This window comes from Trichosurus vulpecula, chromosome 1 (assembly GCF_011100635.1).
Source record: "Trichosurus vulpecula isolate mTriVul1 chromosome 1, mTriVul1.pri, whole genome shotgun sequence".
Lineage (NCBI taxonomy): Eukaryota > Metazoa > Chordata > Mammalia > Diprotodontia > Phalangeridae > Trichosurus > Trichosurus vulpecula.
Window position 1 is genome coordinate 286,517,424 of NC_050573.1, and position 576,716 is coordinate 287,094,139.

The 576,716-nt window shown below is 37.9% G+C and overlaps 2 protein-coding genes across 8 annotated transcripts; both read right to left on the reverse strand.

Moving 5' to 3' along the window:
• Positions 1 to 43,273: 43,273 nt before the first annotated feature.
• Positions 43,274 to 57,940, reverse strand: PRDM14 (PR/SET domain 14). Its single transcript, XM_036749927.1, has 7 exons — positions 57,175 to 57,940; positions 55,044 to 55,097; positions 54,744 to 54,901; positions 51,907 to 52,177; positions 49,667 to 49,869; positions 47,061 to 47,162; positions 43,274 to 43,504 (listed from the first exon to the last, which is right to left on the reverse strand). Exons 1-7 carry the CDS (start codon positions 57,938 to 57,940, stop codon positions 43,274 to 43,276), a joined length of 1,785 nt encoding a protein of 594 aa, XP_036605822.1.
• A 31,093-nt stretch (positions 57,941 to 89,033) lies between these two features.
• NCOA2 (nuclear receptor coactivator 2) lies at positions 89,034 to 417,758 on the reverse strand. 7 transcript variants are annotated; one of them, XM_036740614.1, is made up of 25 exons: positions 417,505 to 417,687; positions 385,479 to 385,558; positions 300,138 to 300,248; positions 289,060 to 289,116; positions 219,946 to 220,050; positions 218,099 to 218,271; positions 165,389 to 165,492; positions 160,743 to 160,920; positions 157,354 to 157,542; positions 155,798 to 155,899; positions 155,572 to 155,715; positions 151,135 to 151,282; positions 148,034 to 149,303; positions 137,376 to 137,586; positions 134,981 to 135,187; positions 132,100 to 132,315; positions 130,810 to 130,939; positions 121,152 to 121,317; positions 110,821 to 111,099; positions 109,983 to 110,060; positions 108,937 to 109,171; positions 106,560 to 106,737; positions 105,616 to 105,814; positions 102,921 to 103,010; positions 89,034 to 92,944 (listed from the first exon to the last, which is right to left on the reverse strand). In XM_036740614.1, exons 5-25 carry the CDS (start codon positions 220,029 to 220,031, stop codon positions 92,933 to 92,935), a joined length of 4,395 nt encoding a protein of 1,464 aa, XP_036596509.1. In that variant the 5' UTR covers positions 220,032 to 220,050; positions 289,060 to 289,116; positions 300,138 to 300,248; positions 385,479 to 385,558; positions 417,505 to 417,687; the 3' UTR covers positions 89,034 to 92,932. The 7 variants fall into 7 exon arrangements, with proteins under 7 accessions (XP_036596509.1, XP_036596537.1, XP_036596524.1 ...); XM_036740642.1 differs by having other exon boundaries at positions 132,193 to 132,315; positions 417,505 to 417,640; XM_036740629.1 differs by having other exon boundaries at positions 300,122 to 300,248; positions 417,505 to 417,640.
• Positions 417,759 to 576,716: the final 158,958 nt, after the last annotated feature.

The window sequence follows — 576,716 nt, forward strand, 5'->3', positions numbered from 1 at the left end:
AGGCTTCCTAACCAGTCTGAGTTTTCAAAAGGAATGACAACTCAAGGTCACATACTCTTTCAAATACGTCATCCTCAATATAATGTCAAGAAAGAAAAAAATGGCTATATGTAAACAGGACACAGACATTCTTGATCGTGTCAATCATACATGTTGCTACTTCTACCAATCTGAAATTTAATGGGGATGCTTATCATTCTTAGGCATTTAGAGGCATTTAAAAAAATCAACAAATCAATTTCTAGTAAGAAGCCTCTTGTACTAAGGCAGAGCAGGTGTTTGAGTCTCTACTTGCTGTTTACGGACATTGGAAGAAGTGCTAGTCAGAGATTTATAGTAGTTTATCGATGGGAAATTGTCAAGGACACATATTTTCTTAAAATCTATGCCTCGAGCAAAAAAGCTTGATTTATTCAGTCATCTTTTCTAAAACTGGAATATTCACCTCACTTGTAGAAATGCTACTAAACAAAACATTTTCAGTCCAACAAAGCTTTCTAAGGAATTAAAGTAATTGCTTAGCAAAGAACAAGAAAGAATTATTGTAACTTAGAATTATTTTTTGGTTTTTTTTTTTCGACAAGAGAATGAAGAGGGAGGGAAAACTTACATACTTTTGAAGCTTTGGGGAAGATGTAGAAATACTGTGCCTTGAGTCAAATTATAAGTTATAGGAATCATAAATTTTAGGACTACAGCATAGATATATATCCCCATTTCCCACCCCCACCCCCCACTCCCTGCCTCGCCATGCTGTAGAACAACAGGAGAAGCAAATTAGGTCATCAGGTTCTCAGTGCCAGAGCTACATTACCAGAAACTAATCAATCCTAAGCTCTTTTAACAATGCAATAAAAACAAATAGCCCTCTAACTGATTTTTCACTGTTTATAGAGGTAGCATTCACACTACCATAATTAAGGGTCTTTCTCAGCATTTCCATCAGAGGTCTATATTTTACAGAGGCTAAAAGACTATAAAAGTGAACATTGCTAGGAGACCTTGACAGACTGATTTTTTACTTCAGTAAACTCAAACCAGTTTATGCACCAATAATGCACAAGCCACTCCAGTATCTTTGCCAAGAAAACCCTAAATAGGGTCACCAAGAGTTGGACGTGACTGATAACTACTCGACAACAGTAACAACAAGGCACAGATTTGAAGAGCTTATGTACAATGGCATGCAATTAATTGAAATCATGTAAAATAATTAAGTGCGTAGACTTATATAATAAACCCTACAATCTTTTACTTCTTAAAATAATTAATACATGAGAAGTGGAGCCAAGATAGCATAAGGGCAAGGATTCTCCTGAGTTCTTCCCCAAACCTCTAAAAATACCTTTAAATAATGACTCTAAACAAATTCTAGAAAAGCAGAACCCACAAAAAGATGAAGTGAAACAATTTTCCAATCCAAGACATATTAGAAGTTTGGCAGGAAAGGTCTGTTGCACCCAGATGAGAGAGGAGCACCATCCTGTGCAGCAGACCTGGCCCTAGCAAACCAAGAGCAGGCCTTGGGAGCCACTGACTTAGCAGCAAGAGCAGCTACTTCCAGAGCTCTCAGCCTATAGAAGATAAGCGGGTCGAACGACTGGTCAGAAAGATTACAGGGGTCTCTTTGCTAGCACTGAGGCAGGACTCTGTTGCTTTGCCCATACTCAGATCCAAGTCACAGTCCTGCGTGGCAGTCCCAGGGTAGGGACGAGCACTAACACAGCAGAGCTTGTAGTCACAGTTCCAGGGAAGAAAAGAGTGCTTGAGTTCACTCACAGACCAGAGCATAGACCAGGAGAGGAGTAAACGCTTCTCCTTAAATTATACTACCTTGGAAGAACTGAAAACTTACAGGTCCCTAGAAGTATCTCTGAAAACAGCTGCACAAAATCCCTGAAGCTTAGGACAGTATGCCCTCCACCCTGGAAGCAGAGCCTACTTTAACAAAGAGTTAAAAGTCAAGTAATAGGCTGGGAGTATGATCAAGTAGCAGAAAAATATTCTGACCACAGAAAGTTACTATGGTGACAAGGAAGATAAAAACACACACTCAGAAGAAGATAACAAAGTCAAAGTACCTACATCCAAAGCCTGCAAGAAAAATATGAATTGGTCTCAGGCCATGGAAGAGCTCAAAATGGATTTTGAAAATCAAGTAAGAGAGGTAGAGGAAAAACTGGGAAGAGAAACAAGAGTAATACAAGAAAATCATGAAAAAAGTCAACAGCTTGGTAAAGGAGACACAAAAAATGAAGAAAACAACACCTTAAAAAAAAGATTAGGCCAAATGGCAAAAGAGGTCCAAAAAAGCCAGTGAGGAGAAGAATGGCCTTAAAAAGCAGCATTGACCACATGGGAAAACAAGCACAAAAATTCACTGAAGAAAAAAACTCCTTAAAAAGTAGAATTGGCCAAGTGGAAAAGGAGGCGGAAAAGCTCACTGAAGAAAACAATTCCTTAAAAATTAGAATGGAACAATGGAAGCTAATAACTTTAGGAGAAATCAAGAAACAATAAAACAAAACTGAAAGGATGAAAAAATAAAACACTATGTGAAATATCTCACTGGGAAAACAATGGACCTGGAAAATAGGTCCAGGAGAAATAATTTTAAAATTATTGGACTACCTGAAAGCCATGATAAAAAAAAAAGAGCGTAGACATCATCTCTCAAGAAATTATAAAGGAAAACCACCCTGATTTTCTACCACCAGGGGGTAAAATAAAAATTGAAAGAATCCACCAATTATATCCTGAAAGAGATTCCAAAAAGGAAACTCCCAGAAATATTATAGCCAAATTCCAGACCTCCTAGATCAAGGAGAAAATACTGCAAGCAGCCAGAAAGAAACAATTTAAGTTTCATGGAGCCACAGTCAGGATAACACAAGATTTAGCAGCTTCCACATTAAAAGACTGGAGGGCTTGGAATATGTATTCCAGAGGGCAAAGGAGCTAGGATTACAACCAAAAATCACCTACCCAGTAATTGAGTATAAGCCTCCAGGGGACAAAATGGATATTCAATGAAATAGAAGACTTTAATCATTCTTGATGAAAAGACCAGAGCCAATAGAAAATTTGATTTTCAAATACAAGATTCTAAGGAAGCATAAAAAGTTAAATAGGAAAGGGAAATCATAAGGTACTTAATAAGGTTAAACTGCTTACATTTCTACATAGGAAGATGATATTTGCAACTCATAAGAGCTTTCTCATTATTGGGGCAGATAGGAGTATATATAGACAGGGGTCACAGATGTGAGTTGATTATGAAGGGATGCTATCAAAAAAAAGTGAAATTAAGGGGTGAGAAAGGAACATACTGGAATAAAGGGAAAGGGAGGGAGAGAATGGGCATAAAGAGGTAAGAAAAACCTTTACAGTGGAGGGGAAGAAGGGGTAGGTAAGAGGGAGTGAGTGAATCTTATTCTTATCAGAATTGGCTCAAAGTGGAAATAACATACATACTCAATTGGGTATAGAAATCTATCTTACCCTACAAGAAAGTAGGAGGGAAAAGGGTAAGAAAAGGGGGAGCGAGCATGATAGAAGGGAGGGGAGACTGGGGGAAGGGGTAGTCAGAAGCAAAACACTTTTGAGGAGGGATAGAGTGAAAGGAGAGAGAGAATAGAATAAATCGGGGGGGACAGGATGGAGGGAAATACAGTTAGAAATAGTAACTATGAAAAAAATTTTGAAGCAAGTTTCTCTGATAAAGGTCTCATTTTTCAAATATTTAATGAACTCAGTCAAATTTATAAAAGAACCATTCCCCAATTGCTAAATGATCAAAAGATATGAACAAATTTCAGATAAAGTAACCAAAGCTATCTACAGCCATATGAAAAAATTGTTTAACTCACTATTGATTGGAGAAATGCAAATTAAAACAATTCTGAAACACTACCTCATACCTATTAGACTGGTTAATAGGACAAGGAAAAAAATGACAAATGGTGGAGGGGAGGTGGGAAAAATGGGGCTTTAATGCACTGTTGGTGGAGTTGTGAACTGATTCAACCATTCTGTAGAGCAATTTGGAACTTTGCCCAAAGGGCTATAAAACCATGCATACCCTTTGACCTAGCAATACCACTATTAGGTCTGTATCCCAAAAGAGATAAAAAACCTTTAAAGGAAAAGGACCTATATGTACAAAAACATTTATAGCAGCTCTTTTCTCATGGCAAAGAACTAGAAATTAAGGGGATACCCATTAACTGGAGAACGGCTGACCAAGTCGTGGAATGTGATTGTGGTAGAATATTATTGTGCTATGGGAAATGAGGAGCAGGATGCTCTCAGAAAAGCCTGAAGAGACTTGCATGGGCTGATGGAAAGTGAAATGCACTGTGTAGAAAATAACAGCAATATTATAAGACAATCAGCTGTTACTGACTTAGCTATTCTCCACAATACAATGATCCAAGACAACTCTGAAGGACTTATGATAAAAAATGCTATCCATCCTCAGAGAAAGAACTAATGGTGTCTGAATACAGATTGAAGCATACTTATTTTACTTTATTTTTCTTGAGGGTTTTTTTTTGTCCATGTTTTCTTTCACTACAATGACTATTATGAAAATGTTTTGTATGAGTACATATGTACAACCTATAATGAACTGTTTGCCTTCTTAACATGGGTGGGGGTAGACAGGGAGGAAGGGAGAGAATTTGGAACTAAAAAGTTTTAAAAATGAATGTTAAAAACTGTTTTTACATGTAACTGAGGAAAATACTAAATAAAAATTTTAAAAATACACAATATGTCTCCTTTTTGCTTCAAACACTTGTTTTACACAATTGAAGAGTTCACAAATTTTGACATATTCTTTAATTCTTCATCATTAAACTACATTTTTATCACTCTGGATACTAAGTGTACCTTTGATAGATAAATGGTCCATTTTTCCAATCTAGCATTGATTATAGTCCATAGACTTTCAAATGAGTTCGAACCAGGTTCCCCGGTCACTGAAGTATGGTTTATCTCCATCTCTTAGATACACTTCCTCACCAGCTCTGTAATCATGACATGGTACAGTATGGTGTGGCATTCATGTTGTACTCTTTCTCCATTCGGAAATTTCAGTAAATCCAAAACAATTCTCCTTCATAGTACATCACTACATTTGTTAAGAGTTTATAATTCCTTCAAGGAAGACAAGACTACCAGATTCACTAGAAGTAAAAAATCCCCAACAACTTTTTAAATTGGACAAACTTCTGCTTTTCACTGCTAGCTTCCCTTTATGTGTTTGACTTCCCCCTTTAGAATGTAAGCTTCTTGAGGGCAGGGTCTGTGTTGTTTACTTCTTTTTTTTTGACCCAGTAACCCTTAGCACAATACTTGGCACATAGTAAGTTCTTAATAAATGTTTTTTCATTAATTCATCTTTTATAGTCTGATGAAAATGCCCAGATCTTACAGGCTCACTTAACTCCAACAATTGTCTTGTATAGCCTCCAATGAAAAAGTGGGTTTCATCAATAAAAAATAACATCTTCCAATCTTCAGTACTATAATCTTTGTATTGTCTTGTCCATGGTTTTTTTTTTTTTCATAGAAACGGTTAGCAGCTGTTGGGTTTTTTTTTTTCCATAGTCTTCTTCCTAACTTTAATAGCCTACATTGCACTTTAACAATCTCTTCTGCCACCAGATCCCTTTGAAAGTCATTTGCTTGTTTTTTGAAGTTTAATTAGATTATTTTTAACAATAGTTTTCAGGTCTTGATATTTTTTTCTTTTCTACCACACTTCACTTTGCTCTTCAGAGCAAATGGTAATTTTGTTATAGGCTTGAATGATTCCTGAAAAAAACTTGACTTTCCCTCACCAACAACCACTGCAATATCTCTAACATCTCTAAATATCTCTAAACTGTGTTTGATGTGTGTCTTTAAAAGCTATAACTTTTGCATGTTTCCTTGGAATAACAAATGCTTGTTAACTAATATCCATTCTTTAAAACCACAGAATGAAAAACAGGGTAAAACAGAGCAATGCAGAGTCTGTGAAATTATCATGAAACAACTGACAAGAGAACCAGTGGTGAGAGAACCAGTTCGATTTGGTTTCATCTGGTCTAGGTCAAAGATTTTGAGTCAGCTTAGTGACAACAGAAGCATACACATGACCACTGTTACCACAAAATAAAACTATATCAAAATTATTGCTTATCCCAAATAATTTGCATAACACTATATGACCACTCCTTCTTTCCTCCTTGAATTGTCTTTTATAAATAAACATATGTTTATTTCAGGTACCCTCTCAGTAGCCTATGAGATCCTGGGGAGGAGGAACTGCTTTGTTCTTTGGTCTTTATAGTCCTAACTCCTATTCTACTTTTGACAAAACAGGGACAAGGTTTGAAATCTCATCTTATACCACGTCTTTTCTACTGAGTCATAGAATTGTAGCCCTAAGAGGAACCAACCTCCTCAATTTACCCAAAGAGGTAAATTTTGACTTGTCCAACACAATTACAAATGCCAAATCTCAAAAGTAGTAGTAAATGACAGGCAAGGTTTGAACCTGTGTCTTTTGACTGCAAAGCTGATGCTCTTACCATTGTAATAAGAGCTGACATTTTATGTAGCAATCCAAACACATTTTCTCATTTGATCTTCTCACCAACCCTGAGACGTATGTATTAGTATTCGTAGCTCCATTTTACAGACAAGAAAATTGAGATGCAGAGCAGGTGAATGACTTGCCCAAAATCACATAACTAATAAGAGTGAGAAGCTAGATTTGAAACCAGGTTTCTTCAACTCTAAGTCCATCATTCTTTCTGCTCCATCTGACTCTGTGACCTAGGATCACAGATTTAGAGCTGGAAGATACCTTTAAATGTCATCAAATCTAGTGGTTCTCCAAGGGTACCAGTGGATTCCTGGGGGTCCCTTTTAGTGGGTCTGAGAGGTCAAAACTATTTTCATAATAATACTATGACTTCATTTGACTATTAAGATATTTTTTTTTCCTTTTCCAACTATGAATCTGTGTGAGGTCAGATTTTCTTCATTTACCTCAACCAAAATAAAGTATTACAAAAGATTAAATGCAGAAGCATTCAATCAAACCATTAAAGAGAGTTGCAAACATATGTAAAATGATGCCATTCTTCTCACTAGGTTTTTTTGATTATAGAAAACAGTTATTTTTAATAAAAATGTTATTTATGGTAATACGCAATGGGTTCATAATTGTTTTTAAATGAATTTTTTTCAAATTTATCCATTTTAATTTTTAATGTGGTGAATATCAATAGATATAACCCACATAAACAAAAGCTCTTTGGGAAGGGTCCTCAATAATTTTTAAGAGTGTAAAGGAGTCCTGAGACCAAAATGTTAGAGAAGCACTGATCTAGTCTAACCCTCTAATTTGGCAGAGAAGGAAACAAAGTGTGGGCTAGGGAGGGTGAGTGAAATGCTTGCCCAAGGTCAACACAGGTAGAAATGACAAGACTCAGGTCCTCTGACCACAAATTCAGTCCACTTTTCTTTCATGCCATATTCCCTCTTAGAACTTCCTTCTCCTAAAAGAGTCTGTGGTTCTGTCAACGCCAAATAACCCATCAGGGAAGAATTACTCCCAAATTCCACAGGATCCCTTAAGGAGGTGGCAAACAAAATCTTTTCTAATTCCAAAAGTATTGCCTATTGCCACCTTTTGCTTTCCCACTTTGTTCCTGTCCAAACATCTGGGCACTCCTACCTATCAGAGCTACTAGATTTTTTTCAATCTTCATCCCTCTTGAATTCTCTACAACATTTGACACAGTGGGTCACTTCCTCCTGGATACTCCTCTCTAGGATTTCTTGAGACTTCTGGTTCTCCTCCCACCTAGCTATCCCTTCTCATTCTCCTTTGCTGCATCTTCATTCATGTCATGCCCACTACATGGGTATTTTCCAAGACTCTGTCATGGGCTTTCTTCCCTCTAAACTCTCATTTGGTGATTTCATCAGCTCCTAGGAGGTTCAATTGTTTTCTCTATGTAGATGATTCACAGGTCTCTATATACAGCTCTAGTGTTTCTCCTGAACTCCAGCACTGCATCATCAACTTCCATTTTGGATAACTCATTGAATGTCCTGTAGGCATCTTAAAAATCAACATACTCAAAACACAAGTTCGAATAGGTTTCCCTCAAATCTACCCCTCTTCCAAACTTCCTAATCCCTCTGCAAGGGTACCACCAACCTTCCAGATACTCAGCTTTGACAGAGAAACAAGGTGTCATTATAGCTTCTTCACTTTCACATATCTAAACTTTATTGTTTCTACCCTCACAACACCTCTTCTATGTCTCCTTACCACTCCATGGGCTGCCTAACTTAAGGTCTTATCATCTCCTGGACAATTGTATTAGCTTTCTAATTAATCCCCCTCTTATCACTCCAATCAATCAGCTGCCAAAATTTTTCTAAATCACACATCTGACAAAAGTGAACACCCCCCTGCTCCCTTCATTTAATGAGCACCAGTGGCTGGATCCCTGTTACTTCTAGGATCAAAATATAAAGTCCTCTGGATAGCATTTAAAACCCTTCCCAAGGGGCAGCTCGGTGGTCCAATAGATAGAGTGCCAGATCTGCAGTTAGGAAGATCTGAGTTCAAATCTAACCTTAGGTGCTTACTAGCTGTGTGACCCTGGGCAAGTCACTTAAACCTGACTGCCTCCCAAAACAATGACTCTCCCAACCTGACCTCTTTATACCTTTGCAGTTGTCTACTTGACTCCTTTCTACAGACACTAAAATCCAACTTTTTTTTTTAGTAAATAGTATTTTATTTTTCCAATTACATGTAAAGATAGTTTTCAATATTAATTTTTATAAGATTTTGAGCTCCAAATTTTTCTCCCTCCCATCTTCCCTTCCCAAGAAGGCAAGCAATCTGATATAGGTTATACATGTGCAATCATGTTAGAACATATTTCCAAATTAGTCATATTATGAAAGAAGAAACAGAATAAAAGGGAAAAGCAACCAAAAAAGTGAATGTAGTCTACTTTGATCTGCATTCAGCATATTTCTTTCTCTGAATGTGGATAGCATTTCCCATCATAAGTATTGGAATTGTAAGAGCCAACTCTTTGGACCTACTTACTCTTTCTTAACCAGAACACCATTATCTCCCCAACTCCATGTCTACACTGGTTGTCCACCCTGCCTGGAATATTCTGCCTCCTCACCTCTGCCTCTTAATTTCCTGGTTTCCTTCAAGACTGAGCTCAGATTTTGCTGCTAGTGACTTTTCCCTGTTAGATTACCTTTTATCCACTCTGTATGGATCATATCTGTCCCTGGTTATTTACATGTTTTCTCCCTCTTCAAATGTATACTCTCTGATGACAGGGACTGTTTTCACCTTTCTTTGCCTCCCCTTCTAGACACGGAAAAGGCAATTGTTTTAAATCTGAGCTCCACCAGCTTCATACTCCAGTTCCTTGGCTAGTAGATCCTCAGAGCACTAAGTTAAGGCTCTCCCTTCCCATCTGTAGTGTGCTATGTGTTGTCCCAGGTCGGTGACTTTGGCCAGGCCAAAGAGACTCCGGAGTGGGGGAGGGGTGTACCTTATAATATAATCAGTTACTTCCTTCTGGGCTAAGCTCAGAAGGAATTTCATTCTACAAACACTAAACTTCTGCTAGGTGCATTGTACATTGCCAACGGCTGGAGAAACCATGGGTCACAGTGCCTTCTCTGAAGGCCTTTACCACTAGTTAAGGAGGGAGATGGCCAGTACACAAATAACTTAATCCCAGCTATAACATGGATAGGTTTCCCCCAGGACTAAAGAACACTTGGTATTTTGGTCTTGAGCCCAGATATTTACAAAATAATGGGAGTTGTTCAGATGGAAAGAGAGTAGAGAAGGTCTGAGACCCAGCCTTCCAGAGGAGGTATAGACTGTTGTTAAACAAGTTTATCTTTAACAGTCGAAGGAGAAGAAGCTGTTTACTACTGGTTACACAAAGACACCTCATCTTCCTGAAGGGCCCCAGGGTAGAAACCTGGGGTGGAGGAGACCAACAGGGAGAATATCGTGCTTGGTATTTCAGCAGACTAAACTATTCACAGCAGGGACTAGGGACTGGGTGGCCAGACCTCTTTTTGGCCTCTTTGTATTTGGAAGGGGTTAGGAGGTAGGAGGCAAGGTGGAGGGGGTAGGGAAGAGGAAGTAGGAAAGACTGCTGGATACTAACTGAACTCTGGGAGGGATTATCATCAACCTTGTCAAAGTCATTGTCCTGAACAGATGCCTGCCTCTGTGGCCACAATCAATCAATCGATTAACATTTATTAAGTGCCTACTATGTGCCCAATACTGCGCTAAGCTCTGGGGATACAAAAAAAAAACCACTCTCAGTCCTCAAGGAACTTACAATTTAATGGGGGAAACAACATGTAAGCAAATATATACAAAGCAAACTATATATTCTGTATATAGCCACTAGAATTAATAGGCATTGGGGAAAACTTTCTATAGAAGGTGCGATTTTAATTGGGACTTAAAGGAAGCCAGGGAGCTGCCTCTGTGTGTATAATGATCCTGAGGAGTGGGGCTTTAGGGAAGATTCTAAGACCTATCTCAGCTACTGGAAGATGGGGTGGAAAGGAGGGAGGAACAGACAGCTTGCTTGCTGCAGGTGAGACAGGCAGGGCCTCTTCCACTCATCTATGTTATTACTAGCCTCTCTGCTCCCTGGCTCTGTCTCCTTGCTTCCCATGTTGACCAACTCTTGGTTGACAGCTACTGATAAACCCAAGCTCTCAGGCCTTCCACTCCTCCCCATCAGGCTTCCTGATAGGTTATCCATTGCTTGCTCAAGCATTCTGCATTTGTTGACTGACCGTGTGTTTTTGGTTTCCCTCAAGTATTCCCCACTCTTTTTTCACTACCTACCCCTCCCCCAATCTTGAGTAGCCTGCTTTAGCCTACTATCCTATAAATGATCATTATGCCCCCCAAAACAAAATAATAATTCCATAGTCCAGAAAACCAAGTGATGATGTAAGGGAGAGAAGACAGGGTGTCCAAGGAGAAGGAAGAGAGACCCTGATCAACCCCCTCTTTGATAACTAAGCAGCCTCCTACCAAATGCCTGCTCTGCTGTTGAAGTAGTTGTTTTACAGTCTCAGGGCATCTGATTTCACTCAGTTCATTGACCAGCAGATTCATTTCCTATGCTAATCCTGGTGCAGTGAGTTAGCAGCTTCTCATAAGTTACCCATAACTACCATCTACTTATCCATGAGCTTTACCCACATCTCACTAGGAGAGACAGAGACTGTAACTGTGGTTTCCTAGTCATAGGAACCCCCAGGTGAGAACTATAGGTCGTCCATTACCTTCTAGTTAAATTTGTCTGAAGTCAGACCACTATAGAGCCAGTACTCTCTCCTACTTACCAATAAAACTTGCACAATCTAACCCCAGAGGATCGTAATGAGAAAACTGCTCATTATACCTTAAAGCCAAATTGTATAAACATGAATTATAATCATCATTGTCATTATCATCATTCTAGGCTGTCTAAAATTGGTGGAGATGGTGGAGATAGTTTATGGGGAAATCTCATTCCCACCTTTTCATTTTCAACTGGACTGGACTAACCTTTTTCTTTGGATCTGTCAGGGGTGAGGAGTGAGGTGGTGGGGTAGAGGACATCAGAGAGATGATCTGGTAGGACTCCAGAACCCAGACCAGGAACTAGCCAGTAGATTCCCCAGGGAATTGCCTCTATGTGTCAATGGTCCTGGAGGGTGGGAATTTAGGTCTGAACCTAAGACCCATCTCAGCTACTAGAAAATTAGTGAATGGTGGAAAGAAAGGGGGGACGGACAGATGGACAGAATTCCCGAGGGGAACACCTGCTGAGGGTTTGGGAAGGGACAAAACCGAAGGCTGCTAGGGATGTTAGCACTGCATGGGACCTGAGAGTGTGTCCAGTGCACCAAGAAGAAACAAGTTTTCTCACGTTCACCTTCTTTCCTTCCTTTAAGGCAGAATGATTTGAACTCAGGGAAGAGAATGACTCATACCTCCTTTCTTTCTTTCCTCTTTTAGGGTGAGTGGGGGTGTTTCAGCAGATCTGGGCGACTGGGATGAAGCAGCTGAAGGTGTCCGACTTTTAGGAAAGTGTTAAATTCGTGATCGATCTGAAATTACAAGGCCAATTAAATGCCCGCGGATTTAGAGCTGATTGGGCTTGAATGGCTTTCAACTGGCCCCTCAGCCCTCCTGGATAGTCTCTATCACACAGTGACCTTTGACTTTCCCCTCCTCCAGAAATCTCCACAATGGTCCCGGGGAGGTGGTAATCGATGGGCGATTATGCCGTGAGGCTGAGCCTCGGCCCAGGGCTGGGCTGCTGGAGGCCGGATGGGGCGAGCTGAGCTGCCGCTTCTTGTGGGCAGGGGACTTCGAGGTTCTCCCCACGTCGAGGACTGGACAGCACCGATTCAGAGCGAGAAGTCCGGCTAGAGTGCGCCTGCGCTTGCAGCAAGCTAGGGTGTCCTGGTGAATATCTGCGCAGGCCGGCAGGGGCAGAGTATGTAACATCAGGCAGCCTCCTCCTCCGGCCTCAGGGACTGCAGACGGTCCAAGAGGGTGCAGTAATCTGCCAGCTGCCCCGTTGCTGGAGCATCTGCTATCCACTTCTGAATGGGACCTTCGAGAGTTTACTCATTGTTTCATTGGGGACTACTTTGCTCTGGGCCAATTTGAGTATTATTTTGACCCTCCTGAAAGAGGAAGGGGGTGGTGGGGAGTGGGGATGAAATGAGATGAAATCTTAGTCCACCTTAATTTGCTGTGGTAGTGATTAAAAATGATAGGTTTTATACTTTGAATAGGAAAGACTGGGATTCCAGAGATTGTGACATTCCCCTGCATAAACCAAGCATTAAAAGCATGTATAGGAGTATGGACTGAACCTTAGAAGCATCCCTTCCAGTCTGTGGAATGAGGTATCCTCTGATTCTAAAGATGAGGAAGCTGAGGCCTAGATATCTGGTTACCTGACCAAGGTCACAAAGCTCAGGAATGCATTGTGGGTTGGGGGAGGGGAGGGAACAGAAGGGAAGAATAATGATTTCATGGCCCAAAGAATGTTCTGGTGTGAAAATTCCTTCTATTGGTACAGATCTACAATTCATCAGTAACTAAGGGTCTTGGAGATTTGATAACATTTGATTACTGAGAGGTTAGGTGACTTGCCCAGCATCACATTGCCAGAATGTGTCAGAGGAAAGGCTTAAATGAACCCAGGTCATCTTGACTTGAAGAACATGCTATATTTCCCCTTGGAAATATTTCCTATGGAAATGTTTGGCAATGCTAATATTCAGAATCTTTGACCATTCTCTTTTTGGTAAAAATGAAGATAATAACACCTAACTCATGAAGACCAAATGAAATATTATAACTCTACAAACCTTGAAAAGAACCATTTAAACCTGAACTAACACTTTTTAAAATGAACTGGATAAAAGAGATTTCCTTTCCTCTGTGTTTTAACAGAATATTCTCTCAAACATCTTCAAGCTTGAGAGTTCTCAGATCTGAGTGCTAGCCTTGGTTTTAGCTCTGTGTTGTCTCTGATAACATCAGCCAACCTTGAAACCACATTAAAGGCAGGAAAACTCTACAAATATTAAGCTGTTTGGAGCCCTCAAAGTTACTACAGTAAAAAGCCCCCAAAAACCCTCACACTTGAAGCTTTTTGAACTTTATGTGAGAAGTACTACATGACTTAACCTTTTAAAAACCAAGGGCAGCCAAGAGAAACATTTAAATGTAAAAAACCAGCAGGTATTCCTGCAAGTCAGGAAGGCCTACTTTAAGTCCTGCTTCTGATACATACTGGTTTGGTGACCCTTGGTGAATTAATTAACCTCTGAGTACCTGGTGCTATTAAGACTATAGTTTGTTAAAAAACAAACAAACCAAACCGATATGTTGATGTGCATCAGTAACACATGACATGCATTGGTGCATCTGGGAATTTCCAATACCAATGAAATCACAGATCCTGTACAAAAAGTTTTTAAAATGTTGTTATCGCCATGAATCCTGAAGAGCAATACAAGTGCTTTTACTTGTCTTAGTACTATTACTGAATTATAGAATCTCAAAGTTGGGAGGGATCTGAGGGGTCATTTAGTCTCAAGCATACCTAGAGAAATATCTTCTCTATAACACACCCAAGGGGTTATGAGGATATCCCACTAAAATGGAAGACTATACATAAAGTTCTTCACAAATGTTAAAGCACCATATAAATGCTAAGTTATTCTTATTATTGCACCCAGAAATAGTTCATTATGCTGTTATGTTGGTTGATCCTACAAATCAGGCATCGTACATAATTTTACTGTTTAGACCTTTTCATAAGTTCATGGCAACGTCAGGGCTAGGAAATGAAAATGGGAGAACATGGTTTTTATGGTCCTATAGTTTTATGAAATTACGAATTCCTTAATTTGACAAAGCAGGAAGGAGGAAGGCTGAAGGAAATGCATTTGGTGAAATATAAGGAAAGGGAAACTGATAGAAAGGATTTAGTATGAATAATTAGAGACCATCTCTTAGGATCAACAGACCAAACAAGTGAGCAGGGAAATTAAAATTACAGGTAACTGATTTATTTTCTGTTGAGATTCAACATATTTTATATCTGAAATGGGAATTGGGCAAGTTTAGAATAGAGGTTCACTTGTTCATACAAACTAGTCTATTCAACAAAGAAAATACTAATGAACTATTATTTAATAATAGTAACTATTGTAGTCATTTAATAATAGTAACTATTGCTATTTAGTAATAGTAGTCCTTTAATAATTGTAACCATTGCTATTTAGTAATAGTAGTCATTTAATAATAGTAACCATTGCTATTTAGTAATAGTAGTAATTTAATAATAGTAACTATTGTAGTCATTTAATAATAGTAACTATTGCTATTTAGTAATAGTAGTCATTTAATAATAGTAACTATTGTAGTCATTTAATAATAGTAACCATTGCTATTTAGTAATAGTAGTAATTTAATAATAGTAACTATTGTAGTCATTTAATAATAGTAACTATTGCTATTTAGTAATAGTAGTCCTTTAATAATTGTAACCATTGCTATTTAGTAATAGTAGTCATTTAATAATAGTAACCATTGCTATTTAGTAATAGTAGTAATTTAATAATAGTAACTATTGTAGTCATTTAATAATAGTAACTGTTGCTATTTAGTAATAGTAGTCATTTAGTAATAGTAACTGTTGCTATTTAGTAATAGTAGTCCTTTAATAATTGTAACCATTGCTATTTAGTAATAGTAGTCATTTAATAATAGTAACCATTGCTATTTAGTAATAGTAGTAATTTAATAATAGTAACTATTGTAGTCATTTAATAATAGTAACCATTGCTATTTAGTAATAGTAGTAATTTAATAATAGTAACTATTGTAGTCATTTAATAATAGTAACTATTGCTATTTAGTAATAGTAGTCCTTTAATAATTGTAACCATTGCTATTTAGTAATAGTAGTCATTTAATAATAGTAACCATTGCTATTTAGTAATAGTAGTAATTTAATAATAGTAACTATTGTAGTCATTTAATAATAGTAACTGTTGCTATTTAGTAATAGTAGTCATTTAGTAATAGTAACTGTTGCTATTTAGTAATAGTAGTCCTTTAATAATTGTAACCATTGCTATTTAGTAATAGTAGTCATTTAATAATAGTAACCATTGCTATTTAGTAATAGTAGTAATTTAATAATAGTAACTATTGTAGTCATTTAATAATAGTAACTGTTGCTATTTAGTAATAGTAGTCATTTAATAATAGTAACTGTTGCTATTTAGTAATAGTAGTCATTTAATAATAGTAACTGTTGCTATTTAGTAATAGTAGTCATTTAATAATAGTAACTATTACTATTTAGTAATGTTAGTAATTTAATAATAGTATTATTACTATTTAGTAATTATATTATATTACTATTTAGTGAAACAAAATGTTTTTCTCAGCAACATGGCAGAAGCAGGTGTCAGCCTGGAACAGTGGATAGAGAATTGTCTTTGGAGCGCTGACTCTTTGTCTGTGGCCCTTTGCAAGTCACTTAACCCTTCAGTGGCTCTAGGCAACTCTTTAAACTCTAGGTTGCAGAATAATTGCAGATTTCCACTGGTCCAAGGAGTTTTCTCACCAGGAGTTACCTACACGTATGAAATCACAGGTCTAGACCCTGACTACAGTCAAATGCTTGTCAAAGCGTGCTAAAATAGCTTTTTGTGAAATGATGGCATTGTCTCAGTGGGGCTGCCGGATTTTGCCCTTATGCCTTCTTGGGAAGGCATTAGAACCATCTTACTTTAAGCTGCAAACAATATGGTCCCCTTTCTTTGCACACTGAGAGAGACTTTGGAATATCTTACCCAATAGTGTTTTCAGTGTCAGACTATATTTTGTATCAGCTATACACTGTGAGATATTCCATATATTAATAAGAGAATAGTCATTTACAGGTGATTTTTCCTTTGTGCTTACATTTTAAAAAATTTTCTACTTCTCTTTTACATCAGCCATGTTGACTTTTTAAATGTGTCTTTTTTGTAGTCAGGAAGAATATACCTCTGGCCAGTTTGTGCGTAGGGAACATGCCTGGGTAGAAAAGTTGGGAAATGTTATCCTAGTGGGTCCAAATATAAAATTATATAAACTATCAAAAACATCATTTCTTGGGTGGTTAAAATTTCTAGATAAGACCTAGGGAATAGTTTCAGAAACCTCATAGTAAGTGCTCACTCTATTTCAGAAGTTCTTCACCTGGGGTCTGGGAGCTTAAAAAAATTATTTTAAAATGTATACATTTTATATATAATATATGTATTATGTGTGTGTATAGGTGCGTGTGTATAGGTGTATGTGTATATACACACACATATATAGAAATAAAGTACATATCTGACCATGCTACTCACTGCTCAATAAACTCAAGTGGCTCCCTATTGAAAAAAAATATTTATTTTGATAACTGTATTTCAATGTAATTAGTTTCCTTTGTGATCCCATGTACTTTATGTTATGTATTTTAAAATATGAGAAAGGGTTCATATGTTTCACTCAATTGTCAGAGGGGTCCATGATGAAAAAAGGTTCAGAAGTCTTGCCCTATTTACTTCATCCCATAGCTTAATTCTGTGTACACTTCTTCTGTTTTCCATTTCTCTCTCTTTTATCTATCTATTTATTTATTTTTGTTACAGGATTTTCTCCGAGTAGTGCTCTCATTTAGAAGACACTCACTTGTCAATGAGAAGTTCTCTCAGAGATTCATTTATTTGCAGGGGCCCTTTAAGGTCTTTCTCTAAGCTCTGGGGGTGGGGAACCTCAGGCCTCAAGGCCACATGTGACCCTCTAGGTCCTCAAGTGTGGCCTTTTGACTGAATCCAAACTTCAAAGAACAAATCCCCTTAATAAAAGGATGTGATTGTCCAGGATTCTTATTCTGTAGGGGTAAAATGGACTTTTAAGTTACTGCCTTCTTTGGTTTTATATTTTGTTTTCTCCTTTTGTAAAAATAAGCATTTTTTCTCTGCATTTTCCCTTCTCCTCTCTCCCCATCCCCATTTTCCTTTCCTTTAGTTCTTTCCTGTACATTTGGATACCACTTTCATTTTTTTTAAAGTGCCTAGCACTCTATGCTGCATTTAAAACTTAGTAGGCACTTAATAAATGTTCACTAATATTCTTTCAAGTAGAAGCACCTTTGGCTTAAAGCCTGGTTCATAGTTGATTGTTCAATAGGTATTGGTTTGTTAACCTATATTAAAATAGAATCTCTTTCTTTTTATCCCTTTGACTCTGTCCTCTTTCATATGTTTTCCCCACTTCTGTCTCACATTTCCCATTTCACTTTCCATTTATGCTAAATCAAGTGGACATGTAGTCACATCATCTTTTTTTTTTTACTTTCTCCAAGATCCTGTGACAGCAGATAGCAAGCAACCCCTCCAGTTTTTGATAAGCTGATGCAGGAGGACTGAGGCTGAAATATTCTGTCACCTAGGGGCCAACCTGCTAGTAATGAATGAACTTCCAGCAAATCTAGATAAACTGATCCTTGCCTGGGTCTGTGACGGAAGCCTTTGTACTTGATAGCTAACCCTTGCCAGGGATTACACTCTGGTGCCATAGCCTTTGGGAATCCAAGGTCACCTCCATGCTGTGAAGAAGCATCAGAACAGGCCTTTAGGGGAGGATTATTTTCATATACTCATAGATAGGGAACTAGAAGAGACCTGAGACCCATCTATCTAGTGAAACCTCATCATTTTACAGGTAAGGAAATGAGGTCCAGGGAAACTAAGGAAACACCAGCAGTAGCATTTAAACCCAGGTTCTCTGACTCCAGAGTTAGAGAACCCTTTCCTTCAAAGAATTTTCTAGAAAGACTAAACTACTAAAACCTAATTTGGGGTTTGTTTTTTAAATCAAGAATGACAAATGTGGGATTTTTTTTAAAAAAAATAAGAATGAGTTGATAAGTCGTTATGAGTTGGCATGCTGGCATACTATGCCTCTCTCTATATATATGTAGATATATATATATATATATGTGTGTGTGTGTGTGTATATATGTGTGTGTATACACACATATATGTGTATGTGTGTGTGTATATATGTGTGTGTATACACACATATATGTGTATGTGTGTGTATGTGTATGTATATATGTGTGTGTATACACACATATATGTGTATGTGTATGTGTACACACACACACACATACATGTAGATGGCATGAGGAATGATTTGGATCCTATAGGGTGCCTCTCAGCAATAGGCCACAAGCCCTTTCCTTCTTTCCCCAGCCCTGCAATTCAAAAGAGAAGGATGAGATAAGCCTAAAAAAAAGTGGTGATATGGAACATGATCCTGCCTCAAGGAATTCCTCACACCATCCTGTTCTATACATTATTATATAAAGCCATTTTCTTGTTGGATTAACATCCCAGGTGTAACTTATATTCAATAAAATTCACTTACACTAGGGAGTACACAGGAGGATTCAAACAAAAATCTGTCCTCACCAACTTCCCGCAGTTTTCTTGTATCCCTGCTTTGTTAGTGGGCCTTCTAGAAGCAGGATCTAGTCAGGATTTACCAGAAAGCTGCCACCAGAAGGAGAACAGCTGGGCCATGGAATGTAATTGATGGCTTGCATGGGCTATAGCCTCCTTGGAGTGTTTTCTCCATGGGCTCCTGCCAGAGGATGGGGGGGTGGGGAGGAAAGCTCCTGTGATCAATCACTGCCAGGAAAAAATCTTCCGACATCGGGTTAGACAATCAAGTGTTCTGAGAAAGGTTTAACTAATCCAATAGGCACTTGTAAAGCACAGGAGAAACCTGGCGAGAGCTAGAGAGTGGAAGAAGGCCTTTCAAAGATAACAGGGACAAGAATCAAGCGAGTTAGAGCAGCTGTGTTTGTAGAGACCAGAAGAGTTGCTATTCAGTGCTACAAACAGATCAAAAATAGGGAACAAAAAACTTGAAGCTTAATTGTTTCAGTCCTAACTCTTTGTGACTCTGAGATACTGGAGTGGTTTGCCGTTTCCTTCTTTAACTCATTTTACGAATGAGGAAGCTGAGGCAAACAGGGTTAAATGACTTGCCCATGGTCACACAGTAAGTATCTTGAGGCCAAATTTTAACTCAGGTCCTTCTGACTCTAGGCCCAGTGCCCTATCCACTGCACCACCTAGCTGTCCTAAAAGAACTTTATTCCTATTAAATAAGAAACATAAGGAATGCCCATGGGGCACCCAGAGTGCCTCCCAGGATTTGGCAATTGGGGCCTGGGGAGTAACACAACACATTCACCGAGGCCACTGAGCTAGCCATAAAAGCACAGATCTGAAGCCACAGATGGGTCAAGGGTAGGCAGCATGGCATAGGAAAGTACTCTGAGTCAAGAAACATCTTGTGTGGTAGAAAGAACCCTGGACATGGGATCAGAGGATCATGGAGAGAAGCTTTAAATTATCTTTCTTAAGATCACAGGTTTAGGTTTAGGGCTGGAAGGGAACTTAGAGGCCATCTAGTCTAACTCCTTTATTTTACAGTTGAAGAAACTGAGTCCCAGAGAGGCTAAGTCATTTGCATAGGATCATATAGTAGTAAATAGTGAAGGCTCTGCTATTCTCCGTGCAAGTTTGAGTCTGAACTATTATCTTTTACTAGCCTTCATTTTATTTATTTTTTCAATCATTCATTAATTCATTTTTCTAGCTCTGCCACAAACTAGCTTACCTATAGGACTTTAGGCAAGGCCAGTCTTCTCATTTTACAGATGAGGAAACTGAGGCCGACAAAGTGACTTGTTTAGGATCACACAGGCAGAATTTTAACCTAGGTCCTCTGACTCCAAATTCAGTGCTCATGCCACTGTTCCTTTCCATGTAGATCTGGGTCTAAACTCTGTCGTGTTATGCTGGGCCAAGAGCTAGCCTATAGGACTTTTAGGTGAATCTATCAAATGAGAGTTAACTGAAATCACCCCAAGGTGAAAATCTGTATGTATAGATTTTTATGACTGCAAACATCCTCCTCACCAGAAAGAAGAAACTCTAAAGAAAGAAAGAGAGAAAGAAAGAAAGAAAGAAAGAAAGAGAGAAAGAAAGAAAGAAAGAAAGGAAGGAAGGAAGGAAGGAAGGAAGGAAGGAAGAAAGAAAGAAAGGAAGAAAGAAAGAAAAAGAAACAAAGAAAGAAAGAAAAAGAACAAACACCAGGAAGTTTTTGGAGCTGTCAGAAATGAAAATCCTCAATGCAAGCACAGTAAGTACTTCAGTGGCACAAACTTCTAAAAATTCCAGTATTCCTCTCTTCCCCTACAGCCAGCTAAGAACCGGCTTCCCTAGCCCACCAGCCTTACTTCCATGTTCATTAATTGAAAAGGTATTAAGTTTAATGAGAAAATTCTTTAGAACAATAACGTACATTAGTACTTTATCTTAGTTGGGTACTGCATCTCAACCAGCTATTAATGTCCCTTTGGAAATTAACTGAATGGTACAGACTGTAAGTGCTACCAGACTTCAGAGAAGGTAAGATCACTGAGGAACCAGCCAATAGACAGTGCCTGCCTGCAGGGGGGGAATCCTTCAGGAATGACTCTTCCTCTACGTGGTGTGATTCTGTCTTCACTGCTGCTCTAGGAAGAGGCTGTGGACACAGTTTGTGTGTTGGTCAGCCCAGTCCTGATGGGCTCTAATGGACTAGGTCAGAGCAGCAGCGTGGTGCTCTAACCCAGCCCCTCTCAGTGAGCAAAGAAAGCAGTCTCATGTCTAATGACCTCACAAAGCTGAACTCAGAATCCTGGAATAGATGCCTGAATCTTTAGGCCCTAGTATCTTAGTTCCCTCAATTTCCCACTATAAATGTTGGTTTTTCTACACACACACACACACACACACACACACACACACACACACACACTTTTCTAGGAAAGGTTGTTCTGGGTCACTATGCTTATGGCAGACATCGCAGGGATCTCTTTCATAGCTACTTATGGCCCAGGCCCAAAGCTGTGTCAATAGCATCAATATTGTATAGGTTTCCCTGCCCAGGATTGGCATAAAGAGATGTGTTCATTTTCAATTCTCTCTCTCTCTGTACCAGTAATTTCTAGATTTTTTCTTTTTACATGCTTTATTGATGCTTGCTTCTTTTTTTATATCACCATCAATTCCTTTTAACATTTCTTTTATATCACTTAGTAATAATAGCTAACATTTATATGACATTTAACACATTAGGTTTGCAAAGCACTTTACATGTGTTAACTCGTTTGATCTCACTTCTCATTAACCCCTCTCTCTACCCATTAGCCCTTTACCCTGAAACAATATTTGTTCAGTCAAGCAAAACAAATCCTGACCAGGCTGTATGGGAAGATGTATGCTTCATTCCACACCTGTAGTTTACCACCCTACTGCAGAGATGGGGAAGGCATGCTCTGAGCTTCAAGTGATGAAAGGAATTCACTATGATGCACATACAGCTAATGTTGGAGCGGAGATTCATGGGATTCAGGAAAATGATGGTTTGCTGAATGAAGTCCAGGGAAGGGGCCAACAGTCTGAAAGTACTACCACATTCAGATTGGTACCAAACTCTCTCTTCACATGCTTGCTCATCAGTAGCTATTGGAGGAGTTGATGTAGTTTGCAAAGCCTGTGGACTTTCATTTTCAGTTTTTAAATCCAGATCTACCCTGACTCCAGCCCAGAATCCTTCCTCCAATACTAGCCTGACTCCCAGAAGCAGATGAGGGCAAACTACAAGTTCAGGGTTTCTGGAACCCTATCCTTCAGGGCACAAAACACCAAGGTCTGAATTCTAATTCTACTCCCGAATCTAGGATGACTAACGAAAAAGCATGTTACCCTCTTTTCTCTGCTCTTGGTGAAAATACAAATAGAACACTTATTTTATAACAATGGGCAGCTAAGACCTCGTCACTCTTTGGCTAAAATGACAGCGAAGGGTGAAGTTCTTCGGGGTGATAAAAAAATTTCATTGAAAAAAATACATGACCTTGGGCAAGTCATTTAATCCCAATTGCCCTGCCTTCCCCCCCCCCCCAAAAAAAAATACATGGAACTTGCGTCTGAGAAGAAAATTAATTGAAGTTTCCTTGTTTGCGGGAACGACTCCAGGGGTTCTGGTAAGAGGTAGGTAGAGAACCTTCCTCCACTGATGTAGCTGTTTATTCTTAGACAGTTGTCCATCACTGTTGAGATGTTAAGTGCCTTGCTCACAATCACGGAAGGCTAAGATGTATCAGAGGAAGGGCTTGACCTCAAATTTGCTTGACTACAAAACCAGCTAGTCTTTCCACTCCACCTCACTGTCTTTCATACTAATCCTGATATGTTGGCTTTACACGTGAATTTTCCTTCACATCGCACACAGCTCTATATGTCAGTAAAACGCAGATCAGATCAGATTTCAACATCTATGCTTTTCAGCAACCGATCTTACCAATCATTAGATGATTAAACAATCTGCCCAGGGGATATTTGCTATTGGCAACATTAGCCATAAATAAATAAGTTAATATGTACAATAATAGCCAAATGAATAGAGCTTTCCTTGCTATTTTATGGCCTGAAAAGAATGCAGCTTTTCATTAAAGGAATCATTTGAAAATGTGGAAACTGATACAACACCAGCTCAGCGCTCTTTGCCTATATATAATAGCCTTTGCATTAGGCTGTGGGGGTGGGAGACTCTGATGTCCATTTACTTTGGCAAAGATTGTTATTGAATGAAACCTTTAATGGGGCGTTTATGATCCTACTCAGCTAAGAGCTCAGAGCCTGTCTTAGAATAGTCTTTCTTTCCACCTTGACAGCTATTAGAGAATCAATACAGGTAATATGTCAGCCAGTGGTCAGCACTCCTGTAGACAGATAGGTAGGGCTGAAATGGAAACTGACAGGTAGCCACTTAGAGAGAGTCTGTGGGGCAAACACTTTGAAAAGTGAAACTTCTCTGGGGAGAGAGGGGAGTGTTGTCATCTTAGGCCCACTTATTAAAGAGATCAGATAGGAAGAGATAAAGCACTGAGACCCAATGCCTAGAAACCACAACCAAGAGTATTATAGAGCGTGTCCTCAAACCAGATAGGGGAATGTTTTAAACCTAGGTGATTGCTATTGTCTGGTTCACCACGAGTATAATGTCAAGGGCTCACAGAATAAGAGTGGGAAGAGAGACCTTAGAGGTCACCCAGTTCAACCTCCTCATTTGTAAAATGAGGAAACTCAGGCCCAAAGAGGTTAAATGATTCGCCAGATCATAGATGTATCAGAGGGGTGATTTGAACCAGAATCCCTTTATTCCCAAGCTAGAGCTTTCCCCCCTGCACCATGTTACTGTACTAGATGGTCACTGAGATCTCTTTAAACTCTGATGAGGCTATTCTTCACTTCAGAAATTAAAACATCAGGTGGCCAGAGAAATGATGAGTGAGTTGTATTTCTTTCTAAACACAACTGTTCTCATCCTTATGGTGTTTAATTTGCTGTGATTACATATGAAGCAAATAATTTTTCCAAGGCTGAAGGAAATACAACCATGACCACAAACTGCTCTCACTTTACAGCTGAAATCTGTTATTAAGCCCAGCTAGGTAGATTGATTGATGATTGACAGCCAGGCAGCTAGATCAGGTTTCTCAGAGATAGTTTTCTACATTCTGCATCTAAGTTATGTCTGTGATCAATATGATGGATTCTTTTTCTTCCTAAATTTTAAGTGTCTCTATATTCATCCTATATTCCTGTAACATTAAAAAATATATATAATCCCTTTCCTTATTCATTTTTTTCCTTGTCAAAGAGAAATAAAATTAGTTCAAATCAGAGCAGGAGATACCCAAACACCAGGGGTCAGCTTCTCCTGGTAATGGCAGGGTGGGAGTGGAAAGGGAAATGATCCTATACACTGGGCACAGTCCTTACTTAGTTTTGTCTCTAAAAACACCAAAGAACAAAACAAAAAACAAGTCTGAAAATATCTAGAGCCTTTCAAGCCTTTAGATTATAAATCAGATTTTTATTTGAGGAAAAAAAAATAAATCTTTCAGGAACTGAAGATAATCTACCTAGACTAGGGACTTTTAACCACCTTTTGTATCACAGACCTCTTTGGCAGTCTGGTGAAGTCTGTGGATTCCTCATTAGAATGTTTTTAAAGGCATACAATAAGCAGGATTACAGAGCAAATCAATTATTGAAATACAAATATTATTATATTTTTAAAACAAATTCATGAAAATTAAAAAAAAAAACCAAAACCATGGACCACAAGTTAAGAATCTCTAACTTAGAAAAGGTTCACCCTACAATAGAATTCTAAGAAAGGAAAAAATAATAATATGTGTCTTGGAGGGAAGAGATTTTCTGTCTAGCTATGAAGAAGAAAACTAAGACTGGTCAATGGAAGCTACTAGGAGGTAGATTTCAATCCCAAAATAAGGAAGAACTTCTTAATAAGTATAGCTCTCTGAAATGGAAGTGGGTTGCATGGTTTTGTAGTGAGTATTCCCAAGCAATCAAAAAACACAAGTGTATAATACCTACTCTGAGCCACCATGCTGACCATGTGGGGCTATGTCTGAATCTGCACTCCTGAACCATCATGTCTCTGTCAGGATGTGGGTAGTATTTTTCATCAAGAGTCCTCTGGAATCTTAGTTGGTCATTGACTGATCAGAATTCTCAAAATCTTTCAAAGCTGTTTGTCTATACACTATGGTTATTGAATAAATTCTTCTCCTGGGGAAGGCAGAATCAAGATGGCAGAGTTACAGGTGCCAATTTGGCTGAACTCTCCCAATATTCCCCTTCAAACAATTTGAAATAATTCTTCAGGTCAAATTTTTCTAGCCCAAGACAACCTAGGAGGTCAGCAGGAGAGGTCTGTGACATTGGGGTGAGGGTGGCCCAGAGTGTACTTGGCAGCAGCACAAGTGGCTATCTCTGGAGGCAGCAGCAACAGCAGCATTTTCAGGAGCTCTCAGCCCACAGACAGTAAGGGGGTCAGAAAACTGGTCAGAAAGAGATTACAGGGGACCCCTTGCTGGCACTGGGTGTACCTGGCACTGATTGGCAACTCTATTGCCCATAAGCAGTTCTGGGTCACAGTTCCAGGGCAGAAAGGAGCACTAGTGGTTATGGCTGCAGGAGAACAAGGAGCCTAGCCATGTTCCAGGGTGAAGAGGAGTACTAACAACTGCAGAAGCAGGGTAATAGGGGCCCTTCCTATGAAAAGAGCAGAGCATAGGCCAAGAGAACAGTGACCACATCTCTCCACAGATCATACCACCCTGGAAGCACCAAAAATTTGCAGACCCCTGAAACTAGTTCTGAAAACAGCAGCACAAAAAAGCCTAAAATGTGAAACGGTGCCTCCCCACCCACAAGTGGGCAGAGCACAACTTTAACATAAAGTCCAAAGTCAAGAAATAGGCTGGAAAAGGAGCAAAAAGCAAACAAATAAAAAAGAACTTAACCATAAAAAGACACTATGATGTCAGGGAAAATCGAGACATAAATTCAGGAGACATAAATTCAGAAGACAAGAGTGTGAAAACAGCTATAACCAAAACCTCAAAGAAAAGCAATTGGACCCAAGCCCAACAAGAATTCCTGGAAGAGTTAAAGAAAGAGATGAGTGGTAGAGAGAAATATGGAAAAAGAAATGTGTGATACAGGAACATTTTGAAAGGATAATTAATAGCTTGGGGAAAGAAGCACAAAAAAAGAATATTGAAGAAAATAATACTTTAAACAGAATTGGCCTAATGGTAAAAGAAGCACAAAAATTCACTGAGGTAACAGCAACCACACTGGCATACCCAGGATGGCTGCTAGCACAGGTTCTTAGATCTGCTTTACTAGGAAAGACAGCTGTTTAAGGGGTCAACAATCTTACTTTAATCAAACATATATATTGTTCACTTAGTTCAGGGGAAAAGTAGCAACCTGAATTTCAGAGAAAATACAAACAGAGAAAATACAAGCAGAGAAATAAAGACCAACAGACAAGGCTCTACTGCCTGAATCAAAGCAATATTGCTATACACTTTGCATACATCACTAGATCAAGAGAGCCTTAACCTCTGAGCAGTCAGAGAGCTCTGAACATATGGCCATTGAGAGTCTTGACCAGGGAATCACAAGGTCCTTCTTACAAATAAGCCCCCAAAGCAAAACCTCATCTCAGAATATATATATATATATATATATATATATATATATATATATATACATATATATATACCTCTGTATTGGTAAGAAAAATGGGCTCCTTAGCACTTAGTTCAACAAATGCTCTTGAAGAGTTTGGCTTTTGTATGCTTTGATTAATTCAGTGTATTTCATTGAGTCCTACTAAGTGCTAAGCCCCAGGGCCCAAACCCCTATTAGGTGTAAAACCTTAGTGGGTGTGAATTTGCAACTAAGGTGGGGCCCAAGGTAGGGCTAACTCCAGGGAGGGCCTAGTTTACATGTCTGGGAGAGCTTTAAGTCCACCTCTTTGTGACGATTCTAGGTCACGTGGGTGAGTTGAATGTGTGACTCACCCCTAATGCCAAAAAAGATAAAAACCAGGGGTTGGCTGTCTGTTCCTTGGAGCTCTCTTACTCACAGCAGTGGTGACGCACGTGACTCTGGGTCAGCCCTTGTTCTGAGCTCCCAGGCTGAACCCAGATGTTGGTAACTATGAATCTGTATTTGGTCTGTCTGTTGATGTTTGTAATTTTTTTGTATTTTTTTTCTGAAGTTCATGGTGCTGGTTTTTTCCCCTGAACTAAGTGAATGCTGTCTGTATGCTGGATTAAAGTAAACTTGCCAACCCCTTCACCTTGCTTTCCTTAGTTAAGCAGATCAAAAGAACCTGTGCTGTTGGCAGCTTTCCAGGTGCTGGCTGTGGGTGGATCTTACACCCCTACAGAAGCTTCTAGCCAGATTGTTGAAACAACCTCTCAGAGCCAGAGGCCATCATAGCCCTCCTGACCCAGTGCCTAGTTAGAAATTAGCAAAAGGTGTGAGCCCTCCTACAAGCTAGCCTCACCTAAGCAAGCTTCCCTTAATTGGCTCCACTTGAGGCCTGTTGATGGGTGGGGAAGATATTCCCATCCCATTAACATTACAAGTGAAGAAAAGAGCTCCTTAAAAAGCAGAATAGGCCAAATAGAAAAGTAGGCACAAAAACTCACTGAAAAAGATAATTTCTTAAAAATTAGAGTTGGGCAAGTAAATGCTAATGACACCATGAGAGGTCAAGAAAGAATAAAATAAAGTAAAAAAAAAATGAAGAAAATGTGAAATATCTCATCAGAAAAACAACTGACCTGAAAAATGGATTGAGGACAGATATTGTGCTACCTGAAAGCCATGATCTTAGAAAGAGTCTAGACATCATATTTCAAGAAATTATCAAAGAAAACTGCCCCAATAGCTTAGATCCAGAGATTAAAATAAAAATTGAAAGAATTCACTGATCACTTCCTGAAAGAGATCCCCAAATGAAACTCTCAGGAATATTGTAGGCAGATTCTAGAGCTCTCAAGCCAAGGAGAAAATATTGCAAGCAGTCAGAAATAATTCAAATATTATGGAGCTACAGTCAGATCACACAAAATATAGCAGCTTCCACATTAAAGGAATGGATAGATTGAAATATGACATTCCAGAAGGCAAAGGAACTAGGATTACAACCCAAGAATAACCTACCTAACAAAACTAAGTATAATCCTTCAGGAGAAAAATGGATATTCAATGAAATGGAGGACTTTCAAGCATTCCTAAATAGAATATTTCAAAGTTGTTTATCTTTACACTATTGTGTAAAGCTGAATTGAAAATTTGACATTCAAACACAAGACTCAAGCATGAAAGAGTAATCATAAGGGATCAGTATAGTTAAACTGTTTATGTTCCTGTATGGGAAGATGATACATGTAACTCCTAAGAACTTTATTATTCTTAGGGCATTTAGAAGGAGCTCACATATTCAAAGGGCATGGATGTGAGTCCAATATGTTGGACATCTCCAAAACAAAAATGAAGGTACAAGAAAGAGGGATGCACTGGGAGAAGAGAGAAGGGAGAGGAAGAATGGCCGGAAATTGTCTCACATAAAAAAGATAGTGCAAAAAAGAGCTTTTATAGTAGAGGAGAAAATCAAGGTGGGTAAGGAAGGGTGGGCAATGCTTGAACCTCACTCTCATTAGACTTAGGTCAAAGAGGGAAGAAGATATGTATGCAATCAGTTGGGTATAGAAATCTATCTTACCCAGTAGCAAAACAGGAGGGGAAGGGGATACAAGCTATGGGGGAGGGAAGGTTGATAAAAGTGAGGGTCCATTAAAGGAGGCAATGGACAGAAGCAAAACAGACTTGAGGAGGGACAGAATAAAAAGAGAAGGATTAAACAGAAGAAAATAGGATGGAGGGAAATACACAGTAATTGTAACTATGAACACAAATGAGATTAACTCACTCATAAAACAGAAGTGTAGAGCAGAATGGATTAAAAACCAGAATCCAACAATATCTTGTGGATAAGACACATGCTTGAAACAGAAACATACACACGGAGTTAAAATAAAGAGCTGGAGCAGAATCTAATATATTTTAGCCGAAGGAAAAAAAGGCAAAGGTGGCAATCATGATCTCAGACAAAGCAAAAGCAAAACTGGACCTAATTAAAAGACATAATCAAGGAAACTACATTTTGCTAAAAGGTACCATAGAAATAAAGTAATATAATGAAATTTTATAGTAAGTTTTTCTGATAAAGGTTCCATTTCTCAAATAGATAGAGAACTGAGTCAAATTTGTAAAAATTAAAGCCATTCCTTAATATATAGACAGACAAATTGTCAAAGGATACGAACAGTTTTGGGGTTATTGTTTTTGTTTTTTTATGTTTGGTTTTGCTATTCCAAATATTTTAATAAGAGTTCTCTGGAAGGGATTTAAAACACCAATTTGTGAGGATAAACTCTGTGGGAGAGAGAGAATACAGAATGCAAGTAGCCATGGAGCTAAGGAATTTTCTTGATTTGGGGCAGGATCTGAGAGTCCACTGTTTTCTGATCAGCTTTGCACTGCTCTGTAATCTTGTATTTCTCTTTTGTCAAAAATCTCTCCTTCATGGTGCCTAGATTTATAGAGCCTCTTCTTCTTGAAGTAGCATAAGTAAGATGATTTGGATTTTTATACCTGAAAGGTTAACCCTGGTAGAGGTAGCAATGACAGATTTCTGATGGGTCCTTCTCAGAGGAATATGGTTGATGGTCAGAGGTCCAGTCACCAGTAGCAAGCCACTAGGCAGCTGCTTCAGGAAAACCACTTGCTTGCCCCTGTGGTGGCCAATGAGCATGATCAGAATGGTTCCTGGCTTGATGTTAGCTCCAAGTCTTCTCACATGCTGTCTGAAGGGCTTTTTGCCATGACTTAGCAGCTTTCTAGGCACATCCTCAGTAGGGTAATACTGAGGCATTTTTCTTTTCTTTTTTTCTCATATTTAATTTATTTAATATATTTAGTTTTCAGCATTGATTTTCCCAAGAGTTTGAATTACAAATTTTCTCCCCATTTCTACCCTCCTGCCCACTCCAAGATGGCGTATATTCTGGTTGCCCCAGTCCCCAGTTTGCCCTCCCATCTGTCACTCCACTCCCCTCTCATCCCCCTTTCCCTTCTTTTGTAGGTCAAGATAAATTTCTACGCCCCATTGCCTGTGTATCTTATTTCCTAGTTGCATGCAAAAACTTTTTTTGTTGTTGTTGTTTTTGAATGTCTGTTTTTAAAACTTTGAGTTCCAAATTCTCTCCCCTCTTCCCTCCCCAACCACCCTCCCTAAGAAGGCAAGCAATTCAACATAGGCCACATGGGTATCATTATGTAAAACCCTTCCACAATACTCATGTTGTGAAAGATTAACTATGTTTTGCTCCTTCCTAATCTACCCCCCTTTAATGAATTTTCTCCCTTGACCCTGTCCCTTTGCAAAAGTGTTTGTTTTTGATTACCTCCTCCCCCTGTCTGCCCTCCCTTCTATCTTCCCCCCTTTCTTATCTTCTTCCTCCTTCTTTCCTGTGGGGCAAAATACCCAAATGTGTATGGTATTCCCTCCTCTGGTCAAATACAATGAGAGCAAGATTTACTCATTCCTGCTCACCTGCCCCCTCTTCCCTTCCTAGAGAACCACTTTTTCTTGCCACTTTTATGTGAGATAATTTACCCCATTCGATCTCTCCCTTTCTCCCTCTCTCAATATATTCCTCTCTTATCCCTTAATTTGATTTTATTTTTTTAGATATCATCCCTTCATATTCAACTCACCCTGTGCCCTCTGTCTATATATATATATACACATATATACATACATATATATACATACATATATATGTATATACACATATACACACATAGATATGCACCTATACATATACATACATAGACACACACATATGTATATATATGCATACACATACATATATGCATACACATACATATATGCATATTCCTTTCAGCTACTATGATACTGAGGTCTCATGAATCATACACATCATCTTTCCATGTAGGAATGTAAACGAAACAGTTCAACTTTAGTAAGTCCCTTATGATTTCTCTTTCTTGTTTACCTTTTCATGCTTCTCTTGATTCTTGTGTTTGAAAGTCAAATTTTCTATTCAGCTCTGGTCTTTTCACTGAGAAAGCTTGAACTGGGGCAGGATCTGAGCTTTATTTTATTGAAAATCCATATTTTGCCTTGGAGCATTATACTCATTTTTGCTGGGTAGGTGATTCTTGGTTTTAATCCTAGCTCCATTGACCTCCGGAATATCACATTCCAAGCCCTTCAATCTCTTAATGTGGAAGCTGCTAGATCCTGTGTTATCCTGATTGTTTTTTCACAATACTCAAATTGTTTCTTTCTGGCTGGTTGCAGTATTTTTTCCTTGACCTGGGAGCTCTGGAATTTGGTGACAATGTTCCTAGGAGTTTTCTTTTTGGGATCTTTTTGAGGAGACAATCTGTGGATTCTTTCAATTTCTATGTTACCCTCTGGCTCTAGAATATCAGGGCAGTTCTCCTTGATAATTTCTTGAAAGATGATATCTAGGCTATTTTTTTGATCATGGCTTTCAGGTAGTCCAATAATTTTTAAATTATCTCTCTTGGATCTATTTTCCAGGTCAGTGGTTTTTCCAATGAGATATTTGACATTGTCTTCCATTTTTTCATTCCTTTGGTTCTGTTTTATAATATCTTGATTTCTCATCAAGTCACTAGCTCCACTTGCGCCGGTCTCATTTTCAAGGTAGTATTTTCTTCAGTGGTCTTTTGGACCTCCTTTTCCATTTGGGTAATTCTGCCTTTCAAGACATTCTTCTCCTCATTGGCTTTTTGGAGCTCTTTTGCCATTTGAGTTAGTCTATTTTTTAAGGTGTTGTTTTCTTCAATATTTTTTTCAGTATTTTTTTGGGGTCTCCTTTAGCAAGTCATTGACTTGTTTTTCATGGTTTTCTTGCATCATTTTCATTTCTCTTCCCAATTTTTCCTCTACTTCTCCAACTTGCTTTTCCAACTCCTTTTTGAGCTCTTCCATGGCCTGAGACCAGTTCGTGTTTTTATCGGAGGCTTTTGATGTAGGCTCTTTGACTTTGTTGACTTTTTCTGGCTATATGTTTTGGTCTTCTTCGTCACCAAAGAAAGATTACAAAGTCTGAGACTGAATCTGAGTGCGTTTTCGCTGCCTGGCCATGTTCCCAGCCAACTTACTTGACCCTTGAGTTTTTTGTTGGGGTATGACTGCTTGTAGAGCAAAGAGTACTTTGTTCCAAACTTGAGGGGATGTGCCGTTGATTTCAGAGTTGTTTCTATACAGCCAGCTCTGCCACACCAGCTCTCCTCCTTCCTCAAGAACTACCAACCTGGACCTGATCGCAAATCTTAAGCAGACCTGCACTCCTGCTCTGATCCACCACTTAATTCCTCCCACCAGGTGGGCCTGGGGCCTGAAGCAACTGCAGCTGTAGTTCTGTAGCTGCACCTCCCCTGCTGCCCCTGGGGCGGTGGCCAAACCGAAAACTCTCCCCCCCTTGCCCCCCCAGCTTTTCCTACTAACCTTCTCTGTTGTCTTTGGTGTTTGTGGGTTGAGAAGTCTGGTAACTGCCAGCTCACTGATTCAGGGCGCTAGGGCCTGTTCCGCCTGGCTCCTGGTCTGGTTGGTCCTGCTGCCGCCCACACTGAGCTCTGCTCCCCTCTGCTCTGTGCACGATAGACCCCATCCAGCAACCATCCAGGCTGTGCTGGGCTGAATCCCTGCTTCCCTCTGCTATTTTGTGGTTTCTGCAGTTCTAGAATTGGTTCAGAGTCATTTTTTATAGGTTTTTGGAGGGACCTGGAGGGGAGCTCACTCAAGTCCCTGCTTTCCAGCCACCATCTTGGCTCCACCCCCTACTGAGACATTTTTCGAATCTTTACCACATGGGTTCCTCCATTCTTATCACCACCAACTGGCTTTGAGATAGTAGCAGGCACCTTCTCTTTCTTTTTCCTTTCAATCTGGGTTTTTGGTGCAGCATATTTCCGCTTCTACATGGCTCTCCAGGAATACATTGCAGACCTGGAATATCTACTTATCCCTCCGGCCAGTTCTGGGTTCCTACTGCAGTGCTTTGGAGGCTTCTTCACCACCTTTTCAGCCACATCTTCCTTTTCGTTCTCTTTTTTTTCCTTTTTGACCTTCTTTTCCTTTGCGGGCTTCTTGTCTGCCATCTTGGGAGAAGGGAAAGCATATCAATAGTTTTTGAAAGAAGAAATCAAAGTTATCTATAGTCATAATCTCCAATCACTATTGATTAGAGAAATGTAAATTTAAAAAACTCTGCATTACCACCTATTACAAGTGACAAATGCTGGAAGAGATGAGGGAAACTAGCTACACTAATAAACTGGGGTGCCTAGCTGGCTCAGTGGATAACATGCTGGGCCTAGAATCAGGAACTGATCTTGAGTTCAAATCTATCCTTAGATACTTACCGCTGTGTGATCCTGGGCAAGTCACTTAACCCTTTTTGCCTGTTTTCTCATCTGCAAAGTACACTGGAGAAGGAAATAGCAAACCATGCCAGTATCCTTACCGAGAAAACTCCAGATGGAGTCAGGAAGAGTCTGACACAACTGAAAAATGACTGGGCAACAAAAATAAACTGTTGGTGGAGTTGTGAACTGCTCCAACAATTCTGGAGAACAATTTGGAACTATAATCAAAGGGCTGTAAAACTATGCATGCCTTTTGACCCAACAACACTACTACTACTACTAGGTGTGTACCCCAAAGAGAACAAAGATAAAGGAAAAGAACCTATATACAAGCTCTTTTTGTGGTGACAAAGAATTGGAAATTGAGGGGATATTGAACAATTGGGAAATAGCTGAATAAATTGTGGAATATGATTGTGATGGAATACTGTTGTGGTATAATAAATGATGAGAGGGTGGTTTGAAGAAAAAAAAATACGGCAAGACCTATGTGAACTAATGCAAAGTGAAATAAGAAGAACTGGGATACCCTTATACACAGTAAGAGGAAGTAGATAAAGTTCTGGGCCTGGAGTCAACTATAAAAGGCTTGGATACTTTGATCAATATGATGACCTAAGACAGTTCCAAAGGACTCATCATGAGAAGATGCTGTCTACCTTCAGAGAGAGAGAACTGATGAACTCTGAGTCCAAATTAAAATATAATTTTCACACTTATATTTTTGCTTTTTAAAATATGGTTATTATGGAAATGTTTTGCCTGCTTTCACATGTGTAATTGATATTATTTTGCTTGCTTTCTCAATGGCTGGGAGAGAATTTGGAACTCAATCTAAAAAGAAAATATGTTAATAAATAATTTTCTAAAAATAACAATAACTTGTTCTCCTGGTCCTGCTCACTTCACTTTGCATCAATTCATACACATCTTCTCAAGTTTCTCTGAAACCGTCCCCTTTGTCATCATAATAGTATTCCATTAGATTTATATAACCATACTTTGTAAGCCATGCCCCATTGATGGGCACACCTTCAGCTTCCAATTTTTGACACCACAAAAAGAGCTGCAATAAATTTTTGTATATAAGAGTCCTTTTCTTCAACTTTTAATCTCTTTCGGAATATAAATCTAATAGCAGAATCACTGGGTAAAAGGGTATGCACAGTTTAATAACTCCTTTCCAGAATAACTAGACTTGTTCACAATGCCATCAACAGTACATTAATGTATCTGTTTTCCCATAGCCCCACCAGTATTTGCCATTTTTCCTTTTTTTTCCAGCTTTGACAAACTGATAGATGGTATATCATGAAGGCAGAATTCATGACTTCAAAGAAAATCATATATATGCCTGAATGGTTCAGAACTGAAGGATATAAGGAATTCTCTAAGTAGGAGGCAGAGGAATTAAAGCATTTATTCAAGCGCCAAAGTAGCAGACCCACGGACCAGTGTCCCCAATTCAATATCCTGGCCAAAAGCTTCCAGACCCAATAAGTCCACCTCACAAGAGAAACCAGGAGGTTACAGAAAAATATTGTAACATTAAGCCAAATCATATTCGTGCTTCCCCCCTCAGGTAAGAAGATTACCCATTATCCTCAAGCCCTTGCTCAGCACTCTCTGGTCTGCACACCATCAGCAGCACCTGCTGCTTCAGCTCCGTCTGCTTTGGCTTCAGCTGCCACTGTCACTGCCACTGCTGCCATCGCTGCTGCTTCTCCTGCCTTCACCACCTCTAGATCTCCAAGCTGTGTTCTCTCTTTTTACACAGTTTCAGATGTCATCAAACATCATTTGAGCGACCAGAACTTAAGCTCCTATGATTGGCTCTGGTCTTAGCACCTCCCCTTAGGACCCTGGGGTCTTCACGCACCTAATAGGGGTTTGGGGTAAACTTAGGAGCACAGATCTAATCAGACCTCCCTTAGTTGGCCCCACCTGGGGCCCCACCTTAAGCCTATTCAAATGGGTGGGAAAGATCTTCTCATTTACTGATTACCTTTAACATTGGGCCCCAAGATCTGCCCATTACATAGGCAACTTGTGTCTCAATAGGTACAAACTCTTTTTCTCCCCCTTTTTTTTGTACAATAGAATCCCCCCTGAAATGAACACATCACTTTTGCAAAATACTTAGCATAATATCTCATCATCAGAGTGGCCACATGGCTTACTTGTCGGCCCCTAGATCTTTGTATCCCTCACATAGGTCAATGGGAGATGGGTGTCAATAATACCGTAACAATAAAACAATACAAGGATAATACAAAATAAGTACACGGAACAATATCATCATTCCCCCCCTCGAACGAATGGGGCTCAACATCTTGGGGTAAGGGGCGAAGATCTCATTCTCCAAGGCTTCTTCTTGCTTTCACAAATTAGTGAATGAATGAATGACGAAAGCATTTTTTAAGCATTTACTAAGATAAAGCACTGGGCTAAGCCGTGGGGATACACATTGAAAAGTAAGATAGTCTTTGCTGTCAAGGTGCTCCCATTCTAACTAGGGAGAGACAATACATATGGAAGGTTTCTTCTGTGAGTCAGATGGAAAGGCCTCATGGTCCTTAGGGTGCAGTGGCAAAGCAGATGGTAAGGTCTCTTTTTGAATGTTCTTTCCGCTGATAAAATCCTATCAATTTCTGATATTGAACCATTTTATAGTGCCAAAGACTGGTGGTAAGAACTAAATACTTACTGGAGGTATATTTTGTGGAACACCAGTGCATCACACTGCCCCTAAACTTAGCTCTTTTCCCTGAGGCAGGTTTTTGTAAAGCCTTCACTCCCTGGTCTTGAGGATGGGAGGAAAGAGTGGGGGAGGTGAGGTGATGGAGAAAGGCATTCTCTCCACCAGTCTGTCCTCCTAGGAAGCAGACCTTAGGCTAAAGAGACTCCATGGAAATGCAGATAGGGACTTAGAGCCTCAGGGATCCTCTTCTAGCTGAATGAACAGTAAGAAACCAGGGATTCCGGGCCCTTTTGTTTCCTTCATGTGCTAGCTTTGTCCCTCAAAGTCTCCAGCTGGGCAGGACAACAGCTGAAAACAGAAGGACTAGAGATCTCAAGGAAAGGGGGAAGGTAGGATGCCTAGGATGGGGAGTCTCAGCTCCTAGGTAGGCCTTGGAAATAAGAGGCCCAGGCAGGCTTATTGTAAGTAATTGGAATTCTAACCCTAACTTCTCCGGACCCCACCCCCCAAGCAATACAACCAGTCTAGAACCCCACAGCTGGGCCACGGCAACAGATGGTCCCAGAAAAGACTTTTGTTGCAGCCCATTCATTGTTTCTATCATTCCAGTTATTCTCAGTTTGGACTTTATGGGTTTCTCCCCCCCCTTCCCCCGAGCTCTTCCTACAATGCTTTGGTCCTGCCTTGCCACCACCCCCTTTCTGTCCAGTTTCAGCCAGCTCTAAGGCCAGAGCCCCAAGGGACAGTTAACCTAGCCTAAGGGCCCTGGGCACTTATTTTCTAAAAGAAGCCAGATGTTTTTTGTCATTTAAAAGAAGTCTGAGTTCCTAAGAGATGGAGAATGGACTGCAATAGTTTCCAAATCCTTCAGATTTTTGTCCTCAGGATTCAGATTGGGTTTTTTTTTTTTTTTTTTTTTTTTTTATCTTGCTTTTACAAAAATCTTGATTTTGACTGAATGGAACAGCTAGCCTAGCGGCAAAAAAGCTACATATGAATTATAGGGTTTTCCAAAAAACAAAAAAAAGGGGGGCAGGGAATAAACTCACATTTGATTTAAAGACCTGGTCCCACCTACTAGGAAGAATTAGTCCTTTTCCAAATAGGCCACAGGCCACTCCAAAGGGAGTTCAAGTGATTTAGGTAGTTCTGTACAAGTGTGTCAGGGTGGAACTTTCATCTTTATTTTCCCAATAGGCAACTGTTCATAATAAAAGGTGGTGATAGAAACCAAACCCAGGAATAATTACCCTTTACTGTGTCTGCTGACAGGCATTATTTTTGTGAAAAATATCCTTAGTGTTAAAGACATTTAAGTTTTGCCATTTCGAAGTTAATGCTCAATAGTCATATTTTGTCAAATGTGAACAAGAATCCCATCTAAATGAAGTACTTGAAATATGCTTTGTGATAGTTAAGAAAATGTTTGGTTCTTGGATCACATGCAAAAAAATGAATGAACACTGTAATTGAATCAGTTACTCATAAGACTGCTACTGTATCTTAAGTAAGTTCCCTGCCTCAAAATAGTATAATTCATTTGTCTTCCATTCCATTGTTTTACAGAATTATGAAGTTGTATTTTCTGAAATGTTTTAGCCATAAGTACTAGAAATGTTAGTACAAATAAAATGAGTCTGAGTATTTTAATCACTTCAAAATTTTTTATGAAATATGGTTTATTGAAACATTCAAACAACACTGTCTAAAAGATGTTCCTGTCTTCTGGTATTCTTTTGACTAAAGTGCCAGGCCATTGCTTCGATCAGAGTTCCTAAATTTTTAAAAGTTCTTTATCTTTACAATATTGCTATTACTGTACAAATTGTTCTTCTGGTTCTGGCTTACTTCACTTTGCATCGGTTCATACAAGTCTTCCCACGTTCCCCTGAAACCATCCCCTTCATCATTTCTTCTACCACAATACTATTGCATTATTTTCACATACCATAATTTGTTCAGTCATTCCCCAATTGATGGGCAATTTCCTCAAGTTCTAATGCTTTGTCAGCATGAAAAGAGCTGCTATACTTTTGTACATATGGGTCATCTTCCTCTTTCTTTGATCTCTTTGGGGGATAGAGCAAGTAGCAATATGGCTAGTATCTTTGGGATATCAGTATAGGACTGGAGTTGTCAGCTTCCCTACTCACTTGATGACTTGCCTGCCTCTTTTGATCTGAGAAGACAGTGGCCTCACAACCAGGAAAACCTGGATTCAAGTCCCTCCTATAACACATACAGGCCATGGGACCCTGAGCAAGTCTTTTATTTATAAGCTACAGAGCTGTTGACCTACAAGAGTATGTTTTCTCTTCCCCAATGAAATCACAGGTTCACTCTCCACCTATTTCCTTTCTCTTTCTACACATATCTATATCTATAGCGAACATTTATAACATCATTTCTTACACTCCAGTAACCTGTTGGAGCAGCCTGCTTACCATAGCCTATCATGCATTTTCCCATTCTTTTGGATTCTATTTTTTCTGAGGTCCAGGTGTTCCAAAATTTAAAACCACACTGTAATCTACCAGGAGAATCCTGACTTTAGGAATGGCCTTTTGCATCAAAGAAGTTTGAAATCATTGAACAATGTCATGCATCCCAAATTCATCCTTCTACTTGCTCAGTTCTGGATCTACCACATTATCTATCTGTAGATAGATAAGCATATCCATGCTTAGAGAGTAAAGAACCCCAATCTATTTAGGAGTAAAGACATCTGTCTTCAAATTCAAAATCTGCTAACAATACCTGACTTCATCTTTGCCAAACCCGTTCATTTAACTTCTTAATTTCCCACTCTGCTTTACTGCAACAATGACTGAAAAATTGAACATAAAAGTGTTTTGGAATACTAAGGAAGGTCACATGCTATATTTATAGAATATAGTACCTGAAGTACTGAAATATAATGTATACATAAATATACATGTGTATATTTTTTGGTCCTGACATATGATTTCATCAGGATTTTGTGATATAGAAAACATCCTGTCCAGTGACGTAGCTTCTATAATTTATAGGCTTACAGAATTGCCTGGAGCATCAGGAAGTTACCTGACTTGCCCAAGGCTTGAGCCCAAGTCTTCCAGATTTCAAAGTCACCTATTAGGAACTGCTCACATATATTAGAATAGTCACCAAACATGCTATTTGGAACACCACATAAAATTCAGCATACATGTTGGATTAATAGCATTTGTGGTTTTTTTTTAAGTCCAGACAACTCTGCTGTCCTCTGGACTCAAGGCTGGTCCTCTGCATAAATTATTCAGCCAGTGAAGAGAGCTAGAGAGAGGCATCATTGCCTGATTACTCTGATATCTGGCCTACGCTAGTTCTGAAAGCAGTTTTTAAAACCAGAAATCCCTAATAAAAATGTGCTGTGTATAGTTTTCAAATATGAATGTACGCAATGCCGGTAATAAATCCTGTTGAAACAGTAAAATACCATAAACAACATCCCTTAATGAATGTAGCTGGGCAACTAGGTGGTGCAGTGGATAGAGTGCCAGGCCTGTAGTGAGGAAGGCTCAACTTCCCAAATTAAAATCCAGCCTCAGACACTTACTAGCTGTTTGCCTGTTTACCTTAATTTCCTCATCTGTAAAATGAATTGGAGAAGAAAATGGCAAACCATTCCCTTATCACTGCCAAGAAAACCCCAAATGGGGTCACAAAAGGGTAGAATATGATTAAAAATGACTGAATATCAAAAGTGAACATAAACCAAACAAAAGCAGTCCTAAAACCACAGGGCACATCCTCCTTAGGATAAATTATAGTGGCTGACTGAGGGAGGAGGAAAGGAATTGAGGGGGAAGAAAAAAAAGCATTATCCGAGGTAAAACCTGTAATGCATTTCCACCTGCATTACAAATATTTCTCAGAAGATTTGGTTGCAATAAGGGATTTTCCTCTGGAATTAGCATGCATACAATACAGCAGGAATTATCCCCTAGCACTGGGAGACAAATGAGAAAGGTGGAAAGGAACGTTCTCAGAGGTGTCGTCAATAGCAAAATCTGTGGGAGGAATGACCAGGTTATTATACCTGAGGACAAAGAGAATTCAGAATTATTTAGTTGCTTTTCCATTGCTCCTCCTCTCAGCCTCTTTAATTTCCATGGCAAATTTTCTGGTTGGAAAATGGTTCAAGAGTGGAATAAGGGCAGTCATCTGTGGGGGAACGTGGATGAAAATCACACAGAAGGCAACTAATTATACAGAAGGGAACTAATCCCAGAGACAAAGTAGTGACAAAAGAGGATGGGCGAATAACAATCAATACAAAAACAAATGAAGGAAAACACAAACCTAAGAGTCATAACTTTAAATGTGAATGGATAAAACAAAAGGTAAAATGGATTAAAAAAAAAAGCAAAGTCAACAACAATCTGCTGCTGTAATCAAGGAACAAATACATCTCAAAAGCAGACATGTGGAATGATGGGAAGTGCTGGCGAAATGTACTATACGCAGAAGGCCTGGATGGATCGTGAGCTGCACAAATCAAAGTAACACACATGTAAATGAAATCACAAAATCCGTTTTCCCAGAAGTGTAAGTTACAGATTTTCTAGAGTCCCTTCTAATGTAGGTAGGAACTTAATGGGCCTTAATGTTTGCACTTGGTACATAGTGCCCTCCTTACTGCATTGAAAGGACATGAGGTACCAGCTGGAAAATGTAATTGAAGTGTATTCATATGTGATATCTATTGTCAGCAACCTACTATCCATGTTTCTCTGAGAATTAAAGATATTTTTTGTTGTAGAATTTCCAAGTTGGGAGGTACCTCAAGGGATATCTTGTCCAATACAAGAATCTTTACATGTCACATCCTTGAAAATAGTCATACACCAACGACAAGGAACTCACTACTTGCTGGAACAGCCCATTCCACTTTTTAGAAAGTTCTCATTATTAGGAAGATTTTCTTCATACTGATTTGAAATCTCTTTCCTTACAACTTTTGTGTATTGCTCTCTTGGGGCTCAAACCAAATACCTTTCTTCATATATTTGAATAAAGCAATATTACCACCTCCAGAGTGATTTATTCTTTCGGTTAAGTATCACCAAGTTTTTTCAACCAATCTTTTTATGGTATGATTTCAAATCATGCCCCCATCGCCAATCCCCATAATACCCTCTTCTTTATCTGAATGTTCTATTTCCCAGTGGATGGCTCTGAGTTTAAATTCCACAGATGTAATCTGACTAAGTTAGGGAATAGTAGGAGCAATTTTGTGTTCCTGACTTCTCCAGAGCTCTGAAAATGTTTGAGTAGAGGATTGATGGTATCTGATGAGTTATCAGGCAAGGTCTATCCTAACTCATTATGGAGAGACTCAAGAGTCAGAATGCTGGCCTCCAAATAACGAATTCTTTTGAGCCACAGAAACACTAGAAAACTATTTACTGAGTTCAGGAAAAGGATTAGCACCTATGTTGGTGGAGGGAAGAACCATTCCAGTTATGGATTTTCAAAAGCAAAATAAGTTGACATTCATTTTGGTCTTGTGAAAAGCTTTATAATCCTTAACGTCCTGAAAAATGGATTATTAAATATGTACTTGTGCAATTCGGCCATGTTTTAACCCAGTGCATGTCTTTATAGACATAGCCCTATTACATTTCCTCTTCTTAAGATTTGGAATCCCAAACCCAAAATAATGACCATCTCCATCTCTCGCAACTTTGTGTCAGCTACAAATTTTCAATATATGTCATCTATAACCTTCACCCAAGTCACAGATAAAAATATAGAAGACGAGACTTAAAACATCCCTCTGTGTTTTAAGACACTGTGCAGTTGTCTACCATGCTTTACTTTTGGAGAGATGCAGACCTGTGAAGTTACTGGTGTGGGGAATGACCAGTAAAAAGAATCCCTCTACCAAGGCAGATCTGCCAGTTTTTCTTGAGTTAAACATGGTAAAGAGTTTGCTTTGGGCCCCCAGCCCTGCAAGGCTAAGTGACTTGTCCAGGGCCAGCACTACTCCAAGCCGTCTTTCCATTCTTTTAGTTTCAAAGTGCTTTCTTCCAGCTATAAACTCATTTCCCCCATAATTCTGTACACTAGTATGAACCAGAAGCTATGCAATACAGGAGACGCTCATGTATATATTCATCAAGAATGAATTCATTTTAAAAGCAGAGCTGAGCAAGAAACTTGAGCATAATCTTTTAGCCCTTCTTTGTTCTGTTAACACTTTTTTTCCCCTCAAATGGTCGATGGACTAATATTAGCTAGACAGATTAACTTTGCTCCCAAAGTCATTTGATTTGGCTCTCTTAATCCAAATAAGTTAGACATAATCTTCTCATACTTGTGAAAAACACCTAAGCACAACCACCTATGGCTACTAACCAAATCTAAATGAGGAAGGGGCCTTAAGCTTGCTTTAAGAATGACAGAAATCAATTACAAAACTAGTTGTACTAGTTGTTAATTCCCTGTTTTAGATCTATCCTAAGTGGATTTGCAAATTCTGAAGTTTAAACTTCCTTCGAGGATGAACAGGAAAATATAGCAGCTGAAGCAGCTTCAGTCCTGGGTTCACAGACAAATATTTTAGAAAAGGCCTCCTTACTTTGCTAATGACAACATAGACAACATCTTCAAAAGATGCTTCAACACCTATAGTGCCTTTGGTAATTACAATATAAATAGCTCCCAGTGCCTCTGCTAAGCAAATAACGCATGTAGGTCCATGCTGAAAAACAAGCAGCTCCCTAGTCCAGCTCACCACCCACTGGTACCACCCAGATTGCTGCAGTTCTAGACCTGCATTACCCCGTACACAATCATGGAAGAAAATGTGGGAACAGATATAGAAGAGAAACTCAGTTCATGGACTAGAAGAGATTGATGCCTTTCTCCAGGGGGCTAGAGGACACCGTGAAACTTCATATGGCAGTGGAATTTCTCCTGCTCCACGAAGGTTTTTCCACAGATTCCACAGGAGCAGCCCCCTCCTTCCTTGTTGTGAGAGCGGCGGACGTGGCTGTCGTGGGCAGCATGGGAGGCAAAAGCTTTGCCACAGTATTTGCACTTGAAGGGTTTCTCCCCAGAATGCTGCCGGATATGAGTTCGGAGAATGCTGGAGGCAGTGAAAGCCTAAGTGCCAGGGAAGAGGGAAAATTGGACAAATTAAATTCCTGATGAGAAAAGCAGAAGTCACACTGTGGCTGTGGTCTTGTTCACCAGGAAGACCTGAACATTCCCTAGTTGTGTGGCCACAAATACAAGAACAGCTCCCTCACAGGGCTGGATAGATCAAGTGAGACAGTAGATACCAAACATTAACACATAGCAAACCTTAAAGCACAACATAAAAGTGAGGCATTATTATTTTTGGATAGCTGAAATGCATCCTATGAACTTAATCATTCCACTACCACCATTACCTTAATTAATGAATACTGGCACAGTGGTTAGAATCACTGGGCCTGAAACCTCAGGAAGATCTGAGTTTAAATGTCACCTCAGACAAATACTTATTATCTATATGACCCTGAGTAATTTTTCAAAATGAATTAATTTATTTTTTTGTTTACAAGACTCAGTTCCACAAGTTTTTGAGTTCCAAATTTTCTCCCCCTCCCCCCCAAGACTGCATGTGATCTGATATAGGTTCTACATATACCTTCACATTAAACTTATTTTCGGTAAGTCATTTTAACCTAATTGTCTGCCTCAGTTCTCTCAACTATAAGATGGGGACAATAACAGCACTTACCTCCCAGGGTTGTTGTAAAGATATCCTTAGCACAGTGTCTGGCACATAGTAGGTGCTTAAATCTTTGTTTCCTTTTCCTTCTCTTTTGTTAATAATAGCTTACATTTAGATAGCATTCCTAAGTTTTGTAAAGTGCTTTATACACATGGTCCCAAACAACAGCACTGTGAGATGGGGGCTATTATTATCCCCCCTTTTACAGATGAAGAAAGTGGAGTTGAGAAAAAGTAATTTGCCCATGGTTACACGGCTAGCAAACAGCTGGGGCAGGATTTAAACCCAGGTCTCCCTGACCCCAAAGCCCAACACTACCCACTCTGCCATATTGCCTCCCTCATAATAATATAGCTAACATTTCTATAATGCTTCAAGGCTTGCAAAGAACTACAATATTGTTGTTTTATCTCTAAGGATAAATAAAATAAAACCCAAGTCATAGGCTATGTTGAGACAAAAATACTGTTTTTCCATGTAATGGGGGTAGAATATTTTTTTTAAAAGACTTTATATCAATATTGATATCATGCAAAGTGAAGTGAATGAACAGAATCAGGAGAACATTGTACTGTAATTATGGTCAAATGTGAAAGACTTTGCTGCTCTGAACAATGCAATGAGATCCAAAACAATTCCAAAGGACTAGTGATGAAAAAAGCTATCCATACCCAGAGAGAACTGACAGACTCCAACGGAGGCATGTTTTTTTTTCTTTTAGAGGATAACATGGCTAATATGGAAATGTGTTTTATGTTTTGTATGATTTCAAATGTATAATGGGTACCATATTGCTTAGCTTTTCAATGGGTTGGGGGAAGGGAGAGAACCTGGAATTTAGAATTAAAAATGAATGGCTAAAAGTACATACTAATAAGTGAATGAACAAACATTTTTAAAAGGACTAAAGCTGAGAAGGAATTGACCAGCATTGATAAAGGAAGTCCCTTATATCTGAAGTCATAGGCCTCGTTCCTATCCCTATTTGCCATAAAAGCAGCATGGCACAGCAGAAAAAATGATGGTTCTGGCTTCAGAGGACTTGGGCTCATGTCCCAGCTCTGACTCAAGTTACTAGTTGTGTGACTACAGACCAATCACTTCACTGGTCTAGCTTAGCTTTGAAGGAGATTGATGACACCTTTTTTGACTGACATTTATAGAGCATTTGCGTCTCTAGACTGCCAGATAGAATTACCCCCATTTAAAGAGGTTCAATAAGCTAAACTTACTTGCCTATGGTCCCCCAGCTATGGGCACCAAAGGCTAGACCTGAATCCATACCTTTCTAACACCACTACGCCTTTTACTCTTATAGGTCCTGGTGAACTCTACTACTCTTGTAAGACCGCATCCTAAATGCCCTAGGTGAACACTTAACTTCTAAAAACGAATTTAAATGCAGCAACTTGTCACGTCAGAGTTTCTGCTAATCCAATATTGATTCTGTCACTTTCTAAATATGTGAATGAACAAAATTTTAAAAGAGTAGAATGGGGAAGAGAATTAATTACTTTACTAATGTAACTTTCCAATTGGTCTTTAGGGGACTCCCTCAGCCTCTTATTTGGATGTTTGCATAATAGATATCTCTCTGAGCTGGGAAACTTAGGTGGTGCAGCAGACAGAGTACCAGGACCAGGACCAAGAGTCATGAAGACTTGGGTTCAAATCTGGCCTTCGTTACTTACTAGCTGTGTGGGCAAGTCACTTAACCCTGCTTGCCTCAGTTTCCTCATCTGTAAAATGAGCAGAAAAAGGAAATGGAAAACCACTCTAGTTAAACTTTTCCAAGAAAACCCCAAATGGGGTCACAAAGAATTGGACACAACTAACTGTTCCAACCATTCTGGAGAGCAATTTGGAACTATGCCCAAAGAGCTATAAAAAATGTGCATACCCTTTGACCCAGCAATACCACTCCTAGGGCTGTATCCCAAAGAGACAATACAAATGGTAAAAGGACCCATATGTACAAATATATTTATAGCAGCTCTTTTTGTGATAACAAAGAATCGGAAATCAAGGAGATGCACATCAATTGGGGAATGGCTAAACAAGTTGTGGTATATGAACGTAATGGAATACTATTGTGCTATAAGAAATGGGGAGCAGACAGACTTCATAATAAACTGGAAAGACTTATATGAACTGATGCTGAGTGACGGCAGCAGGAGAACATTGTACACAATTACAGAAACATTGTATCTGGGATGACTACCTTTGCTAGACTTGGCTCTTCTCAGCAATACAAGGTTCAAAGACAGCTCCAAAAGACTCATGAGAGAAAAAGCTATCCACATCCAGAGAAAGAATTACGGAATCTGAAGGCAGATCGAAGCAAACTATGTGCTCTTTTATTTTATTTATTTATTTATTTGTTTTTGTTTCTTCTTCCTCATGATTCATTCCATTGATTATAATTCTTCTTTACAACTTGACTATTGTGAAAATATGTTTAACGTAAATGTATATGTAGAACCTATATCAGATTACATGCTGTCTTGGTTGGGGAGGGAGGAGGAGAATGAAGGGGAGAAAGTCTGGAACTCAAAAATTTGTGGAACTGATTGTTGTAAACTAAAAATAAATAAATTTAAAAAGAAAAAAAAGACAAAGCTGAAATGAATGAGCATCTCTAGGAGAGATAGTGTGGTATAGTGAATAGGGCATTGCACTCAAGAGTCCAGAAAACTTGTATTTAAATCTCTCTCCCTCCCCTTAAACCCTTACTGCTGTGTGACTTTGACTAAGTCACTTAACCTCTCTGTCTCAATTTACTCATCTGTGAAATGAGGTTTTTAGGAGATGGTCACTAAGGTCTCTTCCAGATCTAAAGCTACAAACCTATGAACTGTAAGCACCACAGAGACAGATTCATCATCAATCTAATTTTAGCTACAGAGCAGTTGTGCTCTCTTGGAGGCAGCTTCCATTTACCTTGTTACAGTAGACACACTTGTACGGCCTCTCTCCAGAGTGGACCCTCATGTGCTTGTTGAGGCTAGAGGACTGCGAGAAGCTCTTTCCACACATGGAACACTGGGAACAGAAGGGTCACAATTAGTCAAGGATATACATAGCCCATTAACACATCGCCAGACCCAAAGCAGTACATTTCAAAATAAGGTCCATGTCTAAGGAGAACTGTTAAAAAAGAGATGAAGTAAGGCCTGAGAATTATGAGCTTCATTTCAGTGCTGATCTCCAGAATATTTGTAGGCCAACTCATAGCTACAAACCTTTCACATTCTTAACCTTTTCCAGACCACCCCCCCCCCCCGCCATGTTAGGATCAATAGAAAAGTTGGATTTATGGCCACGGCATAAATTCATTGTAGTTTAAGAATGACCTTCTAATTGAGAGCAGATTAATGAGTTCTGAATTGCACCTGCTGTCATTACTTGTGATTCACAAGGTTTTTCAAGGGAAAATAATAAATGCTATATTAGGCTGACTTATTACTTGGATCTGTAATCCCATTATTGGTATTGGTACTTGCTCCACACATCACAAGCTTTCTTTGCCTGCCTATCTAGTACCTTCAATCGATCAATTAGCACACATTTATGAAGCACCTTCTGTGTGACGGGCATGGACGATACAAAGAAAAAATTAAACAATCACTGCCTTTAGATTCTACTGAAAGTGGAGTAATTATCATTAGTTCATTTGACTCTTATCCAAGAGTCACCCATCTTAAATACATTTTAACACAAAACTATACACGTTAGCTAAATTACTTGCTGTCTGAGCTCTTCCTTTTCTTCCTTTCCCTCCTTTCTTTTCTTCCCTTCCTTTCCCTCCTTACCCTCCCCATTCCTCTCCTTCTCCTCCCTCCAGCCCCAGGCTATGTGTGGCAGTCAGTATATATTTTAACAGAAAAGAGCACTGGAAACCTGAGTTCTAACCTTAGCACTGCCTCTAACCTGCTATGCAACCTTGGGCACTTGTATTTCAGCTACCCTGCTAGAAGCTACCTAAGGATACCGTGATTTCTGCCCTCATGGAGCACACACCATAATGGGGGTCGGTGGATTGCAGGCATGTATACAAATAATTGTAATATAAGATGGAATGTAAGCAGTGTAAAAGAGGGGACCCAAGTGTTAGGAGAAATTAAAGGAGAGCTCACTTTCAGCAGGGGGGTAAGAAAGATTTCATGAAGGAGATAGTAAGTTAGATTAAACTCTTCGAACCTCAGTTTCCCTATTTGTTTAAAATTAGGGGATCCAAATAGGGATCTTCTAAAATCTCCTAAATTCTACAGTTTTAAAATGATTTGAGATTAAGATCTGATCTTCTCATCTCAGCAGTTTAATGCTTTCTCTAGGTTTGAGGACTTTCAAGGATTAATCTCACCAGAGTTTTAACACCTAATATTGTTCATCTTTCATTTTCAAAGAGGACCAATGATATAATAGGTGATGTCATGACTTGCACGTGAATTGGATTTAAGTGAGGCAGTGTTGCACAAAATCATCAGCCTCATTCTCTTTCAGACTCTAGTGGCAAGACAAAAGTCAAGAAAACCATTGAAGGCCTAGGATACAGTGGATGACTTTGTCTTCTTCTATAGCTGACCAAGCTCTAAGCACTCCACAGCAACTGCCTTCTTGGCTATTGGAACAAATGCTTCTTATCCACCCATTCCACCAGGGGAAGTCTTCACATTGCTTGAGGTAGGCATCCCCCTTACTCATCAATGAGTTTGAAGCTCATGGGTTACCATCAATCTGGTTTAGGTCAGCTGCTAAAGTTGAGTGACAGGTAGATACCAAAGGTGGATAAGCAGCCTTGAAAAGGGCTCAGGAAACCCTCACACCAGAGATGCCAGCCCTCCCTAAACACCCCAAACACCCTAATGAAGGCTTATTGAAAGAGAGAGGTCCTAGAGGAGACAGAGGAGGGTTCTCACCTCTTTGGGGGCGGGACATTTTTTGCCTTTCTGTGTATCCCTAGCACTTAGGGTGGAGTCTGACCCTTGGTCAGAGCTTAACAAATGTTTGTGGATTGCCTGATTCCTTTCTCCTTCCAATGTTCTTCCTCCAGCAACTTCAGAAGCTGCTCCCCCTGCTCCCTCTGCCCTGAATTACACCCTCCTTTCCTGGCCAAGAAGAGCATCAAATTAGGAAAGGAGGGGAGGAGTGGGGCTCCGGTTTGCAGTTTAGCCAGTAATTTGCCTTGTAAATCCCTGACCAAATCATTTATTATTTTCCACATCTGTCAAAATGAGGGTCTTCATCTTTAAAGTTCTTCCCATGATTTCAAATTCCTCCCCTCCCACTTGGTTCTCATGCCAGAGCAGTCAACTGAGTCTGGAGGGAGGACAGAGGAGAGCTGCGGTTTAAGGAGCACAGAACGATGGTAGGGAGCAAGGAAAGGATGAATAAAGGAGTGTAAAGAAAGAATGGAATACCAAAGGAAGAAAAGTGGCTGGAGGAGGAGGGGACTATTAGTGGAGAAGAGGGACACAGTTCATTGGACCATCATCAGGTTAGAGGACTTAAACCACCCCCTGCCAAGAGTAGGCCACCTCTCTTACCTTGTGAGGTCGGTGCTTTTCATGGACGTGTAGGATGTGGATCCGGAGCCTGTCCCGCTTCTCAAAGGACCGACTGCACAGGTTACAGGGGAATTTACGGTCCCCTTGGTCCACACATCGAGTATACTTGAGGTGCTTGTCTCTGTAATATTTGTAGGCAAACACTTTGCCACACCTTTCACATTTGTGACTTTCTCCAGACTCTGTCCAAAAACAAAAAACAAACAAAAAAACCCCACCAAGATCAGAGGCTGTCACTCCACAGGCTGACAACTCAACTACATGGAATGAAGCAGGTCACAACCATAAACCTCGGTTTTTATAGAGAAGGAATTATGAGGCCAAGCAATCCAAGGTCTCAGAGCAAATGGTAGCAGTCAAAAGATCAGGAATGAGGACACCTAACAGGGGATCATCCTAAAAATGGTAGTCAGTTACACCTTTCTCTCTCCCCTAAAGGATAATGGGATTTTAGTCTTTAACAAATCAGTCCTTGACCAGCCTCAGACACTTGACACACTTACTAGCTGTGTAACCTTGGGCAAGTCACTTAATCCCAATTGCCCTGCCTTCCCCCCTCCAAAAAAAGAAAAGAAAAGAAATCAGTCCCTGGGATGACAGAAAGTAAGAGAATATGTTCCATGTTCTTGAAAGTTACCTAACTGTATTATGTATTTAAAAGGAAGAGTAAGCTGTAAATAATAAATTTGCAGTTTCATGGTGAATCTTTTTTTCTATTCTACTATGTTATGGAAATGCTCATTTTATTTCTTAAGATCAGAATAAAATAAATAACTAAATGAAGAAAGTAAGAGAAAGGGGATGGGGTTGGGGGTGGGGAAGAAAACCCCATGAATGAATCTAGGATATTCAGGAATCCCAATTGAAAGCCTTCTCCAGGGATGCAGGGAAGGTCATTATGAATTGACAACAGAGCTCTGGCATTTTTAACAGGTGGCTAAGGAAATAAAGGAGCTACTTGATAAATGACAAGAGAAGAGAATCACAAAATTTATGCTTAGCTTTTTTTTTCCATCAGAGTGGAGAGTCTAGCACTTTCAATGAGGTGGCACTCTTCCCTGGGTCCCTGCTGGGAGCATTTTGCTCCAAGCTGGAATTTGCTCCAAAGAAGAAAAAGCCTTCCTGCTCCCTGGGGCAATGGGAAGGGCGACCTGGCAGGGAGGGGTCAGCAATCTTTTCAGACCAAACTGCCAAACTACAATAAAATTTAAGGTCGATGAAGAATGGGAAAAAGAACACTTATTGGTGGGAGTGAAAATGGACGAAGAAAAAAATACCAATGACATAATATTCAGTAATAGTACAAATGAAACTTGGAGCTCATTGAAAAATTGCCATACAAGCTAATTTGGAAATAGTTTTGCATGATTTCACAGGTATAATTGATATCCTATTGCTTGCCTTCTCAGTGGGCAAGGGAGATAGTTGGGAGGGAAGGAAAGAATTTGGAACTCAAAATTTAAAAAGATGCTCAAAATAAATAATAAGATAAGTGCTTAAATTTTTTTTTAATTTCTAATGTTAAAAAGATGCCATATAAATTCTTGTTGCTTCTCTTGGTAGAATGTAAGCTCCTTGATGGTAAGGATTGTTTCATACTTTGCATTTATAAGCACAGTGCCTGACATATAGTATATGCTTCATAAATGTTGGCTGGTTGATTGATTAAAAATTAATGGACGCACTAGTGAATCTCTTTGCTCAATTCTCTTGAATTTTACATTACAGCTTCTTAGCCTACCCTGCCAGCTCTTTTCCTTCCCTCTCTAGGTGCCAACCCCTCCCAAGTGTCCTATTTGCAATGACTCCAGTCATTCAACTCAGGCCTATTTCAATTACATTAAGTGCACCTCACCTTCATTCCCCTAAACAAAACCAGACACCCTGGTCTAAGGCTTCACTATCTTTACCCTCAGCATGCCTAGCCAGCTGGAGAGGAAAGCCTTAGATGGAGGAGGAAAGACATTAACTAGGCAATACACCTTCCTCACCACAGGATGTCTATGCTTATGTAAATGAAGGTTAGAAAAACTCTTCCATACCCCTCACTTTCTGCCATCCAGTGGCACCAGACTGCCAAAGGGGTTCATGACACAAAAGGTTAAGAACTCATAGGCTAGACTGAGGTCCATTGTATTTCCACATCTTGTGCTCCTACTGCTTTTTAAGGAAAATGCAACCTGCAGGAGGCTGAATAGGGGTGGGGGTAGGGAACTTACCTTCTGGAGGCTCAAGCTGCTGCTTCCCTTTGTCCACAACTTTCAAATTCACAGGGATACCCAGGAACTGTTGGTAGCAGTCTCCATACCACACCAGCAGCTCCTGGTTGGGGAGGATTTCTTTGCAGCTCTCGTAAAATATTTGGCCTTGACACTGGACTGCTGATAGGTTCTGTTCTTCTGGAAAACGGGCGCAGTTGACTAAAGACATCCAATTCCCACTGGCTCCTTTTCCATCTATGAAGTGACTCAAATGGCCATCTTCAAAGATCTAAACCAGATAAGTGGGGCAGTGGAGAGCAAGGAAGAAGAAATGAATGAGAACTCTGTAGGGAAAAGGAATTTCTTCCATCTGTTTTTATGTATTGTTCCCAAGTGAGGGGTTTGGATTAAATGACCTGTAAGATTTTCCAGTTTAGAACTAAGATCCTACTATTCTTCTCTTTCCCAGCCCCATTAGTACAGTGACGTTCAAATACAGTTTTTTCCATTCAAAGGAAACCTAGTGTATATGCATAAGACACTGTGACAGGTGAGATAGACTCAGTCGATGAGCATTTATTAAGACTTTTCTATGTCCTAGATGCTCTACTAAGTGCTGGGGACACACAGAAAGGAAAAGCTGTCCGTGTCTTCCAGGAGCTTAATATACTAAGAACCTAGGCGTAGTGATGACCCAAAATATGCACCAGAACCTGCAGTTATTTCTAGAAATGCAATTCTTCTACTCATGGAAGTACTTCAAGGGTCTTAATTTTACTGATGAAGAAACTAAGCCTCAGAAAGTTAGTAAGTGGCAAAGACTAGATGCAACCTCAGGTCCAGAATCCCCCAAATTCAATATTCCTTCTATTGTGCCATTGTGCTTCCCCCATGTTAAACATATATATGCATAAAGGATCTGAGTAGATATCATTTTATCTCTTAATAAAAGCTCCTTTAATTAAAAAAATGCACTTCCTCCTGCTGTTACTTTGGGAAAATCAGTTACTCTGAATGTCTGGGGCTTGGTTTCTTTATCTGTAAAATGAAAGGTTTTAGCTCAGTGGCTTCTGAAGTCTGTTCCAGCTCTAAAATTTCTGATCCATTAAATTGTGAGTTCATCGAGGGAAAACATTTTTTGCATCCCTAGTACTTAGCAAAGTGCCTGCTGCACAGGGGACACTTAAATGCTGACTTATGCTTTTGAGCTCGATAGACCCCTTCAGAGTTTGCCCTCTGAACTTCACTTACATGGCTTTTGAAAACCCAGGGTCACCTGTCACTACAGCAGGACTTCAGTAGAAGATTGATAAGTTAAGGAGTTGGGGTTTTCTTAAAAGTTGACTGGCATTACTGTCAGTAAGGAAATTCCCTCTACCAAGGCAGGTCAGCACCTGCTCTGTAACATCTTGTAGTCTTAAGTAGTTGTAAGGTTAAGTGACTTGCCCAGGATGACAAAATAAGTATATGTCAAGACTTGAACCCAGGTCTTGTGACTGCGGCTCTCGTTCACTAAGTTGGGCTGTCTCTCTGGGTGTAGATACCTTGTGTTAAAAGGGGTATAAAGTGTTAAAGAGGTGGTGCAAGCCTGTAATCACTGCTACTGGGGGAAGCTGAGGCAGTAGATACCTCGAGCTCCAGGGTTACGAACTGCAAGAAGCCTAAAGCCAATTGGGTATCTGCACTGACTTCTACACCAGTAAGGTAAGCACCTTAGGGTCAGTCAGTGGGCCAACAGGATGCCCAAGGAAGGGCAAATGGAGTCAGGTCTAAAACAGAGTTAGTAGGAATCAAGCCTATGAATAACCACTGAACTTCCAGCCTGGGCAAGACAGGGAAATACAGGCCTGGAAAAAAGGGGGTTGGGGGGAAAAGAGGAGGGTATAAAGAGATGATTAACATATGTGTCTACTCAGATCTTTAATGCACAGATAATAATGTATTTATCTAATATATAAATACTATGCCTTTATACATAATGTATTCCTTAATCAGTTTTCAAGATAGTTCATAAAATGGGGATATACGAATATAAATTCCCATATATAGTAAATCAAGTGATATGTAATACATTATAACATAACATACAACTACACATGTATACTATATACTTCCAGGTATTGTAGTCTTTCTGGGTACTATAGCCCTTCCCCACCAAAATCTGTCACCCATTAGTCAACATTTTGGTGATGAGACTGAGTCAATCACTTAAATTCTCCAAACCTACTTCTGTCTATAAATAGTAACTATACAGCTAGGTGGCACAGTGTTAGACCTTGAGTCAGAAAGATCTGAGTTCTAATCCTGCCTCAGGACATTTAGTGGCTGTGTGACCTCTGGGCAAGTCACTTAACCTCTCTCTGCCTGAGTTTTATCATCTGAAAAATGTGACTAATAGCAACCTACGTCCAGGTTTGTTTGTGAGAATAAACGGAGAGATACTGTTTGTAAAGTGCTTTATAAATCTTAAAGCATGGTTTAAATACTACTTATTACCATTATCAACTCTTGTACTAAGGGATCTATACATTACTGACTTTTTCCTCCTTTGCATACTTTTAAAACTACATAAACGAGTTTCATTATTATCTGCTAATTTACTCTTAGCTGAGTGTTTTTCATATGCACTCATGGGAATGGGTATAGGTCAATTCCCAGAACAGTTTCATAAAAGGCACAGTCCAGACAACAGATTACTAGGTATGTGCATATGTAAATCTCCCCAGAAGGTTCTCCTTCTGGGTCTCTAGAGGATCCCCTCCCTTAATTTTCCCCTTACTGCCCCCTTCTCTTCCCTCCCTCAAACAACCTCCCCCTTCCCCACAGTGGCCAGTCAAAGGAAATGATTGATTTACCTCCCACATCAGGGAATTGTCACCATAGGTCTTGATCTCACTTGCGTTGACCACTTTACCTAGAAAGGGCCCGAATCTAACCCCCTTGGGAACAAGGTTGCTGCAGAATACACCAAATTGAGGGACATCACCACACATGGTCTTCAGTACACACAGACCTGAAGGAGAAACCCAAGGTGGAAGGAAAAGTTGATAGGAAGAAAATGCAACTTTGATGACCCAAGGGAATGGGGAGGAGGAAGGGTCGGAAGTGCCCCTGGCTTCAGGGAAAGTTTGTCATAGCCCCAGAGTTCTACTTACCTTCAGGTAACTTCAAGGAGTCTTTATCGAGAGATTGAATCACTGATTCTGACCCTGCAAAACATGCATGCTTTCATAAAAGATCTGAGGAAAGTTAGGTTAAGAGGAAGGAGACAAGGCTCTGAGGCCAACACTATAGGTCAGGGCTTCTTATTTTCTTATAGCCCCCTCTGGCAGTCTGGGGAAGCCTCAGAACAATGTTTTTAAATGCATAACATGCATTGGATTACAAAGTAGGCCAATTATCTTTCACCCAAACATTCCTCCAAGACACAGAAATGCTTCTATTTTCCCCTTTGGGTCTTGGAAGGGCTAAGCAGGGAAGTTTTCTATATGTGGCTGCTACCAAGTGCCCATGGGAGTACTACACCTTAAAGTGCTTCAGAAGATCCAGGGATCTCAACCTGGGGACAGTGCACTAATAGCAGAAGAATCCATTCCCACAGAATAATTTTCTATACCAATAAATCCACTTAGCTTGTACAATCTCCACCCCCTCACCCATATACACTCATATATACATCACCAAAACCTTCACAGTCTCCTAAGCCTACACTTACATTGGAGGTCCTAGGTGGGGTCAAATTAGCCCCTATATAAGAAATGTTTAATATGTGGTCTAACTATGTACCTATGCCTTCTCTTTTTACATTTTTAATTTTTAAATTGTTATTTAATGTAAAGAGTAAGAATGGAAAAAAACAAAAAAAGAATGCTGCATAATTATGATTCAGTTAGCCAGCAGGGAAGATTTAAGAAAATTCAATGTGTATGGACTGCAGCCCTACTATGTGCCTAGCATTTGTGCTAACTAAGCTCTGGGGATAACAAAGAAAGTCAAAAGACTCCCTGATCTCAAGGAACTCTTATTCTAATGTCGGAGAAAAGATGCAAATAACTGTGAACACACTATATATAGGATAAATTGGAAATTATCTTTTTTTTTTTTTTTAAAGCACTAGAATTAAGAGGCATCGGCCTTCCTGTAGAAAGCAGGATTTTAGTTACGCTTTGAAGAAAGCCAGGGAAGCCAAGAAGCAGAGATCAGGGAGACCATTTTAGGCAGGAGGGTCAGTTATTCAACTAACATTTTAATAAGCACTTACTCTTCGGTGAGCAGCTTTGTGCACAAAGAAAGGCAAAACTTCAGTCCCTAGCCTCAAGGAGTTCATTATAATTGGGGAAACAACCCGCTAATACTACGACCGTACTAAATAAAAGCTGTTTAAATTGAACGTAACCTCTGAGGGAACGCACTAGGTGTCGGGGTGTGTGAGTAAGCAGGGAAAGAGGGGGAACACCAAGGGAAAAAAAAACTTTCTGCAGAAAGTGGCATTTGAACTAGGAAGGCAGGAGAAAGAGCATTCTTAGGCTTGAAGGGATAGCCGATAAAAAGGCATGAAATTGGGATATAGGAGTTCACTGTTCAAAGAACTGCTAAAGGCGACCAGTGTCACTGAATGACAGAGTCAGAATTATGTGGAGAAAAGTGTAACATGCCTGGAAAAGTAGGAAAGGGCAAAGTTGTTTAAATGCCAAACAGAGGAGTTTGAATTTGATCCTAGAGGTAATATAGGGCAACTCGAGTTTTATTTAGGGGGGCAGGATGGGTAAAGCCAAGACCTGTCTGTGCTTAGGAAAAAATGCACCTCCTTTCTTTGAGTAGAAAGGCGGGGAATGCATCAAGGTCGAAACATGGCTCCGTATTACCTTCGGGATCAAATATAAAATTTTATCTGTCATTCAGAGACATTTTTAAATTGATGCCTTCTCCACATAACATTTTTCCAATCTTCTTAGACCCTTCACGACCCCCCCCTTTAGCTCCCCCCCCAAGTATTCTGAGATCCAGTGACACTGGCATCCTTGCAATTCTTTCAAGACACTCATTTCCCGACTTTTCATTGACTGCCTGACCAACGCCTAGATTGCCTAGATAGATCATTGCAAAGATTACCTCCTCGCCTCCCCCTTCCACTTCCCTCTGTGTCTCTTAAGTTCAGAGATAAAATTTCTCCAGATGCCCCTAGATGCCTCCATCCCTCCTCCTCCTGTGGCTCCAGCTTCCACCGATCCTTCCCGGTCAGTTCAGCCCAACCCTCAAAATTCGCTCAGTCCTCTCCGGCCTTACCTGAGCCGTCCTCCGGTACCCGGAGTCCGGAGATAGCGCAGCGCAATCTAGTGGGCTGCTGCTGGGATCGGATAGCCCCATACAGGACTAGGCGCAACTCCTCCTCGGTAAAGTGGTACTGCCGCGGGCCCTCCGGCACTGCGCTCTGGGAGGTAGGGCCCGCATCTAGCTGGCGCCTCTTCCGGGGGGAGTAAGGAAAGAAGCGGTTGGGCGCGGGGCCGGTAAGCCACTGCGGAGAGATCTTGGGTGATGAGAGCTTGGTCGGCCAGGTGACAGAGGTCTCCGCCAGCGGAAGGATGAGGCTGAGGCTGTGGCTGCCGTTCTGACAATCTTTGTTACTGCCGCTGCCACCGCCAACGCCGCTGCTGTCCACAGGAAGCAGCCCCTCTTTGGGGAAAGGTGGATGGCCTTCCTCTGGGGACACACTGCCAAAGAAGGGCAAGGATCCTGGAGGCAAGTTATAGAAAGGCTCTCTCGGCAGGGTCGCACCGTGGTTCAGGAAAGTGGGCATGCCGTTGTAGCCGAAGTGGGACAGCGCCGTGGAGTTTATCACTGGTCTTCCCAAAGTCTTGAGTTGATGGAAAAACTCCGGGGAAGTGCTGATGGGAGAGCTGCCCGGAGGCGAACTGGCCAGACTGTCCCCATACAGGCTGTGGGGCAGGAGAGGAGTGTAGTAGCCGGCCACGTGGGCAGGGTTGCTCCGGAGGCTCTCCTCTGCGTACAGCTTTTCTTGGGGCCCCAGCTCACCAGCCAAAGATACGGCCATACCCAGGGCAAAGGTGCGAAGTTGGGGGGTGGAGAGAGGTGAGTCTGCAGTCCTTGGGGACAGGAGATTTCTAGGAAATCTGCGAGAGAGTAGAGACCAAAGCCAGTCAAGGGGTGGTGCTGTAAGGAGCATCCCCTTTCCCAATCTAGGGAAGTAAATCTCTAGAAGGTAGTGTAGGACAAGAGACACACCTAGGTTCTTTATATCTCTTTTCCCACCTGAGCTGGCCGGGAGAACTTTGGATCTAGTTTACAACTTGTTTAAAAAAACCAAAGCAGCCAAATTCAGGGTCCTTCCTGATTGGGGCTTTCTTTTGGACCTCCCACCCCAAACACAGACCCCACAACAGGTCAATATCAGATTCCCTCCCCCTTCTCCGCGCCTCTCTCCCACCACGCACTCCGAAACGCGTACAAAGGTCAGTCCTGGGGCAGAACCTGAGAGCTGGGGGAGGGGAGGCTTTGAACTCCCAAGCTTAGGGGATAGGGCTAACGGGACCTGGGGCATCGGAGGCCCTGAGGTTAGCATCAGACTCTAGCCGGAAGACTCCACAACAAAGGAAATGGCTAAGGGTCAGGGGCGAAAAGAAATGGAAGGTCATGAGGCGGGTCGGCGATAACTGAGGGGAAAATATCCAGACTCTGCAAAGTGAGTGCCCCGCTTGATCCTAGCAGGTCTGGGGGTAATTCCTAAGTCTCAGTTCCACTGACACCTGTTAAAGTGCCCACAGCGGGATTCCAGGCCCCACTAACTCCCGGGAGAAAACCGGAGCCAGGTAAAGTGAAGGAGAAATTGAGTTAACAGGGTTTAAAAAAAAAAAGACTTGGGAGTTCTAACTCCATTGTTTCCCTTGCACCTCTGGAGACTGTTCGAAGAGCTCTGATCCTTCGTAGCATCAAGTGAGACAACGTGTAAAGCCCTTAGCACAATGCCTGGCACATAATGGTTAGTAATATGCTTATTCCTTCGCCATCCTTTATCTTCAGGCACAGCCCCATTCCAGAAGTGCCCAGGGAACTCCCTCAGATTGGGACAAGGTGTGTGTAGGGTCGCAACAGTATGGGGACCCATGCTAGGCAATGGCAGTGCAAAGGGGTGAGGAAGCGGGAGGGGAAGGATGGGACCATTCTGAATGAGGCTGAGCCAGCAGGGCCACAGGAGCTGAGGAAGCGGCTATTCCCTTTTCCACCGCACTAATTTCCTTACTTCTTCCTTTCCCTCAATTCGGCACAATCCCCAGACAACTTGTTCTAAAAGGATGCTTTTTTAATGAACACCAAACAAAGTTAAGGAAGGCTGAGGCATGTAAACGCTTTCAATGCAGTGGATCTGATCTAATGGGCAGGATCAATGGACCTAATAAAGGAAACCAAGCAGGGTCGTGACTCTGGAGTTAAAGAACATGAGGTCAGGCCAAGAGGGCATCTGTTTCCTCCTCCTGATCTGTTTCCAACTTCTTCACCAAAGGATCAGAGATTAGTCCTTTTCCCCACTACTACCACACACACACACAACCCCTGAACCTAAAATATGCTCCGTCTTACTTAAGGATTAGACTTCCAGCAAAAAACTCCCAGTAAGGGAGTTGAGGAAGTGTTGAAAACCTTACACAAAACCAGCAAATACTGCAACCGGACATTTATTGCAAACACCTGACACATGCAAGGCACTAGCATTTAATAAATTGTGCGGTGTACACACACATAACACATACGATTACACAAGCCACTTTTCCCCCCCTAAATGAAGATTCCTCTTCTCTCACTTCCACCTCTCTCCCTCCTTGGGAAAGCAAGAAAAATAAAAAACGCTGATACCAAATATATTTAGTCAAGAAAAACAAATTCCCGAATAGGTCATGTCCTCCCCCACTCCCCCCAAACTTGTTTCAATCACCTCTCTGTAGGAAGGTAGGTTTTCTTCCTGAGTTGCATGGACCATAATTCCCCCAGGCTCAACCTAGCCTTCACACAGGAGTACACACATAAGCCACACATCCACAGAATAGTATCTTTAGTACAGAACAATACTGCCTCATCCTTCCTGGGTCCCAGCCCTTTGGTGGGAAGGGCTCACTCTGGTCCAAGGCCTGTCGTGGGCTCCAGCTATGCCCTGGGCTAAAGCTCTTCTGCTACTCACTAAAAAAAAAACTTGCAGGTTTCAGTGTGAAGCATCAATTCTCGATGTTCTCTAGGGCCAGAGAGCCTCTGTGGAGGATTACATCCGTCTGGAGAAACCGTTTTCGAAGCTACTTTTGCTATTGCCAGACACCCGTTGTTTGCTTGACTTTGGCCCGTCCGGTTTGGAGGACAAACCAAAGCAGATGGTGTGAAAAAGACAGGCAGAGTTGGGAGTGGGGTGATGAAAGGGGGAGAGGGAAAGGAATGAAGGGGTGGGGGTGGGGAATTGGACTGTTATCCATGCAAGTCCAGAGGCCTATCTCTCCCCACCCCCAGCAGTAGCTATTGGCCAGAGTTCTACTCATCCTCTGAGCCACTGGGGAACAGCTCACTTAACATATTATTGCTATATTGCTGCCAAGTACCTGCAGACCGAAGGGGAGGAGGATCTGGCCTGAGAGCCTGTTTTACCAGACCGCACACTGGTGTATGCACTTTCTATTTGTCTCATAAGATACCTCTATGTAGACTGATAATAAATAGATGAAAGTGGACATTTAGTTACAACAAGGAAAGACAAGAGGAAGTTTACAGAACACACCATACTCTAAGAATACCTTCAATAGAAATCAGGCTAACCAAATCGGAGATTTTGGGAAAATACTATCGATTCTCTCTCTCTCTCTCTCTCTCTCTCTCTCTCTCTCTCTCTCTCTCTCTCTCTCTCTCTCTCTCTCTCTCTCTCTCCTCTCCTCTCCTCTCCTCTCCTCCTCCTCCTTTATCCTTTTCTGGCCTCTTTATCTCCCCTTACTAAAAATTTATAGAAAAAAAATTGCGCCTTCTTGAGCTCACCAACCCCACAAGCTTGTTAACCAAATCATGCAGCCCAAGCTGGTCAGAACCAGCGATCCCTCAGTCGTTAGGAGAAATGGGGACAGGTATTTTTTTTTCACTAAAGAGGTGTTTTTTAAAGAGTGAGGCGCTTTTTTTTCTATCTCGACTGTCTGCTTCCCCACAATCCAGGTAGTTTTCGTTTAGGACCTGCTAGTCCCTTTTCTTTTCCTCCAGTTGGAACAAACCGGCAGAGAAGCCCACCTTCAGGGTCGTTTGCCCAAGGAAAAAGCTCAAACACAAAACGAAACAAAACAAAACCCACAGCATCCAACGAAACTGGACGTCTCCAGCAATCTGTGATGTCTAATTCACCAGGAGAGTCCCTTTCTGAAGCCTAGGATCAGTTCTATCCTCTAAAAAGCCAAGTGTGGATTCCCCAACCGCCAGTTGGGAGCCAGAGGTAGATGTGACCATCCTGAATGGAAAGGCAGGAGGCAGGGGTCGGATTGTTGGAGGCGGGAGGTCCGGCGAAGTAGGGAAGAACAAGAGGAAAGGTGGGGGAAAAGGGGAAGGAGGCAAGGAAGGGAAGGGGAGAAAAGAGCTAAGAATGAAGAGAACGGAGAAAGGAAGGGATAAGAGAAAAGAGGAGAAGGAGAAAGGAAGGAATAAGAGGAAGGAAAAAGAGGTGATAAGGTAAAGGAAGAGAAGTAAGGAAAAGAAAAGGAAGTGAAAAAAGAAAAGTGAGCAAGGGGGGAGGGGCAGAGTATAAAGCATCCAAAGTCTGGCTTATTTTCATTTATTTTCATTCTATAACCGATTAGCGGTGATCGATGGGCGATTCACGGTGCTTTAATTCAGAAAAGGCAGAGGGAATAGTAATGGGGACTGTGGTCACGGAAGAACACGAAAGAAACGAATAAGAATAGTTCGCATTTATGTAGCAATTAACCTATTTAAGCCTCCAAACCCGGGAGGAGAGGATACTATTATCCCTTTTTCACTAACTAGAAGACTAAGCCTCTGAGCAGTTAAGTGACTTACCCAGAGTCGCCCGGCTAGTGTCTGAGGAGGGATTTGAATCTAGTTCTTCCTAACTTCCAGTCCGGTGCTAAGGATAAAAGCCTTTGCCGCTGTCCAGCTCTAGGTTCCTTGAACCAACCTACCACCGGGTTGTATATTTCCTATAGAGTGCCCAGGGCAGCCCTTCTGCGGCCTTTTGGGGCACCACTCATTACCCCGGCCTAGCATAGCTGTGGCCAGGAGGCTGGATACTCATCTGGGAGGGATGCCCTGTCTCCAGCAGGCTACCCATGGGGCTTCTCGGCTGTCCAGAACATCCCCAGCCTGGGGTTTATCGTATATGGAATCTAATCTTAGAATCGTAGTTAGAAGGGACCTTGCAATGCCATCTAGTCCAACCCATACCCAAAGAAGGAAAACCCTCCGGAGCAAAAGTTCTTAACCTTTTCGGTGTCATCGACCCTTTGGGCAGTCTGGGGAAGTCTGGGCAGTCTGGACCTACTCCAGTATAAGAAAACTTTGTGCTATTTGAGTGCCCCCCCCAAATACATAGAATTGCAAAGGAAACCAACCAATTATAACAAAATATAGTTATCAAAATATCCCGAAGTTAAGAATGCCTGCAAGTCTATGCTTTCTCTGACAAACGGGTGGTTGTTCCTAGTGAAGGAGAGCGCATTACTTCCCGAGGCTGCTCATTCCATTTTTGTACAACTTTAATGAAAAAGTCTTTTCTTCTAATGAATTGAAATCACTTTCCTTGCAACTCTCACCCACTGCTCCTCTAGGGACCAACCAAACAAGTTTCATGGTCCCGTAATTGTCCTTCAAATGTTTCAGAAGAACAATTATGTCTTTCCCCAAAATTGTTTCTTCTCAAGGTTAAATTCTCTGGCTCTTTAACTGCTCCATTTAAGCTATAGTTTCAAATACTGTCCTCATCTTGCTCTTCCTTTTCTCAATTTGCTCTGCCTTATCAATGTCCTTTTGAAACTGTGGCAGACTCTCTATATTTTTTTCTTTCTTATGGTTTTTCCCTTTTGTTCTGATTCTTTCACAATATAACTAATGTGGAAATGTGTTTAACGTGATTGTACATGTATAACCTATATCAGATTGCTTGCTATCCTGGGGAGGGGTGAGGGAAGGGAAGGAAGAAGAAAAATTTGGAACTCAGAATTTTATAAAAGTGAATGCTAAAAACTATCTTTACATGTAATTGGGAAAAATAAAATAATACTATTGAAATAAAGATAAAAGTAAAACTACTGGAAGATTTTGTTATAAAGTGTGACATGCAGAACTGAACACAAAATTCCAGATGTGGTCTGACTCAGGCAGAGGGTTTCCTCAGAGACAGAGGATGTGACAATCAAGAGCTGTATTATCATTCAGCACCCACTTAAATACCTCGAAGGACTCTGGGTTAGGGAATAATTCAACTATGGACCGTCCTGGCTCCTAGGGCTAGGTAAAGGAGGTGGAGAAGAGAGCTCCATCCTGGGGCTCAGAGATCCTATCTCTTTGATACATATCAAATCCTCAGCAGGATTTTCAGAGACTCTCACAACACTAGGTCTCTGAACAAGGTAATGCATGCTCCTGTCTTAGAGTGTTTTTTTTTTTAACCACTTTTAGTTGTATCTGCAAAGCTGAGGAAAGGAAACTGGTCTGACTATCCTTTTACATACAACTCAAAGGAGAAGGAAGAGGTGCTAGCTTCCTCACAAACCAGAGCTCCTGAGTTTATTGCAGAGGGTCAGTCTGGATCTCAAAGGAACTGGGGCAGCTCCCTCTCCAGAAGGGTCTCTTGCTACCCTCCGTTCCTCAGTTCTGCTTTCCTGGTCCCAGCTTGCTCAATATGATAGAGAAACTAGCAACCCCTGACCCTCTTCCTTGCCGCCCCCCCCAAAAAACCCCACACAATGCAACAACCACCACCCTTCAGTTCCAAGCATGGTTTTGTCAACATTGACATTAGACAAAATGATAGATCCCAAGGATCTCTGGAGGGACCTTTGTTCCAGGTTTCAAAGTTGAAAATTATACCCACCCCTAAGATCAGGTGAGGGAAAGCTGGGAGCCCTTTCTACTCATGTCTCATAGCACTTTCCCCAGATGACCCTCCCCCATTCTTGCTGCCTCCTGACAGAAGGATGCATAGGGGAAGGGAAGGGGACAATTAACTTGCCTCTGCTGGGGGTTTGGGGAGGGGGAGGGTGGGAATGGCTCCCTGGCCATCTCAGGGACAGTGTTTCTTTTAAATAGCACTTGCAAACCAACCTGAGGCTTCTCTCCCTTCTAATTGCAGACTGTTAGGCTAAGCTCAAAGGAGCTGCAGAAACAAAAAAGATGGGAGGTTAAGGTGAAAACTGTTGTCTAGCCACAGAAACAAAAATGCTACAAATAAAGCTGGCAATCATCTCTCCTCCCCCCAGTCCCTCCTAAAATTCCAAAGGGACCAGATCTGGGTTCTTCTGGGATCTTGCCTATTTCGAGACTTGTTTCTGCAACTAGGAGACGAATTTTCTTATAGGTTGAATAGGATTTTTTCAAAAAATTAGATTTTTGAGTTGGTTGGCAAAAATGAGATTTTTACTGATATTAAAATATAATTTTTAAAATATAATAAAATATGTTTTTTTAATGTATTGTGCTTTCAGTCACACTTGGCTTACCTATTTGTAACTATAACTGGTCAAAATAAATGAAATTGTAATATAATAGAATTTTTTCCTCCAATTTTCATTTCAAAATCCCAGATGACTTACAAAACCCATGGCTAGAAGCCTCCATTACAGGACAAGGAGAATTTCTGAAATGCATTTGTTTCTAGTTTAATTGTGTTTACAACATATGCAATTTTATGAAATTACTATGTACAAGAGAATGCATCTAAAAACCTATTTAAACTATATGAAATAAAGTAGTATTTTTCAAGCTATTTTCGGGTTGACATGTCAGGGTCTCCTCTGATCTCCTGTATACTTTTAGGTCGAGGTTTCTCCTCAAGAGGTCTTGAACAGTATGGGATGGTTAGGGTGTTAGACTAGAAGAAAGAAGAAGTGGTGTAAGACACTAGTAGTGTGAATCGGAGAAAGTCACTTGATCTCTCTGTATTCCTATCTTCTTGTCAGTAAAATGGGTTGAGAGAGATGAGCATTAGACTTATTGGTCTCTAAGCTTTAAATTTGTGGTTTGGCTTCTGAAATTAGATTTTTTTTTAATTTGTTTTTTTCTGGAAGAATCTCTTATGTTCCCCAAGTGCCTTCTCAGAAAGAACCTGTTTCTGTTGGGGACACTGGATAGGTATAAAGTAACCTTGATATGGTGCTTTCAGATCTGAGTCAACTTCTAACAGGTCTCTCCGGGAGGTGGCCCAGCCCTGCCCTTTTGGGGATTTAAGGCAGAAGCTTGAGGGCAGGGTCCCTCTGGCCTCTGATGGGCTTCTGGCACTGACCTCTCAAGGTCCCTACCTAGTTTTCTGCTTGGTAACAACCAGTTTCTTAGTTAACCCCTTCTCTGGCTTGGGGTTTCATCCCAAAGCCCCTTTCCAACCAATGGCCCTGAAGCAGCTGCTTGAATACAATTACCTAGAAGCACTTGGATTTAATTTCTACTGGACAATTTCTCAGGAGTAGTATGTCTTCCCCTTTCAGGAAACAGGAGTATGTTTTTCACCAAAGAGAGAGAGAGAGAAAGAGAGAGAGAGAGGAAAAAGGCACTCCATGACTAATAATATTTCCTTGGTATGTATGGTCAAGTGGCATCTGAGAAAGAATTGTTTCTTTGGAAAAAGACAGATTTAAAAAAGAAGATAAAAGCAGAAGACAGTCTTTTCTATATATTCATCCTAATTGGTCTTCCTGTCTCAAGTCTCTCCCCACTCTTCTCCATCCCCTACTCAGCCACCAAAGGGATTTTCTGCAGAGCAGGTGTGACCATGTCACTTCCGTGTCTCAATAAACTCCACTGGATGCCTATTGCCTCTAAAGTCAAATACTAACTCTTTTAAAGTTCTTCCTACTTGGCCTCTTCCTACATTCCCAGTTCTTTTACTCTAGGTAGTATGGTACATAGAGTACTGGACATGAATCTAAGACCTGAGTTCAAATCCTGCCTTAGACACTTAATTAGCTATGTGACTCTGGACAGATCACTTACCTCTATCTGTTTCCTCAGCTGTAAAATGGGGATGATAATAGCACCCACTTCACAAGATTGTCAAGAGGAATAAATGAGACAACATAGGTGAAGTACAATGCAAAGCTTAAGGTGATATATACAGGCTTGTCATTAATATTAATATTATCATTGTCATTCTCCTCCATAAACTCTGTGATCCAGCCTATTTGCTGTTTCTTTAACACAGAATTTCATGTCTCATCTTCTTGCTTTTGTACTGACTGTCGCTCCATGCCTAGAATGCATCCTCTGCACCCTTTGCCCCTTAGAATCCTTCTGAGGCTCAGCTCAAAAGCTACATTATGCTGGAGGCTCGGTCTCTTAGGTTACCTTCTTTGTACTCTGGAAATATCTTGTACTTTCTTGCTTATCTACTGGTTTATCTCTGGGTACATTACAAACTATAAGCTCCTTGAAGACCAGAAGAGTTCATTGTCTTTTCTTTGGAAACCCCTGAGCTTAACAACTTATCTGGCAAATGGCAAATACCTAGTAAATGCTTGTTGATTGATTATATGACAATTGACATTTTGCAGAAGGTAGAAAAGGCTACACACACACACACACACACACACACACACACACACATATATATATTTTATTATTTTTTTTTTTTTACAGATAGCCCGTGCCAGAGGTAGGATTGGAACCCAGGGCTAGCTATCTCCAAGGTCAGTTTGCTAATGAAGCCAGTCATAAAATTAAGAAACTAGAGAGACCTCCGAGATAAGTAGGAGGCACTTCCCTCTACCAGACAAAGGTTTTAAATTCATTCACCTCTATTGGGGCCCAACCCATCTCAGAAAAGACTTTCATTTTTTCTGTGTAAATATTTCCGCCTTCCAAGTCACACAGGAAGAGTTTGTAAACCAAAGTGAGTAAATCGGGTTGGTTGGAGATTTGTAGGAGTGATTTGCTGCTTTAGTCTCGGAAGATCCTCCAGGACCTCAGAAGTCCTTTGCGATTGATTGCCTCAAGCCCTAAGTGTGGCCAGGAGCTTCGAACTCACAATAACACAAACAACTTTATCTTATCAGCTTCAAGCAGATCTTCCGAAACCAGCGACAAAGGAGATAATGGACCACTTCTATGTTCCACTCGTCACTGGAGGAAATTTTCGGTTCAATGAATATTTATTGAGATTTTAAGACTAGATCTCTTCAGAAGTTTAGAGTCTGGTAGGAGAATATTCACAAATACAACACAAAGTTATGCAAATACATGAAGATGTACAAACAAAACAGAGCACCCAAATTTTTATCTACATCTCCTTTTATACCATATTTATATTTTTATTTCTCTTTATCTTACAGATATAGTATATATAATTCCATTGGTCATAATTCTTCTCCACGACTTGACTAGTGTATGTATAAATTAATTCAATGCGAAGTTATACGTGGTAGTTATATGAGATTCCATGCCGTCTTGGAGAGGGAGGGGGGAGGGAGGGGAGAAAATCTGGAACTCAAAATTATGTAGAACTGTGTGTGGTAAACTAAAAATTAAAATTCGAAAAAAAGATATAGTATATATAATATACTCACCTGTACTTATGTAATGTAAATATATTAAATATAACAGCTTTTATTCCCTCTAGATATATCTAGTCCTCTGCATACAGTATCATTATTTTTAATTTATTTTATTTAATTTATTTATTTATTTGTTTTTTGCACACAGTATTATTAGGTGGTTATTAGGCAGTCAACAAACACTTCTTAAGTGATTATCTACATGTCAGGCACTGTGCTAAGCCCTGGGATACAAGCAAAGGCAAAAATAGTCCCTGCTGTGAAGGAGCCCACCTTGTAATAGGGTTGACAAGGTTTAAATAACTAGATGAGAATATAGGGAACAGTTGGAAGATAATTTCAGAGGGGAAGGCATTCGCATCTGGGACCAGGAAAAGCCTCTTGTAGAAGGCAGGATTTAGCTGAAATTTGGGGGGAAAAAAAAACAAGGAAACTGAGGAAGCTATGAGGAAGCCAAGCATGCCAGGCACAAGGTACAGGAAACAAGTGTGTGACAAACGGGAAGTAAGCCAATATCTGTCACTGCAGGGTGAAGTGTAAGAAGGTTGGAAAGGTAGGAAGGAGCCAACTTAGGAAGAGCTTGAAATGGCGTACAGAAGATTACATTTGATCCTCAAGGTAATAGGGAGCCATTTGAGTTCCTTGAGCTAGGGAGGGTTATGTGGTCAGGTTTTAGAAAATGCAGTTTGGCAGCTGAGTGTGGGATGGCTGTATTATTAAATGCTTATTGATTTGTTGATTGATTCTTGGAGGAGAAGGTGGCATTTAGCTGAGCTTTTATGGATTTCCAAGGATGGGAGAGAAAGAAGGGCATTGCAGGTATAGCTGTTTGCTTCTGCAGCTGCTGCTGTTTGTCCTTCCTTCTCGAAAAGGGCCACAGCATCAGGAAGGTGATGGCATGACATGCAAGTGAATTGGATTTAATTGAGGGAGGGCTGTGCAAAGTCACCAGCCTCAGTTTCTCCTCTAGAGCCATCTAGGTCCAGTGGGGAGACACAACTGGAGATGGACCAGGATGCAGTGAGGGACCATGGCCTTTTCAAGCTTCGGTCTTTAAAAGGTGTCAGTTTGACTGAGGCAAAGCCTATTCAAGTGATTAAGGCTTAATCAGGTATAGAGACAGCCTAGGGCCTAGGCCAGGGGTGGGAAACCTGGGACCTCAAGGCTACATGTGGCCCTCTAGGTCCTCAAGTTCAGCCCTTTGAATAAACCCAAACTTCACAGAACAAATCTTGTTTGGATTCAGTCAAAGGGCCATCCCATGTGACTTCAAGTTCCCAGGTTTCCCAACCCTGGCCCTAAACCCTAGGCAAAGGGATAGATAGGAAAAGGGGGGGGTAGGGGGGGTTGGGGGGGGTGTTTTCCTAGTTAAGCTTTCCCTCTTTTTTTTAATCTCCTTTGGTATATGCCTAGTAGTGGTGTTTCTGGGTCAAAAGGCATGTACAGTTACTGACTCTTTTAGTATAATTAAATACATGATTCTGTTATCTGTTCCCTCTTTGCCTTCTACTCTCTGACTTTATCCTTTCCAGAGTAAAAGTAAATTTTAAGGGTTTATTTACAATGGGAAATAAAAATTCAGAAATAATACATTGGGGGCAGGTGTTATTTTCACCCTAAATCAACAGTCTTTCTTTACTTTCTTTCTTTCTTTCTTTCTTTCTTTCTTTCTTTCTTTCTTTCTTTCTTTCTTTCTTTCTTTCTTTCTTTCTTTCTTCCTTCCTTCCTTCCTTCCTTCCTTTTTCTTCCTCCCTTCCTTCCTTTCCTTCTTTCTTTCTTTCTTTCTTTCTTTCTTTCTTTCTTTCTTTCTTTCTTTCTTTATTTCTTCCTTTCTTTCTCCCTCCCTTCCTCCCTCTCTCCTTCCCTCCCTCTCTCTCTCTTTCTTTCTCTCTCTTTCTTTCTTCCTTCCTTCCTCCTCTCCCTCTCTCCCTCCCTTCCTCCTTCCTTCCCCTTCCTTCCTAACTTCCTTCCTTCCTAACTTCCTTCCTTCCTTCCTTTCTTTCTTTCTTCCTTTCTTTCTTTCTTTCTTTCTTCTTTCCTTCCTCCCTTCCTCCCTTCTTCCCTCCCTCCCTTCCTCTCTCTCTCTCCTCTCCTCTCTCTCTCTCTCTCTCTCTCTCTCTCTCTCTTTTCTTCCTTCCTTCCTCCTCTCCCTCTCTCCCTCCCTTCCTCCTTCCTTCCCCTTCCTTCCTAACTTCCTTCCTTCCTAACTTCCTTCCTTCCTTCCTTTCTTTCTTCCTTCCTTCCTCCCTTCCTCCCTCCCTTCATCCCTCCCTTCCTCTCTCCCTTCTTCCCTCCATTCCTCTCTCTCTCTTTCTCTCTCTCTTTCCTTCTTTCTTTCTTTCTTCCTTCCTTCCTTCCTCCTCTCCCTCTCTCCCTCCCTTCCTCCTTCCTTCCCCTTCCTTCCTTCATTCCTTCCTTCCTTTCTTTCTTCCTCCCTCCCTCCCTTCCTCCCTCTCTCCCTCCCTCCCTCCTTCTCTCTCTCTTTCTTTCTTCCTTCCTTCCTCCTCCCTCCCTCTCTCTCTCCCTCCCTCCTCCCTCCCTCTTTCCTTCCCCTTCCTTCCTTCCTTTCTTTCTTTCTTCCTTCCTTCCTCCCTCCCTCCCTTTGTCCCTCCCTCCCTCTCTCCCTCCCTCCCTTCTTCTCTCTCTTTCTTTCTTTCTTTCTTTCTTCCATCCTTCCTTCCTTCTTCCTTCCACCTCCCTCCCTCCTTCCTTCCTTCCTAACTTCCTTCCTTCCTTTCTTTCTTTCCTTTTCCTTTCTTTCTTTCTTTCTTTCTTCCTTCCTCCCTCCCTTCTTCCCTCCCTCTCTCCCTTCTTCCCTCCCTCTCTCTCTCTCTCTCTCTCTCTCTCTCTCTCTCTCTCTCTCTCTCTCTCTCTCTCTCCCCCTCTCTCTCTCTCTTTCTTTCATCTGTCTCCACCATTCATGCTGCTTCCCACCTTTATAACCCTTGGGTTATTTTTCACTTTTCCCATCCAATGACCAAGTCTTATTGATTCTGCCTCTGTAAAATCTCAAGCATCTACCTCCATTTCTCTATTCCCAAAGTCTCAGTTCTTGGACTGGGGCTTTGTTCCCAGGTCAGGGTCCAACCACTCCTTCAGTCTTGGACATGGTAGCTAGACCAACATCCCATCTGCTGCTTCAGTTCTAGAGTGGGATACTTCTATACCAGTCCCAGTAAGATAACAGTTTAAGGGCTCCTGGTAAGCAGGTGGGGTGGCCACCATGGTGACTGGCAGCTGGACACAAGTGAGATCATACATCCTTGGACAACACATAAGAGAAGCTATTGCCTCTTCTACCAGCAGTGGCAACAGAGTTGGTGTATAAAGCCAGAGAAATGACAAAGCAGGTGGTATCCTGGGGTAATAGCCCCAACAAGCAGTAAGATGGGAGACAGAGCAGAAGCCACCAAGAGCCATGTGCCGTGCCAGAGATACAGAACAGATGTTGAGTGTGGCTCAGATCAAGGGCAGTGATTTATGCTTCTCCAGCATTTCTCCCTCTGCCTCTCCTCCTTAGGAGAGGTTGTATGTCTATTCTTTCAATGTCCTTTTATTGAGAGTTGGCTTCATTGAGTTGTTTTTGTTTTCTGTTTTTCTTCTGCTTTAAAAGCTGTTGTTTTTTACCCCCTAAAATAAACATGGTTACTACCCATTACATGGGCAGCTAGGTGGCTCAGTGGATGATAGAGGGCCAGGTCCTGAGTAAGGAAGACCTGAGTTCAAATTCAGCCTCAGCCATTTACTAGACATGTGACCCTGGGCAAGTCACTTAACCCTGTTTACCTCAGTTTCCTCATCTATAAAATGAGCTGGAGAAGGAAATGGCAAACCACTCCAGTATCTTTGCTAAGAAAATCCCAAATGAGTTTGCAAAGAGTAGGACATGACTGAAATGACTAAACAACAAATATTACATCTCTAATCTTTGTTTCATTACTGAAGTGTAACTGAAAACAGGCAATCAGGAAATTCCTGGGAGAGACAGAGACGGAAAGAAGAGAGAGAAAGAGATATTTTGCTACAATGATATGAAAATTCTGGCTTGGGACATAAGCTGAATAAAAGAGAATTACCTATTCACATTTCATAATTTATTGGAGGGGGGTAAGGAATATGGACCTAGATCTTTCTGGGCTTTGAGTTTTATTAGTATGAGAGGTAAGGCTTCGATCATTTTCTTTCCATTGTCTTCCCCTCCCCTCGGTTTCAAAGAAAAACCATCCCATTTCTGGGGAGGAGTTGAGATCAGTGGAAAAGCGACTGAATGGCTAGAGATGAGTGACTCACCCAAGATGGAGATCAGAAGGAAGGAATGAATAGCCCTCTCTCCTCACTAACACTACCCTACCACCCTGACATCAATGCTACATTAATATAAGTTGTTTGTTTTTTCTTAACCTTACTCCTATGTGTTATGGTTGTTGTTCAGTCATTTCCAGTTGTGTCCATCTCTTCATGACTTCCTTTGGGGTTTTCTTGGTAAGGATACTGGAGTGGCTTGCCATTTTCTTCTCCAGCTCACTTTAGACATGAGGAATCTAAGGCAAACAGGCTTAAGTGACTTGCCTAAGGTCACACAGTTAGTAAGTATCTGAGGCCTGATCTGAACTCAGGAAAATGACTCCAGGCCCTGCACTCTACCCAATGAGCCACCTAGTGCCCGTTCAGCTATTAGCCAACTGATAGATATCCACCTTTTTCTAGTTCCTTACTATTTTAAAACATTTTGCTATCATTATTTTGCACATATGGGATCTTTCTCTTCGTCTTTGAGCTTCTTGGGTCAAAATGCTGGTATTGGGCTTTCTGGGTAAAAGAGTTTGAACCATTTAGTGACTTTTCTAGGATAATTACGAATTGTTTTCTCGAAGAATTAGACCAAACAACAGGTCCAGTGGTGTCATTAGTGTGTTTGCTTTTCCATAGCCCTTCCCATATTCTTTGTTTTTAAATCTTGAATTTAAACACCAAAAAGCATTTCAATATACAAAGCAGATCGTAAAAACAGAATTCCATATGAAGCTGGTTTTTTAAATTGTATACCTTCTACATATCAGTTTCAAAACTATCCTTCATGTCTGTGCTTTTGAATTTGTTTTTGTCCTTTTCTGTACATTTAAAAAATGTTACAATGGTCCATCTTTTTTGAGGGGAGGGGCTAAACTCTCTTGCTAAACTCTCTTCCCCCTCTGCCATTAACTGAGGGAAAGAAGGGGAAAAAGACATTTGTAAAAATTAACATAGTGAAGCAAAACAAAGCTGCACAGCGACCGTGTCCAAAAAATTATGTCTCTGTATCTTTTATCTATCTTTTCTCTGTCAGGATATGGGTAACATGTTTTATCATATGTCCTCTGAAAACATGGATGGCTATTTCTTTGATCAGAATTCTTAAGTGTTTCCAAGTTGTTTTTCTTTACAATGTTGCTGTCCTTTTAGAAATTGTTCTGGTTCTGCGCACTTCATTCCGCATCAGTTCATACTCTCCAGGATTCTCTGAGATCATCTCTTTCATCATTTCTTATGATACAATTATCTTTCATCAAGTTCATATATCACAATTTGTTCGGGGAATCCCCAAATGTCTAAGAGGTAATCATAGGCTATTCAGGGACGACTAGCACCTCTTGTACGAGGGCTTACCTAGCTCTTTTCAGGGCTGCCCATCCACCACTCACCCAACCCTCGCCACCAGTGGCTCCAAGAAGCTGTAGCAGGCACAGCATCCATTTGTACAGTCTTGGTGGAAAACCCATTTTTCCTTTGGTCTTTAAAGATTTTACAGAGTTACAGCTGCATTAATTTTTTATATTAGTTGGTATTTTCTTTGATTTTCTCATCTTTCTAGCTTTAGTTTCTCAATTAGAGCTTTGTGCCAGTGCTGGGTTTTGTCACTTGCTATTTTTAAAGGGGGTAGTTGGCCCTATTTGGGCCCCTGTGCTCATGCCTTGACTTTTACCTCCTGGTTCAGCTCCCCTGGATCTTTGAAATTTAGAGCCCCTTATGTTTAAGGCCTTCTCTGCCATTGCAGAACAGAGATGCTCTGGGCCTGGGCTCTGTAGACCTGGCACTGTGGCACTGAGTTATTCTTGGTTTGTTGTTGTTCCAGTGGATTCCAAGCTCCCACCATGGGGCTCTTGCTGACCTGGAACACAGGGCCTTGCTGATTGATTACATATGTGACTGGCTTTCTCTGGTTGAGCTGGGATTCTACCCTGCACTGGCAGCTTGGCTGACTTTGTGCAGTTCTGGGGTGAAAGAAATAATTTTTTATGGAATCTCATCAGATCACTTGATCATTATATGGTCTGCTAAGAGCTTCAGGGTTTTACTGGCATAGGTGGGAGGGTGTCCCACTTCCTGTTCAGGCAGCCATCTTGGCAGGTAGGCCATTAGACTGGATAGAGCGCCAGGCCTAGATCAGGAAGATCTGAATTCAAATCCAGACTCAGACACTTAGTAGCTGTGTGACCCTGGGCAAGTCACTTAACCTCTCTTTGCCTCAGTCTCCTCTTCTATAAAATGGGGATAATAATAGCACCTGCCTCCTGGGGTTGCTGTAAGAATCCAATGAGATAAAATGCTTAGCACAGTGTCCAGCACATATTAGACTCTATATAAATGTCAGCTGCCATGATGATGACGTTTAAGATGAAAGCCTAGGGGCAGCTAGGTGGCGCAGTGAGTAGAGCACTGGCCCTGGAGTCAGGAGGACCTGAGTTCAGATCCAGCCTCAGACACTTGACACACTAGCTGTGTGACCTTGGACAAGTCACTTAACCCCAATTGCCCTGCCTTGCCCCCTGACAAAAAAAAAATGGAAGCCTAATTGTCAAAGTTTCAAGATATTAAGAAGTGTATGAAACAGGCCAAAAGAAAAAATCATAGAACATAGATTAACAAAATAGAGAAAGAGTAAATAAGTGAATATGAATTTTTAAAAATTTAGAAAACCAATAAATAAATGGAATAGAAGTACAAAAGAGAAAAATTTTTAAATCAAGAGAAATAGGCAAATTAGAAAATACTATAGAGTTGATTTAAAAAAAGAAACAAAAAACCCCCAGAAAACTAAAAGCTTGGCAAGCATTGCCAAGACAAAAGCTAAGAAAATTGATAAACGGTGGCTGACCAACTTAAAATGAGAAGCTATAAAAATAAAAAAAAAAGCCAGCATACCATTTCTCAATCAGACTCTGTTCATTGTAAATGCCTTGAACCCCAAAGGCAGAGCAAAATATAGATTCCTCCAATTAATTGATGCTTTTTATTCATTGGAGATGGGAAATACACAAATGAGAATAGTAAAACTGATACCCAATAAATCCAGGTCTATACTTTTCTTTAAGATAGAAAAAGCTTTGTTCCCTCTTTTAATAGCAATGCTTAAGACCAAGTCACATTTTCTTCAGGATGTGATTTCATCAATGTTTGATTCCCAACATACATTTTGTGTGTGTGTGTGTGTGTGTGTGTGTTTCAGTAGTGTCCAATTCTCTGTGACCCCATTTGTGGCTTCCTTGGCAAAGATATAGGAGCAAGTTGCCACTTCCTTCTCCAGCTCATTTAACTGCTGAGTAACTAAGGCAAACAGCGTCAATTGACTCACCCAGGGTCACATAGCTAGTAACTATCTGTGGCCAGATTTGAAATCAGGGAAGATGAGACTTCCTCACTCCAGGCCCAGCATTCTATTCACTGCACCACCTAGCTGCCCCAACATAAATCATAGTCCTTCCTTATTTCAATAGATGTTCTTTCAGGAAGTGCTGTGGTTGAAAAACCATATCATCTGGTCGCCAATCTTCTGGTAAGAAGCATCTGCAAATTGAGTTAGGCCAGGTGGTCCTCACACAATATATAAGCTCATTGTCCGGCATCTCCGTACACCAATACACCAAATTTTCATAGCGCTTGAAAAGGCCTTGGGGGGTCACCCGGCTTACACCACATCTGTGGTGCTATGTTCAGTTCTACGTGCCACTTTTAGGAAGGAGCACATTCACAGAAGGAAGAGTCCAATGATAGAACTGATGGGAGATTTGAAATCTTGCCATTTATTTAATCTGGATAAAAGATAATTTGGGGAAGAACATGATTGCTCTTTCCAAATATTTAAAGGGTTATTTACCAAAAGGGGGATTTGACTTGTTCTGTTTTGTCCCTAGAGGACAAATGGTTAGAAGCTGGAAAGGGGAAGATCTTTATTTAAAATAAGGAAAATATCCTAACAATTAGAGCTATCCAAAAGTGGAATGAGCTGCCTCAGGAAATAGTGAGATCCTTGTCACTGGATCTGATCACAGGTAGTCCTAGAGCTGAAAGAGACCTCAGAGATTATCCTGTTCTATCTCTTCACTTTACAGATGGGAGAATAGAGGAGGGAGAAGTTGAATCGCTTGCTCATGGTCATATAGGTAGTAAGCATCAAAAGTAAAATTTGAACTCAGGACCTCTAACTCTAGAGCTCTTTCCATAATAACATACTGTCTGTTTTCAGGGAAGTTATTGAGGGGTTTCTTAGCTGGGGTATAGGTTGGACTTGTCAGCCTTTGAGATTTCATGAACAGATATTAAATTGCTTTATTGGAAAGTGCTGGTTTTGTCTTGTACTAGCTGTGTGACCTTGGCAAGTCAAATTAGCCCCTATGGGTCTCAGTTTCTTCAACTATATAAGGTACTGTTCTTTTTGTATATGGACATTTTATTTGCTGAAAGTGGTTGAAAAAAGAACATTCATGTGAGGAAAAAGCAGCTCTAGGAGAGTTCTGAGAAGCTGAGAGAAAATAGTGCCTCAGATAATTGTACTTAGAGTATTTGAAAGCAGCTCAGCGGCAAGATCAAAGACCAAAGTAAATGTGGATGCAGTGCATTGTGGTCCATCAGCTCATTTACATACAACTGTTACCAGAGTTTTGAGAGCTATAGCTGAGAAACTGTAAATCAAAGTACAATTTGTGGACTATGAGGAAATGTGTGTATCGTCTGTTCTATACCTGAGACAACGGTGGATTTAGGTTTTTCAACCTGCCTTAGAGATAAGTCACTACTCATAATGAGATCCTTTTTGTGGTGGTGTCAGAAAATGAGAGCAGAAACCAGAAGAGGCTAGCTAGGTACAGGGGACATAAAATATGATGACAGAAGCTGTTGATGGAAGACGGGATATCAGAAACCACAAGACAGAAAAGAGGAGAGCCATAGCTACTGCCCTTAGGACACGGAGAATGAGTGGTTGTCCATCCTCAGCCCCCCTTCTGGAAAAGGCCTCCTCCTAATCTGCCAGCCCAAGCATAAGTTGGGGTGAGTGAGCCCGCCCAGAGAAAAAGAAGGCTGTTTCCATTTCCAAATCTACCCTCCTTTGGTCACCTAGAAATACAGAGCCGTGAAAGACAGAGAAGTCCTCTTCTTGGCTGAGAGAAGGAAAGAGAAGTTTCCTCTAGATGTAAAAACATATTGTCCCTATAAATACCGAGTAGTTTAATGATGAAAAGGATAGAAAAAGCATTTTTGTGTAAAGGAAAAGATTTATACAAACTGTCAAATAATTTAAGATACATGAAACATTTTGATACCTAATAGGAGTAGAAAAAGAATTTGGTTTAAATAAAAACTACTAATGTATATATGTCAGAAACATGGCTTTTAGATGGGATTTGAACAGTTTTAGAGAGAAAATAAATTTTGACGTCAATCTAGAGTCAAATTTTCTTGTGGACAACGTAGAATTAAGCCACAGAATTAGAGTTAAAGAGAGAGAAACATTTCCATGTACAAAGCAGAACAGAAAAAGAGCAATAAGTGAGACTGAAAATCTCTATTAGGTGCAGTTAATATAATATGATATGTGATATGATATGGTATAACATAATATAATAGAATACAATACAATATAATTAATATGGTATGGTATAGTACAGTATAATGTAATATGAAACACAACACAACAATATAACACAACAGTAACACAATGTAATACAACATAACACAACAAAAATACAATACAAGGTAATACACTACGTAATATAATATAATAATACAATACAACATAACATAATATATATACATAACATCTAATGTGCCACCTTCAAAGCTTTCCTGATTGCAGAAGTTAACCTATTCAAATCTGGAACTCTCCCACCCCCACCCCCTTCCACCCCTCAATGGTGCTTGTCTCAGTTACCCAGGTCATCTAGCCCCTTGCTGTCCACAACTTCCATTTACTTCTCCCACTTCTCACCAACCACTGTCATGCTATCCTGTGGCCAATTCTGGAACCGTAACCAGATCAATTCTGTCTTGCTCCTGGTAAGAGTATGTCAGTTTAGTCCTCAGTGGCTCCGTTTACAACTTACAACTTTCCAAATCAAAAGATTCCTCCCTTGTCTGCACTTCCTTGAATGTGTTGTCTTCCCCTATACAACCTAAGCTCCTTGAGGGCAAGGAGGGCCTGATTTTGTATTTGTATCCTCGGTGCTTGAAACCATAATTGGCACATAGTAAGTGCTTAATAAGTATTTTTTTGAAATCGTTCACATACTGGTTCACTCATTGATTCATTGTCATTCACTTGCTAAGGCAGGGGTCTTTCTGTTCTTGAAGGCTGCCACTCCAGTTTAATGGAATAAGGGGTGGGGGGGAGGCTTCAGTACTTCTAGACTGGTTAGATTTAGCATAGGCTACAAGGCTGGCTCCTTGTGGCTAGAGACAGTGGGCTAATTATGCCCCCTTCTGGGTTTGCTTGATTTAGCTGCCTACAAGTGTGAAAAATGAGAAGGGAGGGAGATCGGGATGGGACTGGAAGCCATTGTTATGGACCGTAATTCGGAGTCTCCCTTGGGGAGAGTAAAGAAGGGGAAAGGAGGGAGAGCTGAAACTGCTTTCCCAGCCTAGCATTAAAATTGCCCCTGGAGTGCTTAAGATTAGAAACTGATCCCATCATCCTTTGCTCCTGAGAATTTGTCCTTCTCATTCAGTGAAGGGTGACTAAGGGCAAGAAGGCATTATTCAGTCCTAGGAATGTCTCTGGGGAAAAGGCAAGTAAGCCTCCAGGAGAGGGAAAACAAACCCCAGCTATGGCTAGAGGGCTGGCTTTTCCTTCAGGAGGACCTGGATCCCAGACTTGCCTGGGACACAGCCTAGTTGTGTGGTCCTAAAATCTCTTAGTGCCCCAGGCAAATCTGTGAGCCTAGTAAGTTACAGACCGGTTGTTGATCTGAGTCAATGGGAGGAGTTTCTGATCAAACTGATACTTGTCACTAGCCACTAGCTCTGGACATCTCGGGACAAAATTGAAATAGTCCTTGCCTTCAAGGAACTTAGGCTCTAAAGGGGGAGACAATCTATTTGAGAAATGAGGTTTTTATCAGAGAAATTTGCTGTAAATTTTTTTGATATTGCTTCATCGTCTATGGTACCTTTTAGCAAAATGTAGTTTCCCTGATTATCTCTTTTAATTAGGTCTATTTTTGCTTTTGCTTTGTCTGAGATCATGATTGCTGCCCCTGCCCTTTTTCACATCAGCTGAAGCTTCTTAGATTCTGCTCCAGCCCTTTATTTTAACTCTGTGTCTTTCTGTTTCAAGTGTGCTTCTTGTACACAACATAGTGTTGGCTTCTGGTTTCCAGTCCATTCTGCTATCTACTTCCATTTTCCAAATGAGCTCATCCCTTTCACATTCATTGTTATGATTACTGTGTATTTCCCTCCGTTGTAGTGTATTTTCTTCTGTTTTTTTGTTCTCTCTCAGCTTTTATCTTGTCCCTCTTCAAAAGTCTGTTTTGCTTCTGGCCCCTTCCCCCCGTATCTCTTATCCCCTTCCCCTCCTATTTCCCTACTGGGTAAGATAGATTTCTATATCCAGCTAAGTATATTCTTCCTTCTTTGAACCAATTCAGATGAGAGTTAGGTTCAAGCATATCATCTCCCCTCCCCCAAAGTTCTTCCTTGCACGCCTCTTTTGTGCAAGATGCATTTCCCCATTCTACCTCCATAAGGGGGAGACAACATATAAACAAATAATGTGTATAAAAAGAATAGAAGGTGATGTTTTGGGGGAATGAGGAGGGCCCCTGAGCTGAGCTTTGAATGAATCTAGGAACTATAAAAAGTAGACAACATGAAGAGGGAGTGAGGTTCAGGCTTAGGGAGCAGCCAGTGCAAAGGCATGAACGGAAAAGGGAGAGGGACTTCTGTGCGTGAAAACACCAACAATGCATGATGGCTGGATTGGAGTAATAGATGACTGGAAAAGTAGGTTAAAATTCAGGCTGTTAAGGGCTTGAAATGCCAAGCAGAGGAAGTTGTATTTGGCTTTAGAGGTGATACAGAGTCACTGGAGTTTATTGACAGGGGAGGAATATCACTTTGGCAGCTGAGCAGATGATAGATTGGACTCCACTGGGAATTCACACACACACACACACACACACACACACACACACACACACACACACAATCACAGGCCTACACCAAAGCACAGCATGGGAAGAGTATTGGAAATATCAAAAAGCTGCTGATGGATGACTAATCTCTTGCTGCATGTGCTGCCAAAATGAAGAAAATCAACAGTAGCAAAGCTGTAACACCAATTAGACTCTCTTAATTCTAACACCCCTTAAAACCCATTTGGTGTTTATTGCACTGATATATATTTGGTGCCGTTTGGATTGATTCAATTTCTGTGTCTAGGAGAAAAAAGCTGGCACTTCCATCGTGGGAGAGATTGCCACCCCAGGAAAATTCCAGTGAGTATTCCTAGTAGACTGGGCTAATGGACCCTAGTGAGTGTGAAAATGACCCTCCCCTGTATGGCAAGGTCTGGTGACTTAACTCTAACTTAACCTGGGCTTTGGGGCCCCCCAGTGGGAAAAACCATAAGCACTTGCCTCCAAAGCTTATTGAGATTGAGTAAGACTGTCTACTGAGCAAATTCTGTCCAAATGTTAAGTAAGTGGTAAGAAAATTTTCAAACTTTGCAGTTTTGAATATCAGAAGAATACTCTAGGAATGGATTATCTCCATATCTTTATTTCCTTATTTGTCTAATCCGTTTCTGGGAGAAGAGAAACTGCTCATGAACCAGAAGGCAGTCCGAGCAGAAAGTACACTGGATTTGGAGACAGAGGACCAGGGTTTTAATTTCAACACTTTACCTGTGTGACCTTTTAAAATTTATTTTTTTTAATTTATGGAATAAAGATTTTTACACAGTACAATAAAAAAGATCATTGTACATGAAACTGCAAATCTACCAAGCACAACTTGTGATTTCTTGCAAATGCACATAAAAATTATCATGTAAATTAAATTTGCCTTTGTTTCTTCCCTTCTGCTGCCCTAGAGATGGCTGCCATTAGACACAAATAATATTTATGTAAAATTATTCTATACATACTTCTATTTGTCAGTTCTTTCTCTGGATGCAGATAATATCTTTCTTCATATGTCCTTTAAAGTTAACTTGGGTACTTAGGTAAGTCCCTCTTAGTCTAAATTTCCCCATCTGTCAAAATGATGGGTTGAATTAATGATTCTTAAGGTCTCCAGCTCCAAGTCCCACTATTCAGATTAATTCCCATTGTTTGGGGATAGATTAAAAAAAAAAAACAACAGAGAAGAGCTTAAGAACTCATCAGTAGTTTTGCCTTGGTAAATGGACGCAAATCTGTATCTGCCAGGGTGCATCTAAAAGTCCTAAACTTTTCCTGCCCAGAACAGACTGCAAATGAAATACCTCAATAAGAACATTAGAATGGTAGCTGTAATGCTGCAGTTGTTTAGGGAGGGGAGGAGTGGATGCTGTCAACCTGTATTTATTTAAGCAATTTCTACATTGAGACTGATTTACCCATTTTTAAAGTCCCCTCCACACATGAGGACCTGTTATTGGGCATGGAAGGAAGATGTGAAGTAGTAGATCTTACTTTATTGGAGGAAGAAAAAAGACATAGGATTAATTCCGTTTATTCTAGTTTGCAGGTCCCCACATTTTTCATTCTCTGGTAAATCCTTTTTCACTCTTGCTGCAAAGAAGCCTAGCATAGTATCTAAGAGCACTAAGCTAGTTGTTAGTGACAGTAAGGACTGTTTCTATCCTTAACTCGCTGAGTGACCCGAATATATGGCTTGACCTTTTTGGGTGATGTTCAGTTGTATCACCTGTGAAATTTGAACAAAAATATAATCTCTGCCTGTCTCAGAGACAAAGCATGAGATTACATTGAGCAGTCTGAGAAACAGGCAATTAACTAGGAAATACAGCTTTGCTATCTCAATCAACCAACCTTTATTAAGTTCCCTACTATGTGCTAAACATTGTAATAAGTGCTAAGAATTAAAAAAAAATAGCTAAACAAACCAGTCCCTACTATCACTCATAGAGTTTATATTCTATTAGAGAGATAATCAAACCTTTATTGAAAATGTGAGATATGTTATGCACTGAGTATGGGCTGTCAGAAACAACTTTTATTTCTTTTATGTTGGTGGATGAAGGGAGATCAGTGGTAAATGTACCTTTGACTGAAATAAACATTGAATGAACACATATGTTTTTCTATCAGTGCAGGGAGGCCCCAGGTGTGAACATGTGAAATATTATGCTAGTGTGTGAGGGTGGCAGTGACTTGACAATTCATTTGCCTGGGTCATAAGTTTGCTTCGGTGTTCTGAGAAAGGGTTTGGGGAGTTAAGCTCTCCTCAGTATTTTCAGACAACAATTGCTCATTTCAGACAAACTCAGTTTCAAAGATTTAACACTGAAGAATTTTGAGGTTAATACCTAGAAAATATGAACACCAGAACTGCTTCGTAATTATGGGACTAATGTATTTTTAGCTGATTATGGCTTAGTGAGAGGTGAGAATTTGGTTACTTAGCCATGAGATCAAGTGAGGACTGTTTCGGAGAGGAAGGACCCAGCTGATTACGGCAGAGCGGCAGGAGAGATTTTAGAGCTGTGTTGAGGAGAGACCAGACTCTCTCACTGCACTGTCATTTGTTACCAGGCAGATTTATTGGCCAAAGAAAGGCTGAAGTTCTTTCTGTAGTCACCTGCTGCTGAGGAGTGGAGAGGATATACTTTGCTCTGTACTGCCCTCTGCTGTTTCTGAGAAGAGAAGACAAGCTATTTCTAGGCATTGTCACCTGGTGCAGAGAGGTGGAAGAGAAGAATCTTGTGGAAGGAGCAGATTTGGAAGGGCTTTTGCCATATTATTATACATTTCACTGCCATTCCCTAAAAGAGCATATTATCTAGCTTGAAAGCATCAACTAAGCTGGAGGCTGGGAGTGATGGATACTACAGTTGCCATCAAAGAGCAAACTCAACTAAGCAGAGGAACAGTGGGGGATAAAGGTCTTTCAATTTGTGAAAAATATTACATTTTGTTTTCATTAACAGATAACTGAAATTGAGTATTTCTTTCAATTACAAAAATGTCAATCCCTGGATTAGAAGTGGAACAGCAGAGAAGCAGTCCCAGAGATTGACTCATTCAGTTGAAATGCCATGCCCAGCTGAAGGTGCTAGTCCAGCACCTAATGTGGATCAGCTCCCCAATGGGATCACTTGTTATTTAGTCGCGTTGAGGAACTTTATTTGGATGGTTTCTGAGACAGAAAGAGGTCATTAAAGGAGCAAAGGAGACACTGTTCAATTAAAACTATTGTTTGTTTTTTATCCTGGAAAAGGGAAGTCATTGTGTGTTTGTTTTAAAAAACAAAGAGGCAATATGATGGTCACTGTGAGGTTGTGAATTATTAAATAGGTGTATTTGTTGGTTGCCGCAATGGGGCTGTTTTGTGTCCTAGTAGACTATAATCTCTTTGAAGACAGGCACTATGACTTCTCTTTCACTCTTGGATCCTCAGTGTCTGATAAATAGTGCCCTGGACATGCTTTAACAAGTAAGGCTATGTAGTTTAGCCAGAAGAGGCTCAAGCACAGGCACTGTTACTCCTTAGAACTATGGAGTACAATCTGAGTATGAGTGGGCAATGCGATCCAGGGCTAGTTGATTAAACTCCCAATGTCCTCAGGCAATGCTCTCTAAACTCATCTCACATTCCCAAAAAGTGGTCAAATTTACCTCCAGTTCCCATCTCCAGAACATTTCTCACAACTGTCCCTTTCTCACTGTAGGTGAGAGAGCCACCACCCTTTGATCAGGCATTCATGACTTCTCACCTGTACTATTGTAATCAACAGAACTTGGCACATAGTAGGTGCTTAATTGCAACCAACAGAACTTGGCACATAGTAGTTGTTTAATAAATGCTTCTTCTCCCTACCTCTAGTCTCCTTTCCAACCCATTCTCCAGATAGCTGTTGAAGGGATTTTTCTTAAGTGAAGATCTGACCTTGTCACTACCCTACTCAATGAACTCTAATGACTTCCTATAGCCGCAAGGACAAAGTAAGGTATTTTAAAGCCTTCCACAACCAGGCCTTTTTCTCAGTCTTCATCCTTCATGACCTCCTGGAAGCCTTTGACACCGGTGATCTCCCTCTTTTTCTTGATACTCTCTTCTAAGTTCTTATGACACAGCTCTCTCCTGGCTCTCCTTCTGCTGGTTTCATCTCACTGCTCCTTTTCAGTCTCTTTGGCTGGATTCTTCCAGGTGATGAACATTAATCCTAGGGGTCCCCAAAGGCCCCGTCCTGGGCCTTCTTCTCTTCTTCCTTTATACTATTTTGCTTGGTAATCTCATCAGCTTCCATAGATTCAATTACCATCTTCATGTAAATAATTCTCAGATCTATTTATCTAGTCCTAACCTCAGTCTTGACCCTCACTTTGTTTTTGATTCCACCTTTGCAACGTTTCTCATATCCTTTGCAGCCCCTTCTTTCCTCTGACACTACCAACCACCCTGATGCGTCCTCTCATGGGCAACTGGCGATAGTCTTTTGGTTGGTCTCCCCACCTCTCTCTATTCTCCACTCAGCTATTAAAGTCATATTCCTCAAGCACAGGGTTGACGGAGTCACCCTGTTGCAACAATTCGGCTAGCAGCTGTTGTAGGGGTGAAAAACTAACATAAGCCCAACAACAAGAATGCTGCCAGCACAGGTTCTTTCGATCTGCTTTACTAAGGAAAACAACGTTAAGGGATTGACAAGCTTATTTCAATCCAACATACAAATATCATTCACTTAGTTCAGGGGAAAAAGCCAGCACCCTGAACTTCAGAGAAAATACAAACAAATTACAAACATACATTATAAACAGACCAAATACAATTCATAGTTACCAAGAAACCAACAAGATCTGGATTGAGGAGCTGGGGGGCTCTTACAAGGGCTGCCCAGAGTCCCACCCCAACACTCCTCCAGGAGTGAGAGCCTGAGGGAGAATGTCAACCTCTGGGTTTATATATTTTGTTCAGGGTCAAAGGTGAGTCACACATGTGACTTACGTTACCTAAAAGCGTTACAAAAATGAGACTTAAACCCATGTGGTCTAAAAGCCTTTGATGTCACAAACATGTCACTCAAACCCATGTAAACTGGGCTTTCCCTTAAGGCAAGGAGGTCATCAAGGACTCCTAATTTAATCAAGGAAACAAAGGCCAAACTCTTTAAGGGCACTTTATTGAATAAGGGCTAAAAGCCTTCCTTAATTATCAATACACACCCTCTCAACACCCATTCAATAAATTCCATTGGCTTCCTCTTATTTCCAGAAGCAAATTAAAATCCTGTTTGGCTTTCAAAGCCCTTCATAATCTGGTTCCTTCCTATCTTTCCAGGCATCTTACACTTCCTATAATCCAGTGACACCTCCTTCTTAGGTCTGGACTATTCTTCCCCTCATCTCCATCTCTTGGCTTCCAACAAGCCTCAACTAAAAATTCCACTTCTGTAAGAAGCCTCTCCCAGCCCTCTTAATGCTAGTGATTATCTCCGATTTATCTTAAGTCTACCAGTATTGTTTTCATTTTCATTAGTGTTTAATGTGTGAATTATTCTGCTTATATTACTCTATTTGAATATAATTCTGAATTATTTTTTTTTAAAAAAGGACATTTAATGAACTCAGGTATTTGTGACAAAAAGACCAGAACTCAATGGAAAATTTGATATACAAGATCTAGAAGAAATATAAGTAAATCATTAAAGACCAGTTATAAGAGACTCAATAGGGTCAAACTATTTACTTATTATATGTGAAAATGTTATCAGTAGTCTTGGGACTCATCATTACTTGAGTAGTTTGAAAGAGAAGTTGGGACTGAGCTGAGTATGAGGGGGTGATTCTTTTCAAGTTTGTCTGAATTCTTATTTGTATGATTTATCACCCTTTGGCCAACATCTCTGAAAATTTAGCCAGGCTAGTTCTTGGACAACAGATTCTAGGCCTAAGTCCTCAGACAGCTGACATTGGACTCCTACTCAGCTTTCCCCAAGCTTGTTAGGACTTCCTAAAGCTGGGACTTTGCTGGCACAACCTTTGAGAAACAAAAGGTCTCTTCCCATGCCATGATGACAGAATGGAGGGCCCTAGCCAGCAAGGAGGCCTTGCCCAGAGCAGGCACTTAAAGAGTTAACTGTTGAATTGAAACGAGTGAAGTCAACAAGCTTTTCTGTGAGAAGTTAGTGGAGGATTTGGTAATCAACCAATGAATGAAGGCTTAATTGAATTACTTGTTCCATCTCACCTTTGTGTGGAGTTAAGAGTTTGCCAAGGTATAATTTGAAGGGCAAGATTCAGTCCAAGTCCTGTGTGCTTCACCTCTGCCACTACCTTAGAAGGTAAGATAGTGCACTGTACTAACAACTTAACAGCCACTATCTTTGATTGTGGAAGTTCTGTATTCTTGGTAAGCTAACCCTTCCCTGTCCTTTCCTAAATGTCCCATTAAATCTGACTGAAATATCAAATTGACTCATTTTCTAAACATAAGTATTTCTAATAAAGACAAAAATTTTGCTGAATATTCTGTACTTTAGAGAGGTCTGGTCTTAGTGTTGTCATCATAACTTCCCAAATCTCTTTGTATAGGGAAGGAGGCTTAAGGCAGGTAGGTGGATAGCAGGCAGTGGATAGCACCTGGGCTGGGAATCAGACTCCTCTTCCTGAGTTAAAATCTGGTATCAGACACTTACTAGCTGTGTGACCCTGGGCAAGTCACTTAACCCTATTTGCCTCAGTTTCCTCATCTGTAAAATCAGCTGGAGAAGAAAACAGCAAAACACTCCAGTGTTTTTGCCAAGAAAACCCCAAATGGGGTTATGAAGAGTTGGACTAAACAATCATCTAAAAAAAATTGTGTTTATTAGTCCTTCTTTAGAGCAGTGTAGTAGTACAGGTGAGTAGAGTTGGCACCAGCTGGAAATGGGTTAGACTGCTGACACTAGCTGTGTGACCCTGGGCAAGTCATTTGCCCTTTAAGTCTTAGTTTCTTCATCAGTAAGAGATAATAGCACCTATCTCGAAGGGTGGTTGTGGGGATCAAGTGAGAGAATTGTATGTAAAGTGCTATAAGGATGCTAGCTATTATTAGTCTTGTAGCAAAACTTCAGGCTTATGCCAAACATAAGTGATCTTAGTGCAAAATAAATTTACAAAATTGGGAAGACCATTTTAGAAAGATTAAAGGTATAACGACAATTTTTCACACTTCATTTTAATATGCAGCTCAAACGTAGGATTGGTAAAACTTGTATACAACTCTTCTATTCATTTATACAAGTTCACAAAACACTTCTAGCAAATACTCAGGCAAGTGTGTCTTAAAGAATTTTCCCAATTCTTCAATGTTAGGAAGGGTTTATTTCACAGACTGGGAAAAAGTGCTGAGAATTTCCTGAAGGCTCTCTTGCCTATTTCATATTTGAGAGAATACAGTTGTGTCTTTGTTACACAGGAGAAAATTAAATCTAAATTAGAATTTAAAGATTCTGCTTGTTGTTTCTTCTTTGAAGAGGGGGGGAACCATGGGTATGAATTGTTGCATATACTGCTAGACACAGTTGATGTGTTTGGTCAGTTTTGCCATAAAGACATTTTTCTTTTCTTTTAAAATCTTGATTTTTGGGGCGGCTAGGTGGTGCAGTGAGTAGAGCACCGGCCCTGGAGTCAGGAGGACCTGTGTTCAAATGCGGCCTCAGACACCTGACATATTTACTAGTCGTGTGACCTTGGGCAAGTCACTTAACCCCAATTGCCCTGCCTTCCCCCCCTCCAAAAGAGCAACCCCGCAAAATAAAATCTTGATTCGGAAATAAAGGTAATATAAAAACAGAAAACATATTAAGATTTTTTAAAAAGGTAGTAGTGCTTGAATTTTATTATTGGCTCATTATTTTAAAAAATATTAAATATCCCACTTATCTTAAGAAGATAACCTCAGCTCACCATACAATCCAATCTCAAATTAGAAATGAGATGGCAGTGAAATGACTAAGGTGGAGACCAGGATTTTTCATGCTTTCTTACTTGGTTCTCAGGACAATTATGAGACACCCTCATAATGTGGTTAGCAGAGCAGAACTGAAAGTTGGTATTATAATAAATTATATGACATGACTGTTCAAGATAGAGGGGAAATTAAGAGATGATGGTCACAGGGCTAGTTTGTGATGAAGTAATTGGGACAAGAAACTGGGCAAGACTTTTAATCCCACATTCTTTCATCTAATTATTTCTATATGCATATGCATCTTACCTGACCCTTCTTTCTTAAAGGCCAACAAAATGGTTTTTTGGTTGCTATTTAACAAGGATCACTTTCAAATACAGAACTTGGGGTACAAAGGAACTGGATTTTCCTATCAATGTTGACAACTAATTCTTTGGGATCCATCAATGGATTATTTAAAATGCCACATCTGACTACAAATTCTTCCTATTGGTATTCTTGCAATACCTAAAGATTCTAAGTAATTCTCTGTGGTGGACAGCAGTGTACTGTAGTAGAAAGGAAAGAAAGAAAGAAGTTGGTGCCCTTGGTTCTAGTTCCAGGCTGTGCCACTGTTAGCATTTAACTCTTCTGGGCCTCAATTTTGTGGCAAGTGCCTTACAGACTGGTTATATCATACAGATGAACTAATGGATGGGAAAGTGCTTTGAAAAGTAAAAGGCACTAGACTACTGGAAGACAACAGTAACTTAGATTGACAGGTTTGCAAACTGCTTAACATACATTACCACATTTCATCCTCATAATATCCCTATGAGATAAAGTACTATGGTATTATCATCTCCACTGTACAGAAGGAGAAACTAGAGCTCAGAAAGGTTTAGTGATGTGCCCATATTCACAAAGCCAACAGGCAGAAGAGCCAGGATTGGAAACTAGTTTTCTTCTGACTCCATGCCCATAGCTTTTTCCATTATAACATGCTGAATAGTATACTGAAATAAATGAATATAAACACATTGCAATCTCTAAAGCCATGTAAAACCCGAAGGCATTAAAATTTATTAAATGATGCAATAACAACAGTCTTTATTTACAATAGCATTATTTAACATCAAATAAGCAAATAGCATCAGCAAAGCAATATTAACTTGCATAAATGTATTTAAAATGTCTCTGAATATATCTACCTTTGCATAAACTGCTCACACTAGAAATACAAACATCGATGCAGGTGAACAAGGTGATGTTCAGAGTCAACTCCGTTTTGAAAGTAAATCACAACCCAAACATTGTAAGCTTTCTCCTGAAGAACCATAGTTAATATATTGCTTAATTTTACCCTTGTATAATCTTTTCATATACACACATTTCAGATGCAACTTCATGAGGAACTGTACAAATAAAACCCACAAATGACAAAGAAAAAAAAGGACAGTTAAATGTTTGAAGAAATGTGTCATCATCACTGTTTCACAACATAAAGGAAAGTGATGATGCACTTATTCCAAAATTGTACACAATTCACTATACAAATATAATACATCAGACACCTATGTAGGAATATACAAGACTTAAAAACAGATCTAAGGCATTATGCTAGATTTTAGCATTTTGAGGTTCTTGCACATAGCTTTTACCTGTAGTATGAAACTTAAAAGGTTTTGTTTTAGTCTATAAAGAAACACCAGGGAGAAAATTCTAATTCAAAGCAAAGCCACTACAGTAATTTTCTTCTGTGCACAGAATGCTTTTGCTCTTAGGCAGCACACTACCATACAAATACTAGAAAACTTTAAATTCACACCAACAATTAATTAATGGCTTAAGTTGCATTTCAAAACTGATTGTGTATCTTTGGGTTCTGCAAGTGGAACTAACTGTGCCACCCATTTCATGTGTTAAGCCCAGACGAACTCCATTTTTAAACACAGATTAAAAATTGCATTATATAAACTGCAAAAACATTGCTTTCATTTAATACAGGCCAAAAAAGATAGCAGAAGACGGGGTGGGGGCAATATTTTCAACTTTAAGTGCAAACAAATTAATTCATTGTAATAAAACAGCTCACTTCACTTTTTAAACTCACCACGTTACATGAACACTTAAATGGGTCAAACAACCAAGTTTATGTATGTATACTTTTCACATTATGTGTCCTTCACATTTAGTAATATAGTAGAACACTGATTATTTGTTCTATTAAACAAAAACCAAGTACTCTGTCAAACAAATTTACTGTGTATAGAATGGGAAATACTGATGATGAAGGGAATTGATTTGGCTTTGATTTTCCTGTTTGAGTATGATCAATATGATCAGATGATTCCTTCACTCAATTTTTTCCTCCTTAATTCCATGTAAAGCAAAGCTCCATTACTTGATCTGAGCCATAAGATTACATACAATCTCATTACCTTCCAAAGAGCAATGGTTAGGAAACAGTCTAATTTACAAACAAAACCGGCCTGCAGGTTTATCAGGATTGGAACCAATATAACAATGAGATCAGCAATCCATTAATTAGCAAAAAGAGAGCCTCTCATGGACGGCATCAACTGAAAAAGGAACTGTATGTCCCACCCCCACCCCCCCCAAAGAAAAAAGATCAAAACCCCATCTCCTCTTGGGTCATGTGAAACAAAAATTCTTTTTGTTCTATAAATAAAGTTTTAAACTGGTCACATTAATGAAGATGTACTACAAATCTCAGTATATCAATGAGGTCATGGAGTTCAGGGCCAACTGCTGCTTACTCTCCTACCTCAGCCAGACAATCCAATGGCTTGACTAAGCTCAGCCTTTCAAGTGGGACATATGAAGTAGTGACCTCTCCAAGGTACTGATCCCTAGCCACCTCCCTGTATCATTAACATCTCCCTCAATCAGAAACAAATGTATTGAAATGCAGAATTCCAGAATTATTTCCTCAGTGTGGACCAACACTTTGGGACTATCTTTATCATCTCTTTGGGCTTATATCTCGCTATATACTTTCCCTATTTTCACATTATATAGAGAGATATAAATATAATAGGGGTAATTTTCACCCGGCCAGATAAACAATCAAATTGCAAGGAAAAACTCCTTTGTTCCTAAAAGGCCTGGCTAATCAGATATAAAATGCACTGCATTTTAGACATCAAAAAAAGACATTATTCTGAAGGTGAAATAAGAAAGTATTTGTGTCAGGGATTGGGGAAGAAATAGCTCCCCAAAAGCCTCCAGTTTCTTGGTATTCAGTCCTCAGAAACCGAAGCCAGTTAGTAAAAGGTTACTCATGCACCACAGTGGGCAAGAAAAACCACCATAAAAGTGGTTGGCTTTAGTAACATAGTTTCTCTAAGATTTATTAAGAAAGAATTATAAACATATAAAAATCAAGAATTGGTTCCTACAGTGGCTGCATATCATATAGATTAGATAAATGATTTATGAGCAGAATCACAAGGTTTAGAAAATAAAAAGTCTTAAGCCTACAAATTAGGTCTATTCAAGGCATTGGGATCCTTTACAAAACACCTTTAGGAGACACATTGCTATGAAGATCTCTAATTTAATACTGAAGTACCTCATTTTGAATCAATTCCACAACATGTATACCTCACAAAAAAAATCATACAATTAAAACGCTTAAGTTCTCAACTTAAATTATTGCTTGTTTACATATAAACTGGATTTCATGTACCTTACAAAACTTCAGCTTAATCATCGAGGCTAAGAAACAAAATAAAAACACATGATGATGACGGCTAAATTTGTAGTGATCTCTGCCATAAATTCTAAACACACTGTTTTTTACCTTCCCTGTCTCCCCCGCCACTCCCCACCTCTCACCCTACACCTCCCCCAATACTGTAGGCCAGGGGAGTTTGAGAACAGGAATGAATATACTTCATAGAGGTGCCTGTCCTGGTTTTCCGAAATTCAGGATTCAGCAACGGGCAGGCATGTGATAGGCTGCTGGCACCTACTCAAACACCTAATGACATGTAAGGGCTGACCTGGTTTCTTCCCTACAGTGGGGTTGGGGGTAGGGCCTTCTGGGGTAAAGATCTCAAAGCCAGAGTAATGCATATTAATTAATTCAAGTGGATTTAAAAGATCTCGAAATCAAGTCTACAGTTAACTTAATTGGGTGGGGTCAGGTGGGGAGTAGAAGAGGAAAACAAAGACATTTCTTCTGGCTTCATGATTTCTGTGAGATGGCTGGTTTTCTATTATAGAAAAAAAAGGAAAGTACTTCTAAATATGAAGAGCCTGGCCATAGGCCCTTTGCTGCCTGTTGGGTGAATGGAAACCCATTCCAGAAGGAGCCTCAGCGCTTTCAAAAAGGTCCAGCTATCTTCTAAGACCTTTTGTAAATTGATCAACTTAACAGGCATCTCTGTGCATACAGTGCCATCCCCAGTGTCTGCCCTGCTTCTTTCCCAAATTGCAGACTTTAGCTTAAAACGCGGTTTTCCAAATGAAACCACAATTCTTTGCACCAGACTGATTAGCCAGGGAAAATCAAGTGAGAAACCAGTGTCTAGAACCAAACAGGAACAGAACAAGAGCATGGTTGTTTTCCTTAAATACATACATTTAAATACATTCAATCTGACATGGTTATGAAAATTGCCTGTCAACATTTACTTCGCAGGAGAGATCTAAGTTGCACTAAGGTGAATGCAGTGAACAGACTGAGCAATGTCTGTACGCGAGCTTCAGACTGTCAAAGAAGAGGCTGCTCCTCCTGCAACAGCCGTTTTGACTCCGATTTGGGAATCAGCTGAGTCCTGTCTGTAGTTATGATGAAGCTGATCTTGCTCCAGCAAAACTGGCTTGCAGGTCAGCTGGGTCAAAACAAAGGCAGCCAGCTCTTCCAACTGGTAAGAGCCCAGGTTGCTGAAGAAAGAAAGAGCCACAAGCAGCCTTTAGGGTCAGCAATATTTCTGTAAGAAGAGAAAGAAAGACTCATGAGATAACATTGACTGTTTTGTATCCGATGGCATCAAGCTCAGGAGAAAAGACATTCAAACATGAGGCTACTTCCCCAAATCCAAATTATCACCACGGCAGAAAATTAGGATCAGCTGTAAAATGGAAGACTAAGTTTTTCCTGCTTTATTCCCCCATAAACATAGAAGCAATATATAAATAGGAGACAGTTCAAGGGTTATTGCAAAAGATAAAGAACAGAAAAATGGCTGATAGGGTTGGTTTAAGTCTACCAACCTAGAGGCCTGTTTCTGGTGGTTGTTAGGAAAAATCCTATCTTGAAACTGTTTCCCCAGTAATTATTTTTAGACTCAGCAGTTTTGAGCCAACATGGTACAGTCAGGAAGAACTCAGACGCAGAGAGAAACACAATCTGTCTCTGTCTGAGCGTGCCACGTAAGATTATTGAGGCAGTTTCCTCATCTAAAAAATGAGATCATTCCTGTAGTAAACTATCTTGGACCAGACGAGGCAACGTGTAGAAGACGTTTTGTAAACACTTAAGCCCTATGCACACGCAGCTACACTTGCTCTCTGCTAGGCAAGGTGCCAAGGGCTTTCACAAACACAACCTTATCTGATCCTCACAGAAACTCAGAGAGGGAGGTGCTGTGATCTTTCCTATTTCCCAGCTGAGGGAACCAGGGTGAATGGAGATGAAATGACTTGCCCAGGGTCACACGGGTCCTAAGTGACTGAACTTAGGTCTTCCTGATTTCAGGCCCGGTGCTCTACCTACTGCATCGCCACAGGACTTTAGAAAGAGGGAACTGTCATAAGCCCACAAATATGTATTAGATATATAAACACATGCTATGAACTAGGCACTGGAGATCAGGAGGAAAAAAAACTCAGTCCCTGCCAGGAGCTTCCATCTTAATGGGGGATGCACCATGTAAACAGGTAGGCATATATACAAGATGATGCCAGAGTAGACTGAAGATAATCTTAGACAGGAAGGTGCAAACAGTTGGGGTGGGGGTGGGGGACTCAGAATGAGTCTCGAAGGAAGCCAGGGAAACTAAGAGGCCTACATGAGAAGGGAGACCATCTCAGATTTGGGGAGAGGAGATGGGAGTACTGGGTGTGAGAAATATGAGGAGGCCAGTGCAGCTGGGTCACATACAAAGCGAGGGAAAGGCAAGGGAAGAAGACAATTCAGAGGCACAAATCCTCTGTCAGAAAGGGATCAGCTTATGAAAGACTTCACTGAGTGGGAGAGAATGCCGTGGTCAGACCTATACTTAAGAAAACTCCCTTAGGAATTGAGTAAAGGATGGACTGTCCTATTAGGGGAGGGGAATAGGGAGAGCATGCAGAAGGCTACTGCAACAATCTAGGTAAGAAGCTGTGTGAGTGGAGAGAGGGAGATGAGAGATGCTGAGAAGGTAGAAATGATGAGATGCGGCAGCTTGTGGGGTGAAACTGGGTATTTGAGGATGACACTGAGGCTGCAAGCCTCAGTAAATGACAGGATGGTCGTATCCTCAACAGTGATAGAAAAGTTCATAAGAGGGAAGAATACTAAGTTCTGCTATGGACATGTTGAGTTTGAGATGCCTATAGGGTATCTAGTTCAAGTTACCAAAGAGGTAAGTGGTCATATAGGACTACTGTACAGGAGAAAAATTAGGGCTGGATATAAGCCTCTGAACTAGTATCCATAGAGATGATAATAGAACCCATGGGAGCTGATAAGAGCATTAAGTGAGACAACATAGGGAGAAGAGAAGAGGGTCCAAAAAAGAGCCGTGGAGGACATGCACAGCTAATGGTTGTGAAAAGGGATGAAGACAGAGCAAAGGAGATAGAAGAAATGGTCAGATAGGGAGGGGGAGAACCAGGAAGGAGTAATGTTATAAAAACTAAGAGAGAGTGAACAACAGTGTCAAAGGCTACAGAGAAGTCAAGAAGGAAGACGATTGAGAAAGGCCATTAGATTTGGAAACTATGATACAATAAATAACTTTGCAGAAGGCAGTTTCAGTTGAATGATGAGGCTGGAAACCAGCCTGAAGAAGGTTCAGAAGCAAGTGAGAAGAAAGAGAGTGGAAGCACTGATTATAGATGGTTTTCTAAAGACATGTTAGGATAAAATGAGGTGTTTTTTTTAAAGGATGTGAGAGTCATGCAGGTACTACAGAAGCTGGTAGATAAGACTGAGGATAAGCGAGTGGGAGAATGATATTTCAATTTAATTTGATAAACATTTGTTAAATGCCTACTCTGTGCCAGGCATCATATCCCTGAGGATACAAATAAAAAAAAAACCAGTTCCTTCCCTAAGGAGTTTACAATAGAATGGGGGAAGAAAGTGGGAGCAATCTTCTGGAGAAGATGGGAAGGGATCAAGGCTGATATAGAGAGGTTGGCTTTGGCAAGGGGATGTTGATCTGACGTCAGAGTTAAGGAGGAGAGAGTAGAGGATGATGAGAGGAGAAGGGGAACTCTTGGTGAATGGCCACAATTTTTGCAGAGAAATAGAAGTGAGTGAGAAGTAGGGGCAGCTAGGTGGCACAGTAGATAGAATGTTGGGCCTAGAGTCAAAAAGATTCATCTTGAATTAAAATCCAACCTCAGACACTTAATAGCTCTGTGACCCTGAGCAAGTCACTTAACCCTGTCTGCCTCAGTTTCCTCATCTGTAAAGTGATCTGGAGAAGGAAAAAGCAAACCAGTCCAGTGTCTTTGCCAAGAAAACCCCAAATGGAGTGATGAAGAGTCAGACATGACTGAAAACAACTGAATAACAACAAGAAATTGGTTTCTCGGCTGAGAGGTTAGGGTCATGAGGTACTGTGGGAAGTTTGAGAAAAGAGGGTTTGAAAAAGCTGCTATGGAGAAATGAGATGGCTAAATTAGGGAGGAGCAGAATGACTGCTTTGCAGTGAAGGCCCGTTATGTAACAAATTTGTGGACGTAGTCACAAATTACAATGGTGAAAATAGGTTCTAGAGTAATCCCAACTATACTGCAACTTTCTTGTAAGCACTCAGAGAGACATCCATCTGAAATCTCTCACCAGATGAAGTCACAGACCCATCAAAGTATGAAATGGCATTTTACAAACTTACTTTTCTGTGAAGTTGGAAATTTGCTACTTTAACGGTCTAAGAATCTATTAGTTTGGGTTAACTATAACATTTAACTGTAATATAACACTTACTGCCAACAATATAATACTATTATTTTACAAGTGTATTTCTCTGATTGAAATGTGAAGAAAAAAGCCTCTATTCTGTATTCTCCATTTTGAAAAAATAATTCCACTGTAAAATATTTATATTTCATCAACTTTATGGCTAATAGCTATATGGAGGCAGCACAGGAGAATGGACATAGAGATGGTTTTGGAGTGGGTTCAGTGTCACCTCGATCACATAAGGTTGTGTTTAAATCACTAAACCTCTCATTGTCCCCATCAACCATATATTACTGAAGACCTGATTGATAAAGGGAGTTTCCTCACCAGGGGTGCCATACAACATCAAAATCAGAGGTCTGGACCTGACCCATTCCCCAACACGCTACTGTGGGTACAAAACTTACTGCTGTATTCCCTAAACATGGAGAGAAAGTAATCAAGCCACTGCCATGGCTAAGCAAACCACAATTAACACACCATTTTATCATAAACCAACAACACTGATAATAATGCACATTTGAATCCTTGGATATTGATTCCATAATCCTAGAGTGATTGATACAAATGTAGCTTCTTTATGCAATGTAAGTGAAAATGAGTAACTGTGTGTACAATTCATTTTGGTAAACAGAATTTATATTTTAAACATAAAAAAGAAGTTGTGTCATTTAAAGCAATGTATTGAAATAATTTTTAAATCACAGAATCCTTTTGCAAAAGTAAATAGTAACTTTCTTATTGCTGTAAATCTACACATACATGTATTGATGTGGTCTGATCTTACCAACGATCACATTGTTCAGCGATTAACAGACATGTTTCAATAATATCTAGAATAATTTAACAGTACAAGAATGCCAACATTCATACCAGCAACATATCATGCTTCAAAGAAGAAGATGAAGGTTACTGGATAAAATTCTTGCTGCCAACACTGTAATGTAAGGACATCAGCAGAAGGATAAGTACAAAATCGCTTAGGAGGCTTTGTTTGTATGTTATGGGGGTGAGGGGGGGGATGTCAATGTGAGACTGTCAGAGCCACAACAATCAACATAAAATCAAGTGCAGATGATGAAAGGAACAGTTAAGAAGGAGATGAGAAAGAAAAGCAGAAGAGATTGATATAGACCAGACCTAGGTAAAACTAGGTGTTAGCACTTAGCAGAGTCTAACTAAATTAGTTCTAACAGGAGTTCATATGCAAAAGTGAGGTGCTTTAAATTAGAATACATTCACTAAGATCATAGGTTTAGAGCTGAAAGGAATTCCAGAGGCTAGTTCTTTCATTTACAGATGAGGAAATAGCGGCTCTGAAAGGCAGGTGTCACAGGCAGGGTTTGAACTCATGTCTATTTGACACTAGATGCAGCACTTTAACCACAGCATACTAACTCTCACTATTCAATAGAAGTTGCTGCTTGTTATCTGAACATAAGAACTTAAATTTTTTTTTAAAAAGTACACAAAAAGGTATTTATGTGGGCCCTAGGCTGACTGAAATAAACCTGAGAGGAAAGACTGAACAGATACTAGAAAAATGTAAGCATTACAGGGTGCTTCAGTGTTTAAGGCCTGTGTTTAATTTACAGCATATGATGGCAAATCTGAAATAATATTGGTTTTTCATGTGGTTTTGACCATCCAAATACTGTTTAGTTTAGGTTCAGCCAGCCCTCTGCATTCATGCATAAGCTCATTTATGAACTCTTCATATTCAATCATCAGTTAGTAAACATTAATTAAGTGGCAACTATGTGCCAAGCATTGTGCTAAATCCTGGGGATACAAAAAGAAGCAAGAGACAGTCCCTGCCCTCAAAGAGCTCACAATTGCATGAGAAAGATATGAAAACAAATATATATATATGTATATATATACATACACACACACACATATATGTAAAGCTATATATAGGAAAAATACAAAATAATTAAGAGAGGGAAGGTACTACTAGAATTAAAAAGGCTTGGAAAAGTTTCCTGTAAAAGATGAAATTTTAGTTAGCACTTAAAATAAAGCCAGGAAAGTCAGTAAGTGAAGCTACAGAAGGAGAGCATTCCAGGCATGGCAGACAACCAGAGAACCTAGAACCAAAAGATAGAGTGTCTTGTATGTGAAAAAGTCAGACCAGTTTCACTGGATCAAAGAGTCTGTGGTGGAGAGAAAGGTGTAAGAAGACCAGAAAGATAGGACAGGGCTAAGTTACAAAGGGCTTTCAGTGTCAAATAGAGCATTTTGTATTTGATTCTGCAGGCGATGGGGAACCACTGGAGTTTCTTGAGCAAGGGAATGATGGCAGGACCTATGCTTTAGGAAAGTCACTTTAGTGGCTAAATGGAAGCTGGACTGCAGTAGGGAGAGACTAGAGGCAGGCAGACCCACCAGCAGGCTATTGCAATAATCCAGGCATGAGATGAGGGCCTGGGGCTAGAGTGGTGGCAGGGTCAGAGGAGAGAGGGGGGCATATTGGAAAGATGTTACAAAACTGAAAATGACAGGCCTTGGCAACAGAGTGGATGTATGGAGGGGTGGGGAGAGGAGCCAGTGGTGAGAGAGGAATTCAGATGATTCCTACTAAGGGACTAGGAGGATGGTGGTATCTTCTAGATCTCTCTACATTTTTTAAAAAAAGATCTAAATGTTTATTAGACTGGATAGTTAAAATCGACATATACAAGGCAAGATAGGAGGGGAGGGAGGATTTAGATGGAGAAATAGCAAGTTCCATTTTGGACATACTGAGTTTAAGATGTCTACTGGACATCCAGTTTGAGATGTCTGAAAGGTAGATAGAAATGTGAGATTGGAGGTCAACAGAAAACTTAGGGCAGGAGAGGGGGATCTGAGAATCATCAGCATAGAGAGAATCATTAAATCCACAGGAGCTGATGAGATCAGCTGAAGTAGTGTAGAGGGAGAAAAAGACCAAGGATGGAACCCTGAGAGACATGTATAGTTAAAGGTCAGGATGTGGAGGAGGATCCAGTAAAGAAGAAAGAGAAGCAGCACTCAGATAGGTAGGAACAAAACCAAGAGAGAATGGCATCCTGAAAACCCGGGGAATATAAGGAAGGGGAGAGAGAGGAACCAGTGGGAAAGGCCTCCTGGAAGGAAGTCAAGAAAACTAAAGGGTAGAGGCGAGGAGGGAGAGTATTGCAGGCCTGGAGATAGAGCTTGCGTGTGGGAGGAACATCAAGAGGCTGGTGTTGTTGAATAATAGTGTGTGTGGAGGGGAGGGAGTAAAATATGATAAGACTGGAAAGGTAGGAAGAGGTCAGGTTATATAGAGCTTTAAAATGCCCAACAGAGGAATTTACTTGCTTCTGGAAGTAATGGAGAGCTTAGGGGCTCATGAAATGTGAGTGTTGGCAAGGAACGGTATGTCTGTGTGTGTGTGACACCGTTGGCAGTCTACTGAAACCCCTTCCATAACAATGATTTTGAATGCATAAAATACATAGAATTTTTACAGAGGAAATCAGTTATACTGAAATAAAGTTATGAAAAGATTTTCTTTCCTCAGATTAAAGAATCTCTGAAATAAGGTAGGCCCAGGTCTTCTAGGGGGCTTTCATTTTGGGAATGAAATTCTATTTCATTCCTCCATTGCTCTGTTTCTGACTCTCTGGCCTTCACCAGCATGCACTTACCTTCTCCCCTCCCCAGTACCTTTGGCATTTCACTTCTTGGTTATGCATTTTCCTCCCTAATTAGAATGCAAGGTTCTTGAAAGGGAGGGGCTGTCCTTCTTCTTTGCTTATATTTGTATCCCAGTGATTAGTACAGTGTCTGGGGAGAAGAGTGTCCAGAAGAGAGAGATAAAGTGTCAGAGGCTGAAGAGTGGTCAAGAAGAATGAGGAATAAGAAAAGGACATTATATTCAACAACTAAGGGTTCACTGGTAACTTTGTAGAGAGCAGTTTTGGAGGGATGATGAGGCTGTAAGCCAGATTGTAGAAGGTTTAGAAGTGAGAGGAGAGGAAGTAGAGGCATCAATTGGAGATGTCTTTCTTGAAGAGGTTAGTCAAGAAGAGGAAGAGATACAGGACAACAGCTAGCAGGAATGGTGGGATCAAATGAGGATTTATTTTTTGGTAAATGATGAGGGAAGACAGGTGCATTTGCAGGGAAGGAACACAGTAGTTAGGGAGAGACTGAAGACTGGAGAGAGTAGGAATGATAAAGAGGGCAATCTGTTGGAGCAAGTGAGATGGGATTGGAATAAGGACACATGTAGAAGGGCTTCCTTGAGCAGAAGGGCCATCTCTTCATGAGAGATTATAGCCTCACACCAACCTGAAGAGAAGGTGGTTGTGACTGTTCTCCTTTCCCATATAAGCAAACTGAAGCTCAGAGAGGTTGTTTGCCCATGGTCACACAGCTTTTAAGTGTCAGAGGCAAGGTAAGAATAAGAAGAGCCCATGTTTTCCTGACTCCAAATATGACTTTCTATCCTCTTCACTATGCTATCTCCCAAAAACCGAAATTATGCACCAGAATGGTTATACGTACATATTTAATCACACACTTGTGTGACTTTGTTAACGTGGGTACTCTCTTCACCAAGAGAATAATGAAATCCTTTATAACTTAAAGAGGGTTTGCAAGAGTTGCTACAGCTGAAAGATTCATGACCCTAAGTCATTTCCTCACTAAAGTTGGCTAGAGGGACCCCCTGTTGTAGGGCCTGGCACGAAGAACCCAGGGTCATCTCCATGTCATGATAGTCAGACACCAGAAAAGAGTAGGGCAAATGTCTATCCATATGTAATTACATAATGATACACATATTTATGTGGATGCAGATCTGTAGATAGTGAAAGGTATAATGGCTGGTCATGGAGTGAGGAACACACAGGTCCACACCTGCCTCTGACACATAATAGCTGTGTGACCATGGATGAGGAGATACCTCACAGTATCTCAGCCAACTCTCTAGGAATCTAAAGTTGCAGAGAAATTGCTGATCTTCGTCAGTGGAGGAGGTTCCTAATATCGGTGAAATCACAAGACAGGACCAAAAGTTATATGGACCTGTATAATACATACAATGCACACAGAATATTTGTGAAGCATAAACACAAAACACATTTAGAACATTTTCTAGGAATAGTCATTTTTCTTTCTTTCTGATTTAAGTAAACAGAAACTCAACCTAGAAAAGTCATAGGATGTGCTATTAAAGCTTGGTACAGATCTCTTTATCATTAGGTTTCCGAACTAGAATGCCACCCCCTCCTCTGCCCAAAAACCAAAACAAAACAATTTCTGAATTTTAAAGACAATTCTTATTAAAAAAATTTTGGGGAAGGGTAGAGCTCCTTACTTTTATTTATTTTTTTGTTTCAATTTTATTCTATCAGCATTTCTGAATTCTCTCCCTCCTACCTGCCCCCACTCACTGAGAAGACAGGGAAAACTACACTTGTCCCAAATATGATTAGTCAGACAAAACAGATTTCCACACTAGGCATATACAAAGAAAAAAAGAAAAGAAAAAGATACTTCAATCTGCACTCTGAGATTATCAACTTTCTATCTGGAGGTGGAGGTGGATAGTATATTTCATTGAGAGTCCTTTGAATTGTGGCTGGTCATTGTGTTGGAGCAGAGTTCCTAAGTCTTTTAAAAGTTGTTTGTAATACCATACACATTTTTCTCTTGGTTTTGCTCATTTTACTCTGTATCAGTTCATACAAAACTTCCCAGCATTCTCTGAAACCATCCCCTTCATCATTTCTTATAGTATAGTACTATTCTATCACCTTCAAATACCATAACTTGATCAGCCATGTTAAATAATGGGCAACCCTTCCCTCCCCTCCTTCCCACAGTTTCCAATTCTTTGCCACCACGAAAAGAACTATAAATATTTTTGTAGACATAGGTCCTTTTCCTCTTTTTTGATCTCTCTGAGGTATAGATCTAGTAGTGGTATAGCTGGGTCAAAAGATATGGTATGCATACTTTAATAGCTTTTTGGGAACTGTTCCAAATTGTTTTCCAGAAGTGATACACTAATTCACAGCTCCACTAACGGTACATTCATGTACCTATTTTCCCATGTGCTTTTAAGTATTTGTCATTTCCCTTTTTTTGTCAACTGACAACATGATGGGTATGAAGTGGTATCTCAGAATTATTTTAATTTGTATTTCTTTAATTATTCTGTGATTTAGAGCATTTTTTTCATATGGCTAATGAAAGTTACAATTTCTTCTGCAAACTGCCTATTCATTTTTTTTTGACCATTTATCAGTTGCACAACAGCTCTGATTCTCCTTAGGTTTAAAAAGCCACAATTCTTGCTTAGTTGGCTACTGCCAAGCAATCTAAAGAAGCTTCCCCTATTTAATAATCTGCTACCTAGAATATGAATTGGTTTGTTTCAAGTATTAATTATTCTGTTGTTACTGGAAAAAATTAAAAGTAATATATCATAAGTACCTACTTTATGATTCAGTAAAAGCAGACAAATATATTTTCTAAACATAACTGGCCCTTTGCTATGCCAGATAAAATTAAATGAAACTAATAACAGATACCATATATGTCATTCTGAGTTAAAACTAGGTTAAGCTCTATGTCATGATCACTTAAAAAAAGTTAAACATATTACATATTCAAACCATGGTATGTCACATAAAATCCCAAGTTATGACAAAAAAAATGAAAAGCATGTAGACTTTAGATTGGGGGATGACAATACATCAATTTATATCTTTTGAGTATTTATAGTTCACTTTACTAACACATTCATTTGTTTCTTCATTGTTTCTTACCCGTGATGCATCTCCCTCCTGCTTAATCATATCCATCCCAGGCAGCTGGTTTGGAAAAAGATTGCCTCCTCTCATAGCAGGGTCATTAACCTAATAGCAACAAGACAGTAAAGTAGCTGACTTTAGATGGGTGTGTGTGTCAGGATTTCATAGAACTCTCTATTCTAGAATGTGAATATTAAAGTGAACATATATAAAAGTCTTCTAAGAGTCCTTTATAACACACACACACACACACACACATGCACGCACGCACACACACACACACACGCACATGCACACACTTCCAAAGAACTTTACTTTTAAAAATTCTAATGATAAAATATCTATCAGACAACAAATTGATGCCTTGTGCTTCTATGGTGAAGCACAGTTTACAAAACTAATTTTGCAGTAATCTTATTTGATCCTCACAATGGTCCTGTGAGGTAGGTGGGGCAAGTATTGTTATTTCCATTTTACAGAGCTTCAGAGATTAGAAATGACTTGCCTATGGACAAGGCAGCTAGTTAGTGGAAGAGCTGGGGATGAAATCTAGGTAGAAGAGGATCATCTTCATGTTGCATTAAGTTTACTTTGCAGCTGCCTCTAACTAGATTGATGATTCATATCTGAGACCCTCCAGTTACCTCTTAGGCCTTGTTATCTACAACACTTATGTAAGTTATTCATAAGCAAGTGCAAGTAAGTGTGAACATCACAAAACACAACCAAATTTTTCCTAAGTCTATTCTGACAAGAATTATTTGCTCATTAGTACATGTAAAAACCGTCAAAATGCTAAAACTCACAGTTTGGTAACTTTTAGGGCGTTCACACTAACTTTTGATTGTGTGTGGCATTTAAACTAGAGGGGATTTGAAACCAATTTGTTAATTTGTTTGATAATCTTTTAAATTCCTTTTTGAACTACTTGTATGATGGTCTACTTGACAGGGTGTTTCCCTAGAGGCCTGCTTCTTAGAAATTCACATTTCTTCAAGTTCTATCAGTTTAAATCGCTTGTCTAAGTAAGTTTTTATTCAATAAACATTTATTAAGTACCTGTACATAGCACTATGTTAGCCAAACATATTCCTTGTTCTCAAGGAGCTTTTAGCAGAGCATGATGGGCTAGGGGGCACACGCACTGCAACATTGCTCAGGACTTCATGACTCAATTTCTCCACGTACAAAATGAGAATCAGAGTCCTTGTCATTTGAACAGTGTGAGAGTAGGTGACATAAAGCATTTCACTTTTTTTAGAAAGATATTTCCCTAGAAGCAGAGCATTAGCTCCCTCTTTGCCTGTTGAATTCCAACGCAAACCCTTAAAACCATTTTCCTCAAGTTAAGTTTTCCTTGCTCCTCTTCCACATCATACTTCACACAGCACAAGTGTGCAGCTTTCTAATGCATTTATCATATAGTACTAAACAGGAAATTATAATAGACTCAACAATTCAGCAAGTTCCATGAAGGCAGGGATTGTCTCATTTAACTTTTATATCTCTACCAGGGTTTAGCACAGTGCCTCTGCACATAATAAGCACCCAGTAACTGTTGAATGAAGTACAAATTTTTTTTAAAAATTACATTGGTTATAAAATTGTGAGTGGTCTGCAACAGACTTCTAATCTCAACCACTTCCCTTGCCTTCCAGAATGCCTCCATGGCAATATGTCAATATTTTTGTGTTTAGGTAAGGCAAAGTAAACTAAATGTTAAACTAAGGACAACATAATTATAAACAGACATTTGCTGAAATGAAAAATCATATTAGTTACTCCAAAGTCCAATGTTTTTGTATTATCTGTACCACTATTTCTATCAGTGAACTAATAAAGAGTGAAGTGAGCAGAACTAGGAAAACAATTTATATGACATCAACATCATAGAGACAAAACACTTTGAAAGACTTTAGAACTATAGATTAATGCAATGATGAACCACAAGTCCAGAGAAGGCTGTAGATCAATCATGTCACCTACCTCCTGTCAGAGAAGTAATGGACTTAAAATGAAGAATGACACACACAGCTAAGGACATGGCCAAAATGGGCATTTGTTACGAGAGTTTTGTTTTTCTTTTTGAAAAACTGAATGGCATCTGAGGATGCAGGGAAGGATAATAAATGTTTGCAAAAACATCGGGGCAGCTAGGTGGCGCAGTGAGTAGAGCACCGGTCCTGGAGTCAGGAGGACCTGAGTTCAAATCCAGCCTCAGACACTTGACACACGGACTAGCTATGTGACCTTGGGCAAGTCACTTAACCCCAAATTGCCCTGCCTTCCCCCTTCAAAAAAAAACATTTGCAAACATTAAATATGACTAAATTAATTTTAAAAATGCAAAGTAAATCACAAAGATACAAAAAAAATGGAACAACTGTCATAGTTTGGAAAACTCACGTTCTTAACTGAAAGCATTCTTTTAGGGGATTTCCTAAAATAATTATAAAAGTAACAAGAAAATGAAGAATGATTTTATTTTTTTTAAGAATGATTTTTAAAAGATTCTTCAGCAGACACAGAAGATTTGTGTATGTTCATTTAATTAACAATAAGCATTTCTGTTAGCCTCACTGAAAATTAAAACACATACTCTTCAAATAAACTTTTGAGTTAACAGCAGACACTGTCTGTAAGATGTACTTCTTCTAGTATTAGTGTGAGACTCTGCCACCACTGCTGCTATTTCTCCTTCAGTACTCACCTGCTCAGGACCCATGGAGGACAACCCTGACGTAGGCACAGAGGTCACTGAGGTCATGCTGATCTGTCCTGTCATCTGATTCATGTTGTTCATACCACTTGTATTGGTCGCCATGGAGACACTGATGTTCATATTGTTATTGTACATGCTGGTGTTTGCTTGTTGCCCAAAGTGTGGCGGGGACTGTTGTGAAAACATGCTGAAAACATGAGAAAGACTGAGATTATATATACATACAAACACACACACAAATGAAAGCTTTGACAAATTTGTGTACAAGACTTTTAAAAACACTTTTCTTAGGCATTTATCAGTTTTTCAGAAAAAGGGGCTCACTGAGTTATTTCAGTGAAGGGGGGTTGGGGGAGGAGGGTAACAGGCAATAGAAATTGGACCAAGGAACATATAAGGTGCTGTGAGGGTGCTTTACGAAGATCAAGTCATAACTGTTCTTCACAGACCTTCCTTGAGACTTAGGGGTGGTCACAGGATGGCATTTACTCTGAATATATAGGTTTTAACTATTTTTGTATCTGCACTGGAGTGCTTTTTAAAAAACATATAAAAGGACTGACAATGTCTAGGTCATCTTTTTCTAGAGGTGCCTCAATTACAAACAGATGGAAAATAAATGTCATTTTACAGTTTCTGGCATTCTCAAGTTCACTTCTTGCAAAATAGTACTGAATGAATAAATTAAAGGTGAAGAAAGCTACAATATACTGATCTTATTTTAGCTAAGTTCAGGTTTGTGTAAAGTTCTCTCTGCTCTAGAGAAAGCAGCATGGAGTGAAGTGAACAGGAAGTTATGGTGCACAAACTTACTAAAGCATAACTAAAAATAACAATAAACAAGACTAGCTGCCTTGTTACCAACTATCTTCGACATACTATTTATATTATATGATAGACACAGAGACAGAACATCAATTACATCCTTTTACCTGTTTCCGCCCATGTTTCCCTGTGCCCACCCATTCATCTCTGAAGAGGACTGATAGGCAGGGTTGGCTTGAGACTGCTGGATCATGGGACTCTGGGTATGTGCCATTCGAGGGGACATCAAGGGACTCTGGGGAGTTGTTGCCCCAGTGAAGCCTGGATCAGGCTGCTGACTTATTCCTAGAAATGAAAAGAAAGCAAGTAGATAGTTAGTAATGCCATGTTGGGGGAAAAAAAGAACATTTCCAATTACATGCTTACACATAATTACTTTCAACTGTCCAATAATACTGTGTCTAATCCTTAATAAAAGATTGAAGAATGACATAAAAAACTAAGAAAAAACTCAACTCTTTGTCATTTTTTGTTTTGTATAAGTTAATGCAGCAGTACTAAGTTATTACATTAACTACCAAAGCCAGACTTACACAAATGAAAACAAAATACTTCCTTGCCGTTTTTCATGTCTAACCTTGTCTTAAGACTGTAGTTAACTTCAGTGGATACTAGAGCCTAAATGGTTTGTTTAATTAATTAATTAAAAAATTAATTATTACCCAATCTCAGGCCCCACACTGTCTATTCATTTGCAATTGTGAAGAAAAAAAATTACCCCTAAAAGTTAGCCCCAAAAACATGCACATACATTAAAGAATGAGCTGTATATGTACATTTCTCTTTTTCATTAACTGTGAAGCACAATGTAAATTTAAATTACTATTACCACCCAATTACAAGAAAGATTTGTGATTTCATCAGCTTGGGAAACTGCAGATGCAGAACGTTCTTCCACCAATACAGATCTCAACCTGCTGATGGTTCTGGGGAGGTTCCTAGAGCATAGAGGTTAAGTGACTAACCCAAGGTCACATAATTACTGAATGTCAAAGGCAACATTTGAGGGTAGAAGTCTGTGCACCATCTCATACTACCTCTATCTACTACTATTCTTCACTAAATTTTCAATACATAGCTACAACTAACCTGAAAAGTCTTTTTGTTTTTAAACTGAGTTACCCTATGCCCAGCAATGGGGTCTTCTAGTCACACATTTGAAAAACCACCACTGAATTAAATGAGTTCCTATATATGTGGTTGAAAAGACACATTTATCATTAAAGCATACTAATAATTTCAGTGTGTGTAGTTTTATATATATATGTATACATACACATATATATACATACACATACATATGTTTACACAGTGTATATAGTTATTGAAAAACAACTATTCATGACTAACTTCTTTTATCTTTATTATAATGGTCTATTCTGACACTTGAGTAAAGCCTGAGGAAAAAAAAACACCCAAATTTTGAAAAATGTGTTCTTGTTCTTCTGAGTCTATTTAAATGATAGCAGAGCTAAAACTCTGATTAGACTCTGCAAAATCATCATACTAGAAAGGAATTGGGTTCTCAGAACATGGTGCCAAGGACAGTATATAAGAAGGGAAATAGGAAAAGTTTTAATATGAAGCTAATCAAATTCATGCCCAGCACATTAGTACAACATGCATTTACAATTAGTAACTAAATCAGTTATAAAATGAGATCACAATTATGCAGTAAAAATTAAATCTTAAAAAATGTCTTTTTGTCCCTATAATGGAGTAGCAATCTAAACTTTGTAAACACAAAGAAAGGTTACAGATAGTTCTGGCAAAGTCTAGGAAAAAGATCATTAAAAAAATAAAGTCAATATAATCAGCTAATTCTGTGAATAATTAAACTGTTAACATTGATACATGCATGCGAAGTATTAATAGTCATAACATTACATATCTGATAATTAATCTCTTGAGAATGATGTTCAAAAACAAATCAATATTAAGGCCTTCTGTAGTGTTTATATATGTAGCATCCAATAACTCTTATTTACAAAAGATTTGAGCATACCCTTGATATCTTATTTGTGAGAAATTAGTTTCTTTCTTTCTCTATTACATATAGTTATAGAAATATATTGATTTGTTTGAGTCAGACCCAGAGACTTTAAAAATATATAGATATTTGTGTAAAGACACAGTCAGACATATAAAAATCATAACTACTACACACACACACACACACACACACATACACTCATACATGCACACGCAGTGTACACACACACACACTTACTTCGGTCATTCTTAAAGTAAGACCTGCACTCAGAGAAAAGGTGGTACCTGAGCTGGGAAACTGGAAGGTATTGTGCTGCATTTGGGGACTCATGACAGGCCCAAACTGTCCTCCCATGTTTCCCATCATTCCCTGGTTAGCCAGATTCATCTGGGAGCCATGCAAGGAGCTGTGAGAGAGGAGCTGTGACCCAGGACTGGGGGACACTGGGGAGAAAGGACTGGTGAAAGGTGGTGGGGATGTAAGTCCAGTACCGTAGTTTGGAGGAAATGGAAACTGCTGGGCATTTGCCTGGGGAATCCTGGGGTTGCTCATAGTTGCTGGTATGCCACCAGAGGCTACCATACTTGGTGTCATATTCAACCCTTGTCCTCGCATCATCAGAGTTCGTTGCTGAACTTGCTGCTGCTGATGCATTTGTCTCTGCCGTAGGTGTTGGTTCAGGATCTCTCTCTGTCTTTGGGCCAGCATCTGTGCATTGATAGGTCCCTAAAACAAGGAGAGGTGGTAAAGACTGGGGACAGGCACAAAAATGTAAAAATTCATATACACCGAATACTAGATGTGACACTAGACATGAAGCAGGTCCTCTAAACTGTCTCAAGTCAAATCACAGAAATGGTAAAAAAGCCAGCATTCTGATCCAAGTTCCACACAAAGAATGATTACAATGAAGTCTTGTATAATATGCCCTGCTATGGAACAGAACGGTTATCAGAAGAACCACATGAACCTCAAAACATAACATGGTCTCATGGATAAAAAGGATTTCTCCGATGAACCCTGATGATGGCAGGTTAGTGCCTCACTATAAATATTCTGAGGTTTCAAAAAAGTGAACCATCAGGCCTTTCATAATACTGTGTTCTCCCAGACAGGTCCCTAAAAGCCGAGGTGAGACAGAAGGAGGAGGCAGTGAGAAGAGAGGAGATGATAGGAGGGACAAACATAAGGAAAGCAATTAGAATGGAATAGAAAGGGAATAAAACAAATGGTGACAGCCAGAGGAGGGAGGAGGCATAAGGAATAGGTGTAGGCAGCTAAATGGGTCCTAACTACGGCATTAGGGATTTTGTTTATATTGGAGAATATAAATTCTGTAGCAATTAGGAGAATGGGAAAGCAAGTGATGGGAGGATAACCAGATGACATTATACATCCAGTGTGGTCAATTTTCATATCCCATGACTTAACAGATTATTATGCCCAGGATATCAAAGAGGAAGAATTGATCAACATAGTTAGGGACAAAATAGGTAAGTATTAAAACAGAAGAATTTTGTAGCTTCCGCTCCCTCACCTGTGTTGGTACTCCAGGCCTCAGGGTCAGGTTCATATTGGAGACATTGCTGATTTGATTCATAAGTGGCTGGCGATTCTAAATGCACACATATACCAAACATAAAAAGTTGGAAAGAATACATTTTATTTCAGCCCTGTTAAAAAATTTACAAGCTGCAGGCAGGGTGCAAGCTTTAAGATAGGGTCTAAAATTAAAATCATATTATTGGCAGCTGAACTCTTTCTCTTAGGATTCTTAATCCTTGAGTTTCCACACTGCTTACAATTCAGAAAGTATTTTGGAATATTTGATGATTAAAATATTCAATAATTCAAAGTATTCAAGTGGGAGGGGAAGAAGATGATTAGAAAATGTGGCCAAGGGTAGAAGATAAGGTCTAACAAATACATTGAAAATGAGACTTGGATTTTACTCTGCTACAGAAAAAGTTCAGTGCTACTATTTTGACAGTAAGCAGTAAGTCATATATAGTAAAATGACACATTCTCCTGTACTAAATATCATGTGAAGTTATGTATACATTTGCTTTATCATGTGGTACATCCTATTACCTATCAGCAAGCAATGGCCATATGAATCCTGAAGTGGGACTTCTTTTTTTTAAGAGGAACACCTTCTCCTGAGCCTCAAACTATGCCATGAACTGGGACTAAGCCAGAAAGGAAAAGATGGAAGAGAGAGAAGAGAAAAAAGCAAAGAGGGTAGAAGATGGGGAACTGTTAGGGCCCACTGGAGTAGTTTTCGCTTTTTCAGAAGTGGATTGATAATGAAGCCCTTCAATACCAGCCACCTCAAGTCCAGATGTATCACATATACGCAAAATAAAATAACATACCTGCTGTGCTTGAAGCCTATGTTGGAGTTGAAGTCTCAGCTGATTGGGCTGGTTTTGTACTATGCCAGTTGGCCTAAGGCCTGGTCTAGGTTGCATACGTAGTGTGGCATAACTTGGCCGCTGTCCAAGTGTATGAAAGTTGGGATCCTGCATGGGTGTATAGCTACCCGGCGCCATTTGAGCCTGAGATGCATATTGTTGAGGAAAAACTGGGGGTTTTTGCTCTATGATGAGGCTGGATTCTTGACTTGAGAATGGCTCTGGATCAACAGCTTGGCTCTATGAAGAAATTCAAATAATAACAATTTTTAAAAGCATCTGAAAACAATAGCCAAATAACTTAAGCACATTTCCTCTTGATACTAATGACTGAGATATTTATACAATCTTCAAAATCCCATTTGTACATGGAGATGACCTGTGTTCCTGAAGGCAATGCCAAGCAGAAAGCAAGCTCTGGCAGGTCTTACCAACTTGAGAGAATTTGAACAGAAGGCCTTGAAGAAAGGCTGTTCACAAGGCTGGTAATTAATTTTTTTTAGCCACAGCAATTTATGCAGTTAGGTAGTAAATAGTGGATCCTTGCAGTGCTGAAGCATATTCATATGATATTAGCTCTAGGCTGGTGTTTCAAGTTAAATCTAATCTTTCTCCAAGAACTTAATTTGTTTTGCTGAAAAAATCTTTCCTTCCCAATTTCATGAATTAAGGATATATTTAGATTAACATTACTTCTTTTAAGAGGCACTTATTCCTTGGGAGATTAGCCCAAGTTTAATAGGAAGACTAGAACAAAATTTAGTTGTATGAGGTGAGGAATTCTGGAGAGCTAGAGCAGAATAATCAGTTTCTACAGGGCATGGGAATTAAGTTCAAGAGATGCATTTGGCATACTTTGCAATCTCTCCCAGGGCTCTAGTCATAGCTGCTGGGGAGCCAATGAAAATTATCTCTGTCCAACCTGACTACTCGTCTGTCCTTGCCATAGAGAAAGAAGAGAGGTGGTATCTATCCTCCTGCTACTTTCTATTATGGGAACATAATGTGTAACCCCGATGCTCAGAGTCTAGAATTTTTTGAACCAAAAACTAGGACATACTTTCTTTACTTGATGTGGTTAACTTTATTTGAAATGACACAAACCAACCTTTACTTATCTTCTTTGGCTTCATTCTAGTCAGTATATGATTTATACCTCAAGTCAAAACTTCTATAGGCAGATAATATTTGTTAATGGAAACCAGTTTTCTTTCGGGCTGTGTGAAATTACTGGCCTAACATTTCTTAACATTTTAATGATAATTACAACAACTGTTATATAATAAAGCATCATCTAGCTTATTTTGTGATAGCTCATACTGTAGCCTCATCATGGCATGGAGATGACTTTTGATTCTTAAGGGTTTTTCTAGAGGGGAAACAAACTCTGGCAGGTTCTACCATTTTAGAAAAGCTTTGGTTTTGAGAGACTGAATCTGCTGTCTGAGACCAACCTGGCTAATAAAACAGAGGATTCTCACTGGCCATAAGGTAAAGAATTCTTTGCAATGACAATTCAAGAAACAAAGAAAATACAAAATGGAGCTCAGCACTGTGTTTTTCTTTTGCTTCTGCATAAGGATTGTGGAGGTATAGAAAGGGAGACAGGGAATGCAAAGAAGCACATAGTTTTTAAGTTATCTGTAAATATTAACTTAACTAAAGGTGTGCTAATTTTGAGACTTCTATTCAATCACCAACAAACCGACCAACATCCAAGGACCAAATCATAGCACTATTGATATTCTCATGATAAGTGAAACTAGGAGACAAAAATAAAGCTTTTTTTTTTTTTAAAACTCAAATGTTTTGATTTAGATTTACACTTCATTTGTCAGATGCCATGCAGGATAATGAAAAAGCAGTAAATGGCATGGCCTAGTGAAGAAGGTATGGCCTTGGAATCAGGAAAACATGACTCCAATTCCTGCCTAATAAACAAAAACAATTTGCCAATTTGTACCAGTTAGTTTCTACATTAGAAATCCCTAACACTGATTATGATCATAGATTCAGGCCAGAACCAAGAAAATGGGAGGAAAGTATCCCTAACTATATCCTCACGTAATTCAGCGAATTCTCCCTAAGTTGTTTGGAGCATATACATTTGATAGTGATATTGGTTTGTTGTCTATGGCTCCTTTCAGCATAATACAGTTTCCTTGTTTACCTCTTTTTATGTAGTGAATTTTTGTTTTTGCTTTGCACGACAGAATGATTTTAATTCCTGCTTATTTGGATGCATGGTAAATTCTGTACTAGTCCTTCATTTTTATTTTCTTTAAGACTGCTTTTTAGGTATAATTCTTGTAAACAACAAATTATGGGGCCTTGTTTTCTTATTCAATCTGTTGATTGTTTTATTCTACGGGACCATTCCCATTTAAAGGGATTAGAGTTAAGTTTACACTTTCCTTCACTTGTCTCTAATATTGTTTTATTTCTTCAAATTCGGATTTTTTCCCTTCTTCCTCCACAAACACAGTAATATGTCTCCAGTTATTTTGCTTAATCTACTTTAAAGCAACCCTATTCACATGGGCTCACTTGCTTTCACCCTCAAAGAATACCTATCCCCCCAATTTGTCAATCCTTTCCCCAGTTTTGAAGTCTTGTTTAACTTATTAATCTTTTTTATTCCTTCCTTTTTCTAGTTATCTAATTATTCTCTTTTTTCTTATTCAATTTAAGTAGTCAAGTCATTTTCTCCTACTCTTAAACTTGATTTTGTTTGTTATGTTTTTCTGGGATGGAGCTAAAGCAGTCTTGGGGGGTGGATTAAATCCCTAAAGACATAATTAATAAAAAATAGAAAAGGAGAACTAGTATTAGAAAGACCCAAATCTAAGCACATCTCGAAAGGACTAAACTGTGTTAACTAACATGACGGTTCATTTTTTAAAAACTCTATAAGGCAAAGAAAAGAAAGACAGGATGAAAATTTTTATTCCCAAGCAACATTATAATATTTTTGTATCAACTGATCCAAGTCCTGTTAGTGTTCATAAACTGAATATGTATTTTAAGAAATCCAAAAGCTAAAAAACAAACTCAATATAAACACATGAGGAAATGTTAAGAAAGAAATAGGTAAGCTGGAAACCAAAACATCTAAATAAAATTAAAAGCAGGTTTGTGTAAAAGACCAATAAAATAGATAAATCTTTAGCTTACTTAAGAAAAAGGCAGAAAATAAATACATAGCAAAGTAAGATGAAATCATAACATAACCAGAATTAAAGAAATACATATCAGAACCTACTAAGCTGTTACATGCTACCAAAACTGAGAACACAAAAGAAAGTACAGATGTCCAGATAGAGATCTTGAATAGTTAAATAACAGAAAAAGACATGGAACTAGTCTATAAAAGAATTAAAGGGTGACGGGGGTGAGAAAAGGAAGAGAAGAAATACTCCTAATTCTGATGGATTCACTTTTAAAGAACAATTAGTACCAATACTACACAAATTATTTCCCCAAAATGATAAAGAAAGCACTCTAGCAAAGTCCTTTTATAAGACAAATATCGTGCTAATATGTAAACCGAAGAAACATAAAGCACAAGAAAACTATAGGCCAATATTAATTGAATTATTTAATTGAATTGAACTAATTAATTGAATATTTACTTTAAACATCCATATGTTTATCTCGAAAGATTCAGAAAAAGCTTTTGACTTCCCTACAAGATACAGGTATAAAGGGTTCTTTTTTTAGTATCATAAAAAAGTGTCTAAAACTAAAGTCAAGCATCATTTGCGATGGAATTAGAAGTATTCCCAATAAGTAAGTTAAGTAAGCTGTTCTCCCCTGCTATTATTTGATATAGTTCAAGAAATGCTAGCAACAAAAATAGGATAGGAGAAAGCAATTAAAGTTGTAAAGACAGGCATTCAGTTAGTCAATAAACATTTGTTAAGTGCCCGCTGCGTGCCAGACACTGGGCAAAGCGGTAATATGTCTCCAGTTATTTTGCTTAATCTAAGGGCAGCCCTTGTCCTCAAGGAGCTCCCAGTCTAATGGGGAAGCAAACAAACAAGTAAAAGTATGATAAAACAAGCCGTACACAACATAACCAGGAAATAATTATAAGAGGGAAAGTATTACTAGAATTAAGAGGGGTTGAGAAAGGCCTCCTGCAGAAGATGGGATTTTGGTTGGATCTCAAAAGGAAGCCAAGGAAGGTAGTAGGCATACACGAAGCAGGAGAGAATTCCAGGCATGAGGGACAGTCAGAGAAAATGCCTAGAAGATAGAGTGCCTTGTCTGTAGAACAGAAAGAGGCCAGTGTCACTGGATCACTGAGTATGTGGAAAGTGCTAAATTGTAAGATGACTAGCAAGGTAGAAAGGTTATGAAGGGTTTTGAATGTCAAACAGGAGCCACTAGAGTTTTCTTGAGTGGAAAGGTGGGATGACATGGTAGGACCTGTACTTTTGGAAAAAGCACTTTGGTGGTTGAACGCAGGATGAACTGGGTGGGGAGAGACTTGAGGTAAACAGACCTACCAGTAGGCTATTGTAGTAATCCAAGTATATGAGATGGTAAGGGCCTGCACTAGAGTGGTGGCAGGGTCACAAAAGAGAAGGGGATGTATTGGAGAAATGTTTCTTTCTTTTTCTTTAAGTGACGTGTCCAAGGTCACACAGCTAGCAAGTGTGTCAAGTGTCTACGGCTGGATTTGAAATCAGGTCCTCCTGAATCCAGGGCCGGTGCTCTATTCGCTGCGCCACCTAGCACCCCCCGAGAAATGTTTCAAATGTGAAATTGACAGGCCTTGGTAACAGACTGGATATGAGGGGTGGGAGATAGTGATGAGTTGGGGATGACACTAGGTTGTGAGCCTGAGGGACTGGGAGGATGGCATTGTCCTCTAACATAGTACGGAAGGTAGGAGGTGGGGAGGGTTTAAAGAGAAAGATAATGAGTTCCATTTTAAACAAGATATTGAGTTTAAGATGTCTACTGGACATCTAGCGTGAGGTGTGTGAAAAGCAGTCGGAGGTCAGCAAGGAGTTTAGCTGCAAAGGGCAGAGGACAGTTAACAGGGATGAAAGAATCAAGAGATGTTTTTTTGAGGCTGGGAGAAGGCAGCCTTACTGTTTATAGGCAGCAGGGAATGTGCCAGCAGAAAAGGAGAGACTGAAAATAAGTGAAAGAGTGCGAATGACAGAGGAGGCAATGGATTAGATGGACAGGATGGAATGGGGACATAAAACTATTCATATTTGCTTGTGACTCAATGGTTTACTCAGAAAAGACTATACCTTCAGCAAAGTTGTAATCTACAAAAAAAACCCTCTCAAAAATAAACATCTTTATATAATAATAAGAAAAATCCAAGAGGTCATAATAGAAACTGAAATCCCGTTCCTAAAAAATGCTCAAGATATTTAGGTATTGATCTACCAAAGGAAAAAACTATTAATACTTGCATAGATTCAATTATACAGTGCTCCTCAAAGACTTAATACTTGAATATTATGTGCTTCTGGCACTGCTTAGATTTAGACCAACATCTTATGTTATATTCAACAATAAATTAAAAATAGATTTGTGACCTTAATATTAATGATCATATGTAAGAAAATTAGAAGAGAGGCAGATCATATGCCTTTCACGTCTATAAGTTGGTGTATTTTTAACCAAATAACAGATTGAGGTAATTACAAAAGACAATAAGATCCATGAGTACTCAAAAAAAAAAACCTGACAACAACAGGAAAAGTTAAATGGATCAAACATTTCTATGACAATGTATAGCTGGGACCAAAACCTAATACAGTGATGTGTGAATTACTTGGGACGGGTAATAATTTTAATATGGCTTCATTGTGTAATATGCATTTATGCTTCTGATGACACTGGCTGATTCATAATGCCTGTCCTTGATCAGCCAGACTGAGCTAGTTTCTCCATTAACAACTGTCAGTTGAAAGCTGGATTTAATAGCATACATACATGTTTCATTACTCATTTGTTTTTAATTCTGAGGATTTTCAGAATAGATATTGCCAAAAAAAAGCAGCTTCTAAAAGGCATACTTCAAATAGCAATTTCAGTTCTGTGGAAATCAATACTTTTAGGATAATTAAAGGCCCAAATGAAACAGGATCAGTCATACAAGTAAGTAAAGGGCAAAGGAAAGTGTGATTGAAAACAAAAAAGGCAAGTACTGACAAATTATTGCTGTAAAACAAAACAAAACAAAAACACCCAAGACTTAAGACTAATATCTATCAGGAAGGTGGTATGTTTCAACCATAGTTGGTTACTGTATTGCTCAGAATTCTAGGATCTTTCAAAGCTTTTTTGTCTTTATAATGTTATTTTATAAATTAATCTCTTATTTCCGCTCAAATGACTCTGCATCTGCTCATATCATTCTTCTGAGGAGACTCTAAAACCACTCCCTTCATCATTTCTTACAACACAAAAGTATTGCATTACATTCATATACCATAATTTGTTTTGCCATTCACCCAACTAATGGGCACTATCTTTATTTAGTTTCTCTGTCACCACAAAAATAAATGCAATATTTTTGTTTATGTAGACCTTTTTCTTCTTTCTTGATTTCTTTGGGGTATAAACCTAGTAGTAGTACTGTCTCATTCAGATGAGCAATATGAATATTTTTGGCCTAAGGCAGGGGTGGGGAACCTGTGGCCTTCTAGGTCCTCAAGTGCAGACCTTTGACTGAGTCCAAACTTCATAGAACAAATCCCCTTAACAAAAGGATTTGTTCTGTAAAACTTGACTCAGTCAAAAGGCTGCCCCTAGGGACCTAGAAAGCCACAAGCCGCAGGTTCCCCACCCCTGAAAGGTATCCCTCTACCCCCAGTCAAAAGACAGTTTTAATTCGTTCAGAAGCAGCACTCGAGCTTTTGGGCTCAACTGGAATCATGGCCCTATTTCAAGGATTTAGAGTAGGCCTGCAAAACCTGCTGCTGTTTTGGATGGCTTTTGAGGATGTTTTCTTCTACATTTTTCATGGGCCACCTCAAATCCTTTGGCATGCCACAAATGGCCCGTGGGCTGCAGGTTCTGCAGGCCTGATTTAGAATGAGAAGGGATCTTGTAGATCAGCTAGTCCAAATCCTTCATTCTGTAGGCCCAGGGAAGGGAAGTGACTTGACTGAAGCCAAGGATTCAAACCCAAACTGTTTTCACTTGACCACATGTCTCTTTTACCTTTCAAGATTCCCAGAAGAACACTCTAGAAGTAAGGTGATTTTTCTGGTTTTGGAATCATCAAAGCCAATTTGCTACTACAGCTTTTGGTTTCCTAGGCCCACCTCCACTGCTACACAGACCTCACAAGGAGCCTTATGTATTTGTGAAAGCTGTGGATATGGTGAACTTTTCCATAGGAGCCTTTTTGTCAAATTATTGGCCTGACTATATCTAGGAAACCATCTTAGAATATTAACAATAACAGGCATTTAACAGACTAGGCATTTTCATTAAGTAAATTTTATGGCATATAATTTCTCCCAATGAGGAAGTCTCATTTTCTAAAGTTATTATTAGTCATGTCTCTGTAATTTAATTCAAAATATACTTTAGATATATATTTTATAATGTAAAAGGAATACACACTGGGTTTGATGAACTCAAGTGAGAAATAATACAAATAAGTGAGAAAAAGGGGACTAAAATAGCACCTGATGAAGTGACATCAGTTCTGATGAGGTAAAGCATTATGTCATTTAGTAGTACAGAGGATCAAATATTCTAAAGTAAAAACAATGAATATCAAGACAGCAATTCCATATGCTGAATCATTTAAAATTCTAACTAAAAGCAAAGGAAACTAGTCATATAGGAAACATTTAGCTTTTATTTTTCCTTCTTGATTTATTTTAGGTTATACTTTTAAATCTATAGTAATTTTTTTCTATCCTGATGTTCTCAATATGAATTAACATCTGAACTCCCACTTATTTCTGCTGAGCACTGGGAGTTATGATAAAACTTTTTTAAAAAAAGTTTCACAAGACACCAACGATAGGAAGAGGAAATCTGACTTTTTAACTAACTCTAAGAAAAGGATTACACACAAGGAGCTTTTTTAGTGATGGTTAACATCTCTGGAAATAAAAATGATTCATGCAGACAGGCTGAAGGGGAGAAGGTGATGGTGACAGAAAAGTATGTTTTTTCCCAGCTTTTTCTACAGTAAACCAAAGGTTTGTTTGTTTTTTTTTTAATACATCTTATTTACACAAAAACTGACTAGGACTTTCAAGAGGCAGAGCTAACAACACTTTCCATACTTCCCAACTCACTCCTGGACAAAGTAATAATAATACTGACATTTTTTATAATGCTTGTGAGAAGTGTTTTACTAACACCATTTCATTTAATGAGCTTCATAACAAATCTGTGAGGGAGGTACTACAGAGCTCTTGTTATCTTGGTTTTACAGGGGTCAGAGAGGTTAAGTGACTTGCCCTAGTTTACGTACAAGCGGGATCTAAACTTAGGTTCTTTTCCACTCCAAATCCAGCAACTATTCCACGATGTCAAACTGCTTCACCAAACGCACCATAATAATAAAAGTGTTTTCTGCATTTTTTTCCCCTGGGGAGTGGGGAAAAAAGTCAGTTCTATATCCAATATATATCACTAACTTAAGTAATGGAGGAATTGAGAGCCTTTTAAATCCACACCTGTGGAGACTTGAGCATACACTAGCTACATTCAGGTATTTCCAGAGGAGAACTGGATTGTAGCACAAGCTAGAGTTTTTGAGACCCGTACTGCCTTCACGGTTAATAGTCCTCAGAAAGGCCACACTCTTGAAGCCCAGAGAGAGATAACCCTTCCCTCACGCTCTTTATTAATCATTTTAATGCTACTCTGATAAACGAGACACTCCCAGAAAGGAATGTTGTACTTAGGTTTACTCTAGAGTCATCCCCTAATCCTTCCCTGTATCCTTATACGCCTTCCTTAGGGATTTATAGAGTTCCACAGACTTATGGTACAATCCCAAGTGGCTTGAATATCCCTGAAGGAAAATTTTAAAAGAATACAACTAAACAAACATTAATGTCAGACACTCTTTAGTTTTGTGGCACCTTTACTCCAAAATGTCTTGAACATCTTTGTGCTCTTTATCTTCCAAAAGATCAGTCAATTTATTGAGAAACTGCTATGTGCAGAGAACACTCTACTAGTTAATAATTAAATGTGAACTACTGAGTGTTAAGTGTTAAGACAGTATAGTTTATAGAAAGTTTGCTTTCCTTTAACAAACATAGTTTTTCTCCCACTAACCCATAAAAATGATAAGGCCAAAAGGATGGGCAGGGAACACAAAAAGTGCTATCACTTTCTGAGGTCAATAACCATCACAATCTGTTCTTGATCCTCTATGCTTCCCCACCTCCAAGGACTGTTCCAGTGTTCCTGCTGACCTGATGGAAACAGTCAATGAGAGACAGACTCTCTAATGCATTGTTGGTGGAGCTGTGAACTGGCCTAACATTTACGAAAAACAATTTGTAGCTATGCTAGAAAAATGAGTAAACTGTTTATACCCTTTGATCAAGCACATACACCAAGGAGGTCAAAGGAAAGGTGACATATCACTTACTTACAGCAGCCATTTTTTTTAATAGTAAAAAACTGGGAGGAAAAGTGGGTGCCCAGTAGTTGACCAAACAAAGTCTTGGAATTTTTCTGTGCTATAATAAATGACGAAAATGAGTAAGTCAAAGTAACTTGGGAAAATCTATATTAAGCATGAAAAAGTGTAATAAAGGGAAAGATATGCAAGATTACCACAATTACGTAAAGGAGACAGCAGAACTCAGATTAATGTAATGTTTTTGTTTCCAAAGGACTAAAAATAAAACATAGCACCCTTCTCTTTGTGGAAAGGTGTTCAACTACAAGTACAGAACAAGGCATATGCTGACAGACTTTAATAGGTCAGTTTGTACTGCTTAACAATACTTCTTTGTGACAAAGGGGCAGGTACCAGGAAAGGACAGTAATGGCAAAAGAAATGCATCAATAACATACTTTAAAAAGATTTTTTTAATAAAATACTTTTTGAGAAAGAATGAAGGGGTAGATTTTTTTTTGAAGTTCTTGCCTACAATAAATATCTTCCCTTGTCTTCAATAATGCCAACAGATGGGCAGACAAGGATGAATTTCAAGAGACCTTTTCCAATTCAAACTGATATGAAAAGGTGAACTGAAAAGTACTTGGATCAAAATAAAATTAATACTTTAGATTCTATCTTAAGATACCTTCTTAAGCAATTAAAGTACCTGGCTAACTAGTTCAGGTATTCCCAAGGCTCGGTCAATTTCTTCAAGGCCATCAAAATTCCGTAATACCAAATATAGTTGATCCAGGAGAGTTCCCTCATCACTTGGTGATTCTGAAGCAGGATGCGGACACAGCAAGTCATCTGGAGAAGTACCAAACGGTTGCCTGCAAAAGGTCAAATATAACCTTGGTCAAGAACAGTTTGAAGGACATCATCTACTGCACCGTGGGTAATGAACATCAGAAGCAAAAGTGTAAGTGAACTAAGCCAGCCAATGTTCTAAGTAAACTGTTTCACCAGTGGATGTAGGTTAGAAAGAGAACTTGTGTTTGTAAGCTTTTTACTTAGGTATTTTAATAATATACTTGTTATTACTGAAATAAAATGAAACAACTTTTCTGAACTGTGAGAGAAGAAAATAACTGATCTAAAAGGCTTATTTGATCTTTAACGATATGATTCAGATTGGAGCAATGATGATACTAATCTTATTTGGTTTCAAGAACTAAAAGGTGAGAATCTCATTGTACCACCACAGCTAAAACCCTATAGAAAATAAAATTCTCTGGAAAAGGGTTTTAAGCCTTTTAAGAAAACTTTTAAATCAACTCAATGCCAATGACTTGAGTAATGATACCTGAGTTTTCATAAACAATTTGCCATACCGTTGCATCAAAAGAATGCTTTATCTATAACAAGCCCTATCATTCATAACAAGTTCTAGGTAACAAATAAAAAACTCAAGGATGTAAGAATGAATTATTAAAGATATGAAGCTAAGAATCTAATTCAGGCATTGAGAAACATATGTATGATGAACATGAAATATTAAAATGTAAACCTAAATACATCAAATTCTATTTTCAGTAGAATGCAGGGTTCTTGAAAGCAAGGATTCTTTAGTTTTTGCATTCCTAGAACCTGGTATAGTGCCTGACGCTTAATAAATATTTGATGAATTGAATTTTAGATCACTTGAGTATCAATAGCAAAGCATGGCAATATAAGATAAGGAAGTCACACATAATAAATACTGAAATGACCAACAAGAAAACAATCCAAAACAGAGACTGTATTTTTACTTAATGCATCTCGTAAGTCTGTCTCTCTCAAGTTTCAACCTTATACTTCTAACTGCCAGTTGGACATCTGTTTTCTTGTTCTGTTGTCACTTCAGGTGAAATATATCTGAACTTAATCTAAAACTAATTATTCTCTCTTGAACCCAAATCAGCTTCTACTACAAACTTTCATATTTCTCCCAGTCACAAAACCTCAGAATCAGGGTTAGTCATCCTTGAGATAATCTGTTGAAGGAATAATTTAACCCTCCATCTCAACCAAACTGATTTATTCACACTTTGTGTACTATGTCTACATTTCTACTTCTGTGCCTTTATCCTTTGTGTTTATCCTTTATCCTATGTGTCCAAACCCCAGGACTTCTTTCAGTGCACTTCACTCATATGCCCTCAGTGGCCACTTCTTTTCCTGAAACCTACAGCACTAAATAGGCATGCCATTCATTTGGCATTTATAGTCCCTCAACACGTGCCAGGCACCGCACTAACTGCTGGGTAACACACACACACACACAGGAAAACAGTGTCCTTGCTCTCCAGGAGCTCACATTCAAATGGGGGAGAGCACATTTAACTAGCTAGATAAAAAGGAGATAAAGATAACCTCAGAGAGAAGGCACTAAAACTGGGTGGATGGAGAGACACAGAGCTAGGGAAAAGCTTTCTATAGAAGGTGGGATTGAAGTAAGGCAGGGAAGTTGAGATGGAAGTGGGGAGGAGCAGCATATTCCAGGCATGAGGGCTAGACAGTGCAAAAGCACGAAGCCAGGAGAAGGGGTGTCTAGTGTAAGGTGCATCAAGTAAGCCAGAGCAGCAGGATTCTGGAGAGTGTGGAGGGAAGTGAAATGTAAGAAGATTGGGAGAATAGCAATTAATCACGTTTGTGAAGAGGTTTAAATGACAGCCAAAGATTCTATAGCTGATTCCCTCTAGTTAATAAGGAGCCATTCGAGGTCACTGATTGACCTGGTCAAAACCAGGAAGTCTGGCAGCAGAGAAGAATACAGACTTGAGTGTGGAGGGACTTGACACAAAGAGACTAATTAGAAATCTACTGAAATAGTTTAGGAGAGAGCAGATAAAAGCCTATACTAGGGTGGAGGTTGTATCAATCAATAAAAAAAAAAAACACTTATTAAGCACCTACTTTGTGCCAGGTACTGTGCTAAGCTCTGGGAATATAAAAAAAAGGCAAAAGACAATCACTGCCTGAAGGAGCTTACTATCTAAGGGGGAGACAACATGTAAACAAATATGTACAAATCAAGCTATGTATAAGATAAACAAGAAATAATTGAGAGAGAAGGCACAAGAATTAAGAGGGTTAGGAAAGGATTCCTGTGGAAAGTGAGATTTTAGTTAGGACTTAATGGAAGCCAGGAGGCAGAGATGAAGAGAGAGAATACTGTAGATATGGGGGACAGCCAGAGGAAATGTCCAGGGTGGAGAGATGGAATGTCGTGTTTGTTAGAACAGCCGGAAGGCTAGTGTTACTGGATCAGAGAATATGTGTCAGGGAGTAAGATGGAAGAAGGAAGATGCTATCTGCACCCGGAGAAAGAACTATTAAGTATATGTATAGAACAGGTTTACACACACACACACACACACACACACATATTTATGTGCAATGGTGGCCATCTCTAAGGTTGGGGAGAGAAGAAAAAAGGAAAAAAAAAGAAAGTTACACGATAACTTTATATTTTATACACACACACACACACACACACACACACACATATATAAAATATATATATAACAATATATTTAAAAGGTATAGCAAGGTGTACATAATAGATTTGGAGTTTCATGTACAATCATTTTTTTCTGTTCTACTGTTATAGAAATGTTTATTTTATTTCTTAAGTTCAGACTAAAATAAATAAAATTTAAAAAGAAAAAGAAAACTAAAAAGGGGGGCTATAGGGTATGAAGGGCTTTCAATGTCAAACAGAACATTTTGTATTTGATCTTGGAGGCAACAGAAAGCCACAGGAGTTTATGGGGGCGGGGGGTACAGCAGGAAGGTTAATTAGAACTTTATTTTAGGAAAATTACTTTAGTGGCTGAATGGAAAGTAGATTGGAACAGGGAGAGACTTGAGGCAGGCCAACACACCAACAGGCTATTGCAACAATCCAGATGTGAGTTGATAAGGGCTTGTACCAAAGTGGTGGCAATGTCAGGATAGAAGGGGATGTACTGGAGAGATGTTGCAAAGTTGAAATTGACAGACCTTGGAAACAGCTTGGGTATTGAAGGGGGTACTTGTGAGGGGAAAGGAAGATGTAGAAGTTGCCTTCTGCTGGCAGAGACAAAAGTCCTTGCTTTCAGGCAGATGGAAGATGCCTTGCCACCTTCTCTCAGGGACATACGAAAGGCACCACGCACATAATTTGAGATTTGGCTCCCCTTCTCACTTCAGGAGGAGGCTGGAGGTAGCAGTTGAAGTGGTAGACTCTCTGCATTAGGGGAAGTCCTTTGGGGCAGGCAGAAGAATCGTGGCCTGGCCCTTGATGGCCTTCCCTCAGGGGACACCCCGTACCTAGCAGGAAAAGGAGCAAGTAATGCAGTCTGAGGAGCTCCTGTGTTTGTAGTAGGAAAAAAGAGATGTACACAGGAGATGCTGCAAAGACAAACACAAGATCTGATAAAAGATCGGAGATGTAGATAAAACAAGGGTTAATGTGTGAATGAGGAACTGAGGTAGTGACCTTCCTGGTAATATGCAAATCAGAAGGAGGGAAGGTTTGGAAGGAAAAAACTGGAAGTTTGAGAACGCTGGGGGACAATCAGTTCAAGATGACAGGGAGCTGGTGCTGGCTGGATATAATAGATCTGGAAATCATCTGCAAAAAGTTAATAATTGAACTCCAGGACACTTATGAGATCACCAGGTGAGAGAACAAGAAGACAAAGAGCCCCTACTAGGGTATGACTTGGCCTGAAGATGCAGCAAAGATTGAAGGATGAGTGGTCAGATATTTAGGAGAAGCAGGAGAGATCAGGAAGAGAGGGTGTGCAAGAGTCTGAAGCTGCGGACAGCTTAATAAAACTCAGGACTGAGAAAAGGTGATTATATCCAGCAATTAAGCAATATTACCTTTATTTTTTTTTCAACAGCTCCATGGACTTCCTACTGCTTTGAGCAGAAAGTGTTTACATAACCTGACTACTGTGTAGCACCAGAAGTTACTTTGTTTTTGGTAATACAGACAATATTGATATTTCCAATGAAAATTTTCATACCTGACTTTGTTAACTGAATGGTACAATAAAACTTTGTACAATTTTATCAGAATGTTCACATTATTAGTCACTATGTACATGGTTGTTTTTCTTTCTCTTTCCTTATAGTCACCTTCATACCAGGCTCTGAGTCTATCTCACATAACTTCAGGTTTCTGCTTCTAAATGACTCTAGTAAAGCAATGGCTCCAGCCAATCACCACTTTCCCATCTGTTTGAAAATAGGAAGGCTGCCTGTTTTCTTCCTAACAGGCAGCCAAGATCACATGAGCTGACTGGATCAATCCAAAGGCAGTAGATAAACAAATTAGAATCAGAAAAAGGAATATATATATATAAAAAAGAAATAAATCCTGTAAGCAGAGACTTAGAATCAGCAGTATTTTACAAAGAAAATTCCAACTGCACCCTAACAGTCTGGTGTGCGTAGAAGCATATCAGTCACTGCTCAGCCCAGCACCAGCACAGGTTAGAAGAAACACTGCAACTAAGAGATCATAAATAACTCTGGAGAAAACAGTTGCATTTGAATGATTAGGTTAGAGCCAGATTGCAGAATCTCTGGATTTTTCTAAATACAGACAAAAATGATAAAAGGGGGAAATAAACTGTTGTTTCAAAGTTTGGAAATCATTTTTGAACTTAAACTTAGAGTAAATATCTGAAGTTATAATTTAAAGAGCAGAGTAGAGATAGAATGCTGGACCTGGAATCAGGAGGACTTAAGTTCAGATCTGGCCTGGACAAGTCACTTAATCTCTTTGTGCCTCAGTTTCCTCATCTGTAAAACTGAGATACTAATGGCATCTACTTCTATTATTGTTGCATGGATCAAATGAAGTAATGTTTTTGAAGTGTTATGTAAACCTTAAACCATTATATGAATTCTGGTTACTGCTACTATATGAGTAATAAGTAATTTTAACACAAATTTAAGAATGCTGGTCAGAGGCATAATCAATTAAAGAACACAAGTCATGATAAAGGCAAAACCCTAATTTAAAAGAACAATCAGAAACCTGAACCAACCTGAATGTAAATATCTATTCCGAGTTTTATTTACAAAGAAAAATAAAATTAAGGATGTATATAGAAATGGAAGAGAGGTCAAATTTTAGGCCACTACTTTAGATACCAAACTCATATATCTTCATTTTCTTAACTATTCTATAGTAAACACTAACAAAGCATTTGTGACACCATTAAGGTTTTCAAAGAACTGGTCAGTGTGATTAAGAAAGAAACCGATCTTTACTTTTACATAGATTTCAAACAAATCAAATGCAAATAACCCTGATTTCCCTTAAACCTAATGTAAAAAGGTCCTTGATGAGCTGTGGTATATGAATGTAATGGAATACTACTGTTCCATAAGAAATAATGAGCAGGTGGATTAAAAAAAAACTGGAAAGACTTACATGAACTGATGCTGAGTGGAGTGAACAGAACCAGGAGAACACTGTACACGGTGACAGCAACACTGTGCCATGACCTACTTTGTTAGACTTAGCCTTTCTGAGCAATGCAATGATCTAACACAATTCCAAAAGACTCATAATGGAAAATGCTACCCACATTCACAGAAATACTACGGGGTCTAAATGCAGATCAAAGCATACTATTTTCTCTTTTTGTTGTTTTTTTCTTTCTTGTGGTTTTTCCCTTTGTTCTGATTCTTCTTTCACAATATGATTAATGTGGAAATATGTTTAACATGATCATACATGTATAGCTTATTTTAGATTGCATACCACCTTGGGGAAGGGAAAGTGAAGGGGGGGAGAAATTTAGAATTCAAAATCTTATAAAAGTAAATGTTGAATTACAAAAAAAGTGAATGTTGAAAACTAAATATAAATATATGTATTTTTTTAAAAAAGTCCTTGATTAAAAAACAAAAACAAAAAGAATGCTAATGGCTGATTTATACATTTGTGTTTGTAAAATACTTTCAAAAACAAACAAAAACCACTGTGAAATGGGGGCTTCAATCCAATGTGCTTTCCAACACAGACTGGCTTCTGAGATCCTCTCTAGCTCTAGTTCTGTCGTATCATGCCGTCTATGGATTTCCCACAAAACACACATTTAGGTAAAATGTTAGAAGAAATAAGCACAAGAAAAGCAGCTACTATGCTACATGGGGAGAAAATTCTTCGATTATGTCTTTGAAGGCATTTTGGGTTTAGTTTGTATCAAAAGAATGGAAGGTTAGCTAGCACCAGAAACTGAAATTTTAGTTACTAGCTGTATGACAAATAAGCAAGTCATGTGACATGTCCAGGTCAGTTCTCCTTGTATGTAAGATAAGGGGGTTGAAATCAATGATTTCTAAGGTACTCTTTAATTCCGACTGGCTAATTTTGTGACCATTCTGAACTTAAGTTATGATGCCGAGATGGGCTATACAACTTTGAAAAGATACATGGAAGAAAAACTGCTTGAGAAGAATAGCAAGCTATTTAATGAAGGAACTATTTCCTGATAGTTTGGCAGGATCCTTTTAGAATGATTGCAAGCCTGAAGAAAATTAAGGGTCGGGGAGAAAAACATTAGGGCTTCACTGATGTCACAGATGGCTGCCATAAATGGGACCTTTATTACCCATCATCTTTGAACTATGATATAAATACCATTTGATCTACTTCTATGCCAACAAAGAACAGAAAATTTTGAACTTCTTCCACTGTGTGCATTCCTACAATATTGTTTCTAGTTCCCCACAAGGAATTTTTTTGTAACACTTGAAATGAGTAAGAATGGGAAAAGCTGAAACATAGGTAAAATGTGAAGATAAGAAGGGAGGCTTCATAGTTAAAACTCCTAATTCCAGGTTCAAGAGAACTCTAATTTGTGAAGGCCAAAATACAAACCTTAATTTTAAGGGCTCTTTTTCTCTAATATTTCCTTTCTTCTTGCGAAAACTACCACATATTTGATTTAACTATCATGCTGCATTTGCATTTTGCATGTCCACATGGCAGTGAGTGTTTAAAAGAATCAAAGTGGAATTATTTTGCAAATGGGTAATACATTCAATGATATCACTGAATTACAATTAATGACTGAAAATGATCTAGAAAGATCATCTAGTCTAGCCTTGCCAATGCGAAACCCCACTATAGTGGTTTATGAATTGGATAGCATTCTATCATTTAGCAGCTATTCTAGTGTTAAAACACACATTAGAAGAACACACGTTAAAACACACATATTTCTTTATGGGTATTACTGGTACTATACAAGCACACATTCACTATGTTTTTCTCCATAGTAAGAGAGGAAGAAAGAAATGCAGTATGCACCCCTTCTTATAACTGTCACATACTGGAAGATAATTAAGTTGTCACACACGGAGTATGGTGCACTTAAATGTCGGCTGAATAGTACTGATCCCACATAAAACTAAATCCAATTTCTTTTAACTTTTTTCTCTGTCATAGCCTTTACTAATTTGTGTTACTTGTCTTTGAATGTTCTGCAATTTCTTCATAGTCCCATCAGGAAGTAGAGATCTGAATAATGTATTACATTCAGAACCTGATCAATATGAAGTATAGCAGAAAAATTGTTTACCCACTAAAGTATCATGATACTCATAATACTCTTTTAAAAATTTTTTGCTAATATTTATTTTAAAAATTTGCCCAGCTATATGTAAAAACAGGTAACATTCATTTTTAAAACTTTGTGTTCCAAATTCTCTCCCTCCCTCCCCACCCCTCTACCATTGAGAATGCAAGCAGTTTGATAAAGGTTATACATGTGTAGTCATGCAAAACATATGTAGAACAGTCATGATGTGAAAGAAAACAGGACAAAAAAAATCTAGAAAAATAAAGGAAAAAAGTACACATCAATCTGTATTCAGACATCATCAGTTCTTTCTCTGGGTATGGATAGCATTTTCCACTAGAAATCCTTCAGAGTTGTCTTGGATCGTTGTATCACTGAGAATAGCTAAGTCGTTCACAGCTGATCATCTTACAATATTGCTGTTACTTTGTACACGGTACATTTCACTTTCCCTCAGCATGTCCTTTTCCTTTTTTTTAAATTCCTTTTGGGATACAGACCTAGTAGTGGTGTTGCTAAGTAAAAGGATATGCATGGTTTTATAGCCCTTTGAGCATAGTTCTAAATTGCTCTACAGAATGGTTCAATCAGTTCATAACTCCACCAACAGAGCATTAATGTCTCATTTTTCCCACATTACCTCCAACATCTGTCATTTACTTTTTCCGTCCTATTAGACAATCTAACACGTACGAGGTAGTACCTCAGAATTGTTTTAATTTGCATTTCTCCAATCAATAGTGAGAGTATTTTTTTCATATGGCTATAGATAGCTTTGATTACTTCACCTGAAAACTGATCATAATTCTGATCATTTATCAATTGGGGAATGGCTTTTATTTTTATAAATTTGACTCAGTTCTCCATATGTTTGAGAAATGAGGCTTTTATCAGAGAAACTTGCTTCAAAATTTTTTTCACAGTAACTATTGCTAACTGTATTTCCTTCTATCCTATTCCCCTCTCCCTCATTTATTCTATTCTCTTTCTCCTTATAATACTCTCTTGATTTTTAAAAATAAGGGGTTATATAAAGCTAATAAATAAAACCTTCCAATTAATGGTACAACATCAAAGACTCTTACTTAACTTAGGCTTCACTATTCTGAGGAACTTTTCTGTTGTACTTATATCTAAGCAGTACTCATTTCAAAGCTTATTAATATTAATCTATAAAATTAATTTTTTGGTCCTTAAGAGTACAAACTCATACTTGTTCTTGATAACATTCATTCAGACAGACCTTCACAAATTATTTCATTCATTTTTTTTGATATAATTTTAAATCACAGAAATCAAGACACTTAAGAATTGGATGGACTTCTGGTTGAATCCTATTTATACTTTCATGGTGCTCTCAAATTCTCCCACAAATCTTTTCTGGTTACTCCAGACAGAAATGATTTTTCTCTCCTATGAATGGCTGTAACAATTTGTTTGCACCAATCTTACTGCACTTACTATACTATCATTTATCTGCCTCATCTCCAATTAGTCTGAAAGTTCTCTGCAGGAAATGGTGTCTAATTTAACTTTGTATTCCCAGTCTTGCATCAAACATGTAGAGAACAAATATTTGTGGAATGAATCAAAGAAAATTGGCTGGTTACTTTCACTTATGCATCTTCAAGTCTATTTTTTTCCCACCAAGAAACTGCACCCCAAATAAAAAAAGATGTGTTATAAATATAATGCACTCATAAAATGAAGGTGTTATTATCTTAAATTTTCTGTTCCACTAAGACTTACCTGTTCTGACTGGCAAAAGATGCTTGCTCTATAGGCAAGATGCTCTCAGGCCATGGAGCAGTCTGGTTTGGGGGAGCCTGTTGTTGGCTATACTGGGGTCCTCCCATATTCATCTCTAATTCGGATGGCCCTAAACAGAAAAAAAGAAGGGTCATCATATGCAAGTAAACTTCTCGGCCAAGAAAAAATGGAAAAGATTGGGTGTGTGAGGGGAAAAAGAGAAATTCTTTGGAGGGAAACAAGATAAGGCGGCATTTCCTCTGGTAAAAAAAAATATATGTATATGTATCTCTGTGTGTATGTATACACACACACACACACACACACACATATATGATTATTCAAATCATAGATTGTTGAGATTCTCTGCTTTTCTTCCTCCTTCCTCTCCCTGTCCACTTACTAATCATTTTATTTTCCATTACAACCTATTATTAGGAGATGGAGATAAGCATGGCTAGGTCAAAGACTCAAATCATTCATTTTATAACTTTTTAGAAGTCCTCATTTAAGGTTTAAAACTACCGAGAGGCTGCTGTTGTAATGGAAAGATCAACGGGGTTCTGAGACAGAGAACAACCTGGGTTCCAATTCCATCTGTGCTATTTACTACATGTGTGGCAACTTCAGTTCAAGTCACTCAAATTTTCATGGCCCTAGCTTCCTAGGATTGAACTAAATAATTTCCAAAGTCCCTTCTAATTCTAGAGCAAATGAAAATGATCTCTGCAGAACTTTGGGTTCTCTTGTCAAATGATCCTCAAGTCAGTCTCTCTATCTCTTATTGTTAGGCTCTTACAAATCTTGAAATATCTAATAGCACAGTATGTGAAAAATACATGAACATAAGTGGATTTGTACCATGCTATGGTGGGTGAGATACTGAATAATGTAATATATAAGCACACAATTAAAAAAGCTTGAAGTCTTAAGTCTAACTAGCACACATTACCCTATTATTAATTTATTTAACACCTGGCCAAATTTAACTATAGCGCTCATATTTTCTCTTTGGTGCCTTTAGAGTACTATCATCAAAGAGTATTAATTTATTTACATAATCATCATTTGATATATTTGTCTAAGGTAAATTATCCTACAAATAATTTAGACTTAGCTAACACAGGTAAAAGAAAACCTTCTACTCATTTCTGTTAATTGCTATTCACACTAACTTATCATGGGGGAGAGTACCTAATTGTAGCTATGGGCAAGTTTTGAATGTACTAAGAGAAATGTCACTCCCTTCAAGAAGTCACAGAAGACTGAGAGTGTCAGAAGCTAGCTTACCCATATTCATGACCTGAGACTGAAGCATCTGTCTTTGGCCAGGCTGGCTGCTAGGTCTCATAGGAATGCTGGCAGTTGGGTTACGAATCATACCTCCTTGGATTGGCCTATTCATGGCACTGGTTGTGGCAGGACAGGTGACCCTCACTGTGGAGCCCGGGGATCCCCATTCTCCTGATGGGATTGCAGGTCGGGAAGCATTTCCACCAATCATTCCTGTGGTAATGCCAAAGAAAGTAGAAAAATATATACCTTGCTAACATCTTACTTTTCACAAGAAAACTACTAGCTTATAGAATTAGACTGATCTTTTTGCATGAGCGACTTGTATCCTTCATTGTTCAGTTATGACTTGTGATCACTGCAAATTGTGCGTGACATAGAGCTGCTGGCGGCTGTCATTTGGAGAAGCTATGAAAACTGTTCCCATGTGTACCCTACAACAGGTGCTGAGGGTGCATGGATAACCCTGACTTCCTTCCTCAGGAAGTGAATCATATTTACTGGCATACATGTCAATGCTTCACTCTCCAAAAAGGGTTAGGATAAGACTAAGAACTAGGTGTTAACTAATAATGGATATTTTTTTTATAAAGCGAAAACTCAAAGAATACTCTATAAAACATAGGTTAAACATTGAAATACTAGCTTCTTTTTCAAAATATAGAACCTATTCAACTTCCCACTCTACCTAGGCAGCCTGTATAAACTACAGGAAAATTACTCACAGGAACTTTCCGATATTTACTACAGTTCATTACAGTTAAAGCCAGGGGAAGAGTCCTGCTATTGTTACAATTCTGAGCTACCTATTCACACCCGATTGAACATCTCTAGATGTAATATGGCATCATACTATATTTAGAGAAATGATCCCTTTGTATCTAAGACATTAGAAATTATTTTTACTACACATCAAAGAATACAAGATTTGCCAAATGGTAACAAGTTCCTGATCCAAGTGGTCTGGCATTCTGGTTTCTGGCACTGGCCAAATATCAGATATTTTAAAAGAAGGAGGAAATAGCCCAAAATAAATTTGTTTTGTTGTACACATACATGCAGGTCATGACAATCCACTGGAAAGTGTGATAAATTTTAAGAAGGAAAAAGAACAAACCAAAAACACTGGCTGTTTTTTAAACATGTAAAATGGAGATATTAATTTGTATTTATCTATTTCAGTGCTATTTTATGGCATATTTATTAGATTAAAAATGTAATTGGGACTATGTACTAATAAATATGTTTTTAGAGATGGTCAGTTAAAAAGCTCCTCATAATATCAGGGCATTACACTAATTGGAACATAGCTGTAAACTGTTTTTCAACTATATGAAGCTATTAGCATTCTCCAATTTTTCCATCATGGTTCATAAAGATTAACCACATTTAAACTCAGATTACCAATTAGGATACTAGATGCATCTGGATTCACAGTTTTTTGTTATTTGCAAAGGAGATAATCCTAAGTATCACTTATAAATCTTGGTGCTTTACTATTTTTCTTTAGAGAAATGGCACAAGGGAATGATTAATTTAGTATCATCTTTGCTCCTGGAATACATGTGCAATCAGAATGCTACTATTGCTAATAATGCTATATAGTTTTCCCACATTATGAAAAAATAACCTATTTAGGTACATCTCAATTGTCCTTTAATGAGAATACTTATTTTTCTTTTAAAGTAAATGTTTAATCAAATTCATATTAAATGAATAGTAATAAGAAGTTCTAGGGTTTTCATTCAACCATATTTATAGTATTGCTTGTGTGATTCATAAAATTTTAGAGCTTAGATACCATCCAATTCAATCATTTTGAAGATGAAGAAACCAAAGCATTGTGAAGGGAGGTAGCTCGTCTGTTATCACATTAATAGTGAAAGGGGAAGGGAAAGGTTAGAGCCCAGTTCTCTTGAATCTTGCTTTTCTTAGTCAGCCTTTTAAAAACTTTTGCTTAAGACTTTCCTCCTCTGCAAGGATATCGTGGACACAGGTAAGATAATTACTGTTTGAGTTCCCTTTTCCTATATGAGAATCTCAAATATCTTGTCTACAGAAACCAAGGATTTGTCCGTCACTCTTCATTTTTTAAACAACAGAGGAAAGCCACTCATCATTGCTGATCATTCCTCACCAAAATAAAAAGTTTAGGAGCAATGGTGCATTGTTACAAATAAATAAATGTTGGAAATAGGATAGCAACAGCTAAAAGAACAGTACTTGTTGTTTTTAGTCCTAGATACATCAAGGAGGTTAGGGTAATGGTACAGATATTTCATGTTCTATTATATGCAAGTCCAGACTGGATGACTGAAATATATTTGATAATGAAGAAAATTAAGTCAGCAATAAAAGTTATACTTTTATACACTTTAAAAATATTATGGTTGACTTTGATTTAACATTTTCAGTGTCCTGCCAGTGTGAAGTTAGTTTAGTTCTTAAGTTCTATTTTATAACTCCCTACACATAAGTTACTACCAGTTACTGGGAACTTTTAGGGATGTCAGACATTCACTGGGAACAAACCATCGCCTGTTAGTTTCACATAGGTTCGAAAATAACTATCTAGAATTTTAACTATAATGGAAAGGAACCAATTATGTTCAGGTCATGGGATTAAAAATCATAGTACTGATTAGAAATTTCATTAAAATGTCAAATACAGCAAAAACGATCAGTTAATGATAGTTTACTTTTTGCCTTTCAACCACCATTCTTAGGAATTCTAGAGATTTTTCTGACTTAAAAAATCTTACATCTACCATGAAGAAAAATTCATTTAAATTTTAAAAACGCATTTAATGTAGAACATAATGCCATAGCCAATAAGTTAAGTAATTCGGTGAAAATAATAGTTCATTTAAGCCCTTACCTGTACTACTGTTCCCTAGATTTCCTTGATTTCCTACCATCCCTTGATTACCCATCATTCCCGGCTGAGGTATCACTGAATATGGACTACTGTTTCTTATTGGTGGGAAAGGTCCAGCACTTGTTGGACTTTGCAATGTGATGTCAAGTGGTATATTCTGGTTTGGCAATAACCTGCCCAGTTGTCCTGGTCGTGGGTTATTAAAAGCTAAGGAGAAAACAAATGAGATTAAAGTTAAAATAAGATAATGAAAAATGATAGCTATAGGAATGGATTAGACAAAGCCTACTGAAACATAACAGGTAACAGATCAAAAACACAGTGCCAAAATGTAGAGCTTACCTATAATAATCTTACTTCCCTAATTTCCAGAAAGTGGTGAAAGTATGTATATTTGATGACGAAGAAGCTTTACTTACCATTATTTTCTCTAAACATTAAATCTCTATGATGAAATAATAATGTTTAGTGCCTTTCTCATTATTAGTATAATGATTACATAGTAGAGTTCCAAAATTACTTTATTACTTGTATCTTATCACACACACACACACACACACACACACACACACACACACCCCTGTAACATAAGTCTAAATCTTACATGCCTACAGATTTGGCGTATAAAAGGTTTTTTAACCTGGCACCTAAAGGAATTACTTTAAATGATGAGTGGTTATCACTGGTTTGAAAACATATAAAGGATTTAGACTTCTATTGGCTTACTAAAGGAAATACTGAGATGAAATGCCATTTAATTCACTGAATTCAGTCACAGTATTAATAAATTTCAAGGTTTAATCTGAGAGTATTTGTCTAGTTACCTACCAAGCATTTGTTAGTTGTACTATATTCGGTATAGCACTGCATTTTCTCACAGAGCTTGGTAGTGATCTGCCAAGATTTACTGGCTCAGTATAGACAGCAATGACTGATAAGTCAGGGTAGCACGTAAATGTGAGAGTTTGGCTATCAGAATTCATAAAATTAACTGAACTACTTCATAATATGTAGGAATATCACGCTAAAAGAGGCATAAATTATTAACAACCATAAGTACAATAGAATTTTTACAATAATCAGCACTGAGAAAAGAAATTATTAATGTTTAAGGATGGTTTCACTATTTGTGAAATAATGAGAATGATTCACTTCTTTTGTTCATTAGTTAATTACTGCTCTAATATATGTACAGTACTTTTTATGTGTACAGAAGAGACCCAGGGTTCTCAGAATTATGTTCCCTTGAAAGGCTTTATTTCCCTTTTTATTAAATAATTACAAACTCCTTGAAAAAACAATCCTTAATTTCACTTTTTTTGGCACTCCTCTAGATTTTTTCACCCTGAAATTCTTATGACATTCCAGCAAAAAAGAAAAAAAAAAAGATGCCATGGTTCCCCAGCTCTCCAGAAGGTGACAGGAACCATAAATTTTTCTTTTCAGAAATCATCAGGTCTCACTTGAGTGATGGTCTTAATAAGTGAAACTTTCAAATAACTTACCTGGTAATTGTAATCCAGTATCCTGCTCCCCCACCCATGAAGTATAACTACATGGTGCCTTGTCAATATGTAGTTGTAGGGATAAAGGTGTCAAGTTTATACGATACAAGAATACAATGTAACACTGATGTTATCTATGACCCATCTATGAATCCTGACCCTCGATGTCATTCTTATAATAGTCATATAAAACTAAGCTCTTTAGCACCTCAAGGTAACTAAGAAAGTTTTATAAAGGAACAGAATATTTCAGATCTTAGATTAAGTAGATGAGAAAAAAATTCATATGGGTACTTACTTTACCAAGTAAGTTTAGATTTATATAAAGGTTATATAATATATAAAACCAATCTTAGAATGGGTTTCTAATCCTAAGCTAATTATTTTAGTTTAGGAAAACATTATAAACGAAACATTTTAGACAAGAATTTTATTTTTAATGAAGATACTTCACTTGCTCAGTTCAAGATGACAAACTCCTCCATCTTCAATTCTGATGGTTTTAGTCACTATCAATCAGTTCTAACATTAAAAATAAATGTTAACTTTTAAAGATTTTGTCAATGGAGCATAAAGTGAACTAGAGATATGATAATTATCTCACAAGTGATTTAATTTAGACAGTCTGACTAAAAAATTCAGCAGCTTATTTATGTTGAGGAATTAAATTCTTCCTTCCTTCATCCCTGAAGAGCTGAAAAGCATACTACTAACTAGAACTAATTTCAAATTGCTGTTTATAATGATTAAGCACAGTAGATGGTGCTGTCTGATCACAGGAAATCTGAGACAATTAAGTCTTCATAATCCCAAGAGCACTCTTGCCTAACTATTTCTGATAATGATGGTCTGTAAATTTCTCAGCTTGAACAGAGATGGACCAAACTCACTGCTTTGTGAAATCCGCAATGCTGGTTTCTGGGCTCCAACAGGTGCAACAGGGCTGTTTTCAGCTGTGAGTTGCATGAGGTCATTGATGATGGCTTGCTTGTCTACTGATCCAGCCGGGGCACCTGGCCGTGTGTCTGGGAAAAGCTGTGGTAATTGACTGTTCTGCAAATCATCCAAAATCTCTTCCAAGTTGTCCAGCTCACTGCCAGGCTGTAACAATCAGCAGAATTTATCCAATATCATTCTAAAAAAACCCACAACAGTACTATAAAATATACTCCCACCCACAAGGAATACAAGGATTCAGATTTATACATATATGTATTGAGAGTACACTCCAAAACAACATTTGTGCCTAAAGATCAAATGCTCCCTCTTCTGAACACTTTCTCTTTCATAGGTTTTTGGTACACTATTCTCTCTTGGTTCTGCTCTTATCTGTTTGACCATTCCTTCTCTAGACTCCTTTGACCTCCTAACTGTGGGTGTAACCTAAGAGTCTTTCCTTTATAGGGCTCAGGACTTCAATGCCACTTCCATATCATACAATCTCACTTTTCTCTCATTTTCCACTGCCCCTCCTCTATATGCTGTCTTCCCCCATTAAAAGCCTTCCGTCAAGGACTATCTTGCTTGAATTTCTATCCCTAATGCTTAGCCCAGTGTCTGGAATATACTAAGCACTTAAATGCTCTATTTATCTACTTTCTTTATGTTCTTTCACTTGATGAACATATCAAAGCCAAGAGTTTTACTTATCTGCTGATAACCTTCTGATATACATTTGTGTCTCCAGGTTTTTTCCTTAGAGCCAGTTCCTCATTACCTACTTACTGCCTGTTGGTCAAATCAAACTGGATGTTCCTCTATATAGAGAACCTCTAGGTGAAGGAACTCTTTTTTTTTGGCAGGGCAATTGGGGTTAAGTGACTTGCCCAAGGTCACACAGCTAGTAAGTGTGTCAAGTATCTGAGGCTGGATTTGAACTCAGGTCCTCCTGACTCCAGGACCAGGGCTCTACTCACTGCACCACCTAGCTGCCCCATAAAACTGGATGTTCACAGAAATATCTGAAATCCAACACATCCAATTTATCCTTTGAACACTCCCATTTCTGTCGTAAGTTCTGGACAAAGCAGCAATCATGCAGGTTTATGGTCTGGGCCTCAGTTTCTCATTCTGTCACCACACCTGTCCAATCAGCTTCCAAATCTTGCCATTTTTACCTCCACATCTTTAATATCCACGAAGGAGTAAGCTGACAATATAAATAATGCACTGAATCTCCTAGTTAGACTGTCTTGTCATTCTCACATAACCACCACTTTAATTCAGGCTCTCATACTCTCCCCAGACTATTGTAATAGCCTCCTAACTTATCTGACTTCCTCAAGTTTCTCTTTACTCTGTCCTACACACTTAACCCAGGTGATTTTCCTCAAGCACAAATCTACCACGTCTCTCCTCCTCCTCCTCAGTAAATTCCAGTGGCTCTCTGTCAATTCCAGGATAAAACATATGCTCCTTTCTTTGTTTGGCTTTTAAAGCCCCTCACAACTAGGCCCCCAAATATCTTTCCCACCTCACTGTTCATTACTATACTTCTCTACAATCTCTACAATCTAGAATACCTGCCTTTTTGCTGGACAAACATGGGCTTCCATCACAAGTCTTCCCAGCTCTTTGCACCACTGTCTTCCACACTTAGACTTCATTACCTTTAAAACTCAGCTCAAGCACTACCCACAACCTGTTCCCAACTGCCAGTAACCCATCCTATATAAAGTTCTATGTACTTTTATTTAATCAACAGAAGTTAAATGAAAATATATCTTGTACATTTTTGAAGCAATCTAAATGAAAATTACTTATGTGAAATAAGAGAAAATGCATAATAAATTTGCTTAAACAAAGAAGCCTACAGAACATGTCAAATCTGGTGAAAAACATATTTCAGAATTTGAGGGATGAACATATAAAAATTGTTTTCAGTAATTAAACCTTAATCAATAAGAAAGCATAATGCTTTCAGTAAAATCTGTAGATTTTGTTAATTTCAAGTGCTTTTATTTATTTTGGGTGGGGAGAGATTTTAATATTGAAGTTATACTTTAGAGAAGTAATTCTATTTAATAGCAATGGGGAAATCAGAAGTTTACAGTTGAAGAAGCTAGATTTTATTTCTTTAAAATTTTTTTTTCATTGTCTGACTCTGTACCTCTTGCACAAAATAGCTCCTAGCCTAGAATATTTTCTTTTCTTACTCTTGCCTCTGGGGATCCACTGATTTCTTTGAGGTCTAGCTCAAGAACCAACACAAGGCCTGTTAATAGTGCTCCTCCTCTCCCAAATCACTCTGTATTTAACTTTATGCCTTCCCAATAAAACGTAAGCTCCTTGAACTGAAGTTCCTCATTAACTCTAGCTAATCCTTTGACATGACTAGGGAAATTACAATCTTTATTGATTTAATTTCTCTAATTTAAAATGTAGTGATTTTAAAACTATTTTCTAAGGTTGAAATGTTACAGAAAATACTAATTCAGTATTTTGATTAAATTTTTTTCTAATTTTTTTACCAAAGAAAACATTTTTCAATTGCAAAGTTTTTTTTTAAAATATTTTACACCAGAAGAAAGAAACTATTTTGTCATCAGAGTAATTCCACTGATTTCAAGGTTACTAGCTATACATTTCTTTTTCAGCTTGAGTGACCCTTTCTACTTGTGCTTTCAGTTTCAAATGACAAAAGGGAGTTGAGGGTTCTTGTACAAAGAACAATAAGGAGAGACAGGGACAGATCTGTGATTTAAGATCACTTGGACAACTGAGTGGAGGACAGAATGGAGTGAAGAGAGACACTGCCAACAGTGCAGGTATGAGGCAATGAGGGTCTGCACCAGGGTGGTGGCAGTGGGGATGAGAGTCTATAAGAGATGTCAAAGTATAAAGGACGGGACTTGGCAATAGATCTGCATCCAACAGACTGGATGAAGAGTGTGAGGAGGATTCAAGAATGACACCCAAGTTGTGAGTCTGAGCGACTGGGAGGATAGTGAAAGCCCAGACATTAACAGGAAAGTTAGGAAGAGGGGAAGGTTGGAGGGAGGGATAACAGTTCAATTCAAGATGTCCATTAGGCAGTTTAAAATGACAGACTGGAGATAGGAATAACTTGGATGAAGATCCAGCAAAAGAGACTGAGAGGTAGGAGGATTATCAAGAGAGAGTTGTGTCACAAAAGCCTAGAGAGAAGCCAGTATCAAAGAGAAGAGGTGATCAACAGTGTCAGAAGCTGAAAGAGGTCAAGAAGGATGAAAGCACTGATAATGAGAGAGAGAGGGCGGGGGGAGAGGGAGGGAGGGAGAGGGAGAGAGAGAGGGAAGGAGGGAGGGGGAGAGAGAGAGGGAGGGGGAGAGAGAGGGGGGGGGAGAGGGAGAGAGAACGCAGATTCAGTTGAATAATAACAGGGAGTTAAGAAGAGAATGAGAAAAAAGGGAAGCAGAGGTAACGACTGTAGAGAGCCTTCTCAAGAAAAGCCACAAAAAGGAAGACAGATATGGGATGATGGCTAAGTAGTGATGGATGGATTTAGAGTATTTTTTTTTTAAGGACAGGTGTGTTTGTAAGTAGTAGGGAAGCGACCAGGAGACAGGAGAGACTGAAGATTAGTAACAAAGCAGAGTCGACAGAGTTCACTTGTGCCTGTAGAGGGTCCTTGCCAAGAAGAAAGGTCATCTTTTCATGTGAGACAGGGATGATGGGGGGGATAGTGGAAGAAGGCATCTGAGTGATACAAAATGATGAGGGGAGAAAAGGGAGCTCTTGAGAAAATGATTTCAGTTTCTTCAGTGAAACATGAGGCAATGTTCTTGGCTGGGGGAAGAGGGGGTAATGGGAGCCTTAAAGATGGATGAAATGAGTCAATTAGGGACTTGTGAAAAGATTGCCTTGCTTCATTAAAGGCCCAATTGAGATTAAGTAACATAAATTCATAGTAGACCCAGTCAGCACATTTTTGTGATTATTTTTCAACAGCTTTGTCCAGCAGTACATGAAAAGGAAAGAAGGCAGCAGATGGGACAAGTGGAGGTAGAGTAATCTGAGGTTGAGGTTTGTTGGGGCAAGATTGGTGATAGGATAAGGGATCAAGGAGATATGAGGAGAGGAGAGGATAGTACAGAGTTAAATTGGGTCATCAAGGGGTTAAGATGGGGAAGGGAGGAGAGTACAACCAATGTAGGGGTAATGGCCTTGGAAAGAATCAAAAGGTAAAAAGACTGGAGGTGCTGATGAAGACAAAGAACTTGGGCAGGGGTGGTAAAGCAAAGTAAAAGGTACAATTATAGTGATTATCTAACTTCTTGTGGAACTGAATCTATCAATGCTTCTAAATAGGACTTATATTGAATACATTCTGGATAAACTCTAAGACCTATATAAGCTACATTATGTTTAAGGAATCCATTTACTTCCATTAATTGGTCATTTAGATTTTCTCAATAAATTTCTATTGTATCCCTATTGTAGGCTATAAAATTAGTAATAAAGATTATACAGAAGTTCCTTTATAAGAAATTTCTAGAGATGTACAAAGTTCTAATATAATTTTTCAAATTATATACATAATATGTTAATAAATGCTCTTGCTCAAGCTTACACTGAAGAGATAGATGTAATAATTTGCCCCCTGAGAAAATTTTGCACTATCAAAGGGCAGAGATGTTCCTAAATGATCACTTTCATGTCAATAACAAAAAAAAAAATAACAAAGCATATCATAAGCACCCAATGAACATTTTCTTCTTCCTTCCTTCCTTTTTTTTTAAACATTTCTTCCCCCATCCTCAAGGACAGTTTTAATGTATAAAGTAATTGAATCCTCGAGTTACTCTTTTCCTCATCACTATACACAAAAAGGATTAGACCAAAACCACTCTGGACAAATATCTACTCCCACTTTAAAAACTAATGATGGAATTCAACACCCTTCCTCTATAATCTACTCCTAAATTTAACAAGCCTAAATGATGGATCAACAGTTTGCATACTTTAACAAATTTAGATGATTTTAACATAAGTTTCATAGTTTTTTCTTCTACTGCCTTCTAAATGATTTTAATAAATAAAATTAACCATTTGTTTTGGATAATTATAGAAATATTTATACTCCAAAAGCACACAGTTATAATCAAGTAAAATTTTAAAAAGTTTATTTTGTACATTTGCTATTTTAAGACTGAGTCAACTAAGCCAGTTCAACTTTAAGTCAACTCTACATATTTCTAGAAATAATGGAATCATATTTTATGTTATGAAAGAAAACTCATGTGGCATGCTAGCTACTACACCGCAAAAGGTAAATAAGTACATAAATAGCTTCTTTCAGGATTACAATTTACAGACAGAAATTATGCTCAGTAAGTTCATAACCTGAAAAGTAAAAAATGAAATTTCCTATTATAGGTAATATATAGCTGTGGGTTTTTTTCTTCCTCCTGGTGAGGTTTTGTTTAAACATTTTAAATTAGCAGCTAATTCATGTCAAAATAGCTTCATCTGTGAAAAGTGCAGTTATTTTTTCCTGGGTCATGCTTACTTTCAAACTATTTTAACATTCAAATGACTTCCTTCTATATTTGATAGTGATGGAGGAGATGAGGTTAATTATATTAAAGATTTGTGAAGTCACCATCATAAAATGGCAGAAATACTTTTAAAATGTTTAATCTGCACCCAAAGATTTTAGTTTGTCTTCACCCATTTTTTGCTAGATCATGATTTTTGTATGACACCACAGATGGATTAGTTTTCCTTGAAAATGTTTTGCAAAGTTGCTTAAAACATTTGCTTAGGCATCTATCTGAATGCTCAAATTATCTACATCATTTTGAGAAGTTAGATGATCATGCTATTTCAGGAAGAAAATGAATAAAGACTATTACTTGTAAAATAGAAGTTCTACAAAATTAAAATTGGACTTAATTCTTTTTAATTTTCCACTTTTTGTGTTTCTGAGGATTTGTCATGAGTCAAATCAGCTTGTTCTTTGAAGTAAATTGACTTTGAAAGTAAAGAGAATTCTCTCAATTATGATAGCACATATATACCAATGAGATGATTTGCAAAACAGCCTTTCAAAGCATTTTGAACAACAAAGATACTCAGTCTTACTCAAATCAATACTTTCCAAATGATATACCTAAAATTTCTTTCCTATTTTCTTGTTGAAAAATTTAGGATAGTAACATTTTAAATGTGGCCAACTTATGTGAAGAAATTCATTCTTGTTCTTTTTCCAATTCCTCCTCTATTAAAATTTCCAACACATGAACTTAATGGAATTCAGTCATATTTCATTGTGAAAATAGATGAATAAATAGGATGTTAAATAGACAAACATACTGGAAATAGTTTTTGCTATTTAACAAATGTTTCCTGTGAGTTTCAAAACCCTGTTTAGGTACTCTACCTAGTACAAGAATGCTATTTTTAGTATGATGGCACACAGAAGAAACACTTCTTCTTCAGGAAAAGTTAAGTGTTGGGATGTGTTTTTCTGTGTGTGCTCACTCACATGTGTACGCACAGCCACATACTCAAAAACTTAATGGCTTCTCTTTCTCCATCATTTTTTACTTACAGTCTCACTAGGGATTTGCTCTATATTAGTGAAAATGGGACAGCATATATGAGAGGTGAACATGGGAAGCAGAACGTTGAGAAAAGGACCTACGGTCTCAATCAGAGAGAACTTTTATCCTAACTTCCTCTGAACAAGGCCTCCACAACAGTACTGAGGCCACTGCCACCCCAATGCTGCCTATACTTTGATCATCATCCTTAACTTCTTCATCCAAGTCCTTGATAGAAGTAAGGATGAAGACAGAAAGAGAAGGTGGGGGCTCAGAGGCAAACAGCTGATTCACCAAGCTGGCTTTGCCTAACCGGCTTTCCCCTTCTCTTCTATAACTATCATAGATGAGAGGAGAAAGTGAGGCTTGTGACATTGCACAGCCCTCTCTCCCTCCCTCAAATCAGTCAGCTGGAGGTCGTGTCATCATTTCCCCGATGTCAGGGTCCTCTCTGAAAACAAAGGACAAACACAACAGCCTCTTCATTCACATTGTCTTCCTCCTTCAGAATGTAAAATCCTTGTAGGCAGGGGCCATTTCTCTCCTTATATCTGCACCTACCCCAGTGCTTAGCATACTGCCCAGTACATGTGAAGTGCTTAATAAATATGTTATCATTCATTCAGCCATTCAACTAAATTCTAACTTTTACCTAAGTTTAGTCACTTCTGATGGGTAAATTTTCTTCCAGATTACTACTTTTAATGTTAAGATGACTATGTTCAACCCAACTCCACATATCAGGTATGTGGTGATAATGATAACTTATTTCACTTAATGATTGTGACAAATGGAATCTTTATATAGCAGTCTTCTTGAGAAACACTTAGAAATATAATTATATATAATTAGAAATACAAAGCAATTGGAATCTACATGCATCTTTAAGACATTTAAAAATTTTCCTCCCCCCCCAACTGAGAAAACTTTAGTTCCTTGTCTGAAACTTAGAGTAATTATACATTTAAATATTTAAACACAATACCATCACACTTCTCTTATCCTGAAAACCCGCTGGACCACTGGGCTCAATGTAAAAATAAATTTTATTTGTGGAAGGAGGCACCACATTGCTATAGGTCTCAGGAGTCACGATAGTCTTGTTCTCCTATACATTCTAGTGAAAGTGAACCTCAATGGATTGAAAAGTCATTTTTATCAATATGATTTTGCACTTCAGTTCATCTGTTATTCTGTTAATTCTCACTATTAACTTTCTACCGAGAGTGTGGTTCTCAGTCACTGCTTCCAGTCTAGCTATATTTAAGGCATTCAGAATACTAGCTGTATAGTAAATTGTATTAATATCTAAGTTCAAAGAGTAATCGCTGAAGAAATTAGTATAATTTGGCTCAGTTTATCTCCTGAAGGTATGCAGGATTGCAAAACTATAGTTACCCCTTAGGAAAGGCAGCAGCTGTCAAGACTTAACAGAGTGAAAGAAATAAAAAACCCTAAGAAAATGCTTTGCTGTGAGTGCTTACAACTGTGGGATGGTGCAAAACTCTAATAGCATGTTTGGCCTCTGCTTCCATGATTATTACTTTCAATCTGAGGACTGCCTATAGCTTAGATTCTGCTGACAAAGCAGAGTTATGAAACCCTGGGGTAGTGATTTAAGGTTATAGTCAGGCTATGATGTTTATATTCTCTTCTCTATATCCCATCTAGTATGGAAAGACTGAAATACCCTCATGCAAAGTAAATTCTAAAAACAAATTATTGAAAATATTTATGTAGTAGGAAGGTTATGTTATAAAATAGCTATACACCACTATACAATTTCCTAACCAATCAGGACTTAAAGAGGATTTGAAGTAAGGGGCAATTTATAGGGATTAATGACCAGCAGGGAGAGTTGATGGTGCAGGGTGAAGTCTTGGATCATTAACCCCAGCCAGTCATTAATTCCCCAGGAAATGCCCTGTACCAAGGTCGGTATTGTAGTGCTAACCTATTTTTTTAAATAAAGAAAAACATTAAATGGTTTACTTTTTCCTGTGGTGTCATTATCCTCTCAGAGCACTGCAGGAAGATGATTTTGATTGGCATCACTTTGGCTACTTTTTTAGAGATTACAGCTTTCAACACCATAAAATAGGAAATCAAATTCTCTCCTTTAGTTTTGCACTCAAATGTATCATACCAATAATTTATAGGTAGCCTTAGTATATAATTCTCTAATTAAACAACTCACTCTGTTTTTAAAAGTTTATCATGAATGATGTAAGAAATAAGCTTCAGCAATGCAACACTTTAACTTGTTCCCAATTGACCATCTACCTCACTTAGCACAACTGCTGTTCCAAATCTTCTCTTTGCTCCTCACACCTCCAAAGCCACATCCTCTTCCCCTAGCCTTTCAGCTGAAGTTTTCCTTGTATTTTACTGAGGACACTGGGGCCATTTGCCCTGAATTCATTCTTCCCCTCCTTCTCATCATACAACCTTTTTATACTTCAACCTCCTACTCTCTTCTCCTTTATTCCAGCCTCTGAAGAGAAGAGGTAGCTTTCTCACAAAGGCTGACACCTTTAACATGTACCCTGGATCCTGTCCCCTTCTGATTCTCTACTATACGGTCGCCAATATCATTCCTTCTCTGTGGGCTTCAACCTCTCCCTATGTACCAGTTCCTTCCCTGTTGCCTATAAACAGAATTGTCTCCCTCAACCTTAAAAGACACTAAATACACCTTTCTTGCCAAGTATCTCATACTTCTCTTCTCTCACCCCAATTCCTTGAAAAAGCTGTCTCAGCAATCCACGTCTTTACTTTCACTCTTACTCTCTTTTACACCCCCTGCAGTCTGGCTTCCAAAATTATCACTCAACTGACCTTATTCTCTCTTAGTCACCAATGATCTCATAATTGTCAAATCTATAGGACTTTTCTTGATACTCATCCTACTTTGACTCTGCATCATTTAACACTACTGACTCTTCCCTCTTCTCTGAGTTTTCATGACACTTCTTTCCCTTGGTTCTCCCCCTATCTTTATGAATATTTCTTCTCAGACTCTTGCTGGATCATCATTTATATCATGCCTCTTAACTGCTGGTCTCCCTTAAGGTTCTTTCCAGGATCCTCTTCTCTTTTTTAAAATACACTTTTATAGTTGGTGATCTCTTTAAGTCCCACACATTCACCCCTATAGAATTGATTCTACATATTCAGATGACAAGTCTACAGATCCATTTCTAATCTTTCTCTGGAGCTCTTATCCTGCATCACCAAAAATGCCCACTGGGCTATTTCCAATGGGATGTCTCAAAGGTATGACGAACTCCATACGTCCCCAACCCAGTTCACTATCGATCGTCACTTTCCCTCACTCATTCCTCTTCTACGCTTGCCTCTTACCACTGAAGGTACCACTACCCTCCCAGCTGCAATCTCTGTGTTGTCCTCATTGCTTCATTCTTAGTCATTCAACCCATCCAGTCAGTTTGCCAAAACTTGCTATTCCTGTCTACAATGTTTTGATTTTACAAAGTTCTCTTTCTCTCTAATTACATTGCTACCATTCTAGTTCATACTCTAATCACTGACCACACATGGATTGTAACAGCCTCTTAATTGATCTCCTTGCCTCTATTTATCCTTCACACATCTGCCAAAATGATTTTCACAAAAGGAAGGCATGGCCTTGTTGCACTCCACTCCCTCTATTCCCAAATCAACTCTAGTGGCACTCTATTATCTCTAGGGTTTTGGCATTTAAAGCTCTTTGTAACTTAGCCTCCTCCTTTCTTTCCAGCGTTCTAACAACAGTTGGGTACCCTAAGGGTACTCAATAATCTTGCCATTTTGGCTTTATTGTTCTTTCTCATACACAACACTCCATGAGTGTACTATACCTTTGTACTAGTTGTTTCTCAAGCCATCAGATGGGTGAAAAGGCTAACTTTGATAATTACCCACCCAAATGCCATTTGCATCATCACTGTAGAAAGAACATCTTAAAGCTGAATCGTAACATTTAGGACAAATATTAAAAACTCTTCTTTGAAAAGACTTACCTGTTCATTAGGTTCAAAAGTCATCTCTTCCTTCTCTGTTTTCATAGCTATCAATTTTGTGCTACTGGCAGGATCTGTTTTACTGTCCAGTCGCTCGAATTTTGGGGTTATTTCTGGTAAACCAATATCTTTAGTATCATCTTTGTCTAGCAAATAGCGAAGTAGTGCATTCTCTTTCTTCTTGGGGCTCACTGGTTCCTGTTTGATAGTCACTTCTGAACCAGGACCTGTGCTGTTGGACTCCTGGTTCAGCTCTTTACCTGTGGCTTCTGCTGTAAGCTTTGCTAAGTCCACAGGAGAACTGCTGTCCTGCAAAAGTCTGTGCAAAATTTTATGCTTCTCCTTGAGTGAGGTTCCATGTGTTGATACAGAACCAGCCAAGCCACCTGTGGAGTCCTTATTAGCTTCTCCTATGGAGCCTGACAGAGGCGAAGGCTCCATTTGATCAGACTTGGTGGTCAAGAGCTGCAAGAGCTTTGTTTGTCCTTTGCTGTCATGGAGTCTGTTCTGTCCATCAGACCTTTCACCACTGACAACCTGGGGTATGTTGGTATCACTATTTTCTTTCTGTTCTCCAGAATGGCAGCTGCTCTCTGCTTGTCCAGTTGTACCTTCAGATGGCTCCCCATAAAGTCCAAAACAATCTTTAGAGTCCAGGCTTCCCATCTTACTTAGTGAGGGAGGATTCATATTCACAGGGGAATTTTGCAAATTACCCATTTTTAGGTCAGGTGAAGCCAACGATGACCCTAAAGTGACTCCATGCCCCTCACTGAGGGCTTGTAGTGCATTTAGGGAACTGTTGGTATAACTATGGCTATTTCCTGTGCTGCTGCAGACGGCCACAGGTGAATGTAAGCTTCCTGCTGGGGAAAATTGACTGGGTGGGATTCGAGGACTTCCTGCCACTCCAGGGCTCATACGATGCCTTGGTGAAAGCATAGAGTTTGGCTGTCCTGGATTCATGCCAGGGCTGCTTTGTGAGGGACTATTCATTTTGAGTGCATAGTTACTACCCTGAGGAGTCGATGCCTGCATGCTTGACACATGGTTCATTCCCCCTGAACCACCAAACCTGCCCACCGGCATGCCCATTTGTTCCTTTGGGCCATTTATGGCAAAATTTATATTGCTACTGATGGTCATGTCCTGACCTGGGTTCCCACTGCACATGGCCTGATGGGCAGGGCTGCTAGAGCTAATTGGGTTCAATGGCTTCCCCATAGCTTGTCCAGTCAGATCCTGATTCATTACGCACACGTTCTGTTCTCTGTATAATGAACAAAGACACAACATATTAGTTAAAAGGAAAAAATTATCTAGCAGATTATTAATAATAATATTTTAAAATGATGTGTTTTTTTCCTTTAAAAGAACAGGCTAACATTTAAAAGACAAGATAATGCTTTTGATGAAAGTCACCTACAATTATCAACATGAGTGAACATGTAGAATTTGGGACCAATAGTTATGTTTTTCAGTAGAACTAATTAATATGTCTGCGGTTTAAGACCTTGACTGGAATAGGGAGAGAACGAAACAACCATCTGTTTTAAATTGCAGACATTATATAAAATAGTCAAAAATTTACACACTCACATTATACATTTCTCCCATTAAACAGGATGCTATCATTGATAATTTAAAAATGACCAAAACAAGTATACATTTTACAGTACAACTATACCCATCTATTTGTTGGAAATTCTAATTCCTCAGAAGAGATATCCATTAGCTTAGAGATTTCTCTGGTGTTTGACCATTAGGTTCATGGTGAAAAGCAAATTTCAAAAACAACAAAAAAAATCTTGGCCCTGAGCTGGTAGAAAACCAAATCCTTCCAAGTGCTAGAGCCAAGAAAGCTACTGAAACACATTCAGAACGAGACTATCTAGTCAATAACCTAATTCTGAACATTTTTTCCCTGTACAAGTCAAAGCTTGAGCGCGACAGACAACATGGAAAGTGCGCTTCACAAAGAACAGTTCATTTTGCATTTTCCCCACTGCCTTAGACTGCCTTCAATCCTCCCCCACCCGCCTCACAAGCAGGTTTTCTAAGCTAGATGGTTTCTCAAGCTCCAGAGCTTTTATTTAAAGCTTTGGCAGCTCCTCTTGAGTTACCAAATGTGTTCACCAAGCCAAATAAAACACATCTCACAAATTGTCAAACAGGAGCTTTCGTTTAGGTGGGTGCAATTTGGCACATCTGTAATCACTTTTAGATATTTTCAGTTTTACATTGGATTTATAGTTAGCAGGCAAAGGGAATTTCCTGATACTAGTTTTTCCTAAATAAAAAACAAATAATTGAGAAAAGTGTTAGAGCAGGACCCTTTAATTGTAGCTACATTATATACCTTCTCATAGCTTCCCCAAAAACTCTCTAACACACACAAAGAAATCTAAATAAGCTGGAATTTGAGTAATGTTTTTGTTTCTAAAAGAGTCTGTAATATTAAGGTCCATTCTTCTGACTTTCAGTTTAGACTACGAAGTGTTTATAATCCCTCAGGTGAAGGGCCAATGCCATGAAATTCCTTTAGAAGGTCCTTTCTATGAATATTAATTGGGAATTTGTTGGTGCAAACATATAGAAAGTAGTACCAACACTATCTGCTTCAATATACTGCTTTGCCTGTTATCCAACTCTGAATTGGAGAAATTTCTTTCTCTAATTTAACGGGTACTCATGTGAGAGCAAAGTCAATTTCTGTAGGTCAAGTTCCTTTAGGCGGATTAAAAGAATACTTTAGGACTTCAAAAGAGCCCCAATTTCAACGTATGAGTACTCCTTTGCTGAAGTGGATGAAAAATACTCAACATCTTAGTAAAAAATAAAATTAAGAAGACGAATATAAAATAAATCTTGAAATTTAATCGAAGACTTTAAGGTAAAAAGAAATCCATGACATTTGGCAAGCACAGAAAGATATTCCTGATATAAATTAAATATCTTAACAATTGAATTTTACTTTGTTATACTATGGTGCTGATCAGCAGATGTGTCTATTAAACTAGACAAGCACTAAGATGACTTTCTTCTTTGCAATACCTCTCATTAACTTGGGAATGAAGGGCAATTCTTAGAACAAAGATTACCTGTGAAGCATATGCAAGGATATTACAAGCTGAGGTTCATTAGTAGTCTGGGAACGAATGAGCTTGCTCTTCGTTTGGGCAGCAACGAGAGTGCCATCAGACAAGGAAAAACGGTAGATCTGACTGAATGCCAGTCCTTGTCTCAGCACTGTAAGCGGGCAAGCAAACAAGAAGTAGATTTAGAAACCGAAAAGAGAACAGTACACATGTGACATTAACACACTCATCGTGAGTAGGGAATCTTTCAGGCTTTGTATTTTCTAGGTTGCCAGCACCTAGCATAGTGCCTGGTACATAGGTCATTAATAACTACTTAATGATCAATATGAAGACTTTAAAATTTGAGTTTCAAACAATGCTATAAAAGTGCTATGTAAATATTTATATTGTATATAAAATGCTACAAAAAGTGATTCTTAAAATAAAATTTTTGAAAAGGAAATTTACTTTGTATCTAGTGTGCTAACAAATGACAGTATCTTACATTTTAAGTAGAACAAGGAGAATGAAATCATTTTTGCTGCTTTATGTGGCAAAATAAGTCTATGTTGTAAAGGAGCTTATAATCACTTAATTTTTTCAACAAAATCTTATTCATTATTGTTATTTTTTAAAAATCTAGGTCTCCCTATCTCACCCAGGATAGAAGTGCAGGGGCTACTCACAGGCCCAATCCATCTACCGATCAGCAAAGAAACTTTGGCCTATTTCATTTCCTACGTGGGACAGTTTGCCTCTCCTCACCAATTGTTCTCACCAATCCTCCCCCTCTCAATCCCTGAAGGGCATCACTACATCAAATACACCCAAAAGGCCCAGACCACAGAAGCTCAGAAGCCAAAAGATCCCCTGGGTTCAGCTTCCAAAGTACCTGGTAATAGGGGCACGTGCCCCTGGGTTTGACTAAAAATATCCTTAGGCCTAAACATAAATATTTTTCCCTTTAACTTTCCCTTTTGAAAAATGTAAAGTTTCATGACTTTGATCATGACTAGGTCAGAAAGTATTTTCTAGTCCCTTATTTTTGTTCTTTTGGCCTTTTCCCCTCCAAGACAAATAGTAATCTATCCATCTTTAAAATGACTGGAATTAGGCAAGGTTGGTATTCTTTAAGGGTAGGGATTTAAAATACAAAACACTTTTATCTTTATTATTCTCTAGCTTTTAGAATAGCTCCTGGCATATGTCTAGTCATTTTAAATCGCATCGGACTCTTTGTGACTTCTTTTGGGGTTTTCTTGGCTAGATAACTGGAGTGCTTTGCCATTTCCTTCTCCAATTCCTGGGATATAGTAGGCACTTATTAGGTGCTTGTTGATTAACTAATTAACAGCAAGTTCTTTTAATTCATAACAACCCCTATTTTTGCCCATGCAAGGAGCATTATTTTGTAGTTAGAAGCTGAAGAAATAAAAAATTAAATATTTATAAGAACCTCTTCAGAAGAAAAGAATAAATTTAAACAGAAAGCTATTAAAAATAGGGAAAAACTACTATGGTATGTAAATATTTATTTTTACCTTTAAACTCTTAATGTGGTGCTTTTACCATCATAAAAAATAATTTTTTTTTAAAAAAGCTCTATGCTAATAAACTCTTTCAAAATAATTTTGGGATTGACTTTTACAAGTTTTCGCTTTTTTAACCATGATGGCTAAAGAAAAAAGTATATTTCAATCCAGACTACCACCTATCTTTTACCATCTAGTCTTTTGTTATTTTTCAGAGACTGGTCTTATTTTTTCACCCATATTTATCATCTAAGTTAAGATTATATGGATCAAATGTTGAGCACAGACAGAAATCCAAGCATGTTTACAAAACAACAAAATACCAGCTAGTAAGTATCAGAGGCAGGATTCAAATTCAAGTAAGTCTTCCTAATTCCAAGTCACAAGCGACAAAGTGGGGAGTAAAAGCTGTATTTGTAAAGTACTTGGGACCTATTTTAAAGTACTTAGGACCTATACATAAAGTTCAATTACTCTACCAATACAACTTTGATTTCCCATTTTGTCACTTGTGACTTGGAATTAGAAGACCTGAGTTTGAATCCTACCTCAGGCAATACAAAATTCTACTCTAGGCAATTGTCTTAACTAAATTTTTCCAACAGTTTAAACTCAATATGGTATTTAGGGACTACACATCCCATCCTAAGTTGTTGTGTGAAGTTATTTACGTAATGTTCTAAAAACTGCTCCCATATCTTATGAAAGAGATTTTGTTTTAAGAGAGTATAACTGAGTTATTTTGTTTTATGAATATATCCTACTTGTAATTGGTAGGGATAGGAACAGACACTACTAAGCTAGTCATTTCAAGTCCCTATATGATAGTTATAGTCTCAAAAAGTTGATCTAAGTATAATTTTTGTAACCAAAATAGTATTTTCTCATTAAGCTCTATAATTCCAGATATTCTTATCCTTATTTCTAACTACCTTTTATTAGACTTCATAGTGTCTCCAAAATTCAGTTTCTTCACATTCTCTCTTCCAAACATTTCTGCTAAACGGATACTTTTGAAACATATATTTAAGTATAGAATAGGAGTTCCACATTTAAAGGAGTCACTCTGTTAAATCATTTTTGAAAAGAAAACAATCTAATCTTTATTTCTTCATGTGGAGTTTCACTAAAGAGAAAAACTGTCTGGTCAAATCAGTGGTATCTTTGAAATGAAAGTAGCCACAGAGTCAAATAGAGGAAGAACATGAAACTGGTGTTACATTAATCCTTGTCCATTCACAATGAAAGGAATATGACTGCCCAGGGGCTAAGGTGATTTTCTAAACTGTAAAAAGGATTTATGAAATGCTGAATACTAGTATTCCCATTTTATTTTAGTTCTCTGAAAACTGAAATGTGTTCGAATTTTGCCTAATTGTTCACATGAACAGAAAAGCTCCAACTGTCAACCTTTCCTATATTTCTTGAAAATATTACAAATGTAGAAAGGAAAAAAAAGAAAGGAAAAGGAGGTGGGGAGAATCTATATGGCATTTATATCTTGACAACTCATCTAAAAAAGTAGAATATATAAGCATACAGGCAATTATCAAGGCAGGTTAAATTCCCAACAATTACTACAACTTCAATTTCAGTAAGATATCAAGGCTGAAGAAAGAGTCTGTATACTTCAATTGGGAAGTACAATGACAAAGTTCTAGGGACTCAGCCAATGCCAGGCTTCTTTGTGACAAATCGTACCTACTCAGTCTACCCATTCACCAAATTTCTAAGAAAGGGAAAAACAGGTGGATATAAAATTTTCCCTTAAATTCTAATAAAGAAAAAGTTCATTATCCCCTCACAGAAATGTGAGTTACATTTAGCCTATACATTGAACATATACTCGATAAAAAAGGTTTTAATCTTAAAACCTCCATTTTTTACTTTTATTAAGACATCCATCATCGAGTAAATTTATTTTTAAAAGGAAATAAACTAAATTAGGGTTTGTAAAACTATTAGGATAGTCTTATGGAGAGGTAGACAGCCATCTTCTTAAATATGTTATAAATTATAAGTATTTTGATGGTATTTATGGTTATCCCTATGTCCAGAAGAATGTTGGTGATAGGGAACTGAGCCTGGAGTCAGGAAGACTAAGTTCAAATCCAGCCTCAGATACTTCCCAGCTCTGTGACCCTGGGCAAGTCATGTAACTTGTTTGCCTCAGTTTCCTTAACTGTAAAATGAGGATAATAACAGCACTTACCCCACAGGGTTGCTGTGAGGATCAAATAAAATATCATGTGTAAAGCACTTAGCACAGTGTCTGGCACATAGTTGATGCTCAAGAAATGTTTATTCCTATCTCTCCACCCTCTCCTATATTTTGATCTCATAAAGTTACATATATAACGTGAAACTGATTATGTTGTGGAAATCTCAGAAAGATAAATGGAACTGACTAAAAGCATTTCTATATTCTTGTTACTAAAGAAACTGCACTAAAACAAGTTTTGAGTTTAAGTCTGGGGATCACAGCTATTGACCTCCTTTTGGCATTTTACCCAATTTTACAGACATTTAACTTTATATTTCTGGATTTTCTCATGGTGCACTCAAAAAACAGACTTTACTTTTGTAATATGCTTGCTCGGACTCCTTTCCTCTGACCCAACAATGAATTACCATTTCCTCCCCTTCAACTTTCCTGTAGAACACTCTTCTAATTCTTCTCCCTTGCTTCCCAGACTCTGCTCTACTGGTAATCACCCATAACCTGATAACTTATTTCCTGCCTAGAGGTTTTGTTTTGAGGACCTCACCCAAATAGAAATCATGGAGAACAATCAGAAGTAGCCCTGAATTCCATTTTAGGAATTGTTGTTTGTGAAGGAATTCTCTCTCCTTGATGATCTCCTTAAATAGTACATAAAGCAGAGTCAAATTCAAGAAGAAAATGATATGATTTAAAGAGGCTTACCTTCATGATGATGCCTCTTGGCATATGATACAGATTCTCCTTCATGCTGGGCATGAAACTTCTGAATACATCTTCTTACCAAATCCTCCCAGCCTGGTTTCATGGCTGCACGCATGGTGCTAGTATCCAGTGAAGTGATCTTGCCTACACACAAACACACTAAGTGTCATCAATGCAAACCCCCAGGAAAACAATTGTTCTAAAACCATGCATGATAGTTACATACCTTGGAGATCCTGGCGAGTAGTAAAGCTTTCCGATGAGGGAAGAACTGGCCTTTCCTTCATAGGAACTCTTCTTGCCACACAAATCAAGCAGGAGTGCAAATCTTGGATCAAACAAATATATGCTTCTTATATCAGTATTTTTTTGATGAGACAAATAAAGATAGATATACTAATGAAAACACAACTATCTAAATTAGTGAAAGAAAAAGTGGTTAAAAGCTTATCATTTTCATCTACTAATTTTTTTTTCTCTCCAAAAGCAGATAGCACATAGGGCCTGACTGAGAGGATTGGGAGGCAGAAAAGGGGACAGTCCAAGGTGGGAAATGCAATGTGTTATTGTTGAACTCTTCTATCAATGCAGGGATGGCCACAAGGATTAATAATTTCTTTTTAAGGAAGAAGCAAGGAGTTTTTTCTTATTTTATCTGGTTAATCAAAGTACGCGATGTCATTTGTCTCAAAGAGGACAGAAAATTAAATTTTATACTGATTTTTTTTAATGAATCATGAAAAATTTCAAGTGATCTAAATATGGCTATTTTAGAAACAAATAATTTACTACAGACTAAGAACACTCTTCTATGTAATGTAGATTCACAATGCCTATGTGATGAAAGTTGTAGTGGTACCTACAGCTTCCTTTCTTATCCCTCTGTAACATTTGGTTATGTTAGTTACACTGCAGTATGTATTTTAAATTAGGGAAATGAAAATAACATATTTCCTTTTATCTTCCTGTTAAGTGACTAGAACACAACTGATCAGAAATTAGTCTAATTATGCAACATTTACAATGCTGTAATATATCTTCTTCGATCAGGGGTTCTTAACCTGGGGTGTGTGAACTTATTTGTTCTTTAATATTCTGACAGTTGTATTTAAATATAATCTTTTTCTATTATAATCCTATCTATTTTATTTTAAGCATTTAAATAAATTATTCTGAGAAGGGGTCCATGGTTTCACCAGACTGCCAAAGGGGTCTACAACACAAAAAAGTTAAGAAAGCCTATGTGAAACGGTTGAGTAATTGTTAATTTGGGAATTTCAACAAGGAAATGTTTATGTTTAAAAACCTCAATAAAAAATTGGTTGTTTTGTTGCCTTTCTATAACTAAAATAAGGTAAAAGTGGTGATTATTTACAACAACATTACATAAAAAGAAATCATCTGTCAGACTACATAATTCAATTTTTAAAGTAGCATAAATGTTTTAAGAAGGCAAATTTACATTTTCTATTTCTTCCCAACGGATATCTTTTCATTTTCACACATAATATACGTATAATTAAGTTTCACCTATAAAGATATTAGTAACAAACAAATTTTTCAACTTGGGGAAAAGTGATTAAAAAAATCTTAAAGGCTTTCTATAGTAAAATTCCATTTTAATGCTCTAACACAAGGGAGACTAGAAGAAAAGGCAAATGAGAAAATCCTATTGAGTTTTTCTTAGCATATATATTATCTGTAGATTATTGGGATGTAAAAACAATATAACATACATAACACACATACACAATATAGACTTCCTATAACATTCTGCCCTACCTTCCCCTTCTTCCTTGATGGACTTTGGTTGAGAAACAGCAAAGCACTGCATAGTTTCATATTTCTGATGTGCTTCTTGGCTATCATGACTTTCTTCTTCAGAATCAGTAAGAGGTTTTACTAGCATCCGACAGTTAAAGGTATGGCTGTTCCGTCTAGGAGCTTCATTAGACCAAGGTCCCCCATTAACTATCAAGACCAAAAAACAAAGCCAAACAAAACACCAATGTTTTAAAAGATGTTAACACTAGATTCACAGATATTCAGTTATTTAATTAGTAAAACAAATGTTAAATGTGAATTCATTAAAGACAGTCCTTTCAAAGTATCTATACTAACACCTTTCCTCCTTCTCTCTATTCTCAGTAAGACTAGCATTTTAAAGTATTTGGGGAAGTGGTGGAAAGCCATATAATTTTTCTCAGGTTCTTCTCTAATTCTCCATTCCAACTTTCATATCATTACAGGCTTCCATCACTTCTTGCCTAGAGTCCTATAACAGTTTCCTGACATGTATCTCTGGCTCTTGGTTCTCCTTCACTGCTCCAATCTATCTTAAGAGAATGGCCAGACAAATTTTCCTTAAACAATATCTGTGTCATTCTTCCACTCAAGAACTTCTACTGCCTCATAACACCTATTCATGAAATATGGACTTGGTACAATAGGAGCCATTGTTGTTTGTGAAACAGAGGAAAATGGAGTCCTTGTTTCTCAAAACTGTCTAGTGAAAGGCACCACTAAAAGCCCAGTCTCCCATTATCTCCTTCCATGTGCATTGAACATTTATTCCTTTACTTCTATTTGTTCCCATCTAAAATACTTTCTTTTGCTTATCACTAGGTCATAATCACCTCTCTCTTCTCTGAACTTACATAAAACTGTATATGTAATCTACACCAAATGATGGGACATTTGCTGTCCTATATTTCTCTAGGTACTCTTGTTCCTACTCCTCAAGAGTGTTCCCTCTTCCCCAAACCCAGCCAAATGTAACCTTCTTGACGAATCTTTGGTCCCAGCACCGTCTGGGCGTAGAGTAGGTACGTAACAATTTATGTGATCAACAGACTGAACAAATATTATACCTCATAGTTCTCACTATTATAATTTCAAAACCCAACCTGATATGTTAGGATTTGTCCAAAATTACACAATTAATTAATGGCTGAGCTAGACCTTAGAACCCAGGCTTCTTTATGGCTAGTCTTGTGAATTTCCTACTACTTTTTATTCTGAGAAAGAGGAAGATCAGCAAGACAATGAGATTACATCATCAAACTAGAAAATACTTTCTGATCATCTGCTACAAAACACTTAAATAAGCAGTGTTGAGGTGAGCCAAATACTTGAACCACTGCTGCTATTCCAAAGAGAAATAGAAAAGGAACCAAAGCCCTAGGAAGAACACGAATAAATACTAAGTTAAGCTAGGGGAAATTATTTTTAATTTGCATAAAGAACCATTTTTACTGTTCTCTATGTAGATATTTCTTGAGTTCTTGTCACCATAAGCACTGCAGAGCTTGTATTATGTATCAGGGTTATAAAGAGGGATCAGAAGGGAGAGAGAGAAGAGCTCTGGCCAACCTATTGTATCACTGAAGACTTAAAAAGATACAGGAAAAAGCAAGATTTGTTACTGGGGAGGGTTTTTATTTTTTTAGAGGGGAGTGGGCAAGTAGAGATAATGATGCTAAAAAATAAGGGCAGTGTTGATACGATTATGTTACATTAAAAAATAAGCTAAGTCATAGAAGTTTATAGTTTTATATACAATCCTCTTCTGTGTTATTTTCATTTTTTAAAAAAGGGGCAAGGAGAATACCTTGAAAGAAACATACAAGGGTGAATTAATATATTTAAGTCCTGAGATAAATTCAAGAAATAATTGTAGATACCTGAAACTATTGTTTATTAGAAATCAGCATATAGGAACAGCAATTAGATATCTCTATTGGATTATTAAAGAGAGATGGAACTTCACTGATATACATGTGTTTATTATAATATTTATTCCAGTCACAATGAACAAAGGATTATGATACAAAGGAAATGCTAACAAATTGAGGAATTGAAAAGGAATTTCTTTGTGCATGCTATAGCAACCAAAAAGACCAAATGATACAAACAGCTTTAAAAAAAAAAACCCCAAACAGCAGCATTTGATAAGATAACTCAGGAGTTTGACCTTATTCTGTCCTAAAATAGGCACTACTTTTGAAGCTGTGAATAAATTCTTAGCATCACTAGTCTAGGTGAAAAGGAGAAAAAACAACTTCTACAAGTTGGACCAGTAATGCTGTTATTTTGCAGCCATGTTATGTAGCACCCACTTTTAAATATAACCTTTTATAATCCTGTATTGCAGTTTAGAAAGAATAGTAGAATGAACCACAAAAGATAGAGAGTAGAAGTGATATTTGGGGTGCTCAAAAAAGTTTGAGATTATAGGGTTTGTAGTAAATAAATATGCCTTCCCTCTTAAGACCCTATTAAAAAAAGACAAATATATAGTTATATGCATGGTTCAAATAAGTGTAGGATTTCAGATTTAACTCTGAGCCCCAATTTCTTATGACTTTTAAAATGGGCAAAAGGCAGGTAGAAAATGCCCCGTTAGCTACTAGCCCTGGAGGATAAGCAATTTGATGATAAACTTAACCCCCCCTTCCCCCCAAAGAACCCAAAAACAACCAAACAAAAAAACAACCAACCCATTAGTTCCCTGATGATATACATGAACATTATCCCCCCACACACACACACAGGCGGGGAAGTCAGGACAACTGGGGTTAAGTGACTTGCCCAAGGTCACACAGCTAGTAAGTGTGTCAAGTGTCTGAGGTGGGATTTGAACTCAGGTCCTCCTGACTCTAGGGCCAGTGCTCTACTTACTGTGCCACCTAGCTGCCCCCTACATGAACACCATTGTGAGCATGTTAAAATGTTCTGATGAATTCTCAATGAAGTTGTTGTTCAGTTGTATGACAAAGTCTATGGGTTTTCTTGGCAAAGATATTATTAGAGTGGTTTGCCATTTCCTTCTCCAGTGTGTGCCCATTTTACAGATGATAAACTGAGGCAAATAGAGGCTAAGTGGCTTGCCCAGCATCACACAGCTATTAAGTATCTATGGCTGCTTTTGAACTCAGGTCTTTCTGAGTCTAGGCCCCGTGCTCTATCCACTGCACTACCTAGCTGCCCTGAATGAAATGCAAGTTCTAAATTACAATATATGGAACATGACTGGAGATTTTTTAAGAGCTAAGGTATATACTTTAAAAGCAATCATTTCTATGATTATTCTTTTACAAACTACCACTGTAAATATTTTTATTAAACTCCAATCAACAATGAAAACAGCGGGAAAAAAGATAAGACTTTACCTAAAGACTTTGGTAGCAGGTTTTTTACAAATTCTGCGTGGTCCCCTACATGCAGGATGCTGTATACACTTGTGTTCATCAGCTCTTCTTGGTTATACCTTAGGTATTGTGTCACATTTTCAGAAACAAATACAACATTACCTTCCAGGTTCACTACAAAGAAGAAGCCATCAAGGGCCTACAAGAGAAAGGACTAATCATTAATAAAAATATGCATGGTAAACTCACGTGCACTTGTTAAGAAATGTACAACTATTTCCTCTTCAAGTGAAATACTCAATTCACACTTTCATAGAAGTACATTTCCTTTAACTATTCTCCTGAACCCCTAATTTTAATTGTCATATGGAACCAATTAACACATTTTTACTAGTTGAAACATACAGATTCCATTTCCAAAAAACTAGACTAAAATGGGAGAAGAATTAACTGAGGCTCTCCTTATTCTGGGCTACATGATTAACATTAATTTTTCTAATCTTCCACAACATGAGGCTTGTCGGCTTCGTATTCATATATATTTATTTGTTTTTTGAGATGAGACTCATGTATTTCTAAGAGCAACAAACACTCATTCATTTCCAAACAAATAAAATACAAGGTTATAGTCTTAATATGTTCCATAGTTCGAAATATATTCATGATGAATTATAGTAACAAGTGGTTGGAAAATTTACTATATAAGATTTTTTCTTTTTTGCTGGGTATTGGTACTTTGAGTTATAGAAAACTACTCAACATGAAGAACTGTTGACACAGTTGTCAGCAACATTGTCTAAACATGATACGAATCCTAGTGTGCCTAATAATTATGTTCCTTTAGGTTTGGGAACTTAGGAGCTTTGTGCCGATATTCCTTATTATTTAGAGCGGACCTATAGGGAAATAGCACATGGAAGATAGGAATGGCAATTCAGCTTGCTACATTTCAGAGTAGCCAACACGGAAGCAAGAGACTTAATGAATGGAATGTCTTTATGTGTCATATGGAGGATAAGGAGGTTACGGAGAGGAAAACTGGCTAGTTTGGTCATATATGAAGGGTCCTTTTCATACTTTTTGCTACAGACATCTATGCAAAAGGTTTTCACAATTAAAATTCTGTAGTTTACTTGAAACAGTTTTATTTCCTGAAACAGCATGTGTTTTTAAAAGCTCACTAAGATACTCTCCTAAGGAAAAAAAAACAGCTGACATTCAGTTTTGTTGCTTAGCAACAACAATGCTAATGATGCAAGCATGATTGTGCATCTATGCCTGGGAACAGCTCACCAAGAACAAGGCTTTTCTCTGTCCAATTTATGGCATGTAAACAGGGGAAAAGATTTAAATTTAAACCATAAGTCACAGGAGTCAAGCATTAGATTTTAAACTTACTCTGCATGGAACCCCTGACACAATAGGTGCATGGTGATCGCAAAAAATAAGTAAATAAAATAAAAAATAAAAAAGATAAAAATAGAAAGTCCTGGCTTGACTTTATATGATAATGGAAATTACAATCTTGAAATCTGCTTTATGTAATTAATGAGCTAAACTCTAATAAGACTTGACTTACAGACTTATGGTCAGTCCACCAATCAAGAAACAGCCATTATTAAGCACTTACTACGGGTAAGATGCTGGTAATAAAGATACAAAACAATGAAAACGACCACTTCTGCCAAGGGACTTAAAATTTTGCTGGAAGAGACATGTATGTATAAAAGCACATATGAACTAATACAGAAAAAAATAAAAGGTAATCTTATACATGGTAATGAGGGAGTGCACTGGAAACTGGGGGAATAGGAAAGTCTTCATATAATAGGTGGTACTTGACCTTCACCTTGAAGGAAAAGATGAATTCTATGAGGAAGAGGTGAGGAAAGACCTCTCACTCTACTCACGTGGGATGGCCAGTATGCAAGGGCACACAAGAAGGATTACTGTGGATGATGAAAAGAAAAGGCCAATTTAGCTAGATCACAGAGTCTAAGGAAAGGAGTAGGCTATCATGAGGCTGGAAGGACAGGTTGGGAATACATTGTGAGGGGCTTTAAAACATAAAAGAGACTAGTTTAAATTTGATTTTAGAGGCAATAGGGAGTCACTGGAGTATATTAAGAAAGGGAGTGAAATGGTCAGACTTATACTTAATACTCTAGCAGCTTTGTGGAGGATGGACTGGAGTGGGGAGGGACATGAATGAGGTTGGTAGACCAATATGGAGGTTGCTGCCCATAGTGTAGGTAAGAAGTGATGAGGGCTTGAAATAAGTTGATAGATATGAAAGGAGAGAGAAGAGAGATGAGCTCGATGCAATGCAAGGTAATGGATGTTGAAATGGCAACATCCGACCACTGATGTCAATAGGCAGTTGGCAATGTGAGATTGATGCTCAGGGGAAAGATTTCTTCTTTTCTTAGGCCCAAAATGTCTTTTATTTGTTTAAAGGATGTGGCAATATATCAGACTGCTTGCAGTCTTGACGAGGGGGAGAGGAGGGTGGGAGAAAAATTTGAAACTCAAAATCTTATAAAAATGAATGCTGAAAACTATCTTTACATATAATTGGAAAAAATAAAATACTATTTACAAAAAAAAGAATGTGGTAAATAGTAAACCACCCTCTCAAAAAATTAAAGGTGTAGGGAAAGCTCTAAATTATGAGTCAAGACCTGATAATTTAATATAATTTAAAAAAATACTTTATACAACACAAAAACATCTCTAAAGTTAGTTAACTCATCTTTGCAGTTTTTTTTTTACATCCACCAACTACATGGTAATTATCAGCCACTAGGCAGATACAAAAAGTGGCAATGAAAAGATAAATGAAGAAGGTTAGGATGACTGGTCAGTGAAAGGGGGTTCAAGTATTTATTTTTGCCCCCTTCCTAGAAATCACTCTAAGATACTGCTTCTGAAAAATATGCTTCAGAAGAAAAAATTGAATAAAATAAAATAAATTGAATAAAATAAAAACTTTTTCTCATGGATTTTAGACCAAGTTGTGTTTAACTAAGATCTTGGGAAAAAAAGTTGTTTAACCACTGTGGCCCTTAGTTTCTTGATCTGTCAAATGAGGGGACTGGATATGATATTCAAATTCTCTGACTTTGTTTCCAAACAATACAACAATCTAATCTATTTAATTGCTAAAAGTGATAATCATTCTATAAATAGACTGGGAAAACGAGTATGCAGTGGAAAATTTTATCAAATCATTATCAAATGAATTAACCATGTATGTTTTCTTGAACGCCGGCAAAATTTATCTATCCAAATCGCTATTTCCAAAATGATTCAGTCTGGCCTTCTATTTTGGACACACTCATATTTTTTTCATCATCTCACTGATGGACTTATTTCAAGAATATTTTAATTTTGGAAAAGGTAACCCAAAGATACTAGAAGGCTAATATTATATTAGTTAATGACAGGGAAGATAATGTTTTAGGATTTATAGGAAGGAATTTTAATTAAACAGTCCTAATGTTAATAAAGATCAGGCAGTTGAGATAAAATACTGCTTTGATAATTCTTATCCAAGAAGGTTTTTTACATCCAGTATTTAATTTTTTATCTTTTTATGATATCTTCCCAAGTTAAAATTTTTGGAGTATACATGAACATAATGGTTTGCTTTAATTTTGCCTTAATACTTTTTTTCAACTAAGCATATCCGTATGAGTGGATATAATCAAATATATAACATATATAAAATGTAAGACAGAGAAAATTTTAATCAAAATACCCTCTACTGCTACAGTTAATGTAAAATCATATTGAACAAGGAATTCCAAAACAAATGTTAATTTGGTGCTTCTATGAAAACCAAACAATCCATAGCCTACAATACAGCACAAGTCCAAAACAAATAAACCTAAAAAGAAAACCAAAGAACACCACCAAACCACACACCATAATTTAGTGCTTTTATTGTTGTAGTGTCTATGCCTGCTGGTTTTAGTTTTTGTTTTTTGGAGGGTCGTGGGGTATGGGGGCAGGGACTTTGGACTAGGAAGCCGAAACTATGAGCGCATGAGTGTGTAGAGTTCCCAATGTGGAAAATCCTTCCACAAACACAGATGAGCATTCATATCTCATTTGTAACTCATGGTCTCATTAAGCAGTTAGTATATGTGAGAGGCAAGACTTGAACTTGGTCTTTCTAACTTCCAGGATAGCTCTCTATTCACTATGTTCAGCTGTTCCTGAAGTACAAACAGGGTACTGAGATTCGGGGGTCCACGAGGTCATAACTATTTTCATAATACTCTTAAGATGTTTTAATTTCTAATATGGTAAATATTGATAACTATAACCCACATTAGCATAAGTTCTCTGAGGAGTCCTCAGTCATTTGTAGGAGGACCGAGGGGTTCTAAAACCAAAAAATCTGAGAACTGTGGAACTACTTCATACTGCTTTTCAATTTACTTAAAAACAAAGAACTCCATGCCCCACCCTTTTTTAAATAGATTTGTCTACTACTAGAAATAGGCCAGTAGATCCAAAGGTTTCAAAAGTACAGTTTTTACTAAATGACAAAAGAAAGTTACATGTGTATATTTTACTTCAGTTCTTTTCATTTGGAAATTAAATTTAGCAACATAATCTTCAAGGTATTAAAAAATAGAAACAAAATTTGTGTATTTTACCTCAAGCATCATTGGTCCAAGTGCATCCTTGTCAATAACACTTTGACCTGTAGATGAGACATCAGACTTCTGTACTTCATCTACATTGGCAGCTGCTGCTTTCTCTGCAACAAACATAAGAGCGAATTAAATGACAATACTCTTTCAAGGATAAAATGACACACGAATATTTTACTGCAATGATTTTTCAAATCTCTTGTGGATCTGGACAGTTATTTTAAAAAAGCACATCATCACCATCACTGAACTGTGACAAGTGTGCTAGAAGTGGAGCTAGTGCATTAACTTTTCATCTTTGGACTATGGTACTTAAAGCCCATTTTAGGCCACAGATAAAATGAGTTTACAGGTTTCAACGTAGTTAATTCCTCAAATCTTTTTAGATCGCAAAACACTATATTTTCTGCCACAATTAGTCTTTACTCAAGAGGCACCTAAATTGGAGATGTGCTGTTTAGAAGTGAACAGTACTTGCCTGGGTGCATATGGTCACATTTAAAACGCAAGCAAGTGCTACACCTTGGTTTCTATTGTAATTTAGGAATGATAAGTGACCTGTACATAATTTACATACTAACTGTCACTTGTAAATGCCATGTTCCTTTCCTATTTCTTGTCACATTTAGAACAACCTGAAAGAGATCTGATCCCCTATGACATATTCAAGTCCCTACTGATTCCAAGCAGAGTGAAGAGGGGTCTGACTTCTGTCATTTCCAAGCACTTGAAGAATTCTGTGTCACTACCTCATGGAAAGGTGCATCTTTTTTAGGTCCCTAAATCGGAGTTATGGAAAAAAAAGTAGTCTTTTCCCTTCTTGATCTGAAAATTTTATTTTATTTAAGAAACAATAGTCAATCATACAATCATTGTGGTTATTCAACAAGTACTTATTAGACAACAATTATGTTTGAGGCCCTAAGGTAGAAACTGTGGGTGAAAAGACAAAGATGAAACTGTCTTTACCCTCAAGTATATCACATTTACACATGTAAATAGAAAAGTAAGTACAAAATTGGGGGGAAGAAGGGGAAAGAGAATAGTAACAACAAGGAGAAAGAATCGTAAAAGACCTTGTCTAGAAGAGGTACTCTGAACCAAGCCTTGAAGGAAGCTTGGTATTCCAAGAGAGACACAAAGAGGGAAGAGCAGGTAGGTTATTTTGGCAAGAATATAGATTCATATTGTGAAGGGCTACCTGAAGAGTTTATAATTGATCCCTGAGGCAAAGGGGGCCACCGAAGGTTCTTAAGTAATAGGCTGACATAATCTGAACTTTGCTTTAAGAAAATCAACTTAGTGGTTGTGTAGAAGATAGATTATATTGTGGACTGAAAGCGAAGAGATTCATTGGGAAGCTTCTGAAATAGTTGAGAATTCACAAGGATATGGACTAGGTAACTGGGTAAGTAAAGGGGGCAGATGTGAGAAAACTGGAAAAAACACAACAAGGGACTGAATATGGAAGAGGTGGCTGATGGAGGTGAGGGGGGTAATGGTCTAGAATGATTTTGAAGTTGAGAACCTAGGTAACTAGAAGGTTCAGGGAGAGATTGTTGACTGTAACAAGCAGAGGTCCTACACCCTTAAAAGGGCAATCCCTGGTGCCAAATGGCAGCTTTGTCCCATACTATCTTGTTCCAGGATATAGGGCTGATGTCTCCAGATAGGGAGGCCCTGGGTGGTGTACCAAAAAAAGGAGCAGGTTCAGAAGAAAATAGAGACATTCTACGTCAGGAAGTGAGGAGCAAGTGCATTCCTGACCTGAGGAACAGCCAGGACGGCACAAAAATGGGAAATGGAGTGTTGTGTGAAGATTAACATTTAGGTAGGTAGTATAACTGGACCATAGAGTCTGTGAAGAGGAGTACAGGGTAAGAAGACTGGAAAGGATAGAAGAGTCCAAGTTATGAATGACTTTAAATGCCAAAAAGAGAGGGTTTTTTTTTTGTATTTGATTCTGGAGGTCACAGGGAGCCACTAGAATTTACTTAGAATGCTGCTTTTGAGAAACAGAGAGAAGACCAACAGATTGGTTGCATTTTAGAATCAGGGTTGGGAGTGAGGAGGAGGAAGTAATGTATAGTAAAGGTTGGGGCCATGTTGTGAAAGACTTTAGAAGCTAAGCAGAGAAGTTTTTATTTCATTCTAGAGGCAATAAGAAGGTACTAGATTTTAATAAATTATGGGAGTGATCTTGTCAGGCCCATGCTTAAGGACAATCACTTTGGCAGCAGTGTAGAGGGTGGATTAGAGTAAGGAAAGACTCAAGGCACAGATACTAGTTAGAAAGTTAATGCAATATTCTAGGTCAGAAGTGAAAATGGCCCAAACTATAGTGGTAGCTATGTTAGCTGACAGAGGGGATTCGATGTGAGATATGCTGTAAAAGTAGAAACAGTCAGTATTTGACAAGTGACTGGACATATGACTCAAGGGAGCGTGAGAAGATATGATAACGAACCTAAGAATATACCTGTATTTTAAGTATATATATATATATTATTGCCTGTGCTATATGTTGCTATTCCAAAGGAACGTTAAAACTAGTCTATTGTAGATGAGGAAAGATGGTGGAATAGAAGGAAGCTGTACAGTGAGATTGTTACCAAAATTCTTCCAAAAAAGAATCTAAAAAATATACTAGACTGAATCCTGATGGAAAAATCCAAGACAAAATCACAGTAAGTCATTTTCCAGCCCCGGTTGGTATAGAGAGACAGAAATGTCTGTAGATACTGGGACAAAGAGGCCTGGTTCAGGGACAGATTGTTGACTGGAACAAGTAGAGGTCAGACACCCTTCCCAGGGCATGCCCAGATGCCAACTGGCAGCTTTGTTCCATACTGTCCAGTTCCAGGCTACAGATCCAGGGCAGACTGAAGACGAGACCTCCCTCCCAGAGCTAGTATTCCCAGACAGGGAGGCCCTGAGTGGTATTCCAAAAAAGGAACACATTCAGAAGAAAATAGCAGCAGCAGTGTGGCCCTGAAGCCTGTAGAGAAATAACCAGATCAGGTAGTACAGACCAAAGAGGCACCTTCATTTCTGTCACTCTGTAGCTGACTGAGAGGCTGAATTCAGCAGCAGTTTATTTTTGCCCAAACCCAGGCCAAAGATTTGTAGAGCTTAGACCAAGGGGAAGTAAATCGAAGTTTGCCCTGAGTCAAACAACTTTGGGAACACCAAAAGTTTGCTGGTGGGGACTAGTCCAAGTTATCTCTGAGATCATGGAACAAAATAACACTCAGTATTACAAGAAAGCAGCAACAGGACCAGTTCACACTTTCCCTCCAGAAGTACACAAAGAAGCTGCCCTTAAAATCAAGTCCAAAGCCAGTAAATAGGCTGGAAAAATGGGCAAACAAACAAGGAAGTCCCACTATAAAAAGCTACTAGGGTGACAGGTAAACACTCAAAACACAAACCTAGAAGAGAATTAGCAAATCATCTATATGCAAAGCCTCATAGAAAAACACAACTTGGGCACAAATTCAACTAGAATTTCTGGAAGAAATGAAGCAAGAGTTTAAAATGTTTTTTGGCAATTGAATGAGAGCACTAGAAGAAAAAATTGGAAAAGAAATGAGAGCAATGGAAGAATTGGAAATAGTTTGGCACAAGCAGTATAGCATCTTGCTCAAGCAACAAACTCTCTGAAAAGTAAATGGATCAAAGAGAAGTCAGTGACTCCATGAGACAACAAGAAATAACAAAACAATCAAAAGGCTGAAAAGAAAAAAAAAGAAAAGAAAATGTGAGGTATCACACAGCAAAAGCAACTAACTGGAAAACATATCAAGGAGAAAAAAATTAGGAATTATGTGAATACTTAAACACTATGACCAAAATAGGAACCCACACATCATATTTTGAAAAATCTTAGAAGAAAATTTCCCAGAGTTCTTGGAAGCAGGGGTCAAAGTAGAAATAAAAAGAATCCACTGGTCATCTTCTGAAAGAAATCCCTAAGAGAAAATTTCCAGCAATGTTATAACCAAAATCCAGAGCTTCCAGGTCAAAGAGAAGATAATTGAGCAGTCAGAAAGAAAGCATTCAAGTACCAAGAGCCACAGCTAGGATCACATGTTAAGATTTAGCAGCCACTGCTATGTAAACAAACAAAAATGGACAACGATAAATGGCTAAATAAGGATAAATTGCTTACAATCTAACGCAGGAAGATAATGCATATGTCCACAACGAAACCTATCATTCTGTTATATTTTGATGATCATAGGAGAAGAATGGAAGAGTGTAAGAAGAATACACTAGCAGGGAAAAGCAACATCAGTCTACTAAATAAAGGTGGAGAAGGGAGGATTAATACTTGAATGTCACTTTCATCTGAATGGTTCAAAGAAGGCAAGAATATGCATATATTCATCTTTGTATTAAAAATACATCTCATGCAACAGGAAAATGGGAGAAGGGGGAATTAACAGGGGTGTAGTTTTAAGGGATAAGTTATCCTTAAGAAAAACAAACCCTAAAGATATGTGAATATTAATTGCTTTTTTGGGGTGGCAAAGCATAGGAATGTGAGGGGGTGCCCATGAACTGGGTAATGGCCGAACAAATTATGGTATATAAATGTGATGGAGTATTATTGTGTTATAAGGGATTACACAGGAGATGGCTTCAGACATACCTCGGGAGATTTACATAAACTGACACAGAGTGAAGTGAACAGCAGGAGAACAATTTATACAATGACAATATGCAAAAGGCAAACAACTTTCACAATTCCAGAGGACTAATAATGAGACTTCAAAAAGAGGTGTAAAGGATTCAGAACATAGTATGAGATACACACACACACACTTTTTTTTTTTTGCAACATTAGCATTGCCTTTTATTCCTCATCTGTAGCCATCTAGAAAGACTGCAAAGTGAATTTGTAAAAGTCAGAGAGCTCCACGAACTGGAGAATTTCCATGTGGAAAAGGGCATGAAAAAAAAATCCCTTTGAGGGACTGGGTCACATCTTGTTGGCACTCCCTGGACAAGTTCATTGGTACTATGAGGGTGGGGCAGAGTGGGTGAGAAGTAAGAAGTTAGGCTCTGAAACGGTTCCCCCTTTGGTGGCTCTTGAAGTGGGAGGCCCCTCTTGGAAGGCTGGAAGCTTACTAGACTCCCACTCAGGGAGTCTCTTCCAGGGTATTCCCAAAGCATGCCCAGTATGAAAAAAAAAATTCTCCTCATTTAGATCTAAGGAACAACTTGCTCACCCTAGCAAAAATCTTCCTGCTGTTCTTGCTCTCCAAAGGAAAAGGGTGTTGTGAGACCTTTTCATGCTTCTCTTGATTCTGTGTTTGAAAGTCAAATTTTTTATTCAGCTCTGGTCTTTTCAATGAGAAAGCTTGAAAGTCCTCTATTTTACTGAAAATCCATATTTTGCCTTGGCGCATGATACTCAGTTTTGCTGGGTAGGTGATTTTTGGTTTTAATCCTAACTCCTTTCACCTCCGGAATATCATATTCCAAGTCCTTTGATCCCTTAATGTAGAAGCTGCTAGATCTTGTGTTATTCTGATTGTGTTTCAACAATACTCAAATTGTTTCTTTCTGGCTGCTTGCAGTATTTTCTCCTTGACCTGGGAATTCTGGAATTTGGCGACAACATTCCTAGGAGTTTTCTTCTTGGGATCTTTCTGAGGAGGCGATCTGTGGACTCTTTCAGTTTCTATTTTACCCTCTGGCTCTAGAATTTCACCGCAATTTTCTTTGATAATTTCTTGAAAGATGATGTCTAGGCTCTTATTTTGATCATGGCTTCCAGGTAGTCCAATAATTTTTAAATCATCTCTCCTGGATCCATTCTCCAGGTCAGTGGTTTTTCCAATGAGATATTTCACATTGTCTTCCATTTTTTCATTCCTTTGGTTCTGTTTTATAATATCTTGATTTCTCATCAAGTCACTAGCTTCCACTTGCTCCAATCTAATTTTTAAGGTAGCATTTTCTTCAGTGGTCTTTTGGACCTCCTCTTCCATTTGGCTAATTCTGCCTTTCAAGGCATTCTTCTCATTGGCTTTTTGGAGCTCTTTTGCCATTTGGGCTAGTCTATTCTTTAAGATGTTATTTTCTTCAGTGTTTTTTGAGTGTCCTTTAGCAAGTCATTGACCTGTTTTTCATGTTTTTCTCACATCACTCATTTCTCTTCCCAATTTTTCTTCTACTTTTCTTACTTGCTTTTCCAAATCCTTTTTGAGCTCTTCCACAATTCATATTTTTCTTGGAGGCTTTTGATGTAGGCTCTTTGACTTTGTTGACTTCTTCTGGCTATATGTTTTGATCTTCTTTGTCACCAAAAAAAAGATTCCAAAGTCTGAGTCTGAATCTGAGTCTATTTTCACTGCCTGGCCATGTTCCCAGCCAACTACTTGACCCTTGAGCTTTTTGTTGGGGTACAACTGCTTGTAGAGAAGAGAATACTTTGTCCCAAGCTTTTGGGGGATGTGCTGGTATTTTCAGAGCTACTTCTACACAGCAAGCTCTGCCACACCAGTGCCCCTCCTCCCCCAAGAACCACCAACCAGGACTGCGACCCAGATCCAAGCAGGCTCTGCACTCCTGTTCTGATCTGGCCACTTAATTCCTCCCACCAGGTGGGCCTGGAGCCAGAAGCAACCATAGCTGGATCTCTGGAAGCAGCCCCTGAGCTGCACCACATCTGCGCCCCTGGGGCTAGGGTCGACCATGAACTCCTTTCACTCTGTCCCAGCAGCTTTTCCCACTAATCCGCTCTGTTGTCTTTGGCATTTGTGGATTGAGAAGTCTGGTAACTGCCACAGCTCACTGATTCAGGGCCCTATGGCCTATTACGTCTGGCTCCCGGTCTGGTTGGTCCAGGCGTGGCCCATGCTGGGCTGTGCTCCACTCCACTCCCAGCTCTGTGTGACAGACTCTTCCCAGCGACCATCCAGGCTGTGCTGGGCTGGAGCCCTGCTTCCCTCTGCAATTTAATGGGTTCTGCAGCTCTAGAATTTGTTCAGAGCCATTTTTTACAGGTATTTAGAGGGACCTGGGGGAGAGCTTAAGCAAGTCCCTGCTTTCCAGCTGCCATCTTGGCTCCACCCTACACATATGTTTTTAACAGTGGTTTTCTTTTCCTTTTATTCTCAATCAAAGGGGAAGGAGATTTAGATGGGCGAGAGAGAAGGCTGATTCTCTCTCTTTGCTGCTTGATTCAGGTATGTATTTTTATACACACACACACACACTCAAATATAGAAACACACACTTACCTGAATCAACCCGCATTAATTACTTTAGTAAAAACAAATTCAAACAATTGAAAATGCTGCAAAGTACCAATTTATGTTTAAGATATATAGATATACACACACATACATACAAATGTATATACAAAAATACACATATATACATATATATGTATGTGTGCATATATATATGTATATATACATATAAAAACATGAAAAAAATTTTCCAAGTCTTTAAAAATGTTCCAAATACTGAAGTAAACATACTTCCCAAAATTCATGCTCATAAGAAATGCTTGGTAAATACCCCTTTCAAATGTGGTGAAACTAGCTCCAAAGAGATAAAATTTTTATAGAAAGCAAATATTTGGCACCTTCTTTCAAGATGTCTAGTCTTCCTGCCACAATTCTACAGGGCCTATCAGGATTTTAATGAATACTTAAAAATCTTAGAGAATTTAGGAAGGAGTTATAAATAATCTGCCCTATGGGCTGGCAGACACTTTGATATTATTCTACAATTTATAATCATTCTATCTGTAATATCATCCTTTAGTATTACATTTCTTTTTTTCATCTGAATTTTTCTTAGGCATTGGCCAGATTTTTATGACCTCCTAACACGCCAAAAACTAAGCCCATGAGGTAATATTCTATAAATTCATAATTATGATAATATTAAAAGATCTCCATACAAAGACCTCTAAATTTTCACAAACATAATACTAGAAATACAGGGTAATGTCCCACCCACTTGTGTTCATCAGGTTTTATATAATAAATTATAGTTGTAATACAACTTAATTCCCCTTTCTCCCCAGGGGAGAAACTGGTAGATCACGTGAATTAATGGGGTCCAGTGAAATTTATTAAGTTTGTAAGGTCTAAAGTGAATAGCCTTTATAAGCAGCCTTGACTGAAAGGTTAGGGAAATATATGGAAGGAAGTCCAGGGTCCTCAAGACTGGATCAGGATCTACAACACTTCAACTGAATAGGTACTGAGAGAGGCACTGTAGGCCTGACTGAAAAGCAACCAGAATACACAGTCGTGTACTATAGAAAATGTTGTTATTCTATGGTGGTTGTTTTTTTTTTTTTAAATCAGAACAATGGAACTTCAAAGTGTCTAAGGAATTGTTTGTTATAACCCCTTCACCGTATGGATTAAGAAAGTAAGACCCAGGGAAGATGAGTGATTTTCCAAAGGCACAGAAACACACAGCTCTTCCTTGGCAATTTTTGTGGGGAAGGGACAACAAACAGCAGTTTTGGTCACAATGGAAACTCATTTAGTTACTATTTAGAAAGTGGGAAATAAGCTTCCACAATTAAGATATTATATGTTGATATGTAAGTATATTCTTGTTGTGTTACCTAACATTGATATTGACCATTTTGGAACTGTTCCATCATATTCTTACATATGAAAAAAATATGTACCTTTTGTAAACTTCATTTTGAAAATGATCTAATCATTTTAATTCTCCCTCATTTCTAATATTCAATTAGTTAACAAATTTTACTATTTCTACCATTGTAATATCTTTCACAGTCATCCTTGCTTCTTTTATTCACATTGCCATCACCCCAGGTTTATACCCTCTTTCCTGAAATACCATAATAATCTTACAATAGATTTCTCTTCCCCACCTACAAATCACCATCAGACTAATCTCCCTAAGGCACAAGTCTGATCAAATCATTACCTGGATTAAAAGTCAGCTGCCAATTGACTCATGAATTCTCAATTCCTTGGTCTGCATTCACAACCTGCCATAACTTTTAGATACCAAAACTACAGGCTCCAAACTAAACTCAGTCTACTCTTCTTTAATATTTATATCCAATACTTGAACCAAATAGGTCTATCTGTGGTCCCCTAAATACATTATGCATTTCATTCATGCTTACTGCCAAAAATACCATTCTCATATTTTCCATTAATTGAAATGCGACTTAGATGGTCAAGGCAAGTGCCTTATCTTAGCTGTGCATCATGAGTTTCCTCAACTAATGGCAATTCTAATAGCATATCTCAGTGTCACTGTGAGGACCAGATGAGACAATGCAAAGTGATTTGTATATTACAATGGTGCTTCCAAAAAGTCAGCTATTCTTCTCATGAATGGCCCCTTTCTACTATTCCATGCCCCAGTCAAAAAAGATGACTCATCATCCAACACATACTTTCTATGACAGTAGTTAACACTAATAGTTCAAACATTCTTTATGCCTCGTATGTCCTGCCTCTCATTTTTCTGCCTGTTGAATTCCTTTAGAAAGAAACAGAAACCATGCTGTCTAAGAAAGTAGGGATATTTAGTCGAAATATTAGAAAACTTTGAATAGTTAGAGTGGATCCATGATCAGGTAAAGGTCCAAGTCTGGATTCTGCAACTGTGTAATGATTTTGCCTACTCAGATTTCATATGGCATGTGGTATGCACATCTCTTATGAAGCTAAAACATTATTTTGTATTTTACTTATACATGTCTATCTCCTATGTAGGCTTGCAATCTCCATCTTGCCTAAAATTTTTTTTGCCTTCATTATCAAGCATAGTGTTCTACAAAGAATAAGAATGCCAACTACTGCCTATCCTGAACATTTACTGAATTTGGACCACACAACTCAATCCCTTCATTTTTTGATGAAAAAACTACAAGGTTGACTTTCTTAAGGGGACATAGTAGAACTGGTAGAAGAAACTGGGTTAATATTAAAAAAGTAATAATCAAATGAAGGAAATAAATAACTGAGTATAAGTATCTCTAATAAACACTAAATCTTAACTAATGGAAAGATGGATGTGATTACACTGAGTAAAAATCTGAGCCTAAGGACCAAGAATTGAAATGAGATAACACTTTGGAACTTTTAAGACACATGTTATGGGTGGGACCTGAAAAAGTGATAAAAATAATAGCCACTGAGGGGGCGGAGCCAGGATGGCAGCTGGAAAGGAGGTCCCTCCAAACACCTATAAAAATGGCTCTGAACAAATTCTAGAGCTGTAGAACCCACGAAATTGCAGAGGGAAGCAGGGCTCCAGCCCGGGACAGCCTAGATGGTCGCTGGCAAGAGTCTATCACACAGAGCTGGGAGTGGAGCGGACCACAGCCCAGCATGGGCTGTGCCTGGACCAACGAAACCAAGAGCTGGGCGAAACAGATGTGGCACCCTGAATCAGTAAGCTGTGGCAGTTACCAGACTTCTCAATCCACAAATGCCAAAGACAACAGAAAGGTTAGTGGGAAAAGCTGCTGGGACAGAGTGAAAGGAATTCATGGTCGGCCACCACCCGGGGCAGGGGGGAGCCCCAGAGGTGGAGCAGCTCTGAGGCTGCTTCCAGAGCTACAGATGCAGTTGCTTCTGGCCCCAGGCCCACCTGGTGGGAGGAATTAAGCGGTGGATTAGAGGGGGAGTGCAAAGCCTGCTTTGCCCTGCCTGGATCTGGGCCACAATCCTGGTTAGCGGTTCTTGGGGGAGAGGGAGTGCTGGTGTGGCAGAGCTTGTGGTGTAGAAGTAGCTCTGAAAACAGCAGCGCAGCCCCTAAAGCTTGGGACAAAGTATTCTCTACTCTACAAGCAGTTGTACCCCAACAAAAAGCTCAAGGGTCAAGGCTGGGAACATGGCCAGGCAGTGAAAACAGACTCAGATTCAGACTCAGACTTTGGAATCTTTTTTTTTTTGATGATGAAGACCAAAACATATAGCCAGAAGAAGTCAACAAAGTTAAAGAGCCTACATCAAAAGCCTCCAAGAAAAATATGAATTGGGCTCAGGCCATGGAAGAGCTCAAAAAGGATTTGGAAAAGCAAGTGAGAGAAGTAGAAGACAAATTGGGAAGAGAAATGAGAGTGATGCAAGAAAACCATGAAAAACAAGTCAATGACTTGCTAAAGGAGACCCAAAAAACACTGAAGAAAATAACATCTTAAAGAACACACTAACTCAAATGAGAAAAGAGCTCCAAAAAGCCAATGAGAAGAAGAATGCCTTGAAAGGCAGAATTAGCCAAATGGAAAAGGAGGTCCAAAAGACCACTGAAGAAAATACTACCTTAAAAATTAGATTGGAGCAAGTGGAAGCTAGTGACTTGATGAGAAATCAAGATATTATGAAACAGAACCAAAGGAATGAAAAAATGGAAGACAATGTGAAATATCTCATTGGAAAAATTACTGACCTGGAAAATAGATTCAGGAGAGATAATTTAAAAATTACTGGACTACCTGAAAGCCATGGTCAAAAAAAGAGCCTAGACATCACCTCTCAAGAAATTATCAAGGAAAACTGCCGCGATATTCTAGAGCCAGAGGGTAAAATAGAAACTGAAAGACTCCATTGATCAGCTCTTGAAAAAGATCCCAAAAAGAAAACTCCGAGGAATATTGTTGCCAAATTCCAGAATTCCCAGGTCAAGGAGAAAATACTGCAAGCAGCCAGAAAGAAACAATTTGAGTATTGTGGAAACACAATCAGGACAACACAAGATTTAGCAGCTTCCACATTAAGGGATCCAGAGGTCAATGGAGCTAGGATTAAAACCAAGAATCACCTACCCAGCAAAACTGAGTATCATGTTCCAAGGCAAAACATGGATTTTTAATAAAGTAGAGGACTTTCCAGCTTTCTCAGTGAAAATATCAGAGCTGAGTAGAAAAGTTGACTTTCAAACACAAGAATCAAGAGAAGCATGAAAAGGTAAAGAAGAAAGAGAAATCATAAGGGACTTACTAAAGTTGAACTGTCTTGTTTACATTCCTACATGGAAAGATGATGTGTATAATTCATGAGACCTCAGTATTAGGGTAGCTGAAGGGAATGAATACACACACACACACACACACACACACGTATAGACAGAGGGCACAGGGTGAACTGAATATGAAGGGATGATATCTAAAAAAATAAAATCAAATTAAGGGATGAGAGAGGTGTATATTGAGAGAGGGAGGAGAGGAGAGATAGAATGGGGTAAATTATCTCACATAATGTGTGTGTGTGTGTGTGTGTATATATATGTGTATATATATATATATACATATATATATATATATATATATATATATATATATAGAGAGAGAGAGAGAGAGAGAGAGAGAGAGAGAGAGAGAGAGAGAGAGAAAGAGAGAGAGAGAGAGGGCACAAGGTGAGTTGAAGATGAAGGGAAGATATCTAAAAGAAATAAAATCAAATTAAGGGATGAGAGAGGAATATATCGAGAGAGGGAGATAGGGAGAGATAGAATGGGGTAAGTAATTTTGCATAAAAGTGGCAAGAAAAAGCAGTTCTGTAGGAGGGGAAGAGAAGGCAGGTGAGGAGGAATGAGTGAATCTTGCTCCCATTAAATTTAACCTGAGGAGGGAATACCATATATACTCATTTGGGTGTCTTACCCCACAGGAAAAAAGGAGGAAGAAGATAAAAAAAGGGGGGATGACAGAAGGGAGGGCAGATGGGGGTAAAGGTAATCAAAAACAAACACTTTCAAAAGGGGACAGGGCCAAGGGAGAAAATTCAATAAAGGGGGATAGGTTAGGAAGGAGCAAAATATAGTTAGTCTTTTACAACATGAGTATTGTGGAAGGGTTATACATAATGATACGCATGTGGCCTATATTGAATTGCTTGACTTCTTAGGGAGGGTGGGTGGGAAGGGAAGAGGGGAGAGAATTTGGAACTCAAAGTTTTAAAAACAGATGTTCAAAAACAAAAAAAAAGTTTTTGCATGCAACTAGAAAATAAGATACACAGGCAATGGGGCGTAGAAATTGATCTTGCCCTACAAGAAATGAAGGGAAAAGGGGATGGGAGGGGAGTGGGGTGACAGAAGGGAGGGCTGACTGGGGAACAGGGCAACCAGAATATACGCAATCTTGGAGTTAGGGGGAGGGTAGAAATGGGGAGAAAATTTGTAACTCAAACTCTTGTGGAAATCAATGCTGAAAACTAAAAATATTAAATAAATAATAAAATTTTTTTTTTAGGTTTTTTTTTTTGAATTTCTTTATTTATTTTTAGTTTACCACACATGGTTCTACATGGTTTTGAGTTCCAGTTTTTCTCCCCTCCCTCCCCCCTCCCTCCCCAAGACGGCATGGAATCTCATATAACTGTCATGTATAACTTCGCATTGAATTAATTTATGCACTAGTCAAGTCGTGGAGAAGAATTTTGACCAATGGAATGAATCATGAGAAAGAAGAGACAGAACCAAAAAAAAAACCCAAAAACAAAAACAAGAAAAGAAGCAAAAAAGGCGAGCATGTAGTGCGCCTCGATCTGTATTCAAACTTCGCAGTTCTTTCTCTGGATGAAGATAGCATTCTCCATCGTGAGTCCCCTGGAGTTGTCCTTGCCCCTTAGGTTGCTGAGAAAAGCGCAGTATGTCAGGGTTGGTCCTCATGGAATCCATATATCTGTGGCTGTGCACAACGTTCTCCTGGCTCTGCTCCGCTCACTTAGCATTATGTCGTGTAGGTTTTTCCAGGTTGTTATGAAGTCTGCATCATCCCCATTTCTTATGGCACAATAGTATTCCATCACCTTCATATACCACAGCTTGTTCAGCCATTCCCCAATTGATGGGCATCCCTTTGATTTCCAATTCTTAGCTACCACAAAAAGAGCTGCTATAAATATTTTTGTACATATTGGTCCTTTTCCCGCTTGTGTGATTTCTTTGGGATACAACCCTAGAAGTGGTATTGCTGGGTCAAAGGGTATGAACATTTCTATAGCCCTTTGGGCATAGTTCCACACTGCTCTCCAAAATGGCTGGATCAGCTCACAACTCCACCAGCAATGCAACAATGTTCCAATTTCCCCACATCCTTTCCAGCATTTATCATTTTCTTGTTTTGTTATTTTAGCCAATCTGACAGGAGAGATGTGGTATCTAAGAGTTGTTTTGATTTGCATTTCTCTAATCAGTAGTGATCCAGAGCATTTTTTCATATGCCTGTAGATAGCTTTAATTTCTTCCTCTGAAAACTGCCTGTTCATATCCTTTGACCATTTCTCAATTGGGGAATGGCTTGTATTCCTATATATTTGGCTCAGCTCCCTGTATATTTTAGAGATGAGGCCTTTATCAGAGATACTAGTTGCAAAGATTTTCTCCCAATTTTCTGCTTCCCTCCTAATTCTTGTTGCATTGGCTTTTTTTGTACAAAAACATTTCAATCTGACATAATCAAAATTATCCATTTTGCATTTTGTAATGCTCTCTATCTCTTGTTGGGTCATGAATTCTATACTTTTCCACAAATCTGATAAGTAAACTATTCCTTGCTTTCCCAAATTACTTAGAATATCCAACTTTTACACCTAAATCATGAACCCATTTTGACTTTATTTTGGTATATGGTGTAAGATATTGGTCTATGCCCAGTTTTTGCCCTACCATTTTCCAATTTTCCCAACAGTTTTTGTGAAATAGTGAATTATTAGCCCAGAAGCTGGACAGCCCAGAAGCTGTCACCCCACTCTGGCTCACCCCAGAGTGGGGTGACAGAAGGGAGGGCTGACTGGGGAACAGGGCAACCAGAATATACGCAATCTTGGAGTCAGGGGGAGGGTAGAAATGGGGAGAAAATTTGTAACTCAAACTCTTGTGGAAATCAATGCTGAAAACTAAAAATATTAAAATATTTTAAAAAATAAATGAAAACAATAGCCATTACAAAAATGATTTGCAACAATAAAAAGACTTGCCTTGCTACAATTTCTTATTATGAAATACTAAAGAGGAACAGAGTGGCCTAAAAAAAAAATCCCAAACCAATGTCTCCAGACAAACAAGCCAACATATTTGCATATTATTAAAACAAGGAATTTTTACAATAGCAAATGAAAGTTTGATCAAGTCTTCTATCAACAATTATTTACTGAGGCCCTGGCCCTGGCTTACTGTTTTCTATGTGTAAGATACTACCTCTTCTAGTGTAAGAAGTTTTGTTGCTGAAGGGAACAGAAAAATACTTTTGCATAAAGTAAAGCAAGTTAATAGAGCTGGGAAGAATGTAAGGTAATGAATGCCCCTTTCACTGGTGACTATCTAATGGCTCAAAGGTTGCGTGTGGGGGGGGAACCTTGTTTAGTAAAAATTGTTTAAAAACCTTCTGCAAACAAACACAGATTCCCATAAGATGTGAGTAGTATGATTGCCAGAAGGGATAGAAAATGGACTTCTGGATAAATAAGGCTTAAATCATCTAATGAAGGATGAAAGATGATATACTTCTGCATGTAAAAAAATGATGGCTGAAAGGGGCAAAAATAATTTTTTTTTCAGCAGTAAAAATTATAAAAAATTCAACTGTGAAGAAAGAGTTTTCAGATACATAGAATATTAACAGTTTCAGTTTAAGGCCTCAGAAGGGGATTAATAGTTGTACAGCATTGTGGTTGCTGGGCTCATTTGCACTTAACTTTTTAAAAGCTTAAGAGGTTAAAACTCAAAAAATGGCAAAGCAGGTAACTAAAGCAAGTAACTGCTCAGATATCATGATCAAATAAGGATTGGCCAGGAGGTTTTTGTTTGTTTAATCGAGTGAAGCGCTGAATACCAGGAATCTCTGATCTGAACCACTGAAAGTCGTGAAGAAGCTGGATGGAGTGAGAATAGAGGGGAAGAAGGGAAGAAGCAGGGGTAATGGAGCTGAGGGAAGATATCAGACAGTGCGCCCACACAGCTTGTGGAAAAGCCCACACATTCTCCAGATTGAGGTACAGGGCCTTTCAGCAGTCTGTTGTTCTTTGCTGCTCTCTTAGGCACGAAAGGGAAAAGCAGCAGGGCAGACAGGTGACTGAATGACACCGAATCCCTTTGCACTTGGTCTATACGTAAAGCCAATAAGAATACTAACTACCTTAGGCCCCTGGTGACTTAGAAGTACAGGTTGATGTTTCCTAAGTTTGAGAATAGAAGAGAAGATGATAGGAGAACAGTGAAAAGTACTAGACAATAGTGGTTCTGTGCAGTGTGGCTACAACAATGGACCAATGACATCAAGATGTACAGGTCAGAGTTGCGAATTACCCTTACTTAGATACTGCCCATTAGATTTGTGTGCGCCCACTCTTGCCCACAGAAACTGAGTGCATTTGTGGGAGAACATGACCTTGGTTTATGTGTGGATTGTGATGTCTTGATTAATCCTACATTTGTTTTCAGCACCTAGGATGCTATGATTATTGCTTTTGTCTTGAAATGTTTTATGTTTAAAGTATAATGATGTCATCATTCTGAGGAGGAACTTGAGATCTGTCCTGGGGAGTGAGGAGAAGTGTACTCCTTAACAACAGTTATCCCTGCACCACGAGAGAAGAATATAGTAGTGTGGTAATGGTCCTTTTCTGGGAACCCAGACCTACTGTTGTGAAGGCAAAGGAGCCTGGTCTGAGAAAGGGAGTAGGTGGCTCACGCTAGGCTTCCCAAGCAAACATTACATGGGGAAGATATAAAAGTAGTACAGGGCACTTGATACCAAACTAAGACATTTGAAACAATTTAAAAAATAATATGGAGCTAAACTACATAATCACTAAAACAGGTGATCAGAGGCCCATCAGTATGGACCAAAAGTGGGTTTCAAATAAGTGAAATTTAAACTCAATCTTGAAGAATGGGAGAGAAAGTCTGGAGTATAAGCTAAAAAACCCAATTTATTCAGCCTTTATTATGCACAGCCTATGCTAAATGCTGGAATATAAACACAAACATGCCAGACAGACAGACCCTCAAGGAGCTTACATTAGAGAAAGAAAACATATAAATACAAGATAATGGGGGAAGGGCAGGAGGAGAACAAGTTTGGGAAATATAGAAAGGATTCCTGTAGTTTGAAGGAAAGTAGAAATTGTGAGTCAGAGGTGAGGAAGGAGTGAGTACCTTGCAGGTGGACAATATAATGCATAGGTGGGGGATGGAGGGTTGCATATAGGTAACAGCAAGAAAACCAGGAGAACTAGACTGGAGAATGGGTAAATGGGAATAATGCATAATATGGCTGTAAAGGTAGACATAACCAGGTTGCAAAAGACTTTAAATACCAAATAGAGATTGTACTTGGCACTAGAAGCAACAGGGAGCTACTTGAGTTTACTGAGCAGGGAGGCACTCTTTGGTAAAATCCCTTTTCTTCTGCATAATGGATCAAAGAGGAAGAGACTTGAGGTAAGGGAGGCCAACTAGGGAAGAGGAAAGGGAGGCCTGACCTAGAGTGACAGCTGTACAAGTGGAGAAGAGACAGCAAGAGATGTCACAGAGATAAAACAAGTTCTGACTGGAAATGTGGAGTATGGGTGACCGGGGTATTAAAGATGGCAGAAGTAGTAGATCTGAATGACTGGTGCTTTTAACAGAAATAAAGTGATTCAAAAGAGGGGAGGGTTTTGAGGGAAGTTAAGATAATAAATTCTGTTTTGTATGTACTGAGTTTGAGGTGCCTATGGGACATCCAGTTCAAAATGCCCAGTAAGTGAGAAAATTGTGGGAACTGAGTGAATAAGATTGACTCCCGTCTTGTGACTCAATTCTAGATCTAGCGCGGTTCCCTTTCTGTTCAATTATGGGTCTAGTCCAATTTCAACTCTGTGAGAAAACTTGAAATTGTGGGAACTGTGAGAAAACCTTATTGTATTGTTTGGACCTCTTCCTGCATGGCTGGGAAACTGGACTATCTCTACCTGCTCCTTAGAGACCCTTAATCAAGAACCTAGGTTATGCTGACTAGAAATGCAATCAGACCCACAGATTGATGCAGGGAGTTTTCTTGCAATTGTCCATCTCAAGCCATTCATTTGTTTTATGTGAAAACTGGTCCCATACCAATCAATCAGTTGTTTCCATGTTCCTTTGGTTGTTCACACACACTTGGGGGGAAGAGGACACCTCCTTTTCTGACTTCAGGGAACTTCACCTGTTCACTCTCCCCCTCCCAACTTGGAAAGTCTCTAATCCTTCCTCCAATTAGAAATCAGATAACCTAATGTACCTTGGTTAATTGTTTCCTTTTAATTAACTGGCCTAATTTGATTAATTGTTTTTAATGTATAAAAATCTGTCCCCCTGTATTGGGGTCTGGGCCTAAACTGAGAAGGTCTGGTCCTGGTTTGTTAAGCAACTGGCATGCATTGCTTAATAAACAGATATGCTCAGAAGATTGAATCTTTGTTTCCTCAGTCTTTTCATCTTTTACCTGCCACACAGGCAAAATGATGCAAGACAGACACTCAGGAGGGATTAAAGCTGAAAAGAGAAATCTGGGAAGAATCTGAATAGAGGTGCTACCTAAACCAACCAGAGCTGAAATGGTCATTAAACACACAGAGAAAGGAAAGCACTTGGTGGGGCTGGGAGTGGGATTATAGGGTCTGCTTCCACAAAGAGGGAGTTGGAGAGGAGTAGGAAGTAAGATAGGCTATGCAGGATACTGCCTTTTTTTTTGGCTAGCATATCAAAGCGTATTTCCTTTAATAAAGAGAAATTTGCAGTAAGTAACATTATTTCCAAAAAAGAAAGGGGAAAATCACTTGAAAACTTTATATGTAAGAGTATGTGTGAGAAAAGCTGGTAGATGAACTGAACTAAATGATTTGAAAAAAAATGTCAAGAGATGTCTCAAGGGAGATAACTATTTCCTACGTTACATTTGTTGTACTAGAAATAAGGACTTTTAAAAACGCTAAAATATTAAATGGATAACCTAATGGAAAATGTATCCTAGATTCATACACTTTTGAAGCTATAATGAATAATATGGATAATTTAGTTTAATCTCGTTACTTTACATACATATAAACAGTTCCAGAGTCCCAGAGAGGTAATATGACTTTGAGAGGCCACACAGCTAACTGGTGGCAGAAGTGGAATAAGACACTAGATGTACTTATTTTACTATATCAAGTATAAACTGATTTGTAATACTGATACAGTAAATAAATGGCAGATATGGAACAGAACATCCAAGAATTCCAAGTTCTTCATAACTGTTCTCACTATAATTTGCTGTATTACACATAACAACATTTACATTTGATTTGTAATCTATGTAATTTTATATTGACTGAAGTTTGTTGCTTTTATTGTATCTGTGTTTAATAAAATGAAAAAATGATACTGCAAAGAAAAATATTGCTTCACCGATGTAACTGTATGTAAATTAAGCTGACACTGAATTTGTTATTTGGATATTTTGCATAAGGTAATTACTACTTCTTCAATGCTGAGTTTAGCCTTGAAATTTAAAAAGAAAAAAGGACCCCTTTGAGAGTTACTATTATATTAACTAAATGTACATCCATACAATTATGTCATGCAGCATTTTAATGATGCATGTGCTATATTCATTTATCAGATGTAGTCTTAAATCCTGAGATAAGCTTACTCTTCCCCAGGAACAATAACACTATGACCAAAACAGTATTTAATAATTTTAAAGCAGCATTTATTCCCATGATCATAAATTATATTTACTTTTCTATATTTTACATTCATGAACATTTTCTTGTTGTTTTTGCAAGAATATCTTTGAGTAAATACAGAGTCATGAGACTCAATCAAACTGCTATGAAACCACATTACTGTATTGTAGATGGATATTTGAACTCTGAGAAAGAGAAGATAAAATTGAATTTGTAGAGCAAAGAAAAGAATTTCCTTCTCTGTGCTTTCTTCGTCATCCTAATTCTTTCCTACATTTCTAATTCCCTATTATTATTAAAAAAAAACCTACTGTAGTGATTCTTTTTTTAAAAAGTGAACATTTTTGCAGATAAAGACCAAGATTGGAAGGCCTAGAAAGTGCCTCTATTGTCTCCTCCAGACTGCCCCTCCTTAACGAAACAATCCCTCCTTGACCTCTGTTCTCTGCCTACAATCCAGAAATCTAATACAAATTAATTAGATTTCCAGTTTCAAAGTAAAGAACAAAACCCAATTTCTTCAGGGAACATGTTGAGGTGAGTCACACCCCAAATGGGAAAAAACATTAATATTATATTCCATATGTTTATTCTTTTACACAAGTAATTATTATGCATCTTTCCCCCTTTGCCCCGCTCAGGAGAGGTGAATAAAAAGCATTAGCAATCTAGCAGTACAAATGAATTAAAAATCCCAAGAAAAACAGACAATGGCATTGTTAAAGCATCTGGGTTAAATTGCTCTACATCACTGGCATGTCTGCGTATAAATTTGAAAGTAAAATTTCAGTTTCTTTTTTGATGTGAATAGCAGATCAGAATCTGGGTGTCTAGCAAAAAAAAAATTAACTAAAGAAATGGGATCTTTAAAAAAACCATAAGAAATCATGTTCATAGGGATAGAGAGAAACCCATTATTTTCCTTTTACATATTAAGTTGGCAGACAGCAATTTTTACAACTGTTATTGAATCACCTAACACCTGAAAGCCTTGTTTACTTGTTTATTAAGTAACTATGAAATGAGAACATAAACCCAGGGATTTTTCTTACAAAAATGTATCAGAATGGAGGCACATCAGTCAAAGCTCAGGGGACATCCTTTTTAATTGTTCTAAGTGTAGCAGCAGCAGTATCATGAACCGGCACTGATTACTTGGAAGATTTAAAAAATTCTATGCAACACAAACCTCTTTGCCTCTTAAATTAAGAGTGAAAGAAACCATTATAGTCCAAGTACATATTTTTTAACAGTCCTGTGAATCACATGTACCAACTATGAAAAACTTATTGAAATAAGGTTACATTTCAAAAAATCAGAATGCAAGTGTACATGTTCCAGATTACACATCTACTAAAAAAATGTGCCAGTGACGAGAATAGAATAACTTGATACTTATATACTTACCAATTTAAAAATAAGTAAATTAAACTTCTATCCATAACACGTTATATCAGAGAGAAGTAAAGCAAGGTCACGACAGCATAATTTATCAGTTATTCTCATGTTTGGTCAAGCATGAGGGTAGCTCTTTTTTCTTCTAGCTGTATTATTCAAAGCACTAGAATATTTGACTAAAATGGAACATGATACTTTTGTGCTAGCTTTATAATCAACTCCTATTGTTTCAAAATTAATAAAGTCACTCATTCTGAAAACTATAAATTTTTCAGGAGACAAAACACAATTCTAATTACCTCCACAACAAATTTTAACATTCAGATGAGAATATAAACACAATTTTTAAAATCTTTTATGTATTGAGGAAATTGATGAGTCTAGGTGTCATGATTACCAAATACAAATACATACAGAGCAAGGAAGTCACTGAAATAATAAAAGGCAATTTGTGGACAGATATTTTGAATCAAGTATTAAAGGGAAAGTGCAATAGCCTCTCAGTGGTTTTAGGAGGTAAAATAGGAAAAAATTATGCATCTACACCCAACTAAAATTAGAAGAGCTACCATATGGCTCTACAAAGCCCGCAGCACATTCTTATTCATTAGGAAGCATTCTACTAACATAAAAACACAAGGCCCATCCTGGACTCTCCAAATGTGTTTATCTTTTCAACATTAATGCACTATATATCATCAAGCTGCTGAAATCTCCTGCCGTGCATATTTAAAAAGCACAGCTGCATTTTTTCTTTAGTAGTGGAAGACATTTAAGAGTAAATCCTTGCCTTACTTTCTTCTAACTATACAGCCTCCTCTTAGCAAATCAGGGTTTCTCTTCAGCCGTGAAGAAACAAACAGAAAAACTAACCAATCCCATACCTACATTAGCACCAGAATCTCTTAACTCCTTACCCAGCGAAATCGCCACTATTCTCTGCAACAGACTTAGTTTCATTTTAACCACTCACTGGTAATGTATAAATACCAATACCAGCACCAAGAACTAAGAAAGAAGCCTGAAATTCACAGGTTTTACTTTTATGATGAATATACATAATGCTTTAATATAAGAGGCAAAGTGTGATTCAAGTTATTTTTGCTAATTTCTTTAGCTCAAAGAGCAAGAATCATGATCATTTTCAAACCCTATTTATTCAGCCATAAATTTCACTTATAAATAATACAAAATATGTGAGGGTGGGTATTGAACGTTTTAAAGACCTATTCCAGCATTTATCAAACATAACAGACAACTGATTTCCTCAACATAGACTCTTGAGAATTTAGGAGAGGGTGGTCAACAGTGTCAAATGTGATAGAGATGTCAAGAACGATGAGGACTGAGAAAAGACTGTCAGACTGTATAATTAAAAGTAAGTGACAACTTAGGAGAGAATACTTTCAGTGGATTGCTAATGACATCAGAAGCCAGGTTGCAAAGCTTTGAGGAGTGAGAGGGGAGAAAGTGGGGGCAGTGAGTGGAGTAGTAACATCATTAATGCTCTCATTGCAAGACTCAGGGTAGAAGAGACACTGAAGTGATGTGTGATCAGAAAAAGAACAGGGCAATGATTAAGACAGTTTTAAGTGCTGAACTGGTTTCCAAAAAAATATTAAACGCAAAATAACAATGACTAGCATTTACTTAGCAAATTAAGGCTTGCAAAGTGTTTTTCACACTCTCTAACTTGATTTTCAGAATAACTCTATGAGACAGGTGCTGTTGTTACCTCCATCATACAGATGAGGGATCTGAGTCAAAGATGAGGTGGCTTGCCCAGAGTCGCACACACATTAAAGGCCTAAATTAGGATTTGAACTCTGGTTCCTGACTTCAAGTCTAACACTCTATCTCCTACACCTCTAAATAGGAAAAGGGCCTCCTTACATGCATTGACTAGAGAGACCCAGAAGGATTTATGGAGAGAAATGGATGAGAGTTACATTGGATGCACCAAAAAGGCAATGACTTAGAACTACAAGGGACGTTATCTAGTCCAACACTCTCATTTTACTGATGATGAAACTGAAGCCCAGACAGATTAAGTAACTTGCCCAGAGTCACAGAGGGAGTAACCAGTAGAGCTGGAACGTGAACACAGGTTTTCCACATCCAGTGCTCTTTCCATTATACCATACTGCCTCTTATGGATGACATATTTGAGGCATGGATTGGAAAAAGATAAATTTAGAGTTCCCCTCCAACTGCAGTAAAACACTTATCATAGAGAAGGAAATAAACATATCTGCTGAATAAAACCTTGGGATTCTGTGATTTTTTACTCTCAAATCAATCCTCTCCTTGCTAATCCCACTGCAATACCTGACAATGTTGCTCTTCTTCTCATTCTACTTGTCTTATCACTTCTCAGTTTCCTTTGCTGATGTACCGTCCATGACACCCACTAACAACAGGTAGATTGCAAAATACTGTCCTGGACACACATTTTTTTCTTTCCACAGTCACTCCTGGTGAATTTTTCAACTCTAAGGAGTTTAAGTACTATTTTTTAAATGCAGATTTTCCCTAGGTCTACGTATCCATATACATCTAACAATATGTCTATAGTGTCTGTACTGAGCTCAGTCCCACATTACCAATTACCTATTGCATATTTCAAACAGGAACTACCAGAAGCACCTCAAACTCAACATGTCCAAACCAGAACTCTCCCCCTTCTCAGTTACCAGCCCATTCCTCTTCCAAGCTTCTCTATTATTATCAAGGGCTCCACCATCCTTCGAGGCACACAGTTTCGCAACCTTAGTGTCATCCCTGACTTTTCACTCTCAAATTCTACAGGTTCGATCAGTTGCCAAACATTGTCATTTCCAAACATTGTCAAGATCTCTCACATACGTCCTTTTTTCCTCATATGATTAAAAGAGTACCTCATTTTTGTTTTGGCTGCCTTCTGCTATATTCTAGAGTACTAATAGTCTCTGGTATGGAGTAAGAACTCTAGATTTCTGTTTAATATCACTTGTTCCTAAGTTTTCATCATTATAGAAAATTATTTCTTTTGGTTTCTGTTTAGAACTGGTGATACACAGCCACCACCCTAGTTTAGGTTCTCATCACCTCTCACCCTGACAACCAAAAGAGCCTCCTTTTCAGACTCTGCCCCAGCCCTCTCCCTGCTCTAATCCATTCCACACACAGTTGCCAAAGTAATTTTTGGAAGTACAAGTCTGAACATGTCACCCTCATCTTATTCAATACTTCAACAGCAGTTCCTGTAAGATATTTCAGTGGTTCCCTATTGCCCTTAGAATCAACTATAAACTTCACTGTTTGACATTTGAAGTTCACAATTTGATCCCTTTCCATCTTTCCAGTCTTCTGTTTTACTCTTCTCCATATATTCTGTATGCCACCCAGGCTGGCCTAGCCTGTCTTGCCCACACACTGCTTTATCACCAGACTCTGAGATTTTGCACTAGCTGTTCCTCATATCCAGAATTCACTATTTCCTCATCTCTGCCTTTTGGTACCCTTAGTTTCTTTCAAGGTTTAGTATGATAGTGTAACTCAGAGAAACCCTGTGAGGTAGATGTGCCACATTCTTCATGAAACATTTCTTGGCTTCCCTACCTAATTACTGGGATATCCTCTCCCCAAACTACTTTGCATTCATTTTGTATTTATTCTGCACCTTCTTGTTTGAGTAAAACTGTTTTTTAAAAAAGGCTGACATGCCCCACTCAGTCACTGAAAAAGTTGGGAAAGGCCGTTACTCCACAGACTTAAAACTTAATTGAAGGCTAGTGCTATGCTCATGCAACACACCATTTGCTTGCTTCCCAAAGGAATTGATTTGCTTTTCCTCATTTGTGTCGTATCAGCGAATCACTGGACAATGTGTTTCCCAGATGGTACAAGAGTAACACCAGTCACTGGCTCTTTATAACCAAGGAAAATATTTGGCTGCCTACAGTAGTTCTATAGCACAGGTTGGTACATGACCTCAATCTTTTTCAAGCTTATCATAATGACACTGCACTATGCTGAATCAGCAAAGACATCCATAATCTCCTGTATCTATGGGGATACCTCACACGGTTGGCACTAGATTTAGAGATAATACAAGTTAAGCATGTTGAGCTTTACAGAGAAAAAAATGCTAAGTAATAATGATATCTTGCATTTATAATAATAAACAAACTCAAATATTAAGTCTTAATATCACCAGTTCTAAACAAAAACCAAAAGAAATAATTTTCTGTAATGATGAAAACTTAGGAACAATTAATATTAAACAAAAATCTAGAGCTCTAACTCCATACCAGAGACTATTAGCACTCTAGAATATAGGAGAAGGCAGCCAAAACAAAAATGGGTACTCTTTTAATCATATGAGAAAAAAAGTTCCCCCCCCTTGTTTGGAACTGTAATTTCTTTGGTGTTATAGGGAATTTCAAGTGAAGAAACTTTCTACCAATGATTTTCAACTTAACAGTTTGATATAGTACCACTGAGATTAAGTGACTAGGACTTGAACACAATCCTTCCTGACTCAAATGTATGGCTTTCTAACCATTCGCCCTACTGTCTTTCAGGGAAAAAAAAATTAAAAGAATGTTGTAGGCAAGGGAGAAGAGTATATTGTATAAAACTGTTTTGAGACACTGATACCTATGATTTAAATTTAGCAACATTTCTACCGTTTTCTATGCCAAATAAATAACCAACATTTAAAATCAAGGCCTGTATTAACAGTACAATGAGATTTTTTTCCCTCTCTTGGTTTATCAATCTTGAAATTGGAAATTCAGCAAAGACTGGAATTGGATAAAATAAAATTTTCCTTGCTGGTGAATTATAATTACCCTTACCCATTCTATTACCACAAGAATGATGTAATTGATTTCTGTTAATTGCCAAATTTTCTAGATATTAGTCCACTAGACTATAAATACTGAGGCCATATCTGCAGAGACAAACCAAAGCAGAGCAGCACAGGACATTAAAGCCCACTTCAATTTTGTGTTTCTGTAATCATTTTTACAGAGGATATCACTTGGGTTTAAATGGCAGCACTGGATTCTTTGGCACTATCATTTATATTGCTGAGAGTCACTAACCCAGAATTTTAAATGTGCACTCATTCAGCAACTATAACCTAATAGCATATAGCACTAAGAACCAAAAGCAGGGTAGTTTCCCAAATGAATTTGCATAGGGACAAATAGCCCTACTGACTTAAAATACCCAGAAAAGCAAGACAAAAGCCTTCTCGGACTATAGAGTACTAAAATTCAAAGTACCAGAGAGGGACAAGCGGCTTGGTAATAGAAGGAAATATGGGGGAAAACTATCTTTTTAAGAAAAATACTGCATTAAGATTCAATATGACAGGTCTTCGAAATGCTGGGAAACAATAAAAGAAAAAAAGAATATAGTTCTGAAATTTAAATTTACAAGCATAAGGAGGTTTTTATTTATTTAAATAGAAGCTTTTGTTTTGAGAACTCAGTGCAAGAAATAGCATTAGACTGGATGTTGAATGGTGAAAGACTTCTATTCAAAGAATTTGACTGCTTTCAACAGACAATGAATGTGGCAAGATCTGATTATTTAACTCAAAATAAATTTCAATCAACATACCAGAAACAATGGATATACCTCATGATGCTAAAGGGGCCTAATTAGTTCTCTGAAATATAACAGGTGAGAATTTTGAAAAATAAAAATGCAAAGTTTAATGATTTTTTATATTATACTCTAAAGATAAATTGAAATGCCAAGATAATTAGGCACATATCTCTTAAATTTAAATTGAGAACATAGTCTCCATGAAAAACAACTGCTAATATTCCAATTTTTCAAATTTAAGCTGATTCTAGAATTTTAAAAAATTAAGACAAAATGGAACATTTTCTAGCTACAAACATGCAAGTTAGAGGAGGAATTTTAGGATATACACTTTCCAAACAGAAGCATGTAATTTTTATGAAGAGAAATTCATTCAACACATTGGCAAATAACAATGCAAAAATGGGTCTTTTATTTCACTGCCCCAAAAGTAATGGGCTATGGGAAAGGGGGAAGAGAGGCATCAAACAACACGTACACTAAAAGAACCAGAAATTACCAACCAGTCCAGGGACTCTGAGAGACCCAAATGTTCCAAGATGCCAGAAAGGGCCCTAAAGATCCATCCCTCTGAACCTCAAAGATGGGAGGAAGTCAGAGCAAGCACCCAGGAGAATAAGTAGAACGTATCACTCCATCTGAAAGTTCTGCAGAAAGTAGAACCTAGCCATGACACAAAGCTCCCAATTCAGGAATCAATGCTTCAGAGGTGAGTAAATCAAAGAAAATACAAACCAGAATAAAAAAAATATTGCAAATCTAGATCCACAATAACTTTAAACAGAGACTCAAAGGGAAAAAAAAGGATTTTCCACCAAGACTATTTGAATACCTAGAATAAATGAAGAAAGATTTTTTTAAAAATGGAGTAAAAGCTCTGGAGAAAAGAATTAGGAGGAGAATTAAATACCTTAAAAGAAAAAGTAATAAACTTTAAAGAAGAAATAGACCCTCTGAAAACTATGTTAGACCAAAAAGAAATCAATGACTCCATGAGACAGCAAGAAATATCAAGAAAAAACAAAATGAAACAAAAGCCAAAAGACTTCAAAGAACTGACCTGGAAAACGGTCAAGGAGAGATTTAAGACTCCCTGAGAACCATGATTTTTTTTTTTAAATCCTGGATCCTATTTCAGGAAATCATATATAAAAACAGTAAAGTTTTATTGCAAACACAGGGAAAAGTGAAAATAGAAAGAATCTACCCATCAACTTCTGAAAGAAACCCAAACAAAAGCGCCAAGAATATCATAACCAAAATCCAGAGTTCTTACATCAAAGAAAAAATACCACAAGTTTAAATGAAGATGCACAACCAAGGAAACAGTCAGGATCAAACAAAACCTAGCCACTTCTCTGTCATACAAAATTTTGAAATACAACATTCCAAAAGGCAAAAGATACAGAATTACAATATAGAAGAACCCTCAAAAGCTAAGCATAATTCTATCAGGGAGGAAAATGGACATTTAATAGAATGGAGTAACTTAAAACATTTCTACCCAAAATGCCAGAGATGAGTAGGGACTTAGAAATGCAAACTCAGAACTCCTGAGAAACTTAGAAAAGTACATTTACAAGAGCTTTATGTTGACACAATACTGGTACTTTAATGGGAAGAAAGAAGTGCCATTAGAACCCTTATGTCTTCAAAGGTCACTGAGGGCATAAAATAAGAAAAAAAAATTGGTTCCTGGGTATGGATTGGTTCTATTCTGAGAGTTTGAAGAGGGGAAAGAGAAAAGAGGTTATAAGGAGGAGAAATATATTACAGTTATCTCTTCCACACTGTGACTTTCCCCATTCCATTTTTGATATATATCACAGGTCAGTATAAGAAATTAAATGGGGATTTGGGGGGAGTTTTGTGGAAGCTGCAGATGATACAGAAAGAGATTAGAAGTTCAGAAATGCACAAAATGTAAGTTTAGTGCTTTATAATAACATATTTCATTTATCTTTTAATACCATATTAATTCAGACTTCTCTGGTATGAAGGGAGGGGCAAAAAATTTTACCTGGATTTTCCAGATTGTAGAGGCTCCACACCCCTAACCCTTGCAATTTCTTTTTCTTGTTCTTTTTCTTGATTACCTTTTCATGCTTCTCTTGATTCTTGTGTTTGAAAGTCAAATTTTCTATTCAGCTCTGGTCTTTTCACTGAGAAAACTTGAAAGTCCTCTATTTTATTGAAAGTCCATATTTTGCCTTGGAGCATCATACTCAGTTTTGCTGGGTAGGTGATTCTTGGTTTTAATCCTAGCTCCACTGACCTCCGGAATATCGTATTCCAAGCCCTTCGATCTCTTAATGTAGAAGCTGCCAGATCTTGGATTATTCTGATTGTATTTCCACAATACTCAAATTGTTTCTTTCTGGCTGCTTGCAGTGTTTTCTCCTTGATCTGGGAGCTCTGGAACTTGGCAACAATATTCCTAGGAGATTTCTTTGTGGGATCTATTTGAGGAGGCGATCGATGGATTCTTTCAATTTCTATTTTGCCCTGTGGCTTTAGAATATCAGGGCAGTTCTCCTTGATAATTTCTTGAAAGATGGTATCTAGGCTCTTTTTTCAACCATGGCTTTCAGGTAGTCCAATAATTTTTAAATTATCTCTCCTGCATCTATTTTCCAGGTCAGTGGTTTTTCCAAGGAGATATTTCACATTGTCTTCCATTTTTTCATTTCTTTGGTTCTGTTTTATAATATCCTGATTTCTCATAAAGTCACTAGCTTCCACTTGCTCCAATCTAATTTTTAAAGTAGTATTTTCTTCAGTGGTCTTTTGGACCTCCTTTTCCATTTGACTAATTCTGCCTTTCAAGGCATTCTTCTCCTCATTGGCTTTTTGGAGCTCTTTTGCCATTTGAGTTAGTCTATTTTTTAAGGTGTTGTTTTCTTCAGTGTATTTTTCAGTATTTTTTTGAGTCTCCTTTAGCAAGTCATTGACTTGTTTTTCATGGTTTTCTCGCATCCTCCTCATTTCTCTTCCCAATTTTTCCTCTACTTCTCTAACTTGCTTTTCCAAATCCTTTTTGATCTCTTCCATGGCCTGAGACCAGTTCATGTTTTTCTTGGAGGCTTTTGATGTAGGCTCTTTGACTTTGTTAATTTCTTCTGTCTGTATGTTTTGGTCTTCTTTGTCACCAAAGAAAGAATCCAAAGTCTGAGACTGAATCTGGGCGCGTTTTCGCTGCCTGGCCATATTCCCAGCCAACTAACTTGACCCTTGAGTTTTTCAGTGGGGTATGACTGCTTGTAGAGTTTAGAGTTCAATGTTCCACGCTTGGGGGGATGCGCCAGCTCTGCCACACCAGCACTCCTCCTTCCCCAAGAACCCCCAGCCCGGACTGGACTTAGATCTTCAGCAGGTTCTGCACTCCTGCTCTGATCCGCCACTTAATTCCTCCCACCAGGTGGGCCTGGGGCCGGAAGCAACTGCAGCTGTACTTCTGTTGCTGCGGCACCTCCGCTGCCCCCAGGGCAGTAGCCGAACCGAGAACTCCTTCTACTTCCGCAGCTTTTCCCACTAACCTTCTCTGTTGTCTTTGGTGTTTGTGAGTTGAGAAGTCTGGTAACTGCCGCAGCTCACTGATTCAGGGCGCTAGGGCCCGCTCCGCCCGGCTCCTGGTCTGGTTGGTCCACGCCGCTCACGCTGGGCTCTGCTCCGCTCTGCTCCCAGCTCCGTGCAGGATAGACCTCACCCAGAGACCATCCAGGCTGTCCCGGGCTGGAGCCCTGCTTCCCTCTGCTGTTTTGTGGGTTCTGCAGTTCTAGAATTGGTTCAGAGCCATTTTTTATAGGTTTTTGGAGGGACTCGGCAGGGAGCTCACACTAGTCCCTGCTTTCCGGCTGCCATCTTGGCTCCGCCCCCAGAATTTCTAGCTCATTACTTTTTTCAGGAGGTAAGTAGCATATTTCCTCATTAAGGAATAATGGAATTATGGTTGGTCATTATATTTATAAGAATTCAGCGTAACAGTATTCAATCACATTTATAAACCCTAATGTGTTTGTTCTTTCCCCAGTTTATGAGTAAGCCCTCAGATCCCATTCTTTGCCTCTTCAAAAAAGTTATAAATATTTTTCTGTGTCCTTTGTTTTGCTTGAGACTAATCCCTCTCTTAATGTATTCTCTCTCTCATTCCTCCTCCCTCCCCCTCCTTCTCTTCTTTTCCCTATTTCCCCATTGAGTAGAATGGATTTCTATACCCAATTCTGTGTGTGTGTGTGTGTGTGTGTGTGTGTGTGTGTGTATGTTTGTGTGTGTGTGTGCGTACGCACACGTACATATACTTTCTTTTTTTGACCAGTTCAGATAAGATGTCAAGTGACAAGCGATTTTTTTAAAAAGCTTTAAATCAACTTTCTTAGTGTGACAAAGCTAGGACGATTACAAAATGTGTTGTTTCTCTCTTAATTGCCAATTCAAACATATGCTTAAAAAAAGTCACACCTTTCTTATTCTACATTTCATTTTTTCTTATCTTTAAACTTTCTCTGGAGTTATGGAGAATACTAGTGATTATTTTAGTCCAAAATCAACCAAAAAAGAAAAATTCAATAAATTAAACAAAAATGTATTAGACATCATTACTTGAATAAAGTTTTCTTAAACATCAAGTATCTACACTAGGGATTCAAAGAGAAAAAGGAAATAATGGCTGCTTTTAGGGACTTTCTATTCTAGTGGAGATAAATTAAATAATATAGAAATAAGGAAGCAAGCAAGCAAACAAAACCACAAGCACCATTTATAAGAAGGGTAAAAGAGCATGCTCCAGGTAACCACGTTCTACAAAGGCCTGACTTAACAATGTTGCTGGGGTATCACACCAATGCTCCCTATCCACTGCCATTCTTTAGACTTCTTTTTCCTCCTCTCTCAAATTCTCCATGACTGAAGCAGAAAAACACATGTTCAAGACTCCACCAAAAAGACAAAGTGCTGGTCTAGGAGTTAGGAGATTTAGGTAGGCATCCTTGTTCTAAGACTCATTAGCTGTGTGATGCTGTACAAATCATTTAACCTCTTTGAGCCCTAGTTTATTAATTTGTAAAACAGAGCTAATCATACCTGCCTATCTACCTCACAGAATACTTTGTATGACTCCCACCATCCACTGCCTTCACTCCTACACTTGTGCTCCTGAATGTGCAGAAAATCACATAACCATTCTGATTGTGGCCACTACAAATTTATGTTGCACAACCTCCTCACTACTGCTAGACAATCCTCTATATCTCCCTTATCAACTCACTATCCCACTCTCCACAGCAGCTCTTCCAAATCTTCTCATCCCTCCCCAAACCTCCTCCTTTGTCCCACCTTTCAGCTGAGAACCTTGTTTCATTTTACCGAAAAAAAAGAGGTTATTCGCTGAGCTCCCACTTCTGCCCTCTTCTTCATCTTCTATCCCTCTGATGCCTTCTATCACTATCTCCTCCTTCACCTATCTCACATGAAGAGGTGGCCTTACTCCTTAACAGAACTAAAACTTCCAGCAGAACAAGCAATCCCATTCTATTCTGTCTCCTCCAACAGACTGTCCTTTCTCTATAAATTATCTTCAATCTCTTCCTGTCCATTGGCTCCGTCCCCATTGCCTACAAACATGCCCATGTCTTGCCCATCCTGAAAAAAGCTTAGCTGGATACTTCAATCCTTGACAGTATCTTATCTTTTTTGCCCTTTTCTAAACTCCGTAAGAAGGCCATTTACAACAGGTGTCTCCACCTTCTGTCCTCTCACTCTCTTCTTAACTTAACCCTCACAATCTGGCTTCTGACCTCATTGTCCATCATCCCACTAACACTGCTCTCTTCTGTTACCAATTATTTTTTAATAGACAAATCCAATGGCCTTTTGTCAAGGCTTATCTTTCTTGACCAGCCTCTGACACTGACATTACCATCTTCTCCTTGATAATTTCTTCTCTCCTCCTACCTTATCAGACTGCTCCTTCTCAGTCTCCTAGGTGGGATTCTCATCCAGGTCATGCCCTCTTACCAGATATGTCCTACAGGTTTCCGTCCTGGGTCTTCTTCTCTTCTCCCTTTCTACTAATCATAGCATCAGCTCACCAGGATTTTAACTACCATCTCTAATGCCGATGATTCTCAAATCTACCCCTCCGGTCCTAATCTCTCTGCTGATTTACAATCTCACAACTCCAATTGTCTTTCAGATAACCCTCATCATCTTCCCCATTATTGTCCAGACAACTACCTCTCAGGCCTTCAGCCTCACCACCTACAGGTCTTCCTTGATTCCTCACTAGCTCTCATCCCTTATATTAAATCTGTTGCCAAGGCCTGGGAGACCTTTGCAACATCTCTCAAATATGCACCCTTCTCTCTGGTACTACCACCACTATGGTGGTGTTTTGGTTATCATAATAGCCGACAAGTGGGTCTGCCTGCCTCAAGTCTCTCCAAACTTCAATCCATTCTCCATCCAGTCACTGAAGTGATTTTCCTAAAACATAGATCTAATCATGACACTCTCCTACTCAATAAACCCCAGCAGCTGCCTACTGCCTCCAGGTTTTTGGTGTTCAAAGCCTCTCATGGCCTATCTCTTCTGCCCCCCACCTCCTTTCCAAGTCTTCTTAAATCTTAGTCCCTGCCACATACTCTTTGGATCAGTGAGACTGGCCTCCTGGCTGTTCCTCAGACAAGACCCTCCATCTCTCAGATTCAGGCACTTTCTCTGATTGCCCCCCTCCTGTCTCCTTCCAACTCCTTGGCTCCTTCAAGTCCCCACTAAAATCCCATCTTCTACAGGAAGTCTTTCCCAACGTCTTTTAATTCTAGTGCCTTCCTTCTTGTAATTATTTCCTCTTATCTTGTATATGGCTTGCTTGTTGTCTCCTCCACTACACAGTCAGCTACTTTGAAAGCAGGGATTGTCTTTTACCTTTTCTGTATTCCCAAGGCATACCACAATGCTAGGAACACAGGAAATATTTAAAATTTTCATGTACTGACCCACAGGAAAATGTTATGTAACCTTAGAGCACTATATTAATATAAGATCATTATTCTTATCATGGTGAGGTTTATGGTACACTATGGTTTAAATAAACTTTTCTGGGACCTATGAACATGTTATATATCTCTGTTTTCATAGAAAGATTAATGAGTTTTAAACTGAAGAAAATTATATATATATATATATACACACACACATACATAAACAGTTGTTAAGTTGGAGACTGCTTATATTTCTTCTTAACAAAATATGGAAATAAAAAAACTAGAACAAAGTCCAAAAATAAGGGGGAATACCATAATTATCATCAATCAGGAGAAATTAAAAAAAAATTCAGCGTTTTTACCTCTTGACAACTTTAGTGCCTCAACAATATAGCACACAAGAGAGTTTTGTATTGATTTCCTAACTTGGGGTCAGGATTAAATTTGTACCCACAAAGAATCTTTTCAGATTTAAAGGAGATGAATTCAAACTCTTGCAACTGATGCCAATCAATACATCAAGACAATTAGTGCATGTATCTGCCCAAGTTATCTATGCCTTTTTAACACCAGCAGAATGGAAGGGAAGGCACTTAAAACCTAAAAAGTTAGAGCATACAACATCTCCACGGTAGAATGGACATTCTTTGAAATGTCCAATAGCTGAAAGTGGGAGTAAAAATTCAGGATGTTAGCAATCAATTTCTTTAGCGTATGGGAAGTTTGCTATGCCATTGCAGTACTATACCCAGCACAGATATTCTTCATTTCATTTTTTCTTTAACAATATGGGTTGTTTTGCTTTCAACAGAGGAGAAGTCAATATGGGGGAGGGATTCTTAAGTTATCATAGATCATAAGATGAAGACAATAGAACTAAGACCAAATCATGTCAATACAAGTGAAAGCTCCACCCACCCAAGAATTAAGTTACATTTTCTTAGACCAAAACATAATCACGAATCTCTCTCCATTTAAAATGATAGAGTGAAAAAGAAATAACATTTCAAAGAGGAAAAGACAGTTAAATATTTAAATTTGCCAAGATGCCTCAAAGATATTTGAAATCCAATATGATTATTTCCCTAGTGGAATCTACCATTTTGCAATTTGCCTTTTCATTCAATCCCTTAAGAAAAAAATTTAATACAAGAAGCCAAATGATTATGTATACGGTTTAAATATTCAATGCTCTTACTTCTGTATATTCTATCAGATTCCATTTCTTCCATGCTGCCTATGAATGCAATGGATGAAATGGTGGTCATACTTACAGACAAATGATTACCGTCTTGCCTGTAATATACTTCCTGAATTGGGAGATAAAACCTATGTAGGTGAGTAACCTTTAAATAAAAGAGATACCTAGATAAAATGGAGAGGCAGTAAGAACATGTATGACTACAGAAGAAATGATCAAGTGTTTGTTCACACTAGATAAGAGTATAGAATACAGGCTCTTTAAGAGCCTGGATATTCAATTTTGTTGCTAATTACTAAGAAATTACACACACACACACACACACACACACACACACACACGCCATCAACTTTTTATTTTGGGGGTATCTATTTTTTTTACTGACAAGAAAAGCTGACCTCTTTGAAAATGAAGAGTACCACTTAAACAGGGACTAAATCAGAAAGTTCAAATATGCCATAAATCTTAGGAGGCATTCAGTTATGCTAGTTCCTTTAACAAGGTGAAGAGGAAGAGCTTAAGGGCATATTCATGCTCACTTTACACTACTAAGATTTTTCATTAATAGTCAAAACATAGATGGAATAATAGAAGTTATTATCATCTTAGGTTAAGATTTTACTTGGGATTTTATTCCTTATTTTACTTGATAGTCTTGATATAATTACATTTTTAATAAAAATTAAGTTTACAGACAACATTTCAAAATTCTAAGGGAAATCAGAGTAATTTAATGTAACTCCTTTGTTTAAAAAAAACCCACATATTTATTGACTGATTTATGAGGCAGCTAAGTGGCTCAGGGGATAGAGCAGTGGGCCTGGAGTCAGAAAGTTCAGATCCAGCCTCAGATACTAGCTGTGTGACTGTGGGCATGTCACCTCTATTTGCCTTAATCCACTGAAGAAGGAAATGGCCAACCCTTCCACTGTCTTTGCCAAGAAAACTACATGGACAAGTCACAAAGTATTTGATAGCTTCTTGATATCTTCTTATCAAATGAGATCATGTAAGCAAAGTGTTTTACAAACTCTAAGTGTGAGTGATCATTATTAAAGTTATTATTCGCCTTATACAGTCAAAAAGAAATGGTCATGATTTGAAAAGTGAGTTCCTTAAAGACAATGACTCCTAGTCACCTATGTAATAACATTCAAACTCTTTTTGGAATTCAATTCCAAACTGTCTTTTCAGCTTTATTTCTGATAAATGTTCAAAGTGAATTATTTATCATTCCCAAGTTTACCACCTCTGTACGTATGACCAAACTATTTCAACATTCCATGTTGGCCTCTCATCCCAGATCAAATAACACCTATTTTATGACACCATCCCTGGCTCCACCAAGAGGATGCCATTCTCAATCATTATGGTATTTGGTAATAACTCTCTTGTGACACATCTTTCTTTTTATTATGTTTACTTGTGCTAACACCTCATGAGTGTAAAGTACTACAGAGTAAGGACTGACTCCTGACACCATATAGCACAGTGTCTTGCATAAAGTAAGAAGTTTTTTTTTTTTTTTAAACTAAACTGAGTAAGTATTTCACATTGATTATGGTGGTGATAGCAGACAGAGAAAAAAGGCCAATGTATTTCCATTCCAGAGGATATCCAGTTACTTTTCCCCGTATTCTATACCAGATATGAGAACTGTATTCTTTCCATCTTACTACAAAGAAACTACATAAATGTTGAGTTCATACACTATATATGGTAATAGTAAGCAGAGTTTGTGTGATAATGCACCTTTTTTCTTGGTAGGCTTTTTCTACTTAGTACCTTAAGAAGTATTTAAAATCTCTAAACATCCTTCTATCCTCTCTCATTATTAGGGAATAACAAGAATAAGGCACATCTGAATTTTATTGTGTACTTTGAAAGATGTTTCCCAGCAATTTTTGATACCACAGAAGCTCTGTATTTAGTACATAGCTGTCAAGGATACAAAGGATCAGGGTTTTGGAGGTAATATTTTGGTTGTTGATAGCTACTTTGACTACCACTGCCTGTTTAACAAAGTGGAGAGAGTTTGCTATCTGTAACAGGGAAGGGAGCATTCAAACATTAAAAAATCATGGAATTGAAGTAAAAAAGAATATTGTCAAGTAGGGGACCCTTCCTCCTTTTCAATATCTATCATCCCTATACCACTAAGAAATTTAATATAAGCACAGGCAAGCAATATACATTCTCATATTAGTCATTTCCAAAAATGCATTTCTTATTCTGCATATTAGACCATCAAGTCTGTCATGAGGTGGGCAATATTACCAGTACTGTGAAACGACAGTTGACAATTTAGTTTATCAGAGTTTTTAAGTCTTTCAAAATTGTTCAGTTTTATAATACTGATGTCACAGTATAAATTGTTCTTCTTGTTCTGCTCACTTCACTCTGCATCATTTCATCTAAGTCTATCCTTGTCTCTTTGAAACCATCTTTTTCCTATAGTATTCCATGATATCCATACAACACAATTTTTTCAGCCATCCCAATTTCAAGTTTTTTGTTAACACAAAAGAGCTGTTATAAATATTTTTGTACATACAGTACCTTTTCTTTTATTTGATTTCTTAGAGCTATAGGGATAAGCCTAGCAAGGTATATAACTGAGTCAAAGTTCATGTAATGTTTAGTAGCTTTTTGTACATAATTTCAAATTCTTTCCAGGATGGTTGGATTCATTCACAGCTCCATTAAGAGTCTACTAGTTTTCCTCCAACCCTACCAACATTTGCTATGTCTTTTGTTGGTCATCTTTTCTACTATGTGGACTGGGACATGAAACTTTCAGAACTGCTTTGATTATTAGTAATTTGGAACATTTTTATCATATCTATACCAAAAAAGATATGGATGCTTCGTAAGTGAAAAAAAATTGAACAAATTAATAGAATATAACCAAGAACAAAATTGTTGAATGCTACTGTGAGAAGGGAAATCAGAGATCCAACTAGTCCCACCTTCTCATTTTTCTAGAAGAAAAACCTTGGGTGACAGAGATTTGGTGACTCACCAAGGTGACACATAGTACAGTAGGTGTTAATGGTATGATTTTATTCCTGATCTTCTGACTCAATGGCAAGGATTCTCAACCATTTTTACATGTCATGAAACGACTCCTCAATCCCCACCTCCCACTGTCTTTGGTAGCTTGATGGAGCCTATGGACCTATTCCCAGAAAAAATGATTTCACATATGTAAAATAAAATGCACAAGTATAGGATGATTGAGAGAATCAGCATTCTCCCCTTCTGATAAAAGGCTGCCAATTTCATTTCTCCAACTAAACTAACATAATCATTCAGCTTGGTGAAATGAATACAGAGCAGACTTGGCAGTTAGACCTGCATCCAAATCTTCCCTTTAACACTAGCCAGTATGTCACCTTGGGAGAGTCATCAGCTCCTCAGTATCCCTGGCAACTTTCTAAGACTAAGAGCTGCAGAAGGCAGTGATCTCCAGTAGAGAGAGTTTTTCATCAGGAACTTGTTACACAGATATTACAGTTCCAATTAAAAAACAAAAACAAAAAAACCCTGTCACTGATTTAGAATAAGTTCTTATAAAGCCAAAAATTCTATTCCAAATGTGTTCTTTGATTTTTCCACCCAACTCAACGTATAATAAACACTACAGAATTGCCCATTATATTTATGTTAGGATGATGGCAATGTGTTCTTAATGAGCAAAATAAAAGGTCGGCACTACAATGAACAATTTAAACAGACATAAAGTCTTTTGATTTTGACAGACTCTTTCATTAAGAACTTTAATGCCTAGAAATATCTTAAACCCACCCCAGGGACTTCCTGTTTATACTTGGGTTAATATATAAAAGAGTTTCAGCGCTCTTCCTCCAATGATTTTCAATGCCTAACTCTGGCATGTAAGAGTGAAATTTACCATGGGGATGTATTCTAAGTTTTCCCATGGATACTTTTGAAGATGTGTATTTTTGTTCAAGAGACTATCCATGAATCCACCATCAACTTCTCTATCATTTTGGTGTCTCATGGTCTTGTGCAGCACTACTAATACACAGGCCAAGGCAGGAAAATAAGCACAATATCTGTCATCCTGCCTTCTGATGATTGGCTGGTTTCCAATCAATTATTAACAAAAAAAAATGTTTATTACACATCTACCCTGTACCAGAAACTGAGCCAAGAACTTGGAAGAGAGGAAAAAAATGAAACTGTGCTCTTAAGCTTATATTCTATCAGGGGTGAAACATGTTCACATCTAAGGATGTTCAGAAGAATTATATGCAGGATAAACACATGGTAGCTAAATAAAAGGTGGTCGGAAAGGAAGGGCACTAGTACTTGGAGGCAAGCAGTAAAGGTTTAATGACTGAGCAGAAAGGTATTACATAGGGTGGAAGGAAGCAAAGAGTACCAGTGGCAGCTGAGATTTCATCCATTCACCACCCTCACCCCCACCCTCAATTCAACAAATATTTATTAAGAAACTACAATCTGCGAGGCTGTAGTTGTAGGAGATAGCAATACAAAAAAACAAAGTGTAGTACAAAGTAATACTTTAGCCGAGTCTTAAAGGAAGTAGAAGATTCTGAAAAGCAAAAGTGAGAGAGAAGAAGAGAACCAGACACGGAGACTGGCCAATCCAAAGCCACTGGGGTGAAAAATGGGAATGCCACATGCAAGGAAAAGCAATAAAGTCAGTCTTGCTAGAACAGGGTGCAGGACAAGATAGAATATATAACGTGACTGAAAAAGTTAATTGGGGCCAAGATTTTAAAGCCACTGAAACTGAAAGGAGATTTTATATTTGATCTTAGAGGCTCCTAGAGTTGACTGAGTAGGAAAGTGACACGGTTAGATCCACACTTAAGGAAGATGTCTTTGGCAGCTGTGTGGAAGGCAGACTGGAGTGAGGAAGAATCGAGATGGAGATCAATGAGGGCCTGAGCTACGATGGTGGATGTGTGAATAACGAGAAGGGGTTAGATGTGAGAGACGGTGTAGAGTAAGAAATGGCAGGATCTGGCAACTGACTGACTATGGCACCAAAGAGAATAAGGAGGTAACACCTTAGTTTGGACCTAGAGACTGAAAAGAACATGGTACTCTTAACAGAAACAGGCAAGTTCTATGGGGGTTTATAGGAAGATAATGAGGTCTGTTTTAAACAACGTGAGTTTAAGAAATCTCTCAATCATTCAATTTTAAATGTTTAACAGGTAGTTGGTGAACTTTACAATGCCTACCTCCATAACATTTCTTGCACTCACAAAACCACCAACCTAGTGCAAGGCACATATCATCTCTAGTATGAGCGATTGCAATGGTCTCTTCCCCACTCCCAAGTCTTTATTTGTTTATTCGTTCATTCATTTATTTAAAATGCAAGAAGCACCAAAAAAAAAAATGAGAGAGAGAGAGAGAGAGAGAGAGAGAGAGAGAGAGAGAGAGAGAGAGGGAACGTTTCCATACAAGGAAACAGAAAAAGATTGCATAGAAAACTAAGAATCGCCTATTTATACCTTATTTTCTTAAGGTAAATAATAAATGTATATTATAAAGTATATGATAAATTCGACATGTTAAAGCTGTCCTGCTTCTCTGTGTCTCCCCCTGAAATGCCTTATGTTTTCTTCTGGGCATTTTTATAGAATTCTCTTTTTAAATTTGTAATTATCATTTACTTTTTCCTACTCACATTCCTTCTATCCACTCTCCTTCACTAGAAATCAAGAGCAGAGGGAAGATGGGAATAAATATTTATATAGCATCTACTATGTGCCAGATATTATGCCAAGCTCTTCATAGTTCTTATCTCATTTGATCCTCGTGAGACAAGTGCTTATATTATCTCCTTTTTTATAGAGGTTATGTGACTTCCCCAAGGCCACAAAGCTAGCTAATAAGGTGTCTGAGGCCAAATTTTTTAACTCAGGTCTCCAAGCCCAGCCTAGTTCTCTATCTACTGTGCCACCTAGCTACCTTAAGGCATCTGAGTGATGTGAGATAACAATAAGAAAAGAGGGAGCTCTCACCAAATCACTTCATTTTTTTAAACAGTAAACTATGAGGCAAGGTTCCCAGCTGAGAGGGTGGGGAGAGGCTGTGCAGGCTAACAGAAGGATAAAAAAGTTTGGAATAGCATAGATGTTGAGTGGAGATAGTAAGCCAATCAACACAATTTCATGATTTTCTCTACCTCTATTCAGCATCAGGAAAATAAGAGCTGAGGCTGCAGATAGTAGGCATAATCCAAGGTTGGGGCTTGCAAGGCATAAAACAACAGGATAAGGTGGCAAGGGACCAGGGCGTAGAGGATGATGCAGAGTTGGACTGACTCATCAAGGAGGGGAAGAGACAGGGAAGGGAAGACAAGTTGGGGTGATGCCCTAGGAAAGAGGAGAGGTGGTAGTGTTCAAAGAACAGGTTTAAGGGTCATAAAGCAGGAGGAAAGAAAGGATAAAAGAGCGATCAAGAATATGGAAGTGAACACTTATTGGCAATGGCGAGGTTAAGGACATGACATTCTCTACGTGTAGATGAGGTGGACTGGAGGACACATGAAATTACAAAATTGAGGAACTGAGACATTAGGTGGTTAACAATGACCAGCTCTATGTATGTTGATGTCCCCTAGACTGAGGGAAGGTGTAGGGGTAGACAGAAATACTAGGAGAGAGGCTCTGAACTCATGCAGGACAAAAGGAGTGTTTTGGGGATTGATAGATAACATCCACTGGAATCTTGGGAGAATGATCAGTTACACTGAATGATGGTGATAGATCAGAAGAAAGGAGTATTCCAACGTTGTCACTACCAACCTCACAGAACAAATCCTTTTATTAAGGATTTGGATCAAGTTGGGATTCAGTCAAAGAGCTGCACCTGAAGACCTAGATGTGGCCACATGTGGCGTCAAGGCCGAGGTTCCCCACCCCTGGTTTAGGGAGATATGAGGGAAAGTCCAAGTAGAACTGGAAAGGGCAGCCAGAGATGCAGCGTCATTAGGAGGGAGCCATGTAAGGAAAAGACTGAAGATGAAAACAAGTAAGTTACCTGCTAAGCAAGCATTCCAGAGAGCACAAAGAAAGGATAGTTAGAGGGGAACAGGAGTAAAGGAATGAGGAGTGAGAGATGAGAACACAGGGATATATGACAGCCAGAGGGATTATGATGGGGTAAGAGTATGCAAAACACTGAAGAATGAAGCCAGGCATATTAGTAGAGGCTAGAGAGAAGTCTATTGAGTGAGGGAGCTGATAAGATTAAGGGCATGTGGTGATGCTGTGTCCTGTGAATGTTAGGAAGACTATCTTACAACAGGCAGGACCTGGAAGTTTGGGGTGGGTCTGATCCAGGAATGGCCTCTGGGGAAAGGGGCCCTGGAGACAAAGTCAAAAGCTAGAGGCCTAGACCTGGGGCTGAGACAGAACATCCTGAAAAGTGTCAGGGGCATGTGCCAAGACCAATAGTGGTTAGGCTGACAAAAAAGTCTCAGGAAGGAAGAAAGGACAGAAGGGGCAGAACCTCCCAGAAACTTCTTGACTAATTCCTAGTCCAGAGGTCATTCAACTGGAACCCCACTATCTCTTTTACAAAGATATGGCACCTTCAAGTGACATACATAAGCTATTACTATTAGCACTTCTATTTTTATGTTTGAAATATCCTTGCCTCCCATCTCCCAACTCCCGACATCCTCTTTTATCCATCACTTGTTGTTGTTCAGTTGTGTCCATTCAGTCTTTATGACCCTGTGGACCCTACTGTCCATGAAGTTTTCTTGGCAAATATACCACAATGGTTTGCCATTTCCTTCTCTAGTGGATCATAGCAAACAGAAGTTAAGCAACTTGCCCAGGGTCCCACAGCTGGTAAATGTCTGAGGCTAGATTTAAACTCAAGTCTCCCTGATTCCAGTCCCAGAGATCTATCCAATGAGCCATTTAGCTGCTTCTTCTATCCATCATATCTCAACATAAACAATACCTCCACAAATCCTTCCCTGATTTCTGACAGCTGAAAATCATCTTTATTTCTTCACATTCCTAATCTGTTTCTTGACTCTAATCCCCAACTTCCCACCAAACATCTTTGCCACCACTTCTCTCCCCCTGATGCCCTGTTGGCATCTCAAAAGTCTATGTGACTTTTGTCATGTCTAGTGACAAACAAATATCCGAGTTTCAAGTTTTCAACAGTAAAACAAGCTTCAGGTTCTATATGTATCATAGACCCATTTGTGCCAGATTTTTTTGTTCCAATGTGGATTGGAGATAAAATAAAACTTGAAAGATTACTGGTGTGAAGCAAATTCATCTAGAAGCAAGATTCTTATAATTTCTGTTTATGCCACTGTAGACAAGAAAGGGGCAGAAGGCAGCAGGGGAGATGGTACTACTGTGAATAGCTCAGGCACAAAAGCTCATTTTTGCCTGTGACTGAAAAGAGAAAGGGATCTGTCACCTTGCCCCACACTCCTTTCCCCCAAGCTTGGATGATGCCCCTTCACAACCAAATTACAGTGAAAAACAAGAATGTTACAACTCCAGGCATGAAAAGCTGTAATATGGGAAAAGTCTGAAAATATAAAAATAAACATTCCTATTGAAATATTAGGAGAAGACTTCATCAGGAGATTGGATAACACTATGCACAGCTGTCAGATTTGGGTATCTTGGTAAACTAGATTATGAAGACATACTGATATAATACATAGATATAACATATTTTGTAGGTGATCTATGTCTTTTCTTCTCTTATTTCTCTGCCTTTTAGCCTTTTACACTAGCACCTTCAAAGGAAGATAGGCAGAGAAAAGCAGACATGAGATGAAAATCATAAATCTAAGGGCACCTAAGGGGTGCCAGGCCTGGAGTCAAGAAGACTCATCTTCCTGAATTCAAACCCAGCCTCATACACTTATTCTCTATGTGACCCTGACCAAATCACTGAACCCTGTTTACCTCAGTTCCTCATCTTTAAAATGATCTAGAGAAGGAAATGGAAAACCACTCCAGTATCTTTGCCAAGAAAATCTCAAAATGGGTCACAAAGAGTTGAACACAACTGAAAAATGACACAACAGACCACCTGAGCCTTCCCCCACAATGACTCTGCAAAGCTCTAGAAAATGTACTAGACTAAGTTGTGATTAGGAAATCCAAGAGGAAAAAAAATCAGAATGAGCTATTTTTACCCCATCCAGGTCAGCATAGCTAGACAAAGATCTATGGGGTTTAGATGTAAAGGGGATGGGGGTGGGTGTGAGGGGCAGTCTAGTCAGGAATTGAAGTGTAGAGCATTGCAATACAGGGACTGCATGAGGGCTGGGCTGTGGCCGTGCCACAAGGTAAAATGATGCCCCAGGTGAAGCATGGAAGGGCCTGATCTTCTGGAGGGAGCAGAAACCAGGCCAACCAGAAAATCTGTTGCTGACTACCAAATACGAGGTAAGAGATTCTGTGAGGAATGAGGAGGAGACTTCTGCCTAGAGCTGGCCATCCAAGGGGAAGGAGCAGTTGCAGTTCCTATTACCCTGTTAATTGAGTGAGGAGGAAGTACAGAAACAAGCAGCAGCAGTTGTATAATTCCAAACTGGATCTAAAAGCTACATACAAAACTGTAAGGGAAAGCACAGGTTACAGGCACAAGCTCAAATAAAATACCTAGAAGAGGTCAAACAAAAGCTTAGCTCTTTTAAAAAGAGCTAAAACTTATTTTGTAATTGAAATAAGAACACTAGAAGGAAGCAAATGGAAGAGAAGTGCAAGCACTGGGGGGAAATCTGGAAAAGACTGTTCTGGAAGAAAGAATTGGAAAGTCATTTATCTAAGAGGTAAAAAACCTTACTGAAACAAGAGACTGAAAATTAGGATGGAATCTAATGACTCCATGTGTTGGCAATCAAAACGGGCTCTTAGCACTCAGTTCAACCAAGTGCCCTTGAAGAGTTTAGCCTTTGTTTCCTTGATTAGATTGGGAGTCCTTGGTGACCTCCTTGCCTCAGGGGAGGGCCTAGTTTACATGGGTTTGAGTGACATGTTTGGGACATCAGAGGCTTTTAGACCACATGGGTTTAAGTCGCCTCTTTGTGACGATTTTAGGTCACGTGGGTGAGTCGCATGTATGACTCACCCTTGACCCTGAAAAAGATATAAAACCAGGGGTTGGCTTTCTTTTTTTTTTTTTTTTTTTTGAGCTCTTACGCACAGCCGTGGTGGCGCGAGTGACTCTGGGCTAGCCCTTGTTATGAACTCCCGGGCTGAATTCAGATGTTGGTAACTATGAATTGTATTTGGTCTGTCTGTCGATGTTTGTAATTTGTTTGTATTTTGCTCCTTAGTTCAGGGTGCTGGCTTTTTCCCCTGAACTAAGTGAACGGTATTTTTTTTACCGGATTAAAGTAGGCTTGTTAACCCCTTAACGTTGCTTTCCTTGGTAAAGCAGATCAAAAGAACCTGGGCTTTGGCAGCATTCTTGTCGTTTGGCTTGTGTTGGTCTTTTGCCCCCACAATGGCTCCTAGCCGGATTGTTAAAACACTCCATAAAATGATAAGAAATGATTCTTAAAAGACTGAAAAAAACAGAAGCAAGTATAATGTATATCCTATCAAAAACAATTGATCTGGAAAAAAAAAAAACGCAAGGAGATAGAATTGTATAACCATTGGACAACCAGATAGGCAAGAAGAAAAAGCTGCTGCTCCCCACTAATATAGAGAATAAACTATTCAATCTCTCTCAAAAATTTTTTTTCAAGAAAAACAACCACAACTAAAGAATAGAAAAGAAATCCAGCAAATTATAATGATCAGGCTTGCCCCTAAAGAAAAGCTAGAAGACATCACTCCCTACTTATTTTTCAGAATTAAGGACTGTGGTACGTTGGCTAGCTGTGCTCTTTTTTTTTTCTATTTTAAAGGATGGCAGGGGGAGAAGGGGTAAAGCAGAAAATGTTGATAATTAAAAACAAAAGATATCAATAAAATTTATTTTTTAAAAATAAAACAAAAGGAATTTCTGGACACATATGAACTTAAATCCTCAGATATGGGAGCATGGCAAAAAATACAAACTAACATTTCAAAGGTATTCTGGACTTAGATATCATATAGTCACACAGGGGAGGAAAAAGAAGACAGGAATATAATAAAGGGAATAAATGGCCAAGATGGGATCATAAAGTTGTGAAAGCTCATAGCTTGTACAATAGCCATACTTCTAAGTAAGAGAAGGGTTACAAAAGGTGTGAAGGGGTACCCACACCAAGAAAATCATAGAATCTTTAAACATAGCTTAAGTGCTATCTGCCACAAAAAAGCCTTTTCTGACCTCTGCTGTTAGTGCTATCTCATCAAATTTTTTCAAAGTTATGTGTTTGTGTACATGATGTTCTTTCCCCATTAGGATGTGAATTCTATAAAGAGAGAGGACAGGTTCATTTTGTCCTTTGTAACGCCAGCATCTATCATACTCCCTGGCACATGGTAGGTGCTTAATAAATACTTATTCAATCAATAAGTATTAAGTGCTTACTGTGTACCAGGCACTGAACTAGGTACTGGAGATACAACTACAAAGAATGAAACAATCTTTATTCCCAAGGAGTTGGGAACTTATCTCTCACTGGAGACACAAGTTCAGAGAAAAATATATAAAGCATACATAAAATTAAATAATAAATATAAAGTAGATTGGAAGGTTAAGTAGGTACTAGCAATAGGAGAACAGAAATAAGGAAATGAATCATGTAAAAGATGGTGCATGACTTGCATCTTACAGGAAGTGAAGGACTCTTATGAGACACAGGAAATGCATGGCTGGGATGAAGGGGGTGGAACTGGGAAGGAGGTAAGAGGTCAGGAGTGGGCGTTCAGTACAAAGGCACAGAGATGGGACATGGAGTATATCATGTGAAGAACAGAGAAAAGACCAGTTGGGATTGATTACAGTATCTGTAACAATAATGCTGCTTGTAGCTACTGTGGCTGTTTAACACCAACAGCATGAGCACACAAGAGGGCTGCTAGCACAGATTCTTTGATCTGCTTTTCTAAGGAAATCAATTTTAAGGGGTTAACAATCTTAGTTTAATTAAACATACATATATCATTCACTTAGTTCAGGGAAAAAGTCAGCACCCTGAACTTTCAGAGGAAACACAAACAGAAATTACAAACAAGAATTATAAACAGAGCAAAATAACACAAACCAACAGAAAGGCTTCTATCTGTCTGACCAAATCACAATACAGTTGCCAGAGAGAGAAGCACCAACATCGGGTTTACAAAGCTGGGGGGGGGGGGGCGGCTTTTAATGGCTACCCAAAGTCTCATCTGGCCAAACTATGTGACCACTCCCCCAATGAATGAAACCCCCAAAACAAAACTCCAACCTCAGAGAATATATATACTTCTCAGGGCCCTGGGGCTTAGCAACTACTTAGCAAAAGGGTATGGGGTCTGGGGCTTTCTTGTTTCTTAAGCAGGCCATCAAAGACTCTTGATTCAATCAAAGACTCCTGATTGGAACAAAGGCAAGATTCATCAAAGGCACTTGATTACCTCAGTGCTGAGAAGCACTCCTAAAGAAAAAAAACAAAGGCAAAAAGTCCCACCCTGCTTGCCATCACAGTATCAGAGTGAGAATAACGTCCAATGAGGCTGGAAAACTAGACTGAATCTTGATTATCAAGAACTTTACAAGCTAAACAGAGAAATATATATTTTATCCTAAAGGCAAGAGGAAGCCACCAGAGTTAGTTGAATAGTAGAGACATGGTCAGAACTACTCTTATAGAAAATTATTTTGGCAGCAATATTTAGGATGGAGTGCAGTGGTGAGAAATTTGAGGCAAGTGGACTAAATAGGAAGCTGTTGCAAGAGATGATGAGAGACTTTATTAAAGATGGGTCTTTTATGGGCTTCTTGGGGACAATAAATTCTCCACATAGATGCCAAATTGATAATACTAGAGTATAGGTCTGATCATCATATGCTCTGGCTCAAAAACCTCCAATGCCTCTTTTATTGACTCGACAATAAAATATAAATTACATATTCTGTAGCCCTTTAAAATCTGGCTCCAGGTTACTAGTCCAGGCTTAACATACATTATTGCTTTTTTACATACTTTGCAATACAGAAAAAATGGACTCCCTGAAATTCTTTGATTATATAATAGTTCATCTTCCATCTCTGCCTTTGAATAAGGATTGCTACATCTGAAATTCCCTTTGGAGCTGAGACTACTACATTTTTGTCTGTCTACCAATTGGTACACAATAGGTAAATGATAAATACTTGAATCTATGTGATATTGGGCAAGTCATAAAACTTCTTGAAGCATCAGTTTTTTATTTTAATCAGCAAAATGAGGCCTGAACTAGGTGACTTTAATTGTAAACATATAATCTTATGATCCTAAAAATGAAGTACTTATTTTATTAACAATGATTGTTTATCCAATAAAGATGAGTTTTTCTAGAGTACTACATTTTCTGAAGTGTTTTACTTAAGACAGTTATACTATTTAAAATGACCATTCAACTTTAAATTTTAGGTCCTTCTAAAAGATTTTATTTATAATTACCTCTATAAAAACAGAAAAAAATATTAGTTTGGGATTTTAGATGTAATAATCCTTATAGGAAAACTGGTGACCTCTAGTTTATCATTTATGAATATTTTTTCCACATAAGTTAAAAAAGCAATTATTCCCTAATAGTTATGGCATGGAAAAATTTTAAACTACCATTCCAGCTACCTGACTTTTAGCACAATTGTGTAAAAATAGTTAAGTACAAAACTATATGTCTAAAAATTAGTATTTAAAAATTCGATATTAATAATATATAAGTACTGAGCTTCAAGATAATGGAAACTATTCTCCATTAACAGCCAGCTTGACATTTTGCTACTTCATGGAACGAATCCATTCCACATTCCATGAGAATGCCAAAATAGTAGTGGGAAGCCTGTAGAGAAGAGGGCTGAAACTATTATTGCCTGGAGGAAACCAGAGTAAGGGGTTTGCTGTCAGAATGACCTGTTAAGGAAAAACAATCCTTTAATATAATTATATTTCAAAGAGCACCAAACACTTTAAAAAAAAGTGAAGTAAAAAGTTTTGCAAAGTACTCTTAAAAAATTCATTTGACTCTTCTTGGGTTCTACCCAGTTAGAGGTTAACTATTTCGATTCTAGTGATTCCTACCAAATTACCTATTGCTACTTTACATAAAAACAAGACAAAGAAAACACCAGCATGATTATAGCAAACATAATGAAAGTTGTCCCCACAAACATAAATTTCCATGGAGGAAATTTTATTTCAGCCCTGGTACTTCACGTTCATGACTTGTGTTACTGATAAAGAATCAGTTCACACACACACACACACACACACACACACACACACACACACACACACTCTCTCAAGCAAATAATAGGTATTTATTAACTGTGCAATGCATTGGGTTTACAGAGATTAAAATGGAACTCATATACATGGCCTAAGCATTAGCATAGTCAATTACCATTTGTGACATTCACAAATGGTACCTGTTGAAATGATTTTGATTTTTTGGAAACCATCTCATAGTATGAAAAATAATAACAAAATAAATATTTATCTAATAATGGTTTTGATCCAACTTTTTAAAAGGACAAAGAGATCCCACATCATATGAATCAAATCAGAATTCTGGCACACTACCACAGATCAAAATTTACTAAAAATCAAAAACATAAAAAGAAAATAATCCATTTAGGTCATGTAAAGAAACCAGGGACTCTACTTCTCTAGCCTGCCACAAAAGAGAATAACTCTCTAAAACATACTTACTATTAGCTTTATGGCTACTTGCTAGGCAAACCACATTTTTCTCTGTAGCATTTCAAGTGTTTAACTAATTCTCTTTAAGCTAATGCTTACATTTTGCTCTTCAAATAAACAATAGAAACAGTGGTGGTAAATGAAGTAGTAAAGAGTTTTTAATAATTTTGAAAATCAACAAAAGGTATTCCAACTTCTGTGAAACAAAAGCAGCATTACTTAATGATAAGGCAGTGATACAGGAGTGATAGAAATCTATCACTTTCTTTACCTTTTCCTAAAAGAATTTTAATTCCTTCCCATTTGAATTTTAATTTTTATTAGAAGTTATTATAAACTTTTCCTTCTGCCCCTCACCATATGGTATTAAAATTTCATGGAGATTCTGCATTTGAGATTCTAACTAATGACAATTTGCTGAATATAGTCTCTGAACAGTTTTCTATCTGAAATCACTTTTCCCCCTATCCAGTTATCCCTTCTACATCATGGGATTAGGGGCATGGCACCCCCACGATCTGGAAAGCCCCTTCATATCAGAGAAAATTTGAATCATTATGGTATTAAAAGATAAATGTTGATATTATACAATACTATGTGATACTTTATGCATTTCCTAGTTTCTAAACTGATTTGTGGCCCTCCTTTATGTAATTTTTTTAGCTGTCAATTTTATAGTGGGGTATACTAGAAAAAGGGATGGTCCGGGTGTCAGAGGAACTGAGTTTTGAGTTCCAGTTCTTACTATGTGACCCCCGGAAAATTCCTAACACAGTTATTCCTAAGCTTCCTCATATGTAAAAAATGAGGATAATAATGACACTACCTACTCCAGTGTTACTACATGGAAAATAAGAAAATTTTAAGGTGCTATGAATATGTGAATTATTTTTGTATAAGGAGGTAAAATCAAATGGGCATTCCTGTTGAGGTGCTGCTCACTATACTAATGTTGTCACTAGTACTCAGGAATGATTAAAATTTGACCTTTATTTGTTCAAGATAATTTCCTTCTTGGAAGATACCAAAATGCTCTTTTCACTTGCCAACTGTGTTGAGACTCCACTGGCTGAAGACCTTCAGGTCCGCTTAATGGGCTACCTTTCTAACTGTTCAAGAAGCATTCTATAAAACAACGGATAAAGGTCTAAGATGGTTTGAAAATGAATTTAATTTGTGTCTTTTAACTTTTTCAGGTTTATTTCTATGTTCAAGTACAATTTACTTTTAAAATCAGTAGGTATATTATTAGAACAATAAGAAGTGACAGGTTATTTATTATTACAGCTTCTTGGGTGGTTGCAGCGTGCAACTTTTTTTGCCTGAAAACACAGTGAAGTTATGGCAAAATCCCAGCACGACAGATCTTAACATGTCTTTTGTTTTGAAGCAGAATCAACAGTGTTCTGCAAAACTTTCTTGTAGGTACAAAGCAATGGAAAATACTTACGGCTGTTTTAAAATGTAAGATTCCCTATTTGGTATGTAGAAAATAATCTCTTTCAGACTTTAAGAAATCTAAGCAAACTTAATGGTTTCTTCACTTGAATGAATCATAGTTATTATAACCAAAACATAGTTTCCTAGTCCTTTTCATCTTCAAAGCATTATAAACTTAAACTGATTAAATCTCACATCAGCCTTGTGAGCCAAGCCCCGCTCTCTAACAATTCCATGAAGAGAAACTGAGGAAGAACACTTAAGCTTTTGCAAAGACATTCAGGGAATGTATAAGTTTAGAGTCTGACACAGACATTTTAAAATCTGTGGGGAGAGAGGGAGCCCATAGGAAGAAGCAAAAGCAGCACTTCATTTAAGTTTAAAACTACTACATACTTTTGATAAGGAAACCAGAAAACAAAAAGTTATTAATTTGAGGGCAGGCTGATACTAGAATCTGCATCTTTGGTACATAATTAAGTGACATATTCACATATTCCCAGTGATAAAGCAAAGAGTCAGGGTGCTGATATCTAGTTCAAGCTCTGCCCCTATATATGGCTTTTGGGTACATCACTTAACTGCTTGTGGACCCCAGCTTCAGAAAACGAGGGGACTGGGGACTACATATCCTCCTGGTTTCATGCTAGCTTTAGATTTCTATTTTCCTACACTTGGTCACTTGCTTTAAGCAGAATCCAGAAGAAAAGCACACGCCTACAAGTGGGAAATGCTGTGATGATGATGTTGGCAGGGAGATAGAAATTTGGGGGTTGACGGGTCAAGTAAGGGTTTCAGACTAATATAACTAACACGCAAAAGGGAATATTATCTTTCTAAAGGATTGACTCCTGGAATATTATATGAAAGGTTTTAGATGAAAGAGCATGGAATCTAAGAGGATGCCTTCAAAAACAGATTACAAGTAGATAATAATCTTTTTAGCCCTGAAGTAAAACAGTACACACATACTTCATGAGCATGTATTAGCCCCAAGCACTGAGACACTGTTCATGCCTGCCCAAGTCATTTTGGCACTACAAAGTCAAAAGTATTTTAAAAAAATACTACTACTTTTTTTTCCATAGGCAAAAATATCAAAGGAAAAGAGACAGAAAAACTGGTCTCAGAACAAAAAAAAAAAAGACAGGAAGAAAGCTGTCATATACTGCGTCTAAACTTCACTAAAGAATTCTGGCTACAGATGAGGGTCTTTCAAATCTACTGTCATCCACGATATGAAGTTCTAACCTAAGTGACATAGACAGTTGAGGCTCAAAGACTTAAATCAAATGTGCTGAATAGCTGAAACAGGAGCTACTGTATGTTCTACTATTCTAGTTTCCATCAAACTGGCTTCTCCCCAACAAATTATGGAAGCCACCTGCATCTGAACCTATGATAATGGATGAATTCTGTATAGTGTATCCATAAACTCCTGCAAATGATACTTACATTTTATCCTATGCCATGTCAACATTATTTCATCAATAATTTAAACATAAAAAATGGACAGAAGGGAATCCAAAGTGTTATCCAGACTCAGACCAAGCAGAAATAAAACTCTCCAAAATAATCAACTAAGACTCTTACCTTGTTCTTTAATCTGACGAATTTGCTTCACAGTTTCTTTTAAGATTGCACATTTGTCAGGTTTAAAGTTAAAATTGTCAATATCATTGAAGTTTGCAAAAATCAGCTCGGCAAGCTCTTCGATGTACTTATTTTCCTGCTCACGGTTGCGTTTTTCTGTGCTCCTTTTAGGGCTAAAATGGAAATGAACAATGACTTCCAATATACCACAATGGACACTTTTTATACAACAGAAGTTAAAGATACTATAGTGCTTGGGCATTCAACACACACACACACACACACACACACACACACACACACACAATTAAAATCTGAACTTCTATAGAAAAATTTATCGGGGGGGTGGTAGGAGAAAAGGGGGAAATTGCTAAGCTAATATAATAGAAGGAAAATATCTTAATGTCAAAAGAATGAAAATTTTTACACACTGCCTTGGAGTGCTAAATAATCAGACTTTTGGGACAAGAGGATGAAAACCACAGGACAGTGAGCATAGCTAAAAATAAAGATGAAAGTGAACCTAAATGGCTATTAATTGTCCAAGCCAAATGACAAGTAAAATGTAAACAAACAAAACCTGTTCAATCTTTTAGGTTTTTAGGACTTAATATAAAATAGTTGAAATGCCTCATGTCTATTGAGAAAACTCAAAATTTTCTCTTGGTAACTGCTTTATTAAATAATACTATTTCTTTCTAGAGCACAATGGAGTTATCAATCCCTATATGGCAAGGAAATCAAAACACTTAAAATGTTTATTCTTTTTGAGATTATAATAAAAATGTCTTTATGTATATATGGACCTTCTAAATCTGATCATCTAAAACACTGAAATAATCAAGCGTCTACCACTATGTCAAGTTTATTTTTATGGTGTCATATTAAAGCTGGTAAAAACCTGAGATATTGAGACCAAACATCTAATTTTTCAGGTGACAAAAAAATGAGACCTCCAAAATTAACACACCCAAACTATGTTTGAGAAAGGTAAGACCAAAGCTGGGAATTTCAGACTTCTAGTTTTCTTTGCACTATCACATGCGGCTTTTCTTTCCAGGCCTTCTCAGTATTGGGCAAGGTTAAACAATTAGGAAAATTCTGGACAAGTACAGAGTAAGAAGGCATCAGATTAGAATTGAAGGCTGGGGCTAAAAGGGAATAAATGAATTAATCAAACCTTACCTAAAGGTATGGCACATTTTCCATGAAGCAAAGACTTGGGCTAGTAGAAGTTTATCACATTCTCTGTTCTCAACCTCTTTCTGTAAATACCTCAGTAATTTTCACTTTGTTTCCTCTGTCCTTTAACTTCCCATAATTTGGGACTAATTTTATAATATTAGTAATACTCATTGAAAAGTTCCTTGTTTTTTATTTTTTCTTTTTATTCTACTCCAAGTAAATGAACCATATGCTTTCTAACTTTTTTCTCTCAAAACTGAATTGTGCGCATGTATATTCCAATCGCAACATTAAAGTTAATGGTATTCTTCCTTTTATTGTGTGATATAAACTTCTGGACATTTTGTTACTCCAAATGGACTACCAGTTCTGATAGTTTTAGGGGTTACCGGACAGGAAAATTCAGAAGAAATAAACTCAGCTCTCCTAATTTTACAAACCCCCTCCTCCCCCAAATTCTGCAACTTTTTGCTATCCAGAATAAAAAATTTATGCATATTTTGCTTAAAGAATAAACAAAATTAAATATTTTATTTATATCTGAAGTGAAATTTTCACTGTAGTCCTAGAATCACATTTTAAGGGTGGGAGGGACTTGCAAAATCATCAAGGTTAAGTGACTTCCCAATAATATACTTTTTTTTTCTTGGAATGAATCAAACCTGGGTCCAAGCTGATCAGGACATTCCTTGCGCTTTCTTGTCTCTGCCCTAGATGGGTCAGAGGTATTTTCTCCCATCCCACTCATCTTGAACACATATCAGCAACTATAATGAAAGAAGAACAGCAGGTAATGATAATGTATCAGAACAATATTATGTTCTTGATTTGTATATCAGAGATCAATTATAAATCACTAAGTTGACTAATAAGCTCATGCACCTCCAACTGACATTTTGGGCTTCTATCAAAAGAATAAAGTAATGGGTAGTGAAACTGTAAAGAAATAAACAAAAAAAATTGCTTTTGTTGGTGCAAAACCTCTCAAAGCAAGCTACATTCCAGCAACACATGGAACTACATCCTCCTGGTTAACAGTGTCACCACAATTGTCCTAGTTTCAGGAGTAATTTTGACACTGTGGAAACTCATAGGATGTTGTAAACAGGCTCCTCCCAGTCTCTGTTCTGGTTCAGCCAATATGAAGGCTGACCTCTGCAGGAGTTCCCCATGACAGAGGAGTATATTTAGGAGTGCTGAACAACTAAGTTTAATTGTTCCAAAAGCTTTTAGTCAGACAGATATTGAACCCTTTTCCTTTGTTGCCTCCCCTAAAAAAATCTGTAAAAGAAGTTTTCTCCTACCTTAGTAGTTAGGATTTGTCTCTGGCCTCTCCTAACCCTCACTCTGTAGTACTCTCTCTGGCAGCTTGCCACATTCCCTCCATCTCCTGCATTCAAAGGCAGTTTCCAATGTCACACACTGCCACATACCATGAATCCAACTTTCTGTGCTCATTTTATTTCTTCTCTGAGTTGGCTTTAGGACTTTTCACCAAGGCTCAATCAATCTAACAACCCCAAACTTGAGAGATGGGTTTCTTTCTTTTTCCTTGGGAAAGTGAACTGTGTCCTGATATGAGGTAATTTCAAATCAGAAAAGCGAGAAGATACAAGACAACAGGTAGAACCAGTGTGATGACAATCATTTTAATTATTAGTACCTAAACATCTGGGCTGCTACATGGTACAGTGGATAGAGTATCAGGCTGGGAGTCAGGAAGACTCATCTTCCCAAGTTCAAATTTGGCCTCTGACACTTACTAGCTGTATAACCCAAGGCAAGTCACTTAATCCATTCTGCCTCAGTTTCCTCATCTACAAAACCGAGCGGGAGAAGGAAATGGCACATCACTCCAATATCTGCCAAGAAAACACTAAACGGGGTCACAAAGTGTTGGATACAATTGAAAAACAACTGAACAACAAAAGTCTAAAGATCTACTCAACACCCACTTTCAAAAAACAGAAGAGAAAAAGAGAATACCATTTCAGACTAATAGAAACTTAAAATTTAAAAAAAAAAACCAGCACAGTACATAAGAGTAGAAACCATGAGGCTTGGGTATTAATTCTGGCTCTGACACTGACTACCTGAATGATATGAGCTGAGTCATTTAAACTTCAATAAGTCATATTATCCATATCTATGAAATGTTGATAATTTATCCTGACAATCTCACAGACTGTTGAAACAAATTAGAAAATAAAATGTGAAAGTGCTTTGAAAACTGTAAAACACTATACAAATATTAGCTTATTTTGTCACAACAATTTATCTAAAGCCAAATCTAATTACATTTTTTTAACAAAACATGAGAATGATAGTAACCAGCCTAAATATAGTTATATACTTGATACAAAGTATCCATAAGTTGCATTGTTCCTCCCCAAAACAATCCCCCATACACATACAATAAATTGGCAAGGGTACAAAAAGTGCATGCCAAAAAGTATCGGGGTATAACATATATCTCATCAACTCAGTAATTATCGAATGAAATACCTAAGAACACTAACATTTACACTGCCATTATTGATTATGGAAATGCTTTTGTATCAATTCTATACTTATAATTCAGCAAGATACTACAAATATATAAAACAGATAAAAGCACAGTGAGGACATTAGACAATTTGATGTCCATAAGTAAAACCATGATAAAATTAAAACACTGCACAAACACAACAAGATTAGGAAAAAGTTACGAAAAATTAAGCATTTTCCAAGGAGACAGCTTAAGCTCACTAAAGTTCTATATAAAACAAAATCCATTATCAATGATCACTCTTGCAAAGAATTTAATATGACTTTCAAGTCAAAGTGGAAGGTATAACCAAATGTCATATTAATCACTAGATATACACAGATGATCAGGTTATATGGTTCCAATGAAAAGTACATTAAATAGCTACTTCATCTCTTGGAAAATTTCTTCAACAATATCAAAATGTTATTTGAACTTGAATTGTAAATTCTCAATGTGTGCCAAGGAAGAATAGGGACTAAATGTTTTCAACTTGAATCTGTGTATTAGATTTAATCAGTAGGTGAAGGCAGAACTTACAAATCGCAAATACCTTGGTAACATAACATTAACAAAGTAAAATCTGAAGGCAAATATTTTAAGAGACTCACTGGTTTTCTGAAATCACAACAGGAAAATAGACATCTTAGTGCAAACAATAACCACACAATAAGTCTTTTAAATGTAAAATTTTAAAATGTTTTAAAATTTTATTTTATTTTTTCAATGAACATAAATATGTTTTCTCTCCCTCACAACCCAACCAAGGTAAAAAAGAAAAATAAAACTCTTGTAGCAAGATTTTCTTTGCTAAAGGAGAGAAAGAAGATTAATAACATATTCTTGGAATACAAGATAAATGATTTAAAAATTTATAGAAATACTTTTATAAGAAACTTCAGTGCACAAAGCAATTATAAAAACTGACAACAGGTATGCGCCACTGATTTGTCTAATGTACCAAAAAATGGTTTATTTCTCTTGAGAGCCAATTAAGTGACTAAAATCCAAGAGTAGAAGGAACTCCATAGGTGACATCCATATGAACTCAACCAATAATATGACATCAAATGGGCAATGAAGTCAGTCTCTCTCTCTCTCTCTCTCTCTCTCTCTCTCTCTCTCTCTCTCTCTCTCTCTCACACACACACACACACACACACACACACATACACACATACAGACATACATTAATAGAAGAGATGGGGTTTATGGTAATTATCCATGATCAGGTCACTAACACTATAAATTACAGAAAAGTTATCTTTACAGAGATTGCACATAAGTGATACAGATTGTATAATGAATAATAAAAACTACATAATACATCATTGTAGCCTGCAAAAATTTGGCACCTACAAAGTACCTAGAAAGATGGCAGGTGTGAAGTTCAGTGGATGGAGTACAGAGTCTGGAGTCAAGGAAAACTAAGTTCAAATCTTGCCTCAGACACTTAGTTGTGTGACCTGGTGACCTCTTTCTTTCTTGGTTTCCTTATCTTTAAAATGGGGATAATAACAGCACCTAACTATATAACTTACCAGGTTGTTGTGAGGATAAAATGAGATATTTGTAAACCACTTTGCAAAACTTAAAATGCTATATAAAATGCTGGCTACTAACTAAAAATAAGTAATATATAAGCTCTTTTTTCATAAACTTTGTTATAAATGTTTATAAATTTTATACCTTTTAATAAATTAACAGATGACATAACTCCATAATACAAATACAAGCCTCAAAATATCCTTAAGAAGCCATCAGTTGTCATTTGCCTTAATGAACAAAAAGGCATACTGCTTCATTTGGCATGGTTCTAAATGTACAAATACTTCTGTTGCCTCAGCTGCCACCAAAATCCAGATTTTTTAAAAAGGGCCATGTACAAGTAAATCAATAAACGTTATCATTTAAGGAGAGTGGAAACAATTGTATGTTCAGTTCAAGAGGCCAAACGGAATGACACAGTCGTGATAGGGTAGTGATGTGTTGGAAGTATGGGGTAACACTGTCACCAAGTCCAAGTTCTTATCTGACAGCAATAGAGGAAGGCTTGTTAGAGACCAGAAATCAATCAAGCAAAGACACATGTTTAAAGGGGTGTATAATATGTCAGATGCTATTTAAAAAGGTGGAGATACAAAGAAAAAACAAAAATACACCTAGCCCTCAAGGAATTTACATTTTCACAGGTGCTGGGACATGGACATTAATTTGTATGTTTACAAGACACACAGAGGGAGGACACTAGCAGTTCAGGGTACCAGGAAAAGTTTCCTGTAGAAGGCATTTGATCTGAGTTTTGAAGACAACCATGGATTCCAGGTGCCAGAGGAGAAGAGAAAGAATATTCCAGACATGGGGTAGTAAGTACAAAGGATGGAACATGTTAGCAATTGGGTCAGTATAACTAGATTTTAGAAAGCATAACAGGAATAATACATGGAAAAAATTGGAAAGCAAGGAAAAGCCTAATGGATTTTAAATGCCAAAAAAGAGGAATTTTATATTAGATTCTAGAAGCAACAGGAAGTTAGTAGAGCTTACTGGCTGTGAAGAGGATGACTTGCACTGTAGGAAAATCATTATAGCAGCTGTGGGAGGATCAATTAAGAAGCTACTACAATAGTCTGGGAAAGATGTAGGACCTGAATTAGGGTGATGGCTGTGTGTGTTGAGAAGAAATATATGCTAGAGATGTTGTGAAGGTTGAAGTGTTAAGATCTGGGCAACTGATGAGAAAGACGGTGTGACTGAGAGTTATGACAACAAGGCTGGGAATCAGGGTGACTGGAGGTGGGGTGGGGGAGGAGGGAACGGACGACGGGACACATCCTTGACAGTAGCTGGAAAGTTTGTGTGCTGGACATGCTAACTTTAAAATGGCTCCAGGATATCTAGTTTAAAAGGTAGTTAATGATGCACAATGTGGAGGAGAAAGACCATGGTGTAAAAATCTGGATATCACCTTCAGAGGGATGATAACTCACCATTCATGGAACATAAAGAGATAACCAATATATGAAAAGACAAGGACAGCAGAAAACAAATAGATCTGGTTTCCTTAGGCTTTTGGAAATGAAGGTGCTGAAAATTTAGTAGAGATGAGACACAAGCGACATAGGTAGAGCTGTCAAAGTGTTTAAGTTAATGATATCAGTAAGAGCTAATGCTGATACAGCTTTTGTGTAAATGTTACTTGAGGACTGCATTGGATTTGCTAATCTGTTACTATGTCATCATAGTCTAGTGCAGAGATGGGGACCCTGTGGCCTTCTAGGTCCTCAAGTGCAGCCCTTTGACTGAATCCAAACTTCATAGGCCACAGATTCCCCACCTCTGAATATAACACATATGGGAGTCAGAAAAGCTGGCTTCAAATCCTCACTCTGCCTTTCATTACATGTATAACCATGAATAAGCCCATTAATTTTTCTATGACTAAGTTTCCTTGTCTATAAAAGGGTATAATAATACCTATTCTGAATGCTTCACAGGGATAAATGAGTTAAAGGGTAAAGTTCTTTGTTAATCTAAGAATTGTCAGCTGTTATTTATTAACCAAAACACTGAGTTAAGAAGTGGAAAAGATAATTGCCAAATGGTATGATCAGGCAGAATGAAGGGTAGTGGTTAGGAGGGGCAGTATTGGTGTCCAAAAGAATTAGGAGGGGTATATGTGTGGTGGTCATTTCCAATCCTGCTTCTGGCTTCTTATGAACTCTAGAACCAAATATAAACTCCTTGTGGTTAAGAAGTTACTACAATCTATGAACTCTAGGATAAAATATAAAGTCCTTCACAATTTGGTTCTAAGTTATCTTTCTGGACTTACATGTGACTTCCTTTTATCCACTCCAGGCTCCAGACAAAACTGTCCTCTGGCTACTCCTCACACAAGACACTCCATTTCCCCTCTCAGTCCCTCTGTGTAGGTTATCCCCCATCCCTGGAAATGTATTACCTCTCATTACCTCTGTTTCTTAGATCTCTCCACCCCTTCCCAATCTTAGCTCTAGGACAGGGGTGGGGAACCTTTGGCCTGGACACCATAGGTTCTCCACCCCACTCTAGGGCCACCTCCTATACAAAGTCCTTCCCAATCCAATAGCTGCTATTGCCTTTCATGCCAAGTGCCTTTTATTTTTTTTTTGTATTATGTTTCTTTACATTATACATTTTATACATTCTTATATGCATAACTCATTGTTTCTCTCAGTAAAGTGAAATGAAGTCAGGTTTTTTCATTTGTGATCCCCTACCCCCACCCCACTCCCATACATGGCCTGGCACACATGAGTTACTTAGCAGAAATAGATGACTGACTTATACAAAGTCTTGAATATGGGGGAGGGTGAGGGGGCATTCGAGAAAAAGGAAAAGGCATGAAAAAAATCAGACAGTTTGGAGTAAGCCATTTCCCCAAAAGTCATGTTGTATATACTATGGCAGCCCAATTTCGGAGACCAATCTAAGACTTAAGAAAAATGGGAAATGACTGCTTTACTTCAATTCAACAAATTTACTATAAGTCTACTATGTAGCTATGGCACTATCCTGATCCAAGCTGCTCAGTTCCAGGATCCAGCATGGAGTCAGTGCCTTTAGAATATGTTATAATGCCCTCTTTCACACTTCAGTGGATCCAAATTTAAGATAAGGAACCATCCCTACAGAAAACTTCTCAAGTACTATCTTATCAAAATGATGGAGTCAGACACTTTTTCCATAATCTAAGAAAAGAGATTGGGTTTCTGTCATTGTTACCTTTTAAAAATGTACCATCATGATAATTACATCTTTCTGTGACTGGTATCACTGACATATTTCCTCAAAAGGAATAAATGGGGATAAATGGCATAAGAAAGGAGGCAGCATCTTTAGATCTAAGTATAGCAATCTAACTGAACAGATTGTTTGTATTTAATTTACACCTACTCAAGACTGATAAATGCCAAGCTATTTTTTTCATCATAATATAATGGTACCTAAAACACACATTTCCTGGAAATCTACAACTCCAGGTCCACAAGCATATTTTATTGCTATTTTTTCTTTCTGTTTATTACACACATCCCCACAATCATTTCATGTTGACAGAACTTTTATAAATGCCTTTTCTTCTAGTATACTTTAAATAATCAGAGACATAATACATACATTTTTAAGGGAAGCAGTGGTATGAAGTTATTTGCAAAATTGATGTTTTCAGTTAAGTGGCATTTAAAGCTGACTGTCAGGCAACTGTATAGTAGTGTGTCCCAAACACACTGAGATGCTTCCCAAACAGTTAAGAGATGCACTAAGTCTTCAAACACATGACTAAAAGAGCTAACCTTGCTCCTAGCCCTCAATACTCAACCCTAAGCAGCGGCAGTTACTATATATAGATCACTCTTAGTTAAGCAGGCCATTAACAGCCAAGTAAAGATGGGGGATGGGAGATGGGGTGGGGGGTGGGGGAGAAAGAGGCTGTTATGTTAATGCTAGAGGAATAAGTACTAGTTCATTCTCATTCTTACTTTCTCCCACCTCGACCCGGGAAAGGGGTAAAGATTGTGTATTCAGACGTCTGACTTTTATGCAAAGTTTTCCCTGAAAGACTTCACTAAGGCCCTTAAAAGAACTGTAGTACTATTAGATCAGTGATTTTCAAACTTTTCTGATCAAACAGCTCAACAGCAAAAAACTGAGCCTATCTCAATATTTTAATATATCAAGTAGTACTACTAATTCATTTATCATCTAATCAGCTAGTACTAACATACCCTGATCATTAGAAAGCATGTATCAAAAAAGTATTTTTTAAAAAGATTAAGAAATAAACAGTATTCCAAAAATAATTTTACTTCATTTATTAATGGCATGAAAACTTTTGCTCAATAAATTATCAATAACAATATTTTAGGGAGAATAAGGTAACTAAATGCTCCATTGCTTTTTAAAAAATCTCAATTTAACACTTATTAAAAAACCCAAAGCTATGGTTCTGTAGGTCTGCTTCATTTGTTTTGATATTTGATTTTAATGACCACAATAGGTGGTCATTATATAGAGATAAATGAACAGAAACAGAATAAATGAATCACTGGCTGTACATGCTAAAATGACACCCATTTTTTCAATATTGTCCACCAATTGCATAGGTTTAAGCTGAAATTCAGCCGGTACATTTTAATCTACTTGGGAACTAAATGGAAGGCTTTTAACTAATTTGAAGGCATTTTAAGCAAATGGGTTAAGAAACCACCGAAACATTAATAAGATTTTTAAATATTAGAAAATTCTCTAAGCGTGAAGATGAGTTAACAGGTGACATCCATTGCTTTTTTAAAAATCAACAAAGGCTTAGTTTTTTAAGGTTTTGATAATTTTGAGGGCTTCATACTATTATTAGCTATTATTTCAAGGCACAATATATACTTAAGACGGAGTTCATCATTAATAACAATAACTATCCATTATAATAATCCAATACATTCTCAGTTCCTTGAGGACATGTCTTTGCCTTTTTGTATCACCAGTGCTGAGTACATGCATGGCACAAAATGGGTGCTTAATAAATGTTTGTTAATTGATTGGCTGACTGGCTATAAAGGCTTATTTAAAACACTCTTTCATTTTTTTTTGGTATATTTCTTGTCATGTTTTCATCTCCTAATAGGGCTACTGACGAGTTCCTACTAGAACTAAGAAGTTTATGATGGTCATAATCTTTGCTTGTGCTTGCAAGAAAATATTAGTATTTTATTCAATCAATGGTTTCTTTGCAAGATACTTTTTCATCTTTTGAGGGTTAGTTATTTTCAGAATATATAAATCTACTTAACTGGGCACATGTCAGAATATACGGAATCAAGGTATTATGGTCAGTGCCTACAAGGTGTACAACTCATCCATTCATCAGGATACATTGTATATGGTCCATGACATATAACCATCTGACATGGGTAAAGTGAGGGGCACCAGTATTGATTTGTTTATTAAATATTTGTAAAACTTAATTTCCTACCTATTTTCTAGGGGGAAAAAGTTCAAATGCTTTTTTCAATTGAACATATTTTACACTCAACTTCAGAGCCCCCTGAACGGGATCACTTTGGCTTTGGCTATGCAAATGACTGATGTATGAATAAGTAATCAGCAGAAGGCTTAGGTGGAAGAAAATGTGTGTATGTGGGGAGTAGGGGGGGGGATAATTTTTTTTTTCTAATTTTCTTTCTAAATGAGAATAAGTAGGGAGAAACAGACAAGTCAAAATGTAGCTGCTTAAGTATCTTTTTTATCACACAATATATATAACAATCAATATCATACATCATACATAAAAATCAGCTTAGGGGATTTAATGCAGTACAAAATTATTTTAAATTTTATAATTATAAAAAGAGACATAAACACATTAGCAATAAGGTATAAATTTAGATTTTACAAAGTTAAAACCCACAAAATGTGTACTGCTTTGTAGCAATCCCATATGAATTTTTTTAAAAAAATGTATAGTCTATTTTCACCATTAACATTGGAGTTTCAAAATTCTTTGAGACTTTCAAACCTCAGTTCTCTAACTGCTCAATGTAAACCACAAGAAAGAGAAAATTATTGGAGTAAAAGGTGGGGCAGTATTTGCTAGTAATTATAATCACTGAGAGCAATCTGGTTTCTACCAGATGTTGGGAAGTTATGAAAGGATAAGGCTGGAAAAGAAGTTTCAATTGATATGTTCTCATTCATTACCAATAATAAAGCAATAGTTTCAGCTTTTACATCCTCTAGTCTGCTTTCAAACATTACAAGTGAAAAATGAACAGGAGGTTTAAAATGCTGTATAAGACTGTATACATGATATTTTTAAAAAGTCAGACATCCATTTTGGGGGGCAAATTCTGACAAGACTGAAAGCCACCAACCTTCTTGAGAAAACAGTAAAATAAAATTTAAATTTCCAACATGATTCAAAGATGGTTTGGTCTCATTTGGAGGATCCTTGGTCAGGGCAGGCAGCCTTCCTGGGAGTTGGACCTGTATAACATGAATTTATGCAAAGAGAGAACTATCTCTATTTATAATGACTTTAAAATTTCAAGCATTTTACTATTATAATATCTTCTTGTTCCAAACATGTCATCTTTATTCTGGGTCATATTTTGATAGTTCCCTTTAAAGGACTAATTTTTTACTCTGGCAACGATAACCTTGAAAATTTTATATTTAAATATTAGAAGTATATCCTTCCCTACCTAAAATAGGAGATAGGGGAAAGTCAAGTTTGGGAAGGCAGCAGAACATAAGTAATAGAAACAAAGTAAAACAAAGGGAGAAAATGCATCTATTAATAACATTAAACTATTAAAAAAAAGATGACAGGGATGATGGTCAAACACCTAAGAATATTTATATGAACTGATGCAGAATTAAATGAGCAAAACTAGGGGAATAAATTAGTCAGTAAGTTAATAAGCATTTACTAAGTATGTACTATTTTGCAAGACACTGTGCTAGCACTGGTGTTACAAAGAGAGGCAAAAGACATCCTTTGCCTTCGAGGAGCTCACAATCTAATTTATAATACCAACAATATTGTAAAGTAAGAAATAACTTTTAAAGACTTAAGAATTCTGATCAAAGCAGTAACTGACCACAAATTCAAAAGGATTAGACGTAAATGAAACACAATAGACCCACCTGGCTGCATAGTGATAAACTTCAAGTACAAAATGAGCCAAAAAATTAAGTCATGGCCAATTTAGGGAGGTCTTTGGCTTATCAATCATATTTTGATGCAAGTGTTTTATTTTTCTTGGAACTGGAGGGAGGGGAGAAAGGCAAAGTATGGCTGGGATTAACAAAAGCAAATTTTTTTTAAGTGAAGTCCATAAAGAAATACATAGAAGAGAACAGAACAAAGATAAGTAGAAAACAGATTAGGTGGGGGAATTAGTTTTATTTATTTTTATTCTAATTTAAAAACCAAAAGGTCATTTCCATATGAATGGAAAAACAAAAAGAGAGGATTGTAAATTGAACAGCAGATTGATCTCTATAATGTATAGATTTCTTTTCTTTTTGAATATGTAATAAATTCAACATTTAACTTTCAAAGCTGTCCTGCATGTCAGGATTCTTTTTGGTTTTCTGTCTGGCAAATTTAAAAAACGCTTCAATAGTACTCCTTTCTGGCTACCCAATGAGTCACAGCTCATCATTTCACTGATCAGAATTCTTAAGTCATTCAAAACTGTTTTTCTTTATAATGTTCTTATTTTATAAAATGACCTATAAGGACAGCTTTGAAAATTAAAGACTGAATTTCTTAGATAAGAAGAGCAAGCTGTTCATAACAGAGTTAGATTTTCATGTTCAATATTCTTTTCTATTTTATCTTGTATATGGAAATGCCAATCTTATTTTGTGTGGGGTTCAGAATTTTTTAAAAGATGAGGGAAAAAATAACATCACCGAAGCAGACTCAGAATTGGAAAGGACCAGAGGATATCTAGTCCAATGCCTCTGTTTTACCAATGAGCGAACCAAGACCCATAAATTAATGACTTGCCCAAGGTGGCATGATTAAATAACTTTCTCACGTTGATGACAAAAATTCTCTTCACCTGATCAGTAAGAATGTTCAATTTAACTTGTTGATCTTTATTTTGTATTCAGGTAGACAACCTGGCTCAAAAAGGAAGGAAATGAGAACAAATGCCATGCAGTCTGATCAATCTATATTATTTTAAAAAATGAAAAAGGAATACAAAAGTTATATTCATATCAACAAATGCTTTAACCATTCAGGAATCAAATCACATAATTCCTTATGGTACAAATCTTGATAGATTACATAACAGCAGTTTTTTTAAATAGTGATTTCTTTTGGATATTTAAAGACCTTCGTGGATAACACTGTAAATATATTTTCAAGGATAAATACTGAAGTTTTACCCAAGCTTTCTTTCCCTTGTCCTCAAGATGACTTTCTTACAAAATAAATATATTATGGTAATGAGCTACATATTTTTGTAAACAGATTAACATTAATATTTAAGAAAATAAGGTTTTACACAATAAAGTGCCACTGGGAAATGAAAAATAAAAGTAACACAATGTACATATGTATATGAAACAAAGACATGAAAGCAATGTAGCACTTCTAGACGTTTGTCTCTCTGTCGTAAGACAACAAACAAATTTTCCTGCCAAAAAATATATCTGACAGTGCTATACCGCATTATAGAAATAAATTTACTTTAGGCAATAAAATGTTCTATCAAAAATTTTATTATTTTTGCCAGAATTACAAGGAAACTTTAATCAGATACTTGTCCTTATATAACACTGCATTGTCTCTCACTTTTTCTAGAGAAACATTTTAAGATTCCTTTCTTGTGACAAAGGGTGTGTGGATATTTAGACTTATAAGTGCCCACATTATGCCAAAAATTCATCACAATCAGGTAGTGAAATTTTGAAAAAGGGATTTACCTTATATAAAACCACACAGAGACAGACATATTCCCTAAATCTACACCTGACCCTTTTGATTAGAAAAACACTTTAATACTGGGCTACAAAATTCAATTTAACTAAAGCTCTGATCCCACTTATTTGTTTAAAAAACAAGAATAAACTAACAAAAACTTAACCTTCAAATAAAGCAAATGTAAAGTCTAAAGGTGACTACAGGATTGTAATGCCCTACAATTACAATCACTTTTTTTTTCTGGTTCAATTCTTTAAGCTGGTTCCAGCACTTACCTCATGTGCTCAGACTATAAGCAAATGTTTAACCTCAAAGTTCCTTTCCCCTCAATATGCTGTTCCCTTAGATTTGCTTTTGTGTAATGATCTAAAAGTGGAGTATTAGGCAGTAACTAGAAGTCATACTCCATTTTCTGACTGAAAGCCAATAATACTCATGAATTTTTTAGGTGAAAGACACTTCAAGATGCCATTGGGAAGCCTGTAATAAACACATTAGGCTGCAAATGGGCAGGCACAGCTCTTTAACACATGCTGCAGCAATCAAATCAATAGCTAAAATCCATGTTCAATGGTTACACAGCTATTTCACTCTACCACATTCATCATCTACCTGTATTTTATGTGGCAAAAAGCCCCTTTTCAAACATTACTTTGACCAAACTTAAATGCTTAGTATATAAAGAAGCACGGAGTAATCTTAACTATAATTATAAACTGGGAAAAACCTCTAATCTGACATCAATGCCATAAGATGGCTGCTACTTTCTGTATCACCATAGTCTAAGTCACTTAATATAGCCAGTCACTGAATTGCTTACATATCAGACTATGTCAGCTTGTTATAAGCCCAAGAATAGCAAGACTTCAGATGAGAAAACATCTTGGGAAAAAGGTGCACTCCTTGTATAATGTAAGTGATTACCCACCCCCACCCCCACCCCTCACCTTCAGTGTACTTATTCGGTGTTGAACATTTTGCAAAGCAGATTTAACTGAAAGCTCAGCATTCCTGAAAAAATGTTATCAAAATGAGAATTGCATTATGCTTATGATTCAGTATCAAAACTTTTCAAATAAAAATTTTATGCTCTCTCCCTCATTCGAGGAACTAATTAGTATTTCAATTATTAGAATAAAAAATTGCAGTCTAATTTACAAGGAAAACCTTGCTGAAATCCTGCAGGCAAACATTTTCCCCTATGAACAAATCATTCTTACACTCACAATCTGTAGCAATTGTAAATCTATTTGAAAAATAAACATATAAATAATATATTCTATAGTGTAGCATATTCATTTTTTCCCCCAAACCACAGTGTAGTGGCATTAGAGTCCATCTACTCATTAGAAAGGAAACAGTCACATTCTTAATGTATACCTCTTGCTGTATGCCACAGAGATTAGCACATTTTTAATCATTCTAATGATTTGCCTAATATTGAACGATCATTACAATTAAAATTAGCCTAAGAAATACAATTCTATAGTTATAAGAAATTTCTTTGTTTAGGCAAAACACATGACTGTGAATCAGAATCATTTCTCAACTAGAGGGGAGAATGTTTACTGAAAAGAAATCTAATATTGTTGAAATCATAAGACCAGATATTAAATATTTCTAGGATATCCAGGATAGGTGTAGCTTGTTTGGATTAAATGCTATCTATTAAAAACTTGATTTATATGAAACATAAAAATAATTAATTACTATACAATTCTTCACTTTACAAAAAGAATTCGGTTAGGTTCATTTAAAAACAACAATAACAAACAGGTCCCTGTGCCTATTTTAATACAATTTGATTAACAAAAATTCAATAAATAGACATATTTAGGAACATGATCATGGTAATCATGAAATTATAACCAGTACTACAATGTGATACAGTGATTATAAACAGCAATGGATTCAGAATTTTTAAAATGTGTACAAATCCAGTACCTCTCTCACTACCTATGTAACCCTGAAGAAATCAGTTAACCTCCTTTGGTGGTTTTATTATTCTATAAAATGAGGAAGTTGCACTAGATATCTATGGTGCCTTATGATGTGAAAATGTATCCACTTAACTTTTCTCAGATTGGCATTGGTGACCAAATTAGAAATAAAAATTACCTAAATAGGAAATATGACTAAATTTGTGCAAAATGCTAGATTATTTGCATGCAGTTAAACTATGCTATTGTATTTTCTGTTGCCCATATTTATATTATGTTTGACCACTTTTTCTAATTACATTTTAGGAAAGAATGAGTTAATCAGACCTGCTTCACTGAAAACCAGGGTTGGCAAACTACTGACCTCTGCTGCATTTAAAAATGTAAATTCCATTCTTAGCTCATAGGCCTTCTTGGGCCTATGGTTTGCCAATCCCTGAGCTAAAACATGAAAAGATTAGGAAAATCTTTATTAAATGGCATTTCAAACCATTCTGGGTTCTCTTCCACTCCTCTCCAACTTTCTCATGTTTTTTTCTATCATTCATATACCTCTATAGGTTCAAAAGAAAATATCTATGTCACAAAAACTTTCTGATAACATTGAAAAGATGTTTTAGAACTGTTTACCTAACAGATAATTCAGCTTTTAAAGTTTTTTTCAAGATCAAAAGTTTATTTCAAAGGTCTGTCTCTACAGGCAGAACAGAGGACAAACCCTTTATAAAATTACTGCTCACAAAATGACTTTTTAAAGGATAAACTGAATTTGGTTTTTACTACCAATATAACAAATCAGTGCCAAGAAGTAACCTCAGAAGGAAAATGTTCCCACCTTTTTAAGGTAATTATATGACACTTTAGAGACTCTCAAGGAGTTAAGTAAATTATATTCCTTTTGTAAACAAGTCAAAGGGACAAGTTATTGCTTAGAAGCTAACTATGAGTCTAGATGTGTCAGAGATGATGCATCCACATTAAACCAGTTTGCAAACTTGCATACTAACACATGCTCATATACACAGAGACATATAATTACTTCTTTTAGTGCTTTCTTTTAAGTCAGTATTTCAAAACAAAGCATAGTACTTACATTCCTTACGGCAAAAATACATTTGTGCTTTGAACAATTAAGTTTTACATGAGTTTAAGTCCTTAATTAACATCAATTTCTTGTTGATATAAAGAAAAGACAACCCAAAATAGGTACTTATAGATTGTGTCTTTAACCACCTACTATCTATTAAGTTCTTAACAAGTTACCAAGTCCAAATTCTAGCTTGGTACTCAAAGCTGTCCATCATTTAGTCCAACCTTATCTATTCAAGCTTATTCACTTCTCATCTTCTGTTCCAAATAGGCTGGTTTGTTTATATCCTAGGGCAGGGCTATCCAACCTTAGGTTTTTATTGAAACAACAGACAATATATTTTGATTTGCCATTTTAGTGAGAGCTCTTTGGTAGCTTGGCTTCTGCTTCGTTTACTAAAGCATTTATGTAAATTTCTATGCTTGTAGGCAGACCTCATAAATGTGGGGGCCGCATTTTGGACAGCCCTTTCCTAGGACAATTGAGTTCTTACTGAAAATACTTGTCCATTCTAGAAAATAGCTATGTTTCCATCTATCCAAATCTTACATTTCTTAAAACACCAAAAGAATCACTAACTTCATGAAGACTCCTCATGCAAATGATATTCCATATTTTTCCTTATTCTAAATTCCTTCAGTCCCAACTATACAATCTATATCAAATAATCTTGTGCTTCCCTCATGTACTGACCGATAGATGACTCTACAGAGCAGGTGGGAGAGGAATAATCTGTATTCTAAAAATGTTTCCTGTATATCATGATTATTTGGATTCTAAATGGTCCAATATTTTTCCTACTCCACAGTTATAGAAAGAGGCAAATAACGAAACAAGTAGAAAAATAATCTTGATTAAAATACAGCCATGAGACATATAGAAACTTCACAAATATATCCATGAGTCCTTATAGATTCAATACAATCATTTGTTGCTTTTCTATCTACATCTCAGTACTATGATGTTGATCCCAAGAACTAGAAGATCATGACTTAAGATAAAAAAGATTAAGTTATGCTTAGGATACTCTAAATATGAATGCAAGGAAACATGCTAATGCATTTTAGAAAGATGTTAAAATAGTAATTGAAGAAAGAAAAAAAAAACCCAGTAAGCCAGTATGCTGTAAGGAAAGAACACTGGATTTAGAAATTAGAAAACTTGGGTTCAAGTACCAGACCTGCCACTTACTAGGAATTCCTTAGGTAAGTATGTTTCCCTACTTCCACATTTACAAGGTTCTACAAAAAATTCATAGGATATCCTAGATAGGGCCTTATTGAGTCCAACATTCCTGTTTTATAGATGAGGAAACTGAGACCCAGTTACCTAGACAATTCAACTAGTTAGAATACTGAATTTCTCTTAAACACTCCCAGATAAAGGTACGCTAAGAAATTTAGATTCTATTCATAAGTCAGAAAAAAAGGCAATGTTAGATAGTCAAGAACACTGAATTTGGAATCAAAGGATTCAAATACAGTACTCATACCCTACAGCGAAATGGCTAAAGCAATCCTTCAAAAAAACTAATGAATTACTAAATGAACAAAAAAGCACTTAAGTCAATTTAAGTCAGCAAGCATTTTTAAAGTGCATACTATATCAGGAAATGCTATATGCTGGGGATACAAGGCAAAAACAGTTCTAGCATTGAAGGAGCTCACAATCTAATGGGGGAGACAACAAGCAAACAGCATTTTGTACAAACAAAAGATATACAATATAAACTGGAGATAATCACAAAGGGAAACTTCTAGGATTAGCATTATTAAGGACTTCCTAAACAGTAGAGATATAAACAGAAGATAAAAAAACGGTCTGAAGAAAACTAACATCCTAAGAGGGGAGACAACCTGTGGGGTTTCAGCTCCAAAGCAGATAGAAAGGCCCCATGGCCTTTAGGACACAGCAAAGAACATTGCAATGCTTCTTCTTTAACGAATAAAACCATATCAATTTCTAATGTTGAAATATTTGATGGTGCCAGAGACTTCTGCAGCCAGAACTATCTTTTCCCTAATGCCATTAAGAGTAGCTGAGCTACTGAGGAAACCAGGGCTATAGCACTCAACAGAACAGCTGCAAGACCCTATCTCTACCAGGAGCCCAAACCTTTACACTGACCTCCAGTCTCACATCTCCAACTTTCTATTTGACATCTTAAATTTAAGTCTTGTAGACATCTTAAACTCAACATGTCCAAAACTGAACTCACTATTTTTCCCTCCAAATACTCCCTGCTTCCAAACTGCCCTATTACCTCTAAGGACACCATCATCCCCCCACTTCCCCAGGCTCAAAAACTGAGTGTCGCTCATGAGTTCTTGCTATCTCTCATTCCCCATATCCAACCTATTGCCAAGGTCTCTTGATTTAACCTTTGTTAACATCTCTTAAATGCCCCCTGCTCTCTTCTGATACTCCCAGCACCCAGGTACAAGCCCTCATCTCCTTAAGCCTGGTCTATTCCAATAGTCTGTGGTCCACTTGCCACTAGTCTCTACCCACTCCAGTCCATCCTCCAGAGAGCTGTTACTCCCTACCCCTACTAAATGAACTCCAGTGGTTCCTTATCCCTTCTAGAATCAAATATAAAATCCTTTGTTTGGAGTTCAAAGCCTTCTGTAACCTACTTTCTAATATCCCTATACCACATAACCTCTTATGCACTTGGTGATTCAGTGACGTTGGCGTTCTGGTTGTTCCTTGAACAAGACACTCCATCTTCCAACTCTGGCTGTTACTTGTGCCTGCAATGTTCTCTTTCCTCACCTCTGCCTCCGTGGTTTCCCAGGCTTCCTTCAAGTACCAGCTTGTATCTCACTTTCTACAGGAAGCTTTTCCCAAATTTTTCTTAATCCTAGTGTTTTCTCTCTTTTAATTATTTCCTATTTATCCTTTATGGAAGTATATGGGTTGTTAAGGGAAAAACCTCTGGTGTGAGGGCTTGCTGAGCCCTTTTCAGGGCTGCTTATCCATTTTTGGTGTCTACCTCTCACCCAACACTCACTAGCAGGTACAGCAGCCACACCCCCGTAAAACTGTCTTGGCAGACAGGCTAAACCAGATTGAAGGTAACTGAGGGGGGTGTCTGCCCAAAGCATGTGAAGATGTTCCCTGGCGGAATGGGCAGATGAGAACAAGTTGTTCCAATGGCCATGAGGGTGACTAAAGTAGACACTATAGAACATGGAGCGCTTGGTCAGACACTGAAGACCACTCTATCTGCTACACCCCAGCATTCTCTGAAGTGCTCTACATTAAAAGACATAACTAACCTGACTACAATTCATATGATAAAGACTTGAGGATTTGGAGGAATCTAAGCCCAAACTGTCACAATGCAAAATAGTACACAAAAAGTGACAAGGATCTCAGGCTTAATTATTGAGGTACAGTACCCATAATAAGAGAGTTCATAGTCCCATCATATTGTCAAACCATACACCCAAGGTATTGTATAGATCTGCAAGCCTACATTTTATTAAGGGCATGTAGAAGCTTCGACATATTCAAGAAGACAAATAGCATAATGATGGGTCTGGAAAATGTGTTATCTGAAGATCAGAAGGATGATAGGATAACAGACTTAGGACTAGAATGAACTTTAACTTCCAGAAGAAATAGATATACTTAGCCTACAAAGATGACTTTGGAAATGATAGGGGAGGAGAGAATGACAACTGTCTTCAAGTATTTTAAGGATTTTTGATGAAAAAGATCTGAATACCATATACTCAGTCCAAACACCTAAAGTACAAAAGTAGAATGAGTTTCTTTGGGCCTTAATGAGTTTCTATTCCATTCAGGTGTCCAATCTGCCCATTCACTAGACTGGGGTTGGACTAGAAGATTATGTCTAAGATTCTTTCAAGTATCTTCAATTCTACAGTTCTATAGGACTCTTACATCCAGTTCAGAGCACAACATATTTGGCGAACAATGGCAAGCTGGAGCCCTTCAAACCATGCCACAGGAAAATTAGTTTGGAAGAGATATTTGAAATGCAATCATAATGCTAAAAGAAATGCTGGGATAAAGGTAGAAGTTACATATCCATACAGAGAAAAGAAGACTAACAATGCATCAAATGGGTTAAAGCCCAATTTTTGCAGCAATCATAAAAGTAAGTGGGAAAAGCCACCAAAAGTGTAAACAACTCCTAACTAATCTGCCACAAACATGAAACTGAAGTAATCTGGACATCATCTGGCACTAACTTGCCACAAGAAATCTGAACAGACTAGTCAAATTTTTTTGCTTACATTAATGAAAATTTAATTCTGGGAAAAGTAGAAGAAATATGGAAGAAACATGGAGTAGATGGAAAGGAATTCTGGATCAGATCCTGACCAAAAAAAGAAGTGGCTGCCAAAGCAAAAATGACAAAAAATCTGAAAAACATGACCACTCCATCATAGAATTTGTAATAAAGAAGTAAAGAAAACCTGGGTAAAAGATGGCTAATACCACTGCTTGGTGGCACAATGGATAGAGTGCCAGGCCTGGAGTGACTTAACCCTGTTTGCCTCAGTTTCCTCAGCTGTAAAATGAGCTGGAGAAGGGAATGCCAAATTACTCCCATTTCTTTGTCAAGAAAACCCCAAATGGGGTCATGAAGAGTAGGACACGACTGACACAACTGAACAACAAATATCTTGACTCTATGACAGGTTTGTAATCTCTTTCCCCAACGCATCAATTATTTCCTGCTTTTTGATAATCTATTATGGTCTAAACCACATTCTGGAAAGTAATGTGCTAATTACTTATGAATTTAGCTGTGCTAATTACTTATGAATTTGAAAAAGTTATTAAACAGAGGAGGGACAAGAATCACAGAATTTCAGTATTAGGAGAGACTTCAAAGAACATGTTATTCTGGAATAGTAAAGCCAACAAGTGTTCATTTAATTTTTGCTTGAGGATCTCTAATGAAGAAGCCATTGTTTCCTAGAACATTCAATTCCACTGTTGGACAACTGTTATTAGGAAGTTTTTCTTAGCAATGAGCCTAAGTACATTTCTTCAGTTTACAAACTATTGTTCTAGCCCCTGGGACCATTTACAACAAGTTTAATCTCTCCTGCATGGGACAACTCCCCCCTCTTCCTTCAATATCAGTCAAACATATATTAGGGGCCTACTATGTGCCAAGGCACTGTACTGAGCACTTGGGAATATGAAAAGAGGCAAGAGACAGTCCCTACTTAGAACCTAATGGTGGAGACAAGTAAACAATTGGGAAGAGAGAGGTCATGAAGGGCTTTGAACTCCAAACTCTTCCATTATTTATATTTTGTATTTGATCATGGAGGCAATAGGGAGCCACTAGAGTTTATTGAGTGGGGGTGGAGAGGTTACATGGTTAAATCTGTGTGTGTGCGCATGCACGCACGTGTGCATATCTAACATCCTATTCTGAGGTCTTTTCTCCTCTAAGCCAAATATCTCTAGTTCCCTAGATCAATGCTTCAGTGGTATTCACCACTCAGATATCCTTGCTCTGGATTCACTCAAGACCGTCAATCTTTCCAAAAGGAGGTGCTTGAGGTTGAACACAATCCATCTTACCTTTCCTGTTCTCTAGATTGTTGTAGCTGTTTAGTCATTTCAGTTGTCTCTGACTCTTCATGTCCCCTTTTGGGGTTTTCTTGGTGAAGATACTGGAATAGTTTGCTATTTCCTTCTCCAATTCATTTTATAGATGAGGAAAATAGGGTTAAGTGATTTACCCAGGGTGACACTGCTAGTAAGTGTCTGAGGCCACGTTTTGAACTCAGGTGTTTCTGACTCCAGGGCTGGCATTTTTTGGTTTCTGTGTCACAGCACTGAGTCATATTGACTTTGTAACACACTAAAATTTCCTGATTTTTTTTCACATAGAGTATTATATAGCCATACTTGTCAATTCAACCAATGCTTTACATAATTCATTTTTTTAAACCCAAGTTCAAAGCTTTACATTTCATCGCTATTAAATTTTATTTTTTGAGTTTGGTTCATTTGCTCTCACCCAGCAAAAGCCAAATTTATGAACTATCCCTTCCAGAGCTGTGTCATCTGTTTCTATAATAAGCATAAATGTTGAATATCATCTCTGAGAATAATCCACTAAAGATTGTCATTTGTTTGGAAAATGAATGGAACATTCATCGCTAATATGGATATTACATAAAGTCCTAGGTTAGAAGTACTATGCATTCTTTTTGAGTACCCATAATTACTATTGCCATAGGGCTTAATTTAGATTTACATTGTTGGCATAACTGAAAGCTATACCAAAAAAATATAATCAATAGCAGCCTGGGGAGGTTTTTAATTTAGTTTTTTTTAAAGACATAGAAGCAGAGTCTAAAGTATGAAGTTATGTAAAATATTTTCCTCTCCCACATCACATCAGCACAGAAACACTCTACTAGATCCCAATCTAGTTTCTGTTCTCCATTTATCCCTTCCTATTTTTCCCTCCCCTGTCCTTTTAAAAACTCAGATAGAAAGCTATGCTCTAGACTACGATCTCTAGTTCATAAGCTTGAATTTCTTGTCAACAAAAAATTGAAAATTGTTTTAGTACTGCTCAATGAAGTTATTTTAAATTGAACAGAAATGAATGAAAGGGTACTGGAATACACAAACACATTTCCTCGTTCCATTGGTAAATAACAGACTACTTTCGTAGTGCAGATATGTCCTATGCTCCTTAACTATTTAGCAGCTACTTACTTTTCCACTACTTATTCACTTTAGTAATTGCTCATGTTTTAGTCATGATTAGACAGCAACTTGAACTCCCATCTGTATCCTAGCAAGTCCACTATTACAGATTTACCAAAACTTACTTAAAAATGCAACAGGCACATGAACACATAAACACTCCCTGAAAACCTCCAAATAAATACTGTATGAAAAAAAATGACCTCTAAATCCAGAAAAATACAGAATTTTTATATGTAACAAAATTAGAAATAGCAATTAATAAACAAAATAGAATGACATGCTGATGACAGTTCTGAATGGGATTATCTGATTAAGCTTCTATATAATAGTTATATGACTGGATTAAAAACTAGAAATTTACAGGATAACAAATTAAACATGTACTTTAATTGTGAAGCCTCAAGAATATCTGACTTTCTGACCAAGTTGATGGACAACACAATTTTACACCAAAAGATTGTCTGCTGCTCAGTACATTTCAGTTTCTGAGATGAATGACTGGCTCAGTGTAAAACAGACTTGAAGAAAGAATTAAAAGTTTCTCAGAAAATTAAAATTATACCAAATCAGCTAATTCAGATAGAAAGTAAACGCATTTTTCTTCATAATACAGTATTTAAAAGGTTGGGATGATTACATCGTAAGCAATGTTTGAGTGATGAATGCATGTATGGCAACTGTTAGAAATGAACACACACAATACTAACCCAAACCAACAGGTTAAAGGCTGCAGAGCAATTATGATAGATGTGAGCAAAGATTTTTTTTTAAACCTACTGAAACATCTGAGAAAGATAACAAAAAAAGCCACTCCTGAAAATAGGGGAGTTGGCTAAATTTTCAATTTGTTACACAGACTTCAGAACTCTGAATTCTCCATTTCCTTGGTCTATCCCCAAACTAAAGTAGGTTGTAGAGCCAAACCACAGCCAAAAAGCCTAGGAAAACTTTCACTTTCCCAAATAAAACTTTATATATACATTTTACTCAGTCTTTTTAAATAACTAAAACATTAACCTTGCTTTCAAGCTTTTTTCTTACATTTTCTCTTTCTTAAAAATGAAAACCTGTTTTAGGGGCAAATCCTTAAAGCAGCCTGACAAGATCAGACCTGATGATAATATTCCTGGTTAATGACTGTGGTTAGAATTCTGGAGTGCAGCAGGATCTGGAAGCTTGTTTAGACACTATACTGACCATAAAACTTTGCCTTTAAACTATGATTCTAAAATCTGCATCTTGCTTCCAACCCTAAATACAATACAAAAGTTTTTGTAAAAAGAATTGGAGGTATAATTGTAGTAATTCCGAAGTGATACAATATAGGCAACATTTTACAAAGGTATTTTCATTTTTAAGGCATAATGTGATGAGGACAAAAAAAAGTCACTAAACATTACTGGAATCAACAACTCAATTAAACTCTCATTCTGGCCTATATCTGTGTATTTGTATGCTTCACTTTTCTTGTCCAAAAATTAGTGTTGGACTAGATATTTTATAAGGTCCCTACCAACTCAAAATCAAGTCATCTTATTGTTCAGCAACAGTGCTTTGTGAATAAAGTATTTTGGTTGAAATTAATGGATAATACGCACATTTACAGAGGCACACCAGTGACAATTATGCTCAGATATGCTCATCTAAGATAACACACACAGAAAATCAAGGGAAAAATGTTACCTGAAATGCAGCCCTCTGTTCAGAATTCTTTTCATTCATTATTATTCCCATAGGACTACACATGTAGGACAATTGTATTTATTGAGGCCATGTTCCACATGCTAGTTACAAATATCTTCCTAGATCAAATACCCTAAGGTCTTCCAAAATTCCTTAGAACATTTGTAGGTTACTTGATATAGTAACAAAACTTAAAAATAAAACAAAAGCACATACACAAAGACCAAACAAGGAGGCTGGAGGCCTAGAGTAAAAATGCAGAAAAAATTAATATCAATGTTTAAAGAATAACTGTAATTATAATATTTCACATCAAAATTGAAGGATGAATGATACCCACGAAGTCACAAACCTTCATATGATCATTTAGAAATATCCATTTCAAAAATGAATATATAAATGATATTAAAAAGAGGAAGGCAAAGAATTTCTTGTACTTTAATTAAAAATTCTAGGTGTTGGAGCTGCTTTTATCACCTCTTATTAGAACAACATAAACTAATTTTCTGCAAGCTGTTTGCACATTGTACTTAAAGTCTAAAAGGTTTCATATCTCCGACAATGTTTATTGAAAAGGAAAACATATTCAACTTTAGCACAATTTTCATGAACATTGTATAATTGTAAATATATGTACAGATACCACAATAAACTTCTGAGGAAAAGGGGTTTAAACTAAATGCTTGAGAATTTAAATGAGAAAAATATTATGGGCAGGCACTCCTGAAAGGTACCTGTTTTGAAAAATAGTTAACCCTTTTCAAATAAGCTTATAAATCTGAGATTTTTTTTTTCAGTACGGCATCCTCCTCCAAGGTTAAAAGAAAGGTACATACACACTGCTAACAGAATTAACAGCATTAGCATGAAAAACAGCAGACAAGCACAGTAGATAAAATGAATGTCATTCAAATCTTTTATATATAGAACTACAAGGATGTAAGGAAAATTAAAAATCAGAGAAACTTCTGGGATTACATTTAATACAAAACCTATTCATTTTAGATTTTCATTATCTGAGGCCTTGCTCTCCTACCAAAAGCTTCATTTATCATTAATCCAAAATTTAAAGAATTTCAAGGTTTCAACACATTATTAATTTATTGAAATACAATACTGAAATAATTTATTGAATACAATATTGAAAAATAAGTACAAAAAGAAAAAAAGTGAAGCTTACATGTGCAGCTCTTCCTTCACGATTCTGAGTTACAGAATATTATTTCTGAATGTTAGAAAAATGCTTACTACCAAAAGCATGTGAGATTTGGGCACCTAAGGCAACTGTAAGTACATTTGTAATCACTAAATAAAGATAACAAATGAAACTGATCTCAGAGAAATTGGTTTGGACCAAATCCCATCTATTTGTTACTTGAGAGTATTACTATGCCTGAATGTCATGTACAATCAGTCCTCCTTTCACTAAGACATATTGTATACACACACACGCTTATATGTACACACACACGCTTATATGTGCACATACAGAATTCTAAGAGCAATCTCAAATATTAATTCAGAACACTTCTAAAACACACACCTTGTAATCTTCCAGTCTTTGCAGTTCAAATCAGATTTCTGCAGGTTTTCTTTATCTTCAGACAGTAATGTAAATAAAAATACATCATTCTTTAAATAATCAAAAATACAAACTAGCAATAAGTTTACCGCTCTTGGGATAAATACCCTCTATTAAAGCAAACCATCACTACATCTTGATGTAAACCTAAGCACATGCTGAGTACACAGCCGCTTATCTCCTCTATCATCTGTAACTAACCAGAGCTGACAAAACTAGCCACACAAATCCTTTTCTAGCTGCTGATCACACAGATCTCCTTTGACAATCCAGCATGGTGGAGCACTCGAAAATTCCTCCTGCTTCTGTTCTATTGCTTGCTCTAAAAAGCAGTTTCCTTTTCATTGAGATAATAGCCTTTTCTGCAGTCACATGACTCAGAAGCTACATTAGCAGAGCTTTATGATAATAGACTGAGTAAGCCTCCATCCCCTCCTGCTATTAAGGATTTACACACACACACACACACACACACACACACACACACACACACGCTCTCTAAAATAATTTTCTTTTTTTTTTTGAATTAGCAAAATAAACCATGCAACAGTATAACCTAAAATGAAAATGTAAACAATTCTTGGCACTGCTGCTAAAAATAACTACTCAAAACAAACATTCTGATGCACTGTCTTCCTTTTACCAGGGAACAGTACATTGGCTATAAACATTTTCTTATGAAATGTAATATTAAGTGTGATTGTAGGAAACATGTTCTTTATCCTGTTCTCTTGAGATTTTTTTTGTCTCTGATCATAGCAATTTTGATGTGCCAAACGTTTTGAACACACTGTGGACTCTTACAGATGGCTGATTAACCCACTCAATTAGTGTAATATTCATAGGCCAGGAATCAAGAAGTAGTAATAGTAGCTAGAATTTATATGGTTTCTACTATGTACCAGGCACTGCTAAGCACTTTACAAATATTATCTCATTGAATCATCCTTAACAACCCTGTGAAGTAGGCACTAATATCATCTTCATTTTGAAATTGGTAAAACTGAGGCAAATAGAGGTTAAGGTACTTGCCCAGGATCACACAGCTAGTAAATGTCTGACACTGGATTTGAACTCAGGTCTTCCTGACTCCAAGCCCAGCATTCTATTCACTGCACCACCAGCTGCCTCCACTAAGGTCTGGGAAGACTGGTAGAGTACTGTGGATAATCCAAAGAAAATAATAATAGCTTTAACGTCTGTAAAATATTTTGCATGTTATCTCATGCAATTTTTAAAAAAAGTAAAGCTGTATTAACTTTCTATTCTCAAAGTTAAGTTCTATTTGACTATAATATCATATACTTGGGTTAATTTCCTATTGGTGTTTTGTGTAATGCTGAAATTTGCTTTCATTCCCCAATTCAACACAGAAAGTAGGCACTTCGGGGAGATAAGCTGAGACCTTGACGAAAAAGCTTATCTAGGGTAGAGACATGCAAATCAAAACCACAAACATAAAGTCAGTGTACAGGATAGTACTGACAAAAAAGATTAAGTGATCTACTGGTATGAATTCAACAGAATCAATTATTTGCCCTTATTTTTGGTGATTTTAATTTTTTTCCCTTGTTTCCAGAATACCCCCTTCAAAATTACTAGTTTATTTATGAGGTTCCAAAAAAATTATTTCAATTTCGAAAAAGCAGTATAAAAGCTTACCATGACAGAAAAATCAATTTATAGGGACTGCATTATTTGAACAATAAAGAAATTTAAAGCCAATGTCATTACTGTAAGTAACCAACAATTAGACTGTGAATTAGACTGTGAGCTCCTTAAAAGTAATGACTGGTATTGCGGTGTGTTTTTTTCTGTTTTGCCATTCTATCCTCAACACTTGGCACACGTTTGCCAAAGAAAAGGTGCTTAATAAATGCTCAATGATTAACTTTATCATGCGCAAGAACCAGAAAAGCCAATAAAAAGAATAAATGTAAATGCACAATGTGCTTAGTGAGACCATTCTAATATTTCAGATGTAAATCAAGACATATTTAAAATCAATGCTTAAATTTCTTTTCCTTAATCTAGTTCTACCAATACTCAACATAATTCACAATATGAGGCAAAGGTTGATAACTGACATAAAGATTTCTGGTTAAAATGGCTTGCTGAATACAGGATCCACGACAACTCTGAAGGACCTATAATGAAAAATGCTATCCATCCCCAGAGAAAAAACTGATGGTGTCTAAATACAGACTGAAGCATACTTTTTAAACTTCATTTTTCTCAAGGGTTTTTTTTTGGTCAATGTTTTCTTTCACAACATGACTAATATGGAAATGTTTTGCATGACTACACATGTATAACCTATATTGAATTGCTTGCCTTCTCAATGAAGGGTGAGGGGTGGGAGGGAGCTAGGGAGAGAATTTGGAACACAAAGCTTTAAAGAGGAATGTTAAAAATTTGTTTTTAGATGGAACTGAGGAAAAACAAAATAATAAATTAAAAAATAAAATGAAATGAAATGGCTTGCTGAATGGGTGGCAAAACATACATCTATTCCAGAAAAACTTCAAAATTCGTATCAGACTGAATCAGTGATCAAGGAAACACAACTATGGCAACTGACTTCTTCTATCCCAGAACTGGGGGATGGGAGGAGGAGAAGTTCAATCAGTAGGAAAAAATATAGAAAGTCACTGCCAGGGCAGGATTGCTCCTTAACAAAAATAGAGAGAACCAAGAAATTTCGCTTGCAAAACTTTTCAGAGGTAAAAGAGCAAAAGGCACCCTAGAAAAAGTCTCACATGGGCAGAAAGCCCCAGTGTGGGAACTTTGGAAGCCCTGAAGAACAGTATCAGGTAATGAAGTGACTAGCATAGATATAAGAGAACACTCTTAAGATGTAGTGCCATGAGCCTCAATGATCTAGAGGTGCTGAAGCCCAGGAGATAGAGGTCAGAGCAAGGAACACAGGGTAAGTATACAGAAACTGGCCCTTACAAAAAGCACCAATTCACATTGTTGAAATGAGTAATCAAAGAAAACAGCAACTAGCATCAAAAATTGTTGTCAACCTAGAAATAACACAAAAGGAATGGGTAACTCAAGGTAAAAAAATTATTTTCTACAAGAACGAGTGAAAATTCCCAGGAATGTGATTAGATAAAATCCAGAATGAATGAATGAATGAATGAATGATGCAAACAGCTATAAAGAAATAATTTAAGTACTGAGGATTCATGATAAGATCACAAGAGATTTGACAACAGTCACAATAAAGAAAAATAAAAGTAAAAAGGGGAATCAGTATTATAAAAGGCAAAATATATAGGTTTCAAAAAAAATATAATCAATTGGGCAAAACAAAACGTAATTCAATCATTGAAAAAAATGGACCTTTAGTGAAAAAGAGATTCAAAACATTTCTGATGAAAAGATCAGAACTCTTTAGACACTCTGAAATACAAATATAGGAGACATGAGAAACAGGAGATAGAATGCCACACTTGGAGTCAGGAAGACCTGAGTTAAAATTACCTCAAACACTTACTAGTTGTGTGACCCTGGGCAAGTCATCTGACTTCCTCCGAAAAAACAGGGATAATGGTAGCATCTACCTCCCAGGGTTGTTGTGAATATCAAATGAGATGATAACTGTAAAGTGCTTAGCGAAGTGCATCCCCCTCCTCCTTCTAATAAGTACTAGACAACCTCTTGAGTGCTAGGGATAACAAAGATTATGGAAGTAATTCGGCCAGGATTAGGCACAACATGTACAACAATAGTACATAGTACAAGGGAGCAAGGGATTCAAGGAGTCAGTTACTCAGGCAATGAGCAATTTATTAAGTGCTTCCTTTATGCAAGTCCCTATGGTAACAGCTGAGGATACAAGGAAAAGCCAACGACAGTCCCTTTTCTAAGAGAACTTGTGCTCTAAATGGGAGAAGAAGCCACATAAAAGTAAGTGCAAAGAAGTTAGATAAAGATAAATTAGAATAATCAACAGAGGAAGGTCCCAGCCTGGCTGGTCTCACAGTCACAAGCCTTTCTCTTCTCCAATCCATCTTCCATGCTCTACTGTAAGTGCAGGGCTACCCACATCAGTCCTTTCTTACCCACATAAACTCTAGTGGCTCCTTATCACCTCTAGCATCAAAAATAAACTCATCTGTTTTGTATTCAAAGCCCTTCATAACTCCAACCCCAATCTTTCCACAGACTCAACAAAACAGTGACATCTCTGCTGTTCCTCTCACATGCCTAAATTGTTTGTTCTCCCTATTGGTTTTCACGGCTTCCTTCAAGCCCCAGATAAAAGCCCACCTTCTAGAGGAAATCTTTCCTGGTATCCCTTGATTATAGGGTCCTCCCTCTCTTGATTATTTCTAATTTATCCTGTATATAGTGTCTTTGTACACAGTTGCTTGCATGTTGTCTCCATTAGATTGTGAGCTCCTTGAGAGCATAGTACCTGGCAACAGTATAAGCTATAGAAATACATAATTATATACCATATAATTATTATCATAGCAATAATATTTGTCATATAATTACATTACTAAATTGTTAGTATGGTGTGATATAAATTATTAATATAATATAGAAATGTAATAATATAAATTTTTGCTGACTGGAGGAAGTCAGGGAAGTGAGGGAGGTCCAGGCATGGTAAACAGTCAGTACAAATGACCAGACTCCAGAGATGTTATCTTCTGTGATGAGAGAGAGAGAGAGAGCAGTATAAAAAGATCATAGAGTAGGGCAGAGTGGGGAATAGGAGAATGGAAGGAAAAGCAGGAGGGGACAAAGTAATGAATGAAGAGCTTTAAAAGTCAAACAAGATTTTATATATGATCCTGGGGTTAAGTAGGGAGGAAATGGAGTGGGGACGTGCATTAGGAAGACCAAGTTGATGGCTTAGTGGAGGTTGGACTGTAATGGGGAAAGGATGGAAGGAAGAAAGGGGATTAGGTGGCTAAAGATAATGAAATCAGTTTTGGACTTGTTAAGCTTAAGATATCTATGGGACATCTAGTTTGATATGTTTGAGAAGTTTGAGAAGCAGTTGGAGATGCAAGACTAGAAAAAAAGGAGAGGACAGGACAGGATAAACAGATTTCAGAATCTTCAGCATAGAGATATGATGACTGACACCATGGGAGCTGGTGAGATCAATGACTGAAACAGCCTTGATAGAGAAAAGCAGAAGGCCCAGGACAGAGCCTTAGGGGACAACCATAGTTAATGGTCACATTAATGAAGTGGGTAAAGATCCACCAAAGGAGACTGAGGAGTGGTAGGAGAGGCAGCAGGAGAATCAGAAGAAAGGCACATCAGGAGAAGAGGATAGTGACAGTGTCAAAGGCTGCAGACTGATCAGCAAAGATGAGGATTGAATAAAGGCAACTGGATTTGGTGATTAAGAGATCAGTGGTAACTTTAGAAAGAGCAGCTGGAATATAATACAAACTACTGGTTACAGGCCAGAGAAATAAGAAGATTGTGAGGGGAAATGAAGTGGAGGCACTGATTGAATATAACCTTCTTAAGGAGTTCAGTCATGAAAAGGAGAAAAAAAAACCAGGACAATAGCTAGTGAAAGACAGATCAAGTGAGGGTTTGCTGAGGAAAGGAGAAGACATGGCCATGTTTATAGGTAGTAGGTAAGCAGTCTGGGAGAGATGGAAGATAAGAGAATCTGAATGAAAAAGGGAGCAATCTGTTCTAAAAGACAATGAAATACTGACATATTAATCAATTTAATGGAACGCATAGAAAAGTACACCCACAAAATCAACTTGAAGGGACTAGGTGAAGATAAATTGTTCAAATACTAATATAGGGAGAGAAGAAACAAGAATCTTCTAAGAATCCTAATAAAGGACCTGTTCTGATGGCCTTAAGAGGAGAAAATAGATAGGGCCCTATAATGGGGAAGAAAGGAAGAAGAAGGGTAATTAGCTAACCACACCAACTAATAAAGGTACATGAGATAAAATGTGTAAAAGCATGGAGGAAGGAAGGAGTATTCTAAGACACTCACCTTTATCTGTCTAGAGAAAGGAAGGTTGAAAACACTCAGACAGACACATTCACATATATACATATTGACACAAAGTACATAATATAGAAATACATTAAATCCAAGAATAAATACATGGATATAGGGGAATGGAAGGGGGTGGTTAAGAAAAAAGGGCAGGATAGTGAAAGAATAACAATGATAAAAACAAACTTCAATATGATGGGTGGGGAGTAGATAGGAAGGATTAAAAAATAACAACAATACCCTTCCATGGGAGTGGGGCAAGGAGAAAAGAAAATAACTAAGTAGACACAAGATATAAGTGTTAGGCAAACTCCCATTTCAAAACCTTCTTCCTGGCAAAGGGAGAAGTGATGGACAGAAATAAGTGGTGGGAGGAGGGGAGAATGAATGAGAGGACAAGTTAGAGATCAATGGACAATCTCAACAATTAACAGAAATGAAAAGAAGCCACCTGAAAAAAATAAGAGGTTAGCAGAATGGATTGGAAAATGCAATGCCACAACATGTTATTTTTAAAAGAATACTTGAAACATAAAAGATTCACTTAGGAGTTAAAATGAGAAGAAGCAAAATTTTTAATTGCTTGACCTAAATTTTAAAAATTCCTAGAAAAACCATCATAATTTCAACAAAGATAAACAGAAGAAAAATGCACAAGCAGGGAAACTACATTATGCTTAAAATTAATAGATCATTAAATAATATCAACTGTTTAAATGCAGCAAAAACAGCATAGCATCAAAATAATGAAAAGATCATTAAGTTTCAGGGAGAAGAAACAGTAAAACTTTAATAGCAAAAGACTTCAAAGTACCCTTTTCAGATGTAGATAAGTCTTAAAGAAAAGGGGACCTGAATAAAACGTCAGAAAAATTAATGATGATAGACCTCTGACAATTACTGAATGGGAACAGAAAGGAGTTTGCATATTTCTTAATCATTCATGGAACCATTACAAAAAATGACAGATGTATTTTGAGATATAAAAACTTCAAAAACAAACATAAGAAAGAAAAATCTTCAATATATCTTTTACTGAACACAATGTAATAAAACCCTTTGAAGAATAAAAAACTAATGGGAGAACAAAAACAGTGCTAAATAACTGATGTTTCAAAAATCATATGAAAAATAGAAAACTTCACCAAATTAAATTAGGATAATGAGATAATGTACCAAAATTTTTAAGATCCTGATAAAGAAGACTTTAGGGAAAATTTTATACGTTTAAACTCTTCTTTAGTAATGAAATGGAGAAAGAACAAATCAATCAACTGGACACACAATTAAAAAACACCAAGTTGCAACTAAACAACAACGCAACAATTCTTAAGATCAAAGAAACTAACAAATTGAAAATACTCCAAAACACTGAGTTAGTCTATTTATAGAAATAGAGACAGAAGAAAACAGAAGAAAACACTATTTAAATAACACAATATGATAAAAAGAAATCAAACAAATAACTGAATCCCCAAATAAAACAACTCCAAGATAAAATGGATTTACAAGTATATTCTCTCAAACATTTGAAGAACAATTAACCTGAATACTACATAAACTATTTTCTGAAAATAAGAGGAAGTATCTTTCTTTGATACAAATACAGTCTTCATACCTAAACCAGGAAGAGACAAACCTCAGATTAACATTCCTATTAAACACTGAAACGAAAATATAATGAACATTAAAAAACCCACTTTATTATATCAAGAAGTACTGAAAAAGCTTTTTGACAAAATCCAACAGCTATTTTTGCTTTCAAAAAAAAAAAAACAGAACAAAACACTAGAAAACATAGGAATGGACTTTTCCTTAACATGTATCTGAAACAAAAAAGCAAAAATAATATATACCTGAGAAAGGTTGGAAGGCTTTCTAGTGAGATCACAAATAGTGCAAGGATCCCCATTATCACCAAGAATAATTTAGTACCAAATAATTTAGTACTAAAAATGCTAAGCGATAACAAAAAACAAGATAAATCAAGAGAATAAACAAATACAAAAAGGAAACAAAATAATGGGTTTTTTTAGATGACATGATGGTATATGGATAGACACTAGAGGCAAGTAAAAAAGTAACTGAAACAATTAAAAACTTTGGCAACACTACAGAATATAAACTATATGCACATAAAATCAGTATTTATGGATATTGCCAACACAACACAGCAGACAGAAAGTGAAATTTCATTCAAAATGCAGACTACATAAAACACTTCAGAGTCTACTAATCAAGAGATTCACAAAAACTATATGAATGGAACTACAAAATAATCTTTATAAAAACCAGATAAATACAAATAATTGGATATTCGTTGTTCATGAGTGGCTTGCACCAACATAACTATAACATGATTAAAAACATTCTCAAAACTAATTTATTTATGCAATGCTGTAACAATCCAAATATAAAAGCCTTATTTTACAGAGCTAGGAAAAAAAATCATAAAATTCAGCTGGAAGAATGAAAAAGTCATGAAATCCAAGGAAAATAATGAAAAAGGGGGGCAAGGAAGGGAAGGAAATCTAGTAATGGCAGATTTTAATGTCTATACTACAAAGCCATAATCATCTAAAGAATTTGGTATTCATTGAAAAAGAGAAGGCACTCTGTGGAACACAGTAGGTACACAACCTACAAAAGCAAAAAAACATACTATCAAAGTATTTGACAATGTCAATGATCCTACTTTCTGGGGTAAGAGACTCTGTATTGAAAAACTGCTAAGAAAATTGGATAGAAGCTTGGCAAAAATTAGGAACTAATCTACACTTCACACCATATACCAACATGAGTTCCCAAAAGATACATGGCTTAGCCATAAAGAATCATAAAGCAAATTATTGGAGCAAGGAAGAAATTGCCTTTAAGATCTACTTATAGAACAACTTTTGAATAAACAATGGTTAGAGAAGATCACAGATGATTAAATGGGCAATTTTAATTGCATAATATAAAAGTATTTTGTACAAATAAAACCAATGCAGCTAAAATTACAAAGGAAAAATATTTAAAAGTATGTTTTATGAATATTTAGAGAAAGAAGCAGCGATTATTAGGAGCCAACAAGGCATCAAAAAGAATGGGGGTGCCACATTATTATAGGCATAATGGCACTGACAACCTATGTCACGTGACCTCAGGGGGTGGAGCCAAGATGGCAGAGCAAAAGCAGGGACTTGCTTGAGTTCTACCAAATCCCTACAAACACCTGTAAAAAATGACTCTGAACAAATTCTAGAGCTATAGAACCCAAGAAAAGACAGAGTGAAACAAGTCTCCAGCCCAAGACCACCTGAAGGGTCACTGGAAAGGGTCTATTGCACCAGGCTGGGAGTGGAGCCCAGCCCAACACGGGCCGTGCCAGCACAGACCAGGCCGAAGCAGACCGGGCGGAGCAGGCCTCAGGGCACTGAATCACTGAGCTGTGGCAGTTTCTGGACTTCTTAACCCACAAACGCAAAAGACAACTTAGCAGGTTGGGGGAAAACTCTGTTGGATCTGGGTGAGAGAAGGGGGTGGTCTGGCCCCAGCCCCCTACCCCACCCCCTTGCCCCACCAGTGGCAAAAGTGGCCACAGCTACAGATGGCTGCTTCTGGAGCTCCTGGCCCACAGACAGTGGGGGGAATCAAACAGCTAGTCAGAGCAGGCATGCAGGGATCTCTTTGCTAGCACTGTGGCAGGATTCTCTTGCTTTACCTGGCTTGGATCTGGGTGGCAGTGGAGCACTGGTGAGGCAGAGCTTGTGGTGGCCAGGGAGAGGGAGTCCTCCTAGCAGTTCCAAGGCAGAAAACAGTTCTTGAGGTCACTCACGGATCAGAGAACAGGCCAACAGAGGAGTAAACACCTGTCCTTGAATCATACCACCTCAGAACAACTGAAAATTTATGGGTGCCTAGAAGTAGCTCAGGAAAACAGCTGTGCACAACCCCAGAAGCTTGGGACAAAGCACTCTACACTCTGAAAGCAGAGTCATACCTTGACAAAGAGCTCCAAAGTCAAGTAATTGGCTGAGAAAATGAGCAGAGTAAAAATACTCAGACTATAGAATCTTACTTTGGCGAAAAAGACCAAAACATACAGCCAGAAGAAAACAACAAAGTCAAAGACCCTACATCAAAAGCCTCCAAGAAAAATATGAATTGGCCTCAAGCCATAGAAGAGCACAAGAAGGATTTTGAAAATCAAGTAAGAGAAGTAGAGGAAAAAAATGGGAAAAGAAATGTGAGTGATGCTAGAAAATCATGAAAAATGAGTCAACAGCTTGCTAAAGGAGACCCAAAAAATACTGAAGAAGATAACCCCTTAAAAATAGACTAACCCAAATGGCAAAAGAGCTCCAAAAAACCAATGAGAAGAATGCATTAAAAAACAGAATTGGCCAAATGGAAAAGGAAGTCCAAAAGATCACTGAAGAAAATAATTCCTTAAAAATCAGAATGGAGCAAACAGAAGCTAATGACTTTATGAGAAATCAAGAAATTATAAAACAGAACCAAAAGAATGAAAAAATAGAAGACAATGTGAAATATCTCACTGGAAAAACCACTGACCTGGAAAATAGGTCCAGGAGAGATAATTTAAAAATTATTGGACTACAGGGAAGCCATGATCAAAAAAAAGAGCCTAGACAGACATCATCTTTCAAGAAATTATCAAGGAAAACTGCCCTGATAGTCTAGAACCAGAGGGTAAAATAGAAATTAAAAGAATCCACCAATTGTCTCTCAAAAAAGATCCCAAAAGGAAAACTACTAGGAATATTATAGCCAAATTCCAGACTTCCCAAGTCAAGAAGAAAATATTGCATGCAGCTAAAAAGAAACAATTTGAGTATTGTGGAAACATAATCAGGATAACACAAGATCTAGCATCTTCTACATTAAGGGATGACGGGCTTCGAATATGATATTCCAAAGGTCAATGGAGCTAGGATCAAAACCAAGAATCACCTACCGGTCAAAACTGAGTATAATAATTCAGGAGAAAAAACAGACTTTCAATGAAATAGAAAACTTTCAAGCATTCTTGATGAAAATACCAGAACTGAATAGAACATTTGTCTTTCAAATACAAGAATCAAGAGAAGTATGAAAAGGTAAACAGAAAAGAGAAATTGTAAGAGACTTATTAAAATTGAACTGTTTATATCCCTCCATGGAATGATATTTGTAACTCATTTCATATATACATACACACACACACACACACACACACACACATACAGAAGGGACAGGATGAGTTGAATATGAAAGGATGATATCTAAAAAATAAAATTAAGGTGTGAGAGAGGAATATATTGGGAGAAGGAGAAAGGCAGAGAAAGAATGGGGTAAATTTTCTCATATAAAAGAGGCAAGAAAAAGCTGATATAATGGAAGGAAAGAGGAAGGAGGTGAAAAGGAATGAGAGAACCTTACTCTCATCTGATTTGGCTTAAGGAGGGAATAACATACATACTCAATTGGGTATCTCACCCTACAGGAAAGTAGTAGGGAAGGGGATGAGGGGAAAGTGGATCATAGAAGGGAGGGCAGATTGGGGAAGGGAGTAGTCAGAAGGAAACATTCTGGAAAAAGGACAGGGTCAAAGGAGAAAATTGAATAAATGGGGGACAGGATAAGATGGAGGGAAATGTAGTTAGTCTTCCACAACATGACTATTATGAAAGTGTCTTGCATAACGATACATGTATAACCTATGACCTATCTTGAATTGCTTGCCTTCTCAAGGAGGGTGGGTGGCGAGAGAAGAAGGGAGAGCATTTGGAACTTAAAGTTCTAAAAAAAAATGTTAAAAATTGTTTTTACATGCAACTAGGAAAAAGGATATACAGGGAATGGGGTGGAGAAATCTATATTTCCCTACAAGAAAGTAAGGGGGAAGAAGGTTGGTGGGGGGAGGGGGGTGAAGAGAGTGAGGTAAGAGGAGGGAAGGCAGACCGGGGAAAGGGGCAATTGGATTATAAGCCATCTTGGAGTGGGAGGGAGGGGAGAGATGGGGAGAAAATTTGTAACTCAAAATACTGTGGAAATGAATGTTGAAAACTATTAATAAGTAAATTTTTTAAAATGTCTAAAATAAACCTAAGTGACCTCAGGCAAATCATCTAACTTGACAGGCCCTGATCTGTACAAAATAGCTATTGAGATCACCTCAACCTCTAAATCCAGGGTGTGTGTGGGAGAGTGGTCCAAGAACTTGTGTGTGTGTATGTGTGTGCATGTGCGTAAGAATATTTCAATCTAATTTGGTTTCTTTTGTAATCCAATTTAATTTATTTCATGTATCTGAAAACATAACTCTGAGAAGGGTTCCATAGGCTTCACCAGAATGCCAAAAGGGGTCTACGACCAAGGTAAGATGGAGTTAAGAATTTCTGTTCTACATATGTAAACATGCAATCCAGATTTTAGAAAGGAACTTGCTGTATAAAGCTCACAATAGCTTTTTAGATAAAATGTAGATAAAGTTGTGACTTGTTGAATGAGCTACATATAAACAGTATTTTTTGATTACTGGAATTTAATAAAAACCAACCTAGAGGGAGATCTTAATGGCACAACTCTGTGTCCTTGACCACCCTTGTATTGTTTTTGAAGACATTAAGGATATACTGGAAAAATTTGTGGGTGACAAATCAGGAATAATAGGTTAGAATAATTGGTGAATTCGAAAAAGGTGAACTTTTTTGTTTTTTACATGTACATATCATAGCTTTTTAATTAAAAAAATTTTAATAGTATTTTGTTTTTTCCCCAAATATATATAAAGACCACTTTTAGTATTCATTTTTACAAGATTTTGAGTTTCAAATTTTTCTCTCTCCCTCCCTCCTCTCCCCTCTTCCTAAAATGGTAAGCAATTTGATATAGGTTATATAGTTATATTTCCATTTTAGTCACAGTTGTAAAAGAAGAAACAGACCAAAGGTGAAAAAAATTACCAAAAAAAGTATGCTTCCATCTGCATTCAGAGTCCTAGTATCCAGTCCATCTGGATGTGGACAGCATTTTCCATCATGAGTCCCTTGTAAAAGAATTGGATCACTGTATTGCTGAGAAGAACTAAGTCATTCATAGCTGATCATGTTAATTCATAGTTGAACAATGTTGCTGTTACTGTGTACAATGTTTTCCTGGTTCTGCTCTTTTACTTTGCTTCTTACAAGTTTTTCCAGGTTTTTTTCTGAAACCTACCTACTCATCATTTCGTACTACACAAGGGTGAACTTTTAATTCAGGTGAGAATATTGGTTTTTGGAGTAAAAAATATCTGGGCTCTACCACTTACTGTTACTTAGACCAACTCACTTCCCCTTTAGGATTCAATTCTTTGAGAGGTTAATATGAGAAGGAGAAGGGGTAGACACAGTTAGATGACGTACAACTCTGACAGACTATGAGCTCTATGAAGTAGTACATATGGGGTTAAGAAATCTACTGCAGAAACAAAGGGTGTGGAAGAAGCAGCTTAGCAACAATAAATGTTATGGTTAACAGCATCACATGGGTGACAAAAAAGCAATAGTGATCTTAATCTGTATTAAGAGAAAGAGATGGTCCATAAAAGTTTCAATTTATTGATTTACTGATCTGAGGATGTCCACAAAACTATCTTCAGTTCTCTGTGCCTCGTTCCTGGAAAGAGATTAACAATCTCAAGCAAGATCAAAGAAAGATAACCAGGATTAATTAAGGGTGATTACAAACCACATTTTGTGCGAGATATTGAAAGAATGTTATTTAGTCTGAACACTTAGGGAGGAAAGTGAATAGAAGTCTCAGAAAACAGAAATCAGAGTAATGAACTAGTTCCACATAGAGGGCCAAGCATAAAAACTTGACTTTTACGAACTTTCTGAAAATAGAATGGGATGCCTTCTTCCTTCTTACCCATTAACCTTATAGTTAATCAACTGAACTCTACACTGTTCTCTCCCTACTGTCTACAAACATGCCCCATCTTCAAAAAACCCTCAGTTTATATTTCCTCCCTTTCATAGCTAACTAAACTCCTTGAGAAAGCTATGTATAATTTGTACTTCCACTTCCTTTCTTCTCATTCTATTCTTAATTCCCTGAAGTCTGGCTTACGTGCAATTTGTTATATTCCAACTGCAGTCTCCAAAGTTATCAATGGCTTTTAAAAGTGCCAAATCTAATGACTTTTTCTCAATACTCACCCTCTTCTCTTTGATATGCTCTTCTCTCTAGCATTTCCTGACTTGGCTTTCCTTTAGTTTTCCTGATAATTGTCAGACCACTACTTCTCACTCATTTGCCAAAGGTCACAGAGCTAAAGGCCAGATTTGAATTCAGGTCTTCCGAACTCCAGGCCCAGCAAATACATAATCCACTGGGTCACCTCAGATACCTACATAGTAACTTATGCCTTCTAACTCCAAGTGTAGAACTGTTTAAATATAATTCAAAACTTTTATTTTTAATCTTCAATTACTCTCATTGCACTGTAAAAGCTATTTCATGTTATATTCCCTCCATATTTGCAATAATCCAATTACCTAGCTGTTTCCCAGCAAATTCAATAATATAGAAAATAGCCAAGAAACAGAAAATAAACATTTAAATCATTGAAAGACCCAATGTGGCTTCTATACATTATTCAACTAATCATATATATTTTTTCAGGCCCTCACATATCCTATGAAATCTTAATTTACACACATTTCCTACAAGCTCTTTTTTCTAGACAAAGTGGCAGATTATAAAGGGGCTTAAGACATCAGAAATAATATTCAGACACCAATACCATCAAGAAGGGTCAGTTGGTAAATTAAGGAAAAAAATATTAAGTTAAAAAAATACATTGTGAGATTAAAAAAATTAGTTACCTGTCCCCATTTTTGATTGGGGCAAAACAGTTCTAGATACCCAATGTCATCAAGAAAAGGCTAAATTACATTTAGCATATCCTGCTTGCAAAGAAACTAAGTATATGAAACACATTTTAGAAATATTTCTAGTAAAAGAAATATTTATTCAACAAAAACTGCCTGAAAAATAAAATATACCAGTGGGGAGAAAAATATATTCAGACCAGCACCTTGTACAATATACAATAACAGAATAAGAATGCAAAGTCAGTTATTTCCCACTTGGCTGCACTACTTTAGGACTTCTCAGATTGATTTGTCCATCATGTCAGAAGAAGCTCTTTATTGGCAATAGCTGAATCAACCTGTATGATCTCACCAGCCTAGGTATCTCTTCCCCATCACTCTAAACTTCCATTTAGGGAGGGACCTCAGCTTAGACATCTCCACATTTTTCACCTCTCTGAACTACCTAGGGACTGCTCTGACAGACTTCTCCACCAAGGCCCTGGAAGGGCATGGAGATAATCTCAGTATCTTGTAAGAGCTCACAAACCTTGGGACACTGATGGTATCTCATTGATACCCTCAGCCTCTTTGATGAGAGGATAGAGTCTTGAGCTATAAACCTCCATTTAAGAAAAGAGCTCAGCAATTATAGCAACTTATCATGAGGATAATACACTACAACCAGGTGGGATTTATACCAGGAATGAAGGGCTGGTTCAATATTAGGGAAACTGTCAGCATAATTGACCATATCAATAACAAGATTAATAGAAATCATATGATTATCACAATGGATGCAGAAAAAGCTTCTAACAAAACATAACACCTATTCCTATTAAAAAACACTAGAGAGCATAGGAATAAAATGGAGTTTTCCTTAAAATGATAAGTAGCATCTATCTAAAACCATCAGCAAGCATTGTATGTAATGGGGATAAGCTAGAAGCATTTCCAATAATATCAGAGGTGAAACAAGGATGTTCATTATCACCACTGCTATTCAATATTGTACTGGAAATGACAGCTTTAGGAATAAGAGATAAAAAAGAAATTGAAGGAATTAGAATAAGCAATGAAGAAACAAACCTATCACTCTTTGAAGATAACATAGAAAATCCTAGAGAATCAACTAAAAAACTACTTGAAATAATTAACAACTTTAGCAAAGCTGCAGGACATAAAATAAATCCACAAATCATCAACATTTCTATACGTTACTAACAAAAACCAACAGCAAGAGATAAAAAAGAGAAATTCCATTGGAAGTAACTGTAGACAATATAAAATGTTTGGTAATCTACCTGTCAAGACAAACCCAGGAACTACATGAACACAATTACAAAACACTTTTCACACAAATAAAGTCATATCTAAATAACTGGAAAAACATCAGCTGCTCATGGGTAGGCCCAATTAAAATAATGAAAAGGACAAGACTACCTAAATTAATTTACTTTTAGTGCCATACCAATCAAAATACCAAAAAAATTATTTTATAGAGTGAGAAAAAATGATAAAATTCATCTGGAAGAACAAAAGGTCCAGAGTATCAAAGGAATTATTGAAAAGAAATTTAAGGGAAGGTAGCTTAGCTGTACCAGATCTAATATTGTATTATAAAGCAGAAATCATCAAAACTACTTGGTGCTGGCTAAGAAACAGAGTGGTGTATCAGTGAAATAGGTTAGGTAGGTACACAAGACATAGTAGTCAATGACTACAGTAATCTACTTTTCGATAAACCCAAAACCTCCAGCTTCTGGGATAAGAACTCATTATTTGACAAAAACTGCTGGGAAAACTAGAAAACAGTATGGCAGAAACTAAGCATGTCTCAAATCAACATCTTATACCATATACCAAGATAAAGTCAAAATCACTAGCAGGATAGCCACTTGGTGATTAGTTTTTTTTGACCATGTCAATTGATTAAACTAAAAAAAAAAAACCCACAGTTTTTAGATCATGGATAAAGTTTGATTTGACTGTTGTAAATATGAGACTCTTATCTAATGATAAACAAGTTGCATTACTCAAAGAGCTGAATCAACTCTTTAGTTGAAAGTAGAAGGAAGGTTAGTTAGAACTAAATGGTAGAAAGGGTCACAAGTACTACTTGGAAAACAAAGAAAGGTGCGAATAACTATTCTTTATCATACTTCAAAAGACAATAAGAAACATTCTACAGGATACTTGGTCATCTTGTATGACTGATAAATTTTTAAAATTTAATTTTTCTCAGTTACATGTAAAAATTTTCTAAACATTTGTTTTTAAAAATTGTGATTTCCACTTTCTAGCCCTGCTTGTCTCCCCACCCCTTTGAGAAAGCAAGCAATTTGATAAAGATTATTCATTCAGATATATACTTTCATGTGAAGTCATGTAAAACATATTTATCTATTAGCAATGTTGTAAAAGAAAACAGAGCAAAAAAAGGTAAAAAAAAATGCTTTGATGTGAATTCAGACTCACACCAGTTCCTTCTCTGAAGGTGCATAGCATTTTTTATCATAAGTCCTTCAGAATTGTCTTGAATCACTGTATTGCTCGGAACAGTAAAGTCACTCACAGTTGATCATTATACAACACTGCTGTTATAGTGGGCAATGTTCTTCTAGTTCTGCTGTCTTCATTTTTGCATCAGTTCATATACATCTTCCCAGGTTTTTCTGAAAGCATCCCAAACATCATTTCTCATAGCGCAATAGTTGTTGTTTTTCAGTTATTTTCCTGTTATGTCTGACTCTTAGTGATCCTATTTGGGGCTTTCTTGGCAAAGATACTAGAGTGATTTGCCATTTCCTTCTCCAAGTTCATTTTATACATGAGGAAACTGAGGCAAATAGGGTGAAGTGATTTACCCAGGGTCACACATCTAGTGTGTGTCTGAGGCCAGATTTGAACTCACAAAGATAAGTCTTCCTGACCCCAGGCCTGGCACTCTACCCACTGCACACCTAGCTGTCCTATAGCACAATAGTATTTCATCACAACCATACACCACAACTTGTTTAGCCATTCCCCAATTGATAAGCATCCCCTCAATTTCCAATTCTTTGCTACCACAAAAGAGCTGATATATGTGTGTATGTATGTATATGTATATACATATATACATACACAAAGACACACATACATATACATATATGTGAACACACATATGTGTATATATAGGTTCTTTTTTTTTTTACGTTTTCTTTGAGATACAGACCTAGTAGTGGTATTGCTGGTTCAAAAAAGGTACACATGGTTTTACAGCCCTTTGGGCATAGTTCAAATTTGCTCTCCAAAATAGTTGGATCACTTCACTACTCCACAACCACACGTTAGTGTCCCAATTTTCCCACATTCCCTCCAACAGTTGTCACTTTCCTTTTTTGTCATGTTGGCCAATCAGATAAGTATGAGGTGGTACCTCAGAGTTGTGTTAATTTGCATTTCTCTAATCAATAGTGATTTAGAGCATTTTTTTCCATATTACTATAGATACTTTGATTTCTTCTTGTGAAAATTACCTATCCATATTCTGTGACCATTTATCTACTGGGGAATGATTCATAATATTATTGGCTCAGTTTGCTGTGTATTTGAAAAATGAAGCCTTCATCAGAGAAATTTGCTATAAAATGCCTCCCTGCCCCCATTTCCTGCTTTTCTTCCAGTCTTGGCTACATTGCCTTTGTGTGCAAAAACTTTTTTAATTTATTGCAATTTGATAAATATTTTCTTAAAAATCATTTCACCTAATAAATAATCATCAATCAATGATTCTGAAATGGTGGAAAAATTCTAAAAGACATACAATAAAGCTCTTCAAATTAAATCAATATACATTTGAATACACAGTGATTTCAATGCAACAGTGTAGCCAGTGATGGGAAGAACTACGTAATAAAGCATGGTTCAAGAAAAAGGACCAAGAGTACATAGAAGCCTCAAACATTTATGTTATAATTTTTTTCAAGAAAAGACATAGAAGGTATTGGTCATGGTGAGCAACAAATAAATTGAATTTTTAAAGACTATATTTTAAGATAGGAAAAGATATTTTATTGAAGCAAATTATACCTGAATCCACTGTCTATACATCCATAGTCTAGACTACCAATTTGTCCAGCAAGGATAAGAATGAGAAAACACTAAGAAAAACAATACTAAGAAAAAGATATGGCATACAACTTAAATAACTGAATCCTGAGCTATTTAACAAATAAACAGGTATGAAAAATGGAAAACAATAACATCCAAAATTGTACCGTTACAATTGCATACAGAGGATTAGATGCTATAAATCTATTCTCTCTCCTCCCAAAAAACAAACAAAACCCCAAGAACCCAGAAAATGGAGCCCCGTTGAAAGGAGTAATTTCTCTTTGAAATATAAACTCATTTGTAAAAAAAAGATGATAGCACTTTCATGTCAGAAAGCATTGAGAGTATAAGGTAAAATAAAGTTTAAATAAAACTTGGCAAGAGATACAACTAATCAAAGCAATCTCAAAGGTATCTAAAAGTAAAAAAGAAAAGAGAATAGAAGAAAAATGGAAAAGATCTATAAAGATCATTAAACAAAGTGCCTCCACCATCAAAGGCAGTGGAATCATTGGACTCTGGCATCACAGTCCTTGATATCTATATATGGGAGGTAAATAAATGACATTATAAGAACAAAGATGGGAGAGGCAGCTATATCAGAGGAAATGTACAGGGATTCATAATGAAGACACACTTGTTAGAGTGCTAAGAGTTGGATATGTTAAAAAAGGAATACCAAAATGGTGTAGGGGTGGGGGGGGGGAGAACCTCAGGCCCAATTATTATCCTCCCTCCCCCGCCAAAAGGTGACCAATAAGTCAAAACATATTGTTTAAGCACCTACTATATGCTAGTCACTGTGCAAGGTGCTGGGGATACCGAAAAAGGCCATAATCTCAATGACCACACAGTCTAACAGGGGAGGAACAACATACAAACAACTTATTATAAATAAGCTTAAATATCTATAATTGTATGCAAATAAGTCTACAGATAGGAAATATGAAAGGTAATCTCAGAGAGAAAGCACTAATATTAAGAAGGATTGGGAAAGGCCTCTGAAGAAGGCGGGATTACATAAACAATGAATAATGTATGTATCCACTTTTCCACAATCATGAAATCTTTATTTGAGTAATCTATATATGAATCAAGGATATCCTCATTGAAGTGTATTAGTAAGGAACAAGAAGCCTCTGAAAAGCAGTATTTAAAAATGCATCTCATCTTCACCATTTCAAAAATGACTAAAAGAAAATATGATATCCTATTTTGTCTACTGTTCATTAATTATAAAAAAAGGATTTGAGTCAGAAAAGCAAAACTTCATCATAAAGGCAATTTTTCCAATACGGTATCTCATTCCCACAACAAAACTGATGAAAATTCCTCGAAAGACATAATAAAAGAAATTACCATCTAACTTTAAACATCAAATAAGGCATAAAAAAGGGAAGTATATGCTCATCAAAGGTATTCAGTACTGTAATGTAGGAGATCAAACAAAGCAGATAGTGCTGGACTTGGAATCATGAAGACCTGAGTCTAAGTCTTGCAAGTGCCTCTTAGTCATGTGACCCAGAGGAAGTCACGTAATCCCTCAGCCTTATAGTTTACTCATCTATAAAATGAGGATAATAAATAATAGCACTTACTACATCATGGTGAGAATCAAATGAGATAATATGTGAAAGTGCACTAGAATCCCTCTATGTTATTATTTTTATTGTTAATATTAACACAATATTATCATTATCATCAATCCTCTGTAGATGGTGAAATCTTCCAAATGTTCTGAGCCATCACTCAGATTATAAAACGCATTTGGACAACCAATAAAGCTCACCTATCACTGTTTTTATCTCGGACTGTCACCATAAATGGATACCAAGCTGGGACAAGAGTTGAACAAGGGTTAGATAACATGCTAGACTGAAACAGAAAACCTTCTTTATTGAACCCCCAAAGTCCCATGAAAACAAAAGTCCATCTTTTTTTTTAATAGAAACATTCTAATCGCATTGCTGTATTTCAAGAAGAACTAAAGGATATTAAAGGACAGATGTATGGTGGGGAAATAAGAAAAGACAAGTTGTTTACATGGAGGCTGATGATAGGTGAATAGTTGGAAAGTGTAGTCTCTACAAAACATTCTTATTTCTGTTGAGGGTACCAGTCTTTAACTTTCCCATCTTCAAGAACGCAGAGGAAAAAGAAAATCCTTAAAATAAATACACAGTCTAGTAAAACAAATCCCATTTACGTTTTCAGTACCTTATTTTGCATCTTGAACTCACCACTTCTCTGTCAAGAAGCAGTAGCAGCCTTTATCATATTTCAGGAACTGATCTTGGAGTCATGGTTGGTCACGGAATTGATAAAATTTCAAAGTTGCTCAGTTTTACAATGTTGTAGTCTATATAAATTTGTTTCCGGTTTTGCATCCTTTACTTTGCATCAATCCTTTTTTTTTGTGAATGTCTCACTTTTATTCCTTCTCTTTACCTTTCTCACATAAACTCAAAACCATGTTTTCTGCCATTTACCAAGACAAATTAGATAAGTGAAAAAGTCAGTTCAGGAGTAAACGTGGAGCTACCAAAGGAGACAGGATTCTTGGAAGTCACGTTAGTGGGGAGAAGCCCGGTGATTTGGGTAATGGGCTTAATGCCTCTACAGAACTAATCTCCAAGACATCAATGAGAGTTCACTAATGATTCTGAGCATGAGTCATATGGTCCCTGGTGCCATTGGATACTGGAATAAGAGAAAAGCCATTTGGAAAGATGAAATCTTTCCAGAAGCTTCTTTTCTACCCTGTCTCACCTGGGGCTATCTGGAGATTTTTTTTGCTCTTTTGCTTGAAAGTGTGCTTGCAACAATACTGATAAAGTAGAAATAAAGGAAAAAAGGGAGATAGAATGTCGAGCAACCAAATAATTCCATAGTGTGACTATCCGACCACATTTTTCTTTTCTTGGCATCTGTTCTCATTATCAAAATTGTGGGTGGGACTTTTACAGAGTTTTTCTTTTTTTTTTTTAATTTATTTAATATATTTAGTTTTCAGCATTGATTTTCACAAGAGTTTGAATTACGTATTTTCTCCCCATTTCTCCCCTCCTACCCACTCCAAGATGGCATATATTCTGGTTGCCCCATTCCCCAGTCAGCCCCCCCATCTGTCACCCCACTCCCCTCTCATCCCCCTTTGCCTTCTTCTCTTGTAGGGCAAAATAAATTTCTACACCCCATTGCCTGTGTATCTTATTTTCTAGTTGCATGTAAAAACTTTTTTTGTTGTTGCTTTTGAATGTTTGTTTTTAAAACTTTGAGTTTCAAATTCTCTCCCCTCTTCCCTCCCCACCCACCGTCCCTAAGAAGGCAAGCAATTCAACATAGGCCACATGCATGTCGTTATGTAAAGCCCTTCCACAATACTCATGTTGTGAAAGATTAACTATGTTTTGCTCCTTCTTAACCTATCCCCCTTCACTGAATTTTCTCCCTTGACCCTGTCCCTTTTCAAAAGTGTGTGTTTTTGATTACCTCCTCCTCCTATCTTCCCTCCCTTCTATCGTCCCCCCTTTTTTATCTTCTTCCTCCTCCTTTCCTGTGGGGTAAGATAACCAATTGAGTGTGTATGGTATTCCCTCCTCAGGTCAAATCTGATGAGAGCAAGATTTATTCATTCCTCCTCACTTGTCCCCTCTTCCCTTCCTACAGAACTGCTTTTTCTTGCCACTTTTATGCGAGATAGTTTACCCCATTCTATCTCTCCCTTTCTCCCTCTCTCAATATACTCCTCTCTTATCCCTTAATTTGATTTTATTTTTTTAGATATTATCCCTTCATATTCAACTCACCCTGTGCCCTCCGTCTATATATGTATAATATGCATATACACGCACATATACATATATACACATACATATATACATACATAGACACACATATGCATATATATATGCATACACACACACATATATATGCACATATTCCTTTCAGCTACTATGATACTGAGGTCTCGTAAATCATACATATCATCTTTCCATGTAGGAATGTAAACAAAACAGTTCAACTTTAGTAAGTCCCTTATGATTTCTCTTTCTTGTTTACCTTTTCATGCTTCTCTTGATTCTTGTGTTTGAAAGTCAAATTTTCTATTCAGCTCTGGTCTTTTCACTGAGAAAGCTTGAAAGTCCTCTATTTTATTGAAAATCCATATTTTGCCTTGGTGCATGATACTCAGTTTTGCTGGGTAGGTGATTCTTGGTTTTAATCCTAGCTCCATTGACCTCCGGAATATCGTATTCCAATCCCTTCAGTCCCTTAATGTGGAAGCTGCTAGATCCTGTTTTAACCTGATTGTTTTTTCACAATACTCAAATTGTTTCTTTCTGGCTGCTTGCAGTATTTTCTCCTTAACCTGGGAGCTCTGGAATTTGGTGACAAGGTTTCTAGGAGTTTTCTTTTTGAGATCTTTTTGAGGAGGCAATCGATGGATTCTTTCAATTTCTATTTTACCCTCTGGATCTAGAATATCAGGGCAGTTCTCCTTGATAATTTCTTGATAGATGATATCTAGGCTCTTTTTTTGATCATGGCTTTCAGGTAGTCCAATAATTTTTAAATTATCTCTTCTGGATCTATTTTCTAGGTCAGTGGTTTTTCCAATGAGATATTTCACACTGTCTCCCACTTTTTCATTCCTTTGGTTCTGTTTTATAATATCTTGATTTCTCATCAAGTCACTAGCTTCCACTTGCTCCAATCTAATTTTTAAGGTAGTATTTTCTTCAGTGGTCTTTTAGACCTCCTTTTCCATTTGGCTAATTCTGCCTTTCAAGGCATTCTTCTCCTCATTGGCTTTTTGGAGCTCTTTTGCCATTTGAGTTAGTCTATTTTTTAAGGTGTTGTTTTCTTCAGTGTATTTTTCAGTATTTTTTGGGGTCTCCTTTAGCAAGTCATTGACTTGTTTTTCATGGTTTTCTCACGTCCTTCTCATTTCTCTTCCCAATTTTTCCTCTACTTCTCTAACTTGCTTTTCCAACTCCTTTTTGAGCTCTTCCATGGCCTGAGACCAGTTCATGTTTTTCTTGGAGGCTTTTGATGTAGGCTCTTTGACTTTGTTGACTTCTTCTGGCTGTATGTTTTGGTCTTCTTTGTCACCAAAGAAAGATTCCAAAGTCTGAGACTGAATCTGAGTGCATTTTCGCTGCCTGGCCATGTTCCCAGCCAACTTACTTGATCCTTGAGTTTTTCAGTGGCGTATGACTGCTTGTAGAGCAAAGAGTACTTTGCTCCAAGCTTGAGGGGATGCACCGTTGATTTCAGAGGTATTTCTATACAGCCAGCTCTGCCACACCAGCACTCCTCCTTCCCCAAGAACTGCCAACCTGAACCTGACGCAAATCTTAAGTAGGCTGTGCCTTTCTGCTCTGATCTGCCACTTAATTCCTCCCACCAGGTGGGCCTGGGGCAGAAGTAACTGCAGCTGTAGTTCTGTAGCTGCACCACCCCCACTGTCCCCGGGGCGGTGGCCGAACCTCGAACTCCTTCCCTCTGTCACCACAGCTTTTCCCACTAACCTTCTCTGTTGTCTTTGGTGTTTGTGGGTTGAAAAGTCTGGTAACTGCCACAGCTCACTGATTCAGGGCACTAGGGCCTGTTCCACCCGGCTCCTGGTCTGGTTGGTCCTGCTGCTGCCCATGCTGAGCTCTGCTCCCCTCCGCTCTATGCGTGACAGACCTCATCCAGCAACAATCCAGGCTGTCCTGGGCTGGATCCCTGCTTCCCTCTGCTATTTTCTGGGTTCTGCAGTTCTAGAATTTGTTTAGAGCCATTTTTATAGGTTTTTGGAGGGACCTGGCAGGGAGCTCACGCAAGTCCCTGCCTTCCAGCCGCCATCTTCTCTGCATCAGTTCTTATAGGTGTCCCTAGATTTCTCTAAAAGCATCCTTTTCATCATAGTGATATAGTCATATAAAGTTACATTCATGTGGCATGTTTCAAGTTTTTTATCACTAAAAAAGAGCTGCTATAAATATATTTATACTTAGGGGTCTCTTCCTCTTTTTTTGATCTCTTTTGGGTAAAGGTCTTATAGTGGTATCACTATATTACCATGCAGTTTGATGACTTGGGGCATAGTTACAAATTGCTTTTGAGAATGCCTACACCAATTCACAAATCCATATTAATAAGCATCAGTATGCTTGTTTTTCAGTCTTTCCGACACCTGTCATTTTCTTTTACTATTATTTTTTCCTATAAGATAGATGTTGAGGTGGAGCCTCAGCTTAAGCACAGGTTTTATTTACATCATCACTTCCCTAATCAATTCTACTGCCTCTGGAATAAAACGCAAACTCCCACATTTGGCATTTGAAACCTTCCACGACGTGGCCTCAATCTACTTTTCCAATTTTGTCCCAGGTGCTAGCTAGACTGGCATAGCTTTTCCTCACACACAGTACCTTATTTCTCATTTACCATCTCCTTTGCATAGGTAATCTCATGCTTATAATTTACTTTCTCCTTCCCTTCTGCTCAAATAATCCCTCAAGAATCAGGTCAAGGGGGCAGCTAGGTGGCACAGTGAATAGAGCATTGGCCCTGGAGTCAGGAGGACCTGAGTTCAAATCCAATCTCAGACACTTGACACACTTACTAGCTGGGTGAACTTGGGCAAGTCACTTAACCCCAATTGCCCTGCCTTCCCCCCTCAAAAAAAAAAAGATTCAGGTCAAACACTACCTTCTATGAAGCCTCTCCTGATTCCCACAACCAAGCGATACATTTCTCTCTCTTTAAATTACCTTATATTTATTTTCTATATGCTTGAATACATACATGGTATCCTTCATGCCCCTAAATGGAAACTCCTGTAGCACCTAACACAACTTCTGACATATAGAAGCTATTTAATAAGCGCTAACTGAGCAATTGATTAGATCCATTTGAGCCTCTTCAATTTTCCTTATACAACGTTTAACCTTTTGTTTCAAGTACTCTTATTTAGGTAAAGACATGGCTAAAATGTACTGCTTCATCTTTGAAGCTTATTTGCAAAATTAAGGCAAAAGCACATATTAAACACAATCTTCCACCCCTTCAAAATATCACTAATGATATCAGACTTATTTTGTCTGCATGATTCTTCACTATAATTCTCTATCACTCTATTGCTAATTTCATCATGAACTTCTCATTTTTGCCTGTCATAAGGCTAACTGCGCACAAAAAAGGACTTTAAAAAAATGAATCATAGACTTAACATATAAGTCTCTCAACACACTAGGCTATAAATCAGGATCTCCTAATCTCCACCTCCAACACCTGGCACAAGAGTCAGATTACAAATCAGCAAATGGAAGGGAGAGAGGTGAGAAGGATACACAGAGAAAAGGAAAGAATACAGATTAAATCGCAAATAGCAACTAGGAAAGTGTTTTTCTTTATTAGATGGAAAAAGAATAGGAATACCACTAAATCAAGAAACAACAAATTCTGACTGGCCAGTTAAAAATACCTTCGATAATTATAAGATATCATTCCTAAATTATACTGTCACAGAAGTTTATTATATAAAGGAAGGAGATGGCAGCTAGCTGGTGCAGTGTGAGTAGAGCACTAGCCCTGGAGTCAGGAGGACCTGGGTTCAAATCCGGCCTTGGACACTTGATACATGTATTAGCTGTGTGACCTTGGGCAAGTCACTTAACCCCAACTGCCCTGCCAAAAAGAAAAAACCAAAGAAATAAAGGAAAGAGAATTCTTACTCTGAACATAAGACTATTATATTATTTTGGAATATCAAGCAATGACTACACTAAAAGGAAAAAAATTTGCAACTAAAAGATGGTACATGCAGCATGTACCTATTGCTACATTGTTAAAATCAAACCTAAGGTAGGTACATTGTTAAAATCAAGCCTAAGGTATTACTTTCTGTTTTCTGCTTATTTGTGTTAAAAACGTCATAAAGTAACTTATAAACCACTCCAATAATTTCCTTGTACTCATACTCAGATTCTGTCAATGAGTATTATTCTTACTCCATTTGTTAAAGTAGGCCATCAACACTTTAATGTAGTAAGAATTATAAAGTATGGCTATAAGAAGTAAATGAGAATTAGCAATCCAACAAAGTAAAAGGAGTTTTTTTTTATTTTCCTACTTTCTTTCTTAAACTAGTCACAAAATCACATATAATGGGAACAAAAAATATCTAAAATTATTACACAGTTAGCCAAAGACAAGTCTGACCAGCACCTCTAAAGTCTTATATTGTGTGTGTATATCAAATTACATTTTGAAAAATGACTTTACCAATGAAGACCTAATATGAAAAACTGTAAAAGCTTTGGAGAAGTGAAAACTCACTATATGTTAGATCTTGCCATCTGTATATTATATGCTTTATATGGCTTCTTGCATGTAATGTGGTCAAAAGTTTACAGTACTTTCCATTATTCACTACCAATCACTAATCAGGGAAGCTGTGTCATTTCAGAACCATACTTTTTGGGCAATACCAAGGTAGATTATAATAGCACATGTGACCATTTGAAAAAAATGCATTCTTTCACCACTGGTTGATAGATTTCTTGTGAGTTAATATTAGATATTATTTAAATGTTTTGGCAAATGAGTCAAATTTTGAATTTCTCATCCTCTGAAATCAACTTCCCTAAAGCTACTCTAAGGTTTCTTTACTATTTGAAGGCTTTCTTGTTTCCTTCAGCTGCTGGTATGTCCCCTTTTATCACAAATTACTTTGTATTTCTATTTTATTTTTGCATTTATTTTATATAAAGTGTGTGTTTATGTGTGTGTATAAAAACAAGTACACATGTTGTTCTCCTAATAGAATATAAACTCTTTGACAGCAGGGACTGTTTAATTTTTTGTATACATACTAAACCTATTATTTTGTCTCACACATAGTAGGTGCTTAATCAATTTCTGTCGACATATAAATTTTAAAAGGATATTTTATAATAATGATAAAAATCAGTTCCAGCAATGAGCCTCTGAATGAAAAAAGATTTTAAATTTTATTTAGACAAACAACAGATCTTTACCATGTTATCATCTGAACTCTTGACTTTTAAAGATTTTATGGCTTCTTGCCAAACTCTGTTTTCAGCTATTCACGGCCAATTCCAAAAGAATAGAATCATCGCTACAATTGAGAAGAATAACATGAAGGCAGAATGTGAGCTTTGGAAATATATTTCTGTACTTTACTTTTACTTCATTTTCAGGGGTGGCAACTTCTCCTTTCCTGATCTCCACTCACCCTCCCCAAGAAAGGAAAAACAAAGTCAACAAAACTTGTTACAAACACTTACAGGCAAACAAATTTCCACACTGACCATGTTTTAAAAAGTCTCAATCTGTATTCTGAGTCTATCACCTCTCAATCAGGAGGTAGGCAGCATATCTCATCTTGATTCAGCTGGAACTGTGGTTGGTCACTACGTTGATAAGAGTTCCTAAGTTTTTCAGAGCTGACTTTACAACACTCTTGTTATAGCATCAATTATTCTCTTAGTTCTGCTCATTTCACTCGCCATTAGCTCATATAAGTCTTCCCAGGTTTGTCTGAAATATGTGGTTTAATTATTACCAATGAACTAAAAGCAACTACTTTTAAGGTTAGGGATAGAGCAAGATAATACACAGAAAAGGAAATCAGGAGAACAATAAGTCCTACTTTAGTCTTTGTACAAAAAGATAAAAATGTTCCTAATTAATATCTTTCTAAAAACCTTTATGAGAATTGATGATCTATATCTAGGGTATTCTCAATGAAAATGAGAAGGAAACAGACAACCTTTCAAAAAGAATTTTCTACTTCAAACTATTGTTTACTACACTCCCCCTCCCCCAAGCATTATTCTAAAAAACAAAATAATAACCTTAAGATGTTATCCCCAATACATGGATTATTATGTGGGAGGGGGGGAGGGAGGGGGAGAGAGAGAGAGAGCGAGAGAATGAGAGAGAGAGAAGGAGAGAGAGAGAGAGAGAGAGAGAGAGAGAGAGAGAGAGAGAGAGAGAGAGAGAATGAGAGAGAGAGAAGGTTAGTCAACAAATTCTGATTGTTAGGATCCTCCAGATGCTCCTATTTATCTATAATATTATGGTAACTTCATCAAGCCCTGACCCATGATGACAGGGGCACTTCCGTAAGATCCATGCTTAATCAAAATACATCAGCCTAACAATCCATATGTGAAGATTTAATTGATGAAAAATACATATTGTTCAGACTGTCATATCTATAGGCACTGAATAGATTTTACTATGGGTCAAGCACTGAACTATGGAAAAGCAAAAGTGAAATGGCCCCTACACTCAAGAAGCTTATAATCTACTAGGGAGACTCATTATACACATAAACATATTTTAAAAACCTATTATCAGAGAAAGAAATCACTCTTTTTCTAGGATACAAATATGCTAGAAAGGTTTAAACTATCACCAGGCTAGGTTTATACCAGGAATGCAGGGTTGGTTCAACATAAGGAAGACAACAAATGTAATAAAGTATACTAATAATATGAATGATAAAAATAATATGATTATTTTTAATAGACATCAAAGAGGCTGAAGAAGAACAGAAACAGTTGTATACTGTTGTTGCGACCGTGATTTAGCTCAACCATTCAGTAAAGCAAACTGGAGTTGTACCCGCCAAATGATGAAATGGAACATACATTTTGACTCAATAATATCACTCCTAGGTCTGCCTCCCAAAAACTCAAATGCAAAAAGAAAAGATCTATGTTTCAAAATATTTATGGGAAGTCTTTTCATGGTTGACAAAAATTGGAAACTAAGGAGTTACACTCCAATTGGGGAGTTTCGAAAGAAATTGTGGTATATGGATATAATGCAATATTATTATGCCATCAGAGATGAGATGATATCTTTATGTTCAAAACTATATGTTCAAGAGAAAACTGGACTAATGCAGAACAAAGTGAGAAGAACTAGGAGAAAAGGTCATATAAATGAAATTAGATTATAGAGAAAAGACAAATTTGAAAGACTTTGAAACTGTGACCAACGTAATAATTTTGGGCATGGACAATCTGAGAATCTGTTTTGCCATACTCCGCCTGTGTATGTAAGAAAAAAGGAAAATGCTTATCCATCCCCTAACAGAGAAAACAGGAGTCGACTTTAATATGTAGAATGAAACCTATATTTCTGGATATGACCAGTGAGGAAATTTGTTTTGTTTGGCTGTGCAAATTTGTTATGAGGACTTATTCTTTCTCCCCTCTCCAAACTGTAGCTTGGAGGGCAGGGATGGGTCAGGAGTTCACAGGAAAAGAAATGCTTGCTAATTTTAAAACTTTTTTTTTAAGAAAGCACCATTTTTTTTATGAGACGAGGGTGGCTAAAACATTAATACCCTTTGACCTACAAGATCTGACTGCTAGGCATCAATGACAAAAGAAAAGTCCCATTTGCACTAAATCATTTATAGCCATCATTTTTTTGAAATAGCGAAGAAGTGCCAACAAAGTGGATGTCCATCCACTTTGCTGTTCAGTTATTTCGGTCATGTCTCTGACTCTTTGTGACTACTTCTGGGGTTTTCTTGGCAAAGATACTGGAGTGGTTTGCCATTTCCTTCTCCAGCTTATTTTACAGATAAGGAAACTGAAGCAGAGTTAGACGACTTGTCCAGGATTGAACAATTAGTAAATGTCTCGGTTTTGAAGTCAGGTCTTCTTGACCCCAGGCCTGGTGCTCTAAACTGCACAATCTATCCTCCCATCCACTGGGGGCAACTAAATAAGTTGTAGTAGAAAATGTGGTACACAGTAATATGAGTATTATTATACTGAAAGAAACAATGGAGTATAATAAATATGTAGAATATCAGAAGTATCATGATTGGCCCAAAATGATTGTGTGGAACCAAGAAAATAAAGGCAATGACAGCAACAACATAACAGGAACAAAACCATCAAAGCTATATGCCATAACATTATAGCCTCAAAGTTGGGTCCCTAAATAAGTCTTAGAAAAGTCAATTCTACCTCTTCTTTGTGAAAGTAAAGGACTATGGCTGTGGCATACTGAATAAATTGTTTAAAATTTCCAAAGAATTATTGGTTTGATGAACTCCGCCCCCCCTTAATTTTTTTTTTTATTATAAGGAATTGTTCATTGGAAGATGGATGAGAGAAGAATTCATTGGAAAATTGGTAAATTGATGCAAAAACAAAAATCAATGAAATTTATTTTTAAAAAGATTAAAATGGATTAAAGGTAGTTTATTTTAGAAAGGAAGCTATTTTGAAGGCACTTAGAATCATTATGTCTACTTACATTTGTTTAAAATCCTAATGCTAATTAAAATTATTCTAATTAATATATTTAAAACACTAAAATTATTTTTTAAAATTAACAAAAAGAAAACAAAAGGTTTTCCTAATGATATGAAACTATCAGAGATAAAATAATATTCCTAAACCAGAAGAGAAGCAGGATCCTATGTTGGAAAAAAGGAAAAACCATAGACTTTGATCTTGTAACTGACTGCCACTACGTGTCAGAATGGCTTATCTTGTTGAATTAGAAATTATAACAGAAACAAAATATAATTAATTATATAATTAAATTCATGCATATGCAGTCCATATAAATGTATACACACACACACACACACACACACACACGCACGCACACGCACACACACACGTGCATTTATCACAATGCAGCTCACTATTTTAAAAAATTGGACATGGCTATATTACATGATCCCCCTAGCTCTGACACTGTAAAATCTCTGATTTTTAACTGAAATGATTTACATTTACACTAGGAAGTATATTGGTTATATTAACTATTAGTTAGTGTTTGAAACATTTTAAATTACTCGAAACAATGCAATTCATATAAATGCTTCCTACATCATGTACATCCCTTCAAAGAGTCATTTAACATTCTTACTACCATTACTAACCTATAGGAAACTAATAATGATCCCATGTTAAAATAAAATAAATTTTTACCTTTAAAAACTGACCCATTACAAGCTAGATTCTCTGTAAAATGTGGACAGGAGATCTATGAGAATATGTTGAAGGTGGAGAGCTATTTTGAAGAAATGACCCCTCTCCCAATTAAGCAAAACGAGGACACAGCCTGTAACTCTCAGCCCAGATTGCTGCAGCTTCGTGATCCAAAGGCGTAGTCCAAGACAAAAAAAAATATACTCACATGCTCCTATTACTATACAAACGATGCTCCTCATCCCGCTTTTCCCTTACTATTCCCCAAGACAAGTCATTCCTCCAAAAGGAAAAAAAAAAGTAAAAGAAATGGAAGATGAAGACAGCAGAGAGAAAGCTACAGTGACAACTGTCTTACCACCTACTTTCAGAGATGCTATCTGTACTGCTCACAACTCTGACCATGGTTAATGTACACAGTTCTCGGTGATGATGTGACCACAGATTCCTACAATATACTTCAAAGCCCAAAGTGCTTTATTGACAAGAGTTTTGTAAAAAGCTATTTTAAATCATAGCAATGTAAAAAAGCTGCACGTGCCTTTGTAAGCAACCATTGTACTTAAAAATCTATGAAATACCAAAACAGAAATAAAAAGAAAAAACCCCAAATGAATGATAAGCAGAAGTTTAGGAATTAAGCAGATACTTTCTTCAACGTTTCCCTGAATTATATGAAGTTCATTTAATAAAATCCTTGTCTGCAATCATAATAATTTTCCCACCTGACTAGGGCAGGAGGAACAAAATGAGTTTTCCATTGTTAGATCATTTAATTAAAAGCATATGGGCTACAATAAACAAACTTTCATTTAATGTAAAATGAACATCAACCACGAAATCTTGAAGTTTTAAAAATAAAAAAGGTTTAATCTTGGCTTCTAAACAAAGTGAAACTGGACCTATAATCAAAATATAATTCATATTCTGGCAGAGAAACATAGTTAATTTAGAGTTACTTCTTTTAGACACATGTAAGAATTACTGTTGTGCTGTATTTATAAACAACCTACTCATATCATCACCATCCTAGGAAACGAAGTATGAGTAAAACTGCAAAATCTCATGGAGTGCAGTTCCTCCTTGCTGTCAGGCAAATGCCCCATGTCACCACAAAAATGTTACTACATTATTTAAATAATATTCTTGCTATTATGGATATTTTTCCTATAAAATAAGAGAGGTAACACTCTAACTTCTCCCATTAAAAGTGATGGTCTTAAATCCCAGTGGGACTCAACTCCAAAGACTGTGCCAAGATTAGCAGTTGGGGCAGTCTTCTGAAAGAATTGTTCTGTGACCACCAATTACCAGGACCTCTATCATAGGAACCATCTATTTACTACATGCCACATCAGTTGTCCCAAATGAGGACAAAATTATCTCCCCTCACCAATTATTGCTAAAAAGAAAAAAGTGCATGATTTTAAAATGCAAAATGCTACCTTATTAATTTAGGCTTTTCTCAACATCTTTATGCTCAAGGAGTAGAACAGGAATGAATAATGGTGAAGAAATCAGGAGAAGGAATCATTGTTTCAGAAAGATAATAAGAAACTTAATAAAAAAAATTTGAAGCAGTAGGAATATTAACCACTACAATAGTTTGGGGATGGGGTTAAGGTTGACATGCACCAGTGTTTACAGTTAAAATAAAGGCACTAAAATCCAGATTCCACTGAGTTCATAAAACAGTATCTTCTGTTGGATATTAATAACAGACTTGTTACACTGAACCAATTTGTCCAACAGATGTTGAGTTAACCCCAAGGGAATATTGCATTTCGATTCTACTCTAATAACATAAAAGCATGAATAATTATTATATAGGAAACAGTTCTGAAAATACATTAGCCTAAAATTACCTTCTATTCCATTCTCCACCTCATAGTTAGGTAACAAAAACCAATTTCTGAACTATAATAAAACTGCCATCAAAATGAAGGATTAAGTACCTGGTTTAAATAGTTTTTCCATGACCCAGAATTCAACAAAACAAATTTTTATTTGTTTTCTATAGCCTCTTGATACTAACCTAAACTCCCAATTCAATAATTTCATAATTGGTGACTTTTTTTTAGAAAACAGTTTTGAACAGTTTTTTTTTTTTTTACAAATATGTGAAAGACTAAAAGTCTCAAAAGCCAAATCCACTGTTTTTGTTTTCCCATTTAACAGTTCTAGTAAAGTTATAAATGTTTGGGTTTATCAAACACTGAATTTAAACTCAGTTTTTCTTGATGCTTCTTTATCTCTTTTAAAGTCTTCATGAGCAGTGACTATTTTACTTTGGTCTTTGTATGCCCAGTGTCAAGCATAGTACATGGTACTATGTGTACTAACAGAGGCCTAATAAATGCTTATTTATTAACCAGCTGGTATACTTTTCTATTTCTAACCAGTACCAAATAGTTGTGCATGATTGCTGCTTTAGAGTATTATGTGAAGTTTTAGAAGTATTCTCTTCAAAGTCTCAAACGGCACTAGTGGCAGATTAGAGACCAGAACCCAGGTGTCCTCGTTTCCAGTGCAATATTCTGTCCAAAAGCTGAACTTCTCCAAAGAAATTAATCTGGCCTATCACATTCCTGATATTCTAGTATCTTACCTTTCTTGAATACGCAAAGTAAATTGTAACATGATTTTGCAATGTGGACCTTTGCATCAGTTCAATTACATCATAATTCCCAGTGCTTTATGGCAAACACCCAGAACGACATTTGTTTAACTTCTGCTAGTGAAATTCAAGTAATTGCCTCCCAACACCAGAGACTTGTGATTTTAAAGAAGAAGTACTCAAATTAAATAATTTTGCTTTTCTAGAAAGCAGCAACAACATTTAGCTCTATAGGCTACAGTGCCACAAAAGCAGGCTTTCATAGCTCCAAGTACTTAATGTCCCCATATATTTAACTACAAGTGGAATGTGAACATTCATACCGTATGTTTAAATTCAGATTTAGCAATTGTTAAATACTACATACTACTCACTTTTTCTACAAAAGGAAATAAAAAGTCAATTCAATAAAGAGCTAATATAAAAATCTCCCTGCCTATTATACCCCATGATCCATTCATGAAATATAAGCCAATACTTAGACTCATAATATGAAAAACAAGATAAAACAAACAACAGCTTAACTGGACCCAAGCCATGAAGTTCTCAGTACCTCCCTGTTTTCCCTGTAGTGACACTGAGTTTTTAGCTAACAATGGACATCATACTAGGAGAAATCTCTCTCCTGGAATTAAACAATTAAAGCAATATTATTGATCTTACCTCATCCTGCCGTGTCTAGGTATTTATTAAAAAGTGGAAAATGGCTATCACATGCCAGTCACTATAGGTTGGGCAAGTGAAGTAGTACTGGTATCAATGTGAAATTTCTTACTGTTTCATTTATAAGTGTACCCTGTCAAGGCTAACAGGATCGAAATTAAGTATGTGCATATTCACATGCACGCACACACACACACACACACACACACACACACACACAAAGATTGAAAAATAAGTGTATACTTCCAATACAAACTCCTCTAGTCAAAGATTTGTTAAAGTGAACAGCTAATAGGTAAACAAATATCTGATAAACCAAGCTTATAAAAAAATCCAGAATATCTGCCAATCATAATATGTAAAGTTGTTTCACTTTTACATGAATTTCTACATATTATAGGAGTTATCAGGTAATATCTGTTAGTTATACTCTCATGTACAAATGAAGAATTCACATTTGAATAGAATTCAAGTACCAACAACAAAAAAGAACAAAAGCACAAACTCTTCACAGTGTGTATGCCACCTTTGTCACCATATACATTACCAACCATTTCTGGTGATGAAAACATAACAGGTCACAATTAATAGAAGATTATTCAATTTGATAAGCGCATCTAAAGTGTTTTGAATGTCCCCATTGTAGAAATGTGTACCATGGAAATAGAGATCAATGTGACACAGACCTGGACACTCCAGAGTTTTCAGTCTAGTAATGGGAAAAAGACTTGTGCAAAAATGCTTAAGATATCTTTTTCAGGAGATGTTTTCTGGTTCCACAAATGCCTACAGTCTTGCTCTCTAAGCTTAATTTCCAACTACTTTATATCAAATGAGAAAGCATCTATAAAGCGTTTTGAAAACCTGAAAATGCAGTATGAAAGATAGCTATAATTACAATGTAATATTTACAAACTGATTTATTTGCATTCTATCTCTCTCATTAGAATGTGAGCTCTCCTAGAAGACAGGGACGGTATTTGCCTTTCTTCCTATCTCCCAGAACTACAACTGTGTCTGCTACATAGCAAACATTACTATCTGAATAATACAAGCAAGATGGTAATAAATCCAATAGGGAAGTTCAGAACATTTGAATAAAAAAATTTTTAAAAAAACCTATGAGGGCCTGTTTGGAGGAGAAGGTTCATGAAAGACATGGCATCAAAGCTTATACTTGAAAAATGGGAAGACTTTTAACAGGCAAAGACCAAGGGGAAGGAGGTAGTGAGAGATAAAATCTACTTGTGGCACAGGAGACAGTATGACCACTAAGTACTACTCTAATGCCTCATGACAGTGTCGACGTTAAGAACAACACTGGGTTCCTGAAGGTCATGCCAGCACAGTACAGACTCTGGCAGGAAAGCTACAAGTCTTCATAAGCAGGAAAAGTTTTGAGCTTAGTGATGAACTGCATGTCAGAGATCCAAGGACCAAGTCTACCTAAGGTTCAAATTGGTAAGTGAATCATTAATTGACTGACAACTTCAGAGTACCACCTACTGAGTTGCCACGAGAAATATCCATTTCTACAAGAATTATAGAACTGTAAAATATTCAAGTATATATCATATCTCACTAATAGAAGGGAAGCTCCTTGAGAGCAGGGGTATTTTTACTTTTTTGTTCACAGTACTATTTTTCTGTGGCCATGCTTTTGAGTTTTGGCTTTGTTGGTCTTGACTTGTGATTTAATTGGTGTGAAGAATTTCCAGGGTGGAAAAATTTTCTACCAGTAGGGATCAGCAATTTATATTTATAACTTTTTACTCTCCTGCATTGGGATCATAGAGTGCCAGAATGAAAAGGGTATGCATAGATTATAGCCTTTGTTTAATGACCTACAAGGAAGAGACTTACTGCTTCCTTAAGTAGCCTGTTCTGCTTTTGTACAGTTCTTCTTTGTAAAATCCACCTATTTTTCCTAGTACTACTGTTTGGGGCAAAGCAGAGCAAATCTAATTCCTCTTCTAAGAATCTTCACATTTTACAGACAAGAAAACTAAAACCCAAAGAGATTACACTAGCAAACTCATTCACTTTATTATTCAATATGCCACACCATCTATCTATTACTTACACTTGGAAGTCAATCTCATTTCAAAAGAACATGAAGTCATCATTTTTCCTCACTTTAAAAAGTCTCAATTCCCAAAGGTGAAGAGATGCGTACTAACTAGGAAAAATATTTCCAAACAGTATCTGTCCAAACTACCTTATAAACAAAAATTTAAGTTTTTATATATTTAAGTAAAGAACCTAATACACACACACACACACACACACACACACACACACACACACGACACACGCACTCACACTCAAAAACAAAGGTAATGAGAAGACACACTAGATGATACCCAATAGCCCATCCTCTGGGACCAGGAAAGTTCACTTTCTGTTACTGAATGACAAGTTACAGAACACCAGTGACCTGGCTTGGGCATTGTCACAATCACTTTCCTTGAGATCCAGCCTAATTTCCCAACTTAGGAGCTTTCCTGGAGCACTAAACAGTTAAGGGGCTAGCCCTTGCTCAAACAGCTAGTACGTATCAGGCAAGGCATGAACCCTGGTCTTCTTGACTCAGTGCTAAGACTTTTTTTCGTTCTGTTATGCTATCTCTGTTTGATACATAACATAGCTAATAAATATTTGTCAATTTTTTATGTTACTCAAATGTTTGCTGAATATGAGTAAAGGGCAGGGAAAGAACAGAGGATGGAAAAGTAGTCTTGTCTAGCTGGAATGCAGAATAGATGAAGAGTAATAATGCTAGATGACCTGGAAAGGTGAATTTGAAGCACAATGTTAAAGGACCAGGAATACCACGTTCAAGAATTGTTACATTATTTCAGTGTAGGATGAGGAGTTTCTGAAGAGTTTTGAGCAGAAGAATGCAAAAGGGACTAGGCTTAAGGAAGACTAGACTGGAGATTATTAAAAAAAAAAAATTCAGACCAGAGATAATGAATATCAAAAGCAGAGTGGCTGCATTGAGATTGGAAGGGAGGGAACAAATGCAAATCTATTAAGATAAAATTAGCAAGACATGGCAAATAACTGAATATGAGGAATAACTGGGTGCTATCAATGAAACAGAGCTTCAAGATGGAGAACATTTTCAACAGAAGAGGACAAGCTCAGTTTTGGATGTGTTAGTATCTTAACATCAGTGTGTCCGTAAACATTTTGGGCCAATTCAAAGTGGCCAAAACTGAAATCTGAGAGTGGGAAGCGAAAAGAAAGTTCCTTTCTTGTCTTGCTTTGAAAAAGTACGTGAAATAACTAAAAATCAACTTTTTTTGAGGGGGGAAAGGCAAGGCAATTGGGGTTAAGTGACTTGCCCAAGGTAGCTAGTAAATGTGTCAAGTGTCTGCGGTCACATTTGAACTCAGGTCCTTCTGACTCCAGGGCTGGTGCTCCACTCACTGGGCCACCTAGTTGCCCCAAGAATCAACTTTTAAACTATTTTAAATACAAAGACTAAAACAACTCAAGAATATGTTGTTAAATCAAGATTTTAAATCACAGTTGAGCTTTTGACTATCCATCCAAATAATCCATGGTGGTTTGCTTTTAAAATGCTTCTCAATTTAAGAGTGGAAAAGAAATGTTGACACTGCAACGGATTAAAAAGTATAGTAAGATCTGCTAAACAAATCTAGTCTGCTTATCTAAGTAGTAAAGTTATGAGGGTCTGCCAAACCCAGTTATATGTCACCACTCAAGCCTTCTACTTGGCTTTTTTATTACTCTATTCATGTGTATCATCCAGAGTTCTAGAGTACTATGTTTGGCTATTTTCTCATGAATTAATGAAAACTGAAATGAAATAAGAAAATGGCTCAGAATTCCCACTCTAGTTTATTTAAAAAACTAGGGAAACCTCTTTCCCCATAAGCTCCTATCTTTTTCAATATAAAAATCCCTAATCTCCTATGATTAAATAAAAAGTAAAGATAATGGATATACAATTTGTTAACAATAAATGACAACAAAAATATAAATAAACTTTTAACTGTGTTGCACTTAGAAACCACAGAACTACCATTTTACCCATCACAACAAAAATATCATATATACATATATTCCCTTTTAAAAGATATGGGATAATTTCAATTAGCTCTCCAAATGTTGAAATCAGAATAATAGGGTACAATCAACAATGTGGACTTAATTTTTTTTTTAAGTAAAATATGCCACACAGCTTTGGAAAAAAATATAAACCAGAAAAAAGGCTACAGTCCAATTTCCTCCACTCTTTAATATACTAAAACTTCAAACAACAGGAAAAAATTTTTGCCCTAAAGAAATATAAAGTAGACCTTACTCTTAGCAGCAAAGATTCTAAATAAAATTCTATGATAAAGGATCTTATACAACTTGTCTTTTGTAAGAAAATAATTCATTCAGGAAGTCACAGATAACAACTATTAGGTAAAACTGCTAATATTGAAAAGGATGGAGAAAAATTAATTGTAGCATACTATCTTTACATTGAAAAACAAAAAAGTCCCTTTAAATATAAAGAAAAAAATTCAGAAAAGTCCAGATTCTATGACATAAGTTAATTCTGAGGGCTTATATTTCTTTCTTGTAACATTAAAAAAGATGTCATACTTCATGTAAAACATAGGATCATCAACTGAGAAGTGGAGTGCTCTTCAGAGGCCTTCTATTTCAACTCTTCCCCTCCCAACTCCTGAATTCACTGAAGCTTGGTAAGCTAAGGTTCAAGGAAGTTAAATGGCTTCCTCCAGATCATAGAGATCATTTATCCATGACACAAATTTGTATTAAAAACTTGTAGGTCAGTCAAGCTATAATCCCAGGTATCAAAAGATTGATGGAAACCCTGACATTAGAACTCTAGGATACAACTAACAAAACTAAATACAATTCAATCCAAGAAAGGAATTATTAAGAATCTGCAATGGGCAAGACTGTGCTAAGGATTTTTTTTAAAAAAGCAACCTGAAAAAGTCTCTGTCCTCAAAGAGCTTATGATCCATTAAGCAAAGGATTCTTAAGCTTAAGGAATAGCCATTGAAACCAAGACCTAGCCTCTCTTCAGACCATGATTCATAAAGGCACAAAGTAAAAGTGCACAACTTAACTATTTTTTACCCACAACCCCCTTTGGTAAAAAGCCCCAATTTACAGTACTTATCTTAAGGCAAGAAAACTACTTTCCACCAGTATAAAAATGGATATCAAATAAGGTGGAAAATATTGTTCATTCAATGACAGGCAGCAGAAACATCTTCCACTAGGGTTCAAGAAGACACAAAGCAGCCTACTGCTGTAAAAATCTATTGTGAAAAAAATGCATGTTTAGTCTGTCTTATTTTTACCACATATTTTGATCCAGTCAACAGGAAAAAACTGTTACACTTTTCACATTTTTCTTCAAAAGATAACATGTTCCCTTTGGGATTATAACAAGAAATGATATTTATAATGGTTAATCCCCTAATTTCTACTAGTTTTAAAGATAAATATTAAATATACATATGATACATTTATTCTGTATCTTGAACTTGACTTCAATTCCTGGTTAATGTGTTATATTAAATATAAATTATGCTAATTTATGTATTTTTAACATATTAAAATATATGTTAAAGACATGGTCAGCGAAAAATTGAGAAAAGGAAGAGTGATTATAAAGAGCCAGCAATGACTTCCTCAGGAATAGCAGCCCAATTTTATTTCCTCCATTGAAAGGAAGAATGCTATCAATATAAGTTAATGCAAATTTTAGCAAGATTATCTAGTAATAATCTTGTAGAAAAGAGAGAAACTTTGACTAGGTGGTAGTACAATTAGGCAGATTTGGAACTGATTCAATGGCCAGACTCAAGAGTAACCACTAACAACTTAATGACAACTTGGAAGGAAGTGACCACTGAGGGTACCTGGGATCTGTATTTGGCTTTATGCTACTTAACACTTTTATTAATGACTTGCATAAAGGCACATTTATAAAATTTTCTAGTATAGTAAGCTGGAAAGGCTAACGAATTTTGAGTCAGTATTGAAAAAGATCTTAATGGACTAGCCTACTGGGCTAAATTGAATAGAATGGAATTTAATAAATATAAATATTAAATTCTTACTCTTAGGTTAAAAATCTTCCTAAGTACACAATGGAGGATATGGATAGATATTAGTTCATGTAAAAAAATCAATATAACAATCAAGAAGGAAAACTTATGTAATCTTAGGCTACAATAAGAGAGAATAGTTTCCAGGAATAAGTAATGACAGTCTTCTTGTATTTTCTCTACATCTGGAATATTGTGCTCAATTCTAGGTAACATCTTAAGAAGTATATTAATAAAAAGAAAATTACATTGGTGCTGGGCCAGTTGAAGGAAACTGGGGAGATTTAGCCTAAAAGGGAAATTTGTTATAGCACAGATTAGATTGGATAGCCTGAGATATCCTTCCCAATTCTTGAGTGTCAATAATCTTAAAAATAGATGTACGAGCTCCTTTTTAATATATCTATGTTCCTTCTAGTTCAGAGTTTACTATTGAATGTGATCCATATGCTCAATTTCTAATATCCAAGCTAATGGAAAAAACTGAAAATAGCAAATAATCCAGATGTCGTGAACATTTGGCTTTGGAGTGCACTCCATTATGTTTTTCTCTAGTTGATTTACCTTTTTAATAATATTTTTTCTTAGGCAACTATTAAATTAGTTTTATTCCCTAAAAACAAATGGATTGATGATGCTGGTGGCAGCTCAGAAAGTGTTTCCTACTCTAAATGGCTACTAAATACAACAATGCTTAATATACAAATATACTACAAATGTAGTTAGTATGGAATTATTTTCAGAATATACAAATATGTCAAAAAATTTTCCATTCCAATTTAAATAAAGACTCTCTTCTCAAAATTAAGAAGCAGAACAAAAACCAACAAGGATAAAGAAATTGTGAGGCATCCTTTCCTACAACACTATTCCACTCAGGAATGACAAAAAAAGGTATACAAAGACTATAAAGGCAGTCCACCTTCTCCCCCAACTCCCTTGGAAAAAGGAAAAGGGGGAAAAAAAGGTCTCTCCAGCAAGATTCCTTCTATCTCTTCTCTGCATAGGCAATCTACTTATTTTCTAAGAAGAGAAATTCTCCCTCTCCAAAGACAGGGTCTTTCATGTCTTCTCTAGAACACATGGTCAAAAGTATAACAACTATCTTTATTACAGTTTCCAGAAAATCTTAGGGTACAAACATAATAAAAATAAGTTAAAGATGTAGTTTCTAAAGATATATTATTAAAGACCTAAATCTCGGTTTTCTTTAATGCCATTTCTCCCCACTTAAGCTCCTTGATCCAAAGACAAACTAATTGTTAGAATAACAGAAAGGGATCTTACAACTAGTGAAACCCTCCTCATTTTGACAGATGAGGAAACTGAAGGTTAAAGAAATTAATGTGCACAAAGTCACAATGCCCATTAGCAGCAGAATTAGAGCTCACTACCAGGCTTCCTCACTACAAATGGTTTTTGTTCCTAAAGGAGTATGCTCCTTTGCTGCCTGGACCTCAAGTCTACTTTCCTTGGCTTAATATCAAAACTATTCTATTAGCCAATAAACCCAGTTTCAGTTTATATTCTGAGAGTCTACCCAGAGTACCAACAAAAACTAAGTATTATTTGAGGTTCATTTCTTTTCTTCCTTCTTTCCTTCCCTCCATCATTTCTTTCCCTTGTAGCTTTAGGATCTTGCTCAGTCTGTTTTTCTTTTTAATTTTCCTCCTCAAAGATTTGTCTTCTCTTCCTCCTATGCCATAAGCCCCCCCACAAAAAAATCCCCTAAAGCTTCTTCCAATACAATTATCTCACTGGGTCATAAAGTTCTAGCTGGAAAGAACTTTAAAACGCCATGCAGTTCAACTCCATCATTTCATAGAAGAGGAAACTGAGATGTACAAAGGATAAAACTTAATGAGGATCATAAAGTTAGGAAATAACAAAGTCTGGACTTAAATACAAGTATTCTGATTCAAGATCTAGTGAAATAAGCTATCTTTTTCCTCCCTTGTTTAGATACTTAAATTTTTTTTTTACGATTCTTCTCAATCTAGTGGTTTCTACAAAGGGAAAATCTACCTGCAAATATTTCTCAAAACAAATAGCAAAGTAGCAAATCATATACTAATCAGTGGCATACCATATGCCCAAATATAAGTCCAACATACAATATGTAGTCTGCTCTAAAATTACATTAAATGCTATTTAGTATTTAAATCTACTCTTTCAGCTTACTCTCCACAAGCCTTAAAAATAAACAGTAAAAATTGCATAGCAATCTTCTACCCTAAAATTGAGCAGTTGTAAAAATATGGGAAAGGTAAGATTAACACTCAACCTTTAAGAATAGCAGTCAGTATTTTCAAGTTTTGTTTTATTCAAAAGTAGCATTTTATGAAAAAAGCATTAAATATTTGACTTTATTCAAAATTGAATATTGCAACATATACAGCATTTCCTTTATCTTACCTGATTCAGTACACAGCGTGAAAGATCCGTAAATTTGCAGCAAGGTACAAGAGAACGCTGTAAAACAAAGAAGAAAGTTCCTAAAAATCTTCAAAATCAGATTAAATTCCTCTAAAGATGTGACTTTTTACTATACATATACAAATCATCACACTTAACCCTCTTCTTCATAGTTTTGATATTAAATCAAGGAAAACAAAGACTCTTTGAACCATCTCTATTTACATGAGAATACAAGAAAAATAACAAAACTTGATGAATAATTTTTCTGAATAAAAATTTTAAATACAATGTTGATATTTGTGTCTGTTTAGGATGGAAAGAAATTAATTTTAACCAAAATGACCATATTTAATTTGCTCATTTAGAGCAAAATGTTACCTTAAATATCAAAATGATGTTAACATATTAAAAGCAAAGAGATTGAGAAGATTGTTGAGAAATACTAACATTTTAGCAATTTATGTAACATAATATTTATGAATGGTAACCTGATTTAAAACAGTAAAATAAGGCTTAAATGTGATTTTTCCGGTACAAAAAAACATACACAAGAATGATTATACATTCATACATCTAAAATACATCAAAAAAGCAAAATATCCTCCTTTATGCCCATAAATAAAAATAAGACCTGATATTGACATGGTTTGCAAAAGACATGATATGCATTATTTCTTCTGTACTTCATAACAACCCCGAGAAGTAGATAATGGGAGATGGGGTTTTTCAACGAGTCTACCTCATCAATGGCCTTGTAGTGTACTGGTACTTTGTTCTTATAATGTTTACAAACCTTAAAACCTTAGTCATAATTCCAAAGATATTCAAGGATAAAGTTTTTTGTCAGTTATAAGATTTGTTTGTATCCTTAGGCAACATGGCTTTTCCTTATGTAGGAGAATCCGGTCCAACAATATTGAGGATTCCTAATACTGAATACTCCTAATATTACCTATACTCCACAGATATATATTGGGTTCCTTTGAAAATTCTATTAATTCCTCCAGATCATCATCATGGTATTGTTTACTTCCTATAAATCCTAAGTAACATCAAAAAGTTATTTCACATTTAGTATCTCAGGATCTTATGTCCATCTACTCAGACAATGGAAAAATCTGATTTGTTAAGTACTAAGGGGAAAAAGTAGAAAAAGTTTTATTAATTTTTTAAACAAGAATTATTAGTACTGAAATCAAAATTTATAATGGAATACCAATCAGGGTATTACTGAGTTGATTCATGGGGAAAAAAAGGAACCTATGCAAATATGAAGCTAACACAATAACTTTATAAGAATGAAATCTAATCGAGTGCCACTGAAGTGTCCACTAATCTTTTATGAAATAGGATTCACTTACTTTCACCATTAACAGGGAGCAAATTATGCATTATTACAGCTTAGAAAAAGCATACATTTGCAAAAAAAAATTTCTGGCTAAGAACTACAACAATGTGCAGTAATCAAGTTGTAATACTGTAAGCAGAAACAAGAGAGTTAGTAAGAATGATAGGAACATGATACTTCATCTGTTTTATATTAAATGGAATTTTGTTAATAAATATTTATGAATATATTCCAGAAGTCTCTATACACTTATGCTAATACACGGCTTATACAAAACATGTAGACAAAATGGAGGGGGTGGGGGAGAAAATAACAAAATTGAACTGACTTCCATCCACTATAAATATATCCATTGAAACTGTTCTCTCCAGTTAGCAACGATCCCCTTAAATGGTCACTTCTAATTGTCTTTTCTCATTAACCTATCTGCTGGCACTGTTGACAACCCTCTGGGTCTTTAAGCCTCTCTCCATTTCTGGGCTTTCATGAGACCTCCTACTTCTCCTCCTGAACTTTGTCAGACTATTCCTTCTTCACCTCATTTGTTGGTTCTTGATTCATACCTGTATCACAGTCCCTAACTGTGGGTATAATTTTCTTCTGTTGGCCTTAGGTAATTGTGCCATACAAATAGAAGGCTTATGGAAAAAATAAAGACTCCTACTGAAAAGCGACAACTATCACAGTAGGTAGACAGGCTATGCTGAGGTGGTATGGTAAAGTTTTAGGGCATGAAATCAAGGTCTGGACCAGGTCATACCCTTAAGCCATTCACTTACTTAAAGAGAGATATCATATCTTCCCCACCCCCCCCAACCCCCCAGTTCTCTTTTCTCCAAGCTAAACACTCCCAGTTCCTTTTAACTAATCCTTATATGACATAGATTCAAGGACTTTTCCGTTCTGATGATCTTTCCTCTGGACACTCTTCAGTACATCAGAATCTTTTTAAAATTACGTACCCCCAATTGAACATAATACTCTTGACAAAAAGTCTGAAATCTTAGACCTTAGCCTTATGTGGAGGAAAAAGCAAAAGGACGCTGTTGTGGCCCTTAGTCGTTGCTTACTATTTGTTGATTGCTTATTTTATTTTTATGATAAAATGCGGATTGAGAGAAACAATTTTTATAATCCACAGATTTCCTGCTATTATTACTTCAGTTCCTAGGTATGCATTTTAGCTTAAAAGGTTTTTGAAAAGAAAGTATTGGCCCAACAATGCTATTTTGAGACTTTTGGAAGTCTAACATTCTTGTGAAAACATTGTTTCATTCAACAGTTATTACTAATCTAACAGGACTGGTTCTGAGATAAACCACTACTTAGCTTGTTTAACGTATAAGATGAAGATCTTTATTAAAAACCAGGAAAATAGACTTTTGCTGTCTGACATAATTGTAGATTCTGTCTGAATAATAAAGATCTCCCTTGGTACAAAGCTACACAACTTAACAATGCTCACCCTCTCTTGATCTAGTTCAAATCAAAATCTGAACTATAAAAAGGCAGATACTTCTAGACAGTTGCTACAACAAATAGACGGGTTTCCTTAGGTATGACTTCTACAGAACTTAGTAACACTAAATGAAATTTAGTTTCCATATACATTTTAGGCTAGAAGGAGAGGGTTGTACATGAAATTGTGTGATTTTTTTTTCCTTTGAGGAACTCTTTCATCTTTCATCTTTCCTCTAACCCACTACTGAAAAGAAAAGTAAGATCCTTTTAACAAATATGCCTAATGAAGCAAAACAAGTTTTTACATTGCTCAAGAACAAAAACATATGTCTCATTCTGCATCTTAAAATCCATCACCTATTGAAAATGGGCTATCATGCTTCATCGTTGGTACTTTGAAAATAAGGTTGGTATTTACTTTGACCAGTGTTCTTAAGTCTTTCAAAATTGTGTTTCTTTACGTTGTTGTTATTCTAGGGATCGTAAAATAATACGAAAATTCATTTTACACCTAGAGTATCAAGGGAAATAATGAAAAAGGTAGAAATGAAGAAAGAATAGTATGTTATAGACAGCAGCTATGAAAACCATAAACTGAGATGTTTGTAAAGCCCTAGCACATAGTAGGTGCTTTATAAAAATGCTTATTCCTTTCCTTTCATTCTCCCACCCCATTTGGTATTGGTTAATAAAGAAAAGCTCAATGGCAACAGACTTAGTAATCAAGGCACAATTAGATGTAACAGACTCAACTCAACATTCAATAAAAACTGCTAGGAAAATTGGAAAGCAAGGTTTGGCTCACACCAACATCTTATGCCAAATTCCACGATCAATTCAAAATGGAAACATGGCCTGAACATTAAACATCACTTGATATAAAAATCAGAAGAGACACAGATCGTATCAGATGTTTTTAATGTATTGATCACATTTAAAAATTTTTTCTCTTCCTCATCTTTTTTTCCCTTAAAAAATAATCTTTGTCATATGAGAATTCACTCTGAAAGGTTCATGGGGGAGACATAAAGGGGCAAGTTTAAGTGATAAAAACAAGACATATCAATAAAATATTTTTAAAAATATTACCTAATTTATTTGTTTGTTAAAAACAGCTAAATAGCCCAATGAATAAACCACTGCACTTGGGAGTTCCAGTCTTTACATATTAGCCATGTGACCCTGGGTAAGTCACTTAACTTGCCTTAGTTACCTCAACTGTAAAATGGAGGGGGTGTATTTAGCACCTACCTCAAAAGGTTGGTGTGAGAATCTAAGGAGATGAACACATGCAAAGTACAAACCTTAAACCATTATAGAGATGCCAGCTACTGTTTCTGAGTATCTCTTTCCTCCTTTCCTTACCCTGTAATACATCCCTTGGTAAAAAATGTCAAAAAAACGAAGTGGGGTGGGGGAGCAGTTATGCAAAAGTAGCTACATATCACCTGACTTTAAAAAGTTTACACTTTTCGTGATATGAATGATATTGTTTTAAAAGGTTTTCCCGACGTATCTATCAAAGCCAGATACTCCAAATTGGAACTAATTATCTATGAGGAGATGGCAGATGTAGGTCCTTTATGAACAGATGATGAAAAGATACATGAATACTCCACAGAGAGGTGACTGCTTTGTAAATTGAGGGATGTTATTGGAATATATATGAAGAACTATGTACAGGATGATAAGAATTAATACTACCTGTTGCATGGAAGAGAGGGAAAATCTTAGGCAAATCATATGATAGCTGAACCCTGAACCCAGAAACAGCTATGAAGCACATTCTCACCTCCATGACTTTACATGATTCACTGCATTTAAATAAAGAATGACAGCACTAACATATTTCTAAACCGTTCTGCAGACACCTAAGAATCTTTTGGTTCATGTTAAAAAATAACCTTTTATTCTAGGTCAATGGTAAAATGTTCCTCAGGGGAATCAAAAATTAAAGCAGTAAAGAAACTAAACTGTATTTAAAAGTGGTAAAAAACTTAAACCTGATAAAATAAAATTTGCCAAATTAATGTATAATGTCCATTTTTTTTCTCCACCATCCTTCTGAAAGACTGAGTCTCTCTATTTCCCTGGAAGTCTAAGGGCTACTTACTGCTATGTAGAAGATAACTGACATCTATGCTATATTCAAGTTTTATATATTTTGGTATATTTTAAAGGTAATTCTAAAAACCCATCTACAAATGTTTCAAGATAGAAAAAGCCCCTTGCCTGTACACAAATACATCAATTAGATATTAAAAGTAAGGAAAATTCAACCACAAAAATGTTCAAAATTTTATAATAAAATGTTACACTTCACTGCTACATTATTTATAATAAGGTTTGAAATACAGAAAGGAAACACAATTGTCCCCTAGGACTGGAATTTGTTTTGCTTGATTATGCCTATTTTTTTTTCTAGTTTCTTTGCTTATCTCTAGAAAAAGGGTCTGTAGAAGCAGAAAGGGAAGGGGAGTAGGGGTGGGGCAAAAAGGCAAGGAAAGAGGGAGAGAAGAGCGAGCCGGGAATTTTTCTTTTTTAAACTGCAGATAACAAAAGAAAATCCAGGAAAAAAGCACAAAATGGGAAGCCTAGAAAACTGCAAGGTGAATGTATAATACATTTAAAAGCTGTATATAATACATAATAGAAATAGTTACACAGAAAATATTTTTTCTTTTCTACGAATATAAAAATCCTCATTTTCTTACTTGTTAAGTTCTAAATTAAAACCGTTTTAATAAACTACATAAGAGGAGGAGCCTAGTCTACTTACTGTAGGGAGTCCAATCTCTCACCCATGCTTTTGAACTGGCTTTCACACTTGGAATTCACCCCTTTATCATCTCCACCTCTTAAAAATGTGAGCTCTTTTCAAGGCTTTGCTCTCGGACAAATAAGTATATACTCCCTAGTTTGGCAGTGCTTCTTAAACTAGTGTGTATAATTATCTCTTTACCTGTTTTTATTCCACATCCTAAGTAGAATAAAAAAAATCCTTCGGGAATTCAATTGACTTAGCAGGGGGTTCATTGCTGTCAAATGAACAAGCAATACTTTTTTTTTTTCCAGTAAGTTATGCAAAGACAATTATCTGGTTGGTTCCAAAAGAATGTAAGCTCTTTGAGGGTAGGGATTATCACCCTAACATCATGCCTTATACTCATTCCTAATAAATTTTTACTGAACTTACTGAATTGAATTTCAGAGACTTTTTGCATCACTATAACATTCTTTTAACTAACTGAATTCCTAAATGGTTGTTGCTCCTCAAAATTGAATCCAAATGCAATTATAAATCATAATGGGGGAAGGGATGTGTAAGTGCATTCAAAACACAATCATCTTAAAAACAGGTTAACAGTCACTAAGTTACGTATTTTTATATTTCAGATTTTAACTTTAGGTACGTTTCATTACCTGGATACAGACTAAGTTTTAGTACAATCTGAATTATCCAAGCTATGGTCAAATGTGATAACATTGGAGTCTGAAATCTGACTGCTTCTTCTTTCAAAAGCAACAGAATGGTCTGAAGTTTAAATCAGGATTCCTGATAAGATGTATTGAATTCTCATATGAAGAATGGCTTATATTTAAGATGATTCTATCTACATGTAGTGACAAGTGCCTCAACTATACTGAAGGAGAAAGCAGTTATTATTCATTCCAAGTAGGAAAACTGAAGACTCCTATAATTTAAAGGTAAAAGAACTAGACATCATATATTCTATAATCATAAACAACACCATTAATTTAAAAAGAATACATATATATTTAGCAATATGGTTCAAAGTCACAAAGTGCTTTTGGGTGGGGTCAGGACAGACTCAGGTTCAATTCACACCTTAGGCATTTAACTATAAGACTATGTTCAAAAACTATCTGAAATTGCAAACTCCTCTTCTACATAATGAGAGGAAAACTGCTGACATAACCAAACCAATAGTATTATAAAATTGAAAAAATCCTAGGTGTCAACTACTATTATTATGAGCTATTAAAATATTTGTGTGAAACCATCAACGAGTTATAGATAAGACTTATAGATTACACAGAGGTACCGCTAAATACCTTCAAAGCTAGAGAGAAAAAGACAGAAACATCCATGAAATGGTCCTGAAAACTAGGCAAAGGCATCTGAACTATTTTTAGCATTTAAAAAAATTAGATACTTCTAAACTTTAAACTGAAGTTTCCATGAGACCCAGACACCTACCTAGCAGCTTCTCTCATATCCAAGCCAACCTATTTCATAAGGTTCATATGTTCTGTCATATACTTAACTTGATAAAATCAAGAAAACTCAACAAGTATTTATTAAACAGCAACCATGTTACGATGAACCAGGTACTGCTAAATACTGGGGATACAAAAAGAAAAGCAAAAAAAGAGTCCCTGCTCTCAGTTAAATCACATTCTTATAATAGGGGAGCCAATATGCCATCAACTATGTACACATAAGATAGAAGCAAGATTAGTACCAGAGGAAAGACACTAAGGTTAAGGAGGACTAACAAAAGCTTCTTGCAGAAAGTAGGACAGTATTTGGGCTTGAAGGAAACCAGGAGGCAAAGGTGCGGAAGGGAAGCATCCTAAGTATGGGGACAGGAAGTGAAAATACAGAGTAATCAAAAAGGAAAAGATCCTTTACGTACAATAGTATTTGTCACAGCTCTTTTTGTGGTGGCAAAAAACTGCAAACTAAAAGAATGTCCATCAATTGAGGAATGTTTGAATGAGTTTTGGTACATGAATGTGATACGAGTACTACTGTACAGTAAGAAACATATGATTACAAAAGACATGGAAAGACTTATAAGAACTGATTCAAAATCAGAAGAATTTACACTATAGCAAATATTACTAAAAGAGAACAATTTTGAGGACCTAAAATGAAGAATGAAGTGAACAGAATCAGAATAATGCAAGGTAGCAGCAACAACATTGCTTTGAAAGATCTATGAACAGTTTTATAGATGAATTCTTCACCAAACAAGGTACAGGGGAAACTACAAAAGATAAAACAGATAACTTTCCTTACATGAAAACTGCAAAGCTTCTACAAAGAATCTACTCAATCCTATAAATACTAAAAGCCATTCCCCAATAGATGGTCTGAGGAATATAAACAGTTTTCAAAAGAAGAATTGCAAAGTATTGACAATTAACATGAATATTAAGGGAATTAGAAAACAAAGCAATTCTGAAGTTTCACCTTACACACTGCAAATTTTTAAGGATAACAAAAAAATGCCACAATCAAAGCTGGAGAGGTTGTGGCAACAGTCACATTGATGGACCGTTAGTGGAGCTGTGAACTGGTGCAAGAATTTTGGAAAGCAATTTGGAATTATGCAAATAAGATGACTAAACTGCCAATACCCTTTAACCCAGAGATTCCATTGTGAGATTTATACCCAAGTAAACCAGTAATAAGAAAGTAACCATATACACCAAAATATTTATAAACAGCATTTTTTCATAGCAAGAAATTGGAAACAAAATAGATGTCCATCAATTGGGGAATGGCTTATCAAATTGTGGCAGATGAATCTAAGGACTGAGACATGATAAGATCTAAATAAACTAATGCAGGGTAAAGTGAGAGCCAAGAAAACAATATACACAACGATAACAATGTAAATAGAAAAGCATAACAAATTAACTGAAAATTGCAAAATTATAAAGTCCAAGCATAACTCGAAAAAAGAAATATGAAAGGACATTCCCAACCTACCCCTTCACGGAGGTAGGAGGTCCACAGTTGTTGCCCATTTCACATGTTTTCTGATGTTTTCAATGTACTGATCTACGCTGTTTTTCCTTTTCTTTTACCTTTTTATAAGAATACAATAACCATTCATCATTCCACAGGACCAATGAAAAAACATTCTATCCGATACAGAAAGGTGATAAAACTAAAGGGACAGTATGAGATATATATTTTTATACAGACATTAAGGAAATTTGGTTTGCATGATTATGCATATTTCTGAGAGTACCCTATAAATAAATTATGTAATGTAAAAATAATAACAAGACCACATCAATAAAACTGACGGAAGAAAAAGAAAGAGAATATACAGTTGTAAGACGTACTATCTGGTGCAGAAACAGATTGCAGAACATGTGGAGCGGATTAAGGAGTAATAATAATAAGACCAGAACAGAAGGAAGGACACAGAGTATGGAGGGCTTAAAAAGCCAAATATAAGATTTTCTATTTCCTCTGGAAGGTAATATGGTGCCACTGAGTGTTACTGACATGGTCAAATTTGTGCTTTTAGAAGAACAATCTGACAAATCAATGCAGGATAAACTAGAATAGGGACAGACTTGAAATTCAGGAATAAACCAGAAGGCTATTTCAAAAGTCTAGGCTGGAGGCTGATGAAGGCCTTAATGGGGGTGGGGGAAATACTGAAAGATGTTGTCAAGGTAGAACTGACAAGACTTTGTGACAAAATGGAGAGGAGAGGTATGTCACTGACTCAGTGAACATTTCTATGTTCCAGGTACCATGTTAAGTGTTGGGGATAGAAAAACAGGCAAAAGATGGTCCCTGAGCTCACAGGGCTTAATGGATACAACAAGGAAACAATATGTACAAACAAGTTATATACAGGATAAGTAGGAAGTAATTAAAAGAGAAAAGGCAGAAGAATTAAAGAGAAACTGTGAAAGAATCCCTGCATAAGATCAAATTTTAGTTGAGCCTTAATTAAAGGAAGTCAAGGAAGACAGTAGTTAGAGATGAGAAGGGAGAGAGCATTCCAGGCATTGGGGATAGCCTGAGAAAGGCCCAGGGCTTAACGGTTGAGTGTCTTGATTGTGGTACAGCAAGAAGGCCAGTGTCACTGAATGGAAAAAAAAATGTGTGGAGAGTAATGAAGTATAAGAAGACTGAAAAGAGTAAGGAACCAAGGATAACATGTGGATTGCAATTTTGGGGGACTGGGAAGACCTTTTACCTCAACAGTAACAGGGAAGTTAAAAGTGGAGTTTCAAGGGAAAGAGAATGAGTTCAGTTTTGGACATTTGGGGTTTAAGATGACTATGGAACATTCAGTTCAAAATATCTAAGAGAAAGTTGGAAGTGAGAGATTAAAGGTCAGTTAAAAGGTAAGGGCTGAGTAAGTATATTTGAGAATCAGCACAGAGATGATAATTGAATCCACAGAGCCAATGAAATCACCAACCACTTCTCACATTTAAAGTAGTAAAAAGAATTAATTCAATTTTCCTAAGCGTTTGATTTACTACCAGATTAACATATTTGGGAATGCATATATTATCAGAATTTGCTCATCTTCAAAAATTCTTTAGCTAAAATTTTCAACATTATACTAAAAACACAACTTTCTTACTCTGGTACTTGAGGCTTTCTACAATCTATTTCCAACATAACCATTATTACTTTGCATTATTCCCCTTCACATAAATCTGTATTATGGCTAAAATGAATGACTAGCTGATTCCTAAACTGAAGCTAAGCATTCACATAAGCAAGCAATGCTATTCCTAGTTTGCGGTATTCTAGAAACTCCTTTCTTAACTTCAACTATCCCTAAACCCCTAATCCTAATCATCATCATCCAAAATGAAGCTCAGGCACTTCAAACAATTCCCAGATCTCCTGAACTGAGTTTTCTCTCCTTCCTCAACTCATATTTGAAAATTTGTGTATCTACCCTGCACACAGTAAAATTTAAGCTTCCCAAACGAACCTTCCATGTGGTGGGATAACTTTCAATCACACAACAAGAATTTACTAAGCATTTCCTGTACCCTACATCAATGCCTCCCCATTCTAACAATTCTGAACCCACCTTACAATCACTCAAACCTCATTCTTAGTCCCTCACTAACCACTCTGTTACACATTCTCCTCAATCAAATCCCTGCAATGTTTCACTAGAAAACTATCCAGGACCACCCCTTACACGGTGCTATCTGGAATGCCTGCTCCATAGCTAACAAATGAGCTTTCGTCGTAAGTCTTTTCCTCTGATTCTTCCATCTTCTTGCACACACTGAGAAATGGCTCTTACTGGCTGCACTTTCACTCATTCATCCCGACTCACTGGTTGTGGCGGGAGAATTGGAATACTGTTTCCTTCTCCGTTGCTACTTCCTGGATCTCCCTTTACCACCATCATCATTCAGTAAAGACTGAGAGGAAATAGTGTAGGAAGAATATCAGAAGACAATAGTAGATTAGTAACCATGATTAGCAGTTCATACATTCCATGTTTATTACCCAATCAAGATTCCAGGGCACTCTGAATCCTTCCTCAGTGACTTCAATGCCTGGCTCACAGTCTCTCTCTTCTCCAATTCTTGCCCTCCCACATAGAGGGAATTTTGATACCTACAAAATCAGAGATAGAAATACTTTTTCAAATACCCTAATTTTCCAATTCTTCAACTTACTCATTTCCCATGACCCACTCCTCTCCCTCGGCTACACGCAGGGATGGTCATACCTTTGGATCTTGCCCTCACCACCAATGTGCCACTTAAATACTCATGAACTCTTATCAAAATCTGTTGTCTCAATAAGAAGTGTACTCATCTGACTGTACCAGAACCAAAGGGGGAAATGTGTGCCTAGTCCCCTTCCTTGCAATGCCAAACCCTGTCCTTCATCCTCATGTGACTTCTCCTACCTCTACTCCTTAGTTCTTTCCTAAACCCTGCACAGACTATAATCTCTTTAGAATCCCCTGAACCCTGATCCTATTGCCTGATCTTACCCTGCCAAGCCTCAAGCCTGGAATATTCCTACCACCTGCTGCATTTGCTCTTATTCACCCCTACAACTACTAAACGAATTTGAAGATGATCCTAAAATTATACTAGGTGGATTCACTAGAAGTTTCAGTTACATAATCACAACTGGGCCTTCACTATCTTAACCATCACAATGGACTTTCCAAACCTTTTTTTAAAGCTTTTTTCTTTTGAGAGGGGAAGGCAGGGCAATTGGGGTTAAATGACTTGCCCAAGGTCACACAGCTAGTAAGTGTGTCAAGTGTCTGAGATTGGATTTGAACTCAGGTCCTCCTGATTCCAGGGCCAGTGCTCTACTTACTGCACTACCTAGTCACCCCTTTCCAAACCTTTTCATTTGACTTCAAGTCTCCCACTTTATGATCTAGTCATATTGGCCTCCTTGCTCTTCCTAACACTATACACTTCATCCCCTCATTCTGAAATTTTTTTTCTTTTTAATTTTAATTTTTTTTTATTTTTAGTTTACAACACATGGTTCTACATAATTTTGAGTTCCAGATTTTCTCCCCTCCCTCCCCAAGACAGCATGGAATCTCATATAACTACCACGTATAACTTCACATGAAATTAATTTATATACTAGTCAAGTTGTGGAGAAGAATTATGACCAATGGAATGAATCACGAGAAAGAAGAAACAGAACCAAAAAAAAAACCCAAAAACAAAAACAAAAGAGAAGAAAAAAGGCGAGCATAAAGTGTGCCTCAATCTGCATTCAAACTTCATAGTTCTTTCTCTGGATGTAGATAGCATTCTCCATTGTGAGTCCTTTGGAGTTGTCCTTGCACTTTGTGTTGCGGAGAAGAGCGAAGTCTGTCAGGGTTGGTCCTCATGGAATCCATATATATATATATATGTGGTTGTGTACAATGTTCTCCTGGCTCTGCTCCGCTCACTCAGCATTATGTCGTGTAGGTTTTTCCAGGTTGTTATGAAGTCCGTATCATCCCCATTTCTTATGGCACAATAGTATTCCATTACCTTCATATACCACAGCTTGTTCAGCCATTCCCCAATTGATGGGCATCCCTTTGATTTCCAATTCTTGGCTACCACAAAGAGAGCTGCTATAAATATTTTTGTACATATGGGTCCCTTTCCCGCTTGTGTGATTTCTTTGGGATACAACCCTAGAAGGGGTATTGCTGGGTCAAAGAGTATGAAGGTACGCCCTTTGGGCGTAGTTCCAAATTACTCTCCAAAATGGCTGGATCAGCTCACAACTCCACCAGCAATGCAACAATGTTCCAATTTCCCCACATCCTCTCCAGCATTTATCATCCTCCTGTTTTGTTATTTCAGCCAATCTGACAGGAGAGATGTGGGATCTAAGAGTTGTTTTGATTTGCATTTCTCTAATCAGTAGTGATCCAGAGCATTTTTTCATATGCCTGTAGATAGCTTTAATTTCTTCCTCTGAAAACTGCCTGTTCATATCCTTTGACCATTTCTCAATTGGGGAATGGCTTGTATTCCTATATATTTGGCTCAGTTCCTTGTATATTTTAGAAATGAGGCCTTTATCAGAGACACTAGTTGTAAAGATTTTCTCCCAATTTTCTTCTTCCCTCCTAATTTTTGTTGCATTGGCTTTTTCTGCACAAAAACATTTCAATTTAACATAATCAAAATTATCCATTTTGCATTTTGTAATGCTCTCTATCTCTTTTTGGGTCATGAATTCTTTTCTTTTCCATAAATCTGATAAGTAAACTATTCCTTGCTCTCCCAAATTACTTATAGTATCAGCCTTTACTCCTAAATCATGAACCCATTTTGACTTTATTTTGGTATATGGTGTAAGATATTGGTCTATGCCCAGTTTCTGCCCTACCATTTTCCAATTTTCCCAACAGTTTTTGTGAAATAGTGAATTCTTAGCCCAGAAGCTGGCCTCTTTGGGTTTATCAAAGAGTAGATTGCTATAGTTGCTGACTTCTCCATCTTGTATTCCTATCCTATTCCACTGATCCACACCTCTGTTTCTTAGCCAGTACCAGGTAGTTTTGATGGCTACCTTCTCTAGCATTTCTTTTCATTAATTACCCTAGATATCCTAGACCTCTTGTTTTTCCATATGAATTTTGTTATTATTTTGTCCAGCTCAGTAAAATAATTTTTTGGTAGTTCGATTGGTATGGCACTGGATAGATTAATTTAGGTAAAATTGTCATTTTTATTATATTAGCTCGGCCTAACCATGAGCAACTGATATTTTTCCATTTATTTAGATCTGACTTTATTCATGTGAAAAGTGTTTCACAGTTATGTTTATATAGGCCCTGGGTTTGTCTTGGCAAATAGACTCCCAAATATTTTATAGTGTCTACAGTAACTTTGAATGGAATTTCTCTTTCTATCTCTTGCTGTTGGGTTTTATCGGTAATGTATAGGAATGCTGAGGATTTATGTGGGTTTATTTTATATCCTGCAACTTTGCTAAAGTTGTTTATTATTTCAAGTAGTTTTTTACTTGATTCTCTAGGATTCTCTAAATAAATCATCATATCATCTGCAAAAAGTGATAATTTAGTTTCTTCTTTTCCTATTCTAATTCCTTCAATTTCTTTTTCTTCTCTTATTGCTACAGCTAATGTTTCTAGTACCAAATTGAATAGAAGGGGTGACTTCATTCAAGAGAATGACAATAATGAAACAACATACCAAAACTTACGGGATGCAGCAAAAACAGTTCTTAGGGGAAGTTTTATATCCCTAAATGCTTACATGAATAAATTAGGGAAAAAGGAGATCAATGATCTGGGCATACAACTGAAAAAGCTAGAAAAAGAGCAAATCAAAAATCCCCAATTAAATACCAAATTAAAAATACTGAGAATCAAAGGAGAGATTAATAAAATTGAAACCAAGAAAACTATTGAATTAATAAATAAAACAAAGAGCTGGTTTTTTGAAAAAACCAATAAAATTGATAAACCTTTGGTCAACTTGATTAATAAAAAGAAAGAAGAAAATCAAATTACCAGTATCAAAAATGAAAAGGGTGAAAAGGTTCACCTCTAATGAAGAGGAAACCAAAACAATAATTAGGAATTATTTTGCCCAATTGTATGCCCATAAATTTGACAACCTTAGAGATATGGATGAATATCTATAAAAACATAAACTGCCCAGGTTAACAGAAAAGGAAGTAAAATTTCTAAATAACCCCATCTCAGAAAAAGAAATTGAGCAGGCCATCAATGAAGTCCCTAGGAAAAAATCTCCAGGGCCAGATGGTTTCACATGTGAATTCTATCAAACATTTAAAGAACAACTAATTCCAATACTTTGCAGACTATTTGGGAAAATAGGTAAAGAAAGAGTCCTACCAAATTCTTTTTATGACACAAATATGGTACTAATACCCAAACCAGGTAGAGTCAAAACAGAGAAAGAAAATTATAGACCAATTTCCCTAATGAATATTGATGCAAAAATTTTAAATAAAATATTAGCAAAAAGATTGCAGCAACTTATCACGAGAATAATATACTATGACCAGGTAGGATTTATTCCAAGAATGCAAGGATGGTTCAATATTAGGAAAACTATTAGCATAATTGACCATATCAACAACAAAACTAGCAGAAACCATATGATCATCTCAATAGACGCAGAAAAAGCCTTTGACAAAATACAACACCCATTCCTATCAAAAACACTAGAAAGCATAGGAATAAAAGGAACCTTCCTTAAAATTATAAATAGCATCTACCTAAAACCATCAACAAGCATTATTTGTAATGGGGATAAGCTAGATGCATTCCCAATAAGATCAGGGGTAAAACAAGGATGTCCATTATCACCCCTACTATTCAATTTGATACATTCTGAAATTTTTTAATGGCTGATCTCCATGCCCAGAACTCTCTCCCTCCCCATTTCTACCTCCCAGTTTCCCTGATTAGTCTCAACTAAAGTCTTCCCTTTTGCAAGAAGCCTTTCCTAATCCCTCTCAATGCTAATACTCTCCTTTTGTTGATTATATCCCATTCATCCTGTATAATTCTTGTTTGTATATGGTTGTTTGCATGGTGTTTCTCTCACTAGACTGTAATCTCCTTGAGCAAAGGGGCTGTCTTTTGCCTTTATTAATATCCGCAGCCCTTAGCTCAGTTCCTAGAACATAGCAAATGCTTAATAAATGTTTACTGACTAACTTAGTATGTGCCAGGTACTATCCTAGGCAGAGGGGATGTAAAGAGAGACAAGAAGCTCTTTAAGAAGCTCACATTCTAATGGAGGCAACAACTAGCAACTGGACATATAGAAAATGTTATTTATCTTGGAGGAATATTAGATTTGAGCTGAGTCACGAAAAAAAATGGGGAAGCTAGGATGCAAGAAGGGAAAGCATTCCAGGCATATAAGATAGGTGGTTAAAAAGCAAAGAATTAAGAAATGGAGTGTTGTATAAAGGCAAGATCAAGTGGGCCAATGTAGTTGGATCACAGAATGCATGACCACGATAGGCAGGGGCTAAACTGTGATAGGCTTTAAATACCAAGGAGAAGACTCAATTTGATCCTGAAGGTAGCTGTTATTGTTTGTCCTTCATCCTCAAAGAAGACCATGAGATCGGGAAGATACCATGACCTGCAAGTGAATTGGATTTAAGTGAGGCAGGGCTAGGCAAAGTCACCAGCCTCACTCTCTCATCTGCAGCCCTCTGGGTCTAGTGGCAAGACATAGATCAGGACAACTGGAGATGCAGTAGGAGTCTTTGACCTTTTTAAGCTAAGGTCTTTCCCAGGTCTCGGTGTGACTGAGGCAATGCCCATTTAGTGATTAAGGCTAGGTAAGAAATGAGGCAAAGAATGGTCTCTCTTGCCTAATTGAAAAAAAAAATCAGTGTGGGAGGGGAAGATCCTCTGGGATTCTGGCCAAAACAAAAACAATTACTATTTACTCTCATTCTGAGCCATCTGAGACCAAATAAAGATCAAGTGAGGCTTGGGAAGGGACCTACTGTTGGCCAATCAATGAAAGCCAGAGTGATTTGGGTTTAAGGTGTGGTCCTTAATAAGAAATCTAGCCCATAAACTCCAAGATAACTTGTGAGGTTTCAGCGATCAAAATTTATATTCCTTTAGGCAGAGAACCCACAGGTAAGGTACGATTCCCTATGTGGACACAGGGAGGGATGGTGAAAAGGGAGAGGGGAGGGGAGCAGAATGAGGAAGACAAGAAGGAAAGATAGATTCTGGAGGTGGTAGGTAGTAGGGAGCCACCTGAGCTACTGATCTGAATGGAGGCTGAAGCAGAGAGGGAGAGAAGACTCGAAGAAGGGAGATAAGGTGGACAGGCTACTTCTCCAGGTGAAAAGTGACCAGGGTCTGTGATGGGAGAAGAGTGGCAGCTGTACAAAGGGATAGACCAGAATATATAGTGAATGTACTGTGAAAGCAAAAAGGACAAGATATTTTTTTTTCATAGCCTGGATATATAGATTGAGTAAGAATGAGATATAGAAGATGACACAATGAGGCTGTAAGCCTGGGTGACTGGTAGGATGGAGGTGCCAAGGGCTAGAAAACGAAAGCTGAAAAGGGCATTTTGGAGAGAAAGAGAACTAATTCTATTTTGAATATCTGGTGTTTTAGATGCCTATGCCACAAGCAATTCAAGATGTTCAAAATACAATTATTGATACGGGACTATAGCTCAGAAGAGAAATTGGGGATAGGTATACAAATCTGGGAATCTGCATAAGCACAATAATCGAGTGAGAAAGTGTAGAAGGAAAAGAGAAGGGTACCCAGGACAGTCTTGGGGACACCCACAGGTAATAGGAGCCAGCAAAGGAGACTAAAAAGGAGTGGTCAGACAGGTAGGAGGAGAACTAGCAGAGAACAGTGTCATGAAAACCTAGAGAGGAGAGATTCATCATGAAGGAAGAGATGATGATCAACAGAGCCAAAGGTTACAAGCAGAAAAGTTAAGAAGGCTAACTATGTAGCAAATCTCAAAAACTTCCATCAGCTTCAGAGACCTTCCATGTTGAAATAAAGTAACTTTTTTGGCACCATTTATTAAGTTTTCATGGTATAGAAGCCAATGTAATAGCTAACATTTATATGGTGCTTTAAAGTTTGCAAAACACATATAAATATAAATAAAATGTATATATTATATGTGTATGTATAAATAGATAATCTAATTTGCACTAAGGCTTTATTACCTTTTTACCTTTATGAACTTCCAGCAACGCCAATGTCATCTACATGGTAAGCTTCTTGACACTTGAGAATCCAGGCAGCTTTGTCTAGACCAGGGGTTAAAACTGTACAAACTACCATTTCTCATCCTTGGACCCTCCTGCCCTGATCACTTAGCTATAACCACAGAAAATTCCTAATAACTAGCCTAAGATATTAGATCTTTACAATGAAATTCCTATAGTTCAAATGAATGTTTTTCTGAAATATGCAAAAGCAATTGGGCCTTTGATAAGATACTGATAGAAGTCAATAGCATATTTCCATCCATATAGATATACATACCTCAATTTTAAACTAAACATGAGTAGACATAGCAAAAGTCACCATTACAAGTATAAAAGCCATGAAGACAACACAAAACAAGATGGGGAAAAAACTAGTACTGATTTTTAAAATTATATAAAAGGCATACTACGTCTAAAAAGACTTTGGGAAAAATCTCTTGTCTGAAACTGTATTTTTTAAATGAAATACAGTAGAAGAAAGGGAAAAGTCCTAATTTAAAGCTATGTTGTTGACTTTTCAAACTTTTTATGTTATTCAATTATGATGAACTACTAAATACTAGTCATAATAAGATAAACTGAATATTCCAACACTAGGACTATTAGGTCCATTATATAGTCACTTCTAGCCAAAAATGATCATATTATCTCTCCCTTTTGAGATAATTCTCAATTCCGTAACACCATAGGGAGAATAAGTATACAAGTAGTATGCAACAATGCTATAAGCAGAATGCAACTGTGCTAGCCATGTATCTGCTTATGTCTTAAAAAGACAATTTTTTTTTTTACCTCATTCAACATCCTAAGTAATGAGGTTTATAGAATATGGAAAAGATATTAGGCAATCAGGAGAAACCTGGGTTCAAATACTATTCATGACAAGTAACTAGTTATTACAACCACAGAAAACCTTTCTAGGTCTTAAGATTCCTCATCATTTTAAAGGAGATAATATCTGTACTACCTACCTCACATGCTTATTTTGATTATCAAATGAGATAATATGTGTAAAGTACCTCAAAAACAAGACTTTAACTTTAAAGTGCTACACAAATTCAACTCTTAATAACATCTTAGAAACAATAGCAATAAGATGAAAATTTTAAATTAGCAATCTCATTGTAAGATTAGATCCAAATTAGTGCAGCACTGGAGTCAATACTACTACTAAATAAGTAGAATAGGAAGGAGAAATCAATACTTCTGAAAAGATCCTTTTCCTCTGTTCCCTACTTCTTTAAGTCTTGCTTGCCAAATCTCACATTTACCTTCTCTTATCCCACTGATTTCTTACAAATATATATATAACTCTGCTATAATGGGCTAAAATACTTCCTTTCAAAGTCTTTACTCTCATAGATACATTTCTTTAAATGAATCATAATTTTGCCTTAAATGCCTTCATCCACATTTTTAGTAAATTTCAGATAAACAAAAAGAAAAAGCACACAAGCCCCAAAACAGTGTTACTGATGTACAGTTTTTCTTCCACACCAGCATATACACAAATATATATGCCTCACAAGAATGACTGGGAAACAAAGAAATCTCTATCTACTAATTTAATTTAAAAAAAAAGAACCTTAGCTGAGTTTGACAGATGTTAAATTGCTTTAAACACTCAAACCTGCTAACATCCCTAAGTTTCAAGTCCAGCAACTTTTCAACTCAATCTATATAAACATTAACTATTTCATTAACAATAAGAATGCCCAGCAAAGCTGCTTCATTTAAGTCAAGGTAGTTCAGTTAAATGATGTAGAATGTGTTACCAGAAGAGAAAGTATACAATTTGACAATGTAACAAAGCCAGTACTAAGCCAAAACACCTACATTAAAACAAACTAAAGCTTAGACAAAAGTAAATAAATTTATCGAGATGATTTTTTTCTAAAAATCTTATTATAGTAGTCCCTTACAGAATATCAGAAAACATTTCAGTGTCAAAAGATCAAATAAACAGAAATTAGAATCGTGTTAAGACACACAAAAGGCAGCATTACCTATCAAGTTCTTCCGACAATCTCTGTTCTTCTGTAGGTAGCATTTTAATGAACCAACCATATAAGCATCCAGGAGGCTCAACCCACATTTCCTGATTTCTATGACAAAGATTGTCATTAACCTACCAAGATCATCAGGAATGCAGTACTAGTGTGGCCACACTTAAATAAACCTTTCATCTACTTTAAGCAAAACAAAAACACTGTAAAACTGGTATGGCAAGTTACACAACTTAACGCTATTATCCATTAGTTTCAAATGAGCCTACCTGACTAATCGGCGTACCTTGGGGGGGGGGGGGGGGGGGAGGATCTAATAAAGTACATGGAACTTAATTCAAACTTGGAAAAAATAACTTCTAATCAATTTAAGAATTATTCAGAAGCATGGCTTACCATCAAGTTCTACATGCTTTATAATCTTTTAAAAATTCTAAATTAATTTCTGTAGACTGTATATGAACTGAAATTCAATGCAAAAATGTGATAATCTTTCAAAAGTCATAAAATTCTTTAATGTGAAAACTAGTATAAATCAAAGTCATGAGCTTAATGTTCCTGGTGTCTAGGAATGTTTAGTGGGTTTTTTTAAATTCTCTCCTGTAGATTTCAATTGTGAACTTTATTTCACAAATATTCAAAACTGTTCAAAATAACACCTTTTATATGAAATGTTTTAACCTCTCAAATTAGATATCATCAATGAATGACAGTACTTAATTCTAAATCAAACACTAGAACGTTTGCTACATGAAGAAGATTGATAATGCCTATGATTAAAGATTAAGCAACAAAGATGAACAAATAAACAATAAGAGAAAAACTTTAGTTAAGAGAGGCTGACTGCATACATATAGGTCTTACTACTTAGCTATCTACAACAGAAATACATGATACATATCACCTTTTACTTAATGAAGTAATTATACTATCTATTAACATGAGACTCAGATTAAATACAAGGTCAAGGATATAAGAAAAGTAAGATTTAATTAAATTGACAAAAGACCTCTAAGCAGACAAAATAGATAATGCAAAGTCATTAAATTAAATAAAGCTTATTGGCTCTATGTTCAGGACAGCCCCTCAGGCCTTTCCACTCAAGGACTATTTACTTTTACTATAAACTCAAGTCTAATAAGTCACAGTAAGAGGCAAGCACCCTCACTACAAAAAAAATTGACAGTCAAAGAAACAAGAAATCTACTAGAAAGCCTATCAAAAGCACAGAAGATTTAATGTACTATATAGGTAAAAAGTGACTTGATGGGCTATTATAGAATAGTACAATAAAGAAACAGAGCCAAATAAGATGTGAAGCTAAATAAATGAGCTTTTAGCATAGGATCAGAAGTTAATACTGGAGGAGTTGTGGAAAGATGGACACACTAATGTGTTGTTGGTGAAACTGTTAATTAGTACTCCCACCTGGAAAGCAATTTGGAATTATTCAAATGAAGTGACTAAAATGGCCATATCATTCCATGGCTAGGAATATACTCCAAGGTAGTTATTGATAAAAATGAAGTCCTCACCATGCAACAAAATGTTTAATGTAGCACTTTTTATAGTAACAAAGAACAAGAAACAGAGGTAGAAGACTATTGATGGAGAATGGCTAAACAAACTGTTATATATGAATATAATAGAATGAATAAGCAATAAGAAACTACAAATATGATGGATATAATGAAGTATATAAAGATTTCCATGAACTGCTGCCAAGTGAAGTAGACAAAGAAAACAATATACTTCAACAATGTAAATGTAAAGAACCACCACCAAGTAAAGTAGAAAATGAATGTCGAAAAATTACAAAGAACAACCTTGGCCCCAAAGAAGAGATTTGAGAAGAAACAGCTGTCTCCCCACTCCTTTACAGAGGAGCCCCAATCACCCTCCCACCTCCACAGGTGTGGAACATTATATATTGCCAAATTCCTCCCTCCATATTGATTAGTTTTGTTCCTCCCCCCCATTGTTTCTTTCTTTTTCTTAGATTGAAAACTTTTTTTTTGTTAAGTGGAAGGACTCTTGGGGCAGGGAGGAAAGGGAAGGCATACAGAGGGAAGTTTAGGTAATGGAAAACCCAAAAGATGTGAAAAATGATTTATTTTTAATAGATTATATTTCTTCTCAATTTACTTTAAACTTATTTTTGTGAAAATTTTTTCCCAAGCTGGGAGAAGAGAAAAGGTCCATACAGGGAAGGTGGATTTATTTTTTTTCTCCTGGAATTCTTAGAGTCCTTTGCAAAGATTAAAACTAAATAACTGTTTATCGAATTAAATTCAATCATCTCTAAGATCTTTTCTATACTTCATCATCTTATACCAAGTGATAATTCCAAATCATCATCAGTAATTTAAATTATGATCCATATAATATACAACGGCAGAAGTGTATAATATTTTTTTAGAAAATTTCCCATTTAAAAAATGTACAAACTAAAAACTCTATCACCTAAAAGTGATAAACTGAAGGTACCTGGAAAATTTACTTAGGGAGAAAGCACTATTTTTCCAACTTTAGCTAAACTCTATAATAAAAAGTGAACAGGTCCTTTTCTCACACACAGTTTTCTCAAACTATGGACAATGTGGCAAAGAAGAATGCTACTCAAATTGTGCTACAAATTGATTAGTTAACTAACAGAAACATATTAGCTATGACCATCAAAAATTCAACTAATTGCCTTAATTTCTCAATTTGTAAAATGAGGATAATGTTTGCCCAGGCTATCACAAAGGGTTGTTCCAACAAAAAAATGCTTTGCAAATCTTAAATGCTACATAGAAGAGAGTTGTCATTTAAAAATTCAATTACCTAATTCTTTGGCCAATAAAGTAGTCTTACTAGTTGAAATATCAAAGCAACGTAGCTTTTAAATGCTAAAAGTAAAAGAACCTTGTTTCCATTTTGTAGCTTAAATAATAAACATGCTATTTTTCAAAATAATTTACTAAATATTCTTTCCCAGAATAGTCCAAAATATAATCAGTAAGAAACTTAAAACTTAGTCTAATATGCTAATAGAATTGTAAATCAAAAGGAAACACCAATGAGATATATATTCCTGTATATGTATTTATACAGACAATATACTAGCTACATAAAGTTATTTCAAGCTATGAATTTTTATTTATCCAGAACTGCAGTCTGAAAATTATGCAAAGCATATTTTTTAAAAAAAATCTACAGGGTCTTTTCATTTTATAAATAATCCACAACTGTGCTTTAACTCAGCTACCAGAATGTCAATGTTCTATCACATTTTGATTTGCAGCACTCAACTGAAATATATTTCCTCACTTCATTTCTATGGTTTTGTTCTTCCTACAGTGTGTATGTTTTCAGAACCCTACATTAAAATGGAAAACTTAAGCCAAGATAATTTCAAACAAAGATTACCCTTATATTCTTATTAAGCAATGATTATGGTAAGTTTTATAATATCCATTGTAAAATCCTGAATCTGAAAAAGCAGCCATCAAGTCTAAGATGAACAAAGCCATTAAGATGTTAAAAACCTGGCGAAGGCAGGAGAGGGTGTGAATTCCAATCTTCATACAGACTGACTGCAACTATATTTTATAACAATAGACGTGACTTGAATAGAGGTGCAGAAAATTTTAGCACACAGAGGCCCACTAAGGTCAATAGGATTATTCCTACATCTGTACTGAATATATTTCATCAGCGGGACTTGTTTTTAAAAAAATATGAAAAATAGCTACTGTTTGAGTGGAAACCATTTTAATGATATTGTAATTCAAATATTTAACTGAAAACACAAGTACATAGTAAACACTTAAATGGAATTAATAGAAGTTGAGGGAAAAAGCCAACTCAATTGTTTGTCACTAGAACAGTACAAAATAAATACTCCAGATTTTTTTATTCTTGCAGGAATGAAGAAAACTGGCTTAAGTAATTTTTTTTTTCCATTCAAGAAACAAAACTCATGTTTAGGCAGAACATTAACGCCAAGTTCAGGGTACTGTGAATTAAAATGAAACTCTCAAACTTTCATTTCTATGAAAAATTCAAACTATTCTTAATAATTAAAGAAAACCACCTACATATGAATATATGTATTCTAAAAGATTATAATACTTTTATTTTTCAGGACTGGTTCCAAGTGTTTCTTTATCCTAGCTCTTTATGTTCCTGGATAGAAAGTTAAATTAAATATCAAAGCAAATTTTGCTTAAAATTTAAACCCACAAGTAATTTTTTAAAATGCCATACATTTTAGAGACTTCATGTGACTTAAGTCACAGCCAAAGTAGATTTAATTACTAGTTTCAGTGATACCAAGTAATATTTAACAATCCTTTGATAGCTAAAATCTATATAGTTTCATATTTTGATTACTCATGACCTGTTTCATTTTTAAAGTTCAAACCTCACAAGTCCATTGTCAACAGAAGTACATACTTTTCAAAAGCTGAGATACAACTGTTTGATAGATAATCAAAACAGAGGAAAAAATTCAATAATCTTTTCCTTATGACTTTCTTACATATCTAAATCTCATATAGCTTAGCATAAAAACCAAAGTTAACATATTTTCAAGTGTGCATTTATCAGTAAAGATAATCCGTGATCATATATGTTAATAGAAGGGATAACATAATTTGAAATTCAGGAAAACAATTCACATTAGCCCTTAATGGACTTTTTTTCAATCACCTTACTTTTTTCCCACTTTATATAAATAAGGTCTAATTCTCTAATATATAGAGGAGAGAGTAAATTCCTTTGAGAGTTTACTAAGAAGAATTAGAATATCTTCCTGCCCAATCCCTAGCACCAGAACTGAGTTTTATTTATTAATTCAATAAATATTTACTGAATGCCTATTATATGCAAATGGACAATAAAAAGATGTATAAGAAATCCATGAGTTGGCTGAGTGGTGTATTTGCACCTGGATACTTTGGACATATTACTTCTAGTCCCATGTTATCGCCTTCTGAGACTTTGTTCACAGGCTTTTATTTGTTGGTTTGTTTCAATTAAGACATTCAGGACCAATAAGTTGTGAAGGAGTAACTGACTGCAATATCCACCAAAGCCATCAAAGATATCCCACCACCAAGCAGAGCCTGCCAAACTGATGGCAAATAATAGAAGCATCTGTAGATGGAGAAAAGCAGTCTCCTCCCCTCGCCCCCAAAGAAGTGAATGACCCCTTGTAACAGAAATGTCAGCAATCCACACAGAAAGACATTAATTCATAGAGTCCAACAGAAATCTATACATCTGCTAGGAACCTTATGAAAAATAAAGAAACAAAAGGACTTCTGAGACCAGGAGTCAGGAAGTAATAATAATAGATAATATTTACATAGCACCTACTATGTGCCAGGCACTTTACAAACATTATTTCGTTTGATCCTCAAAACAACACTGGGAGGTAGATGTCTTTATTCCCATTTTACAGTTGAGGAAACTGAGGGTCACATGATTAATAAATGTCTGAGACCACATTTGGACTCGGGTCTTAACTCCAGGCCCGGCATTCTATACACTGCACCACCAGCTGGGCTCTAAGTACCTCTTAGACACATATATTCACCACATAGCTGCATCATTACCACTGTATATTAAATTTGAGCCCACACCCCAGAGACCTTGTATATACAAGGGGAAAAGGTGTCACAGGATGAAGGGAATGTTATTTATACCTACTGTTTTGGCTATACCTAAACACTCATTACTAAAAGCTAATAGAAACTATTGGTTGACTGATAAAGAGAATACCAAATAAGGATTCAGAAATAAAAGTACTAGATACCTCAACCCAGTATTTTTAAAATTCTTCAGTGAGGAGTAGCCAGGAACTAGTGGGACTGGACGTTGGGAGCATGAACCCAGAATGAGTATTACAAACATGTGGCTATTCTTTCATTTTTAGTTAGGCATACAAATTGTTTGAGTGTGCCCAATGTTCACAAGTCACACTGCAATCAGAAACTTTGTTTAACCTCTCAAATTCCTCCTTTCACTGCATTGCCCCCAATTTCTTTTTAAGTTCCAAAAACGTGGCAAATAAATTTCATTTACTGAAATTACATTGCTTATGAAATCTGAAAAATCTTACAGCCCTCAACAACAATTGCTAACAATTCGTCCTTGACCTCTATGTACCATTAACACACAAATAACTCCTTGGTTTTCTCTATCTCTCCCAATTTTCATAATCATTTCTCCTCTTCTTCTCCTTCCTCCTCCTCTTCCCTCCACATCTTTCTCCTTCCTCTTCTTGCTGGATATTTCTAGTGAAAATTTCTTAATTCTCAAATTAAAAAATTAACCAAGGGGGTACCCTACATCCAATCCCTCTGACAGCCTACTTGGCCTACTAAGAAGCTGTTTTACCAGTACTTTTCTAGTGCTTAGCACAGTACCTGGCAAATAGTAGCACTTAATAAATGTTTAATGATTATCAGACATATTTCCCTGTTAAAAACTTTTTTAAAAAGAGCAGCTCCCTAGGTTTCATTAACTAGCCACATTAAGAAATACAAAAATAGATCTCCTTCCAACCAATTCTTATTCTCCCACGAACAGACACACCCTGGATCCAGATGAGCAGATGTCACTGAAGCTACACTGACTTGTATGAAATGATGGTTTTCCAATGCAGCTAACAGAGAGATTCTCAGTTCTCAGAATCCTATAAACACCTCTACTAAGGAACAAACTGCATTTATTTAAAAAAAAAATAATCTTCTTGCCAAAGCAAAGGCAAGAGACGAGACTAGATTAGCAAGCTTGTCACTCGACTTTATTGGATCATGCTGTCACAAAGAAACAAAGTGGCATTTGACTCGTCACCTCATTCTGGCTTCAAACTACATCTACCCCTTTCAGCTCCTTCCCTTCTCCCTATCAAGGGCTCAGAGTCTAGATAGACTCCCTAGTTTACATGGGACTCTGTGGTGTCTCTTGCATGAACACTGATCAGCTTTTCTCTAGTTTCTCTGGTCTTGGTTTGACAGAAGTCTGTGTGTGGCAACTTACAGGAGAACATTCTAACAACTGTCCGTGCTAGGCATACTCCACGAAGGACTGTTCTCCTTCATCGTGGGGAATGATTTCCTCCTGTTAAATACCCTCATAGTGTATGTGTGAAGGACTGTAGGACAGCTGTATTTTGTCTTATTTCTGCCTCCTACATGGAGCCACTATCCTTCTGCTATCAGCTATAAATACTTTCTCCCTCAATGAGCTTGTGCATTGGCAGATTATCACCTCTCTTATCAATAACTGCCAGACTTTTATGTTCTAAATTCCAAGCTGTACCTCCAAACCTTTTTGGTATATTTACAACTGACTACAAAGTTGTGACATCTCAAATTGAATTTATCATCTTTCCTAAAGCCTAATTTCCTGATTTCTATTAATGGCATCACCAATCATTCTTTCCAAGTCACCAAGACTAGAAATTGAGAAGTAATCTAAAACTGTTTTCTTTCACCTAACCTATATATCTGGTAATGTACCAATTTATGTACACATTGTCTCCCCCACTGCAATGTAATAAGCTCAAGGGAAGGGATTATTTTTGCTTTTTCTTGTATCTCCAGAACTTATCACAGGGCCCAGCATACACTAATTGTTTAATAAATGTTTGCTAATTGATTCCTTCATATTTTAAATCTAATCTAGTTTTAGGTTATTAAATCCGCTTAAGAGAAGAACACCTTAAAAAGTGGAATTGGTAAAATGCAAAAGGAAGTAAAAAAGCTCACTGAAGAATATAATTCCTTAAAAATTAGAACTGGGCGAGTAGAAGCTAATGACTCCAAGAGACATGAAGAAACAATCAAAATCAAAAGAATAGAAAGAACAGAAGAAAATGTGAAATATCTCATTGGAAAAACAACTAACCTGGAAAAGAGAGGAGAGACAATTTAAGAATTATCAAAACCATGATTTTTGAAAATATCCTAGATATCATACTTCAAGAAATCATCAAGGAAAACTGCCCTGATATTGTAGAACTATGGGATAAAACAGAAATGAAAAGAATCTACCTATCACTTCCTGAAAGTGATCTGAACATTAAAACTCCCAGGAATATTACAGCCAAATTCCAGAGATCCCTGGTCAAAAAGAAAACATTGCAAGCATCCAGGGGAAAAAAATTAGGATATCATGGAGTCATACTTGGGATAACACAAGATTTGGCAACTGCAAAGTCACCAGTCTCACTCTCTCATCTGCAGACATCTGGGTCTAGTGGCATATTAAACGATCAGAGGCTTGGAATATGATATTTTGGGGAACAAAAGAGCTAGGATTGCAACCAAGAATTACCTGTCAAGCAAAACTGAGCATAATCCTTCGGGGGGAAAGTGGACACTTAATGAAATCAAGAATTTTCAAGCATTCCTGATGAAAAGACCAGAGCTGAATAGAATACAAGACTAAATACAAATACAAGACTAAAGAGAAGTATAAAAAGGTCAACGTGAAAGAGAAATTATAAAAGGTTCAACAGGGTTAAACTGTTTACATTCCTGTGTGGGAAGATGATACTTATGACTTTTAAGAATTTTATCATTGTTAGAGCAGTTAGATGAAGTACACATAGACATAGGGCATGGGTGTGAGTTGACTATGATTGGATATCTAAAAAATAAAACTAAGGGGCAAGAAAGGAGGTACTTCGAGAAGGGGAAAGGGAAAGACAGGATGGGGTAAATTCCCTCATATAAAAGAGGCACAAAAGAGCTTTCAGAGTAGAAGGGAAGTTGGGAAGGCCATAACGTTTAAAACTTATTTTCATCAAAATTGGCTCAAAGAGGAAATAATATACACACTTAGTTATATATAGAACTCTGTCATCCTAGAGGGAAGTAGGAGGAGAAGAAAATAAGAGGAAGATGTATTGACAAAAAAGAGGGCAGACTGGAAGAGGCAGTGGTTAGATGCATCACACTCGTGAGGTGGTATATAGTAAAAGGAGAGAGAAGGATAAACAGGGAGAAAAATGTGAATGTGAATGGGATGAACTTACCCATTAGATGGAAGCAGATAGCAGAGTGCATTAAAAACCAGAATCTTACAATATGTTGTTTTAAAAAAAAATACACTTGAAGCAGAGACATACAACACACACAGATTAAAGGTAAAAAACTAGAGTAGACACTTGTACATTTCAGCAGAAGTAAAAAAAAAAAGCAGGGGTAGCACTCAAAACCTGAGACAAAGCAAAAGCAGAAATAGACCTAATTAAAAGAGATAAGCAGGGCAACTGCATTTTGTTTAAAAGTACCATAAACAATGAATTAATATTAATATTAATATTAAGCATGTATGCACCAAATGTCATAGCATCCAAATTCTTAAATGAAAAATTAAATGAGTTACAGGAGGAAATAGACAGGAAAACTATACTAGCAGAGGACCTCAACTTTCCCATCTCAGAACTAGATAAATATAACCAAAAATTAAACAAGAAAAAAGCTAAGGAGGTGAAAAGTATTTTAGGTAAGTTAGATATGACAGAACTCCATAAAAAATCGAATAGAAATAGAAAGGAATATACCCTTTTCTCTGTGGTAAATGGCACCTATACAAAAAGTGACCATGGATTGGAGCATAAAAACCTTACAACTAAATGCAGAAAACCAGAAATATTAAATGCCCCCTTTCAGATCATAATATAATAAAAATTACATTCAATCAAGAGCTCTGAAGCACAGACTAAAAATTAAATGGAAACTAAATAATCTAATCCTAAAGAATGAATGGGTCAAAGAACAAATCATAGAAATGAGAATTTCATTAAAGAGAATGATAATGAAACAACATAATGAAATTTATGAGAAGCATTCAAAGCAGTACTTAAGGGAAAATTTGTATCTCTAAACTTTTTTATCAACAAAGTAGAGAAAGAACAGATAAATGAATTTAGGGCATGCAACTAAAAAACCTAGAATAAGAACAGATTTTAAAATCCCTAATTAAACACCAAATTCAAAATCCCAAAATTCAAAAGAAAGATTAAGAAAATTAACTAAGAAATAAAACTAGGACCTGGTTTTATAGGGGAAAAAAACACAATAAAATTGATAAAATACTGGTTAATTTGATTATAAAAAAGAAAGAAAACCAAATTACCAGCATCAAAAATGAAAAGGGTGAATTTACCACAAATGAAGAGGAAGTTAAAGCAAGTATTAGGAGCAATTTTGCCCAATTACATGCCAATAAACCTAACAATCTTATGAAAAATGGATATGTATATAAAATATATAAATTGTCCAGATTAACGAAAGAGGAAATAGAATACTTAAATAATACTATCTTAGCAAAAAAAACTGAACAAGCCATCAATAAAAACCAGATGGATTCACAAGTGAATTCTACAAAGCATTTAAAGAACAATTAATTCCAGTTCTACATAAACTATTTGGAAAAATAGGCTAAAGAGTCCTACCAAATTCCTTTTACAACATAAATATGGTGCTGATACCTAAAACCAGGAAGGACAAAAACAGATCAAAAAACCTATAGACCAATTTCCCTAATGAACACTGAAAAAAAAATCTTAAATGAAAGGGCACTATAGCAATATATCAGAAAGGTCATACACTGTGACTAAGTGGGATTTATACCAGAAATACAGGTCTGGTTCAATATTAGGAAACCTATCAGCATAACTGACATATCAATAACGAAACCAATTAAAAATCATGATTATCTCAACAAATGCACAAAAAGCTTGACAAAATACACCACTCATTCCTATTAATAACTCTAGAAAGCACAGGAATAAACAGAGTTTTCCTTAAAATGATAAGTAGTACCTATCTAAACCATTAGCGAGCATTATTTGCAATGGAAATAAGCTATGCACCTTCCCAATAAGATTAGCAGTGAGGCAAGGATACACATTATCAGTACATTATTTGATAATGTACTAGAAATGCCAGGTATAGGAAAAAGAGATGAAAAAGAAATTGAAAAAATTAGGATAGGCAATGAAGAAATAAAACTAACACTCTGCAGATGAAATGATGGTATACTTAGAAAATCTTAACAGAATCAACTTAAAAACTAGTTGAAATAATTAACTTCAACAAAGTTCCAGGTTATAAACTCATATAAATGTTACCAACAAAGTCCAGTAGCAAGAGATGGAAAGATAAATTCCATTTGAAATAACTGCATACAATATAAAAATCTTGGAAGTCTGTCTCCCATCACAAACCAAGGAAACATATGAATATAATTACAAAGCATTTTTCACACAAATAAAGTCAAATCTAAACAATTAGAAAAATATTAACTGCTCATGGGTAGGCTGAACCAATACAATAAAAATTACAATCTGTACCTAAACTAATTTACTTATTCAGTGACATACCAATCAAACTACCAAAAAATTAATTTATAGAGTTAGAAAAAATAGTAACAAAAGGTCAAGAATATCAAGGGAATTAATGAAAAACAAATGTGAAGGAAGGTGGCCTCACCATCAGATCTCAATTGTATTAGAAAGAGGTAATTATTAAAATAATCTGGTATTGGCTAAGAAATAGAGATCAATGGAAAAGATTAGGTATGTAACACACAGTAGTAAGTGACCATAGTAATCTAGTGTTTGACCAACCCTAAGATCCAAGGTTTTGGAACAAAAACTCAGTATTTGTCAAAAATTGCTGGGAAAACTGGGAAGCAGTTTGGCAGAAACTAGGTATTGACCAACATCTCACTGTCTACCAAGACAAGGTCCAAATGGGCACATGATATACACATACTAGGTGATATACCATAAGCAAATTAGGAGAGCATGAAATAATTTACTTGTCAGGTCTATGGATCTTCCAAAAGGAAAAATTTATGACCAAACAAGAGATGCCATTACAGGATGCAAAATGGATAATTGTGATTACATTAAATTTAAAAAGTTCAGAACAAACAAAATCAATGCAGCCAAGACTAGAAAGAAAACACAAAATTGGAGGGGAAATTTTACAGCAAGTTTCTCCAATAAAGTCCTGATTTTCCCAATGTATAGAGATTTGAGTCAAATTTATAAGAATTTGAGTGACTGTCCAACTGATAAATGGTCAAAGGATATGAACAGGCAGTTTCCGATGTTCTAAATCATTACTGATTAGAGAAATGCAAATTAAAACAACTGTGAGGTACCACCTCACAACTATCAGATTGGCTAATATAAGAAAAAAGGAAAATGACAAATGTTGGAGGGAATGTGGAAAAACTGGGACTAGTGAGTTGTTGGTGAAGTTATGAACTGATCCAACCATTATGGAGATCAATTCGTAACTATGGCCAAAGGGCTATAAAACTGTGCATACTCTTTGACCCAGCAATACCACTACTAGGTTGGTATCACAAAGATTTCAAAAAGAGGAAAAGGATCTATATGTACAAAAATATTTGTAGCAGCTCTTTCTGTGGTGGCAAAAAAACAACTGGAAATTGAGGGGATGCCAATCAATAGGGGAATGGCTGAACAACTTGTGGTATGTGATTGTCATGAAACATTATTGTGCTACAAGGAATAAAGAGCAGGATGATTTCAGAAAAACCTGGACAGACTGACACAGACTGATATAAAGTAAAGTGAGCAGAACCAATAGACTATGGTACGCAGTAACAGCAATATTGTATGAAGATCAATTGTTAATGACTTAGCTACTCGCAGCAATACAATGCTCCAAGACAATTCTAAAGACTCACTATGAAAAATTTTATCCACCTCCAGAAAAAGAACTCATAAAGTCTGAATGCAGACTGAAGAATACTTTGTTTTTAAACTTTATTTTTCTTAGGGGTTTTATTTGGGGGGGGGGGGAAGTCTATGTTTTCTTTCACAACATGGCTAATATGGAAATATATTTAGCATGACTGTATATGTGTAATTTGTATCAAATTGCTTGCTTTTTCAAGAGGGGAGGAAGCTAATTTGGAACTCAAAATTTTAAAAATGAATGTCAAAAACTGTTTTACAAGTAGGTAGGAAAAATATAATTTTTTAAAATTTTTCTTTCTACTTAATAGCATTTTTTCAATTACTTGTAAAGATAGTTTTCAGCATTCATTTCTATAAGGTTTTGAGTTCCAAATTTTTTTCTCTCCCTCCATTCCTTCCCAAGAAAGCAATCTGATATAGGCTACACATATACAAGCATGTTAAACATACTTCCACATTAGTCATGCTGTGAAGGATCAGAACAAAAGGGAAAAACCAGGAGAAAAAAAAAGCAAAACTGAAAATAATACGCTTCAATCAGTATTCAGACTCCATAGTTCTCTCTTTTTCTATCATGAGTCTTTTGGAATTGTCTTGGATCATTTTATTGCGAGAAGAGCTAAATCTATCATAGTTGATCATTACACAATGTGGCTGTTAGTGTGTACAATGTTCTCCTCGTTCCTCTCATCACACTCAGCATTAGTTCATGTTAAATCTTTCCTGTTTTTTTCTGAAATCTGCCTGCTCCTCATTTCTTATAACACAATATTATTTCATTACATTCACATATCACAACTTGTTCAGCAATTCCCCGATTGATGGGCATCCCTTCAATTCCCAATTCTTTGCCACTATAAAAAGAGCAGCTATAAATATTTTTGTTCATGTGGGTCCTTTCCCTTTTTTTATGATCTCTTTCAGATATAAACCTAGTAGTGGTATTGCTGGATCAAAGGGTATGCACAGCTTGGTTGCCCTTTGGGCACAGTTCCAAATACCTCTCTAGAATGGTTGGATCAGTTCACAACTCTACCAACAATGCATTAGCGCTCCAATTTTCCCACATCTTCTCCATCATTTATCATTTTCATATTAAAAAAAATAAAGAAATCATCTCATATCCATTTGTTCTTCATTTACTACAGCCACTACCCAAGTGAAGTTTCCTTATCATACAACATTTAGGCTCTTAGCCGGTCTCGCTTTCTACATTTTGTAGACCTTTTTAATATGACATTAAATAGGAACTGCCTTGCCTTCTTCCAAATCCAATTCCATACTCCTAAACAGCCCAATATTGCGAGATGATTTTTCACTCCTCAAAGTGAGAAAGATGGACATTTTGGGTGTATAAAATTCTTAAGGAATGCTTCTTATCCTAAATAAATATAACTGAATGACCAATTGGTTAAAAAAACTGCAAAAACTTTTAACACATCTTAACGTATACTAAGGAATATTAATTTAACACTTGGCATTAGGTCTTACATACATTAGTGTTAGATCCATTAGCACTGAAAACCACAGACTCAAAGGGCAGAGAAGGGGTTCAAAAAGTACATTTTTAAAAACTTATATTAGCCAGTTATTCTGAAACATGCAAAATGTATCTGAATAAGAGTCATTGGAAATAACTATAAATGTAGCATTTAACATTTTAATATGGAGTATTGCTTTAGGAAAAGACTGAGTTAACTTTCCAGACTTTAAAAAGGTGAAAAATGGATTTCTCTTAATTGTAGAAAATGAACTACACGGGTACTTTACTCTGCCAACACAGCACTAGAACATTCATAAATTACTTCCCTTTAAAACCACAATGAATCAAATTGCTAGTGCCTCAACTAGAATGTGTGCATCTCCAAATATACATGTGCAGAACCTCTGATTTAATTATCCATACCTAATAATTTGATAAAACTGTCATATTTGTTCAGAAGAAATATTCCTGGGTTAAATACTTGTTAATTGGGGCAGCTAGGTGGTACACAGAGTAAAGCACCAGCCCTGAAGTCAGGAGGACCTGAGTTCGAATCCGGCCTCAGACACTTGGCACATTACTTGGCACATTGTGTGACCTTGGGCAAGTCACTTAACCCCAATTGCCCTGCCAAAAATACAAAAAAAAAAAAAAACTAAACTAAATACTTGTTAATTACCAGCCAAAATTACCCCAAATTTAGCCAAGTAGACATTCTTCATGAAATATAAATTTTGCAGTACTTATATAGAACTTCTTATTTTTAAAGTTATACAGACCGTGTTATTTACAATTAATGAATTTTCATTACAAGTGAATCAGGACAAAATGATCATTGACACCAAAACAGGTTATGTCACTTGTGACAAATACAAGTAAAAAAATGGAATAAAAATAGTCCTTTAATCCTAATTTCAAAAATATTTTAATTCAGAAATCATTTTTGTATCATTAGTATCTTAACATGGCTGGAGGACACTTACATAAAATTATTTTTTAAAAATTGGTAGAAAAATGAAATCATATTTAAAGTAATGTCAATAATGAAAAGCAGCCAAACATATTGACTACCTTGACTATTAGTATCTTGTGTACATACTGTGGATGGATAGTGAACAGGGCCTAGATGGAATAAGAAAAGCAGTGTGGAATTTGGAGCCCAAAACCCCAATTCTTTTACTTTTGTCACTTACTGCCTGTGTAATCTAAGGCAGGTCAGTCAAACCACACTGGGCCTCAGTTTCTTTATCTCTAAAATGATGACAATGGAGATGGATATAGTAGTATAAAAAGGCTACAGCATACAACTAATAAAGAATTGTATATTAGACACCTTGCAGACATCACAAAGAGGCATGACTGGAAAAGAATGTGGGGGCAGTCACACAGGTAGAAAGACAGGTAAGATAACTGATAGGAACCCACCTGTTCCTTCTGGGATCAGTGTGACATTAAGGATATGTAAAGGAAGGCCCTCAATGTTCTGGGTTAGAACCGCTATGGAGGAGTTTTAAGAAGACAAGAATCCCACATCAGTGGGATCACAGAACAATCAAAGTAATTAATGGTACTCAGTGGTAAGTATTTTCACAGGGTACAAACAAACAAGAAGTTATTTAGCACGTAGCCGTTTCTAAATGATGCCTTATATCTGGACCAAGTTCCTTGTACTTTTTATATTTAAATCACTTAAGATTTGATGTACAGTATTAATTACGTGTTACATTCCACAGAATCAAAGAACCTCAGAATTGGGAGACACCATCTAGCTCAATTTAGGTTATCCATCTAGTTCAATTTATACCTCCAATTTTTTGCTTAAAACTTAAGAGAAGGGGAGCCTATTACCCTTTCATAGACAGCCAGCTCCAGGTCTGGATAGTTCTAAATCACTGGGAAGTTTCTGACATAAACAGTAAGCCTAAATTTACCTCTTTGCAACTTATAGCTAGTTCCGTCATTCTTCCTAGTTTTTCCATGTAAAGCCAAGTAGAGTAAGTCTAATTCCTCCTTCCATGAGATGAGTCCTTCAAATACTTCATACCCTATTGAGCTCTCATGTCCTGCCCTTAATTTTTCTATTCCCTAGGCTAAACATTTTGGTTTCTTTCAGCCAATCATCATATGGCACGAATTTGAGCCCCTTTAACATCCCAGTTATCTTCTTCTGGATGTTCCCCAGATTAGCAATGAACGTCCTCCCATAAAACTGAATACAATACTCCAGATGTGACCCAATCAGGGGAGAGTATAACAGGACTATCATAGTTCCTAGAAATGCTCACTATTCCTTTGTAAATGAAGGCTAAGATTACGATAGCTAATTGACAGCCATATCATGTTGTTCAATACTGAGTTCTATTCACTAAAAATGAGGTCTTTTTTTTTTTTAATGAACTGCTGTCTAGCCATTTCTCCCTCATTTTGTATGTGTAAAGCTTTTTTTTAAAGAATGTGTGAGACTTCAACAATTATATCTATTAAATTGCATTCTATTAGACCTGACTGAATCAGCATTCTAAGTATATCACAGTTTTTAAATAAAATCTTAACTCTTATTGCTAGCCTTAGTTATACCTGCTAGCTTTGTGTCATAGGCAAAATTTGCAAATTTGATACACAAGTCCTCTGTTTTCATCCAAGTCACTGATTAAAGTCCAACCTCACCCACCTGAGCCTTATCCTGAGACGCTCTAACCCAAGACTCCTTTCAAAAATGGAAATTCTTTAGGACGAATAGAGACTGGCCTTCTTACTATCTGACCACATGAGTCAATTAAAAGATCAAATTTCCATTGAAGGAAGGAAGGAAATAAGCACTTACTAAGCACCTACTATGCTATCAGGCTCCTTACAAATATTCACTCATTTGATCCTCATGATAATCCTGGGAAGCCAGTGTATTATCTTCATTTTACAATTGAGGAAACTAAAGTAGACATAGGTTAAATAACTTGCCTAGGCTCAAACTGATAATAAGTCTCTGGGGCCACATTTGAACTCAGGCCATCCTGACTCTGGGCCTAGTGTCACTGTGCCCCCAGCTGTCTCCAGACCTCATAAATAATTGGATCACTTATTTACCACATGGAATCCATTTAAAATACTGCCTTTGCAATGGGGTACAGAAATGGATCTTGCCCTACAAGAAAGTAAGTGGAAAAGCTATTGGGGGGCAGACTAGGGAAAGGGGCAATCAGAACACATGACATTTTGGGTGGGGGGAAGGGGAGAGATGGGGAGAAAATTTGTAACTCAAAATCTTGTGGAAATGAATGTTGAAAACTAAAACTAAATTTAAAAAATAAAATAAAATACTGCCTTTGTACTTAAAAAAATTTTAAGCAATTTATTTGTGAAGCTTTTTGTTGTCACATTTTAAAATTTAATTCCAAATCTTTACTTAGATATTTGTGGGCTTTAAAGGTGAAATCTGGTGCAATTCTGAATTACTACACACAGACACACACAGACACAGACACAGACACACACACACACACACACACACACCCCTTAAACTGTCACAGCAAATACTATGAAAATATCAACTGCCAATAGTTATGAATGCCACAGAAGTAAAACTTTCAAGAGGATGTCACTAGCAAGTTAGAGATTCTTTTACTACAGTGTAACAACTATTCTATAAGAAAATGTAAATTTTATATGTATATATAAAATCATGATCATGCAGCACATATTCACTGATAATTTATAAGGACTTGAAAGACTATGCTCCGTGGGGGGATCAAAAGTTCCCTTCTTCATGGAGTTTATCTGCTTAAGACTTCTACTTCTGTTGCCATTCTTCCTTCTATTTTCAGGAGTTCTGTTAATAGAAAATGATGTTCTCCTATATTAATTTCCTTTCTAGGATTTCCCTTAAACTAGTAATAGAAAGACATTATTCCAATCCTGAAATTTCTTTTTTTAATTTAATTTATTTAATATATTTAGTTCTCAGCATTGATTTTCACAAGAGTTTGAATTACAAATTTTCTCCCCATTTCTCCCCTCCCACCCACTCAAAGATGGCATATATTCTGGTTGCCCTGTTCCCCAGTCAGCCCTCCCTTCTGTCACCCCACTCCCCTCCCATCCCCCTTTCCCTTCTTCTATTGTAGGGCAAGATAAATTTCTATGCCCCATTGCCTGTGTATCTTATTTCCTAGTTGCATGCAAAACCTTTTTGTTTTTTGTTTTTGAATGTCTCTCTTTAAAACTTTGAGTTCCAAATTCTCTCCCCTCTTCCCTCCCCACCCAGCCCCCCCTCCCTAAGAAGGCAAGCAATTCAACATAGGCCATATGTGTATCATTATGTAAAACCCTGCCACAATACTCATGTTGTGAAAGATTAACTATGTTTTGCTCCTTCCTAACCCATCCCCCTTTATCCAATTTTCTCCCTTGACCCTGTCCCTTTTCAAAAGTGTTTGTTTTTGATTACCTCCTCCCCGTCTGCCCTCCCTTTTATCGTCCCCCCTTTTTTATCTTCTTCCTCCTTCTTTCCTGTGGGGTAAGATAACCAATTGAGTGTGTATGGTATTCCCTCCTCAGGTCAAATCTGATGAGAGCAAGATTTGCTCATTCCTCCTCACCTGTCCCCTCTTCCCTTCCTACAAAACCACTTTTTCTTGCCACTTTTATGCAAGATAATTTACCCCATTCTATCTCTCCCTTTCTCCCTCTCTCAATATATTCCTCTCTTATCCCTTAATTTGATTTAATTTTTTGAGATATCATCCCTTCATATTCAACTCACCCTGTGCCCTTTGTCTATATATATATACACCGACATATATACATACATAGACACACACACATATATATATACACACATACACATACGCATACTCCTTTCAGCTACTATGATACTGAGGTCTCATGAATCATACACATCATCTTTCCATGCAGGAATGTAAACAAAACAGTTCAACTTTATTAAGTCCCTTATGATTTCTCTTTCTTGTTTACCTTTTCATGCTTCTCTTGATTCTTGTGTTTGAAAGTCAAATTTTCTATACAGCTCTGGTCTTTTCACTGAGAAAGCTTGAAAGTCCTCTATTTTATTAAAAATCCATATTTTGCCTTGGAGGATGATACTCAGTTTTGCTGGGAAGGTGATTCTTGGTTTTAATCCTAGCTCCTCCTTCCCCAAGAACCACCAACCCGGACCTGAGGCAAATTTTAAACAGGCTGTGCCCTCCTGCTCTGATCCACCACTTAATTCCTCCCACCAGGTGGGCCTGGGGCCACAAGCAACTGCAGCTGTAGTTCTGTAGCTACACCACCTCCGCCCCACCAAACCTCGAACTCCTTCCCTCTGTCACCACAGCTTTTCCCACTAACCTTCTCTGTTATCTTTGGTGTTTGTGGGTTGAGAAGTCTGGTAACTGCCACAGCTCACTGATTCAGGGCGCTAGGGCCTGTTCCACCCGGCTCGTGGTCTGGTTGGTCCCCCCCTCCGCTCTGTGCGCAACAGAACCCATCCAGCAACCATCCAGGCTATCCTCAATTGGATCCCTGCTTCCCTGTGCTATTTTGTGGGTTCCACAGTTCTAGAATTTGTTCAGAGCCATTTTTTATAGGTTTTTGGTGGGACCTGGCAGGGAGCTCACGCAAGTCCCTGCTTTCCAGCCGCCATCCTGGCTCCGCCCTCCAATCCTGAAATTTCAAAGGAAGTCCAAAAACCCAACCACTTTACAATAATTGATAAGAAATTTTAAGCACAGGTTTTCTAACATGTCTCTTCACTAAGTAAGCAGGGGCATGTGAAGGACCACTTTTGCTGCAGGATTAATCTGAGACAAAGTGGAGAAAAGAGAAAACCAGCTCAAAAAAAAAAGTTCCAAAACAATACAGAAACTTTCTTTCAAACACCGAAACTGCTGAATCAGAATTTAAGGTTATATTTAATGTTTTTTTTTTAAAGCTCAAAGAGTCAGAGAGAATGCATACAAAGCAAGATTAGTGTAAACATCCTTTTTTCAATTACTGATGCCAAATCTGAAATCTTGTGGTAATTCCTTTGGGCCATGATGATCTAAGAGCAATTTTATGTGTATGTTTTTGGTCACACCTGGAAACATTTAAGGCTGCCATGACATATATGCTAATACTTAGGAAACAGGGCCTGCAGATTAGATACATGTGCAAAATTCAAATTATTGTTTCATGCAATTTAAAAAGAGCACAGCATGGTGTAGGCCAGCTACCCCCAAGGGGGAAAACTGCTATTCCAAAGCAATGGGTGACATATGGGAATACAAACAGAACTAACTATGCATACTAAAACCCTGGCAGAACTTGTAAAATGAGCCTGACATACAAACTTGCTCTGCTCACAATGGTCTTTGACATTGCAAAAATTTAATTTTTCAACTACAAAAAATTCTTAACAGGAATTTTTATTAAAATGAATGTATTTTACATCAATTCCCTCTACTAAATGGGGAGGGAGTTACATAAATGTTAAGAGCAGACCTCATTTCCTCTATACTCCAGGCCTAAAATACCCAATATGTACTTCAATTAAATCATAAGCCAAAAAAGTTCAATATATTATATATTTTCAATTCTGAAAATTATGAAGTACTCAAAATCTACAATTATTTTTATCATAAAATCCAAAATACAGAGTAAATGTTAAATCCTCACAACCACTGGGAGGTAGGCGCTATTATTACCCCCATTTTACAGTTGAGGAAATTGAAGCACAGACATGTTATTTGACTTGCCCAGGGTCACACAGTTATAAGTGTATGAGGTCAAAGCTGAACCTGGGTTAGTTTGTGGAGGGATTACAATAGCACCTGGAGAATCAGGAAAGGTTTCAGTATACAATGACACCTGAGTGAATTTTTAAGGCATTGAAGGAAGCAGTATGATGTAGTAAAACGAATGCTATAGTTGATGTAGTTTTGCCTATAATTAGTTCCATCTAAAAATGAGAATGTGTATTCTGATTTATGTTTATTTTTCTAAAAAGAATTTTATAAGCTGTATTATAAACAAATTTGAAAAAAGTTATCTTTCCATTGTTTATTCTCTTAACACTATATCTCATGTTTTAAAATCTGTGATAAGGGTTTCCTACTAGAAAACTTGACTGGCCAGGAAAATCTCTCTTTTCTCTGTTCTGCATATGCTTACACAAACCACCTCCAGAAAGAGAACTAATGAACTCTTGAGTACAGAATGAAACATACTTTTAAAAGTTTCTTTATGTTTCTTGGAGTTTTTTGTTTTGTGTTTTCTTTTACAAAATGACTAATATAGAAATGCATTTTGCATGATTTCACGTATATAATCAACATTATACTGCTTGCCCCTTCAAGGCGTGCTGGCTGGGTAAGATTAGGGAGAGAATTTGAAAACTCAAAAATTTAGCAGTTACAGGATATAAAACAAACCCACATAAATCATGAACATTTCTACATATTACCAACAAAGCCCAGCAGCAAGAGATAGAAAGATTAATTCCATTTAAAATAACTATAAACAACATAAAATACTTGGGAATCTACCACCCAAGACAAACCTAAGAAGTATGTGAACACTGAAATTATAAAACACTTTTCACACAAATAATGTCAGATCTAAACAATTAGAAAAATATGAATTGTTCATGGGAGGGCCAAGTCAATATCATACAAGTAAGAATTCTACCAAAATTAATCTACTTAAGTGCCATACCAAATTACCAAAAAAAAATTTATAGAGTTAGAAAAAATAATAACAAAATTCTCTGAAAAAACAAATGGGACTTTATGAAGAAAAATGTGAAGGTGAACTAGTCATAACAGATCTCAAGCTGTATTATAAAGCAGTAATCATCAAAACTATTTGGTACTGGCTAAGAAATAGAATGGTAGATCAGGGGATTTGTTAGGGTCACAGTACATTGTAGTAGTGTTTGATAAGTCCCAGCTTTTGGGACAGGAACTCAGTATTTGACAACAACTGCTGAGAAAATTGGAAAAAAGTAAGGCAGAAACTAGATATAGACCAACATCTTACATTGTATATCAAGATAAGGTCAAAATGGATACATGATTTAGACATAAAGGTGATGCCATAAACAAATTAGGAAAGCAAGGAATAATTTACCTGTCAGATCTATGGAGAAGGGAAGAATCTGTGACCAAACAAGAGACAGACAGCACTACTGTATGTAAAATGGATAATTTTGATTTTACTAAATTAAAAAGGTTTTTGCACAAACAAAACCAATGCAACCAAAATTAGAAGGAAAGTAAAAAGCTGGGAAACAATTTTTACAGCAAAAGTTTCTGATAAAGGACTCATTTCCCAAATATATAGAGAACTGAGTCAAATTTATAAGAATACAAGTCATTCTTCAATTGATAAACGGTCAAAGAATATGAAGAGGCAGTTTTCAAATGAAGAAATCAAAGCTATGTATGATCACATGAAAAAAATGCTCTAAATCACTATGATTAGAGAAATGCAAATGAAAACAATTCTGAGATACCACCTTACACCTAATATGGCTAATATGATAGAAAAAGAAAGTGATAAAGTGGGACACTAATGCACTATAGGTGAAGCTGTGAATTGATCCAACCATTATGGAGAGCAATTTCGAACAATGCCCAAAGTGCAATCAAACTGTGCATACCCTTTAATCCAGCAATAATACCACTACTTAATCTGTATCCGAAATAGATGAAAAAAAGGGAAAAGGATCTTTCTGTACAAAAATATTTATAGCAGCTCTTTCTTCTGGTGGCAAAGAATTGGAAATTAAGAGGGTGCCCATCAATTGGGGAATGGCTAAACAAGCTGTGGCATATGATAGCAATGGAATACTATTGTGCCATATGGAATGAAGAACAGGCTGATTTCAGAAAAACCTAGAAAGACTTACACAAACTGATGCAAAATGAAGTGAGCAAGGCCAGAAGAACATTATATAAAGTAAAAATCATATTTGTGACGATCAACTGTGAATGACTTAATTAGGAGTCTGAATGCAGATTGAAGCATACTATTTTTCACTTTGCTTATTTTTTTCATTTTATTTTGTCTTTCACAACATGACTAATATGGAAATAAGTTTTACATGGTTGCACATATGTAACCTATATCAACTTGCTTGCTGTTTTAGGGAGGGGAGAAGTGAGGGAGGGAGGGAAAAAAATAGGAACTCAAAAATTTTTAAAATTGAATGTTTAAAATTGTCTTTATATAATGGGGAAAATAGAATATTATTTAAAATGAATGTTAAAAAATGTTTACATGTAGTTTGGATATATTTAACAAAGTAAATAAAAATGTTTTTTTAAAGAAAGAAAAAAAGAAATGTTTACACAGAGACAATGGCTACAAGGTAAATAGAAAACACCACCAGGGGGAAAAAGTAAATGTCGAAAAATTACATGGAACAAGCATGGCCACCAGGAAGAAGTACTCTTTTATAATGATGGGAGGTCCACAGGTGTGTAACAATGCATGTATTTTGATATTTTTAAAATTGGATTAATTAGTTTTGTTGATTTTTTTAAAAAAATTCTTTGTTGTATAGGATTTGTCTCTGGAAGAAGAAAGAAGAATGTTGAGGAAATTTTGTACAATATGAAAACAAAGGGCATTAACATAAATCTTTTTTTCTAAGTACTTGGTTTCAGTTGCCAAAGATAACAGAACTAGCCAGCAAGTGCTAGAGCCCACAGAGAGGACTACAGCCTATTTTCTGGGTCCCTGTGGCTGATTTAGAAGAAGGTATGTAAGAGGAAGAAAGGATAGAAAGGTGTGGCTGGGTGGTGATCTTCATCAATGGAGGAAGTTCATGCATTGACAAGATCATAGTGCAGTAGAAGAGCTACACTGATTAATTTAAAAAGAGAACTATATAAAACCATTATTAGGAGAGCGAGGAATTTCAGTGCCTAGTCTTTTCAAATGAAATAATTACTAAGAGAATTTGATGGTAAAGGTTACCATCTACAGGGACAGCCAGGTGGTGCAGTGGACAGAGCACCAGCACTGGAGTCAGGAGGACCTGGATTAAAATCTGACCTCAGACACTAACTATACTGCGTGCTGGCCAAGTCACTTAGCCCCAACTGCCTCCCCGAAAATTACTATTTACAGTATTTGTAAATCTAGAAAATAAATAATACATCACAGAAGATATAACTATTCACAGACAGAAGTGTTCCAAAACTGTTTGATGTTTATAGAGATCTCATTTAATTCAGTTCAACAGGCATTTATTAGGAGCCAATTACTGGTAGAACAGTGCTAGGGCCTGTGCAAAATACAGAGTTTAAATAAAATCGAGTCGGCCAAGATGGCGGCTGGTTAGCAGGGACTAGAGTGAGCTCCGTTACCGAGTCCCTCCAAAAACCTATAAAAAATGGCTCTGAACCAATTCTAGAATGGCAGAACCCACAGAACAGCAGAGGGAAGCAGGGCTCCAGCCCAGGACAGCCTGGATGGTCTCTGGGTGAGGTCTATCCCACACGGAGCTGGGAGCTGGGAACGGAATGGAGCAGAGCCCAGCCTGAGCGGCGTGGACCATCCAGACCAGAAGCCGGGCGGAGGGGGCCCTAGCGCCCTGATTCAGTGAGCTGCGGCAAACCCCTCAACCCACAAACACAAAAGACTGCAGGGAAGGTTAGTGGGAAAAGTTGCGGGAGTGGAAGGAGTTCGCCGTTCGGCTTCCAGCCCCGGGGGCAGTGGAGGTGGGGCAGCTACAGCTGTTGTTGCTTCCGGCTCCAGGCCCACCTGGTGGGAGGAATTAAGTGGCGGATCAGAGCAGGAGTGCACAGCCTGCCGAAGATCTAAGCCCAGTTCGGGTTGGGGGTTCTTGGGAAAGGAGCAGTGCGGGTCTGACAGAGCTGGCACCTCCCCCCCAAATGTGGAACATAGAACTCGTTAGTCTACAAGCAGTCATACCCCACTGAAAAACTCAAGGGTCAAGTTAGTTGGTTGGGAATATGGCCAGGCAGCAAAAACGCGCCCAGATTCAGTCTCAGACTTTGGATTCTTTCTTTGGTGACAAAGAAGACCAAAACATACAGCCTAAAGAAGACAACAAAGTCATAGAGCCTACAACAAAAGCCTCCAAGAAAAACATGAACTGGCCCCAGGCCATGGAAGAACTCAAAAAGGATTTGGAAAAGCAAGTTAGAGAACTAGAGGAAAAATTGGGAAGAGAAATGAGGAGGATGCGAGAAAACCATGAAAAACAAGTCAATGACTTGCTAAAGGAGACCACAAAAAATACTGAAAAATACACTGAAGAAAACAACACCTTAAAAAATAGACTAACTCAAATGGCAAAAGAACTCCAAAAAGCCAATGAGGAAAAGAATGCCTTGAAAGGCAGAATTAGCCAAATGGAAAAGGAGGTCCAAAAGACCAATGAAGAAAACACTACTTTAAAAATTAGATTGGAGCAAGTGGAAGCTAGTGACTTGATGAGAAATACAGAACCAAAGGAATGAAAAAATGGAAGACAATGTGAAATATCTCCTTGGAAAAACCACTGACCTGGACAATAGATCCAGGAGAGAGAATTTAAAAATTATTGGACTACCTGAAAGCCATGATCAAAAAAAGAGCCTAGATACCATCTTTCAGGAAATTATCAAGGAGAACTGCCCTGATATTCTAGAGCCACAGGGCAAAATAGAAATTGAAAGAATCCATCGATCGCCTCCTCAAATAGATCCCAAAAAGAAATCTCCTAGGAATATTGTTGCCAAATTCCAGAGCTCCCAGATCAAGGAGAAAATACTGCAAGCAGCCAGAAAGAAACAATTTGAGTATTGTGGAAACCCAATCAGAATAACCCAAGATCTGGCAGCTTCTACACTAAGAGATCGAAGGGCTTGGAATGCGATATTCCGGAGGTCAATGGAGCTAGGATTAAAACCTAGAATCACCTACCCAGCAAAACTGAGTATCATGTTCCAAGGCAAAATATGGAGTTTCAATAAAATAGAGGACTTTCAAGCTTTCTCAGTGAAAAGACCAGAAGTGAATAGAAAATTTGACTTTCAAACACAAGAATCAAGAGAAGCATGAAAAGGTAATCAAGAAACGGAAATTGCAAGGGACTTACTAAAGTTGAACTGTTTTGTTTACATTCCTACATGGAAAGATGATGTGTATGATTCATGAGACCTCAGTATTAGGGTAGTTTAAGGGAATATGCATATATATATATATATGTATATGTTTATGTGTGTGTATATATATATATATAAAAGAATGTGTATGTATGTATATATCTATGTGTATATGTATGTATGTGTATGTATGTGTATATATATGTCTGTTTATATGTGTATGTATATATATGTAAAAGAGAGAGAGCAGACACAGGGTGAGTTGAAGATGAAGGGAAGATATCTAAAAGAAATAAAATGAAATTAAGGGATGAGAGAACAACATACTGAGAGAGGGAGATAGGGAGAGATAGAATGGGGTGGATTATCTCACGTAAAGGTGGCAAGAGGAAGCAGTTCTGTGGGAGGAGGGGAGAGGGCAGGTGAGGGGGGGATGAGTGAACCTTGCTCTCATCAGATTTGGCCTGAGGGGGAATACCATACATACTCAGTTGGGTATCTTACCCCACAGGAAAGAAGAGGGAGGAAGATAAAAAAAAATAAAAGCAGGGGGGGGGGATGATGGAGGGGAGGGCAGATGGGGGTGGAGGTAATCAAAACAAACACTTTGGAAAGGGGACAGGGTCAAGGGAGAAAATTCAATAAAGTGGGATGTTTTGAAAAGGAGCAAAATGTAGCTAGCCTTTCACAACATGAGTATTGTTGAAGGGTTATACATAATGATACATGTGTGGCCTAGGTTGAATTGCTCGACTTCTTAGGGAGGGTGGGTAGGAAGTGAAGAGGGGAGAGAATTTGGAACTCAAAGTTTTAAAATCAGATGTTCAAAAAAAAAAGTTTTTGCATGCAACTAAAAAATAAGATACACAGGCAATGGGGCGTAGAAATTTATCTTGCCCTACAAGAAAGGAAGGGAAAAGGGGATGAGAGGGGAGGGGGGGTGATAGCGGGGAGGGCTGACTGGGGAACAGGGCAACCAGAATATAAGCCATCTTGGAGTGGGGGGGAGGGTAGAAATGGGGAGAAAATTTGTAATTCAAACTGTTGTGAAAATCAATGCTGAAAACCAAATATGTTAAATAAATAAATTTAAATTAAAAAAAAAAAAGATCTGCAAGGAAAAAAAAAATAAAATAAAATCGAGTCCCTCTTCTCATGAAGCTTAGAGTTTGGCAAAAGGATGGTAAAACATATACAAATGACCTAAGTAAAAAATAACATAATCAGGGGCAGCTAGGTGGCACAGTGAGTAGAGCACCGGCCCTGAAGTCAGGAGGACTTGAATTCAAATGTGGCCTCAGACATTTGACACACTCATTAGCTGTGTGACCTTGGGCAAGTCATTTAACCCCAATTGCCCTGCCTTCCGCCCTCCAAAAATTTAAAAAAAAAAACATAATTGGATAAAAGTTTTTTTTTTTTTTCAAACAAAGTACTCTGAAAAGAGGAAGGTAGGGAGGTTAGGCAAGACTTCCTAGTGGAGAAAGAAGATAAAAATGCCTCCCTCCTGTAAGTAATGTGATCAGTAGTAAAGAATAAAACAAATTGTCAAGCAACTGTGCTGGAGTTATTGAGAAGTGGCAACACTGCTGTTGTTGTCTTTAAGTTATCATTAGAAATTCTGATTTATTGAAATAGAAATGATGTCACAATTAAAAACTTCATGGTAAAACACTGAATCGTGTGTAGTTATCAAAATACCTACATAACTCTCTTCTTTCATATCTGCAAGATGCCTTCTTTCCTGGTCTTCATTCATCCTCTTTGGGACAGTGGTGAACCAGTCATACCAACTGATGCAATGACTTTTTAATGACTATTTACAACTTTGGGTCCTGCCTCTCTAAGTGTCTAATAAACAGTAATTATTTCTCGCAGGACACAAATGGCATTATCCCAATTTACAGAGAAAAGCAACGATGGAAACTGGTGCTTGCACGTAGCTTCCATGACAGCTCAGTATTTTTACCTGAATTATGACACTAACATTGTTCTCAAGGAATATCATCTTAAACACAGTCCCTTTCTTAATTTAAAATAAAGGTAAGATACATAAAGAGTAGATGAAATGGAGATGTCAAGAGAAAGGTAACAAGAAGGGGTAGGGGGAAGGCCTCCTAGAGGAAGTAACCCTTGAGCTAAGTCTTAAAGGAAGAGAGAGATGCTAAGGAGCAAAGGCGGGGAGAGAGAACGTGCCAGGCATTTGGGACAGCTAGAGCAAAGGCAGAAGAAAAAGATAGTGTATTGTGTGCAGGTCAAAGCAAGTGGGTCAGTGTAGCAGGATCCTAGGGTGTCTGGAGACAAATAATACATTAAAAAGACAGAAGAATTTTAAATACCAAATTGAGGAATTTATAATTGCTCCTTGAGTCAAGTGGAAACCATCAGAAATTGTGAGGAGAGGTGACATGAACACACCTATGCTTTAGAAAACCCACTTTGGCAAGTATGTGGAAGATGCATCCAGTGGGGAAGAGACTTAAGGAGTTCAATGAGAAGGGGCTGTGTGCAACAGTCCAGGCAAGCAGCTAATAAGAGCCTATACCATGGTGGGAGCTATTTAAGTGGAAAAAAGGGCACGTGTATCTGACAGAAGGTGTGAAGGTAGTACAAAGGATAATATTTAACATATTGGAAATGTTGAGGTAGGCAAGAAAGTAGATAACTGAAAGGTTGTAAACTGGGGGCTAGAGCCCGGGGCGGATTGGTGGTGGGGGGGGGGGGTTCCTTGTTTTAAAAAATGTTTACACAAGCTTGATTGGGGGTGGGAAAAGTGATGAGACTAGTATGGGACATGCTGAAATTTAGATGCCTATAGGATACCCAGTTCAAAATGTTCAATAGGCAGCTAGCAATGCAAGACTACATAGTTTAGGAGAACAACTAGGAACAGATTAATTAATGCTGGAATCATCTGCAGAGATGTTATACCTTAAAATTGCTACAACAATGTTTTTACTGGTTATATGAGCACTTATTGGAAAATGGTGCTTAAAAATGAAGATGAACATCCAGCAGGAATGAGCTGATGCATTTGTATATCAAAGTGTTAACAATTTTACTGTTTGCTAATTTTCATTCCATGTAGTTACAATGATAACAACGTAGGGGCGTAGCCAAGATGGCGGCTTGAAAGCAGGGACTGGCACGAGCTCTCCGCCAGGTCCTTCCAAAAACCTATAAAAAATGGCTCTGAACAAATTGTAGAACTGCAGAGGGAAGCAAGGATCCAGCCCAGGACAGCCTGGATGCTCGCTGCTGGGAGCAGAGGGGAGCAGAGCCCAACGTGGGCGTCGGCAGGACCAACCAGACTGGGAGCTTGGTGGCACTGGCCCTAGCACCCTGAATCAGTGAGCTGTGGCAGTTACCAGACTTCTCAACCCACAAACACCAAAGACAACAGAGAAGGTTAGTGGGAAAAGCTGCGGGGGACAGAGTGAAAGTTCAGGGTTCGGCCACCACCCCGGGAGTGATGGAGGTGGTGTAGCTCTGAGGACAGAACTATAGCTGCAGTTGCTTCTGGCCCCAGATCCACCTGGTGGGAGGAATTAAGTGGCGGATCAGGGCAGGAGTACACAGCATGCTTAAGATCTGAGTCAGGTCCAGGCTGGTAGTTCTTGGGGGAGGAGGAGTACTGGCGTGGCAGAGCTGGCTGTATAGAAATAGCTCTGAAAACAACAGTGCAGCCCCTCAAGCTTGGGACAAAGTACTCTTTGTTCTACAAACAGACAAACAGTCATACCCCCACAAAAAACTCAAGGGTCAAGTAAGTTGGCTGGGAACATGGCCAGGCAGCGAAAACACACTCAGATTCAGACTCAGATTTTGGAATCTTTCTTTGGTGACAAAGAATACCAAAACATACAGACAGAAGAAGTCAACAAAGTCAAAGAGCCTACATCAAAAGCCTCCAAGAAAAACATGAACTGGTCTCCGGCCATGGAAGAGCTCAAAAAGGATTTGGAAAAACAAATTAGAGAAGTAGAGGAAAAATTGGGAAGAGAAATGAGAAGGATGTGAGAAAACCATGAAAAACAAGTCAATGACTTGCTAAAGGAGACCCAAAAAAACACTGAAAAAAATACTGAAGAAAACAACACCTTAAAAATAGACTAACTCAAATGGCAAAAGAGCTCCAAAAAGCCAATGAGGAGAAGAATGCCTTGAAAGGCAGAATTAGCCAAATGGAAAAGGAGGTCCAAAAGACCACTGAAGAAAATACTACCTTAAAAATTAGATTGGAGCAAGTGGAAGCTAGTAGCTTTAAGAGAAATCAAGATACTATAAAACAGAACCAAAGGAATGAAAAAGTGGAAGACAATGTGAAATATCTCATTGGAAAAACCACTGACCTGGAAAATAGATCCAGGAGAGATAATTTAAAAATTATTGGACTACCTGAAAGCCATGATCAAAAAAAGAGCCAAGATATCATCTTTCAAGAAACTATCAAGGAAAACTGCCCTGATATTCTAGAGCCACAGGGCAAAGTAGAAATTGAAAGAATCCACAGATCGCCTCCTCAAATAGATCCCAAAAAAAAAACTCCTAGGAATATTGTCGCCAAATTCCAGAGCTCCCAGATCAAGGAGAAAATACGGCAAGCAGCCAGAAACAATTTGAGTATTGTGGAAACACAATCAGAATAACACAAGATCTAGCAGCTTCTACATTAAGGGATCGAAGGGCTTGGAATATGATATTCCGGAGGTCAATGGAGCTAGGATTAAAACCAAGAATCACCTACCCAGCAAAACTGAGTATAATGTTCCAAGGCAAAAATATGGATTTTCAATAAAATACAGGACTTTCAAGCTTTCTCAGTGAAAAGACCAGAGCTGAATAGAAAAGGTGACTTTCAGACACAAGAATCAAGAGAAGCATGAAAAGGTAAACAAGAAAGAGAAATCAAAAGGGACTTACTAAAGTTGAACTGTTTTTTTAACATTCCTACATGGAAAGATGATGTGTATGATTCATGAGACCTCAGTATCAGGGTAGCTGAAGGGAATATACGTGTGTGTGTGTGTGTGTATGTGTTTATGTGTATAAATATATATGTGTGTGTGTGTGTGTATGTGTTTATGTGTATAAATATATGTGTGTGTGTGTATACATATATATATATATATATATGTATATATATATATATATATATGTAGAGAGAGAGAGAGAGAGAGAGAGAGAGAGAGAGAGAGAGGGTACAAGGCGAGTTGAAGGGATGATATCTCAAAAAATTAAATCAAATTAAGGGATGAGAGAAGAATATATTGAGAGAGGGAGAAAGGGAGAAATAGAATGGGGTAAATTATCTCGCATAAAAGTGGCAAGAAAAAGTGGCTTTGTAGGAAGGGAAGAGGGGACAGGTGAGGAGGAATGAGTAAATCTTGCTCTCATCAGATTTGACCTGAGGAGGGAATACCATACACACTCAACTGGGTATCTTACCCCACAGGAAAGAAGGAGGAAGAAGATAAAAAAGGGGGAACGATAGAAGGGAGGGCAGACAGGGGGAGGAGGTAATCAAAAACAAACACTTTTGAAAAGGGACAGGGTCAAGGGAGAAAACTGGATAAAGGGGGATGGGTTAGGAAGGAGCAAAACATAGTTAATCTTTCACAACATGAGTATTGTGGAAGGGTTTTACATAATGATACACATGTGACCTATGTTGAATTGCTTGCCTTCTTAGGGAAGGTGGGTAGGGAGGGAAGAGGGGAGACAATTTAGAACTAAAGGTTTTAAAAACAGATGTTCAAAAACAACAACAAAAAAATTTTGCATGCAACTAGGAAATAAGATACACAGGCAATGGGGCATAGAAATTTATCTTGCCCTACAAGAAAGTAAGGGAAAAGGGGATGGGAGGGGAGTGGGGTGACAGAAGGGAGGGCTGACTGGGGAACGGGGCAACCAGAATATATGCCATCTTGGAGTGGGTGAGAGGGTATAAATGGGGAGAAAATATGTAATTCAAACTCTTGTGAAAATCAGTGCTGAAAACTAAATATATTAAATAAATTAAATAAAAAATTTTTAAAAAAGAAGAAAAAAACAATGATAAAAAACATACAGGGAGGTTTCCTTAGAAATGAATCTTACATAGGAATCATGGCCAAAGATAAATCTAACGAAAGGACTAGTAAGGGGGGAAGTGGGGCAGGGCCTGGAAGGGCCTTCTGCAGAGGGTGTAATTTGATCTGAGTCTTGAAGGAAACCAGGAAAGCCAGGAGGCACAGGTGGGGAAGGAAAGCATTTCAGGTATGGAAGGGAGCTAGTACAAAGTCATAGAGTCTGAGACAGAGTGTCATATGAAAAACAGTTAGTATGCCAGTGTTGCTAGATCATAGAATACACTGATGACAGGAGTAAAGTGCAATTAGATTACAATGGTTGGAAGGGGTCAGTTTTTAAAAGGCTCCAAATGCACAACAAAAGCATTTATATTTGATCCTGGAAGTAATAGGGAGCTAGTGAAGTTTACTAAGTGGGGGGTGGCTGCAGCAGAGTTGCTGATTTGCACCTCTAGAAAGGGTTTCCTCAGTGGGAGTTTCTTATACCTTCAAACTCACAAATTCAAACAACAACAAATTTCTCTAAAATGCTCATACAAATGCATTTGATTCTCCCTTAAATGTGCCTATACAATTACTTGTAATCATCCTATGGTTTATTGTGTTAAGAGAGAATGCAAATGATGTTAAAGACAAAACCAGTGGTTTTCTGCAAATATTAATGTTTCCATTAGAGTATTCCTTTCAGTATACCACAAGTCACTTCCCCAACGTGCCTCTAAAAACGACAAGATTCCCTCTTCACAAATGACACTATTGGTCTCTTAAAGCCTATCTTATCTCCCTTATTAGATAATTTAGGTGAGCGTGAAACAACCAAACCAAAACAGATTTTCTTTTTTAAATTATTCTATATTTAAAATTATCAAAGCTAAATAAATAAAATTAATTCCAATAACTTTCATTAATTTAACATTAAATTTTACTAGAAAGTCTGACTACTTTAAAAAATAAAACAAACAAAAAAACTGAATTCTGAACTTGATGATTAAGCCCACACAAATGATATTTAAATTTGGATAGAAAGTTAAAGTTGTTTTCTGACATCAGAAACAACTCCTTTTCTTTGTCTTTAAGAATGAAGCCTAAGATACGAACGAATGGAGACAGCATGCACAAGTGAAATGATAGGACTTTCTCTATGATGAGCAAGAAAATCTGAAAATGTGGGGAGAAGCCCATGTATACAAGCATCTTCTAGCCTTTATTTTAGTAACTTTTGTGGAAACTACTGTTTTCTAAGTTTTGTATTAATCTACAGTAAAAGACTAATTAATTTCATCTAAATCAACCCTATTTATGGGGTCAAATTTTTATCCCCATCATAGCTTTGACAGAAATGTTAGCCCCACAAAGTAGTTCTGTCTTCTAGAGTTTCTGAACTCAAACAATGCAAACAGTCAAATTAGATAGGTGTCTACAATAAGTTAAATTAACTGATTTATCAATTATGGACATTAAATGAACAGCAAACAAGTAATGAAACTAAAATTTAGGTCAATGTACTATATATGTGACAAAAGAGGGTATCTAGAAAACAATGCTTCTGGCTCAGATCAGAGCTGAATAGGGTCTAATGATGTCGTATCATAAATGTCATGTTCAAGATTTCATTACTTGGCTTACAGCCCAAGGAAAAAGTCCTCATAGACACCAGTATATTTTATAAGCTGCACTTTGAGGGATAGCAAAGAACTAGAAACAAAACAGAAAGAAGCCCAATGGCTCAACAAATCATGGTACATGAATATAATGAAGTATTACTGTTTAGTAAAAAATGAGGAATATGATGAGTACAGTAATGCATAGAAAGACTGACATGAACTGATGCAGGACAAGACAAGTAGAGCTAAAAAAAACCATACACAATAACTACAATAGTGTAAATTGCAAGAACTACACACACAAAATCAAAAGTGCACGTTGCAAAACTTGAAAGATAAAGCATGACTTGCCCTACCCACCAAAAAAAAAAAAAGATGAAAGGCCATTCCCAGGTCACCTCTTTGTGGAGGTAGATGGGAAGCCCACAGTTGTGGTACACTGTACAAGTTTTAAGACTTTTTTCAATATATTGATCAATGATGCTTATTTTTCCTCTTTTTCTTTTCTTTTTGTCTTTAAAGAGGTCTTTCTAATACGGAATGAATCTCTGGGAGATGGAAAAGGAAGTATACTGAGGAAAACTATGAGAAAGTTTAAAAATGACATTTTATAAGCAGAAAGTAATATGTGGACTATATAATGTATACTTTTCAAGAAAACTAGGGGTATGAAATGTAGACTCATCTTTCATATGCCATCATCTTTTTGTTTTCAGGTATGAATGTGGAAATGCTCTTTTGGGGGAAATATTTAATTTCAGAATAAAAAACTAATATTTGAAAAGAAAAAAAATCTAGAGGCTAAAGGACTTTTTGAATTAATGGCTGCCAGGACCAGTGACCATGGCTGTGGAGGCAGCAGTAGGTCCAATTTCCTTACATTAACACTTGCTAACTGACCATTCATTGAGCCTTCTGACACTTTCAAGAAGTCCATCATGGTTGAATCTTTGTTTCATTAATCCAGATTAGACCAAGCTTCCTCAGAAAACGATACCGTTCCCTTTTCACATCATTTACTTGGCAAGAAACTCCTCTAGATAAGCTACCACATCTTATTTACCTATCTTCCTCAGTGCCCAACAGTGTTTTATATACTGAAGAACACTTTTTTGAAGTTATTAAAATGTTAAATAAGGCCACTCATTAAACCAATTCCTAGGGTTTGTTCACTATAAAAAATACTTTTCTATCCAAAAGTGAGCTTATTTTCCATTTCATATTTTTTTATTCTTCATTTCCATCTTTAATGTTAGCTATTAGTAAGCACTTACTCTGTACTGATGATCCGAGGCAGTGAGGGAGTTAAAAAGTGATCTAGGTCTATACCTTCATGGTACTTACAGTCTAGTCTGTATTTCACTTTCCAGTTTAGATAAATGCCTAGTCATCCTCTATGTTGTCATGAACACCCTAATTCTAAACAGTAATGTAGCCTGCCTAGGCTCCAGGACAAGTTGTAAAGTGCAGTTTGGAAATATTTGCCTTATACAGAGCCAAAGATGGAAAAGGGCATTCTATATTACAAAGGAGAGATCTTCGATATAGACTTTGGTCTCCATGTCACAGCCACTTTCATTATGTAGAAAGATTTATTCCCCTTATACTGTAATTAGATTTTAAAAAAACATGAAAATTTACTTTCAATTTTAGGATAGACTCCAGGTAGAAGGAAGGCTTACATAACTCATTCCTGAAGGAACTAGCTCACACATCACATCACAAAAGAGTCTACTGGACTAACTTAGTAGTTACAATTAACTTAGAATCTACATTATAACGAAGCAATTCTGAAACCTCTGTAGTACATTAAATACAAGCAGACTGGGAAAAATAATCACACCTCACTATAGATAAAATACACTTCAGGATGTCATATGAAAGTACAATTTTTTCCTGTTAACATTTAATGGTTGTTGTGTCGTCTTTCCCCCACCCCCCAGTATACCCAGGTCATTATGTACTGAGACACATGGTTACATTCAGTATCATCCATTTGAAGAAGGACAAAATAATATTCTGTGCTGCATTACGTTGTGAGCTTCTCGAGGACAAGGACAGTCTTCTGCACCTTTTTGTGTCCCTGGCTCTTGGCATGGCATCTGGCACATGCTTACTGATTTATTATACCAATCAATCTTTTCATTAAGTTGTAAGCATAGTTTAAAATATTAAAATACACTCAGTGCAGTTAAAAAATGAACTAAAAATTTACATAGGACTAATTTTAAGCCTGCTACTTAAAAAAACCAGAAATTCATAGTTGAGGAAAATTAACTTCTTCACATACAAAAAATGACTACCTAACTAACAAATTTGTTTGCTTTTGTCATTCCTTAAAAATGATTTAAATGGAAACCAGCAAAGATGATAAAGTGAAAGGATGCAGGACAGCCCAACGACAAAGGCTCAAGAAGAACAATAGCCAAGGAATGATTAGGAAATCCAAGGAGAGACTGATGGACAAGATGACTGCCTGAACAGGGTGACTGCCTAGCTCCCACATACCCACTCCAGGAAAACCCTAAAATTCACCCCAAATCAAATAATGATCAAGATATTCAATAAGAAAGACAGTGACTTGTTCTATTTCACAGCTGCACAAAAAGCAAACAGAAGACCAAAAGTAACAGGAAACACGGACCTCATCCTCCTACCACTATCACCACCACCAGCATGGTACTGGTCCAGAGTGGTATCACTGGGTTCAAATAGGGACATCCTACCTGGACCCAAGGAACACAAGGGCCTAACACTTGTCTGAGCCACCAGAGTAGGCCCTGAAGATCTAACGATCTTAACCTCAAACCCACAGGGCTTAAAGTAAAGATGAGAACTAGAACCTAGGGGAATCAGCAAGACATAAAGAGGGTCAACACTTTAGAAGCAAGTGCAGTAGGGTGGGCAGCCTGGTCCTGGCACTAAGCCTCAATCCAGTAACTAGAGTTCACAAACTAAAGTTGGAGAGATGAGTAAATCAAAGAATGAATGGAGCATTTAGTAAGTGCTTACTGTGTGCAAAGAACAGTGCTAAGCAATGGGAATACAAATAGATAAGTAAAATGGTCCCTTCTTCAAGGAGCTCACATTTTAAGTGGAAAAAGAAACTGAAAGAAAACACTAACAGGTATCAAAAATTACTGCAAATATTGAGATGCTCAAAAAAAGGATCCAGAAAAACTGCAAGCAGAGACCAAATGGGAAAAAATAGATTTTCTATAAGACCTACATGAATACCGGTAAGAAATTAAGAGACTAAAAAAATGAAATAAAAGCTCTGTAGAAAAAATTATGAGAACACATAAATAAGAGAAAGTGTTAAATTAACACTCATCTCCCCAAAAATCTGAAATAGACCAAGCTCTTGAAAAAAAATAGAAGAAAATATAAATTACCTGATGTCAAAAGCCTGGAAACCAGGTCAAAGAGAGATAATTTTAAATCACTGCACTTCGTGAAAACCGTGGCGGAGAGGGGAGGAGGGAAGCCTGGACAATGTATTTCCAAAAAGTTATAAATGAAAACAACACAGATCTATTTCCTGAAAGAAACTCCAAAAGGAAAACTCACAAGAAGTTCATAGCTCAAATCCTGAACCCCAACATCAAAATATTTACTGCAAACATCAAAAAAGAAGCAGTTCAAGTACTGGGTAACAACAGTCAGGATCACACAAGACCTGGTGGCTTCCATGAAAAACAAGAGGAAATATTGGGATATAATACCCCAAAAGGCAAACAAGAAAGGTTTATAACCAAATTTTATCTGCAAAGCTAAGTATAATTCTACAGGGAGGAAAATTGGAAGTTTAATGGAATAGAGAAGCCTGGGTTATGAATCCATCATGAACTAGGCAGGAGATTAGGGCAGATCCTGGACAGGGCCTAAAGCTGTATAATGGGCAAGGAATAGGAATGCTCACAGAAGTGAGCCACAGCTGCATGGTTCTGAGTCAGATCACTGCTGCAGTTTAAACCCACAGACCCAAGCTGGAGCCTGAAGCTAAGGAACCACAGCAGCTCCCAATCTGAGCCATCTCTGAAGTCCTTAAAGACAACAGCACTCAAAACTCCAAGAAAGCAAGGGTCCAAACGATACATATGAGGACACAGAAATGCCCTCAAATTCCATGTACACATCATGTACAATATTCCAATTTAGGAAATAAAACCAACCAGCTAAAAACAAAAACAACAACAAAAGATACCTACAATAAAGAGCTGTTACGGAGCCAGGGACACCCGAGACACAAACTCAGAGTTAGTGACTCCATGTGACAAGAAACATTAAAACAAAGTGCAAAAAAACTGAAGAAAAAAATCAGGAAGTTTAGAACACAAAATTCAAAAAGACAAAACATAAAGCCAAAAATAAAACTTATTTTCAAGAATAACTTACCAACCAAAACTAAGAGAAAAAAAATGATCTTAATAAAGCAAAGGACTTTCAAGTATTCCTGATGAAAAAACAAGAGCTAAGTAGAAACTCTGAAATGCAAACACAGGAATCAAAAGAAACATAATAAGGGAGATACTATTTGAGCATTTGGAAGGAAAATGTGTTTATAGTAATGGGGGAAGAAACAAGTGTCCCCTAAGAATGCTAATGTCACCAAGGGTCATAGAAGAAGTGACATAAGACAAAGGGCCTGGAAGTGTTTTTGTCAAGTTTTGATCATTATAAAGGGAGGAAAGAAAGGGAGGAGGAGAGGAAGGGAAATTCCGTATCTCACTTAATCTGGGCATTCGAGTCTAATACTCAACAAAGAAGGGCGAAGGTGTTGGGGAGTAGGAGAAATACTCATCTTCACAAGAAAACAGAAAGGAACAGGAAGAGGGGAGAATGAGCGGGAGAGCAGAGTCAAAGAGGAGTTAGTCATAAGGAAAACAAACTCAGGATAAAGGTGGGGTAGAAATCGTGAAAAGGAGTTAAAAAGAAAGAAAAATCAAGAACTGATGAGGAACTTATCTTTCCTCCTAAAAATCCCCTCTCACCCCCACCTTCTGTATTGCTCTTGGCACCACCACCCACCTAGTTTACAACCTAGGAGTCATCCTGGATTCCTCACTATCTCTTATCCTTCCCCCTTCTGCCCCCCTCCCCCCCCCCATCTAATCTGTTGCCAAGGCCTGTCGATTTCACCTTGGGAACATCTACTGAATACTCCAATTTCTCTCGACACTGCCACCACCCTAGTGCAGGCCTTATCATCACACATCTAAACTACTGCCTGCAAAGTCTCTCCCCACTCCAATCCATCCTCCAAATCAGCCACCAAAATGATCCTCCTAAAGTACAGGTCTGACTATGTCACATACCTACTCAATAAACTCCAGTGGCTCCCTACTGTCTCCAGGGTCAAATGTAAAATGCTCTGGCATTCAAAGCCCTTCATAATCTAGTCCCCTCCTACCCTTTCAGTCTCCTTAGACCTTACTCCCTGCCATGTGCTATGACAACTTAGGTGCTTAATAAATATTTATTAATTGATTTATTAATCAGAAGAGGATAGAAGGGGGAAGAAGTAGAAGTAGATTGTATCAAGCCCAAATCACTAGTACTTTCCATATTCCTTACTAACTATCCTCTTCTTTCTAAAATGGGGAAGTGTGAAGAGAGGAGCACAACATAAGACAACAGAATTCAAGGAAACACACAATTAGCAATCATAACTGTAGGCAATTAAAAAATTTTTTGTACCAACAAACTCAATGGCAGTTAAAATTTGAAGAGAAATAGTTAACTGGGGAAATAAAATCTTTGAAGCAAATTTCTCTGATAAAGGTAACCATTTCTAAGATGTAAGGAATGGTTCCTTAATTGATAAATATTCAAAGGATATGAATAGGCAATTTTCGAAGGAAGACTTTCAAGCTAATGGAAAATAAGTTCCCCAATATAAATTTGACTAGGGGAAACCAGCACATAAAACATCTAAAATGTTTCTCTCTTTAAGGTCTCTTATATACATTGCTCAAATCTAAATATGACTACATTTAAAATAATCATAACAGAACTTCAGAGATTCAATAACCTTCTGTCCAACACCTTCATTTTGCGGATAAAGACACTGAGAGCCAGAGAGGTAAACTGTCCCTGGTCAAGTACCTTTGCAGTAGTCAGTCCTCCTGACTCTTCAGCCCAGAGCTTCTTCCTCTATATCTCATCATCTCAGTACTACAATATTCACCACAAAGAATGAGACGAATGTTCCAACACAGGTTTCACTTTTTTAAAAACAATTTATTCTACATTAGCATTCATAGGCCTCAAATTTCTTGCAAAAACAAAACAAAACAAAAACCTCTGAATAGATCACTAATATCCTACTGGTGGTAGCTGTGGCAAATTGGCAGCATTAGTCTTTAATTTTAAAAGTCACTAAAAGTTCCTTGTCTTGTACAGATTCAGCTAGTAAATAACATTTATTAAGCACATTGTGCTAGGATACAAAATGAGGCAAAAGACAGCCCTGGTCCTCAAGAAGCTCACATTCTCCAGAAGTGACTTCTAGTTCTGATTAATCTTGCAATCTTATAGAAACAGCATTAATGGAGACTGTCAATTTTGCCATTATATTTTGAAGTACTATAACAAAGAATTAAAATCAACTAATATATTTTAAAGTTTTCAATCAATGTGCCCAGTGCTGGAAGGCAAGCAAGTAAACAGGTCCTTATGGGAGACAGGGATAGGTGTCTTATGGATGGGTGACTATGCTGAGCTTGTTCTCATATTTGATACAAAAGCATTTAAATTTTTTATAAACAATATGTATTTATTTCCTAAGTCAGTTATTAGGAGGCTACACTATTAAAGAAAATAAATGATGTACTTTTTTTTATAAAGGAGAAGGTAAAGAAATAACCAGAGCAATCTAACTTAAAAGAGTACCCCCTCTAGCTAAAGCGTGGCCTTGACTAAAACGTCTGAGGGCAGTTGCTGCAGTGAAGAGCTTGACACTAGGATCTCTCAGACGTCAAGAAGATGGAAATGTCTTCTTGGAGGGAAAAACAATTTGGCACATCTTACTAAAAACAAAGAGGCCCTGGGAGACCATAGACTTAAGTCCCTAAGACAAGATGAAGATACCAGTAGGTCAAAGAGGTGAAGTTAAGTAGCTCATTCCAAAACCCCAGGGCTAGTTAAGTGACACAGCTAGACCTCCAGGGCAGTAAGAGCACTCCAAACTTCATTACATCAGTAACAGCGCTTCCTTCTCTGAAATCCTATAGTCCTTACAGCTTAAAGTGCTCACAATTTAGCGTCACACCTAACTGTTTGGTTTCCTGTTTCTAGGTATTACAAACAGAATGTGCACTTCAGAACTCGCTTCTAATACAAACCATGGGACAACAGCGTGTCCACTTTTGGTCATTTCTCCTCTGGGAACCAGAGTTTCCTAATCTATTCACTGCTACCTTGCAGGGTTGAGAAAAAGCATCTGAAATGGTCTGCACTCGTAACTACATAAATATGAGCTGTCATGTGGAGATCATGAAGGAGAGCAATACATGTGAGAAAAGCCTGGGGGGGAGGGGGGCAGACAGATTATAAAAGGCTCTGATGGCCAAGCTGAGCAATTTGTATTTTATCCTAAAGGCAAAAAGGAACTATTGCAAATTCTTTATCAGGAGTGCTTTAGGGATCCGTTACTGCCCTCCTCTACACCAATTACCCCAGAATCAGAGCCCTCATCCCCCACGCCTGATGAGTTAATCACTGAGACTTAGTGCTCCATCGTGGGGTTGAGAAATCCTGATGGAGCTTCTCTAAAATCAGAACTATCCAAGAGGGAATGCAAAATGGCTAGGAAGGCCAGCAGGCAGAGTTTTTATTAGGAGCTTAGATGTGCCAGAAAGACAACAGACTGGAGAATAGCAGGAGGAGAACACAAGGAGAATAGGAGTGGAATAAAGTAAATAAAGTAGGAAGAAACAGAAACCAAGAAAGATTTCTCCCTGTTCCATACGGATTTACAGACTATGAATGCCTCTCTAGTCACCCATTAAACTTCAGTAAACATTCAACTTGAAAAATATTACTTTCAGGGAAGCTAGGTGGCGCAGTGAATACAGCACCAGCCCTGGAGTCAGGAGGATCTGAGTTCAAATTTGACCCCCGACACTTGACACACTTACTAGCTGTGTGACCTTGGGCAAGTCACTTAATCCCAATTGCCCTGCCTTCTCCTGTCAAAAAAAAATATTACTTTCCTATGTTGTCTGACATAATCTAGCAAATTTTCCTTTTAATTAATGAAACTTTTTCCTCCAAAAAAAAAAAAGATATAGAGTTGCAAGGCAACTTGAAAACCATCTAGTCTAAATTAAAAAAAAAATTTAGAAATGTCTTATGTAGGCTGCTATAATGATGACATTAAAATATCCAAAATTAAATTCCCACTTTTTCATAGCACTTAAGCTCCCACTGAGACCCCAGCCATGCTCATTTCACTCCTAGGCTCACCCTCTGGACTGCTCCATACCTCAGAAGCTTTGCTCCTTGCATCCGTCCACCTTCTAAATCCTAATTATATTTTGTCTTCCCCTACCAGAATATAAATTCCTTGAGAGTACAGACCATCTTATTTTCTTGTATTTGTGTCTCAAGCACAAACTAACAGCTAGGCAGCACAGCAGATAGAACCTGGTACTTGGAAGTCAAGAAAACCTAAGTTTGAATCCTGGTTCTAATACTTAGTAGCTGTGTGATCTTGAGCAAGTCACTTAGAATCTCTGGGTCTCAGTTTCCCCATTTGTAAAATGGGAATAATAATAGCATCTACCTTACAAGGTAATTGTAAGGCTCAAAATAATGTAAAATATGTTAAATGCTTTGCAAACCTAAAAACATCGTATAAATACTAGCAATTAGCTATTATTAACTATCCGTCTAGCTAGATGGCTATACAAAGAAGCTTAACTCACAAGTTTTCCTTGGGAAGGTAAATAAAAGAGGTTGGAAGAGTTGGTTTCACTGATTCCCCAAGGCAAACAAAGAGTATAACCATGGAACACTGGTCATTTGGACACACAATACAATGAAAGAAGGAAAACAGATCCCTAGAAAATAAATACGATTTAAATGATATAGAACAAAGGAAAAGAGAAATTTTACTACAGTTATCCTTGGATGACTGGCACTGGGACCAACTGTAAAAAGGACTGTAAAAAGTGATAAAGCCAAGCAGCAAGGACATGATTCTCAGGAACTCAAATTCTACCAGGAGTCTACAAAATGGGGCATCATGCCATGACTTTTAGCGGATCACCATCAACCAGGTAGGGGGTAGAAAGAGTTGTCTGGTCCCAAGGGGGGGTGAAGAGGATCCCAGGGGCATCTTCTTTCCAAGCAAAATACTTCAATAGCAGACCTAACGAAGAAACAGAGAGCACCCAGGGAGACTCAAGACAGTGACAGTCAGTCTAGAGCATCTAGCATCCACCATTTTATACGTGTGGATGTGTGGATGCTGATAGTCAGGTGAGGCCATCTACAAGCTCAAGGGATCACAGCAGAAGTACCAGGCATGTTAGGCCAGTGACTAAGCACACTTTTGTTGCTTTTGCATAAAAAAAGGACAAGCAATTATCCACACAGTGGAAAAACAAGCATTTTTGGAGTGCATATAATATGTGCTTTGTATTGCAACTGCAATATATTAATATGTGCTTGATATCAATGAATCATCATTTATAAAGCACATAGTGGCTCCTACTAGGGCAGCTATTACTGTGGACTGAGCCAGGCAGCTTGGTCAGCAGCTGTGCTCTCCTCAGAGCACATCACTGCTAGAGCAGTGTCCTAAGCTCACTTTTGCCATGGTCAGTTGAAGTCTTTTGTCTACCCTCAGCCACTGGCTAAGGGAGTTGGATAGATAGGAGCTATCATTGGCTCTTCCTGCAATGGCAAAACCCTTAGTTTTTTAAATAAATTCTTACTTGATCAAAAGTTTCTTCCTTCCATAAGCTACATCATGTGACCTTAGAGTGACTGGGTTCAGTTCAATCATTTTCACCTCCCAGACTCCATTAAGAATCTTACATAGATGGGTAGCTAAGGACAAAGGTGTGAATGTGGTCTATGCTGAGTACATATTCAATGTCTTACTGGTCTCTTCATATGCAATTAAGGACAGTTAGGGGACTAATGGATAGAGCTATGGACCTGGAGCCAGGAAGACCTGAGTTCAAATCTTGCCTTAGACACTTACTAGATGGTGTGACCCTGGCTAAGTTACTTAACTTTTTTTTATTTAGGCCTTGGTTTTCTCATCTATAAAATGGGGACAACAATAGCACCAACCTGCCAGGTCAAGAAGACAAAAATAAAATAACATTTGTAAAGCAATATGCAAACCTTAAAGTGGTAGTTTTTATTCTCATCATTACCATTACTATGAAAAGTATTACCCTTTTTCATCCTTTTGAGAGTAGTGAATGTCTGTTTTCCATTTGAAAGCTTTCCATTTACTTTTCAATGTCTCTCTGCTTTTAGGTTGTGCAGAAATCTAAAAAATTCTAATTCTGAGATAAAGGGAGGAGGACTGGAATCAGCAAACATTTTGGAAGAAGAGTGAGGAGGGGGTATATTTCTTAGTATGGTGGAAAGTCATTGCAAAGGGACAGAAACAAGAGATGTCCAGAACAATAAGAAGGCCAATTTGGCTAATCCTGGGGTGCTGGATGAGGAGTGATGTAGAATATACTTAGCTGGGATCTAGTGGTGCTGGGCTTTAAATGTCAAACAGAGGATATCTAATCCTACAGCTATAGGGAGTCATTGAAGTTTATAAGTAGCCACATGGTCAGAAACATACTTCAGGAAAAGTACTCTGGCAATAGAAAAGAGAATGGACTGAAGAGGGGAGAGACTTGAGACAGGGAGAATGATCAGAAAGTTATTGCAACAGTTCAGGAGAAAGGTGGTGAAGGTCTGAACTAAAGTCATGGATGTGAGCAGAGAGAGTGACAGAAGTGAGATACTATGGAAGCAGATTTGATATGACTTGGCAACTCATTAGATATGGGCAAGAGGCATATAGGACTCTGGAATGAACACATGATCTACGTATTTGTTATACAGTGCAGGAGTTTATGAGCTATCTGGGTATGTCTTTTCAAAAATCAGCTGACAAAAAACACCTCCTCCTTCCCATTGCTTCCCTAAAGCCACTGCCTATGTGGGTAGGACCCTGCTACAGAAATAACAAAAAGATGATTAGGCATTTATTAAGGTAGCTGAATGAATGAAGACACTTAGTTCTGATGACAAAAATCTATGTGGTTTCCAAACTCAAGCAGTATAGACTAAGAACTTGTCTTTCCAACTATCTCTGTATGTTCTCTATTTTTGATCAATATTTACTAACCACATATTTCATCTGTATTATAGAAATGCAACTAAGTCTACAAAGACTACTTATATCTCAATATTACAGATCCAGTCTTCTTAACCTCAAAACAATCAATCAATAATGATTTATTAAGTGCCTACTAGGTGCCAAGCACTGTGCTAGGAACTGGAGGAACAAATACAAAAAGTTAAACAGTCTCTACTCAAAAGAAGCTTATCCTGAACACCTGAAACATCGAATTCTATATCCAACAGCCCCTTTTTCTTCCGAAAGTACTCTCTACTTGCAAGTCTTTTTGTTTTTTTGCCCGGGGGCTGGCGGGGTGGGGGTGGGGGTGGGAGAAGGCAGGGCAATTAGGGTTAAGTGACTTGCCCAAGGTCACACACCTAGTAAGTGTGTCAAGTGTCTGAGGATGGATTTGAACTCAGGTCCTCCTGACTCCAGGGCCGGTGCTCTACTCACTGCGCCACCTAGCTGCCCCCTTGCAAGTCTTAATAGACAGTAACAAATACGAGACCTGGAAAGACTAAATTTTTAAGATGTCACCAGCAGTCTGTCAGATAACTAAAGAATTAAACACATGAATTTTCATTGTGGATAAACAGCCCACCTTGAAGTAATTCAAGTCCATTAATCAAGAATCTATATAAATCCAGAAAGAATCAAATATGTATTTTGTTTTGATCTTTTAGCCACAAGGCATGATTTGCAGATGTTTCGATAATAGTCTCAGGTTTCTGTCCTCCTTTTAAAATTAAAATTTAATGAAAAGATAAACAATTAAATCACCACCCAAAAAGCATAAGTCCCCCAAAAAGATGACACACAGCAGAGGGCTGTCCTACTAGTATGGAAGCTGAATTTAAACAATGCTACAAAAAAAGACCCCCTTACTTAAATCAGGACTGATAACCCCAAATGAGCTATAGAAAATAGTCACAGGAAGACTATTTATACCCAAAGTGTTATTTATTATGCTAGGTGGAACATTGTGCTAGTATAAAAATAGTTTTCCTCTCCAATCAAGAGTTTTAAATAGCTTTACCATTACCCACTAAACAAGAATTTCTTAAAACTGAAATAAAAATTCTGTTTATATCAACTACTGCTAATGATTTATAATTCTTATATAAGAGAATGAGGGGAGTAGGATGGCAGTGTAATATAACAGGTAGACAGCCAGACTTGGTGTCGGAAAACCGAGGTTGAAGACCCACCTCTTAGCACTTAGTAGCATGGGCAAGGCACTGAAATTCTCAGATGCCCCAGAAAACTCTCTAGCTAATCTGCATTGGTAGAGTGAGCTTCTACACTGGGAATTCCCCATATTAATGAAATCATAGGTTCAGATCAAAAGCTATTTATCTACATTATCTCATTTGAAGCTTTCAAAAATCTTAAGAGGTGAGTAGTACAGTCAATTGACAAGTATTTATTAGTGCCTACTATGTATGGGGCTACAAAGAAAGATGCCCCCCTCCAACACACACACACACACACACACACACTCTCTCTCTCTCTCTCTCTCTCTCTCTCAACTCAGTCTAATGGGAGAAACAACATGCAAACAGCTATGTACAAGAAAAATTAGTGATAATTAGCAAATGAAGACAACAGCATGGAGGTGGGGGAGGGTCCAAGAAAGGCTTCTTGTATATGGAACCTAAATTGAGATTTGAAGGAAACCAAGGAAGCCAAAAGGCTGAGATAAAGATGGAGAGAGTTCCAGGCATGTGAGACAATCAGTGAAAATTTCCGGAATAGGGAGATAAAGTATCTAGTGGAAGAGGAAGGACACCAGTGTCACTAAATTGAAAAGTATAAAGGGAGTGAGGATAAGTGTAAGAGAGTCTGATGAAGGAGACAATCTGCAAACTACGTATAAACAAGGTATTTATAGGATAATTTGCAAGTAACTTCAGAGAGAGAGCACTAAAGATTAAAGCTTTCTTGCACAAGGGACATTGGATGAGACTTGAGGGAAGTGAGGGGAAGTAGGATGTGCAGACAAGGAGGCAAGAGTTCCAGGCATGGGGTTCACCTGGGGAAAAATGGGCAAAATCTCATTTGGGAGATGGGTGTGTCCTGTTTGAGGAACATCGGGGCTCAAAAGTCCAAACAGAGGAGTCTGTATTTGACCTAGGAGGCGACTAGGGAACCAGCGGAGTTCACTGAATAAGAAGGTGATATGGTCAGACCTGTGTTTTTAAGACCAATTTGACAGTTGAGTAGAGGAGAGACTGGAATGAGGAGAGCTGGGACAGGAAGACCACCTTGCAGGCTACAATAATCCAGGCTTGAGGTGAAGAAATCTTGCATCAGAGTGGTGGCAGTATTACAGGAGAAAGGTAGGAAAGTACAGGAAGAAGGTTAAGGCAAAATCAAAAAGATTTGGCAATAGATTGGAAAAAGGGGGTGCTAAGAGAGAACAAAGAGTCAAGGTGAAACCTAAGAAAGCCTGAGTGCCTGGGAAGAATGGGAATATTCCTCCTTGGTAATAAAAAAGTTAGGGGACAGACTTTGGGGGAAATGATGAGTTCAATTTTGGATATAGAGTATATAGGATACTATAGAACAGTACAGAAGTATAAGACAGTATAAAAACATAAGAAAAGAAAGCCTAGGCCAGAGCCTTCAGAGACACCCAGGGTTAAAGGGGTAACCTGGATAAAAACCTAGCAATGGAGACTAGTAAAGAGTGATCAGAGGGGTACAGCAGGAGAACCAGGAAAAAGAAGTATCATGAAAACAGAGAGAAGAGAGGGTCAAGGAGAAAAGGGTTATCTAATGTCAAAGCTTGTAAAGGTTGAGCTGAGAAAAGTCCATCAGATTTGGCAGTTAAAAGATTGCTGGTAACTTTGGAAAGAACTCCAGTACAAGTACTACAATTTGCAAGTTACAAATAATGGAAATGAGGCGTTAAAAAGTTAAGTAACTTGCTCCAAATCACACAACTGGTGATTATTAGACACCAGATTTAAATTAGATCCCAGTTCTCTTAACTGTAAGACCACACTGCATGGCCAATTATTACCCTGACCACATACTAGGAATTATTTGTCACAAGCTTTTTCCTAATAAAACAACATCTTTAATATAGCAAAATACTACATTTATGTAATACCATTGCAATGATATTTTATTAAACTAGTATGTAAAATATGAATGTTTATGTTCTTTTTATATTAGCCTGTGAACTTGCATGTATTCTAATTTATTAATACAATCAGAAATGGAGGTAATGGATGAGAAGGGCATGCGGAATAGTATATTTTCCATGAGGAAGAACATTTTAAATTTAAAATCCTAAGAACTGTAAATTTTCAGTTTTCTAGAAAAGCTATTCTTTAGAAAGATCTTGAATGCGATCTTTTCCATTAAAAAAAATGGAACTGTGACATATTCTTATTGAATACTAACGAGTCTCTAATATTCTATCACTTTACAATAAAATCATAAGTCTTTATTAAACAACTAGATAATCTCTGAGTTTTCTTCTGTTTCTAAATCTACAACCTAATTATGATTCAATTGACTATAAGATCACAGGGACTACAGATTTAGATCTGGAAGGGACCTCAGAAATTATCTAGAACAGAACCTTCAATTTACTGATTACAATATCGAGGCTAAGATAAACAAAGCGACTTGGCCAAGGTCATATAGTTGTTAAGTAGCAAGGACAGGATTTTAACCCAGGTAGGTAATTCCAAATCTAGTGTTCTTTCCCCAACACTACACAATTCTAATATATAAACCCAGCATTATAAGATCAAGAGGAAAATAAATTTTGGGAAATCTCATCATTATCAATACAGATAAATATTTCTGATTTTGACAAGTTATATACATATATATATATATATATATATATATATATATATATATATATAATGCCATAAATATTTCCATCGTCAGTAGTTGTTAAAAACAAACTATTTCACAGCACTGAGAGAAAACAATTCATTTCCCTTATACAGCTGTACTGTTTCAAAGTCCATTAACCATTGCTCTGACAGGCTGGACTTTCACAGCCTGGAAATGTGTGGTATCATCATCACAAATGGACCTGATTAAAAATTGTGTGTGTGTGTGTGTGTTAAAATTACATATATATGTGCACATATATATATGTGCACGTGTATATATATATATATATATATATGTGACAAGAGAAACTAGATCAAAAAGGAAAGCAAACAGAAAGAGAGTAATCAAATTGAAGTTTCTACATTCAGAATTTGGATTCTTCTCTCAAAAAGATTCCAAAATTTTCTACTTCTCAATTTGGTGGGGTGAAAAGTCAGAGAGCTTTAAAATTTTTAAAAGCTTTTTCCTTTCTCAGGCACCTGTCTCCACTGCCCCATTATACAAAATTGAAAGATATGGCAATGTGCACTGGAGCCATGAGAGAAGCAAAGACACTGGTCCAATATTTACTATTCCATCAACAAAGGCCAAGAAAATGTTTGCCATTATCAGGAAATATCTGGAAACAAAACACTGTCTAATCTTGTAAGAAAACTATGGTTTATGCACACCTGAAATATTGTATGTAGTTCTGGTGGTCTATGTGTATGAGAGTACACACACATATACACACACAAAATGATTTAATAAAACTAGGCCAGAAAAGGGCACTTTAGTAACCAAAAGGGGTCTAGGAGAGTTTGGCGAGATGGAGGGTTAGTTACAGAGAAGTTCTGCCATACAAAAACACTTGAAAAAATCTGGGACTTCTGGAGCTAGTAAGACAAAGTAATAACAAGTTATGACTAATGCCTTCCTTGCACATGTTAACTTTTAAATAAATATTTCTGGAAATGAGTTGAATCAAAGTTTATAAAATCAAGGAAGATATATATAGGATGAAAGTATTTGTATACCCAAATCCTTAAAGCTTCATCTACCTAGTTATAAAATTACTGAATGTTACTTTAAGAAATTCTCAAAATAGGCTTAAAACATAAATTTATGTCAAAAACCATGTTTTAGTAACCTCCTGAAAAATAAATCCACATTGAGAGAATGAGTTGGAATATAAGTATTCTATAAGCTATAAACACCAAACCAAAGTCATTTTCATATTTCTGTGCTAGCCATTCCAAATAGTAGTTCCCAGAGCTTTTCTAATGCTCACGTATTTAGCTCCCAGTTGTAATCTTAGAATGGCCTTCCGTGAAATAGACAAATTTCTTTATTACAACTTATCTGGTAATCCAGCTCACATCTTCCTGAATTATGAAATATATGTCCTAGTCTATACTTCGGGCTCAACTCCCAGCTGCTATACAAAACAGTTTTTTTCTGTATCTCAGGAAGAATAGGGCTCACTTGGGGACCTTTTCCCTTCCCTCTCCATCTCCCTCAAGGGAATCCTCACTTGTCTGTTCAGCCTATTGAGACAATAAGATAGTCATTATATTATTATCTGCTGAGGCAACTAGCACAGATAGTCAGATAAAACTTGTACAATAGGGCAATGTCTGAGACAATGGCCTACTGAGACTTCACACCTGAATCATCCAACATAGGGAACTGTGAGACTAGCTAATATTCTAAGACTCCATTCAAAGCTCAATCCAAATGCCAAATGCTACAGGACTACTCTTCTGTTAACACTTCTCTATCCTCCTCTCAAATTACCTTTTAATTGCATATTGTATTTACTTCTCTATGTATCCTTCAGGGTATCTTTCTTCCCTCCACCCCACTTTCCCACTAGAGTGTAAACTCTTTGAGGGAAAGGATTTTTTTTTTCATTTTTGTCTCTATATCCCCAGAACAAGTACAGCAGGAGGGCGGAGCCAAGATGGCAGCTGGAAAGCAGGGATGTGCCTGAGCTCCCCTCCATGTCCCTCCAAAAACCTATAAAAAATGGCTCTGAACAAATTCTAGAGGTGCAGAACCCACGAAATAGCAAAGGGAAGCAAGGCTCCAGGCCAGCACAGCCTGGATGGTAGCTGGGTAAGGTCTATTGGCAAGGAGCTGGGAGTGGAGGGGAGGAGAGCCCAGCATGGGCTGCACCCAGACCAACCAGACTGGGAGCCTGGTGGAACAGGCCCTAATGCCCTGAATCAGTAAGTTGTGGCAGTTACCAGACTTCTCAAATCACAAACACCAAAGACAACAGAGAAGGTTAGTGGGAAAAACTGCAGGGGACAGAGTGAAAGGAGTTCATGGTTTCGCCACCACCCCAGGGGCAACAGAGGTGGTGCAGGTCTAAGGACAGAACTACAGCTGCAGTTGCTTCAGGCCCCAGGCCCACTCGGTGGGAGGAATTAAGTGGCAGATCAGAGCAGGAGTACAGAGCCTGCTTAAGATCTGAGTCAAGGTCCAGGCTGGCGGTTCTTGGGGGAGGAGGAGCACTGGTGTAGCAGAGCTTGCTGCGTAGAAATAGCTCTGAAAAACAACAGGGCAACCCCTCAAGCTTGGGACAAAGTACTCTCTACTCTACAAGCAGTCGTACCCTGATGAAAAACTCAAGGATCAAGTAGTTGGCTGGGAACATGGCCAGGCAGCGAAAACACACTCAGATTCAGACTCAGACTTTGGAATCTTTCTTTGGTGACAAAGAAGATCTAAACAAACAGCCAGAAGAAGTTAACAAAGTCAAAGAGCCTACAACAAAGGCCTCCAAGAAAAACATGAACTGGTCTCAGGCCATGGAAGAGCTCAAAAAGGATTTGGAAAAGCAAGTTAGAGAAGTAGAGGAAAAATTGGGAAGAGAAATGAGAAGGATGTGAGAAAACCATGAAAAACAAGTCAATGACTTGCTAAAGGAGACCCAAAAAAATACTGAAAAATACACTGAAGAAAACAACACCTTAAAAAATAGACTAACTCAAATGGCAAAAGAGCTCCAAAAAGCCAATGAGGAGAAGAATGCCTTGAAAGGCAGAATTAGCCAAATGGAAAAGGAGGTCCAAAAGACCACTGAAGAAAATACTACCTTAAAAATTAGATTGGAGCAAGTGGAAGCTAGTGACTTGATGAGAAATCAAGATATTATAAAACAGAACCAAAGGAATGAAAAAGTGGAAGATAATGTAAAATATCTCATTGGAAAAACCACTGACCTGGACAATAGATGCAGGAGAGATAATTTAAAAATTATTGGACTACCTGAAAGCCATGATCAAAAAAAGAGCCTAGATATCATCTTTCAAGAAATTATCAAGGAAAACTGCCCTGATATTCTAGAGCCAGAGGGTAAAATATAGATTGAAAGAATCCACAGATCGCCTCCTCAAAAAGATCCCAAAAAGAAACTTTTAGGAATACTGTCGCCAAATTCCAGAGCTCCCAGATCAAGGAGAAAATACCACAAGCAGCCAGAAAGAAACAATTTGAGTATTGTGGAAGCACAATCAGAATAATACAAGATCTAGTAGCTTCTACATTAAGGGATCGAAGGGCTTGGAATATGATATTCTGGAGGTCAATGGAGCTAGGATTAAAACCAAGAATCACCACCCAGCAAAACTGACTATCATGTTCCAAGGCAAAATACGGACTTTCAATAAAATAGAGGACTTTCAAGTTTTCTCAATGAAAACACCAAGAGCTGAATAGAAAATTTGACTTTCAAACACAAGAATCAAGAGAAACATGAAAAGGTAATCGAGAAAGAGAAATCATAAGGCACTTATTAAAATTGAACTGTTTTGTTTACATTCCTACATGGAAAGATGATGTGTATGATTCATGAGACCTCAGTATTAGGGTAGCTGAAGGGAATACACATATATACATACATGCATACATACATATATACACAGAGGGCACAGGGTGAGTTGAATATGAAGGGATGATATCTAAAAAAAGTAAAATCAAACTACGGGATGAGAGAGGAATATATTGAGAGAGGGAGAAAGGGAGAGATGGAATGGGGTAAATTATCTTACATAAAAGTGGCAAGAAAAGCAGTTCTGTTGGGAGGGAAGAGGGGGCAGGTGAGCGGGAATGAGTGAATCTTGCCCTCATTGGATTTGAACTGAGGAGGGAATACCATACACACTCAATTGGGTATCTTACCCCACAGGAAATAAGGAGGGAAGGCAGATGGGGGAGGAGGTAATCAAAAGCAAACGCTTTTGAAAAGGACAGGGTCAAGGGAGAAAATTGGATAAAGGGGGATAGGATAGGAAGGAGCAAAATATAGTTAGTCTTTCACAACATGAGTATTGTGGAAGGGCTTTGCATAATGATACACATATGGCCTATGTTGAATTGCTTGCCTTCTTAGGGAGGGTGGGTGGGTAGGGAAGAGGGGAGAGAATTTGGGACTCAAAGTTTTAAAAGCAAACGTTCAAAAAAATTTTTTTTGCATGCAACTTGGAAATAAAATATACAGGCAATGGGGCATAAAAATCTATCTTGCCCTACAAGAAAGTAAGGGAAAGGGGGATGGGGAGGGAGTGACAGAAGGGAGGGTTGACTGGGGAACGGGGCAATCAGAATATATGCCATCTTGGAGTGGGGGGGAGGGTCGAAATAGGGAGAAAATTTGTAATTCAAACTCTTGTGAAAATTAATGCTGAAAACTCAAAATGCTATGTGACCCTGGGCGAGTCTTCATTGGGCCTCAGTTTCCTCATCTGTAAAATAATGACCTCTGAGGTCCCTTCCAGCCCCTAATATATCTTCTTAATGATTCTAAGATTCTAAGTGGAGGAAAACTTTTACCCTTACCACTTTTAAAAGGGAAATTATAGCATGCTTTCTAATTATGTGCCAAAGATAGTGTGGAGTTTAGACTGTAGAAGCCCCCTTGAACTCTTGAATCTTGCCACTAGATGAGGCTTTTGCCTGGGGCCATAAGCCTTTCATTATTGCTAGGTCCAAATCCCTGTGTTATTCTTAACCTAACCTAGCCCTCCATTGTCCAGCTACTTCCCACCCTTCATCCTATCAAAATATCTGTGCCCATATCTGTTACCTTTAAACTAGCCTAGCCCTACATTGTCTGTTCTCTCCAGGTAGCCTTCAGCTACTTCCCACCCTTAATCTCACTCTCTTGGTTCCTAGGGTCTGACCTCACCCCAGTCCCATCAAGCTCCTCCTTAGACTCCTCCTCAAGAACCTTCCTAAACCCCTCCTCCCATTACCCCAGGACCCGGATCCCTCCCACAATCTTTCTGTATGTAAGTTTCATCTTGCCTCCTTGGAAGTGCTCAGATTCCATCTACCTCAGGTTGAATCTGGCCTGCTTGTGAAAACGGGCCACAAATCTCACAAATGGTCAGATTCCTTAAGACAACCCAATATGGTGAATCTGTAATAAATTCTGTATTTCTTTGGCAAAAATAAAAAATAAAATAAAAATGAGAAGAACAAGTACAGTAGATGGGACACAACAGGAATCTAACAAATGCTGACCTGAACTGTCAAAAAGTCTTATAATATGAACTAATCACAGGATGTTTCCTTTCGTACCAAACTCCTTCCTAAATCTCTACCCCATGGCTAATCCACCCTACCTGACAGTTAATTCCCAATCTGTAATCCAGTTGTATGGCCAATAGTAGCAATTTATAGCCAACATGGAGATCTGCCTCCTTTCTCCCCTCAAAAGCATCAGGCATATGCCACATATTCCCCCTCTCTTTTTCACAACTCACCAGTCAGTTAAATCTCAGACAATCTCATTTTCACAAATGCACCCACATCCTCTTTAAAAACCACCCTCCTTCCCCATTCTCTTCTAGACCTTGCTCAGTTACCTCAGGAAATCTCTCTACTTTTCTCTTTCTATCTTCTTCCCATTCCATTGATAAGTCAAAGAATGGCTCATATCATGACAGATATGCAAAAGAATAATGCTAGTAATACATTTTTATAAAAAAAGCAACAAAGTTGAAGAGAAATTAAGCTAAAGAATCAGTATAATTGCAGTCAAAAAAAACTTTGAAAATACACAGAAAATCTTCAGAAAAAGCTACTCACCTTCACCTTCTTAGAACAAGAACATTGTCTCCTGCTCAAGCAACAAATGTTAAAAGTATATGAAACACTATTTCTTCTTGCTTTTCTTTGTTTTTTAAATACTAAAGCAGTATTAATTTCTATTGTTTTTCATTCCTAGGCTATTTCCACAAAAGCTTGTCTACTCCATAAGAAAACAGCAATAACTGACACTTACATTTTAAAGTGTAAAGCATTAAACCCAAAAGAAGACCAATTATATCCAAAGAGTAATTCAAAAAAAGCTAGCATTTGCTATAACCACAGTACTCAGCAAAAGTATATAAATATTTCAGGACCTACACTCAGCAGGATATGCAGAGACCACTGCAACAGTAAGATTCATTAAAGAAGAAGTGCAGCTATGAAGCCAACATCTGGAAGGGCTGATATCAAACACCAGCATGGCAGAAGCAACATGATGAGGAGGCTGCTGGAGATCTGAGCAAAGGCACTGGACTCGAGTCACTTTCTAGCTGGGACCCATGGTAGAAAACCTGAACTTCACTCTGTCCAATCAAAGGCAACAGAAAAGGAATGAGCTGAAGGAACCCAGAACACAAAAGCATGAGAAATTCTGTTATTTTTCAGTCATGTCTGACTCTTTGTGACACATTTGGAGTTTTCTGGACAAAGATACTGGAGCAGTTAGCCATTTCCTTCTCCAGTTCATTTTACAGATTGAGGAAACCATGGCAATCAGGTTCAGTGACTTGCCCAGAGTCACACAGTTAGTGAGTGTCTGAGGCCAGATTTGAACTCAGCAAGATGAGTCTTCCTGGTTCCAGGCCCAGAATTCAATCAACTTTGCCACCAAACTGCCCATCAAAATTCTATCCCTTTAATAAGCAATTGAAAGAAAAAGTCAGAAAATACTAAAGCAGCAAACAGCTATCAATCAAAAATCTTCTAGAGAAGTTTGAGAAACAAAGAAATCACAGCAAGGAGAGAAACCACAAAGGAGGATGTGAACAACTTCTGATCTATATGCAAGCAACACAATAAAAATACAAGTTGGATAAAAGACAGAAAGCTGGGGTTTCATCAATATAACATGTTTGCCAAGGAAGGTGACAAATGCCTGGGTCACTACAAAACCAGAGGAGGAAGGACTGATAAGATCCATAATTACTGGATCAAATGCTTCATAACAGTGTATCAATTACTAGCACGTTAACAAGGTCCTCTCAGATGCAAGTCTAATCCTGTCTTTCTTAACAGAAGGCCTCATGTATCTACTGCCAAAAAAACCCAAAAAACAAAAACAACAACAAAAAATAGTGACTCCTCCAAATACAGGCCAGTTACATATTTATTTGCTTTATACAAAGCATTCACAAACTGTATTATTTTTTTAAAAATCTACAAATATTTACAAGAAAACAATATATTGGTTAAGGAGCAAAAATAGTTGGCTAAAAAGTCCCAGATGTGTAAAGCATTATTGATTCAGTAATTATTGAACAAGCCATATGAAAGCAACATAACATCTAAACTGCCTTTATTGGTTATCATTATTTGGCTTGGTTCCACATTCATGGCCTATTTATGTACTACAAATATATAAACAAACTGAAAAGTACAATGAAAATTCCAATGAATTTGATACCCACATAGAAAACCTATCTTTTTAAAACATGCCACTAACGTAGTAATGTTAAGAACAAGTATGTAAAATGTGGGAAGATATTCTGAGAATATTGGGAAGATATTTTAAGCCCATTATGGTTCTAACATTAAATCTAATATAGTATATATTCTAAAGATAATGAAATGTACCTTCCAAACTAAAAACAAATCAAAACATCCTGTAAAATTGCTTGATGACATCAAGCTATTAGCTCCATCAAAAAAAAAAGCTCCTTTATCATGTAGAATCCTTCTCTAATAAGATTAAAATGTCATTTCTATTCAACAAGTACAGGCATACCTCAGAGATTTTTTCAATTTCAGTTTCAGTTTTGGTTTCAGTTTCACAAAACCACAATAAAGCAAATATCACAATAAAGTAAGTCACAATTTTTTTTATTTCCTGGTGCATATAAAAGTTATTGTTGACATTATACTGTAGTCTATTTAGAGTGTGTAATAGTATTATGTCCAAAAAATGTATTTACCTTAATTAAAAATACTTTACTGATAAAAAAAAAAAAACACTATCATTTAAGCCTTCATTGAGTTGTGATGTTTTTGCTGATGGAAGGTCTTGCCTCAATGTTGATGGCTACTGACTGATCAGGGTGGTGGTTGCTCAATGTTGGCGTGGTTGTGACAATTTCTTTAAATAAGACAACAATGAAGTTTGCTGCATTAATTGACTCTTCCTTTCACATGAACACTTAGAGGCCATTGTAGGGTTACTAACTGGCTTAATTTCAATATCATTGTGTCTCAGGGAATAAGGAAAGCCCAAGAAATGAGAGAGAGATGGGAAACTGACAGCTTGTGGAGAAATCAGAACTTACACAACATTAATCAATTAAGTTTGAAGTCTTATATGGGTGCATTTCATGGTGCCCCAAAACAATTACAATAGTAACATCAAAGATCATGGATCACAAATAATCATACAGACATAATAATGAAAAAGTGTGAAATACTGCAAGAATTACTAAATAATGTGACACTACATGAGCACATGCTGTTGGAAAAATGGCACCACAAATCTTCAATTTTGGAAAATTAAGTATCTACGAAGTTCAATAAAGTGAAGTGCAATAAGACATAGTACCGTTATTTCCTCATGTAGAAGACACACCTTTATTTTGGGGCCTGAAATTTGAAAAAAAAATATATTACATAAAGTTATTGAACTCAAGTTTTATTCATCTGCTCATAGATTTCAGGCATCTTTTGGGCAAGTCTGGTGCGTCTACGCATGCTTAGTCCATTTCATTTCATGAACCTGAAGTCCTCCTTTGAAATCAGTAACTTCTTTTTCATCAGCAATTCTTCTTGCCTCATGCTGAACCATCTTTGTGGACACAGGAATTCCAATTGCCCTTTGTTCTTCAATCCATATCTTCAATTCCCTCTCTAAATCAGGCCATTTTGCTGACTTGCCTCTCATGGCCTTCTTAAATGCGAGTAAAAAAATCTACAACCACTGTATAAGATGCACCCAGTTTTTAGATTCCAACTTTTTTGAAAAAGGGTGCATCTTATACATGGGGAAATACAGTATGTCTGTATCAAACTCTGAACACAGGCACGGAAGGACAGAGCTAACTAACATTTTGAGCCTGAATCCAGAGGTTCAAATTAAAGCAATGGAAGAAGGTAATACTTACAAATACCTTGGCCTCCTCCAAGCAAGACACATTGAGTATGAATCTATCGAGATTTATCAAAGAGAAAACTCTGGCTGAATATTTTAAGAATTTTAATGGCCTCCTGAAATCAAAGCTAAATGGAAAGAACACCTTTATAAGCAATTAACACCAAAGTAGTAATAATGTATACTTTCAGAGCTGTAATATGGGCCAAAATAAATTTAAGAAGTATCAACAAAAATCCTTACAATATTAACAAAAAAAAGGTTATGTCCTCACCAAAAATAGGAAAAACATTCTCAGGATATATGATAGAATGGGTCAAAAACCCACAGAATAAGCAGACATTACTTCAGTCAAGTAATAGTAAAGGATTATTCAGAGAACCCTGTTTTCTCATTTACAAATAAGAGAAGAATCTTTGAGGTACAAATACTAGTTGAATAAGCTATATTTTTGAATCCTGAGGGCCTATTTTTCTCTTCTGTAAAATGGGGATAACCCCTGTAATGCCTACCTCACATACTGTTGTGAGAAATCAACAATGTAAAGACATATGCAAAATTTAAAGCACTATATAAATGTCAAATGCTATTATTCACTTTTCACAGATGAGGAAAATGAGACTAAGGAAAGTTAAATGCCATGATTTGCCTATAATCACACAGCTGAGGCCTAGGTTCAAATCCTAGTCCCTGCTGACTCCAACTTGAACACTCTTTCCATTACACCAAGCTACTTTTCCTGGAAAGAAAAGTTAATTCCTCTTAGATAAGCCTCTGTTGGCAATGAAATTCTTATTTCAAAGGAGTAAAAAAGGTATTCGGAGGAAGGGAAAGGGGGAAAAGAAAGATAGTGGGGAATTGGACCAAAAAAACAAAACACCTCTCTATTTTCATTCAAAATGGGAGGTGGAAACAAGATAAGCAGAGATTAATCTGATCAACTTGGAAGCCAGGGTTTTACTGAAGCATCAACCAATATTTTAAGAATACAAGCAAGTAATGCTTAGAGAAGCAGAAAGTAACATCGCTTTGTCTTAAAAGAAAACAAAGATCGACTCAGGACTTCCTCTACAACATTTGGTTTGATAAGATAACAAATGTGAAAGCATTCTGAAAATTGTTCAAACTCCTACAAGACAGGAGGTGGTGTACTGGTGCATAATGAGGTATATATTCTCAAGGCATGGTCAATATGTTCATTTATTTATTGACTTACTTTTGCATAATTGCACTTCTTTGTTATGAGAAAGCTCTTTTTAGAGGGAACAAGGACTATTTTTTGAGAAGTGACAGCACTATAAGAAAAAGGGGACATCAAAACAACATTTAAAAGAAAAATAACTCTGTAAGTGCTATATAAATACAAGGTATTATTATTACATCAATTTCACCAGAACTCCTGTCACTACCAATATTCAACTAAGTCTATGAATGGGGTTTTTATGTCTTTGGAGAATGGTATGCCAAAAGTGATACAGCACAATCTGGGGGAACGAGTTAGATTTTTGAGAAATCCTTAAAAGGAAAGAAGACTAACTGAAAGGATGCTGAAAAGCGGTGGGAAAAACATTTAGATTAGGGAGCAGGGTTCATCAATTTCTATATTCCATAAAGTACACAGCACGACATAGTGTAAAGAACACAAACACAACAAATTCGAAACAACAGTAATAATAGTAATAATTACCATTTCTGATATATCAACTTGGCTTCTACAATAGCCTTAGTTATAATTTGGCATTTGAGAGATGAAAATCAAATATTCAAATATTGCTTTAGCAAGTTTTGGATGGGAAAAAAATTGTGGATGAAGGAATTCTTAATGTTCCATTGCTTTCGGTTTTTCTTATAGTGATCAATTCAGAATGTATCCCTATGCCTATGGAGGTATATACTGTACATACTGTACATTAAAGTCAAGATAACAAATATCAAATATTTGGCGAGAAAAACTTTACTCATTTAAAAGACTTAAAAAATAGTTAAGATTATAGAGTACTGAACGGATACTTTTATATCAGTTTAAATTGAGCACGAAATGAGGTCCTAAGAGAAATTAGTATACAGTTATAATTTACACAGTTTGGCACAAAATTCTGAGCTTCAATACTGAGAAAAGACATAATGACATAGCTTTTTACTGCTGGCTGAACTAAAGACTCAGAGGAATACACAGTAAATCTATACTCAAATAAACTTTAATTAATAGAATACAATAAGCAATCTACTCTGAGCCCCTTATTAAGAAAACTAAAAAGATGCCTAACAATATCTCTGAAAAAAAAACTTCAAAAAGGAAAAAGAGGAACAGGTTAAAAAAATTTTGAACCTCTAAGATAAATGAGAGCTGTTTGTACTGTTATCCCAGATTCTCTCTTCCAATAGTGACACTCTCCAACCAGTAAAAACTATTAAGACAATTCTCCATTTTTCTTCTAAAAGTCTGACATTATTTCAGCTTTCACATTTTACCAAAGCAGACATTGAACCTTGTTTTGAAATAAAATAAATTCAAAATAATAGCAATTGTGAGATTACCCTGAAAAACGTTTGTCCCCATTTCTGAGGCTCTGTGGGAATAATGGCATTAAGTGCTGCCATTTTTCCCTTTGGTCCTCAGGAGGTGGACTACATTTCCAGATACAGTAAAAAGACTACCAACAGGGTAATAATTACACCAATAACATAAAAACTGTACTGCTGAGAGCATAATATAGATTCTGAAGTTACTGCACAGAAGAACCAATAAACACAGTACTCCTCCTGTATTTGGTAAGGTCAGTTCACAGGTACAAACGACTGCAAAGTAAATCTTTGATCATCAGTTTCCATGCATTATGTAATCTCATTTTAAAAGTTTTAAATAATTCTTCCTATAATTTTTTACATAATTTTAAGTATCTCAAAGTTTCTAAGCAAATACAAAAAAGAAAGCTGAAGGGATTATGTATTATGTATACTATGGGCAGATAGCAAATCTGATATTAAAATAACATAACAAATATAACAATAAAATCTGTCCAACTCATGATGGTATTTAAAAATCCTCTCCACAATCAATATGTGTGATTCAGTATCTTTTCTAGAAAAGGTTAGACCAGATCCTTCCAATTCTAAACTATTTACTGAGAGTCTATATCCAAGGCATAATTAGTCTAGTAACTTTATACAAGACACAGTAATGTAAAAGTATAAGGATCAAAGTCATTGCTCTAAAAAGAAGTCATAGCAGGAAAATACAACAAATAGAAAATTAGGAAGCAGTAAAACAACTCATAAAATCAGTATATGAGGGGGCGGAGCCAAGATAGTGGCTGGTAAGCAGTGAATAGCATGAGCTCCGTACCGAGTCCCTCCAAAAACTTATAAAAAATGGCTCTGAACCAATTCTAGAACGGCAGAACCCACAAAACAGCAGAGGGAAGCAGGGCTCCAGCCCAGGACAGCCTGGATGGTCTCTGGGTGAGGTCTATCCCACACGGAGCTGGGAGCTGGGAACGGAGTGGAGCAGAGCCCAGCCTGAGCGGCGTGGACCAACAAGACCAGCAACCGGGCAGAGCATGCCCTAGCGCCCTGAATCAGTGAGCTGCGGCAGTTACGAGACTTCTCAACGCACAAACACCAAAGTCTGCGGAGAAGGTTAGTGGGAAAAGCTGTGGGAGTGGAAGGAGTTCACAGTTTGGCTTCCAGCCCCGGGGGGGGGCGGGGCAGCGGAGGTGGGGCAGCTATGGCTGTTGCTGCTTCCACTCCAGGCCCACCTGGTGGGAGGAATTAAGTGGCGGATCAGAGCAGGGGTTCACAGCCTGCCGAAGATCTAAGCCCAGTTCAGGTTGGGGGTTCTTGGGGAAGGACCAGTGCTTGGTGTGGCAGAGCTGGCACCTCCCCCCCAAACGTGGAGCATAGAACTGAAACTCAAAGGTCAAGTTAGTTGGTTGGGAATATGGCCAGGCAGCAAAAACGCACTGAGATTCAGTCTCAGACTTTGAATTCTTTCTTTGCTGACAAAGAAGACCAAAACATACAGACAGAAGAAATTAATAAAGTCAAAGAGCCTACAACAGAAACCTCCAAGAAAAATATGAACTGGTCTCAGGCCATGGAAGAGCTCAAAAAGGATTTGGAAAAGCAAGTTAGAGAAGTAGAGGAAAAACTGGGAAGAGAAATGAGAAGGATGCGAGAAAACCAAGAAAAACAAGTCAATGACTTGCTAAAGGAGACCCAAAAAAATACTGAAAAATACACTGAAGAAAACAACACCTTAAAAAACAGACTAACTCAAATGGCAAAAGAGCTCCAAAAAGCCAATGAGGAGAAGAATGCCTTGAAAGGCAGAATTAGCCAAATGGAAAAGGAGGTCCAAAAGACCACTGAAGAAAATACTACTTTAAAAATTAGATTGGAGCAAGTGGAAGCTAGTGACTTGATGAGAAATCAAGATATTATAAAACAGAACCAAAGGAATGAAAAAATGGAAGACAATGTGAAATATCTCCTTGGAAAAACCACTGACCTGGAAAATAGATCCAGGAGAGATAATTTAAAAATTATTGGACTACCTGAAAACCATGATCAAAAAAAGAGCCTAGATATCATTTTTCAAGAAATTATCAAGGAGAACTGCCCTGATATTCTAAAGCCACAGGGCAAAATAGACATTGAAAGAATCCATCGATCGCCTCCTCAAATAGATCTCAAAAAGAAATCTCCCAGGAATATTGTTGCCAAATTCCAGAGCTCCCAGATCAAGGAGAAAATACTGCAAGCAGCCAGAAAGAAACAATTTGAGTATTGTGGAAACCCAATCAGAATAATCCAAGATCTGGCAGCCTCTACGTTAAGAGATCGAAGGGTCTGGAATACGATATTCCGGAGGTCAATAGAGCTAGGATTAAAACCTAGAATCACCTACCCAGCAAAAGTGAGTATCATGCTCCAAGGCAAAATATGGATTTTCAATAAAATAGAGGACTTTCAAGCTTTCTCAGTGAAAAGACCAGAACTGAATAGAAAATTTGACTTTCAAACACAAGAATCAAGAGAAGCATGAAAAGGTAATCAAGAAAAAGAACAAGAAAAAGAAATTGCAAGGAACTTACTAAAGGTGAACTGTTTTGTTGACATTCCTACATGGAAAGATGACGAGTATGATTCAGTATTAGAGTAGCTGAAGGGAATATGCACACATATATGTTTATGTATATATATATATATATGGGTGAATGTGTATGTATGTATATATCTATGTGTGTGTGTGTGTGTGTATATATATATATGGAGAGAGAGAGAGAGAGAGGACACAGGGTGAGTTGAAGATGAAGGGAAGATATCTAAAAGAAATAAAATCAAATTAAGGGATGAGAGAGAAACATACTGAGAGAGGGAGATAAGGAGAGATAGAATGGGGTGGATTATCTCGCATAAAGGAGGCAAGAGCAAGCAGTTCTGTGGGAGGAGGGGAGAGGGCAGGTGAGGGGGGAATGAGTGAACATTGCTCTCATCAGATTTGGCCTAAGGAGGGAATACCATACATACCCAATGGGGAATCTTACCCCACAGGAAAGAAGAGGGAAGAAGATAAAAATAAAGGGGGGGGATGATGGAGGGGAGGGCTGATGGGGTGGAGGTAGTCAAAAACAAACACTTTGGAAAGGGGACAGGGTCAAGGGAGAAAATTCAATAAAGGGTGATGGGTTGGGAAGGAGCAAAATACAGTTAGTCTTTCACAACATGAGTATTGTGGAAAGGTTATACATAATGATACACATGTGGCCTATGTTGAATTGCTTGACTTCTTAGGGAGGGTGGGTGGGAAGGGAAGAGGGGAGAGAATTTGGAACTCAAAGTTTTAAAAACAGATGTTCAAAAACAAACAAAAATGTTTTTGCATGCAACTAGAAAATAAGATACACAGACAATGGGGTGTAGAAATTCATCTTGCCCTACAAGAAAGGAAGGGAAAAGGGGATGGGAGGGGAGTGGGGTGACAGAGGGGAGTGCTGACTGGGGAACAGGGCAACCAGAATATACGCCATCTTGGAGTGAGTGGGAGGGTAGAAATGGGGAGAAAATCTTGTGAAAATCAATGCTGAATACTAAATATGTTAAATAAATTTTAAAAAAAATCAGTATATGATTAACTAGCAAAGGAGTGCTATAAAAACTAAGTTCAGAGAAAAATGGCATATCCATATGCGCTCATAAGCAACACAGGCAAAATTTGAACATAGCTCCCTAAGAAGTGAATGATTCCCTCATGACAAGTGAGAAATGCTGGCTATCCATATAGAAAGACATCATAATAGAGTTTCAACAGAAAGCTACACTCTAATGGGAACCTCATGAGCAATATACAAAGGAACAAAAGGACTTCTGAGTCTATTTATATAGCACCTACTATGTGCCAAATCCTGTGCTAAGCACTATATAAATACTATTTCATTTGATCTTCATAAGAACCATGTTAGATGCTACTATCATTTTACAATTGAGGAAACTGAGGCGAACAAAAGTTAAGGCTGAAGTTGAACTCAGGTATTCCTGACTGGTAACTCAGGTATTCCCAGGTGCTACAGAGCTGCAATCCCGCTTAGGATGATGGTGACAAGATGGCCTAGCAAGCTGGGGAAGGATAGAGGGAAGCTGGGGAAAGCTAAAACAATGTCCAAGGATTCAAAGTAAGCAAAGCAATTCAAAGAAAGCGAAGGTCTGAACTAAGTAACTCCCATCAGACATCCCCATTGATGAAATTTACCAAGTAACTGCTCAATTTCCCACACCTCTTTGCCTATAATGATACAGTTTACATGCAGTTAAAATTATTCTATTGAAACATTTTATCACATTAATTTATATGTAAATGACATCACTACCTACAGCTATACAAAAACCATTGTTACCTGGAAAGTCAACAATTTGTTGACCCACTAAAATGTAATCAGTACATTTAGTCTGGATCAGGGAAGATGAAATAAATCACTCTTAGAGACTGCAGGGATTGCACAGAATTTTTAAGGCCACCAGTCAGCCATTCAAGGTATCGCTGGAACAAATTTACTTAAAGGCAAGTTGGTAAAATTAATGAGGAGTTCAATGCAGTCTAATTCCACCCCCGCCAAAGTAAGCAATTTAACTTGCTCCCTCACTGTGGGGAAGATGTACGTATACGTGTGTATGTGGATATACATATGTGTATACACACACACACACCTGTAAATCTGAAAAAACTAAATAGCTCTGCACCTTAAGATATCTTATCCTAGCAAGAGACATACTGGCCCTTTCAAAGCAACGTTAAATAACTAAAGTTATTCAAAAGGTGAAAAAAAGATTTCAAATACACCTTACTCAACTCTCAGGACAATTCATGCCATTTGCTAATTTGAATACTGTTACTTTGTTAACCACTTTCCACATATTTTAAAGAATTACATATATAAAAATGCAGGAAGACCTGTGTTCAAATCCTACCACTGACATTAACTAGGCATTTCTCAGCCTCAGCTTCCTTAACTATAAACTAGTAATACCTACTTCTGAGTTGCTATAAAGTTCATATAAGACAATGAATGTAAAGCACTTTGAAAACTTTAGAGTTAGAAAAAGACAGTTATTTTAATAACCCCAAGCTTCTCCTGAAACAAAGGTGCAACTTTTTGAGAAGAATATTATTCTAATGATGCTGTATCACTGCAAGACACAGAATGCTATAGCCTCCAAGGAAATAAAATTGAGGATCCTCCAAAGAGCACTAAAGGGAAGTTTAAAGTAAGGATAAGCAAACTAAAACACAGTTTAGATGAGGAATTAAGCAGAGGAAGAGGCGAAAATGATGCCATTAAAAAAGGTATCGCTGGGGAAAAAAGACAAGTAATGCAAAAAGCATATTACTAATAGAGAGAACTGGTATCTATACAGTATTAAAACAGCAAGACAAAGGTTCGTAACATAGAGAAATGTCCTTGTGTGTTGATTTGTAAGAGGGCTATCCAATCCCACAGGATGGAGAGGTAAGGATGAATTCTTACTTAATCACTAAAGAACGTACCCACACTGATGAGATTACAAATATATTAGTGTATTAATCAATCAGTAAACATTCATCAAGTGACTACTACGTGCCAGGCACTATGTTAAATGCAACAGCAAGAGCAACAACAGCAGCAGTTGAAGACAACATACAAGTTGCCTATTTGCATTAGTAGTAGAACATTCATCCCAGAGATTCTCTAAGCCAGCACAATCATGACTCCAATACAAAAAGGACAAATTGCTTGTGACAGACAGGATGATAGTATATAGGTAGTTTCACAGGATCACAGGACAATGGATTTAAAGCCAGAAGGGACTTAGGAGAGCATCAAATACAATTCATCAATTTTGGAGATGAGGAAACTTGACCCACAAAAAAGATTGAGTGACTTATGCAGACTTTACAAGAAGTCAATGAGCTCTCCTGCTCAGACTCCAGGGGCTTCAGATTGCCTCTAGAATGGAATATAATTCCTCAGTTTAGCTTTCATAGCCCTCCATAACCAAAGTATCTTTTCTACCTTGTTGGACATCATTTTCCCTAGCCCTCTCTGCATTTCAGCCAAACCGCTATTCTCTGTTCCCCTCATACATGAAAAATTATTCCATCCTCCTCACTGCTTCAGAAAAACCCTCTTCCTTCCAAACACAGGTGAGACACCACCCTTTAAGTGAAGCCCTTCCTGATTCCTCCAGTGTCTCCTACCCTCCTTTATCAAACTACTATGGATTGACCTACTTTGTTTTCGTCTGTATCTACTGTTTATATACTATGGGTGCTTAATATCTCCCTCATAGAATGTAAATTCCTTGAGGGTAGGGATTGTTTCATCCATTTTGTTTCTATGTTCAGTGCCTAGCTAGTTATAACAGTGCCAGTCATTTAATAAATGCTTGTTGACTTGACTTAGCTTACAAGAGTTCACAGAGCCTCTGTGTGAAGAAGTCCCAGGAGGGAGAGGAAGAAACCATCACCTCTTGAGGAAGGCCATGCCACTTCTGCATATCTCCAAGTGTTAGGAAGTTTCTCCTCCATCAACCCTAAATTGGCTTTTCTGCCACTTCTAGCCACTGCTCTTAGACCTGCCTTATGGGGTCAAACATAACAAGTCTAATTCCTCTTGTCCGTGAAAGTCTTCCAGCTACTTTAAGCTATCATATTATACCAGAGTCTTCTCTTTTCCAGACTAAACATACTCACTTCCTTCAGTGATGCTCACATGACATGAACTCAAAGCCCTTCACAATCTTCTGCTCCTTTTCCTGGACCCTCTCCAGCTTATCAGTATCCTTCTCAAGCAACAATGCCCAGAACGAAACACAATACTGCAGATAAGACCTGAAGTATTAAGACTTTAATTAACAGACTTTGAAAAAGCTATGATTTAGAAAAAATATGAAAAGTTTAAAAAGCATTTTATGGCATGGATCCTAAAAAACCTTTATCTATATTGCAAATAGGGAGTGGGACCTTTTAAAATATATGTGTATAGAGAGTGAGCTCAGTACCCGAGTCCCTCCAAAAACCTATAAAAAATGGCTCTGAACCAATTCTAGAACGGCAGAACCCACAGAACAGCAGAGGGAAGCAGGGCTCCAGCCCAGGACAGCCTGGATGGTCTCTGGGTGAGGTCTATTCCACACGGAGCCGGGAGCTGGGAACGGAGTGGAGCAGAGGCCAGCCTGAGCGGCGTGGACCATCCAGACCAGAAGCCGGGCGGAGGGGGCCCTAGCGCCCTGAATATGTGAGCTGCGGCAGTTATGAGACTTCTCAACCCACAAACACCAAAGACTGCGGAGAAGGTTAGTGGGAAAAGCTGCGGGAGTGGAAGGAGTTCGCCGTTCGGCTTCCAGCCCCGGGGGCAGCTACAGCTGTTGTTACTTCTGGCTCCAGGCCCACCTGGTGGGAGGAATTAAGTGGCGGATCAGAGCAGGAGTGCAACAGCCTGCTGAAGATCTAAGCCCAGTCTGGACTGGGGGTTATTGGGGAAGGAGGAGTACGGCTCTGACAGAGCTGGCACCTCCCCCCCAAACGTAGAACATAGAACTCATTAGTCTACAAGCAGTCATACCCCACTGAAAAACTCAAGGGTCAAGTTAGTTGGTTGGGAATATGGCCAGGCAGCAAAAACGCGCCCAGATTCAGTCTCAGACTTTGGATTCTCTCTTTGGTGACAAAGAAGACCAAAACATACAGCCTAAAGAAGACCAAAACATACAGCCTAAAGAAGACAACAAAGTCATAGAGCCTACAACAAAAGCCTCCAAGAAAAACACAAACTGGCCCCAGGCCATAGAAGAACTCAAAAAGGATTTGGAAAAGCAAGTTAGAGAAGTAGAGGAAAAATTGGGAAGAGAAATGAGAAGGATGTGAGAAAACCATGAAAAACAAGTCAATGACTTGCTAAAGGAGACCCAAAAAAATACTGAAAAATACACTGAAGAAAACAACACCTTAAAAAACAGACTAACTCAAATGGCAAAAGAGCTCCAAAAAGCCAATGAGGAGAAGAATGCCTTGAAAGGCAGAATTAGCCAAATGGAAAAGGAGGTCCAAAAGACCACTGAAGAAAATACTACTTTAAAAATTAGATTGGAGCAAGTGGAAGCTAGTGACTTGATGAGAAATCAGGATATTATAAAACAGAACCAAAGGAATGAAAAAATGGAAGACAATGTGAAATATCTCCTTGGAAAAACCACTGACCTGGAAAATAGATCCAGGAGAGATAATTTAAAAATTATTGGACTACCTGAAAGCCATGATCAAAAAAAGAGCCTAGATACCATCTTTCAAGAAATTATCAAGGAGAACTGCCCTGATATTCTAAAGCCACAGGGCAAAATAGACATTGAAAGAATCCATCGATCATCTCCTCAAATAGATCCCAAAAAGAAATCTCCTAGGAATATTGTCGCCAAATTCCAGAGCTCCCAGATCAAGGAGAAAATACTGCAAACAGCCAGAAAGAAACAATTTGAGTATTGTGGAAACCCAATCAGAATAACCCAAGATCTGGCAGCTTCTACATTAAGAGATCGAAGGGCTTGGAATGCGATATTCCGGAGGTCAATGGAGCTAGGATTAAAACCTAGAATCACCTACCCAGCAAAACTGAGTATCATGTTCCAAGGCAAAATATGGATTTTCAATAAAATAGAGGACTTTCAAGCTTTCTCAGTGAAAAGACCAGAACTGAATAGAAAATTTGACTTTCAAACACAAGAATCAAGAGAAGCATGAAAAGGTAATCAAGAAACGGAAATTGCAAGGGACTTACTAAAGTTGAACTGTTTTGTTTACATTCCTACATGGAAAGATGATGTGTATGATTCATGAGACCTCAGTATTAGGGCAGTTGAAGGGAATATGCATATATATGTTTATGTATATATATAAGTGAATGCGTATGTATGTATGTATCTATGTGTATATGTATGTATGTGTATGTATGTGTATATATATGTGTGTGTTTTTATATATATGTGTGTTTATATGTATGTGTATATATATATATATATATACATATATATGTAAAAGAGAGAGAGCAGACACAGGGTGAGTTGAAGATGAAGGGAAGATAGCTAAAAGAAATAAAATGAAATTAAGGGATGAGAGAGCAACATAGTGAGAGAGGGAGATAGGGAGAGATAGAATGGGGTGGATTATCTTGCATAAAGGTGGCAAGAGGAAGCAGTTCTGTGGGAGGAGGGGAGAGGGCAGGTGAGGGGGGAATGAGTGAACCTTGCTCTCATCAGATTTGGCCTGAGGGGGAATACCATACATACTCAGTTGGGTATCTTACCCCACAGGAAAGAAGAGGGAGGAAGATAAAAAAAAATAAAAGGGGGGGGATGATGGAGGGGAGGGCAGATGGGGGTGGAGGTAATCAAAACAAACACTTTGGAAAGGGGACAGGGTTAAGGGAGAAAATTCAATAAAGTGGGATGGGTTGGGCAGGAGCAAAATGTAGGTAGCCTTTCACAACATGAGTATTGTGGAAGGGTTATACATAAAGATACATGTGTGGCCTAGGTTGAATTGCTCGACTTCTTAGGGAGGGTGGGTGGGAAGGGAAGAGGGGAGAGAATTTGGAACTCAAAGTTTTAAAATCAGATGTTCAAAAACAAAAAAAGTTTTTGCATGCAATTAAAAAATAAGATACACAGGCAATGGGGCGTAGAAATTTATCTTGCCCTACAAGAAAGGAAGGGAAAAGGGGATGAGAGGGGAGGGGGGGTGATAGAGGGGAGGGCTGACTGGGGAACAAGGCAACCAGAATATAAGCCATCTTGGAGTGGGGGGGAGGGTAGAAATGGGGAGAAAATTTGTAATTCAAACTGTTGTGAAAATCAATGCTGAAAACCAAATATGTTAAATAAATAAATTTAAATAAAAAAAAATAGGGAGCACTGCCCTGGGCAGTGCAAAATACCTTCTTATTATTCATTCAGAAGTTAATTGTTAATATTTCTTTTTATTGGATCCAACCAAACAATATTTACCATATTGTTAAATAGCTTTGAAAACAAATAAAATTACATTTTGCATTAAAAAAAAAAAATAAAATAAAATAAATGTGTATACAAAATTTTTGAAGTAGCTAATTAAAAAAAATAATCTGTCTCTCTTACTCCCTCCCCCAAATTATCAAATTTAAAAAATTAAAACGCAAAAGCAAATCGCCCAATATATAGCTACACAACAAGATCCCGTGTTAGGCATGTCCGAAAAGGTATGTCTCTTTCAGCATTTTAAGTTCACCACCACTCTATCAGGAGATGTCAGGTTTTATCTTCATTCTTTTGGTCTGATTTATCATTTCATTGATCATTATTCTGTTAGCACTGTACAAATTAGATTGTTTGCCTGGTTCTACTCGCTTTATTCTGTAACCATTCACAAAGGTCTTCACGGTTTCCTCTAAAATTGTTCATCTCATCAATTCTTATGACTTCAGAAGCCCCCTGCCAAATGTCACCTTCTGTTTGTCCTTGCTTTCTGCTTTCTAACCCAAGAACTTCCCCAAGACTCCAGGGATCCCTCTATGGATTCCTGGGTTGGGTAATTCTTTCTGTTACAGAGTGGCATACCTCTAAGCTCATCTGTAGCGCTTGCCAGAGATCTGGGATCCTTGGTCCTAGCATGCTACCATGTTCCTATAATCTCCCCAACAAAAATGGCCTTTATTTTTTAACAGTAATCAACCAGTAAATACCAGAAAAAATCTATGCGTCTCCCCAAGTATCTACATTACTTAGGCAACAAGAAGAATCAGCAAGTTTTGTCTTGTCCTCTGTTTTTCCAAACGCCATCATTTAATTAGGTTTAGTTTTAACTCAAGGACTGCTTCATTTGGAGGTAGTCTAAGAATGTAAAAAAGACTATTTAGCTACTCAAGTTTAAATTAACTATTCTAGAAAAGAAATATATAAACATTTCTAAGTTAAACACAATATCATAAAACTAGCTCTTACAACCCATTACCTCCCCGTACATGTCAAATTGTACAAGACTGCTTGACTGATAAAAAGACATGACCTTGTTTGGTGAACATTTATAGTCGTTCAGTTACAGTCAGTAAATGTTTATTTGTACCTACTATGTGCCAGGCACAGTGCTAAGCACTGGAGATACAAACAGGAAAAAAACCAATTCCTGCTCTCAAGGGGCTTACACTCTTGGGGGAAGAAAATACACTATAGGAAGCTGAAAATATTCCCAATCACTCGGGCTCCCAACCAAAATATCATTCTCAACTCCCCATATTCAATCTGTTGCCAAGTCCTGTCCTTCCAACCTATGTAGCATCTCTCCTACACACCCCTTTCTTTCCTCTGACACTAATACCACCCTGGTATAGGTCCTCACTTCTAGACTATTTCAATAGTCTGCCAGCTGGTCTCCTTATCTAAAGTATGTCCCTACTACAATCCATGCTTAACTGCCAAAATGACACTCCTAAAGGACAGGGTCTAAAGCCTTTCATAACCTGGCCCCCTCGATGTACTTCTTCAATCCAGTAACAATGGCCTCCTTATTGTTCCTCAAACAAGATATTCCTTTTCCTGACTCAGGGAATATTTCAGAATATTCCTATTCTGTTCTTCCTAATCTCTGCCACTTGACTTACCTGTGTTTCTTCAAGTCCCAGCTAAAACCCCATCTATAAGAAGCCTTTCCCCATTCCTAGTACCTTCCCCCTGCTGATTCTCTCCCATTTATTCCCTACGTGGCTCATTTGTCCATAGTTGTTTGCAGGTTGTCTCTCCCATTAGACTGTGAGCTTCTTGACAGAAGGATTGTCTTTTTTTTTCCCTCTTTATATCAAGAGCACTTTGCACAGTGCATCTGACACAGTAAGCGCCTAATAAAATATTTGCTGATTGACATTAGGCTTCTGTGCAATCTACAATTCTATTGCTTCTCATTCTTTCTTCCATTGTTGGAATCATACTTAAAGCCATTTCACCATGAGAAAAACTTCCAGAGCTTCCACTCTGCTGGCATACTGTTCAGGAATCCAAGTTCACCTCTATGACAGAAGGAAGGAAAGTTTAAGGATCTTTGCTTAGATTTTTTTATAACTTTACTGTAATCTTCCATTAAAAAATTAGAAAACTGAAATGAAACTTTTAATAGAAGAAAGAAGGCAATATCTGATGGCCTTAGTTGAAAGTGGAGGTAACAAACTCAACCAGAGATCCCTATAGACTGCATACTGACTTAGAAAAACCACAAATTAACATTATCTATGTTCTGCTGTATTTTGATTAATTTTGTTAAACATTCCCAATTACATTTTAATCTGGTTACCCTCCCTTTCCCCCAGTTTGACACCTCTTATTTAAGAGTACCGATGTTATTGCCAGGCCCAGTATGTTATTCAAGTACATCTCTGAATCTCCTAAGAGAGGCTGAGGGCAAGTAGTCATGACAATGAATAATCATTATTGATAACTCTCGAGCTTAGATGTCCTGCTTTCTAGCACTTCTCTGCTTTGTCTAGCATTAAAGGCACCATGTCACCAATCCAAATTATATACAGCAAGACAGATTAAAAAAGATTTTACACAGATAATCTAGTAAATATGCTTATACATTGTGCTTTTGTCAACATCACTGTAAGAAAAGTAAGGAACGGAATGAAAGTTGAAAAGTATTTTAAACATTCTTTTTCAAAACTCATTAAAACCAGTCTTAAATATATAAAAGATGGACTGTCTGTCATTTTAAAGGAATAATTATTCCACAGATATTGATGCTTTCCTTTGTCATTGACATTATGCCATTTATACTTTCCAAAGAGAATTTTATCAAGTAGAATTTTATCAGGTACTATATCATTATATAAAAACTATTTAGTTGGAATTTATTCAACTAATACTTGCTACTAGTTATTATCAACTCTCTCATTGCTCCACAGAAAGAATAACCAACAGATATTTGACTGAACAACTTAATAGCTAATAGCTAGCATTTACAGGCTATATGCTTAGCTCAAGCTTTTTTCTAAGGATTGCACAGAAGACTTCAAATGTACACCTTTTCACCCACTTGGCTCTCACTCATCAATAAAGTGTAGGGGAAACTTGGAAGCCAGGTGGTCTGGGTTCAAATCTCATGAACCACTCTTTCCTCCAACCCCCTGTCAGTATGTATAATAATAATAATAATGGATGGTGTGTATATATTACTGCATTTTATTTCAACTGATCTATATTTAAAATCCTACATGACTTATCATTATCAAAGCCATTCTCTTGAAAAAAATTTTAGTGTAAAATTATTAGTGTAAGGACAGATTGCCTTGCATGAAAATAAAAGAACTTTCCAATTTTCTACAAATAACTTTTTCTTTACATATTTTCAACAGTAATCATATCCTTGAATTAAAAAGCAAACACACTTATTGAGCATCAAAAAAATGCCTTATTACACAAAGTATTTTTTAAAAAACCTCATTAGCGGTAGGCTTATAAATCTAAGTTAAATAAATTAGGCAAAAAACATGAACTGATCTTTTGTCTTCTAAGCAAATGAAATGCCAGAAAGCCTTTATACCAACTTTTTTTAATTAAGTAAGATAAGCTGGAGGCTAATCTTCACGCACTAATTTTGGACCAATTAGCTATGCCACATTTACAGTTTAGACTGGAATAAATATGGAGTTTAGCCCCAAGTTGAAACTGGGGCACAGATGCCACCCCAGAGACCAGACAAAATGGTGGCTTCAATCTGGTGGGCTATTATTTTAATCACTAAGTTACCATGACCAGATCCCTCTGCTCATAATTAAATTAATTGTCCCACTCCTGACTTGTAAAATATCACTTCAAATTTGCCCAAATCATTATTATGTGCTTAAAAAAGTATGTGGACCTAAACAGATATTAACAGCTTCCACAAATTATCAAAAAGAAAATCTTTAAAAGAAAGGGTCAAAACAAAACATTACTTATCAACGGGAGGGAAAAATGTTGAAAAGTGAGGGAAGTTAGTCCTATAGAATAATTTAACACAAAAGAAGTCTCAACTATGCAAAAAAAAGTCTAATAACAGGATGATGATATAACTAAAAATTAACAAGATAAAATGAAGAGGGATAGTTAAAATCCTTTATCTTATTAAATATTTGTTAAATGGATCTTTGATTCTTTACCAGTTTCTTTTTTCGATGGTTTAGGTTTCATTCTGTTCCTTAAATATTCAGAAACTTAACTAGTGTGATGTTACTGTTTTCAAATACTCAGACTAAAATGTCTTCACTCAGAAAATACTAAAGAAATTATATTCAAGGTGGATGGATATTCATGATTTAATCCAGAATATATCAGAAATTTTCTAAGTACTATAAATAGTTCCAAGAAAAATTATTTATATCCAACAGTCACATCTACTCCAGTCCACTGAGGACAGAGAAGTCTGAGTTGGGATAATATCAATACCTAGAATGCTGACCCCAGAGGATGCTGAGAAGCCTCCATTAAGATCGTATCTGTAAAGTGCCTTCAAAATTTTTTAAAAGTACTAGAGAAATGTCAATTAGTATCACAAGCAGCATACACTAATTGAACAAACACAGTATTTTTTAAAAACCATCAATGTTTTAGAAATGCTTTTTATACAGTACATGGGGTAACATAAAAGGCAAAGCTTCTCAAAATCCCAAGAGATCTTTTTCAAGTATGGTAAATATAAACAGCTCTATGTTTTGAAAGTAAGTTTCAGAAAGAAATGTTTACATAATTATACAAACTTAACATGTCTATTTAATATTCTAGTCCTTTAATATAACTCTACTCCACTTGTTAAAATGAACTACTAGTATTCTTAATCTCATACAAAATACAGGAATTCCTTAATCAATTGGTCTATAGAAGAATTATCCTCTCATGAATGGACTTAAGACAGGCTTATCACTGCGTGACGGAACCATGAGTCTCCCAATCCTGTACAAACAGTAACTATTCAAGTGTTCAGAACCATTATTGGACCATTTCAGCAACAACTGAAATTTATATTTGCCAGTGGATAGGGAAAAAATAACCTACATTATACAAGTTTGCTGTATATAACCTATACTCAAGTGAAAATACCTTCAATATGCTGCTATTAAAGATGTTAATACATCAAATATTACATATTTCATGATACTAGAAATTAGTAGCAATACAGAACAAATTTCTTTACCCACAAATATAATTTTAAACAAGTAATAAACCAGTGACTCTAAAAAATTTCCTGTTGACGAATTATTAGCTTGTAAGTCAACTAAAAGTATTTAAGTTTCAATTAAAAATTAAGTGAAAAGTAATTATTTGTTGGCCCCAGATTAGAACCGTTCCTGCTTTTATTTCCCCGCTTTAAATTATTCCTGAATGGAAACAGACTTATAAAAGTACAAACTGAATATAACGTTATAGATAACTCACCAAGATTCAAATTAGCAGTCAGATCAGTTCTACCAGTTGTTGGTGTGTGGTCTTCAGTACTTTGATACATTTCAAGCCTCCTGTAAATAAGACAGAAAACAGTGGTATAGGTAACTTTGTAATGTGAAGATGAGAAATGAATGAAAAGTATTAATGATGCAGTAGTATAACAGCTTTTAAAGCCTGAATTACTGATTAAATGTAGGCACTTAAGAAACCATCTGTTCTTCTCAGTTCACTGTGTAAAACTCAAGTCAAGTTGCAGGAATTGCCTTACATCTACCTCTTACACCTCATAACCTTTTAAATGAAATCCTATGGGGTACTTAAAAGCCAATAGATGTTTAGGGAAAATTTTAGTAGAATTCCCCCCCCCTCCAACACACACAGTTTAACTTCTAAAGGATACTGAACAGAAGTAGAAAACCTGACAGACTGTGACAGTACTTCCACCTTACAGAGCACATCAAAAGGCAGAAGGGGGTTTAAACACAGTTTATGTTGTCATTCACTCAGTTAAATTTTTAATGAACATTCTTTCGTACTTTTAAAAACTACGTTTAATGACTTTTTTGCCTCTGATGCCTCCTTTCTTTCCTTTAAATTTTCAAGTACAAGTACTTTTAACTAATCTGTACTTCTAACTCTACTCCTATTATGGAATTTTAAAAAATGTAAACACCAAATTCCTCAGGAAAGCAAGAGTGTCCAGTGGAGGTACAGATCATGGAGAGATGGCTAATAGGTAGGCAGTCTTGATGAGCAAAGGGATAGGCGAAGATTGACTTTGAGTGTGAGATCCTGTGCTCTGAGGGGCCAGTTTGAAAAAAATTGCAATGTGGGAAAAAATTACCATGGGAACATAGTGTTTGCTCTTAAAGAAGAAAAATGTGGAGTTGGCATGGGGCGAGGGGAAAGGTGGCAAAAAAATCAAAGACAAAGTTCATGGGACAATTATTTAGAAAAAAAACTCTCAAAATATGATTAACAGAGTCTGGCAAAATAAATTCCTAAATAAGCCATGTCTGAAAATACATGTTCCTTTCTGCATTTTAAGTTCATCACCTTACTGTCAGGAAAATGAATAGCATGTTTCATGCTCATTTGTTTGGTTCTTGGTTTCTTATTGCACTAATAAGAATTCTAAAAGCTTTCAAAATTACTTTCCCTCTACACAGTTATTATTAACATATAGATCATTCTCCTAGCTCTGCTCACTTTGCTCTACACATCAGTTCATAAAAGGTTTTCAAACTTTCTCTAAAATCTCCCATTTCATCATTTCCCTTGGTACAATATTTCATTACATTCGTTTACCACAATTTGTTTGCCATTTCCCAATAAGACAACCCCTAAATTTCTAAATTTTGGCCACCACGAAAAAATTACTATAAATTTGTTTGTACACATACATTTTTCTTCTTTCTTTAATGTCTTTGGGTTATGGGCATCACAGCTGTACAGCTGGGTCAAGGAACAGTTTGGTAACTTTCTGGGTATAGTTCTAAATTGCTTTCTAGAATAGCTGGTCCAATTCACAGTTCTACCAACAGCACACTGAGAGTATTGCAAAGCAGATTACTGAGGAAGGAGACAGAATTTTCATCTGGAGGGCAGGTCAGAAAGTTTTCATGGCGGTGCTGATGCCTGAATTGTGTTTTCCAGAGGAACTTCACTTCAATAGAGAGAGATAAGGAAATGAAGGAGGAGAGAGGGAGCGATAACAGAGATGCAGAGCACAGATTGAGAATAAGAGACATAAGAACAAAGGACACCAAGTAGTTTTAGTTTGGTTGGAACTCAGAATTCATGAAGGAAAGTAATATAAGACGAGAGTAGTCAGAGCCAGACTGTGGAGATTTAAGTGATTTGCCCAGTGCCAGTAGCTTATATTTTACAGAACCTAGAAACACTCTTAGAAAATAACCATCACTATGACCTCCAAGAGAAGGGAATTAACCCCATGGAAACGTCTCTGACCTGTGTGTTGAACTGAATCATTACAGCAGGTAGACCAGTCAGAGATAAAGTATCTAAGATATAAGAAGTGGGGGCCTGGACTAGGGTGGTTACAGTGGAACAAGAAGCAAATGGAAAAAGATTAGAGAAGAAAAATGTGGTTTGAGCACCAAATAATACTTTCCTTTCCTTACTGCACACATCCAACTTCTCCCTTGTAGGTGGCCTGAAAAATATCAGAATTTCGTTTACAAAAGAGGAGTTAGTATGATGGGAACCATAACGGATATTGGCTCCGGAAGGCTATGTACATTATTCAAAAGGAAAAGGGGATGCAAGGAGAAAGGGGTAGAGAACAGGACTATCCGACATGAAGATCCAACCCAACTAAACAAGCACTTAAGAAAAATATTCATGAGAGAAAATCCAGGAACCCAAAAGGTGAAATCTAATGAAGGGCAAGTGGGCAGAAGAGACAGACAGAGAAACAGAAGCAATATACTACAGACCATTTTGAACAGGAAAAAAATTATGGAATTCAGAAAACAGACCACAAGCCTAACACGGATGCATAATATAAAGTAATATAAGGAAGTGCGGTAGAATGAAAAGGAGATGCATCTGAAGTCAGGGAACCTGGGATCAAATCCTGCCTATGACACCCATTACCCATATGACCATAACCTCTCGGGGTAGCAGTTTTCCTATCTATAAAATGAGGGGGGTGGATCGTTCTAATCCATGATTCTACAACCTCAATGACATTCTAGGACATCTGCTAGCATCATAACTAATAATTTCTTGGCCTGCTTTAGTAATATCATCCTGAAAATAATAATGGATCAACAAGAGCTACTTCTTTTATAGACCTAATGCCCACTGAGAAGAAACCAGTTAATAAGTTCAAACTGACCATTAAAGAATTTGCGGAAAAAGAGAAGGTCCTCTAGTTTATCATACTTCTATGCAGATAACTCTCAGACCTGCATATACAACCACATGATCTCTGACAAGTACCCAGTTCTAAGTCAAATACATGTTGGACATCTCCACCTAGATGTTCCATAGTCATCTGAAACTTAACATCCCAAAAATAGAGCAGCAGAGGGAGGCAGCATGGTTTGCTGTAAAGAAATTTAGGAACCAGTGTTCAATTTTGTGATCTTATAAATTCTCATCACCAAAATCCCACACCTCTTCCAAACTTCCCTATTTCTGCTGAAGGCACCATTATCTTTCTAAGCACTGAAGGTCAATCCTCTACTTTTCCCTCTCCCTCACCCCCACATACAACCATCTGGCTATTACAATTGATTTTACCTCCACATCTCCTACATATGCCCCTTCTCTCCACTACTGACATAATCACAGTGGTTTAGGCTTGAATCACTTCTCACCTAGACAATGACAATAACTTGTAATGTGTCTCCCTGTCTACTATATCAATCCCTTCTTCACCATCAGACAAAGTGATATTCCTAATGCACAGATGTGATGATGTCCCCATTCAAGAAATTACAATGGCTACCACTTGCCTTAAAGATTAAAAACAAAAACAAAAACTCCGTGACTTTTAAAATCCTTCCTATTCTGGTTCTATCCTGCCTTTCTAAATTTATTGTAGTTAGGTAGAATACTAGATGAAGCATTGGGCTTTAAGTCACAAAGAACTGAGTTCAAATCTTGTCTTGGACACTAAATTATGACCCTGGGGCACGTCACTTAGCCTTTCTCAGCCTGTCTTCTCATCTCTAAGATGAAGATAATAACAGCACCTGCCTCCCAGGGTTATGGTGAAGATTAAGTGAGATAATGTATGTACAATGCTTTATAAACCTTAAAGTTCTACAAAAGCTAGCTTTTATTATAATCATTACTACTACTGCCAGTGCCACTACTACTCTCCTTCACACTTCGTGTCCCAAAAAAACTAGCTACTTTCTGTTCCTTGTACATAATACTTCATCTCATGCTCTGTGCACTTTAAAAATATTTTGTTCTAATCAGTCAAGATCCAGCTTGTCACCTTCCCTATTATATTCTTATTACATTCCTCTACCCCTCTCTTTCCATTCTTCTCTTAAGATCATCAAACCATAACAGAACTACACCAGGCCGTGTCTAATTGGACTCCTATGAACTCTGATCATGATGATAGGGTTCAGAGGGGACACATATATCAGGATTGCATTCATACTTAACCTTTTTATGCTTCTCTTCACAGCTCTGGTCTTTTTATCAAAAATGTTTAGAAGTACTCAATTTCATGAAAGATCCATTCTTCCCCTGTAACATTACACATCATACTCAGATTTGCTGAGTAAGGTGTACTTGGCTGTAAGGCTACATGCTTGGCTTTCTAGAATATTATGTTCCAAGTTCTCCACTCCTTTAAAGAAGTGGCTAATAAATCCTATGTAATCCTGACTGTGGCTCTTGGTACTTGAATTCTTTCTTTCTTGCTGCTTTATTTTTTTTTCAACCTGAAAACTCTGGACTTTGATTATGATTTCTGGATGTTTTAATTTCAGGGTCTGTTTGTTTTTTTTTTTTCAGAAGGGCAACAGTGGATTCTTTCTACTTAGACTTTGCTTTCTGATTCTACGAGATCTAGGCAGTTTTCTTTAATGATCTCTTGAAATATGATGTCTAGGCTATCTATCTATTTTTGGTCATGGCAATCAGGTAGCCCAGTGATTCTTAAATTTTTTTTCTCTTCGATTTGTTTTCCAGGACAGTTGTTCTTGCTATGAGATACCTTAGATTTCCATTCTTTTAACTTTTTTTTAATTTACTGAGGCATTATGGAGTCACTAGTTTCTATTTAGTCCTTTCTAATTTTCAAGGAATTTGTTCTTGTGTAAGGTTTTGAAACTCCTGTGCCAAGCTGTTAATTCCCTTTCCAATTTTTTCTCCCATAACTCTCGTTTTTCTTTTTCAATTATTTCCTCAAACACTCTCATTCTATTTATAATAACCATTTTAAACTTTTTTTTCACTCTTGGTTCAACTCTTCTAGGAAGACTAGATGACAGTGCCCAAGCTGTGTTTTCCTCTGAGGCTTTGTTTGTAGATGTTTTAGAGTAATCTCTTTCTGTATTTGTGTAATAAATTTCCCCATGACCACAATAGCAATTTTATGCTGGGATTCTTTTTTGTTTGTTTGTTCATTCTTATAGTCCACTTCCTAACTTATGACCTCATGTTAGAGCTGGGTTCTACCACACTTCTACAGTGAAGGTCTGGGCTGGTCCTGTTGCTGCTTTCTTTGGAGCACTGTGTGTCGTTTTATTCCAGGATCTCAGGGATAGGCTGAGAACTTGCAAACTTTCAGTGTTCACAAAGTGGTATGATCCAGGGCAAAGTCTGATTACTGCCCTCCCCGATATGAGTTCTGTTAGTTCCTGACCTGGGTTTCAGTCTAAGCAAAAGTAGGCTGCTGCTGGAATCAGTCCCTATCAGCCAACTGAAAAAAAAAAAAAAAAACAAAACTATTGATTCACAGTAACTGGACTGTACGTTTGATCCCCTTTGGTCTGGGATTGCTGCCCTGGTTATTCTTCTGCAAGCTGAGAAAGATGATGGAAATGATATCATGCTCTGTTCCTCGGCTTTGCCGGTAGCTACTAAACTTCCTCCTTTCTTGATACAATACCAAGGGCCTCCTTTAATAGTAACACCACCCCGATGGGTGCAGGTCACCTTCTCAGTCCACTTTAGATCTATGAACCACAACCAGGTGGTGGGCCACGAAGCTGCCAATTGGCTGTCTCCTCATGGTGCCCCAGTATGGGTGTCAGGGTGCCACAGTATTGATCTAGGAACCTTTTCTTGCCCTAGTGCACAGACTCTTCCTGGGCATATAGTGTTTGCACATAGGTACCATCCTGGCCTAGTGTCAACAGGGCTCTCTGTACTAACTCCATACCAACATGGACTGGACAAATAACTCACTGTGACTTTCTTCCTAGATTTCTCCATCAGAAATTGGTCTAGTGCATTCTCTAAATCTGTTTGGAAGAGTTTTGTCGAAGAAAGCTCGGCTGTACCACTTCCTACCTACCACTTCACCATGCTGGCTCCACCTTGATACAATCAGTTGTTCGATCATATAGCATTTAAGAACTTCCCTTGTGCCAAGGCACTGTGAAAACCCTGGGTGTATGAGAGAGAGGTAAAAAGAGTCCCTTCCTTCAAGAGCTTACATTCTAATAGAGAAAACAACATGTAAACAACAAGGTACAAACAAGAAAAATACAGAGTAGACAGAGTAACCTGAGAGGGAAAGACAGGAGCACTAGGGAGATCAGAAAAGATCTCCTGCAGAAGCTGACATATTAACTGAGTCTTATGGACAAAATCAGAGGCAGAGATAAGTAGGCAAAGTATTCCAGGTATAGGAGATAGCAAGTATAAAGGCACAGAGGGGGAAAGTATTCAGTCCCAGAAACAGTGTATGCTAGCATAGCCGAATAATCTGACAGTTCACAGAAGAGAGGTAAAGTCTACAATGGTAGGCAGGGGCCAAACTGTACATTACTTTAATTGCCAAACAGAGGATTTTACATATTTGAACCTGAAAGTAAGAGAGAACTATTAAAACTCATGGGGAAAGTTATAGGAGTAGGCCTTGGGAAGTGACTAAAATGAGGAATTAGAAGGTTAGGTTATTTGAAGGAGTATCAATATGTATGTTCAAGACTCCTTAATACAAGGAGAGGAGATGAGGAAGAAAGACTGTGAGCTAGGCACTGAACTCATTGAGGGAGGAAGGGAGGAAAGAGAGTATCCTGGAGGTCTCTAAACCAGAATCTTGATTCGGTGATAAATATCGGTTGAATGAACTTCAAACAAGGAGATGTTACTCAGTGATAGTGGTAGAGGGGAGTCTAGAAGTAGCAATGGGGAGTAAGGAGTACTCCAACTCCCCAGCCATGACCAGGAAATCTGGGTGAATGAATAAAAGTGCAACCAGTGCTGTAAAGGGTAGCCAGTAAAGCTGTGTCATCAGAAGGAAGCCAGAGTTCAAGTGAACACAAGAAGATGAAAGGAAAGAGAAAGGAAAAGGCTTAAGATAAAAGCTAGTTTGTGACCTATGGAACTTCAGAAAGCACAAGGCACATTTAGGTACCTTTAAAGTGGGACATATTGGGAAGGGGAGGTTAAAGGCAGTAGGAATAAGGAAATAGTCAATGGGACACAGTGAACAAGGTTTGAATGGCAACTGAAGGTTCAGAATTATTGGGGTGGGAAAAGTATGACAGGGTGGAAGTTTATTAATTATTGAGGATTGAATTCAAGTAGATTATCATTTTCCACAGGGGTCATCCCTGGGTTTTGGTGCATCAGGCAGCTGTGTGTGGCCGTAAAGGGGGAAGGGTGCTACCTGGAGGTTATCCCTGAGGCTGGGACAAAGCAGGCTCTGAAGAAGTGTGGATGACTGCAGGTGATGCCTTCCTAGAACACTATGGAAGGGTCCCCCTTTTCCTAATGCTACTGAGTTCCTGGAACATGGTAAGTGCTAAATAAATGCTTACGGATTATCCCAATATGAAGTTATTTTAAAAGGAATTCAGTATTGGTCGTGGGTATCTATCTCTAGCAGGGTGGTGATCTCTAATATCCCTTCCAGCTCAAAGATTGTAAGAGTTTTTAACTAAAATAGCTATATTTGTACATAAAGAATTCTGTGATGACAAAGCTTTAAATAATTAGTGCCCCACAAAGTTAAATTACTAAATAGTTTATGATATGCTATAGAAGAATTCATTTAATTCACATGTAAGAGCAGTTTATCTTCAGACTCATTTTCACACCCTGACTCACTATACGATCAGCTGTCTTAGTAATAATACTTTGCATTTTTCTATCACTTCTCTGGCTAAGAGTTCAAATACGAGTTAATACACAATATCACAGATCGACACAGACAGTACTCCACAATTTTCACAGTTCTGATTGAATAGCTCATTTGACTTACTCATATGTGTTCCTATTTTGAGACAAAAATTAATATGGAAAATTCATGAAAGTAATACACGGAGTTTTCAAATCCAAATCACTTATTTGACCCAGGTTACCGGCACCTAAAAGTCTGAATTGGGTAAATTCTACATAAGCATCATAGATTAAAAAAAATAGCTGCCCGTGGTGGTAATGTTCATGTGTGTGCATTTCCCATCACTGTACTGCCGTCCAATGGGCCAGCTGGTGTAGGAGAAAAAAACCATGAGATTATACTATTTCCCAATTGACTCTGCCAACAGACAATAATTTCAAACAAGAAAAGAAAGCACAAAAGTTTTTACATCAAGCAAGCCCTAAAAATTAAGAATTATCTATTTGACTTGGTTTTAATTCACCTAAAATAAACAAATATGTAGAATTTTGACTTAAACACAAGGTAGATGGAGTCTACCTTGTGGACTCACATCCACTACATACTACAAGGCTTCAGTTTTAAACACTATAGATCATTTCATTTGTGCTGTAAAAGTTAGCAGAGAGAAGCAAGCATAGCTCAAGTGTGTCAAACTACCTACTGGTTAGGTAAATTCACTAAAAATTCTGAGTTTTACCCTATCCCTATTGAAAACTTTAAAAGAACTATTATTATACCAAATTACTAAAGTCGTTAAAAAAAAACTATATGGAAGACCACTTTATTGCAGAGCAAATAAAAGACTAAGTTTTATGGAATGATTTTAACTTCTTGAATAAGCAGGTAACCTGATTTTGGTAGACCATGTTATCATGTGATACAGTGGTAAAGGTATAATTAAACTAGAAAGTAGTAAGATCTGGGTTCTAGTAGTATACCATGTATGCTCTCTATCTTTATTTATGACCAGTAAGTAAATCATTCAACCTCTCAGGGCTTCAGTATCCTCATATGTAAATGGAATAAGGAGTTGAGACTAGACCTCTAAAGTCCTTGGTAACTTTAAATCCTATGATCCTAGGTAGAACCACTCTTGGTAAGAAATAAATGCCTGTTAGGTAACTCCACTTTTAGCAGATCTACTTGGTTCAGGAACACCATGCCCACTCAGAACATGTTGATCACCAGAAATTTCATCATCAGGCTGATTGTCTCAGTTTTTGCTACTCAACACCTCAATTGCCTCAGTTGTTTCTTATGTGACTGGAGAGACGGGGCAGAGCAGTAAAATCCCAAAACCTTCCTTTTACAAAGAGCTGGGATCTGCACTTCTCAGGTTAAACCTTCACTTTCCATCAGCAGCTCAGCTTGGTTTCCACTTCACAGAACATCATACCCGACCTGGTGCATTTCTGCTTCAATTAATTACAAATTCCACCTACATTATGAAGGCCTTTAATACACCTTCCACTTTTATAGAACTCACTGATCTTTTATCCATCTTACTTGATCACTATTATCTCCTCCTCACCTACTATGTCCCTAACTTATAGGCCTTTTCCTAACCCATTTTTTCCTGCACTATTTAATCCCAGTGATCTCTATTTTTAGTTGCATTTTCAAGGACTAAGACTCTTCCCAACGAACCCTAAAACTACTTTCACCCATCCTCAGGTTTTAAAAATAAAGTCTTTGTTCCTGTCTGCTTATAGGCCTGCCTGCTTTCAAGTCCCTCCCCACTCTAATCCATCTTCCATTCAGCCATCAAAATGATTTTCCTAAAGCACAGATCTGATGATGTTACTCCCCTGCTAAATTAAATAAACTCCAGTGGCTCCTTGTTGTGCCCATCTAGGTGGCACAGTGGATAGAGTGCCAGGCGTGGAGCCAGGAACACTTATATTCCTGAGGTCAGATCTAACCTCAGATACTTACTCTGTGTGACCCTGGGCAAGTCACTTAACCCCGTTTGCCTCAGTTTCCTCATCTGTAAAATGAGCTGGAGAAGAAAATGGCAAACCACTTGGGTATCTTTGCCAAGAAAACTCTAAATGGGGTCACAAAGAGTCAGACACGAATGAAATAACAACAGCTCCCTGTCACCTCCAGGATCGGTTTGGCATTCAAAGCCCTTCATAACCTATTCCCCTCCTATCTTTCCAGTCTTCTTCCATCTTAGTCCCTGCCAGGTTCTCTTCAATCCTGTGACACTGGCCTTCTACGTGTTTCACAATTCAGACTGCATCTCTTAACTCCAAGGAATTTTCTCTGACTCTCCTCCATGCCTAGAATATTCTTCTTCCTCAACTTTGCCTACTGACTTCCCTGGCTTCCTTTAAGTTCCAACCAAAATCCCATCTTTTACAGGAAGCCTTTCCCAACCTCTCTTAACTTGTGTTTCTTCCTTATGTTAATTATTTCCCATTTATCCTGAATATAGTTTTTTTTTTGAATGTATTTGTTTGCATGTTGCCTCCACCATTACAATGTAAGCTCCTTGTAGGCAGGGGTTGTCTCATGCCTCTTTTTGTAACTCCAAAGCTTAGCACAGTGCCTGGCACATAGTAAACACATAGTAACACAGTGATAGGGACTTAATAAATGTTTTTTGACAGTCTACCTTTTATGCTCTCCTCCCCTCCAAAAAAGAAAACAGAATTCTAACAATTAACACTGAAAAACCATTCCAAAATACAACGATATATTATATTCTTAAGCATTTTCTCCAAAATGATTCCATATTCTTTCTGGTCAACTTGTTTTACATTTTAAGTTCTCCAAATTTTTAGATACAAAATTACTGCTATTGCATTATACCCTAAAAAAATTTCTGTCTATTCCCAGATGTTTTTGTTCTGCTTTCAACTACATCTCAACTGATTCTATAAAAATAATTATTTGCGTTAATTGTGACTAATAGTTATTACAAGATTTTGTTAAACTGGACAGAAAATAAAAATTTTAGATCTTTGCATTTCTCTTAAGAAAGCAAATTGCATTTCCCACACAGGCTAAGCTTTCCATAGCAGTCTGTAACCCTGATGTTCTCCTTTCACACTATTCCTCTGTCCCAACCATACACCTTTGTTTAAAAAAAAAAAAGTCTAAACTGAAGTTGCAAACTAAAGAGGCTATTTAGGACTATTTGAACTCATGAGTTATTTCTCGTTGCTTTCTTTGGGTACAAGAATCCTCCCCACCCTACAACTCTACACTGAAGCTTTTTTAACAACTTTAAGGACCTCCTAAATAGTATTTCTCCACTGAATTAATTATTGAGCAGTGGGGGCTCTCTAGCATTTAGTATTATTACAGAAACATTCTAGGTAATATTTAGCAAAGCACTTCCCTAAGCAAGGCTGAGTAACCACTGCAAGTCCACTAAGCTGCAGGAATAATCAATTTCTACAGTGGACACAGGAAAAAGGGATCAAGGAAAGCCTAGCTGTAATTTCAAGGGTAAAAGTAGTCAGTGAGAAAACAAGCTAAAAAGAAAAAAGTACTTGGATTTAGAATAAAGAAATTCTAATCAATTATAGTGATTTACTTAGTTATGGCAGATGGTCTCACTCAAGAAATTCAGTGTGAATTCTCTCCAAGAAACTTCCAAGTCAGAAAAATTCCAAGTTCAAATCTTGCCTCAAATATTTAATATTGTTATCTTGGGCAAGTCACTGCCACAATTTCCTCATTAGTAAAATATGGATAACAAGAGCACCTACATCAATCATTAGGCTATTGTGAGGATTAAATAAGATACGTAGAGCACTATGCAAATCTTGAAGTGCTATATAAACAGTTAGCTACTATCACCACAGCATCTTGAACAAATAAAATGTTTGTCTGGACTAACCAATCACTTACAGAAGATATTCTTGAAGTCAGAGTTAAAGGGGGGGGCAGGCAGGATACCTACAAATGTACCAAGAAAACTCCAGGAAAACTAAATCATCCGCTCTTTTAAAGGGCTTTGTTCTTCTAAAATAAAAGTTGATCACATTTGATAGCAAAGAACTGGAAGCAAAGAAAACAACCATTATTTGGGGGAATGGCTACACAAGTTGAGGAACAACTACATCCCAAATAGTGTGAATAAAGAATTCTCAAATCGTTGTGTGTTCAAAATTATTATTATATGAAATATGGTTATTGGCTATAGCCCAATGGAAATAGGCAGTAAGAATTCTAATACTGCACCACTTTGGGGATTCATTATTCACACTAATAATAATAATAATAGGTTACATTTATATTGCACTTACTATGTGCCAGGCACCATGCTAAGTACTAACACTAATCCAGGACTAAACAGAACGTGAACTCAAAGGAATATTGCTGAGCCATAAGAAATGATGATTATGTAGAAAAAGAGAAGTATTATACCAGTGGTGTCAAACTCAAATAGAAATGGATCCCTGTGGGCACATGTTGGCTTAGAAAACCACAAATTAACATTATCTATGTTTAACTGTACTTTTGTTTATTTTATTAAATATTTCCTAATTACACTTAATCTGGTTTAGGCTACACTCTAGAGATGAGTATGACACCTTTGCATTATACAACGAAGTAAACGGAAGGAACAAAATAACTGAAACTGAAAGGTATGAAATTATAAAGACTAGGCTCAGCCCCAAAGAAGAGATATAAGAAAGCATCTCTCCCTAGTACTTTCAAGAGACAGGGGATGACGAGTGTTGAACAACACACGTGATTCCAGACTTTTTAAACTTGTTTTGGTTCTTTAGGATAATGCATATCTCAGGGCAGGGAGAGATGACTGGGAAACATAGGTGGTGGAAAAACATAAACTATCAATAAAATGCATTTTTTCTTAAAGTACAGTTCCACTTTATATTATAAGTAGACTGTTAAGAGCACTGGAATTAGAGAGGGATGATTTAAATTCAAATCTTGGTTCTTCCACTTCCTGCTTCTATCATTCTAAGAAAGTCACTTAGCTTTTCTGAACCTCAATTTGTAAAATGAAAATAACTTTCACTATACAGTGTTTTGAGGTAAGTAATTTTTGCAAACTATAAAAGCTCTACAAAAATAAGCTAATCTTAAAGTGCTACTAAATACTAATAACTTTACCATGTAATAATCATCATTAATAATATTCTGGTATATGTTTAGAGCTTACAGATTTACAGACCATTACCTAATACCTTTGGAAAAACTCTGGTATATAAATAGAAATGTAACATGTCAAGAGTGTCCTTGGTCAAAATAACCTAGGAACTAATGTTCCAGTCAATAAAACTTATGAAACATAAAAGTAATTTCTTTCTTTAAAGGATTAGACATACCATATAATCTGTGTGCCATATTAATGAAGCTAAAATCAACTAAGGGCTACAGAGACGTGATATCACACTCCCCTAACAACTGGAAAACACAACAGATCTGCAAGAGTCACTCTGGTTTCCAATCTAATGGGGACTTCTATTGTCTGACATAATTCATACGTTCATATAATATAAAGAGTCACACCTTGGAAATCATTTAGTCCAACTGCCACATTGAACAGATAAGAAACCATGGTTGTGACAAAATAAAACACTTTTATTATACAGGTGTCTTATTTTGCAAATAAAACAATTGTACAAAAAGAAGTTACTCTTAGCAATAGTAATTTAGAGGTTGTCCTGTGGTATTTTTTATAGCTATTGCCACATTTATATTATATGTGGATTGTAAAAACCTTTGTTCTTTGGGTATTTGTAGAATTTCATTATTTGCCCATTGAGATATCTGCCCTTCAAGTGATGCTTTCATTCTCTCTCTCTTCTTTTATCACCTCTTCAATGGGAGTATTTAAGTGCCAGGCCTGGTACAGTTTTTTCAGGTTCGGTGTTGTTTTATTACCTTTTCAGAGCTACTGTATTTCCCCAAGGTTTTCTTTGCCCTTTTCTCCCCTTGCCACTATAAACTGGGATTGTTAATCGTTCTTTTCACCACAATGTCAAAATAGGCTGCTGGGGAAAATCTGGTGTTCCTAAGAGGCCTGAACCCAAAATATACTCAAGTTTTATCAAACAGGCAAAAGCTAAAGGCTAAATCTTCATGTTTTGGGGTTAGTGGAAGCCACTGAAATTAACTTCCTCTTATATGGGATTTTGTTTCAAAAAACGGTTTCCTCACATTGAAAAGTTTATGAAGATCTTACATGAAGATACAAATGCTAAATTATGCAATAGCTGCTACCAGAGGATAATCTTCAATGTGGCAGAAAGAGATTACGAACTCCTAAAGGCCAAGGATTATATTTGGCTACTGCACTCACTTGTACAGGGCCCAGCATAGTAGACAAAGAAGTTGTAGTTGTTGTTCAGTTGTGTCTAACTCTTTGTGACTCCACTTGGGTTTTCTTCACAAACATACTGGAGTAGTTTGCCATTTCCTTCTCCAGCTCATTTTATAGATGAGGAAACTGAGACAAACAAGGTAAGGAACTTGCCAAGGGTTACACAGGTAGTAGTAAGTGTCTGAGGCCAGATTTGAACTCATGAAGAATAGTATTCCTGAGCCCATGTCTAGCACTCCATCCACTATGCCATCTAGGTGCCCATTTGCACAGGGTCCAGCATAGTAAACAATGAAGTATTAGATATTATTTGATACAAACACACACACACACACACACACCAATTCCCAGAATCAGGACAAAGCATTTATACGTCCTACAAAACACTGAAAATTTGTGTTACTACCTACCACATTCCTTGTCTGGCCTTGATTTACTTTATGAAGGAGAATTTTCTAGTATTAAAAATGTTTTATAAAAACTAATAATAGCAGATGAAAGGTGGACTGTGAACTATCTACCTTGCCTACTGCTAGTTCCAGCTCTGTGGATCCTGATATCCATCGGGCTTTCTAGCATGAAGTTTGGTTTGCATGTGAATGTGAATCTTGATTCTAATGTATTCTTTGCCCATTCTATTTTTCATAACTAAGAAGGTAATCCAAAAAATAAAGGTGGGATCCTAGGAGGCTTAAACCCAAAAAGGTAATTTCCTCTACATCCTGATATAAAAAAACCTTTTGAACTTGACAGTCTTTTTCTATGGCATTTTCCCAATACTCATTTGACCAATAAAGTTTATATTGCCATGTCAAAGGTACTGTGTATTATACAAAATTGTAGAAAATACAACAATTCCTGCACTTTAGGCGTTTATGATCTATTGGGAAATACAACAAATGTACACAAGTAACTGCAATTTTAGGCAGTGCATTTTAAGTGTTATTATGAATAGCTGGGATTTAAGCAGGGCCTTGGAGCATGGGTAGGATTTCCACAGATAGAGAACCAAGTGAGGAGATACCATTTCAATGCAACAAACATTGTTAAGGTCCTACCTACTCTGTGTGAAGCACCATGTTGGGTCCTGAGAATACACACACAAAACAGTCCCTGCCCTCAAAACACTAATCTGCTACTGAAGGAGACAATAGGCATATAGACATACAAAAGATAATTTAAAGAAGGAAAGAACAACTAGAAGAACTAGGAAAGCTTTTCAGTATGTGGGATCATTGATCTGAATGTTGAAAGAAGCTAAGGATTCTAAGGGGCAAAGGAGTAGAAGGAAGAAATCCATTTCAGGAAATGGTATTTGCACAGGAAAAATACCAAAGTAGGATATGGAATGCCAAGTTCAGGAGAACAAAAAGGACATTTTGGCTCAAATGCAGACTATATTGAGGACAGAAATGTGAATTAAGTTTGGAAAGGCAAGATTAGGAGATTGAAATTTAATCTAAAAACAGGAAGCCATGAAGGATTTTTGAGCAAAGAAGTGACAATGATCAGACCTGACAACAGAAAGAATACAAGCAAAGACATAAAGGTACATAATATTGGGGCAGAGAGGAGGTATGGGTAGGAGGGACAACAAGAAGTGGACCACTTTGGCTGAGGTTAAATGTGATTAAGTGAATGATGAGAAATAGGGCCAAATTTTTTAAATTAAAACAGTCAAGACAGGAATCACATTTTTGAAGGTCTCAAATACCAAAGTAAGAACCAGCCTGTGAATCACTAACAATTCAAAAGTGTCAGTCTAAAATAATATTTAAACCTGGGAAATTGGATGACATCACAGTGCTAAGAAAGCAAAATATTCCAACCATTAAATCAAGTGGTAATCATTTTCGGGGACACGGACTCCTTATTAGATTATAAGAAATGCATAAGATAAAATATACAGATTTCAAAGGAAACCAATTATATTAAAATAGCTACCAAGGTATTTTTTTAAAATAAGCTCACAGACCACAGGTTAAAAACCCCTACATTCGTTAATAACAAATCAACAGTCTGATCTCCAAAATCTAAGCAGAGAAAATAATGAAATTACCTAAATAATTCAAGTAACATACCAATAGACTGCAGACCCTTTAGATACATTTCAACCAGTCAACAAGCATTTATACAGTGCCTACTCTATTCCAGGCACTGGAGATACAAAGAGTTTAAGTTCTATTGGAAGAAAAAACATGTATTTATATAAACATATAGAAGAAATACTAAATATAAGGTAATCAAGGAGAAAAGGCACACACAATCAGGTATAAGGGGGATTAGGAAGGACTTCATGCAGAAGGTGGTGCTTGAGCTGCATCCTGAAGGAAGCCAAGGATTTTATGAGGCAGAGGTGAAGAGAGAACGCATTACAAGCACAGAGGACAGTCGATATAAAGGCCCAAATAACAGAGATGCAGCACATATATGAGGAACAGGATGGATACCAGTTTAGCTGGCCAAAGAATACAAGAAAGGGAGTGAATAAGGTAGAAAAGGTAGGTTTGAGTCAAAGTCAAACTGGGTTTCTATTTGATCATAGAGACAATAGAGAGACAGTAAAGCAGACTGAGTAAAGGGATGACATAGTCATATCTCTATTTAAGTAAAAATATTTTGGGAGCAGCATGGAGGATAGTTTGGAGTAGAAGGAGGCACGCCTCCAATTAGGAGGCCATTCAGTAGGCAAAAAGAGATGTGAGTCAAAATTAGAGTGATCACTACGTGGAGAGGGGGGTCAGATACAAAACAGGTTGTGGGCAAGAAACAGCAACATTTGATAAATGATTGCATATGGAATAACAGGGAATGGAGAGACAGTAGTAACGTCAAAGTTACAAATTTTGGAAATTGAAAAATGCTGGTGCCTTCGAAAAGAAATATGGAAATCTAGATGAGGTGGGGGTTTTAAGGGAAAGAGGATTTTTTTTAGAAAGAGTTATTTCAAACATGTTGAGTTTGAGCTATCTCCAGAATATCTGATATGAAGGCCTAAAATAAAGTTATTAATTTGAAATTGAAGCTTAGGGGAGAAACTAGAGCTGGATATATATAGTTCCAGCTATATGGGGCAGATAGGTGACAAGGAACATAATAACAATGCTACTAGCAGCTGCTGTGGGGGTATAAGACCAACAACAAGAGCACACAGCAGGGCTGCCAGCACAGGTCCTTTGATCTGCTTTTCTAAGGAAAGCAACTTAAAGAGGTTTACAATCTCACTTTAATCAAACATACATATATCATTCATTTAGTTCAGGGAAAAAGTCAGCACCCTGAACTTCAGAGCAAATACAAACAAATTACAAACAGAGAAAATATAAATAGAGTAAATAACACAAATCAATAGACACTAGCTGTCTGACCAAAGCTATACATACATAGTTACCAGAGAGAGAGAAGCACCAACATCTGGGTTTTCAAAGCCAGGGGGGCTCTTTCGGGCTACCCAGAGTCTCCACACCAATACTCTTCCAATGAGTGAGCCCCAAACAAAATGCTAACCTTTTTTCAGGGCCTGAGGGCACTTCACACCTCTAGAAGGCTTCACACCTACCCTCTTGGGACCTAATTAGCAAAAGGTGTGGGCTTTTCTACAAACAAAGGCAAGACTCAATCAAAGGCAATCCATTGCCTTAGTGCTGAGAAGCACTCCAAAAGAAAAAACAGTAGAAAGTCCCACTCTGCTTGCCCCCGTAGGAACTCACAGGGTCTAGAGTTAAGAAGATCTAAGTTCACATTTGGTCTCAGACATTTACTAGCTGTGTGAACCTGGGCAAATCACTTAACTTCTACTTGCCTTAGTTTTCCCACCTGTAAAATGGGGATAATAGCAACTACCTCTAGGGTGGCTATGACAATCAAATGAGACAACAACTGTGTAAAGTACTTAGCACAGTGCCTGACACATAGTAGGTGCTATTTTTATTATTTTTATTTATGAATCATCTACATAGGAGCTAATGATGAGAGAGAGAAAGAAGAGGGAGAAAGAAAGGGAAAGGAGAGGGATACAAAAAGAAGACAGGGAGAAAAAGAAGGCCAAGAAAGAGACTTGGGAAAATGCACAGTCAAAGGCTGTGATGATCCCAAAAAGGAGATTGAGGAGTTTGACAAATAGAACAACCGGAAGAAAATACTACCATGGAAACCAAGAAAAGGGAAAGGGGGGGGCGGATAAAAGGGGAAAAGCAGAGCAAGAAAAACAAGGAAAGAGCCTTGGGAAAACCCACAGTCAAGCAGAGGGAGGATGGCAATTAGGACGATTGAGCCAGCAAAGGAGATTCAGAAGTACAGAGGGGTACCAAATGCAATAGTACCAAAGGCAGTAAGGAAGTAAAAATACATCAGAGCAGTCAAGAAGGAAGACAACAGAGGAAAAGACCAGCATATTTAGCAATTAAACGATCGCTGATAAATTTGAAAAGAGTAGTTTCCGCTGAGTAAAGGGGAAAGGGGCAAAAGTCCAAATTACTAAAGGGACAAAAGTACGAAGATTTCAGGTATAAGGAGACAACTTCGTTTAGAGTGCTTTTTCTCGGAGTTTGGCTGAGAAGGAAGTGGGATTGGGGCAGCTAGGTGGTGCAGTGAGTAGAGCACCAGCCCTCGAGTCAGGAGGACCTGAGTTCAAGTCCAGCCTCAGACACATGACACATGTACTAGCTGTGTGACCTTGGGCAAGTCACTTAACTAACCCCAATTGCCCTGCCAAAAAGCAAAAAAAAAAAAAAAAAAAAAAAGGAGGTGGGATGACAGGGTCTAGGGAAGAATTTTTTCAGAATGGAGAAGATGGGCATTTTGAAGGCATTAAATAGAAAGATGCTAAAGATCACAAGCAGTGATTCAGGGGGCAATCCACTGGAAAAGCAGGGAGGAAATGGGCTTCTGAACATTGGTTTTGAGGTATTGGCTTTGGTGAGAAGGGTCACTTCATTATCAAATACTGAAGGGAAGGAGCAAATGGGAAATGATGCCAAGGGAATTTCAGATGAACAGGGAAGAGGGAGCTCCCAGGGTATGGCCATTTAAAACTAAGCAGAAGAGTCACCAAATGGGCAAACCCTTTATGATTTTGCCCTGGGAGGTTTCCCTCCCCCCCAAAAAAACACTATAGAGGAGCTACCACCATCACCTCTCCTAGCTTAGTCCTATAAACATTAGCACCTATTTTGTACAAGGTACTTGAGGTAGAGTTGGAGGATACAAAGGTTTCACCCAAATGGCTAAGATGCAAAGCAAAAAGAGTACACCCAAAAAAAAAAAGTTGAGAAAGGGGAGATGAGGAGGGAAGAGAAGATGGAGGAATAGGATCAAGAAAGGCTTTATAAAAGAAATAGTATCTGAACTGAGTCTTAAAGGAAAGGATTTCAATATATCAAAATGAGTAGTATCTCAGGCAAAGGCACCAAGAAGAAGAAGGCAAGAGAAAATGACATACAGATCTGGCTCCCTGCCCAGGACACCCTCCTATGCAACTCTGTTCTTTCTTTATATCACCTCCTCTCCTATACACACACACACACACACACATACACACACTCTTTCACTCCACGTCCTAAGCAAAGGCACCTCCCCACCTAACATTTAAGGGTATTCATGTACTATGTACCCTGAGATTACAACTTTAAATAAGTTCGCCAGTTCACATCACTTGCCAGGTTCTCACCATTTCACATTAGCACAGATAAGAGCTAGAGGGAACCTCAGAATTACGTAGTTTCTCTTATTTCTCAGGTAAGGACACTGATGCTAATAGCTTAATTTACTTGTCCAAGGTCACAAAGCTAATAAGTAACAAATGAATAGAATAATAGCTTAAAGTCAGGGATACATGGACTCAAGATTTACTATTTAGACCACGGGCAAATCATTTAACCCCTGAGCCTAGTTTCCTCATCTATAAAATGTAAATAATACTTGTAATACTTTACTCAGAGAGTTGTTATGAGGATCAAATGAAATATAATTTTGTAAAGTAACTGACAAGCCTTAAAACAGTATGTGGTAGTTTTTGTTGCTGAATTCAAAACACCTAGGTCCTGGGATTTCAAATCCCGGATTCATTCAACTACGCTCCACTTTTTCCTTCGTTTGCCTACTGGCTTTAAAATGTACATATCCCTATAACCTCATAAAACTACACTGTAATAATAATGTTCAACAAATTGTTCCATACACAAATCCTAACCCTGTTTATGTAACTGGCCACTCTCCATTTAGCAGTAGGCTGCTTCTGACAGTTTGCATCAAGAAACATTATAGAAGGACATAGTTGTTTTCCTTAAACGAAGCTTCAAAAGATGTTCCCCTGCAATGTTCTGTTTCTATTGTTAACCTAATCCTCTGTCAATCCATCATCCATTAATTTAACTGAACCTTCTGAGCTCACATGGGGAAGGAGGGAGTCCCCTGTCCCTTTAAAATGTTAATGGTCCTATTTTGCTCTTTGAAGAATTTTTTGAGGTGAGATCACAAGAAGTACACAATATTCCAGATATGGATAAACCTTGGTTTTGTACAAGAATAGGGCAAAGTCTGATTTTGTTTCTAATACTAACCTTGCTAAAATGATGATGGTGGCTTAAAAATTTTTAAAGCCCTTTACTTACATTATCTCATTTCAGCCTCAAACCTCATGATGTAAAAAGTACAACTGTCCCCATTTTTACAAATGAGAAAATTGAGGCTCAGAAATTAAGTGGCTTGTCCACATGGCAAAGTCAGGATTTAACCCAGGTCTTCTCACTCCAAGTCCATGGATCTATTAACTATGCCAAGGCTGTCCAACCTTAGGTTTTTATTGAAACAACAGACAATGTATTTTGATTTGCCATTTTAGTGAGAGCTGTTTACTAAAGCATTTATGTACATTTCTATGCTTGAAGGCGGGCCGTGTTTTGGCCAGCCCTGAACTATGCTGTTGCCCTTTCTAGTTACCATTAATATCACAGAGCTATCTTCAGAAGTCAGGGTGGATGAAATGGGAAAAGAGTGCTTGACACAGAATCCAAGAACCAGAGTTCAACTCCCTGCTCAATTAATTACTGCTTGTATGACCCTGGGCAAATCACTTAGCCTCTCTAGGTCCCAATTTCCTTACGAATGGGTTTGGACCAAACGACTCCAGTCCCTTCAAACTCTAAATCTATGATTCTATTTTCCAGGGTTACAATGAACGGATAGCTTGAAAATCATCATCTCGTGATTAGAATTTAGAATATTGTCCTCAACCCATTACCACACACTTACCAACACATACATCCAGTGATGACCCAGGCACAAAACTAAGGGAAGCACTGAATTAAAATCCAATATAAAAACAAATGTCTCTTGAGGTAATCTTGTTCTTCCCATTGGATTTGTAAATTTTTGTTGTTCTAGGAAACATTCTAGGCCCTAGACATAACAAAATGAACCTTAAAAAGCACAATCTCTTAAATTTTTTAAAAGAAAATTATTTTTTCATTAAAAAAAAGTTACCACTGATGCTATTTAAAATAGTAACACTAACATTATGTAGACCTCAGTTTCCTCATTGCTGTAAAATGGGGAGGGAAAGGTGTTGGACCAGAGGACCTCTAGGTTCCCTCCCAGCTCTAAGGCTATGATCCTATACTAAAAATCACAGAAAGATAAAATATTAACACACTGCCAAAAACTCTGTAGAGGCAGGGATTCCTAAAGCTTTAGAAATTTGGTCATAGTATTCACCAGTCTAAAACTACTTTCACATTGCTAACTTTCTGTTTTACCTATTTTTGTATTGTTATTTTTCAAAATTACTGGTCTTTTCCAGGACATCTTTGTCCAGGAACAACTACGCAGTTTGTAACCATAACTTTAAGCAGAAGAGAGGAGCATGAAGCACTTTGGTAATGAACACCAATGCCAGTGTCTGCTGGGACACAGTTGTCTAGCAACCAACAATAATCAGGAAATTAACAGATTACACCTATATTAGCTTTCTGTTCTGAACCTAAAGGCTTATTTAATGGATGGTGATTGGCCAAATAAAAGCTTATCATGTATCAAAACTGTTTGATGAGATAGCCAAGGGTTGAATCTTTATCAGCCTTCATAGGGTTTGGTGGTAATAACAAAAAGAACAGAAATAATTTTCTTCCTCTTACTCAAGAAAGATTAAGGGCCCACCCACCAAGTACAATCTTGGTGACAGAAGGGAAAGAGAAAACAAGGAAGGGAAGAAAAGCAAGAAAAAGGAAAGAAACAGAACCGATGTCTTCAAACAATGTATCATTCTCAAGGTTGAAATAGAAATTGTACTTTCAAATTGTGTAATTTCAATGGGTGAAGGGTGAATGAGACTTATCTGACATGTAACTTTAATTATCCAAGTAACTGTCTACATTCTACATTTGTATTTAACTCTGGAGACCTGAAAACTTTCTCTTACACATGAATTGTTGGGTTCTACTTAGGACATGCTACATTATTATTTTTGACAACAATAACAAAAGAATTAAAGCTCTTATGGTTAATAATAACTGACATCTACATAGTATTTAAGGTTTAGAAAATACGAACTAGTTGCTTCAACTGAGCTTCACAAAAACCCTGAGAGTAAGGCAGAGCCAGTATTACTGTCTCCATTTTATAGAAGTGAAAAGTGAGACCCAGAAAGGACAAGCCACTTGTCTCAGATCAGTAAGTGGCAGAACTGTGATTGTAACTCAGATCTTCCAAATCCAAATCAACTATACCACTACAGCATATTACCTAAAAAGAATCAGTAAATTGGAGAAAGGATAATGTTAATCTCTTTATCAATTTTACATTTATGTGTCAAATGCTATTGTAACAGGAATCAGGAAAGTATTTTCATGTTTAAAAAATTACCAAAAGAACACCTGGAACATGGTCCTGAGCAGAATGGATTCATTTTATTAGCCCTAATGATGTCAGAGTAAGCCAGAAAAGGCAATCCTCCTTTGATAGGTACCTGGATGGATGATATAAAGTGGTGATCAGCATGAGTAGCAGCCATCAATAGTCTATTTAAACTATGCCAAAAAGACTTTGTAATCATAGCTCTAATGAGTTTATTTAAATAAGTAATAATAATTTAATCTATTTTCATCTATAGCAACAGGTCTTTGGTCTCTTGAAATTTGAACATTAAAATAATGAAGTGATTCCTATGTATACTTAAGTCTAACAGTTCAGCAGAAACTCACTACAAATAATTGAGTAGAACAGAGAAGTAGTAACATGACTACATCAGCAGCCTTTTTTCAAGAAGACATCTATCTCAATACCAAGTCATCTATTCTCCACTAAGGAAAAAAGCTATACATTTGCCCTCCAAAACTGCAAGGTAATTATTAAAGAAATCTTTACCTACTTCTATAGCTATGCTGCCAAAAGAAAACTAAAATGTTATAACCATAATAATTTTTAAATCACCTATAGCCTTACTACCAACTCACTGCAGAAGACCAAATTAATATACTACACTATGATTCTGATTTTAATTTTTCAATATCAGAAGTGCAAGGGAGAACTTCCTAATTGTTACTAGACTGTTAAAGACTTAAGGGGATAGCACACTCTTCCAGTTTTTCAGATGAATCTGTAAAGGTGTTGTTCTGCCTGGAGATAAGAACTCTACAAGAGATAACCCTGCCAACTGAATATAATCATTCATTTGCAGAGCTATAAGAGTCTGTATCTATTCATCAGTTTTATGCACTGTACAAGCAGACGGAGGACCTTATTTAATTCTTCCTGCACTTGCATACTTGCATTGTTGTTCTCTCCTTCCTGAGGGAACTGCAAAATTCAACAATCCTTTAGATGCTCACAATTCTTCACTGGTCAAGTTCATGACTCCCCCCCACCCCCCCCCCACCCCACCCCCGGCCACAAGCTCTACTCATAAGAAGAGGGCTCCTGTTAAATGGAGGCACCCAGGAAAACTGACCACTACTATTTTCTGGGCCTCTTTGTATTACTAAACACTGCTCAGGTCCAGAATATAGATAAACAAAATACACGAGGAAGGTTGAACTCCAAGGGAAAGGTTGCTGACAGGCCAATCTTGTTTCCACCTCATTTTGGTGCGGATTGTGGAATCAATCAATAGTCAAGAGTCACAGGTAGCCCACAAAAAGAGGCAGACTCATGAAAGGCCAGCCTGCTAAAGCTATGGGATCTGGGTAAGGGGTATCCAAAAAAAAGCCATCTTGACCACAGCATTCCAGAATGAAGTGCCAGGATTTTATATAAAAAAAGTGCCATTTTATATAAAAAAAGTGCCATTTTATATAAAAGTTGCAGCAAAAATCATATAATTTAAGTAAATTTTAAAGAGGATCTCTGTTCAGGTGTGGATCTAATTCTAAGATGCTATGGGGAAAAAATAAGCAATATAATTCTGAAGAGTGTACCACAACTTGAACCCAAATCAAAACTTTTTTTTTAATTACACAATTAAAATAGCTTCATTAGATTGTGTTTTCAATGGAAAACAAATTTTAGAATGAAGAAAATCAGCCTTGCCTTCCTTTCGTTCTCCTTCACTCTTTGGCTTCCCTTATTTCTTATATGCAAGAAAAACAATGACTGCTCACACTACATGGATGAGACCACTGGGCTTTCCCAGCTACCACTGTGTTCTAACTTTCTCTGGGCCTTTCCATTTGTTCTGGAGCTGAACTCTTTTACATTTTATCTCTCCCTAGAATATGAGCTCCTTGAGAGCAGGCATTGTCTCAATTTTCTATTTTTATCTTGAGCTCTTAGAATAGTATACGGCACCCAGTAAGCACTTTTTCATGATTCTGAATGAATCATTTTTCTTTCATTCATCCAAATGAATCAAGCAAAAAAAAATTGTCAATTATATTGTTTCTCCTATAATCACCCATTTTATATAGCCAGATAGCTACTAAGAATGAATGATTAAATACTAAATTCTCACTATATACCAGAAATTGGGCTAATCTCTGAAGACAAAAGACAAAAAAAAAGAGTCAGTCCCTACACAGTAGGAGCTTACATTCTAATAGAGGGAGAAAAATCACATAGGGAGTGGGGGCCAGAGAAGAGTTGTTTTGGTCTGGGAAGTCATGGGAAGGAATGATGAGTAGAGCCCCAGCAGTGACAAGGCCTTTCTAAGACCAATGGTAGGAGATACTTGATAGCTGCAGGAGCAGTGAATGGGGCAAAGCAAGCAGTACGGCAGGAAGATGGTCAGGGCCAAGTACTGTTAGGGGTCTGAAGCTAGCTAGTCATAGTGGGCTCAGCATAATCAGGATAGTATAGCTCCAGGGAATGAATAGCAAGGTAAAACAAAGTAACAAAACTGAGATAATACTACATATTCAAGCAAGAAGAAATGAACAAAAGACTTGCCAAAGACCAGTGCTATGAACCGTAAAGTGAGGTAATAAATTGGTTCTGATGTCCTTAGTTTCTCTAGTTTTCTGTATCAGTAGTCTACAAACCTTTTAGATCATGCATCCCTATCATTTGGGGCACTGAGGTGGTACAGTGGATAGAGTGCCATGCCTGGAGACAGGAAGACCCCAGTTCAAATCCAGCTTCAGATACTTGCTGTGTGACCCTGGGCAAGTCACTTAACCCTGTTTGCCTCAGCTTCCTCATCTGTAAAATGAGCTGGAGAAGGAAATGGCATACCACTCCAGTATCTTTGCCAAGAAAACACCAAATAGGGTCACAAAGAGTTGGGCATGACTGAAATAACTGAATAACAACATCCCTATCATTAAAAAAATACATATATATATATATATATATATATATATCTTAATGAGCATACTGGGGTGGTGGCAGAAAGGAGGGTATTGGAAATGGGGAGGGAGCGGGAGGATAAAAAGGACAATATTTTCCCAATGCTATCTACATAACTGCTACTGTGAGTACCAAGGTCAAGATTAGTGTGAAACTGTCCTGAGAAGCAAAAGCCTGGTTCAGAAGGCAGGGCATATAAGACTATGCCGGGTATGTGTGCTTGTGTAGGAAACAAACTCCATGATATTCCACCCAACTTCCTACCCTCCAAATACTTGATCACACACACCCTGGGGTCAAGCTACAGCTTCCCCTTTGGAGAGAATGGGCTAACAAAGCCCAAATGGACAGTTTACCTTTCTTGTTCAGATAAGGTCTGAGACATTCATTCATTTAGTAAGCATTGATTGTACGCACAGCAACTGTACTAGCAAGGGCCTACAGAAGGTATAAAGTTTCAATAAATAATCCTGCTTTAATAGAGCTTATGCTAATATACATATAACAAATATACAACATTACATAACATGCCCATTAGAAAGTTGTAAAGTTGTTTTGTGAGTGCATGAGGGTAGTAGGATCTTTACAGGAAAATGGGCAAGAAGTACAAAGATCAAGGAGGTGGTTGGCATTTTGAGTCCAGTTTTAAAGGATGAAGAGGAATTCAAAGGTTCAAGAAGGAAAACACAGCATTCCAGACAAGTCCTACAACCAAAGGAACAAAAACTTTTTTGCCTAAATTATCTGCAAAATTCTGCCTCAATTCTCTACTATAGATTGTCAGGAGAGACCTGGACAAAAAAGTTCTTTCTTTTTTCCTCCAGAATCTGTAAATAATAGCAGCTAGCTCCTGGCTATGAACTTTGGATTTATTTATATTCCTTAAAATTCAACGGCATGTAAAAGGGAATTCAACACTACAGCTCTAGTATGCTTTCAATTCTTGGCCTCCCTTCAGAAATTGACAATCCAGGTACCACCTGATAACTTCTCTGGGAATAGCAACGATTTAATTAAAATACACAATCAGAAGCCAAAATTTTTCTGTTGTTTATCAACCAGAAACATGCAATCTTTAGCCTAATGGTGCAAAGTATAACCTACTTTCCATCGCCAGTCTTAATATCAAAAGACTACTTCTCACAACTTATCACAACCAGTTCTCTCAGTGTTATACAAGCTGGCAAGACAGTAACACCAGATACTTAAAAAGAGAGCTAAATTCTAATTCAATCAGAAATTAGGACTAGAACCCTGTAAAATATTCCCTACTTTAACATTTTCTAAATTTTAGGATTCATAATAAAATATTTATAAGGAGGCACAGACTGATTCACTTTAATAGGCTTCCAAAAGTAATATAATAAATAGATCTTGATACACTTAGTAAAAAATAACCCCTTTTAGATGCCTCTAAAAAATATAAACAAACCAACAAAGTCAATTTTTGTTATTCTTTAGGAAACTTTGAAGGGGAAGGGCATTTTCTATCATTCAGGAAAGGTAAAGTGGGCAAAGCAGTCAAATCAGCTTGAGATCACATTAGAAAGTATAAAAAAGGGAGGATTTTGTCCTGCTTTTCCTGAAATGGCTTCCATAATTGACATGTAAATACAGTCTTATCATTACACCACTAGGGGAAAGGATCCTAGTTATCTCAGTATATTTGTAGGCTTATGTTATAAAATGTGATTATTTTACATTAAAAATAACAAATCGAACTAGTTATTTTCAGTGCTAAAATAACATCTGAAATCTGCTAAATTTTCTAAATTAATAAAGTATACAATGAAGACATAAACTGACATACAAAACAAAAAACTCACATTACAAGCCTAACATTGAAAGGAAAAATGTAGTCATTGTTCCAATGCTAATCACAGCTCTCAGCATCTGGTGTTTAAAATTTCTACCATCTCACAATAAAGTTCTGAATATCAAAAAAGAGGCAATTTCACTAAGATCTTGATTTTTTTAATCTTTTAGCAAACTCCCAGCAAAAACTGCTTTAAACAAATCTTTTTTTTCCTCCACAACTAAGGAATGCTTAAAAGAAATGCTGTTGAACTCCATATACACCAATAATTTTTTTTAAATTCAGGCTGTCTAATTATTTCAAATTTGAAGCTGATGTGACTAGAAACAGCTAAGCTACTGAATCCTTAAATATGGGGTACATAAGTAAAAATACCCCCTGAAGCTCCTCAAAAGTCTACTGAGGACAGCTATAAAAATATTTGTTGGTTTCTTGAAACCAACAAATATTATCCCTTTATCCATACTTAACCATTTGCCCACATCACCATTTGACAATTTATGTTTACATTTCAGTAGATGCTACCCAACGCAATGCAAAAGTAGTATTTCCTGAGAAAAAGGGTTAAAAATGCAAAGCATTCAGAAAAATATTAAAGGCATAATTTGCAAGCTATGTCCTACCCTCTGCTTCAGTATCTTGACATCTTAAGTCAAAGAACTCCTCTTAAGACTCAAACTCCCTGGAGAAGAAAGGTTCAGATCCTGTCTGAGAGCACACAATGGAATCACAGCTGACGATGTACATCTTTTCTGGATGTCTCCATATGTTCAAGAGTTCCTCTCCCCCTCCCCCCCCCCATCTAGGCAGTAAGGGACTTGCCACTATCTGCCACCAGGAATATGAGAACATTTTCAAGGATTGTGGTAAAGAATCAAGCACTAACAGTGTGTTACTCTTGAGCATACAAAAAAAAAAAAAAAAAAACAGAGGAGGCACATGTCAGTGACCATCTGTAACTAAATTAACTGTTGGGAAGGTAAGGGAGAGTGTTGATAAATCTGAAGCAATAATATAGATTGCTTGCTCTCTACCATTGCAAGCAGTTGGCAAGTAAAAGTATAAACCAGGGAGAGAAAATAAGTTATTATATCAATAAAATGTAAGGTAACAAACTGCAACAAAATACATCCAACCTTTTCCACATAAATGTACAAATTGCACTAGGTTATTCACTCTGCATCTGGAAGTGGATTAATAAAATGGAGACATCGATAGAATTTAGCAAGTATTTTTCGGTATTTTTAGCTGTAGCTTTGCTTTAGTTCTTTAGTGGTAAAGTTTATAAGAGGTAACAAATTCTGATACAGAAAAGTTCATTCAGATAAAACTTTTTAAAATCTTCTTCAATTAAATTTAATCACAAAATGAATGGATTCATTCTTGATCTAATTCTATTCACCCTCTGAACTCCTGAAATCTGGAATTAAAAGTCTTCACAAACTCTAGTTGAGAAGAACACGGCTTTAATAAATGTGCTACTAACCTAACCAACAAAGAACAAGCACAAGAGACCAAGCATTGCAGCAGCTGCTGTCTTTTTTTAAAAGACTGTTATTTCTGCAGGGTAACCTGTGTTCTGTATAGAGAATAAGACCCACTATTCTTTCGCTCCCTTAAAATGTCACTAAGTCATGTATGCGACAAACAACCTACCATGAAAGATGTCTCTCGCCCTGTTTAAGCTAGGGAAGCACCCACTCAATCTACATTTTAACAGTGTTTAAAAAGAAAGCTATTTTAAATGATTTATTTTTAAGAATCTTTAGTGTGGGAGTAATTTGGCAAACTACATTTTACTCAAAACTCCCCCTACATACAAATATTCTTTGACCAGCTTTGCTCCTTAAATACCAAAGCTTTATGTTTCACATAGTGATGCTTTGGTTTTTAACTACATTCTGTTTACTCAAGAAGGAGCCAAATAAAATGCATAGCATAAACCACAACCTTCTATGTTTTTCTGCTTCATCCCCATACACCCAATTGTTCAGGCAAATTTTGGAAACTAACAGCTTAATTAAAAAAGGAACGAGGAAAGATTCAGAAGTACTAATACTTTTCACTTTGCATTTCTAAAATAATCTTGACTTAAGACTATATCCAAGTGCTTTTAAAATACCAAGATACCCTTACAGATGAGTTTCAATGATCACACGCTGGCACAGCTAGAAAGTATAAGGCAGAGGTGATAAACAGAACCCTTGAGGATTCTCACTGCAAATAAAAGGAGGTCCAAAACCCCTCACTCCCTAAAGAGCATCCCTACAATACGCCACTCTAGACATTATCCTTCAGAGACTGACGCTACATTCCGAACAACTGGAGGTTTCACCCTACGTAAGGCATTCATGCCTTTAACTAAGAGCAGTACATCGAGCACCGCACACGCGAACACCCCTTCCCAAGACAAGGGGGCTCTACCGCTAAAGCCTCAGAACACAAGAGCCAGGGTAGAGTCCTAGGAATGGAGAGGAGCAAGAAGGTTCTAGCTGGCGTCTCCATGGCTCCCCGCCCCAAGGCAACTCCTCTATAACTGGCCCAGGGGAAGCCCCGCCCCTACCCCCTCCCACTTCCACGATTGGCTCACCAAAACCCGGTCAGTCAGACTCCCCTCCTCCGAGTGGCCCGCTGCCCCATCAGTCAGACGCAGTGCGATCCGGGTCGATGGGAGGGGAAGGCAGCGAGAGAGGTGGAGTGGGATTGAGATTGAAGGAGGAGAGAGGAAGGTTGGGAGGTTGGTTGGTTCGTTGGTCAGTTCGTCTGTCAAGTCTGAGTCTCGGGAATGCCAAAGTTTCCCCGGCTGTGGGGCTGTTCGCTGGGGAAGGCAGTCGCAGCTCAGTCCCCAGGCTAAGAGGAAGGAGCCTCATACAGTACAACCAGAGGCTCCGCTCCCCGCATCCCACAGGCCCCGGAAACCGGAGGGGCGGGGGGAAAGGGCGGGGCCATCAACCCAGTGACCGGCCCCGCCCCCGATCCTCGGAGAGGCGCCTCCGGGACTCGGAGAGGCGGAGGGGGAAGAGGGGTGGTTGGGGGGCGGGAGCACCGGCCCCGCGGCTCAGGCCCCTCCCCAGCCCCAACCCAGGCAGAGAGGCGAGCCCCCGGCTCTGGGCGGGGTGTGGGTGAGGGCCCCTCCCCGCTTCCCGCCTGGGGCCCGGAGGCCAGTCACTCCAGGGGCGGGGAGAAGGGAGGGAAGCAGGGGACCAGGGGGAGAGGGGCGCTGGCGAGCCAACCCGGAACATTCTCCGGCCGCCGCCGCCCCCGGCCCCGGCGCGCCCGCTGCCGGCCCACCAGCCCCGACCCAAAAGTTAAGTGTGGGGCACGAGCTGGGCTCGGGTGAGAGCACCGAGCATCTGCATCTGCCGCTGCCGCCGCCGCCCCAGCCTCCCTCCTTCCCCGCAGCCTGCGTACATCGGGAGAGCCCCCCGCCCAGCCCAACCCGCTCCTCCTTCCCTCCTCCCGGCCTCCCGGGGCTCCGGCTTCCCCTCCTCCCCCGCCGGCCCCAGGGCCTCCCCCTCACCTCGGGGTGCAACTTCCCCTCGTAACCTTGCCTCACCTTCCCCTCCGCTCCTCCTGAGGGCAGAACCTCCCGGCCTCGCTCCCCAGCCCGACCCGCGGCTTTCCCTTCACACCTCCCCTTGCACTTCTCCCCGGTCCCCGACGGCGCCCCGACGGCTCCCCCGACCCGCCTTGCTGGACCTTTCCACGATCTCACCTCCCTCATCCCCCGGGGCTCCCGTCTCCTCCAGCTCCCTGTGCCCACCGACTACGGCGTGCAGTGGTGCCCGGCGCCTCCTCCTCTCCCGGGGCTGCGGTTCCCCCCTCGCAGCCCCGCCGCCGCCCCCTCCCCCGGGCTGGGGCTGCTCCCCCCCCCCCCCCGCCTTTCACTCTGGGACTCGCTGTCCCAGTTCACAGGAGGGAGGTGCGCGTGTGTGTGCATATGTGGGAGTGCATGTATGTGTGTGTGTGCGTGCGCGCGCGCGCGCGTGTGTGTGTGTGCGTGTGTGTGCAAGGGGGTGGGGAGAACCTTCCTTTCTCTACCAGTAACTCCCCCCTCCCCGGGCTCCAACCAAAAACAAAAACTCCCCAACTCGGCGGCGCCCCGGGATGCAGCAGCCCCGCGGGGGCCCCACGCACGACACCCGCCCTGACGAGGCGAGCCCGGGAGGGGAAGGCAGGAGACGCGGCCGGCGGGCGGGTGGCTCTCCCCGCTGGCTCCCCCGTCGCCGCTGAGGGGTGGGGATGGTGCCCCTCCCCCTCCCCCGCGCCGGGAAGGTGCATTTACCGGGAAATCGGTGGGTCGGTCAGTCAGTCAGGTGGCGGCTGCCGACGGCGCTGACCTTCCCGGCCGAAGCTGGAGCGGAGGCTGCGGCCGCCATGTTCCCGTGTTAATAACTGCTGCCTGGTTGTTTATTTCAATGGAGATCCTCCCCCCGACTCCCCTCCTCCTCCTCCTCTCCTCACTTACAGAGAGAGGGAGACAGAGCGAGCGAGCGAGCCGAGGAGGGGGCACCGTGAGGCCGCCAGCCCCTCCCTCCCTCCTCCTCTTCCCTCCTCCTCCTCCTCCTCCCCACTACAGGCGCAGGAGCAGCAGCCAAGTCCTGTCACTGGGGGAAGGACGAGAGGAGGAAACTTCCCTCCCACTCCCCTCCCTCCTCCCGCGGCTCTGCAACATCGCCCCTGAGTGGGGGCAAAGGTGGCAGAAGGGGCACCTCGGATTGCCGAGCTGGGGGGGGGGGGGGGGGGGTGGCGAGGAGAGGGTCACAGTGTCCGGGGCAGCCGGGTCTTCCAAGGAGGGGCGGGGGCTGCAAAAACAGCGTGGGGGTTGTGGGGGAGGGGGGAGAGAGAGGGGGCTCAAAACGGGGCAGAAGAAGGGTGTCCGATCCTATGGGCGATTCGAAGTGTAAAGAGAGTAAACAGATGACTCCTCGACCAGGCAAGGGCCAGTGCCAAAAAACAGAAAAGAAAGGATGAGCTGAGGAAGGGCCACAGGCAGAGGGGAGACAATGGGCAACTTAGGGCTGCCGTTTAGTTGGGGAGTTGCTACAGGCCAAGGAGAAAACGTTAGGTTTGGCAATTCAGGCCCCTTTAGAAGAAGGGCGGCTGCACCACTTGTGTGCCAAACGTCGGCCTCCATTCCCCTGGCAGAATCTCACGGTGCCCCCAAGATCCTGCCCCTGCTAAAGCTCCTCCGTACATCCCCATTCTGCCACTACCCTTTCCCACCTCATCATCCCCTCCAAGAGAATCTTTCCTATTGCACGTGTATTTTAACTAAAAGCTGGGAGAGGAAGCCAAGGAGGGGCCAGCTTCAGTGGAAGTTCACCCCACAAGAAGGGGGTAAAGCAAAAACAAAACAAAAACTGGGCACTTAACCACTGAGAACCCGAACGTTGCTAAAGTCACCCAGAGAGTTCTCATATGGAAATCCTACTTGATTTAACAGTAACAAGGAAGGCAAAGAAACAGAAAGATAGAAACTGAAAATAGCTAAGTAGAGAGAGATAAAGGAACATAGAAGGGGCACTGGGTACCTCTTAGTATTCGTGTGGCTGTGTAAGAACAGGTACCCTTTAATTTAAATCTTAGTTACCAAATAGTCTTGACTGACTGGGGAGGGGGAGGAGGTGATTTGGGTGGGGCAGAGTGGAACACTTGAGGCATGTTTTTTGTTTTGTTTTAAATTTCCATCCTTAATGTGAAGAAACATGGGGCACTTTCTCAGAAGCTCAGTTTGGTGGGGACAAGAGTGGGATAATCCCTAACAAGTCCAATAAGACTTCTTTGAGGAAAAGACTAATTTCTCTCTTTGGAGCAGGGATTCTTAACTAGGGGTACATGAAGTAGGATGTCCAAAAAAAATCTCTTTTCTCTAACATTTAGCTGAAATTTAACGTTTCCTTCAATTATTAAAGTAGGCGACAAACACTCTTAAGGAGTCTGTAGGCTACTCAGATTGCCAAAGGTGGACATGACAAAAAAAGATTTAGTACTCCAGCATTCCCACTTAGAGCCTACCTGCTTTCAGCAATCCTAGTCCTGGGGTCATCCTACATTCTCCAGTGCCTCATTGTGGCCTAGAGGTGACCCTGGGTTCTCAAAGACTGTTCCAGGAGAATGTAAGCTCTGGCAGGTCCCTACCATGCTGGAAGGCTCAGCTAACAGATGGAGTCTGTTTTCACAGGGCTAACCTAAGTACCAATAGGTTGGCCACCTGGTGATGATTTTTTTTTTCTTTTAATTCATGGCAACCCAGGAAAAAAAGCATAGTAGTGACCCTGGATCCTGACATTTTGCTGTACTCTGAACTCTTTTCTTGTCACCAATAGCTAATGGTGATTAATTGTATCCCTACATTATTTAAGAAAACATCCAATTTACATGTTTTGGGTACATATAAGTTTAAACTCTTTAAAAAAGCTTGACTACTCTCGTGACTAGGTACGTACTCCCAAAAATTCATGCATGCCAAAATATTTATAACACCATTTTTTTGTTGCAGGGAAAGCTGGAAACAAAGTAGGTCCTCATTAATTGGTGAGTGGCTGAATAAATTGTAGTATATGAATGTAATCGAATATTATTGTGTTATGAGACAAGTAATATGAGGAATTCAGTGAAATGTTGGAAGATATAAGAATTGATTTAGAGTGAAGAAAGCAGAATCAGAAGAATGTTAAACATGATGATAGTCATATAAATTAAAAACATTAAAAGGCAACTAAAAATGAAATTATTAACTGGTTCCACAGGCAAGATGAGACACAGCTAACTCCCTCTTCATGCAAAGGTGGGGGACTATGGATATTGAATGTCCAGTACATTGACAAATGGATGACTTTGCTGTTTTTCTCTATCTTTAATGAAAGATGCTATAAAGGAAAAGATATAGGGAAACAGCTGGGGTTTTTTAAAGCTTCAAAAGGCATCAATCTTTTTTTTTTTTAAGAAGTAGCTTAGATGCAGTATGATCTAGTGAGAGTGAGGGGAAGTGGGTTCTGTGCGTAATTGCTTTATAATCCTGAGAGGTCATATAACTCTTCTGTGCTTTAGTTTCTTCATCTGTAAAACAGGAATTATGATAACTGGCAAAGACCTGTCTGACCTGAGTGTATGAACTACTAAACCAGGATAACAGTTACCACTGGTAGTATACATACTCTACGGGGAAGAACACTAGCTCTGAGGTCAGAGGAGTCAGAGGAGTGAGGTTCCCGGGCACATCTGCTGCTAGAATACTCTCTGTGTGACCTTGGGTAAGTTATTTAACTTCCCAAGACCTTGGCTTCTTCATCTATGAAATGAAGAGTTTGAACTAGATGGCCTCTGAGGTCCCTTTCAGTTCTAGATCTGTGACCCTAAAGGAAAACAACACTGGAAGACTTCAAAACTGATCAATGAAGCGATTAAACATGACTTCAGAGGACAAATGGTGAAAGCATGCCTCCTGCCTTTTGATAGAGAGGTAGTAGCAGATAGGTACACAAGAAGGCAAAATATGTCAGAAATGGCCAGTGTTTGGATTTGTTTTGCTCAGCTGTACTTATTTGTTATACAGAAGGGTTCTGTTAGGGTAGAGGAATGTTGGGAGGTGACAACAGTAATGAAAGGAAGAGCATCACTGAAAATGCTATGTGAGCTATGGAAGAAAGGAACTATAAACATTAATCCTTGGTATTATGAGACTTATTGTTGTTCAGTCATGTACAACTCTTCAAGACCCTGTGGACCATACTTTCCATGGGGTTTTCTTGTCAGAGACACGGGAGTGGTTTTCCATTTCCTTCTGCAGTGGATTAAGGCAGAGGTCACACAGCTAATAAGTGTCTGAGGCTGGATTTGAATTCAAGTCTTCCTGACTCCAGGCCCAAGGCTCTACCCTCTGAGCTACCTAGCTGCCTCCTACGAGGATTATTAGGCACAGGGAAATAGAGAATCATGCCTGGGCTATGCCTTGTTCCTCTTTATGTTTTTTTTTTCCCTCCTGCGTTCTTACCATTTGAGGGTCCTCTCTAATGCTCAACCTATTCTATTCTTCCTCTTTAATCCTTTTCCTATCCATTAGTACTTATCCTTTGTAGGATAACCCCCCCCCAACATACATATACACACACACACACCTAAAACACAAGAAAGTTTCATAAGCTTACAGTATTTTTACAAGCCCTAACCACAATTATCAATATCAGTGATGAAGAATTGCACCAGTGCTCAATAAGCAGAGTCAAGAAACAAGGAAAAACAGAATTCTTCAGGAGAGAATATGATAAGGTGAGTAGGGAATACAGCTATGTCCAGCAGGTATAAAAATTCATATAGTTAGAAGTTGTGATATGGTAACTAGTTCCAACCCTATGGAAACATACAGTGCAAATTCAAATAATGCAACCTCCTCAAAAGATTCATTACTGACATTAATTGGGAACTAGCTATATGTGATAAATGCAAGAACTCTCACCTAGAAGTAGTCAAATAGTTGGCAGAATGGTGTAGGAGAGAATGTTAAAGTTGAAATCAGAAACCCTGGGTTTGAGTTCTGGCAGTGCAGCTATTTCCTGTGAGACCCTAGGCATGTAGCTTAGGCATCACCTGCGTGATGTCATGGTCCTCTTCAAGAACAAAGGACAAACAACAACAACCTTCAACCCTCAATCTCTTATTAAAATAATAATACAAGCAAATCCTATCTCATAGAATTGTGGAGAGGAAAGTGCTATGTAAAATGTGATCTATTATTACCATTAGTGATGTCAGTAAAAAGAAAAGAAAGCAGAGATATAGGGCTGGGAATATTGACCAGATGTACAACACAACAAGGAAACGATCCCTCCTCTGGACATCATGATGCCCCAAGAACCTCTTCATCCATCAAGATTACTTCAACCCTGAGACAACACTCTGGTACTCTCTAATTTTACTCTACCCCTTCTTTGTGATTGGAGAGGTCAGCGAGTGATCCTGGCAGAGCCTCCATTTAATAAAAGAATCTAGGATAATCATCTCCTCCTTTCCTAGCTTGCTACACTTTTCCAGACTTCTCCCTTCTGCCATGTATGGAATGCCTCTCCTCCCTTTCCTGCTTCCATTTTATACCTTGTCTTTCCCATTAGATTACAAACTCCTTGAGAGCAGGGATTGTCCTTTGCCCTTCTTTGAATCATTATTTAGCACTATGCCTGGAACATAGGAGGCAAATAATATTGGCTGGCTGACTGACAAACCATAAAGGGGAAGGAAATTCTTGCAATTAATGAGAAAGAAAAGTAAGTGACTATGGAACAAGGGTACAAAGAGACAAACTAGTAAAGGAGAAACATATTGACAGGCAGTAATGAAACATAATTGAGTCATTGAAATGACCTAGAAGATTATATATACACAAACTAGCAGGAAGAAAACTGGATTTTCTGAGTACCATAGTTCAAGAAATCTTGGTCTTATTCCTATCTTCTCATCTCCATTTTGTTCTAATGAAGGGGAAGGAGAATATTCAAATAGAAAACATGCAATTAGAAAATCATATTTATAAATTAATTTAAAATAGATAAATTCTACCCTGCCCAGTATTTTCTATTATAGTAAGCTTTTTTCCTCTTTGGCTGTGTCTGCTATGACACAAAACACCAGTCTTCATTTAAATATTCAGTTATGTAAGTTAAAAAAAAAGTCAAATCAGTTGTTTGGCATCTTTCTAGTAAAAACAGCAACAACCTGGCGATTTAATTTTTCACATTTCTAGTTATCATTCCCCAGCTTGGTCTAATTCGTTCTCTGTCTCTGTCTCTCTGTCTCTCTGTCTCTGTCTCTGTCTCTCTCTGTCTCTCTCCCTCCAAATACCCTCAAGTATTTGGAAGACCGCATCTACCCTTATACCTTCAAGTTCCACTTTTGTATAGATTATTCCAAAATCTGTATTTTCAGTTCTGACCTCTAGTTCTAGTTCCCTATTTCAGATAATTATTTGTTTGGATGTATTTCAATTACCTGAAATTTAGTAGCTCCAAAAGCAAACCACTCTTCAAAACTTCATTGTCTCTCCTGACTGCTCTAGCTTTTAAATTAATAAGTCAGGAAATACTAACATAGTAGAATGTTGGACTTTGAGTCACAGTCACTTAGGTTTATTTTTTTTTGTAGAGGGGAAGGCAGGGCAATTGGGGTTTAAAAGTGACCTGCCCAAGGTCACACAGCTAGTAAGGGTGTCAAGTGTCTGAGGCCAGATTTGAACTCAGGTCCTCCTGACTCCTGGGACCATGCTTCACTCACTGAGCCACCTAGCTGGCCAGTCACTTAGGTTTAAATTTCACCTCTGACACTTACTGGATGTATGGCCATGGGCAAATTCCATGACTTCTCTGAACCCCATAATAGTGACCATGATATCCATAATATCTCCCTCATAAGACCATTATGAAGACAAAAGAGAACTCTATATAAAGTGCTGTGGAAATGGTAAGGATAGCTAGGTGGCTCACTGGATAGAGTTCCAGGCCTGGAGTCAGGAAGACTCCTCTTCCTAAGTTCAAATCCAGCTTCAGATACTTGCTATCTGTGTGACCCTTGGCAAGTCTCTTAACCCTATTTCCCTCAGTTTCCTAATCTGTAAAATGATCTGGAGAAGGAAATGACAAACCACTCCAGTACCTTTGCCAAGAAAACCCCAAGAGGGGTCATGACAAGTTGGACTTGACTCAGCAACAACAATGTAAGTGGCATCTTTTATTATTTTCCAAGTCTCAAAACTCTTGAGTTATTTCCTACAATGCCCTTTTCTCCATCTTTTTTCTCTTCCCTGTAATCCAATTAATCATTAAATCCTATAGCTTCTACTAGTGTCCCTGCCTCTCCATTCCCAAAGCCACCAACCTAGTTCAGGCCCTTACCCCCTCACACTGGCAGTTCAGTAGCCTCCAAACTGATCTGCATGTTTTCATTTTCTCCTGGATCCAGTCCGTCCTGCACAACCTTGCCAAATTAATCTTCCTAAAACTTCATCTTCATCTTGTTTCCTTCCCTACTCAACAGAACAGTTTAGAATCATTCTTCTTGCCTACGGGACAGTCTAAATTGCCTGGTCAAGGCTCTTGGCAGACTGGCCCAAACCTACTTTGCCAGCATCCTCTTCCATTCTTCCTGGACTTCCTATACCTCTGATAAACTATTCTATTTTATCCCCAGACCCCTTGCCTTTTTGCTTGTGGTGTCCCACCCACCCAGAATGCCTTGCTAACTAGCTTCTCCTTTCCATGAATGTTTCTGTTCAAAATTATTCATTTTTCAAGACACCATTCATAAATTCATAAAGTTTTTCCTGACCCCACCAACCTAACATGATCTCCATTCTACAAAGTATTTTAATAGTTGGTCAGCTCAGCAATATAGTGGAAGCTGAGTTGGTCTGTAGGGGCTATTCCATGGAGCATAAACCCAGAACTCCCCCAGAAACTTCTGGGAACTCTAAAGACACAGTGACTCATTGCTTGGGCCTTTGGTGAATGACTAACTTCCTGGCTACTTCTGGCCATGTGGTAGCCCAGTGCTGAAAGGACTTGGCATTTTAGAATGACATGGAAAACATGTGGTTCCTTAGTCCTTCTCCAGCCCAGTGACAGCAGCAAAGGACAAGGGGCAACATCTCTTAAAAGGGGATAGTTTTCATCTTGGACCTCTGGGCTTGGATTCTTCCACATAGTAAATAGTGCACTCTGTTGCTAGATATGGAAGGGTAAGGCCATAGGCTGGGCTGTCCCCCTCACTAAGATGCCAGCTCCACATGCAGTAGTGGACTCAACTAAGCAAGTTTGCACCTGGGCCCCTCTCTTCTTCTATTTCCTATCCTGAGCAGGTTACCTTGTGAGTCTAGATGATGGTCCCCAGGCTGCAATAGCTGATGGTAGGGAAGCTTCTACGTTGCAGAGGATGGCCACTGACAAGAAGACTGGATTTTTTTTTTTTACCAGAAGACAAGTATTGTGAGTAGTTTGGACAAAGCTAAGCCTAGAGGAAATGTAACCTGGCCAATTAGCAGCATTGCAAAACCGAGTTATGTTCTGATAAGGTTTAAATATTAGCCTCAGATGGTTGTAAATTAAGTTAATGAATTCTATTATGATCATCCTATTAATGTATACTGTGTTTATTTTTTATGCTTAGCATTCCCTTTTCTTTTGTAAGAATAAATTACCTGCCCAAATGCTTGATTGATATCGTACATTGAATACCTTTGTTACTTTCTCCTTAAGTTCCCTAGATGTGAGCCATAATTTCATTTGCTACATTAGTATTGTCCCTGGACACTGACTTGGGAGTTTCATTAATAAGCTAATGAATGTGAGAGTGGAGAAGCCTGACCTTTATCGGAAGGGACCTCAGAGGTCATCTAGTTAACCTTATCATTTTACAAATGAGGAAAGTAAGGCCTAAATGAGATTAGTGGCATGCCAAAAGTCACAAAGAAACCTAGGACGGATTTGAACCAGCATCCTCTGACTCCAAATTCAGCTATTGTTTTCAATGTATCAATTAACCACAATTAATCATATTTCATATTCATCTTTTCTGTTTTCTTGTTGTTCAGTTGTGTTTGACCCTTTGTGACCCCATTTAGGGTTTTCTTGGCAAAGATGATAAAGTGGTTTGCCATTTCCTTCTCCAGCTCATTTTACAGATGGGGAAACTGAGGCAGAGTTAAAGGACTTGCCCAGGGTCACACAGCTAAGAAGTGTCTGAGACCAGATTTGAACTCAAGAAAAGGAAACTTCCTGACTCCAGGCTTGGCATGCTATCCCCTGTACCTCCTAGCTGACCTCTTTGGTCTTGAGCTATTGCCTAAAACTTTAATTAAAAAAAACTTACTGAAAGCTTTTCTCCATATTAGATTATAAGCTCATTGAGGATAAGCTCAAATCTTATACTTCTTTGTATCCTCCCCAGCACATAACCTAGGACTACCTGTAGTTTCAACCTCTGGACCACAGGGAAAAAATACAAAAATTCCATAGATACAAATAGAAAAGGTTTTGCTTTCTTTCATTTAAAAAAAGCCTTCTCTTTCTTGATCTTTTTGTGACTTTTGCATTACAAAATATTTAATATTTATATTCCCATAGAGTATCAATCAAAAAGATGTACTAATTCTCTAATGACAATTCTAATATCTACTGGGAGCCAAGCATTATGCTAGAGGCTGGGAACTTAAAAAGAAAAACAGCCCCTGTCCTCAAGGAATCTACATTCTATTCAGGCAAACCACAGGCACACATAAATATACACAAAGTCTATACAAAGTAAATTCAAGGCTCTTGGAGTAGGGCACTAATAGCTGGGGGCTGGACAGAGATGTGGCACTTAAATTTAGCTTTGGAGGTAGCTAGGGATTCTAGGAAACAGCACCAAGGGTTCAGAGCATCACAGGCATGAGGCATAGCCTGTGGAAATGCACTGAGATTGGAGTTGAAATACTGTGCTAGAAGAAAAGAAAGTAGGTCAGTTTGCTGGACCATTAAGTGAGTAAAGAGGAGTAATATCTGGAAAGGTAGGCTGGAGTCAGATTATTTGTTGTTTAGTTGTTTTTTAGTCATGTCTGAGTCTTTATGACCCATCTTGGAGTTTTCTTGGCAAAAATACCAGATTGGTTTGCCATTTCCTTCAGCTCATTTTACAGATGATGAAACTAAGGCAGAGTTAAGTGACTTTCCCACGGTCTCACAGCTAGTAAGAGTCTGAGGTCAAATTTGAACTCAGATCTTGCTGACTCCAGGCCAGGGGCTCTATCCACTATACCACCTAGCTTCCCTGAATCAGATTATAAAGGGCTTTAAATGCTAAAGGAGAAATTACTGCTTTATCTTTGGCAATAGGAGACACTGGAACTCATAGAGGAATATGATCTGTGCTTTAGGAATCACTGGCACCTAGCTATGTACAGGATGGATCAGACAGGGGAGAGACTTAAGGCAAAGAAACCAATTAGGAGGCCATTATAGTCGTCCAGGTAAGAGATAAATACAGGGATTCACATGGCCAGGTTGGCTCAAAGGTAGTGTATTTTTCAGCTGTAGCAGTTCTCAAGGCTGATCTACTAAATTATAGAGAGATATCTAAATTATAGAGAGATCTAAGTAACATCACTAGAAGAACTATCCAGACCAACGAAATTATAGCTCCTTGAAGTAGTGTTTTAAACTACAAAAATCATATCTCATTAATAACAACTCAAATTATATAAACATCAGGCTTTACAAAGGACTTTCCTCAGAACAGCTCTGAAGTAGGTAGTACAAATATTATTAGCCATGTTTTACTTTTTTTCTTGCAGAAATTTTTTAAAATAATATTTTATTTTCCCCAATTACATATAAAGACAATTTTAACATTCTTTTTTAAAATTTTGAGTTTCAAATTTTCTCTCTCCCTTTGTCCTTCCCTTTCTCCTCTCCCTCCCTCTATCTCTTCTTTCCTCCCTCATACATGTTCAATCATGTAAAACATGTTGCCATATTCATCATGTTGTGAAAGAAGACACAGACCCAAAGGAAAAGAAAATTTTAAAAGATACAGAAAGTGAAAAATAGTGTGCTTCAATCTACATTCAGACTCCATCTGTTTTCTTTGGAGGTGGATAGCATTTTTCATCATGAGTCCTTAGGAATTGTCTTAGATCATTGTATTGCTGAGAATAGCTAAGTCATTCACAATTGATCATTGTACAATATTGCTGTTACTATGTACAAGGTTCTCCTGGTTCTGCTCACTTCACTCTGCATTAGTTCATATAATACTTTCCAGGATCAACCATGTTTTACAAATGAAACTGAGGCCCTGTGACTTGCCCAGGATCACAGAGCTGCTATACTACTGACCAAGAAACTTTTACATGCCATGCCCCCAGTAAATATGTGTTAATAGAGTGACAGACATGTGGTCAAATGTTGTCCTTGTCATAAAAGGAGGGAACTTCTCCTCCCACTAAGTATCAAACCCCATGGCTGATCAGCGCAATGGAAAGAGACTTGGACGAGAAATCAGAGCCTTTAGTGCTACCCCCAGCTTCACCACCAGCTAACTTGGTGATCTTGGCCATATCCTCTGAGGCCCATCTCTGTAGGCCACATTTTCTTTACCTGAAAGATGAGGAAGTTGGATTAGGTGATCTACAGGGTCTCTTCCAGCAATAACATTCTATGACTCTATAATAGGGAGCTAAATTCTGCTAGAAGTGGAAAAGAACATTAATGCTATAATTCAAGGTTTGTGTAAAATTCCCTCCTCTCAATTGTAGCCAGAGTAAAGGAGCTGTCTTCACAAAACAAACATACAGTCTGAATAAATATTTCTGGAGCCTCTTTTCCCCCTAATGGAAGATTTGGTTTCTGAAGATTAATACGTCCTTTGCTTTCTATGAAATTAATGTAATAGGCCTTTGTAAAGGTGGACCACTTGACAAACATTTCTATTCAGTTAGGAGCACTCATACTGGCAGTGTTTCTTAAGCTTTAAAATAGAAAGGCCCTGTTTTTATAGAAAATGTTTATATGGTAAGCCCACATCATACCTTGACTGGTCTGGTATTTATGAATGTCATTTTTAACTTCTCTAATTGAATGCCTAAGCCCCTAGTATTGTACTCCTAAATGATTATGAATCTAACTTAAAACATTGACTTGAGAAATTGCTTTCTTTGACCTCATATGATAACACCCCGTGATCATGCCCAACCCCACCCCAGGCAAAAAAAAACCCTCCAAGACAGAGATTTTTAAAACATATTTTCATACAAACTATACCAAACTGTTTTTCAGGAGGTTTGTACAAAATTAAGATTGTTTTAGTGAATTGCTAATATTACTTCATAATGGCTTTCATCCAAAACCTAAAAATATTTCACAAGGAATACTGAAGCTTTCCAAAGACTCAGAAATCTAAAGGAATGATCCAATTCACAATTACAATACAAATATTGTCCTTGGTTTAGGAGAGAACCTAGGGGTTAATAATACAAAAGAAATTATTAGTGATTAGGAGGAAAAGAATCAGTTGAAACTATCCTAGGATATATATTTCATTTGCAATATCATCCTTGTAGGGAAAAAAAGGAAGGGGTTACAAAATGTTACACAACAATCAGTTCAGAAAATAAAAATAAACTTGTGCATAAAGTAATAAAATAAGATATTGAATGATTATATTCCAAATCATATTTCTCCCCTCAAAAAAAGATTTATTGATTATAATAGAAAGAATAGAATCAGAGCACCTGGATTCAAATACTGCCTCTTATGTTTATCTCCCTGAACTTAAGCAAGTCCTTAAATTCATCAAGCCTCAGTTTCCCTATCTATAACAGGGGTTGGACTTGCCTCTGAGATCCTTTCTTACTCTGAATCTAAGACCCTATTTTAATATCCCTTCCAGAGCAATTTCCAGAACTCCCATTTAAATAAATTGGCATAGCAGGTCCCTAGACAGACTCTTCGGTGTCCTAGGGATAACCCTAAAGGGCTATACAGAAAGGGCTAATTTCAATTACCCCAAATTGTGTATTTCATTTGTAATATCATCCTCTTTAAAAAAAATCATTGTTGTGGAAGCACCTACTCCTACAAAGATGTTTTACATGAAGTGAATATATAACCTTGGGCAGGTCAATGAATCTGTGTCCTAGAGATAACCGTAAAGGGTTTTTGTTTTTATATCATAGACGTTTCTGGATATGCCCTGCCTCCCCCAGCAGTACCACCACTACCACTTCCTGCCTCAGCAGCAATTTTTTCCTTATGATAAAGGTAAAAAATCAGTTAAGCAAAATCAATTGATATATCAATCTGTCTGATAAAGTGTGCAACATTCCACACCTATAGTCCACCTCTCTAACTAATGAAAGGAGACAGCTCTGTTTCCTTGGCCTTGGGTCTAAGGCTGATCACAGTAATTACAAAGACATAGTTCTTTTTATTGTTCTTTTCATTTATATTGTTCTTATCGTGTTTACTTATTATGTTCCAAGTTCTGCTTATTTAACAATGAGTCAATTCATGTGTTTGTATATATCTCTGCATTCCTTGTATTCATCATCTCTTAAAACAAAATAACATCCCATTCTGTTCATATGCAAGTTTATTTTGCCAGTTTCTTGCAAAATTTTTCAATTGGAGTTTTTTCAATTGGAATTCAATCAGAATCACGGTTCAGTTGCTACAGCCTGCTTATGTTCATCATACATCCTCCCATTGCCACTTGAGTCACCTGTGATTAGAATTCTAAGACTTTGGCATTGAATAATTCGTAGCCATATAGCATCTCCAGAAGATTATTGATATTAAATTAACTTCCTGTTCATATTTAATTTTTTCTCTTTCTAATTCAACAATTATAATATCCTGTAATTCTTCGTGATCAAATTATTTAAAGAACACCCGTCAGTGCTGAGAGGTGAACTTTAGTCTCCCGAATTCAAGTCTAGAACTTCTACTTCACAAGACTCCTGGCTCTGCCCATTCTGTATGAGGGTATACGTGTCACTTAACCTTTCTCAGTTCAAATTTCCTTATCTGTCAAAAGGGGACAATGCTATCTGTCCCAATTATCTCACATGATGGTTGCAAAATAAATGAGAAAATGAATAGAAAATTGCTTTGTAAATTGAAGATTACACAAAAATGAGGTGTTATTATTATGCTGTACTCTGTTTCTAATTTGTACCATAGGATGTAATTTGATTCTGATAGGAACATTATTCTAATGCATTATGAGAATAAAACTCAGAGTAATATTCTCTGTGCTTTTATTTTAGTTTGTTTTTGTCTACTTCATTGTAATCATTGTAGAGCTCATACTGGATCTGCTTCCTTCACTCTGCTTCAGTTCATAGCCTCCCATATTTCATTGTCTTCCTCCTATTTGTCATTTATTTTGCACAATACAATTCCATAGCATTCATATAATTCAGTTTGTTCAGCCAGTCCCCAATTGATAGGCACTGCTTTGTTTTCTGTTTTCTTTAGAGCTATACAGAAAGGGCAAATTTCAATTATCCCAAATTGTATATTTCATTTGTAATATCATCCTCTTGAAAAAAAAAATCATCGTTGTGGAAGTACCTACAAAGATGTTTTACTTGAAGTGAATGTATAACCTCGGGCAGGTCAGTGAATCTGTCTTGGTCTCAATTTGCTCGCCTATAAAATGTGGTAGATAGACTAGATTTCTTTCAATTCTAGATCTATGATTGTTATGAGCTATGATCCTATGGAGTTGTTTGTTTAGCAACAAATCACAGAATTATGTGACATATACATGTAATAATAAAAGACATTGTTTAGTCATGTCCAACACTTCGTGACCCCATTTAGGGTTTTCTTGGCAAAGATATTAGAGTGGTCTGCCATTTCCTTTTCCAGTTCATTTTATATATGAGGAAACTGAGGCAAACAGGGTCAAGTGACTTGCCCAGGGTCATACAGTTAATATCTGAGAAGGAGTTTGAACTCTGGTCCTCCTGACTACAGGCTCTGCGCTCTATCCACTGCACCACCTAGCTGCCTCAATAAAACACATATTCTTCTGAGGCAGAAATTAATCTGTTAAGTTAGTGACAAAGACTGTTTCTCTCTGAAACATCATGGAGAATAAAAAAGTGCCTCCTGGGCCAGAGTTGTTTTGGAGCCAGCTCATACTAGCTTTTTGGAACTAATTGTTAAATTTACTGTGTGAGCATTTACACCTCAGAAATCATCAAATGCTACAAATCAAGACTTGATTTCTTATTTTGTTGATTGTCTAGACTTTATAAAGTGATTGAAAAAATGTTAATAATGCAAGCTAAACTAAAAGGTGTGTCATGAGTACATTATTTTTTCAGTCAGTTATTAAACATTTACCAGGAATCTTTGTTACCCCTCAAAACAGCAGCCCAACAATTTTTGTGGTATTAAAATGATAATTGGCATTAGACAATGACCTAGAAAAGTGGTTTCTCACTGTGTGCCACAGACCCCAGGGACCTGAGTAATTTCTTCTGCAAAGGATCTGCCAAGCACTGTCACTTAGATCAAACTGAAACAACATATAAAGTGTGGCTCAGTATGATAAGTAAGCAAACATATTTTCTGCAGACTAAATAAATAAATAAAATTTCACATGACATCGATGCATTGCTATTTTTCAAATCCATGTAGCTGCCATTGCAATTAATAAAATACACATTCCCTTGAAAGGAGAAAAAAGAATGTTACAGCACCAAGTACCAAAAGAGTCAGTGATACTGTATGAAAATGAGAAAAGTCTGGACTCAGCAATGGCTATAGGACATCAGAAAGCATGCTAAAAGGAGACAAAGGCAGCAAGAATTGAGAGGCTATCGAATTATGAGGTTGTTCTAAAAAGGGAAGCTTTGAATAAAAAATAATTTAAATAAATAGTATGAGAATTGTCCCCAAATAAAGAAAATGGTGTTCAGGGATTCCAACCGGGCCATACTTATAAACTCTAAGAAAAGATCCCCTGAACTCCTGTTATTTTTAAAATAAGAATATAGCTTATATACAAACATGAACATTAAATGTCTTTTAAATTCATGCTGAAAGAGAAAGCCAATGTATGAGGATGGTGTGATACAGTGGAAACAGTGCAGGATTTGGCATCAAGTAATCTCAATGAACTTCTCCCTCTGCTGTTTACTATCTGTATGACCTTGGACAGATCACTTAAACTCTTTGGGCCTCAGTTTCCTCATTTGTAAAATGAAAGAGTTCAACCAAGTGATCTCTAAGGTTCTGTTATTGTTTTGTTTTTGTTTTTGTTTTTTTTTTAGTATGTGTATCAAGTGTCTGAGGCCGGATTTGAACTCAGGTCCTCCTGACTCCAGGGCCGGTGCTCTACTCACCGTTGCTTTTTTTTTGTTTTGGTTTGGTTTTGTCTGTTATTGGTTAGTCATTTTTTCAGTTGTGTCTGACTCTTCATGACCCCATTTGGGGTTTTCTTAGCAAAGAACTGGAGTGGTTTGCCATTTCCTCCTCCAGGTCATTTTACATATGAGGAAACTGAGGCAAACAGGGGTAAGTGATTGCCCACAGTGACACCACTATTGAGCGTCTGAGGCTGGATTTGGAGATAGGTCTTCCTGACTCCTCTGGATTTAAATCTATGATCCTATGACATGATCAAAATTAAAAGAGGGACAAGTTCTCAAAACCACAAGAGAGGCACAAAGCAGGAGACAAGCTTAACAAGTATGTTGGACCTTGTCATGAAGCATGCCCAACACAGTCATCCAAATGAAAGAGAGATTCTCTACAGACAGTAAGGATGTTTGTGGATGAAGTGCACTGCGGACTCTCCTTAATCCAAACCCCTCGAAGACGTTTGGGTTAGACAGAAGAAAAACTAAATAGATGATTAGGTGCAGTTGGAACCCACAGAGCTGGTTTGTCAGAACTTCTTCAGGGATGGAGACTAGAAATGGTCAATGATCTGGGACCAGAGATTAATGAGAATAGTAGAGAGGGCTAGATGGTCTTTGAGAAGCTTTGAATGACCCCGGGTTTCTCCCTGACACCAAGGTCCATCTTTTTAACAGTATTTTTTGGTGATGCTACATGGTTCTGATTAATAGAAGGATTAAAAAATACAAATCATTCAAAAATCAAGGGAGAGACACATGTTGGGCATAAGCAGGCTGCAAGATGATATACATGAAGAATTGCACAAGAGAAATGGTATGAAGGGTGTCATCAGAAAGAAGTAACGGGAAAATGAGCCAGTCTCACAGCAAGAGCTTGGAATAGCTGATAGGAAAGAGCTCATCCACTGGTATCCATGTATAAATAACAGATGAGGGGCCCTGTGTGTAAGATATATACAATTGAATAGGGATATCTCCCATATAGAGTGTTTAGAAAGTGGGTGCAACAGGTAGCTTCTTTTGCAGGCTTGGCTAGCTTTTGCCTTTTTGCCTAGACTCTACAAGGTCTAGGGTTATATTTACATTTGTATTATTAATCTCTCTTTTCTTATAGACTTTCCTGTTTATGGAAACTTGTGCTTACTTAGGGATTGCAGCAGGAATATCTCCCAGCGTCCTGTGGGGGGCCGGGCTACTCCTCTTTCTTCTAAGGCATGAAAACAATCCTTGAAACTCAATCCGCCTAAGGCCATTGATGTTGCTTCCTGGAAAAGCCTGGAGGAAAGCCCCTCCCAGAAGCTTGACCACTGGGGCACCTTGAGCAGCTCAGAGGTAGGGGTACTAAGCTCCTTACTGCATAACCTTGCTGAACATTCTTTCTTACTATGGCTAAGTAAATCTCTTTATGTTAACTGTTAGGTGGACTACCAGTGGACTACCAGAATTCCATTCTAATTTCAAACTTAAATTAGTGGTTTGCCCTTATTCACAAAAGGGTAATTATTTCAATGTGCTTCCATTGTATTTGAGGCTTCTGAATGGAAACACTTTCTGCTCCCAGTCCCCCTGTACTTCAGCTGTGCTGAAGAGGGATGCTTCTTCCTCTGCAGAGACTCAAACCTGGAGTCAGGAAGACTTGATTACACATCTTGCCTCAGACACTTACTTTCTAGGCATGTGACCCTGGACAGACACCTGTTTAGGTTCTGGCAATTCTAGGGTCACCAAACTGAGCACGATTGGCACAGTAGATGGCACACTGGACCTGGTGTCAGGAAGACTTGAGTTCAAATCCCGCCTCAGTTTATCTTTGTGACTCTGGCCAAGTCACTGAAACTCTGTCTACCTCAGTTTCTTGAGGATAATAGTAGCACATACCTCCCAGGATTGTGAGGATCAAATAACATAATATTTATAAAGTGCTTTGCAAGCCTCAAAGTGGTATACAAATGCTAGCTATTATTATCTTAATCATTCTTATCATTTTTACCTACCCCCTGCCTGCATTAAACACGCAATTATGGATTAGCAGCCATTAGATTTCCTTTTGTACAGAGAGCTGAATAAAACAACCGCAATGAAAGGACAGTGAACAATTGAAGGGACTTTAATTTGAACAGGAAGAAGTGAAGAGTTTGTACCGCTGCTTCCGAGGCTGAATTAGCTTTTCCTACTGACTTCAGCCCCCTCCTTAAAGGAGAGAAAATTATCTACCAACTCCACAGAGATATGAACTAAGAGACAAGTAAGAAGTGAGCAGTTGCCTCTGCCACTCTACAGCCTCACCAATGTATGCTCATTAGCCTAGCGGGTCAGGGGGAAGAGCACCTTTGTTCCTCAACATCTGATTTCCATTGTGTTTATTGGGTTTCAGAGGAAGAAAGGAGTCAGAACCCAGAGATTAGGGCCCCTACTTGATGCTGCCTGCTTTTTTCTTCACATGGTGGACACCAAGAAAAATGGTTCTCCTTCTCCTCTAGCTTCTCTCTTCCAGAAACTCCCCAAAACACATTCCCAGAAATCCAAGTTCAAACATGTCGCCAACTGGTGAACTCTGAGATATTATCTGCTCAAATCTCCATAAGAACCCTTGCAAAACAGGTATGATACATGCAAGGTCAAAAGATGGAGGAAGGTCCTCCAGAAGGTTGACTGGACTCCCTCTGGAAGATGTATGGGAAAACATGGAGAAGAGGCATACAGACTAGGTAGGCATTGGTGCTTACCTCAATGGAGGGAGTACTCTCATCTAAGTGATTAGAACTGAAGTAATAAGAAGTAGGTAAGTATAAGATCTGTCAGTGAGTCATCTCTTCTAGCTACACTGTGTTGGAGGCAGTACTCCCATTGCCAAGATCATACCGCTAGCAAAGTATTCAAGGTCTGCAGTTAGAAATTAAGTATAATTTAAGGAAGGACCTAGAATTCAGAAATTTGCAACAAGAAACTTTTTTTAGCTAAATAGCATTATCTTTTGCTTCCAAGAAAGGGTAATATAATTTTTCACAGGCAGAAAACCATTTATTTTTTTAAATAAAAAATGCTGTTTTATGTATGCTAAATCCCATAATGAAATAGTATTACTAACTTTCATTTTCTTCCTGTGTTCACTAAAAACCTGCATGCTATTATTATTTATATAAACATCTTTTTAAGAGCTTTTTTGTTATAACTGTTAAAAAATACTTAGTTGTCACTAACTGTCAGCACAGGAAAAACATTTCCAACAATAAAGGGGCTCCTAGGGACTAGAACAACCCAAAGTGTGTAACAGGCAAAGCTCTTTAATTTCTATTCTTTTCTTTTTCTTCTGTCATGTCCTTTCCCAGACACCCAGTACCCTTCTACTATTTCTCCAAAGATTATTCCCCCATTGTCCGCATATCCCTCTCACCCCTGTAACAACTCACCCAGCACTGCTACCCTTCACTTAAGATGTCACTTCTATTCCCCACCCCCTCATCAAGGCCCACTTTCCTGATTACTTATTCCTTCAAAGTCCTATACTCAGGTATACCTTAGAAACTAATCTCAGAAATTAACTGATTCTCAGGTGTTAATGATTTAATAAGTTATTCCTAAAATTTCAACATTAACTGGGGAATACTAGACACTGAATACCTTAATGTTCCAAAAATGATTCTCTAATAAAGGATTGCTGGATAATGGCAGACCTAGATACTTCATTCTGACATGAGAACTCTCCATATCAGCATCAAGTAGTCCGCAAAGCCATAACTAGGACAGGGTGACAGGGGCTTTTCAACGAGACACTGTCTTTCAGTGGCTATACCTTCTCCTCATGCTGGTCTTTGGGCCCACTATCTTTGTACCTCATGGTATTCTCCTGGCCCTGCCAGATGGTGGGACTACCTCTTACTCTCTCAGCTGGTCCAGACAGTGACCTATCCAGGATGCTATCCAGACAGGGTCCTATCACCTGGTGGCTCTCTCCCATGGCTTGTTTCCCCTAGAAAACAAGGGGAGGATCGTGTCCTTCTCTTCTCCTACTTCCTCTACCCTATGCTACAGGGACATGTAGTTGACTCTCTAGGGATGGGACATCTGATCTCCCAGAATGACTGTCTTCTGTGTCCTTCCTCACTCCTCAGCCCCACCTAACTAAATTTGTCCTACAGGTTCAATAAATCTAGTTTTAGCTCTGATAGTCCATATGACTTTATCCTAAAAGAGGTCATTTTTCAATTCTTTGATGGAAAGAAAGTTTATCACTGCTTGATCTGAAAATAGTTCACTTCCAATTGGTGCAAAAAAAAAAAAGTCCCTGCCTTAATACTCCATGTAGAGCTAAGAGGTGAGAAGCAATATTTGTAGATCTGCATTAAAAAGTAGCAAGTAAAAGTCATAGCCAGTGAGATTTGCTTTAAAGGGGGAGGGGAGGAGAAAGTGGGATTGTTCCAGCTTGACCTGCCTTAGAAGTGACAGCAATTGCAGAGCTCAAAGGGCTTTGTAGCCCTCAAATTAAAATGTGACACTATAGAGATGAGGAGACAGAAGCGATGGTGGGGGATCTTCTTTTGGTTGCTGCAATACCTCTTACCTGAAGTAATCTTCCTCTTCTCCCCTCCTCTTGAATCTCTCTAAAGTAGGTCAGTTAACACTAACCTTATCAGAATGTTTCCTTAATGAGAATTCCCCTTTCCCTCCCAATAAAGCAAGACTTATGTAGATTCTTATGTATATAGCTAATGTAGGGTAAAATTTGAAAATTAAAGGGCCCAGGTTGCTTGTAGTGACTAGAAATTCTAGGTTCATTGAGGCTGGATCTACATAGTACAAGTATGGTGAAGCAAAATTTGGAAACAAAATTTCAGTTCTAGTTAACAGATTCATTCAAGTTCCTAGATCTATTTAGGACCATGGTTGGCATAGTGGACATTTAGAATGCTGCAGCAGCATTCAAGGTTTGGAGAGTCTTTCTGATAACACTAGGAATATGATATTCCTCCTTATCTTCTTCTCCCCTCCTTACCACAGCGACCATGTTCTCAGGCCGATTCTTTATTTTTTAATCTTTAAAATAAAATTTTATTTATACCTTTTGCTTTTTTATCACCTTTATTTTCCAATACATCCTTTCCCTCAGTCTCCCAGAGAACTGTCCTTCATAACAAAGAAAAAAAAAGAGGAAAATAATATCAATTCAGCAAAACTAATGAACACTTTTTAAAAGTATGATATTACATGTAGCATTTCACCTCTGTAAAGTGAGGAGTGCCTTCTCATATTTTTTCTTTAGGGCCAAGCGTCATCATTATTGTTTCACAGAATGCAGTTTGGATTGCTTTTCTTTCCATCTACAGTCATGTTGTATCCTGTTTCTTGGGTTCTGCTTACTTTACTTTGCATCAGTTCATATAAGTCATCCCATGCTCTATAGTTCTCATTTTTTATGGCACAGTGATCTTCTATTACATTCATGTGCCACAACTTATTGAGACATTCCCCAGTTGATGGGCGCCTACTTTCTTTCCAATTCTTTGCTACTACAAAACTGCTATTATAAATATTTTGGTATCTGTGGGCTCTTTTTGTCACTGACCTCTTCAGAGCATATGCCTCGCAATGGAATCTCTGGATCAAAGGGAATGGAAACTTTAGTCACTTAATTAGAATAATTTCAAATTGTTTTCCAGATCAGTCGAACCAATTCATGGCTCTACCAACAGTGCATTAGTGTGCCTGTCTTTCCAAACTTCTCCAACATGGACTATCACCATCTGTTGCCATCTTTGCCAATATGCTTGGTGTGAGGTATAACCTCAGAGTTAATTTGACTTAAATTATCCTTCTTACTGTTAGTGATTTAGAGTTGTCATGCATATTGTTGTTAATAGTTTGCAATTCTTGTTTTTTGAACAGTTGTTCATATCCTTTGACTACCTCTCTATTGGGAGGTACCTTTGGTCATATATTTGTTAGCTGTCAGGCTAATACTCAAGTTACTTCAGGCATGAGGATACATTAAAAAAAACAAACTATATTCAAGCAGATAAATACAGGTCCATGAGCTAGACACAGAATTCAGTTTTGTCCAGCTTAGGAAAGAACTCTTGCTAATGCTTCTTCTGCCTGAGTACCTGCCCAGCCACCTACCTTCAGGTGATTCCCACTACATTTCCTTTGCCCAACTCCCTGGGAAGTCTGTGTTCCCTTTCTAGTTTCCAATGAGATCCATCTTAGAAGTAAAGAGATAATGGTAAAATGAAATAATTGTTTCAAAGACTGCTTCAGTGTAACAAAGGGTATCTTAGTGACCTGAAATGGTCAATTTGCTTTTAACTTACTTCAAGGAATAACTTAGGTCCTGGAGGGAATGAGGCTTACTAAGTAGTGATTCTGATTTGTCCTACTGTGCTGGTGGGAACACATTCTAATGCGGCCATTCTACCCTTTGGAGGGAAATAAAAATTACTCCCAATTCTAGGTCCAGATGGGTCAGCACCTTACAGTCGCTATAACTGTGCCTGGTTCCCAGGGACACAGCCTGAAAAAATAGATGAGAATGAGACTAAAGAGTGTGCTCACCCATGATTCTCTGGAGCATCATCTTTTGTGCCATCGGCCCTTGGAGATATATTGTTCCTATTAATGAAAAATTTGCTTAGGGGAATCTTCTGCTCAGTCAGGAGTGTGGATCACAAAGGTGGCTCATTAACTATCTCCTCCATCCAGGAATAAATCTAGGTAGAATGGAATATTTAGGAACCTGGTAGGACCCAGGAAGTTCTTTCCTCCTCTACCCTTGGGGAATTTATACCCTCTGAGAAGAAAAATTACCCAGAACTTCCTAGTGGGAAATAAAAGATGTAGAAAATGGATGGATGACTCTGATCTCAGTACACACTTAGATGCTGTCTGGCACCCTACTAAAAGTATGAAATAGATGTTAAGATAAACCAAATGTATAAATGCCATAATACTAGACTCCTGAGCAATAAGAATCATTTGTAATACATTAAAAATTATGTTGGGCAAAATTGATTGGTTTTTAATAGAGTTACAAGATTAGTAGATGAGGCAAATGCATTAGTTTTTATATGTCCTGATTTCAGTAAAGCATTCAATACAGTTACATGAAATTTCCCTTGCTAAATCAATTTAAATTGACTTAGATATGAGCACTGTCATATAAACTAAAAACTAACTGAAGGGCTGGCTCTTCTGAAGATGCTGTAAGCTACAGGGAAGCTTATACTATAAACTTCAGTTATCTAGCATTCTATCAGCCAGAAATCTCTAGTAATCAGTGCTTTCATGCTTCATCTATACCCTGATCACTGATATACACAATGACCCTCCTTGAGCTTCAACACGCTGAATTGCTTCTGAATCATAAGAGTAAAATAAAACTATGTTCACTATAATTTTATATGTTATGGTAACCTAATTCTTTGAAGATTGGCCATCTGTACGTGATATAGGTGGTTTCTCTCCATTAACTAGATTACTCCAACTCCTGACAATGCTAGATAACAGGGAATTCTAAAAACTGTAAAATACTGTAGTCTGTTACAGCTTACTTTAGACTTTCAAAGGTACGGAAAGATTTTAAAAATATGTTACTGAAGTCATCAGGTGAAAAAAATTATACTTCACAAAGATAGAACCTGAGATATCTAAAAATAGTAAATTAAAGTTGAACTCGGGATCTTTCGAACTGATATGTGACTTTGTACTGTCTCTTAAAAGAAAACACTCATACACATTGAAATTATATCAAAACACAGAATTAAACCTGTCTTTGAGTAATGATATGTGCCTGTAGCATAAACAAATCTGCAGATGATACTCTGAGTCTTGCCCATTCATTGGGAGCAAAGCTTTGATTTTTTTCTTAATGTCATGGAGGTAGCTTCTAGCTTCCTCAATAACAAGGAATCTCCCTTTATGGAAGAACCTGGGTGGTGGTGGTGTTTTAGAGCAACAGCAGTCCACAGACATAATGCACTATATTAAGGCAGAAAGCATGCCTTTACAGGGAGATACAGCGGCTTCCACCAGACCGTGTGATTGGGTACCCGATCTTACAAAACATTGCACGAAATGCCATCCCAAACCACCAGTTCATGTAAATTTGTTATAGAAGGCTATGATTTTGTAGCTAATAACACCATAAGTTCACAGGTTCATAGATTTAAAGTTAGAATAGACCCTAAAGAAAATCTAGTCTGACTCCCGATGAGTAAACTGAGGACCAGAGAGGTTTTGACTTGCCCAAAGTCACCATTATTTACAAAGATTCCAATCCGAGTCCTCTGACTAGAAAGCTGGTTCTCTTTTCTTTGTCTCACTAAGGTTACAGATTTAAATCCCAGGACCTGTCAAAATTGGATTATTTCAATGAAAGAGGAAGAAATTTACTCTTTTATTCTATATGTAAAATGTACCTTTAAAGCTTTAATTTCCATCTGATTTACTTTCAGTAAAGATGAACAGGGGGTTATTCAGTTTAGTGACTGACCTGAGGCATGATATAATAGCTACTCTCCTATCAGGCACACTGTGTATCAGCCTAGGATCAGAGAATGTTTTCTATCTTCTAGCCTGTGAGCCGCTGAATGTGCCATGTTCAGGTGAAAATATATGCATATATTATATATCAAAATTGTTACATACATAATATATGCACACACAATCTCATTTGAACCTTACAACAGCCCTGTGAAGTAGGTGCTATCATTGTCTCCATTTTACAGATAAGGAAACTGAGGCCGTGAGTTTAAATGATTTGCCCAGGGTAACACAGCCAGTAAATGCCTGATCTGAATTCTGGTCTTCTTTACTGCAAGTGTAACACTTTATCAGGCATACCATCTGGTTGCCTGTATATAGTTCCTGTATATGTTTTTACATTATGTTCTTTCATGACCAGAATAAGAATATTAAAGGCAGAGGGAGACTTGTTTTTGTGTTATTTTGTAGACGTGACTGTTTAATCATTTTGATTTTACCGAATATAGAAATGTTAGTAAAATCAAATTTTCAACTTGATGTTCTTCCTCCCTAATTCAAAAGACTTCCATGTTAATAGACTGTACAATTTCTAGCATGTAGACATCACCTTAAAGAGATCGCTACAATGGGTAATTTAAAGATATGATGGTAGTGATTTCTATCAGGATTTATTCTTCTGTTTTTGTACATTCATTCATTCATAATTTGATAATTGTTGATTAAGTCCCTACGACATACAAAATGACAACTAGGTGGCATAGTTGATAGAGCACCAAGCCTGGAGTCAAGAAGATCTGAATTCAAATCCAGCCTCAGACACTTACTAGCTGTGTGACTCGGGGCAAGTCACTTAACCCTGTTTGCCTCAGTTACCTCATCTGTGTAAAATGAACTGGAGAAGGAAATAGCAAACCACTCTAGTATCTTGCCGAGAAAATTCCAGTGGGTCATCAAGACATGACTGAAAAATGTTTGAACAGCAGCAACATATGATAGATTATTCTGGGATCTGAGGAAGACACAAAGATAATTAAGACAAAATAAAGACATCTAAGAGTTAAAGAAAGGACTACATACAGTTGAATATTTTCCTCTTCCTCAAGCTTGAAAATATCTGGAGAGAATAGCATCAGAGAATAAAACTTCCCCCATTTGGCATTTAAAGCTCTTTACAATCTGGCCTCTTCCTACTTTTCCAGTCTTATTATATATCATTCCCCTCCATGCTCTCTCTGGTCTGACCTACTGGTTGACTTGCTTTTCCTCAAGCACGCCTGCTCCGTGTTTCCATCTCGAGGCATTTCCACTTAGCACTCCCACCTCTTGGAATCCTTCGTTTCTTTCAAGTCTCGGCTTAAGCATCATCTATTGAGAATTATTCTGGCCCTACTCCCGTTTACTAATATGTTCTCCTCTAATCTGACCTCATATCTATTTTTTTTTAAATATCTTATACAACAGGAGACTAGCCTTGGGTTCATGGACCGAGGCCCGAGTGAGAGGTTGCTATAGTCTCTCCCTACCTGGGTGCCAGCAGCAGTTCATCCTCCCTACTCAAACCCAGACAGGCAAGAAAGAGACTGATTTGCTATTGGGGTAAGCTTTTGTATGCACATCTAGGTCCAGCTCAGCAACCAATCAAAAAGGAACATGTGAGTGGCCTGGGAACAATACAGAATACCTGTGCATGCTCAGAAATTAAGAGCAGGGTCCTGCACCACCCATGCCTGGAAGTAGGTTCACCAAACATCCACATGAGTCCCCTGCACACACTCCCAGGGATGGGTACTAGTTGGACTATTCCTCATTATACTCATAAATACTTATTTATGTGTTATCTTTCTATTTACTCTAAACTCTTTGAAGGCAGGGACTGTTCCACTTTTGGGTTTGTTTGTATCCCCAATAACTTATCGGAGAATCTGCCACAACACAAGTGCCAAATAAATGGTTGCTGATTGATCGATCTGGAAGTTATTGATAATTGATAGTCTGTTCAATGTGGGATCTCACCGATATAGGTGCTCCCTCTATCAGTGAAGATTGCACCCTATCAGCACTTTCTCATCTGGTACTACTCTTGTTAATTCGTGATATCAAACATCCAACCCAAAAAGCTCAGTAGGGAACACAATCTGGCCCTGGCCCAATCCCTCAATCTAGTAATTAAAACTAGAGATGAATAAATCAAAGGAGATGTTGAGCAATATAAAAAAAATTATTATAGTTCTAGTCTGCCCAAAATCCCAGCCTAAGAAGAGGAAATGACTCCATAGCAACTGCCAGCAGAGATTAAAGACAAAAAATTGAATTTCCGCATAATTGCATGAATACCTAGAAGAAATGCAGCAAGAAATTTAAAAAATGAAAGAGGAAGAAAGAATGGAAAGGGTAATAAACAGCTCAAGAGAGAAAGTGGTCAATTTTCTACCAATAATAGATTCCCTTAAAAGGTAAATAAACAGAAGTCAATGGCTCCATGAAACAGTGAGAGATAGTAGAAGAAAATCAAGATCAAACAAACTGAAGAAAATGTAAAATATCTGTTATCAGAAGCAACTGATCTGGCAAATTGGTCAAGAAGACCTCACTATACTCCCTGAAAAACACTTTTTTTTTTAAAGCCTGGGTGCTATATTTCAAGAAATCATGACTGAAAAACTACACAGATCTATTAGAACCAGAAGGTCGACTTAAGATAGAAAGAATGAATTCATCGTCTACTTAAATAAATCCCCCAAAGAAAAGTCCCAGAAATATCAGTGCCAAAATCCAAAGCTTCCGCATTAAAATGCACCAAGCAACCACACTTAGAAGATCACACAAGACCTGAAAGCTTCTACTATAACCTAGAGAAGATTTTAGAATATAAAATACCAAAAGGTAAAAAACATTCCCTAAGAACTTTGGATAACTTACTCTGTAAAGCTGACCATAATTCTGCTTTGGGGGGAAGTGGGGGAGCGGGGTAGATCTTAAAGGACAAAAGATTTTTAAGTATTTCTCATGAAGAGGCCATACCGGAGGAGGAACTTTGAAATAACAAACACAAAAAATCCAGCAAAACCCAGAAAGGTCAATTTATTTGGAAAAGTTTGTGTGATGATGTAATCCTAACATTCTAATAGTGAGAGAATAAACAAATATCTCTTCATGAGCTTAATAAAAAGGGTATTGCAGAAGTTGAATTAAAACAAAGGACTTGGGGGTAGATTGGTTCAGTTATGAGGGTTCCTAGAGGAGAAAGAAAAGGAAGCATGAAAAGAGAAATACGCTAGTGTAGAAAGGAGGAAGAAGGGGGTGGAACTTTCTATTTCTCTTAATTGGACTACATGACAAGAAGAGTATACAAACACGAAGGAGGAAGTTGAGAGCAGGAATCAGATGAACCTTACTCTTATCTGATCTTTCCATAGGCACTCTATCGTTGACTATTTTCATCTTATATCGTAGTTTGTTGGGTGTGAGGTTAGTTATTTTGATTTGCGTTTTTTCTTGTTAGTGATTTGGAGCAATCATTCATATCACTGTTAATTGTTTGTATTTCTTCCTTTGAAACTGTTTATTCATATCTTTTGACCATGTGCCTGCTGGGGAATGGCTTTTGGTTTTATATACTTGTGTTAGTTTCCTTTTATATTGTGTTTATCAATCCCTTGTCAAAGATATTTTATTCAAAGTTTTCCCCCACTCAACAGATTCCTTTCTTACCCTATTTTTGACTTCGTTTATGCAAAAGTTTTCAATTTCAAACAATGAAAATCATGGTTGTTGGAGTTGTTGTTTTTTTTTTTTGTAGTCACCCTTATCTTTTTTTGTTTGGCTACAAATTTTCCTTCTAGCCACACCTGAGAAGAGTCTGTGATGTGGTTCTTGTTGAAATATTTTATAGCATGACCTTTAGTATTCAGGCCACATATCTATTTTCAGGTCATTTTGATATAAGGTATAAGATGCTGGTTTAAATTTAATTTATGCCAAACTGATTTCCAATTTTCCCAGCAATTCCTGTCAAATAGGAAATTTTTCCATGAATAATTTATGTTGTCAGACTTATCAAGAATTGAACTATGAAGTTCTATTGTTTCTGATTCTTCCTTATCCAATCTGTTCCATTGGCCCACTTTTCTATTTCCTAACTACCACCAAATAATTTTAACAAATACTTCTTTATTGTATAATGTGAGGTCTGAAAGTACTATTTCCCTCCTGGACAATAGATATACTCCCTAGGTTGTCACATATGGTTAGATGGAGGGTCTATTTAATCAGCCCATGGGAATATATGTATCTATATGTTTATGTTATGTAAACACACTATGTATCTCATATACATATATCTAAGATATCTGCATACGTGCATATACCATAGGAAGATATTGCAGATGGAATATCAACTAGGCTCAGAATCCAATCACAGGAGATTGGGCTACATCTAATTTGGGAAATTGTTCAGTGCTTTCAGTGATCCTAAGCAGCCTGCAACTGCATAAAATCATCTTTCTAATGCCAATATTCTTTACATGACTGTTAATTGTAGAGTGCCATGATCTCAGAAGAATAAAAATTTCATCTGTTCCAAAGGGCAACAGAGAAACACATGGTGGGTGTTAGGAAGGTGCATCATTTTAAAATGATGACGAGGGTGTCAGAAACAGTATCAAAACTTCATCTGTGGAAAAGGCAGTTTGGTGTAGTGGGAAGAACACTAGCTCTTGAGTTTGAAGATCTGGGTTTGACTCCTGACTTTGCCTTTTACAACCTGTATTATTTTGAACAAGTTACAACTTCTCTGGGACTCAGTTCCTTAATCTATAAAACTGGGGCCTGGACTAAATGGGACCTTAAGTTTTCTTTCATAACTAAATACGATTTTATAAAGCATGACCGAAAAAGGAGAAGGGTTTTAACGAGTGGTAAAGAACATACAACTATCTTTTTGCTTGGTTAATTTATTTTCCCCTTTTGTTTTTTTTTTCTCGTATAGCAGGAGTAACCAGAAGAATCCCTGTTTTGCTGGACTGCAGCATCTTCCATGGAAATATACACGCTCTACCACTTTCTATGGGACAAGTGTTTATAGCCACTATTGCCTCTGGGGAAGTTGGGGAAGGAAAAGAAATGCCCTCTCCAACCTTGGTGGACTCTGAGGGAGAAAAAGCATTGAAAAGAATCCCAAAAGCAAAGAGCCTCAAAGCATGAAAATAACAGATATCACTTTCATTTCCACATATTCTCATCCCACAATGAGAAACAGCAGTCCAAGCAGGTAATGATATCCAGGGAATAGAGAGTCAGAGAAAGGCCCCTTGTTGGGTAGATGCTTTTTGTGTCATTGAATCTAATACACATATAAGTGCCTACTATGTACCAGGCCCTTGTGCCAAGCCCTGAGGATACAATTAAAAAGCTAAAGAGTCCAATTTCTGCCCTTTATAAAGGAAGGCATTGTGAGGAATTTGGCATTCCACCTCTAGCCCTCCAATCAGAAGGGAGAGGAGGCTGACAGAGGTAGTGTCAATCAAGGCTTGAGTTAGCAGAAAGGTGATGAAATTAGAGGGGATAAAGAGCTTATCCTAGGAGGGATAGCTGGTTCTGTGGAGTTGAAATCCGGCATGGCAGAAGAAATTGGGTGAAACCTATGAATCCCTTTTCAAAATCTCAAAAAAATTTATTTTAAGTGCATAAAATAAAATATATAGAGTATTAAAAAGGAGACCAATTTCATAATTCTTCTTTACAACTTGACTATTGTGTAAATAAGTTCAATGCGAAGTTATATGTAGAAGATATATCAGATTCCATGCCGTCTTGGGGAGGGGAGGGGGAAGAAAATCTGGAACTCAAAATTATGTAGAACTGAGTGTTGTAAACTAAAAATAAAAAATCTCAGAAGTAAAAAAAAGGAGACCAGTTACACTGAAATAGAGTTATCAAAATATTCTTAAAACAAGTTCACAGATACCAGGCTAAGAATCCTCCTCTATGGAAAATTTATGGAAAGACTAGGACAGTAATGACACAATAAGAAGGCATGATCACTTTGCAATTTGCCTAAGTGGAGGCAGCATCATACAACTGAGTGCATGGATCCATCGCCATAAATTGATGTGGACAAAAATATGAAATTATAAAGTTTACCTGATAATCCCAATTTGGTATGGGATAATATTTAACATTCCGCAATATAAAACTCAAATGTTACTAGCAAAAATCCAAGAGCATTTTCATACGCACATACACAGACATAGACACACAAACACACACGCATGCACACGCCCCATACAGGTGTAATAGAAGATAGGGATTTAAGGACCCAGCCTGGTTCCAACAAGTGCTAGCACTTCCTTACTCAGATAAAACTGGAATTTACCTACAGTTACAAATAAAACACTTAGTAAAATTGCAAAAAGCCAAACAGCAGCAGCAACTTGGACTTTTTGAATTTAAACTATGATACAAATTTCTTCCAATGAATATTTCATGATGAGTTCATTCATTCAAAAATATTTATTAAAGGTTTAATGTTTGCAAGGTCTTTTGCTCTCTTCCATATGTGGAAAAGTATTTAAATTGATCTCCATGGGATGACATAAGACAAAGATCTTATAACACAAATCACTACTTTTTATAACCTCCACAACCTTCACATTCCTGACTTTGTAAGCCTTTAGGAAAATGAGTGAGGAGAGGCAGTATAATATTTTTTTCCTCTAAAACTTAATTCAGTTTCTTGGAAATTAAATCAAACAATCTAAAATAATAAGTTAATTTGCCTCAGCTTTTGAGGAATATGTGCTTTGGTGGGTTTGTGACTTTAAAATGACAAACTCTCATGTATGGCTTTGCTCGAGAACTTGGTAAGTTTACATATATTAAGATACATACTATGATAATTACACTTAATGTTAACCGAGGAAAATGGCAAAAAAAAAAATGGTTCTTATTTCTGCATATCTCTGTTTTTTTAATCTGGGCCTCTAATTTTTATCTTCTACCATATTTCAATTTCCTCTTTAAGACAGCCAGCAAATTAAGTTTATAGTTTATTTTAGTATTTCCTCCCATCAAATTATATGGGTAAAGATTCTGCATACTCATAACATAATCCCATTTCCAAAAGGAAAAAAATATGAATCTGTAACTTAATATTCCTTCAGTCAAAAAAATTTAATTGAGTAGATACAGTATGCAGAGCACTGTAATCATCATGAAAAAGAAGCAAAAGTTTGATATTTCAAGAAATCTTGCAAAGAGATTACAACCTTTTTGAAAAATCTCAACTGGGGGTGGGTGGGGTGAGGTGGCGGAATAACTGTACAACTGCACATAACAGACAAAATGAAAGAATGTATTTACAGATGTCTATAATAAGCATAACTAAAATCCTCTGGATTCCCGTGGCAAACCCTGTGGATTTGGGATTCTTTTAAAGTAACAATGTTGGGGGCAAAAAGTCCTCAAATAAAAGAAAGAATAATGATGACCACTACTCTGAAGAAAGTAAAATAAAAACCAGTTCTTTTAAGTGACCAGTGTGTTTTAGTGATATGGACAGAATGCTAGGTCCAAAGACCAGTACAAGTCCATGTCTAGGGGAAAACTCAGAAGACAGATTCTCAGTCAATAGTGTATGAGTCGCGCAGGGGATCCTATGTGCCATGTCAGGGCCACCATACAGCCCCAGAGCAAAAGGCTACAATACCAACATAGTGTTGAGTATTTCCAGCTGTCAGCTCCTGGCTCCTAGTACTGCTAGTTACTGCCTAGTTACTCCCTGGTACTGCTAGTAATCTGGCTTTCTTTTGTCTCTACAGCCTCAGTGGTTTCCGGTGCTGCTTCGCCTTTGACCAGTTCATTCTCCAGAAACTTGACCTGTCTCTGATCTTTTTTACTTACACCAGTCTCATCTCTACACCTTCACAGCAGAAGACAACATACTTGGACTCTTCCCCTCAGCTGCCTACAAGTGATTGAGACCTGGCTGCTGGCTTTTAGGCATTTTAGCAGAACGTGATGAGGCTTCCCACAGAGAAGGCCACATTTCACTGTCAGCTTGGCCATACCTTGGGAGAAAAAAAAGCTGCCTCTGAGAGCAGATTGTTTCCCTTCAGGAGAATGACTGATTCTAGAAACAGGTGGAACAAGTCAATTCATCCACAGTCAGACCCATAAACCAGCCTAACAAGTTCTATAGTCCTTCCCTGAGACTTCCTGAATTTTCTCACACAGCTAAATATCTTTGGGGACTTGAATTTAAATCATTTAGGACAAGATCCTGGGCATGAAAAGACAAAACTGAAACACTCCCCACCCTCAAAGAGGGTACATTTTCCCTAGATGGGCACAATTTACATAGCTAAGTGTAGTAAATATGACATAATTTGAAGAGTGAAAGATCATAACAATTGTGGTCTCAGGAAAGGCTTCATAGGAGGTGTTTTTAGTTGGTTCTTAAAGGAGCAAAAAGATTCTGAGAAGTAGAACTGATGAAGGTGGGAGGTGAGAGTGGGAGTGCATTCCTAGCATGGGGGACTGCCTGTGCTAATGCATTGCTAATACAATTGAAACCAGGGTGCTGGCAATAGCTAGCAGATCAGTTTGGTATTGAAAGAGTGAAGAAGAGTACTATGAAATAAGCTGGAAAGATAGGTTGGAATTCAGTCTGCAAAGGACCTTAAATGCCAAGCTGAAGGCTTTGTATTTTATCTTAGACACAGTAGCCACTGAAGATTTTTGAACAGGCCAATGACAGTCAAAGCTGTACCTTGGTAAGATGCCTTTAGCAGTGCTGTGGAGTATGGATTGGGAGGGGAGGGAGGGGCTGGAAGGAGGGAGACCATTAGAAGACTAATATGATAGCCCAGGGTATCTGGAACTAGGGTAGTGGCTATGGGGAGAGATACAAGAGATAGTAGAATGAAAAAAAGACTTGGAAACTGATTGGACACTAGAGGTGAACAAAAGGACAGTTACAGACCTGGGTTACTGGGAGGATAGTGATACCCTCAAGAGAAATATGTGTGGCTACTATAGATGCTGATAGAAATTAAGGATGGCAAGATGGCGGCTGGAAAGCAGGGACTTGCCTAAAGCTCTCCCCCAGGACCTTCCAAATACCCATAAAATGACTCTGAACAAATTATAGAACTGAAGAACCCACAAAATAGCAGAGGGCTCCAGCCAAGGACAGCCTGGATGGTCGCTGGGTAAGGTCTATCGCACAGAGCTGGGAGCAGAGCGGAGCAGAACCCAGCGTGGGCCATGCCCAGACCAACTAGACTGGGAGCCAGGCAGAACAGGCCCTAGCACCCTGAATCAGTGAGCTGTTGCAGTCACCAGACTTCTTAACCCACAAACACCAAAGACAACAGAGAAGGTTAGTGGGAAAAACTGCTGGGACAGAGTGAAAGGAGTTCGTGATTCAGCCACTGCCCCGCGGGCAATGGAGGTGGTGCAGCTACAGAGCTACAGCTGCAGTTGCTTCACGTCCCAGGCCCACTCTGTGGGAGGAATTAAGTAGTGGATCAGAGCAGGAGCGCAGAGCCTGCTTAGATCTGGGTCACCGGCTGGGTTGGCGGTTCTTGGGGGAGAAGGAGCACTGGTGTGGCAGAGCTTGCCATGTAGAAATAGCTCTGAAAACAACAGCGCAGCCCCTCAAGCTTGGGACAAAGTACTCTCTACTCTACAAGCAGTCACACCCTGATGTAAAACTCAAGGGTCAAGTTAGTTGGCTGGGAACATGGCCAGGCAGCGAAAACACACTCAGATTCAGACTCAGAATTTGGAATCTTTCTTTGGTGACAAAAAAGACCAAAACATACAGACAGAAGAAGTCAACAAAGTCAAAGAGCCTACATCACAAGCCTCCAAGAAAAACATGAACTGGTCTCAGGCCATGGAAGAGCTCAAAAAGGATTTGTAAAAGCAAGTTAGAGAAGTAGAGGAAAAATTGGGAAGAGAAATGAAAGTGATGCGAGAAAACCATGAAAAACAAGTCAATGATTTGCTAAAAGAGACCCAAAAAAATACTGAAGAAAATAACACCTTAAAAAATAAACTAAGCCAAATGGCAAAAGAGCTCCAAAAAGCCAATGAGGAGAAGAATGCCTTGAAAGGCAGAATTAGCCAAATGGAAAAGGATGTCCAAAAGACCACTGAAGAAAATACTACTTTAAAAATTAGATTGGAGCAAGTGGAAGCTAGTGACTTTATGAGAAATTAAAATATTATAAAACAGAACCAAAGGAATGACAAAATGGAAGACAATGTAAAATATCTCATTGGAAAAACCACTGAACTGGAGAATAGATCCAGGAGAGATAATTTAAAAATTATTGGACTACCTGAAAGCCATGATCAAAAAAAGAGCCTAGATATCATCTTTCAAGAAATTATCAAGGAGAACTGCCCTGATATTCTAGAGCCAGAGGGAAAAATAAAAATTGAAAGAATCCACCAATCACCTCCTGAAAAAGATCCCCAAAAGAAAACTCCTAGGAATATTGTCACCAAATTCCAGAGCTCCCAGATCCAGGATAAAATACTGCAAGCAACCAGAAAGAAACAATTTGAGTATTGTGGAAACACAATCAGAATAACACAAGATCTAGCAGCTTCAATATTAAGGGATCGTAGGGCTTGGAACATGATATTCCAGAGGTCAATGGAGCTAGGATTAAAACCAAGAATCACCTACCCAGCAAAACTGAGTATCATGCTCCAAGGCAAAATATGGATTTTCAACAAAATAGAGGACTTTCAAGCTTTCTCAGTGAAAAGACCAGAGCTGAATAGAAAATTTGACTTTCAGACACAAGAATCAAGAGAATCATGAAAAGGTAAACAAGAAAGAGAAATCATAAGGAACTTACTAAAGTTAAACTGTTTTGTTTACATTCCTACATGGAAAGGTGATGTGTATAATTTATGAGGCTTCAGTATTAGGGCAGCTGAAGGGAATATACATATACATATAGATATATATACATACATACATATATATATATATATATATATATAGACAGAGGGCACAGGGTGAGTTGAATATGAAAGGATGATATCTAAAAAAAATCAAATTAAGGGATGAGAGAGGAATATATTGAGAGAGGGAAAAAGGGAGAGATAGAATGGGGTAAATTCTCTAGCATAAAAGTGGCAAGAAAAAGCAGTTCTGTAGGAAGGGAAGAGGGGGCAGGTGAGGGGGAATGAGTGAATCTTGCTCTCATCGGATTTGACCTGAGGAGGGAATACCATACACACTCAGTTGGGTATCTTACCCCACAGGAAAGAAGGAGGAAGGAGATAAAAAAAGGGGGGACGATAGAAGGGAGGGCAGATGGGGGAGAAGGTAATCAAAAGCAAACACTTTTGAAAAGGGACAGGGTCAAGGGAGAAAATTGAATAAAGGGGGATAGGATAGGAAGGAGCAAAATATAGTTAGTCTTTCATAACATGAGTGTTGTGGAAAGGTTTTGCATAATGATACACATGTGGCCTATGTTGAATTGCTTGCCTTCTTAGGGGGGGGGGGTGGGGAGGGAAGAAGGGAGAGAATTTGGAACTCAAAGTTTTAAAAGCAGGTGTTCAAAAAAAAAGTTTTTGCATGCAACTAGGAAGTAAGATATACAGGCAATGTGGCATAGAAATCTATTTTGCCCCACAAGAAAGTAAGGGAAAAGGGGATTGGATGGGGGAGTGGGGTGACAGAAGGCAGGGATGACTGGGGAATGGGGCAATCAGAATATATGCCATCTTGGAGTGGGGGGAAGGGTAGAAATGGGGAGAAAATTTGTAATTCAAACTTGTGAAAATCAATGCTGAAAACTAAAAATATTAAATAAATAAATAATAATTTTAAAAAAAGAAATTAAGGATGGTGCTCAGTGAGGAGCCCCAAGAACAAAGAGAAAGTGCTAAGAAAATAACTTTTTCTACTTCATAGCTTTACCTTGGGCTGGCCCTAGTTGTAGGTAAATGTGCCTGAATAAATAAACATTAAATACAAATGGAGAAAAAATTGAATTTACAGAGTCTAAGGGGTGAGAAATTTGGCAATTAAGATAGTTGTGTACAGTCAAACTAGATCACTGAATCCCAGAGTTGGAAGGGCTATCAGAGGCCATCTAGTGCAGGGGTGCTTGATGTTTTTTATGCGCCATGGATTCCTTTGGAGCAACTGGTGTAGCATATGGACACCTCAGAATAATGTTTATAAATGCTCGAAATAAAATACATATGATTTCAAAGGAAACCAATTATAGTGAAATAATTTAAAAATATATTTTTAAAGAGTTCATGGACTCCAGGTTAAGAACTTCTATATTCTAATCCAACTCGTTACCTAAATAGGACCATTCCCTACAGCACACCAACAAGTTGTCATTCAGCCCTTGCCTGAGGACTTCTGGAAGGAAAAGCCCTCTACTTCTCTAGGCAGTTCATTCCACCTTTGGACAGCCTGAGTTGTTTTTCCTTAGTTTAAATCTGCCTCTTGGTTGTTTCTATCTATTGCTCCAGTTCTGCTCCTGGGGGTCAAGCAGATTGTCTGATTTTTCTTTGACTTGACAGCCCCTCAGACACTTTCACACAGCTGTTCTATCACCTTTCTCTCTACTAGTTTCTTTTTTCAAGTTTAAACATTCTCATTTCCTTGAGTTGATTTGCATATGGCATGAATTCAAGGTCCTTCACCATCCTGGTCACACTCCCCATTCCCTCCTAAAATTTGGTACCTAGAAGTGAAGGAAATACTCTAGATGTGGTCTAACTAGGGTAGAGTACCATGGTGTTGCTACTTCCTAATTCTTGGAAACTGCCTCTCAGAGTGTGGCCTAAGATCACATTAGCCTTCACAAGTATCATAAGCATACTGTTGGCTCAAAATTTTATTGATTTCTTAAAAATAATTTACAATCTCAAATTTTCTTTGACTTGAATTCAGGGATGTACTGGAGTCAGTTCATACCATCTTAAGAGTTGATTGTTTAATTTTCAGTGTGAGCATTTACATCTTTGAAATGGGCAAACACTAAAAATCAGGGTGTGACATTGTTTTGTTGATTGTATAGACCAGGGGGTCTTAAACTTTTTCTACTCATGACCCCTTTTCTCATTTTGGCAGTTTTAGTTGGAGTTGCATGGCATGATGGCATGCTCAGTGCAAAATGGGCATACTATGTGTTCAGAACCATGGCTGTAGTGAAGTTGTACAATGCAACACAAGCAAATGCTGCCAGAAACACCTCAGGTTCATTACGTGTTTGATTTTTAATTAATTTTTGGTCATTGCCTGTTCAGAAACCTTTTACTGTTGCCAAATTTTTCATGGTCCCATGGGGTTGTGACCCACAGTTTAAGAAGTGTTCAATTAAACCTAAGAAAGTGATAAAGTGTTAGTAAAGCAGATTAAACTTAATGTATCATCATTTTTCCCCAGAGAGCAGGTAAGAATATTCACCAGAAAATTCCTGCTTGAATTGTATATATTATCCATGTTGTCAAACAAATAATGGCCAGTTTTACTTTTAATTTCTGCTAAATAAAAACATGTCACAATGTACTAACTATATGGCAAACATTTATAAACTTGATTTACTCATTCAACAAATATTTGTGGTATCCCTACTATGTGCAAGGTATAATAGAGAGGCACCAGAAAAGATATAAAGTTGAACATGGCCTTTCCGGAAATAGATTGAAGAACTTTACTACTTATACTTTGACCGATCTGTGATTTCATCATGATAAGAATTTCTTTCACTGTTCAGCTCTCGTCCATCATCTTCCATAATTCCTCCACAGAGAATCAACCTAATGCACTGAAGAGCATCATCTGTTTTTAAAAACATTTCATGGATACCATTACAACACTTGAGGCTATCCATCTGTTATCCCTTACAGTTGTTACATGAGTATACCACCTCCTTTTCCAGTTATATATATTCCAAGTTATGTCATTTATATCATAGGGATTTTTAGAAGCCCTGGGACCTGTGGCTGATACCCTAGAGCATCCTCTAGTATTGGGTGGTACACATCCATATAGTAATGCACAAATCAGTAGACAAATAAGTAAAATATAGGAAAGGGACTGATAGGGGGTCAATCAGGTTGGTCTCAGAGCCTGCTTTTACATTGAAAATTAATAAAATCAGTATTTCACAGTTTTTCTACAACAAATTCTTGGGAATTTGGAGGATATTCCTGACAGTATCCCAACAATTGTACTGGCAAGTTATTTCAGTGTCCTGGGATGTAGTTTATCTGGCTCTAGTGATTTAAACTCAAAGAGACATTTAGTTGTTCTCTTACCTTGTCTTCATTTATATTGCATTTCATTATAAACTAAGTTTCCCCAGAAACTTGCCATCTACCCTGCTGCTGAACCTTTTTGGGCCTTCCCATCTAAAGTTTTTTTTCCCAATGGGGACAGTGTTGAAAGGGCAGAGGGAAACGGGTATAGAGAAGAGAGAGAGAGAGAGAGAGAGAGAGAGAGAGAGAGAGAGAGAGAGAGAGAGAGAGAGAGAGAGAGAGAGAGAGAGAGAGAGAGAGAGAGAGAAAGGAGAGACAGAGGCAGAGACAGAGACAGAGGAAAAAGAAAGAAAAGAGGTTCACTGAGGCATCTTTCTTTTTTTTCCAAAAAAAGAGAAAAGAACAAAAGGCTAGGAAGAAGTACCAGCAAACAGAAAGCTTTGAAAGCTATAGGTTTTGATCTTATTGTGTACTTAAAAAGAAAAGCAAGCTGTACATAATGGAGACCTACAATTCATATCCAATCTTCATTTTCTGTTCTACTAGACATATGCAAATACCCATTCTATTTAGTGTTTGTTAAATTCTTATTAAAAATAAAAATCACCTTATAAAAAAGACCCCACACCTCCTGAGCCTGCTGATATTTCTCCTTTACTAGATCGAACCAGAAGAAATATTAATTCAATGCAAAAGGCACTTAATTAAATAGAATCACAAAGTAATAAGAAAAATCTTTGTCATGTAAATAGAGGCACACCCTCCCACAGATTCCCATGTTACCATTACATTACAAAAAGGAACATGAATAGGGAACACAGTAGCTGGAGAATATACATAGGGAAAATACTTAACCAGAGCAACTCATGCTCCTCGGCTGCAGGCTGCCTCTCAAATGGAATCCTTCTCTGCTTCCAAAGCTGTGGTTGGTATCACCTGCTGGTCTGCTTTCTCTACCAAACCAAGGTCAAGCTCCACTGAGCTGTGAGCTGCTGGTTGTCCACTGCTGTTTCTCTACGGGGCTGTTGTATCTTCTAGTTTTCTTCTGAATCACAGCTACCATGTAGTCTTTTCCCCACAGGGAAACAGTCGTAGCTTTTTCTTTGTAACTAGCCCAGTGTTAGGGCTATTCTGGCTCTTTTGTTACATCCAGAAAGCCAGAAAAAACCTTGGGCCAAGGTTATCTTTTGAAATGCTTTGCTTGTACCTTGGTGTTCAATCCTCTAGGTCTCCTCATCCTCTTCCTTTTCTTTCTCTTCCTCCTCCTTCTTTTCTTTCTCTTTTCCTCTTCCTCCTCCTGCTACTCCCATTCCTCCTCCTTCTCCTCCTCTTCCTCCTTCTCCTCCTCCTCCTCCTCTTTCTCCTCCTCCTTCTCCTCTTCCTTCTCTTTCTTCTCTTGTGATATGAGTAGGTTGAAAAAATTTTCTTCAAATTCCACCGTGCCCCTCACTGTTAATTTCTGGGTCATACAAATTACCATGGATCAGTCACTTAGCAGTAGTGGAGAGAGCAGGGTGGAGATGGGCCTCTCTTGTCCCACATTCCTGACCCACCAAAGTCATTGCTTTCCCAATGTCACTATCAGGAATTATGAGATAGTGTAGTCACTTCTCCTCACAGTTTCTGTCATTTCTACTTTTGCAACCTGCTCCTGCTTATGAATGAGAATAGCAAAGAAGTCTTCATAATCATTTCCTCCCCTTCTGGAGGATGAAATTATTATCCACAGAGCAAGTAAAGAACTTCTCAACTGATCTTCTCTGCAGAGAGACTTTGAGCAGATGTCAGAAGAGCTGAAATGCCCATAACAATTATGTGCCAATATTCTAATCTGCTTTTGAAACTCCTCATTCATTTCCTTATTTTAGCCAGGAAGTTTGTAGTATACTCCCACCACAATATTGCTTCTGTTTCTCCCATTGCTGGTCTTTCCCCAGATGTTTTTACCATACTCCACCCATCTGGTTCATGCATTTCCACAGAGAAATGAGGAGGTATAGCTTCATAATATAAAATACTACCCTTCCTACCCCTTTTATTTCCACCTTCCTTTTGTTTCTGAAGATACTAACTTTGATAACTGTGATAAAAACAGGTTATACCTAGGACTTTGGGATCCTTACAGAGGCTTTCTAGATTTCTTCTAGCAATAATGCCAGTTGTCCCCACTTGAACCCCCAAAAGTGGATCACTGGTCATTTGACAAGTCTTGGAACAATTTCTGTCATGGCCCAGATACGCACCCAAGGAAAAAAGCATTGCTCTTCATGGTTCTTTTCTGGATATCTCTGCTTTACCCCTCAGCAGGGATCTGATGGACAACAGGATTCTTCTTCTTCTTCTTCTTCTTCTTCTTCTTCTTCTTCTTCTTCTTCTTCTTCTTCTTCTTCTTCTTCTTCTCCTTCTCCTTCTCCTTCTCCTTCTCCTTCTTCCTTTCTCTCCTCCCCTTCTTTTTCCTCCTCCTCCCCCCCCCATCTTCCTCCTCCTCTTCCTTCTCCTCCCCCTCCTCTTCTACCTCCTCTTCCTCTTCTTCTTTCATATTAGAACCTCTGGAACCTCATCATCTTGTGGACCACGGGAAGCTGCTTTCTGTTCAGAGCATATAGCTCTATTCTCTATGGAATGACCTATGTACCCAATAAGAAGTTCTAAAAGTTCAACGGTCCTTTTTCCTTTGCTTCTTTGTAGCATTTTCTTCTACCCTCCAAAACTCCTCACACAAGTCTGGATTTCCTTCTGCCACTCCGTATTATTTTTTCCCCTTGAAAATAGAAAGAACTCATGTTTTATCAGAAAAAGGTTAGAACATTAATTCCAGGTTTGTACTTCACATAGTGTATTTTGTGTCTGTTTTTTATGTTAGATATATGCATGCATGTGGCTGTCTAATATGTAAACTTAGCTTGCTTGTGGCATCAATAGAAAGGATTAGAGATCTGGTCCACATTTTCAGAAATTAGGAAAAAAGGCCATTCTAGGACCACCAGCAGCCTAGCTAGTGGGAGAGGTAGATAGCATCCAGGATTTCCTCCAGTTTTCAAGATGGGCATTAGGATAGATTCTATTTATCTGCCACCCCTCAAATATTTCTAATCTAGGAATGTGAGTCTGGGTTCAGAATTGCTGTTGAGCCGTTTCAGTTGGGCCCAACTCTCCATCACCCCATTTGGGTCAGTATCTTGGCAAAGATACTAGAGTGGTTTGCCATTTCCTTCTTTAGTTCATTTTATAGACGAGGAAGCTGAAGCAAACAGGGTTAAGTAACTTGCCCAGGGTCACACAGCTAGTAAATGATTAAGGTCATATTTGAACTCAAGTCCTCCTGACTCCAGGGCCAGTGCTCTATCCACTGCACCACCCAGCTGTCTTTGGGTTCAGAATACAAGTTGCTGACTCTGATCTCTCTCAAAGAGGAAAGGTAGACCTTAGCTTACCCTCTCTAGCTTCACTCCTTGCCCACCAAATGATGTTTTCACAAAAGACCATCACTAATACCTAATAAACCTTTTCATCAAAGAAAACAACAAATAGAAATCAGAGTATTAATACAGATTAGACCAAAGAACATACAATAGTAAAGGACCTTGGATCAAGATAAAAAAGCTCAGCTCAACCAAGGAAGGAGGAGATTATCTCACTAAAGGGTCACTCACTCTGTAGGGTCGAGGAGGGCTAGCTCTCCCACATGTCTGTGGCTCCCAGTACTCCCATTAGCCATTGGAAAGTTTAAATTGGGGCAGCTAGGTGGCACAGTGGATAGCCACTGACCAGGGAATTAGGAGGACCTGAGTTCAAATCTGACTTCGGATACTCCTAGCAGACTGGCAAGTCACTTAACCCTGTTTGCTTAAAGAGAAAGAAAGAAAAATTAAATTAAAAGTAAAGTGTGAATTTTATCTCTCTTGAGGTCCTTTTTCAAACTGTGTATCCAGCCAGTTGAAGTAAGTCCATTCTCCACTCGTAAGATAGAGACTCAGTGTAATTTCAGTCAGGAGTCACGACATTCCTTGAAATATAAAGTACATCAAAGGGCTGTCCTTGAGGAAAACTACCCCAGGCTTTTGTGGAAACGAAGTTACAATGAAATTCAACTCCATAGAGATTATAGTACACATATTTTATTTATTGCTCTTATTCCTCTAGACATCAGCATTTTTATATTTTTAGTGCCTTCATGTTCTTCTTGATACTGGGTTCTTATGTGACATGAATGCTATATGAGATTCTTTTATTTTTAGGCCAAGCTTTGAAAACATCTTAATTAAAAGCATGAAATACTTCAGAAAGGAGTAAGCCTAAGTGGAATAGCTCCTCTAGATTTAACAATGTCGAACAATAAAGAACTAGTTGGGAAAGCAGAAGCAAAATCTCTAGAGACTGTGACCAGGGAGAATGAAAAAACCCAGAAGAAGGATAGGCTAATGTTCTTTTTTTAAGGTGGGGGGGCCGGGGAAAGGGGAGAGTAGGTTTAAGACTAATAAATGACTTCCAACCAGTGGTGGGATTCAGCCGGTTTGCACTGGTTCAGTAGAACGGGTACCAAATTTTAGGTTTAGTTCCTCGAACTGGTGGTTAGCAGGAGCGGGGCCTGAGCTACCATGTCAGCGGTGCCTCGGCCCAGTTCTCCGGTTGCTAATTCATTTGAATCCCACCACTGCTTCCAACCGATGACAAAATTCTAAAACAGATTATTAAACAGATGGATGAAGGAATGAAAAGGCATTTATTAAATGCTCACTATATGTCAAGCACTGTGCTAAATCCTGACAATACAAATGCAAAAAGAAAGATAGCCCATGCTCTCAAGTGGCTTACATTCTAAAAGGCAGAGATAACGCATTTAAGGGAAGTGGTGGTCAGAGAGGTTTATTTTAGTTTAGAAAGTTACAGAGATGGTGAGTGGAGTACCAGAGAAGTCTGACACATCCTTTAGAGTACCAATGGTACTATTTATTTGATTACAGCTCCAGAATTGGAAAGCAGGGGTAGGAGGATGAAGGGGGGAGAGAGAAGAACAGAAGATAGTAGATGTGGCATCAATATGAAGGGGGAAGAAGAAAGTGAAGCATAGCTCAGGCTGTCTAAATAGAGAGGACTATTTGAGATGGTTTGTGAATACCTAGAGAATCAGTTTTTCCTAAGAACCATCACAATGATTCACTAAGAAGTCACATCAAACTAACGTTGTTTCTATAGTGTTACTAGACCAATATAACAGGGGAATGCTACAAGTATCCTGTATCTGGACCTCAGTAAAGCACTGAAAAGTTTTCATTATAGATGCACAACCAGAAAATAAAAGATTCCAGCCATTTGCCATCCTTTTGGCACATGACCACATCTCTAAAGGAAATTTTGACTTAGTCATAAGCATGCGACCTTAAAATATGCCCCACAAGATTGCATATTTTCACGTGAAACATTTGTAATTCATATAAATTTAAGCATCACAAAACCAGGGGACATACCTTCTACTTCCTTTGAAATTCCCCACATTGCCTAGTCCAATGAACATTGTGGACAATCTTCATTATATGTGTAACTTCCATTGACAAAATGTGAGAAGTGATACCAGGAATCAGAATGAAACTACATGATGCAAACATCAATATGAGAAGTGAAAACTTTAGAATATCATCCAGATGATTCCAAATGCCTAAAATATTTATCATTTTCCAGCATTTATTAACTGCCTACTATGTGCCAGGCACTGTGCTAAGAGCTGGGGTTACAAAGAAAGTCAAAAGATAGTCCCTGCCCTTGAGGAGCTAACAATTTTATGAGTTAGACACCACACAAACAAGCATGTGGATATAAGTTGCATACAGGATAAGCGGGAAATAATCAATCAACTGAGGGAAGGCACTAGAATGAGAAAGGATTGGGAAAGGCTTCCTGTAAAGTATGGGATATTATCTGGGACTTGAAGAGATGAGGAAGAAAATCCTCCAGACATGGGGGTCGGCTAGAGAAAATGCCTGGAGCAGAGAGGTGGAGTGTCTTGTTCGCGGAACAGCCAGGAGGCCAGTGTTACTGAGTGGAAGAATGTGCAGGGGAATGGAAGGTGTAAGAAGACTGGAAAAGTTGGGAGGGAGGTCTGAGGGGGGAGTATGTTATTAAGGGTGAGGAATATCAAGTAGATGTTCGAAGAATTTGATGCTGCAGTAGCTAGCGAACCAAATGTATATAGACAAAACATAGAAAAAATTTTCACATTGTATTGAGGTAATTTGAAATCATAAAACGTATATGGACCAATAAAAATAACTAAATATGTATGTATACCCACAGCGATTAAGTGACTTTTCCAAGGTCACATAGCAAATAAATAACAGGGCCAGGACTTAAACTCAGGTCTTCTACCTCCAATTTCATTAACAGTATATAACTCAAGCTTTAGTTTTGACAAGGAAATTAGTCTTTTACTTTATTCTGTTTTCTATAACTGTGCTCTGAGACTATTCAATTCAGCCTTATACTAAAATATCTCAAAATATATTAGTCTGGCCCACCAATGCTAGACACACGTATAGCATTTACTTAATTGAATCTCACTCATTTGTCTTGGTCTATATTTAACTCTCCATTATGTAATTCTATTTATTTGATTTATTTCATTTGGCTTAGGTGTTTTATAAGTTGTCATAGTTGAGAAAATTTTAAGAGATTAAATTGGCATGATTGGGGAGTTGCACATGGAGAAGTCAATTTTCATTGAGGTTACATTTTTAAAATAATTACATTGACTTTAGACAGGACTATGCTGTAGTATTGAATAAAGCAGCTTTGAGGATCCAAGATTATGAGTTTCTTCTCTACCCTTGTCATTTATTAATGATCAAATCATTTAGACTTTGGTAAAATTGTTTAGGCTACATCTACATGACATCAAACACCTGTATGAAAAATGAAAATTGCAATCCACTAGGTCGCTGTTTCAAAAATCTACTAATGATCAGACAGGTATTTCAATATTTCAGCATGTATGATTTTATCAATATGGGTATTCCCTACCTAGGGGCAGACCATAATGTATTCAAGCCTGATCCTGTGTGATGCTTGTCCACACTCTTCCACATATCCTCCCCAGAGGATCTAACATATTAGAACGCTTTCTCTGGGACTTTTAACATTTTGTGGGTACCAGCGCATCACTAAGGTTGGACCACTAAGGTTGTAGATCAATTATTACTTGATTTCATTTCATGCCCTGCCCACCTACTTTTCCAATTATACATTTCCTGGATGATTTTCCTCATGCCATTTTGTTTAGTGCAAATCCCTGTTGGTAATACAGCATGCTGTGTCTTTCTTGTGCCCTCCACTCCTCTGTCCATTGTCTTCTGGATTTACCCATGATTATGATTATTTGGAGCTTATGGTATTTCATAATTTGTAGCTATTTAGCATCAAAGGGAAATTGTCATCATTTCAGAAGATTGGATTTGGGGTCTGAGAACAACTTTGTCATCATGAAAGAGCTGAAGAATGTCCTCTATGCCTGCTCTCTTCTTTCTGTTCTGTTTTGAACCCAGCCTCATACAGGAAGAGTGGAAAGAGAGATGAATTTGGAGTCACATGACCTGGAGTTTAATCCTGGTGGTGCCATGTACTACTTCCTGTGTGACTTTGGACAAGTTATCTCATCTCTCTGACCCTCGTTTTCCTTATCTGTGAAATGAAAGGGTTTAACTACTTAACTTCTCAAGTCCATTTCAGTACTAAGTATGTGATCTTAAAGTCATAAAGAAATGGCCACCGAATTTTTTCGTTATCAAAATTATAGATGTATTGCATAACAAAGGCTTTTGAAAAGGCTTGTTAGAAGAATGCTTGCTTTTCATGAAAATGGTTAACATCAGCCTGCAATTTTTACCCAGAAATTTTGCCTTCTATTTAAGCATGATCTTCTCTGCCTCAGCTTGCTCATCTATAAAATGGACAGAGTGAGATTTTGTGAGGATTTGTACTTAAGTACTCTGAGATTCTCAGATTATATGAATGTAGAGTACTACTATTTTTCTATCAAGTCCAAGTTGGTTGTTTCACTTTCTTCTTTAAGATATTTTCTAAAGTTTACAATTTACCTCATGTATAAATTGTTTTTGATCTCAGGCATTACGATATACTAGTTTTTTTCCTGCCCTCTAACATACTGTTCTGTTTAAATATAATCTCTTCCTCTTATACTGCTTAGCTACCTTCATGTTTATTTATTTATTTTGGAGGGGGGCAGGGCAACTGGGGTTAAGTGACTTGCCTAAGGTCACACAGCTAGTACATGTGTCAAGTATTTGAGGCTGGATTTGAACTCAGGTCCTCTTGACTCCAGGACTGGTGCTTTACTAACTGCACTCCCTAGCTGCCCCATCTATCTATTAGTTATTTGCCAAAAGTAGATGCTGTAGTGTACCATTTGTCTAAGTTCAGTCAATAAGCAATAAATTAAGCCTCTATATGCCAGACACTTGTTAGAACCCTGGATGGATTCCATGTCCCTGAATACTTTTGGCTCTCTAATATACGATTAGATTTTAAAATTTATTTTTATATAATTAATATCTATAATTTTACGATTATAGTTATCTGTATTCTGTGGTATAGTGGAGAGAACACTATATAGAGAGGCAAGAAGCCTGGCTTTCAGTCTTTAACCTGTTTCATACATGGTTTTAGAGAAATCACTTCCTTTTTCTGTACCAAGATTCCCTTTAGAGCCAATATTCCAATAGTATATGATTCAGTCACAGAGAAGCATAAAGTCAAAATGCTGCAGAAGTTAACCTTACCAATGTTTTTCAGAGCTTTAATACTTACCTCCATTGTATTTCATTAAAATGCAAATTCTGACAGTTCATAACCAAAGAATTAAGAGGCTCAAAGAAGATAAAATAGACAATTTTGATTACATAAAATTAAAATGGTTTTCACAAACAAAATCAATGTAGCTAAAACTAAAAGAGAAGCAGGTAACTGGGGAAAAATTTTGCAAAGAGTTTCTTTGATAAAGGTCTCATTTTCAAAATATGTACGGCATTGATTCAAATTTACAAGAACAAGAACCACTCTTCAAATGATAAGCGGCAAAAAGATATGAAGTTCTCAAGGGAAGAAATCAAGCTATCAATAATCATTTGGGGAAAAAATGCTCTGCATTACTAGTAATTAGAGAAATGCAAATTGCTCTGAAGTTCTATTTTATACCCATCACATTGGCAAAGTTGACAAAAAAGGAAAATTACAAATGTTGAAAGGCTGTGGAGAAATAGGCACATTAATGCATTAGTGGTCAAACAATCCTGGAATGCAGTTTGGAACTATGCTTCAGAAGTCACAAAGTGTGCATATTCTTTTATCTAGTGATACCATTACTAGAGCCATTCCCAAAGAGATCAAAGAAAAAGACTTACATGTACAAAAATATTTATAGCTGCTCTTTTATGGTAACAAATAATTAGAAATGAAGGGGGTACCTATCAATTGGGGACAAATTATGGTATATTAATGTAAAGGAATACTATTTTACTATTTTAAAAAATGAAAAAGATGGTTTTAGAGAAACCTTGAAGGACATGTATGAATTGGTACAAAGTGAAAGGTGCAGAACCAGGAGGATAATTTATACAATAATTATAACATTGTAAGGACAAGGAATATCAAAATACTTAAAAACTCTGACTGATGCAATGACCAGCCATGATTCCAGAAGACAAAGGTGAAGCCTATTATCCTCCTTCTGACAGAAGGTGCAGAATAATATAGATTTTTGGACAAGGCCAATGTGAGAATTTGTTTTGCTTGACTATGCATATTTGTTATCAGGTTTTTGCTTTTTTCTTTTTTTAGTGCAGGCGAGGTGGGAAAGAGAGAAAAGAGAATTTGTTAAGCCAAAAAAAAAATTAAATTTAAATCAATTGAAATAAAATGAAACCACCTCCAGTCTAAAGGCCTTTTCCTATTTGGTTGAACTTTATATTTCTTCTCTACCTTTTATCTATCTTCCTTATGCTTTGATGCTCTTTTATCTGCTTTTCTGTTTTCCCAACCTTCACAAAACCTTTTGGCAGAATAGAAGTATGATAACCCATATGTAAAAATAATGATAGTAGCTAAAATTTACATAGTCTTTAAGAGCTGCAAAGTACTTTTTATACCTTCCTATTTGTTCCTCAAGCACTCTGTGGGGTAGATGGTATTGTCCCCACTTTAGGTGGGTGATACTGAGTTCGGTGAGGTATGTGCCTTGCATAGGGTCATATAGGCTATGATAATGTCAAAGGCAGGTTTTTAATCCAAATCTCCTGATTCAAAGTCCAGAACACTGCCCACTTTGCCACACCACAAAGGTCCTCAAGATAACTTGGGAGGTTTTTTTTGTTTTTTGGGTTTGTTTGTTTTTTTGTAAGTTAGTCATAGTTGTATTTGCAGTTATAGATAACTACCTGCTTGGAATATCCCACTTACTCAACCTCCAGAGTCACATCCTTGATTGTACTTACCCCCACAGAAATGCAAATCTAAATTGTAGCAAGCCAAGGGGGAAAAAATCACCCAGACTGAAATTTCAACTTAAGGAATTCTAGAAAAACATGGTTCTTTGAAAAGAGAACTATTTAGTTTTATGGGAATTATATATCACTGGGGGTTCAGGGCCCCAAACTCTGGAGTTGCAGGGGTCAGGTTCAATCTTGGGGGACTGCCCGTAAATCATGAATCTTTGCCTCATTTTATCCCCACCCAGAGTTTCCTCTGGGAACCTCAGAATATAATTCTTACTTAGGTCTCCACAGATTTGAGTCAAAGAACCTCAGCTCCCATGCCAGTGCTCAAAGTAATAATATTGGATACAGGGCAGCTTTTTTTCATCCCACAGAGAGAGCCCATAACAATCAGAGACTCCCACTTTCTACCCCAGAGACCTATACTGGCCTCATTTTTATAATATTTCCATAAGGTCTGGAACTCCCTCAGAAGGAAAACATACTTGGAGTTGCTAGAGGGGCCAGTCCTCACATCTCTGTATGTCCCAATTCCCTCCCTGCTGCCCTCCCCACCCCCTAACTATACAGGCCTCTCAGTTTATAATACTTCTTAAGGGTTTGACTCTTTTCAGAAAGAAACTAACTTGGGATTTCCAGAGAGGCAGCCTATTCCCACCAGAATTACATTATCAGAGTAACTCACAGCAGTAGCAGAGGACAAGGGCAAGGTTGTGCTCCCAGACATCATGACCCATTTCCTTGTTCCTCCAGTACTTGATCCACAAGCTCCGTTCTACGTTTCAACGTTCCTCCAGAAAATTGGTGTTCAGGAACTTTCACTGTTCTTCTAGAATTAAATTAAATTCAAAAAGCAGTTATTAAGCGGCAACTTTGGGCCAGGCACTCTACTAGTTAGGCTCTTGGAATGCAAACACAAGGATTCCCATCTCTTAGCCATAACTCAGTAGTTCCCTTCTCATTGCTGCCATCTATGGAGCTGAGATAACGGGTGGGTGGCATTCCCTTTGGAGGTTATGTAGAAGGATGAACTTCACCTCTCGGTACCCAGATTTCCTCTCAAGTCTCTAATTTCTGCTCTGATGTACAGATCTCTGCCATCAGACTGATGGCAACTCTGCCTACCCCCTTTTATAGACCCAGTACAAAAGGGTACCTACCTCTGATACCCAAGAGCCTGAGCCCATCAAATCATCCTAATGCTGAGAATCATTCCCCATAAGAGGCATATGAAGAATCTTTAGCTCATAATCAAAGTCCCAAAAAAGGGCCTCAGACCTTTAAAGCCAAAGAATAGAGCAGGTTCTCCTGATCAACCCTCTCCTCAGACTACAGGGTCAAGAGGAAAACAACTTCTTATGAAAATGTTTCTCAAGGCCCTGATAGGCTAAGATCAAACTCTGTTACTAATTCTGTTTCTTTTTTTTTTTTTGATAACTTCTCAAAAAACAGAAACATTTCTCCTGTGACCAAATTGAGGTACTGGTTGTTCTTGGAACAGGCTATGTGCATTCCTGCCTTGATACTTTTTGCATACACTATCTGGGCTGTCCTCTTGACTAAGCCTCCCCATTCCTGTCCAGTTGTCTCACTCCTACCTCAGCATCCCACCTGTCTCCCTCCACACTGATCACAGCCTCCTATGGAAGCACCTAGTGCTGGTTCCATGCCTTTGATACCCATCAGCCTTATGTTATTTTCATCACTTTATGTGTGTGCCCTAACCCTCTTGCTTGATAAGCACCATAAATTCTTGGGATAGTAAGGCTTTTATCATGCAGCATCTGAGCATATGCAATGGTCATGTCATTTAATCAGTGTACCTAATCTATGTCTCAGGCTCCATTTTGCCCAGTGATTTTTATATACTAAAAGTGGTGGCTAGATTTAGGAGTTATGTACAAATGGTGCTACAGACTCCTTAAGGACAAAATTTTACCCAAAGTGATTTTTATATACTAAAAGTGGTGGCTAGATTTAGGAGCTATATACAAATAGTGCTACAGACTCCCTAAGGACAGGGGTTCACCTCTTATTCCTCATGGTATCCCCAATACCTAGAAATAACTGCTCAATAAATATTTGTTGGTGAAGGTGGTGATAGAACAAGGATAGAGAACTTAGGATCTTTTCCTTAAATCAACTCTGAAGACCTTAGTAGCTTTCCATTCATCCTCAGTTTACTAGTCTGTAAAATGGGGAAAATGTAACTATAGGACCTACTTCACAAGGTCATTGCAGGTATCAAATTTGCAATTATGTATTTAAAGTGCTTTGTGAATCTTAAACCTCTATACAGCTATTAGTAATCATCAGCATCATATACTGTATCATATTCAGTAAATTGTCTTTGCATAAATCTGTTACTTATCTCCCCAATTAAATCATAAACTCTTTGAGAACAGAAAGTACTTTAGGATTATAGGATCATAGATTTAAAGATAAGAAGGGACTTATAGAGACATCTAGTCTAAAACCCTCATTTCACAGTTGTGAAAACGGTGGTCTAGAAGTGCAGCTACCCAAGGCCATCCAGGAAGTGGCAGTTCTTAGATTTGAACCCAGGTACTTTGACTTCTAGGGTAGCTAGGTGGCACAGTGGATAGAGCCTAGGTACTAGAGTCAGAAAAACTTACTTTCCTGAGTTCAAATCCAGCCTCAAACCCTCAAACACTTACTAGCTGTGTGACCCTGGGCAAGTCACTTACCTTCAGTTGCTCATCTGTTTGCCTCAATTTCCTCATCTGTAAAATGAGCTGGAGAAGGAAATGGCAAACCACTCTAGTATCTTTGACAAGAAAACACTAAATAAACCTGGAGAATCTTATATGATCTGATGGTGAGTGCAGGGAGCAGAACCAGGAGAACATCATACACAACCACAGACACGTTGCCTCTGTGATGACTAACTTTGATAGACTTGGCTCTTCTCAACAATGCAAGGGTCTAAGACAGCTCCAAAAGACTCATGATGGAAAAGGCTATGCACATCCAAAGAATTACAGAGTCTGAATGCAGATAGAAACAAACTATTTGCTCTCTTTTTAAAAATTTTATTTTATTTTTGGTTTTGTTACATCTTTCTCATGGTTCATTTCATTGGTTATAATTCTTCTTTACAATTTGATTATTGGGAAAAGAAGTTTAATGTAGAACCTATATCACATTCCATGCCATCTTGAGTGGGGGAGGAGAAGGAGGGGGAGAAAATTTGGAACTCAAAAACTTGTGGAACTAAGCGTTGTAAACTAAAATTAATTAATCAATTAATTAATTTTTTAAAAAGAAAACACTAAATAGGGTCATGAAGAGTCAGACACGACTGGAAAAACCATTGAACAACAACTCTGACTTCAAACCCACTGTTCTTCCTGCTGAACCATGACTGCACTGCCAGTAAAACCCAGAACCAGTCTTGGTACTAGGGAAAATTACTCTTTGTACTCCTTTGCTGCTCTAACATATTAGTCTGAAAGAACTAGTATTTGCTAGGCCTCTGTCAGATCTGTGAAGATTTGTGGAAAACAGGAGAGGTGCTACAAGATGGGAAATGGATGAGAGAAGAGAAGTGGAAAAGAGAAGGGAAGGGGGAAAAGGGAGAGAAGAGAATAAACATTTATTAAATGCCCACTATATGCCTGGCACTCTGCTAAACATTTTACAAATATTATTTCCTATGATAGTATGAAGACGATGGAGTCTTATGTTGTAGACTGACAAACTTTGCTTTGGTTCCCAGAAAAAAAAAATGTATTATTAAAGGCATAGTTTGTGAGCATTTGGAAAAGGGAATAGTGATCACTAAAGACCAATATAGTTTCATCAAGAAGAGGTCATCTCAGAATGACCTCGTGTCTTTTTTGTCAAGGTTATCAGGGTGGTAAATTAAGAGGATGCCATAAACACGTACAGTGGGGGTAGCTCTCTTTTATCTCTCTAAGGGAGTGTTAAGCCTGTGACAAGATTAGCTTCTGGTCTCCAGCTACTCCTGGTTAACGAGCTTAACATAATTGAAGCCTTTGTTCTGGCATTTAAGACACTTTTTTTTGAGAAGGTGTGAACTTGCCTTGCCCTGGGTATAAAGGAATTAGCCCCACCTTAATGATGAAGTTCATGAGTATTTACCACCCAGTTAACACCTCATTGTTGAGCCACATCCCTGGACTTGACTTTCAAAAGGGGCATGGAAAGAACTTGAGGTAGTCATACATAAACACATAAATCTCCAGGTCCCTGTGTGGCCCTGTGGCCTTCCCTGAAGGGAACTATGTGGATCAGACAACTGTCTACGCCAGGTAACCATGTGGCCCTATGGGAGAAGATGCCCCAAAATGGCTATGGATGACCACAGAAGAGAAGAAAAGGGGTCACTTTTCTAGTGAATTCCAGTTCTTTTCAAGAATGTTGTTCAGTCTGTCTGATTCGTTGTGACCTTGTTTGGGATTTTCTTGGCAAAGATGCTGGAGTAGTTTGCCATTTCCTTCTCCAGCTCATTTTATAGATGAGGAAACTGAGGCAAACAGGGTTAAGTGACTTGCTGTCACACAACTAGTATGTGTCTGAGGCCACATTTGAACTCAGGTCTTCCTGACTCCAGGCTGGGTGCTCTATCCACTATACCCTCTAGCTACCTCTTTTCAATAATGGCAGGCTTTGGCCCTAAGGGGATGTGATAAATCTGGAGGATTATAGGTCCCTGGAGAGGCGAGCCTCATTGAAAGAAAGAAAGGGTTACTGCTTGACTTTCTAGCAATTCCAAGTTTGTTTGTTTTTACCTTGCAAAGAGAACTCCAACCCTTTTATTTATTCAATAAACATTTTTAAGTGCCTGCAATGTGCCAGATGCTATACTAAGCACCAAGGATGCAAAAAGAAAACAAAAGGAAGTCCTTACCTTCTAGAAGTTTACAATCTAGGAGACTTACAAGTGTGGTTGCGTATGTCTCTGAGGAAGCTGGGAAGAAGAGTTGCTTTGACTATTCATGGACTTGTGAATCCTTTTTGTTTCGAATTTTGGCCAGGTTAAATAAGCCTACCCTGCACTTGATGAATTGTTAGCCTAAGTACTTGCATAGGAGCTGAAGGTATGGAGTTCTAGGTATAAACTAAGTTCTGATGTTTCCAGGGGAAATTCTGGGTAGGGACATGAGTCAAAGAGAATGATTTGCCAGAAGTCTCCTAGATTCTAAATCCAGAGCATTTGGTTTATTTCAGTATCCTGTATTTTAGTGAAGTATCTGACAAAGCCTTTCTATCCTTGTGGACAAGATGAAAAAGCATTGGTTGGATCACAGTACAATTTGGTAGGTTTTGAATGAATTCTTGACCCAATATTATTGACCCAAAGATTAGTCATTAATAAATCAATAAAACTTAAAAGGAGGTCTCTAGTAGGAGACCTCAGAAATCTGACCTTGACCCCATGTTGCACAACATTTGTAGCAGTGAAATGTATGAAGGCACAAATGGCATACTTATCAAATTTGCTGATAAGATGAAGCTAGGTAGGGATAGCTAACCAGGTAAATGACAGAACCAGGATCTGGATTTGGGCCAGATTTGGACACAATAGAATGATGAGTTAAACCTAATAAGATAAAATTTTAAAATGAAAAAGTCCTACTCGAGAATTAAAAAAACGAAACAAGTTCAGGTTGAAGAAAACAACAGTTCAGGTGAAAAAGAGCTGGGATTTTTTGTGGATCGAAAACTTGATATGAGTCAACAGCCTGACATGGGAGCCAAAAAAAAGTGATTTTAGGCTGCATTAGGAGAGGGATAATATCGAATGCTACTGATAAACCGAAGAAGAGGAGGGTGATCAGGAAGGTAAAGGAACTGGCAAATTTTCTTGGGAGACATTGTGCAAGGTAGGAAAGGTGCAAACATAAAAATTAAATAATCTGTCTTCAAGGAGTTTACATTCTACTAGGGGAAAACAACATGCACATAGATAATGAATGAAATACAAATGCAATGTAATTGGTGCACTAACAACTGTGGAAATCAATGGTTGGAGTTGAATGAACAGTGGATGTTTTTTTTATGGAGGAGAGACCTGCAGTTGGAGGTGGGATAATACCTCTTAACTAGTATTCGAAACATTTTCACATGGAAGAAAGACTAGATTTGCTCTGCCTGTAAGCAAATTGCAAAGTTAGATTTCTACTCTGTGTCAGGAAATGCCTTCTGGTCCCACGTGAAATAGGTCGCCTTGTCAGATAGCGGGTTACTCTTTATTGGAGGTCTTCAAGGACCACCAGGATTAGAACTTATAAGGGCAAATGATTGAGAAAATTCCTGTTGGAGACAGGCATCAGGCTGGATGACCTCTGAGGTCCTTTCCAACTCTGAGTCGCTATGAGTTTTCAAAAGTAATTGTTTCATTGGTGAAATCTGGTTGGACACTTAGGTCACCCTCAGGCTCATAGAATTGAGAGATGAAAACTCGCTTAGAGATCAACCCCATTTTACAAATAAGGAAACTGAAACCTGGAGAGCGTCTGAGTGATTTGTCTCACAGGCACTTAATAAGAGCCACCATTTGAACCTATATCTTTTGACCCCAAATCCTGAGCTCTTTCTACTTTACCACCATGCTTTTGAGTTTAGTTAAATGGAATATATTATATTATTATTAGTATGCTGGCAAGTGCTGCATCTTATTATATAGAAACGCAATTGTCATTCCCTCAAAAAGAAGTTTATGATCGTTGCCTGCCTGAATGGTTGTTACATGAGGATTAGATAAATTTTGCCATCCAGATCTCTAAAAATGATACTCTATGAATACAAGTTATTGGTCTTGTTACAACTCTTGCAGCATGAGCTTCTTTCACCCCAAATTACACTGAATGTGTGTAACATAAACTTGTTCATATATATATATATATATATATATATATATATATATATATATATATATATATATATATATATATATATGCATATATATATATAATTTAGAACACTCAGTATTTTACTCATTTCCATATAAGCGTCCACTAGTTCTGTTAACAACTTCAGCAAATGTTTCCTCGAGAATCTAAAAGATTTGTGTCAGACGTTGAATGCTGTATTATGGGTTCTCTATATAAATACTGCTTAAAATTAGATGGCAAAGTCTTTCAATTTACATCCTGCCAACTGTTTTACCACACTTCCCCCCCCCCTTGCCTGTTTGCCTGCCATGTTATCCTCTATAATGAGTGAGTTACAGTAATTGTAGCTGGAAAAATCATCATGCGAGGGGGAAAAAAAGCTCAAAACCTGCCTTATTTTTACATCAGTAAAGTGCCTGTCATTTTTTGGCTGGCTTACAGTTTTGGAGTCAAGTCAGAGCCAGCAGAGTAAATGCCACGTGGGGAGGGGCTGGGGTGAAGCATAAATTAGCTGTATTTCATTTTCCCTTAATAAAGAATTTCAGTTTTTTCCACAGTTAACTGTATAATCAATTTGCTCCCCTGCTGGTTTGCTAACTTGCTGTTGGCTTGACTTCAATAATATCGAGCCTGTAATGAGAGAAATGAGAGGACTGGATCTCACTGAGGAGAAATAAGGGGCTGGGATGGAGCGTACAGTTTCAGCTCTGGGAATTTGGTTGGGCCTTTTTATCATTAAAGAACCAGAATGTGTCGCCCCCAAGAACTTTGCTAGCGGCCCCACTTTTTCTCATAAAAGCCAGTGTACTCCCTGAGCTTTGTTAATCGGATTTCACTGATTGGATGACGCTAAATATTTAAATCCTTCTTCGTCTTCTGCAGCCTTGGGCTTACCAGCCCTTGAATTCCCCCCGAAGTTTTATCAGTCAACTCTGCAAAGAATGTACAGTTACCAAAAACGTGTTTCAAATAAGGTTGCTTTTGCATAAGCGATGTAACAAGTTTGTATCAAGTGCTGCTGAAAATCAGCACTTTGTAAAATTATCCTGCTGAAAGGTTTGGAGAGAACATAGAAAAAATACATTCTACCCTAACTGCTGATTTTGCTCTTCCTGTCCTTCCCATGAAGAGAAATTATACCCTATACGATGGGTTTGCTCACTAACTTACTTGTAACTCCACATTTTTTCTAGCCCTTTGGATATATGAGACACAAGTTAAACATACAAGATAAACAAAGATTATCTTTAGTCACAGAGCTCTTCTGAGCAAAAAGCCCCTTCCCTTCAAGTTTATTTTTGCCCCTCTCTCCAAAGGGTCTTCTTCAGTTTAACAGTTTGGTGCAACTGTGGATAAGAGGTTCTGCATTAGAATTAAACACAGACAATGCACCCCTGTAGCAGCTTTGGCATTGAGCAGCCAAAATTTGATTTTTTCCATAGAGTTTTATTGTTAGCTTAACCCATTAAGAGCTTTACAAAGCTTTCTAGAAGAGCATAGAGCTATAAAATGTTCTGACTGCTTGACCTAGAAAATATGCAAAGGATATCTACCTCACCTTGTTGATAATTTATTTCTATAAGGTTCTTTTAGCCCTTTTCCTCCTCTTAAATAATTTTTTCCTCTATACTTTTCTACCTAATATCTATCATTCCTAAATCCTTGATTATCATCACATTAAGTTTTTTTTTTCCTTCTAAATCCATGGAAAATATCACAGTTTCTTTCTCCTTGTCCTTCCCCAGAGATTCTTCAGGAAATATTCTAATTAACTTAGCTATTTTCCTACCTAGCTTAGTTAGTTTTTTCCATCTGTAGGGATAGTTCATTTAAATTAGGCTCCTAAAAGGAAAGGCTTTTTTTTCTTCATGACATGTTTCAAAGGATAAATGAAACAAAATTGTGGGGGGAAAAGTACAGTATCCATTTCTATAACCCTGACATTTTTGGAGTTTGGATACATATGCTGAAATATGTATAAAAATTCTGCAAACCGTGCATTATGAAGGCAACACTAAAAGGTCAATGAACTTAAATTGAAGACAATTCCCAGTATTACTTCTAAAAGACAGATAATGAAGCATGTCCCTGTCCCTTTGGTGGAAAGGTGGGGAGCTATGGGTTCTGAATGTTGCACATGCTGTCAGAGTTGTTGCTGTTTTGGTTGGTTTTGCCTAGCTGTTTTGCTTTGTGACAAGGGAAGAGCTGTATGGAGATGAGGCGATATTTGGGAAATGTCTGTGATGTTAAAAAAAAAGGGGGATCAATAAAATAATTTTAAAGCATTCTTTACTGTGTGGTTCACTGGAGCAACCATTGGAGCCTTCTCTACAGAGCAGAGGATTCTGGGGTTTGTTTTTTTTCAGTGAATCAGTTCCATTCAGTTCCACTGTCATTTAACAAGTACACAAGGAACTGGAGATACACAAATGAAACCTCATATTCTGCTCTTTGTGGGGATACAACACACACACACACACACACACACACACACACCTAAATGCAAGGAAAATTAAGGAGGGGAAAAAAATACCACCAAGTGGGAGGTTCAGAGAAGGTTTCTGGGAGGAGCTGAAAGAGGTCTTTCCTTTGATCCCATTATATCCTACACATGTCATAACCTTACATTAAACTACAAGTTCTCGAAGGGCAGACTCTGAGTTGTTTTTATATCCCCAGTGCCTAGCACAGTATCTGACACCTAGTAGATGCTTAACAAATGTTTGCTGAATTGAAGTCATGACAAGTCTCTAGGCACCTGACCCAAATATTTATGATGGTATCCTAAGATCAAACCACCATTCAATGTGCACGTATTAGCACCTGCTGTATTCCAGACACTGAGCTAGGTGTTGGGACTTGAATGTAAAACACAGACGATCTTAGCTCTTGGCATTCAAGGAGTTACGTTTTACAAGGGACATGCAACATATGTAGGGAGATAATGGCCAGGGAAAGGAATTTATTCAGTTCTAGTTACTGTTACTGGAGTCATAGGAAAGTAGATTGTCATGTACTTTCTATTTGCAATTATAGTATTAATTTGCTTTGATATCTCCAATTTAAGAGAGAGAGAGAGACAGAGAAAGAGAGAGAGAGGGGGAGAGAAGGAGGGAGAGAGAGAGCGTTTTTACATATATCTCTCTCTCCCATTAGATTGAGAGTTTTCTGAAATCAGGGACTGGGTTTTTTTGTTTTGTTTTGTTTTTTGCCTTTCTTTGTATTCCCACTGTTTAGTATAGTTTCAGGCACATAGTAGGTGCTTGGTAAATACTTGTTGATTAACCCACTGATATTTGTTCCCCAATAAGAGTAAGAGTTGGAAGTGAGTAGGGATCAGAGGTATGATATGTAAGAGGTTGTAATACAGATGGTAATCCTGCTCACTGAGTAGGCACTGTATCCTGGTAGATTCATTCAATAAAAGTTTTCCTTGATTCCGATGTTTTAGAGGTAGGTACAGCACTAAATGATTAGGGTGACAGACTTAGGAATCCAGAAGATGTGGGTTCCCTACCTCAAACACTGTGCCTATGTGACTGGGCAGATTACCTGACCTCTGGGTCTCAGGCAATTCCCATAGACTATATGTTATAGATAGTTTATGATCTACCAAGTTCCCACATTGACAAAATCACAGGGTATTTGATGTATTAAGATTTTATATCTTCTGTTCCCTTTATTTATAGCTTTATCTTACAATACTCAGAGGGGTAGGATAGGTTAGAGACCTGAAGCTGGAGAGATCTGGGTTCTAAATCACCTCTGACAGTGACTATATATTACTGACTGACTCCCTTAACTTTTTTGAGCCTCAGTTTCCCTTTCTGTAAGAAGAGGAAGAATGAGATATGTACTGCCTAGCACACCAAATTGTTGTGAAGAAAGTGCTTTGTAAATCTTAAACAGCTAAAGAAATTTCAACTGTTATTCTTTAGCGTATCAGTGAGGCAGCAATCTCATTAATATGGGTATTCCCTCCACTGATGTAGCCTATGACCCAACCATAGTTCCTTATCCTATGACTTGGAATAGAGGGCAACTGAAATCTTTCCCAAATCTCGTATTCTGCAATTCTTTGACTCTGGTTCATATTAACCCATATATCCTTTAGATTGGAGGCCTTCTTCCGTTTCTTTTTAAATTTCATGAGTTCCTGTACAGTACTATCCATTTGTTATCCCTTGGTCCTGTCATATGACAGGCATAGTTTCTTTTCCAATCATAGATTTCCAAGATGATATTTCTCCTGACACTCCTTTCAGGGTGGCCCATGTTGGAAATATGCTACATACTCCCCCCATTGCCTTTTAGAATACCTGAACCTTCAGAGACAGGGTTGTTTCAAGATTCATAAATATGTAGCATTACCTGAAAATGTTATTAAAAGGATGGGTCTGGGTATTGGGAAGTAGTTTAGGTTCATTTATAGGTTTATAGGCTTAGAGACAGAAGAGACCATAGAAGTCATCTAGTCCAACTCCATCATTTTGGGAAACAGGAACAGGGAACTTGAGTTACCCAGGTCATATACGTAATAAGTGTCAGAGTTGGTATTTTAACCAGGTCCACTGACTCCAAATCAAGTACTTTTCTCAGTACTGTACCAGCCCAAGAACCAGGGCATAATTTCCCAAATACCATTCAACCTTTTTTCTTCCTCCTATTTAGTTTTGTTCATAGATCATCATCCATCTGCAGTGATTGTCCTAATTCATTGTACTAGCTATCCAATTGCAAGTGGGCAACTGGCATTATTCATTCATTTGGGGGATTTTCTATATAAACTGTTAGGTCCTTCTCTTTTAAACAATCACAGATCTCGCTGAGAAAGACTGGTAATGTTCTGTAACTTGATGTAGACAACAAAATGTCGTCTACAAAAAGGAACACCTAAATACTTCATGAGATTCCCAGAGGAGAATCTCTCTTTCATCTGGACCTGGTAAAGGACATCCTCCATGTTAGGAGCAAACACCTTTGGCAGCTTCTCAATATTTTATGCCTTGCTTGATGTCAGTAATCAGAAGATCACTGAACAGAATTCTCTGTGAATGAATTTATCAAGAAATCTTGTATGATTTTAACATATACATCAGAGACATTTTGCTGGAGGAGGGACTTTAGAGGTTACATTTTGTGGTGCCACTTCAAATGCCTTTTTTTGTAATCAAACTTTAAACATTGGGATTTTGTTTTCTCTGCACTCTTCAGTCGGTTGTACAACTTTAAAGATGTGTTCTGCTATAGAAAATCATTTGCAAAAGATTACCTGTTCCCTTCTCATCTTTTCATCAAGGATACATGTGTAGACTATTCCTATAAAGAATCTATAAAGATGAGAAGGTACATCTGTTGGTTAGTAGTTATTGATATCCCTTCAGTTGCCTTTTTTGGACAATAATATGTCTATCGTTTGTTTCTTTTCTTTTTTAAGTAATTTTCCTTCCCTGACATATGTTATAAGGTAATCCCTCAACACATCTAAGATCATGTCATCTCCTGGCTGATTTCGTAGGTGTGTACTTGAAACAGCCAAGGCGTTCTTTCTGACTCCATCTTTTCTACTTCTGTTTCTGCTTCCTCATATGGCACATCAGGGACTTTGGTGTTCAGATACACATGCGGTGTTTCTACTGTCACTGATTCAAATTAATTCATCAAATATTGATTTACTAAGTACCTACGATGTGTGAGGTGCTATGGCTTCACAGATAACAAAAATAGGTTATTATATAAATAACGACATCTGTTCTATTTTCTATCTGTCTTCATTCTACCTTTTTCATGTATGAATGCTCTTGGGATGATGTGGCTCTATTTGGATTCATTCCAAGTTATCTGAAGATTTGTTTTCATTTTTTTCATGTTTTATGAGGCAATTCTGTTCATAATCTCCCTCTGTACTGCCTTCTTTTAAAAAGTTTATATTCTAAACTGGTTTTACACTTGACTGCCAGATTTCTCTACTTGGCAAGGAGGAGATCAAGTGTTTGCTGGCTTAAGGTGATTAAAAAAAAACTTTTACCTTGTTTTTTTTTTTTTACTTTAACCTCTTCGTTGATTGCTACTTTATAGTGATTAAAATTCTGCAAGAAATGCTAAAGCTCAAGGTCAATGTCTTTGCTTTTTTCAATGTCACATTTTTGAACCTCAATGATTTGTTTGACTGGAAGAATCTAAAGTCGTTGCAATTGTCTGCAATGTCTCTCATCTTCATTTTTTCTTTTGGTCTGTTGCTAATTTCTAGTTGTATACTAACTCATCGGAGAGAGCCTGGTCTATTGGATAAAGAGCTGGCTGTCCATAGCTTAGAACCTAAATTGGGATTTGCCCAATGTCACAAAACTAGTAGTAAGTAGCAGAGCAAGAATTTGAACCCAGGCCCTCAGACTCAAAAGTCAACGAGCCAACAAGAAGTTATTAAGAGCTTACTATTAAGTGTACCAGATGTGTTAAGAGCTGGGGATACCAATGCAAGTAGAAAGAAAGCTAGCCACTCCCTTTAAGGAGCTTACACTCTAATGGAGTAAGGCAGCACAGAAAAGGATGGGAGGGAGGGGGAATGAAGGGAAGGGATTAGGGAGAGCAGTATGGAGAAAATGTGGATAGTCAGGTGTGGAGCCTGGAAAAAGAATGAAGATATGGGTGGCCTGGAGGGTCTAAGAGTAACCAACCAATCAGAGGAAGGGGTCTCAGGGCTGCTTGGCATTGCAGAGAAAGGCCAGAGAGACAGGAGAGGAGACCAGAAAAGAATGGAATCCAAAAGACTTTCTGCTTCCTGTTGTTATTGATTCCTTTCATTTATTCTTTGTTCCAGCAAATCCCTATTACTCAGCATTCTCACCCTGCCTTCACCCATCTCTTGCTTGCTGCTCAAGTTGTTTCTCATACCTAGGATGGATCCCATTCACCTTCCCCCAGTGAAACCTCTCCCTGCCTTGAAGTCAGAATTGAGGGGCTACCTCCTTCATGAAGCCTTCCCTAATGCTCCCAGGGGTCTTTAACCTTTTCAGAATACTTTGTACCTCTCTTTTGTATTGTACATTCTGACTTTTATTGTGATAATTAGTATGTATCTTATTCTCCCTGTTAAGATTGTCAAACCTGAAAGGGCATGGCAGCCCTGCATAGCAGAAGGAATTTGGGCCTTTGGAAACTAGATTCTAGTCCCTTTTTTCCCATTCACTGAAGTATTCTGTGGGTAAGTCCTTCCATCTCTCTGAGCCTGTTTCCTCTTCTCTAAAATGAGGAGGTGGTTGTGAGGAAAGTGTAGATTAAAATTATAGAATGCTATAAGGATAGAACTATGATAAACATTTGTCCTTTCAAATTCAACCTCAGACACTAACTAGCTATATGACCTTGGGCAAGTCACTTAACCTTTCTCAGCCTCAGTTTCCTCACCTGTAAAATGGTAATGATAATAATAGTACCTACCTCCCAGAGTTGTTGTGGGGATCAAATGAGGTAGCATATCTAACTGCTAGTTATCACTATCCCCATCATTTAGAGCTTAGTAGAGTGACTTGTACATTGTAAGACTTAATGTTTGCTGCGTTGAATTGACTTCTTGGATTGAAGTGATTACTTACCTTCCTTTTTCCCCCCAGCTGTTACTGTTTTGCTGGCTGGTCCCCGTATTTCTGGCCTCTCAGCCTTTTAAAATTTTTATAGTTATTTTTTCTTTTTTAAAATTTAATTTATTTTTTGTTATATTCTAAGTTCCCTCTCGGCCTTTAAACTAGAGACTAATGACCTGGGACTTGTTCCTCCTCACAAAATGACTTAGGATGGTCTGCATAGGCACTCTTGCTACTTATAGCAGATGTTTGCCAAGAAAAAAGCTTTGTAGAAAGATTGTTTTTCCAACTCCATATACCATTCCTTTGGCATAGAGAGATAAAGGTGAGACTAATGTTCTTATACTTTATTCTTGGTCTTAAGGAAATGAGGAGACAGAGAATTATCTATGTGGACAGACCTAAAGTTTTGTTGGTCTTTGTAGACCAAGTGGAAGTAGAGGTATTGTTCTGACTGAAGACTGATAACTGATAATCAACCTGTGAGGTGCATATCTATCTATCTCTATCTGTCTATCTATCTATCTATCTATCAATCTATCCATCTATCTATCTATCTATCTTTCTATCTAGCTACCTCTCTCTCTCTCTCCCTCTCTCTCTCTCTCTCTCTATCTACATACCTACCTACCTATCTATCTCTCTATCTATGATTACAGGTAAGAAACCACTTTTTTAAAAAAAATTTAAATGCAATTTTGCTATAAACAGGAGAGTGGGAACAGAAGCAAAGTACAAAGAGATAAGATTAAAGTTAATGTTTAGTTTACTCTGTCCTCAGGGCTTTTACTAAAATACCATCCTGTGATCAGAAGCATTCAGTGTGACAAGTGACAGGGGAAGGAATTGGGACAGTGACCAAGAAGGAAATCACAAAAGAAAAGCCAAAGAAAAATTAAAAAAACAAGGACGGATCTCATCATTTGCATGCATTTCATTTTTCTTTTTCTTTTTTTTTTTTTGAGATAATTAAGGAAACAACCTAAATACAAAGTACAAAAAATTCAGAGCATATGACTCTGGTCAGAAAAGAGATTATAAAAATGAGACTTTGTTACTGTTCTTCTGTATCTTCTGAGTCACATCTGCTTGGCTGACTTTCTGAAAAATACATATTTATGCCACAAAAAACTTTCTAACATTTAATATTCATAAATGGATACCCTCTTTAGGCTTCCACGACACTAATCTCTCTTAGTTCTCCTTCTACCTCTCTGATTACTCTTTCTCAAGAGGTGATGGGTACAAGCAGAGGCTGGATGACCATTTGTTGGGCATACTGTGGAAGGGATTCTTTTTCAGGGCTGGGCTGCGTGAGGTGGCAAGTCCCAATGTCTGTTATAATGCTAAAATTCTATGAGTCCCCAACCATGTGTATTATTTTCCTGGCCTTACTCTTTTCAGAGTTATCAGCCCATAGAAGTCTTCTCTTATATTTCACTCATCCTCTGGCCAAACCTCAGCTCTGGATTACTTCTACTATTCATTTCCTCCACTCCTACTCAGATACTGCTGAATGTAGCTGGGGGAAATCACACAATGGAGCTGAGTCCATTAGGAGTTCACAAAGTCCAACTTCTCCTGGCCCCCACTGTCGACAATCTATGTATACTTTCCTAATCTTCCTAGCTTACTCCCCACAAAGGTTTCACTAAACTTATCTTCTCTCCACAAGTCTCCCATACCTTCTCTTCTTCTCTTTCTCTCAGCTGAGAATATCAATCATTTCCTCCAGCCTCCATCTCCAACCTGCTTCCCCACTGCCTTCAAATATGCCCATCTTCCTAATTGTCATATCACATCCCTTTTAGGCTGTTTTCCCAATTTCTGTTCACTCTGGTGGGTACAAAGTCTAGATAGGGAAGGACCAATTCTCCTTCCTAGGTTCTAGGGTTAACCCAGAGGATCTGGGGTCAAGTACTAAGTCAAGTCCTGTGTTCTCCATAGGTTATCAGCTAGCCAAACATAATTAGCTTTTAAGTAAGTTTTACCAATATGGTATAGTAATAGCTGTTGATACAAAGCGTTTCCCCAAACTGTGAGCACACTGTCCCACAAATATAATTTATGGTAAGAGTAGGCACAACCTTAAAATATAAAAATGGCAAAGAGAATACAGATGGCAAAGGGACAATGGTCCGTGGTTATGGTAAATCTCTTTCTTCCTTCATGGAATCCTCAATAAGTTCCCTTTAGGTCTGCAGGGCTCTGAGAATCATTGTCTCTGTAGAGTACTGAAGCTATCCTTCCTTGGTGTATCCAATTTGCTCTAAATGTGTCTCTGTTTCCAATGCAGACGCTGCCATCAGACCCTGCTGCTCCAAGAACACTACTGATGCCACCTCTCCAAAGTGGTCTGAAAGATTTCCTCAACTCACACAGTTGCTGGGGCAGGGGAGACATTAAGGAGGAAAAAAGACAGAAATTATATCTAAGTCTCCTCCTTTTCCTCCCTTTCCCCCCCTCCAAAAATTCCCTCTAAGGAGTTTGGATCCAAATGCTCCAAAGTTACATTGACTTGCTGTTGGAATGCAGGATTCTAAAAAGGCTTGCTGTCACATCCACTGTCCCACAGAGTATAATTGATTATCTTTAACTAACTACTGAGATAATTTCTATGAGACTTGTCTGCTCTCATCCAATGATCAAAGCAATGGATTAAGGACTTGATTGCACTTAGTTTATACTTTTGCATGATTGATGATCGGTTCAATCAAGGAATCTGGCCCTTCTGTGTTAATATTAATTGGGATGGGTTTTTAAAAGTCCATCCTTACACTTAAAAAATCTTCACTAGAGCTTGCATCATTTCAAGCTGTTGTCCTCTATTTCTCCTGTCATTCTCAGACTCTGAGAAAAAGCTGTTTAGTCACTGCCTCCTCTTTCTCTCCTTTAGCTTACTCTTTAACTCTGCATTCTGGCTTAACCTAACTGAAAGTGTTCTTTACAAAATTACCAGGGATCTCTTACTGGCCAAATCTGAAAGTTTTTCTTCAGTTCTAATCCTCCTCAACCTTTCTATTGCTTTTGACACTGTTGGCTAGCTCTCTTCCTGGATACTCTCTATTCTCTGGGCTGCCGTAACACTACTCTCTCTTGGTTCTCCTTCTACATGTCTAATCACTCTTTCTTAATCTCCTTTGCTGTTTCACATCCCCTAATTGTGCATATTCCCCAAGTCTCTCACCTAGACTCTCTATAATTATCTCTCTTAGTGACTTTATAAATTCCTATGGGTTTAATTATCTCTATGCTGCTGACTCCTAGATCTCTATGTCTATCCCTAATCTCTCAACCCCTGAGTTTCAACTGAGTATCGCCATTTCTCTTTTACACATTTCAAATTGCATGTCCCAGAGACATCTCAAAGTCAACATATCCAAAACCAAATGTATATCTTTTCCCTAAAACTTTACACCCCTTTAGATTTCCTTAATTATCTGTTCTTAACCGTGGCAGAAAGCAGAAAGCTGGGAAACAAATTTTTACAGCAAGTGTTTCTGATAAAGGCCTCATTTCTCAAATATATAGAGAACTGAATAAAATTTATAAGAATGTAAGTCATTCCCCAATTGATAAATGGTGAAAGGATATGAACAGGCAGTTTTCAGATGAAGAAATCAAAGCTACCTATAATCATATCAAAATGCTCTAAATCACTATTAATTAGAGAAATGCAAGTTAAAACAACTCTGAAGTACCACATCATATGCCTATTAGATTGGCTAACATGACAGAAAATAATAAAGGTTGGTGGGGATATGAAATAATTGGCACACCAGTGTTGGTAGAGCTTTGAACTAGTCCAGACATTCTGGAAAGCAATTTGGAGCTATGCCCAAAGGGCAATCAAACTGTGCATACCCTTTGATACAGCAATACCACTACTAGGTCTATATCCCAAAGAGATGGAAAAAAGGACCGACATGTACAAAAATATTTATAGCGGCTCTTTTTGTGGTGGTAAAAAATTGGAAATTGAGGGGATGCCCATCAGTTAAGGAATGGCTGAACAAGTTGTGGAATATAAATGTAATGGAATTGTGCTATAAGAAATGACAAGCAAGATGATATCAGAAAAACCTAGAAAGACATATATGAACGAATGCAAAGTGAAGTGAACAGAACCAGGAGCCCATTGTACACAATAACAGTAACATTGTAAGATGATCAACTATGAGTGACTCTAGCTATTCTCAACAATACAATGATCTCCAACAATTCCAAAAGATTCATGATGGAAAATGCTATTGATATCCAAAAAAAGAACTGATGGAGTCTGAATGCATGTTGAAGCATACTATTTTCACTTCCTTTGGGGTTTTTTTGGTATGTTTTTTCTTTTGGTCTGTTTCTTCTTTCACAATATGACTAATATGGAAATATGTTTTACATAATTACACATTTATAGCCTATATCACATTGCTTACTGTCTTAGGAAGGAGGGAGGTGAAGAGGGAGGAAGAAAATATGGAACTAAATTTTAAAAAAATGAATGTTAAAATTTGTTTTTACATGTAATTAAAAAAAATACTATTTTAAAAAGGAGACGAAAGAAAAAAACAATTTGATCAGAGAGAGGCTTGTTAGTTTCGAGCCAAATTCAATGCAGGATAAGTTCCATTATAATGAACTCCAAATAATTTTCTAAATTTTTGTATCGGCAGTTTGTTACATTGGCTATTCAAATCTCTTCAACCTCTCCCTCCCTAACTGCTTCCTCGATGCCTACAACACACCTATGTCACTCAAATCCTTAAAAAAAAAGCCTCACTTGACCCAATCATCCCTGATAGCCGTTGTTCTATATTTTTCCCCTTATTGGGTAAACTCTCAGAGAAAACTATCTATACTCAGTGTCTCTACTTCTTCTCCTCCAAACTAGTTCTAAACCCACTGCAATCCAGCTTCCAACTTTTTTATTCAATTGAAAATGCTCTCTCCAAAGTTACCAGTGATCTCTTAATTGTTGAGTCTAATAACCTTTTCTCAGTCCTCATCCTTCCTGACCTCCCTGTAGCATTTGACACAGCTGATGACTCTTTTCTCATGGGTAGCCTTTTCTCCCTAGGTTTTCATGACACTTCTCATTCCTAGTCTTTCTCTTACTTATCTGACCATACCTTCTCAGTGCCCTTTGCTGGATCTTCATCCATGCATACCCATTAATTGTGAGTATATCTGAGGGCTCTGTGCTGGTCCCTCTTTTCTTCTTTCTCTATGCTATCTTACTCAGTGACTTCCATGAGTACAATTTTCATTTCTATGAAGACAAATCCTAGCTCCGCGTATCTAGTCCTAACCTCTTCCCTGACCTCTAGTCTCAAATCATCAATTCCCTACTGGACATTTTGAATTGAATGTTCAATAGACTTCTCAAACTCAGCATGTCTAAAATAGAATTCATTATCTTGCCCCCCAAATTCTCTCCTCTTTTGAACTTCCTTGTTACCGTCCAGGGCACTACTATGCTACCATCTCTCCAAGCTCACTATTTCAAACCAAATTTAATGCAAGTTAAGTTCTGTTATAGTGAATTCCAAAATGATTTTCTAAATTTTTGTATTGGCAATTTTTTGCATTGGTATCTTCTTCCATTCCTCACTGGCACTCACTCCACACATCGAACCTGTTGCCACGTCTTACTATATCTACCTTCAGCATATTTCTCAATTACATCCCCTTCACTCCACACACATGACTAACGCCCTGGTGCAGACTTTCATCACTCCATGCCTAGAGTATTGTAATAGCCTGCTGATTGGTCTCTGAGTAGCCATTGTCTAGGGGTTAGCCCTAGTACTTTCTCCGCTGGTTTGTAAAGCAGTATGCACATGTTTGTCTGAGGCAGAGCTAAGCCCCGTGTGCTGTAACTTCCCCATTTGGTGGCTTGCGGTTAAAACTTTCCATATATGGTCTGAGGATATTTTCCCCTTGCTTTTTGGTTTACGTTGTATTAAGGCAATCCCGTTCCCTGCACCAGCCCCTAAAGCCCAGCCCAAACCTTGGATGGGGGCCTTTAACTTGACCATACTCATCCTACTGCGCATCCAGATGGTCCCAAAGTTCACATGGTTGCCCAGTGGGGCTGAACTGGACATAAGGGCCAACATGCATTCTATCCTCTCAAATTGTGAATAATAAACTTTTGCTTCCAAACCCTCCAGTGTTCTGTGTGTCCTTCTAATATTAGCTACTAAATAGCCTCCCTGCTTTGATTAAGACTCTCCCTACTCCAATCTATCTTCTAATTAACAACAAAAGTAATTTTCCTGAAGAGCGTATCTGACCATGTCATGCTGATCATGTCACCCCCACCCTTTCTCAATGCCAGTGGCTCCTGGTTCCCTCTACTATCACATATAAAATCCTTTGGCCTTTAAAGCCCTCCATAACCCAGCCCCTTCCTACTTTTCTAGTCTTCCTGTCCTTTATTCACTTCTCTCTGCCTGTTCTATAGTCCAGTGACATGGAGCTTCTTGCTTTTCCTCCCACAAGACAATCTACCTCCTGACTCAGGGCATTTTCACTGGTTGCCCTCCATCCCCATCTTCTTCCTTCACCTTAACTCCTGGCTTCCTATAAGTCTCAGTTCAAATTCCACCTTCTGTGGGAGGCCTTTTCCATCTCTCCAATCCCTCCACTGCCAGCACTTTCACTTTCAAATTACTTTCCCTTTGTTGATTCTCCCCTGAGAATATAGGCAGGAGTCTGGTTTTGCCTTTCTTTGTATCCCTGACACTTAACAGTGGCTGAAAAATATTAAGTGCTTAATAAATGCTTGTTGACTGAGTGAGTGAGTGACTGAGTGAAATAAGGGTCCCCTTATTAGGACTGGGAGAAAATGTTTTTTCTTCTTATAATGACAGTTGACCCATATAAAAAAATTTCAGTACAACCATAAAGATTGAGACAGACAGATAGATAGAAGCAGAGACACAGAAAGAATCTCTTAGCATTTGTGTTCATTGGATTTGACTTTTAACACCAGAACCATTGACTTTGGCACCTGAAACAAGTAGCATGAAACACGCTGTCAAATCAGTTTTGTAATCTACAATGGTAAAATTCAAGAAGTAATTAAGCAAAATTTGGTTGAACAAGAGAAGGGAATAGTTATTGTAGTGGCTTCTATGTGCTAAAGAAATTGCATGTGTTAAAGTTTTTTTGCCCTCTAAATTTCAGTGCCTTGGAGCAAGGCTCTGGTTGCCCTGCCCTAGTTATAACTCTGCTTAATACATTGCTTATGTAAGATACAAAATTTCTAATAATGAGGTTTTGGAATACAGTCAGTTCCTGGGAACCAGGACATCCTCATGACAGCTCAGCATTGTTGAGCTAGTTTTGAGAAGAAAGCAAATGCTAAGAGTGATAAAAGAGAAACAGTACAAATAACTGATCTACTCACTAAACCAAAGCATGATTTTTAAACTTTCCTTTATTAATGGACTTACTTGAGTGTGTCTGACCTTCATCTGGGAGACCACTGGCCTTGTAATCCCTACTACTTCCTTCCCTTCACTCCTAATAAGACTCTGCTTTCAGTTTGGAGGGAGTATTAAGCCACCAGCTAAATTATTTCAGAATTCTGGCAGGCTGTGAGTCTCAGTTAGCCAAGTGCTGCACTGTGACCAGGACTTTTTTCCTTTCTGGGGGAAAAACCCCCAAACCCCAAAACAAAACCCTTCCAATGGACCCAAATTCTCCATGTTCTCTGCACTTTGCATTGATCTTAGGAATGTACCAAGTGAGCTTCACATATACAACCCATAGGGTGAGAACAGAGAAATGAACTCAACCCACCCCTTTTTTTAAAAAGTTCTCACATAGAAAAAGAAAGTTCTCCAGTCTCAGGTGCAGGGTGTAGGAACAGAATTTTCCATCCTGGATTAGGTCATTTTTCCATCAAGACCAATCTCCTGCTTCACTGACATGAAGTTAATGATGGTGAAATGCTTTGAAAATAGAAAGTGTTAGAGAAGTCGTCAGTAGTAATGAGCCTGCCGACTAGTAGGCTGTTGGCATGAAGCCATGGCTCATAAAGAGGGTTGGTTTTTTTTTTTAAGAGAAGTTGGAAATCTTGAGGAGACAAAGTATTTAAAGATTAACTTCCTGCTTTTTGCAATGGTTGTGATTTAAGCAACCAAAAAACCCTAGAAGTATTAAGAGTTCAAGTATCGAGAACAGGCTGATCCCATGTTTCTTGTGAATTTATTATGTGGAAATGTTTCTAAGGAATAACTCTGCAGGGTTTAGTTGAACAGGTCATACATGCCTCGGGCCCTGTTCTCCCTGAGGCCCTATACCTTGAACTGTTTATACCACAGTATCTCAGAATTGGAAGAAAGCTGAGAGGCCATCTTATCTAAAGCATGCCTGAAGAAGAATCCTCTTTACAAAATCCAGAAAAATGGCCATCTGGTCTTTGCTTGAAGACCTTTAGTGGCCAGGACCCCAAAACCTTCCTTTCTAATCTGACTTCCAGTCTCATCATGAAATTGAGTCTCCTCTCACCAATGATCTCTCTTTTTAAAAACAAAGTTTTTATAGATTTTTTAAAGCATCATCAACATTTTCACTGGTTTCCTTCCTCTCATCTTTCCAGAGAACCATCACCTATAATCAATAGTATTTTTTTAAAGACAAAAAAGGGAAAAAATCAGCACAATTGATCAATACATTGAAAATGTCCCAAAATATGTACAATGAGCAATACCTCTGCAAAGGAGAGAATTGCAAGTATCCTCTCATATTTCTTTTTTTTTCTGACCCATGCTTATTTTCTATAATTTTGCAGCATTCATTGTTAATTTGTGTATATGTGTATTCTTTACATTTACACTGCTGTGGTCATTGTGTAGGGCAGCCAGATAGCACTGGGCCTGGAGTCAGGAAGACCTGAGTTCAAATCTGACCTCGGACACTTACTAGGTGTGTGTCCTGGGTGAATCACTTAGTTTGCCTCAGTTTCCTCATCTGTAAAATGGAAAAGGAAATGGCAAGCCACTCCAGTGTCTTTGTCAAGAAAACTCCAAATGGGGTTGAGATTGAACAACAACAAAAAGTCATTGTGCGTATTGTTTTTTTGATAATAATTATTTCACTTTTCATCAGTTGATATAGATCTTTCCATGCTTCTCAGTATTCATTGTATTCATCAGTTTTGTAGCACGGTAGTGTTCCATTACACTTATATACCACAATTTATTAAGTCATTACCCAATAGATAGGCATCTACTTTGTTTCTAATTCTTAGCTATCGCAAAACGGACTGCAATAAATATTTTGTAGACTATGGGGACTTTCTTCTTATCAATGACCTACTTGAGGTATAAACCTTGTAATGGAATCTTGGAGTCATGTGACATGAACGTCTTAATTACTTTTTTTTGGCATCATTCCAAATTGCTTTCCAAAATGATTGTGCCAATTCACGGCTCCACTAAAAATGCATCAATGTACCCCACAACCCTTCCAACATTGACTGTTGACATTTTCTTTGGTTATCTCTGCCAAAATTTGCAGGGTGTGAGATAAGGCCTCAAGCTTGTTTCGATTTACATTTCTCTCATTATTAGTGATCTTAAGCATTCTTTCATGTGCTTATTAACACTTTCCAATTCTTCTTTTGAGAACTGTTTGTTCATATCCTTTGACCGCTTATCTAACGGGGAAACAGCTATTTGGTCATATTCATATAAATACGTATGTACCTAAATTTATATGTTAATTGTTTGTATATCTTAGATATCAAACTCTTATCAGAGAAATTTGATAAAAAGGATTTCTCCCCAACCCCCCATTCCCCTTCTTCCCTTCTTATCTTAGGTGCATTAATATAATGCACAAGTTTTTCAGTTTCATGAAATCAAAATTATCTTTTATCTTTTATAACTGCCTCTATCTCTTGTTTGGTTAAGAATGTATCTCCTAATTGCTTGCCTTCTCAATGAGGGGGGATGGGAAGGGCGGGAGGGAGAAAATTTAGAACTCGAAGTTTTAAAAACAAATGTTAAAAATTGTTTTTACACATAACTGGGGAAAAAATTAAACACTAAACAAATACAAAAAAATATATCTCCTACCCATAGCTGTGAGAGATATATGAGCTGCTTCATTTTTGATTTTTAAATAGTATTATCTGTAATATTAAGGTCATGAATCTATTTAAATGTATTGTGGAATATGCCGTAAAATGTTGGTTTAAGTCTAATTTCTGTCAGACTGCTTTATAGTTTTCTTAGCAGTTTTTATCAAATAGAGAGATCTTTCCCAGATAATTTACATTTTCTGCTTTATCCAATACTGGGTTATTGATATCCATTGTTTCAGAATCTTCCTTGTCTTGTCTATTCTATTGATCTTCCTCTTTATTTTTTAACCAATACCAGATAGTTTTGATAAATGTTGTTTTATAATACGGTTTGAGCCCTGGAAGTACTATCTTCCCCGCTTTGTCTTTACCTCATTTCATCATTTCCTTTGATATTCTTCCAGGCATCCCTGTTTTTTTGTTAAATACACTATCATCCTCTCAGTTTCCCAGGTCTATAACCTTGGCATCATCATTAACTCCTCACTTTTACCCCAAATATCCAGTCAGTTGCCAAATCTTTTCACCTTTCCACCTTTACAACATCTCTGATATCCAACCCTTCTCTCCACTCATTTAGCCTTAATTCCCACCCTCAGCGCCTCTCTCCCAGGTGATTGCAAAAGTCTCCCATTGCTCTGCCGTCCTCAAGTTTCTCTCTGTTCCAATCCATCCTAAACACTGCTACCAAAATAAATTTTTCTTAAACACATATCTGGCCATGTGACTCTCTTATTTAATTGATGCCAGTGGCTTTCTATTGCCTCTAAGAAAAAACACAAACTCCTCTGTTAAGCTTTTAAAGCCCTACAAAAACCGGCCTCAACCTATCTTGCCAACCATATTGGACATTATTCTCCCTCCTGCATTCTGTGATCCAGCCAAATTTTCCTTCTCCCTATTGCTCACACATGTTACTCAATCCTCTACGCCTAGAATATATCCCTCCTTCCCTCCACCTCACAGAGTACCTCCCTTACTTGCAACTTTGGCACCAATTTCTACATAGACACACTTTGAATTAGGAAGACCTGAGTTCAAATCCTGCCTCAAATACTTCCTAGTCTTGTAATCCTGGGCAAGTCACTTCACTTACTCCTGTGTCTCAGTTTCTCATCTTTAAGATGGGGATGATAATAGAACCTACCTAGGGCTCTTGAGAGGATCAAGTGAAATAACATAGGTAAACACTTTGGTAATGTGAAGGTGCTTCAGCCTTTCCTGATTCCCCCAACTACTAGTGCCCTCTTTCCAAAATGCCTTTTATTTAACTACTTTGAATATATTTGTATTTATTAATTTTATATTTATGCTGTATATATTTTTGTACATACTTGTTGTCTTGTAGGGAGCAAGTGTTACTTGCACCTTACATATAAGGATGTTTTCACTGTTTGTACTTGTATCCCCAGTGCCTATCACAGTTCCCGGAGCATAATCGGTACTTGATAAATACCAATGTAACCCCATCCCACCCCCAGCCCATCCTGTGATGCTGAGCACTATATACTAGGAGGAAAATATGATTCCTGAATTACTGAGAGGCCTGTGGAAGGTGGAGAGACTTCATGAAAAAGGAGAAGGGAGGAACTGAAGAAGACAAGCAAGACCTAGGATGCACACTTTTGAAGATCTCCCCAGAGTCAAAGACATGGAGAAATCAGTTCATCTTCCTTAATTGGTAGTTAGAAACGGCTAACAGTGAATTTTCTGAGTGAGATCCTTCTCTCCTTAGTTGTCCTGAGAGTTTATCTGCCTCTTACAGAGCTCATTTAATTGTGTATTCTTTCCCCTAACCTAATCTGTATAGCTTCCTCAGTTTCTCTTTGGTGTTTGCTTGGATAAATGGATTTGTTCTCTATGCAAGACTGCTTTCTATGTACTAAACATTTGGTGGGAGGGAGTTAAGTTGGAAAGAGCAAGCTATTACTATCCTCTTTAAGGTTACCAGGGAAAATGGCTTTTAGTTTGAATTGCTAAAAGAGAGCATTGTGTTCTTAGACTAAAAATAGTTGAGGTGTGGTAGATAGATATAAATCTAGCTGAATACCCCTCCTGGAAACAGGTGAATAAGCAGTGAGTCCTCTTGTAAGGCTTTTTTTTTTCTCACAAAGTTGGGAATCTCAGTCTTCCTTGGAGATGGGGAGGTTAAGATCTCAGATCAGATACTTTTCTATTCATGCCACACACACACAGAGGCCATCCCCTGGTGTATTAGATGGCCATTTACTACACTGTACTTGTCGATGAATTGATTAGCTTGAAGACCTCCAGTGGAGGGGAGCCCACTACCTCTTCAAGCTGATCATGTTGCTTCTGGATGGTTCCAATTGTTAAGAACTTTTTTCCTGCATCAGCCTAAACTTGTCTCTTTGCAGTTTTCTCCCTTTGCTCTTCTTCTTCTTCTTCCCTCTGGGGCCGAGCAGATCAGATTGAATCCCTCTTCCATGTGAAAGCCCTAAATATTTGACGATAGGATCATGATCTTGCTAGAGCTACTCTTCCCCAGGCTAAGCACGCCCAGGTCCTTCACCTGATCTTCAGATGGTACAGATTTGAGGCCTTTCACTATTCTGCATGGCCTCCTCTGGGCATTTTTTTAGCTTTATCATTGTCCTTTATAAAATATGATGCCCTAAACAGAATGTATACATTCCAGATTTGTTCTGACCAGAGGAAAACACACTTCCCTAGATTCAGACACAATGCCTAAAACGGCGTCAGTTTCTCCTTTTCTCCAGGTTTGTGTTTTTGTTGGTGCCACACCTTGTTGGGAGGGACCAGAGAGAGGACTCTACCGTTCATGGAAACAAATGATGCTTTTTAAACTATGGGATATGAAGGCCAATCCAGAAGGGGAAGCCATTTGCTTGCTTGTCTTGTGTACTTCTGGTCAAGTCAAATCAAGTATTTATCAGATACTGTTATGTACTAGGTACTGTGCTAAGTGTTGAGGATTTAAAGAAAAAAAAACCAATAGTTCCTCCCACTGAGGAGCCCACAATCTAATGGGAGGGGACAATATACAAAGAACTATGTAATTTTTTAAAATTGCCTAGTTGGGAGTACAGTGGCCATTCACGTGCCTAATCCCACTACTATAAACAGGAATTTTGACCTGTTCCATTTCTGACTGGGCCAATCCATCCCTCTTCTCCTCTTAGGCTTCCTGGTGCTGGCCAAATGACTGTGTACTAACAAGATATATATAGGATATACTGGAAATAATTTCAAAAGGAAAATACTAACATTAAGAAAGATCAGGAAAAACTTCTTATAGAAGTTGAGATTTTAGTTGAGACCTGAAGAAAGTCAGAGAAGCTAGGAGGTCAAGATGAGGAGGAAGGGCATTACAGGCATGGGGGATAGCCAGGGAAAGTGCACTGAATTGGGAGCTACAGTGCCTTGTTCTAGGAACAGCAAGGAGGCCCAGTATCATTGGATTGTAGATTACATGAAAGGGAGGGAAGTAAGATCCTATGTGATGACTGGAAAACCAGGAAAGGGCAAAGTTATAATGGGCTTTAAAGGCTAAACGGAAGACTTTATATTTGATCCTGGAGGTGATGGGGAGCTAATGGAGTTTATCAAATAGAGGAATAACAGGGCCAGACCTGACTTTATGAAGATCGGGACCTAAGATCCATGAGGATGGACCAGAGAGAGCTAACTTATGGCAGGAAGCCCAACCAGTAGACTATTGCAGTAGTCCAAGTGAGAGGTGTTAAAGGCCTGTACCAGACTAGTGAGTGGTACTGTCAGAGGAGAGAAGGAAGCATACATAAGAAATGTAGGAAAGGAAAAATCAACAGGCCTTGACAACAGATTGGATTTGAGGGATGAAAGAGAATGAGGAGTTGGGATGACATCTAGGTTGTGAGCCTGGGTGACTAGGAAGATAATGCTGTCCTTGATAGTAACAAGGGTTTTGGGGAAAAGATAATGAGTTCAGTTTTGGACATGTTGTGTTTATGTCTATGGGATATCCAGTTTGAGATGGCCAATAGGATGTTGGAGATGTGAGACTAGAGGTTAGAAGATATGTTAGGAGTAAATAAATAGACCTGAGAATCATCTGCATAGAGATGATAATTAAATCCATGAAAGCTGATGAGTTCACCAAGTGAAACAGCATAGAGCTTAGTTTGTTTATGTTGGTTATATAAATAACTTTAAAATAAAAGTACTCTGTTGTTCCTTATTGTAAATGCTGTTTATTTTATAGCTCCTTACAGACAAACAGCAGCTGCCTACCAGTGGTACTCAATGAATCATGGTTGCTTCTGTTTTGTTTATTCTATACGAAGGCTGAAAAGAGAAAAAAAAAAACAAAGAAGGCTGTACATAACACTGTTATTTCTTTTGTTTTAAAAATATTGGTTGTTCATCCCTAGGATTTTGCTGACAACTTTCCATTTTTATCACTTAAGATTAAAGTAGTTAGATCTTCTACTTGTGCCTCCCAATTTAAAAAAAAAAGTTTTATTGATATCTTTGATTTCTATACTGATTTTAAAATCTACCCTCCCCTTCTACTCAGTGAACCTTCCCTTATAACAATGATTTTTTAAAAAAATATATTAATTTAACAAAAATGAAAGCATCCACTATGTCAGACAGCATATTAATACCCTGTATTCAAACAAAAGGAAGGAGATACACTTTCCGATCCCGTTTTCTATGCTATACAAATTTCAGAATCATGAACAACTGCTCTGTGTATCCACATTTTTTTTTTACTGAGATTTGACTGGAAACACCATCTATGTTCTTTCTGCTTCACTTTCTTCAGGTAGTAATGAATTCCAGAGTTAAAAACAACCCCAAAACACAATCCCAAAATATAAAATCTACTATTATAGGGTTCTAGTGAATAGGAGCCCAGTCCTTTGAAAATACACAATTTGCTCTTCCTGGCAGTTACCTTATAGATTCGTGGGGAGCCTGCTTCCAGAGAAGTAGGATGAAGAGCCCCTCCCTCCACTTCAGAGAATGTACAAGTTTTCTACTACTGTTTCCTATTGGCTTACAGCAAGAAAGCTTTCAATTGGTTGTTGAGCCAGAACTGAGTATACATACATAAGGCCACATGTCTTTATAGTTGTTCTGTTGGCCACAAGGTATAATGATCAAGGGCCAGGGGAGGATTGTGCTCTTTTCATTTACCATGCCAGCCTTTGAGCACATGTCCTTCCAGGTTAGCCAGTGTCTGGCAGAGGGCTGCCTCCTATTTGTGCCTTCATATCTTTTGTACACGGCGTTGACCTTAAGGTCAGAAGAGTCACCAGAGGTCCTGTAGCCAAGCTTGGGAAGACACCAGCCTTGAACAGGGATTCATTTCATCCAGCCCATTAAGGGATAGACGCAGAAACTGAGATGACATTGTGTAAACAAGGGAGCAACTTGTCTATTGGATATACCTCATCTGGAAGTGCACTTTGTGGTAGAAATATTCGTTTGTCTATAGCACTTTAAGTCTGAGCTCACTTTCCTCAGAGACTGAAGTCCTCAGTGACTAAAGTCAGAGGGTAGAACATGCCCCAGTTCAGGGAGAAATTTGTACTTTGGGTCTTACTCTACCTTTTCAGGAAATATCCTTTTGTGAAACCTAACTGATGTTAACTGATTATCAGCGAGACTAACTAAGTTAATAGTCACCAGTATTGATGATTTTGAAGATGTATTCATTGGTATTGGGTGAAGTGATATTGGAGAGAACACACCGGAAAGGATGATCGAGCCATTAACATTAGAAAGATCCCAACTCCTTAAAGTTACCCCTAGAGCCCTGAGGGGAAGATATATACTTTGGGGACCTACTAATGTATGTAGGTTTGGGAAAGTAAAGTCCAGAGTCTTATATCATGACTAAGAACACTTTAATGTTTCATGACGTCTTCTATCTCTGAAACTCAATGCACTTTGCACACGCTTGTTCTTATTTTGAAAATAAAAAACTGGAGTATGAAAGTAATCAGAGGATATAATCTTCATTAGTAATAGGATTAGTATTTCAATTTAGCTGTGTTTCAAAGGCACATTTTAAGGCATAACCATACATACTGTGTAGACTTGAAGCTAACAGGAAGAAATATAAATACAGAAGAAGAATTTAATTCACTTTCTCTGATTATAGCTACAGATTGCCAAAATATTAGAAGAATTATGAAAACATGAAAAATCAGTCAATAACACAGTTATCTGTCCAGGAGTTAGAACATCAGTATGAAATAACTGATTTAGAATTGGAATATAGGATACAACATGAATAAATGGAAAAGCATTTGATTAACATTTAGTATGTGCCTTATCGTGGTGATGAGGGCACAAATATAAAAACAAAATAGTCTCCGTCCACAAGAAACCTTCATTCCATGGAAACATTGAAGAGCTTAATGGAATGTCTCAAGGTAACTGCATTTGAGAAGCTGCTTGTGAGCTCTATAAAGGCAAATTGGTGACTTGGAGAGCCCAAAAGAAGCCTATAGCTACTTAACATCAAGAAAGAGGAAAAAACTTCAGAATTTTTGCTATCTGTGAAGAGATTTCTTCAAAGGCAACCAAGGTGGAATAAATGAAATACCTTCCAGGGATGGGAAACCTGCAGCCTCAAGGCCACATGTGGCCCTCTAGGTCCTCAAGTGCAGTCCTTTGATTAAATCCAAACTTCATAGAACTTCACCTTAATAAAAGAATTTGTTCTGTAAAACTTAGACTCAGTCAAAAGGCTGCTCCCTAGGACTTAGAAGGCTACATGTGGCCTCGAGGCCACAGGTTCCCCGTCCCTGCCTTAGATCATGTTAGGTGGTCCTTGAGCTGCAGAATGGGATCTTTAGCCCTCCTTAGAATAATTAGAAATCCAAATAGATGCTGCAGTTGCCATAGGAAGTTAAGTTTTTAGAGAAGAGCCCAGAGGCTTGAAAGGTCATTCTGCAGGCTCTGAATTTGAATACCAAATTTGGTACCAAAACATGTACTTTTGTATACAATATAGAAGCAAGGGGAAAGAACAACTCTGGTCACTCAAATAGGAGACCAGGGAAAGCCTGATGAGAAATGGAAAAATGGGTATAGTGACTCCTCTGGGAAAGACAGAATAGTGGGACCAGATGCCATAGTGGCCTGTTGCAAGAACACCCTTGGAGGCACATGGAATATCAAAAACAGACCCCAGCTGAGGAGGTATACTTGGCTATGTCTGTAGATTCGAAAGCCACCTGTGTCGTGAGTACGCTTGAGAGGAAAACCAGCTTTAGATGATCAAAAGTGGCATGAAGCTGATCCAGTTTTAACGAATGAGGAAAAGATCCAACCTGATCTTATCCCAACTTTTCACCAGTCTTTCCACCAGGACACATTGAAAAGTCACTGATGGGTGATGTAGGAGAACATCTTGAGGTGTGAGACACAATCCTAGCTCTTTTCGGACTTTACATACTTAGTCTGGCATTGGAATCATCTCGCAAACAATTGCCCCTGCCTTCATCTCAACTTTCTCTAATGAGGCAGATGTTTCAAGATAATATCCAACACAGGGGACGACTAGACCAAATCAGCTTCCTCACTTGACAGAGCCAAATGAAAAGACAACATTATCGGTTGGGAGGAGGAGGAAATAACGGAAGGGAAATCCAGGCTTATTGCCCAATTTTTGCTGGGGCCCTAGATTTGGAGAAGAAAGGACTTCTTACACATATCAGCCCTTTGGACCCCAGTTGTTTATGTGAGATAAGGTAGGCATGCGTTGACAGTGAGGACTAAAAACAGTAGCATGCTTTTCTATATTGTACAGAAATCTCAAGTGGTACATATATTGTAGTTATTTTATGAAAGGCATTTGAAAAGATTATTCTATAGTCTGTGAAAATAATTGGTGGCTTAGTGGATAGAGTGCTGGACCTAGCCTCAGGAAGCCCTGAGTTCAAATGTGACCTCAGACACTTAACAGTTGTGTGACCAGCCTCTTGGCAAGAGACTGAACTTGTGTTTGCCTCTTTTTCCTCAGCCATAAAGTGGAGATGATAATAGTACTTACCTTGTAAGGTTGTTGTGAAGATCAAATGAGATATTTGTAAAAAAAAATGCACTTAGGAGAATGCCTGGCACATAGTAGGCACTATAAAAATGTGTATTGCTTTTCCTTCCTTTCCCTTCTAATATAGGGTAGGACTATAGACTGAGTGAAGACTACCTGTATCAAAGTGATTTTGAAGTTCTTTAAGAAAACCATGAGCTAATATGAGCAGAAAGGGGGACAGTGAGGCTCTGGTATGTCCAGGCACAGTGAACATCTGTGGTGTATTGACATTAACTGAAATTAGATCTAATCAGTTTGAAATATTAGCAGAATACTGAAAGCAGCAAGCTGTGGCTATGTAATTTGACAGCTTGGCAGCCCATGGTTCCTCTGTGGAAGCCTACAGTACGATGGAAGCCAATGGTGACGGAGAGCATCTAATGAACACTGACTCTTCCACTTTGAGAAGTTTGACTTTCATGACCCTTTAGTACCTGAGGAATGGAAGATACTCAGAACCAAGCCTGATAGTTTCTCTCTGCATAGCAAGACATGAGGTGTGCCCATGGAGCAACTCACAGAATCCCTTTATCCATTTCAAAATTAGTCTTGGAAGAATCCTCTCTGGCGTGTGTTTGTGTGTGTGTGTGTGTTAATGAGTAGTGATATAGATGCCCCCCCCCCCAAAAAACCAACATCATTAAAACATCAAAATCTATAGAAGAAGGCAAAAATGTTCACAAGGGTAAATAGTAGATAGCAATTTTGTTACTGCAATGTAAGGTTCATTGATGATTATTAAATTCTTGATTTTAAAAAGAAAAAAGATTGCCCTGTCTGAGATAAAAGACTTCAGAAAACATCTGGAGAAAACATCATAATGGAGCCTTGCAGTCTGCATGTATTGTCTACAGTGGTGATATAGAAAGAAGACTTATCAGTCACCCATATACAATTAACAAGGACCAGTTTTGCAGAGCTTCTGTCCAGTACATGGACAGAATATATGCACAATGTCTCAACAGGGAGTGAGCATTCATTTAGACAAGATAGAAGCACTTAGCAGTCGCCCGTATACAAAAAACTTTTGAGAAATCAAGATGTTTTTTTCTACAGGGTAGACCCAAGATAGTAAAGAAGCAAGAAGTACGGTGAACTCCCTTTTCTCCTTGCCCAAATTCTCCCAAACATATCTAGAAAACACATCAGACTGAATCCTGATTGCAAAATCCAAGAAAAAAAATCACAATGTCTCTTTTTTCCAGCCCATGTCAGCACAGGGAGGCAGACAGGTATGGGGACGCTGGGGACAGAATTTGGTCAGGAGTTATGAGGAGCATGTCAGCACAGGGAGAGGCTGTGTACCAGGGGCAAGAAGAGGTCCCAGATATAGCACAGAGCAACCTAAAGTACAAGACACAGGAACAGGTGCCAACTGGTAGCTCTGTTGCTCACCCAGTTACAGGTCACAGATCCAAGGCAGACTAGAGAAGGCACCTGCTCCTAGGGGTTGCATTCCAGGGTAAGGAGTGTTTGTGGGCTCTAGGCTGTGTACTAAGTAGGGGTGAGTTCAGAAGCAAGCAGCAGCTGTGTGGGTCAGACCCCAGGAGTACACTGGTGCCTCAGTTTGAAGTGGCAGAGGAATAATTAGGAAAGGAATTCCAGACCAAAGAAAAGCCTACAGTTTTGTCACTTGAAACCAGCAGAGTCTTTCTGCTAGCTGAGAGGGGCTGAGTCTAGCAACAGTTTACTGAAACTCCAAATGGGGCAAGCTCATAAGCCTATTGCTCAAACCCAAATCCAGGTAAGGAACTTGCAGAGTTCACATGAGCAGGTAGCAGTCAGACTTTGTCCTGGATCAGACCACTCTGGAAACACTGAAAGCTTGCTGACCCCCAGCATGAACTGTCTCTGAGATCCTGGAATAAAATAGTGCTCAACACTCCAAGAAAGCAGCAGCAGGAACAGCCCAGACATTTCCTCTATAAGTACACTAGGCCTGGTCCTAAAATAAATTTAGAAGACTGGAAGTAGGCTGTAGGAATAAGCAAACAAACAAACAAAAAAAAGAATCCCACCATAAAAAACTATTACGGTGATAGGGTGCTCGAGATATAAATCCAGGAGAACAATTTAAAAACATATATAAGCAAAGCCTCAAAGGAAAATATGGGCACAAGTTCAAGTGAAATTCTTGGAAAAAATAAAGAGATTAAGGGTTAAAATTTTTTTTAAAAAAATGAAATGAGAACACTAGGGAGAAATTAGAAAAGAAATGAGAGTTATGAAAGAAAGAATTGGAAAGAGAATTAGTTTGGCAAGAAGGACAAAAGCTTATCCAAGAAAAAAAACTCCCTGAAAATTATAATGGACCAAATAGAAATCAGAGACTCCCTGAGACAACAAGCAAAAGTAAAACAAAGTCAAAAGACTGAAAGAAAAGTAAAAGAAAATATAAGATTTAATACCAAAAACAAACAAAAACAAAACACACCTGACCTAGGATATAGATCAAAGAGAAAAATTTAAAATTCATGGGATTGCCTGAAAACTGTGAACAAAAAAAGAACCTAGACATCATTATTTCCAGATCGAAAAAGGGAACTGTCCACATTTCTTAGAAACAGAGGGCAAAAGAGAAATAGAAAGAATCCACTGGGTCACCTCCTGAAAGAAAATCCTAAATGGCAACTCCAAGGAACATTAGAGACAAAATTCAAAGCTTCCAGATCAAAGAAAAAAATACTGCAAGAAGCCAGAGAGAAATAATTCAAGAACCAAGAGGCACAGTCAGAATCACAATTTAGAAGCCACCATTATATACAAGCAAAGAGTTTAGAATACCATATTCCAGAAAGCAAAAGATATAGGCTTGTAACAAAGAGTAACTGGCCTAACAAATCAAATATAATAATAATATGTGAAATATGAAAAATGATATATAATAATAAATGTATAAGTAAAACCCTGTATAATCTAACAGAAGAAAAAAATAGATCTTGAATGAAATAGAGGACTTTCAAGCATTTCTGATGAAAAGATTAGGGCTGCATAGAAACTGTGAAGTACAATCACAGGGAGTCAAGAGAAATAAAAAGGTAAGCATGAACGAACAATCATAAGGGACTAAATAAGGATAAATTTCTTCCATTTTAATACATGGAGATGTACATGTGTCCCCTCTGAGACCTATCATCATCATAGAGGGAATCTAATTAGACAGACACCTGAGAGTGGTTCTGTTATGTCTTGATAATCTTTTAAAAAATGGAAAAGGAAGGGAAGAGGCATATAATGGAGCGGGGAGTGGTAGGTTAGAGGACGCTATCTTTCATAAATGCGGTGTGAAAGTAGAAAACTATACAAATAAGGAAGAAAGGGTTGTGGGAGTGGATTACACTTGAACCTCCCTCTCATCTGAACTGGTCAAAGGAGGAAAGATTGAATACACACACACACACACACACACACACACACACAGAGTTGGGTCTAGAAATTAATTTCATTCAACAGGAAAATAAGAAGGAAAGGGGGAAAAGGGAAATAAAAAAGAGTAGATTTAGGGAGAGATTAGTCCTATGCAAAACAAATTCTAACTAAGGATGAACAAAAATGTTTATATCTTTTTTTTTGCAATGGCAAAGAATTGGAAACTAGGGGAGTGCCCATGAATAAGGAAATGGCTGAATAAGTTATGGTGTCTGTGTGTGTGTATGTATGTATATATGTGTGTTATATATGGTATGTGTTTATATGTGTGTATATGTGTATGTATGTGTATATATATACATATATGATGGAATTCCATTATTCTATATGAAATGTTAAAGGGGATGGTTTCTGAGAAACCTGGGAAGACTTATGAATTGATGCAGAGTGAAGTGAGCAGAACCAAGAGAACAATTTATATAACAATAATATTGTAACGATAAGCAACTTAGACTCAGGAATTCTGATCAGTATAGTGACCAACCACAATTCCAGAGGGCTAATGATACAATATGATACTGATGCTCTGATGAAGAATGTCAGAATAAGACAACGTGTGTGTGGTTTTCTGTTTTAGTTTGTTTTTGGAACATGGCCAATGCAGAAACTTGTTTTGTTTGACTATATGTGTTTGTTAACAGGGATTTTGTTTTTTCTTTTGTTCTCAGATCAGCAAAGGGGATAGGAGAGAAAAAGGCAGATTTTTGTTACAAAAATTTTCAAAAAAGAGAAATTACTTCTCTAGGGTTTGAAGAATGCAATCAGAAATTTGTGAAGAATTAAGCTATCCTAGATAAAACCATGTAAAGATCTCACTTGTATATACATGGTTAAGAAGAACAAAAAAACAGATGGGCAAGAAAGACTAATCTGGACAAATTCCTTAATACCATTGGAGGAGATCTTTGCAACAAGAAATATGAACAGATATTCAAGGGTCTGATCCATTTTCTGATCCACCAATCTGGTTTAAGCAGACAGAGGCACTTGCCTTTATGGGGTACATTGCTGCTAGCCTGGAAAATTTTGATGGCTGTTTTGTATCAAGAGAGTGAGCATCACCACAAGCCTGTTAGACTTGCCAGTAGAAAACTTAATGACAGTGAAATTTGTTATTCCATACATAAATTGCAGTTCTTGGTTTTAAAGTGGGTCATCACTAATAAATTCCTACACTATAAAAATGGTGTTCAATTTCAAGTATAGACTGACAATAATCCATCAACCTATTCTGACCAGGGCCAAATCTGAGGATGTCTGTCAGAGATGGGTATTAATTAATTGATTAATTAAGTGTTCTATGGGTGAAGGAAGACTAATGTGGAGGCAGATGCTGTATCCTATAGACCATGAGAGTGTAGAGCTAGGGTGGTCCCAGATGAAAAAAAACTGTAGTTATTTGTGATATGCAGAAGGATGGAATTTTATAATAGGAAAATTCGACTCGTAGTTAGAGTTTTCAACTGCAGAATGTGACATTAGGTTTTGAAAACTTTGTTGTGTTGGGCTAATCCTTTTTGCTTCAGATGTCCTTGAATGATAGGCAAGGGGAGTAACAACAGTGTAGTTAAGAATTACAAAAAATGATTCAAGCCAAGAAATTATGGAATGACACTGAGGGACTCAAGCTGCATTCCCCAGAGGATAGCTTACTGTTAATGATGGCAGAAGCTGAATAATTTACAAAATGGTGTGTTACATTACTACTAATTGTTAATAATAATAATAGCTAGCATTTATATGATGCTTTAAAGTTTGTAAAGTACTTCACAAATATGATTTCATTTGATCCTCACAATAACCCTGGGAGGTAGGTATTATTATTATGGCCATTTTACAGAAGAGGAAACCAAGGCTCACAGGGGATAAGTGACTTGCCCAGGGTCACTCAGCTATTAAGTATTTGAGGCAAGATTGGAATTCAAGTCTTCCTGACTCCAGATCCAATACTCTTTTCACTGTGCTACATCAGATTGTAAAGGTCTCTCATTTGGTCCCAGGAAGCAGTTGGTACCATCCAAGGCATTTTGCTCTACGGCCATAACATCACTATACAATGACTTTGGACACTTGTAGCTTATGAGAACACTTGTGCTAGAAAGCAACAGATTTTATTAGCCCCAAATAGTGGTAGATATCTATAAGAAGTCTGATATTTGTACTTGATGTGTTCAAAGGAAAGTACTTCAAACCTATGCTGTGTCTAAGTATTCGGGAAGAATCTTTGCAGCTTGTGTATATAGACTTGTTAGCCTCTAGAAGGAGATAGAAAAACATAAACAACATCTTAATGATAACTGATCATTTTACCTAGAAATCTCGATGGTAGAGTTCTGCTAAGAAATACTGCCGTCTGGAGAGCATACAAAGGAGCAAACGGATAAAAAGCCTCCCCATAATTGAAACATTGGATGACTAAGCAGAGAGGAGTTGACAACCTGCAAAGACAACACTTTGTGAACACCTATTTTCTATTGGAGAGATAGTTGGCCTTCCTGATAAGCAGGAAGAAAGGAGTGTAATAGGGTCAGCCAAGTGGACTCAGAGTCCAATTGCTCACCAGTTGCACAGAGACTGCCTGAGCTTGATAAAGTCTCAAAAGACAATGACAGATAAGGAGGAAACAGAGCTTTACAACCCTCCCAAAGTTTGAGGAAGTCAATGCAGTCGTTCTAACCCAAGCTCTCAGGGGATGGAGGGGAGAAAGGCTAACCACAGGGGCAGCTCCTTTTCAGACTGAGACTCCAACTGTGACATTGGCAGCTCCTTTTCAAACTGATACTCCAATCCCTAGAGGACAGAAGGCAATCATAGAGGCCAGAGATAGGAATAGTTGGCCTGAGGCTTCCATGAATTAAGAGGTCATGATACATATGTGCCAGATCTATCAGGCCAGTGAACAGCCTTTCAGAAAAATGAAAGATGTGGTTACCCATTAGATCAAAGGATGACTATTGTTGGAATGCATGTAATTTTTGTTTTGTGTGTGACTACCATTGTGTGTTGGGCAGGGCTTATGTGTTTGCTATGCAATATACTTCTCTTGCTATTATGTTTCTTTATTATTTATGCTAGAATATATTACACTCTTGATACATGCACATGTAATATATATCTTTATGTGACCTATGTATTTCATTATGTGAAATTCTTTTTTATTCATAAGATCATAGATATAGAGGTGGAAAACACCTCAGAGGCTCCATAGACCAACCAACACTCTTATTTTACAACTGAGCCCCAAGGATGCCCAGGATATGCATTACACAAGACTTGGGACTTTGTCTAATCTATCTTGTCATATGTGCTATTAATTAGACTTATGTCTATCTTGTCATATACGCTATTAATTATATGCTGTGTACTAGATCTGTTGCATGCACTGTTAAGTGAATGTAATTCTGATGTAAATGACTACTGCAAGTGCATTGTGCTATGTAGTTGGAATGACCTATGACTATATCATATGCTATGTTCATGTTATGTTGTATGTTCATAGATGTTCAAGAGGAACACATGTTATTTTCCAGGAAAGAATATTCATTACTTAGAGGAAAATGTGGGGGAACTGAAGTTTTTGCTGGATAATATGTAGCACCAATAACAATAATAGCAATACATAGCTAACATTTTTTGGTGGGGCAGGGCAATTGGGGTTAAGTGACTTGCCCAACGTCATACAGCTAGTATATGTGTCAAGTGTCTGAGGCCGGATTTGAACTGAGGTTCTCCTAACTCCAGGGCCAGTGCTCTATTCACTGCACCACCTAGCTGCCCCAATAGCTAACATTTATATGGTGTTTACAATGTGTAAGCCTTTACTATGTGTAAGGCGCTGTGCTTAGTGCTAGGGATACAAAAAAGGGCAAAAGACAGTCCCAGCCTTCAAGGACCTTACAATTAAGGAGACGGAAGAGTAGTCAAACAAGTAGGAGAAAACCTACAAGAGAGCAACTTCATAAAAACTCAGAGAGGAGGTGAGGGAGAGTGGGAGTGAACAGTGTCAAATACTATACAGAAATCAAGAAGGATCAGGGTGCCTTCTTTGCTTAGCTTTTGTTCTCATTCAGATTCATTTTCGTGACAGATGAGAGGATCTTGTAAATTGCTAACCAAAAACAAGAGTTATCTTGGATAACAGACTTCAGTTTAACCCAAGACAAAAAGAGTCAAAAGGAAAGGCTTATTCTTAGTCTGGGACATTCTGCCTGGCTTTTCTTGGGAAACACTTTAGCTAAGTATGGTGGCTCATAACCTTTAGCCGTTGCCCTGCTCTTATAGGGGAAGTGCAAGAGAGGCTTTCTAGTCACTGTACCTTAGGAAACAAAAGTTGAGAGAGAGAGAGAGCAAGGAGCCTACAAGAGAGGAGCCTAGATGGCAAGAGCAGAGAGGATCTCAGCAACCACTTACCCAGTGGGAACATCCGATACCCAGCAGAGACGACGTGCTTAGGGAGAGAAGAGACACTCAGCAAAGAACAGCAGAGAGCAGCATGGTGATAATCACCGGAAGTGTGAGTTGCCCTGTTTATGAGTGTGCCCCAGCCATACGTGTTCCCTACATGTGAGTCTTTCAAATGTGGTCCCCAGCCCTGCATGTTGCTGATTTCTGTGTCCTATCCATTGGTGGTATGCTATCCTGTGTACCCCATGCAGCAAAAGGAACTTTTATCTCTCTGTTTGCTATGCTATTTGACTGAATGTTTTTTATTTGAAACAATCTGTCTTCTGTTTGGCTAGTAAAAATAAACACATCTGAGGGTACTTTCAAGCTATGGTATAGAGTAGGTGTTGACCAGAGTGACTCAGACCTGTGGTTGCTTTTCTGAAGGACTTGCGTATGAAAAGAGGAACCTTCGAGAGCTATGCGCACATAAACATACACATACACAATATACATATCTGTGTGTATGTGTGTATATATGTACATATATATAAATTGTTCTAAGACCAAATAGATAGCATAGAGCTCTTTATTTAGGTAAATAACTATACCAATAAAAAATGATATTCATAATAGAAGTTGTGTTTGCTGCCAAAATAGCCTACCAATTCAATTTCAAAACTCAACCCATCAATTAATCAAAAATAATATATTAAACGTTTATTCTGTACCCTGCACTGTACTAAGCTATGAGAACTCAAAGAAAAGTAAAAACAGTTTGGCCTCCAAAAAAGAAAGCAACAATTTTATATAAAAAAAAGTCCAGGAAAATAGCTATTTCCCATTGTGTATAGACATAACTTACACAGAGATGACTTTTTAGCCAGCATGTGATTGTGGAAATGGCCTTGGACTTGCAGTCAGAAGGCCTAGCTTGTTAGCAGAGGGCAGGTCACTTAACCTCACTGAATAAAGTACTTTTAAAATCTTAATGAGTCCCATAAAAGTGAGTAAGCATTACTCTAGATCTGCTTTCTTTCAGTTTCTTTTTCCAAAATGAGTTTAACTTGACTGGGCTAATTCAATGACATTCTTAGACTCCCCAGCCTCTTCAATCCCCCACCCCCACACCAAATTGAGTAACTTAAAAAAAAACTGATAAGAATCGAAGTTGAAATAGTGTGTTTTTTTTTCTTCTGATGTCAAACAACTAGCTGAAAACTGAAAAATAGTCAATTATCTGGATATTTTCAAATATTCAGTTATGTCAACACGTCGACAAAGCATCTGGATTCTTTATGAACCTTTTCGACATTTGTACATGTCAAGGCACAAAGCAGAAATAACCTAAACTCTGCAAACTGACCTGAAGTTCTAGTATTGCATAGACACAGCAATGTTTTAGGTCAGAAGTGTTTTGGGGTTTTGCTTGTGCTGACTAGTAACTCCTTCGGTGTTACATGATGAGTCAGCAACACAGGGGAGACAGAGAAATGAGTTTTGGGCGCTCTAAATCTCCTTCACCAAAAACCCCCTCATTTGTTTGTTAGATCTTTTTTCGTAACTCTTGGATTAAAGGGGACCTGAGTTTTACTGATTATGAGAGAGGGTGGGAGGAAGGATGTAAAAATGTCATTTCATTCAAATCTTTGTCAGGGGGAATGGAGCTCAAAGAGGAGAAATGTGTTGTTCTTGATTAAGGATTAAGAAAATTCTCCTTGGCTGACAACCTTTGCAAACAGGTTGCTATGGCTGCTTTTAACATTTTATGTTAATATGCAGAGTCCCATTTTAAACACATTAAGACAAATTATTATATTTTCATGCTTTCTCCCCTTGGGAAAAGCCTGCCCAGTGCAGGCAAATGGCCAGGTATGGGCCCCAGAATCCACTTCCATCCACTTTCAGGAGTAATTGTTTTCAGTGAAGAGAGGCAGCATGATGCAGTAGATAAGAGCCAGGAGAACCTGAGTTTGAATCCTACTTGTAACATATCCTGGCTGTGTCACCTTGGGCGAGTCCCTGGACCTCTCAGTGTCCTAAGCAATTCCTTAAGACTGTAAGATGCAAAGGAGGTACCGACCTGAATATATAGAGAGTTCCCTCATCCAGAAGTTTCCTAGACCAATTAAATCACAAATTCAGTACTTATCTTTATTCCTGTTTTGTAGGACATAGCTCCCTCCTTAAGTCACCTTTTTCGCATCTTTCCTTCTTTCATTCCTCCTTTCTTTTATTCTTCCTTTCTTCATTCCATTTCTCTTTTTTTCTTTGTTCTTTCCTTCCTTTTCTCTCCCTTTTTATCCTTTCCTTTCTTAATCCCTTCCTTCTTTTTTTGTTCCTTCCTTTCCTTCCTTTTTTCCTCCCTCCCTCCTTCCTTCCTTCCTTTCTTCCTTTCTTTCTTTCTTTCTTCCTTTCCTTCGTTTCCTCTCTCTTTTGTTCCTTGAAAACACCATTGATAAAAACCTGGAAAGACTTACCTGAATTGATGCACAGTGAAGTAAGCAGAACTAAGAGAACAGTGTACACAGTAACAGCAACATTGTGCAATGATCAACTATGACTGACTTAGTTCTTCTCAGAAATACAATGATCCAGGACAATTTCAAAGGCCTCATGACGAAAAACGCTATCCACATCCAGAGAAAGAACTGATGAAATCTGAATGCAGATTGAAGCATACCATTTACACTTTTTTTCATTTTTTTATTTTGGTCTGCTTTTACTTTTACAACATGACTAATGTGGAAATATGCTTTACATGACTGCACATATATAGCCTATATAAAATTACTCACTCTCTTACGGAAGGGGGAGGAAAGGACAAAATTTGGAACTCAAAATTTTAAAAAATGAATGCTAAAAATTGTCTTTGCACATAATTGGGAAAAAAACATTATTTTAAAAATAACACTCCAAAAAAAGAAAAGGAAAACACAACTGATAAAATTTCAACAAGAGCCAAATTCTCTTTCCATGCCAAATTTTAATATTTACAATTATTTCTTCAGGATGGTGGAGTACAGGCCAGGATCCAGCTAAACTCTCCCACTATTCTCCTCCAAGCAACATTAAAATAATGCCTCAAATCAAATTTTGGAGCAAAAGAGCTAACAAAGGGTCATAGGGAGACATTTTTCCAGCTTAAGACAACTTAGGTGGTCTACAAGAGAGGTCTGTGACACCCACCAGGGTGGGTGCTGGCTGGGAGCACAGCAGTAGCACCAAAGGCAAACCTTGGTGGCAGCAGGAATGACAGCTGGAAGTCCTCAGCCCACAGACAGTAAGGGGTTGGACAACTGGTCAGAAAGAGATTATAGGGAACTCTTTGCTGTCACTGGGTGCAGCTGGTGCTGATTGACAACTCTATTGCCCATAAGTAGTTCTGTGTGGCAGTTCCAGGGCAGAAAGGAACACTTGTGATCAGTCACAAGGGAGCAGGGCATTTGATCATAGTTCCAGGGCCAAGAGGAAAGCTAGTGCTTGCAGATGCAAGAGAGCAGGGGCCCTTCCTGGTTAAAGACCACAGCACAGATCAGGAGAGCAGTGACCATACCTCTCCTTGGATCACACCTTCCTGAAAGCATTGAAAAATTGCAGACCCCCCAAAAAAGAAACTAGCTCAGAAAAGAGCAACATGAAAAAGCCTAAGGCTTGGGACACTACCTCCCCACCCCTAGGTGAGCAGAGCCCAATTTTAACATAAAGTTTAAAGTGATGAAATAGACTAGAAAAATGAGCAAACAACAACAACAACAGAATTTGACTATTAAAAGTTACTATGGTGGCAGGGAAGACCAAGAACTAGAAGAAGATAACAATGTGAAAATAGTCACAACTGAAGTCTCAAATAAATGCCAACTAGACCCAAGGCCAGCAAGAATTCCTGGAAGAGTTAAAGAGATAAAAATGGTAGAAGAAAAATTGAGAAAAGAGATGATAGTGATGAAAAAAATTATGAAAAGAGGATTAATAGGTTGGTAAAAGAGGCACAAAAAATCACTGTTAAAAAGAGAACTCCTTTAAAAGCAGAATAGGTCAAATGCAAAGAGATATAAAAACTCACTGCAGAAAATAATTCAACACAAGTCTCAAGAGAAGCATAGAAAAATACATATGAAAGAGTAGTCATAAGGGACTCGATAAAATTAAACTGTTTACATTACTATATGGGAAAATGATACATATAATTCCTAAGAACTTTATCATTATTATAGCAGCTAGAAAGAGTCTACACAAACAGAGGGCATGGAAGTGAGTTGATGATGTTGGGATGATCTCCAAAAAGAAATGTAGGGGTGAGAAAGAGGTATGCACCAGGAGAAGGGGGAAGGGAGAGGTAGAATAAGGAACATTTTCTCATATAAAAGAGGTACACAAAAAGAGCCAGTGGTCAGAAGTAAAACAGACTTTTGAGGAGGGATAGGATAAAAAGAGAGAGAGGATAAACAGAAGAAAATTAGATGGAGGGAAATATAGTTAGCAATCATAACTGTGAATGTGAATGGGATGAGCTAACCCATAAAATGAAAATGGATATCAGAAACTATAATCCAATAATACATTGTTTGTAAGAGACACACTTAAAGCAGAAAAACACAAACAGAGTTAAAATAAAGGGTTAGAGCAGAATGTAAAATGCTTCAGCTAAAGTAAAAAAAAGTTTGGGGTAGCAATCATGATCTCAAACAAAGCAAAAGCCAAAAGAGAACTAATTAAAAGAGATTGTCAGGGAAACTACATTTTTCTAAAAGGTGTCATAGACAATAAAGTAATATAAAAAAATTTCGGAACAAGTTTCTCTGAAAAAGGACTCATTTCTCAAATATATAGGGAACTGAGTCAAATTTATAAAAATAAGAGCCATTCCCCAATTGGTAAATGGTCAAAGGATATGAACAAGCAGTTTTTAAAAGAAGAAATTCAACGTACTTAGAGTCATGTGAAAAAGTGCTCTAAATTACTATTGATTAGAGAAAGGCAAACTTAAACAACTCCAAGGTACCACTTCACACCTATCAGAAATGACAAATGTTGGAGTGGATGAGGGAAAATAGGTACACTAATAAGCTGTTGGTATATTTATAAGTTGATCCAACCATTCTGGAGAACGATTTGGAACTATGGCCAAAGGATTAGAAACTGTCATAACCTTTTACCAGCAACATCACTACTATCCCAAAGACATCAAAGAAAAAGAAAAAAGACCTATATGTACAAAAATATCTATATCAGCTCTTTTGTGGTGGCAAAGAATTAAAAACGGAAGAGATGCTCATTACTGAGGAATGACTAAACAAGTTATGGCATATGACAGTGATGGATACTATTGTGGAGTAAGAAATAATGAAGGGAGTAGTTTTAGAAAAATCTGAGAAGATTTATATGAACTGATGCAAAGGTAAGCAAAAAGAACCAGATGATGGTGCACAGTAACAGCAATGTTGTAATGATCAACTCTGAAAGACTGGCTACTCTGATCAATACAATACAATTCCAAAGGACCCATGGCAAAAAAATGCTATCCACCTCCAGAGAGAGAACTGATAAACTCTGAGTATAAATTGAAGCATAATTTGCTCATTTTCTTTGCTTTAAAAAAATATATGGCTAATAATGCAAATATGTTTTGTATCATTTTACATATATAATTGATATATTATTTGCCTTCTAAGTAGGTAGGGGAGGGGTGAGAGGGAGGGAGAGAAACTGGAACTCAAAATTTTAAAAGAATATTGGAAATAAATAAATAACAAAATTTTAGATAAGAACAATTATCTCTAGAAATTTCATCCTATTTTCTCAGTTCTTCATTCTCCAAATTAGTCTTCTTTCATTTCCTATCCTATTTCTGGTTTTCCTGAAATAGTGCCACTTCTGATTATATAGAGCTTCACACATCTGTTGATTGAAAAATGTTGCCTATTCTGAAATAGTGCAAAAGAAAAGTCTATCCAAGTTGTACCACAGGGTCTGGAATGTGGCTGGATGAACTGGTAAAGCGGTTGGTAAATTAGTAATGTTGGATCAAATCCTCCTCTTGCTTCCCACCCACGCAGAACTGTTCAGAATGTCCTTTGCATCCTGCTATTGACTCTACAACTGAATTTCTAAACTGCCACAAGCAAGTCTGCACCTAAGTTTCTTCATCCATGAAAAAAAAGTAGGCAAAAGACGTATATAGGTATATTTTATGAACTAATTTGTATAAGCAAGTGTTTTGACACCATAAATACAAGGTAGTGATCCAAGTGAGAAACCTGAAAGGCATGAAAGCCTTTGTCAAGAAGAATCAAGAACTGAGTACCTCCTATGTGTTTATTCTTGTGCTAAACACTGTAATTCCATCTTCTTCTCCTTTCCTCTCTCTTCTTTTTATGAAATGGAGTGGTTTAGCCTTTGTGTCAGGGACTGGTATGACACAAAGGACTAGGGTACACTTTTGGGAACATTTGATCTCCTTAGCTCTTTGTTCCCATCTAGAAAATTTGGGAAATTCCTTGATATGATGCTGTCTAAGTTACTGTCACTAGCTCTCCTTGTAGGCTCATGGGTCCCAAAACTCAAAGAAGAAAATTTTTAGTTGTGGTTTGGAGAAAACAAAAAGAACTAACAAGCGAGTTCCTGGGAAGTAATGCTACTTTCCAAATTTGTCCCAGATAGTTCTACAGCTTCAGTCACTTATAGTCATGCAGTAAGGACTCCTTGTCTGCTCAGAGAAGTTGAAGCATTGCCCCCTTTGTAGTTCCTCAGGGCATAGGAAGTTCCTCTTCGCCTAGGTCTATGCTGGTCTTAGTAGACAGTGCTGATCATGGCTCTTGGGCAGTGCAGCTTGTTAAACATTGCGTTCTTTATCTTGCAGTGAAAGAAAAAACTGTATTCTGTTGTGAGCCCTATTTCAGAACTCCAGCATTTCTCTATCTTTGAGAGCACAGTCACAGGTGAACTGAATCTTTTGATAAAATGTCTTATGAATGCCAGATAATATTTAGAGACTATTGAATTTGGGGGATGCCATGTCTAGTAGATTAATTACTTAACTTGTCTTTTCCAATTATGGTGATAAACTCTCCCAGACTCTCTAGACTGGTCCTTCTTGGTCAAACACATGAATTCTAAGACAGCTGATAGAGTTAGCTTTGGCAGTAAAACAAAGAAGCCCTGTGTTTCATTCGTTGTTATGACTTTTTCATAACACTATTAGTAAGTGGGACATTCACATCTGTTATATGAACTATTGGTGTGTTTTTTTCACCATCTATGCTTTGATGAGTGAATCATATGTCTAAACTATATGGATCATTGAGTATTCCAGTGCAGATGCAGCTAAGAATATTTAATGTATGATCTATATTCCATTATTGCAGTGAAGAAAGAGAACTAGAAACATGATCCATTTAACCTTTACTCACTAGTGTGTAAAAAAAAAACCCTGACACAAAGATGGCAGCATGTGACAAGGTGGTGATGTACTCAGAGAACAGATTGAGACAAATATTTTTGGACATGACCTGTGTAGGAATTAGTTTTGCTTGATTATCCATATTTGTTACAAAGATTTTAATTTTCTTTTCAATGGGGGTGAGGAGACATCATAGGAGGAAAGATTTTTGTTCATTAAAATAAATGAAACTCCAAATAAATTTTACAAAAAAATACAAATATAGGAAGATGGTCTGGGCATATATGTTTCTAAAATTTGCTATAGTGTAAAAAATACTCTTTAAAAAACAAAGCCACGATAAGCAAGATTTTGTAGTGAGTGACATTGGTTTTTGGCACCCTTGACAAAGAGCCCACAGACCCCATAAACATATCTTCTGTACCATTCCCAAGGACCCTTGATCTCTGTTGATTGATATCTGTTGAATTCATCCTTAACTGAGTGTTAAGACTCAGTTGACTTTCATCTATATTTTCTGTGTTTTGTTCATGTTAGTACTCTTCACACATTCTAGTCAAACTGGACAAACTATAACTGCATCTTCAGCCTCTGAACATTGCCCCAGCACTTAAATGCAGTCCCTATTCTTCCCTCCACCTTCTAAATCTTTATCTTTGTTCAAGGATTAACTTAGTGGCCATTTCTTCCATGTAATATTCCCTGATATTCCCAGCTAAAATTATGATACCTTCCTCTTCAAATATTCTTTGAAGATACTCTCTGGATCTCTCTGGGGTCCTCATCACTTCCTACCTTGCATTATACTTGTCCATATTCATGTTGTACCTCCAGCTCTACCACCACCTGCACTACCACCCAATTAAAATATATGGTCTCAGAAGGTGGGGATCATAGAATTTTTTGTATGACCAGTAACTAAGCACAATGCCTTGGTATAAAGGTCACACATAATAAATGTTTGTTGAATTCAGATAAACACATTAAGTGACTAGGTGGTGTGTTAAACATGGCTGCCCACTGAAGGTAGACTTTGGAAGATAAAAGAGACTATGGATTGTAAGATACAGGAATGATGGACTCTTGACTGAGGACATAGCTTGGTAAAGAGCACTTGACCTGGAGTCAGGAGTACTGAAGTCGAGTATATACTTCTTGACACTTACTAGCTATGGGACCCTCAGCAAGTTGCTTAACTGATGTGAGCCTCAGTTTCCTCTCTGTAAAATGAAATATAAAATGATTGCAATAAATATCTCAAAGGGTTGTAACAAAACTCGTAAACTTTAACCATAATATTATTATTATTATTGTCTAAAAAGGGTCAGGAAGGATATATTTGCCTTGAGACTTGTGGATTTGAGCAATAGTGGTTCAAACTGAAATGAAGGAGAAAGGAGAAAATCACCCATGTAGACATTCTATGCCTTACCCTAGAGTAGGTATGACTTAGAAAGAGGAGAATGGCAGGGGAGATGTCAATAATTCACAGGCTACGATATCCATAAAGTGAGACAATAATATTATTCATGGCTTCAGATTGATAATTGTACAGAATATTTATAATGGGGGTCCAATGTATGCCTAGAGTCCATCAGCTTTTGAAGCTATAGTCTAAAAATACTCTTTAAAAAACAAAGCCATGATTAGCAAGATTTTGTAGTGAGTGACATTGGTTTTTGCACCCTTGCCCTACCCTTTTAATAGTCCTCTACTTCCCAAAGAGCCCACAGACCCCATAAACATATCTTCTATACCATTCCCAAGGGCCCTTGATCTCTGTTGATATTTGTTAAATTCATCCTTAACTGAGTTTTAAGACTCAGTTGGCCTTCATCTATATTTTCTGTTTTGTTCACATTAGTACTCTTCACACACTCTAGTCAAACTGGACAAACTATAACTGCATCTTCGGCCTCTGAACATTGCCCCAGCACTTAAATGAAGTCCCCCCTTCCTAGACATAGGTGTTGGGGACCCAACTTTATGGAGAGATGGAATGACATGTAAGAGAAAAGCCTTAGAGAGACCATGAAGCATGAGAAGACAGTCTGGAACAAGTTCTGGTCAGTTAGCTACAAGGTTCATGGAAAACTTTTTGATCACCTAAGAATGTATGTAAAAAGCTTCAGTTGACTTTTGCCATGACTCTCTTGCCTCAGTCCTTTTGGCTCTCCTGTTCCTTGTTGGGCTCCTTTTCTCAAGGTGTGTAGGAGGAGTAAAATTTGTAAGGAAAGTGGTCTTAGGATCTTCTTCTCTCTGAGGCCATGTATCCCTGAGAAATGGCTCTCAATCCTTGGCCTCTAAAGTTGTTCTTTTCTGTTCTAGATAAAAGGAGGTGGGTCAGTCATATAGTTAGCATTAGGAATTACAGATAGCCCACATACTATACCAACAACCACATAATGTTGAATGACCTTGAGGAAAATCCTTAGAATATTGAATAGGCTTTTCTGTGAAAGATTTAGGAGGACACAATTGGAAGTTACACAGGATGATAAGACATATATGGACAGATTGCAATCTGCATCACTGGAGGGGCTACCGACTTTGACAAGATCACAGTTCCATTGGAGTATCATGTATATGACACATTCATATACAGGCACATATTTTTTCATATATACATATGAAATATGAGTTCCCACATTCCTGATATAGTTTTAAATTTAAATAACTTTTAGAAATATAAATGAATACTACAAACTTTAAAAAACTCATTTTAAAGTTTATTTAAATTTCTTCTATACTTAGTTTTGTGAATTTTGAATAATAAATTTTAATTTTAAAAAGTCAGGGCACTGTGTCATTATGTGGTGCATGTATAACAGTTTCTGGATGACATTTCCTCAGACCAGGAGATTGGTAGAGAAGATTTTTTTGACTGTCCACCTTGGTCACCTTCACCTGTCTTCATCAGATGTTTTCTTTGGGAATCACATAAAAACTGTCAGGTGTGCAGTAATGATCTTAAGGTTATGTAACAACAATGCTGCTTGCAGCTGCTGTGGGAGTGTAAGACTAATATCACCAGCACACAGGAGGGCTGCTAGCACAGGTTCTTTCACCTACTTTTCTAAGGAAAGCAACTTTAAGGGGTTTACAATCTCACTTTAATCAAACATACATATATCATTCACTTAGTTCAGGGGGGAAAGTCAGCACCCTGAACTTCAGAGAAAACATGAACAGAAATTACAAGCAGAAATTACATAAACAGAGCAAATAACAGAGACCAGCAGACAGGGTTTCCAACTGTCTGTCCATAGCAATACATACATAGTTACCAGAGAGAGAGAGAAGCACCAACACCAACATTAGGGTTTTCAAAGCTGGGGGACTCCTTAATGGCTACCAGAGTCTCGTCTGGCCAAATCACAAGAACATTCTTCCAATGAGTGAGCCCCAAGCAAAATGCTAACCTTAGAGTATATATACTTCTTCAGGGTCAGAGGGCATCACAACCATGTGACTCAAATTCATGTGACTTAGGCTTTCTTGTGACTTAAGCAGGTCATCAAAGACTCTTGATTCAATCAAAAGCAAGGCTTAATCAAAGGCACTTGTTTGCCTTAGTGCTGAGACACACCCCAAAAGAAAAAACAGCAAAAAGTTCCACTCTGCTTGCCATTACAGGTTAGGATTACAAATGTAATCCTTTCAGCCTCTGAGCAGCAGCTAATGAAAGTCTTGAAATCAACTAAAACAATATAGTGAACAAAGTGGTGGTTATATTTAATTTGAATAAGAAACATGGCAATATTAAAAATTTTAAATAATCTTTCAAATTTTTTTTGTAAGTTGGTAGTATTTATAGTTCAAAAGTTATTAAAACATAAAACTGTGCTAAGACTTTTGGGACATCCTATAAATGTAAATATTCCTTTTAGAAAAATATGAATAATTTTAAGTTTATGGTTTTAAGCATTATTTTAGAAAAACTGATACAAGGTGTTAAAATGAGATTGAAGAGTGTCAGTGTCTTTATATACCCCACTGTAAACAAACAAACAAACAAAAATAAACAGCAAAGAAAAGAAAAACAGCTAAAACACACACACAAATAAATGTCAACAAAAATTTAAAATGAACAAAGTAAGCTTCTGATACTATTTTTAAAATATCATCGAGCTACTAAATCAGCTAAAGTATCAGAGGCAATGGAAATAGAAAAAGTAAGCATACAAGCAGTCCCACCCAAGAGATATTCTTAAACAGATAAATGATACACTACAAGAAACTAAGCAAAAATTGTTACTGGTTAGAAAATCACAACACCAAATAATAAAAGATCTTGAAGAAAGTAAAGAATCACAAGAAGAACTCCGGTTAGAATTAAAAGATGCTAAATAAAATATCAGGAGGAATTAATGAACAAAATACCAAAATACAATTACAATGAAAACCCTCCAAAATCCATTAAAGTTACTGACAGATGACTTACTACCGCAGAAAATTGAAGCACACAGAATGCAGACTAGTATGAAATATGAATTCAAAAAGTAATCAGTGAATTATCCAAATTGTTAGAAATTTCACAAAGTGAAGTAATGAATTTGGATGATAGGCCTTAGTGCAATAATCTCAGAGCTACGGCCACCTTATAGGACTTTGAAAGAACAAACAAATTGGAGCTGCAGTTTGAAAAGCCATTAGATAACGTTTCCTACTATTGGCAAAAAGCAAAAATAAACACACACGTGCACACACACACACACACAATCAGAAAAATAGGATCCATAGGACTGTGTCGTGAAAGATCCTAATACGTAATATTCCTAGAAGCTTCACTATTCACTTCCGGGTGAATATATTCATATAACGAATGTGATATCGTTTACTATAATGATAGCCAACCCTTTCAAAAAACCCAGAAAGACAAAAAAAGAAACATAATCTTTCAAATGCAGAAGTCACTTAACAAAGAACAATAATCAAGACTGCAACTGACAAGTATGATTTCATACCTGTTTATTTAGTTATTTCCTTATGTCGATGTGTAAGTTTAAATAAAACAATATCAGCAAAACTAAAACCTAAAATGATCTGTGGCTTGAAGTAAATGGTAAGGACAACAAAAACGGCTTTTAAAAATCTGTGTTAAGGGCAAAAGGAAGATCAGGAAAAGGATGGGACTGTTGCTTGAATAGTTGACCATTCTGAACAACCGACTGCTGCAAAACAGTAGCAGAAGATGAAGAGAAGGCAGAACAACTCCTATTTAGGAGTAGAAGTTCTATTTAGTTTTTGTTTTCTCTACCAATGAAGATAATGATCTTCAGACCAGTAAAGACTGGGGGAAAATGGTTATTAAGTAATCGAAACCCAACATAATAATAATAAATAATACTTTTTGTTATAGCTAGTAATTGGAAACAAAGTAGGTGCCCATCAAGTGAGTAATGTCCGAAAACAAATTGTTACACATGAATGTGATAGAATATTACGATGCTATAAGAAAGGATGTGTCTGGTGAATACAAAGAAGTCTGGAAGATCTACATGAATCGATGTAGAGGGAAATGAACAAGCCAAGAAAACAATATACAGAATAACTACAATAACGTAAATGGAAGGAACAATGCACTAACAAAACAAATGTAGCAAAATTATAAAGATCAAGTGAGACTCAAAGGAAAAGATGTTTTAAAATAATAACAGCTAACTTTATGTAAGGGTGTTCAAAGCCCTTTACAGATATGATCACTTTTTTCTTCACAGTAACCTTTGGAGGGAGGTGTTATTATCATCCCCATTTTATAGATGACAAAACTGAGTCAGGCAGAGGATAAGTGACTTGACCAAGGTTACACAGCTAAGAAGTGTCTGAGACTGGATTTGAACCTAGGGCTTCCTGAGTCTAAGTTCAGTTCTGCATTCACTGAATCACTACTTAGCTGCCTCTGAGATAGATAAAATTCAATACTATTTTATTTTTAAGTTCCAAATTATTTCTTTTCCTCCTTCCTCTCCTCTGCCATTGAGAAGGCAAGGAAAATAAAACCCATTACAAATGTGTATAGTCACGCAAAATAAATTCTCATATTATCCATGTGCAAAAATAAAATTAAGAAAAGAAAGAAAATTAAAAAAATACTTCACTGTGAAATCTGAGTCCATTAATTCTCAGTGTGGAAGCGTATAGTATATTTCATCATGAGTCCTTTGGAATTGTGACTGATCATTACGTTGATCAGAGCTACTCAGTCTTTCAAACTTGATTACCTTTACGATATTGCTGTCATTGTAATAATTGTTTTCTTAATTCTACTTACTTTACTTTGTATCATATCGTACAAGTCTTCCCAGATTTTTCTTTTTTTAATTTATTTTAAATTTATGAAATAAAACAAAGATTTCTATAATGTAGTATAATAAAAAAGATGATTGCGCATAAAACTACAAATCTACTATGTACAACTTGTTATTCCTTTTAAATATACAACAAAGTTATGTATTTTTTTCCTTTTTTCTCCCCCACCGCCAAGATGGCCACCATTACACATAGCTAGGCACATATATGTAAAATTATTCTGTACATACTTCTATTTATCTGATCCATCTCTGGGAGCAGATAGCATCTTTCTTCACATGTCCTTTATAGTTGATTTGAATATTTATAATAGGCAAAATAATTTATTAGCTCAAAGGCATTCTTCAAACAATATTGCTGTTACTATATGCAATGTTCTCTTGGTTCTACTCAATTAGCTTTTGATTATTTTGTGCATGTTTTCCTAAGATCATTGAGCTCATCATTTCTTATAGCACAGTAGTATTCCATCACAATCATAGACCACAACTTGTTCAGTCATTCCCCACTTGATGGGCATCGCTGCAATTTCCAGTTCTTTGCCATCTCAAAGAGAGCTGCTATAAACATTTTAGAACATATAGGTTCTTTTCCTTTTCCCTAGTCATCTTTGGAAATAGAAATAGTAGTGGTATTGCTGGGTCACAGGGCATAGGTAGTGGTTTGAATTCTGTCCCGGAGGCTCAACCTCAGGTACTCCTCTCCTCTCTTGAGCCACAGTTATGGCCCCCAGCCATGGAACATTTCTGAAAATGTTCTTGCTCCCTGTATTACTGCACTCATTGGGCATGGTCTCGCTCCCAGGATCACTTCTGGTCAGCACTGCTAAGCCTGGTGTCAGTAAACAACAGGGGGATCCTGCAGTCTTCCCCCACTCAGCAGTCTGCTATTTCTTAGATGAAAGTTCCTGAGGTAAAATTTCTTAAGGCCGAGAGTGAGGTGAAAGCTGGAATAAAATTTCCAGAGGCCTAGTCTGCTTCCTGACAGAGCTGCTCCAGGGCCTGCTGTTTGTTGACCCAGCAGGCCTGGAGGTGTCTGTACTTCATTCAGGCCAAAACTCAGCCAGTGGAGGCCTCCTCTTTTCTGTTGTCTTCTCTAGTTGTCTTAGGAGAACAGCTGCTTTACCCCTCTTTTTTGCTGCTCTACGTTCATTTTGTGGCAATTTTCTGTCTGTAGAGGAAATCTGGAGAGTCTGGAAACTTTTGACCTACTCCACAATTTTCCCAGAAAGCCTTTTTTTCTTTCTGAAATTATCCTCTTCATTTCTCACAGAATAATTATATTCTATCACATTCATATTCCATAAGTTGTTCAACCATTTTTCAATTATTGAGCATCCCCTCTGTTTCCAGCTCTTTGCCACTACAAAATAAACTGCTATAAATATTTTAGTACTTATTGGTCATTTCCTCTTTCTTTGATCTCTTTGGCATACAAGTCTAGTATTAGAACTACTGAGCAAAAGGGTATATAAGATTTAGTAGATTTGGGGGCATAGTTCCAAATCGCCCTAAAGAATTGTTGGACTAGTTCACGGCTCCATCAATAGTTCATTAATGTGCCTGTTTTCCCACAGCCCCTCCAGCATTTGCTAGTTTCCTTTTTTGTCATGTTTGCCACCTTTACGGTATGAGATGGTACCTCAGAATTATTTTAATTTGCATTTACCTGATTATTAGTGATTTAGGGCATTTTTGTGTGGCAATTGATAGCTTGGATTTCTTCCTCTGAAAACTGCTATTCATATGCTTTGACTATTTATCCATTGTGGAATGACTCTTTTTCATGAAAATTTGACTCAGTTCCCTATAGATCTTGGAAACGAGACCTTTATCAGAAAGACTTCTGGCAAAGACTTTTTTCCTCATTTTCCTATTTTTTTTTCTAATTTTAGTTGGATAGGTTTTGTTTTGCAGAACCTTTTTATTTTATGTAATCAAAATTATCCATTTTACCTCCTGTGAGCCTCTCTATCTCTTATTTGGTTATGAACTCTTCCCCATCCATGGATTTGACAGGTAAATTTCTTCCATACTTTTTGGCATATGGTGACACCTTTTCTGTCTAAATTATGTCCCCATTATGACCTTATCTTGGTATTCAAAGTAAGATGTTGATCTATAGTTTCTGCTAGGCTACCTTCCAGTTTTCCTAACAGTTTTTGTTGAATAGTGAGTTCTTGTCCCAACAGCTGAGATCTTTCGGTTTATTGAACACTAGGTTATAGTGCTCATTTGCTTCTGTATGTTGTGTATTTAATCTTTTCCATTGATCAGCCTCTCTATTATCCAGTAACAAATTATGTTGATGATTATAGATTTGCAGGCTAGTTTATATGTAGTACTGTTAGTCCCCTTTCCTTTACATTTTTTTCATTGATTCCACTGCTATTCTTGACTTTTTGTTCTTCCATATGAATTCTTTTTTCTAGCTCTGGTCTCCCACTGCATCCTGGGCCATCTCCAGTCATCCTGGTGAATATCAGGCCTCTGGACCCAGATGACCCTGAAAGAGAAAGTGAGGCCGGTGACCTTGCACAGTCCTCCCTCACTCAAATCAAAGTCAGCTGCAAGTCATGTTATCATTTTCCTGATGTCGTGGTCCTCTTAGAGAACGAAGGACAAACACAACCTTTTTCTAGCTCTAGAAAATAATTCTTTGGTAGTTTGATTGGCATGGCACTGAATAAGTACATTCATGTAGACAGTGTTATCATTTTTATATAGTATTATCATTTTTATATTGGCTCAACCTACCCATGAACAATTAATATTTTCCAATTATTTAATTGGTCTTTATTTGTGTGAAGAGTATTTTGTGTGTGTATTCAAGTAGTGCCTCTGTATGTCTTGGGAAGTAGTAGTAGTAGTAGTAATAGTAGTAATAGCAAAAATTTATATAGCATTTACTATGTGCCATTCTTTGTGCTAAATGCTTTATAAATATTATCTCAGTTGGTCATCACAACAACCCTAGAAGGTAGGTGCTATTGTTATTCTCATTTTACAAGTGAGGAAACTGAAGCAAACAAATGCTAAGCGATTTGCCCAGGGTCATATAGCTAGTGAGTGAGTGTCTAAGGCTGGATTTGAATTTAAGTCTTCCTAACTCCAGGTCTAATGCTCTATCCACAGTGTTACTTAGCTGCCCCAATGTAGACTCCCAAGTATTTTATACTGTCCATAGTTATTTTAAGTGGAATTTCTCTTTCTATTTATTCCTGTTGGTTTTTGTTGGTAATAATATGCAGAAATGCAGATAATTTTTATGGGTTTATTTTATGTCCTTTGACTTTGCTGAAGATGTTGATTGTTTCAATTAGTTTTTCAGTTGACTCTCTAGGGTTCTCTAAGCAAGCCATCATATCATCTGCAAAAAGTAATAGTTTTATTTCTTCTTTGCTTATGCTTTTTCCAACAATTTCTTTTTTCTTGGCCTATTGCTATAGCTAGGATTTCTAGTGCAATATTGAATAGTAATAATGATAATGCATTTCCTTGCTTTACCCCTAACCTTATTGGAAAGGTTTCTAGTTTATCTGCATTACAGACAATTTTGCTTTTCGTTTTAAATAGATACTACTTGTTATTTTAAGGAAAACTCCATTTATTTCTATGTAGGTATATATACACATATATATTTAAACAGAAATAAGTATTATATTTTTTCAAAAGCTTTTTCTGAATCCTTTGAAATAATTATAAGATTTTTATTGGTTTTATTATTAATATGGTCAAGTATGCTTATAATTTTCCCAGTATTGAACCAGCCCTGCATTCCTGGTATAAATCCAACCTGATTATAGTGTATGATCTTTGTAGTACAGAGCTGTAATTTCCTCATTCATATTTTATTTAAAATTCTTGCATCAGTATTCAGTAGGACAATTGGTCTTTGGTTTTCTTTCTTAGTTTTAACTCTCCCTGGTTTAGGTATCAAGACCATATTTTTGTCCTGAAAAGAATTTAATAGAATACCTTCTTTACCTACTTTTTCAAACAATTTATGTGGTATTGAAATTAATTATTTATTAAATGGTTGGTAAAATTCATTTATAAATCCATTTGGTCCCAGGGGTTTTTTCTTTGGGAGTTTATTTATGGCTTGACCAATTTCTTTTTCTGAGATAGAATTATCTAAGTATTCTATTTTGAGTTCTGACAATATGGGCAATTTGTGTTTTCATAAATATTCATTCATTTAATTTAGATTTTCAGTTTTATTGGCAAAATAGCTCCAAATAATTGCTTTCATTTCTTCTTTATTGGTTTTGAATTTACCCTTTTCATTTTTCATACTAGTATTTTAGTTTTCTTTTAAAAATCAAATTAGCTGATGGTTTATCTATTCCAATCCCCCCCCCAAGAATGCTTCAAGTTTTATTTATTAACTCAATTTTTAAAACTTTCAATTTAATTCAATTTAAAACTTTTCAATTTTATTACTTTCCATTGATTTCCAGAAGTTCCAATTAGTGTTTAATTGTTTTTTAATGCATTAGTTTTCTAGTTTTTTTTTTGTTGTTGTTGCATTCCTCATTCATGGAACTTCTCTTTCTCTCTTTTATGGGTGAAAGATTTTAGAGACATAAATTTAACACTAAGTACTGCCTTGGCTGTATTTCCCAAATTTTGGCATATTATCTCATTGTTGTCATTATCTTTAATGAAATTAAATTGATTGCTTCTAAAATTTATTCTTGATCTACCTAATCTTTAGGATTAAATTATCTAGTCTCTAGTTAATTTTTAATCTATATTCAAAGGCCATTTATCAAATGCAATTGTATTGCATGATGGTCAGAAAAAGATACACTTAATGTTTCTTCTTTATGTTTTAGTTTGTGAGGTTTTTGCATCTTAATTCATGATCAGTTTTTGTGAAGGTACCAAACATAGCTGAGAGATAGGTATGCTCCTTACTATTTCCATTCTATACTCTCCAGAGGTCTATCATACCTAACTTTTCTAAAATTCTATTCATCTTTTTAACTTCTTTCTTGTTCATTTTGTGGTTAGATTTATCTAGGTCTGATAGCAATAAATTGAGATCCCTGCCCCATTATAGTTTTCTAGTTGATTTCCTCCTGAAGCTCATTTAGCTTTTTCCTTTAAAAATTTAGATGGCATGCCATTTGGCGCATATTGATTGCTATTAATTCATTGTCTATGGAACCATTTAGCAGAATGTAATTTCCCTATTTATCTTTTACAAATAAGTCTATTTTTGCTTTTTCTCTGTCTGTGATTATGATTGCTATCCTTCCCTTTTTTACTTCAGCTGAAACATACTAGATTCAGTTCCAACCTTTTATTTTAACTCTGTGTATATCTTTCTATTTCAAGTGTGTTTCATGTAAAGCAGTAGTGTCAAGCTGAAGTAGAAACAAGGCCATACATAAAGATCCCTGTGGGCACATATTGCCTTAGAAAATGACATATCAACATTATATGTTTTATTGTATTTTTATTTATTTTGTTAAATATTTCCCAATTATATTTTAATCTGGTTCAGGACATAGCAAGAAGTATTGCAGGATGTGATGCTGGATGTGGGCCACATGTTTAACATCTCTGATATAAACAACATGTTGAATTCTGGTTTCTAATCCATCCTGCCATCTTCTTCTGTTTTATGTGTGAGTTCATCCCATTCATATTCAGTTATGATTGCTGTACATTTCCCTCCATGCTATTATTTTATACTTTTTTCCCATCTCTTCCTTACAACTGTTTTGCTTCTGACTATTCCCTACCTTGATCTACCCACCCCACCTTTTCCTTTAACCCCTTTCTCTACTACTTCCCTCTTGGGTAAGATGAATTTCTATATCTAATTTTGTGTTTGTATATTTTCCCTCCATTTAGATCAGATGAGAGTGAGGTTCAAGTGTCTCTCACTCAGTCCCCGACCCCATCCACTGTATAAACTATTCATTCCATTTATGTGAGATAATTTCCCCCATTTTTCCTCTCCCTTCCCCCCTCTCAGTGTATGCCTCTTCTCCACCTTTCCATTCTTTAGAGGTTGTTCAAATATAATGGTCTTATATCCAGTCCTTTCTAATTAGAGCCTTTCTAAGACCCTTGGTGATAATAAAGTTCTGAAAGGTTAGATGTAACACCAGTCACCTTGCTCCCAACATAGAGAACTCCTTCACTCTTTATTGGCTGTTATATATTCTCCTATGTATACTCTCTATGGTTTTCCTTTGTATTTACTTGGCTAAATGGGTTTCTTTGCTATTTGGTATGTGTATGTTCATTATAGAACTACTATTTGCTGGGAAGTGAGTCAAGTCTTGGATATAAAGCTCGAGGTTTTTTCCTCATTAAGAAATAGCAAATAAGAGTTTAACTTGAACCTTAAAATTACATCCCTTAGACTGATAATATTTAAGGGAATAGATAGATATTATTCCAGCCCAGTACTCTCTCCCTCTCTATACCACTCCCCAAGAGAGCAGAGCAATTGCTGGCCTGCAGCTCTCTGGCTTCAACCTCCTGCTTCCCTCCTGGCAGGAATTAAAGTGTCCCTTAGAGAAGGATGGAGGAAGAGATACTAGAGATGTATCTATTCTTGTTTCCTTTCAAACCAAATCAAGGCAGATTTGTTACATTAAAATTGAATTTCTTTTTATATGGCATCTTACCTTACTTTCTAATTTCTTTGTGTTTTCCACTGAAGCAAGTCAGAGGTGAAAAAATAACTTTATGGAGTCATGGAACAGATGCGGGGAGGGGGTGGATTTGACAAATGTCTTTGAGGAGAATTTAGGGGCCACTTGAACTATTCCCCCAAATATAATAAAAAAAAACCTCCTTTTGCTCAATCAATGGGATTCCTGTGGCAAGTACAGATAGTAGATCATGTGTTGTATATATTTGATGCATTTGAGGTTAGAATCCATTTCTTCCAAATAGGCTCAGTGAGTGAAGTAAGCTCCTTTGTGTACTTGTCTGTCTCAACCAGGATTTCAAGAAAAGAAAATGGACTTTTAATGAGGTTCTGCAAAAAAATACCCTTTATCAGCCTATGTGTCCTACTTTTTGGTTCTGGGAGTGTGGGCACTGTAAGTAATAACCTCGATAGAATTAGTAAAGGTGTAAATGTGCAGTGTGAAGGTTGTTGTGAGGGAAAGGGCTTTATAAATTGCAAAGCACTAGACAAATGTGACCAATTATTATTAATGAGAAGATTCGAGATTTATGACCCAGATTTGGGGCAAAATCCTTGTTCCTTTCTCCCTTGTTGATCCAATTTAGTGATTAGAGATTGCTAACCTGAAATTCTGAATTCTCGTGGATCTTCCAAGAATCTAAAACATGTAGAGCTAGGGATGAAAGATGGGATTCTAATAATTAATTTCCATATCTTTGATAAGATTCTGAGTTGTACATCAAACTGTTCCTTGTAATAGGACACAGTGGATAGTACAACCTGTTCCAATTCAAGTTGGGGCAGGGGTGGGGGGAACCACAAGGGACTTCATCTTGGGCTGTGTAAAAATGATTCAGCATAAACTTATAAATAAATTGAAACATTTTGGCAGCATGTTTATTTTTTAAAATCAGGAGTCAGTTCAATTTAATTATACAAATACTGAATGGTTACCACATGTAGGGTACTGGGACTCTGTGTGGGGCACTGGGAGGGGGGAGGGGAATGCAAAGTTTATTTAAGACAGGACCTCACAAAACTTTCAATGCAGAAGAGGAATTTGACACAGATACAGGTTAATGAGAAGTACATCAGAAAGGTGCAAAACAACATCCTTTTTTAGGTCCAAGTAGGACAAGAATAGTTAGAGAGGGGGAAAAAGAATATTTCAAACCTTGGATAAAATTCCCTTATAACAACTTTCAGATATTAAAATACATTCACATGAAATTTTCCTACAAGAAAGTAGAATCTCTGCTCCGCCACTTAGTAGCTGTGCAACCTAGGGCAAGTCACTTAACGTCTCTGGGTCTTAATTACCTCATCTGTAAAATGGGAATAGTAATGTCTGCCCTATTCACTTTGTAGTGGTTATTGTAGATCTTGAAGCACCGCAGAAATGTAAGCCATGATTTTTTCAGGATTGTCCCCTCTCTCCCTACCCCAACATTTTGTTTGATGAATTGTACTTAACCTAAGGTTCACTGCTCAGGCGTCACTTGCGGTATAACAAAGCTCCAGCAAATCTGTACTTATCTCTGCTTGTTTCCTAATCTGGGGGAGTCAAGAGAGCAAGATGGTCAAGGATGATTCTCTTTTGAAGTGGAATTGCTATTTGCCCAGCAGGTCAGAAAACAGTGATCTAAATTCTTGAAAATCACCTAAAACAACCATTCTCATACTTTTTGGACTCATGTCTCCTTAACATTCTTAAAAATGATTGAGGAGTCCAAATATATTTTGTTAATGTGGGCTATTGATGCTTACTATGTTGGATATTTACTATTAGCTATTGATTTTTGCTGCATTAGAAGTTAAAGCATAAATTTTAAAAATATTTATTAATTCATTAAAAATAACAATAACACATTCATTACACATTAAAATGACATTTTAATGAAAAATCATAATAGTTCCCAAAATTAAAAAAAATAGCAAGAAGGCTTTCATATTTTTGTAAATCTTTAGTGTCCACCTTAATAAAAAATGGCTGGATTTTCATATCTGTTTCTGAATTCAATCTAATATGTTGTTTTGTCTGGGTTATATAAATAAAATCCAGTCTCATATAGCTATACAGTTGGAAAAGGGAGGGGTATTTTGGTAGGCAATTGTCTCTTATTATTATGAAAATAATTTTTACCATATGGATTCCCTGAGAAGGGTCCTTGGACCATACTTTGTGAACCTATGACCTAAAACATACTAGGTAGAGTGAATGTTCATTCTTAAAGGTAGAAAAAAAATAAAAGAAACCTAACAACCCAAACACCACTCTAAAACAAAGGTGGTTAGCTCAACTAGTAATTCAATAAAAAAAAACATAGGTGAAGCCCCTGATACTTGTAAGGTGTGATGCTTTCTATACTTTTGAATTGTCATTGTTCAGTCATGTGTGACTCTTCATGACCCTGTGGATCATAGCACTCCAATACTCTCCATGGGTTTTCTTGGCAAAGATACTGGAGCAGTTTGCCATTTTCTTCTGCTGTGGATTAAGGCAAACAGGTTAAGTGACTTACCCAGAGTCACACAGCTAAGAGTCTAAGGGTAGATTTGAACTCAGGTCTATCCTGACTCCAGGCCCAGCACTCTATCCACTGGGCAACCTACCTACCTCAGTACTAGGGAATACAAAGACCAAAAACAAAAACAAAAACAGTCCCTCTCCTCTACAAGCTTGAATTCCTTGGTTGTTGTGTAGGTTGAATGAGAAAGTAATATATGTAAACCCTTTTGCAAACCTTAAACCTCTCTATAAATGGTAGCTATCAGCATTCTTTAGACCAATCTTCATTTGAACTTTCTCAAATACTTAAACTCTTGAAATTACTTTGTATTATTTTGCATTAGTGTTATATTTACTTATGACAAACTCCCCTCCTTCACCACCTCCCCTACCCTAAACAGAATGTCAACTACTAGAGGACAGGGTCTGTTTGAGTTTTTGTTTTTCTGTCCTAGCAGTCTACCACAATGGTGAGCACACAATGGTCAGCACACTTAATGAATTCTGATCAAATTGGCCTCTGAGGAGCTGGTCCCCCATCCTTCCCTGGGCTGAAGAGTTTCACCCAAACTTTTTAGAAAACCCTTCTCTTGCCCTATTTTTCTGATCTCCTAATAAGCACAGGTCTTCTTAAGTGGTTTAGCTATAAGGAAATCCAGGGGAGAAGGATGTGCCCAAGGAGCCCATATTAAGTAGTGTTTTCAAGAAAGGAAATTCTGCTGTGAAGGATGCTTGACTTGAAGTGGAAATCTACTCTAGGAGAGTAAAGTGTGAAAGACTGTAAGCTGAAGCCAGCCTCTGAATGGAAGAAGCAGATCTACAGGCTTAGAAAGAGATCTGTGGGTAAGGTTAATGAGAACTTTGGTGATAAGAAATAAAACAACAAATTCCCTTTAAAAGGTACGTGGGAGACATCTAAGTTTTTTTTCTGTGCTTTGTTCCTCTTCCCAAGAAGCTCTTCTCTTTCCTGCTTAATTCTTAATAATCAATTAATAATCAATTCTTGATTGTCCAATTCTGCCTCACTTAAATTGAGTTCACAGAGGAGTCAAGACATCATCCCACTATGCCATTGGTCTTCTTCAAAAACAATTGATTCTTAGAACTCAGAATCAACAATGGCAAACTTCTGAGTTTGAAGGGGCCTCAGAGACCATTCAGTCCAACCAATAGCCACAAGGAACCTGCCCCCCAACATTACTTATCAGACCAGTGCTTATCCAGCTTCTGCTTAAAGAGGTCAGCTCTAATTTTTAAAAAGTTCTTCCTGAATTTTAGAAAAACCTAGAATGACTTATATGAACTGATGTTGAGTGAGGGGAGCAGAACCAGGAGAACATTGTATGCAATTACAGCCACATTGAACGATGACTAACTTTGATAGACTTGGCTCTTCTCACCAATGGAAGGCTCTAAGACAACACCAAAAGGCTCATGATGGAAAATGCTATCCACAACCAGAGAAAGAATTACAGAGTCTGAATACATATCAAAGAATACTATTTGCTCGCTCTCTCTCTCTCTCTCTCTCTCTCTCTCTCTCTCTTTTGTTTTGTTTCTTCTTGTGGTTTATTTCATTGGTTATAATTCTTCTTTACAACATGACTAATGTAAAAATATGTTTGATATAAATGTATATGTAGAGCCTGTATCAGATTGCATGCTGTCTTGGAGAGGGGAGAGGAGAGGGAGAGGAGAAAATTTAAAACTCAAAAGCTTGTGGAACTGCGTGTTGTAAACTAAAAATAAATAAATAATTTTTTTTTTTTTAAAAAGTTCTTCCTGACATTAAGCCAAAATTTGCCCTTCTGAAACTTCCAGGTGTCGCTCATCTTCCTGACCTCAGGCTAAGCAGAATAGGCTCTTCAACCAGAGTAGTACAACTTTCACATTAAAGCCCCTTATCCACTTGAAAACTACTATCTTGCTCCCTGAGTCTTTTCTCCAGATCTAACCTCCTCACAGTTCCTTAGATGAGAGGTGCTCATTTGGCATAATCTCAAGGCCTTTCATCTTACTAGTTGCTCTCCTCTGGAGACTCTAGTCTAGCTCATCAACATCTTTCCTAAACTGTTTCACTCAAAACTGAACACTGTAGCCCAGCTAGGTCTGACTAAGATAATCGAGGTGGAATAAGGAGAGCTATGCTTCTCCACGTAGCCCCAGACCATTATTGAAAGTTACGCTGTAAAAAAGGGAAGAGGACCTACAAGTACAAAAATATTTATAGCAGCCCTTTTTGTGGTGGCAAAGAAGTGGAAATTGAAGGGATGCCCATCAATTGGGAAATGACTGAAGAAGTTGTGGTATGTGAATGTAATGTGCTATAAGAAATGATGAGCAGGTGGATTTCAGAAAAACCCAGAAAGACTTACATGAACTGATGCAAAGTGAAGTGAGCAGAACCAGGAGTATGTTCCACAAAGAAATAGCAATATTGTACAATGAGCAACTACGAATGACTTAGCCATTCTCAGCAATATGATAATTGAAGACAGTTCCAAAGGACTCAGGATAAAAATGCTATCCACATCGAGGGAAAGAACTGATATAGTCTGAATAAAGATCAAAGCATACTATTTTCACTTTTGGGGTTTTTTTCTTTTGGTGTGTTTATTCTTTCATAATATACCTAATATGGAAATGTGTTTTACATGACTGTGTATATATATATATATGTATACATATATAAAACCTATATCAAATTGCTTATGTTCTTAGGGAGGGGAGGGAGGAAAAAATTTGGAACTCCAAATTTTTTAAAATGAATGTTAAAAATTGTGTTTTAAATGTAATTGGAAAAATAAAATGCTATTAAAAAAATAACACTACACTGACTCAGGGCCACATTGTTCCCAGTCTTGCTTGTCAACCACTACTGGGGGAAGCTCTGTTAGAAGAACAGTCACCCAGTCTATAGCTTTTGTATTACCTGCTATCTGTTAAGTAGCAGGTCACCTAGTAGCCCTTAGCCTTCACGTGCTGATGGTTGGAGAGGAGCTGATCTAGACCTAACCAAGTTGTCTTTATCTCATAGGAAAGTCATCAAAAACAGCTGGTTCCATTTTGAATCCCTTGCTGATCTCTAGTGATCAGCCTGTCAATGTGTTGGTACTTTGACTTATTTTTTTTAATGAACTCCTTTTAATCCTCTTTTCCTGAGTTTTGCTTAGTTAATCAGGGTAGAAGCCCAAACAAAGAATTTTCCTTTTAACACTGTTTATCAGCCTTTTTTTTTTTTGGCTGCCTGCCATACTGCTGATTCTTAGCAAGCTTGTGGTCCACTAGAAAACCCAGATCTTCTTCAGGGAAGCGTTGTTGAACAATAACTCTCCCATCCCAAACTTAAGTTTACTTTTTAAAGAAAAATGTAAGACCATACGTTCGTCCCATTTGAATTCTATTTTATCAGATGGAATGAATGATTCATAAAAGCATTTACTAGATACTAAACACTGGGGATGCAAATAAAAGAAAATCTCTGTTCTCAAAGAGCTTTCATTTTCTGAACGCAGTCATCAGAAGGCGCTACCTTGACCTCATCGACCCCACTGTTGAAGCTGGGCTTGTGATATCTCTGGAAACTCCAAGCACCTGGAGCTGTTGTTCTGACCAGATGTTAAACACTCCCCAGCCTTTGGCTGTTTTGCAAAACAACTTTAACTCTTCCCTGTTGCTGCCTCTAGGAGTTTTCCTCCCTGTGGAACTGTATTTAAACCCTGCCATTTGCGCTCCTTTGGAGGACTCTTGCACTCTGGTGATGTGAGGTTTCCCTAATTGAAATTCCCCTTTGCCTCCATTAAAGACCCTGGTTGTTGTCACTTTGGTGGTCCTCTTTATTTCAGGTTGACACATTCTAATTGGGGGAGAATATATTATAAGGGAGTTGAGGCCTGGGAAAGCTGTTTTGGTTTGCTTTTAGCCTCTTTGGGGAGTAGAGCCCTAGAGAATGGATTGATACACCCTTTCATAGCTAGGGTGGGATTGATTTGATTATGGTTCCAGAACTGGAAAGGAGGTGGTGGCAGGGAGGGTCTTGGGAGGGTGAGTGCAGTGGAGACACGCAAGAACAGGGCCAGTGAGTCAAGAGAAGCGTGGCTGAGTCTGCTACCTAGTGAGTGAGACTCTCACTCATCAAAATAGCAGGGCCCCAGGGCAGAAGTGTGTTAGTTTTGTTTTTCTTTTAACTAGAATATAAATTCTTTTGATTTAGCCAATTTAAATCAACACTTATTAAAAGCTATGTGTAGGAGTTGGTGTGAGGCCCGGGGGAGGACGCAAACTCTGGGAACTTAGAGTGGCAATTAGTATAGCTCTTAAGAAAAGCAAACTAGTTTAATCGTTCTCTATATCCCCAGACGTTGAACACCTACTATCTAGAGGCTCAATAAATATTTTTTGATTGAGAAATTGGATCCATTGAGAGAGATAAGCAAAGAAACACAGCAGAACTTTTTTTTTCCCACTAGGGCAGGAATCCTCCATATGATAGCCTTTCAAATACTTAAGAACAGATACCATATCCTCCCCTTCGCTCCCAAATCTTTTCTTTAGGTTAAATATGCCCAGTTTCTTCGATTGATCTTTATACACCATGGACTCAGGGCTCTTCCCCATCCTACCTATTCTCCTCAGGAAACCATCCAGTTTACAAATGTCCTTAAACCTTGGCGCTCAAAACTGGACATAACACTTCAGATGAGGTCTGGCAGAAAACAGTGGGACTATCACTTCCTTGTTCCTGGAAGTGGGCATCCCAATCAATGCAGCCCAAAATAACATTAGCTTTTTTGTATATTCCATCATACTACTGAAATAGAGATTGAAGTCCACTGAAACCCCTAGATCTTTTTCAGAACAACTTGCGTCTATTCGTGGTTCTCCTATCTTATACTTTTGTAAGAAAGTGCAAGAGTTTACATTAACCCCTATTGAATTTCATCTTATTAGAGTCAAACACTCCCTATCAAGAGCCTTTTGGATCCTGACTGTCATTTACTGGGTTAGTTATTGATTCCCACGTCTGTGTCATATGCAAATAAAATGAGCAGAGTGTACTTTTATCCAAATCACTGGTAAAAGTATTTAAACAACACAAGTCTAGGTACAGATCCCTGAGATATCTCAAAGGAGAACACCTGCCATTTTGACACTGAAGCATTAACAACTACATTTTGAGTATTGAGTACATTTGAGTATCTTACCAATTCTGAGTCCACTCAAGTGTATTATCTAATCCATGTCAGTCCATCTCCTCCATAAGAATAGCATGACATTTTATCAAAAGCTTTGTTAAAATCTAGGTAAACCCTATCCACAGTGTTCTTCTCATCTACTAGTTTGGTAACCCTCTCAAAAAAGGATATACGATTAGTCCGGCATGATTTATTCTTAATGACATCATGCCAGCTCTTTGTAATCACTGATTTCCTTTCTAAATGTTCCCCAACCATCTCTTTAATGACACATTCTAAAATTTTCTTGAATATTTTTCATTTTCTTTTTTTTGTTTATATCTTCTCATACAAAATGAATATATAGAAATGTTTTACATGATCACACATGTATAACCTATATCAAATTGCTTACCATCTCAGGGAGCAGGGGGAGGGAAGGAGGGATAGAATTTGGAACTCAAATTTTAAGAAAATGTTTAAAATTGTTTTAATATGTAATTGGGGAAAAAATAAAATATTATTTTAAAAAAGAAATCAAAGTGAAGCTTACTGTTCTATGGTTCACTGACTTTATTCTCTTCCCTTTTTGAAAATTAGGATAACATTTACCTTTCTCTAATCTTGTAACACTGCTCTCCTGTTTTCCGTGATCTTTTAACTATCACTGACATGTCCAGTCCAGCACTCTACTCATTATCCCAGGCTGCTTCTGCTTCTGCACATACACTAAGTACAAACTTTGGAGTCAGAGGACCTGGGTTTCCATTCCAGCTCTACTGTATTCTGACTTCAGACAATGGTCGCAGCTGCATTATGTCCTCAGCAAGCCATGAGGAAATGCTTAGTGCTTGTTTCTTTTTTTTTTTCTCGTGCTTCCTTTCCTGATCATAGGGGAGTGACTCTCCCATGATTGGCATACCCAGGCAACCTGTGAGACTGGGAGATCCATCAAAACCATCTGAGATCATGCCAACAGCTGGAGGATCAGAGCCAGCGGTAGTGATAGTTCAATCTGGTAGGGAACTAGGCTGGAGGAGTGATCTGATTGACCCACTCCAGCAGTGAACTATTGACCAGCAGCTGAGATGCTAGATACTGCGTCCTGAAAGAAAGGGAGCAACTCATCTTTTGCCTATACTAGAGGTGCCACAGCCAGAAATGGACTTGGACTCCTCCAAGGGAGAAAAGGACTCTCGTGACCATGAGATACATCTTGGTCACATGTGTTCTCTACGTGTGTGTTTCAGTATCTTGTCCTCCATGTTTTATTTCAGTCCCCCAGGGACCTTACATATGTGCCAGAGACAGAGTGTGTACCCCTCATTAGAGGGAAGATTTTGTGCCCACCACTTTAAGTTTGAGTCTGCTCTCTCCAAGGACCAAGTTTGTACAGAGGAAAGAGCGTATCCCAGTTTGGGGTGATGTTTTTATACTTCTGTTATTGCCATGTGTTCTCAATAAATATCCCTTTCTGAAAGATAATTTATATCAACTGTCTAATCAATATTGGGAAGCATGCTGGATGGGGGCTTGCAAGTGAAAGTGTTAGTCTACAGTCTCTTAGGGTTATCCCCTAGAACCCAGTCAGTAGTAGAAATGGCCCTCTGGGAACTTAACCTGCCAGTGTGAGTGGAGTTTGGAAGAATGAGCACAGAAAAGGTCTCTACTATGATCCTAACAATGAATAAACGAACTAAAGAGATTTTCTAGGAATCTATATCAATTTTTCACAGTAACTGAGCTGACTTTCATCTCCAGAGGCAATATCTTGATCACTGTATTGGTGGTGTTAGATTCATTTACCAACAGCAGATCTATTTTCTAGAGGCCCTGCAGTGTAGTGGAGAGACCACACCGCATGGCTTGGAGTCTAGAAAGCTGGGTTTTAAATGCTACTCTATGCTCATATTAACTATATGACCCAATTTATCTTGGCCTCAGCTTCCTCTTCTTATAAAATGGAAAATTACAGCCCCCACCAGTCAGGGTTGTGAGGAGAACTCAGTGAGATAGTGTGGGAAGCGTTCCACAAGCCTTTCAGGGCTACATAAATGGTAACTTGGACTATTAGGGATTATCCACCAGGCACTTTGACACGTAGCCAGGCCAGTGATAACTTTGACAAACTTTCTAATTGTCTTGTTTTTTCTTCACACCAAGAGCTGTGGTTTATCCTGGACTTCCCTGTGCGAAGCTTGGGGGAAAGAGGCTCTGTTGCGTTCTAGGTATGTTGTTTGTCATTAGAGAAACTTGAGGCTTTGGGATTTATCAAACCTCTAGCTGAGGGGGTTGGTTCTTATGGGAGTGACACCATTTGGAGATTTTTAATTGGGGGCATTTCAAGTAGTGAAGTCCGGGATGATAAGACAACTTTTACTTCATTTCTAAAAATAAACAATGATCAACCAATAAGATTGTGCGTTCCGGAAAGAGAGTTTTGAGGGTAGGAAAGAGGAAGGTCCTTGCTCAAGGCAGTTTCAATGTGAGATGACAATGAGATCCTGCTAGTGGGTGGTTTTGGGTCCAGGCCAAGAGAAGGCCTGGGGCATCCAGTACTCAGTCCAGAGCCAGCCAGGGCAGCAGCAGATTTCTGACTAGTGGAGAGGTGGAGGTGGGGTTGGGGACAATGGCAGGTAATGATTCAGGCCTTTCTGACTCCCCATTGGTCACCTCCTCCCTTTCCCTCACACTGCCTTCATTTTCACGTTTTCCCCTCTTCCTTCCCTTTTTGGGACTTTAAAGCAAGGTTGTTTTGTTGTTTGTTTTTTAAATACCGTTTATTACATTATTAGATTCTGTTTTATGTTCCCTGTTCTTAATTTCCCAGGGCCTCCCCTTCCCCCCCCCATTTATTCTTTGCTTACAATATCCTGTTGCAGGTTACTTAAAGATAAAAAGTGTTCCAACTCTGTATATTTACTTTTGAAATAGCTACTGCAAACAAAAGTTGCCTTTTATATGGCCCTGGAGTAGCTTTCCTCCCTGGTCGGTGACCCTTGATTGAAGTAAGGTTCCCCACCCCGGCTTTGTTTATAAGCGCCTGCTCTTCCCTCCAGCTCCTCCTCCCTTCCCCAGCCCCTCATGAAGCAGACCCCAGAGGACCAAAGTGTCTAAAACTGAAAAGCAGATACAATTAAAAATTTATTCCAAAGGGATCTTTTTTTTCTTCATGGAAATGATGTCCTGACTATTTAGGCTTCCTTGAGTTAACTGATTTTTAATAGTTTTCAGCTACAAAATGTCTGAGGGATTCCAATGCAGTGGAACCTTGGGTAATGCCTTGTGCTTGTATGCTGGTAAACCCAGGATAAATGTTTGTTGATTTAAATGGAACTAAGATTCTGGGACAAAAGAGTGAACACTAGAAAGCAATATACAACAGGCAAAAGAAAATGGGAAGTGGAAAAATTTTTCCCAAGCCCTCAAACCACTTTTGCCCAACTTATTTTTGTATTTTGGGCAAAGGCTTCTCATTTTTTGTTGCTGCTGTTCAGTCATTTCAAATGTGTCCAACTCTCCATGACCCCATTTGGATTTTGTTGTTTGAGTTTTTTGTTTTTGTTTTTGGCAAAGATACTGGAGTGACTTGTCATTTCCTTCTCCAGATCATTTTACAGATGAGGAAACTGAGGCAAACAGGGTTAAGTGACTTGCCCTGGGTCATGAAGCTAGTAAGTGTCTGAGGCTAGATTTGAACTCAGGAAGATGAATTTTCCTGACTCCATTCCTGGCAGTCTATCCACTGCACCTCCTAGCACTTTGTTCATGTGTAGACAACGATGCATATATGAGGCCAGATGCTATCCTGTATCTCTGTGTTTTTTAACCTCATCAATATACCATCATTGTTATTCAGTAATGTTGATTCTTCATGACCCCATGGACCATAGAACATCAATACTGTCCATGGGGATTTTCTTGACAAAGATACTGGAGTGGTTTGTCATTTCCTTCTCCAGCTCATTTTACAGATGAGGAAACTGAGGCAAACAGAGGTTAAGTGATTTGCCCAGGGTCACATAACTAGTAGGTATCTGAGGTCAGATTTGAACTCAGATCTTCCGGACTCTAGGCCCAGCGTTTTATATGCTGAGCCACTTAACTGCCTCCAATGTACTGTTAAATGATGATAACGATATTCAGATCCATAATCATCAATGTGGATGCTCCCTCCAACAGTGAAGATAGCAGTCCATCCCATGCCTGTCCATCCCATGTCGCTTGTCTATATCTTTCCATAATTTCATCACAAAGGATCTACTTAATATGCTGGAAATTCTTTTTTTCTCCTTTGTGACCAGCACATCTTTTCTTCCTAGTGCTGATTCCCCTGATGACTCCTGTTTTTTTTTCCCCAAATTATTCATTACTTATCTGTTGCAACCTGCTCACACACTATGTATGGGTGATACTGAACAAATCAAATGCTTCATCCAGGAAATGATTGGTCCCTAAACCACAGCCTCTGAGAACCATCTTACTAAGAATTCATCGCAGGCCCATGATGACCAGTGGTCAGATTTATAAAACTTTAGCAGATGAATGGTTGAGCCAAGGATGAAGATCCAGATAGTCGATGGCAGGGTCAAAGACACACAGAATCTCTGAGTCCTAAAGTGCCTCAGAGACCAGCTGGTCCAACCTGGACCTGGCAAGGATCCCATCAAGTGGCAATCTAATCTGCATTTGAAAAACCACAGATTAGGGAAACCTACCACCTTCCCAGATAGCCTAGTCCACATTGTGGTTCACTCATTTTTTTCAGCGATGTCTGACACCTCACAGCCCCATTTGGGATTTTCTTGGCGTAAATACTGGAATCATATGCCATCTCCTTCTCTAGCTCATTTACAGATGAGGAAACTGAGGCAAACGAGATTAAATGGCTTGCCCAGGGTTATACAGCTAGTGTCCGAGGCAGGAATCGAACTCAGTTCTTCCTGACTCCAGGCCTATCCACTGAGACACCTAGCTGCCCCCACTTTAGGATAGCCCTCATTATTCGTAAGTACTCTCTTCCATCAAGCCTAAATCAGGTTCTTTGCAACTTTCGCCATTGCTTCAAGTTCTGCTGTTTGGGGCCAAAGAGAAAAAGTCTAATCCCTCACATTCATGGCAACTTTTCACATTCTTTTCATACGAGGTGTTCCAAAAGTCTTAGGGCAGTTTAAAGCTATGAATCATAAGTTATTACAACTTACAACTGCCCTAAGTCTTTTGGCAGTGGATAGAGTGCCAGGCCTGGAAGATTCATCTTCCTGAGTTCAAATCTGGCCTGAGATGCTAGCTGTGTGACCCCGGGTAAGTTACTTAACCCTGTTTGCCTCAGTTTCTTCATCTGCAAAGTAAGCTAAAGAAGGCCAGAAATTCTGCTAAGAAAAGCTCAAGGGGGGTCATGAAGAGTCTGATATGATTGAAAATGACTGAACAACAATACAACTGTAGTTATCATGGCCCCCTAACTCTTCCCTTCCTCAAATGTCACCCAGTTTTCTTCAACTGATCCTCTGTGGCAATAATTCTCAAATGTTTGCTCTCAGGACCACTTAACCCTCTTAAAAATTACTGAGGACACTCTCTCCTCCTGGTAAAGAGCTTTTTATTTACATGGTTATAGCTACTGATAATGCCTGTATTAGAAATTAAAAGGTCTTAGTATTATTGCGAAAATAGTTTTGACCCTGCAGATTCCTCCCTGAAAAGGTTTTGGGAAGTCAGAAGTCTCCAGATTGCTGCTTCACTGCTGCTCTTTGTTACCTCAGTTGTTCTCCTCTGGAGCATCTCCAGTTTATCCGTGCCCTTCCCCTTGAGACCTTCTCTCTTTCCTTTCACAGCCAAACTCCTGAAAGAAGCAGTCCATGTTGGATTGCCTCTACTTCCTTTTTCCCCACTCACTTCTCAGCCCCTTTTAATCTGGCTTCTAACTCCAGGCCTAAGCAAAAGTGATTCTCTCCAAGGCTGCCAGCCATCTCTCGAATGCTCCATCCACTGGCCTTTCTAACATTCTCACCTTTTGCTTCTTGACCATTCTGCTGCCTGTGACCCTGTGGATCACCGCTTCAGCTCCAGATTTTTATGACGTTGTTTTCCTGGTTCCTTGCTTGTCGGACTGCTTTTTCTCAGTCTCCTTTCCTAGATCATCAGAGGATCATAGATTTAGACCTAAGTGATAACCTTAGAGACCATCAAGTCCCTACCAGAAGAAGAAACTGAGGCACAGAGAAGTTAAGTGACTTGGCCAGGGTCACACAACTGGTAAGTGTATGCAGCAAGATTTGAACCCAGCTCTTCCTGACTGCAAAACCAGTCCCTTATACACTATGGCACACTCCTGCCAACTATGTATGAGTGTGATTAAAGGTTCTGTGCTCTCTTTTAGGCCCCCTTCTCTCTTTTTCTCTTGATGACCTTATTATGATCATTGGATCAGTTATCATTTCTATACAGACGACTACCAAATATTTGTACCCAGCCCTCATCTCTCCCCCTAGCTCCAGTTTACCCATCATTAACTGCCTGTCAGACGTCTCCACCCAGATGTCATGCAGGCATCTTAATCTAAATGTGAACAAAATAAAATTCATTATCTTCCCCCCCCCAACCCATTTCTTATCTTTAATTCCCTATTTCTTTCAAGAGCAACACCATCCTTCCAGTCATCATGTTTGTAACTTTGGAATCATTTTCCACTCTTCCCTCACCCTTACCTTCCCTCCCCACCCTTCCATATCTAATTGACTTTTAAATCTTGTTGCTTCCATGGTCACAACAGTTTTTACACATTAGCACACCCCTTTTTCTGGGCCCCGTTGCTATCACTCTCCTGCAGGCCCTCATCGCCTCTCATCTGGACTCCTGCCACAGCCTCCTGTGGGCATCTCTGCTTCCAGTCTTTCCCCTCTCAAGTTCTTCCTCCCTACAGCTGCCAAAGTGATATGCCTAAAGCACAGATCTCACCATGTCAGTCTTCTGTCCATGAAATGTCAACAGTTCTCTCTTGCTTCAAGGGTAAATGTACAGACTCTGATGATAGGCATTTGAAGTCTATAATATGGCTCATAATGTGACCTAATGTACCTATCTTTGAACTCTCCATCTCAGCCCAACTAGCCTACTTGCCATTCCCCATACACAAAAGTCCATCTCCCTCCATGTCTTTATAAAAGCTGTCCCTCATGCCTATAGTGCACTTCTTTTTTCACTGACATCTCTATGAATCTCAAGCTTCCTTCCAGGCTACATTGAAGTGCCGTGATCTACAGAGGACCTTTCATGATTCCTTAGTTGCTATTGTTGGTGCCCCTATAAATTACTCTGGGTAATTCACTTGTGTGGGTCTCAAATTTCTTCACCTACAAGTCAGTTGGCTAGTCAACAATTTTATCTTAGGGTTGGTTTCTTCACAGCCACAGTGATCATTGGTAAATGCTACCTTTTTTTTTAAACACTAGAATGTAAGCTTTTTTCAGGGCAGGAACCATTTCCATTTTTTCCTCAGTGACCTGACCACCTAGCACAGTGCTTTGTATATAGTAGGTGCTTAATAAGCATTTATTGAATTGAAGCCAAAATTTGGCTCCTCATGACCTCCGTCCATTATTCCTAGCTTAGTCCTTTTGATCTGAAAAAGAAAAGGGCTCTCCTCTCTTCTGTAAACAGAACTTCAGATACTTCAGGCAGGCCATAGCAATGGATTTTTGTCCCCAATAAAGCAATGAATTTTGAATGAGAGGATCTAGATTCAAATTTGAGATGTGTTACTTCCTATTTGTTGTGACCCTGGGCAAGTCATTTTACTCCTATGGGTCTCAGATTTTCTCATCCATGTCAGGTGGCCAGTCAACATTTATTAATCACCTACTGTATGCTAGCACTTTGCTAAGTACTGGAGATACAAAAAAAAAAGACAAAAGACAGTCTCTGCTCTCAAGGAACATTAAAAAAACCAAACCAAACCAAACCCAAATAAACAAAATGTGTGGGTTAGGAAGGAGAGGAGAGGGAGGGTATTGGGCTAGACAATCCTTAAGACTCCTTCCAGCTCTCAAGTTTATAATGTTACAAATAATAAATTACAAATGAGAAATAAATATTATTTTAGTTCATATTTCAGACTTTTTAGTTTAGGAATATCACTTATTTTCTCTACATTTGTTTTCTCATTGTTAGCAGTGAGGAGGGATTCATTCATTCATTTAACAAATATTTATAGAACACCACTAGGTGCAAAGGACGATGCTAGAGCTACATAGAGATAATACTGTAAAGACATTCTGTTCCCTTTGATTCTCCCACAGACTTGTATGGCCTTGGACTCTCGGGCTATCTGGCTTCAGCGCCCTCATGCATATACAAGTAATAATATCCTGTTCTCTACAAAATTTACATAGGACTGTATGGATGAACTAGCTAAAAAAAAGAAATCCTTTTGATATCTGTGTGGTACCTACCTTGAACTTGAGGAGAGAGAAGGTTCTAAGAAAATAAAATGTGCCCAGGGCTGGCTGAGGCTTCAGGTGATTTGTCTCTATACGGCAACAGCTTTTTTCCCCCTTTCCCTTCAAATATGAAGGGAAAATGGACGCAAAGCAATATAATAAGTACACCCAAGCCTGAAAACGAAAGCCTTAGCAGTCATTCTCGTCCTTACTCCCATACTCAGACTGAAACGAACGCTTAACTCCTCCTGCTGGCAAGTCGGGGATGCTGCGTGTGTTAAAACCTCCCCAAGAATTCCATCCTTTGCAACAGTAGTAGTGAAAATAAGAGGAACTAGTATTTATATGGCACTTCAGGCTTTGCAGAGTGCTTCCCAAACATTATGTACTTTTATTCTCCCAACAGCCCTGGGAGGGAGGTGCTAGTAATAATTATCCCCATTTTGTAAACGAGGAAACAAAGGTAGGTAGAGGTTGAGTATCTTGCCCCGGGGTGACACAGGCCACTAAGTGTCTGACGCTGGATTTGAACTCTCGTCTTCCTAACTTCAGGTCTAATACATAGGATCCGCTGATCTAATGTAATGTCATCTCGTGTGTGTGTGTGTGTGTGTGTGTGTGTGTGTGTGTGTGTGTGTATGTGTGTTTCTCATCAGTAAAATGGAAGTGGACGGAGCTCTGGAGGACTCATCTTCCTGAGTTCAAACCCAGCCTCAGATATTTACCAGCTGTCTGACCTCAGTAACACCTTGAGAATTTTATTTTGTAAACAGAAATGAGGAAGATTCTGAAGACTGGGTGCGTGTAGGAAATTTGCTTGGTAGAATATTTGTTGGACAATATTATTTTTCTGAGGCCACTAGAAATTGAGAAACCAGGTGAAGGCAAAGAACTTGCCTTAACCACTCAATCTTTCCAGTCTGGTTAGAAAACTACAGAAGCAATAATACACTTCCAAATCCCTCATCTTATTATACAAAAACTGAAATGCATTCAGAGACTGTCTTTTTTTTTTTCTTTGCTTGGTAGGTGCATGTAGACATTATATACGAAATATAATTCCAAATGTGATGACACAAAGCTGAGAACAGTATCGATGAAATATGGGGTGCCATAATGGAAGTCATGCTAGACTTTACGGTTTAAATCTTACCTTAGATGCTTAATAATCATGTGTTTATGGAATACATCATGAAGTTCAGATCTTCGGTTTCCTCGTCCATAAAATGGGAATGATGATACTTATACTGCCTACCTTGCAGGACATTGTAGAAAGCACTTGGTAATGAAGAGATTGCTGGAAGTGGAGTCAGAGCAGCTGGATTCAAATCCCACTTCTGATACTCATTACCACCCTTCCTTTGGGCTTGATTTAGTATGGCTTCAGAGCCTGCTGCAGAAACTTGTTAGCTCTGTGACCCAGGGTGAGTTGCTTTCACTTCTCTGGGCTTTAGTATCTCTATCTGTAAAATGAAGGGATTGGATTCGATGGCCTCCATGGTCCCTTTTAGCTCCATATCTGTGACCCTGCCAACTTCTCTGGGTCTTGGCTTCTTCGTGATTTGAAGAAGTTACTTCTCCTTCATCACCCTTGGTTTCCCTTTCTGTAAAATAAAGAGGTTATACTGTGATCTCTGAGGTCCCTTCTATATATAAATCCATGTTCCTAAGAGCAGTGGGTGTAGATAGATAGATAGACATATATACATACATATGCATGTATATATACACATATATGTAAGTGTATCTACACGCATATAGACACATATACACACATATATATACAACACAACTCATATACAACAAATAACTCATATGCAGACATATATAGACAATTCTCTATCCCCTCCCTCCCATCTGCCCCCTTTCCCTTTCCCACTCCCTCTCCCTCCCTCCCTCCTTCCCTCTCTCTGTCTCTGTCTGTATCTCTGCTGTCTGTCTGTCTCTCTGTCTCTGTCTCTGTCTGTCTCTATGTCTGTCTGTCTCTTTCTCTGTCTCTCTGTCTCTCTCCAATTGTCCATGGATGGATGAATGAATGAACAAAACAGCATATATTAAATGCTTGCTATGTGTCAGGAACTGCCCTAAACACTGGAAATGCAAATATGAAAGTGAGATAGTTCTTGTCCTAAGGAGCTTACATTCTAACTGGAGAGACAATGGAAGGAAGCTTTGGTTTTGAGTGGTCACTGACTGTCCCTAATCCCTGAATGTTCTCTTTCCTCACTTCCACCTTCTAATCTCTGGTTTTCTTGTAAGACAGCTCAAGCACTGCTTTGTGAAAGAAGTTTGTTCTGGTCACTTCTCCCTTCTCACCATCTGCCAAAGCTTTTGCTTCTAAGGTCGTCTTATATCTACTTTGTATTTATATAATACATAATTATATAAGTACATGTTGCCTCTCCCATGAAAATGTGAGCTCCTAGAGGAGATCATTTTTGCCTTTCTTTGTATCCACAGGGCTTATCACAATGCCCAGCACACAGCAAGTACTTAATAAATACTTGCTGACTTGACGGCTGACAGGCAAAAAAAATATATTTTTTAAATGTTAATTTCATTGACAAGTATAGGTTTTCAGTTACAGGTTGCCCCAAAAGTCTTAATGCAGTTTAAAACTATTAATACTTAAAAATGCACTAAAACTTTTGGGAAATCCTATATATAAACATGAACTAAAGAAAATAAGAATAATGAGTATAAAAAAATGAAACAAAATCAGAGCAAAAATGATGAACAGATTGTAAATTATTGTGTCTGTAAACTATTTACTAACAATTGACCTATAGTCAAAAGATATCTATATTAAGATATTAGGACATGTTTTGACTTCTTGTCACTGTTGACTTTAGCTATGTAGCTGTAATCAGTACATACATTCTTTTGATTCTATTTTCTTCATAAAATCAAAGAATCACAGTCTTTAAGTGTTGGAAGGATTCTCAGAGGCCCTTTAATATATCCTACCCACAAAGAAGAATCTTATCTAAAACACCCCAAACTTTTATTGATGACCTCCAATGAAAAAGGGTCCTACAGCTTTCTAAAGCAGACCATTTTTGAGGCTTGATGTAAGGAAAAATCTCTAATCTTCATATGTGTTTCCATGTTTCTTTGAACTAAAGAATCAGCACATTTCCAGGTTAAAAGTTAAAATGACTTTAAAAGCAACCTTAAAACCTATTCAGTCCAACCCATACCTGAACAGGACTCCCATGTACAAAATACCTGATAAGGGGTCATCCAGCCTTTGCTAGATATCTCTAATATGGGGGAAACCATTATCTCCTAAGGCATCCAGTCCACTTTAGGATAGTTCTGAACTACTCCCCTCAAAATACTCTCCTTTCTCTTTTCTCCTCATCTTTGCCAAACTCCCCAAAATGGTTGTCTCCATTTATTGCCTTCATTCTCTCATCTCCTATTCCCTTCTCAACCACTTACTCCCAAGACTCCATCAGTTGAATGAAATTACTTTTTCAGGGGGCGGAGCCAAGATGGCTGATGGAAAGCAGGGACTAGCGTGAGCTCCCCACCAAGTCCCTCCAAAAACCTATAAAAAATGGCTCTGAACCAATTCTAGAACTGCAGAACCCACAAAACAGCAGAGGGAAGCAGGGCTCCAGCCCAGGACAGCCTGGATGGTCTCTGGGTGAGGTCTATCCCACACGGAGCTGGGAGTGGAGCAGAGCAGAGCCCAGCATGAGCAGCATGGACTAACCAGATCAGGAGCCGGGCGGAGTGTGCCCTAGCGCCCTGAATCAGTGAACTGCAGCAGTTACCAGACTTCCCAACCCACAAACACCAAAGACAGCAGAGAAGGTTAGTGGGAAAAGCTGAGGGAGTGGAAGGAGTTCGAGGTTTGGTCACCACCTCTGGGGCAGGGGAGGTGGGGCAGCTACAGACAGCTGCAGTTGCTTCTGGCCCCAGGCCCACCTGGTGGGAGGAATTAAGTGGCAGATCAGTGGAGGAGTGAAGAGTCTGCTGAAGATCTAAGTCCAGTCCGGGTTGGGGGTTCTTGGGGAAGGAGGAGTGCTGGTGTGGCAGAGCTGGCGCATCCCCCCAGGCTTAGAACATAGTTCTCTAAACTCTACAAGCAGTCATACCCCACTGAAAAACTCAAGGGTCAAGTTAGTTGGTTGGGAATATGGCCAGGCAGCAAAAACGCACCCAGATTCAGTCTCAGACTTTGGATTCTTTCTTTGGTGACAAAGAAGACCAAAACATACAGACAGAAGTTAACAAAGTCGAAGAGCCTACAACAAAAGCCTCCAAGAAAAACATGAACTGGTCCCAGGCCATGGAAGAGCTCAAAAAGGAGTTGGAAAAGCAAGTTAGAGAAGTAGAGGAAAAATTGGGGAAATGAGAAGGATGTGAGAAAACCATGAAAAACAAGTCAGTGACTTGCTAAAGGAGACCCAAAAAAATACTGAAAAATATACTGAAGAAAACAACACCTTAAAAAATAGACTAACTCAAATGGCAAAAGAGCTCCAAAAAGCCAATGAGGAGAAGAATGCCTTGAAAGGCAGAATTAGGCAAATGGAAACGGAGGTCCAAAAGACCACTGAAGAAAATACTACCTTAAAAATTAGATTGGAGCAAGTGGAAGCTAGTGACTTTATGAGAAATCAAGATATTATAAAACAGAACCAAAGGAATGAAAAAATGGAAGACAATGTGAACTATCTCTTTGGAAAAACCACTGACCTGGAAAATAGATCCAGGAGAGATAAATTATTGGACCACCTGAAAGCCATGATCAAAAAAAGAGCCTAGATACCATCTTTCAAGAAATTATCGAGGAGAACTGCCCTGATATTCTAGAGCCACAGGGCAAAATAGAAATTGAAAGAATCCATTGATCGCCTCCTCAAATAGATCCCACAAAGAAATCTCCTAGGAATATTGTTGCCAAATTCCAGAGCTCCCAGATCAAGGAGAAAATACTGCAAGCAGCCAGAAAGAAACAATTTGAGTATTATGGAAACACAATCAGAATAATCCAAGATCTGGCAGCTTCTGCATTAAGAGATCGAAGGGCTTGGAATATGATATTCCGGAGGTCAATGGAGCTAGGATTAAAACCAAGAATCACCTACCCAGCAAAACTGAGTATCATGCTCCAAGGAAAAATATGGATTTTCAATAAAATAGAGGACTTTCAATCTTTCTCCGTGAAAAGACCAGAGCTGAATAGAAAATTTGACTTTCAAACACAAGAATCAAGAGAAGCATGAAAAGGTAATCAAGAAAAAGAACAAGAAAAAGAAACTGCAAGGGACTTACTAAAGTTGAACTGTTTTGTTTACATTCCTACATGGAAAGATGATGTGTATGATTCATGGGACCTCAGTATTAGGGTAGTTGAAGGGAATATGCATATATATATATATATATATACATATATATATATATATGTTTATGTATATATAAGTGAATGTGTGTTTGTATGTATATATGTATGTGTGTGTGTGTGTGTATATATATATATATATATATACATATATAGACAGAGAGAGAGAGAGAGAGCACAGGGTGAGTTGAAGATGAAGGGAAGATATCTAAAAGAAATAAAATCAAATTAGAGGGGAATATATTGAGAGAGGGGGATAGGGAGAGATAGAATGGGGTCAATTATCTCACATAAAAGTGGCAAGATAAAGCAGTTCTGTAGGAAGAGAAGAGAAGGCAGGTGAGGGGAAAATGAGTGAATCTTGCTCTCATCAGATTTGACCTGAGGAGGGAATACCATACACACTCAATTGGGTATCTTACCCCACAGGAAAGAAGAAGGAAGAAGATAAAAAAGGGGGGATGATAGAAGGGAGGGCAGGTGGGGGTGAAGGTAATCAAAAACAATCACTTTTGAAAGGGGACAGGGTCAAGGGAGAAAATTCAATAAAGGGGGATAGGTTAGGAAGGAGCAAAATATAGTTAGTCTTTCACAACATGAGTATTGTGGAAGGGTTATACATAATGATACGCATGTGGCCTATGTTGACTTGCTTGACTTCTTAGGGAGGGTGGGTGGGAAGGGAAGAGGGGAGAGAATTTGGAACTCCAAGTTTTAAAAACAGATGTTCAAAAACAAACAAAAAAAAAGTTTTTGCATGCAACTAGAAAATTAGATACACAGGCAATGGGGCGTAGAAATTTATCTTGCCCTACAAGAAAGGAAGGGAAAAGGGGATGGGAGGGAAGTGGGGTGACAGAAGGGAGGGCCGACTGGGGAACAGGGCAACCAGAATATATGCCATCTTGGAGTGGGGGGGGAGGGTAGAAATGGGGAGAAAATTTGTGATTCAAACTCTTGTGAAAATCAATGCTGAAAACGAAATATATTAAATAAATTAGTTAATTAAAAAAAAAAGAAATTACTTTTTCCAAGGTTACTCATGATTTCTTAACTGTTAACTTTAGTGGTTTTTTTTTTCCTCAGTGCTTATTCTACCCCATAGCTTTTGATACTGTCAACCCTACTATCTTCCCTGAAGAGTGTTCTGCCTTGGCTCCTAGTACTCCCTTTGGCTTCCATGTTGTTGGGCTTTCTTGATTCTCCTTCTACTTTTTTGACTACTCTTCCTCAATCTCATCATCTCTCTCCCACCTGCTAAATGTGATTATCCCTCAAGGATCTGTCCTGGGCCCTCTTTGTTTTTTCTCTACATTATCTCCTTGGTGATCTCATCCATTCTCATGCGTTCAATTGTCATATCTATGCAGAAGACTCTCAAATCTATTTATCATCTATCTATCTGTCCATCTGTCTATCTATCTATATCTATATCTATATCTATATCTATATATATATATCTAAACATATAAACATATATGTTTATAATCCCACATTACTTGCTGCTTGCTGTCCATTTTCACTTGGATTTCCTATAGATATATCCAACTCAACAAAATGGGACTCAGTGCATTTCCTTCCAAACCAATTCTTCTTCCAAACTTCTCTCTATCTGCTAAAAATATCCCCCCAACATCCAGATTCAAAATCCTGACATCATCCTTGACTCTCACTCCTTCAATTTCCATACCTAATCTGTTGCCAAGCTTTATTGATTTTACCTACAACATCCATGTCTGTCTCCTCTCCACTCCCACAGCCCCTGCCCTATCATCACCTCTCACCTACAGCATTAAACTCCTAATCTATCTCTTCTCCAATCCATCCTCCTCACAGTTGCTAAAATAATAATCCTAAAACAGGTCTGACTGTGTCACATCACTACTCACAAACCTTCAGTGGTTCTCTTTTGTCTATAGGATGATATACGAATTGCCCAGAAGAGTATTTCTATTTCTTCTTCTTATAATATTATACCTTCTTACCTTTCCAGTCTAATTTTATATAACTCCCCTCCACGTACTCTCTGTTCAGGTCAAAGAGGGAAGCTCAGTTACCATAGTTACATGCCACCTTCGCTTTCTGAGCCCGGCCCTGGAATGCACTCTCTCCTTCCTTCCACTTCCTAGAGACACTGACTCCCTTCAATGCCCAGCTCAGACTCCTATTCCTTTTCTGAGCTCTCAATTAAGACTCTTTTCCTCTTGAAATGATTTTGTTTATTTTACTGTATATATACTTTGTGTTTACTTGTCTGTATAAGCAAACGTAAGCTATTTGAGGGCAAAGACTGCTTCATTTATGTCCTAATACCTTGAGCACTTAACCCAGTTTCTTGTTCATGGTTCATACTTAATAAATCTTTATTGAAATGAATTAAATTGAATTAATTGTTAGGACATTTTTCCTTACATTGAACTAAATCTTTGCAACTTTAAATGATCGTAAGATGATAGATCTAGAAGTAGAAGAGACCTGAAAGGTCATCTTGTCTAATCCTCTTATTTTGTAAGCATCAGAGGTGGGATTTGCACTCATTTCTCCTCATTCTGTCTTGTAGGGCCAAGTTCAACAAGTTTAATTCCTCTCCAACTTAAAAGTCCTTTCAAATACATGAAGACAGCTTTTACAGCCTCATAGTATGAGCTCAGAGAGACTGAAGGAGCCATAGAGTACTATTTTATGGATGAGGAAATGGAGGCCTAGAAGATGTTAAGTGACTTGTCCAAGGTCACTCAAGCAGGCAGGTCAAAAGCAGGATTTGAATCCACTTCCTTTGATTCCAGAGTCAGGGTTCTTTGCACTGTACCACACAGCTATCATGTCCCATCTGTGTTGTCTATTCTCTGGGCTTGCCATCTTCAGTTCTATTGACAGATATTCATTTGATATGATCTTAAGGCCTTTCACTATTCTTGTAGCCTTCCTTGTAAAGCAAGACATTCATTAGTTTATCTGGGGGAGATAGTGGTGCGGTGAATAGAGCGCTGGACCTAGAAATCAGGAACACCTGAGTTCATATCCTGCCTCAGACACTTGCTAACTATATGACCTTGGGCAGGTCATTTAACCTCTGTTTGCCTCAGTTTCCCTAACTGTAAAATGGGGATAATAATTGCCTCTACCTCATTCCTAGAGTTGCTATGAAGATCAAATGAGATCATATTTGCAAAAAACCACTTAATTGAGCGTTACTTAAATGCTTATTCCCCCTTCAACACTTTTCCTAAAAATACAGTGCCCAGAGTTGAACCCAATGTTGCAGACGTAGGGGGCCAGAAGTGCCACCACCCCCTTGTCGGGGACACTGCGCCTTTCTCAATACAGCTTCCAGTTGCATAAACTCTCTTGGCTGCCGTGCCATGCTGTAACTCGCATTCCGTGAAAACCACAGGAGCCGTTTTCAGAGGAGCTGCTGTCAGGCTCTGCCTCCCTCATCTCACCCTCGTGAAGTTGATTGCTCTGACTGGAGGAGAGCAGCCCCAGCAGCGCTCCTGAGATGCTGATGTCAATTTCATTCGCCTTGTTTGTGGCTGGAGGTAGGTGCAGACAGACCCGGAGGAACGTGAGTCACTAAAAAAAAAAACACAGGAGCTTTTGAAGGTTAATAGCAATGTGAGAGAATAGTGATCAAGATGGAGCCAAGCTGCTCATGCCCTCCAGCTGCTTGCTTATCCTAAGTCTTTAATAGACAGCCTGTGCGCCCTTCTGGGGCAGGAGCCAGATCTGAAGGCGATGGATGGATGCAGCAAAGACGACGAGGGTGCAGGTAGTAATTGGGAGCAGAACTAAATTGGAAGCCGCAACAATCTGGATTCCTATGAGGAGGAAAAGTGATTCCCAGACCATAAAGATCCTGTGTCTCTTGCATTGAGGGGGTCTCCTCTTTGTTATGCTAGAAAACCATTTGAGCAGCTAGAGTGCTGGGTCTGGAGGACCTGAGTTCAAATCCAGCCTCAGACACGTACTAGTTGTGTGGTCCTGGGTAAGTCACTTAACCCTGTTTGCCTCCGTTTCCTCATCTGTAAAATGAACTGGAGAAGGAAATGGCAAACCACTTTGCCAAGAAAAGCTCAAATGGGTCATGAAGAGTCAGAAGTGACTAATTGACCAGGAAAGAAAAATCATTTAAACACTCAGCGTTCTATGGCAGAGTGAGCTAAGAATAGTTTTTTTTTTCTCTATTACTTTAAAATAAAGGTTTTTTGGAGCACAGCCATGTTTACATACTGTCTCTTGCTGCTTTTGTGCTACAATGACCGACTTGGGTAGTTCTGACAGAGAGGGTGTAGAACCCTCTTGTCATGTGGCACTGCTATAGTTTCAGGAGGGCTTCAAGAGCCAAGTTTACTGCCATACTGTGACATTTTAAAAAAGTCCAGTACGTGTCTACTATGTCAAAACAAGAAAAGAAGAGAAAAAAAAATTTTATTATGATTTTTTGAACTCAGGGCCATGACTGAAACTTTTCTGAACTAAGACTGCCTTCAGCCACTCGTGCTGACCACTTGAATGGCTTTGGAAATTAGCTTTTGCAGCAGACTTGATGATATTTCTTAATGAATTCAGCCTAAAATTACAAGACAAACCAATGTTTATATATGCAAAACTTATATTGCAATAAGGTCAGTTGGATGACAACTAATGTTTGAATCACAAGTAATGAATGTCAAACTATACTTCCCATGCTACTGAAAGTTTAAATAAGAAGTGATATCTCTCACGCAAATTTGCAGTAGACATTCCCATACAAAGGTCAGCTAGGTGGTGGAGTGGACTAGAATGCTGGGCCTGAAGTCAGGAAGACTCTTCTTCCTGAGTTAAAATCTGGCTTCAGATAATACAAGCTGTATGACCTTGGGCAAGTCACTTAACCCTGTTCCCTCAGTTTCCTCATCTGTAAAATGAGCTGGAGAAGACAATGGCAAGGTTCCAGTATCCTTGACAAGAAAACCCCAAATGAGTTCATGAAGAGTCAGACATGGCTGAACAACAACAAAATTCCCACACATTTGCAGTAGATCTGTTTTCTGAACTCAAACTACAGTTCCAGCAGCATTCTCTTTAGGATATTGATACAAATGCTAAAGAAATTTCCATATTTCAAATTTGATTTAATAGCGCAATTGAGGCTCTTCCACCTAATCTTCAATTGGAAGTGATTAATCTACAATGTAATAACATGCTAAAAGGCAAATATCAAGAGAAGATTCTAACAGAATTCTGTAAATATCTTGCCAGCAATGAATATGCTCAATTAAAACTATAGCCCATGGAGTGGTATCAGTATTTGGCAGCAGCTATTGTGTGAAAAGACATTTTCAAAGATGAAATACATAAAATCTCATTACAGATTAGCATTAACAGATGAACACTTGCAATCAATTTTGATCTCAGTAAACACTAATTTTGAACCTTGATTAAGTGAAATGTTTTTCTCAAAAACAGAAAGCCATTCTTCTCATTAGTAGACCTGTATTACCAAAAAAAAAAAGTATTCAATTATTATATTTTGAAATTTGTCAATAAAAAATTTGTGGAAATTTGCTTTTTCTCTTATTACATAAGTACCTACTTAATATCCTCAGTTTTGCCTGTTGGTCTACAAAGTCTAAAATATTTACCATCTGGCCTTTTATAGGAAAAGTTTTCTTGCCCCTGCTCTAGGCAAATGTTTAAATTTCAGAGATGATGTCCTTTACATTGCTGGAGAAAATTTCCTCATCCCAGAGTTCCTCCCCCCAGTAAAATCAGAGGTCCGATCTACTGATTATCTTAGCTCCTTGAGAGTAGGAATTATTTCTTTCTTTGTATTTGAACCTCTGGCATCTGGTACATAGTCTAGTGGATAAAAAGCACTTAATAAATACTCGGTGATTAATAGAATGATTTGCCAATTTGATAGATATTAGACAAAATCTCAGAATCATTTTGATTTGTATTTCCCTGATTATGAGAGATTTTGAATATTTATTTACATGGCTGTTCCTAATTTTTGTTGTTTATTTTAAGAACTAGTCAGACAAATATTTTATTTGCCTTCCTAGAATAGGAAATAGCATTCTACCTCCTAGCATAGTATCAAAATACTCTGGTAAACTTATAAATTCTATTTCACTTGAATCCCCAACTACCTGGAATTTTTCATGTTTTCAGGGGGCATGTGGTGATGTTTTCTTTTAAAGGGAAAGCAGAAATGATAATGAAATAAATTCATACCATAGATTCATTTAATTTTGAAAGTAAAGCCGTTTTCAGATTCTGAGTCAGCCAAGGATGCTGAAATCACTCAGGATACCTGCAAACATACTCCCCCACATTTACCCCTTCTACATTTGACTCAGACTAATTCTACTCTTGCTACCCAAGAGACCGAGGGATTTCTTTTTTAGACTGTCCAGTGTTAGGACTGTGAATCTCTCCATCATTTTGAGTGAGTAAATAGTACATTATGATACAATAAGGTAGCTACTTAGAGGGTAAAATATACTTTACCACAACAAGAGGAATTTAGGGGTGTAAACTCTACACAGATAGTTAAATTGCAGGCACTAAGCTTATTCATAGATTCTTGGCACAGCTTAACACATGTCTGGCTTTTTCTGTTCCAACATGTTTCACCCCTAGGCTGGTTGGCTATTTCTGAATCTAGGTACTGGTAAAACCAGGATCTTTCTGACTCAGGGCCAGATACAATCCTCATATTCCAGCTTGAAACTGGAACCTTGGAGCGGTGAGCTGATGGTCTGGACTCCTGTATTCTGTGACCACAACTTTTTCAGTGCCCCAGGTCACTTTCATACAAGAAGTTTTCTCTAGCAGATCAATTATTCTGTTCCCTGAAGCAACTAGTTTCACCTCCTCTTGGTTTTGTTCATCCCCTCTTATCTCATTTCTTATTAGGTTCACATTTTCTGCCCTTTCTCTTTCAGTCACCTCCTCTTTTGAGGCCCATTTCCCTTTGGACTCACTTCCACTTCTTTCATTCCATCTATATAGATAATTCATTTCAGATTTACAGAATCATGGAGTTACAAGCGACTTTGCTGTCCATCTTGTTTCTGTCATCCCATCCTTCACTCTATATTGTTTGGTCCATACGCATATATATATATATATATATATATATATATATATATATATTATCTGATTTCTGTTTTGCTGTCCACTTGGATCTTTCCTATTGGCTATGTGTGTTCATTGTGAAACTGATATTTGTTGGGAAGGGAGTCAAGCTTTAGATATAGAGCTTGGGATCCCCTTTCCCCATTAATGAAATGTTCTAGAGTTTAGTTTGAACCATAAAATTATATACCTTAGGATATTTAAGGGAGCAGATAGATATTATTCTAACCTGGTACCCCCTCTCTCTGAGGAGAGCAAAGTGGTATCCTCTGGTCCCAACCTCTTGCTTCCTGTTTCCCCTCCTGGGAAGAATCAAAGTCTTCCCTTGAAGAAGGATGGGGAGAGGATATATACACACACACACACACACACACACACACACACACACACACACACATATATGTATATATGTATATATATACACACACATATATATGTATATATGTACACACACATATATGTGTATATGTATATATATGTGTATATATACATGTATATATACACACACATACACACACACACACACACACACACATATATATATATATGTTCCTGCCTCCATTCGAGCCATTCTCAGCATCTCACATTACATAAGGGGGACAACTTTTACACACACACACACACACAAACACATATTCTGATATATCAACTATCATATATTTATTATATTATATTTATATATTATATATTTATTATATTATTATTTATAATAATATAATATATGATACAATGCATATATGTGTGTATACAAATAGAGAGGAGGTGGTACAGGTGGGGGAGCATTGTACTCCATGGAGCATGTGTGACCGTCCCATGGAATATGCAGTGCAGTTTTCCTGGCAACTTCTAAGATGCATGTGACTCAATATTCAATACTGACTTTGAGATAACAAAGCAATCCCCTCATTCACCACTGAGCAGAGAGCTGCTGACTCAGTGGACCCTCCTAAGGGAATAACTCCCTCTTCTGTCTCTTTTTTCCCATCTGTTAAACTTGGGAGCCTCTCAATGGAGGGTTGGGGGAGTGAGCTTCCATCTTTCCTCGACTCTGGCAGAATGTGGAACTTAGAGTGAGCACATGGCAGCCATAGCACATATGTTGGCTTAGGCAAGCCTGAGCCTTGGCCCTGGGCCCCTGGCTGCCTCTTCTGTTTTGTGTTCCTTCCCCAAACATAAGTGACCAAGTCCTGGGACTTGTGTCTCTGTCCATCCTGGGAGGCAGCCTCGTGAGCACAAGAGGTTGGTAAATGTGACTGGCAAGCAGGCGTGCTCCGCAGCTGCAATCTTCTCGGCGAAGATCATCACCAGCAGGTGGAGGAGCTCCACCTCTGCTCGGGCTTGACAGGAGACATTCTTAAGGTAATTGTTTGGACAGTGCTGAGCCAAAGTTAAATATAAAATGCCTATTCAGCGGTCTTACAAATGGCTTTGTGCTGGATGGTTTTAAATCTTAACATTAGAGGAGAGCACCACAGTAGTTACGTCACTTCTTCTTGTGAGTCTCCTATGTTAAGTGATTCTTTGGTGTGGAGGGAATAAATGATTTGCCTTGAGCACTGACAGGCCTTTTTACTTTTTCCTTTTTTGGTGGGGGGAGGCAGAACTTAGATCTGAGCCAATGCAAGTTTTAAATATTTTTCCCTGGAGTTCGGGGGTGAGTGTATCAAGGTCTAGAAAATGCAAGAAAAAAAGAGCCTTTCCTCTCTCTTTAGAGGCCTGACTTCTCAGGCCTGAACCTGGTCCTCACACATGGGGACCTTTACTGGAGAACAAGAAGGCAAGTACCCCAACGCCATGAGCCCAACCCTAGTTCTCGTTGTCACAATAGAATTTTATATCCACTTTCCTCATTAACAACCCTGTGAGGTAGGTAATATAATTATAATGAAGGACTGTCCCTCACATATAGCATGGAAGGTGTCATTATGTGGCTTGAAAGGAGGCTGAGTAGACGTGTCTCACCTCTTCTCCTCCCACCCTTCTCCAAGGGAGACTTTCATTCTTGCCAAGAGGGGAAGCAGGAAGTTGAGGCCAGAGGCCACTCTGCTCTCTTCAGAGAGAGGGATTACAGAGTTCCTGCTCCCTTAAATATTGTTAGTCTGGTGGATATGTTCAGGTTCAAATTAACTTTTGATTGACACATCATTACTAGGGAGGAAGGAAGGAGGGCCCCAAGCTTTATACCCAAGGCTTGATTCTGTTCCCACCAAATACCAGTTCCACAATGAACATTTATAGGGAATAGCAAAGAAACCCATTTATTCAAATTGGTAGCAAAAGAGAAATTAGAGAAGGTATACCCAGGAGAAATAAACCAGACCATACATAACAACCTCTGGGAATGAGGTAACTCAGCTCAACCAAGAGAGAGAGTCCCAGATCTCATCCAAGGGGAAACTTCCCATGGTCTCTAGTGTAGCTAGCTGGGGACAGGGACATGATAGAGGCTGCCATCTCCTCTCATGTCTTCCCAGAGTCTTTTCCTTCAGCAATCTGAAATGAGATAGGCCTCTTCAGTCTTCCTTCTTGAAGGTGGAAGCCAGCAGCATCTGAAGCAACTCAAAGTTTGAAAGGTTCTGATTGAAAACTCAAGAATGCAGGACATTCATCTCCACCCAAGAGGAGAGAGTCCCATACCAGTGGGCTTGGGAATTGAGGTTACATATAGATTAGGAAATTGAGGCCCAAAGGGGTTAAATGCCCGGCCAAGATCCTTCAGATGGTGCATGGCAGAGGCAGGTTTTCTGCCTTCCCTCCAAAGCCAAGGTGCTTTCCATTACACCACACTGTCTGTCCTTAGGGCTTTGCAGAGTAGTTTATGACTCTCACTTTGCTTCCTGGCAAAGGGCTGAGCTTCAAGTCAATACCAATTCGATAAAATTCACATTTATTAAGCTCAGCCTATGTTCCAGCCACGGCGCTGGGGATATTCTGTTCCCAAGCAGCCTATGCTCTAGGAGAGGAGGGACAGCCGTGTACTCCCCTAATTATAATACAAGGAGGAAGGGGGAAAGGGAAGGCCAGGGGCAAAGTACTGGAAGAAATCTGAGAAGGGAAGATATGAAGTAAACTTAGATTGTGTTTGTCTCCATGACAAGAGTATCTCATTGGTTCACTTAATTGAGTCAAAAATTTAGTCAAACTGATGGTTTGACCTCAAGTAGCAAAACCACCTAGTTAGCTGATTGCTCGCTGATCCCACCCGTGAATCCCAAATGGTTGTTTTGGTGTTATGTTGGCATGGCCTGTGATTGTTTACTTGGCAGCACATTAGACTAATTCCTTAGGCTAACTTTTCCAAAATGCCCTCATGCCTTCTGGCTCATTTGATCCATCCCGGGGAGGTAGGCCAGCAATTTTTAGCTTCCTTCCTTTCACAGAAGACAGGAACAGAGGCCTCAACTAGTTAGGGACCCAGGCAAGACTAGGACCCAGATCTCCTGACTTACACTCCAGTCCTCTTCCTAACGTGTGCTATCTCATTAGCCCATCTTCTCCACAAACATCTACTTACTAGAGAGAAGGTTGTATAGACTAAGCTTTAAAAAACCCAACTTACTGTAAATATTTCCAAGTACATGTAAAAGAGAAGGGAGTGAGCATGCTGGCTGCATTCTATAAATACAGGCTCTGTGGATTGTAGTACATTTTAATGAGGAGGTTTGTGTAGACAGAAGGCTTGCAGGAGAACGTTGTATATAGTGGGAAGATTTATTTAAAATATTTTAACAGGAACATGGATCGTGTCATAGACTGGAAGACTCACGTTAAAAAAGAAAACAAGCTCCCTTCCCTGCCCACCTCCACTCTCCCTCAATTCCCCCCTCCCCACTTCCAGCAGGAGCTTGGGAGCCTGTGGAGAAAGTGTTTATTTGAAGAAGTCAGGGAGTTTGTGGGGGTGGGCTGGGGAGCATTTAATAACCCCCTCCTGGAAGAGTTGGCCCACGATTCTCGACTATTCCCAGGCTAGACATCTCATTTACTCATAGTTGGCAACTCCTAAGCAGACTTACTTATATCATTTTCTTTTCCCCCCCAAAAGGTGGGGCGGTGAAGCCAAGGAAAAGACTCAAGCAGGATCCCAAATGGTGCGTGCGGAAGATCTGCTTCTGCCTTACAAGGAGTAGATACAATGGACGTGGTCATCTCACCCCGTCTCCTAATACCTCTCCCCCAATCCAAAGGCCTCTGACAGGGAATTCCTGACTGCATTGAATTTTGCTGTATTATCTACATTTCCCATAGGCTTTACACTAGATTTAGTATTCACAAATTAACTATGTATTTACATATGCTACTGACTCTGAGGAGGATTGCACTCACTTTACAAGGGTTGAATGAATCAGATAAACAAACAAATATAGAAATGTACATTTTTTATGCTTTTCTCTAAGACTATAGGTTAAAGGGAAGATACCCATCTGTGACCTGCCTTTAAAGAGACGGTACTTTCCCAAGAGTTCCCTAAATTGATGAAGTCACAGGACAAGTCTGAGAGGTGGGGAGGATGCCTATATTTTCATAATGCTAGCCTAGTCCTCACAATGCTACAGCACAGTGTCATTATGGGCATTTACTCTATTTGGCTTGGGTCATTATGGATAGTAAACATTCTATAAGTGGGTCAGATGGGGTAGGGAACAATGGATGCTGGGTGGTATAGTGGACAGGGTCCTGGCCTTAGAGTCAAGAAAACCTGAGTTCAAATCCCACCTCAGATATCTATTGCACGATCCTGGGTGAGTTACTTTGCCTCTGTATCCAAACTTCCTCATCTCTAAAATGGGGGTAATGATAACTTTCCTCCTAAGATGGCTGTGGGGGTCAACAAAATGATATCTATAAGGCCCTTTGTGAACCTGAAAGAACTATTTAAAGGCTAGCTATTATTATGGTTGTCACCGTGGCTGCCAAACCCAATTTACAAGTGAGGGAGAATTAGAGGGTTGGTTTGTTTTTGCATCTATAGATGTGGGTATTCCAGATTATGGGGCAGCTAGGTGGCACAATGGTTAGAGCACAGGACCTGGCGACAGGAAGACTCCCCTTCCAGAGTTCAAATCTGGCCTCCGATACTTACTAGTTGTGTGACCTTGGGCAAGTCACTTAACCCCATTTGCTTCAGTTTCCTCATCTGTAAAATAAGCTGGAGAAGGAAATGGCAAAACACTTCCATATCTTTTGCCAAGAAAACCGCAAATGTAGTCACACAACTGAAACAACAACAACAAAAAAACGGGTGTGCATTTTGATGGTGAGCTCACTGTCCACCTGATCTCCCCTCCCCCACCCCCCCAACCAAGTGAAAGGAAGGGAAGAGAGCAACGGGAGTGAAGAAGAGACCCCTCTGTGCTCCGAGGCTTCCGCTCTCAGGAAAACAATCTCTAAGCACGTAGCCTCAGATCAATGGAATTTTCCAAAGGGCAAAAACTCTTCAAGGAGAAACCTTTGACTTTACTCTGGAGAGATTCCTATCCATGACTAAAAGAATTTTGCTTCTAGTTATCTGTGCTTACCAGGAAGAGAGGGTTGTTCATTGACTAGAACTGAAGCTGTCCAAAGGCAACTCAGCTTAGGAATGTCAAAGACTAAAGGCAGAGATGGTCCAAATGCACTGAGCTGGGTATTCTCTTAGCTTGATCTAAGAACCAGAAATGAGTTTGTCCTAGAATTCACTTTGCAATCATCCAAGAAGTCTTAATGTTGAGGGAGTTAAAACCAGTTTCCACGGAAACTGGTCATACCTATTATTGCTCTGTTTCAAATATGGAGAGGAAAAAGAAGTTCTAATTAATAATGAATACTCCTTGACCATCTTTTATTTTCCTGCATTTAAGCTGTAGTGGCAGCAGGGCGTAGGACAAAGAATGCTGGGTTTAGAGTCAGAAAACCTGGGTTCAAATCTCAGTTCTGCCACTTACTAACAATGTGGCCTTAGTTTGCAATTTTCTTACCTGTAGAGAAAAAGGGTTGGATTTGGTGACTCCTAAGGTTCTCAGCGTCTCCACTTACACTGTGTATACATACACGCATACTACCTACGTATGCACCTGCATAGTATTTCCATGTTGTCTCCCACATTAAAATAGGGGAGAGTTAGAATACTCCTTGAGAGCAGGGACTGTGTTTTTTCCTTTCTTTTTATCCCCAACACTCAGCACAGAGTCTGGCACCGAGTAACCGCTAAGTAAATATTTGCTGATTGACTATTAGTTCTCTGAAATGACAATTGGTCACTGCCTTGTTCAGAGTTCGGAATTGTTTACCTTTACCTTTACCTTCCTGTTGTCATCATGTAAATTGTGACCTTGGTTCTTATTTTGTTTATGCATCAGTTGTTCCCAAGTTTCTTTGAATTTCACGTGTTTGTTATTTGTTACAATAATAATATTCTATTACATTCACATACCACAATTTGTACAATCAATGGACATTCACTTTCCACCCATTTCTTTACTACTACAAAAACTGCTGCTCTAAATACTGCGTACGTATGGATCTTTTCCTTCTAACAGTTGCATTTCAAACAACCTACCTCCTGTACTAAAATTTTCACAAGACTGTTAAAATCCCTCTTGCTGTTTGTATTGAATACACAAGCAGTTCTGCAGAGAACTATAAGAAGTCAATACATTTGATGCATAATTATAAACCCAAATATGTCTCAGAACAACAGAATTACCTAGAAGAAAGTTTTTCTAGGTTCTCGTGCATAAAATCCTTTCTGCCAAAGCCTCCACAGGACTTCTGTAGAGCTTCCTCTTTTACTGTTTTGTACAGCATCTTTATATAGATAAGTTTTAAACACACACACACACACACACACATACACACACACACACACACACACACACACACAAAACAAAAACCAAAAGCAGGCATTTTGCCAGCTTCCTCAAACATAATTTTGCAAATGGACAGAAAGAAAAATACAGTAAATCACTTCCATATGGCTCTGGGAGATGGAAAAATTGGTTTAATTAACAATATTCCTTTTCCAATAAAATAACCTCCAAATCTGCCAGAGGGGCCCTAACTTCTCAGTTGCTTCTATTTTTCTCTCTGTTTAATTTTTCATTGTTTTGATGCTAAAATAAGACTCCTGGCATCTCAGTTGCTGAGATATTTTTTTTAACACCAGCCTCCTCCAAGATTATCACCTGTTCCCGTTTATCAGTTCAATCAAACCCAAGAGCTACTCTTCTTCTGAGTTTAGAATCAGCTGCTTTAACATATGTTTCATAAATTTAGTAGATGGCTTGTGTAGTCTCATCAGCACATACAAACAGTGGTATGGAATCTGCATAAGCAGCTCTCAGTTTAAACCGCCCTTCTACACCTGTCTAAATAGCAAACACGCTAGTTCACCACATAGGGCTTCACCAATGAACTTTTGAATTAACCCATTGAGGGCTACCCAGACACCCCTGCCATTGTGGTTTCAGTATCGGAGTCTCCTTGCTCCTACCAAACAAAATATTCACCACTACGTTTTCAACTTCTCAATAAATTATAGAAACATGGGATGAACCAGGGAAACTTGAAACATGTCTTGCTCCCATTAAATGTTTTTTCTCTTTACCTAAATTGAACTCAAACCCACTTGCCTTCCATTTTTTGCCCTCTTCACAGTTTTCTCTGAGTACAACTGAACGGTCTCCCACCTCCACCCTTTAATACCTGGGATGAACAGAAACATCTTTCCTGCAAACATGGCTAATCTCAAATTAATCCCTACTCATCATTTTGTAACCGGTGTTCCAGAGTTAAGTTTGCTCAGTGCTTAAGAACAATATTTAATCGTTATCCTTGCAAAAAGAGAGTTACTAATCCTGCATTCATTGCTTAATTTCTTCTCCAAATCTTAATTATCGCCTAAGACAGATAAAATGGTGTGATAAGGTGGAAGGAGTACAGAACCAGGAATCTGAAACCTGGGTTTGAGTTCTAGCTCTGCCTTGGGTAAGTCATTTAAACTCTTTGAGCTGTACTTTCCTAATCTGTATAAAAGGAAGGGGATAAATTAGGTCATCTCTAGGTCTCATACCCACTCTAAAGTCTGTGATCGTAAAAAACTGGAACTCATTTTTTTTAATTTATTGGAATTTAGTCACTAGAAACTAGAGTCCACTGCTAAAAGAAAGCATACTGTGCTGGATGGATCAAGGGATTGATTGACTGGTAACATTTCTAGTTTTGTCGTGATTTTGTCTTCAATTCCAATGGCCTCCAAGTCTACAGAATACTTTGGCTTCATGCTTCTCCTGATTTGCTTATTTTCAGTTTCTTCTCCCACTTTCTTATTCCTTTCCTAAACCAATTTTTCCTTGTTTGATCTTAGAAACTTTCAGAACAGCTACTTCTGGCTGCCTGTCTTAACAGAGGCCCAGCTTTCTGACTCCTGTTTGTCATAAATGTGACAATTGCCAAATAAGGGAAAAGACTGGAGTCTAAAAACTATAGGCCCATGTACTTGACTTTGGTGCCTAGAAAAATTCAAGATCATATTTATTATGAAAGGAATGGTTTGTTGTTGTTGTGGTTGTTTGCTGTTCATTTTCGAAGAGAACCAATGACATCATCGGTGATGTCCTAACTTCAACAAGAAATGGATTTAAGTGAGGCAGAGCTGTGCAAAGTCATCAGCCTCACCCTCCAGAGCCATGGAAGTCCAGTGGCAAGCAAAAGTCAGGATGACTGAAGATGAGCCAGATAGTGGAAGGATTTGAACGTTAATCTCAAAATTTTGTACTTGATTTATTAGGCAATAAATTAAAGCAATGGTTTGTGAGCTTTTAGAAAGAGAATCAGGTTTCTGTGAGGACTAACCCTGACAGACTTTGCTCTTCTCAGCAACACAAGGTGCAAAGACAACTCCAAAGAACTCATGACGGAGAATGCTATCTACATTCAGAGAAGGAATATGAAGTATGAATGCAGATTGAGGCACACTTTACGCTTGCCTTTTTACCCCCCTTTTTTTCTCTCTTTTGTTTTTGTTTTTGGATTGGTTGTTTTTTTTTTTTTTGGTTCTGTTTCTTCTATCTCATGATTCATTCCATTGGTCATAATTCTTTTCCAAAACTTGGCTAGTGTGTAAATTAATTCAATGCGAAGTTATACATGGAAGATATATGGGATTCCATGCCGTCTTGGAGAGGGGAGGGGGGGAGGGACAGAAGAAAATCTGGAACTCAAAATTATGTAGAACCAAGTGTTGTAAACTAAAAAATAATAATAATAATAAAATTTTAAAAAAAGAAAGAGAATCAGTGATCATTAAGGGCCAACAAGGCTTCATCGAGAACTGGTCATGTCATAGTAACCTTGTTTTCTTTTTTGACAGGGTTATAAGACCAGTAGGTAAAGGACATATTATAGACATAGTACTTAAATTTCAGCAAAAATTGAACAGTAATAATAGCTGACATTTGTGTAATGTTTTAAGAATTGTAAAGTGTTTTGCACATTTGGTGCTTAGAATAACTACAGTTAATACTATGCCTATATTACAGCTGAAGGAGATAAGTCTTGCCCATGGTCATACAATGAGTAAAAACTGAAGACAGGATTTGAACCTAATTCTCTTCTATGTCTGAATCTGACTCTCTTTTCACTATACCATGTTTCTGTTTATGTTGTCTTTGAGGAAAGAATGGAGAGATGTGGGCTAAAAGGTGGTAAGTCTAGTAGATTTGGAATTGTTTATATGGTTTTACCCAAAGAATAGTCAGGATCAACGGCAGGTTAAAGGATGGCATGTTATTTATATGCCCCAATGCTCCCTCCCTTATTTCCATTCCCCTTAACATCCTCAGGCCCCAGTATCACATTCTGAATCTACCAATTCCTTCCACTGTGTTTTCTGGAATGCATGCTCCATAGGTAACAAGCTTGATTTTATCTTAAATCTTTTCCTTTCCCTCTCCTTTCATCTTCTGGTTCTTACTAAGACCTGGCTCCTTCCTGATGACACAGTCTCCCTGTCCACCCTTTCTAGCACTGATTGCACTTTGATGCATTCCCTCTACTCACTGGTGGAGATGGAAAAGTATGAATAGTTCTTCATTGCCTCTTGTAGGTTCTCCCTTTACCACCTTACTCAGTAACCTCTCCTTTGAAGGTTTATTCAATCCATATCTACTACCCAATCAAAATTCTGGTAGCTGTTGTCTGCCAGCCTCCAGAACATTTCCCTTCTTTCATCAATGAATTCAATGACTGGCTCTCCCCACCCTCTCATCCAAGAACTTTGACTCAATTGCTCAAAAACTTCGGGCCATTTGGTGAGAGCTCCTTTATTTCCCTTCTTCCTCCTCACATCAGCTACATGCCTTTATTTTCTCCTCCTTCACCCCTCTCTTTCATGAAGAAGGAATACTTCTCCTTGCCAAAACAAAACCCCTTACATCCACAAATAATCCCATTCCATCATCTTCCCAGCAGATTGCTGTGCCCCCCATCATCCCCACTCTCACTTACTTTCAATCTCTCCCTCTCTGACATGCCCATGTCTGACTCCATCCTTAAAAACCCTTCATTTGATCCATCTATTCCTGCTAGCTATCATCCCACATCTCTTCTCCCTTTGGTAGCTAAACTCCTTGAGAAGACTGTCTACAATAGATGCCCACACTTCCTTTCCTCTCACTCTCTTCTTAACTCATAGCTATAGTATGGCTTCTGACCTCATCATCCAACCGAAACCACTCTTTCCAAAGGTACCAGTTGATACTTAATTGCCAAATTGCCTTTTCCCAATCCTTATCTTTCTCAATGTCTTTGCAGCCTTTGACACAGTCAATCACCCTCTTCTTCATTCTATCTCCTCCCTAAGTTTTTGTGACACTACTCTGTCTAGTTTTCTTCTTATCTATCTGACTGCTCCTGGTCGTTCTCCTTTGCTAGGTAATTCACCCAGGTCATGACTGCTAACTGTGGGTGTCCCACAGGGCTCTGTTCTGGGCCTTCTTCTTTTATCCCTCTATATTATTTCACTTAGTGATCTTATCAGCTCCTGTGAATTCAATTATCATCTCTATGCTAATGATTCTCAAAGCTACTTATCCAGCCCTCACCTCTCTCCCAACTTCTAAACTTGCATATCCAACTGCCTGTTAAACATCTCAAACTGCATGTCCTATAGACATCTTAAACTGAACTCATTATCTTTACCCAAAACCCTTTCCTATTCCTAATTTCCCTATTAGCATAAAGAGTACTATCATCCTCTCAGTCACCCAAGTTCCCAAACGAGGCATCATTCTTGACCCTTGACAAACCCCTGCCCCCTCCACATCCAACCTGTTGCTGAGTCCTGTCAATTTTGCCTTTGTAACATCTTTCACGTATACTCCCTTCTCTCCTCTGACACTGTTACCGCCTTGGTGCAGGCCCTCATCTCCTTGTATTTGTACTACTGCAATAGCCTGCTGGTGGGTCTATCTGCCACAAGTCCCTCCCTCAGTCCATCCTCCATTCTATTGTCAAAGTGATCTTAGAGCGCAAGTCTGACCACGTCACCCTCTTACCCAATAAACTCCAGTGACTCAGGATCAAATATAGACCCCTCGGCTTGGTGTTTGTAGCCCTTCAAATCCCTTTCTACCTTTTCAGTCTTCTTATGCCTTACTCCCCTCCATATTGGATCATGGAGCATTTTTACTTTCTGTCCCCTATACATGGCATTCTCTCCCTCCTCATCTCTGCCTCCTAACCCTTGGCTTCCTTCAAGTCCCCACTAAAATCTCACCTTCTATGAGAAGCCTTTCCTCATCCCCCTTAATGCTTGTGCTGTTATCTGTTGATTATCTCCAATTTATCACATATATATGTGTATATATATGCACATGCATATATATATATAATTTTTTTACATGCCGTCTCCCCTATTAGATGATGAATTTCTTGAGAGCAGGAATTGTCTTTTGCTTTTCCTTGTATCTCCATTGTTTTGCACAATGCTAGGAGTATAGTAGGTACATAATAAATATTTATTGACTGACTGACCCAGGGATATGTCCTTGGCCCTATGTCATGTAACATTTTTTTAAAGCAATGATTTGAATGAAGGTAAAAATGGCTTGCTTCTCAGACTAGCAGCTGATGTGAAACTGAGAGGGAGATTAGATGACAGAGTCAAGATCCCCAAAGATCTCAATGAGATAGAATATTGGTATGACTAAATAAGATAAAATTTAGTAGAGATAAATGTAAAGTCCCACACTCGGCTTCATGATATCCTCTTCACAAGGTCCAGATAGGGGGGGCATGAATAGGTACTCCTTCAAGTGAAAAGAATTCTGAAAATTCAATGGCAGACAAGAGTGTGTGATGCCATCACAACAAACTAACGTAATCCTTGGCTCCATTAAAAGAAGCATAGTGGCCAGAGGGAAGCAAGCAACAGTTTATCTGATCAGACACTGGGAGTATTGTGTGTAGTTCCATGTGCCATATTTTAAAAAAAGACAGTGAAAGGCTGCAGAGTATCCAGAGGATAGTGACCGTTGTAGTGAAGTACCCTGAGATCACGTCACACAAGAATTGACTAAAGAAACTTGGGATATTTCAGTTGGAGAACAGGACACTTAAGAGAGATACAATAGCTATTTGGGCTGTCAAATAGGAGAGAAATGATCAGATTTGCTCTGATTGACCCAAGAGGGCATAACTAGGAGCTAAGCATGAAAGCTGCAAGGTGATAGATTTGAGCTTGATGTAAAGATAAATTTCCTAAGAAGTAGAGCTCCCCAAAAGTGGAATGAGCTGCTTTGAAAGGTTGTGGATTCCTCCTTAGTGGTCTTCAAGCAAAGGGTAGATTATTGCAGGTTAAAGATATCGCAGAAAGAGGGGCAGCTAGATGGCACAGTGAGTAGAGCATGGGGCCCTGGAGTCAGGAGCACCTCAGGCACTTGACACACTTACTAGCTGTGTGACCTTGGGCAAGTCACTTAACCTCAATTGCCTTGCCTTCCCCATTCCAAAAAAAAAAAAAAAAAGGATATTACAGAAAGAATTCCTGATAAGTGTTGTTTGGGCTAGGTGACCTTTGAAATTCTAAGACTGGGTCCTTTAAAAGACCTAAAATATGACTACATCATAGTGATACATTCATTTCTACCAAAGATACAAAGAAAAGTTTACACCAATAGTAGTATTTTTGCTTAATTGTACACATGCTTATTGTAGGTGGTCTTTTCAGAAAATGGTATTCATAGTATGTAACTCCTCCTGTGGAACACTTCACCCCCCTACCCTTTATTTAAATGCTATTATGCTATTTCCTCTTTTCTATTTCTTTGAGCTATGAGCTTCACATAAATTCATTATTTTCTTCCTTTGAGACATTCATTTCCCTATTCTGAACTCAGAACTGTGAGATCATCTTGTTGTCCTTTCTTCTTTTTTTGTAGAGCTTAATACAGTGCTTTGTAGAAAGTGGATGCTTTTATAAATAAATAAATAATAATAATATGTTGTTGACTGATAATAAATGTTGACTGATGACTGAATACTTGTAATTTTGTTCTGGAGAACAGATAATGAAACCTGCTTCCTTCTTCTCAGTAAGGCAATAGGGTACTATGGGTATAGAATATTGCATTCTTTTAGCAGTGACCACTGCATCAATTATTTATACTTAACTTTTTTTTTAATTACAGGGGAGGATTGAATGTTGGGGTGGAGAGGGGTATGGTATGTATATACAGGGCTACAACCAGATGTAAAAACAAAAGGCACCTGGAAAAGCCATTTCTTTTTACCAATAAATAAATGTTAGCGTACTTTCTCTTTCAAATTGATTCAGCTTCGTTTATGTCCATGATTATGATCATTGTAATAATGGTCAGGATTAAGTTCTTTTCTTTAATCTTATTCCAACACTACCCCACTTACATTCTCTTTCTTCTTACCCAAAATGGAAACTCCCTCCCCAGGGTTTCCATTATCTTCTTAAAATGTTTTATTGATGCATTTTATTTTACATGGCTGTCACTTCTCGATATTTGGCCTCTTCACATAGATCTCTCCCTTATAACAAAGAAATACAGTTAAGCAAAGCAAACCAACATATTGACCATGTCTGAGAATCCTTTCTCTGTAATCAAAGTCTACCATCTCTTTCCTCACCATCCCTTTTTTGGAATCCAGACTAATCAATGCATTGATCTAAATTCTTATGGCTTTTACAATTCTTTTTCATGATTCTACTGTTGTGATTATATACATACATACATACATACATACATACATACCTATATGAGAGAGAGAGAAAGACACAGAGAGAGAGTTTTCTTCATATTGCTTAATTGATTACATTGGTACATTTTTTTTATCAATTCAACCAAGTTTTCCCAAATTTTTTGGAATTTCTCAAATTCTTTATTTCTCATGCCACAATAAAAAACACATCACATTCATGTGCCACAATCTGTTCAATCATTTCCTAACTAAAAGATAACCATTTTGTTTTGAGGGTTTTTTTGCTTCCACCAAAAATGCTGCAATAAAAATTCTGGAAGTTTTTCAGCTGTCCTTGATCTTCTTGGAGTATACGTTCAATGGTGGGAATTCTAGCTCAAAGGATATGAACAATTTCACTACTTTTCTGGTGCAAAATTGTTTTCTTGAAAATGTAGTTCATTGGTTTATTAGTATAACTGTTTCAGTTCCTTCAATATTAATTATTTCTGTTTTTAACATTGTCTTTTTGATGGGTAGGAAATGAAACTTGAGAGTTGTTTTAGTTTTCCTTTCTCCTGTTACTGGTGATCCAGTACATGATTTTCTTATGGCTATTGATAATTTTCATTTCTACTTTTGAAAACCCTTTGCTAGTATCCTTTGACCTACTTGTCTACTGGGTTATAGCTCTTGATTTTATGTATTGTAACAACAATGTTGCTAGCAGCCATTGTGGGGGTGAGATACCAATAACCAGCACGAAGTAGGGCTGCCAGCACAGGTTTTTGATCTAAGGAAAGCAACTTTAAGGGATTAACAATCCTACTTTAATTAAACATACATATATCATTCACTTAGTTCAAGGGGGAAAGCCAGCACCCTGAACTTCAGAGAAAACACAAACAGAAATTACAAGCAGAAATTATATAAACAGCAAAGTAACACAAATCAGCTGACAGGCTTCTATTTGTCTGTCCAAGCAATATATAAACAGTTACCAAAGAGAGAAGAACCAACATCTGGGTTTTCAAAGCCAGGGGGCTCCTTAATGGCTACCCAGAGTCTCCACACCAACACTCTTCCAATGAGTGAGCCCCAAACAAAATGCTAACCTCAGAATTTACATACCCTTTCTCAGGGCCTGAGAGCTTCACACCTCTGGAGGGTTTCATGCCTCTAAATAGCCAAGGGGTGTGGGCCTTCCTACAAACAAAGGCAAGACTCAGTCAAAGGCACTTGATTGCCTCAGCATTCCAAAAGAGAAAACAGTAAAAAAAAAAAAAAGTCTTACCCTAATTACCATATATTCAGGGGATGCTGTAGCCAGCTCATACTGGCTCTCAATATTAAATTTTTAGTGGGAACATTAACACCTCAGAAATTGGCAAATACTACAGAGCAGGACTTGATTTTTTGTTTTGTTGATTATCTAGACTTAAAGTGATGGAAAAATATTAATAATGAAGATTAAACTTAAAAGTGTGTCATGCATGCATTCTTTCTTTTAAAAGAGAAGTAGTTGTTAAACATTTATGAACACACCACTGTATGTGTGTATTCTTATGAACATATGAAATTGTTGTATATCTTAGACTTTTATCAGAGCTATTTAATGTAAAAGTATTTTCACAATCAATACTTTCTATTATTTTAGTAAGTTTCTTTGTATGTAAAAAAAACCCTTTTTTATTTTCTATGATTTAGTTTTCTATAACCTCCTCTGTCCCTTGTTTGGTTATGAATTTTCCTCACAGCCTTAGATCCAAAAGGTCCCTACCTATGCTTCATGCATCTAGCTCTTTCCCAGCGCATTTTGTCATCCATTCTGCTGCTGCATATGCTTAGGTCACCTGACATTGAGATACCCATGTTTTAGTATTTGTCTTTTTATTTTCCATTATCTTCTGACCAGCTTCAAATGGCCATGTGGATAGTCTCTGTTTTTCACCACAGCTACGCAGCTATTGAAAAAGTCAGTGTACTGAATTTTGGTAGGCCAACTCCTTCCCTCCCCCAGCTATATACCACCACTCCAATCGGACAAAAACCCATTCAGAGAAGCCTGTGACCTGTTCGTTGCTTTGGTGGTGACACTCAACTACCAAGTGCTAGATGGAATCTACAGTGAACAGTGTTTCTCTGTGTTCCCCTCCCCCCACCCCAAGTGTCAGAAAAGTAGAAGAATTTTTGCTTGAGGAGCCATTATGAATGATTTCTCTGTATTTCACTACATTTCCAAGGGGAGTTAGCTTTTTAAAAAAATGTTTCAGTTCTGGGGGAGTTGCCTTATGCTGACTTTCCAAGTATCCAAATAATGATCTTAGTAGTACGGAAAACCAAGGCAGCTAGCTAATGGCAGGATTAAGGTAGCGATGATTTTTCCAAGTACCCTTTCATGTTTCTACATCTAAGAATTAGGATTCTGAGTATCTTTAAACAAAGTTCTTTTTCCATTTACATTTTTTCCACTTAGTAGTATTTTATTTTTTCCAATTACATGGAAAGATAGTTTTCAACATTCACTTTTATAAGATTTTTTGTTCCAAATTTTTTTCTCCCTTTTTTCCCTTCCCCCTCCACAAAACAGCAAGCCATCTGATAAAGGCTATGCATGTACAATCATATTAAACATATTTCCACATTAGTCGTGTTGTGAAAGAAGAGTCAGAACAAAAAGGAAAAACCACAAGAAAGTAAAAAAAGAGAAAATGGTATGTTTCGATCTGCATTCTGTGGATGTGGATTTTCCATCAGAAGCCTTTTGGAATTCCATTTACATTTTTTTAAAGGGCCCAACAAACTTGACTCTTAAACACATAAGTGCAACAATTCTCTCACTTAGTATATTGGCCATATTTTAAGTGTTAAGAGCCAAATGAGAATATTTAGGGGACTCTCCACATGCCTCTTTCTCTTTTGCTGCATGCACAGTCCTCTCTGGGCTTACAAGGAACCATTAACGTCAAAATTCATGACAATAACAGAGATAATATACATTTCATATATTCATACATGTTAGAGCTGGAAGAGACCTTGAAGAACATGTAATCCAATTGCTTCTATGTCCAGGTGAGAAAACTAAGACCCACAGGGGTTACTTGGGAAGAAATACATAATTAGTAGCAGAATGATGACTAGAATAAATTTCCTTTATATAATTGTTGTTGTTCGGTTGTTTTCAGTTGCGTCCTGCTCTTCATGACCCCATTTGGGGTTTTCTTGGCAAAGATACTGGAGTGGTTTGCCATTTCCTTCTCCAGCTCATTTTACAGATGAGGAAACTGAGGCAAACAGAGTTAAGTGACTTGCCCAGGGTCACACAACTAGTAAGTGTCTCAGGACAGATTTGAACTCAGGAGGATGAGTCTTCCTGACTCCAGGCCTGACACTCCATCTACTATGCCACCTACCTGCCTTTTATACTATATCTTCTCCCAATTCTATGTCTAATTGGGGAAAAAAAGTTTTTTTTTTAAAAAGGGTAATAGTGGAGGAAAAGAAGTTATTTCAGGATAAAAAGCCTTATAATAGAAATGTCATAATTTTGCAGACAATATTGCTGAAGTTCAAACTCAGACTGATAATTAATATTATCTACCTAATCTTACCACACAATTAGCAACAGAGGTCTGTTGGTATGGATTTAATCTGCGACCTAGATAATTTTCTAAAATGAAGATTAAATTTAGGATGATAGCCAAACCAAATATTAATAGATATGGAATCCTAGGACAATGTGGAATGAACATTAGGTGCTCAAAAATATTTGTTGACCGGATTTACTCCCTGTTCATTTTATTTGCATTACCTTAGTCACAAAAATCTTTTTGAGCCTCAGTATACTCAACTGGTAAATTAGGGTATTGTACTCAATGAACTCTAATATTCTTTCAACACTAAAAATCCTATTATTTGAAAGTGGAAAAGACTTTCTCTGAAAGTAGCCTGTACTGTTTTGTCATTACATAGCATTTAATTTGTTATTCACAGGAAGAAGCAATAGTCCTTTTCCTAGAGAAACTCCTTTTCTTAAGAGGAATTCAACAGGCACAAGGAAACTCTCACAAATTGTTGTATTTTTTTAAAGGCTAGGTTTCCTTGTTGTACTTTTTCTTTCTCCTACAGGAAATAGGATTTCATTTCAATTCACAGAGTCTTTTTAGTGTTGTATTGTATTTTTATTTGTTTTGTTAAACATTTTCCAAGTGCATTTTAATCTGGTTCAGCCACTCTGGAGATCTACAATCTCAAATTTGACACCTGTGTCTTATATGGTGTCTTTTATATCATTTACTCCTTCTAAGCAGTCTTTATGAAAAATGCTACCGTCTGCTTATAACTAGGCATATTTCCAATGACTTTGGTGTCATAGAGTCCCAGAGGTGGCAGGGACCTTACAGGACATTTGATCCAAATCATCCCTGAGCAAGGATGATGTCTACAACATCACCAATGAGGGGTCTTTCAGTTTCTGATTGAAGTTGTAGAGTGAGGGGGAACTCATAATCTCCTAAGGCGGCTCGTTCCACTTTGGAAATAGCCCTTGGCGTGAGGAAGTTTTTTTCTTCCAGTACAATGAAATCAGCCTCCCAACAACTTTCATTTTTGGCTTCTGGTTTTTCCCTTTGAGGTCAATCAGAGCAAATCTCTCAGATATTTGAAAGCAACTATATTTCCGTAACTCTGCTCTTTTTTGGGTGACTAGCCCCAGTGAGTTCAGCTGATTCCCAGATGGTGGTGCTCCTGAGGTTCCTCACCATCCTGGAGGCCTTCCTCCTACAAGCTCGTCAGCGCTTTCTATTAAACACATCAGAGTTTTCCATTGATTCTAGCAGCTTATTGGTCTGTCCTTCATAATCCATCTTGATCACAGCCACACATGCCAGAAAAGTGTAAAACTGTCATAGTCACATTCTCAAATGTGATTCACAGAAATGCTATTAATACTCCCTAGTCCTCAATTGAATTTGTGGTGTAGCACAGACTCTGGAGATACTCTTTCAAATCCTAATTTTCCTTGGAAGTGAGGGTTCTGGAGGGTGGCTTCTACTTCTCTACTCAGCATTCTAGGGGCTAACTGAGGAGTGGGGGAGGGTTGTTTCTCTTGTGCCATAGTTCATTAACCCCCACTGGTGTGCTTCCTTCATGTTTGTCAGTAACTGCAAACTGACCAATTAAAAACTCAATTAACTTTTAGTTAGGAGTATCTAATAGGGTGGTATGGTAAGATCAGTTGGTACAAAACATCCTTTTTCCCCTCCTCCTTCCCCAATTGTGGAATACAATCATATCTCCTGGACATCTTTTGGTTGGAAATGCTTTTTTCTCCTTACGGAAGGCCTCATAAAAATTCCCCCTCTGGTGCGGTGGTTTGCTCATTTAGCCCGCAAGTATTTATTAAGCGCTTACTATGAGTCAGGCACTGTGCTAAGCTCTGGAGATACACAGAAAGGGAAAAAAGCACTGTCTCTGCCCTGGAGAAGCTCCCAACCTATGGAGACCTAAAGCTGACTTTCCTCACATCTACTGGAACTTTCAGAGTTGATTTTGTTTTGTTCAAGGGGAGAGGGGGGAAGGGCAGAGGCTTTTCTTTTCCCTCCACCCTTTACCAAGTGACTCCCTTGGCTAGAATTATTTCCATCATTAAACTGGCTGGGTTCTTGAATGCTCAGGTTACAAACCGGCTTCCTGCTTTATGTAAAACCCATAGGTCATTGATTGATTATCTGTAGCCTATACCGATAGGTTTCTTGTGTAACATCATGTAGAGTCATTCTGTTATTTGTTGTTGTTTAGTCACTTTTCAGTCCTGTCCAACCCCTCTTAGGGTTTTCTTGACAAAGATACTGGAATAGTTTGCCATTTCCTTCTCTAACTTATTTTGCAGATGAGGAAACTGAGGCAAATAGGGTTAAGGGACAGCTAGTCCGAGGCCAGATTTAAATTTAGGAAGATGAATCTTCCTGACTCCAAGCCCCACACTCTATTCACTGCGCCATCTAGCTGCCCCTTAGAAGCATTCTACTTCCCAATTGGGTTAATTTGGCTGTTTCACTTAGTTCAATGTGCTATAGAATTGTTCAATGTTGTCGATCAGTACAGGTGTTCTTACCTGGCAAAGCTATCACGACTAGAGCTTTTCGTTAGTAACTTTATATGGGTTCTGGATGATTGAATGATTAAATGAGCTGCACCCATTGATTGAACTTTTCATTGAAATACATTTTCTTGGTAAAATATTGGTGAGAAAAAAAATATTGGTGAGAGTTAAGAGTGTATAGAGTGAGAGAAAAAAAGAAGAAACAGAAGTGAGATGAAGATAGAAAAGAAAGGAGATTGGAGAGGAGAAGGAAGAGGGAGAAGAAAAGGAGAGGGGAGGAGAGACGAGGGCTAGAAGGTGAAGAGAGAGAACAGTAGATGGGAGGAGAGGAGGGGAGGGGAGGGGAGGGGTGGGGAAGGGAGAGGAGGTTGTTTTTAGAGCTGGCTTAGCCAAAAAGGACTGTTGCAATGGACCTGCTGCATCCATGGCTGAGCCGGCTTCCAATCCCCTTTCACTTCCTTATATAATTATGCTGCTGTTGCATCCCTCTGGGACAGGATAGGGGCAGTCGTTATGTATGAGAAAGGGGGTAAAGGTGGAAGTGGGGTGGAGGGAGGCAGGGTACAGATAAAGGATTGACGAGGGGTAAGTACAAAGAAATACAGACGGAATGTAAGGTATGTAGGGGAAGAGTGAGGGCTATTGTAGTGAGGAT

Excerpts from the sequence above, each read along its gene's own strand:
- PRDM14 (XM_036749927.1), bottom strand. The coding sequence starts at position 57,940 with ATGGCCGTATCTTTGGCTGGTGAGCTGGGGCCCCAAGAAAAGCTGTAC. Across the intron at positions 54,902-55,043 it reads CTCCTTGAAGTTACCTGAAG|GTCTGTGTGTACTGAAGACC; the intron begins GTAAGTAGAACT and ends TTTCTCCTTCAG. Across the intron at positions 47,163-49,666 it reads AAAAGCACCGACCTCACAAG|TGTTCCATGTGTGGAAAGAG; the intron begins GTAAGAGAGGTG and ends TTCTGTTCCCAG.
- NCOA2 (XM_036740623.1), bottom strand. The coding sequence starts at position 220,031 with ATGAGTGGGATGGGAGAAAATACCTCTGACCCATCTAGGGCAGAGACA. Across the intron at positions 155,900-157,353 it reads CATCAAGGAAGAAGGGGAAG|ATTTGCACTCCTGCTTGATT; the intron begins GTAGGGCAGAAT and ends GTTTGATCCAAG. Across the intron at positions 105,815-106,559 it reads GGAAACATGGGCGGAAACAG|CATGTTTTCACAACAGTCCC; the intron begins GTAAAAGGATGT and ends TCATGTTTTCAG.